The sequence below is a fragment of the Stegodyphus dumicola genome, chromosome 3 (assembly GCF_044657685.1).
Source record: "Stegodyphus dumicola isolate Sdum_Otavi_A_Nest chromosome 3, ASM4465768v1".
Lineage (NCBI taxonomy): Eukaryota > Metazoa > Arthropoda > Arachnida > Araneae > Eresidae > Stegodyphus > Stegodyphus dumicola.
Window position 1 is genome coordinate 135,792,802 of NC_140770.1, and position 576,716 is coordinate 136,369,517.

Genomic DNA, 576,716 nt, shown 5'->3' on the forward strand with positions numbered 1-576,716 from the left:
TTACCGAATCACTCTTAGCAAATTGTACAACACAAAACGTTTTACGCTCAGAAGTCTCCATTTTGAATAGATGACGCTGCAACTGTGAAAACGATGTAGCGGTACAAGCGCATGCGCTTATCTAAAACTGTTGAAGTTATTCTTTATTCGTCACCTTCAACCACTACTGTCGAACTATTACAGCTGATGCTATTACAATTTGAAACTCGGACATTCTTTTAAGGACACCCTGTATAATTTCGACGTGTCTAACTTTCTTTTTTCTTCGGTAACATTTTTTACAACAAGATTGTACACGAAGAAATCGTTCTTAGCAGGCCAACATGCCCATAGCTCTAAACAGGAAAGATTTTCCCTCTTATGCTTATGTTTATGTTTTACTTTCACTACAGGCATCAACTTCTTAGAGTTTAAACCTGATCATTCTAACTTGCCATACGGTCATTCACGGTTGTAGAAAAATTTAGTGCGTTATCACGCCACTCATCCGAAGGCGAAAATAAGAGTCGGAGAATAAGAGGCGAAAATAAGAGTCGGCGAAAATCAGAGCTTTAAGGTGGCGTACACTAACATAATAGCAAAAATTTTAATTTTTAAGTCATGAAAATCATCTCAGTCCTGACTGAAGAACATAAAACTGCTTAGTGAGATATTCGAGAGAATAATATCTAATTCTTGAGAATTCAGGGTATGAGTATCACGTGACCGGTACTAGCCAATACGGTTGGATCCACATTGGTAGGCGTGGTGAGTTCAATTATTTACATTTTGTACAAATGACACTAAAACCTTTGCCTGAGGCACTAAGTCCATATTCTTAGGAGTAAACACAAACACAAATTCACAAACACGAAATAAATCTTGGATAAATACTAGGATTAAATGCTTAGTTAAATACTTGAATAAAATGAGATAAGTTGGATAAAACTATATACATATTCACAGCTACCACTTTACATTGTGGTGAATTGACCTAGGTCGTTTCACGACGCTTTTCACAGTGGGATCATAGTTCGTAAGTTCTCTCAAAGTATTGACTGGCGAATTCTCCGTTTTCTCAAAAAGTTATTAGCATCCATTATTATCTGCTCCGGTATTGGTTTAATTTTTAAATCTTCATAAATGATCGTATTTCTAACATACCAAGGCGCATTAACCATCGCTTTTAGTATTTTATTTTGCAGGAGGTTAATTTTCCTTCGTTCAGTCTTTAACGCTTTGGCACAGGCCGGGGCTGCATAAATCAAAATTGGTCTAATAAGTGCTAAATACAGAGTATATTTAATTTTTAAGCTAAGTTTAGATTTTCCGTAATATGAGATTATAAAGGGACATGTTAGTTCTATTTGCTTTGTTAACTTGGTTAATTATATGGTCTTTAAAGGTAAGTCGTTCATCAAGAATCACTTCCAATTTTTATGTCACTATTTTTCTCTCATTTTTCCTGTAACGACGAAAGTAAACAATATTGCATTTTGAGGTATTAATTTTTACCTTCCAGAGCTGACACCAGGCGGCGACAACGTTCACGTAGAGCTGGAGTTTGTCTAGAGCTAACTGCGGGCTTCTTGATTTCGACAAAATCACTGTGTCATCTGCATATTTTAGTGTTTTAGACCCCGATGGATTAGTTAAGTCATTTATAAAAATATTAAAAGGCTTTGGTGCGATAACTGAGCTTTGCGGGACCCCACTTTGGATTAGTTTCTTCTGTAACAAAGTATCTCCAACCGGAACTTGTAAAGTTCTTCTCTTCAGATAAGAAATCATGAGCCTCACAAAACTGATGAGGAACACGAAATTATTGATTTTAATAGATCAGGTTGTCGTGCCAGACTGTGTCGAGCACTTTTTCCAGGTCTAGAAAATATGCCGCAACTACTGTCTTGTGGAAAAATGCGCTGTAAATAAATTCTACAACATTAAGTACTTGGTGATTCGTGTTGTGGTGCTTTCTGAAGCCGAACTCCACTGGGTCTATCAGATCAAGGCGTTCTAGGAGACTTGAGACTCTGGAGTTAAGAGCTCTCTCAAATACTTTGCCAGTCGCCGGTAAAAAGCTGATGGGACGATAACTGGTAGCATCCGATGGGTTTTTCCCCCGTTTTAAGATCGTAATAATTATAGAGTGTTTCCACTGAGATGGGAAGTAGCAGTTTTTTATGCACGCATTAAAAATGTTAGCAAGTAATACGAAACATCTGTTGAGGAGGGCTTTTAAGGCTCGATTGTTTATCCCATCAAAACCTCGAGCTTTCCTGGTGTTAAGTCTTTTAATGATGTACTGAATTTCACCCGGTGAAATAAATTTAATAAAATCTTGGTTATCTCTGCCTTTGATGCTATTAATTTCATTTTTCATCTCCTCTTCGTGTTGTGGGTCGGCCGTAGGGTTTGACCGAAAAGTCTCTTCCAACGTATCAGCGAAGACATTCGCAATGTCAGATTCGGAGTGGTAGGTCAAGTCCATGTGATTCAACGACGCGATATGATTCGTCTTTTCTTTCCGCATAGCATTAGCAATTTTATAAACTGTGTTTGTATCTGCGCCTATGTTATCCAATAAATCTTCCCAACTGCTTGATTTAAAATCATTAATATCATTAGAAATTTATCTTATTAAATAGTTAATTTGCATTTTTAAGGTAGGGTCTTGAGTGATATTACGCCTTTTCCTTAATCTATTCCTTTCTTTGATAATATTTAGGATATCATCTGGGAGTTTTCTAGTGTAGGAATTCTTACATTCATAAGACGAACATTTGATAGCATTTTGAAATTTTAAGGTGAAGGAGCAGATTTTGCTTTCGATTTCACAACAGTCTCTAAGTGAGGGATTGCAGGGTAGATTGCTCATATGTTGCGTGAAACGATTCCAGTTAACTTTAGCACGGATTTTTGGCTGAGTAGGGTAAAACCCATAAAAGGGAAAATGAACAGATGTGATGTGTGTTATTATGGCAAAGCCTCGAGGGCTATCTGCCTAAGGGGAGGGATGCCTTCGTTGAGGACTTTCTAAGGGAAACTGGCTCGTATACACGTTACACATGGGGAAAACCACGAAAACGCCCATGCAGCCAGCCCGTTCGCGGGATTCGAACCTCGGACCGAACTACCAGTGGAAAATGAACAGAAGAAAGCTCCTCCAGAATTTCTAAATAGGGGGTCTGGGTAATTCCTTTGAACAAAGCAATATCCAGGATGTCTCTATTATTCCTCCAAAATGAGTATACTTATTATGTTCAAGAAGCTTAATATTTCTGGCATTTTAAATAGTTTAAAAATAGTCTTCCATTTTTGTTATTTCATCTGGCTCCCCAGGAGCAATCCTTCGTGTTCAGGTCGCCGGCCAGGATTGTCGGAAAATTCAAAGACTTAAGAATATCGGCTACGATACAGTCTTTCAGATTACGATACAGTCTATTATTACGATACAGTCTTGCAGATTAATATCTATCGGGGGTTATAAGCTGCTATAATTAGAAGATTTTCATTTAAGGTGCTATTTACAAGTCTTGCGATATATTCTATCCTACCAGTACTCTGCAGATTTATTGTGTTATGCTTTATATGATTTTTATAAGAATTTCAGTCCCTCCTACTCTGCCTGGGAGTCTATCATTTCTAATAATACAATAGCCATGAATTTTAAACTTCTCACTAGGCCGTAGATGCGTTTCACTTAATAACATGACATCAACATCGTGATTAGTCAGGAACTCAGTTAATTCAAGTTTTTGTCTGAAAACGCCATTAACGTTAAAAAGTGCGATTCTGAGATAGGAATGAATTATATCGATATTGATATTCGCTTTCGTATGGATGTTAGAATTCATAGTTTAAATTCTTCTTTCCTCTTCTCAGGAAACCACCTTATATATCTCCCTGTGTTTACTTGCGCTGAACTCCCAGGCGGAAAGATTCTTTCAATAATACATAACAAAATGTCCATCTCCTGGCCCTGATGAAAAGACTTCTTTTATCTCTTTGTCCACTGGAGCGACCTTCCAGGCTGCAACCGGAATCATTAACAAGGCAAAGGATTTCACCACTGAATATGAAAGTTATTGCACTCTGAAATCACTCATCCTAGACAAAGAAACTTTATGCCCCCTTATCACAACTGCTTCCCTTATACAAGAATTTTCCTAGACTATGAAAGGGAAAATTCTAAATACATTTCACTGCTTTCAAAACACAAGTGGTAACCATTTAAGTGATAACAGAGAAGCCAGTTACATTTCCCTGCACTTATTTCTAGATAACATCACCTTGAGACAGATACACATAAAAACAAGAATGCAACAAAAATAATTTAAACTACTCTTAATGTCTGCCTCATACAAAGTACATTCCTCAAATTTTACAAAATGCTAATGCTTAAGATAAAACATTTAATTCGAACTATTTTGAAAATGAAACAGACAATGCAAACAATTTTGAATCTACAAAAATATAATTCCAAAAAATTTCAGTTACACTGTATCCACTAGTGACATTCAGTCTCTAGACTAATGCACGAATCAAGCCATCTACATTATCGTGTAATTTGCCCAGCCTATGAACAATTTCAAAGTTGTACTACTGGAGACACAATGCCCAGCGAGTCAAACGAGAATTTTATCCCATCATTTTGTTTAAATAAGTCAAAGGATTATGATCCGTCTGGATCTTGAATTTGTGTTCGTCTAAGTAATGATTTACGTTTTTCAGTCCATAAATAATGGCCGCTAGTTCTCTTTCAATGGTGCTATAATTTCGCTCCGCTTAGAAACCTTTTTACTAAGATATAGTATAGGGTGTTTCTCCTCATCCTGAATTTGAGACAACACAATACCTGCACCATATAAGTTGGCATTTGTCTGCACAATAAATTCTTTAGAATAATCTGGTGCATATAAAACAGAACTTTTTACTAATTTGGTCTTCAGTTCATTGACAGCCTCGTAGCAGTCTTTTGTCTAAATCACTTTTTCTTTTTTGTTTTTGCATTTCAAAGGTCTGTCAGAGGTACCGCAATACGCGCGTAGTCTTTTATGTGCATTGCGTAGTAGCCTACAGTACTAAGGTAGCTACGTATCTGTGTTTTAGTAGAGGGGGGGTCAGAAAATATCTGATTGCTTGAATCTTGGCCGCACTAGGCGACCTTTTCCGAGACCCTACTTCATGACCCAGAAATTTCCCATGGTCTGTGGCAAATTTGCATTTCGAGTGCTTAACAGTCAATTTAATCTCCTTAAGGCGACTTAAAACCACATCCAAATCCTTCTATGCCTGTCCCAAGTTGGCGAAAAGACTGCAATGTCGTCAATATACGGTGAGAACAAAATTGTCCAAACCTTCTAAAACTTGAGCGATCAATTTACAGAAATAGAAAGGCGCATTTAAAAGCCCGAACATCATTTTCTCCGGGATGAAAGATCCAAAAGATGTTACAAATGCGGCATACCTCTGTGCACGCTCTGTGAGTGGTATCTGGAAGTATCGTTTGGTTAGATCCATGATTGTGATAAATGGAGCTGCGCTGACTTTTTCTACAACTTATTCAATATTGGGAAGAGGGGAAAATTCGGTCATAGTTTTTGAATTTAATTTTCTGTAGTCTATGCAAGGACGAGGATCTTTCCCTGGGACCTCTACTAAGATCATAGGAGATGCATAATCAGATTGCCTGACTTCTATGACTCCTAACTCAAGCAACCGCCTAATTTCCTCCTTTAAGATGTCGGTTTGTCTCCGCGACATTCGGTAAGGCCTGATTCTAACCAGAGTCTCATCCAGCAATTTAATGTCCATTTCGACTAAAGACGTACAGCTGGTGTAGGACGAAAACACCGCTCCATATTTCCCTATAACTTCCTGGAATTTTCTTTCCTCTGCCGAAGCTCTTTCTCCTAGCTTACTATCTCCAACTATTTTCTAAAAGTCTACCTGAATTGGAGCAGCCAAGGGATAAGGAATATCCACTTCTCCCTCGATATCTTCCATGGCCTCCTCCATCACAGATTCACAAACTCGAGGCGCTGATGATAAGATTTCATCGAATTGACATGATAATAGTATCACTGTTAAGCTTATCCGGAATCTCTACTGGTTTCGGAAATCACACTAGTTACTTTACCTGGCTCTATCCAGTTTATAGCCATTTTGCGTGGTTTAGACGTGGATAAAATAAGCACGAGATCTCCGACCTTAAACCTTCTCGTAACAGCGTTGCGATTATACCAGAGTTTCCTTTTACTCTGACACTCTTTCATCCTCTCTACAGCCAGCTCCTGACACTTCTTTAATCTGTTTACCAAGTCTAGAACATACTCGACCACAGTGGGGTCTGAACTTGTGTTGTGTTATTTTCGCGGCAATATTAGGTCTGAGCAAGTTGCATGTTTTTGTTAAGCTATGCCTCCTGTTAAATTATCCGAGTTAATAAAAGGGTCTTTTACAACCTTTTCTATGTGTCTGTTGTAATTTCCAAGACATAGCGTGAAGTCGCTCACTCAGTTTATGTTACCCAAGAGAGTGATACTTTATAGTTTCATATAGTAATATATAATGAGCTTGAGCATTTATATTAATTATATACACTGTTATGATTGCTGCACAAAGCTGCTTCAAAAATGCCAAAAATTTATAGGTTTTTCTCTAAATACTGATTCAACTTAACATCAAACTACTGCAAAAGTTGATGTTTAAGCAATTCTATGCATTTTCTCTGCCAAACCGGGAATAAATTTCTGTTTCACTTATCATATTCGTATGTTATACTAGTCCGTGCTTTTACAAAGATACAGTGTTTCTTTGAATTTCTCAAGATCTTGCGTGATTTTGTCAAGCTGATAGTATTTTTCACAGTTGAAATAATAACAATATTGAATTCTTCTGAATACTGGCAAGTAGTTTATTTTTATCATTTTCTGAAGCACAGTTAATCGAAATTCTAATTTCGCAAATACTTCTGATATGCCGAATTATATTTTATTCTTTCTTGGGATCTATCTGAGACTTAAAAGTTTTTAATGTCGTTCGAATTACAGCTTCAAGTCCACTTAAGGTAAGAGTTCGATGCATTTTGTTTATTATTCTAAAGGAATGACCGTACCACTTCACAGTAAGATTTTTTTCTGGATATTGTTAATCAAAGTTTCCTTCCAAACATCATACTTATAAGGTTATTTCTCCCACCTTCTTGGAGTGCCTTCCTGGTGTGGTGATCTGCACACTGGGCCGGTAATCCAGAGGTCCGCGTTTGATTCCCGGCGAAGGCGTTGTTAATTTTTCATCTTTCCTGCTTCCAAAATACCTAATGTCTCTACACACTAAAGTTATAGATTTGATCTTTTCAATTTGCTTAAAATCAAGAATTTCCAACTCATCCAACGCTTTCTATGCATCTAATTGTTGATTCTTGTTGTACTCCGAAAACAACGCAGTATCAGTAATATTGGAAAAGGATTCCATTGAAGCGTGAAAAGCATCATCTTCACAATCCGTCATCTTGTCCACGATAATTATAATCAAGAAAATAATTCTTACATTCAAAATAAGAGATATTAAAAACAAATAAACAGCATTTAATGTTTTCACAACATTAAACATCGAAGTTTCATCATGGTACTCACATAATTACCGCACTATGAACCAAAAACTTGTAGAGTCATTAGGGATTTTTGCAGCTGGAGACGTTAAAAAATATGCAACATATTCGCCAGGACCCAAACCTTGGATTTCTCGAATACACCCTGAGTGTGCTCCCGTTACACCACGAAGGCATACTGATAGGAGGGAGAAAATACCATACATAATTATGACTATTTTGGGCTACTATAGGTTTATCCATTGGGAAACAACAGAAATTGCAAGGATTTCTTTTGAAACCAGTTGCCATTTTCTTTTGAAAACTGAACGACTTTGCATTTGAAACCAGCACTGTGTTTGTTTCGTTTGACAGGAGCCATATTTACAACTAAAAAGAATAATACTAGGTCAATTGTATTTCATCTAAAGCAAATGCGATTTATTAAACCCTTCGATGTTCACTTCAAAATCACGGTTTCAAATGACTCCAAAAAGAGAAAACGTCTGACACCTAATTCTGAGAATTCATTCGGATCCGAAATACGTTTGTATACGAAATTATTTGAAACTTTTCTCGAAACCCTAGAAGAACATCCTTGTGCACATCTGCATTGAATACAACTTACCCTCTTTCCAGAATTATTTACTCCCTCACATACATATTGCTCTCCTTATCGTTTGTCAATTCAGTACACCATTGTTCGAAAACCTGAGAAAGATCTTCGAATGAACGACTTCAAAGGATAATAACATCGCACATGTATCTTTCAGGTTTCTTCGAAAAGAAAAGGGTGCGCGTTATGCAGAAAATGTACCTAAAAATTAAACAAATGTAGTTTGAAATTACAGGTGCGCATTATACGCCAGACTATACGGTAATCACTAGCTGAGGTACGCGACGTTGTCCATGCTTTGCGCAGAGTGAAGGGGCTTCATTTAGGGGGATGAGAGCAGCTTTTTAGAAATCTCTGCTAGACACGGATTTTCCTCTTATTTTGGTTCAAGGTGAATTGTGAGAAATTTTACCAAGCTCGAATAAAACTCTGTAGAAAAGTATAGAAAACACAGCGTCATGCAGTGTCCTCCTAAGCGGGCCGGCAAGGAACCCCACCACAGGCAGCCTAAAAATGAATACCGATCTACAATCGCTTCTCATATACATTTTTATTAATAATTAAAAAAATCTATGAAAAGATATTTCAAGAAGTATGATAGAAAAGATGTAATTATGTAAAGCCTATTTGCTAGAAATATTTTGACAATGAAATTGACCTTTACTGAGTACTACATGTAGTGAATCAAGAGATGAAAATTAATAGTAAAACCATGCTCGAACCACGTATAGAATCTGCATCCAAATGCATGGCGACTGTTTATTGGTTGATTTTGAAAAGTCACCACAGGTCGCATCGCCATGTCATGAAATAAATCGCTTAGAGTAGTAGTTTTAAACCTATTTTTCCCCCCGCACCTCTTTCATCATTGCTGGAAGATCGACCCATATCTTTCCCCCAAATCGAAAAATACATATACAAATATTGAAATTTATATTATTTTTTAATATATTTTATATATTTGTAGAGTCATTACGTTGTTTTAGAAGCAGGAGAAGTGAAAACTTAGCAGCGCCTTCGCCAGGAATCGAACCACGGATCTCTGGAATACGCGCCCAGCATGCAGACCACTACACCACGAAGGTCCGCTAAGGAGGCAGGAGAAATACCTTATATACTCTCCCTTTTTAAAGGATGACTGGGGTTTTTAGGGGACCCAATCGCCAAATCCTGGGTGTAGAGAATCATCATCCACCACCCTCTTAGTTCAGGCGCCAGTGTAGAGACATAGGTATTCTTTTTAGAAGCAGGAAAGATGAAAAATTTGCAACGCCTTCGCCGGGAATCGAACCACAGATCTCTGGAATACGCCTTCACCAGTCCCTGTTCGGGTGCCACTGTAAAGCCATTTTGGAAGCAGGAGAGTTGAAAAGTGAGCAATGCCTTTGTGGTGGGCTGGTCTGCACGCTAGGCGCGTATTCCTGAGGTCCGTGTTTCGATTTCCGTCGAAGGCATTGCTCATTTTTCATCTCAATATCAAAATACTCAATATCTGTGCACATTAAACAACAAAAAGTATAAAAAATGTTGCTAAATACCAAAACTTGAATTTAAAAATATTTATATTCAAAAATTAAAACAAAATACTTAACAGCTAAATAAAAGCCTACTGCATTTCCCCCTGAAATTGAGAAATTCCTTCCAAGGGATAATTCCCCCCCCCCCCCGCCCAGCTGAGAACCCCTGGTTTAGAACATAGAGAAAAAACTAACAGCTAATGCGATGTCTATAATTTTAATACTTTATTTATAGTGCGCATTATTCTCCTTTACGATATGAAAACAAAAATCTACAGCTAACAATATTTTAAAAGGTTTAGTTTTAATCACATATTATGCAGCATATGTCATCGATTATCTGGAATGTTAATTATTTGAATGTTACCTTAGAAAAAATTCTGGAAAACAAATTTTAAATTCCTTTTAAAAACCAACATTTTCCAACATTGAGTTTCAGATTAATTAAAACAAAGTAGATCTAATATCAGACACAAATACGGCTATTCTCACCAAACGGGGGAGAAGTACCTGTACGGCTATTCTCACCAAACGGGGGAGAAGTACCCTTTACTCAAAAAAAAAAAAAAAAAAAGTTTTTAGATTTTTTAATGGCCCCCAGAAGGGTTTGTTAATGTTTTTTACGCTCTCGCTGAGCTCGGAGTCTACCAGTCTACTTTTTTAAAATCTTTTCAGCTTTTTTTTTAATCATCAGTTTTTTCGCACGTATGTCACATACATCTCAACAACCAAATGACAAAACGCTTAAAAGCAGCGTATGTTTCAAATTCTCGTTGCAGTGTCAAGTGTTGGCATAACAATTTTGCATTTATTTCAATCTTTTCTCAGTTTATTATATCATTATTCAGTTCTCTTAGTAAGATGATTAACAAAAAAATTGTGTTTGTCTTTTTATTGTTGGCGTTTCATGTGTTAATGTTATTTATTACATATCACGTTTTTCGCATTTACCCCACATAAAATTCAATTCAATAAGCAAAAGCACAAAATATTTAAAATCAGCATATCTTTAGAATTCCTGAGAGAATGTTAGTGGCTGCCATACGTATTTTTATATTCGCTATATTATTTATTTAAAAACTAGCCGCCTAAAATTGTTATCATAAAAAAGAAAAAGTAGGTAATGATTTTAGTGAGTCTAGCTAGTGTAATTTCAAAAAAAATATTGAATCTTTCTAATCAGACATGTCAGGATTTGAAAGACATTTTTCTTTAAATTTTAAATCAATCACATTAAAAAGTAGAAAAAAGTATTTTTAAGGATTGTTTTATTGCTTTTAAATCACCCACTTTATTAATTAATAATCTTCCAGATTAAATTTGAAAGTATCTTAGACATTACTTAATGGCAACATTCCAGCGCGTGGAAGATAAAATCCTTTAATTTTCGTCCACTAAAACCCATTGCTTTCATAAAGCCCAGTTTACTAATTAACCCCTTGCCTGTGACGCCCGAATTCAGTTCGGGTAACGCAAATGCGCCAATTTTTGAATGCCCGAAAAATCGATGTTTCAGTTCCGTGAAGCATAAACTCTGTTGGTCCAATGCACATATGCACTTTACCGTTTTCCAATAGATCGCAATACTTTCCAGCGAAATGTTCGACAGTTTCGAGCCATTTGTTGGATTTTTGTTATTTTTCATTTCTTTCCAAATTTTATTCAAACCACATTATGTTCGCAATGTCGTAATAAGACGATGATGAAAAATACTTGTTAGGCTCTTCATGTTCAGATACCAGTATTTCACTAGAAGAGTATGACTATTCCGAAAGTGACGACGAAAGAGAAACTCTTTCATGCCAAACGTGGATGCCGCCATGTTTGAATAATCTTCCTCCGCTCCAAGATACCCGTTACAGCAAACACAAGTGGATGAAACAATTGACACTTCTGCATTTACTCAATAAAAACATTGTTTTGAACTATTTATCGATGACGATTGGATTCATACTATTACGGAAGAGATTAATAGATTTGCACAGCAATGTTTTGGAAGGCCAAAAAGCCTGACAAACATGATCAAAAGACCTGAAGCCAAAGAGCCGATCAAAAATGGTCAAAAAAAAAAGACATGTCTCGAAACTTCATGCTTTCGCAAAGTTATGTCCTACGACAGATTTCAAATAAGAAAATATTTACATTTTGTGAACAATGAAGAAGTCGACCGTCGGCCTTGAATACACCCTCATTTAAAACTGCACAAAATTTGGCCCATTCATGTAAAAATCTGATGGATATGAAATTCATGACAATTGCTATAAAGAATAATATTGTTGTATTAATTTATCATATTTATCTTGAAAATTATTTCATTTGATTTATTTTGCTATAATTTGAACAGTTCATTAACATTTCCCATATGTGTGAAAATATTGAATATAGTAGTTATTTCGGCTTAAAATTTTGTTTTTTTAAAAAATAACGTATTTCTAACATTTTGATGATAATAACGAACAAAATTAAAGACGAAAAAAAATTAATTTTTTGCACATTTTCCTCAAATATATTTCACAGGCAAAGGGTTAAAACTGAAAGCTAAGTATCTTACATTTTTTTGAAAAGCAGAGGTCTTGCGCACTGGAGATAAAATGCTATTTATCGAGAGGTGTTGCCACTGCTCGCTTTCAAATAATAGAATTTATTAATCAAAAATTCATGAAAGTTTTAAAAAATATGAAATAAATAATAGAACAAGTTCGAAATTCAAAATTCGGGCTTCTAGGTGCCCATACTTGGGTGAAGAACTACGTTATTCAAAATTTGAGCTGCTAGGAACATACATACATATTCACAGATTTTTTCATTATTTAATTTCTGTAAGAATTGTATAGGGCGATAATATTTGGTGCAAAAAATTTTTAAATGAGATAACATTTGTAGTGAATCAACGCAAAATACTATTTCGAGACTAGTAGCCATTTTGGGCTTTAAAAAAAAGAAAGAAAAAAATATGAGTTTTTTTTTTTTTTTTTTTTTTTTTTTTTCCCCATACAGTATTGCCATTTCTCGCTTTAAAATCGTTTAGTTTGTTAATCAAAAATTCGCTGAAGTGTTACAAAATATGCAATCGATAATAAAATAAATTTCAAATTCAAATTAGGGCTTCCACATTCCCATACCCAAGTAGCACATGATGTAGCAAAAACGTTGCAAACTGGTCTGAGAGGTTGCAAAGTGGTCGTGGTAATTTTTACGACGTCTTTACAACGCAGCGAAGACGCAAAATATTTGCCGTTGCATCTTGGCAATTTGTCGACGTCGCTGAAACGTCATGATATGACCGCTTTTAGACGTGGTTGTTTTAGAATTTTAGTTCATCAGCGTTACTTTTAGAATGAAAAGAGACTAAATCTGCCATTTCAAGAATCTGAAGTCCGCATAAGATTTATTTTGCAATGTTTCATTACTTTATTTCATCTAAATATACTAATCTAAGGCAGATTCATCTAAATGAAATATATACTTAATATACATACTTTTGAATTATTAAATTTAATTAGTACTAAAAATACGTGCTAAATTATTGTTTAAGATTGTGTTAAAATAATTAATACTTAAAATATTTTTTTATAAATATTACAGCAAAATATTTAAAAATGAAACTAATCTATAAAGTAAGTTATTAAGTTATGCATTTTATATATTTAAAAAAAAAATATTTCCGAAATCAATGCAAATCACGTGTTAGCAATTATTTCTTTACTGAAATATTACTTTAGTTATTAATTGTGACGTAAGGACGAATTTATTTGAATTAATATGCAGACATAATATGAAACATTTTACCGCATACAGTGCAAAAAGTACAATTTTCGCGAAGATATGATTGTGCGTGAAGATGTATTCACGGATAAAAGTGGGGCGAATTTAGGGATTCCGGGAAAATTTCCAGTGTTTGAAGACAATGCATGCATATTTAAGTCCGTCGGAAGCTCTCGAATGACGCCGTCGTCGGATGTTTCTATCTAGGTTTTAATTCGCTTTCGACACAAGACAATTTGACGTCTTCACCAGTGCTTTGGCTGTGACGTATAGTTTGTTATTTCAAGTAAAACTGTTAGAAACGAATTATCTTCTCAAAGTTGTGTATGTCCATATACGTATAATAGTAATAAAAAAACCGAAGTAAAGGTAGGTAACATAATAAATATTATATGTTTTAAATACATATTATACATATTTTTTTTCAAAATAGGATACCAAACTACTTTTTTGAAGTCAATAAGAATTGTCAAAAAAGAAACAAAGTACTACTGTTGGATATTACCGCGAAAGTGTTTTTATTAAAATATATATTTAATAAATTACCTATTCTATAGCCTTTATTAGTACTTATAATTATTTATAGGTACTTACGTTTATTAAAATAAACATATTCTCGACCTCTGAGGATCAAAGTAGATAGGTATTTGCAGTTTTAGATTGTTTATATGTTCGGCAATTTTCATTGATTTCGGCATAGCTGGGCATAACACCTTTACTCGTAAACTAAGTATCTAGTATTTGCCCCCCCCCAAAAAAAAATTGCAGACTGCACCGTGATAAACACGTTCTGACAAGTCCTTTCGTGCCCGTCGGCGATCACCGCACACGGAAGGCGGCCGCAGATGCGACGAAACTATGCATTTATAGTCAATCAGTAAGTGAGAGAGTGAGATAAACAGTGTTTCATTTCTAAATTATTTATTTTAATAATTAAATTATTAGAGAATTATTTATTTTATTTAGGTAAGTGTTTTTAATTGGGAAATATCGTTGTAAAATATTTTTTGATAAATTATATTTCATTATGCCCAGCTTCTCGTATGTATTTACATAGGTATACGTTGACATAGTAAATAATTGCAAAACTGGTCATCTGCTGTTTTCGATACCTAAATAATAATTTCAAAAATTCTTTATTACAGCAAAATAGAGAGGAAGAAATGAAGAAGAGAATCGAGAATTCAATCGGGGTTGGACGGAGTCGTTCGCTTTCATATGCAACTCAGATGGCCTTCTGACTTGTCTCATTTGCCACGAAAAACTCGCAAACAATAAGAAATCAAATTTAGGAAGACACTTCACTAAAAAACATACTCAATTTGTTAGTAAATATCCAGCCGGCGAAGAACGAAAAAAAGCTGTCGACGAGCTCCAAAAACAGCAATCAAGTTCCATGTTAAGTAACTGGACGCAATCTACAAGTAATGTTAATCTGGGAAGCTTCGCGGTATCACTAGAAATTGCAAAAAAGGGAAACCATTCTGATGGTGAGTATGTCAAAGATTGCTTCATACGTGCATCTGAAGAACTGCTTTGTGATTCCTAAAACAAACCAGAAATCTTGAAAAAAATCAAAGATTTGCCACTATCCGCTAAAACAGTACAAGATAGAATAACTAAAATGCTTTCAAATGTAACATATTTGCAGGTGGAAGATATTCAACTTTCTTCTGCCTTATCACTTGCTATAGATGAGTCTTGCGACTAAAAGACACGGCACAAGTTGCCCTTTTTGTCAGGTATATGTCTTTCCAAGGTCCAAAAGAAGAACTTCTAGGATTGCTACTGTTCTCGGGACAAACTAGAGGGGACGATATAGCGAATGCCGTGCAAAAATGCCTTGAAGACAATAAGATCGATTTAAATAAAATCGTTTCAATAGCAACTGATGGAGCCAGAAGAATGACAGAAAAACTAAAGGGGCAACAACGATTCTTCAGAGCGAAATAAACCCCGAAATTCTTACGTTCCACTGCATAATACACCAAGAAACGCTTTGTGCCCAAACATTTCCGGCCGAAATAGTTGAGGTCATGAATTTGGTAATCAAGATTGTTAACAGCATCTTGTCAAAAGCATTCTACCATCGTCAGTTTAAAGAATTCTTAAACGAAATGAAGACTCAGTATTCCGACCTCCTTCTTCACAATAAAGTGCGATGGCTTTCCAAAGGTAAGGTGTTGAAACGTTCTGCTTTGTGCTTGAATGAAATAAATACATTCCTAAATGAAAAAGGCATTAATTACGCTGAATTAGAGAACGACAAATGGTTGCAAAAATTTTACTTTATGGTAGATGTCACAGCGAAATTAAATAAGCTGAATCTAAAACTGCAAGGAAAGGGAAACCTAGCATATTGTTTGGTAGAAGAATTTGTTTGTTTTGAAGAAAAATTAATCCTTTTTGCAGAAGATATTCGTAGCACTAAATTATTTCATTTTCAATTTCTAAAGCAATATCGCGATAAAACCAGTGCAACTGTTGACACGAATTACTTCAGCACAGTTATAAAAAAAATTAAAGATGAATTCGTTGACAGATTTGAGTAATTCAAAACCACTCTATTATTCATAGTAAATCCTCTCAACACAAATAGTAACGAAATCCACATTGAGCCATTTGGAATTGATACTGGATCTCTAGAAATGCAATTGATCGATTTAAAAAGTAAAGCTTTGTGGAGTGGAAAATTTACAGAGTTGAAAAGCAAGTTGGAAGAGTTGGAGGTCCAGAAATGTATGTACGTAACGCAACAAAAGTGGACAGCTTTAAAAGAAATGCCGCGAGTTGAGGTACTTATATTCGACGCATGGAATAGTCATCCAGATTGCTACAGTGAGGGAAAGAAGTTGGCATTTGGAGTGCTGACTATTTTCGGATCGACATATTCATGCGAGACAGCGATCTCTAGCATGAATATAACTAAAAGTACAATAAGAAGCCAACTAACAAATAAAAATTGAGAGTCGTGTTTGAAACTTAAAACAACAAGTTATGAGCCAAATTTATCCAAACTGTCTAAAACCATGCAAAGCCAACGCTCCCATTGAAGTTGTTTGCTCAAATGTACGTCATTGCTTTTTTAAATTTTTTTTTTTTTTTTCCATTTTAAGTACAAGTTATATTGTTTAGTAAAGTTTAAATTTGCTACTTAATAACCATGCAAAGCCATCGCTCCCATTGAATTCGTTTTCTCAATTGTTTGTTATTGAAGTACAAGTTAGTGTTGTAAGTAAATGTTTAATTATTTTAATTTTTTACTTAAATAATAATTATCTAATAATGTCATATATATATTATCTAATTTGTTGTGAAAAACACTATTTATATATAAAAACAGATATTTTTCTTATGAATAAATAAATATTTTTTCTTATGAATAAATAAATATTTTTTCTTATGAATAAATAAATATTTTTTCTTATGAATAAATAGATTAGTTTTTTTTTATCAAAAAACTTTATTCATGCGAGTACTATTTATTGTTGGTAAGAAAAAATTTGTAGCTGGCTCTTTAAAAACTTTGAAATTTTGTAAATTGTAATTTTTGACTCTTCCGACTCGAAAGGTTGCCAACCCCTGGACTATGCATCTATACACACATACATACATGCACTCACCCCTCTTACCCGACTTACCGGCCTTTAAGTCCTTACCCGGCCTTTATTTTCGCAATCGTTGGTCGTAGTCATATACTTCTAATTATAGAAAGTCTTTTAAATGACAAAAATATTCACGACTTAACAACGGATTTTTTTTTTTTTTTTTTTTTTAAAAAGTTCATTTTGGACAATTAACGAAATTTAACTTCGAATGTGGTTTCCTGGTTCTTGTACACCAAGGATGTCAAACTCGCGGCCCGCGGGCCGCATGCGGCCCACAACAAATATTTTTGCGGCCCGGCCAATATATTGGCAAATAATAATATATAATAATAAAATAACATATCGACGAAGAAAAAAATGAAATGTTTACTGCTAAGTAATTAACGATAATTTATTCAGTGTTGTTAGATTACTGACAGCGAGCTGACACACACACTACTTAAATTACAAATGCGTGTGAGTAGCTTGCGTTCAACTACTTTCGGCTTTTGGGGGACACGTGCACTCAGAACTTGTACGCATCCCCCGATAGCCGAATGTGGTCGAACTCATGGTCTCAGTTTTCCAATCATAGTTTTGTACGATAAATTGGTGCATGCATGTGCATGCACTTTGCTTTATTATTAATTATTACTTAATTCATATTATTACGGATTTCATAGTTATTTATTTATTTAGTTTTTTTATTTAGAATTGTAATTAGACTTGCTTCATGTTGCCTTAGCAACGCAGACGATTTTTGGAAAGACAGCTGCGTTGGAAGGTTAAAAATAGAACAGCGCGTGCATTTAATACCTAATAAATAAATATCTCGTAATTGCTGTTGCCAACCACAAAAATCCAGATATTTATAGATGTTTCCAGTATATTCGATAGTGAATATTCGGGTTTGTCCTACTATACCGAGGTACGTTGGTTATCTTGCTCCAAGATTCTCAAACAATTCTGGGATTTGAAAAAAGAAATATGTCAGTTTTTAAAAACGAAAGATCAAGACGTAAGTTTGTTTTACGATCCAATATGGATACAAGATTTATCTTTCTTGGTTGATATAACCAAACACTTAACCGATTTAAATTTATCGTTACAAGGAAAAGATCATATCATTACGAAGATGTTTGACATAATTAAAGCATTCAAATGTCAATTAGTTCTTTGGGAAAAACAACTTAAAAATGATTTGACGCACTTCCCGACGTGCAGCATGAACAAATCAAGTTTAGATACTTGTTCGTATCAAAAATACGTAGAAAAAATTGCAAATTTAACAACTGAATTTGAAACGAGGTTTAATGATTTTAGTTCCCTCGAAGACAATTTTTTTTTTTTTTTTTTTTTTTTTGTTTTCTTCGATTTTTCTCAATACGTATTGACTCAGTACCCAGCCATATGCAAACGGAGGTGATCGAGATTCAATGCAACTCAAATTTGAAAGCAAAATTCATTGAAGTGGGCGTGCCTGAATTTTACAAATATTTACCAGCCAGGTTTGAAAATACTCAAAAATTCGCATATGAAATTATTTCCATGTTTGGTAGCACTTATCGGTGCGAGCAGTTATTTTCAGTCATGAAAGGTAATAAGTCTCCTATTAGAAACCGTATTAATGATGCTCACCTTGGGTCAGCGTTGAAAGTTATCACTGCAAACAAAACTTCTCCCGAAATAGGAAAGATAATGGCAGAGAAGAGATGTCAAGTATCAGGACGTAAACATTAAATTTTTCTTGTTCTTTTCTATATAAATATATATATATATGTTTATTATTGTATTATTCGAAATAAATCTACGTTTCTATGAATATTGATTTCTTTTTTGCGGCCCGCCTAAAGTTAAACCTTGTTTGTTTGGTCCAAGTGTACCTATGAGTTTGACATTCCTGTTGTACACTCTTAGACAAGAAAAACGACGCATCAAGAAGGAGTTATCCGAATGGGACGAAAATCGGTAGAAGTGATGTACATGTACAGAAAAACAAATGATTACAGTTTGAGAAAAATTGGATGATTTATTGAAGATATAGAGCTTTACAAAGTGAAAAGTCAGTAACGCGTTTGTCCACCTCTGGCCCTTGTGTAAGCAGTTATTCGGCTTGGCCTCGATTAATAGAGGTTGCGGATGTCCTCCTGAGGGATATCGTGCCAAATTCCGTCCAACTGGCGCGTTAGATCGTCAAAATCCCGAGCTGGTTAGAGGGCCCTGCCCAAACTTGCCTGTATGCTCCAAACGTGCTCAATAGGAAAGAGATCCGGCGACCTTGCTAGCCAAGATAATGCTCGGCAAGCAGTAGAAACATGTGCAGTGTGGGGGCGGGCATTATCATGCTGAAATGTAAGCCCAGGGTGGCGTGACATGAAGGGCAACACAACGAGCCTTAGAACTTCGTCGACATACCGCTGTAAGGTTGCGACGGACGACAACCAAAGGGGTTTTACTATGAAATGAAATGGCACCCCAGACCATCACTCCTGGTTGTCGTCCTGTCTGCCGGAAGACAGTCAGGTTGGTATCACACCTCTGTCTGGGGTGTCTCCAGACTCGCCTTCGCTGGTCATCGGGGCTCAGTTCAAAGCGGGACTCATCACTTATTCTACTCTAGTCAGACATCTACGACATCGCTGCAAACGGGCTTGACGTTGTACAGAGGTCAATGGCAGTCGGCGCAAGGGCGTCGTGAGCTCAGCCCTCTTTCTAAGAGCCATCTATGTATGGTCCTTGTGGTCACTGAAGCACTAGTTGCACGTACAATCGAATTCTCTAGGCCTACCGCTTCCTTCTTGACGCTGTGTGCGGCCATATTTCACACATTGCTGCCAACATCGTCTAATAGTGGCATCGCTCCTGCTCAAGTGTCGAGCTATTCGCCGATAAGACTAATCGGCTTCTTTGAGTCCAACTACACGACCTCTCTCAGATTCTGACATCTGCGCATATCGTTCGCGTAACTATATGCGAGACATAGTTACTGTCTACCAGAGTACACGGAATGAAATTCGTGAAGAATTTATGAATTGGAATCGTAATTTCTCCTCTTAAATATCCTGCCAGTTGCGCAAATCAGATGCGCTGTAGCGACAACCGTTTATTCATTGGCAGCCAAAATGTAAAATTTTGCATTTTCCGTCGAAACCTGTATGCATATCAATTTGTGTCCAGTTTGCTTTATATCTTCTCGGTGCGTCGTTTTGTTTTGTTTGTTTTTGTATTACTAAGAGTGTATTTGGGAAAGATTTGTATTCGTTATGAAAAAATAAAAATACAAGTTTGACTCTCGTACTACAAAAACTGACCGAGATATTTAATTTCAAAATTTGTAATTTTTGGCGTCTTTTTCAATTTTCTTGCCTTGATCAACCGGTTAATTAAGTTAGAATAATTCGAGGAAATAAGTTTAAATGAAGTGTACAAAAAAATGTATAAAATTTAATAAACCGTATATGGAAATCATAAGTGTTCACATCGAATTTTTTTTTTTTTTTTTTTTTTTTTTTTTTTGTTTCTGCTATATTGCATTGAATTCATTGCTTTATTTGAAACTTCTGTGTTTTTAAGCGATAATTAAAAAAAATGTACGAAACTAATTTCAATTAAAAATTTAATTCTTACGATTAAAATAAATACAGAAATTTTACGTAAAAAACAGCATTAATGTACTAAAATATCTAGCAAATCGCAGAACAGATTTAATTACTTTGAAAAGGTAGCTGCTGAAAGAAGAGATTTTTTGCGTTTGTTCTTATTATTCCTGCCGACCGTTAACTTTCTTTCTTTATTTTATTTTAAATTTAAACTCGTGATTTAGAATAGCGATCTCCAAACGCTTTTGATCGCGTATCCCTAAGACGAAGATAATTATATCCGTACCCCATATAATACAGTATATATCATATTAATATAATACAATATAACGCGATATAATTAATGTAATATAATATAGCAAGATGTGTAGGGTTACACATGATCTGGTAATGCTGTTTAGTCCAATAACCCTAACAGACGTGAAACAAATTATCTCTATATCCGAAACAACGACTAGTGAAAAGGTTAAAAACAAACTTTTTTTTATTTAAAAAGAAGAATTTATAAACCAAAGCTACAATTTTCACAACTCGATGCAAAATAACATAGAACAGTCCAAATAAAATCAAACGATGAAGAGTTGTCAAAGATTATACAATTAATTACTATAGTAGAGACTGGCTCACTATTCACCGCAGCGTCAAAAAACATCGGCAGTGAGAAAACACAAAGCGCAATAATTACCTTTCACGTATGATGATTACACGGCAGAGCTGGCAAGAAAGTTACACGCAGCGAGCACGCAATGCCGGAAGTACGCTCTATCTTAAAAACCCCAAACCTTAGTTTAATTAATCATTACTCATTTGCATTGTGGTGAGGAATACGGAAAGGAAAAGTTAAAGACTGAAAATATAAATAGCTGGTAATTAACATAAAATTTAATTTAAGAACTAGAATTTAAGTAATCGCAATATAGGGCTTTAACGACCTTGCTAAAATTTTAAATTCTAAACCTACAACATGAGCCAACTCTTACAGACATGGAGTTAAATGTCGGAACGAAGTCAAAATTTTTACAAAACTTTCAAGTTCGTTGTATAAAACTCGGCTTCTTTGAGTCCAACTACACGACCTCTCTCAGATTCTGACATCTGCGCATATCATTCGCGTAACTGTATGCGAGACATAGTTACTGTCTACCAGAGTACACGGAATGAAATTCGTGAAGAATTTATGAATTGGAATCGTAATTTCTCCTCTTAAATATCCTGCCAGTTGCGCAAATCAGATGCGCTGTAGCGACAACCGTTTATTCATTGGCAGCCAAAATGTAAAATTTTGCATTTTCCGTCGAAACCTGTATGCATATCAATTTGTGTCCAGTTTGCTTTATATCTTCTCGGTGCGTCGTTTTGTTTTGTTTATTTTTGTATTACTAAGAGTGTATTTGGGAAAGATTTGTATTCGTTATGAAAAAATAAAAATACAAGTTTGACTCTCGTACTACAAAAATTGACCGAGATATTTAATTTCAAAATTTGTAATTTCATTTCAAGTGTCATTTCAAGTCATTTCAAGTGTGTTTAATCTCCTTCCAGGCACCTAGAAGAAAAAAACAGGTTAGTAAAATATTTCCCATTTCATACTTTTTCAGCTTGAGGTTTACAACTTTATTACGTTTTTAGCTTTTCGTTTCCTATAAAATAAATTTTTCACCCCTGCTCTCCAACATTGTAATGTATACAAATGCTTGTGAAAATGTGCCGAGTTCTCAATAATTAATTATCTACTAACCGAAATCACCCCATTTTAAGACTACATCTAATGTTCTAAGCTTAATTTTCATTCAGTCTTACGTGTTGGCTGGAGAGTTTAACTTTGAAATACTTTAGTGCGGTAGCTTTTGCTTTACTTCAAAACATTGTCACTTACTAGCTCGTACTTTAAAATTACCATACGATATATCCGAACACTTAACTTTTACAAAAGAGTTAACAACGTACTTCATGAAAAAATATTTAGAATTCATGTACATTCAAAAGATTACTCAATTTGCACTTTGCATCACAATAGAACATAAGTTGCTAATCTATTCTGTAAATGTGCCAACATTTTCCGAATGCAGTTTCTTGGACTAAGATCACGCTGTCGTGTTTATACTGCTACGGATTTTGTATTTAATTGGCTATTTTTAGTAGAATTATGACTAAAATTGTTTTATATCCCCGTGCAATGCAGCGCAAAACTTATTTGAAGAGAAAGCTACGCCGGAAAAGTTAAAGTACAGGAGCACGAGCATTTAATAAATAAATATCTCGTAATTGCTTTTGCTTTCCAGAAAACTCGGGAAATAAAAATTACCAGAATGTTCTCGTGCATGATTAAAAAGCTTATAAAAGCCGAATTAAAGCATCTTAATTTAGTTTACTTAGTTTTTGTTGTTGATTGTAGCGAATTTGCGGTGAGACAGATTAGCTTTCTCTGCTTTGAATTGTGTCCTTTTAACGTTTTAGTAGTTTAAAATATAACTACTGTGAGATATTGTAATATTGTACGAATATCTGTGATGAAATTTCAGCATTTTGTTTAATTTCTTGTGATAAGAATAAATTTTATTAACTTTTTATCGACTTGTGAATTCAGTCCACTACGAACCCCTACGCACGCAACAATACTAAAAACTAAATATCCTTTAATATAAATGCATAATTACATTGAAAAGCTTCTTGTTGAATAAAAGTGAAACGTCCTCGCTTGAGGAAAAACTCAACATGCATACCAACTGTTGTGCTAAGGCATAAAATCAACTTTTTATTCAAAAAAAAAAAAAAAAAAAAAAAAAAATTAATAAATAAAATAAATAATAATAATAATTTAAAATTTTTACTTATCTTTATTTCTTTTTAACTCATTCATTCGTTTTCGCAAAATTTTCTGAAATGATGGGAACGTTCTCGTGTGATGAATCCCTAGTTTCATTATTACCTGTATATTACTGCTAATAGATATTTGTTTATGTATTTTACACCTTTGTTTTTAATTTGATAGACGGACTTTATGTCTTACCCTGACTGTAATGATCTGCGGCCCCCCTTCTCCTCACTGCTGCGCTTCGGAGACCAACGCTCACGAACACTTCACTGTCAAATGCCCTTCGGGCCTAATTTCATGGAGCTGGAAAAGTTGCACCAGCTGTGCGATATCTCCGGCATAAAGTGGAACTTAGGTTGCGTGGTTTAAAAAAAAAATAAGGAAGGAAAAAGGAAGCATGTCCACCAGCGGCATCGTGTTATGAAATTGCTGAACACTGGCACATCAACCCGTGTTCAATTCCCATCGAACGAACTGGGTGTGCTGGGAGGTTTTGTGGTTTTCCTCATGTGTAACATCGGTAAGTGTCATTTCTCTTTAGAAAGCTTTCCACGAAAGCATTCATCTCCTTAGGCAGGTCGCCCTCATCAAACTTAATCGCTAAATGCAATCCACTTTAAACAACCAAAAAATTTAAGAGAAGCAAAATCAACACATATATTACAGAGTAGTTAGGCTTTTTGATGAAAGTAACACGAAAAATCAGCTATGCCCTCCCCACAATTCGAACGATTCGTTCGATTCGCAATTAGAAAATCAAGATATTCCAATTGCGAATCGAACGCGATTGCGATTGCGATTCCTATCCGATTTGAACTACAGACATGCAGTACCAAAGCATGCATGGGAAAAATGCAATGACTCCTAATACTTAAAAGACGACTGGGCAAGAGAACGAGATTCAGTCGACTAACCCAGGTAATGATGAATTATCGTCCACCACATTTTAGTCAGGGTGCCACTGAAGACATTAAGTATTCGCAGGAATTCGAGCTGCAGATCTTTTAGTTGTCAGCTGAACGTGCTATCGCTTACAATACGAGAGCACGCATGAGGAAATGCGATAATTCTTCATTTCTCGTTAATCATACTTATCCTACACAATAACTTATGTATTAATAAAATGTAGTTAAATAATGTATTTAAATCTAAAATTTAAATGCATTTTTATAGCACATTAAGATAAAAAATAAAAATTTTCACTTTTACCTAGTACTTGAAATGCCTTACATTAACCCTCCTCTCCCCATAAAAGTTAGGGAAAGAAAGAACGACATTCTGAGAAAGGGAGTGTAACAACAAGATCTAAAAATCATTGTTTTAGGAACGTTTGTTTTACTCACATTATACTGAGTTTCTTCTTGAATTTAGAAAATGTTACTCCTCTGTTTTCTTATGCCTTTTAAAAATTTATCTTAAGCGTCCTTTAATAATTCTAAGAATTTCAGCAATTAAATTATGTAGCGGAACAACACATTGTCTGTAGTTTTAACTTAACGTGACCATTAACACCTATGGTATATGGTTAGTATAACATATTAGTACATTGTGAAAATCATAGGAATTGAAGAGAGAAAATGAACTGACTTTTTTGAAGTATACATTACATTAATATTAGTACATCTATTCAAGTTTTTAAATCTGATAAGCTTTCTTTTATAAGAAATGACATAGATTTTGTGTTTTACGTCTTCGGTTTCGAAAGAAATGCGTGAGTAAATACATGAAAAGTGTTTCTGGAGAATAATAATTTTTTTCTTTCTCAACTGCTGTTCGATTTAAATCCTCTAAGTAATCTTACATTAGGTGCCACCATTTTCCCCAGTCCAAGACACACACATACATGTAAGATATAAAATATGAATGAAAATTACTAAGAAATTACAAACTTAATTTTGCAATAGCCCTTTTAATTCCTAATTTTAATTTGGCTATCGCCCCTTCAAAGAATCAATACGGTGTCACTTACGTCCTTATTTCATCTACAATGATCCACAATGTTGTAGATCTCTTATCCGGTCACAAATGAAAACTGAAAAAAAGGAGTCGAGTTTATAAGTACCCCAGCTGCTGAATGCGCAGCCACTTTTCTCCCCAATTTTCGCTTTGCAAGCACGTTACTTATTAATTAAAGATAGGCTACAAATATATAAAATTTTGGGGCGCTTATAGCACCTATAGTGTTATGCAAACCAGTAAGTCCAAGAAACCTTTCGTCGGAAAAAAAAAATTATGATAAAGTGATGTTGCGAATATCAAGATAGTTGCCATTTCCAATATGCAATTTGTACGTCTGCCATGTTTATCACTATTCTGTCCATAACTAAAAGGTTAACTAAAGGTCCATGACTAAAAGGTTAATGGGTGGTTTCTCTCATCCAAACTAAATATCACATACAATATAAAGAGTTTTCGTTATTTAATGCTAAAGAATATCTAGAATGGAGAAACTACCAGCTAGATGTTTTTACAAATCAATTCTTCATTTATGATAAGAATGCATACCAAAATGAAAGAGACAGTATTCAAAATACAGTTCCATTTCGGGTAGGGTACGAATTGCGCGAAATTTGATCGAAAATCTCGTCCCCCCTTTTATCTAATCCACGAACTGCGCGACCTTTCCTGTCCCCTTTCTTTACCAAGAAGATTGGGCGCTACAAAAAGTCATTTATTGCCATTAATGGGACATTTTACTGAGACTACAAGCCTCTATTTTCGTTTATCAATATTGTAAAAACAAATATTAATTTAAAGTCTGGTGTGTGCTAAAGTAAAAATGAATTTATTTGCTTTAAATTTGCTTTTTTACTTTTATACGTGTTTGCTAAAATTTAAATTTAATTTGTTTAAATTAATAAACATATATATAGAGAGAGATATATATAGATATATTAGTTTTGAATAATAAAATTGATAGATTAATGACATACACAAAACTGATACATAATTAACCTATCAAATATCGGATTTGTAGCGCACCTTAAATAAGTTTCTTATCTACATAAATATTAACAAATCATCTTAGATAGCAGAATTTTAACTATCAAATTTACCATTTTAGGCAAACAGTTCTAATTTTATTTAAACAATTCTCTTTATTAAATATAAAAATTGGATTTTTTAAGTGGTTCTAAATTCATAGTAATATTATTGCAATATATTGCCGTATTAAACTTTCCATTTTTAGTCATTGAAGTTATTTAACTATTTATGGTTTATTATTTATAGTTATTTTAAGTTTATTTCTTACAAATTCCATATTTTAATACTAGAAGCATTTAAATATTTATTCTGTTTTCCAGTTACTCTACCTGATGCACTTTGGCATACATTTAATTAATAAATTGATAATTATGAGCGTCTGCAGAATTTTTATAATTAACAAAAAAACTCCCTTATATTCATATCTTGGGATTTAAGTTCCCTTTTAATCCATTCCTTTTTCACATATTGTTGCACTGTATTCAAGTTTCGTATGTTTGCTATCATAATAATTAAAATTTATTTACAATTTATACGTCAGAGTTCCAAACGCATACTAATGTTGTTATAATAGATTTCATGCTAAGGTTTTTTTTTTTTTAAATTTAACTATTAATTTCTGCAAACATTTACATGATTATTTTAATTAACAAAAAATATTTCTAGAACACTTTGATACGGAATAATCTTTTGCACGCCAGTGAGCTATACTAACTTTTCCAGTCTAGTTCAGACATCATGACTATTATTGATGTCATTTAGAAAAAATACAATTGGTGTGCTTTGTAATTATTTAATTTATGATTTTATATTGCTACTAATATCTTTTATTTTCTTTGTTAGCTCTCGCATTTATTACTGTTATTTAAATAATTAGCCTGCTTGTTAAATAGGTTTTACTTCTTGTGATTGTGGTTATGTGATTTATTTATTTACTTTCCTCTTGGCTACAATTGGCTTCGAAAAGTAAAATTGTAACCCTGTCGGCAACGGGGGAAGAAATTTTGATTCGCGCAGTTCGATTATACCAGGACGAGGGGGGGATTTTCATTCGCGCAGTTGGAGTACACCACCATTTCGACGGTTTAAACGGGTTCTTTTTCATTCGCAACCCCTTTTTATCACTGAGATTTTTTGCGACCCTCAGGACCCCATAATATTTACAAAATTTTGTGGGACCCCATAAGTATTGCGCAAATCCGACACATATATGAGTGAAACTGTCAATTTTTTCCACTTTTACTGTAATATACTATTGCAGTTTTAGGCCATTAACTTTAATTTCTAATTTTAAGACATATAACAATGTGAAAATTTTAAATAAGTAACAGACGAAATGACAGCGTCACGTGCAAAGCAAGGAAAATGAACATTTATATTATAAAAAGAATGCGTCGAAACGTTTTCGTTCTTTTTCGTTGTCTGTATTGTCTTTATCTATTTCGTTGTCTTTATCTATTTTCAGATACATTGTGTACATATTTGGTAATGGTAAAATTATTATAGTAAGTTAAAGAAATATCAAAACTGCTAAAATTTTTAGCGACCCCCAGTTTAAGAAACTCTGGTTTAAACCATAAAAATGAAATTTAAAGTTATTCAAAATAGCTATTTAAATAGATTATTTTTGTATGAATGTTGGCGTATCAAAAATAATTAAAGGTAAAATCCATGTACAGAAAACAACTTCTGACACTCCAATTTTCAAAACGTAAGACGTTCATTTTAGAAAGACGCAACAAAAACTTCTGTTTGTACTTCAAAGAAAGAACCAAAGTCGGCTGAAGGCTCGCTATTGGTTAAAAAAAAATAAATAAATAAAACCTTTACAGTATGAAAACAATATCTTAAAACAATAAAAATAACCTTTAGAAAATTCTCGATTTTTACTCTTTAAATACAAGCTACTATTCATTGCCTAATCTGATCTTATTAATATAATAATGAATATTATTATTCAAACAATTATTTGTTTCGTTAATTAAGTTTCTACAACGGTTATGACGAAATTGAACATTGATCAGATACAGATAGCTGCTTAGAATACCGACTCTTGGAGAGCACGAGTCAAGTTGTTCGCACAAGCATAAATTAAATAATAGTACATTTCGCTTTGAATTATTAACATACAGTGTCTCAAAGTGATGGGACACTTGTGCTTTACGAAAGGAAACTGTTGTAAAATAAATTTAAAAAACATGTAAAAGTTTTTTGTGGGTGTGTTTCATACTTAAATTTAGTAACAATTATTACATAACATACATTTTCTCAAAATATTAATTTAATAAAAATGCAATTGTTTAGAACGGAGCAAAAAAATGGCTCACATAAGTGATGGGACACTTACTTTTCCATCAAATATTTATCCAAAAATTTTATTTTTTAAAATGTTTTAATATTTGTTGGATTTCCTTTTACTTTTCAAACGTGAGTCTGAGTTTTCTATTCTTGGGATGGATTCGACTAATTTTTTTTTGTGATTTCTGGAGTGATTTTACCCCATTCTTCTTGAAGCAATGATTTTAATTGTTGTTTTGAAGAAATGGTGTGTTTGCGAATTCTTGATTCCAATTCTTGCCAAATATTCTCTATGGGATTTAAGTCTGGAGATTGTGGCGGTGTTTTTATTATTTCAGGACAGTTATACAGCAGCCAGTCTAACGTTCAAAGCAGTGTGCTTGGGGTCATTGTCCTGGTAGAATTTAAAATCGTTATGAAGGGTCAATTTTCGTGCTGAAGATTTCAAATTTTGATTTAAAATGTCAATATACTTGTACTGATCCATTATACTGTCAATAAAAACAATATTACCAACTCCAGCGGACGACATACACCCGCATACCATAACTCCTCCTCCACCATGTTTTACTGTTGGCACTAAGTTCTGTTTGCGAAATTCTTTCCTGTGTTTTCTCTACACCAAGATTCTACCGTCAGAACCAAATATATTAAATTTACTCTCATCAGCAAATATAACTTCATTCCTGTAATCAGAGTTCTTATTTATGTTGGATTTTGCGAAAGCCAGTCTGAGTTTTCTATTCTTTTCACTTACGAAGAATTTTTTCCTGGCTGCTCTACCGTGAAATCCAGCAGATGGAATTACTCTTCTAATAGTCTCAAGATTAACAATTACCCCATATAATGCTTGTAAATCAGCAGCAACATTAGGAGCACTCATTCTTCGATTTTTTTTTTAATATTTTGAACAATAATTCGCTTTATTCCATTGGATAGCTTTGATGGTCGACCAGGTCTTCTTTTATCCTGAATCATAGGATTCTTTTTATATCATTTAATGATATTGAAAACTGTTGAATGACTCGTGTTAACTGTTTCAGCAGTTTCTCTAATAGATTTTTCACGTTCAATATGCAAATTAATAACTAATTTTCGAATTTCAGGCAAAGTTTCTTTTCGTTTAGCATTCATGGCTGCACAGAGCTAAAAAACACAAAAATTCCAAAATAAACTGGAGAGAAGGACTGCAGACGATTTTATAAATTATTGCTAATTGCTTTTGAGTAAAAATTAAAACCCAAAAAATATTTTTATTGTAGTACGTAGTAGTATCTAATGGTGTCTCATCACTTATGTGAGCCATTTTTTGCTCCGTTCTAAACAATTGTATTTTTATTAAATTATTATTTTAATATTTTGAGAAAATGTATGTTATGTAATAATTGTTACTAAATTTAAGTATGAAACACACCCACAAAAAATTTTTACATGTTTTTTTAATTTATTTTATTACAGTTTCCTTTTGTAAAGCACAAGTGTCCCATCACTTTTGTGAGACACTGTATTTCATTTTTAGGGCGCCGAAAAGATGGAGTCAGGCCTGTCTACCAGTTTCCGTTAGAAATTTTCACCAAGAAGGCGTATTCCTCCCTTTAGCTTGAGAGCTCTCGAATGCTTTACCACAATTTAAATAATCCATCCCAACACTATAAATTAAAAATAATAATTAATTAAAAAAATCAAATTCTAATGCAAATAGAAGTCGGAGTCCCACAGCCAATAATTTTCATTTATAAATCTCGTATCAGATAAAATTACTTAAAATGGCTTATCGGTTTCATAAGGAAAAAAAAAAAAAAAAAAAAAAACTATATTATATTACTCATCTTTTACATATGTGACTTAGAGAAAATAAAACAGCAGCACAAAACATAAGTGCGGTTGAAAACTTTTAATAAATCACGTCTTTTGATTCTGTCGTGTCATTCATTATAAATCTGTTACGTCATCAGCCGCAAGTGGAAGGCATTTATGATGTACATTAATTTTCTTGCGTCTTGTTTATACGATTTAAAAATAAAATAAAGCTATAAATTCGAAAGAGAAGATGAATAAAAGAAGAAAAAACGTAAGTTTCTGGAAGTTGTATTTGTATTACAACTAACCATAATAAAATAACCAAAATTAATCATAACAATAACATTAACGAACGTAATGAGTTTCAATGAACGTTTAAATTAAAATACCAGGAAAAGTAATAATGATTTATTTCAACAATTCTTAATTCCCCGCTTCGTATTCCAACTAGAAAAAGAGAAACACTGAAAATAAAAATTAAAATGAGCTCTATATTCTTATACATTTAATTTACATTTGCGTACTGTGCTCGATGACCCGCAAGAAACAAAAAATAAGCATTATGAAGTCACGTGATTTGGAATTTCGGAATATGCGCATTTGATCTCTTGTGATGCCAGTCATAACCGTACATCACCAGCATAAGAAGAATATATTTACTTTATCAGTTTAAATGCGTTTTAATAATTATATCATTTACTCTTTATAACGAAAAGTTTATCCAATTCATTTCCAACCCGCTATGCACAAGATTTAAATGTTAACAATATATTGATAATCAGCGTTACGAAGTAAGTTTGTTTCATCTGTGTGTTTTTAATAATTTTATTAACAAACAATCGCTAATTTCGATAATAATTCATTATCTTTTAACAAAACTAAATGAAAAACTTCTGGAATAATTTGGATTTTACTTTAGCAATCTGGCAGCAGAATGCTTGTAGCAGATGAATGAAGAGCGCTTAAGTTACGTAAATTAAATGCGTAGTAATTGAGATTGTTATTATAAGCACCATTTCGAAAGTTTATTCTGTTCGCTTTTGTGAGTATGTATAAATAATTATATGCACATATAAATTATAACTTTTTTTTTTTTAAATTCCTGCTGATAAAATATTTTTTAAAATTAAATACGACAGCCTTTTGTCTTTTTGACCATATTTTAAATTATTTAATTTCAAAATTTTAATCATTATAATGCAGTTTAAAGAATATTTGTTCAATTAACTTATTTATTACAAAAATGCATTTGAAGGCTAAATTTTGGACGTTTGTGTAAAATGGGTGAATTACAATTATGGGTGAATGGGTGGTGTATGTGTTATCTTAATGTTTGGCTTTCAGAATTGTTAATTAATGAATTGAATATCAGATATTCGTAATTTTCTTATAAGTGTACTAGTATCTGAATAATTACTTGAAGCTAATTTTGGTTCACAAACTGAGAAATGTGTTTTAAAATAACAATATATTTTTCATAAACTGAAATTAGGTAATGCTAAGTTTCCATAAATAATACCAGTATCATTTCTAAAGTAAGATGTAAGGTCATTTTTCATCTTTAAACATACATGAATTTTTGCTTTTGAATGAAAAACTAATGTTTCACCTCTAGCCCCTGTTTGATGTAAGCTCGTTTCGCAGAATGTTTAGAATTTTATTTCTTCTTTTAAGCTTGTTATTATTAACTTTGTTAACGAAGAAACTACAGCTGCAGTTTATTTTTGATAATACTTTTTTCGCTAGTTTCTCTGTATAAGTTATTTCTTGTGTTAGCTGAGAAAGTAGGACTTGCACCATTTTGAGAATTCTGACGTAATACTTGCGACATTTCTGTTTTCGGCTTAATCCTATATTAAAGCTATCATCGATGTTAGTCGCCAAAATAAGCGTACTTGATCACTAAATTTAATTCTAGTATACGGTACGGACTTGATGCGATTTTAAAAATTTTCGCCAACACCAAAATAACTCATTTACTGCTCATCATAAACACCGCGTTTACTGACCATAAATGTTGCCGAATTCCGTGTGTACCGTATACTAGGAAATAAACCCTAAATTTGAAACGTGCGATGTTGTCGAGGGCCCGTATGGTGGGTAGTTTCATAAGGAGGTACTGAATCGTATTTCAATAACCTGGGTTCTTAGATCATATCTTTACTGCTTGCTGGCTTTAGCTATTAGGAGCTCTTACCAGTATATTATCATTATACCATAGGCCATAAAGTTAAAAATTTAAGAGGTGTATTTAAAATACACCGCGCCCGAAGGCGAGATCAATAAATAAGAGAACTCATAAAATAAGTTTTGCTAAATTGCATATCATGGCATATGATGGGTGATTATATCAATGGCGACGAAAGGCGAAATGAAAGTCTAAGCTTCTGGGTGAGTCTAGAAGAGCAGAAACACGTGTTCAGCGTCGGGCATTAAGATTGGTCGAGGAGTCAGAGTTCGAAAAATGAAGTTTTTTTTTGTAGTTTTTGGAAATAAATAAATGACCTGGGTCAGTTCCATGCGAAGTATATTGGCACTTTTTGACACTACGGCAGTATTGAACGACAAAATTTGTCGCCAATCTTGTCAAAATGTCGCCAAATCCAATTTAACTGAAGATAACAAAAAATCTCTGAAACAAAAGTTGAAATTCGCCATTTTTGGACCAATTTGTCAAGTATAATTAACATTATACAGTTTCCAGTTGTCTAATCTAAATCATGAACGAACTAATTTTTAAAAGAGGGAGAAGACTAGATTACTTAAATTCTGATAATGCATCCTGTTAACCTTTCATCTAAATTAAAACAACGATCTTAGTTATTTACTATTATATTTCCTTTCTTGCGTTAGGGTTCCCGGAATTATGGGGAAAGTGCAGAATCGCACACTGCTTGGCATGTTTTTAAGAATTGCACATACTCTGTATCCATTCACACATCGACCTATTTTCACTTAAACACTCCAGAATTGCACAAAAAAATGGCATTGTGCACTCCCTTAACTATATTCATGTACACATCGACCCATTTTGGTTTAATCCTAGTATCCAGTGCACACGGGATTTGGCTACTTTTGGCGACTTTATGATGAGCAGTTAAAACGGGACATATACGATGAGTAGTAAACAGTCATTCAAAGGATATATATTGTTATACATAGTATATACAATGTATATACACTATAGTGTATAGTATATACTATGTATATAGTGTATAGTATATATATATATAGACGTTCTTTGGATCATGTTTGGTGTTGGCGATAATTTTCAAAATCGCGCCAAGGCTGCACCGTATACTAGGATTTTACCCCTATTTTCACTTAAAAAGTCAAAGAAAATTGACAAAAATCCAACTCTTCTTACTCTTGTAAAAAGCGCTAAACAAATAAGTGGGCGATTCTGCACTTTAGCCGGAATTATTTTTGGCAGCACTGGCATCAACAATAGTTTGGCGATTTTTTTACGGCCCTCAAAACGGAAAGGAAATTAATAAAAATTACGAGTTCAAAGATGCATATAGGGAGCTGAATTGTGATCTTGCATACCATATCTTAATTTTATGTTTATAGTTTTGTACTATCATAGTTATTACCTACTGTGGCACTTTTCTAATTAGCAATAGCATCCCAGAAAGACAATGGAGAAAAACTGCATTTTGACATTGAATACAGTTGTTAGTGAAAAGAAAAATCCCCAAGTTTTGTTTTAAGGATTTTCAGCTTACATAATGCTGAAAGAAACCCATTTGGCACCTTTTTGAGATGTTGCTACTAATGAAAAAAATATTACCTTTTAAAAAATACCTTACATATAAACCAAACGAGATAATTTTTAATACAGTTTATCTTATGCATACCTTTATCATACAATGATAGCTAGTTAGCACCTGTATGCTTTTTCTAAAGTAAGTTTTTGGAATGTCATGCTCATGAGAAAAAAAGTGTAGTAAGGAACCCGAGGGGGGTGTCTAGGCAAAAATAGTAACTAGCAAATACAGTGTCTATAAAGCATATTAGGTGAAATGAGTTTAAAACTGACATTCTCTTAAAGTGAATTACTTGCCATGTTTCTATAAAGTTTGTACTAATTAAATTGTGCATGACAATTGAACAATGTTTATTATGTATCAAACTTTTTCTACAATGCACATAAATATATTTTGATTTTCTTTTGAAGTTGTATACTTGAAGAATTATATGTCAAAACTTGAAACTTTTAATTGAATTGTTTTTAATTCAGTGTGTTTTGGCTTTAAATTTTAAAGAAAACATTTCTATATTAAAAAAAAAATACTAAGAAATCTTTTATCTATATCAGATTCAAAGTTTAAATATTATTTTAAATATTGTTACAAATATGTTTAAACGTTTTTGTCTTCAACTTTAAGAGCTGCCAGAATATGACTTTTAATACTTTTATTTTAGGAACAGTTAGCAGTTCTTAAAAATATGTTGCAACTATTACACTGTATTTTCATTACAACTATTACACTGAGAAGATTTACATAATTTTCATTTTCAGATTAAATATTTGCACAAATTCTTGCTGATGCATTAAAAAATGTATGTAACATAATGAATTATTTTCTTAAACCAATTTTTTAAAGAACATTTTTATATGTTTTTCTCAAGCTTTAGGACTTCTTCTTTCTGGCAGTCATTTCCATCTTTAATTGCTTCCAGATGTTTCTAAAAACTTACATAACTAACATATATTTTACTTTTGTAACTGATACTATTATTTTAGTATAGAACTTTATTAAATTAGTATCTCACAACTTCCTTTTTAATCAATTAAGAGCACGGGTGCTAGATCAATTTATTGGAAATTATGTAAACTGGAGAGAAAATGCATCTTGAAAGATAAGCAGTCTTGATATGATCATCACATGGATACATGTGTTGCAGTACCAATCCAAATACACTTCTTCCTATTGTAAATGGGTCATTTTAGATAGGGTCATAGAAGACTCCTGTATAGTGTAACAAGTATTTATTAACAGGTTTAAGTTACACATGGACATTACATTTAACTTTAAGAAAATTACAGAGCAAGTGTCTGATACAACCTATCAAGTGGGACCCTTGGCTTTTACTGAAGTATTTCTCTGGCTACTCACCAGAGGGCAGCCTTGTTGTCACAGTTAGTCCAACAGTTTATGTTAAAGGATTGGTTACACTATTATGATATCTATGAAAAAAAGTTTCCTTTTACAATTAATTACCCTGTATTATTATTGATAAAAGTGTCATACAAGCAGTGTGACTTATAGCATAAACTTCCAAACTTTTTTTTGGTAGCAATATAAGGGTGCAGGTTACATCTGCAGCTATCCTATTATGTTTTAGATAACACAATTCAGTGCATTTGTTAATTACTGTAATTATAAATGTAGGTAAAAGTATATTTACGATTGATTACCTCTTGGCTAAACTTGGCGATTTTTGGTGGTACATGAATACCGAGTTTGTGCAGTTCTTTGACTTATTATTTTGGCTTGTGTAGTAACTGCCACTGCACAAAGCCAAAATAAAATAACGAGACAAAGAATTGTACAAACTCGGTATCCATGTACACATCGACCTATTTTCACTTGAAAAAAATCCCAGAATTGCACAAACTTGGCATTGCGTACTCCTTTGACTTTGTCCATTTACACATCCAATTATATTCACTTAAAAAGTCAAAAGAGCAGCCAACATAAAAATACATAATCTCGATAAACTTATTTTAAATCAAACATTGAAATAACATAAAGGAAATTCATCTTTGCAAGTACACAAAGGAAATATCCACTTACTTTATTTATGAATTAACACATCTTCAGTCAAAATTCCTTAACAGCATCCAGAAACATCCTAAAATTATCTGAACTAGAATCTGTATGTTGGTGTTGCCACATAAACTCTCAAAATAAGAGTAAGAAATATCATTCGTAGTGCCGTATCGTCCGACCATACACATTTCATTCCTACAAACAGGACACTTAATAATGGCTACTAAGTAAACCTACACCAGTCACCTTTTCCTCTTTCTTTCCAAATAGTACAGAAACTTCAAATTAATCTTACTGCGTTCAGCCATTTTACCGTCTAAACCAGAAACAAGCAATGTGCTTCTTAACCAACACACACCAAAAGCCCTTACAAATTCACACAATCATGCAACCAATTACATAATAATAGGGTTTCCATAACATTCAACTACTCAGGCTACCATAAATAAACCACCCCTTGCCGATAAATGAAACAAAAACTTTGTTATAATACAAGGGGTAACTCTAAACCTAAATGTATTTGAATAGCTCAGTTTTAATTGGAAATTAGATAAATTCCTCAAGTTTAAGAGCCAATATTCAAGATTCTTTCAAAAGATATGCAGATGTCTTATTTTTATGATTTAGTTTTTCTAATCTTGAGGATTCTGATTTGTTTTGCAGCATGTCTTAACTACAGTAGTGAAGGATTGCTATTGTTTTGCATCTAAAATATCTTTGAAAATATAGGATTAACTGAATGTTATTTACAAATTAAAATTTTGCTAGGAGTCTTGTATAGAAAAAAATTTCCAAAGCAATACTTATCTATGACAATCTGTGTTTTAAATATCAGAATAATATAGAAACAGAATAGATTATATATCATAATAATAATGCATGCTGCTGAAATACAGATATTAGACAGACTTTGTTGTATGCATAATTTATTGTTCAAACATATAACAATATATAAAACATTGTTATATGAAACCAGCATAATATATTGTTGAAACATGTGCTGCAGATCAATTTACACATAATTTATTGTTGAAGTATGTAGCATGACTTTCCTTGCTACTGATATGATCTTTAAAAGTTAAATCTGTAAATACATGATAGTAAAATCTCATTTTGTGCTCATGTTGGATGTTGTATTTTTCTTAGCATGTGATATTTAAAATAGAGGATTAAATTTTTTTTTTATTCAATTGAAATTAATCCAGTTAAAATAACCAACTAGATTAATTTTGATTTTTCTGTTACACATACTGACAATTCATAATGAGAACAATCTGTATAATTCTTTTTATCCTAAATTCATCATTGCTTTATTAAGTAAAAATAAAGCAGGAAAGTAACTCAGGTTTATCATTAATAAAATAAATAGCTTTGAATAAATAATAGATTATTGTCAAATCCCAATATTTATCTTTTTTTTTTTTTTTTTTTTTTCTTTTCATATTACGTTAAAACAAGATAACTAGTCAGTCAGATGGTTTGAGCACATATTATTATTCCTTGGAATTACAAACTTCTGGGTGTGACATAAGATTATCAATAAATTAACAAGATGGAAAAATTACCTTGAAGGATGTAAATAATTATAACCTCAGCATATATTCAAATATTATACACACACAGTGCTGGAAAAAATATCATTTATCAGATGTAAAGGAAGGACTCCTCATGCAAGTGACTGATTATTCTGTTTGAGATTTCAAATGCCCCCACTCACCCAGAATGTAAAGATGTGCTGATACAGAATAAGAGAAAGTGTAAGATTTATGCTAATATGCTATTTCTGGTGTTGAATCTTTCATGTGCTTCTGTTTTGTCTGCTTCACCAGAAAATGCAAATAAGTTGATATACATAATGAACAATAATCCTGCTTTAGACTAGAGTTTCTTAAATTGTGGGTCAGGACACCTGCAGCAGGGTTTGCCAAAAACTTTAGCAGTTTTGATATTTCTTTAACTTACTATAATAATTTTACAATTACAATCTTAAAATAGATAAGGCAATACATTTATTACAAAGAACATTTAGACGCATTCTTTTTATAAAATAAATGTTCATTTTACTTGCTTTGCACATGACGCTGTCATTTCGTCTATTACTTAAAATTTTTCACATTGTTCTGTCTTAAAATCAGAAATTAAAGTTAATGACCTAAAACTGCAATAGTATATTACAGTAGAAGTGAAAAAATTGACAGTTTCATTCATGCGTGTGTTGGGTTTCCGCGATACCTATGAGGTCCCACAAAATGTACGCAAATATTATGGGGTTCTGGGGTCACGAAAAAATCTGTGATAAAAAGGGGTTGTGAATGGAAAAAGTTAAAGAAGCCCTGGTGGTGTAGATAGTGAGTTTGGTGATTCAGGAACGGCAATTTTATTTTTTATGCCGCTGGTGTGCTATGAGCTAAGGCACATTAGCATGAGAACCAAGTCTTTAGTTTTAAAAGTGTAAATAATTAAGTTGTTATAGTGTTATAAGGTGCAAGAGTGAAAGTTTAAGTTTGTTATTTTCTTGAGTTATAATTTCATTAATTTTTGTTATTATCTGAAGTTATAACTTCATTAATTTTGTTATTTTCTTAAGTTATAACTTCAGTTTGAAGTATCAATAAATTTTAGTTATTTTTGTATTTTCATTATCAATTTAAGCTACAGGACTCTTTTAAGGCAGTATAGTAAGGTTACAGTATGTAGATTAAGTGTATTTGTGGTGTAGCAGTAAATTGTTTCTAATTACATGATGTAGTTTGAAAGAAATAAAATCACAGGACTACAGAAGGTAGTTTGCTGTATTATACCATTGCTGTATAGGTAAACTGTTAGTAAAGTTGTGCAAGGATGTTCACAGACGAAAGTTCAAAACATCTTGTGAGTGGCTTGGAACTTTAATGTCAGCATTGGAAAAAGAAAATAGGAATGTGCAATGCTTGGCAAAATAAATTGTACCGTTGTACATATAATATTGGCATATAAATGGAGGACAGCAGTAAGATGTATTCTTTTGTCTCTGATTGCTGTATTGAGAGATTGTAGTTCATTGTCTATTACTGCGATTCCCTTCTTTTTGCATTTTAAGATAGAAGGAACTACTAAGATGTCAGGATAGATGTTGAAATACTGAGAGCAAATAGCATTTTCTTTTGGGGAAAAGGATGTCTAACTTCAGTATCACTGGTTATAAATGACTGAATATTTACTTGCAGACTTATGGAGGGTGCAAAGACTCATTGCACAGCTTCTTGCTGATCTTATTCTAAGGATAACAATTTGGAGTGTTGTAGAATTCCGTTTACTTCTTTTGGCCTTATATACGTTATAGATGCCATGAAGAGTCAGCATACAAAATAATGGTATATATTGAATATAAGAGGAATAATCAGTCTCTGATACGTTGCAGGTAACGTGAACAGTTAATCTTGTGCATTTTAAAAACTGAACTTGTTTTTTTTTTTTTTTTTTTTTTTTTTTTTTTAACATACTATCCCTTTCGATTTCTTTCAAGACCATCAGTGTGCAACTCTTATGTTATCTCTATTATTCAACCTACTTTTTCTGTTTATTACCAACAGAATAAAGTTATGAAATCAATGATTCATTAACTTAAGTCCTTACCAAAGAATTATAGATCCATAATAAAAGTTATATGAAATAACATTTTGCAGATGCAATTTATAATATCATTGTCTTGATGCCACATTATGCACAGCCAGTCAGTAATAAGTATTCCATATGAGTAGTAACATTGAGCCATGAATAGCTGCTCCTGGTGTCAAAGTATGTAACTATTTTAAATTAGTACATTTTCCTTTTTGGTTGCAATCATCCATACCCAAAAGTATATAAATATACATATAATACCCACATTGTTACCTGGCTCGGTGAGCTCAATTTTTTTATTCTCATTTGTTTTGAAATTGTGCATTTTTTGCTTTATAAGTGGGTTATGTTTTTCTTATGATCCAGTAATGGTTTTTATGCCTTTATTTAATCTGCATGCAATAGCTGTAGAATTAACAATTATTTAAAAATTACTACTGAGCCTAACGAAGCCATTTATTTACATCTTAGTAGAATGGCGAATTAAATCAGTTTCTGCACCATAGGACCAAAAATATGCTTTTAACCTTTTCGCGACGGCGCACCTTTGTTTAAGACGCTCGTGCAGGACGGAAGGGAATCGAAGGCAGTCACCATACAGGACGGAGGTTTTGCATCGCTAAAGCCTAATTTTATAAAAAAAAATCAGAAAAAAAAAAAAAAAGTTTTGCTTCTAGCATCGTAATTTTTGGTATCATTTTAGATTATTACTTAAGCTCTTATATATGTTAAAATTAGCACTTAATAACGTTTTTTTCTTTATTTTACATGAAAATATACTTAAAAAATTCTTATCTTGTAAAATAATTTTCGGAAGCACTATTCAAATTATGCCAAAGTTTTAATTGATAAAATCCATCAATAAAGTTTAAAATTAATAAAACAACACAATAAAGACTATTTACAGTAGGAAGTAACAAAATTTAAAATGAAGATTGTGGTAAATCTCAAAGCATGGAGAAGTATCACTTCTAACTCTTAGAAAAAGTATCTCTTTCTAACTCTTTAGAAAATGAATCATCACCCTCATGTGCATTAATAAATGGTTCATTGACAATACCAGGGTATTCTTCTTCTAAAAAATGGCGTCATAATAGACTAGAGGTGAGGCTTTCCGAAATAAAAAGAGAAGAAACGGAGATATATCTGAATGCAATGCAAACTCCACATACTAATCCTAAAAGACCGTGCATAGTAAAGGAAAAAATGGAATAAAAAAAAAGGAATTGGATATAAATCAGACATGCAAATGTTTTCATTAGCACGCAGCGATTTAAACCCTTGCAAGAGCTGATGAGTAAAATACCAAATTCAAGCAGAATATATCTAACTCAAGGTCAGGAACATAAAACTGTGTTCATTTCAAAAGTAATGGACATAGGATGCCATCTAGTGGCCTTCAGAAAAACGTTCCAGCTTAAAATCGTATATGCATCACCCGTCCTCTAAATGCGACCTCTAGCGATGCGTGCATGGGACGCCCGGCTGTGAGAGACGTTCTTAGGGAATGCGTATATGGGACGCTCTTCCTGAAAGGTTAATTTTGTGCATAAAAAAATCAGTCTTCTTCCCCACTGGTCGAATTGCTTGTTTTTGTGTAGAAACTCCACTTTTAATCGTAAAGAAGAAGAAGGGAAAAAAAAAAAAAAAAAAAAAAAGAAAGAAAAAAAAAAAACTGTATTAGTAGGTTTATGTTTTCCTGCATTTTACAATTTTTAATGAAGATGTTTTCAGTTTTCATGCATTTTTGCCTTGCCAAAGTGAGAACTGAATTAATTAAATGAGAAATATATCTCTAATGAAATTCAATGAAATAAGTTTAAATAGAAATTCAATAGACTGTACAAGGAAGTCGTGATATCCACATTGGAATGTGATGTTTTGAAACTGGCAAATATATTTAGATTGGCCTGTGTTTGTTCACTTGCTTATTTATTATTCTTGCTTATTCAATGCATTATATGGAATCCTGAAAATTCTATAAAATATTCATGCAGTTTTATTCTGCTTTTGTGAGTTACAAAAATAGGGGTAAATGCCTTTATATGACTTTGATTAATAAGTTCAAATAATATTGCATGTTTAACTTTCTCTCTCTCTTTCTATATATACATACATACATATGAGATTTTATGTTTCGTTCTTCCAGTAAAATGAGGCACTAAAGTCAATTTGCTAATTAGTTAATACTGTGTAGAACTTTGCGCACAGTGATATTAAGTGCAGAGTCTGTGAGAGAGCTTCTAACAGCCTTCCTGAGCTATTATTTTGCTTATGCCTTTATGTTATTTGGATTTATGATTCATTTATTGGCTTTAGTTTTGGCAAGCTGCATTTCCTTCACGAAAACTTACGGTCGAAGTCAAAGCTTATTTAAGTCTTTATTCTATATTTTCTATCAAGCTGTGAAGTTGACTTCTATTATTGTATCAGTTTTGTGTTCTTAGGTTGACATATTAATGTATAGGTTGTATTTTAAACCTTCAACTTGAATTGTGTTTACTAGAGTCAGAAAACAAGATGGGATGATAAGTTGTCCAAGTATCATTATGGTACCGATTATTTGGCATTTCAAACACTGTTAGAACTGTATATATAGCCTATATTGTTATTTTGTAGAATTTCATGTTTTAGAAGAATTAAGACATAACATTTTAATATCATTGTACTGCAAAATAATTTATTAAATGCAGAGAAAGTTTGAATTATTTCTGGTAGTAGCGTTTTGGTGTTTTACATCCAGTGACAAACCAATTAACCATAATTAAAGAAAATTAGTTTGCAATTAAATAATATTTGAAAATTTAATTCAGTTCCATGTGGTTACAAGTTTGTGTTTAAAAAATCAATATTGCATGAAATGGATTTATTACAAAAATGGTTTTATTACATGAATATATTACAAAAAAGTGCATAGTGAATACATCAAAAATTTTTTCGCAGTAATAAAAAAAATACTCGTATCTATGACTGTATCTAATTAATCTTTATTTTTTGCTATTCTGCTCGAAATTTTCAGGAAGCATAACACTTTTATATTTGTATCATCATTTTTAATAAAAAAGAGTAATATTATAATACTAATCTTGTCAAAAAACATTTAAAACAACTTTAATGTATTATTTCTTGAAGCAGTATATTAAGTTTTGAGCTACAAATACAATAGTAATAGTAATAAATACTGTAAAACCAAATACGTATACAAATACATCATCCTCAAAAATGTAATTAACTATATAATAAATTATATATCATTTGAAGATGCTTGGTAAAAAAAAAAATATCTCAGATGGAATCTTAATATACACAACACTAAGAATTAATGATTTGTAATGAGAGATATTACAAGTTTATATATCCATTATAATGAATTAAAATCATATGAGGACTAACAATTTTAAGATAACATTGCAAGAAGTTATTATAATGCATTAAAATCATAAATTTCAAGTATTTGTTAAATATGCATGGAATTCTGTTGGTTTTTGAAGAAGTAAATTTTTTAAACAAACTAACATAGACAATACTTCTTGCTAAATCTTGTAAATAGCATATCAAAATTTCATACATACTTCAGCACATTACATTCTTAGTACTCTTAGTTATTTTCTTTACATTATCTGTGCTTCCTTTTTTTAGCATCATGATGCCAGTATTGAGTTCTTGTTAGCATATTTCTTCTATACCTATAAAGAAAGAATGATACATATTATTTCAGCTTATATTCTCAAATGAAGGCTATGTCTTTAGTGACTACCTTGCTGGACTATGAGGGACTGAAGAATAACATCCATGCCTACTTATTCAAGATGTGTACTTTGATAATATTACAGATTTTGCATTTTGCAAGGCAGCACAAGACTTATTTGAAGAGAAAGCTACACTGAAAAAATTAAAATACAGGAGGCATTTAAGATTTTAATAGATTTTTATTAACTTTGTATGAACTAGTGCATTCAATCCATTACTAACTCCAACTTCCGCTGTTGGAGTTGTTGGAACGAAAAGTTTCTGTTGTCAGAACTTTGTATCCCATAGAAGGGCGCTTCAGGTAGGATGAGTGCAGCACAGTAAGTCCAGAAGAACAGGATAGAAGATGGCAAAGGGGGAAAAAACCGCTACCTTGATAGTATCAAACCTAATTTGAGGTGGAGTTAGTTGATACTGTTCAACCCTTGATTAGATAATTAACGTGTTGCAATCATTTGCGAAGTTGAGACCTTGCGAACCAAAGATGTGCATCTGAGTGTTTGCCATCAAAGTCTGAGCTCGAATTAGCACTCGAACACCAAGTTTTCAGTTTTATCCGTTTTGTGTGCTCTCTGTGGGTTTTTCAGTAAACTAGCGCAACTTTTGATCTTGTTCATTTTACTCTCCCAACACTGTTGCAAGTTCAGGTTGGAATTCTAATATTCATCTTTTCTGCCTCTCAGAGTGGACTGCCACTCTACGTTCTATGGTAATTATTACTTATCTGAACGAGTACTATCACACCTCTTAATTTGTAAAAACAATTTAGAATCACCCTGTATATATATAATTTAACAAATATTATCTATTTGTAAAAAACTAACATAAATTTAAAATTTAACTAAGAAATATTAATTGCAAAATAAAAAAATTAATTATTGCTGTGAACTAATTTACAATATCATTTAAATTCTAATGTATATACATATAAAAGTAGAGCTGTGTGCTTTCATAAAGGGATCTCTAACAAAATCTGGCTCATATTTATGTTACACATGGGGGAGGGGGCATCAAAACCAACCATCATCCAGCCTGTGCGACTAGGATTAAACTCCTAAATCACTCAGTCGCTGGTGTTGCCTTTTCCTTCAAATGCTTTAGAAACAGCTTGGCAAGTTCATAGAATTTCTAGATTCTTTTATGACCATACAATTGCAATTTGAGTGTATTATAAAAATGCTGAATATTAATTTTTCAAACTGGATTTGAATCTCAGTGAATAGACTGTGTTGGTATTTGCATAGCTGCGCCTTAAGAGTAACGTGAAAAGTTGCCCATGCACAGTTCTACAACAGTCAGTCATTTAGATATACAGTCCTTGCGTACTTAGCCTTAAGTAACTCTCTGTGCGTCATAACTTTGTCGATCTACTAATGAAGAATTGTATTTAAACAGCATAATTATTTTAGTCTTTCTTTCCATAAACTTTCATTAATTAAAATAGTATTTAGATCATTAAAGCAAATAAGAAAGCAAAATATTTTAAATAATAAAGTAATGATATATAGCAAATGAAAAAAGTCTCATGATCAGATAAAGGCAATCATGCAAGTCGATTAACCATCTATGTCTTTATAGGTGCATGCTATCAGAGTGTCCTAATTTTTTTCTGAATCGCTCATATTGCTCCCCAAATGGATACTTTTTAAAGAAAACTGATTCTTTCTGATTAACTGTACTCCAATTTCAGCATTCAATAGAACTGTAGTGTTTATACCATGTTTTTGAATATACATGCTGGAATAACCATGTGCATGTATATAACACTTGTTAAAGTACATGTAGTTTTATACTCTTTGTATTTAACCATTATTTCAGTAACTTCCCTTCCTACAAGGTCCCACCAGTGGCCAAGTTAAGACTACCAAATTCTTGGGAGTTTGATCAGAGCATGATTCCAGAGATGTACAGGCTGACTACATGGCTTGTTAGATGAATATGGGCCAATTTCTCAAGTCATTTTTCTCCTTAGGCAAATAGCCTTTGTGTATTTTGCCATTTTGAAATAACCTTACCAATACCAAGTTTATATATTTTGGACAGAATTTTCTTTTTATAAAATACTGCTTCTTTCTTATAAATCAGTAGAAGTGAGGCCTGAAGATAGCAAAACGATTTTTTTTATTTTTTATTATCAATTATCAAAGCTGCAAATGAGCCAACAACTTTTCATGGGGTTGCAGTTAAGAAAAAAGGAATATATCTTATTTTTTTATAAATTACTTCTTCTGGAGAATAAATATTATTATTATAACCTGTTCGTTTTCTTTGTGCTAAATAGCTTGATGGTAATTATACTATGCAGTCTTTGAGTTTATCACTGAAGAAAAGTGTATAAAATTAAACAAAAAATTCTAGTGAAACATCAGTACATATTTTTAAAAAATATTTAAAAAAATACTAAAATGTGTCGGTAATTATTACCACATGTTACAATTATGCATCTTCCTTGGAAATTATTTAAAAAAACTCACCCCTGTAACTGTATGCATGCATTAATATATAAAACTAATTTATTTTAGCACACTTATAATTAATATGCCTTTTTCTCACTCGTATCCTAAGTGGAATTACACTTGTTAATTTAACTCTTCAAATTACCTGTACCGAAGGTCTTAGATCACTGATAGAAAGCAACACAAACGTAAAAGTAAGAGGTAAAAATATCAGGACAAACATAACTGGTTTCCACAGAAAGGTTCCTATGTCTTATCACACATTGCCAGAAGGATGTTTCACCAGCTCTTGCACATTCTACGCTTCCAGAGTTCATATAACGCAGGTATCTTGTTGACGATATCGAAATCCTCCATCATATGCACGGATTATATAAACTCCGTGAGCGTATGAAAATAGAATAACAGATGGTTGTGGTGCATGAAGAGCAGTAAGAATCTTCGCCCGAAGGGAGAAAAATCAAGAATGCGTTTGTAGAAAAATGTTCATAGGTAGAGGAAAACATTTTATCATTGTAATTTTCATTTTGCATAAGACAAAGTGTTAAGGTTAAAAAAAAAAAAAAAAAAAAAAAAGAGGAGGGAGGAGAAGCGGAACAAACTAAAACGAAATATCTCATGTATTTCTTCTCAATATAACTGAAAAATCTTGGAGTTAATAACGAAGTATGAGGAACATCTATTTATAACTGAAGTAACACACACAAAAGAAATAAAAATGAGAGTTTTTTTTTCAGCTACATTGCTCGCTCGAAGTGTGCCAAGTCCATACTAACGTTCACTTAGTCACATGACCTGTAAAAAGAAATTGTTTATATTTGGGTGAATCTCGCATCACGTGGCTTATAGCAGGTGCTCCGTTTTAAGAATGACTCTGTCACATAATCTGTCATCAATGTCATCTGTTAAATCCTTCCCCTTGATTCACTGCTTACTTTTGGAAACTGCTTTGTGGCAAGAATTGCTCGTCCATCAGGTTCCGAAATTTTCCTGGTTTGACTTCTTCTGTGAATCAGGAGTAAAGGAGAATTTTCCGCTTTATGGCCGCAGGGCAGATACATGGTAGTCACCTATGGAAGAAAACGGTCATCAGTAGCAAAGATTATAATGCAAATCTTGCGCGCTCATCCTTTATGTTGACTGAACGCCCGGGACACAATATTCACAGTTAGCTTTGCGGCAGGCACGGGAATTATGGCCTATTTTACGACAGCCATAACATTTACGATCATCTTGTTCACAATCTCCTGATAAATACCCACGTTTTTCACATATGTAACACGTTTTCATGTACTTTTTGTAATCTCGGGCAATGTGACCGGTTCTTCCACAGTTATAACCATTCATTTCTTTTCTTACCCCTTCTTTCTTTGATAGAGATATAGGATGCCTTGGAACTACGACACAGGACTTGCTACTGGTGTTAATATAATGCTGGACATTGGGAATAGTTTCTTCCCGTGGTTGAAAGACACCTGGAACTGAGCTGATATTTCTCTTCACTTTCTGTTGACAGAAACGTGTTAACTTTCGCCTTTTATACTGAACTATCAGTTGGTTTGAAAATGTTATCACTAAAATTTCTGTTCAGGGTTGTCTTGGAAATACCATCTATTATTCGGAAAGTCTAAAACAATTCCAGCGTTGCTCAAAATCTCAGTTCCTAAAAGCTTTTTGTTATCTTTTGCTGTAGGCAACGCAAATAAAATTATTGGGAACGATCGTCCTTCAATTTCAGTATCTACTTGGGTGGTATAAATTTGTTTCCTTTTGGAGACTATCGGTGAAGGTAACATTCATGCTGGTTTTCCAAAATTCTATTCCCCCCTTCTCTCAAAAGACGATATAACGTTTCTCCCTCTGTAGTCTGGCTGACTGCAGTGTCAGCACCTACAATTCCAGTTAATCCGTTTTTTTTTTTTTTTACTCTCGAAAGAGTCGTCTGGTCTTCATCGAGAGAATGTCCGAAGATGTATAGCTCTAAAATCAGCTTCTGCTTTCTTAGAGGAGGGGGGGCAGGCGGAGCATTTAGCCTTAATAAAGCCTGACTTCCCCCATCCATAGCAACTAACAGGATGTTGATCTTCATTTTTTGCTTTATTTCTTGATGAGGCGTGTTTAGTATGTTGAGGATTACCTCTATAATTTTTGGGACCATCTCCTTGTTGAAACTTAAGCATTTCTTACTAACATTTTTATTTCGTACATGTGTAACTTCTTCATACAGATCTAATTTGTCAGCAAGCTGGAGTGGGTTGTTCCACTCATTCCACTTATCCAAAAAATGTTTGTTATAATCTGGAGGGGCTTCTTTATCTGATCTGCCGGTATCAAATTTTCTTAACTTCCCAAACGTCCTGACTTGATTCTTTAAGCCAGCCACCCATCGAAATACTAGTTTTGTAAATCAAAATAAAGGCCAAGTGGTTTTCAGTAATTTTCTTATGTTGGATGTACAGTTTTCGAAATTTCTGAGCACTCAGTTTGAAGCGTTTTAGGAGAATTTGTTTAATTTTCTGATAATCCTAGGCACCACCAGAAGATTTATTTGCAATTAGATTTGCAACATCAGTTGGCAGAAGACCAACAGGATAAAGTACTTATTTTGATAAAGTACTATTTTTGAAACTTTTAGCTTCAGAAGGGTTAAATGCCTCTCAAACAAATCCAGAAATAAACTCATATCGGCTGTTTTAAGATCAAAATTAGGAATTGTTCAGTTACAACTTGGTAATTTCTGCGTCTGCAGAAGATACCGTTACAGACTCCAATCTACTAGCAGTAACACTAGGTTGTAATTTTAACTCGTCCAATTCAAATAGCCGTTCATTTTCTTTCTCTCTTTTAACACGCTGTTTTATTTCCAGTTCTTTCCTATCATTTATGATGCGATTCAAACATCCTTTCGTTAACTCTGCGTCATACGTGGGATTAGTGATAATAGTATTACTTAAGAATTTCTAAAATTTTCCTCTATCACAACACCTAGTGTCTCCACTAATTCAATTATATTCTGTTTCTTTCTTTTTACTGAAAAAGCCATGCTTAAATGAAAGTTGATAAGTTCCTCGAAACGTACACCTATAAATTTTAGTATGTTAACATATATAGAGTTTAAAAAAATTTATATTGATTTAGCACTTATCAAACCTACATATTCAAGAGCAAATTATGAAATAATATAATAACTCACTTTCTGTGGATTGCTTGAAATAGTACATAAAATACACAATTCTCAGAACGTAAACTATTATAGAACACTTTCAGTAATTTACATTTATGAAAAATAAAGCAACTTGCAACTAGTATATATTTCTATACCCTTTTTTTTCTTCTGTTTTCAAAATAAAATTTAAGATTCTTTTATTTTGTACTTGTAATATTTGACATTTATTTCTATGCTTCATATCGAAACTTGCATAAAACAATATACTTGAACTTTCTACGAATATATTAACTCAAATATTATTTTTAAAAACTTACCAGAGTAGCGGCTGCTACCACAAAATTTCTTGTTTTGTAAGGGTTGTGTTAATTTTCTTAACAGTTAAATTTTGAGTTAAAGTTTCTTTCCTATCGCCTCTTAATTTCAACTTACGGTCAGAACGTAGTTTTAGAATCACGTTTGAATGCAAATTTGAGGAATAGTATTTAAGTTCTGCCGCAAAGTTCTTAGAGAGAACCAGTGATTCTGGCTAGCACGCGTTCACCTTTTTAGGCTACTTTCTCTTAAGCTATTATTACGCTCGGCCGTACTTTAGGCCCGTGATACTTCGCAGTTAATCATTTTTAAGGGGCCAACTCTATTAGAAGTTTTGATAGCTTCGGCTATATCTTTCTAGTTAACCAGTTAATTGTAATTGACGAGTATACTCGTCATGGAGAAACGGCACGATTTTGTATTTTGACGAGTATACTCGTCATGCGTATAATGAAATGGAAAGAGAAGAGGGAGGTTTATTTAGTAGGTACTGTACATAATGACAGTGTAATAGAAGCAGAGAAAAGAAAAATAATGACAAAGAAACAGGAGCTAGTGATTGATTATAATAAAAAAAAATGGGTGGAGTGGATATGAGCGATGGAATTATCATAGCCTACTCCACAGCAAAAAACTCAAAAAGTACTACAAAGAGATATTTCTCCATTTCTTATACATTATGTGTCTGAATGCATTTATATTATATAAAAAAAATGGAACATTATCGCGTATCAACTTTTTGCTCAAATTTATTCACACGTTTGCGATGTATAAAACGAGGAATAGCGTTACTGGTGTTCGATTTGCAAAGTCCCATTGTGTATAGTACCTCCATAGCAGGAATTTAAATTCGTACTTTTATATGCATAATATTTAATTTATTGTGTTTTCAGTTTAATATATATGTAATATATGTTTATGTTAACCAAATAAGTAAATATTAGTAGTAAAATTGAATCTTTTTCATCCAATATCTTACCAGCAGAACTTACTCTCCGATTGACGAATATACTCGTCATGGCTCGATTCTGGCGACACAAAACGGTGCGCACTCTTAAACGAGGCCGCCACAGTTAACTGGTTAAGATTAGATTAGTTCTTAGTCTCTTCAGTTCAAGCCCGAGTGTAGGCTTTATTGTGCAACTCCAAGACGAAGTTCTGTTATACCTTATTGGAATAATAAAGGGTTATTTCACCCTTCTTACTTTTACTTTCTATATCACGAACTCAAGCGATTATTCGTTTACCTGTTAAGATTTTTCAAATTCAACTGTAACTTAAAAGTACACAATACAGACTCTTACAATTTAAGTATCAGAAATACTTCAAAATTTACCTTTCGGCACTAAAGGAACTAGCATGCAAAACTCTTACAATATGATCAGAGTGATCACACTTCATATAAAAGAATTCGAATTTAACAGAACATTGAACTGATTCGGATGATCAGCGAAAACTAAATTAGGTCAGAGTGACCAGAATTCTTATATTTTTACTTGATTCTGATGATCAGTGACAACGAAATTAGGTCAAGGCAATTAGAATTCTTTAGTTCTGAATTTACTTAACTGAAAATTGACAAACATTAATCTTTAATTAAATTAGTTTAATAGGAGAAAAAAGTATAAAACTTGTCATCACTGTCGGAGCTTCCGTCTGTAAGCTGGACCTCATCTGTGTACCCATTAAGTACACAATAGCCTTAGATACAGTTTCGTCAAATGCGTTCAGTTCATCTTTATTGTAAACAGCCTTTTCTTAAAAGGACTTTTCGTGGTTCCTTGTCTTTAGGTTAAAAGGTGACTTATTATACACTTAGGAGGAGCTCTTTTGTTAGGCACTGGAAACGATATCATTTGAAACCTTCCATTCAGCCGTGTTCGTTAAATGAGCAAGGGGCAGATATGATTCTAAATCTCAAATTTCAGACGTTTCCGTGTTTTAAAGCATTTGAAACCTTCGATTCAGCCGTGTTCGTTAAATGAGCAAGGGGCAGATATTCTAAATCTCAAATTTCAGACGTTTCCGTTTTTTAAAGAAACAAGTGAGCGAAGGTTTTGGCATTATAAGCGTTAACGCGCACGCCCATGCGTTGTCAGCAATCATTCATCCTTAATAATATCGTTCGCGGCTACGCCATCGTTGGCGTTTCCTTTGGCGGCGGTGCCTTCGTTATATAGGATGCACCCAGTTTTTATACATGAAATTTTTAAAGTACGTCTCATACACAATAAAATACGGTATATCTTTCTATGATAAAAGAGCAGAAACTTAAGTATCTTTAGAGCTATAGATCGTTTTCTTCTACTAATGATTCATATATTTCTTAATTTAATTCTTGTTAATTATATTAATTTAAATGCAGCTATAGCTTGTTTTAATTTTCAAATCTTTTTCGAATAAGTTTGGAAAATTTCTAGTTAAAAATCCCTTATTTTAATTCATTCTAGAAAATACATTCGAAACTTTTAGCAAGTAGAATAAGAGTGTTGAAGGAATCGAAGAATACTGACTGTTGATAACATCGGTTATCACTTATTTGTATTAACAGAATCAAATGTTGCAAATCAATCTTTCCATCAATTTAATCGCTCATCATTGCCGACTACTTAACCAACGTTAATAATGCGCGTAAATCATATGTAGATACACTAAAATCAAAATTCACCCCAAATCTCAATAATTTTTCCTTACTTGCAGTAACACAAATTCACAGAGTAGTTACTAACATATTTGGCTTAAGGAAACTTCCTAAAATTCTCAGTATTTATTTTATTTTTTTTTTAATCTAATCTACTCCAGCTTAAAACTGTACAAGTGATTTTGACCGAATGTACAAGCTCTTTATTGAGGAAATTAATGACATTAATGAAAACTAAGTAATCTCCACGCTCAAAATCACTACTCTGAAACATGTTTGTTACATGTAGGCTTAATAGTGCGTAGATATACCCCTTTTTCCTGCCCCTGTATTTGCATTTCGGATCTTGTTCGTAAAATAGAACGTAAATTATTTCTTCACTCATCTCCTTACTAGTAAATGTGTATCACTTATATTACCTATCCAATGACTGAATAAATTAATTAACTTGAATATTTTATGCGTACCCCTCCTTATGCTTTTAATTTTCTTAATCTATCCCGCTCTACCATTTCATTTTGGCTATCCCTTCAAAATTTGTATGACATCCTGAAAAGAGTGTATGTAATAATGTAAGTAATTCAACCTTTTAAATATATTTATAGTTGTAAAATTGAATGCTGATCATGTGAAAACGTTTTCTTGCCGAAGATGGGATACCTTTAATTATAGTTTAAGAAGAAGCCAAAGAAATTTTGAATTATTTATTTGGAAAACTGTAAACTGACTCTGGAACACTCTTTGGGAAATTGATGAGGTGTGTCTAGTTCGTTGCGTCGAAAGCGTTCCTTGAAGATTAACGTTGTCGTATGTGAGGAATTGACAGCACAAAAAATAACGGAAAGTTACTGATTAATTAAATGTAGTATGCAGCATGCTCATAAAGGTCCTTATGCAAGCATTTGTTTTTAAAAACGTTGGGCGTAGATAGTGGGGGTTCGTAAGCCCATTCTTAAATTTCTGTGTAATTTCAGAGTGTTATGTTCTTTGTGTTCGAACTAGAATGTACTAACCACTGAATGTATATATGCTGTGTATTTACTGCTTTAAATTTGGATGGATTTTATTTTAAACTAATAATAAGAAAATTGGAGTTGCCATTGCCTTCTAGAAATTGTAATTTTGCACTACGTTGTACATCTTTTACAATACCATTAGACGCTTATAAAAAAAAAATGAAACATTTTGAAATATTTTTGTTAAATCACGTGTTTTTTATCTCCAATTCTCCGAAACTCAGCGAGAGTTAAATGAGATGATAAAGATCTAGGTATTGAAATCATGTCACTAACTGTTTTTAGTGTATACAAAGGGTTTCTCCCAGAGATTCATAGAAAAGGATTACACAGGGTGTAACGGGACACATGGTTACAATCTTAAACCCAAAGTAATCTACTCATTTTTAAATCTTCAGTACTACTTAGTCGATTTCAGTGAAGGTTATAATTTTCACACGTAACACAGTGGCGAGGAAAATTCATAGTAGTATAGTAAAAATCTTGGGTTCACGAATTTTATTCGTTCCTGAAAGCCGTTCATCAAACGAAATATTCGCAAACCGAAACGGTTTCCTCACATGAATTAATGCAAAAAGGATTTAATTTGTTCCCGGGCCACATGTGATTGTTTATTTAAACTTTGTGGCAATACTCTGCGTACGAGTTCATAATTAAAATCCAACAGAAATCATTAGATATAAAACAAGAGATAATTTTGAAAATTTGTAAGCATGTTATCATGAATTGTCGTAATATTTAATTATTTATGAATTTGTTTCTACATCAAGCTTCGGCAATCTTTTTTTGGCTGCGCGCCAAGTTCTGCCAAAATGTGTGCATTAAGACGACGTTTCTGGGTCAGTGAAAAACAGCCTGGTTTGGTGAATAAGATAAATGTTTTTGAGAAAATAATTACAATGAGCTTTAAACTTTATGCATAAATATTCAACTTATAATTATTATAAAAGCAAACATACTGAATGAATTTGTTTTCTCTGCGATAGCAATGGATCTTTCGATTCTGAACATGTGATGTCAATTTAGTCGTCTAAAAAGGAATGCAAGCGCCTGAATTTTCGGTAATTAAGCTGCTTCTGTTCTCACCTAAAATAAATTTCGTGTGTGAAAACATTTGCTCGCATTTATTAGTTGAACCGAAAGTGGAAAAAGTGCCAAAGCCAATTTTTCTCGCTACTCAACTCGCTTGCGCTGCTAAACAAATGCTACAAATGAGAGTGAATTGATATAACGTGGCAGATTTTTGTCAAGGAATTATGGATAGGCTTTATCAAACTCACCGATTTCTCCTTGAAATTATATTTAAATTTTTTATTAAAAAAATAGTTACTACAAATTTGTAATTAAACAAAAATATTGTTTTTATTTATTTTTAATTTATTATTTTATGTATTCTCCAAGTGTTCATTTCATATTTATGTTTTATTAATTTTATTTTTGGAACTCAAGTGGGTCATTTGAAATTACGAAATGGGTCAGGTGGCTGAGGCTTGATCTACATTCTCAGTGACGTTAACAATTTGATGAACAATGATGTGTCCTCATCTGAAACAGTAAAATATAGGGGATCTTCTCGTATACTTTGCCTGTGCATGAAAGTAGGCTAATTGGCCTGTAACTAAAGGGCTCCTTCGGATTCTTTCCAGGCTTCAGAAAGGTAATTACAATAGCATGCTTCCATTGAGAAGGAAAATAACAGGCTCAGGCTTGTATTAATTATATTGGTAACAAGAATTGCACACTTCCAGGGAAGTTCTTTTAGAGCACGCTTGCTGGTAAGATCACAACCCTGTGGTCTTTTCGGATTAAGATGTTCAAGGATGTCTTTGGTTCCACTGGGAGATCTGGATAAGGTATAGTTGTAGCTACTGATATTAGGCAAGTTTTCGTTGAAGCTTTCGATCTGTTCACGTTCTTGATCAAAACTTAATTAGAATTAAAAAGTGCCGTTCAGCTGATTTTCCATAAGGTTTGCATATTTTCATCCGAGTACACTGTCACTCCTTGACACACGAGAGACCCATATGATGAGTATTTGTGTCTCTAAGGGACTTGGCAATCCTCGAGACATTCTTAGGCTCATTTTTTATATTTTCAGATATTTCATCGCACTTGAAAGAGCTATCGTCTGCGATTATGTTCCGATTTTCGTGTAATTTTCTGTTAAGACGTCTTTTTTTGCCTGGGGTCACCAGTTTCTTTTTTCATCACTATGCTCGATTCTATTCTTATCTTTAACGATATTGAGAATATAATTAGGAATAGTATTGCGTTTTTTATTCATTGTAGAACGGTGCAGTGCATCTCTGATCGTAAAATTCATGTGAGAAATTGCAGATTCAATTTCGATAATGTTAGTGAGCTTTGCATTTGGGTCATGTTTTCCAGGTTCTCCTTGAAATTTTTCCAATCAGTAATTCTAACGGAATGTAGTATGATAGATCAAATCCGTAATAAGTGAATCTTTCTAGAAGGTAGTCTGAAGATAGATCATTGAGGATTTCCTGGAAGAAATTTGGTTAGTATGTTCTCTGATCAGAATATTAAGGACGTCTCAGGTTCAATGACATTTACGTCATATTTAATTTCATAGTTATCTGTGGTTATTTCATTGGTATTGGTACTCCGTGAATTCCAAGTGAGGCTTTTGCCTTTGAAGTCCCGTGCAATCAGCATGGGAATTGTGCTGCTCTTGAGCGTGTCAAGATCTAGCATTTATAGATCTAGCCGACCCAAAAATGTATGGTTTTCTATATTTGCTATGAATCACTGTAACGAAACTGTGTCAAAACCGATGAGGTCATACAGGGTGAAGCGAAAGAAATATTTGATTAGAATGACAGTGCCACCGCCTGTGTTGTGCATGTGATCAATTCGCAGAACTTTAAATCCATGTACATGAAGTTTATCGTATGGCCTAAGATGCCTTTCGTATACTAGCATGACACCAATGTCATACTTATTGAGAAAATTACGAATTTCCAATGCTATTGGCATTAAAGAATGCTATATTTAGTCTGCATTTTGATAATTGGATGGATTATTCATTTGATTAGAATTCATAATTAAATTCTGTCAAAAATTCATTGGTTTCCATTGCAATTTCTATTCTTCATATTAGTGAGTTAGTACGTTTAAATCTTTCTACAAAAGATTTAGCTTTGTTCAGTCTATTTTTGGTCCATTCCCATGAATGACTGGGGTTCTTTCTCACTGGTTGAAGCCTGCTCACTTCTGATTGGCTGCTGGACTTTGACAGTGGAGTCGGTTCTTTGAGTGCTGCATAGAGTTGGAAAATGTTCATCTGTCTTTGGTAGGGGTTCCAGTCTTTCTTATGGTTTTTTCAAATTTTGGAGGTACCATGGACATTCTCTAAAAGAAGCCTAGCGCTACTCTGTTGTTTTCACACTGCCCTGTTATTTTCCGGTCTTTCTCACAGTTTTTTGTTAAATGATTTTGAGTACATTTCAGGTAACGAGACTTGGGGTGGTAGCATTGGGTCTTACTGTGCCCATGACGTTGACTGTTATGGCACTGAATTGGGCTCAGAGTTGTTTTAAATGGCTCAACATATGTAACTAAGTTCATTAAATTTTAAAGATTATAAATTAGTTTCCCTTCTTCGCTGCGTTCCGTTTCCCCTAAGAAACATTAGAAGGGGTTTGATTTCTTCATCAATTGTCTTCGTTAACTGCCTAAGAGTTTTCACTGGTATGTTTTGCCATAATTGTCTGCTGCATGTGTTCCCGGGTTAGAACAGCTTGTGAGTTTTTTTATGAGCGCTCAAATTGGTTTTTCTTCGGGTGAAGGGAATGTATGATGAGGCATTCCCCTCTCATTCAAATTTGGTGTGACTTTACGATAGTCCTCTTTACCGTATAATTTGACAGTCAGGTTTTCACCTTTTGAGTTCCCTGTTATTTTTTCTGCTCCTAGGTTTTCTATCTCATCATTTAATATCTTCCAATCAGTACCTCACTCAGACTGTTAGAAATATTTTCCCTAGGCGTTTGCGCGATTTGATGAATCCTTCATTATTTTCACTGCCTTTCATAGCAGAGATTTCCATTCTATTATTTGTCTGGTCATCATCACTTTACTGATCCAGGTTTGTTACTTTTTGCAACTTCTGTAGATGATCCGCTAGCTGTTCTGTGTTTTGCTGCAGAAAACCCAATTTTCATCTTTTTTTTTTTTTTTTTTGTGACGTTATTTATTAGTCAATTAGCAGTTTGAGTTATTAAAGCATTAATTTCATTCATATGAATAACAGACATGTATGTGTGCTGTTTTTAAATGTTCAATTCGGCAGTTCTTTGAAAAATTGACTGTCTCAACTGATACGCGTGTACTGTGTAAGACTGACTTGCTTTAAGTTTGGCATGTTAAAAAGGACTAAATACGCTGAGATGCAACAATTCCAGCATCCTCAGTTCATCTTGACATTTAATTTGTAAAGAATTAGAGATCAGGGTTAGTAATTCCATCAAACTGTCAAAAGTCCGGCCCGGTCGAAAATCGATAACAAGGGATAATGGATTTCACGCCCCTCTGTGGGCCGTACCCCGATCCGCGAAACAAATCACATAACGCTTTCATCTTTTACCCTGAATATACGCGGGCTCTACCGAGGCGGTTCTTAGCGCGTCAGGAGAAACGGGGATTTCAACTGCGATCAGTTTCGCAGTAAGGAAAAAAATGTGCGAGTTTTTTAATGATTTTTTATATGTGTACCAGCAGTCAGGGGGTTAACTGAAGCTTTTTATGAAGTCCTCGTAAGCTTAGTGACAGACATCATTCTAGATTTAAAATTTATCAAGATGGGGGGGGGGAATAAATGAACAAAATATTTGAAACACAAATTTCTTAGAAATAAATTTTGTTTGTTTTATTTTTCTTTTCTGCTAAATAAATTTATGTATATTTTTTTCAGATTTGGGTGCAGATTTACTTACGTAGTTAGAAAGTTCCAAAGAATGGGACATTCGTATAATTTACGTCCACGGCCAAGTACGGCGCGAAGAATTTCGTTTGTTGAAACGAAGAAGTTGAAGCTTAAAAATGTGATACCGAAGTCAAAAATTAAAACTCACATGAAAAAAGCAAAGTCAGTAGCATTTTGTTCGATTTGCTTGAATACCAGAAAATTAAAAAAGAGGCAGAAAATTCCATGTGGACACGTCTTTCATCAATCGTGTATCCGTAGGTGGCTGTTTGAATCAAATTCTTGTCCGATTTGTCGTTCAACCGTTGAAGACAAGCCTTCCATGTTAACGTTTGCAGTTAGTATGATGATATTCTTCCACAATTTATCAGAGGCAACTGGTCGGCGACATCATTGAAATTTTCCATGCTTCGAAAAAAATGTTTTGAAATTTGGACACTTTAAGAAAGTGTTTGTTTTTGTAAATATTATTTCGTTTTGTTAAATATACTGATTTTTGACAGTTATTATGGTCTATTTTTTTTTTTTTTTTTTTTTTTTTTTTCTTCCAAGAAGGAATATGCACAGTATCCGAAAAACGTCCTTACCAGGCCTGTTTTCGCAACCGCTGGTCGTACATGTATATTTTCAGTTAAGAAATGTTTTAAAGGACGCTAAGATTTATGTTTCAATATTTTTAAATTTTAAAAAGTTGTATAAAATATGAAATATAACTTTCAAAACGTTCCTCCGGTCTCTGCACTAAGAAATATTTCGAATTCATTATAAAAAATCAAACAAAAATTTGATTCTTTTACGACCAAAAACTAAGGTATTTAGTTTCAAAAATTGAGATTTTTAACGTCATATTCTGTTTGCATTGAGAAATTGAATAATAAATAAATTATACTAATTCGAGGTTGGTTTTTTTTTATCTTTAAATGCCGTTTAGTGATACTCTTTTTTACTTTTTTATGCTTTTGTAACATTTTTGCACACTCTTTTTTACTTTTTGTATGCTGAAAACATTTTTACACGATTAATTTATAAAGTTTTCAAAGTCTAAATGTACATTATTAATATCTCATGAAATTTTATCGTAGAATAACAATCTGATTGTAAGAGTCATTAAATTGTAAGAGTAAAATTATTCATTTTTATTTAATGCATCAATAATTAAAGTTGATTGCCATTTTAGAAAATCAGATCTTTAAGAATCTGTGAATAAGATTTCCATTTAGAAAATATTGATCATCATGTATACATATATATATCTTAAGTATTTTTCACGAAGTCTGCTTAGAAATACTTGTCACGTAATCGTTTAACACAAGAAACCTTTTCTAAACGACATTTTATTTATTTTTCATAACGAGTCTGAATTTTTTTCAAATATATGTTTTAGAACGAAAAACGTTGCAAAACGTTGATTTTGTATTTATATAAAATTCGTTTTATTTAAATTTAAAAATATGGAACCATTAATCTTTGCTTCACTTGAAACATATTTTGTGATTGGAAATATATATCTATTATCAAAACTGCGAAAATAAAGTCCGGGTAAAGACTTTTGTGGACACTGTGTGTAGTAATTTAATAAGTTCAAAATCATTACATTGTCAAAATAAAGGAAACGTTGTTCATCCATACTGTGAGTGTTTGATTATAATAAACGCATTAACAAACAAATACCCATTAATTACTTTAACCCTTTATTTTCCTACGGAACTTCCATATCCCATCAATAAAATCGCTCAATTATGTACCAACGGGACTATTAAACCTTTAACTGTCAAGTTATTTTGTTGATTTGGGCACACAATTTGTCAAATTTTTTTATTGAAAAAATCAAATGTTTAGTACAAAATAAAATATACTTAAGTAAAATAAAATATACTTACGTATTAAGTACTTTAAATCATGTCATCCGACTAAACAAAAGTTAGCTTCATTTTATTCCTATGTTTTCCGTGCTCTTCAAGTTTGCTCCTCCAAACTAGCCCCCCCAAAGTCCTGCTATGCTGCCTCAACGTGGCGGGGGGGGGGGTGTCACTGGGCGGAACGGGCGAAGTACGTCGGGAGCATAGCTCCTGGTAGGGCTCCCCTAGGCGTGAAGGCCGTTCCAACATGCCTAGCTAAAGCATAGCAGGTGAAGAACCCTCAGGGGATTGCCGTCTTGGTGATCGGGTATGACACTCCCGGAGCCCCAGTGACCTTTTCTCCTCTCTCTTTCCTCTCCTCTTGTCTAGCTCGCTCTCCTATTTTTCTCCCTTGTGGTTTCCTCTACTGGAGGTTGGGGCTCACTGTGAGATGCAGCTACTACTCTTAGTTTCTGTTTCACCAGGGTGAGAATACCGCCTATGCGTTTGCCGTGCATGGTGACCCGTAGGGTGGGAAAGGAGGATCCTGGCAGTTGAGGGGCGAGGTACTGTCCCCAACACACTGCTTTGGCCTCTGCTTCTACTTAAAACGGAAGGCACTTAGCTGTCTCCGCTAGTGTCAATCGGCTGGCCACTAGTCCTATTGGTCAGTGGCTAGGGGATAAGCTCTCGGAAGTCTCCGCTTTTGGGAAAGCCGACTGTGGGGCTTCAGTTTGCGTATAGGCCCGGCTAGCCGTAACACAGGGATCTGTGTTCCCTTGTTGGGCTCCATGGTGGGTGGGGCGGTCGGGCCCGAAACCTTCTCTCTTTTCAATTTGAAAACTTTAACTTCTCCTAACCATATGGATACGAAAAGTTCTGGAGCTGCTAAAAGAATTTGTACTTCGACCTTAATTAGCACAAACAAATGTCCAAAGTTCTTAGTTATCACTGGTGAGCTAGAAAATCTATCACCATTCTTCATCCATAAGCATATTGTGGCCTCAGCAGGCGAGCCAAAATACATAAAAAAGCTCCGTTCAGGATCTCTGCTCATCGAGACTACATCTGATACACAATCTTCCTCTCTCCTAAAAATGATCAAAATGGAGGAACATTCTATTACTGTATCCCCACATATGTCTTTGAACACATCAAGAGGTGTCATTTCGGAAATAGACTTGATATCAGTCTCTGAGGATGAACTTTCAAAAGAACTCGCCGAGCAAAATGTATGTGGCGTCCGCCGAATAAAAGTCCGTAGAGACGGGCAACTCGTCAACACAAAACATCTTATTCTGACTTTTCCTCTCCAGAGCTACCGAAAGCCATTAAGGCAGGTTACCTGAATTGCCCCATCAGACCTTACGTGCCGAACCCACTGCGCTGCTTCAAGTGTCAACGGTTTGGCCATGCGAAGGCCGCATGCCGGGGAAACCTGGCATGTGCTCGCTGGTCTGCAGGTGGTCACGAAAGTCAAGATTGTGTAGCTGATCCAAAATGTGCAAACTGTCATGCCAATCATCCAGCATACTCACGAAACTGCCCTAAGTGGAAAGAAGAGAAAGAAATACAGCATATTAAGACTACAAGAAAAATCTATCCTGAAGCTAAGAAACTTTTTAGCACAGATCAGTCAAAAGCAAATGTCTCCTATGCACAAGCCACTAAATCATATCGGTCAATAAGTACACAAACATCGCATAGCACACAGAAGAAGATACCTGAACCAAAAACAAATGACAAAGAAAAAGTCTTTCTTCTACCTCCTCCCAAACAGACAATAGAAAGTCGAGAAATAAAAACACAAGGAACAGAGTTTAAAAAAGAAAATCAAAAGCTCAGAAAAGAGAAGCTCAAGCCGAAGCTCTATTGAAGGGACCTTTTCAGACTTTATCGAATCTGAGATGGAAACAGATGGAGGCAGAGATCTCTGGAAAAATGTTCTACCTCACAAAACAGAGAAACAGCATCGAAACAATAAACATTCCTAATGGCTACTCTCATTTCGTGGAACTGCCGGGGCTTCTATCAGGGTATTGATGGCATTAAGCAACTTATTAATAAATATCGACCTCTTTGTATAGCGATACAAGAGACATTCCTCAAACCTGGTAATTTTGCAAAGCTACGTAGATACTCGATGACAAGAAAGGATAAGACATTCAGTGAGCGCGCAAGTGGTGGTATCTGTCTACTCACCTCAATTAATTGCCCTTCGAGTGCTCTCCCTTTGGATACTCCTCTCCAGGCAGTTGCAGTACCGTTGAGCATTCGAACAATGACTACTGTCTGCAGTATTTACATCCCGCCTAATGAGAACATTAATTTAAGAGATTTAGAGGATCTAATTGCCCAACTACCAGCTCCGTTTATTCTAGTCGGTGATTTCAATGGACACAATCCCTTATGGGGTAGTAAAGACACAAACCCACGAGGAAAGCAAATTGAACAGCTACTCCACGACCACTGTCTCTGTATCCTTAACAACGCAGAAAGCACTTATTTTCATCAGCCAACAAGGACCTTCCATTCCATTGACCTTGCTATTGTTTCTCCACAGCTTTTGCCTTTTTGTTTCTTTAATGTCGAGAATTATCTATGTAATAGCGATCATTTTCCTATTATCATAAGCATTACAGGAAATAGGAGTGTGTTTATACCTAGAACACCACGCTTTTTGTTGGACAAAGCCGACTGGGACTCTTTCTTACATTATGCTCTTTTTACTGAAGAAATAATAAAGAATGTGCAAATTGATCAGCCTGTGAAGATCATTACAGATAAAATTATTCAAGCAGCTGATATATGTATACCAAAAACGTCGGTAAAACAGCCAAAATACCCAAAGCCCTGGTGGAATCCTGAATGCCAGGACGCCATCAGAAAACAAAGGAAAGCTTGGAGCATTTTTCGGCGATATCCTTCAGAATCAAATCTCGTAATATTCAAAAGGGCTAAAGCAAAAGATCGGCAGGTGCGAAGGAAAAGTCAGAAGAATTCTTGGATCTCGTATGTGTCTTCGATTAGCTCTTCAACTTCGAGTAAGAAGGTGTGGGAGAGAGTCCGGAAAGCGTCCGGTATCTACAAAGAGCACACACTTTCCATTTTAAAGCCAAAAGGTGAAACAGTTACTAGTAGGGAAGAAATTGCCAACGCTATTGGACAGAGTTTCTCAGCCGTCTCACACAGTAGTAACAACCCTGTTGAATTTCTTTCCGCAAAAAAATGCATTGAAAAACAACTAATTAATTTCAACTCTCCCAATACTGAACCATATAATCAGGATTTTACTGTGCTTGAACTGAAAAGAGCTCTGTTGCAAACAAAAAATTCATGTCCTGGTCCAGATGATATTGCCTATCCTATGCTGAAACATCTTCCTTCCAAGTCATTGGCAACCATCCTCTTTCTCTTTAATAGAGTATGGAAGGAACAAGTCTTTCCAAATGCCTGGAAAATAGCTTTTGTCATCCCCATTGTTAAACCGTGTTGCGCCTGCGCGCGCATTTCATTACTAGCGTCGGCGCATGCGTCTTGAGCTCTTGGAGTTTGTGACATGAGATTGTGAGCTAAGAGCGTGTGAGAGAATTCGTGGCTTCGAGTGGCCATGAACGATGTAAATTAATGAGAATAAAAGTGAGATATAATACAGTCCATTGTTCCTGAGTTTATTGAATTATAGTGTAGTGCCTGTGCAAAACAACGTGGTCCGTCATGGGCCAGAGATCTATGGATTAAGAGTTAGTTACAAGTAACAAGTATGTCAGCAGTTTCGATTTAAGAACAAGTGCCATTTTGTTATTTTGAGATACTGTGTAAGAGTTTTGAGAAAATTTATAGTATTTATATACTGTGTTACTGTGTTTAAGTAATTGAGAAGAATTATTTATTATCTTGTGTTATTTCATTAAGAGTATAATGTTGATAAAAGGTGCACTTAAAGAGGATTTAAAGCTATTGGCTTTAGAACTGAATATAGAATTAAGTGAAAAGATAACTGTTACAGATTTAAATTTAGCGATTAAAAGTAGTGAAGCTTTTAAATCCGATCCAAATTCGGTAATAGAGTTGGGTAATTCCATAGTAGAGCATCGTAAATCGGAAGAAGCTAAAGTATTACAGTTAGAACAAATTAAATTAGAGAGATGTAAAACAGAACTGGAAATTGCTCGATTGCGAGCTGAAACCAAAAGTGTTAATAACGATCAAAACGAAACTAAAGGAGAAAGTTCCGATTCCTTAGATTCTCTTATTAAAAGTATAAGAACACTAACATTGAAGGTTCCGAGTAAACCTGAAAACTGGAGTTATTTTTTCTCGTCTTTAGAAAGAGCTTTCGCGACAAAAATTGTACCTGAGAAATCTAAAGCGGAAATATTGTTAAACTTGTTAGGGGAACGGGCTTCGAACATTATCGTGTATATTAGAGATGAGGAGCTAAGTGACTATGAAAAAATAAAAGCTATTATTCTAAAAGAATTCGAACCTACACCACAAATTGTTTTAGAAAATTTTAAAAAGGCTCAACGCCTAAATGAGTCCCATGTGCAGTTCGTGTCGCGATTAACCACAAATTTCGAATATTACTTAAAATTGAGGAAGGTGTCTGATTTTGAAACTCTGAAGCAGTTAGTAATATGAGACAAATTGTTTGAAACATTAGATCGAGAAACGTCAGCCCATATTTCTATAAGGTAAGCTGAAAGTTGGTTTCCGCCTCAACAAATGGCTAAGGAAGCAGATTTATTTTTCACATCTCGCGGAAAGTCCCTTGCCGCAAGTGTGGACAGTTTTCAAAAACCTCGCAACAATTACAAAACGTCGAAAAATGTTTCAAAGGTATTCCTTGCCGATGTAAAGGGATTAAAGTGTTCTTTGTGAGGAAAATCATTTTTTGGCAAAATGCCCAAATTTCTTGAGACAACCGGTGAATGATCGGGTTGAAATCATCAAAAGTCATAAATTATGCTTTAATTGCCTAGCATTAAACCATTCCGTCAAAAACTGCAAATCAAAGTTTTCGTGTTCCGTTTGTGGGAAAAGACACCACATGACATTGCATTTTCCAGTAGAAAATAAATCATCGAAAGAGAAGGAAAAAAATAAAAACGAAACAGCGAGTAGTTCCAATGTGCTTTCCCCCTAGCACCAGACTTTGTGCCTAACAGCGGTAATACTCTACTTACAGCGACTAGTGTAAACAGATCCAAAAAAAGTGTTCTTCTGAGCACGGCTATTTGCTTTATTAGTGATAGTATGGGTAAGCTACATCCAATCAAAACATTACTTGATGGCGGCAGTACTTCATCGTTTATAAGCAGAGACTGTGCGAATAAATTCAACTTTGATTATGAGAAGGTAAACATTGCGATTTCCGGATTAAATGATTTCTTGTTTACAATTCGAAAAAGAGTTTCGGCATGCATTAGCAATAAAGATAAAAGTTACATGAGACATTTAGACTTAGTAGTAGTACCAAAAATCACACAAGATTTGATTCCTTCAAGGAAAATTGATATTAAAATGCAGGATTTTTGTAACATAAAATTAGCTGATGAGAATTTTAATGTTCCAGAACGTATAGAGATGCTTTTAGGAGATGAGGTTTTCTTTGAGATATTAAAATCTGAACAAATTCGATATGAAAACTCGAGTCTTATTTTACAAAACAGCGTGTTCGGGTTTATAGTGTCGGGAAGCGTTACATCAGAACAGAGCCGCGTACATTGTGGGTTAATGAAAACATCTAATGACTTAGAACAAACAATGAGAAAATTTTGGGAAATAGAGAATGTTGAAATAGCCATTCCAAAAAATAAAGAAACAGCAATATGTGAAGAACATTATGTGCAAACTCATAAGCGGGATGAAGAAGGGAGATGCATTGTAACAATGCCACTAAAGGAAGATCCTATTTGCTTAGGAAATTCAAAGGATGTTGCCCTTGAGAGATTTAATACCCTATGGAAAAGATTAGTTAAAGACTCTGAATATTTGAGTCTGTATCAGGATTTTTTAAAGGAATATGAAGAGCTAGGGCATATGACTGAGGTTGAAGAGAAAAATGAGCCTAGGGTAGTGTACTATATGCCACATCATGGGATATATCGACCTCAAAAAACAACAACTAAATTGAGAACAGTGTTTAATGCATCATGTTTAACATCAAATGGAATTTCGCTAAATTCTTTACAACGTAATGGAGGGGTTATTCAAGATGATCTCTTTTCAATCATGCTTAGATTTAGAAAGTACCCATTCGCATTTACGGCGGATATTAGAAGAATGTATAGAATGATTAAAATTAACCCTGAACAGAGATGCTTGCAGCGAATCCTGTGGAAAAAAGAAAATGATGCACCTGTGAAAATCTACGAGCTTAATACTGTGACTTACGGTACAGTTAGTGCGCCATACTTAGCTATGAGAACTCTTAAACAATTGTCGATTGATGAAGGTCCAAAATTTCCATTAGCTGCGCCAGTCTTACTTAAAAACTTTTATATGGATGATGTGCTTAGTGGAGCGGAATCTTTGAGTACAGCTAAGGAGCTTAAATCTCAGTTAACTGCAATACTGAAGAGTGCAGGAATGACACTGCACAAATGGTGCAGTAATCATGCTGAACTTGCGGAAGAAGATCACTCCTATTCCTTTCCTAAGGAAGCAGAATCTACAACACTTGGAGTGTCTTGGAGGTCCAGAAGAGACTGTTTCTGTTTTAGAGTGAAACTCGATAATGACATAGTTGTTACCAAACGACAAATATTGTCCACAATTGCAAGATTGTTTGACCCGATTGGTTTACTAGGGCCAATCATAAGTAAAGCCAAAATATTCCTCCAACGGTTGTGGTTGTTAAAGCTGAATTGGGATGAACCACTACCAAAAAAGGAAGCTGATGAGTGGAAGAAGTTCTCTACTGAACTGGAAGTTTTAAGTAAAATAGAAATTGAAAGGTTTATTCTTATTGCAGAAATAGACTATGTGGAACTTCATCAATTTGCAGATGCCTCTGAGGTAGCATACGGAGCAACCATATATTGCAAGTGCCGTTCGAGAGATGGAGAAGTGAAGACAAGGCTACTGACGAGTAAATCCAGTCTCGCCTATTAAACGAGTTACTATTCCAAGACTGGAGCTTTGTGCGGCAGTCCTACTTGCAAGGTTGATGGTTAGAGTAATATCTGCATTAGAGATTTCTGTGAACAACGTTTATCTGTGGAGTGACTCCATGATCGTGCTTTCATGGATACAAAAGGAGCCTTACCAGTTGAAGACATTTGTTGCAAATCGAGTGGCAACAATTCAAGAGTTGACTAATGGTCATCAATGGCGTCATGTGTCATCAAAGGAGAATCCGAGTGACCTTATATCTCGAGGCTTGGATCCCAGTAAACTTCTACAAAATGATATGTGGTGGAAAGGCCCTCTGTTCCTGCTATACGACGACTACCCAAATAGAGAGATTCCGGTGGAAGTCATTGTGAAGGACTTTCCAGACGAACTTAAAATCCTTAGTGACTCTAATATTTTTCTTAATGTGAAAGCTAACCCTTTCATTGAGGATTTCTTAAATTTAAGTAACAATTACACTGAAATTATTCGTGTTTTAAGTTTTATTTTTAGGTTTGTAAACAACTGCAAGGGGAAGGATAAGGTTTCCGGTCCTCTTCAGAGCTCAGAATTAAAATTAGCTGAATTTAAACTGATTAAGCTAATTCAAGATAGTGAATTTAAAAAAGAAATCTCAAGCCTTGAAAAGGAGGGTAAGGTACCTCCAGATAGCAAGGTAAGAAGTGTTTTTCCATTTTTAGATCAATATGGAATTTTAAGAGTTGGAGGCAGATTAGCTAATTGTAAGTTGAATTTTGATAGAAAATTTCCTATAATCTTACCAAAGAATCATAAGTTGACTAATCTAATTATTGTGATGTTTCATAAGAAATACATGCATATTGGTCCACAAGGCTTACTGTCTATTGTTAGACAAGGGTTTTGGCCCTTAAACGGGCGCAACACTTGTAGAAAAATAGTACATGAGTGTGTGTGTCGTATGTTTCAAAGCAAAACCAGTGCCCTGTCAACAACTTATGGGTCAACTCCCTCAAGAAAGAGTCAGCCCGAATTTTCCATTCAGTTGTGTTGGAGTTGATTTTTGGTCCTTATTTTATAAAATACCCACATCAGAGAAAAGGTCGCCTTAACAAGGTCTATGTGTGCATTTTCGTTTGTTTTGTTACCAAAGCTTGCCATCTTGAGTTGGTAACAAACCTGTCTAGTCAAGCATTTATTGCAACCTTAAAGCGTTTTTTCAGCAGGAGAGGCAAGTGTGCACGCATATTTTCAGATAACGCAACCAATTTTGTTGGTAGTAACGCAGAATTAAAAAAATTGAATAAGCTAGTCAGCAAACCAGATGATGAATTTAATTATTTATCGAGTGAGAGTATTGATTGGTCGTTCATTCCCCCTAGAGCTCCCAATCATGGAGGTCTTTGTGAGGCAGGTGTCAAATCTGTTAAGTTTCATTTGAAACGCGTAGTAGGCAATTTGAAACTAACCTATGAGGAGTTTCTTGCGGTAATTGCTCAAATTGAAGGCATTTTGAATTCTAGGCCCTTGCAACCTTTATCATGTGAACCAGAGGATTTTGATATCTTGACACCAGGCCACTTCCTGATAGGCAGACCTGTCACGGCTATTGCAAAACCTAATATTTTAAACGTTAACGATAATAGATTAAAGAGCTGGCAAAAATTGACTAAAATAGTGCAAACAATTTGGAAGTATTGGAGAAATAACTATTTGAGTGCAATGCAAGGAAGAACTAAATGGTTCTTTGAAAAAGACAATGTCAAGGTTGGAACTATGGTAATTTTAAAGACTGATAATGTTCCTGTATGTAACTGGCCTCTTGGCAGAATCGTAGAGATATTCTTAGGTAAAGACAATAAGGTTAGAGTAGTTTCAGTGAAAACGAAAGGAGGTATTTTTAAGAGATCAATCAATAAAATTTGTCTTTTACCTATGCCAAATTAAACAAAAAGTATGTTTGTAATTAATTATTGTATTTTCTTATTATAGTAGTTTGATTTTGTTGATGTTATTATTTGATGTTTACAATTATTTACATGTATTTAATATTGTCACTCTGTGTAATTTTTTATTGTAAGATTTAATTTTGAATGATTACATCATGTCAAGGCGGGAGGTATGTTGCGCCTGCGCGCGCATTTCATTACTAGCGTCGGCGCATGCGTCTTGAGCTCTTGGAGTTTGTGACATGAGATTGTGAGCTAAGAGCGTGTGAGAGAATTCGTGGCTTCGAGTGGCCATGAACGATGTAAATTAATGAGAATAAAAGTGAGATATAATACAGTCCATTGTTCCTGAGTTTATTGAATTATAGTGTAGTGCCTGTGCAAAACAAACCGGGAAAGACCCTACTAATCCGTCGAATTACTGTCCCATCGCCCTAACTAGCTGCCTCTGCAAACTCTTTGAAAAGATGGTCAACACTCGTCTGGTCTGTTATTTAGAGACAAATAATTGTATCTCCCCTTATCAGAACGGTTTAAGAAAAGGAAGAGCAACTATCGATAATATCCTACTCTTAGAAACAGGTATCCGTAGAGCGTTCGTTAGAAGAAATCATTGTTTCCATTTTCTTTGATATAGAGAAAGCCTATGATACCACCTGGAGGTACGGTATCCTTCGTGACCTATATAACAATGGTTTACGAGGAAACATGCCGATATTCATCAAACATTTCCTACAGGATCGGAAGTTTCATGTGAAGATAGGCAAGAGTTTCTGGAGACTTTCTGACATGTTCCATCAAGAAGAGGGCGTTCCGCAAGGAAGTGTATTAAGTGTTACATTATTTAGTATAAAAATTAACTCTATTTTAAAACAACTGCCTCCAGCAGTCCAGGGTATGCTCTATGTCGATGACCTGCAAGTCAGTTGCCAGGGAGAAGACCTGAAAGACATTGAATGTAAACTGCAGACTTCTCTCAATAGAATTGTTAAATGGTCACAGGAAAATGGTTTTAGATTCTCTACTCAAAAGACTGTGTGTGTACATTTCTGTCGAAAGAAAATTCTTCACCCTGACCCCGAACTTTATCTGCAAGATGTGCTGATTCCTGTAGAAAAGGAAATAAAATTCCTAGGAATGATATTTGACCATAAGCTTATGTTCCTCCCCCATATTACCTATCTAAAAAAGAAATGTTTAAAAACTATGAATATTCTGAAAGTACTGTCAAATACTTCTTGGGGTGCTGATCCGAAGCTCAATGCTTCTTATATATAGAGCTCTCATTCGTTCGAAACTAGATTATGGATCGGCAAGGCCTTCAGTATTAGCCAAACTTGATCCGATACATCACCATGCACTTCGGATATGCACTGGTGCCTTTAGAACTTCTCCAGTGGAAAGCTTATATGTGGAAAGTAACGAGACCTCCCTGCGGTTAAGACGTGAAAATCTTTGTTTTAAGCATTACTTCAAAGTCTTATCACAAACCGAAAATTCTACGCGGTCAAAATTGCTTAATGACCAATACTCCCGTTTATATCAGGCACGACCATCATGTGTCCCATCTTTTGGCTTGCGGATGAGTGCTTTGGTGGAGGAGCACAATTTGTCTAATATAGATATACAGATGGAGGATTTTTTTGGAATTCCTCCCTGGGAGGATTGGAGAATCCATTCTCTGGATACTTTTCGACACTGGACTAAATCACAAACTAATGAAATCATCTACAAGCAGATATATTTTCAACATAGAAACAAATATAGGAAATATATCCCTCTATATACAGACGGATTAAAATCCCAGGATCATGTTGGCGCTGCTTTCTTCACAGAAAAAACAATAGTAGGGGTTCGATTACATACAGTTTGCTCTGTGCTTACTTCTGAGCTTACTGCAATCCATCTGGCTTTGACTTACCTTTCAAAACAAAAGTACATAAAATTTATTATCTACACAGATTCCATGAGTGCCTTAATGTCATTGAAAAATCACGCTCAATGTACTCATCCAGTTGCTATCAGAATCCTGAAGTTGAATCATTCTTTAAAAATTCGGGGATACCAGATTCTATATTCGTGGATCCCTGGACACGTTGCCATTAAGGGGAATGAATTGGCGGATAATGCAGCTAAAACTACAACCACAATGTACAATCTTCAGATTCCACTAGCAGACATCAAAGGGTTTGTCAAAAGCAAAATCCTCAGCAAATGGCAGAAGCAATGGGATGACAAAGTATATAACAAGCTGAGAAATGTAAAACCCACCATTGGATACTGGCCATGTATGGCTAATAGAAAGGAAGATGTCCTCTTGACTCGACTGAGAATTGGCCATTGTCGCCTGATCCATGAGTATCTTCTGAAGGGAGAAGAGAATCCCAGCTGCCCAAATTGCAATGCAGATCTGACAGTCCATCATCTCTTGGTGGAATGCCAGAGTTTTAATTATTTTCGCCAAAAACATTTTAATTGTTCAGAACTAGACTTGGGAAATTTAATTGGAAAAGCACATCATCGTAATTTGTTTCTGTTTTTAAAAGAGATTGGCTTTTATAATAGACTTTAACCTGTTTTTTAAAAGATATCAGCTCTTATCATAGACTGTAATCTGTCTCTTCTTACCTAGGCTGGAAGTTTTTACAAATGACTAATTGCATTGTTACCATTTGTCTGGCGCAGATAACCTTGACAGGTTTTGTGCCAAATTACAATAATCCAATCCAATCCAATCCAATCCAAACTAGCCCTTGATGAAGAACTAAATTATTTAAAAGCAATAGCTATTGACAGGGTCTTTTCACCCAACATTATTAATCAAGCAGTTAAAAAATTTCTCAACACACTAAAAGGCACACTCTTGTTTTAGAAGATTATAAAAATTCTGTTGTCATTTTCTTCTTTCCATCAATTCGCTATAAAGTTGCACATATTTTGCAGAAATTTAACTTTCGGGTTGTTTATTCTCCCATCAATAAAATTCCGAGTTCCATACTCAAGGACCCCATTCCGGATATGAATTCCTGGGGTATTAATTTGCATTGGCCAAACTAAGAGAGCCTTAAAATTTCGCGTCAAGGAACATGAGGCATATGTTAGAAAAAAGGAATCACAGAAGTCTTCTGTTGCTCAACATTGTTGTTCCGAAAACCCCACTTTCAATTTTTCTGCTGCCAAAATTATTCAAAAAACATCTTCCATTGGAGAACTGGATTTTCTAGAGGCATTTCACATTCATAAAAATCTTTCTGTTCTAGTTAACGATCCTAATTCCAATCCAAATTTGCCTTCGGCCTTTAAAGAAATTATATTTTAGTTCTGGTTTCACGAACAGATGGCGCCACTTGCTTATTCTTGTCCAGGCTTTCTTATCTTATCTAATCATTATTTCCTATCTTATTCATTTGCGGTTTTGCAGCTGAGGTTGGTGGTTCGGTAAAACCATCGAAACTAGTCCTGTGAAAATTTTGTAAATATAACGCTGATTTTTTGTTGTTTGACTTCTGAATTAATACTTAAGTAGTTAAAAATTGATATTTTGAAGTACATGGGTAAAATTTTTAAAGTCTTGTAGCCACTGCATATTTGCTTGAGGCGGCTGCCACTAAACATGGCTCTTGTAAAGTTCTCTTCTAGTGGAGCGTTATTTTCTAAAAATGAAAAAAATTAATTATTTTCTAAAAAATAAATAAATGAAGAAAAAATAAATAAATAAAAGTGAATACCTATTAGTAGTTCAGTAATTCAGTCTTGAGTGGTACTACTGGAAACACTTTTCCAAGCACAAACCAACTCCACAATGACTACACCAGAATCGCGTTTCCTTCCTTATCTTTTTCCCATTTTTATCCTTTTTCGAACAACACACTTTGTACTGTCTTGTAGGCTCACGTTTCGCAAGAGTAGGAGGAATATGGGAAATAAAATGTCGTTCAGTAAGACGGGCAGGGTTATCTATTGTAGATGGTCTGCCAACATTCCTATGTCCAGAAGCTGCATCATCATATTTATGTAAAAGCTCTTCTACAACTTGGATTCGAAATTCTAAAAATGTAATGTTTCCCAACTACATTTTTATAGAGCAAATATGAGTTCCAGAGTACCTTGTCTAGTAAATGTAAAAATATCTTTTTATAATATTTTTTCTGACGTTTTCGGATTGTTGAATGAAAGGATGTTTGCTGATCATAACGATCTGCACCACCCATAGTTAGACTGTAGTCAGAAACAATCTTTGGCTTGAGTATATCTTCATTTTTTTTATTTTTGAGGCTGGCCCACCAGCGGCCGAGCGGTAAAGACGCTGAACACTGGTAGTTCGGTCCGAGGTTCGAATCCCGCGAACGGGCTGGCTGCATGGGCGTTTTCGTGGTTTTCGTCATGTGTAACGTGTATACGAGCCAGTTTACCTTAGAAAGACCTCCACGAAGGCATCCCTCCCTTTAGGCAGATAGCTCTCGTGTGCTTTGCCGTAATTGAATAATGCAATTCAATGTAATGCATTTTTGAGGCTGACCATGGAAGTATCATGAATACTGCTCATCAAACACACATCCTTCATCTTCGGTTGAAGAATCTAAATCATCTATGTAACGTTTCAAAGAACTGGACGCCATTTGACAACAAAAAGATCCCGTGCACTTTGAGCCAAAGAACTTATAACCTCTAACCTTTGAAATCTTCAGTAAAGTGCTGTCATCTATTGAATTGAGCGCACATTAACTTTTCCCGAGATACAGTCGAGTTTGACAAAGAGATGAAGCCGAAATAAACGTCTCCCGATATATATTCGGGTATAACAATACGATGCACTCAAAAAAAAAAAAAAAAAAAAAAAAATTACCCCGAGTAATACTCGGGCGTGACATTTTCGAACACCAGTGTCTCGAGCATGACAGTTAAAAGGTTAATAGAAATTCTTTTTCAAAAAAATAAGGTAATTTGGGACACACTGTTTACACACTGAAGGTTAAACACGCTGTTTAGTTGGGTCATCGAATTGATTTTGTATCAGAAATTCGAAGCAGAACGGGTTGTGTATCGTAGTGCCTTTTCTAACTCTACGTCTGTATGCTATCGATATAGCATCATTATTGAAGTAATGTATTTCAGGAGCGTAAAATCTTCATCCTTCCTTTCCTCCCTTGACCAGTTTTTCTCTATTTTCACCTCATAGCATTCAAGCAAGAAGAAATGAATGTTCGTTGTTTAGCACTGAATTTAGCGCAATTTACTAATGCAATTTAAGCATTACTATTATTGAAACGCGAGTTTTTTACTTCAAAGTTTACATTTAAATTTTTTAGTATTTATTAAAGAGAAATTTGAAGCATAGCTGAAAATGAAACAGAGGAAAAGGACTTAATTTAACCAATATTTCGTTTGATCATGTTCTAAAAAAATCTAAATATCTTAAAAATGATAAAATTTAATGGACATTGTAGTAAATATAAAGCTAAAAACATAAGACATACTCAAACTACATAATGGAAGAAAAATTAATAAATGATTTATGATGCTAAAGAAAGCTTTCTTTTACTACATTTGTAAGTTATGAGTTTAACATTTACAAGCTTATACTGTTATTAATATCAATTTTTAGACATGAAAATTTTCTCTCAGATATAGACTTGAAATTAGTGCTATTTACCCGGCTTTTCTCAAATTTCTTTGCAGATCTAGACCTGAATTTGCTCTATGTCCGGTTTCTGAGTTTTTTGAGTGAAATCTTAATTCTAGCCGAAGCCTACTGGAGCTTTAAATCTAACTTCATTGTACATCTGAATTTCAATTTCAACGAATAATACTGTGAACAGAAAATTTTAAATTCATGTTTTATTATTGAATAGTTAGTAAAATTGATATTGGCACTAAAAACATAATGAACTATTGAATTTCCATGGGAAGAGCAAAATGCGTGGAAAAAAAAATTAGGAATTGAGGAAGAAAATCCACCTTGTCAAAATGCGAACTCGAAAAGTTTTTATGGACTGTATTCATGTGGTCAAAATGTGTTTAAATGAAGCCAAAATAAAAATACAAAATATCTCAAGTGCAAAGAAATATATTTCCCTTCCCACTGGAGGTATAGGTGCATTTCTGTTTTCGCTTGAATGAAAATATTTTTGTGTTATTGCCCTCGTGGGCGGTATAGCTTTCTCAGAGGTTGAGTACTAACCTGGATGGCATGGTGAGGGTTTGAATCCTGTGTAAGGATTGATTACACTTGAAAATAAATTGTAACATAGTTTCTGTTGAGGTCGATTTTATGAGCTGTATTAGAGTTAAATCGGCATGCTGATTTCAAAGCTGTGGTTAGTTTTTAACTACCGTTTCAAATTTTGTCTCTACACCTTTTATGATCTCTTATTATGTCTGCCTTTGGTAGTTCACGTCGTAAGTGCAACCCCAATTTTTTGACTTCCGTGTATGAAGTAAAAAGGAAGTATTGTAATTGCGAAAAGTTTCAAGCATCGTATTTAAAAGAAATCATCCATTTTTACCGCTATCGAATGCAATTTAACGATGTTTTTGCGTGTACATCTATCTGTACGTAAGGACAGAATAAAAGACTCTTTTCCCCCAAAAAAATTATGAAACTGATTTAAAATGAATTCTGAAGAGAATTTTTCGTGGCGTCTATATGTACGTACGTATCTCCCATAACTCAAAAACGAGTAGCCTCAGAACGTTGAAATTTTGTGTAGAGGAAGTAAAAATGAAGTATTGTAATCGCGAAAAGTTTCAGGCATATTTCAACGGAAACATCCATTTCTACCGTTATCGAATGAAATTTAACGATGTTTTTGTGTGTACATCTATCTGTACGTAAGGACAGAATAAAAGACTTTCATCTGAAAAAAAAAATTATAAAACTGATTTAAAATGAATTTTGAAGAGAATTTTTCGTGGCGTCTATATGTATGTACGTATCTCGCATAACTCAAAAACGAGTAGCCTCAGAACGTTGAAATTTTGTGTGTGTGTGGCACTACTATAACATGTAGATGTGCACTTCGCAATCGGCCGCACCAAATGTAAATATATATATATATATATACGTACACATATGTATATCAACTTTGTTACCTGGCTCAGTGATCTCAGGATCTTTACTCTTATATTTTTGTAAATTGTGCATTTTTTCTTTAAAAATGATTAAATTTGTTCTTCCTATCTTCCGGTTAAGGTTTTTATGCCTTTGTAAACCTCCATGCAAGTACATGTGTTAGGCAATGCATTTGATGTATTTTAAAGTGAAAATTGGTGATCAAGGATAAATCATGGGCCTTTCACAAAGTTTGCAGGCAGCTGTTTCTAGAGTTTACGGCAGTGGGAGAAAGGAACACTTTCTAAATTTTCATACGCGAGATCCCAAAGGTTGCTCAAATGGTTGTTACTTTTGTATAATGAAAACGTCGGAATATAATAACTAGAAGAAACAAACGTTAAGTAGCGTAGTTTATCATCATCTATGCGTAGCGGTTTTCAAAGAATTATCTTGTTTGCAAGTACAGGAATACGATTCTGGTGAACATCGAATTGACCTCAACGAAGATTTTGAAACTGAGATTGGGATTATTGAAATATGGCAAAGCACAAGGAGGGCTATCTTTCTAAAGGGAGGGGTGCCTTCTTCGAGGACTTTCTAAGGGAAACTTGCTCGTATACACGTTACACATGGAGAAAACGCCAATGCAGCCAGCCCGTTCGCGATTTTGAAACTCTTGATTTTGATTCCTTTCGTAAGGTATTTAACCAAAATGAGTAAATGATTTGGCACGAGGTTTGGAAATATCCAAAAACCCTTCGTGGCTGTTAGTATCAAGAATGCATGAGAAAAACTATCAAGAATGTATCAAGAATGTTAGTATCAAGAATGCGTTAATTTTATATATTAAATATCTTCGCACTTAACGCCACGTAAAAATTCAACAGCAAAATTACAAAATATTTAAAAAACGGCATATCTTTAGACTTATAAGTGTTACAGTTTGCCATACATATTTTTATATTCGCTGTATCATTTCACTTAAAACTAGGTGATCGCGCGTCCTGCCGCCTAAAATTGTTACCACAAAAAAGAAAGTATATATTCATTTTAGTGAGTTTAAAATATTGAAATTTCTAATTAGAAATATCGAGATATTAAATACATGTTTATCTAAATCAATCACATTAAAAAGTAGAAGAAAAGATTTTTGTTAATTGTGTTTATTCTTTTTAAATTGCTTTGTTACTTATAACCTTTCAGATTAGATCTAAAAGTCTCTTAATTTTTAATGAATGGCAACACGCTGGCGCGTGTAAGACAAAAGTATTTTATTTCCGGCCACGACAACACATTGCTTTAGTAGATCCGAGCTATTAATTGAAATTGAAATATTGTTTAGCATTTTAACATTTAGTTAACTTAAAACTTTTTATCTTTTAAACATTTTGTTAGTTAAAATTGTCTTCCTTTTTTTTTTCCGAATGGCAACGGTCTCGCCCGTTGGAGACATAAATGTTTAATTTCGAAACAAATGAAGTTATGCCCTTAACAGCACGTTTAGAGCTTTTCACATATGAGTGATAAAGAGATTTGAATTAAATAAGTGCATTAAAAATATTAAAAACTTTATAAAGATACTGTAATAAAAGCAATAAAATATTAAATTGGTAGATAAAATATTATTAATTAAATATACCTTAATTAGTCTCTTATTACACAAGTAGCTAAAATTATATAAAACTGGTAAATTTAAATAAAAGTAGAAAACGTAAACATAATTTATTGCCTGAACTAATTTATTGCTTATTGCTTGAATTGAATGATTTTTTTAATTGCTATTAAAATCATATGCCTACCGTATAAAGGAAGTAGCGATTTTCAATTTATATGAATCAAAAACCACAGTCGCCGGTCACAAAAAGGAATACACGAAAACACACAAATACACGAAAGAAACAACTTTTTACCTTCAAACAGAATGTGCATTGGAAAATAGGAAATCAGCTAGCTGTACTGTGAAATTGTAATATGTCCGAGAAAATAAGCGAAAAGCTTGATTCTAATAATAAGTGCGAACCTGGGAATTTCCTTGACCGCAGAAAAATTTCCATCTTCTAATTCTGGTTTATCCAAAATTTTATTAAATATATCTACCGCTATCTATACTATCAGTATATAAATAATATAAAATAAGATTTGAACATGAGATTGTTTCTTGTAATTCCTGAGAAGAGCTAAATAATGTGCTTCCCAGGGTGGATGATTTTATTGTTGATAAGATGAATGTACACTCTTAAAAAAAAAAAAAAAAAAAAAAAAAAAAAAAATCGAAGCATTATGAAGAAAGTGGTTGTGTTTGATGAAATTGAATATGCGTATAGTTCATACACAGATAATAAAATGATTAAAAAATTAAGTTCATAGTACCTGTTCACGGCTCACAATCACCCATTGAATGTTCAAATTAGTAGTTGGTCGAACCGCTACTGGCGGCACGCAATGCATGCTTGAATTTATAGAGGCAAGGAGTGTTAGAGGTTCCTAATGTCATCCTGCGACACATTCTGCCAGGCATTCATCAGTTGTTACTCCAGATCTGCGATATTTTGTGGTGCCCGAATCTGGCGGCCTACCGTGTCTCAGACATGCTCGATTGGTTAAAGGTCTGGTGATCTTGCTGGCCAAGGAAGAGCATCAACCGCACGGAGCCAGTCCAGAGATATGCGGCCTAGCATTATATTGTTGGAAAATGGCCGCAGGATGACGTACCATGAAGGTTAATGTTATTTTTAATAGTTCGCTGGCTTTGCCGCAACATCCTCCCCACCCTGGTCAACCTCCAGGGGGACGACCAGCTGCACAGGTCGAGTAATGGTGTGTCCATTGGTGCGCAGGACACAAGTACGGACTTTCTTGTCGCGGCCAAAGATTAGCTCCTCAACACGGGCCCTTTTCCAGGTGTGGCGAGGTCTAACATCTTCTTGTAGTAGGACAATGTCCCCTTTCCGGATTTTATTTGTTTCAGATGAATTCCGCACTTGATGAAATGTACGCAAGTCCATCAAGTATTCCTTTTTCCATCTTTTCCAAAAGGAGTCCATCAAATGTTGACGATTCTTCCACATACGATTTAAATTTGTTTCAGAATTTGTGAAGCTGGAAGGAATAGTAGTTAATTTCTTTCCTATGAGAAAGTGCGAGGGTGTTAAAGCTTCCTCAGAGTCATCTTTTATTCCGTATTCATGGACAATTGGTCCACTGTTAAGAGCGGCTTCAAAATCACATAATACAGTGATAAAACCAGCGTCATTCAAAAGAGCCTTACCTAATGTTTTCCGAAGGCATCACTTAATTGAGCCTATCATTCTTTCCCACCATCCTCCCCACCAAGCCGCTCGTGGGTCGATGAATTTCCATTTGATGTTATGGTGGGCATAAAACTGTTGTGCCTTGGCAGAGGATATAGTATCCCAGAATAATTTCAGCTCTTTGTCCGCAGCGCAGAAAGTTGTAGCATTATCAGTGTACACTGTATGAGGAAGTGAACGTCTAGAGACAAAGCGTTGTAATGCAAGTAGGAAGACGTCAGTACGCAGATTGGAAACTAATTCTAAGTGGACAGCTTGAGTTGTAGCACATGTGAAGATGACAATGTAAGCTTTTGTAACGGAGTTATTAGTTTTTACGTAGAGTGGTCCAGCAAAATCAATTCCGGTAGTTTCGAAAGGAGATGACTTTTGAATTCGCTCAGCTGGTAATGGAGCTTCTATCTGTTCACTTCTCTTTTGTTTCAGAACTTTACATGGAAGGCAAGTCTTCATCACCTTTTTAATGGCTTGCCTTGCTCTTAATATACAATATTCTGAACGAAGCTGAGAAAGTACAATCCGAACACCGAGATGATGCATTCGTAAATGTGTTTGGCGTATCAGTAGGCTTGTAAAATGATGAGAACCTTCCAATAATATATGTTTTTCAGCATGAGATAAATCAAAAAATTGTAGTCGACAATTGTCCATGCATTGTTCTTGAAAAAAGAGTTAAATTTTTTTATCCTTGATTTTTAGGGAGTGATTTTCTTGTCAACAGAGCTTCATATTCTGAAGAAAAAGATGCTTTCTGTCTGGATGGTCTGTATCCAATAAATATGAGCTTGATTCAGTTCTGTGGCATGTAACTCACCCACTAACTTTTCTTGTTTCTTGCAGTTGTGAATAAAGCTAAGAATCCAAGATGTTACACGTAACAATCGAAAGTAAGAACTGTAGTTTCTAGCTTTTATGATTGGTTGAGTAGATAACGATGTGAAGGGTCTGAACTTTTTCTTTCTTTGCTTTTAAGTTATGACTGTTATCTTTAGAAATTGTATTAGAATGAGGCCAATATTCTGGAGATTTGATTAACTATGGAGGGCAAGTAAGGCCAAATGGTAAACGAGTAAGACTGTAAACAGTTATTTCATCTGTAAAAGTAGTAGGTTGAGATGAATCAGATTTTAATTTCTACCACAAATATTTTGTGACGTCCGTATCTTCTTTATGTAGTGACAACTGTAAGAAAGCTTGCTTACCAACACATGTAACAAATTCATGCAATCGAAATTTTAGTAGACAACCAATAGTTTCAGGAAGAAGATTCGGGCCAGATTCTAAGTATCGTTCAGTGAAATCATTCCTGGAGCATGCGAGGAAGCGTCAAACACAATTCTCCACTTGGTTTTAGATTGCGTTTTCTTTCTTACAGCATGATGAGGAAGGTAATATACTGGCTTCTCATTGGATTCATCTATGGAACAAACTTCAACATGCTTTTGTTCAATGTAATTCAGCATGCATTTGTCATATTGTGTCTTTAACACATCACTAGGTGCAAGTCTTTTTTGAAGAGAATAAAATCTGTTTTTCCGCTATAATTTTATTTGTAGGCAAAGGTGTGACCAATGGTTTCCTAGGCAGAGACACAATTCTTCGATTGTCTTCAGTGTTGTAAGTTTTGTGAAATTCTGATAAAATTTCTTCGTCGCGAGTAGTCATTCTTCGTTTCTGCCCAACTTGTATCCCTATGGAGTCTAATTCCCGGAAGCAACGTACCTGATCATTTAAACAATCAGTTTTAACTTGCACACAAACTTGATGGACAGAAATCTTCTCAGCGATTGTAGTATTTATTCTTGTTTCACTAAGAATCCATCCAAACACTGACGGTACCATAACAAAATATTCTGGAAGCTTGATTGGAGCTTCTGCGGAAACAATTTGCCAATAATGATCACCACCAATAAGTATTTCTATGGGCAGTGAAGAGTCATCCGGTGGATCAGCAATTCTCAATCTTTTCTTTTGAGCAAAGTGAACTAGTTCTGGTGGAGCAGTAGGATGTGTAGTATACGAATTGGAGCTTTAAAATGCGGAGATCAAAAATGCTTGGTTGCTCCACAAACTTGAAAGTGACAGTTAAACACATCTATGTTGTTCTTGTGAAGTAAAAGATTCAAATGCTTGAACTGAAAGTGAGGCAGAACTGACAACTTTAAGCTTAAGTTTTTCAATGAGGTTTGTGTGAACAAAACTTGCTTGGCTACCACCATCTAAAATGCAGCGTGTTAATTTAGTAATGCCTGTGGGGCCAGTAACATACACACGAGCAGTTTGCAAATGTGTGAAAATTATTTTAGGAAAGGTTATGTGATTTACAGCACTGTTAGTTATCCGCAGTTGATTGTTTTCAACAGGAGGACAAATAGAAACATGATGCCTTTTCTTGCATTTAGTGCATTGTGCAGTATTTTTTCTTGGGCAATTTGAAACTCTATGACCACGGTTAGTACACAGAAAGCAGCGATTTGAAGTTTTAAGTTTCTGAACACGAGTATCATAATCTGTAACAGTTTCACAATATTGAGGCCAATGTCCTGTAGTATAACAAAATGAACAAAATGGTGAAATTTTCTTACGTTTGTTTACTGTTTTGGAATTGATATTAAAATTTTCTACAGTGCACTTTACGGTGGGATCAGAAAAAGACGTACCTTTAACTCTTTGTGCTGCAACTACACCTTCCACTTCTTCAATTTTAGTAGTTATATCAGTTATAAACTGCCAAGAACTGCATCAATCTAGTAATATTACCTTCGTTTAGTTTTTCACGCTTGGCATAGATAATCCAGCGGCAACAAATATCATTGTTGCCGCTATAAATCAAATACTATCTCCTAATATCCGGTGCCGAAAAAAAAAAAACCATTTACGAAACAGGACCTTGAACTTATACTTCCTACTGTTGGATTATTCTTGCTGAATTATTTTACTTCCGACATTAAAACTTAGTTTTGTTTTTTGTTCTTTTCTACTACTCGAGCAATGGCGCCGACCGAAGCTGTAGACAAAATGACACAACTGAAACGAAAGCGGAAAGCCGTGCGAAATAATGTTTCTCACTTTTCTACCGAAATTGATACTTTGAACGATGATTTCTCAATTGAGAAGGTTGAATATATTTGTAATCGCTTAACAACTGCTTTAAATGATATGAAACTAATAGATAACGAAATTCACAACTTCCTTTCTGACGATGAATATGAAAGTGATAATTTGCAGTGTGAAAACCACATAGATACTGGTGAATCCGCAATATTTTCAAAGCACGAAAAATTATTCAGAACAAATTATCGCCTACCGCAAATAATGTTACTGCTTCGAATATGGATACCAATGATTTGGCGATGACATTTGGCGACCCTTCTACTACAGTGCCTGTGACTGAATTATATACACTTAAATTGCCCACAATTGAACTACAATCATTTACAGGAGAAACTGAACAGTGACAATGTTTTTGGGAAGAGTTTAAATCTTCTATAGATGCCAATCCACATCTTTCTGTTATTGATAAACATGTTTTCCTCAGAGGATTCCTCAGAAGCTAAACGCCTTGTTGGTGGAATTAGTGTAATAGAAAACACCTATGAAACAACAAAAAAATTGTTGGAGGAAAGATACGGAAACAAAGATCGAATTATCCAATCACACTTAGATTACTTAGAACATTTAAATGTTATTCAAGACTCATCTCCTACGCATCTAAATGATCTTTACATAGAATGTAACAGAAGAATTCAAGCTTTAACTGCTCTGGGTGAAAATATTGAAGCATACGGTAGAATCCTAGTGCAAAATATTATTCGTGCAAAATATTACTCTGCGATATGCATCAGTCAAACGAAATTAAAACTATGACTTCAGGATATAAATTGTTTGCAAACGTTATCTGAAAATGTTTTTATTTCAGACCTTAAATCTGATAAATTAGATATTTTTATGTTGTGCATTTGATTATTAATATGCTATTTAATTTTCACATATAAATCTCCTCAACGGTTTATTTTGAAGGGTTCTTTTCCCTTCTAGGTGATTTGCAAATTCAAATCCCTCAAGACCTGCTGTTCGATGCTTTTTAGAGAAAATGATACATTTAAAACTAGGCAATCCGATAAGTTGGGAAATGCCGGATACGTGAAAATTCCGGATAGTTAAGCGTGGAAAAAAAAATGCGAGTTCAGAAAACCAAATAAATAGAAGAAATTTCCTGTCCAAAATTCTGAATACATTAATCTTAGTTTTTGACTGAAATATCAAAGCCTACATTTAAAAACGCACTTCAAACCTAAAAACCGTCGTATTTTGTCGACATGAAACGTACGAAAGTAAAACATTTTATCCAACTTAGAAATCCTTGCTTACTATGAAAGTTGGCGAAGATGCCAGCTTGTGACATTGATTCTGTAGAAGTTTAAAGAAACAGATCGTTCCTTAAGCAGATAGATAGTCAATAGATATAACTTACGGATAAATTTACGAAATTAAATAAAATGATACGCATAAAAAAGTAAAATTCTTATAACTTTTCACACTGCATTGCCATTTTTGTATCTCTTTTCAAATACAGTCGCTTGTCGTGCCATTAACGTACTTTTCTTGATGCCTGTATCCCGTAACATTGAAAATACACCTTTGTATGCTGTTCTGTAGAAAGAAGGTCCCAAATTTTAGCCAATTTTTAAAAGTGCGATGGTTGAACTTATATTATTTTTAAGTTACTCTCGCCATTAGGCTTGTTACGCCGGCTTTACGTCAGAGCCAGTTTGAGCGTTACTCTGAGTGTTTAGTTTTAGTTAATCCATTATCTTAGTAAATCCATAACTGTTGATTTCTCTAAGCACGAGTTAGTGTCATATGTTTACCTATATTTGAGTTAATAAAAGGGTCATTCACACCCTTTCACACCCTTGTGTCTGTGATCCTTTCAAGACGTAACCATAATACGCCACTAGTCTTTACAAAAGTTCTCGTACAGTTTATATTAGAGTAAAATGCAATATTGTATAATGGCGCCCGAAGTTTGAAGAGAACCATGTTGCAAGACACTTCAAGCTTTAGTTTGGCCCCCTCAACGTCGCATATTCCGCGACTACGATTAATCCCATGAAGGGATGTGGATTTGCTATTGACACAGTAAGGGCTGCTATGAAACTGGCAGTCACATTTGATGAGGAAAGCTCTGTAATGAACTTTCTAGAACAATTCAATTATCATTTCCTACTGCATCCAGTGACAGAAGCACAAAATGTTACTGCCGCTATTGCTACAAATAGAGGCCAGGCCTCCGCATGGTATAAATGTATTGGAAAATTTATGTTGGATGCGCTACGGAGCGATACCTAACACATTTGGTAATTTTAAAAATGCTGTCATTAAAACGTTATCCAGACAACTGGATAGACTTGTGTCTAAATAGCCTCGATCTCTGAGGTAAATAATCGGTCTTCACAGAACTAGAGCCATCGTATATTCGGTGGTTGTTTCAGGCTCGGCAGGGACCATACGATACTGTCTTGTCTGTCCCTTGGTTGTGGGGACGTTACATGGTTGATGTCGAAGGCTATCCGAGGTGGGGTGGACTCCCCTCGGTCAATGCGGAGGGACGGTGATGTCAATCTTGTGACTTTTGATACTTGTGGCTTATTTAAATGGTGGAAAAACTACGTACTTGCCGTTCTTGACGTAATTATAACTTCACCACTGCATTGAGATTTATAAATAAATCCCTCTAGATTTATGGGGCATCAATCATGTCAATCAATTCCCTCCATCAATCCTCAGGGGCCTTTTGTATAGCCTCTGGTGGTTGAGGTGTTTTTTACCGTGTATGGATAATAAAGAAGGGACAAGAGGCCAAGAATGCAGCCAAGATGAAAGGAATCCAGTAGAATACTTGAACTATTAGAATGTTCAGCGTACACAAAGAGTCCGAGGGAAATCCGACAGCCTGAATACAAGTATATCGAAGAACCGACGCCGAAGGTTCAACGGAACGAAAGGCCAGCTGAGCAATTTTCAATGACTCAAAAGCTGACCGGATTGAACAGTTCCGAATTACCTGCAGTTCTGAAAGAAGGCACAACGCGAATTTCAAGGCCAAAGAAGCCAGCAGCGGAGACGAAGAATCCTCAACGCCGAAGGAAGTTGGCGAGACTGCGAGACGGACTAAGCAAGATCGGCAGAAGAAGATTCAGCCTCAGAAGGTTCTATCCCATGAGTCAGAACTTTCTGAAAAAAAGAATGGAAGAATACCCCCCTCTCCAAAGAAAAAGGTAAGTGGAAATTTAATTTCTCCTTACTGAGATTTAGTTTTATTTTATATCTAGAACTACTGAATTGCTAGACTCTTAAATTTTGCCTTAAGGGAGGTCATTCCTGTGCTTTAAGCTCCGAATTTAAATTGCAATGATTTATTATTCATTTTAAATTTAGTTGAGACACAAGAATTCTATTTTAGTCAGGACTGATATGAGGAAATGTAAATGAAAATGTTAAGAATTTCTATAAGCAAGTGCGTCTTGATGTGAAGTACAAGCTGAATTTTCTAATTTAATGAGTTGTAAGTACTTCATTTAATCTGTTATGTCTTATATTTTATACTGTCAAAGTTAAAAGTACTTTTAGATAAATATATATTAAAATAAATTAAAACTTGCGTGGTTGTAAGAATTAAATTTGTATTCTATGAATGAGACGTTTATATGCAAACTTGTAGAATTAAGAGAAATTTGATTAAAGGAAAAATGCTCTCTGTGCATGAATTTAAAGTTAGACTTTCCAGCCAACACTCAAGTTTAAAGCACGCTCTTGTTAGCATATTAGATACAGTTTTGAAAGTAAAGTGTCTTTGAAGTCTAGTGAGTCTGAATTTCTAATATATAGGTTGTGAGTTAGGTGGTAGAATTGTGTCACTTTTACAAACGACACTGGCTCGATCTTTGCTGTACAGTTTAACTGGAGAGCAGTGGGGAATATATTTTATTGCCAGAATGGACATATGTAATGAACAGAACGTATTTTGTTGACAGAAGTTGAATGGAAGTTCGGATAAATATAAATGAAATATTTAAATAAGATAGATTGAAAAGAGATAATGTAAATTGAAGCAATGTACCATGTTTTGAATTTTTCCGGTAAAGTTTTTTTCCTTCCAGATATCTGGCATGGGCTCAGAAGCTGAAATATCGTCATTAGAAGAGGATTCAGCTTTTTGTTATGTAAATTTGAAATTAATTGCTTTCAAATTAGCTTAAAATTTTATGTAATTGTAAGACGCTGGCTCTGAAGTCTTATCTATTTGGAATTTAAGTTCTTACCTCTCGCTCTCATTTCCGTTTTCCTGTCAAAATGTAAATTTCTAGCTTGCGTGATATTCAACTGAGGTAGAAAAAAGGGGCTATTTAAAGAAAGGTGTTAGAGGGTAGGAACAGAGCGTATTCTGTTTGCTTGAAGCCCACGTTGATAATTTCTCTTGCGAATAGTATTTTGCGGCGTTGAGTTACTCTTGCCATTGGGTTTATTACGCCGACTTTAGGTCAGAGCCAGCTTGCACGTTATTGTAAGTGTGCAACCGTTAGGCTAACTTACTTCTTTAATTTTAGTTTATCCCTTACCTTTGATTTAAGGCTTAACTGTTGGGTTCTGTAAGCCCGTGTTAGTGCCATCTGTTAACGCTTATTTGAGTTAATAAAAGGGTCCTTTACACCCTTTCCCTGTTTCTGTGGTACTTGGCAAGGCAGTAAAAATTCACTTTACGTCTTTTAGAGCTTTAGTGTAGTTTATGCTACCTAAGAAATCCAAACTTTAGATCCGTTTGTATTTAATTTTGTTGTACATTGATGCATGGTACTTTGAGAAGTTTATTCATACAATAGGGTGTACATTATATAGTAAATTTATTTTCACCATCATCGTGCTTGATAAGTTTCATCGTATTTGATAACGGTTTACGTGCCTTTTTAGTAATTTCATAAGGTAAAATTGTAAGGATCTTAAGTTTTACTAAGGTTTATTTTATTTTAAATCTTTACTATCACTTCTTATTTTCTACTTCAGGCCAGAATTATAAGCGTGAAGGTTTTTATGCAAAGTTTGTCTGGCGAACGCCATATCAGGTTCAATGTTTCTTCTAACCTTCTTCGGAAACATACAAGGACCTGACTAGGAACAGAGAGCTTACTAAAGCTATGTTCACTAATTGTAGTAAGTAGACAGGATACAGACGAAGGGTATACAAAACCCTTTATTTTTTCTTTATATACAATGACTTCCGTACTTCGGAATACAATGACCCTCCACTCGGGGTCTAACGTAAAAGATATCAAAATAAAGCTAAACTCTAATTTAACTTTAGAATAAGATTGGCCTTATAATAACAGGAAGCGTATGTAGCACAGAGACTGTGAACACTACAATACGTTTAATTTATCAAGAGGATTAAAACCTCTGGCCTGGAAGGCAAATAGCAACTGCGTAACTTCTAAGGTAAGCGGCCTGCTTCGAACTCACTGCTTCCTCTCTCTTTCGCTTGGCAAAAAAGGCCACACTTAAATACTTGGCGTTCGCCAGACAAACTTTGCATAAAAACCTTCACGCTTATAATTCTGGCCGGAAGTAGAAAATAAGAAGTGATAGTAAAGATTTAAAATAAAATAAACGTTAGTAAAACTTAAGATCCTTACATACTTCCCGCCAGAGTTAATTAGTTTGAAACTGAGGTCTAAAACGACCTTGTTGAAAACTTTTAGCTCTAAAATCTAACGCGAGGCCAACCTTTTACAATCATAACTTCGTTAGAAACTAGAAAATTTAAAAGAAAGAAATTTCTTACAATAGCATCTCCCAGGATCTACAACAATCTTTTTTTTTCATCTGTACTGCATCTAACCAGGAGCTTTATTCAATTCTGGTTCCTTCCAGAGATCTGGAAGGAAAACTAGTTTAATGAAATGTTACAGAATGACATTGCAAATAACATATAAAATATACTTCTCTTAACATTCTTATTTCATTCATGACTATTTTAATTATCTCTCCCCGTGCTCTCTGACATGTGTTGTAAAAACACCAAACACGAATGTGTTTCTGTCTACGTGTGCCACACTTCCTCCTACAATCAAAACACTAACGTGTTAAAATTCAACATAACGAGACCTCTTAACACACCCTACTTTCAACTCTAAACCCTGAGGTACTATTCTAAAAGTGGCTAACTCTAAACTGTAGCGTCAGAGAGCCTAACTACATCATTCAACCTTTACCACATATTCGTCATGATTTTAATCTTTACAGTCACACGAATAACAAATTTTTAACATTACTTTCACTTTTACCATATCACGGTATTTCTTAACATTTAAAATAACAGTTCACATGTATATAAGAACATATCAACATGCCGTTAATTTTACACATTTGAAAACATACATTAGTAGTACATTGTTAACTTCTATTCTTTTCAAAGCAAGTGCCAATTCTTTCTACATTGAAATAATACTACATTTCAAAAAGTCTTTCAGACTAAAACTTCTTTCTTGCTAGAATGTTTTAAATAAAATTTATACAATAACTTTTTACAATATTTAAGTCTTTACACAACGCTATTATACATCAACTTTAGTTTTACGCGCGAGTAATTGAAAAACATAATAAGAAAATCCGTCATAACTCATTTCTCGCCCTTTTGGCAATAAAGGTAGACCTCGCATGAGGTAAAACTTCTTGAAATCTGCCACTTGCAGTAAGAATGAAAGATTAACTTAAGTTTGCAAAGTAACATAAAATTTTACTTATCTTTGTAATATTCGGACATCCTTTTCTGGGCCCAGTCTTTAAAGGTATAGCAGATAGTAGCTTGGTTGATCCTCCTTCTTGTACGGGCTCGCCCTTCAGTGCTTTCCTCTGAAAGCTTCCGTTTTTCACCAGTACGGCCACCCTTGAACACCTTCCTTTTGTCCTCTGCTTGTGGTCTTGGCCGTTTGAAGGCAGCTGGTCTTGGTGGAATCGGGAAACTTCTGTCGTGATCCTGCTTGGACCTCGTTGTTGGCCGTTCAAATTTTTCTTGTACTTTTTCCTCCGCCGCTGATGGCCCTTCCGCAGTTCGGCGACTTTTGCTGCGGAGAGTTCTCTCGGATGAGTCGATCTTCCGTTTTAAAGACGGGTTATAGTTGCCGTCATTTCTCCTGGTCCTCTTCACATACGTCGTCCTTCTCCCTTCTTCATTCTGGGGGTGTTCGTGAACTCTGTTTTCTGGACGGTGGAACGGCTTCTTTTTCTTTTTACCTTCAATTTTTCGGCGGGGCAATTTTCTTTTCACTTGCTTCTGTCTCTCATTGGCTTGCCCTTGTACTTGTCGTTTTCCCACCTCTGGAACTTGTACCTGCGGTGTCTGCCGTGCCGGATCCTGCAAAAGATCTGAAAAGATTTGCATTTTATTACGATCGAAGTAGGGCTTAATTTGATCAAAATTTGCGGAACAGATTTCACCATTTCTGGCCTTTAACACTACAACAGCGTGAGTTATTTTTCTATAACATATGGTCCTTCAAATCGTGGAAAAAATTTAGCAGTTTTATCTTCTGGTGCTGAAGAAAGTGAATGCTTAATTTTTAGTACTTCATCCCCTACTTTATAAGTTACTCCCCGTCGTTTCAAGTCATAATACAATTTTTGTTTTCTCTGTTCTACTTCAGTATTCTTCTTTGCCTCCTTAATTAGTTTTTCTATATCACCCATTTTAAATTCTGGGGCTCTTTGTTGCACATAAAATAATTTATCTAACGGTGTTATAATCTTTCTGCCTAGAAATAACTCAGCAGGAGTTTTTCCCGTTGTATCATGTTTTGCGGTCCTAAGGGCGAAAGCAAATTCATTGACATAGTTATCCCAGCTTTTATGAAAATTTTTAACGTAACTACGGATAATTTTCACTATATTTCTGTTGACCCGTTCCGCTATATTTGATTGCGGCCGATACGGGACCATTTTTAAATGACGTATGCCCAGTTTTTTGCACATGTCTTCAAATATATTACTTACAAATTGAGGACCATTATCCGATATAACTTTTAGGGGCGCCCCGTATTTTAAAATATATTTATTTAAAATAGAATCAGTAACTAATTTCGCGGAGGCTCGTTTTAAGGGAACAATTTCGGTCCATTTACTAAAATGATCAACCATAACAAGGAGATAGCGACTTTTATTTAACTGACTTTTTGGGAAAGGGCCCAATAAATCGATGCCAATTATTTCATTGGGAAATTCGGATTTAATACTATTTAGAAACCCGGCCGGGCGGAAATTAATATAATTAACGGCTTGACATGTTGGCCAGGACTGGACATACGCCCTTGTTAACTTTTGCAGTTCAGGAAAGTAGACTGCCTCGCGTAAGCGTTGGATAGTTTTTCGAATACCAGCATGAGAAGCTAAAGGGCTGTCATGGAGCTCTTGCAGGATATTTAATCTAAGACTAGCTGGGATAACAGGTCGAAATTCGTTGTTGGAATTCGTAGTTTTTGTATAAAATAATGGACCATCTATTAGTTCGTAATGGGCCGCCCTATTTCTTATCGCCACAATATCTTGGTGGCTAAAATTTTCAGGATCCTTCAAATACTTATAAATGCTTCCAAACTCAGGATCCTTACCCAGTTCGGTTATTACAGTTTCTCGGGAATTTATTGTACATGCTGTGAGCATTGCCATCTTTACGGTATTGCCTTGTTCGTCTATTTTAATACTTGATAGGGCATCTGCTACGATATTTTCCTTTCCAGGGGTATGCTTGATTACCAGATTATATTCTTGCAGCTTGAGTGCCCATCTTATTAACCTTGGGAATAAATTTTTCCCTGAGTACAATCTAGTTACCGCCGCATGATCAGAGTATACTGTTATCGGCGCCTTTCCAAAATAGTCTCGGAACTTCTGCACTGCTAACAGAACTGCAAGTGCCTCTCTCTCGGTCGCGGAATAGTTTCTTTGTGTTTGATTTAAAGTTCGGCTAAAAAATGCCACGGCCTGCTGCGAAAGTACCGCTCCTACCGCATAATCCGAAGCATCAGCTGAAATTTCTAAATTCTCATCCTTTTCAGGAAATTTCAACACAGGGGCTTGCGTTAATGCTTGTTTTAATTTTTCGAAAGCACTATTGGCTTCGGCCGTCCACGAGAATCTTGCCTTTTTCCTTTTTAATTTTAACAATGGCTCCGCGATAGCCGCAAAATCTTTTATAAAGGACCTATAATATGAACAAAGTCCTAGAAAAGAAGAGAGCTTCTTTGCCGTGTTTGGAGTCGGATACTTTTGTACAGCGATTATTTTTGATTCATCTGTCTCGATCCCTTTTTGCGATATTTTGTAACCTAAATATTTTAATTCAGGGGCTGCAAATTTGCACTTTTCGACATTAACTTTTAGACCGGCCTCATTTAATAAAGAAAACACCTGTCTTAAATCCTGTATATGTTGGTCGAGATTATCACTAGTAATAATGATATCATCTAAATAGATAAATGTGGACTTTCCAAGAACAGGTCTTAACACAATGTCCATGCATCGCTGAAATGTTGCTGGGGCCCCAGAAAGGCCAAACGGCATACGCAAAAATGCATAAGTGCCAGACTTGGTTATAAAAGCAGTCTTAGGCACGTCCTCAGGCCTGACCCCTATTTGAAAATAACCATTCGTTAAGTCTAAAGTCGTCATAAATTTGGTTGATTTTATGTTCCTTAAAATTTCTTCTATGATCGGTAACGGATATACCGGATATTTCGTTATGGAATTTAATTTACGGTAATCAATAGCGAATCTCCACCTTTTTGGATGCTCCAAAGGATAATCATTATTTTTCTTACATAAAACCACCGGGCTAGCATAACTACTTGAGATGGGCGTTATGATCTTTTTACGTAGCATATCGGTAATATGCCATTCTATAATTTTTTCCTTATTCTTATCATACCGGTATGGTTTTTGACGAACCGGCAATGCATCTCCGGTGTCAATACTATGGTTAGTAACCTGAGTAAATCCTGGAATATCACTAAATAAGGAAGCAAATTCACTTACCACTTGTCGGATTCTATCTTGCTCGTCATTAGGCAGGTGGTCAAGATTTAACCTTGGCGGTTCAACCTTTTCTACACGCACTGGTTTCATTGTCAGCCTAAGGGACGCTTCATTAAAATCCAGTGTAGCTTGTGCGTCTGAAAGAAAGTCTATTCCTAGGATTAAATGTGCTTGCAAATTCTTTACTATAAAAAACATCACCTTTACTTGTTCGTTCTTGATACGGATATATAAAGGTACTTTACCTACGCACTTACATTTTTCTCCTTGCGCCGCTAATACTGTCGTATTATCCGCATTATATATGCGGTATTTGCGAAACTTCTTCCAGACAGGAACACTGCCAGACACTTCTGCCAGACAGGAACTTCTGCCAGACAGGAACTTCTGCCAGACAGGACACTTCTGCCAGACAGGAACACTGCGCGCCGGTATCCAGGAGTGCGGTGGCCGGGATATTATTCATCAACACTTCAATCTTCGGAAGAGTCAAAATTTTCACCATTACTGTATTTAACTTGTAGGAAGAGGGGTTTTCGTGGCCTTCGGATTTCCGCACCCTCTCGTCAGCAGAAATCCGTTTTAGTTTAAATTATTTTTCCTTTCCGTGCTTTCCTTCTTTCTCCACTGGCCTTGAGACTTTTTTCCTGGGTTGCTATTGAACTGTCGACGTTCGCCGGCTGTTTTTGAATGCTCGGGTTTCCTTGCCCACTGATTCGCTTTTTCTCTGTAGCCATGTGCTTGAGTTTGCTGTAGTCTTGGCGTACCAAATTGGTTTCGCTGTTGATATTGGCGTCTTCTTTCGACGTCCGCCGTTCTTCTACTTTCAAACTGGATTGCTAGCTCAAATAACTTTTCCAGTGTAGTCGGATTTCGTAATTCAATAAAGTCTTGCACTTGGGGTAGTAACCTCGGCAAAATCACTTGAATTATTTCAGGATCCGGACGGTTTCCATACAAGAGTTTGAAAACGTGAATTTTTCTTAAAATAAAGCTCGAGAGGTTTTCCATTCTTTGTTGATATATACTGAAAAGTTCTATTTCTAATTTCGCACGATCCCTTACAACAGGGAAGGCTTTTAGTAGGGCAGTCTTGAAATTTTCGTAAGTATAGGTGGGACTTCCTGCTTGACCCAAGAGACTTCTGCCGATACATTTGAACCAGTTAAGCGCTTGGCCCCTCAAAGCGCTGGTAGCTAAGGTAACTTTCTGAAACTCGTGCACGGGGTAGAGCATGAAGTGGTCATCCAATTTTTCCAAAAAACTGGTTACCGGTGAGTTTCCGTTAAATGTTGCTTCTGGTTTCAGCGAAGCGCGCATGGTCTGGACGATGTACCCAAATCCTTCCAGGGCGGCAGCTGGCATTTCTGGATTCTGAGCCGTTTCTGAGCCGCACAGGTTCTTCTTGAAACTCGGCCATGGTTATTCTTCTTCGTCGGGCGCCACTATCAGGTTCAATGTTTCTTCTAACCTTCTTCGGAAACATACAAGGACCTGACTAGGAACAGAGAGCTTACTAAAGCTATGTTCACTAATTGTAGTAAGTAGACAGGATACAGACGAAGGGTATACAAAACCCTTTATTTTTTCTTTATATACAATGACTTCCGTACTTCGGAATACAATGACCCTCCACTCGGGGTCTAACGTAAAAGATATCAAAATAAAACTAAACCCTAATTTAACTTTAGAATAAGATTGGCCTTATAATAACAGGAAGCGTATGTAGCACAGAGACTGTGAACACTACAATACGTTTAATTTATCAAGAGGATTAAAACCTCTGGCCTGGAAGGCAAATAGCAACTGCGTAACTTCTAAGGTAAGCGGCCTGCGTTGACTCACTGCTTCCTCTCTCTCGCTTGGCAAAAGGCCACAACTTAAATACTTGGCGTTCGCCAGACAAACTTTGCATAAAAACCTTAACGCTTATAATTCTGGTTGGAAGTAGAAAATAAGAAGTGATAGTAAAGATTTAAAATAAAATAAACGTTAGTAAAACTTAAGATCCTTACAGCCAAGTATTTAAGTTGTAGCTTTTTGCCAAGCGAGGGAGAGGAAGCAGTGAGTCGAAGCAGGCCGCTTACCTTAGAAGTTACGCAGTTGCTGTTTGCCTTCCAGGCCAGAGGTTTTAATCCTCTTGATAAATTTAAACGTATTGTAGTGTTCACAGTTCTCTGTACTACATACGCCTCCTGTTAATATAAGGCCAATCTTCCACGTTTATTATTCTAAAGTTAAATTAGAGTTTAGTTTTATTTTTATACTTTTACGTTTTTGACCCCAAGTAGCGGGTCGGTGTATTCCGAAGTACGGAAGTCATTGTAAATAGAGAAAAATAAAGGGTTTTGTATACCCTTCTTGTGTATCCTGTTTATTTCCCACAGTTTTGAACATAGCTTTAGTAAGCTCTCTGTTCCGAGTCAGGTCCTTGCATGTTCCCGAAGAAGGTTAAAAGGAACATTGACCCTGATAAAATGTATAAAAATTACAATATGAAGTAAAAGGCAATTTAGAAAAATAACTGAGTATCGTGAATTATGCATAAAGCGACTTCATAGAATCAATCTAAAATTCTTTTGAAATAGTGACCCCGCGAAGTTCAAACGCCTCTCGAAACTTTCTTTTGGGCGTTAGAGTCTCTCTTTATTTATATTTAAGTTGAAAGCTTTGATATATGTTACAAATACACTAAGTCATTAAAGGTACCATAAAGTTATCAATTTCCATGAAGACGTTAAAAATACAAAATCTGTGACTCTCAATATAGCTGTTGATCATAGATTCCCAACCTTCTGTGGCCTTTCGCCTCTTTTTATAGGAAAAAATACTTTACCGCCCTCCCTTTATAAAACAAATAGGCGCACCGGCTTCCGTTTTTAAAATCAATAATGTAACTCATAGTTTTCCATTTTGGGGGGGGGGGTTATAGATCGCTTTTTCAAAGAGTGATTCGATGGCGCCCTTTTTAGGTGAAGTATAGTATGTAGGGATTAATATATATCTTGAATAACCAGTTAAGATTGTTTTTACTTTCTTTCCTATTATCCTTCATTCCCCTAACTGTCAATGCCAGAATATTTAAATTTGGTAGCGCGAGTGAAGAAATGCAAATTTTACCTTGAGGATGAAAGGTTTAAATTGTTAAACCTGAGTTCTAGAAGGGAAAGTTACAGAGTGTGGGCAAGCGCTGTACCTTTGTAGCGTGAGCTTCTGGTTCTGCATTTGTTGCTGATTAAAGTGACTTAACAGCTATTACTTTGCTGCCACTAGACTTCGACGCGGTTTTAGGTAATAGGTTTATCTGCGCCCTGGGGAATAATTCTACTGTTTGTTAGTATATTTGAAATTTTAGTTTAGTTCTTATTCGTTGAGTTACCGCCCGAGTGAGGCGTAGTTTGTTAGCGTCAAGTCAACGCATTGTGTATTCTAAAGAGTTTTAGTAAAAGGTTCTTATAACCCTTCTCCTGTCTGGTTCTTGCACGTGCTTCAGCTGTCACACCTAACACTAAACAAGTAGATATTACAAGTATATCGAAAAACAAGGATAGTTTTAAAAATTACTGTATTAACAGATATTAGCATAACTGTGTATTTCTCAAAATTTCATTAACAAGCATATATTAATAAAAAAGTAATATACTATTATTAGTATGAAAGTTGAGCTTGGCGTAATGACACTAATTTTTCGATATTTGTTCCTTATTTGTCATTAATTATCTTAAATCGCCACGGTCCACTATTCCTAATAGCCTGTACTAATTTGTAAATATAAGCTTTGTTGAGCGAGTTGGAACATACACACATACACTGGTGTTCTGTGTGATGCACTGCAAGTGCTGCGCCTCCTTCATTACTGATCAAAAAGGCAAGGCATTAAGAACAGAGCTAGGACCACAGCCGCCTATGACCGAAGTCTCCATAACCCGTTTTCTAATCGTCTCGGAAAATATGCTGTAGAATGCAGTTATAGTTAACGGGACTAGAAATTACATGAAAGAAATAGGCTACCGTTTCACGAAAATGCTTAAAAAAGCCCTTTACAAGAAGTCTTTGACAGCCTTGTTACTCTACCAGATCTATTTTCACAAGTTACTGCTGTTATTTACAAAGAAGAGTGGCAACTGTATTTAAAACATATTCTATTTAATAACTACATAGCATTTAATAATGTCTTTTTTAAGCAAATCAACAGTATCCCGATAAAGACTTGCTCGTGTTCAGCGATCTGTAATTTATACTTTTTTACCAAAGAATTTCATTTCCAACAGCAGTTATCTCGAGTACAACTTTCATATTACTCTAACATTTCCGGATACATGGATGATATTATTACATTCAACAACTACAATCAAATAGAATACGATCGCATTTATCCTTTTTGTTTGAAACTAAATAAAACTAACTTTCAACAAGGATATATTAATTACCTAGATTTGCAAATTATCAATTTTAAACATATTAAAATCTACGACAAAACAAGAGATTTTAATTTCCCTACTATAAACTCATCCATTGGCACTCCAATATTTCCAAAAAAGTAATACTCATCTAATTAGAATAAAAAATATTTGCAATAAAGTCGAATACTTACAAGAAGAAATCACAAAATTAGTCAATATTCTCTTAGAAAATAAAACAACTGGATTCAAAATTTCCATATCTTTAAAGAAAGCTGGTATTAACTACTTTTTTTTAAATTTTTCACCTAAAGTGATATGATAATTATTACTTTAACCTTAATTGGAGGTAAAAGTTAGATGACTACGATAAGAAATTTAATGCAAATTTGTACAAAAATCTTGTATTTTTCCCTTTTAATTATTTTTACTATTTCTATACTATCTTTCTACTATTTTGTAAATGTAATAACTATCAAATCTGGCTGTTACTAAAAAAATGGGGATTCTAGTTTCTAAGGCGTACTGTACCCCGATTACGTGAAGACGTTTATCTTTTATAACATATACCTTTTTTCTTTTCCGAAACTGTTTTCGCGCTTTAAAATTTTACAGAGAGCAACTTCTTTTAGAAGTTTTTTTCGCCGCCATTTTGAGTTGACGATCACCCTCCCCCTCCTCGTCGGTAATGATTTTGCAGACTACATCCGACCATTGACATCCCCACACATAAAATATAACAAGGTTTTGAACACATGTTAAAATACTTTGTTCTGCTATTGGACAGTTTGAATCTTGTCGCATACTTTTTCCGAGAACTTCAAAATTCTACAGAGCAGTTTGAATTCTACTTTCTTTAGCAAGAACACCGTTTGGTCATCTTTAGAATTCGGCCACCAGCGGCCGAGCGGTAAAGTTGCTGAAAACTGGTAGTTCGGTCCGAGGTTCGAATCCCGCGAACGGGCTATCTGCATGGGAGTTTTCGTGGTTTACCCCATGTATAACGTGTATACGAGCCAGTTTCCCTTAGGAAGTCCTCAACGAAGACATCTCTTCCCTTAGGCAGGTAGCCCTCGAGGCTTTGCCGTGATCACACACATATCTTAAGAATTCAGTTAGATCACGTATAGGAGGACGTGATCTAACTGAATTCTAAAGATGATTTCAGCAAGTTTGCGTTTTTCAATTTTTGTTTCAAATAGGTTTTGAGTTTTTAGCTGTTTAAAGCTCAGATTTAACCTTTTCATGTATAGAAATCTCTAAGTAGCGTTTTCGTTTTCTTGATATTAAAAGTTTAGTTTAGCCTAATCCGGGATCTTCCAATTTTTTAGTTTATTTAAATGATTATTAGTTTTGCTCTTTATTTATACTTGATTTTGAATTTCGGAATAGCATATGTTGGTTTTAGACCATTTTTTTTATTATTATTTCAATGTACCTAATGTAAAGTTCTATCGCTTTTTAATTGTTATTTTGGCACTATGTAATGTTTTATTCTTTTTTTTTTTTTTTTTTTTTTTACAAGTGTTTCGAAAATGTATAGGGAACATTCTGGTACATTTGAGATTCGAGTTTTCGGTTTTATATGATTTTTAAAGTCTTTAATAAAAATTTGATGAGATCTTTTTACGGCTTTTGATCTCAAATGGACCAAGAGAACGAAACATAATAATCGACTTTTATGCAGCTTTAATTCATTTTCCTCTCTTGAGTTCTGAAATAGTGTTTCAATAAAGGGAGATTAAGTTTTATTTGTAGGATTTTGTATATTTTCCCTTTCGCATTTTTATATTTCGATGTTGTTCAACTAAGAATTCTCTCTTTATTTGGATTAATTTTGATATTAAGATAAACCTCTTATACACAGTTGCAATTATTATATTATAGAGGAATTGCCTTGTTTTTATTCCAGTTTACTAATTAATTTAGATGCTTTTAAGTTTATTCTTCTTCAATCCTACAGCTATAGCGCAGGACGGGTTAAAAAAATTTTTATTCTAATTTTTAGCCTATTTATATATATATTTTTTATATTTATATCTATCTGTATATATTTAAACTATTTTTTGAATGAGCTATTCGAAATTTAAAACGAGACTGTAAAGTCACTGGGTCTTTTACAGCTCCAAACACTTAAAAGAGATCCAGAGATATAATATTTATTTATTTATATTTATATATAACCATGTTAAATATATGAAATGTGTGAAATTCTCATGAATTTACTTCGAAAGTTTTTATTCAAACCATGTCTCATATTTGAAACTGTGTAAATATCGATTCGTGTATCATAGAAAATTCAGCTCCGGCTCTTGAACTTTCATGAAATCTACCGTGCGGCACCTATCGTCAAGAAATTTAGCCACCCCTTGGATATAGGAACTGAAGCGTATTTATTCAGTAATATTCGAAATATATCCCTTAATTTAGTATGTTTTATATAACTTATTTATGAATTTTTAATGTTTCATTTATGTTTTAATTCCCCTACCTAACTGCAGCTGCATTCTACATCGGCCATGTTCTCACTTTGAGCGACGTACAAATAAAATATTCTGATAAATCAAGTGCGCTTCTAAACGAAAATGTTTACTGTCCTATTTACTTATTATGCAGGTTTCTTTTTATAATGCAGTCTGAATTTATTGCACCGCCAGTACAAATAATTCAGTCACTGGAACAAAAATCGATCTTGCCTTTAAGTGCCTGTTCCCGCTTTGAAGCACCGCCATACATGTTCTAATTGCATCCGTACGCTTCCTCTTGTTTATTTCCGTTTCGCAAAATTAATAAAAGTTAACAATATCAGTCAAAAGATGGCGCTGCCAGTATACGGACGCAGTAGAGAAATCGAACGAGGATTTGTCTATGTGTGCGCTCAGCGATAAGAGACTGTCTTCCATCTGGCTTATGAGTGCTAGTTGTTAAACGAAGAACTCTTGTCTGTAACAGCTGCAATTCGCTGTCCGCAAAGAAAAATTAAACGCAAAAGTTTGCTAATTGGCCTCGAAACGGAAGATATGCACTCATGAATTTGCAAGATTCATTGTTCTTAAAAATGCACGTAGAAACAGATGTGCGCTTCGAGGCGAAACATAAGCTTTATTTTGGTAGTAAAAATTCTTCAGATGTTTGAGAGACTGCACGAGTAAATTTCGTGTATGGAATTAGCGTAAAGAACGCACTGGGCGACGATTCTTACTACAGCTCTCACTGTGGTGAGCGAATTTTTTTTTGTAATACCTTTTTTTTTTTTTCTTGGTCAGTGTGTAACTACATATATTTTATAAATTTCTTTTTTTTCACTCTTTCCATTTTTTAAATGCTTTATAAATTTGTAGAAAAAAATATTTTCTTCGAAAATTGTGTGTCTTATAACTTTAAATCGAGTTATTATACAGTTCGAATTTTTTATTAGTTATTGGACTAATCCAGCAGTAATTTGAAGCGCTGTGGGGAATGACACATTTTTGATTTGGTTTTGTCAAATTTTATTTGTAAGTGATCTGGTGTTTAGAATCAGGTAAAATTCGACGCTTTGTGTTTGTTTTGTAGAAAACTAATGCATTCCGAATGAAACTGACGTCGATCTACGCGAAATGTTAAGTTTTTCTTTAAAACCAATAGCAAAGAGCAAATTGTGCTTTAATTTTAATATTAATGAGTTTTTTCTCCGTATGTAAACAGTTTTGGTTATGCATGCTTGACAAACTATTCTGAAGAGGAATGAAATAGGAAGCGCACCACTGTAAAATTTAAGATTAGGCTAAAAAGCAATTGTATTTTGGCATAGATTTTGAATAAGCAACACTACTGATTTCTAGGGCACTCAGCTAGAAGTCCTTCTTCATCAGAAGCATTTTTTTTTTTTTTTTGCTCTCACCCCCCCTTTTTTTTGCTTCTAAAGAAAAAAAGCACTGTATCTGTTGTCCTTCAAAATGAATGGAGATTTATTCTAAACTAACGCCGAAATAAAATCGCTATTTTTTTTTTTTTTTTCTTTGCTTAATTTTAAATTATTTGGTCTCGTATAAATAATAAATATGTATTATCAGTTAATATTTATTTTCTGAGAATGCACGAAATGCACATTTCTAGATTTTAAAATGAACTTTTCAGTCATTGGAGTTAATTATAAATAGTTTTCTTGCATTAATTTAGGAACTAGGTTGCGTATTTTTGTGGCTGAAAAGGGAGTGTTTTTGTGTTCCCTAGAAAGCGCATTAACTTTTAGGAAGCTTCGAAAGATATAGAGCGGTCCCAATAAAGAGACGAATAAAACCAGGCCAAAGAAAATATCCATTCTATGATTGGCGTGTTCTGGCCTCATTTAACTTGATGGTTTTCGTTTTATATATAGGACTGATGATGAACCCCGTTCCCCCAAAAAAATCCTTACTCAGCCTTTTTTTTTTTTTTTTTTCGTTTGTTGTAGATATGCTTCTATTAGGAAAAAAAAAATTAAATGACGTAAATATTCATGTTTTGGAATTTTATTTAATTCAAACGAATCAATTTTGTAAGAATTACGAAATATAATTTTAACACCATATGTTGTTCGTGTTTCTGTGTTTATATTTTAGAAAATTTTATACTCTTTATAAAAAATAAAACGCAGAATGTTTGACTACTATATAACAAAAATTGACCAAAATCTTTATTTTCGAAATTTGCAGTTTTTGAGATCATGTTTCACTTGCGTTGAGGGGTCGATTAATGAATAAATTGAGTAATTCGGTGGTGGATTTTTCCCCCTTAAATACCATTTAGTGGTATTCTTAAGAGGTTTGTTGTTGTGACTAATCTCGCTTGTTTGATATCAGACCTAGCCCACGAAATTCATCTTGGCAAGGAGGCAATATTGGCGAGAGCCTTGGACACCATACAGGTGACTTTGTTCACTTCCGCCCCCAATTTTGGAGGAGAGCTGCCCGGGGAGGGACGGGTCCGAGCACCTCCCCCACCTCTCTTTCCCTATCACCAACCTCTCAAGAGAACGAGAGAACTTCTGACTCGCCGTATATTTTAACACCCCCCATGCCGCACAGACACTAAACATTTACAAACATCCATCCGTTCTTCGAGATTCGAACCCGGGCGCTTCGGTACGGCAAGAGATTTATTAGTGTGATTTATAATAATGTATGTTTTGTTACAACTGGTAAGCTGAAAAAATTTTCACACACGTAAATTTATAAGTTTAGAAACGCTATATATAAATGCATTATTAGTATTCTCCTACAAAAACAGTTCATTAAACTATAAAAAAAATTTTATTTTACAAATACTGCTACGAGTCGTAGCAGTATTTGTAAAATAAAAATAAATAAAGGTTATGTGGCAATATTGAAGCTTATTTGTGTTTTCTAGAACAAGAATTCTTAAGATTCAGTGAATGAGATCTAGTTTTTTGGGAGAAAAAATTATGCTGATTAACACTTTTCGACATAATCTGCATGTAAATGCCATTCACTGGATCTGTAACTTTTTCTAAATTGATATTTTACATTTTGGAAACATTTGCATGTTCAGTACATGATCTGAATTTGAACTCCAGTTTTAAAATTTCGGTCAGTTTTAGTCGTACGACAGACAAACCTTTTGTACGTTTTTTAATATGCTGAGTATATACAACTCTCCTAAATATACGTATAAAGACCGGGGGGCAATATATAAAGAATTAGGTTTCGTAATTACTGCAAAATTAATCTTTTTAACTTAACGTCAAATGTAAATACTTGCCTCATTTGAAACATTTTTGTAATTGGAAGTATTTATCTACGACAGCTTTTCGACATTTCATTCTCAATTTAGATTGAGTTCGCTTTATTTTATTACTTTTTTATTTTATTTTTTATTTCTTTTTCTTAATTTTTATTTATTTATTATTTTTAATTTATTAACCGAAAGAGCTATTAATTTCGTTTTGGCATTTCGCTTAAATGTTATTTACTATAAATGTTAGTTAACTTTTTCAAATTGTTGCCACCAAATACTAGAGCCCTGCATTATATGGAAAGAAATTAAATAATGATGTATATATGTTTCAAATGTTGCGAAAAAACAACGATACCTAGAGACATCAAATTTTCAAAAGTTGTCGTCTCCTAGAATTTGGAGATCTGGAAGCCCGAATTTGGAATTTGTTTTATTATCTATTTCATATTTTGTAAAACTTTAACAAGTTTTTGATTAAAACACTAAATGGCTAATCTCTGGAATATGGTAACAGGTAGTTTGGCGACATTTTGGTAAGGCGATAAAGGTTACTAGCTAGGACTTTAGCAGTGTACATGGATAAAGTCAAGAGTGTGCGCAATGCCATTTTTGTGCAATTCTGGGATTTTTTTTAAGTGAAAATAGGTCGACATGTACATGGATACCGTGTATGTGCAAATCTTAAAAACGCGGCAAGTAGTGGGCGATTCTGCACTTTCTACCAATTTCGCATCTAATCTTCGTCATGATTAAGCACTTTTGTTCCATGAAAGTTCTAGCATAAGCGTAATTCGGCTAGCAGATTGTTGGAAAAAAATGTTGAGTTAAAAAAAAAAAAGCCTTTACTTCGTGAAAACAAAATGGCGTCCAAAACAAAACTAGCAGGTTGCTGTAGCAGGGTTGGTCGCCAAATTTTAGCCAAAAAATCGCCAAGTTACCATAATCCAAAGATTAAACCACTAAATGATTTCAAAGAGAGCAATGGCAACACTGCAGGAAAAAACCATTTTTTTATCTCCACCGCGCAAGACTCTGTATCGGAAATTCGAAAGATATGCTCATTTTAAAATTAATTTGCGATATTGCTGTTTATTATTTGAGTACGTAGAACATGATATTTAATAAATAAAGGTAACACACAAAACGTTAAAAAACGCACCTTTGGACGTAATTTAAAATCTGAAACCTTTCCGATTCGCGGGGTTACAGTCTTGCAACATTTGGCGTTTTTACAACGCTTCTCATGACGAATAAATTAGTCGAGGGATCGTCGTTAGGGCTGCTGTTGGCGATTAGTTACAATTTTTGGCGAAGTTGAAAAACGAGGGCCGGAAAAACATGGAAGTACCAAAAATGGCCATAGTGATTAATGCATGAATACTGTACATTTTTCAGAGGATTCAGATTAATTGCTTAGAGCGTATACTTTATGAAATATGGATTACTTAAAATAATGAATAAATTACATGCATTTTTTATGTGTGTGTTTTTGCATTTTAATTTCAATTTAGTGTATTTTTGCTCATTTCTGTTTTCATTCCATTCTTATTGTTTATTTGTATCGTATTTCACCTTGCAAATTTATCATTCTTTTTCTTCACAGAGGTAAAGGCCTCAAATATTCTTTATTTCACGTCTCCTCTTTGAAACTGCCCCACCAGCGGCCGAGCTGCAAAGTCGCTAAACGCTAGTAGTTTAGTCCGAGGTTCGAATCCCGCAACCCCGGCTGGTTCAATGGGCGTTTTCGTGATTTTTCCAATGTGTAACATGTATACGAGCCAGTTTTTCTTAGAAAGCCCTCCAGGAAGGCATCTATTCCCTTAGGCAGATAGCACTCGAAGCTTTGCCGTAATCATATGAACCAATCCAAAACCTTCTGGAAACTGTTCGGTAAATTTCTTATACATGTGAGCTTTTCATTCCCTGATTCAAGGTATTAGCAAAAACAGTAAACATTTTTAGTGCTTATCAATGTACGTTGAATTAACTTTAACCTTTTAACTTCATTTCACGCCTGAGTTTGTGTTCCGTTTTCAAATTAAATTAATTCAAAAAGTCTTTTTCCATATCTAAAAACTGGTTCGAATTTTTAGATGCAGAAATTACGACTGATCAATAATCGAGACTTATCATTCATATCACTAATCGAGACTCATCACTAACGTTTGGAATACCATAATAAAATTTAATCGTAAATATTCAAATTTAAATAAATTTCAAATTTAATCGTAAATCACTGCGATATAAAAGAAACTTGTATTTAAAAGCAATTAAACTCAGAAATTTAGAAGTATAAATTTTTTTTTCAAGTTTAATCGACGAACTCGCTGATTAAAAAGGAAATGCATAATAATAAATACAATGTTTTATAATAAATTGACTAAAACATTTTTGTCTGTGCCAGTATGTTGCCATTCAGGAAAGCGTGATATTTAATTTTTCTTTCAAGTTTAACCTCTGTGTTATTAATAAACAGGTTATCCAATTTAAAAGTGATAAACGCAGTTCTCCACCTCAGTTATTATTAATTGCGAGCTTGACCTTTGTAATTACTCTAACTGGTTTCATTAATTACATTATATACTTTTTCTTTTTTTATAATAACTATTCCAACAATTAGTGTTAAAAAAAATTTAAAAAAAGGGGGGGAGAAAGAGGTAAGTTATTCTCCTTTCGCTCCAATCTTGGATGTCAATCACAAAAACACTGCGGAAAAGAAAAAAAAAAAAAAAAAAAAATTTTTTTATTTTACAAACAACTGTCTTCATTGACTAACATTAGTTCTGGAACGAACTATGTTTTGAGTTCGTTGCCATTTCGCAAGATCCACAGGTCCATTGTAAATCTTTCATTATTTAAGTACTAGAAATAGTGCATGTATAATATATGAAGACGACTTTATTGCGTGAGAACAAAATATTATACTTAACAGCTGAGTTATAGTAAATATAGAATACATTAAAATTATAACAAGCCGAAATTCTTAGATACTAACTTTCGTTAGATAGGTCTTTGCTATAATGACCAAAAGAAGCAAAAAAAGGTAAAATAATATAATGTGAGAATAATAATAAATGGAAAAAAAAATTGATAGTGACAATCATTAACATTTTATTTCATTTTAGGTCTATTATTTGCCTTTTAACAGTCAAAGTTGCGAATTTTTTTCTACTTCTTATTCTATTGCTGCTGTTGCTGTAGCGTTCCTCCATTAATCATTATACTCCCTATATAATTGTTAATAATTAATGAAACGTTATTCTTTATCGTTACAGAATTATATTTTTGTGCGAAATCCTAAATTAAAATCTATCATATATTTTCAAATGCACATAATTAATAAAGTTTCTGGAGGGATTACTGAATAAGGAAAAAATCATTTCTAAATTATTAGGAGATTACAAAAAATAGATTACGAAAGAGCGTTTTCTATATTTCTATGTCTTCTGTCTATAAAGTATGTAGAGTGAATTTCTTTCTTTTCATCTTATCAATACTAGCACAAGGCGAAAAGCACAGTTCTTTATCTTCTGTATTAATTATAAGGTATTTTCTCCCTTTTTTTCTGCATGCCTTCGTGGTGTAACGGTAGCACACTCGGCGCGTATTCGAGAGATCCAAGTTTGAGTCCCAGCGAGGGCACTGTTCGTTTTTCATGGCTCTAGCTTAAAAAAAAAAAAAAAAAAAAAAAAAAAAAAAAAAAAAAACTTGGGACTCTACAATGGCGCTCAAACTATAAAAAGGTATTGAATGATGATTCTTCGCCTCCAGGATTTTGCGATTGGGTCTCCTCATTCTCAGTAGTTTTTTAAAAGAAGGAGTGTATAAGATATTTTCTCCCTTCTTCCGTCATGCTGTCATGGTGTAACGGTTATAGTAAATATAGGTAGCACACTCGGCATGTATCCGAGAGGTCTAATTTCGAGTCCCGGCGAGGGCACTACACTTTTTGACTTCTCCAGCGACATAAAAACCTAATGACTCTACATAGTAAGTTCCGTTTTCGTGATATGCATATAATATTAGAAAAGCCGTTTCTAGTATTATATGCATATCACGAAAACGTGAAATATAAAATAGTTATTTATAAAAGAGAAAAACATATACAAATAGATGAAAAACTGCATTTGTTGCTTTGAAATCATTTAGTTTGTTAATCAATAGCAGACAGATTAAATTTGAAAGATAAATTAAATATCTTACGCTTTTCAGAAAGGCAACACACGGGTGCGTGAAAAACAGAAGTATTTTATTTCGGGCAAATAAGTTCAATTATCTCCATTAAATTATGCAAGATGAATTGCGCATGCATTGGAGCAAAAAACAGCATAATGAGGCAGGCTATATCCGAGTTTTTAGACTTTCCCCATAGAGCCAAGATGTCGAACTACAACCCATTCGTTCGGCTAATTCTCGAGTGGTTTGACGCGCGTCTTCGTGCAGAAGTTGATTCAAACGCTCTTCATCAAACTCATTTGCTCGTCCGGAACAAGCAGCGTTTTCGAGGTCGAAATTTCCATTTTTGAATCTGGCAAACCAATTTCTTGCAGTTCACTGCAGTCAGGCATTGCACCTTTCCAAAACACTTCACAAATCTCTCGGGCAGTTTCTGCAGCATTGGCGCCTCGATTAAACGCAAAAAGAAGAAGGTGTCGAAAATGCTTATTTTTGTCGATTTGACACTCCATTTGAATGATCTGAAAAATGACAAAATTAGCTCAGACAAAAAACCAAATACGCCATCTTGTAGAAGGAAAGATTCTCTTTCGAATAACACAAAACATCATGCCAATACATTTTATTTTTATCGCGTAATTTTAAACACAACATAAAGGGCCATTGCTTATGTTTCAACCCAACAGAAAACAAAATTCCAAGTTCGATCTTCGAGGGTGCACATATTAGAGTGGTGGACTATGTGAGTTCAAAATTGGGTGGCTCTAGGTGCCGCAATTTCATCTCCAATATGAAGAACACTCATAACTACATATATACATACCAAAAAGCCCGGCTGTCATACGAAATGACCGCTATTCTAGATATTATAAATTGTAATTAAAATGATTTCTGCAAAGGTGTTTGCTAATTTGAATTATGCAGGGCAGGCGGCGAGGACGCCCCTTTGCTTATTGCCCCACGAGATTTCCACTTCTACTTGCTTAATTGCTTAATGTAGAATACAATGAAGGAAACCACTGGCGGTACATTTCTTAAGAGCCCAACCCTAGTTCAATCAATAAAGGTGATTTAAATAATGAAATGTTAATTCACATGTCAAAAATCTCTTTGTACACAACATTTCTTGTGTTGATCTTTCCATCATTTTTAAGCTCGCCTTTCAGAGGACCATCCAATATTTTTAATTTTACGTCCGTTCTTTCACGAACTCTTGAACAGGCAACATAAAGTTGACCGTGTCCAAATGCAGGCTCATGTAAAAAAATGCCAACACGCTTAAGCGTTTGGCCCTGAGACTTATGGATAGTCATAGCAAAGGCAAGTTTTACAGGAAATTGTCTACGTCTCAATTGAAACGGCAACCCTGTGCCGTGGCAACTTCACCCCATTGGCTAGTACAGTTACGCAAGCAACCAATAAACTATTGGCGACAAACAGACACTTAAGCCGCATATATATATATGGGGTGAAGTAACATCATGTCCTCCGAAACGGATGGCTCCCGGGCTTAGCGAAGCACACTGTTGGATTCCGCAGGTCCGTGGCATGCCATTTTGACCATTCGCGTCTTCTTGGGATTTTAATTAGCCGAGATATTAATTAAAAACTAATTTTCCCCTACGTTTTCCGTACATTTTCCACTTTCTTTCTCGAGGTTTTCCCTATTAGAGGGATTTGGCTACGTGCCAAATTCTTTTTTCTTGAATATCTACGGAACGGCGCCGAGTTGAAATTCGAGACACATATCCTCGGATTCCAAAAAATTCCCCGAATCCATCGATACTATTCTCATCTTCCTACGACTTTAATCGGTTGAGATATTAATTAAAAACTGCAGAAGCGTTAATTTCCGCGCTCATTTTTCCGAGTGGCAACAATAAACTATCGGCGACACATACTTTAGCTGCTTATATATATACTAGAAGCACGTATTCTTCATTATTTAATAATAAAAAAGAGGGTTTTCTTTTGGGGGGGTAAGCCAGAGGGGCGTTAGCCCAGAAGGCCTATTAGTCTGGAAAAGGCAATTTTCATCGGTTCACTATAAATGTCCGTTTCACTTTTCAAATTGTGGCGTCCAAGTACTATCGCCCTGTATTATATTTAAATGAAGAATCTGTATGAATCTATGCATGTTTCTTGCATTGTGAAAAACACAACGGTACCTAGAGCCATCCAGTTTTGAATAGCATATTCCTCTTCCCGAATATGGGCACCTGGAAGCCCGAATTTGGAATTCGTTTTATTAATCTATTTCACATTTTGTTATTATTTGTCATTATTTAAGGAAACTTAGGCAACACTGTACGGAATAAAATATTTGTAACTCCAGCGCGCGAGACTGTTTAACGGAAATTGTAAAGATATCTTGATTTTAAATATTTTAAGGGGTATTAGCCCAAATGCTCTCGAACGGAAATGTGTATTTCTGTATCGAAGTATGTATATGTGTGTAAATGAAAAAAAAACCCTTTGGGCATAAATATAAAATCTGAAAGCTTTCAAAATTTTCTTGGCACGAGGCTTAATACGGACACCAGTTTATTTATTTACTTATACATATTTAACGTGATTTTTGGTTTAAATAATTTAGATTTCCTTAAAATAATCGCTAGAAACTTTAGGATGGCGAAATCTGAAACTGAAATTTTATTTCTGTTTTAATTATTTTATTTCCTTTTATCAAATATTTAAATATTATTTAAATATATTTGTCAAATATTTAAATACAATTAATACAAAATTAATATGTATGTAAGTTTGGCGTTAGGAAGCTCTACAATCTTTCTCTTACCTATTTTTCCCCTGCCATTTTTACCCTGATTAAAATATTACATTACCCTGGCGAAGAGTAATGTAATATTTATACGTAATGCTATGTTTTACACTCGTGGCAGATAATTTTAATTATCAACCATGCGGCATGGCGAGTTCTCAGTTCTGGGCGTTGGTATTCGGCAATCCTTAAAAGATTTTAATTATTCTTCCAAATTAAAATAGTAAATTGTTTAAGTAACCAAGAGAATTGAAAGCAATATAAGTACTTCTTGATAATTTGTACCTTTATATTTATTATTTTGTCCAGTTTTTGTCATTTATAACAGACGATGTTTTTTTTTTTTTTTTTTTTTTTTTCCCGATTTTATAAACAATTGTCTTCGTTTGCTCACATAGCTCTGAAAAGAACCATTGGTTTTGAAATGGTCCATAGTAATTGTTTCATTACTTAGATACTAGAAATGGTCCATGAATAATATATGAAAACGACTTATTCCACGAGTGCAAAATATTATATTTAATAGCTCAAAGTTATAGTAAATATAGAATATATTAACATGATAACAAGCTGAACTTCTTAGATACTAACTTTAGAAATAAGTCTTCTGTACAATAACAAAAGAATCACCCTGCTCGTAATCAGAGCCTTTTCTAGTTGAAGTGTTTCATTGCAACTTCGTGCTATGAGGACTATAGGAGAAAAAGAATTGCAATAAAAAATAATGTTTCCAAATTTCAGTGACCAGGTGAAAATGTGGCGTATAAAAAACAAGAAACACAAATTGAAAACGTAAAACTTTGTTTAATCGCAGCATTTGTTCAGCGTACATTCCGTTTCCGTCAGTCGCATATTAAAAGCATATATTTCAGATCATGCATGAGAATACGTATGGTTCTTCCATGAACACGATTTCTCAGGAATACTTGCAACCGGAAGCGACATGGATTCAAATCCAGAGAACAAAGAAATCATGTATTCGAAAATCTTCTCGAAATTACTCTGTCATCTTCATAACACTAAGTCAGCAATTCCTTTATTTGTTGACCAGTGTGGGGTGTTGTAGCAATCTTGCACGAAAACAGTGGTCTCTAAACTTTCTTGTTATTTTAAAGCAGGAATGCCTTGCTGCGGCAGAAGTTCTTAGTAGCGCGCACTCGTGACGGTACACCTTTGAGAGCATTGGATAAGTATTCTCCTTATAGGAAAAGCTGCGAAGGATGAAGTCGGCAGAAAAACCATACCATGTTACATATTGTTATTGTTACGAAATGTCCAGCCGCGGTAAGATAGCTTCCTCGCAAAGCGGGTTTACAGTTGCCAGAAAATGGCAAAGGAAGGCTATATTTTGGTACGCGGTGAGTCAATCAGTGTCTCGTATATTAAGTCGATCGTGAGTCAGTGCTCAGTGCCTAGCTGAGTCAGTTAAGAGTCAATGAGCGAGTGTCTCGTAGTCTTGTGCCGAGTTGGTCGTCGGGTGCACCGAGAGAGACTCTTAGTGTATCGCGAGTTAGTGCATCGTCGAGTTTTATCTTAGAGTGTGTTGAGCTTCGAAAATGACCGAACCGAGTCGCTATCTGTACTCTAGTGTATCGTCGAGTGCATCGCGTGTTGTAGCTTGGTGAGACTCGAGAGTACCTAGAGTTCCGAGAACAAGTGGGTAGAGTTGGGAGCTTGGCGCTTTGCCGTGAAGCTATCTTCGCCTGATATCCTAAAGGCTGTGTTGCTGATTGTTTCAACGTTGTTTATAGCGGTTCTTCGACGACTGTAAACGGGATTTTGGAGCTCTCCTGAATAATACTGGCTAATAAATTGTATTTCAATACTTCATCAAGTGTCGTCGTTAATCACTCGAAATCCACGAACCCGTACCGTACGGGAAAAAAACGTAACAATACTATAATGAGAATGTAGCAAGCTGCTAATGCACAACATTGGGAAAACAGCGTCGTGCGCAACATTCTGAATTCTAACCTCACATGTCTCATTTATGTGTACATGGCAGTGACTATCAAGGATTATTCTTGTCAAAAATTATCATTGCGTTGATGCGAGTCTTGAAGGTGCAACTTTTGCGTCATATGAATAAAGATACCACTTTAAAACAGATCGCAAAATCTTTCGTACCCTTGACCAAAGGATAGTTGAATCGCATGACATCGTTCGAATTTTTGTCGAAGAATACTGGAAACAGAAATTTCTTGTCCTTATGCGCCGCTTTTTCACCCGGTTGTCTAAATTTGAACTATTATTTTTATTGCAATCCCCCCCTTAGTCCACATGATGTACATACCTAGTTTCAATGAAATACATCAAACAGAGCATTGCATAACTCAGAAACGAGTAGCCTCAGAACGTTGAAATTTTGTATATGTGACTGCTATAACATCTAGTTTTGCACCTCCCTTTTTGGTGGCAATCGGCCGCAGAGTTTTGTGCACCGAAAAATCTGGCTTCCTGCCCGCTGTCCAAATTACTTGTTTTTGTGTAGAAACTCTAATTTTAATTGTAAATTGTTTTTAACTGTTTATAACTGTATTTGGTGTTTTATGTGTTTTACAATTCTTAATGAAGATGTTTTGAGATTTTATGTATTTTGCCTTACCGTTAAGTGAGAAATGTAATGATTGAATGAGAAATATATCTCAATGAAATTCACAATCAATTCATTTAAAGGAAATATAAAGGAAATATAAATTTAAATATAAAAGGAAATATTTAAAGGAAATATAAATATATTTAAAGGATATAAGTTTAAAGGAAATGCAGCAAAAATGTGTGTAATTTAACAGGTCATATATAAGAGTCGTGAGGTGTCCACATCAATTTTTTTCATTATCTTTTAAATTAACCTGTGAAACAGTAGAGTTTAACTCCTAGCTCAGAATTTAAGAGAGCTGTTTGAAGTACAGTCATTGTTAAAAAACGGTAATTGAAACTGAATAGCTTCCTTGATAACATGTAACTAAGACTAAAAGAAAAAAAACAGAAAATAAAAAATGCTTTTATAAATTTGTATTTAAAAACTAATGAAATAATTAAGGAACTAAAACCAGAAAAGGTTTTTACGTATTTTAATGGGAAGCGAAGATTAAATAATTCTCTTTAACAAATTCATCAAACATTTTTATATCACGAATAAGGAGAGCTTAGGCTCCTAAATAACGAGATGTAGTAGTTGAATTGATTTGTCAAAAGTATATTTTAAGTATATAAGTTAATACTTTGGAGAGGTGTATTGCTTAGATACAATGATGAAACGTACAGGCAAACGCAGCCGTATGCTGGACACATATTCTGATTCGCATCCCACAATTTTGGAAGCTTAGCTGATCTTCAAACAATGGACACCGCTCCGGCAGTGTATTTTCCTGCATCATTCATTCCTCTGTTTTGCCCGGCTTTTTCACTTTTTTTACTTTTCGGTGTTTCAAATAAATGTCTCTAGAAGCACAGGAGAGACTGGATTGTAAAACTGGTTCAAGGACAGGTTTCGCAGCTTTTCGTTTAGGCTTTGTGTGTTGCTCGTAAAGAATGGAAAGCGGAAGACTTGTCAGTAAAGAAACCAGATATTTTTGTGCCGATTGTGATATTGGACTCTGCTTGTCTGCATGCTTTAAAATATATCATACCAAAGCTGAATTTTGAGAAGAAGTAAAAATGTACGTATTTTAAAAATAATAATAAAAATCTGAAAGGTTTCAGATTTTAAATTACGTCCAAAGGGCGTTTTTTAGATGTTTTGTGCGTTACCTTTATTTATTAAATATTATGTTCTTTGCACTTAAACCATAAAATTCCGTTCAACAGCAATGTCGCAAAATAATTTTAAAATGAGCATATCTTAAGAATTTCCAATACACAGTTCCGCGCGCTAGAGATAAATCGGTCCTCCCCCGGTAGAGTGTTGCCATTGCTCGCTTTCAAATCACTGAGTTTGTTAATCAAAAATTCGGATAAGTTTTACAAAATATAAAATCGATAATAAAACAAATTCCAAATTTCAAATTTGGGCTTCCACATGCCCATATTCGCTGTAGGATGACGTCATTCAAAATTCGATGGCTCTATGTACCGTCGTTTTATAACAATGCGAGAAATACGCATACATTTATGCAGATTTTTCATTATTTAATTTCTTCAAATATAACGCAGGCTCTAAAATTTGGTGGCAACAGTTTGAAAAGTGAAACGGACATTTAGGGTGAATCGCAAAACAAAAACAATAGTCCTTCAGGGACAAAGTCCCTTTGGACTAAAAATGTTTTTTTCTAGCAGTTTTCTCCAGTAAAATGTTCTTTCTAGTTTTACACCTTCATCAGAAAAAAGCTAACTTTAGGTAAAAATAACTTATTTTCGTCGTAATTAAAAATTAGCTTAAATTAATAAATACAATACTTGAAGCTGTTTTGACAGTTGATTTGAATTCATGTAATGGATTTGAGTCCAAAATTATTTATAAAAATATGCTTTTTTTTTGGTCACAATATGGTAGAAAAATGAAACTAAATGGTTAATCGCTTGTTTCCACTACATGGTAATTTTTTTTTACTATTTATAAAATAAAATTTTCGAAAAAAAAAAATTATTTTTTATCTGTAAAATAATATTGCATAAATAATAATAAAAATAATAAATATTGCAATTTCTTACGTGTTTAAGCTTAGGCACTTGAAAATTCGAATTACTTAAAGGTATTACTTACGTAACTTAGGAGATTGCTGTATGTGTGATGGCTTGAAAGTGTTAAAGCATGTGTATATATCTACACATGCTGTGGGTAATGAAAATATACTTTCTTGCTCTCTTTTGTTTAATTTAATCTGCTTTCACAATTATTTGAATGCTGGCGTGAAGCTTTTTCCCCCATTGTACTAATATGACGGCTCTGGATGTATTGACAGGCATATTATTTTCTTATCCCAGACGACAGCGTAACGACTTTGCGTACAAATAACAGCTGATCGTATTTTGCAGCGATGCAATCCGAGCTCTCAGATTGCGGAGCTTTACCGTACTGGGGGGAGGGGCGAGGGGGCATCCATGTCTTCGATTACAGTCCGTTGCCTAGAGACGGTCGCCGATTTCGCAGCGGCTGTGAAACTGTAGTTTGGAGGGTTGTTGCGTTATCTTCAGATTCTGGAACCATTAGGTTCCCTATAACTGTAATACATTACCATTAGGGTTCCTGAACCGGGTTATTTGTTGCTGTTATTTGTTGCTGTTGTGATGTTTTCGCATTAAGTCTATTTATAATCTCCGTTTACGATTTGCGTTCCTGAGATTTAATAAGTTACTATTACTGTAGATAATGTGAAAGCCATTCTTTTTTTTTTTTTTTCCCTAACTAACCTTTTGCTTCTATGACTGATATGTTATTGAAACGAAATGTATTTTAGCGTAAAAATGTATTTAAACTAGTTCTTCTCTGAAAAAGGATTGAAATTTCTAATTGAATAGTACAGGTACTACTGGACCAGGATACTAGAACTTCAGAATTGGTTGTAAAACTAAGGTCGGATTAAGACTTTTTGGGGCCTTAAGAACATAAAGATTTTGCTTGCCCTTGCTTACATTTACTCCAATCTGTTTCCTCAGTTTTTCTATTTCGATCTTGGTTTAGTTGCACAGTGCATCTCATGGTAAAATCAGCAATAGAAATTTTTCTAAGCTCCCTTCCCAAATCCCTAAGCACCATTATGTGGTGCCTCTTTCCTTGCCTTTTATTTATTTATTTATTTATTTTTGGATAGAATATCTATGCTATTGAACCATTCAGTTTAAATTCATTATTATTTAATTATTAAAAGATACGGTATAGAAAAGAAATGCTATAATTTTCATCTCGAATTAAATATTATTAAATTAATATTTATAGCGAACCAGATAATACGATTTTTTAAACAATTCCAAAGTTAATTTTTAAAATGATCAGGACATAAATACCATTGAAAGACACAGTGAAAGAAATGATTTCCTCCTCCTTTTTCAAACGAAACTGAAATATTTAATTCTACAGTTTATTCACATACATGGTTATTGAATTAATAAGTATTTTAATGGCTTTAATTTGATCGTAACTGCAATTCAATCAAGGTTTACAGCAAAAATAAATTAGAATTCTATAGCTTCTTTCATCTTTGTAATCAATTTTTTAATCCAGGGAAAACTAAGAGCCTGGTTTAAAATATTTATGTTTATATTTAGTACTACACATGCTAAATTGAAGCTATGAAAACAAAATACACTCATGTCCATAAATTAAGGATAATTGAGTCACGCGGAAATCGAACTCTAAAAATCATATGCAAATTTCAGGAAGTAAACATATGACACCGATGGTATGTCACAATGGCGAGAGAGTAAGAGAGTGATATATAAGAAATAAAGGCAAAGACGTAAAATTGTTCGCAGGCGCTTTATAAGCATTTCAGTGCAATAACCGAATAGTTATGACACAAAGGACGCATTTGGATGATCTTTTGCATGCTAGAATTATCGGCCGTCTGGAATGTGGGCGTACCCAACTGGAAGTATCAGACGAACTTGGAATTGCCCAGAGTGTCATCTCCAGGCTTTGGCAACGATTCCAAGATGATGGTAATGTGAGTAGACGTTACAGCACAGGTCGCCCCAGAGTTACAACGCCGAATGAGGACCGGTATTTGGCAGTTACTGCGAAAAGAAACCGGAGCACAGCCTCAGACCTGTCTCATCAGCTATCTGGTACGACAATTTACCACAGTGCCACTGGTACGACAATTTCAAGTCAGACCGTGTACAGACGCTTAGGACAGATTGGTCTATATGCTTGTAGACCTGTCAGATGCCTTCTGCTTACTGCAACTCACTGTCGCCTGTGAGGTTAGCCTGGAGTAGAGAGCATGCATTGTGGACACCGCAACAGTGGACTTGTGTGATGTTTTCCGACGAGTCCAGGTTTAGCTTGCAGTCTGATTTTCGCCGGACTTTCATATGGAGAGCTCCAGGTACCCGTTACCACCAAGAAAACATCATTGAACGACACCGTTACGGTGGTGCAGGAGTGCTCTCGTTTGGGGTGGAATTATTCTGGGTTCCAGAACTGACCTGCATTTTCAAATTGGAACCATGACAAGCCAAATCTATCGGGACGTTGGAACAACATGTACGTCTGTTTCGGGGCGCCATGGGCGCACAATTTGTGTTTATGGATGACAACGCCCGTCCTCACCGTGCAAACATCGTAAGCGAATGCCTTCAATCGGAGGATATCACCCGTATGGACTGGCCAGCATTCTCACCGGACTTGAATCCAGTAGAGCACGTGTAGGACATGCTTGGCCGACGAGTTGCAGCCCGTCAACCTCCTCCTACATGTCTACCGGAACTTCGGAGAGCCTTGCTTTTTGAGTGGTGTAATATCCCCCAAGATCAGATCGATAATTTGATACTCAGCATGCCTAGGCGTTGTCCAGACTGTATTGCATCGTCTGGGAGACATACAATGTATTAACAATCATACCAACCATTTAATATTGGTTTCTTGTAAATAGGATTTTTTTTTTGTAATTTGCTCCAGGAAGAAAACATCGCTATTTTTTTTAATAATATCAAACATATAGCATCGTTTTTCGCTCTTTACCTTTTGTTTAATAAATAAACTTTACAAATAAGTCAAATTCGTTTTGCTTCTAACTTTTCCTTTTCCTGATTTTGCATTATCCTTAATTTATGGACATGAGTGTAGTTTCGAAATGGAATTTTGCATTGGTTCGCTGTAAACGGCCTATTACTTTTCAGTTCTTGCTACCAAGTATAATCGTCCTGTATTACTTTTTTAAGAAATTAAATAATGCATGTGATTATGTATGTTTCTCGCACTGAGAGAAAATGCAAATACCCAGAGACATCAAATTTTGATTAAATTAGTTCTTAACCCAAACATGCGCACCTGGAAGCCCGAATTTTGAATTTTATATTTCATAATTTGTAAAGTTTAAAGAATTTTTGATTAACAAATTCAACCATCTGAAAGCGAGCACTGGCAGCACTATGCGGAATAAAACTTCAGTTCGCGGAACTATCGATCGAAAATTGTAAATATATGCTGTCTATAAAATTTTGTTTTTCTGCTGTTGCATTGAATTTTATGTGGCGCAAGTGCAAAGAACGTGATATTTAATAAAAAAAAAATTAACACACAAAACGTTAATAATAAAAAGTGTTTTTCAGGCCTTCCTTCTCAGGAAACTCAACTTTGTTATGATGAACTGAGAAAAGACCATGGAGGTAGGAAGTAGAGGGGGGGGAGGAGAGCAGAAAAATGTGTGCCACCACTTCAGCAGTGCATTGTAAATTCTATACATATGCGGCTTTTAAAATGTTCTTAATTTTGCTCTTGGATTGTACATGGCGTAAGTGCGAAGAAAATGATGCTGAATAATAAAACTAAAACGACAGAAAGAAGTGGGATACCAAAAGTGAGTGCAACAGTAGAATCTTAAATGCGAGCTCAACGAGAGCGTAGAAAACCTTAACAAATCCTTTTGAGCGATCCTTAAAATCTGAAACCTTTCAGTTTTTTTAAATATTTTATTTTACTTTCATTGTGCATTCATTGTTACTTGTTTTGTACCTTAGCACAGTACAGTATGCATGTGTACTTTACTGTATAGTATTAGTTGCTGGCTACATCCTTGGGCACTATGTCAGCCTAAGCTGTCGTTTTGGCCCTTGGTTGAGGCTTTGTACTTTGGAGATTCCACTGCTGTTGGGATATGCTAGCTGTATGTTTAGATATTAGTAAGCTACCCAGCCAGTGGAGTGAAAGTGGTTTTCCAACAGATTTTGAACGGATCTGGTTGAATTTGTACTATTACCTATGGGTGCCTAAGGCTTTAGCCATGGGTGGAATGCTTTGCGGAGTCGACGTTTCTGTCGCACAAGTGAGATAAGTGCCAACAGAAACAGGTACTTGCGTAGTTTGCCTTTCACCAGGAAAGCTGGCTACTATCGAACAGTGAAAAATGTTGGAGATCTCGCCAAAGTTTCGTCAATCGTTCTTGAAGAATTCGGAAGGAGTTGACAACTTTTTATTTGATAAACAATCGGTATTCGGTCTGCTTCTTTTTTTTTTTTTTTTTTTTTTTTTCCGCTTTGCAAAAAGACTAGTCGATTTCTACTATTTTCTTAAGTTCTACGATTTTACCGGAAGCTTTGTCTAGAACCATATGATGGCAGACTTCCGGCAGGTAACTTTTCCAGTCTATTACTGTTTTGTCGGCCGTATTCAGCTGACCATAACTTGTCCATTAATGCACGCTTTTTTATGGCTTAATCCCGTAACGTAAAAACATCCCGCTTTGTAGAAGGCGAATCCAAAATTTTAATGATTTCTTTCAAAATGAAAGGAAAACAAATACAGCTATAACAGTTAATTTTTATTGGTGTTCATAAAAACAAAAGGTGGCATTTCTTTCTGAATTTTCGTTCTAATTTTTCAGGTGGCTTGTCTATAACTACGTATGTTCTGAGGAATGGGAAAATACAAAACGGACTCTTGTATTTAGTTATCAAGCTAATGAATTTTTTTCGATTTAGTTTAGAGCACAAACAAGTTAGTTTTAAGACGAAAACCAAAAAATACATTGACTGACTATAGTATCCTCTAAACTGTTTCCCTGTTTCACCTGGGACATATATATAAACAATTTCTGTTTATCAGCAATATTAAAATTTAAAAGAGCCCTTTTAAGCGACCATTAAAATCTAAGCTTTCTTATTCATTGCATACAAATCAGATAATTTCAATCCTTCCGCTTTTAATATTAACACACTACATACGTATTTTAATCTCAGTGTTTAAAACATAGTTTGCTTTTGCTAGTATTACAACATCACTCCAGTAAATAATCTGGTGGACTGAATGCAGATTACAATAGAAGATTTTCAGGATGAAATATAGTTTATAAGGTATTTCTCCCGCTTTCTTAGCATGCCTTCGCGGTGTAATGGTCAGCATGCTCGACGCGTAGTCGAGAGGTCCGTGGTTCGTGTCCCGGCGAGGGCATCGCTCATTTTTCACTTCTTCTTGTTTAAAAAAATAACCTAATGTCTCTACAGTGGCGATAACTAAAAAAGATGGTGGATGATAATTCTCCACCACCAGGATTTGGCGACTGGGTCCCCTAATCCCCAGCCACCCTTTAAAATGGGGGAGTATATAAAGTATTTCTCCCTCCTTCTTAGCATGTCTTCGCAGTGTAATGGTCAGCACGCTTGACGCCTATTCAAGAGGTCCATGTTTCGAGTCCTGGCGAGAGCATTGCTCATTTTCACTTCTTCCTGTTTAAGAAATAACCTGATGTCTCTACAAATTCTTTCTTGTTCTTTTTTTCAAAATTACTCTCCTCTAATTGTACTTAACGCAGATTGTTCCCTTCTTTGCTTACGTAGATAATTCTTTCTGTTACCTATGTAAGGTGTTTTCCCCGTCCTTTCCTCGGGCCTTAGGTATAGCTGGAAGCACGCTCGACGCGTATTCGGAAGGTACAGAGTTCAAATTTCGGTGGTGACACTGCACATTTCTTCAGTTTGCTGACATCGAAAAAATCAAAATGATTCCATAGCTATTTAAAAAAAAAGTCATTTTATCCAATAACATTTTTAACAATTATAATTACTTTGAAGCTTCTGAACTGTACATTTAAAAGCAAAAAATAGTTTTAAACAAGAATTGATACTTCCGTATTAGCGCAACCACCTTGATGCAATTTCGTCATTTTTTTACAGAATGAAGCAAATGGTGACATATTTAATTGCGAAGAATTATTTGTTACATGCATGAATATTATTTATATTTTACGTTTTACTTAGGTATTTATCCGGGAAATCAATCAATATGCTTATAGATCCTTATTATTATTTCTATATTCTTTTAGCAGTTCTGTCGTTATTGCTATAAGAATGAATTTAAGCAATTGTCTTTGGCGGTTTTGTGCTAACAGTATTCCTGCTTCCATGACAGGAAAATTCCTGTAATATATGTTTTAAAAATAAAAGTGTCAGGATTTCTCTGTGAAAACCAACGGAATTTGCATTAAAACTAACAGAATACATACGATAATGGCCTCATTTCTTGTTAAAAACTAAAGCATTCGTTTGCCCATGGTAAGAACATTCCGGAAGTTTTTGGCGATTTCTGAAAGGTGGTTGCGCTAATACGTAAGTACTCAAATGTTTTACAAACTTATGCGCGAACACGATTAGAAAATGAACAGAATCTGAAATTAAGTTGAAATAATTTGAATAAGCGACAGGAAAACCTTTCGGCACTTTGAGCCGCTAGTTGCCAAACATAAACGTTGGCGCAAAATCTAACTTTATGATGGCAACACTAACGATACATAAAGTTTCACGAAATGAATAACCATTTTGTATATAATATATAATATTTAATATGCGCGATGCTGAATTTCGTTCTCTCTGTGTCTACAGTGATCTGTTTTCGCATAAAAAAAGCTGAAAATACACCAATTCGGCATCGCGCACAGCTTCGACGTTGCGCACATTAGACATATATATATATATATATATATATATATATTATCATTGTACAGTTGTTCATAACTCGATAATATGAATAGGCTATCACATTTGGCGACTGTTAACAGAAAAGTATCAACCATTTCATATAGGTTTTAAATTTTTAATATAATCATTCCGAGAAAAATTTAAGCATTAATGATGCATGAAAACAACCTTGCACGATATAAGTCACTTAAAACCTGATATCTCCTATATTTTAGAGTAATATACCATCTATCATCTATTGATATGTTTTGACAAGGGAAGCGTTTTGTAGACTAAAATGCTTCAACAGCTAAATCTTAGAAAACTGTTTCATTACTTTCTCTGTAAGGCAACAGTATTTATCATAAAGTTTATAAAGGAAGATATTATTAAAGCTGTATTTATTGCTTAACATACTATGCATAATGTTAATCTTCGTCTCAATCGTCTTTCAAAGTAAGCAATAAAATATCATTAGAATGCTAAGATGAATTTAGGGCGTTTTCAATCCTATAAATTGGCTACTAACCTTACCGCATGCGAAGACTTTGCCATTTATGGGGGAAATATAAGACTTTATTACTTACTTCTTTCTAGATGAAATGTTTATGGTCTTGAAGGAATTCTATTCCTCTTTCAGTGGCTTGGTTGTTTTCGGTTCAGAATCTAGGCTACATAAAATCAGTGTTTGTGTCTTTCATGAGTAAGATCATAAGAATGGTTGTGTTTTTGGAATTCCTGTAGGAAATTCTGTTTTGTTAGGGATTTCTTAATGTAGTGACTCTTATAGAACAACAATGAATGAAAATAATATGGAAATAAATGCTTTTAAATATTTGCTTTTTCATTTTGTTTTTGCTGTAGTTAAAATATTAAAATTTCTGATATTAAATAAAAAGCTGTTTTACTTGATGTGAAGAATCAAAATACAGATCCAAAAAATTGAGCTATCCTCCAATGGTAAAATTGTTAGTGATGTACAAATTGCAAATTTCGGTAAAACTTTTATTATCGTATGATTTTATTACCGTACCGTATGTTTTCCAACAGAGCACATTTGTATTCGGGCAGAAAATGTGGTGAAATTATCAGTGATATACAATTTGTGAAAGCTTTATTATCCCACGATCAGTTATGCGAATTCGTTGAAATTTATTTGGACAAAAAATGTTTTCCAACAAACCACTTTGGACAGAAGCATAGTTCGCGTTTTACATAAACATATTAGTAAAGTTGTTAATGATATACAAATTGCAAATTAAAGTAAAGCTTTATGCAGATTTGTTGAAATTCCTTTGGACAAGCACGTATTCCAACAAACGACATTTATGTTAAGCATAAAAGTGGTTTAGGTCCTAACACAAACGTGGTAAAGTTGTTAACCATATACAGATTGTTAATTATAGTCATAAACTTTAATCCTGCGATCATTTATACAAATTCTTTGAAATTTAGTTTACAAAATTAGTTTTCCAACAAACCAGGTTTGTGTGCAAACACCTTTTTCTTTCCGATATGAGCGAAGGTTGCGCAGCCATTTTGTCATCACATAGCATTTTAATTTTATGAGATGATTATTAGAACACAACCTTTGTTAAAAAAAGCTTTTTTTAAAAAACGGAATCGCCGCTTCTTCATCTCGTGGCAACTCCCAAGCCATAAAATCCGATTATCTGCTTGTAGACGAAAGTATAATCTGTATCGCCAATCAAAATTCTGAAGAAAACCTGAGAAGAGTTAGAAAATTTTCGAAATCTTCCGATATCTGTTCCCACGGCTGCTCTATAATTCAGAGATCTTAAATTATTAAGACTCTTTGTAAGCATTTTTCCTGTATCAGCGCATGATTTTTCCCATATTATTCCCAACATCTAAGGTATGTTTTATTCCGTGTATTACAATCCTTAGGTGAAAACTTTTAACTCTTGACTTCCACCATCTTATAATTTGACAAATCTAATAGCCTGTTACGTTTACGCTATGTTTCTTTTTGTACGAATTTTATCCTAATACTTGTAATAACACCGCTCAATCGGTATAGTGGTTAGCAGCGCTGACTGCCGTGCCGAAGGCCCTTGTTTTGAATCCCGGAGAAGAAATGGATGTTTGTAAATGTATAGTGTCTGTGCGGCATGAGGTACTCTAAATATGCGACGAGCCGAAAGTTCTTTCGAGAGGGTGATGTTAAGGAGAGAGGGTTGAAAGACCCCTAGACCCGTCCCCTCGGGCTGCTGCCCATCAAAATTGGAGGTGGAACTGAGCTAAATCGCACTGTTACCTGTAGGGTGCCAACGACAAGCATATTTTTGCACTCCTTGCCAAGAGGATTTTCCTGAGCTTGGGCTGACCATACGTCGTACAAGTGAGCATTAGTCAACAACAGCTTTTAATAACGATAAACAATGATGATCATGATGAAGGTCATAAAAGCTGCGTAATTATACATTCATATTTATGGCCACAATAGTGGCATACTGAATATTAGATTAATTACTGAATATTCTGAATTAAGGATACTGATTATTAGATCGACCTGTGTTCAAGATTAGGCAAGCAGGCTTCCTGCATAATGCATTTTCGCGGTTTTCTTTATTTATAATGTGAAAATGCGCTTGTTTGCCTTAGAAAATCCTCTACGAAGACATTACTCCCCTTAGGCAGATAGTCGTCATATTCTTTACCATGTTCAAATAACCTAACCTAAGCATCAACATTTATTGATCACATATCCTAGGGTTACTGACTGAATAAAATTACTATCACGAAGAAACAAATTACGATTTGCTGACTTTTTTTACCAAAAATTTAAAATCAAATAACTGCTAATATTCTGTTAACCGAAGTAAACGAGATCTTCTGGCTACTACAAAAATGGTAGCCGTATTTGGTAAATTCGTGTTTACTTTACCATCTCTAGAAATAAAATTCCTGAAAGTGCAATTGGAATTGTAACCAATTGTGATATATATAGATTTCACTGTACCTGCAGCACTATGCGATCAATTTGTTTGATGGCTGGTAACATTTAAATATTCCTTTTCGCAAAGATAAATTTGTGTGCTCTCAAGTGAGCTTAAAATCATGAATAAAGGATCTATTGTCTATATTGATCATTGTTTAAATATCTATTGTTCGACATCGGACGAGGGTATAGTTTATCTTAAAAGTATTTTTCGCTCCTGAACTCTTTTATTCTCTACAATCGTTCCATATTTCCAGTGCTTTCATTTTTATTTGATATTACTCTCTGGCCACCGCAATGCACATCCCTGAATAATTTGGTACACTTCTGAAATATCCATAAATCCTTACGATACACCGTAATAGCAGAAAAGCGGAAACCCAAGAAGCGGATCTACAATTTGGCCGTTATTCAAGACTGATCGATTTTCTCGAGCGATAGAACATTTCTGATGTCCAGTTTACGACACGTAGTAACTCCCTGCCTTTATTTTTTTTAATGACATTTTTCTCCTAGAAAGAAAATTAGTTTTTCTTTAATAGAAAAGAGTATTTCCTCTTGAAAGTAAATAAGTAAAGGGCTGTCATGTGTTAACTGATTACTTTTTTAATGAATGATTCTTTTACTTCCATTCTTACAATTTTGATGGACACATCAGTGGTCGGGCGTTAAAGTCATTGAACACTGGTAGTTCCACCGGGGTTCTGAAAATCTACGCGAAGAGGCTGACTGCAGGAGAGTTTTCATGGATTTCCTCATGTGTAACGTAAATGCGAATCAGCATCCCGTAAAAAGATTCCCACGAAGGCATCCTTCCCCTCTCATTTGCTTTGCTACAAACTAGATGATTGAATCCGATTCACATTCGTTGCGTCTCAGTTTTGATTTAAAATAGCGTTATTTTAAATGTCCGAAAACTGATTCTCGGAACAACACTTATTTGTAACTAATCCACGCATTTTAAGAAACAGTGTAACTCGGATTTGTCTTCGCCGTGATTAGTATTATGTCATGAATTTAGCGTAGTTTTATAGTTGGCGATCTTTTCTCATATCTGTTATTGAAACTGTAGTAGTTTACAGAGGATGAATATCAACGAAAAATTAGCTCAGTTAATTTTTCGTTGATATTACAGAAATTTAGTTTCAATCCAGTCCAATTTTATAAAAACATTATTTTTACGGTGTACAAAATAGAGGTTGTAGTGCTTTAGACCGCAGAAGTTGAAGTGTGTGGTCGAGAGCAGAGACATGCTCAAAATGGGTTTTTCATACATACGACAAAAATATGGAAGTTACGTTGTAAGGATTTTAAGTTTTACTAACGTTTATTTTATTTTAAAACTTTGCTATCCTCTCTTATTTTCCATTTTCGGTCTGAATAAGCGCGAGTAGAATTGTTTATGCTAATGAGTTTGCAAACTGTATAGGTATTTAAGATGTAGCTTTTAGCCGATAGGGAGAGAGACTTCTTGCTACTTTAACACGCGGGTGCTTTTCAGTCAGTTCCTGTCTGCCTTTAAGGCGAAGAATTAATTACCTCCGGTATTTTGAAGACGTACTGTAGTGTTTTGCATTTCGCTCACCACATACGTAGTGTCAAAAGGCCAATCTTCGCGTTACTAGTCTCTGTAAAGCATCTAACTGTAGTTCTTGTTTAGTTTATTTCTTATTTTGTACGTTTCAAATCGCAAGTGCTGGTCTCTGTATTCGGAAGTGTGGGAGCGGCTGTACTCTGTGAGAAATAAAGGGTGAAGTTAACCCTTCGTATTTGTGTTGTTTCTCCTTCACACACACGAGCACACTTTCACTTCTGCGGTGAGTAAGCTCCCTGCTCCCATTCAGGACTACTAAATGTTTCCAAAGGCAATTAGAAGGAACAGCAGTCCTGACAAAGTCATTGACAAGACCACTATAGTGAATAATTTTGGAAGCTTCTAAAGAAATTCATGGGCGAAATAGCGTGAGCAATAATTTTGGTTTCAGAAAATCGAAAGTTGTAGTTTTTATCCAACCAGTGGAATGCTAAGACTTTTTTTATTTAATTCTATTTAATATACAGGATGTTTCATATTGAATGCCACAAAAAGAATAGCATAGTAAAAATTCTGTATCTGATTTATTAAGCCGAAACAAGTTAAATCTAAAACTTCACTATACATGTTTTATCTGGCAATAGCAAAAAACTTCCGGTTACGAAATCGCCGCTAGAGGCTCTGTTCATCAAAAATGGTGAGCGTTTTCTGCGCCATTTCCGACAGTTGTGTTTCTGATCCTTTTTTCTTCGTGGAAAAATCAACTAACGGCTGCATTTATCGGTTGTTCCTTTCGTTGGAGAAATCGGTTTTTGGCTTCGTTCTGCAGCCAGATTGTGCTGTACCACATTGTCATAGAAATATACTCCAGTAGATGAACGCTATTGTACCCCATCGCTGGATTGGTTATGCCGGGTCAAACGACATGCCATTGCTTTAGTGGCCACCGAGATTCCCAGATGTAACTTCTGAGTTTTTCCTGTGAGGTTTTTGTGAAAGACAAAGTATTCGTGCCTCCATTTCCCCAGGACCTGCAGCAACTGAAGCGGTGGATAGGTTAAGTACTCGAATTATTAACAAAGGTTATCCTGTCACGAGTGTGGCAGGAACTGCAATATCCCATAGATATCTGCCATGTCACTGGAGAGGCACACACAGAACATCTATAGAAACTTGCATAGCTATAATTTCACTGTAAATTTGATTTATCAAAATAAATAATTACAGTTTTCACAGGTGGGCTTTCTTTTTGTCCCATTCAATATGAAACACCCTGTAGTGTATATGTTCCCTTATTCTAAATTTTAAAGATTTTCCTGTTTGTCTTATATACAATCTATAATATTTTAAGCTATTTCACAGCTCCAAAAATTTTAATGCTACATTCACCAACGCCCTATCCATCTATTCTATCCTATTGAGCCTTCATACCATTCCGGTCGGAAAAGGTGGCTTAGTTGTAAATACTGCTTCGGTAAGAATTTCTAGTGGGCGTTAAAACTTCCCCAACGAGACAGTTCACCTATATTAAATTACAATCCATACTGTTTATTATCAGCAGCCTTTAGCCAACTCCCTTTGTAGCTGGTGATGGATTACGTTTCCATTTCGTTTCTGGGGTTCTCAAGGGATATTTGCAGCCTCTTAAAACGTCAAAACAATCAAAATGGGATGAACTCACCAATCGAGGAATTCACTGAGGTTTATGCAACAGTGACAGCAGGCCGATAGGATATTTCCTCTTCTACAACTGAGAACTTTACTGTATTCTCAGGTTTTAAAGGAAACCAGAAAAACAGGATTGATCGAAGCATTTAAAAAACCAGAGGGCTGAGCACAAGGGTGAATGCTAGTAGACAGATGAAAAGAGGTGTCCTTAGTTTAAAGATTCAAATTTGAAGAGGATGAAGTTTTGGAAAGTTTTTAATATCTTATAGTTGAACATGAGATACAGCAGTACTTTACAGAAGATATAAGCTCATTTGCCAATATGGCAGGAATACAACATAAATAAATTGCAAACAAAAGTGTAAACAACAAAACAAAAGTGTAAAAATTCGCCATTGTTTATTTCTGTTTATTATTTATGTAAATGAGTTTATTTCTATGAATGAGCACTGCAAAGATATGGGAAGAAGGAGATAGAAATTGGCTTACAAAAACACTAGTGTGGAATTTCTTGTTGGGTTTTGTAACCAGTGCGTCCTAAAGAAGTAAAGGGTAAACCTTCTGAGAAGGCTTCCGTCCTAAGGACAAACCAAGTGGAGTAATGCCAACTCGGAGAAAAATTCGAGAGACTCTGGCCAACCGAGAAAATTGTTATGTCTTTAAGTACCGTAGACGACTTGCATGGTGATGCTACATACAATTTAATTGTTGTATGTTGCATAAAATAAAAATTTGTTGCCTAGAAAGCGAAGTTTCTAAGGCCGATGCAATGAACACGCACTGAGTGCTGGTCCGACAATGGGCATTGAGTCCTAAAGGGGAGGAAAATGGTTATGTTCTTCTTCGAAATGAAACTGTGTTTCTATCTAAAGTGTTCGTGTGGAGGAAAAATCGGGAGGTCATTCGTAGTTTTGTTCCTAAGAACAATCGTCTTATTAATGATAAGTGTATCTAAAAGAGTGTCGATTAAGCATTCAAAATTATCAGTCAGCCAGCAGCAATTTCCTGTTTATTTGATTTAACTTTGCGTTGCACGTAATCATTTGTTTGATTTTAAACAGTACAAAGTTATTTTGTTGCGTACCTGTTTCAAACTGCTTTTAGGGTTTCTTAGAAAGAATACTGTTTGTGATTTTTTAGCTCGTTTTAATAACGTAGTGCCTAATGTTGTAACTTGTGCTGTTATTAATTCGTCAGATATATACTCTATGTTAGGTTATTCGAATATGGCTAATCACGCAAGGGTTATTAAGTAGAGGTATGTCATTGTCGAGGGCCTTTTTTTAAAAGAAAAAGGCTCGTATTCACATTACCTGCATGGTCTGTTATCTGTGCGGCTGCATTAATTAGTTCTAATTTGAGAGGCTATTAGAACCGACCATGCAGCCGGTCCTGTTCGTCGAGAACCCTCGGTATGAAACCCTCGGTTTTCAGTACTCTTAATCATTCGGCCACTTATGAGGCCTAAATGTGCACCAAAGAAAAGCCTATGTTTCCGTAAAAAATTATGTAGGGCAGTATATCCATGAAGGTAGAGGCCACACATTTACATGAAGAGTTATCATCCAGATTTTTTTTAAACATGGTAAAATTAGTTTTATGATTTGGAAATTAGTTTCATTTTCACGCTTAATCTTGTGGTGTTGGAAAAGGTGTCTTAGCTTATTATTTCATTGTATAATTTCTGATTTGAATGTTACTTCAGAATTTCTGATGTTTAGAAAATTCTTTGCATAACTGCGATTAATTTGAGACGAACCTCCTTATTTTAATAATGTTGAAAGATGCTATTTAATTACAATTACCCATGATGTCTACAAATATGCTGTTTCGTACCACTTCGGATAGCGCTTAGAGAGATACCACATTCATCATTTTTATGATGTATTTTGTGTTTTATTTCAGATAAACCCCTGACTAGGGACAGCTGTTTGGGACTTAAAAATTTAATTTTATTATATAATAAAATTCTGTAACTCCTAACCGTCACTTTATGCTTATCAATGCTAATTTCTTTACTAAACATTGCAGACTCACCGAAGTATGTGTATTTATTTTACTTTATGAACTATGGTCGATTAGCTGCATATTTTTCCCGTCTGCCTGTAGATTAAGATTGCCAGGGAAGTTGTTTTACAGTAAGAAATTTTAGTCGTGGTATATGTTATGCATGAACATCATTCAAAGAAATCACACGAATTCTTGAAAATTGCTCACGTAGTTTACATAAATTTATAATAGTGTAGGCCCATTAATTTCACATTAGGGATACATTTACTGCCTCGCGGCTGCTTGTAAGAATTCGGAGCATCATTCAGTAATTTTTTTCTTTTTTGATTTTAAAGATTCTATGCTAGATGTAGAGAAGCGGAATATACATAAGAGAGCGATGAGACTACATGTATACTTAATGAAAGATTAGATTGATTTGAAAAATTGAAAAAAAAAAAAAATCTGAAAGGGCTTCAAATTTTAAATTACGTCCAAAGGGGCGTTTTTTTAACATTTTGTGTGTTACATGTATTTATTAAATATCACGTTCTTCGCACTTAAACCATACAATTGAGCTCAACAGCAATATCGCAAAATAGTGTTTAAATAAGCATATCTTTAGAATTTCCGATAAAAGTGTTCTTTTTTTTTCCTATAGTGTTGCCATTGCTCGCTTTGAAATCGTTTATTTTGTTAATCAAAAATTCGTTGAAGCGTTACAAAATATGAAATTGATAATAAAACAAATTTCAAATTCAAATTAGGGCTTCCACATGCACATATTCTGTTAAGATTACATTATTCACATTTTGATAGCTAATTAAAATTTTGATTACATTATTCAAATTTTGATTTTTGTACCGTTTTGTCACAGTGCGAGAAACATACATACATTTATGCCGATTCTTCATTATTTAATTTCTTTAAATATAATACACGTCGATAATATTTGGTGGTAACGATATGAAAAGTGAAACAACGCTTAGTGTGAATCAACGCAAAATGCCAAATCGAAATTAATAGTCCTTCTGGGCAAATTGCCCCTTTGGACTAATAAACTATACGACTTTTAGGTACCCCCGTATCCGCGCGTAATTCGTTCCAAGACATACTTCGGATAACTCTGAAGATGATGGAGGACAGGGTATCCATGAAACATATATAAATTCGATGAATTTTAATTGATGTATTTTGCAGAGTAAGACATTATTAATAAATATATATAATGAACTGTGCACTATATTACTTCATATACTATATTGTTAATACAATAATGCAAAACTGTTTCTTCAAAAATTTTTGCTTTCTCTCTCATGGATAAGGCTTATCTTGAATTTAGAAGTACTGGTGGCATCAGTACTCATGCGCTTAGGAGACATTGTAACGCAATCAAAACAACTGTGAGTACAAGAGCTATGATAGAGCGTCGCTAAGGAGAACTGGGAAATCGTTAATAGCAAGGCTGGAAAAATTTAACGGGATAACCTGTGTACGAAAGAGTCAAATGATTTCACCCATAAAGGTAGCAAAGAAAGGACACGCTCTAACTGTTTTTCACATGCACTTCCTTCAAGCAGTGATACTCAACCTTTTGATGAACAAAACAATCAGTGAGTTACCATTGAAATCCACGGGTTTTGACATGTTCGGAGGTAAAAATTTTGTAACAACATCGTAAATTTACATATAAAGAAGAAATGCCTGTGTGTTTGTTCTGTAATAACTCAGTCACTACTATATCTATCGTCACCAAACTTTCTACAGTTCTCTTCTGGCTCCTGGAAAGGTCGACGTCCATATTTTTCCAGTAAGAAGTAGCTAAAATCCAAGGAGGTTAGAATAGAAGGAGGGAGAGTTCGCAGTTTCCTCCACTATGGGAGAATGAAACTCCACGGAACAAGCGGCGTCCATGTTTGTAACTTCAAAACATTGCATTACGGCAGTGAAATGTACGTGTTTTAAAGCTGCTCCGTGCATGTATTTTCCACTAAAAATATGTAAAATTTATAATGAAATACTTCGCTATTGTTAGTTTTTTGTTTTAAAGTTACAAAGATGATATCCGTAATTTATTACCTACAAAAATTCATTAAGAAATAGTTCGAAATCTAAATGCATGTGCATAACATTAAAGCTTTTAAAAATAATGTCTGCATATTTCAAGAATTTGCTTAGGTTTTATTAGCAACCTGTTGGGTGTACTTTCCAATTTTTCCTTTAAGAAGTGATATTTCTGATTTATTCACAATATTGTAATTTATTAAAGAATCATTTAAAATATATTTAACCTGAAATTAATAGCAGATAATTATCTAAAAAATAGTCACAGGTTGCATTTTTTTAAATGAAAGTTTTAAATAGATTCTTTTTCACAACCAACAACCTTATAACAACAAGAATATAAATATTAATAAAATAAAACAGATTTATGTGAATTCAGTGATATCAGTTTATGCGCGTTTCATATTTATGAATCTCATAGAAATTGCCTTGAATTAAGCTGAATTACAGAAATATACCTATACCTATACTTTTGGACACATCTTTCCACATGTTCCAGTTGTATAAATATTTTACTTACTTTTATCGCTATACTGCCCACAAATTTGTAAATTTATGCAAAAATATTTTAACAACAGAAAAGTTAGTTTATCTTGATCAAATGTACAAATTATATTCATAATAGTTCAAAAAACTTAAAAATGAATAATAATTAATACATAAAGAAAAGCGTTACTTTATTTAACACCTTAACAATTCATAAAAATAGTAACAATTGATGTCTTACTTTTCATGAAAATTATCAAACGAATTACCTAGAACGTTCAAATTATACAGTTTAAATCCTAGCATACATCATTGTATGTTAAGGAACAAAGATGCCAGCTATAAACAGAAACATTAAAATGTATTTAACATATTTTGATTATTTTAAGTCCTTTTTTTCACATCTGGAAAGAAAACAACATGACATTGTGATATTTTTTACTATAGTTATCAAATTACATAAAAAAAAAGAAAATCAATACTTACGCGTGAAAAGTAATCCCAGAAATCTTTTTCGAAAATCTATTTGTGCATCCATATACAACACAAGCTAACATGCTTCAAAAAGAAAAGAAAAAAAATATTGCAATTACAGACTTCCTTGCAAAAGTCACAGCGATAACAGGAACATGGCCGCCAAGCTTCACCGTTTGAGTTGAACCTTCCCTCCTTCTATTCTAACCTTCCTTGCTAAAATCAGAGATATTAATTAAAATCTCGGATAAACGGTAAGTTTCTCCCTCATTTTACTGTGTGGCAACAGTCTCATAAGCTGGAGGTGAAAATCTGCTTTATTCCAAAAGTTGTTGCCACTGCTCGTTTTTAAATCATAGAGTCTGTTAATAAGAAAACTTTAAGTTTTACGATGAAATAAAAATAGCATTGCCAAACATTAAATACATTATTCCCGATTCCAAAAATTCGTGAGAAGCCATTTTGACTATTTCCATCTTCGTACGACTTTAATCAGCCGAAATATTCATTAAAAACTCTGAAAGCGCTAGTTTTCACACTCATTTTTCCGAGTGGCAACAGTGTCGCGCGTTGAAGATAAAAATGCTTTATTTCGAAAAGTGTTGCTACGAATAGTTTGTTAATCAAAAATTTGTAAATTTTACAAAATCTATTCATATAAAGAAGAATGTCTGTTTGTGGGTTTGTTCGCGTTATTGATTTCTGATAAATTATGAATAATTTTTTGCTACATTTAATCGATTAAAATTGAATATATGTGAAATATTGGATGGAACTTCAGCTTTTACGTCCATTTGATTAGAAAGGGAAAAATCATTAAAAACTGCACGCCATTTTTGCTGATATAATGAGACAGAATTAGTTTATTTTTCTATCGAAATGTTTTATGTGGGTTCCATATCGCATCAGACTGAAAAGTGTATGACTATGAATCGTATTTTTTGCATACGGAACGTTTACAGCCGTATCGTTTTCTCTGTTGTTAGATGCATTGCTCTCAATGTAACTTAACTGGCATCGGGTACATCCCCTAGTATAGATATAAATGTGTATATTTTCTTTTTCTCCAATATTTCAGTGTACTAAGAAATGCCCAGAGCAGTTTTAGACTGAATGAAATGTTTTCAAAAGTTCTCGTTAATTCCATTAGAAAGGAATTTTAAGGTAATTCGATTTTATTCGGTTAACGATTACAAAGATTAAATTCAAATTTTATTGTATTATTAATATTAAAATCACGCAATATTTATTTTCTATTTACAGAGCTACTTTCTGAAATATTTTTTCAAATATGAGATGATTTTCAGTTTCTGAGGCATCTTTTAAATCAAAACTCATCATAGTCACTCTATAATTAATGCTCTGTTCGGTTCATTTCAAATTAGAGTGCCTTTTGTTTATTAGTGAAATTCGTTAAATATTGCTGCCGATTTCTGATTCCCAGGTACTTAACTTTCTATGAGTATTTCTGAAAGGGTTAAAAAAGAATATCTATTAGTATTATCCATGGTAACACCAAACCACTGTTAACATGCTCTGGATTTTAACCAGGGATAAATAGAAGGGCTAGGTCATTCCTTTGTTCGACTCCTCGCCGACGCGAGCCTCATGGAGGGGGGGGGGAACCAGAAGTAATCTGACGTGTCTCTGTTGCACCTCTGATTTCGCGCCTTTAAAACTGTAGTTTCATTCATTTGCGAGACGATTTTCTGGAGATCGCATATCCCAAATTAATGTTAATCATACATATTTGTTTTCTAATAATGCAAATATTTAAAATAATTTGTGTGTATATATATATATAGTTTTAGTCAGTTTTCCTTTTAAATTCTATATTTAAAGTATTCTTTATGTAATATGGCTTCTTGTGCTGTAGCAACGTGCCGTAACACTTATAGAAATACGAAAGAAAGAGATATTGTATTTCATTCTTTCCCAAAGGATAATTTGCTTTTGACGAAAGAATGGATACATAAATGTCGAAGACAAGATTCTATTAATGTGAAAAACGCAAGAATTTGCAGCGAACATTTTCTGTGCAGTGATTATGAAGATCACATGAGAAATCGCTTGCTTGGATTGCCGCAAAAGAAACTGTTGAAATGCAATGCTGTGCCGAAAGTAAATTTATCGTGTGCAGTAAACGAAATAACACAAAGAAATCAGAGACATTTGAAAAGAAAAACTAATGCAGAGTGCTTTTGAAAGACTACACGAATTAAGCCCAAAGAAAATTTATTTTGAGGCCGAGAACGAAATTGAAGCTGACAATAATAAATCAAATGTGAATGATTTTGAAATAAAACTCACAAGTGACAATGCCCTATGTGACAATATCCCTGAGTGCTCTAAGTGTAAAGATAAACAAGAATGTATTGATAATTTGAAGAACAAAATAATATCCTTAGAAAATTGTAATAAAATATTGAAAAATAGAAAAAAGAAAAATTTTAGAATGTTTGCTCAGCGACAAAGAAGGTGGACGACATCTAGAAAGAAATTTGTATCGGAAATTCAGAAATTAAAATCCCAAACAGCGAAATTTAGGAAAAAAACAGAACAGATCGGAGAATTTGGAAAAACGTCTAAAGCATATTTTTACAAAGACCCAGATTAACGCACTGCTAGAAAAGAAGGAAAAAATCAGGTGGACTAGTGAAGATATTTCACGTTGCATTGTCATAAATGCTCTGTCATCTAAAAGCTACGATTTTTGGAAAGAAAAAATGGGAATTCCTTTACTTAGCACTAGCACATTAAAGAGATGGTGCGCTAAATTTTCATGTAGTCCAGGAATTCAGAGTGATGTTCTTGCTGTAATGAAGGAAAGATGCCAATATTTGAATTCTGTAGAAAAAATATGCGTTCTCAGTTTCGACGAAATGCACATAGATTCTAAACTCTGCTATGACTCTAAACTGGACCAAATTCTCGGTCCTTTTCAAAAAGTGCAGCTTGTTTTAATCAGAGGTCTCATTTCGCAGTGGAAACAACCAATATTTTTTTATTTTAACACTCCAATGAAGAAAGAACTTCTTTTTTCACTCATAAGACATATTCAATCATCTGGAGTAGAAGTGAAAGCAATAGTGTCTGATTTAGGAGGATCTACTACTTTGTGGAAAGAGTTACAGATTTCGATTAATAGTTCTCAGTTTCCAAATCCAGTATTCCAAACGAAAAAAATATGGGTTTTTGCAGATTTAGCGCACTGCCTCAAATTACTGAGAAACCACTTTTTAGATAAAGGATTTGTTTTAGAAGATGGAACTGTTTTAAATGTTGATATTATTAAAGAGGTTTTAAATAAAGATTCAGGAGAAATTAAATTGTGTCACAAACTAAAACCAAATTATTTAATGGTCAAGGGAAACGAGAGACAAAAAGTCGCTCCAGCTTTTATTGTATCCTCTGTTATTATTGATTCGATTTTGTGTTAGCTTAGCATTCTAGATAAAATATATATAAAGTATGATATTAAAGTAATTGGCATAAGAAGACCTGCCCCCTAACCCCCACTTTTGAAAAATTAAATAATTATTTTAGGTACTGTGAGTAAAGTTGTTTTGTCTAAATTAAGATAAGAATCTTACATGTAGTTATTTAAATGAAATATTGATGTAAGCCTAAGTTACAAAATTATTTAAAAAAAATATATGTTATTATATTGAATCGGGATAAAAATGTGCCAATGTAAAATTTACAATTAGGCTGAAACTCAAACTTAGATTAGCAGGAATTTTGCCATATATAACCATACATGTTTAAAACTATGCCAATTTAAGGTTGTTTTTTGATTAATTTTAAATAGCTGTTATTATAGTTATCTTAGAAGCAGTAGTACAGTTCTCTTAGTTAACATGCAGATAAAGAAATGATTAGAATCAAACAGGCATTTAAAGAAAAAAAAATCCGTGCAAATAAAAACAGGAACTTTATGCTAAGAGTAGCGCACTTTATCTCTTATTTTAAAATTGAGTAAGTACTATTAAATTTTGTAATGTTCAGTGTAAAATGCATACTGCAGTAACATTGTCTCTTCCAAATTATAGCTATCTTTCACACACAGCTCATTTTAAACGCTGGTTCTTCAAATTTAAAACGCTAATTTCTATGTTGTCAATTGCATCTCCGCGCTCGGTGGCATCATTGTAACGTCATCACTCCTCACTGCATGTTTCAGGGGGAAACGCTCTATGAGCTAGCCCTTCTCTTTAGTCCTGGATTTTAACAAAAAAACCCTTTGGGCTACCAAAGCTCGGCACCATTGCGCCAATCGTAGTGGGAGGAGGGTGTCTTCTTTTATTCTTACCTCCATTGGGGAAAGAGTCAAATGATTTCACCACAGATAGCTGTTGTTAGCTTCTTTCGTTATTGTGGGAATATATAACGCTTAGGTTTCAATGGAAGTGTTTTACATTTGGCATAGGTTGTTTATCGTTTTGAATACAGTTTGAAGTCTCAAAGGACTTTTTCTTTCATTGTGAATCGCGGATAACGGAAACCGTGACTGCTGAATCCGCGGAGACGGGGATACTACTATATAACTGAAAGATAACAGAACTAATCCACCATTACTTCCAGAATAAGATGTACTAGGGAATACAAGAGCTTAAATTTGTAAAGCCCTTTGTAATACACTAAAATAAATTTAATTTCAACGCGATTCTGTCCCAAATACTCGTGATCTCGAAGCATACATGCAGATAAATACTTGAATACACTCACGATCCAACTCAGATACGTAGCCAGGAGTAGACTCAGATTCGTAGTAAGGAGTCAGCTGGCGAAAGAAGTTGCTTTTTTGGCGTGTGTTGCCAAAACTTTCCCTATAAAATTTCATATTCACTCATTATATAAACCCTACGTGATTTACGTTCTGTTGAGGCTGATGGAAGACAGAAAACTGTAACAGGAATGAGTATACCTAAACACAGCATGCTATTTGAAATAAACCATTCAAATGGTTAGTGCATTAAAGTTATTTAGAATTCAATTTTATTTATGAAGCATTTCGATTTGACATTACAACATGAACTAATGTATTAAAAGGTTTTCTTCAAAAATAATGAAGCGTTAGTAAAATGCTCGAAATTAACTATTAATAGAAAAGGCCGAAAAAAATCTTATAAAAAGGAAACTAAAAAAGCGCCTATAAAATCCTATAAAAAGGACAAAACTTTTTAAGGTAACTGGTAAAGGTTTTAAACTGCAGCAGCGAATGCCATTTGCGAGACGATATTTTTATTATTAGAAATCGCTGGCTACATTTTAATTCGAGACTTTGAAAGATGTTTTTGAAATGCCAAAGGGCTATTCTCAAAACGAATTAACCATCCTAGATTTCTTCCAGGTTAAAGCAGACGGAGCGAAAAATACCAGTTGTAAGACGAAATGCTAATGCTGAAACGAGTATCTCTCATTTTGTGGCTCCTAGCTAAAGCTTCTTTCAAAAGTCTTCAATTCGATTCAACATTGTTATGGCGAGGAGGGGGGGGTGAAGGGCATCAATCGCTAAATTCTTTTTGAAATACCTCTGCAAATTTCTTAATTAAAAATATGAAACTTTTTAATTAATTAAAGCTTTGTTAATATTTTAATAACTATAACTTTCACTTTATGAGCATTAGTTTTTATTGAATCCTCTCAAACCCTATATCAAAACTGTTCTCACAAACTTTTTAACTCTTGTTTTAAGAAACTTTGTAATTGAAAGTAACCATCTAGAACCAGTGTTTAAGAAAATCTACTTCTACCCACTTAAGGAATCTTTTTTTGAATCCTTTCTTACTATTATTATTTTCTTTCACGTTATTAATGTTATTAATTATTATTTTGAATACGATGCCTTTAATAAAATTATTATTCTCTCTCACATTAGTAATGTTATTATTTATTATTATGGAAACGATGCCTTTAATAAAATTATATTTAGTGAACATAATACCACCTCGGAAAAGTTAAGATTTTATTGGAGGGCTTACAAGAGACGATATTAAACTTCTTTATTTTGTCAAAATATAATTCAGTTTTTTTCCCTTAGAAACTTATTTTTTTCCCTTATAAATCTATTAATTAAAAATCATGATATTAAGAAGACGGAGAGGGGACTTTTTTCAGTAAAAGCGTAATTGAAAATTACACTTCACTTTATTTTACTTCACCTTTCATTTAATGATTAAAATCTTATCCTTTTTTTTACATGCATCCTTTGTTCGCGTAAAAAAAAAAAAAAAAAAAAAAAAAAAAAAAATTCTTTTTTTAAAGTTTTGATCCTAAATTAACTTAAAAATGCACTTAATTTTTTTTTTTTTTTTTTTTTTTTGTTAACGCTTTTTAGCTTGACAGCTTGAAGAATTACAGTTTTTTTAAATTTGACAGTTTGGAAGATCGTTTAGAGTTAGGAAAAATTTTAAAGTGTTTGGGGGGGGGGGTCGGAAGTTGTAATCTTTTCCTTCTTAATAACGAAAAAAATGTCATAAATTGGCGATCTTAAAAGGTAAAACTTGCAATTCCATCGAAACATTTAATATATACGTATAGATAGATATTTTTTTGTGTCGTAAGAAATTTATACGGTTTTGTGACGTGTTAATTAAAAAGATAAATCTAAATTAAAAAAACTCTTTTTGTGTATCTGAGAACATAATATACGGCATTAGAAAAGCCTTTTATGGGCTACACTAATGGTTTACCATTTATAAAAATAATAATTGAAGAGTAACGATGAATAACGAAGTTTAACGTATTTTTTTGTTAGAGACTTTATAAGCTGAACATTCTGATTCACTGTACCCGATTTCAAGTACGATTATCAAATTTTTCTATCTAACATTGTTTCTAAATAACCAATGTTTATTTTATTTATTTATTACTTTTTTTCGAGAAACTATCGTCATTTTATATGTACGAAACCACTAAAATCAGTGGTAATTACATAGAATGTAAGTTATTGTCAATTTTCATTTTTTTTCCTTTGTAATACTTTTCCCTTATATTTATATTCTCATAGAAAGATAATCTTGCCAGCGACCGAAAGTCGCTGAACTCTGCTTCTTGGGTCCAGGGTTTGAATCTCGGTGAACGGGCTAACTGCACTGGGCGTTTTCGTGACTTTTCCCATGTGTAACGTATATATGAGAGAGTTTTTCTTAGAGGAGTCCTCCGCGAAGACATCCATCCTCTTAGGCATATAGCTGTAGTGGGCTTTGTCGTAACTTATTAAACCAACCTGACAGAATTTTACGCTTGTTACTTAGTCTGTTAAGCGGAATGAGAAAATTTATAGTCTAGAAGATAGGAAAATGATACGTTATTCCATAATGTTTGGTGGATTTCAGAAACTTTAACTGCAGTTTTCTGCTTTTAGTTAACTAAAATATTTATCATCTCAATTTTAAATGAGGTTTAGGCATCAAATTTAGCTTTGTACTTTCAACTGCAGGGAACAATCATTAATTCCTTGATTCCGGGTTAAAAAAGGATGCCTTCCTAAATTTAATCTCTAATTTTGAAACATTTTTTAACGAGATGTGAAAAGCTTCTCATTCCTTATCTGTTACATTCATTCGATTTTCTTCAAACCTAGGTTAATGTAAGGATACAGGAGATGCCGTATAATGTGATGTCGCTTATAACGCTAGTGTTGTTTTTATATTCTATTATCATGATTTATTCTAGAAAACAAATGCGATCACAAAGTCGCCACTTTACTCTTAATTTGCGATTAGAAAAAGCGAAATCATGTGAAACAGTTGTTGATATGATTCTTTTAAATAATTAGTTTTAAACAGAATAAAATATTATCCAAAGCATGACAGAATTCAAAATGGAAGAAACCTTTAAGGACCTTTCAAGATATCCTACATAAGTTACCTTTATTTATTAAATACCATGTTCTTATCATTTCACTTAAACCATAAAATTCAGTTCAACAGCAATATCGCAAAATAATTTTTAAATGAGCATATCTTTAGAATTTCCGATATACAATTCCGCGTGCTGGAGATAGAAAGGTTCTCCCTCCAAGAGAGTGTTGCCATTGCTCGCTCTTAAATCGTTGAGTTTGTTAATCAAAAATTCGTTAAAGTTTTACAAAATATGAAATAGATAATAAAACAAATTCCAAATTTGGGCTTCCAGATGGCCATATTCGCTTGAGGATTACGTTATTCAAAATTCGATGGCTGTAGGTATCGTTGTTTTATCACAGTGAGAGAAACATACATACGTTTATGCAGATTCTTCATTATTTAATTTCTTTAAATATAATACAGGGTGATAATATTTGGTAGAAAAATGCCAAAATGAAATCAATAGTTCTTCTGGCAAATTGCCCCTTTGGACTGATAAATAAATAAAAATAAAAATAATAAAACTTTCATCTACAATTTCTTCTAAACTAAAATGAGGCGAACAGTAACTCACGATCATTATGGTCGAATGGGTTTCGTACTTAACCCTATTCGACCCTTCTTTTGGCCCACCGGGAAACTCGCTGAGAACTGGTAATTCGACAAGAATCGAATCCCGGGAGCAGGCTGGTTGCATGGGCATGTTCGTGGTTTTCTCATGTGTAACGTGGGTACGAGCCAATTCCCCATTGACATTTTTCCACGAAGGCTACCCTTCTGTTCGGCAGATAGCTCTCGCGTACTTTGCCATAATCAAATGAACCAAACCAAATCTTATTTCACCGTGCGTGTTTCGAGTTATAAGAGGTTTAATACATCCATCTACTTTTGGAAATACTATGGTTTGAATATCGGCTAGGGTAGAGTTGAGTTTTAAAGATTGTGTAAAAAATTTATTAGTTTGTAAAATATTCAGTACTACTTGTACTGACCTAGTCGATTCCTTACATTATGTTTGATTATGAGAAACTACAAAGATTTATTCTAAAAGAATATCCTTTCTCACATTGAATGGACTAAATTTAACGAATTCTAGATGCATTAAACATGCTTTACATTTCCTTAAATTATATCCTCGTTTAAATAAATTCTTAAACTCACATAAATTACCACACTTTTTAAAGTAAAAGTGAAAGGAAATTAAATTACTTTTTCCCTTTCAAATGTAACTTATTCGTCAAATGCGTCTGCTTTCGACCTGCCTTCAAACACTAAATCAGTACTTTAATTATCTTTTGCGAATTGCATTCTTTTAATTTTTAGTAAGTGAACAACGTAAGCACTCCAGAATCTTTCATTTAAAACCTCTTCCTCATCATGTGATCTTCCTCATCATGTGATCACTAAGTAAAGTGAAAAATTGTGAACACCGGCATTCACTTTGCTAGCAACCTAATTAGTTAAAGAAACGTGATTTGCAGTTGAATGAATCCCTTGCGAGGGAACTGTTATCAAGAAAACAAGTTTTTTTCCCGGAATTTTTCAAAAGTTTTAATTCCCTTTCTATTCTTCACGATACTTTTAAATCTGAAGTATGCAATTAAAATTTGTTCGAAACATTTTGCCAGTTTTTTATTTTAAACTTTTAATAACTTTGAATGCGATTTGGTATGGGTATTTTGTGCCGGGGAGCAATCTTAAAAAGGATTTTGTCTATTTAATTTACTGTCGACATTTATAAGGGTGCGGGTACTTTTATGAAGACTTTTGGTCTATTCGAATTGTGACTGATCCACATAAAAGTACTTTATATCGAGACACCTTTATAAAGGTTTCGATCTATTAGAAATGTGTTGATTTTGCATAAGGGTGAGGGCACCTTCTAGCATTTTGGGTACGTATGTGTGTCGTCAGAGAGGCGATCTCCAACTTACTATTTAATGATAGTGAAACCTTTCGTCTAAAAGATAGAATATTTCTTATTATATAGACACTAGCGTAAGTACCCAATGTCAGTTAAGTTAGGTTCAGAGTAATGCATCTAACAACAGACAGAACGATACTGCTGAAATCCTTCTCTAATAAACAACATGCAAAAACTATGATTCCTAGTCATACATTTTTCATTGATATGGAACCCACATAAAAATATCGATACAAAAATAAGCTAATTCTTTCTCTCATTATATAAGCAACAACAGCACGCAGTTTTTAATGATTTTCGTATTTCTAATCAAATGGTCGTAAAGGCTCAGGTTCCATCCAATATTTCACATATATTCATTCAATTTTAGTCAATTAAATGTGGAAAAAAATGATCATAATTGATCAGAAATCAATAATGCGAACAAACACACAAACAGACATTCTTCTTTATAGATTCTTTATAGACATTCTTCGTCTATAGATTTTGTAAAATTTACAAATTTTTCATTAACAAATTCTACGATTTGAAAGCGATCCGTAGCAACACTTTTCGAAATAAAGCATTTTTATCTCCAACGCGCGAGACTGTTGCCACTCAGAAAAATGAAAGCGAAAATTAGCGCTTTCAGAGTTTTTAATTAGTGCTTCGACTGATTAAACTCCTACGAAGATGGGAGTAGTCAAAATGGCTTCCCACGAATTTTTGGAATCGGGAATAGTGTAGTGAGCAGTGGCAACAACTTTCGAAATAAACCAGATTTTCACTTCCAGCTTGTGAGACTGTTGCCACTCGGAAAAATGAGTTCGAAAATTATCGTCTTCCGAATTTTTAATTAATTCTCTGATTTTAGCTTTTTTTTTTTTTTTTTTTTTTTTTTTTGGAAAAAAGTGGACCGATCTTTTCCAGGACCCATAAAAGAATGGTAGAAAGTTTGGTAACGATAGCTATAGTAGTGACTGAGTTATTACAGGACAAACACACAGACTTTCTTCTTTATATATATAGATAGATAGATAATGTCTCATATCTTTTAGGCGAAGATCTGTTACTTTCTATTCGTAAAATGGAGCAAGAATTTTCAGAAAATTCAAATTTTATCAGCATATACTTAAATATGTTCAGGGCACATGCTTAGGCACCCCGTGGCCCACGGTCAAGAAAGCAGATTTCGAGGCACTGCAGGCACTGGCCCACTAGGGCTATTACGCCACTGAGTTTTTATACTTAAATATTATTGCGTTTTACGGGTTCCTGGATTTAGAATGGTTGACGAGAACACTTGACAAAGAATCAAAAGACAATTTATTAGCCAGTATTACACAAGGCAGTTCCAAAGACGCGTTACAGTCGTCGAAAAACTATGACAAATATGCTGAAACAATCAGCAACACAACCTTCAGGCTTTCAAGCTACAACGGTGAAGACAGCTTCACGGTAAAGCACTGAGGTTCGAATCCCGCGAATGGGGTGGCTGCATGGGCGTTTTCGTGGTTTTCCCCATGTGTAACGTGTATACGAACCACTTTCCCTTAGAAAGTCCTCCACGAAGGCATCCCTCCCTTAAGGCAGATAGCCCTCGAGGGCTTTGCCATAATCTAATAAAACCAAACCAAAACACGGTAAAGCACTAAAGTACAGCTCCCGACTCAATCGATCGCTCTTGAAGCTCAAGACACTACTACTGAATTCAAGGTAATCCAGATACTCTTCATGATAAATGGCTTAGCTCCGCGTACAAGCAGAGTTTTATAGCTTCTGACTTGCCTTCGAGAACATTCTGGGATAAACAGGTAAAAAATCGTTCTAGAATCGCTCCGTCTATGGTATATCACCAAATAGGCGATTTCGTGCCAAATAGGTCACCAAATACTGAGATAGCCAAATAGGCGATTTCGTGCCAAATAGGCGATTCGTGCCAAATAGGCGATTTCGTGCCAAATAGGCGATTTCGTGCGAAATCTGGTAAACCTACATTTTTTGCCATTTTATGGCTACTCTTAACCCGCTTCGCGGGGAAGCTATCTTACCGTGGCTGGACATTTTGTAACAATATGAAATTAGATATTGAGAACATGTAGTTACATAAAGATTGTAGCAGTCATCATGGCGGGTTGAGTTTATTATTATTATTATTACCAGTATTTTCAGCCCCACATAACTAGGCGCAAAAAGCGCGCCTGTTTCTGAAGAATTACATCGGTGTTTTTTTTTACTTTTGAAAATTATTTGAAAAAGCAACAACAGGAGTTAACAAGTTGGGACTAGCGAAGTGCTAGGGCGAGAGAGAATACGATGCGTTGAAAGATGAAAGCTTGGTTCTGAATGAATGATTTCAGAATTGTTCCTATTGGTTAATTTTAAGTTTTGGTTCCCGAATTCGAAATCATTATTGGCTGAAGCGTTGTGTAAGTGCCTGTCTTATTAACGCTATGTGAGAATCGTACGACAACTATTAATTTTGAAATGAAGAAGTTTAGAGCGGTTTATTATAAGCTGTTACTGCTTTTAAGATAGGAAGAGAAAACAGCGAAATTAAAATGGAGAATTAAAGGACTGCTACATATTAAAATTAAAATTTTGTTTATATAATTCAGCAATAACTCGCGAAATCCGTCTTCGATCAGTCAGGATTCACTACAGTCCCATTTGAAAATTTCAAAATAAACTGAGTTTTAATTGAGCGAAGTAAAAACAAATATTTAAAAAAAATAGTACGTAAATTTATTTTAATATGTAAATGACTACGTTTTCATTTATACTGTGAAGTCCGTTTTTTGTGAGGTTTATTTTTCATTCGATTTTAAAGTTATGCGATACAATACAGTGTCAATTTTTATTTATTTATTTATTATATAGTCCCCATTATATACAAGTACCTGAATAGTACGTGTATCTATATAGTATACTGTCCAAAAAGGGTTACTAATATCAAGTTGAAGGACAAATGTTAAAGATGCTAATTAGCAACAAAAATTCGCAAAACACTAAATTTGAAGTAAATAAAAAAATAAACATAAATTTACATTATTATAGGTTTGGATGTGCTTCTTCAGCTGCAGGAGTCAAAATGACGTGTGCTCATGTGATAACAACATTCAAGAAAAATTCGAGACAGTTCCAGTGAAGAGAAAGAGAGTAAGTGACGGAGGACGTGGGCGCCACCCCTCTACCATATTGGTTAATTGGTAAAGAGGCATGTCCACCCTTATTTAAAGTAACCTTGGTACATTTAGGTACACATTGCTGAGGATTTGAAAGTAAAAAATTGCTTAATTATAATTATTATACATTACTGAACACATTGCTGAATGTTTAGTACACATTATTTGGGATTGAAACACTGGTACACATTTACATTTATAGAACATTGGTGCACATTTACATTTATAGAACATTGGTACACATTGGCACACATTTCTGAACACATTGCTGAATGTTTGGTGCACATTGCTGAGGATATGAAATTGAACACTTGCTTAGTTATAATTATGCTATTTACACTAAGAGAGAGAGAAAGAAAACAATTAGATGCATTAGATATAGTTTATGTTTTGTTAATTGTGGCCATGTTCAGGTAAACGTTTAATCTCACGTGTATAATCGCGCTGTGAAATGCGGAAGTAAAAGAAGGTTAAATTATTTTATTCTTTGGAAAAAAATTTCTTTAAGAAATGAATTTGTTTTCGGGCTGTCTTGAAATAGAGATCCATGCTTTAATTTTCTTTTGCAAACAAATACTTTAATTTTTCGTAAGTGAACCAACCATGTAACTCGCCAGAATCTTTCGTTTAAAACTTGGAACATTTTCCTCATCATGTGATCATTAAGTGAACTGAAAAATTGCGAACACCGGAATTGAATTCACTCTCCTAACAACCTAATTAGTAAAAAGAAACGTGATTTGCAGTTGAATGAGTCGCCTGAACAAGAACTGCTATTCGTTTTTTTAAAAGCAAGTTTATTCTCAAAATTTCCTGAAGAATTTCATCTGATTGCGTGTATTATGATACTTTTAAATACGAAGTATGCAGTTAAACTTAGAGTGACGCGCGTTTAAGTGCAACAATTTCTGTCTACTTTGAAAAATGATCTACAATTACTAAAAGAACACGATTTAACTCACTCTGGGGAAAAGGATCAAGAAGATCTATGCCTAAAATTTTATTCGGAAATGTAGCGCGAATGCTATTTAAGTACCCGGCCGGGCTGTAATTAATATCATTTATTAACTGACATTGAATGCAGGACCTGACATACGCAGTTACTATTTTGTATAATTGCGGGAAATATACCGCCTCGCGTACCCTTTTTATAGTCTTTCTGACCCTTAAATGACCCGATGTTGGCGCGTCGTGTAATTCCTTCAAAATGCTCTATCGAAGAGAGGCTTGGATGACTGGTCTATACTCAAACTTTTCGTTTGTTGATTTCGTATAAAACAATAAATTATCTATTATTTCATAGTTTTCTGCTCTACTTCTTATTGCGGCGACATCTGTATGTTCAAAGATTTCAGGGTCTTTTAAATAAGTATAAATACTTCCAAATTCAGGATCAGCTTTCAATTCAGCAATAATTGTTTCTCTAGAATCTGAAATTTTAGAAGTCAACACAGCGCATTTGAGTTCATTCCCTTCTTCGTCCAGTTTTATTCGGGATAGTGCGTCAGCTACATTATTCTCTTTCCCTGGTTTATATTTAATTATTAGATTATATTCTTGAAGTTTTAAAGCCCATCTTATTAATCTGCGCGTTAGGTTTTTTCCCGAGTAAAGACTACCAACAGCCGCATGATCCGAAAAGACTGTTACTGGCGCTTTGCCGAAGTAAACTCGAAATTTGTGTACAGCCGTTGTTAGCAATTAAAAGAAAAAAAAAGTAAGTTTACGTGGACAGCAGAAGCAAATACAGCATTTGAAAGGTTAAAAGAAGCGCTCATCAATGCCCCTGTTTTGAAATTCCTTGCTACGGCTAATGTTTCTCTCTCTGTAGCTGTATAATTCCTTTGCGTAGAGTTTAAAGTTTTACTAAAAAATGCCAAAGGATGGCCATTCTGCATGAGAACCACACCTACGGCATAGTCCGACGCATCTGCTGGAATTTCCAGGTTTTCGTCCCCTTCCGGGAATTTCAAAACAGGGGCATTGATGAGCGCTTCTTTTAACCTTTCAAATGCTGTATTTGCTTCTGCTGTCCACGTAAACTTACTTTTTTTTTCTTTTAATTGCTAACAACGGTTCAACAATGTTCGCGAAATCTTTTATGAACGACCGATAATAAGAACATAACCCAAGGAAAGAAGAAAGTTTCTTGGCGGTGTTGGGAGGTGGGAAATTCTTGATGGCTTTTATTTTTGAATCCTGAGTTTCTATACCCTTTTGCGAAATTTTATAACCCAGATATTTAAGTTCTTTAGTCGCGAACTTGCATTTTGATGCGTTAATTATAAGAACGGCCTCTTTTAATAATTTAGAAACCTCTTCCAAGTCTTTAATGTGTTGTTCCAACGTATTACTCGTTATAATTATATCATCTAGATGGATTAAAGTCGATTTTCCTAGGACAGGCTTTAGAACAATGTCCATAGCTCTCTGGAATGTTGACGGGGCCCCACACAACCCAAAGGGCATGCGTAAAAATGCATAAGTGCCCGATTTTGTGATAAACGCGGTTTTATGTATATCTTCAGGTCTCATAGCTATTTGATAGTAGCCAGACGTTAAGTCCAGCGTACTCATGTATCTCGTAGACTTAATCTTTCTAATAATTTCCTCTATTACCGGCAAAGGGTAAACCGGGAACTTAGTAATACTATTAAGCTTTCTGTAATCGATAGCAAACCTCCAAGCCCTTTTATCCGAAGGAAGGAAATCGTTCTTTTTCCTACATAGTAAAACTGGACTCGCGTACTCACTATTTATGGGCGTTATTATCTGGTTCTGCAGCATTTCCTGAATGTGTTCCTCGATAATTTGCTCTTTCTGTTTATCATAACGGTAGGGTTTAGTCCTACAAGGTTTATCGGCAGTTAGTTGTATATCATGCGTTACAATTTTACAGTTACCAGGCCGTTCTGAAAACAAGTTTGAAAAAGTACTCACCACTTGCTGGATGGCTTGGCTTTCATGGACGCTCAAGTGGCTCAAGTCTAGCTGAGGTTCTTCCACTGGCTCCAAGACCCTCCGATCCATCTCCAGCATGATCGAATTCTCCTAAAAATTTAGCCTGGCTTTTGCCGCCTTTAAGAACTCCATGCCTAAGATGACTGGACTCTGTAAATTTTTCATCACAAAAATTAATACTTTAAGGCTCTCCTCTTTTATCTGTATTTTTAATGATAATTTCCCGATACATTGACAGATTTTTCCTTGGGCCGCGATAATTTCTGTGTTTTTATTTTTAAACAACCGTAACCTATTAAAATTCTTCCTAAAAATTTATCACTCATAAAATTGCAATTAATGGACAAATTAGCGGAACTCAATCTGGATTTGTGCCAAATTTAGCTCCGTAACATAAAGCGTATGTTATCCTCAAAATAAAATACCCTATGCAACTATAAGATTTAATGTCAGCAGTACAAATTATAGACCCAGAACCAATGAGAGTATTAAGAAAGTAAATATGTAAATAAATATAATAAGCTTGCGAGTAATACTATATAAATGTGCATGAGTCATACCTTCAACAAGCAATGCAAACAGAAATGTAGAGTGGTGCAAGCAAGCAATGTACAGTGCATCCCCCTCAAAGTACAACACTATATACATGTAAATATGCTCAGTGCAAATGTGTTTATTAAGCAAGCGTGTTAATCAAGTGTGTTTCCAAGTGTACTCCAATTTACTGGCACACAGCATTATCACATATGTACCCGAAAATGTGCACTGTATACTCGAAAATGTGCATATAGTGCACATAGGCCATCCTTAATATAAGAAATCTTATGCAATCATAAGACCCAATGGTATCAGTAAAGATTATAAATCTAGTATTTAAGAGAATACTCAAGAATGTAAATATATAAATAGATTTCATAAGCATCGCTTGTAATATGTAATATGCTCCGCGTATGTAAATATGATTGATGCAAAAGTATTAATCGAGTGCGTCGCAAATTGATTTCACCATAAATAGTGCAAATATGTAATTAAGCCTCCTCAGTCTAGCAAGCAACATTACAAGTGATACCTCAATGTGGAAAGAAAGTTATGTAATGGTGTAAATATGTAAATAAGTTTCTATTGATAGCAAGCACCATTACAGGTGCAAAAGCAAACGTTCACAACAGAATATGAATATAAAACTGCAGCAAATAAGGGATGTGAATATAAACTGTAGCAAATAAGTTTAGCAGGAACCCGAGGATGGACGACACTATGAATGTCTCAAAGCTTATAACACATGAACTCCTACCAATGAACCGAACTAATAAACAGAAATCCAATGACTGTACTATATGTATCAGTAATTACAGACACTTATATGTAATAATCGAATAACAATGTAACAAACAGAATTATAATGTACTAGAAAGCAATATAATGTGCCAGAAAGCAAAATCTGTATGTAAAACCAGAAAATGCATGTAATCATATGAGTAGCCCTTGTAAGGCCATCTTTATATTAATTCTATGATTTAATAAATACTGGGCCCGGGCGGTAGGATGGAGTGAACTCCCGGGGGCAGTTTTGGTCAGTAGGACCGCCACCGGGGTGAATTAGGCGTTGGGTTTGGGCGCCAGGTGTGGGGCCCTTGTGTGGCTTCAGGGGTTGTTTTAAATAAAGGTGGACGTGGTGCTACACCAATTAACCTATGGTAGAGGGGTGGTGCCCACGTCCTCCGTCGCATGTCGCATGCCCCTGTATCAATGAGGGCTTCTACTGGTACATCGCCAACCAGGACTTGTTTAATTGGTAATTAGGAATTCTTTACCACGACCGTGTTTAAGTATCTTCTTGAGGGTTTTTTCGAAACTTCCGGGGTCTGGACCCTCGCTTTTACAGGCCCCTCTACTCGTTTAAAGCTTTCCTTTCAATTTCAGTCTTTTGGGTACGCGGACGGTTGTTTTCAAATTTCCTTTTTGCGCCTTGAACTTTGAGCTTCGATGAGTTGGCTTGATAGCTCTTTCCCCCATAAGAGCGATTTGTGTTTCCGGTCTGTTGATTTGAGAATTGCCTTTGGAGACTTTGAGAACATGATTGCCCTAGCATTGTATTAAGAAACTAATATATGAATATGTATATGTACCCAATGACAATTATACACCCTATAATTGCGTATAAATGCATTATTTTTAAAATACTATAAAATTAATTGCATCAATTATCCTCAACGGCACTCTACAATGTACCATCTGCTCATGTATATAAATGTGCCATGTACCTATTGATTATGAAATCGAATGATATAAGCATTGTAAATAGGTATACCATTGTAAATAAGAAAACAGTATAGCATTGTATATAGGAAGCTGTACCCATGCACCCGCATACATTTCTACGTAACGTGACACAGTAACGCAAAACATCAACGTAGTGTCCTATTATGAAATTAAATAAGCACCTATTACTATTACTAGTTATAACATTATTTTATGGATCTAGAGTTTCAGTATATGAAGTAAGTACGAAATGTTTATGTCACCAATGACTATTGTGTACCAAAATATAAGCGTATACACGCTTTTGTCTATATGTAATTGTGTATGTCCTTGTTTATATGTAATTGTACCCATGAATCTACTAGTGTTATCACATATCTTGGCACTGTATAGTTAATATACATCTATTACGCACTGAATAATCATGTACCTAATGTGTCTGTATATATGTATATGAATTTATGTTCTGTATATATGATAATGTAACTATGCATCTGCACATTTTATCCTGTAACACGGCACCGTATCGCAAAGAACTAACTAGAGCCCCACTCTAAAATTAATTGCACCAAAGACACTGTACTACACAGTACTAATCTAGGGTCTAACTTTTAATTCACTGTACTAATTACTTATTCCAGCATAACATTGCGCACCTAATATTTCAGTATGTGCATGTCTTCTGTAATCTAATGATAATGCTTCAAAGGGTCATAGTGTACTCAACATATGAGTACACACGTTATGTATATATGCTATCGTATCCATGCTTTTGCATACACGTTGTAACATGGCAATGTATTATCCAGTGTCTAACATTAATTAGCTTTAACGCCACTGTATGAAGTACCAAATTTGTATGTATGTTTATATATTAGTATATTAGCACAATGAACACGTATGATTATCTAGATAAAGGTGGACGTGGCGCTATACCGATTAACCGTATTGGTAGAGGAGTGGTGCCCACGTCCTCCGTCGCATGTCGCATGCCCCTCTAGATTTTTCCGCTATTCTTCGGTTTTGGAACTAGACCGCCAACTCGAAGAGTTTCTGCAAGGTGCTTGGATTTCGGATTTCGAAGTAATCTTGGACAGCAGGTAGCAATCTTGGTAAGATTATTTCAATTATCTCCGTGTCAGGTTTCTTTCCATACAGCATATCCGTCAGCTTAACTTTTCGCAGAATAAAGTCCGTCAACTCTTCCATATTACGTTGATAAAAACTATACTTGTGACATGCGACGGAGGACGTGGGCACCACCCCTCCACCATAGGTTAATTGGTGTAGCACCACGTCCACCTTTATCTAAAACAACCCCTGAAGCTACACAAGGGCCCCACACCTGGCGCCCAAACCCAACGCGTAATTCACCCCGGTGGTGGTCCTACTGACCAAAATTGCCCCCGGGAGTTCACTCCATCCTACCGCCCGGGCCCAGTATTTATTAAATCATAGAAATAATATAAAGATGGCTTTACAAGGGCTACTCATATGATTACATGCATTTTCCGGTTTTACATACAGATTTTGCTTTCTGTCACATTATATTGCTTTCTAGTACATTATAATTCTGTTTGTTACATTGTTATTCGATTATTACATATGATTGTCTGTAATTACTAATACATAAAGTACAGTCATTGGATTTCTGTTTATTAGTTCGGTTCATTGATAGTAGTTCATGTGTTATAAGCTTTCAGACATTCCTAGTGTCGTCCATCCTCGGGTTCCTGCTAAACTTATTTGCTACAGTTTATATTCACATCCCTTATTTGCTGCAGTTTTATATTCATATTCTGTTGTGAACGTTTGCGTTTGCACCTGTAATGGTGCTTGCTATCAATAGAAACTTATTTACATATTTACACCATTACATAACTTTCTTTCCACATTGAGGCAACACTTGTAATGTTGCTTGCTAGACTGAGGAGGCTTAATTACATATTTGCACTATTTATGGTGAAATCAATTTGCGACGCACTCGATTAATACTTTTGCATCAATCATATTTACATATTTACATACGCGGAGCATATTACATATTACAAGCGATGCTTATGAAATCTATTTACATATTTACATTCTTGAGTATTCTCTTAAATACTAGATCTATAATCTTTACTGATACCATTGACTCTTATGATTGCGTAAGATTTCTTATATTAAGGACTATATGCACATTTTCGAGTATGCAGTGCACATTTTCGGGTACATATGTGATAATGCTGTGTGCCAGTAAATTGGAGTACACTTGAAAACACACTTGATTAACACGCTTGCTTAATAAACACATTTGCACTGAGCATATTTACATGTATATAGCGTTGTACTTTGAGGGGGATGCACTGTACATTGCTTGCTTGCACCACTCTATATTTCTGTTTGCATTGCTTGTTGAAGGTATGACTCATGCACATTTATATAGTATTACTCGCGAGCTTATTATATTTATTTACATATTTACTTTCTTAATACTCTCATTGATTCTGGGTGTATAATTTTTACTGCTGACATTAAATCTTATAGTTGCATAGGGTATTTTATTTTGAGGGTAACATACGCTTTATGTTACGGAGCTAAATTTGGCACAAATCCAGATTAAGTTCCGCTAATTTGTCCATTAGCTGCACAATCTTTTTAATTAGGTGCCGTTGCTTAATCAGATATTTACAGAACGGCTGTCTGTTATTGGCTGGTAGTCTCATGTGGAGACCCTCAGTCAGCGGGCATGCCTCCCAGTAATGCTCTGGCGAGCCCGGTCCTCCACATGCGCACTGACTTGTATTGCAGAAACCACGTTTGTAGAAATAGTCAGGAAAGGGACCGTGCCCTGAGATAAACCTTGCGAGCTGCGTGTTTGCTTTATTTCTGTCTGTGTCCACATAACCACAGAAGTAATGGGTCCTCCTCCCTGTGTTGCTCTCGTCCCATTCACATTGCCACTTCTCCATGGCTTTCAATCTCAGCGTACGCTTGAAGTAAGAACGCGGCCATGGTATAACTGTCTCTGCTATTGCTGTTTATCCATTCTAATGTGATCTTAAAATTTGGATTATTTCTAAGGGCCTTCTGTATCTCTTGAATAATTTCAGAGGGATGGTCGGGGTTCCAAATAGCATGTAATGTTGACAAGCTGTCAGTTTTTACTGTGGCCTGCCTGCATCTTATGGAATGTACATAGTGGATTGCTTGCAATATGGCCAAGGCTTCACTTTGGAAAACGCTGTTGTTTTGTCTGAGCCGGCCCTTCCATTTTTCTATGATGATCCCCTGCCTCATGGCGGCGTAGGCACAGCCCACTTTCTCCTCCAACTTTGACCCGTCCGTGTAAACTGTCAGGCCAAGTGGCTGGTTATTATCCTTAGGCTTCACCGAGACGTATACCACTTTTTCTTTAGCCGCTGGGTGTACATCCAACGGGTTGCAGCTTTCCTCATACTCCTCAGGGGAGTAAATTTCTTCATCAAATGTGACCATTTTTTGAGTTGTAATACTTGCTGTCGTGCCGCCTCCTCCTCAGCACGGATGTGCAGGGGGAGTACGCCTGCCAGCACATTAATGGCGTCGCTTGAAGTGGTGCGATAGGCCCGGGTAATACCCAATGCAAAGGGTCGTTGAATGGCATTAAGGTGTTTAACCTTTCCTTCTTGCATTGGGTAGGCCCATACTGCAGCAGCATACGTGACTATTCTTTCTACCACTGTGGAATACAGCACCTTTTTTATGTGGGGGTTCAGTCCCCATTTATATCCATAGAACATCTTCATTTGTCGAGCTATTGCAGTTGTCCTTAGTTTAAGGCTTTGCACGTAGGAGATCCAATTCATTTTTTCCTCAAAGATGACGCCAAGGTATCCGAGTTCTGACACTATCTTTATCCGCTCTCCATTAATTTTTATTGTGGGCCTGCGTGCTAGGGAGCCTCCCTTTTTGGGGATGAGAAGAACTTTTGACTTTTGTTCTGCAATAATCAGTTTCAATTTATTGCACCGCTCTTGAAAGAGAGTGCACACTTCATTACAATTACGTTGCAATTCCCTTCGTGTTGAGCCCTTTACTATCAGGGCGGCGTCGTCCGCGTATGCGAAAATCCGGGTGTGCGCCGGCCATGGAGCAGTAAGCACTTCATTCAAAGTAAGATTCCAAAGGTGTGGGCCCGGCGCACGACCGCTGAGGACACCCTCTCGTCTGTGTCTTTTCAATAATGCCGGCATTGTGTACTGATAAAAATCTCCTGTCCTGCAGATAATTGCTTATCATTGCATAAACATTATTAGGACATTTAGATCTTCTCAGGGCTGATTTTATTGCCGGCCACCACGGCGTGTCGAAGGCGTTCTTAAGGTCAATACTGACCATCGTCGTGTGGTGGCCGCTATGTCTGTTTTCAAGAATTGCCTCTTTGATGTCACAAAGGGCATGCACTGTCGACGACCCAGTCCTAAAACCATATTGGTGATCACTAAGAAAATTTGTGACATGCAGATGGTGGCGCAGTCTATTCATCAGAAGCTTTTCAAGTACCTTCCCCATCGCCGAAAGAAGGCAGATGGGGCGGAATGAGGAGGCTTACGAAGGATCACGATCCTTTTTGAGAAACGGTATTACTTGGCCTATTTTATAACGCATGGGGAAGAGTCCCATTGTAAAAGTTTGTTAAAATACTTTTGAAAGAAGTTCGGATGGGTCTTGATTACAGTCTTTACTATTGCATAGTCCATCCCGTCGATTCCAGGGGCTTTCTTTCGGGGAAGACTAGCCAGTACTCTATGTAATTCCAGGGCTGTAAATTCAGGGTCTGTAACTGTTTCTAGTTGTTCTGCCTCTGCACGAAGAGATGCCTGCTCGTCTGTCTCCTGGTCCTGAGTGTCCTGACTGAACACCGTGCTCATTATTTCTCTTAGTGTGTCGGCCGTATATTCCTGGCTGCTATCTAGCGACGAGGGAATTTGCAGCTGTGATGGCTTAAAAACTTTCTCCGTCGCTATCTTATGATGCAGGCCATATATTACATTGGTTGTGGAGCAAAACTCCCTCCATGATTGTACTTTCGCTTGTATGATCATTTTCTTATAGACAGCTCGCTCTCTCCTGAAAATGACAAGTGTGTCTGACTCTACTTGTGCACGTCTCTCAGATTTTAGCTTTCGTCTGAGGGCCCTACATTTGCTCTGTTGTGTTCGCAAGGCACCGGTCCACCAGTGCAATTCCTGCAGTCTCTGTGGTTTCCTTTTTGGAAGGATTTGGTCGCATGCCGCTTGCAGTGCATCCTGCAGCGTGACTGAGAAGGCCTTTCAGCTTCTCCATTGTGCTCTCTTGTTCCAATTCTGATTCGAGATTCTCTAACTGCCTTCTGACTGTTCGTGTAAAGACTGGGAGCTTTCTCCCGGGGAGATTATAACGTTTGATTTTAGTTATGGAAGTTCTTTGCTGCAGGGTGTAGGTTATGAACCTGTGGTCACTCAAGCTTTCCTGATCGACCACTTGCCAGTCTGCTAGTATTGAAGCTGCCTGAAGTGACGTGACTGTAAGGTCAGGCCAGCCCTGAGCAAAGCCTCTATCAAATGAGGGTGGGGCATTTTCTGCATTAATTACTAGGTTCCTTGAACCGAAGAAGTCCTCAAGTTCCCTGCCCTTTGCGTCTGTGTCTGTATACCCCAAAGTGACGTTATGGGCATTATAGTCTCCGCCGAAGAGTAGACAGGGGACTTTTACTTTGTTGACCACATATTCCATAAATCTCACTGTGGGTTCTATGTCGGAGGTTGTGGCGAGTAGCAAGATGCAGCTGCTAGCATTAGGGACTGCACTTCTATTAGTATTGCAACGTTATCACGTTCAGCCTTTATGATTATCGGGGACCAGTCCGTCCGGCAACATACTATTATGGCTCTCGGCGCACTGTCCTTGTCTACTTTCTGATACACATTCCATTTTACCGGGAAACCTGCTGCCATACCTTCTCTTACATTAGGTTTTTGCCCCAATATTAAGTCTATATTCTTGTCTACTGCATACTGCACTGTCTGTGCTACAGAGGCTCTTGCTCGTTGCATTTTGATTTTCAGTATTCTTACTGGAGTTTCCTCCGTCAGTGTCTCGTGTTAATTCGTGCCTCTGCTGTTCCCTGATCTCTGCGGTCTGGCATCATTTGGTTGCCGCTGGTGTACTCTTTAGTATTCTGTAGCTCCCCGGATTCGGACGACCTCCATCTGGTAGATGAAGCATTCTGGGGCATATGCGGGGTGGTTATAATTGTATTTTGTTCCCATCCTGTGGTTTGCGTCTCCGCAATTAATACAGGATGGGTGCTTGGCTGTGCATTCTCTTGTGGCGTGGTTGCCAGCGCAGAAACCTCAGTAGACCTTTTTAGCTTTGCAAGAGTCCTGACTGTGGCCATACTGCTGGCAGCGATAGCACCTCCGTATTCTCAGGAACTCGGAGATGCCATGTGACTGCCAGGCAGTGAATATTCTTCTGATCTTTGTGGCAACTGCAAATCCTTTCGGTGTGCATTGTATAATCCACTTAACTTTGTGGGACCTTCTTTCTCGCAGGCGGAAGAGAGCTGTGTAGTTCTTCGTGGACACTCCTGCTGTGGCACTGAGTTCTGATATGAGTTCCTCAGGCTTAATGTTCTCTACAACATTATGTATCGCGATTCTGGGCTGACGACGCTGTTTTCGTTGTATATCCAAGTCCAGATCTGTTTTCTGAAGGTGTTCTCTTAGCGTGTCTATTTCCTCCTCTGAGTTGCAATAGACTTCTAATCCCCCTTGCGGGCCTGGTTGTATTCTTTGGACAGCAATTGGAATCTTATACAGAGGAGCCTTGTCTTGTAGGACCTTTCGTAGCTCTCCTGGGGGCCTTTTGGTCTTTGGTTTTATGACCAAACTAGGTTTGCTGCTTTTACGTAAAACTTCTGCGAAGCTTGTCGGTGTATGCTGGACTGGCTGTAGAGGCACCTACCTGGACGTCAATTGACTGTTGTGTGGGAGGCGGGAGCGTATGAACAGCACTGCAACAGACGAAGGTGGACGTATTCGTGCCGACCTCTACTGCTGGTGGTTTTGGGCGGAATCCCGGACCTTCTAGAGCAGTGCCTTGAAGGGTAGATAGTGTGTCCTTCAATCTGTCCTGCAGATTTTGAGGAAGTAAATAGCGGCCTCCTCGGTATGTATCTGTTATGGTGCGAATTTCCTTAGCAAGAATTTTGATCCGCTCTTGCGTAGTGAGGTCTGAGGCTAGCAGTTCTTCTGTATCTAGTGAAACGGGATGGTTGTCTTCTGCCGGAATAACGGATGGACGCGTCATTTCACAGTTCAAATACACTCCAAATGTTGCCGTTGAGAGCTTTACAAAATCACCTAAAAGAGCTTGCTTGCACTATGTCACACACAGATGGCCTAAACACTTATTACACTATCGCTGTGGCACTGATGTGCACCAAAGCACTTGAAATGAAAAGTAAATTTCACTTAACACTTATCACACGTTGAAACTTGAAATCACGAAGTTAGCACTTTTAAGCAGGAGGGTATTGACACTTTCACTGAGTTACTAAAACACCTAACTTGTATCACAATCACATGTACTTCACAAATTCACTAGATCACAAATCTTGTATCACAATACTTGTGAAACACTGCTGAGATTGTAAAAGACTTTTACCTTGATCACTATACTAAGCACTTTAATCACAAAGCGAGGCACTTATAAAATAGATCATAAACACTGTGTCACTATCAGGAGCACTTTTTGCACAGAGTGAGATCATTTGTATTAGCACAACAATCACTGTAAGACAGCACTGAACACCTTGTATGCGATTATTGGTACTCTCAAACTGATCACTTAATAATGCTTGTCACACATTCACAGGCCGCATTAAATAAATTGCCTAATCAAAATGCAATGTACTACCGATACTGATGTGTGGCCAAATATGACGCTGTACTAGTATATACAATCTAGTGGTTTATGAACAAGATACTGATAGGTGGCCAATAATGGCTGTGTACTGAACAAATATTACTGATACAGGAATAGGTGTGTACAAAAATGGAGTATACAATCAGAGTATTATGTCACGTAAACCAAATATTGTGGTGTGGCCAATTATGACTGTGTGCTAAACAGATAACAAATACTAAAATTTAGGTGCTACCAGAAATGGCCGTCTACTTAGCAATTAATTATGTTATAAGCACAGCAATAACAAATATGTATTCATAATACTGAACTGTGGCCAGTAATGGATGTGTACTAAATATAAATTGCAATACAATAAATTGTGTAGGACCAGATATGACCGTGTACTTAACTAAATACTTATGTGTGCACAGAAATATCAAGAGTGTTGTCAGTAACCGTGTGCTGGTTAACAATAGTAATTGCTACAGTCACACAGTACTATTAAATTGGAGTTTAAACAAAATGGTGTTAACACATAAATCTTATGTGGCACAAGTATACAATCAGTTAGGTGTCCAAAAATGACGAGTGCTAATTAATAAACAAATGATACAAGCATAAAAACATACAAGAGAAAGTGTAGCAGTATGTGTCAATACTATAACATAATATGTCAATTATCAGAGAGTTTTGCGTGTGTGTGGACAAATATGTCCGTCTTCTTAATTAATTAACAAAAGTTAACGATTGTATATATAAATGAAAGTGGAGTAATTAATTAGTAATTAAGTAGGCTAATTAGTTGACTGCGAGGTGTCTCGAACACTAATTAGAGTCACTATTGTGTATGTAAATGCACAAGATAAACCAATTGTTCTTGAACTTTGAACAGATGTGGAAATGGGAGAGCAGATTGCTAAAGACTAATTAATCGAAGTTAATTAGGGGTGTGATTAAAATTAGAAGCCTACCTTTACCGTCCCGCTTCTCTGTTCTTCATCTGTTGCAGAGTCGGGAGTCTGATAATCCGGTATCAACACAGGCACTTTAAGGCACGGCGTTCTGATGAGCGCACTAATTAATTAGATGACGGAAGTTCGAAAAGTCACTAAGTCCGTAACTACGGTTCTGGTTGCCCAAAAATCACAAGCTTGGTGTCTGGATAATCCTCACAGCATCAGCAGTGTCGTCGATCTAATAACTTCTTCTTAATTGGGCTAATTACTTAATTAGCAATTAGACTTGGCCGACATTTCTTCATCTGTTCTGACATCAGAATTAGAACGTAATCCAAAGAGGGAGAGCACAGAAAATAAAACATCACACACTTGATTATTTCACACTAATTACGCATTTTCCGTATAAAGCAATTAATCCGTAACTTCGGAAATAACCGGTCGATTTTCTCCAATTTAAGTTCGTCTTACTCCTCTGGATTTCAAACTGTCAGATCTGAAGAAACAAAAGCGCTAATCCAATTAGATCAGTAGTTAGTAGTTCTGATAATTACTTTCCACTATGCCAAGGTTCCTTTTGTTGTTGGCTGCTGTCCACTTCAATGGGGGTCGACGGATGTTCCCTTTTGTTAGCAGGACTTTGAAAGCTTCTTTGAATTCCAGTGGAGGCAATTCCCTTTGTATTCCAGTTTGAAAGGGAGTTGAAATCTCGTACTGCTGAAAAGTCAGGGGTCAAGTCCTCCTCGTGGTCGACAAATTAATAACTTTAAAAATTAATTGCTCCGCAACTAATTGACATCAGAACATAAGACCGATATGCACTTGTTCGTCTTGAAGAGATCTTTACGTGGGTATAAAAATTTTGCTGCGGCGGCTAGGGCCACTTCTCCAACAGGGCTTGAAAGAATCCAATAGTGTTAACACAGTAGCACGCAATGCAATTTCGGTAATTAATTAATAATTACCGAACCGTTGCTTGGACGTCTATAAAACTGGTTTCTTCTTAAACCGGAAGAAAAGATCTATCCAATGATATAACTTTTGTCACTCAATACTAAATAATTCCGCAATTAATAAACGAACTCGCGGAGCTCCAAAAACGCGTGACTTGCTTCCTCGGTAAAAGCCAGGGGCACAATGATATAGTTGTATAAAACCGAGCTGTATAAAACTATACAGGTGACAGGTGACAGCAGGACAGGGCACCTGGACGGCTTTCTATGACTACTCGGGTATTACCCTGGCCCTGCAACCATCTAGAAACTTCACAGTTGTAAGACGCTTAACAGATGTGTGCTCAATACATGCCATGTTACATCTACAGTATTATATGTGCACTGTCCATTACTGTGCTAATACCCTTTAACGATACGTCGGCTCGTGGGTAACTAAAAACAGTTACATTTCCATACTACGGATACACATAACATTGCTGTCCTAGCTACTTTAGTAAGCTTTGAGAATCGTTATGCCAATTGTGTTTATTGCATGTGCCCTATTCCGGCCTGCAGAGGTCTATGCCCATTTTTTCTAGCTTGTCCATTATGCTTTTAAGCTTTTGCCGCGTGCCTTGATGTTTTATGAGAAGGCGTTTGAAAGGCAGAACATTGGTGGTTGGGAATTTGATGTGCCATTCTGCTGTTAAGGGGCACTCCGTGACATAATGGTCTGGTGAGCCCAAGTTGTCACAGACACACATATTAGTTGTTGCTAGACCCCTTTCTGCAAAGTACGTCGGAAAGGGGCCGTGGCCTGTTATATATCGCGTGAGGTAGGGCGCTGAGATGAGCCGGTCCACCTCTACCTTGGGCAGGAACTCATATGCTCTGCGGCCTTGCGGGATTTGGTCCCATTCATTCTGCCAGTTTCCAATGGCGGTCTTCTCTATTTGCCTCTTTAGGCATGACCGAGGCAGGGGCACCTGAATCTGCTCCGTTTCCTCATTTTGGGCAGCCTCCTTGGCAAGAGCGTTTGCTGCTTCATTTCCCTGGATTCCGGCGTGCGCCTTCACCCAGGAAATTTGGATTCTCATTGACTTTTCTTGTAGACGGAGGACTTCTTGCAGGTGCGAGATTAGTGCGGGGCGCTGGAGAGGGTTGTTGATAGCATAAATGCTTGAGAGGCTGTCAGTAAATATCGTAGCTCGACTCTGCCGTGTGTCAATTGCCCATTTCACTGCCTTTGTGAGGGCAACTACTTCCGCTTGGAACACTGAGTTCTGTTCGCCCAGACGGCCCTTCCATTCCTTTGCTGTGTTTCCATCTATATAGGTTATATAGGCACTGCCTACAGCGTTATCAATTTTTGACCCGTCTGTATAAAGCACGGCCCCTGGTCCGTCTAAGCGTGGGGTTAACGCTGGTGAGTGGAAAGTCCTTATGCCCAGTCCATATTCCGACGGATGTGTGCTTAGTTTGGACCTGCGTGTTTCGTAGACTTCTGGCAGATAGCATGTATCCCCATATATGCATGGCTGTTGGAGTTGCGTCACCTTTGCAATTGAGGCTTCTTGCTGCGCTTTGATTGGGAGCGGCATAAGCCCTGCTAATACCGAAGCGGCCGCAGTCGACGTTGTCCTGTAGGTCTTCGTTATGGCCAGGACAAATGGTCGCTGTGCACTACTTAGCAATTTTGCCTTTTTGACTGTCATCGGGGCTGCCCAGATGGCTGTTCCGTAGGTTAGGACCCTCTCCGCGACAGTGGAGTAAAGTATCTTGTAGATATTGGGCCGAAGGCCCCAGTGCGGGCCTTGCATTTTTTGAAGATTGTTTGCGATTCGGCGAGCCTTTTCTCTTTGCGCTTTAAGGTGAGGCAGCCAGGTGAACTTTTCATCCAATATAATACCCAGGAGTTTTAGTTCTCTGACCCTTTTGATGGTCTTCCCATTAAGCTGGATGGTTGGGTTTCTTATTAAAGTTTGGCCTGGCTTATGATAAATTATATATTTCGATTTTGCCTCAGAAATTATTAGCTTTTTCTCCTGACATAGCCGTGAGAAGGTATCAATTACATCATTGCAGTTTTGCTGCAGTTCATCTCTACTCTTGCCGCCCACCACAAAGGTCACGTCATCCGCGAAGGCTACTATCTGCGTATGGGACGGCCATTCGTATCGTAGGATGGAATCGAATGTTGCGTTCCACAAGTCTGGACCCGCGCACGATCCCTGTGGACAGCCTTTTGTCTGGCTTCTCGTTATGACACCGCCAGTGTGTGTTACTATGAACTTTCTATTGGACAGGTATTGCTTGAAAACCTGTAAGAGGTTATCAGGGATCCTTGCCTGGTGCAGTGCCTCTAAAATTGAGGGCCACCACAGAGAGTCAAATGCGCTTTGCAGGTCCAGACTTAGGACCGCTGCATACTGTTTCCTTTCATGCAAGTGGCTGATATAGTCTCTTATCTTTGATAGGGCAGCAATCGTTGAGCGTAGCTCTCTGAATCCATATTGAGCGTCAGAGATTGCCCCACTCTGCGTCATATGAAATTTAAGCCGCTGGACTAAGAGCTTCTCATAGAGTTTCTCTATTACCGGGAGAAGACAAATCGGCCTAAAAGAGGATGGGCTGCTTGGATCCTTCCCTTCTTTCTTAAAGAGCACAACCTGCCTGCGTTTTGTAAGGTTCCGGAAAGCTTTGCAGTGCTAGCAGTTTGTTAAAATAACGCGTGAGAAAGCCGGATCTTGCTTTATGTATTGCTCTCAAGATTGGATAGTCTATTGAGTCCGGACCAGGGGCTTTACTTTTCGGGAGAATTTTGATCGTTGCGGAGACTTCCTTCTCCGTAAATGGCATATCATCTGGGACAGATGTGTGCAGCGTATAAGCCTGGTGGTCGGACGGATCTGTAATATCCTCTTCCGGAAGTACGGCGTCAAGAATTGTCCTGAGCGTGATTTCCGTTATGTGTCCAGCCTGCTGCCCTGCAAAAGGTCTTAGCTGCGATGGTCTGTAAACTTTGTTCGAAGCTATCTTGTGGAGAGCACCATACACTTCTACATTCTTAGTACAGAACTCCCTCCAGCTGGCAAGTTTTGCGGCTGTAATTGCCCTTTTGTACTGAGCTTGCTCTTTATTATAAAGAACACTAAGGGCTTGCCTCCTGTCTGGGTCTCTTTCGCTCTTCATCTTACGCCTAAATGCCGACTACTGCGACTGCTGGTGCTGTGCTGGTAATGCTGGTGCGACTACGCTGTGCACGGAGCTCTTTCGTCCACCAGTTTGCCAATCTTAAAACTTTTGGTGATTTCAGGCCTAGGGTGGCATCACAGATAGATTGAATATCTCGTATAATACTGGTGGTTAAGTCGTCAGCATCCTTTATGTTCTGACATTCCATAAGTGCTTCGCCCACCTGCTCTAGTAATGGTCCTAGCCTGCTTACAAGTTGCTTTGATTTTCTGCCATTGGTTCTGTAACGCTTGTTCATAAACTGCGCATGTGGCTGACCTATCTGGAACGTTATATAGCGATGGTCCGAGTTTGAGGGAGTGTCACTTACGGTACAGTGCTGTATTTTCTGAGCCAGACACGCTGTTGACAGAGTGATGTCGGGCCATCCTTTTCCCATTTGGGTCTCTAAGGTCGGCAGACTGTCCGGCACGTTATGAAGAATGAGTCCGTTGCATGCAATGAAGTCCACAACTTCTCTACCTCTTGGGTCTGTGGTCGGATATCCGAAGTCCTCCGCATGAGAGTTAAAATCTCCTGCCAATACATGGTGTGCATGCGGGTAGGACGTAAGGATATTCTGCAAGGCATCTAATGTGGGAGAAACGTCTACTGTAGGTGGAATGTAAACATTCGTAACCAGGACACTCAGTCCCATAGCCTCGTATAAAACTATACAGCTCGGCTTCTAGCTTTGCTCGGTCTTTCACTATGGGGAAGGCCTTTAATAATGATATTTTGAAATTTTCAAAGGTATATGTTTGGCCTCCGAATTTTCCTAATAAAAATTTCCCTATACTCTTCCACCATAGTGAAGCCTGTCCTCTTAGTGCAGACGTGGCAATGGCAACTTTTTGTCTTTCAGGCACAGGGTATAACTGGAAGTGATTTTCAAGGCCTTCTAAAAATATCGCTACCGAATTTTTTTCCGTCGAAATTGACGTTTGGCTTGATAGATGCTCTCATCGTTTGGACCAGGTATCCAAATTCTTCTAACTGGTTCGCCATTTCTTGCTGTTGGAGTTGTACTGGAGCTTCCATCCAGTTATCGGCAATGTAAGTTCGTAAGATGTTCGGGCGCCAATATAGTGTTGCGAGGCCCCAATTTGTCAGCAACAGTGGTAGTGACTGCTATGAACTGTAAATTACACAAACTCGTAAAGAGGGGTTTAAATCCCTTTTTATTCCACTTTAGAAATAACAGCTGCGTTCACTTGACGCTCACAAACTACGCCGACCCGGCGGTTTAACAAAACAGAAATGTGAAACTAAAAATAAATGACAGGATGAATAAATAGCGAGATCACTACCTACGAGGCTCTAAAATCGTAACTAACTTAACCGCGTTCTAAGATACAGCTGAGATTCAGCAAGCTTACTGATTAAGCAGTTGAAGATTCAACGAACTGCCGAGATAGGCACACAGGCCGAAACGCGCGGTTCTTAAATTTCTACCTAGCAACCTTCACGCTCGCGATTCAAGAAGCACACATACAATCTCGTTTCCCTTCTATTTAAACTCAATTTACTTCTGCTAAAATTTGAATACACTGCGCGTTTTACTACAATTTACATACTCTGGCATTGGCAATTCTAGGGGAAAGTAAAGGCTTGACAGGAAAGATAGCTGAAAATAAATGTTAGTTAAAATAAATATAAACCCTACAAAATAAAAACATTTATTAACTCACCGACTTGGCGGTTACATAAAAAGAAAATTTAGTAATTCTGACTGTCGTACCGAGTGGCCCGGATTCGAATCCTGGAGAAGGCAGAGATGTAAATTGTCTGTCCTTTCACAGGAAGCAACGATTGCCCATCCATTAGGTGCCTTCATAATAAAGTGACCACCGCTTCTGGCCGTAGTAATGACCAATACCCATGACAGCGAGCGCCCGTCATTGAGGGGGGGGATATTAGCAAAGTTTAACCTAAGCTTTGGCTCTTCCTGACTAATCCCTCACAAAAAAATCAGAGTAAGGAAAATTTTGCCGGTTAGCTCAGTGCAAAACAACAGTATTCTAAATAGAGTAAAAGTCAGCTTAAGTAGCCATGATTTCTTTGCAACATTTTGAAACTTGTTTATATTTTAGATGATATTTGCATGTAGTGGAAGTTGTCAAATTGGAACTTGCAGAAAATTAATAAGATATAACTGGTTGATTTATGCAAAATTTTATAAAATGATTATAAATGATATATTTTATATTAGTTGTTCAAAGTGCATCGACGTTTCCAGTTTCATAATTTGGGATATTTTAAATAATTTCCAACTTACCGTCAAGAGTCAGTAAATAAATTAGAAAACTTCGAGGTTCATTAATTTATTAGTGACTGTTGTTCTTTAATTTATAATTCTGTTAAAACTAGTATGTCGAAAGAATTTTCTCGTAAGCAATTTATTAGATTTCAAAAGCTAAAAACCGTTATATATTCACATGAAGTCTTAATATTATAGAATCATAATCTAATAATCGTGCAAAAAAATTCGTTAAACTTATATTTAAATTTTAGATCATGAAAGTAATGTTACGAAATGCTTATGTGCCAAATACTAAAGCTTCTCATTGTTTCCTAAAACACTAACTGTATAAGGTTCTGCGAGTGAGATCGTTTTGAAAAATATACACTGATCGATACGTTTTTGATAATTTTTACATTGATTAATACTTTTTATAACCTTTCATTTAGGTCACTCACAGGGTTTGTCGCTATGGTCGAAAGTTTGACATCGATTTTTTAAGTGCTTTTTGATAAGCTATGGATCTCTGATTTTGCACGCACACTCATTATTCAACGTGAAGAAGTGATTTTTTCAAATTTTGAATTAAATTTTTTTTAAATGTTGAAACGATTTTTTGCACATATCTTCGTTTAATGAATAAAGTAAAATCCTAGAATTTATTATCTGCATCATCGGGATAGCGAAATAACATATCTCTGAAATAAAGTTTATAGGAGATTTTTAACATAATTTCCTATTCCTGGCAAAATTATTAATATTGTTACGAATTTTGTATATATGTAAATAATTTTAGTAAAATTCTATATAAATTGTAGTAATCTTGTAAAATTCAACATGAAATGCCTCAAGAGGAGTTCCGCTGGAAAAATAAGATTACAGGGGCAGGTCCATTTAACTTTGAGGTAAATGGCTATCTCGCCAAACTGGCGAAATAGCGCCAAGCTGCTGATGGTATAGGCAACTTGGCGAGGAATTGCCAAATATCGCCAGATTTGGGAACCATTTGGTCCGGCCCTTGGATAGCTATACAAATTTGGCGAGGAATTGCCAAATGTCATCAAACTAGGCAACCATTTGGCAACGTTTGGGTCCGGTCCTTGAGTAACTGTATTGGGGCTTATGTAACTGTATATGCCTTAAAACAGTTTCGAGGAATCGAAGTTTCTAGGAATTTCTTGGCGGACGGAAGAAAAACTATATAAGACGGAGAGAACAACAGTTTAGTTTTCTTATTTTAGTTTTTTTTTTTTTTTTTTTTTTAATTTAGTTTAAAATTTGGCTCAGCCAGCTAATTAAGAATGCTGAGAGCTCACTGTGCGAGTTTACGCATGGGGGCTTTATATATTGTCTTGTGTTAAATGTTCTTTGTAGTTTGAAGTGGTAACTACTGTTTACTGCTGTGTCATACTGAGAAGAGTACTTTTGTGAAACGTTACACGACTGTAACGTGTTTCTTTTGGGAGGGGGAATTATCAAGCAATGATTGGTTTTAAATATATTCAATCCGTTACGCACTCGCAAGCATGTAACAATATTGTCGACCATTTGACGTAACAAAATTAATTATTGGAAGTAAAAGAGTTATTAATCATTGCGCGAAACGGACTTTTCATTTGAATAATTGAATTAATTTAATGATAACCCGTCATTGAGAAAAAAATTAATTTTTTTTAAAAAATTAAGTTTTTTTAAAAAATATTTTTACAAACTTCAAACACAGACACTTTGCTCTTTTATTTGTTCAGTTCAACTGAATATGATTTTCAATTGTAAATAAAATAACTCCAATTTTATTGCATGGGAGTCACATATATTGTATTTTACGCTCTACCTTCGATTATCCAGGCTTATTTCGGAGAAGCAGTGCATGGATAATCCAAACTATCACTTTTCGTACATATTGCATGTGTGGAATTCTTAAAAAACGAACATACAAAACGTGCTTAACATTTGGAATGATTTGTGCAAAGTGCGTGGAAAGTAAAACAAAAAAACATTTCAGCGAGTCACACTTCCACGAATTTGTTTTTTACACATTTCCGCGCATAGCGTTTAGTGTGCATGCGTAGGATCACGCGGTTTCCGGCCATCCGGCAAAGGCCGCGTCTGAACTCGCTTCTGATTGGTTAACGCTTTACCAACGCGGTCACGCGTTCGCCCGACCAACGCGGCCACGCGTTCGGGACCGCGTTGGTATGAACGCAGCTTAATCCGCATCCAGATAATCGACAGTACGCTGTATTTTTGAGGATACAGTTTTCTTAAATATAAATACATGGGCCAGAAGACCGCAGAAAAAGTTAAATTTCATAATTTTTACAACATTTTTAGTGAAAAATGCCAAATGTGAATTTTTATAATTTAAAGCATGTCTGCGACCAACAGTTGCGAAAAGAAGAGCTGTATATAGTGTATATGGTTTGTTTTGTTTTCCCCACTTTGTCGTAAGTGTTCCAGCTGCTCATAAAATGATGTTGAAACCTGTTTAATAAAATGATGCAAAAATCTGATATTTTAATTGCGCAATATCATTAAAATGAAAATGATGGAACTTAATGTAGGATTATGAATATAGGATTAACAAGTATTAAAAGTTAAATATTAGATTAGCTGTTTAAGTGTTTATTAGGCGTTTAATTCGTTTCAATAAACTCTGTTTGAATAACGCTTCCTTGGAAAGCAGTGTGTTCAGTTTTTAGTTGGCTTTGAGAGGTTTAGTATTCATTTTAGTAATTAAGATACTCTTTGTTAAATGACTATTTCAGAGGAAGTTTCTGATTTTTCACGTGGTTGAGTTTTCTTTGAAATTAATTTCCAGGCAATTTATTGTGTCAAATGGATACAATTACTCTTTAAATTTATAAATCAGATTTCTTCTGACTTTGTATAGTTTTATGAATATCTTATATCTTATATGCAGTAAAACCCAGTTATATGAGTTAACGCGGGCCAGTTACCTGATACAGCTGAAACAACGAATAAAATCAACATCTGAAAACATTTTGAACAAAAAAATTATCAATTGTTTTTGTACGGTTTACCAAATTTTTATGATCCAGAGTCAATTTTAAAATCTTTATGAAATTAAGTTTGCGAACTATAGGAAAAATAAGCTAAATATTTGTTTTTGTTCTTTAATTTATTACTATTTAATGCTGTTTATTATACGTAATTTATTATACAGCTATTTGTTATTCATATAATCATAATGAAATAGCCTTACAAATAAAAGTGTGAAATAAAGTGTGAAATAATAAAAGTGTGAAAACCCAAATGTGAAATTGTGTTTGCTGCATTTATCGATTCGACGCAGGTGGTGCGAAAGCTTACTTACGGAGGACTCTGGTAACCCGAATTCTGATATTCGTATAATACATAATTCGTGTAGTAAATAAAATAGTCTGATATTTGTATACCTACAAGATATGTCTCTGGTTTGACGTAAGAGCACGTACGTCAGTAGTGAAGTCGTTGAAACGAAACTGAATTCATAGCAAATTGTTTCTTATGAACAGAATCTTTAAAATGGCGTTTAACTACGATTACTTCATTTCAGTGTGTGTTTCACCGGAAATTGCTGACAGAAGATAAATAAATAAAGGGAAAGATCTGTAAGGTTTCAGATTTTTTACGGACACCCAAGAGGATTTTTTAAGGGTCTTTAAGCTCCCCTTGGGTTCGCAATCTACCAGCTTGTTCTTCAACTCCTGCTAACTCTTTTGTTGCCTTTCTAGCTTTATTGCTAAGCATAATTTTCTTCGCATCTACGCTACATACACATCAACACAAAATCACAAAATGTTTAAAAGCTGCGTAGCAGCATTTTTTTAGAATTATCAATTGAGTGTTAAATGTTGGCATATATTTTTTAAATTTTTCAGTCTTTTCTCAGGTCATCATGTTAGTATTCAGTTTTCTTTGTAAGATGGCTAACAAAAATATTTTTTGTCTTTTATTATTGACTTTTTATGTGTTAACCGGAAGCAAAATATTACTTCCGGTTGATCGTTTATAAATGAAATCCGATGTATTGTTTCAATAAGTAAAAAGCTCTCTGATACGAAATTTTAGATTGTATTTTTACTAGGTACAGTTGGCCTTGTTTGAAAACTGATTTATGTAAATTTATACCAGCATAATCAAATGTGTGCCGTTTTAATTTTTTTTTATTAAAAATTGTATTTATTTGGGCATTTGAATAATATGTAATTTAATTGGTTTTTAAATAAAGAAAATTGTTTTTATTGTATTAAAAATATATATTTTGAAACGAATACCACAATTTAACTTTCTTCTCTGTTATTTCTGCACTATCAATAAACCTAAATTTATTTTGATCTGCACTTGTGTCTCTGCGATATTTAAGTATCTGTAAACAATTCTCGTTCAAATGCAACAATATATTGCTGCGTTCTACGGGGTCAAGGATTTGGAGTAATTGATAATAACACTAGATGAAGAATCAAAACACAATTTATTCGCCAGTAAACAGGCCCACCAGCGGCCGAGCGGTGAAGTCGCTGAACACTGTTCGTTCGGTCCGATGTTCGAATCCCGCTAACGGGCTGGCTGCATGGGCGTTTTCTTAGTTTTCCCCATGTGTAACGTGTATACGAGCCAGTTTACCTTAGAAAGTCCTCCACGAAGGCATTCCTCCCCTTAGGCAGATAGCCCTCGTGGCTTTGTCATAATCACACACACACATTCGTCAGTAAACACTATAACACAGGACAGTTCCAAAAACACGTTTACACTCGAGAACATTACGAGAGACACGCTGAAGCAATCAGCCACACAGCCTTCAGAATAGAACGGTGAAGACAGCTTAACGGCAAAATAGTAAAATATAGCTTTGAACTCAGTCAATCGCTCTCAAGCTCATCTCTAAACTCAAGACACATTGCTCTCTCCCAGGACAAACTGCGTGTATATATAGCTGTAGACTACCTTCGAGAATAGTAGAGAAAACTGCTAAAAATGTGTTCTAGAATGTTCTAGCTCCATCTTTGACATATTGCTGATTTTGTTGCTAATTGGATTTCGCGACAAATCTGGTAACCCTGCCTTTCCTAACACTTAACTCTGCTTTGCGGGGAAGTAACTCTGCTTTTACCGCTACTTGGCATTTCGCAGCAATATTATGTTGATTGCTGCAAAATTGTTACGTATTCCTCCGGTTCTCTAGTTTTACCCAAAATGTAATTAACTCTTTATATGAATGCAGAAAGCTGAAGTACGGAGAATCAAGAGGATTTTTGGAAGTTTTATATAAGAGTTATCGTAGACGGAAAACTAGTCACAAACATTGTAAAAATACTGAACACCTGTTGTGGGCGTATTCATTGAAAATTTGTTACCGAAATTTTGGACCGAAAATATTACTTTCCTCAACTGCGTATATAGGTTGACAAAATCAGAAATAACATACCATATTGACGACTCTTTGACGACTCAAAGTAAGATTTTTAAACTATATTTGATTGCAATCTTTTTACAAAAACATTAAAACTTTCGTTAAGATGCCATTTTGTTGTTTCACAATCGAATACTGTACTATTTAAAACTCAGGCTTAATGGTGCCTGTTGCTAACCTACGGGAAATAACAGTGACAAGGGCGGTAATTTGTTAAAGAGAAGTTTAGTAAATTTTACACAAAGCAGCATCTGCATCTTTAGACATAACTAAGATTACTGGAATGATTCTCCAGGCTAAATGTCATATTTCTGCGAAACAGAAACCAGATGTCCCTTAATTAACAAGAATGATACATTGTAAGCTTAGAAAAGTTCTTTGCTTCCGCTAACGAAATTCTCCATAATGTAATAGCCGCTTAGAAGAGAATTCCGCTTTACTTTTCATTTTATGTTTTAAAAAGAATACAGAAATCCATTTAAGACTTATTGCTATGTGAATAAATGCTATGTGAAAATCTGATCATGGCACCATTTATTCTGATTTTCTAAAGGATAGAGATTTAGATTCAGTTTTTCTTTACTCGGAAGATGCATGTAAATGGCTGCTCTGACATCCGGAAATTGGCAACGTATTGGTTGTCTAGGCAACTGCACGTAATTGTCTTCTTCACCCATGACAGTTAAGCTGACATATATTTGGAGCTCATTGTTTACAATTCTTGTTTCCAAAGAAACGCCTTTATTTATGTTTTCTTCTAAATGATGTGAGAACAGAAGAGACGTGAAAAGAAACCGAGTTTATCAAGCACTGCGTGTAATGCTTTTTCTGTTTCGCATAATTTCTTCTGAATTTGGGCTGAAGTTATAGTGAATTGTACATGGAAATAATTAATGCCTATTGTTGCGTTTTTTTCCCTCACGTACGTTCGTACGGGTTCGTGGGGATTTGGAGTGAATAATGACAACACTTGATGAAGTATCGAAGCACACTTTATTGGCCAGTATTATTCAAGACAGCTCCAAAAACACTTTTACAGTCGTCGGAAAACTACTATAAATACGCTGGAACAATCAGCGACACAACTTTCAGACTATCAGGCTATAACGGTGGAGACAGCTTCACGGCAAAGTGCCAGAGTACAGCTCCCGACTCTTCTCGGTCGTTTTCGCAACCTTCCTCGCTCTCGAGACTCTACACGCTACAACTCGCTGTGCACTCGACGATACTCTAGAATACAGCTCCCGACTCCTCGGTTCAGTCGTTCCCTCAGCTCAACACACTCTAAGATCAAACTCGATGATGCACTAATTCGCGAAACACTCTCTCGGTGCACTTGACGACCAACTCGGCACTAGACTTCAGGACACTCGTTTACTGACTTACTATTAACTCACTAGACGAGGAAGCGGTAAAGTCGCTGAACACTGGTAGTTCGGTCCGAGGTTCGAATCCCACGAACGGGCTAGCTGCATGGGCGTTTTCGTGGTTTTCCCCATGTGTAACGAGTATACGAGCCAGTTTCTCTTCGAAAGTCCTCCACGAAGGCATTCCTCCCCTTAGGTAGATAGCCCTCGAGGCTTCGCCATAATCACACACACACACGCTAGACGAAACACTAACTCCGCACGGACTAACTAACCCGCCAGACGATACACTGACTGTCTCTCCGTGTACCAGCAGGATTTATATAGCTTAGGGTTTGTGTTCGAGAACATTCTGGACTAACCCAGTAAGAATTCGTTCCAGAAGGCTCTTCATCCGTCTATGGCATATTGCTAATTTTGTCGCCAAATTTCGTCAAATGGGTGATATCTCGCCAAATATGACAACCCTGCCCTTCCCTTGTCATTTTATTGCAATCCTAAACTTGTTTTGCCGGAAAGCTATCTTACCGCGGCTAGACATATCGTAACAATATAGTTCAAACTCCAATTATCTGGGACTTATTATTTATTTAGTTATAAATGCCTGCATTTGGCTTCTTTAGCTATTAGCTATTTTACTTCCCAATATTCTTGGGTGACAGCATTAAAACTGTTAAGTGCAGAACAGGTGTTTAAGTGTTCTTTCACCATAGATTATAAGGAATTTATCTTTCCCTATTACATACCTTTGTGATATAACTGAAAACACGCTCGGCTAGCCCTGTGGATCTCCGGAGTTCGAATCTCGACGAGTGCATCGCACATTTTCCGTATATTCTGTATCAACTAACTAAACACGTTCTACAAATTTGTCCAGAGCTCACAAAGAGAATTCCTGAGAATGTAAAATGAATTGAGACAACATGCCCTGTCAAAAAATGGAATTTTGCAACAGCTGTAGCCTGAGGAGAATTCAGATATATTATATACCTTTTCTAGGAAACAAAGCCTAGCTTTTGCCATAGCTTTTATTATATTTCTTTTCCAAGAAATATAGCCTAGCTTTTGCCATAGCTTTTATTATATTTCTTTTCCAAGAAATATAGCCTAGCTTTTGCCATAGCTTTTTGTACACAAATTTGAATCATGAGTGTTACTAAATTCCATATTTATCCGCATGTTCCGCTTTTATGCAGATTATTATCCGGATTATCATTATTATCTATCACGTTTACCTGGATGTTTCCATATTTTTTAGGAACTTAGCTTATCCTTTATAAATTTATTATAATTTATCCGGAAATTATCATCACTTGCAAAACTTTAGTTGTCTTTTCTAAATTCTCATATTTATCCAGATTTTTATTATTATTTACGATATTGATTCGAATTTTTCATATTTATTCGGAATTTAAATTATCCTTAATGTACCCTTATGTAGAAATAAAAGTCTTCAATTTTATATGTATTAGAGGCAGATTGATATACATCATATACAGGGTATAAGCGAGTTCATGTTCTGAACTTTAAACGGTGGTATAACATGGCGAAAGTAAAAGCTTTCGTAATTTAGTATACGGAGGAATGTGAAAAGTGAACGCGAAAATACAGTCGGTACAAAAATACTTGGAAAACGAAAAGTTTTAATGAAGGTTATTTACTATAAATAATGTCCTATACTTACAAAAATTGTTCAAATGAACATTCACCAACTGCAGCACATGCATCACACTAACGACAAAACGAATGGGTGTACACTTTAAAAAATGGTTGACGTATCTTGTACACCTTGAACCCCTTCCCCCCCCAAACAAAAAGGCACAGTTCATCTCCCATGTTACTGGGATGACTGACTAAATTTAATTTGCATTTTTCATATCTCGAAAGTGCGACTTAGGCTATATATTAACTTTATATATAGCAATGGTCTAGCGAAGGTATTTTGACGCCAAATCGGACTTTTTCTCGAATGACGTATCCGTGTTTTGGTATTTCGATTCTACAACTCAAATTATGCCAAAATGCAAAGTTCTGTAAAAATTGCACGAGCATATTTTTAAAAAATATCCCTCAAAATTTTAGCTTCTAAATGTTGATTGAATTTGGTATATATTTTTTGTTATCTCTTTTTTTTTTATCAAACTTTCTTGATTCCTTCTTTCTCAGTTCGAAATTTAGGTTTAATTCAAATAACATTCGCAGCTATTTTCTGATTTATTTTTAAAATTCGTATTTTTGCACCTTTTTTTTTCCGTTGTGCGTAATGAGAATAGGGAAAGGAAAGTAGGTTGCTATAAATAAATATGAGTGAATTATTATTGGCGCAAATTGAAAAAAGTGCGGTAAGATAAATTTTAAAATTTCTTAGTAAGTTTCTCACCGAATTTTCCAAGATTAATATTTGGACACAATCTGAATCTTAGAATCCAAATGTGGAAAAGCATCGGCATGCTATTTCAGATAAAGTAAGATTTTTGTGTCAAAATAACTATGTTAGAATGTTATATATAAATCTAATTTATATCCTAAGTCTAGATTTTGAGGTATGAAAAACGCTCGCCAATCGGCTCAGTAGAATAAGAGATATAGGATTACCCCTCCGCTTTTTTTTTTAAGAGGGGGCAAGGTGTACTTTTGGACCAACCACGCTAATTTTCTCAACAAGATCTTCAATTGACTTCAAAAAGATTGTTCTGTTGTTAACAGAACAACAAAAATGTTTCAAATGCAGCTACATGTATCACTATGACGACAAAACGGATTGTATACACTTTAGAAGATGCCATGTCAGCTATTTTCTAAAGTTGTACGTAGTTAGAAGATGACTGCCATCCATCTTCTAAAGTGTGCACCATTCTTAAGTCTGGAGCAGTGGCAATAACTTTGGCAACAAGGTTTTCTGTAAGATTGTTCTGTTAAATTTGGGAAGATTGTTCTGTTGTTGAGAGAACAAGTAGGATTTTTCCAAATGAATGGGAAGCATTTCAACACATGCAAAACCACGACGCATCTTGTTTTACCAGACACTGTGAAGGCTGTGTTTCCCCAGAATTATTAATGCTACTGAGGAAATGTATGACATTTTAGTCGTTGTTGTGATATACGCATTGCATTTGATGTAAATAGTGCATCATGTCAGAAGAGCAATAATTGGTTACTTTACATAATTCATCAAAATATCTTTATATTGTTATCGGAGATATTATGCACGCGAACAGGAATATCACATATTTATGAATTCGTAACTGAAAAAGAAATATATCATATTCCTTTCTTAAAATTAAATGTACAGATAACTATGGTAATGCGTTAACTTTTTTATTGATATGTAACTATTTACGTATATAAAATTGTATGCAGAAGCATTTTATGTGCAGTTTAGGGGATTTAAAACGACGACTTTGCTGAAATGCTAATGTGAACAAACCAACTGGCCCTTTAAATTTCAAAAGGCAACTGTCTTTTAACACAAATTTGATTGTAAAGATAATTTTTGTATGAGCTTTGTTTTATAATGTTTGAAAAACATCGAATTTAAAGCGTAAAAAGATTAAATTATTTTAATTATTTAAAGGTACTTCACCCCTTAAATCGCCTTTAATTGTAGTATACAAAAAGAAAAGATATATCTAATTCAATACCCAAACCATTTGAAATAAGGTCAAAAATCTTTACAGCAGGATCTTTGAACTTTAATCCTATCACTGGAATCGGATCAGAACATCAAGTAAGAAACAAAAGGACTTTTATTTAGTCAAATAACGAAGCTGGAAGGAATCGAATGCCTTTTCCGATTTGAACGTAATCTCGAATGATTTTATGACAGCCGAACAATGGTGCTTTTGACAATCGCTGAGATCAGCGCTATGCTTAAACACCTGGTTCGTGGACATGCCTTTTGTCGAATTGAAGACGCAAGCGATTGTTCTGTTGCTCGGTAGAAAAGCACCACTCGAAGTTTCTGTGACAGAGAAATTTTATTACCTTCAAAATGAACTATTGCTGCGACTGTGTTTTGGATAAGAAATAGGTTTATTGCAGTAAATCATCTACCTATATGCATCCAATATTACTGTAGGTCAGGGATGGCCAATCTACGGCCCGCGGGCCAGATAGAATTTTAATTTGCCGGTCCGAGGCAAATTAAAAGAAATATATATTTATATATTATATTTCCATCTCCTTTTCTACTTTGTTTAAATATCATTTTTTTTCCTTCCTTTATTCCAAAGGATTGATGATCCTTTTACGCTCTCTATTTTTGTTCTATAAAACATAAATCGACGGAAACAGCAAGCACAGACAGCTTCGGTAAAGTCAATAAATAAAAAATCAATAAATTTTCAATCAATAAAAAATTTTCAATCAATAAATATCAATAAATTTTCAATCAATAAAAAATACATGCTGAAGGCTTATATGTGATTTCTGATACAAATGAAAAGAAATATATATTTATATATTATATATTCATCTCCTTTTCTACTTTGTTTAAATATTGTTTTTTTTTTCTTTCTTTTTTTGAAAGGACTAGTGATCTTTTTACTTTCTCTAGCTTTCTTCTACAAAACATAAATCGACGGAAACAGCAAGCACAGACAGCTTTCAATCGGTAAAGAATTTTTAAAAGCGGAAGAGAAGGCAGGGTTGCCACATTTGGCGAGAAGTCGCCCATTTGACGATCTTCGGCGACAGAATTGGCGATATGCCATGACGGATGGAGAACCATCTGGAACGAATCCTTACCGGTTTAGCGCAGAATGTTCTCGAACACCAGCCGAAAGCTATATAAACCCTGCTGGTACGCGGAGAGTTAAGTAGTATCGACTTGGTGTCTCGTCTAGCGAGTCAATCTCTGCGGAGTCGATCGAGTTGACAGCCGGACAAAGAGTCTCTTAGTGTATCGCGATTAGTTCATCGTCGAGAGAGCGTGTTGAGCTCCGGGAGCTACTGAACCGAAGTGTCGGGAGCTGTGCTCTGTGTGTCGTCGAGTGCATCGCGAGTTGTAGCGTGGAGAGTCTCGAGAGTACGTGGAGTTCTGAGAACGACCGAGCAGAGTCTGGAGCTGTACTCTGGTGCTTGCAGTGAAGCTGTCTCCGCCGTGACATAACTTGATAACTTGAAAGCTGTGCTGATTGTGTCAGCGTGTTTATAGTAGATCTTCGCCGACTGTAAAAAAGTGACTTTAGAGCTGTCCTGATTAATATTGGCTAAATAAAGTGTGTTTGGATATTTCATCAAGTAGTGTCGTCGTTATTCACTGCAAATCCACACGAACGTGAAGGAAGAAAATAACGTAACAGCTGGTGTCAGAAAAGAAAAACGCGACAATAATTTTGAGACTGTAAGCTTATCTCGAAAAACTGTGACTTCTGGTGTCAGAAACTCGAAAAACTGTGACTTCTGGTGACAACTGGTGTCAACGAAAAACTGTGATTTCTGGTATCAGAAACTCGAAAAACTTTGACTTCTGGTATCTCGAAAAACTGTGACTTCTGGTGACAACTGGTGTCAGAAAACAAAAACGCAACAATAATTTTGAGACTGTAAGCTTATCTCGAAAAACTGTGACTTCTAGAATTAAAGACATCGATAAAAATTTCACATCGCAATTAGAGTCAAAGACTGGCCAGTTTAAATTTTGCTCCATAGCTACGGATGAAAGCACTGATATAAATGATACAGCTCAATTAGTATTATTTATAAGAAGTGTCGATAAAAACTTTGAAATTACCGAGTAACTGGCGTAAACGCGTTCTTTTTAAAGGGAACTACAGCAGGATGTGATATTTTTTGTGAATTTCATGAAGGGCTTTAAACTTTGAAAGTGCCTATAATAAATATATATAATATTACGACCGGTGGAGCACCAAATATGACAGGAGAAACATCTGGATTTCTTGGACTCTTTAATCGAAACTATCCCGGGAACAATGTTGTTTTTCTATCCTTTCAGACGGTATAGTGGTTAGGGAAGCCTGACTGCGATACCGAAGGACCTGGGTTCGAATCCTGGAGAAAGCATTGGTGTAACTGTCCATCCCCTTTACAGGAGGCGATGGTGGCCCACCTTTTGGTGCCTGCATAATAAAGAGACCACGACATCTGGCCTTGTATAGATTAATGGACTGTGTTACACTGTAACTGTTCACAATCTGCCATTGGGGAAAAAAATGTTGTTTTTCTAAATTTCATACATCAAGATGCTCTGTGTAAATCTGCATTGAACATGAAACTCGTAACTGATGCAGTCCTGAAGCTTGTGGCGCAATTTCGAGATTTTCTTCGGTCCGTGCGACCTGAATACTCTGATGTACTGTATTGCACGAAAGAAAGGTGGATTAGTGCAGAACGTGTTTCCGAGCGAGTTTGGCAGCTGAAAGACGTATCGTTCTTCCATGAGAAACGGTGTTCTGTGGAGTCCGAATTATTAGAAGATACAGAATTGCTTTCGGATTTGACATTTTTCACAGATCTTCTTTGTCTTGTAATGTTGCGCGGCCCCAACACGGCACGCAACAATAGTGGTGACTGCTATGAACTGGAAAGTACACAAAGTCTTGAGAAGGGTTTAAATCCCTTTTTATTCAACTTTAAAAATTACAGATACGTGCTCTTGACGCTCACAAACTACGCCGACCCGGCGGTAAAATAAAAATAAGAAACTAAAAATGAATAATAACAAGTTACTACCTACGAGGCTCTCTAAACGTAACTAACCTAACCGCGTTCTTAGATACCGCTGATATTTCAGCAAACTTCTGAATATTAAGTTGAAAGATTCAACTATCTGCCGAGACAAGCACACAGGCCGAAATGCGTGGTTCTTCAAAATCTACCTAGCCACCTCCACGCTCGTGAAGCAAGAAAGCACACTTTCGAACTCGTTTCCCCTCTATTTAACTCAAATTACTTCCGCTGACAATTTGAATACTTTGCGCGTTCTACTAAATTTTACATACTCTGGCATTGGCAATTCCAGGGGAAAGTAAGGCTTGACAGGAAAGATAGTTTAAACTTAAAATAAATGTTAGTTAAAATAAATATAAACCCTACATTCTTATGAGCAACTTGAATGTCAAGATGCAAGGGAAAAATCACGGTTTATCGACGATATCTGGGCCCATCTGAAAACTCTTAAACTAAAACTTAATGCGTTTGCTGCGCAGCTAGCTAAGGACGACTTCTCTCATTTCTCGAGATTAATTTCGATACTTTTAGAAAATGAAGAGAAGCTTAAGAATTATGAAGATGGCTTCAAAAATCTGCATTTTGAGTTCGAACGCAGATTTCAAAATTTCAGTGCTATTCAAACAGAATTGGATATTTTTACCATTCCTTTCAACGCAAATTAAGAAGCAGTGAGGTCAGATTTGCAGCTTGAATGAATAGAGTTGCAATCTAACAATCATCTTAAGCATTTGTTTTTAAGCATTTGTTTTTAAGTATGCCAAAGTTAGAGTTTTACAAACCATTATCGAAAGTAAGTTTCCCAAATTTAATATCTCACCCCCAGAAAATCAGTGCTATGTTTGCTTCATCTTATATATGCGAAGAAGTGTTTTCAACTATGAACTTTAGAAAGAATTATATCACAAGTAGACTGACAGATAAGCATTTAGCCTCGTTCCTTAGAATCAGTACATCTCGCTTCGAACCGCAATATGGGGAACTTTTAAAAATGAAATCGCAATTTCATTTATCTGATTAACATACTTCAATTGTAATACTTGTATATTGTTTTTAAAATTTTAGAAAAATTTATCTTGGCCCGCCAAACTTTTTTTTTCGATTTTTGGCCCGCGACCGAAAACGTTTGCCCATCCCTGATGTAGGTAATATCCCGTGCCTTCAATAATATTAATTAATTTCTTCACAATTTATGTGACATGTTAATAAATGTTAGAAGATTTAAATATTTGCATCCTCCATTGTTTTGAACCAAATTCTCTTCCTATGGGAAGGGATACTTTCGTGGGGAGCGTTTTATGGAAAATTCGCTCACATTCTATATGACACACGGAAAAAGCTCGAAAACTCCTTCGTAGCTAACTCGTTCATTCAAAAATTGAACCCGTATTGAACTACCAGTGCTCAGCGGTATTACCGCTAGGCGCTTTGTTGGGTCTTTTGTTTATAGGCTACAAATATACTTATATTCTCCATAGTATGATTATAAAGGAAATGGGCAAAAAAGGTAAAATAATGTAAAATAAAATCAAACAACAGAAACTAAAATTATAACCAGGAATCCTGACTGTGTTTTTGTAGCTCAGGGGTTCCCAGCGTAGTCGATATTAACTCCCTGGGGGTTGATGAAATTCTAAAGGGAGTAAATGATAGTCAATTGGTCGATAGCGAATATGCGTTAGCAATTGATTGACATAATCGAGATAAAATTGATCAGAAAACTGTTAATAAAATTGATTTATTAATATGAAGCTATATATCATACAAAGTCTTGTTAAAAACACATGAGTACGCTAACATTTTTAATTTAAAAGTCATCTGAGAAAAATATTCTAAAATAAAGTAATTGACTTTCCTCTCTTCTTACCAAGAGGAAACAAGCAAGCTTTAATTCAGTAATTTGCTACGGGGGCGGGAAAAACCCGTTAATTATTATTGAAAGAGGTGATTTAAGAATAGTTATTAAGTTAGACTGTTTTACGCTAAACAAAAAAAGGGGGGAATGCACCAATACATGTAGCGCAGCCATCACATTAATTAAAACCGAACTCTTTTGCATTAGAATTTGTGATTTTGTTTCTGAGAACATTTTAGTATTTTTAAAAATTTAAAATAATAATAACACAAAATATAATAACACATAAATCGAATAAACCATTTTTCTCGAATTGTTTATTCATATTCTTAGTGTATATGATATTATCTTGAAGTTATTTATATGCATTTATTTGTTTCATGATTATGTTGTATGTTGTATAGAAAATTGCAAGAGGGTCAATAAAGAAAATCGTTCTCTTAAAAGGTGTCGGTGTAAGAAAAGGATTGGGAATCCTTGTTGTAGCTAATAATTATTGTGTTCATAACATAATTGTTCAATGCTAAAAAAATGAGATATTTTCTCTTCTGATGTGTTATAGAGACCCATGTTAAAGAACTTTAAAATGTTTCGTGAGAAAACGTAGTGGGAAAATAAAAAGCAAACAGACTGAGAGCGCAATTAGTTAAAGATTGTTGGAATCATATATGATTAGAACAGCAAGGCTTAATGGCTAGTTGGCTAATAAACTTAATGGCTAGTTGCCATAATGGAGATCATGCGAAATCAATTACTGCGTAAATATCCTATTATATTTAGGAACGAGAAGGAAGATTTGTTGCTAAAATAATAATAGAATAATGGTTTTGTTTCGTTTCGCTCTTAGAATAAATTTTAATATAGAGTAAGACTCCGCTTAACGCTGGTGCGTTTACCGCTGCTTCGGTTTAACGCGTTTTTATTGGCATAGTGGGACTTCCTGAAAATTGCGTGCAGCATTGGGGTTCCTCGAAATCGAAAATAATTTATCTGCATTACTTCTTCTCTGTAGTGTTACACAAACGTATTTATTATTTCAAACATTTGTTGCTGTTGTTGTAAGTATAATAATGATTGATATAGTGATAAATATTATAATTTTTAGTTTTTAATATGGGTGATAATGAGAAACCCGAAAATAAAGCGACAAGAAAAAGCATTTCGGTAGAAACAGAAATGCAAGTGCTTAGAAGATTAAATAGTGCTGAACGTCAGTGTCAAATTGGTGTTGCATTGAACTCGCCAACTTCAACAATGAGGACAGTTCTCAAGAATAAAGAAAAAATAGTGTCATCAGCAACTACAGCTACAAAAACCTCTTCACCTGAAAAAAAAGTTCTAGAAATAACACGCTAGAGAAGATGGAAAAACGACTTTCTATATGGATTAACTACGAACCTGAACGCAATATACCATTAATCCAAGCTATTGTAATGGAAAAGAACGAGGAGAATTTTTAATCACATTTAGATTGAAACAGGTGACACACCTGAAATTTTCCTTGAAAGTCGATGATGGTTTAATAAATTTAAACATCGAATTAATCTTCATAACATAAAGATTACAGGAGAAGCAGCGAGAGGAGATATAAAAGCGGCGGCTGATTTCCCAGCGACATTAAGAACAATAACTGAACGAAATGCTTGCCTGTTTCGGAAAAGTATACCAAGTCATACATTTCTGTCCCGGGAAGAAAGACATGCACCAGGATTTAAAGCTGCGAATTATCGCTTAACACTTCTCCTGGATGCTAACGCCAATGGAGACTTCAAATTAAAGCCATTTCTTGTTTATCATTCCGTAAACCCTAGAGCGATGAAAGGGATGTCAAAATCAACGTTACCTGTAATTTGGGAGTCTAATAAAAAATCATGGATAACTATGAAAATTTCCCAGAATTGGTTCACTGAACACTTTTGCCCGTCTGTTAAACGCTACTGCGAAATCGAAGAACTTGAACCCAAAGCGCTGCTTTTAATGGATAATGCTCCAAGCCACCCAACAAATTTATCTGACTTAATAACATGCATTCCAGTCGACGTGGTTTTCTTGCCGCCTAACACAACTGAATTAACCTAACCAGTGGATCAAGATGTTATATCAAATTTTAAAGCTTATTACTGCGGCGAACATTTAAATAAATATTGAAAAAAGAGACAGAGATGATAAACAATCGATAAGATATTTTCGGAGGGACTATAATATCGTGGATGCTATAGAAGACATAAATCTTTCGTGGAATGCGGTAACGGAAAAATGTTAGAAAGGAGTATGGAAAAACATTTGGCCAGATTTAAACAAGGACGATGACACTAGAGACTCTGTTGTTGATATGAACGAAAAAGTGGAATTAGTGAAACAAATATGTTTAAATGAAGTAAATGTGAAATATCTCGAAGAAATTTTGCAGGAAACATCAGCAGTTTTTCTAATGATGAGCTAAAGGAATTAGCGGATCAAGAACACAAAAATATTAAAAATTGCGATTCTGAAAAAGAGCAAAAAAGAACTTTCAGCGGCATTTCTAAAAACAAATTTTGCTTCCATAACGGAAATTATGGAGAAATAAAACCAACGGATGTGGAAATAAAGGTTGTGTAAGTACTTTAATGAACATGGTGCATATTTCGTGTTTGAACATAGCATTGTCTTTGAGTTTAAAAAACAAATGTGTGAAGCTTTACACATAGATTATTATACTTAAGTTGTCTCAGGCTCTGTATTTTTACCAGAATAATCTAGTTTATTGTAAAGTTTTTGTAATAAATAAGCTTGTTTTCGGATGAGAATATGCTTAGCACTGTGACTGACTTTTTTTTTTTTTTTTTTCAAGCATAGTACTCATATCTATGCTTTTGTGCTTGATGTAGATGAAAATTTTATTAATGAATACTATTCCTTACCTGTATGAGAAAACACGACGTTCTTTTGAGGTAATCTCGAAAAAGAATTGTATCGTTAGTGTATAATATTTAATATGCATTATTTTACGCAAAGTACTTCAAAATTTCATAAAGCTTTAGAAACTTTATGGAAATCAAACGAGGGAATGTAACGGAGTTCTCGAGAAAGTCATTTCGGCCTTGAGCAAATATTTTTCTTGGGCTTTCATAACTTGCTAAGCTAATTATGATTATAATTAGAACGGGGGTGGAATATAATTAATTTTAAAGCTTTATTTCATTCGCGAGACAAAATAATTATTTTATGTATTCATTGTTCTTACTGAGGATTTTTTGTCTACTTATGCTTCGAGGAATTTTTTAATAGCCATGTAATACTTCAGAATATATTATTACTAATTAACAGATCATTCGTTTACGGTAACTAAAGATGATGAAGTAATAACACTATGCGTAGATACGTTTTGAAGTTTTTCAAAGAGAGAAATGCATATTAGGGTGTGAGGGGGATTTTTTAAGAACATTAGAAATTAAATAGTGAGGTTATTTTTTTATCCTAATAACACATATTCTATTTCTATTCCATCTCGAAAACAAGGATATTGATTGTTATTATTGTAGGCTGTAATTTCTAAGCACGTATTTTTATTTCATTTTTACTGTACTAACTGAATGGTTACCGTAATAACGGATTGCTATAATGGTGACGATTTTTACACAAAAATCTTTTCTTAAAGAGGGTATTGGTGTAACACAAGCACATATGCTTAGTCTCTTCTTCTTCTTTTAAAAAGAAGCCCTAATATTTATGGAAAAATTAAGAAAGGAAATTATTAAATTAAGGAAAGAAGTAACTACGTTCTTTGTGGTGGTTTATATAATATGTCCCTATATAATATGTCCTCCTTTATATAATATGTCCTGGTTTATATAATAAAGTTACATACCATATAAGCCAGCATACAAGACATAGTTCCGTTTTTCTTTAATTTTATGGGCTATATTATAAGCTATATAATATTATGTAAGCACTGATGTAGTCATAGCTATGTACGCATTGATATGCATTAATTTGTTTTTTGAAAATATGTACCTTTCTACAATGTACTTTCTGTACTATCTTTTAGAATAATAGATGTAAAATATCTACACATATAATTGAAAATAAAGTACAGTACAAAGTCTATAATCCGGACGTCCATTATCCGGAATGATCTGTAATCCGGACCTCAAAGCCACATGAGTCCCTGAGATTGATTCCTTAGTGAGACTACCGAGAGTTTTCTTCCACTTGGATCTGAAATCCACTGAAAACAAGCAATCACCCTGAAGACCTTCAAGATGCAGTGCAGGTCTATATTGATAGTAGTCGTACAGAAGATCGTACTGGCAGCGGTATCTTTATTAAGATCCCTCCCTTTAAAACTACAATAAAGCAACGCAACCCTGACAATTTCTTTGTCTTTAGGAGCGAGTTAATTGCGATTAATGTGGGGCTTAATGCTATCTTGTCTTATGGTTGTGCTTTTGGGGAATTATGGATTTTATAGGATAGCCGCAGTCTACTACAACATCATGGTGGCTGGTCATCCGCAAACGATGAAACCAGCATATCTAATTTGGTTAAATTGAGGAAGATCTCACAGATCCATGACGTCCACCTCTAGTGTGGATTACATCACATATTAATATTAGTGGTAATGAGGTCGCTGATAAAGGGGCAAAAGAGGGTAGTGAATATGAAACGGTCACTCGCTCCTCACTTTCTTACCAAGAACTGTAATCAAATGAAAGATCTAAACTTAATGGCGTACTCCACCTACGCCCCAATGGTACACAGGAACATTCCCTGGCTCCCTACCTGGAAATCAAATGTGACCGTGTCTCTTAGACTGCTCTGACTAGACTAACAAGTGGCCACCTTAAATGCCTTTCCTTTAACAGCGGCAGAAAAATCCACTCCGATTGTAAAAAATGCTGTGAGCATCCAGCTTCGCCGAATCACATACTGTGTTGCATCGGACTTTCTGAGGAGTACTTAACATCCGATCTCCACACTGTTATTGATTTTTTGACGGTCAACAACCTTCTGGAGCTGATCTGACATATATCAGATCTTTCGGGGATAAGCAACAACAGGGACCTAACCAAAATGTCGTCAAGTTTGACGACTTTGGGAGATTTTTCGCCAAATTCGGCAACAAAATAAGTCTCCAAAATGCCGAGATGCCCATTTACTCAATGTTAAATGCACTTGTCCCTGTGTTCTTACCTTTCCGGCATAGCTTTTCTCTTTAGATGTTTCATGCTAGATAACACAGAAAAATACGACTTCGCATATAACTGCACTAAAATCATCTATCTGTGTGAGAAATTCGTCACAATATTTTTGCTCTGTGTAGTTGAGAAAAGGTTTCTACAGAAGGCATTCAGTTGCCAATTATGATATTATTGTGTACCCCGTATCCATAGTTGTTCTTGATGAGCCTTTATTTTCACAATCGCTGATCTAGACTTAATACTTCCAGCTGCAAATACTAATACTTTGACATTTTTAAATTTAAGAAAATCTATTTTGTAAAAATTACGGAATCTAACTCCCTCCCTCTGGCCCGTATTTAAGAAATTTTTATACTCGTTATGAAAAATAAAGTACGAGAAGTGCGACCCCTATACGACAGAAATTGGCGGAGCTCTTTTGTTTTAAAGTTGGAAATCAGCGAATTGTTTGCATTTGTACTCAAATAAGATATCAGTTATGAAACAGGTTTCTGATATTAATAAATTAAGTGGCGAGAATTAGTGTGCAGATTGCCGTTCAAAATGGTAATCAATACAACTTTTGTTTTCTTTGAAAATCATATTTTATTTTCAAAATCTCGTAGAATTCGTTTTCTAGGAAACAGTAGCTTCAATATTGGTGTAACGCCATCCGTATTTGCATAAATAAATAATATTTATGTATATTATTTGCATAAATTAAAAATATTTCAAATTTAATGAATTTTTTGCTTGATTATTAAATTGTGATTCTAAAATAATAAAACTCCATGAAAATATTCTTGATATATTTTTGGCGTTTGGAAACTTATGAGTTATTTCTGTGAAAATTCTTTCGGCATGCTAACTTTAACAAAATTATAAATTAAAGAATGTTACGCTATAGTAAATCACCTCACTGAATAGCATTTAAGAGTTTAAAGTTTTTTTTCAACCTCGAAATATTTGAATTTATCTATTAACTGCCCCCTTCAGACATAGCGAAAATATCCGAAAGTATGAAGTTCGGTGTCAATTTTTGTCGTAAGGAATGACACTTTTTACATTTTATTTTTATGAATAGAAAATATTATCTAAAATTAAATTTTTTTAAATTAAAAAATGCCTTAATATTGTTACGAAATTTTCACATTTGGCGAGAAAGATTTGGCGATATGCCATAGATGGATGGAGAGCCTTCTGGAACGAATTCTTACTGGTTTAGCCCAGAGTGTTCTAGAACGCAAGCCAAAAGCTATACAAACCCTGCTGATACGCGGAGAGTGAGTTGATAGTCAGTCGGTGAATGCGTAATGGATTCACATACGAGTCAGTGAGCGAGCCTCTCGGAGTATAGTGCCGAGTTAGACGTCGAGTGCATCGAGGGAGTCTCTTAGTGTATCGCGAGTTAATGCATCGTCGAATTTTATGTTACAGTGTGTTGAGCTTCGAGAACGAGCGAACCGAGTCGGGAGCTGTATTCTAGTGTATCATCGAGTGCATCGAAAATTTTGAAAATTTTCACTCTGAAACATGTGTTGTTTTAAATCGTCACGATCTCCAGCACATACCTTCAAATAACAATATCTGAAATTTCATTCCGATTGTTTGAGCGGATAAGCCGCTAGCTGCTCATTCATCGGGAAAGTTTTTTTTCATTATCACCCTGTATACCTCGAAGTATACGTGAAAGTTTTGTTCTCTACATAATACTTGATTGCACCCCGGGCGCAGAGCTTCTTTTTTTTTTCCATGTATCTATACGGCTTTGTTATCCTTTAATAAATTTTCTGCTTATTCTGCGGAGGTTTAGTAAAAATAAATATTTTTGACTTTGCAGTTGTACTAAACTAATTACTTACTGTTGACCGGTGGGTGGTAAAGAATTTTACTACTTAAGTGCGCAGTAGGTATACAACCTTCCCCCCCCCGGGTCAACGTAGAGAACTTTGCGAAGCTAGCCAGTCTCGGCCTCGGGAGTATACAAATTTTTGGAACCTAGTGGTTCTGAAGGGCCAGGAAAAGTCATTTATTGGCCGGCCCATGGGCCTGGCGGGTTCTAGAGCAGAGTGGCTCTAGTAGCCCGGGTGTAGCGTCCCGGATACGCTGGGTAATGTCCCTTTGCGACGGGCAGCCCTAGCGACTGGCAAGTAGCAATTGGACGACCAGTGTCGCCGTATGGCGATTAGTTTCGTTGTTTCCAGAGTGCAGGGAAGGCTGTTAAATACATGGAACTGTTCTGAGGGGGCATCGGCCGTGTGATGCCGGCACCTAGCATGGCGAATGCACGTAGGCCTGGAACTAGTAGGTATACAAATGCTGACTGCTATGTACATGTAAAGACTCTTCGTGATCTAGATGTAAGGTGGAGGAATTAACTCAAGGATTGTCTATCTTAAGGATGCCTTCGTAGAGGAATTTCTTTGGCAAAACTGTGAATATTTACATATAAATATGGAAATAGTTTACCTTAAATATAACAAGAAATTATTTGCAATCATCTCACTCAATTGCCAAGAATCGAATTCGGAATGAACAGTGTTTAAGTGCGCACAGTTAAAGCTATGCGTGACAGTGTGTCAACAACAAACACGCGCCGTAGCATGCTGAAAAAACGTCTGAATCGCGTCTCCAATTACCTCGTATAAATCGTTCTGCAGTATGCGTGAGTCGAAGGCATCTTTTCAATTGATCACTGAGATTTTTTTTTTTTTTTTTTTTTTTTTTTTTTGTTTTTCGCGTATTTTCTTCTTATCTTTTAAAAACTGACTTGAAAATTTTTGGATTTAAAAGCTAACTGAAGTTGTATGCCAAAAACCTGAAAATGTTAAATTTTTCCCAAATGCCGACCAGGAAAATATCGAGGAATGATTCGATGGCGATTCGACTGAGGTGGGCTTCCAATGCTTGAATTGCGAGAATATGGTTTTCAGTTTCACAAGAGCAGAAGAGGCAGACAGGGATATTGAAAATAAAACTAAAGAAGCTACTGAACGATTACATTAGTCTCGACAGAGCAATGATTATTTCTGTTGAAATTCTATTGGACTTTGTGGACCAAAGGGGATTCGAATGCAATGGTAAACTAGCACTTCAAAAAATACGCAGTGAAATTCGATAAATATTTAAACGCTCGAAAAAAACAAAATAAAAATATTGATTTTTGTTTCCTTGTACGAAATAAAGGAAGTATTGTAATCACAAAAAATTCCCGATGCCATATTTCAAAGAAAATATCCATTTTGACCGCTGTCGAATGCAATTTAACGATGTTTCTGCTAGATATCTATCTGTACGTATGAACAGAATAATGAACTCTTTTTCCCAAAAAAATTTATTAAACTGATTTAAAATGGATTCAAAAGAGATTTTTTCCGTGGCGTCTGTACCGTACGTGCATATGTATGTATGTATGTATCTCACATAACTCAAAAATGAGTATCCTCAGAACGTTGAAATTTTGTATATAAGCCAGCTTTAGGATGTAATTGTGCACCTTTGGTGGCAATCGGCCTCAGCAAAAGTAAATATATGCATATGTACACATACCTACATATACGCACTTTGTTATTCGGCACCGTGAGCTCAGTTTTTATTCTTATATATGGTTAAATTGTGCATTTTTTGCTTTAAAAATGATTGAATTCTGTTTTTCTTATTTTCCGGTTAAGGTTTTTATGCCTTTAGTTAACCTGCATGCAATATATGTAGAACAATTTAAAAGTTGTTCAAGTGCGACTAAGCCTAATTTTTTACCTTAGCAGCCATATGTGTATTTTTTACAGGTCCGTGACACTTAGCCGAAAACCACTTAAACGACACCAGTTAGCCGACAGGACATTTAGCCGACACGGACACTTAGCAGACACGGACACTTAGCCTACAGGTCATTTAGCCGGCACGGACAGTTAGCCGACAAGACATTTAGCCGACAGGACAGTTAGCCGACAGGACATTTAGCCGAGAAGGACACTCAGCCGACAGGACATTTAGCCGACACGGACAATTAGGCGACAGGACATTAGGCCGACACAGAGAGTTAGTCGTCAGGACATTTAGATCTACGGGACACTTACCTGTCAAGACATTTAGTCAACAGGTTACTAAGCCGACAGTGACATTTAACTGACACGTACCCAAAAATTATTTAAACTATGAATTACGAAATTTAAATAATAAATCTAAAACAATGTATAAAAAATTAGACAAATAAAAAAGAAACTGTTGTTGTTGCGAAGCTTACTTTCTTCAGATTGACAACAAATCCACTATTCTGCTAAGTTTGAAATGTAAACACATATGACTGCTAGGGTAAAAAATCGGTCGTGGACACTTAGCCGACAACCATTAGCCGACAGGACACATAACCGACACCAGTTAGCCGACAAGACACTTAGCCGACAGGGACACTTAGCCGACATGGACACTTAGCCGACAGTGACACTTAACCGACTGGACATTTAGCCGACAGGACATTTAACCGACAGGACATTTAGCCGACACGGACACTTAACCGACAGGTCATTTAGCCGACACGGACATTTAGCCGACAAGACACTTAGCCGACAAGGACACTTAGCCGATAGGACATTTAGCCGACACGGACAGTTAGCCGATTAGCCGACAGGACATTTTGCTGACACAGAGAGTTAGCCGTCAAGACGTTTAGTTACGGAACACTTAACTGTCAACACATTTAGTCTATAGGACGCAAAGCCGACAGTAACGTTTAGCTGACACGTATCCAATAATTATTCAAACTTCCTATCAATTACAAAATTTCTCGACTTCTCCATAAGTTCAATATATAAGTCATTTTTCACCTATCAGTAAAATTCATTTTTCGATTCTTAAAGATCTCATATATGCTATTAATTTATTGTGTTAATTTAGCAATGTTTGATATGTATCGTGCTGTTTGGTGTACATTGCCAAATTGAAAAAGCGCTGAAATTTCTCGAAAATGAATAAAACAAAACCTTAAAGAATATTTTACTTCTAAATTAAACATTATGCACTAGTTTAGGGCTATAAACATTTACGTAAGTATTTTAAACGAGATGCGTGGTCAATAAAATGTTACAGAATTTTTATCTCAAGAATGGTGGCATGAACTGCAAATTATAGAGGTCACAAATAGTTTATACCTTTGCTTGTCTTAAAAATTCACTTTTTTTAATTGTTTTTAATAACAAAATAAAATATATTTGCTGAGCTAACCCTCACCACTATATGGTTCCATAAAAAGTATAATTCAAGAATAACAATAATTTTTATTGCATTATTCAGATTTTTCATGACAGGGAAAGGAAATTTCATTAGTGGAAGGAGCCAAACGATTTTGTAAGGGAAAGAATGTAACATGATGTGATGTGTAAAATAGTAATGAAACGTAAAGATATTAAAAATTTGAAAGCCTTTGAAAGAGCGAGATTGGAAAATTAATATCATTAAGTAAACAAGAAAAATTATTAACGATGTGAAAGTGTTGAAAAGAACCCAGTTGATTAAATGAAGAAGTTTTATGGATAATTTTTGAAGATCTCACATTAAAATGTAATTTAGTGACCGCCGTACTTAGCTAAAAAAATTCTTTTTTTCTTTCGAAATTTCATTCATATTCTCTGACGAGAAATTTCAGCGCTTTATCAATTTCGCCAATATACACCAAACAGCACGATACATACATGCATAGACCTTATAAGAGATAGACTAACCCAGTGGGCGGAGTATGCGTCGCCCACATGTCCGCAAGAAAGTGTAGGGACGATCTGGCTTACGGAAACCTATGGTGTTTGTATCACATAACTGTTTTTAATTATTAAATGTGATACATTCTATAAGTGATGAAAGTTACAGTTTGTGCAAACAAGATTTAATATATCTCATAAAAGCACTTTTTACTGCAATTTGCGCATTTTTTCAAGCGTAATTCTTGTATAAATTTCTTTACTTTAGTAAAACGGTAAAAATTCTAAACGCAAAACTTATGAATTTATTTTTGTGTACAAATAAAGTAAAATTAAAGTAAAATTACTGATAGCATATGATGCTTTGAAACAAATAAGGTAAAATTAAACAAGATCTGATAATTTTCTTTGATTTTATGAGTATTTTCAGGCAGTAGTTTTTAAAATTATTATAACATAACAAGACGATCATTTATTTGATTATATGATCATTAATTATTAACATTACAAGATGATTATTTATTTTAGTAATTCATAAAATTCGGAGCATAAACTTTTTTGAGTTTAATGAGGGAAAAAAAAAGATAAACTCCGGAAGCACTCAGCAACATAATTTTATATTACGCCCAAAGGAGCGTTTTTGTAACGTTTTGTAATGTTTTTGTAACGTAATACCTTTATTTATTAAACATCATGTTCTTCGCAAGTAAACCACATAAAATTCAATTCAAGAACAATATCACAAAATATTTGAAAATGGTATATCTTTAGAATTTCAGCGTTGGAGATAAAAATGTTATTTTCTGTACAGGGTTGCCATTGCTTGCTTTGAACTCATTGAGTTTGTCAATCAAAACTTCGTTAAAGTTACAAAATATGAAATGGATTAAAACAAATTCGAAATTAGGTCGTGCAGGTGCCCATGTTCGGGTGGAGGATTACGTTATTCAAAATTTTATGGTTTTGTGTTTTTTCACAGTGCGAGAGAAACATACATACATTCATGCAGATTTCTTCATTATTTAATGTCTTTAAATATAATACAGGGCGATAATATTTGGTGGCAACAGTTTGCAAAGTGAAGCGGACATTTATAGTGAAACAAAGCAAAATGCAGTTTCGAAACTAATAGCTTTTCCGAGCTGCCGCCTCTTTGGGCTAATAAAATAAATTAACAATAAATAAGAAAACTTATGCAGAACTAGACATAAATTTAAAACATAATCACTATAAAATACTAGCACAATTAATTATTACAGTTAAATACAATTTTTAACATTATAATAAATGCATAAAAATTATTAAAGTGTTAAAAGTTTTTATCACTATGATGTATTATGAAATATTATTGAAATAAAACTTCTTTGTAGAATATTATTAAATATATTCAGATATAATTTTAAAAAAGCAGTACAAATAAGAATTTTAAGCAAAAACTTTCAAAAGTTCATTTTTTCAATTTTAGTATTTTTTACTCATTTATACCAATAAAAAGCATAAAAATTGTAAGAGAAAATTGTTGGTTTGAATTTTTCTATTATTTCAGATTTAAAATATTATTTTTTAAAAGAAGGAGATACAAATTTCCTTACAGCATAGGAAAACCTAAACAAATATCCAGACCTGAAAGCATGCAACAGCTTTATAATTATTTAGGACATTAATTATGCCTGATAAACATGCTAAATTTTTAAAAATAAATCTCAGTTTCAGAAATAAAAATATCTAAAAATTCTAATTTGTGAAATGAGGTGCTATCACCAGCTTTTTCTTGAAAATTATACTCGCTGCATACTCCTCCGGATGTGGGCAAGGTGACAGCCGGCGATACGCCAAGGCAAGGGAGAAAACCCATTTGGGTTGGTATGTTTCTTATAAGGTCCATGGATACATATCAAACAATGCTAAATTAACAGAATAATTAAAAATATACATGAGATCTTTCAGAATCGAAAAATGAATTTTAGTGATAGTGAAAAAATAACTTAAATATTGAACTTATGGAGAAGTCGAGAAATTTTGTAATTGATAGTAAGTTTGAATAATTATTGGATACGTGTCAGCTAAACGTTACTGTCAGCTTTGTGTCCTATAGACTAAATGTGTTGACAGTTAAGTGTTCCGTAACTAAACGTCTTGACGGCTAACTCTCTGTGTCAGCAAAATGTCCTGTCGGCTAATCGGCTAACTGTCCGTGTCGGCTAAATGTCCTATCGGCTAAGTGTCCTTGTCGGCTAAGTGTCTTGTCGGCTAACTGTCCGTGTCGGCTAAATGACCTGTCGGTTAAGTGTCCGTGTCGGCTAAATGTCCTGTCGGCTAAGTGTCCGTGTCGGTTAAATGTCCTGTCGGCTAAATGTCCTGTCGGCTAAGTGTCCCTGTCGGCTAAATGTCCTGTCGGCTAAGTGTCCATATCGGCTAAGTGTCCCTGTCGGCTAAATGTCTTGTCGGCTAACTGGTGTCGGTTAAGAGTCCGCGACCGATTTTTTACCCTAGCAGCCATGTGTGTTTACATTTCAAACGTAGCAGAATATTGGATTTGTTGTCAATCTAAAGAAAGTAAGCTTCGCAACAACAACAGTTTCTTTTTTATTTGTCTAATTTTTTATACATCGTTTTAGATTTATTATAGCATTTGAATAGAACTTGTGGCAACGATTAGATAATTTTTCAGATAATATAATTTTTGCGCATTTTGAGTTATAAAATGAATAAGATATAACGTTGTTATGCGAACCTAGCCCCAAGGTGTCGCTATGGTAAATAAATATAGCGAATTTTAAAGAGTGCATTTATTCTATTGTGGTTTATGCGCTATCGATGAAGTAGATTTAATTCAATTCAACAAGTTTAAATGAAATGCAGGAAAAAATACCTATAATTTAATATTCCGTGCAAGGAAGTCATGTGAAGTACACATAAGATTTTTTTAAGAAATAAAGACACACAGTATTCATGATAATCGATAGTTTGGATTATCAGTGTTTTTCTGTTTTCCGTAAATTGCTTCCCAGCATTAGCTCGAATAATCGAGAGTGTACTGTGTATGTTTACCACCAACGTTTCTGAGAAAGAAGGTAGGGTGAAGATTTTTATGTATAGCCGCGCACAGAGAAAGGCGTTTGGTTGTTAAATTAAAAAAGCTTAAGTGTCATAGTGAATTGTTACCACTATTCTGACGCTGCAGCATTCAAGTTCCAGTACTTATTTGCCATTCCGATACTAAGTTCTGAGCGGTATCGGACGTAATGTATGACGGTTTATATTCGTAATCACAAATCTGCACACTTAGCAAAATTTTCAGTCAGATGATGCTTATGACTCACGATTTCTTGTCGGTTACCTGAAACTGGGCGTTACTTATACGCATGTGGTGGATAGAATAACTGACACATTTTAGATTGTTTCACTGTAGTGTGATAAAAAATGCTGAGCAATGTTCTGTTAGACTTCAAACTTTCAATGCACACTGTATCAGAATTTGACGCAGACGGTATTAGCGTTTTATCATTATTGAAGAGCATTCCCCCCCCTAGTTGTATTGGGTTCTTTTCATTTTGCAGCTTTCTGTTTCCTCGGAATTTTCTGTTAGTATCCGTGGTTCGAGTCCCGGCAAGGGCTTTGCTCTCTCCTGCTTTCGAAATAACCGAATGTTTCTACAAGATGACTCTCAATTACCATTCGGTTTGATTCGATAATTCGAGCGGTGACGATGTTTATTTAGGTTTGGTTTGGACAATATTGCTTCCTAATTGTATTCAATGATACATGCATCCAAAACAACTGCCAGTCTTTAATTTTCAATACGTTTTTAGATATTTTGTTATATATGCGTCTTCTACATTAGTTCGAATTCGACAGTCATGGCAACAAGAATATTATTTTCAAAATTACGGAACCCAATAAGAATGAAATAGGACGAAGGAGTTAGTTAAAGTGAAGATGGGTTCGACTTTTTGTTCATGAGGAACTAAATTACGTCATAGAGTACTTGACGGTAGAGAGGAAGATATTTAGCATTGAACTAAGCGATGATTCTTAGCGATGAACTAAGAAGAAGGCGAAAAATCAGGGTAATAGAATTAGTGAATGTGAAAGCCATAGTAATTCCGCAGAAAAGATAGAAAATTCAGAATGAGTAACTTGCACAGAATCCGAAGAAATACCGCAAAAAATACCGTTTCTATCCGGCGAAAACTCCGCAGGACCGCAAATATCTTCAGACATAAAAGAGTCGTCAGATTTTCGTGAAATCATTATAATTATATTATTAGTTGTAAGAAATTCACCAAATATGCGGAAAATGATCTTGAGTTGCTGGTTCGCCCGAGCGAAAAATGCTTCGAGTGCAAAAGGTTAAATTTATCCTACATTCTGTGTACTAAGACATGAATTTTTCCGATCCTTCTTTGTTATCTAATTCTAATTTGTCTGTATGCAACCTGAAAGGTTTGACTTGTTTTGGTAGCATGAAGTAGTATCAAACTCTTAACAGACGTAAAGTGAATTATCTCTATGTCTGGACACAACTCCAAAGTCTTTTTTTTAAATCAAAACTAGAACTTAAATGCGTGACTCGTGCTTACAATTCAGCCAACCACTTTTGGCGATGTAACGTCAAGTAAGAGTAAGTTCAAATTTAATGCTCTGCTAGTAGTCAAAGACACAATTCCGTTTAACGCGAAGCTGGCTCACAAATCTAACTGGCGCAAGTATTTAAGTGTCAGCATTATAATGCAAAGCCGATGAATAAAATCTTAACTGAGTCAACAAAATCTTAGTAACGTGGCCTCGGTAACAGACCTTAGTAACGAGGCAGAACACGCTCTGTCTTAAAACCCAACAATCTCGGCTTAAATACCCTAAACTAATTTGCATTCTGATAGGGAAACGGAAGGTAGAAGTAACAGTAAAGCTCTAAATCATAGTAAATGGTTTAGTTAATATAAAGGAACGTTATAAACCTTACTCTCAAAAGTTTCTAACACTTATCTAAATCCTCCTGTGCATGGGTTACGCTCTTGAAGGTTCCAGAAGAGAAATCTGTCATTTTTGAAATTAGTAGAACACAGATTAATTGTAAGCTTCGTTTTGTAGATATACAAAGTTACGGCTACGGTTAATAAATGTTTATGTAAAACGCAAGTTATTGTGCTTTTAGTCAATCATCTAAGCTAACCAATTCTAATTTCAGCCACTTTTCGACATATACGCGATGATGTGGCGCGGGATGAAGTTCGTCGAAGTTATGAAAATGTGTACAGGAAGGTGGCAAAAACTGCATGACGTCATCTGTGAGATGCAGTAAACAGGTAATTACAGTTTTACAAACGGGAATCATCCCTGTACGTTAAGAATAAAACTGCCAAACTAGGCTAGTTCTACTAATTTCGAAACCATCGGGTTTCTCAACCAGATCCTCTATTAGACTTATTTTCTTCCTTTTCCTGTGTTCCTATTTTCATCAATATATTTAGGGTTATTGAAGTAATGCACATGCGCAGAATAATTTGCTCTTAAAGATAATAAGTAAATCACTTGCTTGTATGTCAAAATGTGGCCTTAGTAGCCGAACGGTTAAAGCTGCGGAACACCGGTAATTCTTTCTTGATTGTTCTTTTTGTGTTCTTTGCGATTTTCTTTTGCAGTTTTCTTTTTTGTAATGTAAGTACCAAGTACCTTTCCTGAGAAACTTCTCTCTCAAGGCATGTAGACTACAGATGCTTTTCTTAGGCATGTGTACTACAGATGCTTTTCAGATGAATAAAATTTAACTTGTAGTAATTTATTAAAATGCATTAAGAATTTTGAATTGAAATTTTAATAACTATTGAAATTTCAGCAAATATTAAATGTGTTAAGGATATCAGATATCAACAAAAATCATCTACATAACATGCGTGAATTTGCAGTAGTATAGTTTCGAAGGCTAATTAGAAACTTCCTTCTTCAGCTACAAGAGTGAAAATGACGACCAAGAAACTTCTACTCCCACAATAGTAACAAACATGTATTGGCAAAAGCATGAAATTAAAACAACTATGAAATAATTTCTTGAAAAGCTGAAGGCACAGGCGGGTATAATTCAGATCACTATTCAAAACTGAAATATTTTTGAATGAGAAACTCCTCTAGAAGATGTAATTCACCAACGTAAGATGTTTTCTGAATAATTTTGGCTGCAGAAGAGCAGAAGAGAAAATTTTGGCTGTGATCTTTTGACCAGCAGTGTTGGACAATTTAGGGTTTATGAATTTGTTTTTAAAGAAGATGTCGAAAGATATGTCTCAGGCTTTTTGTTAATATTTATTACCCTTAACATTTATTTTTGACATGTTCTTTTGGTTATAATTAGGTATTAATGTAATTGTATTTTTTTTTTCCTATATACAGCTTAATTTTAAGTCCATAAAGAATTTGCATGTTTATAGAAGTCAGAAATCAGACAAATCGATATAACAGTGTCTGATTTGCGCAGTGTTTAGTTTTCCATATTGTACCAATTCAGAAGTCAAACAACAAAAATCAGCGTTATTGTGTCTTAATTTCCATATTGTATTTAAAACATTCAATTCTGTATTTTATTTCGAGCTCCAACTTGCATTCTGTTTTAGTGTTTTGCATCCCTATTAGTGCTTATATTTTCCCAAAGCTATTTGTATCACTCCTATATTCCGTCACGCCTATATTTTAGGAGTGACGGAATATATAGCCACTATACACAGTGTAACTGATTTCTGCCAGCCATTTTCAGTTACCAGCTCGAATTACCATTCTTTCGTCGTTTATCGGTGGCACTGAGTGCTTGTTTCATAGTTAGCCCGCTAATGACCCAAAACCATCATCATCTACAAATTAAAACCTCAGTAGTTGTACGTCTGACGCATCATAGTATAACAACGGTCGCAGAGGGCTTTTTTGAGGTGAGGCTTAAAGGGATACTTTGTAATACTTAAGGGATCATTCATCTGTAGAGGGAATTTTTCTATATCGATAGTAAAAGGTCACAGTGAGAGGTTTTGATTTTTTTTTTCAGTGCAATAACTTACAAAAGTAGTCATTTAATGTATTATTGTCAGCAGAGGAAGCGATTTAGTGCCTGTTGTTGGTAATACTCACTTGTCTGACCTATAGTTGGCCCTAGTGTTGCCAGAAATTTTTCAACTAATACTTATTTTCTTTAACTTTTTAATCTGATTAATTGTTTTTAAAAAAGCCTTTCTGTTTCTTCAGCATTCATTACGTTTAGCTTGTCTATCGTATACATGATGCTTATAAAGTCTCTATACGTTTTTGAGAAATGCGTTCTAATTCCAATTTCTTCGGAGGCGATCTGAAAGAATGCTGTCAACGGAAGAAAGAATAACTATTGTTTGTGTTCTTGCACGTGGATTAACGTATCAGCAGCTGTAGGAGGAGTTCCCCCGCAAATTCAGAAAACGAGCCTCTACCAGAGGAGCTATTAAATCCTTGGTAACCAAATTCTAGTGTTAAAGGTGAAGACCGTCTGCTATAACGCCACAAGTTGAGCAAAACGTACAATAAGCGAGTAAACCTAGTCATCAGGCATCTACACCAAGACTCAGCCGGGAACTCGGTATTTCGCATACTATTGTTTGGAAACTCTACGCTGTCATTTAAACAAGTGTGCCTACTACATTCAAACTTTGCATAAGCTTGAAGCGGAGGACTATGCAAGTCAGCAAGCCCTGTGTTATGATTTTTTGGGAGCTGTGGAGCATGAGAATTTAATGAAGAATGTTCTCTTAAGCGAAGAAACCACATTCCATCTCAGCGGCCATATTAATTGTCGTAATTGTCGAATGAGGGCTGTTAAACAACCAAACGTGTTATATGAATCTCAGGGATACACACGTCAAGTTAATGTATAGGCTGGAATAACCATACGTTAACTCTGAATGAATACCTGTGGACTTTTCATGTTTGCAGAAAGACCATCACTGGAATAATTTATCTCTTTAATGTTGCAACAATATCTTAAGCCACAGCTCGTATCAGAGAGCATTATTGACACTATTGTCTACCAATAGGATGGGCACCTCTCCATTTTGCTATTATTGTGCGTAATTATCTTAAGAAACCTTTCCTGATAGGTGGATTTGTCGTGGCTCTCAACTTCTTTGGGCTCTACAATCACCATAATTAAATACCCTAGACTTTTTCGTATGGGGTTTTGTCAAGTCCAAAGTGTACCGAGTGAATACTGGCAGCATTGAACAATTAACGCATAACATTACGGCCGCAGTAGCTGAAATTGTACCAATAACTTTACATAAGGTGTTCCGGAGTGTAGTGGAATGGTGGCAATTGTGCCCAGACACACAGGGGGAAAGGCACATTGGATTGTACTAATTTAGGGCTCTAGTATGTTGTTTTTTAATGTAAATACCTTATATTTCAGAATAAAGCCTGTTTAATCAAAAATGTATAGAGACTTTATAAACAACCTGCCCCCTATTGGCTTAAGCCCCTTTCTGGATTTTTCTAGTTCTTTTGATAAAGATTCGCTAGGCTTCGCTGCATACGTAAAAAAGAAAAAGGATTTTATTACAAAAAATGTATATGACGATTTCTAAGTAATAGCCATTGTGTTCCCCTCATCGGTTTCTTCAATACAAACGGAAAAAATGAAACAATCAGTATTTGAGCCTGTATCTGTACTGCCAATGCACGCCGTGTCTACAAAACTCCTCTTCTGGCCTTTATTTTCGCAAACTTAGATCATAAGTACATATCTAAAATGTCCCTTAATACAAATATTAATTATCCTAATAAATACTTTTGCCTTCTGTCGACAACCGTCCAGTATCCAAGTGAAACTTTAAATTTAAAAACTGTACAGAATTATCGCCCTCATTTTTCCGAGTGGCAACAGTGCTGATATCAGCAACAATGGCTGTGTGCCATTGTTGCTGATACAATGAGAGAGAATTACCGATTTGATGCGATTTCATCAAAAAACGTAATATAAAAAAACTCATTCGAATTTTGAAAAAAATCGTTTCCAGCTGCATTGTTGTCTATATGCACCTATGTACCAAATTTCTTAGCCTTGGATCTATTAGTTGTATGCACAGCAAGAACGAAACACACAGACTCTTCCTCTTATATACATAAATAATTTAGGCAGCTTGTCTATTGAAAATGCATCTTCATTTAGTCTCGTGTCAAAACTTAAAGCTGAAATATATATTATTTTTAAAATATTCTTTACATTAACATCGAGCCCACTTATTTATATTCCTTTATCTATTGTAAAATTCTGACTTTATGATTAACAGTACAACGAACATCACAGCATGGAGGCCCTCATTAGAATGAAGACTGTCAGACGAACTGAAGTGAAATATCCTCGACACTCGATATTCTATTATACTGACGACGTGAAGCAAAATATCCATTCGCGAGAGAAATATCTCGCGGGAGATAGTTGTCTGTTTTCAAGTTATTCATCTCGCATATGGCTTTCACCTTCCTGTAAATTAAACGGGTGCTTTTAGAAGAGACGCAGACTTTATTATCGATTCACTTCCCCCCCCCCCGTTTGCGTAAAATGTCTGAAAGTTATTTTAAATTTAAGTCGTGCTTATCACCATATAGTGTAATTCAAGTTGTGGAAGTGCGAAGAAAATGACTGAATTTATTTATAATATAGTGTAATCTAAAATTCGGTAAGCAATGAACAGATTTTATACGTCATTCAATTTATATTGTCCTGTAACAAAATAAGCACAAATATGCATAAATTGATAAGATTTTTTATTCATTGTTTTTAGCCCAAAGGACAATTTGTCCAGAAGGGTTATAATTTCGTTTTGGCATTTTGCGTTGGTTCACTATAAACGGCATTTCACTTTTCAGATTGTAGCCAACAAATATTATCGCCCTGTATTATATTTAAAAAAATTTAATAAAGAAGAATCTGCGTGAATGTATGTATCTTCCTGGCAATGTGAAAAAACAATGGTACCTAGAGACATCGGATTTTGAATAACTTAGTCCTTTACTCGAATATGGGCATCTGGGAAACATAATTTGGAATTTATTTTATTATATATTTCATATTCTGTAAAAATTTAACGAATTTTTGATTAACAAACTCAACGATTTCAAAGCGATCAATGGCAAGACTGTACGGGGGAAAGAGAAATTATCTCCAGCGCGCGAGACTGTGTATCGGAAATTTTAAACATATGGCATTTTAAAATTATTTTATGTTATTTATATTGAAAAATTAATATAAATTGAATTTTATGGTTTAAGTGCGGAAAACGTGATATTTAATAAATAAAGGTTATCAGGTTCAATGTTTCTTCTAACCTTCTTCGGAAACATGCAATGACCTGACTAGGAACAGAGAGCTTACTAAAGCTATGTTCACTAATTGTAGTAAGTAGACAGGATACAGACGAAGGGTATACAACACCCTTTATTTTTCTTTATATACAATGACTTCCGTACTTCGGAATACAATGACCCTCCACTCGGGGTCTAACGTAAAAGGTATAAAAAATAAAACTAAACTCTAATTTAACTTTAGAATAACACACGTGGAAGATTGGCCTTATAATAACAGGAAGCGTATGTAGCACAGAGACTGTGAACACTACAATACGTTTAATTTATTAAGAGGATTAAAACCTCTGGCCTGGAAGGCAAATAGCAACTGCGTAACTTCTAAGGTAAGCGGCCTGCTTCGAACTCACTGCTTTCTCTCTTTCGCTTGGCAAAAAGGCCACACTTAAATACTTGGCGTTCGCCAGACAAACTTTGCATAAAAACCTTCACGCTTATAATTCTGGCCGGAAGTAGAAAATAAGAAGTGATAGTAAAGATTTAAAATAAAATAAACGTTAGTAAAACTTAAGATCCTTACAAGGTAACACACAAAACGTTAAGAAAATCCCCTCTGGGCGTAATATAAAATCTGAAAGCTTTCAGATTTTTATAGAGACTTTTATCAGCCAGTCTTCATTAATTTAATTATATTTTGTTGCTAATACTCACTGGTCTAAACTATAAGTCAGCCAAAGCCCAAAAAATTCCTCGTTGCAAGGAGCGCAAGTTTACGCCTGTCGTTGGCAACAGCTTTGAGCAATTTAGCTCAGTTCTGCCCCCAATTTTGATGGAGAGCACCCTGGGGAAGGACACGTCCGAGGGTCTCCCACCCCTCTACTCGTACCACCAACTTCTCGAAAGGCCTTTCAGCTTGCCGCATATTTAGTGTTCCCTCATGTCGCACAGACACTATACATTTACAAACATCCATGCCTTCTCTAGGATTCGAACCCGGGCCTTTCGGCAGGGCAGTCAGCGACTCTAACTAACTGACTAACTCTAACCCGTAGGGTGACTCTGTTTAATTATAATTACGTCCACCAGATGCGATTTCATTTGAAACATAACTTAAAATCTAATCAGAAAAGAAACACGCAACCTTAAATTGGTTTAGAAATAACACTCTATCAACTAAGGAAGTAATCTAATATTTATTTTTATCTTAACAAGCAGTTTTACGCATAATTTTAATAAGTAGCTGATTCTTTGTCCTATCTCCTCAAATAGTTAATACAAAAGCGGAAAAGAGTATAATGATTTTATTGAGTCTGGCTAATATAATTTAGCAAGCCCAACTTGTAATTAATAGCAGACATGAAGAGCTGCATTTATTACTTTTAAATCGCTAAGTTTATTACCTAGTAATATAGAGATTACGTTTGAAAAATAAAACTAAACACCTTACTTTTTGCCGAATGGCAATGACGCGTGGAAGATAAAAGTATTTTTTTCTTACGCTGACAACAATTTTTTTTAATTGATGAGTTTTGTGACTAAATTTGAAACGTAAATATCTTATGATTTTCCGTGCGGCAGCATATTTCTTTTAAATCGTTAAGTTTTTTAACCAGAAAATCACTAAGCTCGCATGACACACAAAATAAATACAGCAACGAAAGGACAATTTCGAAATTCACAATTCTTTCTTCGATGTGCGCGTAGGTGGAGGACCATGCTTGTTCAAAGCCTGCTGCCATCGTTTTTCTATAATTTCGCAAAACAAACTACCGAAAAAAAAATCAAAATCTGTAAGGGTTCAGATTTTAACAGTCGCTCGAATGAACTGCTTTAAATTCTAATATGATTTATCAATAAATATTACCAGTGGTGATGGTCTAGGTGGAATAGTGAAACATTTCATAGGATTCTAGATGAACAGGTGTTTAGACTAACATAGGAATGGTTATATCTTCTATCTGCTTGAAAAGTGAAAACAATACCTGTTATAGATCAATAAATATAACTTTATATAAATATGCTAGCGGAAGTGCCCGATGTCAGTTAATTTCGACTGAGAGTTATGCATCTAACAACACAGAGAACGATACTGCTTAATCCATCTCTAATAACGATGCAAAAAATACGATTCATAGTCATACATTTTTTCAGTCTGATGCGATATGGAACCCACATAAAAAATTTCGATAGAAAAAAAAGCTCATTCTTTTAGCAACAATGGCACGTAGGTTTTTAATGATTTTCGTCTTCCTGATCAAATGGTCGCAAACGTTTCACGTATATTCAACTTTAGTCGATTCAATGTGGCAAAAAATTTTTACAAATGATCAAAAATCAATAATTCGAACAAAAAAACATACAAACAGACATTCTTCTTTATATGTGTAGATTTTGTAAAACTTACAAATTTTTGTTTAACAAACTCTACGATTTGAAATCGAGCAGGAGCAACACTTTTCGAAATAAAGCGTTTTTTTTTATCTCCAAGGCCCGAAACTGTTGCCACTCGGAAAATGAGCGCTTTAATTTTTTTTAATTAATAGATTAATGTCATACGAAGATGGGAATATAGTCGAAATGGCTTCCTACGAATTTTTGGAATCGGGAGTAATGTATTTAATGTTTGGAAATGCTATTTTTATTTCATCGTAAAACTTAGAAATTTTTATTAACAAATTCTAAGATTTGAAAGCGAGTAGTGGCAACAACTTTCGAAATAAAGCAGATTTCCATCGCCAGCTTGCGAGACTGTTGCCACTCGGAAAAATGAGGGCAAAAATTACCGTTTTTCCGAGTTTTTAATTAATATCTCTGATTTTAGCTACTTTTTTGGGGGGGGAAAAGTCGGTTTCGATCTTTTCTAGCACCCAGAAAAGAATTGCAGAAAGTTTGGTGACGATAGCTATAGTAGTGACTGAGTTATTAGACCTCAAACAAAGAGACATTCTTCTTTATATAGATAGGTAGAGTATAATTTTCTAAAAATATGGTATGCTTTTAATTATATTATAGAATTATTAAATTTTTGTAGTTTAGGGCAGGTAATGGACAGCAGAATTTAGGTCGGCAAAGTTTGTAGAATTTTGGAGGGAACGAGCAGCAAAATTTAGAGCCCGCGGAGAGTTCACCGGGCGGCAAAATGCGTATTTTTATCCTTGTATCTTGGCAGCTCCAGAAATACCTTGTCCTTAGAGCGCATTACAATAAATTTTGATCGCATTGCAATCCTACTTTGAGATTCCTCACTGACATGATAGATAATGATGATATATAATTGATTAATCATAATTTTAGTAATATTCTTCCATCAGCTCTATTGCACATGCCCCAATTAATTATAGGATTTCAAATTACATTCTACTGTAACGCAGGCATTCATTGAACAGTGCGGAGAGGGATTGAAATAAATGAAACATTAAGCTAGACTCATTAATCTGTTTCTCGCATTCCAGATACACTTCCGTTACGGAAGTACACGCCATTTGGTATTCTGTGATATTTCCCGACTTGGAGCTTCGGAGAGGAATCGGAAATAACAATACTCTTTCCAAACGTTATTATGCAACATTTTCCTCCGTTTTAATGAAAGCATTCCTTTGTATTCGTTGAACTAATGGGATATTATGAACTTTGTTCTTGGTAATACTCTAAGCTGTTTAGACTGTTTGGTTTGTTATGAAAGGTTATTAATATACTTTTGATTAAGTGATTTTTTGTAATTAAAACATCTAAAAGTATTTTCCTTCTGGCACTTTTAATGTGCCTATATATTTACACCTTTCTTCCAAACTTTTCTGGGCACGGTACATACATATATATATATATATATGTAAACTCGGCGTCTAGAGGATTTCTACGCTGACGACACACATTTAGGTGACTAGGTATTTATTCAGTTATTGATGGAGATACAGTGATTAGTATTTACAAATGAAAAAAAAAAGAGTTATAATTGAAAAGTTAACCGCTTCGCCATCTATTAATACGTCTTAGTCGAAAACATGACTGTTCTCTTTCGCTTCCATCGTCCATCTCTCGTCTCACTGCAATGCCGTTAGTTGTGTTGAGTTGTTGCACTCCTGCTACTCACACTCGGGTATCCTGTATCCTGACACGACAGGGCCTCCTGCAGATGATGGAGTTACAGCAAAATCTGAAAAGAAAAAAAAAAAAAAAAAAAAAAAAAAGAAAGAAAGAAAGAAAAAAAAAAAGTCGTTTGGATAGACCATCTTGGAACGTTCTGAGAAAAAAAAAGAAGCGTCATTTGCTTGGAGTGTCAATAGATCATCCTGGAACGTTTTGATGGAAGAAAAAATGTTATTTCTCCAGACCGTCTTGAATGCTCATGCGTGTTTAGGAGCATATCTGGGACATCTTGGCGAGGCAAAAAAAAAAAAAAAAAAAAAAAAAAAAAAAAAAAAAGAAAATCATCATCTTAATAAATCTTGTATATATAAAAATTCTTTGTAGAGAGGGAAAAGAAAAAAAAAACTTTTCAACTGATTAAAAAGTAATGAAGAGGTAAAAAAATGAAAGGTAGTAAATACTAAATAGAATGTCCAATTGTAGAGTATAGCAATTCTAAATTAAGAGTTCATTGTTGAAAAGGCCATGGTTTCATCAAATCAGCAGCTGTGGAAGTTGTATGCCGACCTTCACGTATTCCGACTTTCTCTACCTCATAGCGGTCATTTAGCTTAACAGCTGTGACTTTGTAAGGTCCAAAAAATCGCGGGCGGAGTTTGATTCCAGTTCCAAATTGAATACGTTGAAGTGCGAATTGATCACCAACTTTGTATAAGTTTAGCTGTTTGCGGCGTTTGTTATATTGACGTCTATTTTCTTCTTGAAGTCTGAGAATATTGTTTTTCGCTTCGTCGCGTAATCTTTCTTTTTCTTGTAAAGTGGATTGGAAGTGTTTCTCTTCAAGTATTTGCTTAATTTTGATATCGTCTTTGTTTTTCATCTTTATTCCAAAAAGTAATTCAAAAGGCGTGAACTTAGTGGCTTGAGATGTAGTGCTATTTATGATTCTCTGCACAGAAGCAACATGTTTAAACCACTTTTCGGGATCTATGTAAACTCGGCGTCTAGGGGATTTCTACGCTGACGACACACATTTAGGTGACTAAGTATTTATTTAGTCATTGATGGGGATACAGTGATGAGTATTTACAAATGAAAAAAAAAGTTATAATTGAGAAGTTAACAGCTTCGCCATCTATTAATACGTCTTAGTCGAAAACATGACTGTTCTCATTCACTTCCATCGTCCATCTCTCGTCTCATTGCAATGCCGTTCGTTGTGTTGAGTTGTTGCACTCCTGCTACTCACACTCGGGTATCCTGACACGACAGGGCCTCCTGGCGATGATGGACAATCGCAGATAAATTAGGGATGTAATATTCATGTTTAATAATGGATTCCGTTTTGAGAGCAGAAAAATGACCTTTAGAGTGAACATTTTGCACTTTTCGGTTTGCATTGCCTGAGGTACAACTAATAGTTCTTGGTCTTCAACTATTTTATACAGAACACCGTTCTTTAAGGAGTAAGCATCTAAAGGGGTTTTTTCTAAAGTATGTTTGATCCTCTTAATGAAGTCATCACTTGATTGTGCGTCTATAATCTTTTGAGTGACACTGTCAATGGCAATTAACATGACAGGGAAACGACTTAGAGCATCTACATGTTTCATAAGCTGTCCAGAGCGGTGTTTTATTTTGTAATCAAAGTTTTCAAGGTAAAGAGCCCATCGAGCAATTCTGGGTGTTATGTCTTTTTTAGACATAGATTTTTTAAAAGCAGCACAATCTGTAACAATATCAAATTTTGTTCCGGCTAAATAATGTCTAAATATTTTAAGGGCTTCAATGATGGCTAGGATTTCTAGTTCATAACTTAAGTATTTCTCTTCTTGGTGGGTAGTTTTCTTGCTCATATAGTAAATTGGGTGGAAGGAACCATCAGTGCTTTATTGCAAGAGAACAGATCCGTAACCATATTTACTTGCGTCACAATGAAGTTGAAGCGGTAAACCTTGTTGGTAAAGGTGCAGAACAGGATCACTGGAAAGTGCTTCTTTCAGATTTAAGAAAGCGTGTTGTTGTGCAGGACCAAACTCAAAAGGGGTGGACTGACGTAGTAAGTCACTGAGGGATTTTGCAATTTTGGCGTAATGTTGAATGAATTTTCGAAAGTAACCAGTTAGGCCAAGAAAACTTTGCACCTGTTTAGCTGTTTTGGGTTCAGGAAATGACTGTACAGCGCGTGCTTTGGATGGTGAAGGTCGAATGGTGCTATCTTGAATAACATAACCTAAATCAATTTTTTCTTTAGAAAGTTGCATTTCTGAAAGTTTATTTCTAGACCATAGTCTGAGGCAAGTTGAAGGACTCGTCGTAATTTTTTAATTCCGTCGTCTTCGTCCTTAAATGCAATAATTATATCATCCATATATATTATAACACTCTGATCACTAATGAGAGGTCTGAATATGGTATTTATAAATCTTTGAAAAACGCTAGGAGAGTTGCACAGTCCAAAGGGAACTTTAAGGAATTCATACTGGCCTTCATGAGTAACAAATGCAGTGTATTTGCTGCTTTGGGGATTCATGGGAACATGAAAAAAAGCCGTTTTTCAAGTCAAGAGATGTAAAGACCTTAGAATTCTGTAAATTATCAAGAATTTGCTCTATAAGGGGTAGAGGAAATTTGTCTTTCACTATTTTCTTGTTAAGACATCTGTAATCTATACATAGTCAGTAAGATCCATTTCGCTTTTTGCAGAGGACAATAGGGACAGCAAAATCGGAGCAACTAGATTTTATAATTCCTTCGTTCAGCCACTGCTGGATTTGAGCTTCTACAATACGTTGTTCGGCTATAGATAAGCGGCGAGGACGTTGACTAACAGGGATTTCATCCGTTAAAATTAAAGACATTTGCAAATAAGTTGTTTTGGTTTTATTAGGTTCGTAAGCCGAAACTAGGTGTTTGATTTGTGTGCGATGATCTGCATTGGTAAGATGCGTTAAATCAGGAGAATCAGGTTCATCGAAAATATTTACAATATTAATTAGAAAATTATGGTCAGGAGTTTCTGCTTCTATTAGTTTAATACCATGCTTTCCAATAGAAAATTCAGCTTGCTGGATACAATCACTTCTAATAAGTGCGTCAACAGATAGTAGATTATCTTCAATAACTTGAATGTCAGTTTTAAAATTTGTATGTTGAATTTTGAAACAACCTGTGAAATATCCTACTGGGTGTACAATGCGATCACCAAGTCCTGATAATGTTATAGAAGATTTTTGAAGCGCTGGAGAACTAATTTTTTGATATTTTGATGTGTTAATTATAGTAGCTTGACTGCCAGTGTCAATCAATGCTGGAATGATAACGTCAGAAATATTGATGTGAATCATCATAGAATGTAGAGGGTGTGACTGTACGACAACTTGATTGAGAATTGTCTCTGATTTTTGTGACGATGGAGGTGATGTACGACTTGGTTTCTGAGTACAAGTAGACGATTTATGGCCAAATGAATCGAAGGAAAAACATTTAGGTTCTTTATGAGAACAATTAGAACTTTTATGGCCTTAAGACCCACAATTGTAGCAAACTATAGGTTGGGTAGGCTTCTGTGAGAATTTGCTCTCTAAGTGATGAGAATTATTCTGTTTAAATTTCAGATCACTAGAAAATTTAGCATGTTTTGAAGCAGACACTAGCTTCTCATAAATTTTTAACTTATCTTTGAATTCACTTACAGTTTTACAGCCATATAATAAAATTTTGTTAGGGTTTTCTGAAATACCATTTATCACATAATCAAAAATAGAAGACATATCAATTGGACCTCTAGACCCAATTTCTTTCATAGCAATAAAATAATCGAATAAGGATTCGTTTGGCTTTAAACGTCTTTTAAACATCAGTTTATGCAAATCTGCACTGTTAAGTTTAGAGGAAAATTCGTCTAACAAATATTCTTTTTACGTAGTAAGAGTTTTGACACCATGTAAAGAATTTACAAAAGTTTTAGCAGAGCCTGATAAGCATTTTTTGGTGAATATAATCTTGTGAACATCATTTTTTATTCAGTTCAAATAATTCTTCTATGTCATTTAAAAAAGATTCAATTAAATTATCAGAAGAACCATCAAAAGGTTTAATACATTCGTATAAATCACGAAACGTTATGCTGAATTGTTGTTCATTTACCAGTGATGACATGACAGGCATATGTTGTGGTCGATATTTATGTAAACAAATACCGGAGTTGGAAGTCTGCGCGTTTTGGCTAGCTGCCAAGGTCGAACAAGTAATTGACTGCGTAGTGGTTTCAAAATATGTTTGATTTTCGGCAATTAATTTTTGTTCTGCGTTTTCTAATTCGTTGTCAGAATCAGAATCGGAAATAGCAAATCGAAATTCGTTAAAGCATTCACAATTGTAGTATAACATTCATCAGCAGAAATGGCACAGTCTAAATTTAGAACATTAAGAATCGAACTTAGATCAGCCAGAGTGAAAATATTTAATAAACGTTTCTTAACTTCGGCAGTGTGAAAAGAGTTATCTAGTCCTGTGAATTCACGAAGTCGTTTGCGATTTGCACGGTCGCCTTCTTGACCAAACACAAATTTATGTAGTAGCTTAATTGCTTTCGTGGGAGCTGATTTTAAGAATTTAGCAATATGTGGTATGTCATTTAGAGTTGACATTGTCACAACTTAACTATTTCGTAGAACACAAGTGAGAAACAAGTTAATACAATAAAATGAATATTAAGTTTCGATTTCGAAAGGAAAAGTTCTGGTTTTTCACACAATTCGTTCTAATGGTAAAAATATAGTTTCAGTTCATCAAAATTAGATTCTTTAATATCACTTCATCAAAACTGAATTCAAAATATTCTTTATTTGATTCTGAAAGAACAGCTTACCTTGACTGAAGAAGAACCGGTCGAAGCTCCCATGTTAACTCGGCGTCTAGGGGATTTCTACGCTGACGACACACATTTAGGTGACTAGGTATTTATTTAGTTATTGATGGAGATACAGTGATGCGTATTTACAAATGAAAAAAAGAATTATAATTGAGAAGTTAACCGCTTCGCCATCTATTAATACGTCTTAGTCGAAAACATGACTGTTCTCTTTCGCTTCCATCGTCCATCTCTCGTCTCACTGCAATGCCGTTCGTTGTGTTGAGTTGTTGCACTCCTGCTACTCATATATATATATATACCTTGCCCAGAAAAGTTTATATATGGTCTCTGTTTTCGCAACCGTTGTCGTCGAAATGTAGATATGTTTTAAATGACGCATGTGATCATTTTTGGGGTATTTTTTAAAATACATTATTTTAATAATAATAATGTTTAAACACATCTGGAAGGTTTCAGATTTTAAATTACGTCCAAAGGGGCGTCTTTTTAACATTTTGTGTGTTACCTTTATTTATTGAATATCACGTTCTTCGCACTTAAACCACAAAATTTAGTTCAAGAGCAATATCGCAAACTAATTTTAAACTGAGCATACCTTTTTATAGGCATAACAGAATTTCTGATACACAATCTCACGCGCTGGAGATAAAAATGTTTTTTTCTGTACAACATTGCCATGCTCGCTTTGAAATCCTTGAGTTTGTTAATCAAAAATCCGTTAAAGTTTTACACAATATTAAATTTATGATAAACGAATTCAAATTTGGACTTCCAGATACCCATATTCGCAGCAGGATTACGTCATTCAAAATTGGACGGCTCTAGGTACCGTTGTTTGATCACAATGCGAGAAACATACATACATTTATGCAGATTCTTCATTATTTAATTTCTTCAAATATAATACACGGCGATAATATTTGATGGCAACAGTTTGAAAAGTGAAGCGGACATTCAGAGTGATTCGACGCAAAATCGCAAAACGAAAACAATATTCTTTCAGGGACAAAGCCCCTTTGATAATAATAGTGTTGCGTGCGTACGTTTCGTAATAGATTCAATTTACACAGAACTAATGACAGCTTGATAAATTTATTTTACCAAAAGAAATACTCCACAGTTCTGGAATCTTCCTCAAAAACACTCGTTTAGCTCTTTAGAGTATCACAGAGCACAATCAGTAGCTACACTTCAAACTACTAAGATCGTTTAAAGACGACGCAATGCAAAACGCATCTAAAGACATCTAAACACGGATGTATCAATAGGTAAATCGAATTCAGCTGTGACTTAACAACTGAAAGCAGATACTCTCTCCGGTCTTTTATAGTTTTCTCCCAGGCGCTGAGAATTCTCTAGTAAATTTTATTTCTTGAAATTACTGGAAAGCACATATGGTTAAAGTTACATCTAAGGTCCGGATACGGTTACAGTTGTATATAGTAATAAATTACATTTATTAATTACAATATTCATTGTAGTTATACAGAAACCGGGCCAAAGTATCTCTAAATGGTCGCTAAGTTTGGTGACTTATAGCGACTTCTTGCTAAATTCGGTGACAAAATTAGTCGCTAACGTCATCGCCATCTTGGCGATATTTCGCCAATTTAGCGAGATAGCCGTTAACTTGATTTTAAATAGATTTGTCCTGTATTCTTACTTTTCTGGCAAACTTCGCTTCTTTAGATTTTCATGTTGCATTATGCCCCCTGCCCCCCCAAAAAAAACTGCAATTTCACATATTATTTCACTAAAATTATTTACATATGTACAAAATTCGTTTTAATAATAATATATACATAAAATTTATGTAATGTAACTTTTATTATTAGTATTTACTATTAGTATATTTTATTATTTTACTATTACTATATTTTATTATTAGTACTCTTTTGTTGTAAATATTATACTCATTATTAAAAATAAAACATAAATATCCCGTATGACAAAAAATGACTGAGGTAATTAATTTCAAAATTTGAGTTATTTGGTGTATGACGTTGACTTTTGTATATTTTTAAATTATGTAAAGAGATAGCACAGATAAGCTATTTAAAGAAACAACATGGATAAATACTAATTCAGAAGTCAAACATCAAAAATCAGCGTTATACCTACAAAATTTTCACAGGACTAGTTTCGATGGTTTTACCGAACCATCATCTTCAGCTGCAAAACCGCAAATGAACAAGATAGGAAATAATAATTAGATAAGATAAGAAAGCCTGGACAAGAATAAGCAAGTGGCGCCATCTGTTGGCGAAACCAGAACTAAAACATAATTTCTCTAAAAGCCGAAGGCAAATTTGGATTGGAATTAGGATCGTTAACTAGAACAGAAAGATTTTTATGAATGTGAAATGCCTCTAGAAAATCCAGTTCTCCAATGGAAGATGTTTATTGAATAATTTTGGCAGCAGAAAAATTGAAAGTGTGATTTAGTAGGCATATGTTAGAAAAAAGGAAACACAGAAGTCTTCTGTTGCTCAACATTGTTGGTCCGAAAATCACACTTTCAATTTTTCTGCTGCCAAAATTATTCAAAAGACATCTTCCATTGGAGAACTGGATTTTCTAGAGGCATTTCACATTCATAAAAATCTTTCTGTTCTAGTTAACGATCCCAATTCCAATCCAAATTTGCCTTCGGCTTTTAAAGAAATTATGTTTTAGTTCTGGTTTCGCCAACAGATAGCGCCACTTGCTTATTCTTGTCCAGGCTTTCTTATCTTATCTAATTATTATTTCCTATCTTGTTCATTTGCGGTTTTGCAGCTGAAGATGATGGTTCGGTAAAACCATCGAAACTAGTCCTGTGAAAATTTTGTAGGTATAACGCTGATTTTTGTTGTTTGACTTCTGAATTAGTATTTATTCGGCGTGTTGTTGTGTCTTAATTAACATGGATAAATACTAAACATGAAATGCTAAATTCTACATAATTAATTAGGTAGGTGGCATATTGAAAAGTCAAGAAAAGAACGTAAGTCAAAATTATTCGAAAATGAACTAGCAAGTCCTCACATCAAACTAAGTTTTATTTATTTATACAACTAAGCTAAGTTTTTAAATTTTATTTATAGATTATTTATTAACAGTGAAAGTTGATAATACCGTTATTTCAAACACCAAAAAACGATACGAACATTTGTTTTGTTTTTCAATAATCCGAATCCCACTTTCTTCTTTTTGCCACTTCTTGGTCACGTTTGTAGAGACATTAGGTATTTTTTGAAAGCAGGAGTGATGAAAAATGAGCAACGCCTTCGCCGGGAATCGAACCACAGACCTATGAAATACGCGCCCAGCGTGTAGACCACTACACCACAAAGACACGCTAGGAAGGTGAAAGAAATACGTTATAAAATCTTCAAATCATGGAAAAGGTGGAGCCAGGCTCTCGCGAAGGGAATATGCTCGCAATCTTATTTCTTTACTTTTCTTTAAATTTCCATTCGAAGTTAATAAAACCTAATCTTTTCAAATTTTTTAAATAAAATATTTAACGATTTTTAGTCAGTATTGGAAGGACTCAGATAACGAAAAAAACGCGGAAATTAGAATTTTCGAATGTTAATTCATCAAGGAATTCCTCTTTTTTAAAAACGTTATTGCATAAAATTTGCTGAGATGCTGGAAATATTCGTGGCGGGGGTCCACTGCTCTGTGTTCAAATATAAACTAAACTTTGCTCATTTTCAAAAAAGCTGCTGTATAAAACTTCCTGAGATCCTCTAGAGTTTCGTCGTATGGTTCTCTTTTTCATTGTTCTTTGTCTAAACCAGGGCTTCTTAAACTCTTTTCAGCCGAGAACCCTTTTTATCACTGAGATTTTTTCTCGACCCCAAGAACCCCATAATATTTACGAAAATTTTGTATGACCCCATAAGCATTGCGCAAATCCGACACACGCGTGTGTGAAACTGTCAATTCTTGCACTTGTACTGTAATATACTATTGCAGTGCAAGATTTTGTGCTGTGTACTTTTAAGTTACAGTTGAAGCTGAAGAACCGTAAGAACTGATCAGCGAATAATCGCTTGAGTTCGTATAACCCGCAATAAGGGTGAAATTATCCTTTATTATTCCAATAAAGCTTAACAGAACTTCGTCTTGGAGTTTTACAATAAAGCCGCCACTCGGGCTTGAACTTAGGAAACTAAGAACTAAACTAATGTTAACTAAAAAGATATAGCCGAAGCTATCAAAATTCTAACAGAGTTGGTCCCTCAATTCTAAATAACGGCGAATCTATCAAGGGCCTAAGTACGGCCGAGCGTAATAATAGCTTAAGAGAGAGTAGCTAAAAAGGCGGACGCGTGCTAACCAGAAACGCTGGTTCTCTCTAACGAAGTCACTAGAACGTCACGGTTAAATACTTCTCCTCATTTGCATTCAAACCCGATCCTAAAACTACGTTCTGGCCGGAAGTTGTAAGTTGAAATTTAGGAAGACGGGAAAGGAACTTCAAGTGCTAATCAAGTGCAAAATTTAACTGTGAGATACATTAACATAATCCTTATATGTCATGTTATGTTGAAGTTAGGGGGCCGATAGAACACTGTGAAAATTTTAAATAAGTAGCAGACGAAATGACAGTGTCACGTGCAAAGTAAGTAAAATTAGCGTTTCTATTATAAAACAAATCACGTCGAAACTTTTTTCTTTGTCTGTATTGTCTTATTATCTTTATCTATTTTCAGATACATTGTTTAAAAATATTTGATAATTGTAAAATTATTATAATAAGTTAAAGAAATATCAAAACTGCCAAATTTTTCGGCGACCCCCTGCTGCAGGTCCCGCGACTCCCCTGGGTGTCCCGACCTGCAGTTTAAGAAACGCTGGTGTAAACTATCATTAATTATGGGTTTTATTTTGCTCGCTTTTAAAAAAGCTATTGCATGAAACTTGCTGAGATGAAAAAGATCTCCGCAGAATGGTCAGAATGGGTCTCTTTTCCGTTGCTGTGTATCCAAGTATCATTAATTAGGGATTTTATTTTGTTTGCAAAGAATATACACATTTGACAACAGTTTTAAAATTTGGTAAAAACTGTTATGCACTATTTCACCATACACAAATTGTAAACATTATTATAAAAAAATTTACCATGCAAAAAATTCAATAGGCATGTGATAAGTAACAGGGGTTCACAAACCTATGTCCGTGGGCGCCCGCCCTCGGGCATAGGCGCAACCTATGGCGTCCGCCGATCGCTTAACGTGTGCTCGCTGATGTGCGATCGCAATAAAAATGTGTTAATTTTCAATAAAATTCTATGTGAAAGTTTTTTGATTGTTAATGAAATAGAAATTGCGTTCAGCAGAAAGCGAAATGCAATGGATCTCTTTTTATGGGCGTGTATTATTAATTCTATTCAACCATAAATTCACCTTGAAAACGTAAATGGTGCCCGCCATCTAACAGATATTCTAGAATGTGCTCTTAGGGACAAAAATGTTGGAGACTCCTGATCTATGCAGTATTATATCTGTGCACAAATCTGTAATACGCATATTTTTAAACAATTTGAACAAAAACAGAAACAAAAATATTTATTTGAGTCCTGTCTTCTCTTAACGTAGCAGACGCATATGCATAAATTTGTTTTTTCTAAATTTAGAATAAACTTTTTTTTTAGATTTCAGTTCATTCCATTAAGAAACACACAATTGCAATATTCCGAAGCAAATAATATAATCAAGTGCAGAACTGGAGCGTTAAAAATTAATTTTCGGGGAAATGTAATCTCATCTTTTGAAGAGAAGACCTTCACAAATGAGACAGAAGGGAGATTAAATTACTTCTGAAATGAAATGAGTTATGGGAACACGATCAATACGATTATTTTTTCTGTCCTTAACGAGTTTTATCGAGATCCAGAGAATTGAAGAAATAGCAGACATCCACGAAAGGTTTTAATTTCAGACGCAGAGAAAATATTTGAGATGCAAGATTTAAAAAAAATTAATGGATCGTAATAATTTAAAGCAAACTTTTCTAAAAGCGATAAAAAAAATTACTGACATATTTTTAGATTTGAGTGTGCAGCGTTCATGTGAGATAATGGGAATTAATTTACGTGATTCATGTTCTTACTTTCGTTTTTTGTGTTCTGGAGTTAAACTGTAAGAAGTTATAGAGAAAAGGATTTGGAAAAAAAAAATTCCTGAAATTCATTTATTTGACTTAATTAAAATGCTACCGAAGGAACAGAAATAAAAGAAAACTTACTGAAATTTCAAATAGAAGGCTTTAATCTATTACAGCGAATAACCTCAGTTTATACCTAAAACACCAAAAGAAAATCTAAATTCAAGTTAGTAAATTAAATCTAAATACAAACTATACATTGTATATTTAAGAGCATGTTTAGTTAGATTATTTTGAAGCAGGAGATGCGAAAAATGGGCAATGATCTCGCAGGCCTCGAATCTGGACCTCTCCAATACGCGCCGAGGGTGATACCGTTACACAGCGAAGGCATGTTGGAAGGAGGGGGAAAATACCTTATATACTCACCCTTTTAAAGGGCGCCTTAGGATTAGGGAAATCCTAGTGGTCCAAATCCTAGTGGTGACGAATTATTGACCACCACTATTTAGTTCGTGCGCCACTATAGAGTCATTAGGTTATTCTGAAAATGGAGTACTTGAAAATCAGCAATGCTCTCGCCGGGACTAAAACCTAGATGCCTGGAATACGCGCCGAGTGTGATATCGTTACACCACTAAGGCATGCTGGAAGGATGAAGAAAATACCTCGAACCTATGTTAAATAGAAAAATAATTATGTTTGTTGTTTTAATACCATTTAACTTTGGACTTTGACTGATGGTGCCGGACAAAAATATCATAATCAAAAATCAAATATCAAATAATTCACATTCAATAACTATTTCATAATATTCATATATCATTTCGACATTCTTATAAATATTCGTATAGTAAATCTATCAATCAATCAAATCAATCAATCGTATATCATATCTATCAATCAATCATATATCATATCTATCAATCAATCGTATAGTGGTATAGTACAATTTAACTTTTAGGTTTGCGTTGTGAGTAACCTATGTAAAGGGAAAATCAGTAACTCCATGTTTCTTAAACAATCGTATAGTGGTATAGTACAATTTAACTTTTTAGGTTTGCGTTGTGAGTAACCTATGTAAAGGGAAAATCAATAACTCCAAATTCAAGTAAACTCCCTGTTTCTTAAAAGCCCCCCGGCTCAAACAAATGGAGGGACATGACAGACCACAGAAACTACACTAAATTAAACAAATGAAACATAAAATACATATCAAACACATTTATTAATTTCTAGAATATTCAAACATATGATAACTAGGTAAACTGATCAGTCCCCTACAAATTAACCTTAAGATGTAAATTAACATATATATCATTTTAAATCTTATACTCATGTTAGGTGTACTAAATTTTTTTTAACATTACATAACTCACAATTTAGGCGGTTGTACCGTATATTAATATAGTATCATTACTCGGTTACAATTTAAATACAAAAGACAGAAAAAAAAATTCACTCACAGGGTGAAGTTCATACATTCAACTCCTATGCCACCATCGACTGATTAATATGGAGTGCTGATAGTTCAACAGATCGTCCTACTCATTGCGTTGACCATTCGAAGAGATCGAGAATGCCATCATCGACGGATTAATACGGAGTTTTAGAGAGTTCAACAGATCGTCCCGCGTCCAAAATTTACTCGAGCACCACATTATTCCTGCTGTCCTTTATTCACAAAATCATCGTTAATGGAGGCAGACAGTTCTTGCGAATTTTAAAGATGACTTGGTTGCAACACCATTGAAGCTGTCCTTACAATAAATAAATTCCAGAGCATGGAATGATGAAAAAAAAATCGACGCAGCTGGCACAGGCAGAATAAACAGCAATGCACACCTTAGAAGGGTCCTACACGAGTCTCTTTCATTCTGGAAGCCCCGAAACTCACCATAAGCGTAGAGCACCTTTGGAACAAAATCTAATTAGGAAGTCAAAGCCGGTAAAAACAGGAATACCGCATCAGGATGTCAGGATCACCAAGAGAATCTGCCGAACAATTTTTGGGATAAGAGAAATCGAAATTCTTCTGCTGAGCTCTATGCCTTATGCCAACGCAAATTCTCGCCAGCTAAAAGCCGAGAGAAAAATCATACCCTCTGCCGGCTGTTCACGCGGCTCGCGAGAAGCAAGACCCGAAGGGTCAAGCCCCCGCTTTTTCTCCTCTTACTCTTCTTGAAAATCAGAATCAGAATTGAACTCTAGCCTGGTGCAAGCACCCAGGAAAACTCGGTTTCTCCGCCTCTGTGAGTTCATAGGCTTTCAAAAAAATCATAAAATTAAATCTTACCAATCCCGGAATTTTAAGTTATCTAAATTGAGAAAATGACACACCCATGACGAATCAAACACCAGAAAATCTGACAATGCAATCCGAAAAACATCTGCACTCACATAACGTGAGAAAAAAATAGACCCCCCAACTAACAAGTGAAACTAAGCTTTTACGAAAATCCAATTACCAGTCACCCCCACTGTCTTGAAGTAATAAAACTGCAAACTTACAAAGCGACAGGAAAGCAACTTCCGTTTCACACGCATGAGCTAAAAGGGCGACATTGTTTGTGAAACGGCCATAAACCAGATGTGTGTCCTCGCAACCGTCTCTCGCCTTTGTTACAATTCCCACTCAAGAATAATGAGTTAAATAAAACCTTAAGAGCTTAAGAATACTTTTTTTTTCCAGATTAAAATACACATGAATACAAATAAAAATATTAGAATAATAATAATATAAAACACATATTAATAATTTAAATTCGCTACATAACACCTAGATCTCTCGAATACGCGCCGAATGTTTTGTTGTAACACATAGTAACACCACTTTTTGATGTATATATATGATAAGTATCTCTTTATTGTCGTATATTGTATAGTAAACATACACCCGTACCGTACTACCCAAAGTACTTCTATGAACGAAACCTTTCAGAGACTGAAATATGCGTTTGTGGCAATCCGGGTGATCCAGACCATTATTTATTCCAATGCCGAATAACAGCAGACCATCATATCCGCCATCCCACAGCACCAGGAACAGACTTCAAACGCTTCCTGATAAAGCACCGGAAAATCCACAATAGTATCAAAAACATAATTGATACACTCCATCGTCACGGACTGGAACTGAGTGCGGAATCGTCACGGAAATGTGCATCATAACTGTTATAAGTGCTTTTTCTTCTCTAACACAAACGCCAGTTTTCCAATGGGGGTGCCTTTATAGTCATTGCAATAGATTATCTTAGTGTAGCAAAGATTTAGAACCTAGGCAATACGACCACAGTTATGCACATCAAAAATGGCATAACTGGAACCGGTGAACTCTACTCTAGGTATGAACTCTGACTCAATCCATGAATTTTTCATGAACTATCAATTTTATAAACCATCTATGAACTGCTAACTGTCCCAAATACATCCCATTAATATCACAATAACTTAACCAAGTTAATTATGTTTAATGTTTTTCCATTCAATTCTTTTTGTTTATTTGTGTACATATACTGATATTTATAGTTATATTTCACCATCAACTGTAATGTATGGTATTGTAATGCCATTGTCATCAGCAACTGTATCTTTCGGCCCACAAGTTCTCTATGCCTTAATGATAACGTTTCAATTAACACCGATGCGTGGCGTAAGTACACCCTGTGGAGGTGTTCTTCTTAAGACGGTTAGTGTGAAGGAGAGCGACACCAGTTCTACCAATGCGATGTGTTGGTGCTTCCCACACTTAGACCTGTCCTGTCCTGTATAATAAACATTGGTATTGTAAGAATCCGCAGTACGTCCGCCTCCCATCATCAGCCCCTGTCTGGCAATGTTGTTTTTCTGGACAGGTGCCCAAATAATCAGTGAAAGCCACGCGAGTGTCCCTGCTCTCACCTGTTACTTGTGCCATCGTTACAGCATCATGAAGCATGCTGAAAGGAGGTAGAAAATACCTTATAGTTTGTAATAAGTAAATTTTCCAGTTAAAGTTGAATGAAATCTGTCTCTGTTCCCTTTAAAATACGCATATTTATACGCCAATCTCAAAGCGTGTATCATAATTGATATGCTTTCTGTAAGTCTCTTGATAGGAATAGGCAAAAGCGCCTTTCACAGATCATCGTACATGGAGGACGTCTTCGACATGTCATCTTACATGGAGGACGACTGATCTGATCCTCTGATTCATCATGGATGGAAAGTGAAGATTTCCATTTGATTCCTGGACTGATTTAATAATCTGATTCCATACTCTGATTCCCCGTTGATGGTAATATATCATAACTGATGCACTTCGTGTAAGTCTTTTAATCGAATGCCAAGTGCCTTCTGTAGATCGATTTAAATGCAGGGCTGTGGAGTCGGTAGGCAAAATGACCGACTCCGACTCCTGGAATTTTAAACACTCCGGCTTTGACTCCGACTCAACTTCGACTCCCTCATATAAATATATGTAAACATACATGGATTACAGCTTATTTTTTAATATAAAAGAAGTAATAGATGCTACAGGGAAAATTGATGGTATAGCAAATTATTTATATTAATTAGCATTTATTATGAAATGGAAAAACTGGCATTAGTTATTTCTAAGAAATACTATAGCGTCGGCAAGATCTTTGTTGGAGGGTCATAGATCCGATCTGATAAACTTCAGAGCTGTGGAGAGTCTTTCCACATTAACTTGAGTAGGAGGAATAGCTTTTACTGTTAGGACTACTTCTTTTAACTTTTTAGGATAGACTTTTATAAGCTCTAAGAGAAATGTCTTCTAAGCGCAATCATATTTCTCTATTTCTTCAAAGGCTGTGTGGAAATCTTGTTTGTATTTTATCATTTTTGTATCTAAAGGCTCTTCGTTCTTTAATTTAAAGAACGCTTTCATTCGATTTGCCTTAGCCTTTTCAATATTATCCAAAAATATTTCTTACAATCTAATTCATCACCGGAAGAGAATGATAGAGACACAATATCAATGTCTGTAGTTTGTCTGTTCTGATTCGAATTCTCCAATAGTTCTGAGAATAATTTCATTCTTAATGAAAGTTCATAGATGGCTTTCTTTGCCTTTTTAATTTGTTCGACATTCAAGAAAATTCTGTGTTTCGTATCTACATATAATTAATCCAGCAAGATCTCATTGTCTAGCAAACTAGTTTCTCTTTTCTTCATTGAAGAATTGATTCCTTTTGCAGTAAACCATCCATTTCAGAAAGAACAACACCCCATTCTTCCATTCTCGGATTCGTCATTGGTTGTAAGTGAAACCCTTTGATTCATTCCGTTTGAATGTGGAATTGGCTTGATCTTATGATTTCTCATTAATGATAATTTACGTCCTCGGATTCCATTTGGTTTTGCGATTGATTTGATCCTTCAATTCCGGACTAAGGGAAAGCGAATAATTTTATTTTGATTCTGGGATTCATTTGATACTAGGATTCCTCACTTACTGTAGTACATCGTAATTGATAGTGTCCCAGTTAATTTTTTCATGGAAGTGTTCCAATTTCCTTTTACAAATCGACTTGAACGAATGGGTGCTTCGTAAGATTGATCGCATTTCGGTTTCCTGATCAACGGATATTGATGGATTCGATTTGATTTTCGAATTTAAATTCGGATTCCATTTGAATGTCGAATTGTTTTGATCCTCGGATTCCTCATCGTTGGACAGCAATAGGTGCCATTTGATTCTCGAATTTATTTGATCCCCAGATTCCTTGTTGATTGTAACGTGATATTAAAAATGGTCTCTCTGAAGTATTTTGATCGAATTATTCCAAGTACCTTTCACAGATCCAGCTCAATAATGAGAGTCTTCTTCATAAGGTTGATTTGATCATAGAATTCCTTAATAGAATGTGAAGTTTCCATTTTATTCTCAAATTGATTTGATCGTTGCATTTTGTTTTATTCTCGGGTTGATCCGATCTTGGAATTCCTCATTGATAGCAATCGAAGACTTCAGATTCCATGTGAATCTCTGGTTTGGTCCTCGGATTTCTCATCAATGGAAAGTGAGGGATTCCGTTTGGCTTTTGTATTGATTTGATTCTTGGTTGCATTACTTATAAATGAAGCCCTCGGAATCTGCTATACTGTGGGACTGATTTGATTCCCGGATGCCTCATTGATGGTAATTGAGGGCCTTCTTTTCTAATTGAATCTCAGACTGATTTTATCCTCGGATTTTTGATGGATAAAAAGAAAAGAATTGTGTTTGATTCTCGGATTGCTCATTGATTATTATGTATCATAACTGATATGGTCTCTGTAAATCTCTATGATCTTCTTCTTAAATATCGCTATGCTTCGAAGTAACAAATCTCATAATGAAGACGGGCGAGAGATGTCAACTAAAAACTCAAAAAATACAACGAAAACAAAGTTAATATTTTTTTTAATCTTATGAAGAAGATTTGCAATAAGAATGTGTTCATTTTGAGAGGAGATAGTTTATTCAGATAATCAAACCAATAACGTAGGGCTTCGAAAATGCGTTTTCCCTAATTTTTCAAAAGTCGCCCGATAATTTTAAGGCACCTTCGGAGACTTTTTTCCCATATCCCGCATTCTAATTGGGGTATTTTCACCATTGAAACCTTTTTAGAATTCAAAACTCTGCAACTCTATACAAGAAACTAATATTTTATATGCGAAAACATGCAGCCACACATTCAAGCGCATACAAAATAAACCCGAAAAGTATTCCGCTAAATTAAAAAATAAATAAGTAAAATAATACTTAATATCACAACACCGCGATCAAAAGAATTTAAATATCTACAGAAATTGACAAGACTATGCAACATTCAGCTCGACAGTGATTACTGAGACTTCATGCAAATACAGTTATATATAAATAGGACGGCAATGTAGCCATTAAGAAAAATTCTTAAAATTTTTGCTGTTGTGCTATGAAAAGCAACCTATCTCTTCCACTCTGCATTTACGACTTTTCTTTAGGCCCACGTATCATTTTTAATACAAATTTAAATATTCATCTCACGTTGTGAACATTATCGCATGCATTTATGATTTTAGAAACTGTGAATAATAAAGCTGAACAAAAAATATAAGATTAGAAATTAAGGAAAAAGAATGTTAATCTGTGTAAACTATACTAAAGGGGCATACTTTGAAATTAAATATCGAGCACGTATATTTAAATGTTGTTTAGGGGAATCTAATTTCAACAATTAAGTATTAAAATTTTCTAAATACAGTATTTCATCGTTCTTCCTTATGAATATTTTGACAATCAAGTATAAATACAACCATCAATAATATATCCAAGGTTCGTTTAACATACGTAATTATGTAATCCTTTTACTGTACCGTCTTGGAAAGAAAACATAAAGTTAAATAAACTCATAATCATAGCTACTAAATTATTCATTTTTAATGTTTAATCATTCAATTAATCATTTTACAAAGTACCCCAATAACATATTTAAGGTTTAAATAATCATACAAATACAACTTATCCTAATCCTCTGTTTCATTTAAAGCTGTCACGTCTCACTTTAATATAATTGGTCCATCCTAGTCTACTACAACTTTTTCCGTACCCATTATAAGTGATAAGTGACGGTGGACGTGGGCACTGTCCCTTTACCATAACGGTTAGTCCATACCCATTATAACAAGGTAGCAATTAAAATTAGGGGTCACATATATTTTCTATAGTGCCCTAAGAAAGACAGTAGGGTACTCTTCTTTTCTAGATTCGCCGTAGGAAATTCTCCGAGATACATCATACCCCGAGAAAATGTCTGTTTCGAAAACAGTATGTTTGTCTGTTCTTATGTTTTTATCATATTTCAAGGAACACGTAAACAATAAATTGCGCTCCAATCCTAGAAGTCTTTTTTTTATTATTATTATTTTTGCAAAACCGCCACCTCTTTATCTGCAGCATACATCGAAAGCGAAAAGGATCCTTTATTCACATCGCTTAACTTTTAACTGGCATCTACTGTACAACCCCTGCCCTGTCAAGTTTTTGACAATTAGAAATAACCTCGAAGACAGAAACCGTAGGAAGTCTCGTTTTCGTTGGTTAGCATCAAATGTATGAAACTTCTACGACCTTAAGTGTGCAAGGTTTATCCTACGTTGCTAACAGTTATTTTTAGTTAAAGCCACTGTCCAATCTTTCCTAATTTCAGCTTACAATTTCCTGCCAGAATGTGTTGCGTATAAATCTAAATGCAGGAGGAGAAAGTATTTAACATTATTTTTTAGTATTACTGACTCCGTTAGAGAGCCAGAGATTTTGACCAGTGAGCGTTCGCCTTTTAAGCTACTCTCTCTCTCTCTCTAAAGCTATTTCTACGCTCGGCCGTATTTCAGGCCCTTGATAGCTTCGCCGTTTAGGTAGCGTTAAGAGGCCAACTCTTGTAGAATCTTGATAGCTTCGGCTATATCTCTTTAGTTAACTTAAGCTTTATTTCTTAGTATTCCTGAGTTCAAGCCCAAGTAGAGGCTTTGATGTAAACTTCGAGAAGGAGTCAACTATTAAATTCTTATTTTGAGAAATAAAGGGCATTTAACCCTTCTTGAGTTCTGTTCTCTGCTACTGAACTAAAGCGATTATTCGCTTATCATTTCTCAAGGTTCCACACATTTATCTGTAATTTATAGGTTGGAACATTACAAGTGAATTATCACCATGTCTTGTAAAGCGCCACCGAGACTGAGAAAGAGTGTAAAGGACCCATTTATTTAACTCAAGTTAATGGAAGGCACCACTCTTGGCAACAAAATAGCTAGCATTTCTGGCTTAAAACAACCGTAATGAAATTGGCTTAAATAAATAACTGTAAGTTAGCCCAACGTCTACACAAACAGAGAAACGCGCAAGTCAACGTGACAAGCCTAATGGCGAGAATAACGCATAGCCGCAAAATACTACTCTCAAGAGCAACATGTTGCCTCTGCCTTGGAAATATGTTTTCCTCCGTAGATGGACTGGTGCAAGCGCTGCATACATTGGAAAAAACTGTTAATGTTGTTTAATATTAGATGAAATGCAAGAAAGCAAAATGAATTAGTATTTTAATATTTGATGTTCAATTTGTTTTCCCAAAGTGTTCGTTTTATCGCTTTGTGAACCTTATTATAATCGGGCGAAACTTGCAGACAATATCAGTTATTTTTTAATATTGTATAGGAAGCTAAGAAATCGTGTAATCAGTACATAATGCTGCCTGCTGAAAATAACAATTCTTGCTAAGTCTTCTCGAGTTTTCATTTTTGAGCGTGTTTGACACAGTGGTTACTGCTGATCACATTTCACAAAGAATTGATTTCTGCATGCCAAATATGTGCGATTTTGTTTTGTTTCTCACTGTAGTTCTTGGAAAATAGTTTTTTTATAATTAGTTGTATTTACAAACTATGACTTCTTCTACTGTTTTTTAAATACTCCAAAATTAAATGCCATTTATTTCTTTTTTAGGGCTTTTGTTGATAAAGTAAGATTGCTGAAAAGATTTGCCGGAGGTGCCAAAAGAGCAAAAGTCTAGAGAAATGCCCCATTTCGGCAAATCCAAAAGTGAAAAATATGAACTGAATCCCGCAGATAGAAATCGAGAAGGTTATGGTGCGTGTAGCACAGTTGATGACGAAGAGGATTATATACTCTCCAGAGATCAGCTGGTAAGTATTTATTGCTTTATGATGCATACAAATCTTGCATCAGATTTTAAATTCTTGGTCATTGCGTCGTGTAACAAGACCTGAATATTATTTGACGTTGTGCACTTGCAATAAAAAATTGCTTTTCAAGTTTCCTCTAATTCTGAAATCTCTACTTTTAAATTTCTTAAAAATATGAATACTATTTAAATAACTAGCCATTTGCTCGGCCAGCCGCCTAAAATAGTTATTATTAAAAAGAAAAAAAATCTGTTGTGGACACCAAGGCTTGCTTGGATGGCCTATTAAAATTATACACATTTTTGGCTGCGCTTCATTTAAATTTATTTCCTCTAATGGTTCTAATTTAATTAATCAGTCTCTCAAGGCAAGTTGAAAAATGTCACCAAAAGCTCGGAATTTTAAAATTAAGCATCCTGGTCAATTTTTGTCGTACGAGAGTCAAACTTCTTGTAATTTTGTTTTTTCATAACGAATATAAAGCACTTACCTTTAAAATGGTACCTTAAAGGTAAGTGCTAAGGTGAATTGATAGTAAATTGAAAAGTGAAAGACTTGGGAAAGATGATTAATATTGAACAACTGTGTTATTAAATTTTGAAATATTACAGCTATAAATCTTGATAACTAAAGTACAGAGTTAACTACAACACTAATAACACAAAATTATAATAATGATAATTAAATGTAAATGATATAATGATTAACAGAATTGTTATTATCAATATATGAAACAGTAAATGTAATAGTAATAAAAATTTTAACAATAATAGTACTAGTATTAAATAGGAATAAAACTAATGTCTGATAGTAAGGTTAGTGAAACTGTAAAGCGTTAAAAAAAATCGTATAATGCAGTAGAATCTGAATCTGTACAGACGTATGTGATATGTACTGACGTATGTCCATATGTACAACTCTTGGACCTAAGGACTATTGCCAAACAGGATTAGTGCCACCCCACCCACTGAACAATCTACCATGCTGCGACCCCACAGAGCAAGGGCAAACAAGGCAGTACCCATACGGTCGCTGCCGAGCTTTACTCTGTCTCGAGTGCCCTCAGGCCTTCTTGTGAAGTCTGTTATTATACCCCCGTGGTTGAGACTGCCTAGGTACAGATCCTAACCAGTACTTCCCAGGCATTCGCCTGAGTCAACCCCCGGGGAGGGGAAGAATTCCATATGTACTGACGTCACGCAAAACAATCGTCCAAATGGATTCGAGAGCGGTCAAAACGGATATTTTCTTTGAAATATGATACCGTAAATTTTTCGCAATTACAATACTTTTTCTACGTCTTAAAGGAAGTAAAAATGTATAATGATTTTAGTGGGTCAAACAAGTACAAATTAACGAGTACAGCTACTTAATTAGTAAGTCGTTCGGCTGGTACAGTGGCTAGTGACGCTATACTTATAAACCTGGATTCGAATCCCGGGTAACTTATTTCAGATGAGATATTTATTGTCTACTTATTTCAGTGAAGGCGTGGATTAGTAATCGTGTAGTGTCCGTGCGGTGAGGAAGCACTCAGAACGCACGGCGAGTGGAAAGTCCTTTCTAGAGGTAATTGAAGAGGTATGAGAGACTTTCGAAGTGCCCTCCAGGTATTCTTCTTCAAAATTCTGCGGAGCTGCACAGTTGCTTAAATGCGGTTTGCTTATGCTTATTTAGCCTGATGGCTTCTATAAGCTCTGTTCATCTAATCCCTTAGGCGATCAGATTGTTAACTATCATCTCTAAATCCCAGCCGGGAAGTCGGGGAGAGGGAGGAAGGAGGGTCCATCGGCCATGAAAAAGCAAATCCTATCATTCGGAAAACACATGACACTCCCTTAATAGACAAGCGTAATACATATGTTTAAATAAAATACATATGTACAATTTCAGAGAAAAGCAATATCAATGAGAAGAAATTCAAATGACACAAAAATCAGGAAAATTCGAATTTTTGAGTCGCGATTCTTTCTTAATATTAGTGGAATTTGAAGGTTCAAACGCCTTCCTGAAAGCATAAAATTCTGTACTAAATGGAACGTCTGATTCCAATTCTAAAATGAGTTTATATCCGATATCGTATTTCTTGGACGTACGGTGTCTCCCTTTTTTTTAAATATAAATCTTTTGATGTACATTTTTTGTTCCTTGTATAACGTTGAAATAACAAATGTTGAATTTTTTATTCTTAGAACATTCTACTTTTTATTTTTTTCTAACCACGTGCATTTTTTCTCATTTTTTTTAAAAAAAAATTATTTATGTATTTCAGAAAAGGGAAAAAAATCAGGGGCACAAGCTTCAAAAGTGTTATGCCATTTCTCTTATTTCCTCTTCTTTCCCCTCCCCGTTACTTTTTTTAACGGGTAACCTAGAAATCTAATTTATATTTCATCGTTCAGAAATTCCCAGTGCTACATTCTTCAGCTTTCCTCTTTGAATTCCTGCGTTTTTCAGAACAGAGTTATTTCATCGCTTTTTATGATGTAGATCGTTCTTTCTCGGCGATGGAATTTTCTTTCAGAGATTTCATAGACATCAATATGCATGCAAGAAAAGGCCTTTTCCTTTTGCAAGTTGAACTTTATTATTCAAAACGGCAATAGGAGATTTTTTTTAAGATGCTAATAAATTCCAGACTGAAAATCAGGAACCTATTAAAAACAGCCCTTTTCTGACAAACAAGAATGATCGGAATATAAGGAAATAAGGAAACAGAAATTTACACAGTGATGAAATCCGTAGCAAATTGCTTCTCTGCTATGTCGGCGAAATTCTTGTTGTCACTTTCAGTAATCGTTAACAAGTAGAGCTTTCGAATTTCTTAAAATAAAAATTGTGAAAATGATTTTATTGTTAATTTTTTTAATTTAGAGTCATATGCAAGTGATTCAGAGAAAAAATAGCTGTTGCTTGAAAAATGAAGATTTTCTTTGAAATTAGCTGCAGAATCATATCTCTCTTCTAAATCCATTTTGTAGTTGGTGTTGGGAAAAAGTCCTTTATTCTGTTCATACGTACCGATTTCACGTAAAAAACATTCAAATGCATTGGAGAGCGATCACAATGGATATTTTCGTTGAAATGTGATACCCCATTGCAGGGCTTCTTAAACATTTTTCAGTCGCGACCCCTTTTTATCACTGAGATGTTTTCGCGACTTCAACACCCCATAATATTTACGAAAATTTTAGGAGACCCCGTAAGCATTGCGCAAATCCGACACACGCGTGAGTGAAGCTACCAATTTTTAACTTGTACTGTAATATACTATTGCAGTTTTAGGTCATTAACTTTAATTTCTAATTTTAAGACATAGAACAATGTGAAAATTTTAAATAAGTAACACTCGAAATGACAGCGTCACATGCAAAGGAAGTAAAATGAACGTTTATATTATAAAAAGAATGCGTCGAAATGTTTTCGCTTTTTGACCTTATGCAACAACTCTTCGGCTCAGTACTTTCAAAATTGGTGTTAGAGATGATTTAGTAAGCTCTAGTGATCATCAAATAATAACATTTACGTTTAATAAACAAGTCTCTAACTTTTCAAAATTTAGATTCAAGACAATTTCAGGCAATATTAACAAATTTATAAATCAGTTAGCTCCTTCGGTTGAAACTCTTTGCCATCAATTCGACTCAGCTTTCACTAAAGGTGACTTAAATAAAGTGTACAATAGTCTCATAGCTGATATCACCACTGCTTGTAAGCGCAGTTTTAAATTTAAACACCTCAAACCACATCAGCAGGTCGCATGGTGGACACCAGAGTTACAACAACTTCGACGAAATTTAAGACGCCTAAGACGACAAGCTCAGGGGGAGAGAACTTCACCTCTGCGGCAACAGCTTTTAGTTAAATATAAAAAAGAACAAGCTCACTTTAAGCGTAAAATACTGCAGGCAAAACGAGACTCTTGGAAGAAATGTTGCCTCAACCTATCAGTGCGTTTTGGCACAATCTATAAAATTGCGACTGATAGCGTTTTTCATCCTCTCTCAATTCCAGCTTCAGTTTTGCCAGCAGCCTTCATTCAGAAATAAATTACAAAATACCTCTTAGCCAAAATCTTTGAAGAGGATTCTATAGATGATGATACATCACAGCAAGTAGACATCCGACGTAATTTTGAGAATTATACTTTTACATCAAAGCAGACAGATTCACCTCTACCAACAAAAAGTGAAATGAGTCTCATAGTTAAAGATCTGAACATTCGCAAAGCACCTGGACCTGATGGTGTGGATAATCAAATCATTAGAATCATCTTCAATAATTTTCCAGCTCTGTTAATAGCTTTTTTTCATGCCTTTTGGCGTCTCAAGCATTTTACTCAAGGTACTAAGATAGCTGAGGTAGCACTGTTTTTGAAAAAAGAAAAAGATCCTGCATTACCAACATCTTATAGACTATTTGTTTGTTACCAGCTCTTGGAAAAGTACTAGAGAAAGCAATTTTAATACGGCTACAGTACTTCCTCGCTAAACATAACCTACTATTTAACAAACAATATGGCTTCACCAAGAATAAATCTACGGAACATGCCTTACATGATCTTCTAGCAACAATTCAAACAAACAGGCAATATAATAATCATAATTTAATCATTTCGCTTGACATACAGGCTGCCTTTGATAAACTTTGGTGGCCTGATGTTATTCAGGCACTGAAGAAATTAAATTGCCCAGTTTACTTGATTGACTTTCTTCGGGACTATCTCTCTGACAGAGCAGTTCAAATTACAGATGCAGCAGGTATTACAATCCATAGGGTTACTAAGGGATGCCCGCAGAACTCCTGTTTGGGGGCCTCTGCTGTGGCTGCTTGTAGCCGACTCACTCTTCACAGATTTGATGGATCATACAGACATAAAGCTTATTGCCTATGCTGATGACTTCTTAATCATTGTTAACGGTAGACACAATATTGAAAAAAGAGCACAAATTGGACTAAATATTTTCCAGGAGTGGGCGAGAAGACATAAGATTACCATTTCTCCAACCAAAACCAAGGCAATTTTAATTGGAAGACGACATCGACTTCGGCGTAAACCGAGTCTAAAATTGAATGGTTATCCTGTTACCTTCGTGGAGAACCTGCCTTTTCTGTTCGTTATCATTAATAATCGATTATCTTGGATTCCCCACATTAAATATTTAAGGGGTAAAGTAATGCGCATTCTTAATTCTATGCATAAAGTAACAGGACTAACATAGGGAGTACCACCCCATTTCTTTAAACTTTGGTATCAAGTAGTTACGCAACGCATCATATTGTATGCAGCATCAGCATGGGGCACGAATCTTAATAAAGGAGCCAAGCGGCAGTTGGATTTCTTACAGAGATCACATCTTCTTCTGATAAGCAAGGCTTATCGTACAACATCAACTGCGGCACTTCAGATTTTGGCAGGCATTCCTACCCTCTCTCTACAAGTAGAGAGAGAGGCACTTATAGCCAGTATTATATGTCTCCGAACACAGCAAAATCTCTGGGGCTTTACATTTTACCTTTACGATTTTGAATTGCGGGTTACAAACTTCATTTTCAAGCCCTCTGACTTTAACTTACGACATTCAATTCATATTAAAAATACTCCTCAAAGTCAAGCAGAAATTTTTATATTCACAGATGGTTCACGGATGGTCTTTGGCACTGGCAGTGGTCTTTGTTTTCTAAAGAATCAGCAGTTGACTTTTCACTGGAACAGGCGATTGTCTAAATTTAACACGATCTACCAAGCTGAACTTCGAAAAGCGCTTCAACTTTCACACCAAATGGTCCTAATTACAAATCAAAAGATTGCTATTTATTCTGACTCAGCTTCCAGCTTAGAGGCTATCTTAGACTACACCAGCAAAACTTCTCTTGTTCAAGATATACAACGTACACTTATTACGTAACACTTATTGTTACGATATCCGTTTTCTCTTCGACCCAATCTCATATGGGTCAAATCACACCAAGGTCTCTTCGGAAATGAATTAGCAGACCGTTTGGCAAAAGAGGCTGCTCTTGCACAGGAGCGCATAGAACAAGCTCTTCCATTACCGCAATCATACCTGAAATCTTTAACATGGAATTTACTGCAGAGTAAATGGCAAGAGCAATAGTCTACTGGTTTGACTGAAAGACGAGTTTTTTAAATTCATACCTAAAGTTTTGACAAAACTATATGCTGTTAATGCTGTTAATTCGGCTTTAACGTGGTTTCTCTCGGGACATGGTCCCTTTAAGAACTATCTTCGAAGATTTAGACTTAGAGCAGACGATTGCTGTAACTGCGGTGGGTTAGCTGATCCTGAACATTATGTCTTTTATTGTCCAGTATTCAAGCAAACTCTTTTACGCAGATCGCTGGAGCAATACTGGCCTCAGTGGCTAGAAAAACTTTTGACTAACCGCGCAGGTAGGCTTCAGCTGCAGAGAGTACTAACACAATGCAGTGTACAGGTACAGACTTCTTCGTCAGCAGAAGAAGAATACTTTAGTGTAAGAGCTGAGGTGAGGTTCGTAGTTTCTTAAGAGTTATTGTCAGTTGTTTTTTGAGAATTGTTTACAGCTTTAGTTGTTCTCCAATTATAAGTAATTGCTATAATGTGTAATTAGTAATCATTTTGTCACACGTTTAATTAATAATCATCATATCTAACATGTAATATTATCAAGTAATATGTTTTACTGTGTTGTTTGATTTAATAATAAGTCTTGATATGTTTTAATATGTAATTTGTTTTGCGTAATTATAAGTAATTTTTTTTTTATGTTACAAGTAATAATGTGTTGTTTTATGTTGTGTTGAATGCTGTTTTTCTTTTATCTTGGAAATTGTTACAGCATTTACTATGGCATGAATTAGTTTTGTTTGTATTTTCGGTATGACTCTTTTTTTAAAATAGGATAATTGTTTCCCCATTGCTCATGGTGACTGCTTCTTCTAACATGTCAAATGCTTAGTTTCAGTTTTTATGTACTTACTTGTAACTGTACTTTGTGACTGGTATATGCTTTGATTTGTAGACAAATTCATCTGTAATCGGTTTGCCTCTCTTACAATCTGTCTTGACATGGTCATACCTTTTTTTTTTCTTTTCTTTCCTTTTTTTTTTTTTTTTTTAATCGTGGAAATTTATTATAGCACATTTATGGTACTACTGAATGTTGTTTATGTAATGACAAGTTTAACAAAATGCAGACATGTTCTTGCTCTTATTTAGTTCTTATTTAGTTTTATTTGACTTCACCAGAGTTTCTGTGCATAACCTAATTGTTCGAATCTTTTATTATATATTGTTTATTTCATTAATTTTAACATTGTTTGACTAGAATTATGCTTATCCATGAATATCTGGTTGATACTGCAACTTTTTATAATGTGTATTGATTTGTAGCAAGTATTGTGTTTTTAAAATGTATTAGGTTATGATCTGTCTTTTATATTTACAATGATAATATGTAACATATTACATATTAAGCATTATGTAACAATATGCAATATGTTTTGTGTAATTTAATATATTTACTAAGTTTTATATGAGATAAGTAATATTGTATGTATTTGAACCAGTATAGTATACTCTTATTTGCATTAATAACTAGGTTTTGAATACAAATGTAATAATGTGTAATAATATGTAGTGTTGACTATTGCGCTTAGAATTAGTTTCATTTAGCGATCGACTTTCTTCGTTTATCTCTTCATATATCTGGCGCGAACTTTCCATATTTACTCTATGTTCTATCTTGCTGCTAAATATTCTTGTTTGAATCTGTGCATAATCAAATTTTGTTTTGGCTTATATGAACCAGTGAATATCTGGAATGACTAAATAACTACGAAATAATACAAATGTACTTTTAGTAATTGTAACATCTGATTTCTTATAAACGTTATGACATTTTTTTTCATTCAAAAGCAACAGCATAAAGTGTACAGCACGTGCTTAGTTGTATCTGAAGTAATCTTTTGTTCAACGTTATGAATGCATGTCTCTCAATATTATGCTATCTGTTCTTGTGTAGATTAACATATAATTGTACTTATAGTTTTTCTCCTGGCACATTTATGGCCAAGTATGGAAATATAATGTTTCTTTTATATTGTGTATATCTGGTATGATCTTCTTTAACTCATTGTTACAATTATTTGACAACTGTTAATTGTACTGGAATCAACAAACATCTTGATTGAACTTTTGGATTTTATTACTATGATTTAGTACAAATCCCAGTACCTCTGAGTTATATGACTTGAATGTTGCATGAACTGCACAATACTTTACTTTGGGCAAAACATTTAGTACTGGATTATGGAACATAAAATATGTTCATTTACACTTAAATTTGGACTCTAGAGATCAGACTTGATTCTTTCATGACTATATACTTCATTTCAATAGCGTGCAGATTCTGAATGGGGTGTTGATCCTTACTGTTCATTTACTTGTGTTTTTCTATTATATATGACTGACATTTATCTATGATCTTCTACTTTAAACGTTTTGCATTTATTGTTACCATGATTGTTACTGTAGACGGTTGTCAATTCCTGTCTTAACTATTCTGGAAAATCTTAATATAGTAACTTCAGATGTATTTCTTCAACATACACAATATATACAAATAACTCTGTATATTGTACAAATGTAAACTTTGAAATTTGACTTTGACATTTTAGTGCCCGACTGATCTGTTTTGGCCTCGATCTAAGGTTGTGGCCAGTAAATAGTAGATGGCTTTACCTCTGAGTAACATATTCCGCTGATTGCCTTTAGGCTAACTTAGGTCGGAAGTTGCTCAGTAGGTCCGTGTTGTCTTACCTTTATCTATTTCCAGATACATTGCGTAAAAATATTTAGTATTTGTAAAATTAATTCAGAAGTCAAACAACAAAAATCAGCGTTATATTTGCAAAATTTTCACAGGACTAGTTTCGATGGTTTTACCGAACCACCATCTTCAGCTGCAAAACCGCAAATGAACAAGATAGGAAATAATGATTAGATCTTGTTTCCTATCTTGTTCATTTGCGGTTTTGCAGCTGAAGATGGTGGTTCGGTAAAACCATCGAAACTAGTCCTGTGAAAATTTTGCAAATATAACGCTGATTTTTGTTGTTTGACTTCTGAATTAGTATTTATTCGGCGTGTTAATGTGTCTTAATTATTTGTAAAATTATTATAATAAGACAAAACTGCTAAAATTTTTGGCGACAACCTGCTGCAGGTCCTGCGACCCACAGTTTAAGAAACTCTGCCCTATTGTAATCTTTCGCGGTTACAATACTTCTTATACTTCGTAATTGGAAGTTAAAAAAAACATTGTTGATGTAACGTATTCTTTATCCAGCAATGAATTTTTGGCCTAACTCTTGTTTTTGCAGGACTTTAAATTGCAAAATACTGAAGACATGGAGGAATGCACTCAAAGCTAAGGACTTGCAGCTCTTCACGTTTCAGCCACTTAAAGTACTCGTGTTCTTGCACACGATGCATCCATTCTTCGAAGTATTCAGTGCACGCTTCATAGAAGCAAGATATATTTTCCATGATCATTTTACACGCTTTCTCCAAGCCTTTCTGAAAGTGAATTTAATGCTATTCTGACTTTGAAAAGAGTGAACGGATGCTCAATTCTGTCTTCGAGTAAAGTAACAGAAAGAATTGACAACCGCCTACAGTAACAATCATGGTAACAATAAATGCAAAACGTTTAAAGTAGAAGATCATAGATAAATGTCAGTCATATATAATAGAAAAACACAAGTAAATGAACAGTAAGGATCAACACCCCGTTCAGAATCTGCACGCTATTGAAATGAAGTATATAGTCATGAAAGAATCAAGTCTGATCTCTAGAGTCCAAATTTAAGTGTAAATGAACATATTTTATGTTCCATAATCCAGTACTAAATGTTTTGCCCAAAGCAAAGTATTGTGCAGTTCATGCAACATTCAAGTCATATAACTCAGAGGTACTGGAATTTGTACTAAATCATAGTAATAAAATCCAAAAGTTCAATCAAGATGTTTGTTGATTCCAGTACAATTAACAGTTGTTAAATAATTGTAACAATGAGTTAAAGAAGATCATACCAGATATACACAATATAAAAGAAACATTATGTTTCCATACTTGGCCATAAATGTGGCAGGAGAAAAACTATGAGTACAATTATATGTTAATCTACACAAGAACAGATAGCATAATATTGAGAGACATGCATTTATAACGTTGAACAAGTAATACTGACAAATAACTAACAATAATGAACAGAAATAGACATTAAAAACAGGCAAAACAAACTTTAAAAAATAAAAAATAAATATCTGAAAGCTTTCAGATTTGACATAACGCCCAAAGTGGCTTTTTTTAACGTTTTAACGTTTATTACGCTCAGAGGGCCGTCTTTTTAACGCTTATTTATTAAATATCATGTTCTTAGTACTTAAACCATAAAATTTAGTTCAACAGAAATATCGCAAAATAATTTTAAAATGAGCTTATCTTTATAATTTCCGATACACGATCTCGCGCGCTGGAGATAAAATTTTTCTCCATACAGTGTTGCCATTGTTCGCTTTGAAATCGTTTTGTTTGTTAATTAAAAATTCGTTAAAGTTTTTGAAAATATGAAATAGATAATAAAACAAACTTTGGGCTTCCTGATGCCCGTTATTCGAAATTGGATGGCTCTAGGTACCGTTGTTTTATCACGATGCGAGAAATACACATTCGCTCAAACAGATTATTCATGATTTAATTTCTTTAAATATCATTCATGGCTGTAAAATTTGGTGGGAAGAATTTGAAAAGTCAACCGACATGTATAGTGTGTAGAATGATTAGGTTATTTTTTGAAACAGGAGAGATGAAAAATGAGCAACGCTTTCGCCGGTAATCGAACCACGACCTGTGGAATAGGCGCCCAGCGTGCAGACCACCACACCGCGAAGGCACGCTAAGAAGACGGGAGAAATACCTTATAAGTGAACCAACTCAAAATGCCAAAACGAAATTAATAGTCCTTCTGGCCAAATTGCCTCTTTGGACTAAAAAGAATAGCGACATTGAGAACATTTAAAACTGTTAGGCATTAAAAATAATATCGAAAAGCCAGGCGGTTGTAATTCTATAATTAATTCTCTGAAGTCCTACTTTTTGCTTTTTTTTACCAAATATAAATCTCATGCTGAAATCGATGCGCTTTGCATTAAAGATGTTTGCCAAACCTACACCGCATAATCCTGTAAATTAACTTCCTGAGAATTTTCCTAACTACGCATTTCTCATGCTTTCGTTTACCTCTGCCTTCAACTTTATATTGATTTTTCGTATTCCCGCGTTGTGTTTACATACTTCTCGTCTGGGGGCTCGAAAGGTTTTCCTAAGTATTGAATCTTTTCCTGTCGAAAACGTTTTTCCGTCTACAGCTAATTAGCTGTCTTTCAAGAACTAATCATAAATATTCTTATCCCTATTTTAAGTTTCGAATAAAAATGTATATAATACAGAAGTTGGATGGATGGCTTGTTTTGAACCGCTGCTACGGTGTGTTATATATATCCTTACTGTAGAGTAACGCAGTGCTGAGGTTTCTTTTTGGATTCATGAAAACGTCGGAATGAAAAATGTTTTCATGTGGTTTAGTTAAGACTGACTTCGAAAGCTAATGCTTAAAATAACGAGCTCGGAAAGGCTTAAAAATCAAATCTGCGATATAATTTATTTATAGTTTAATATTACAACTTTTAGGTACTGCTATGAATAGCTAACACAGTGCTATTTAATAGAAGATAGCAGCTAATTCGTGACATTTAAGTTTCACTAACAGCTAACTTTATATTGTTCTTTCCTTTATGATGTTTCTTGTCGCGTACTCGCTCAGTTCAGAGTGTTGTGCATATTTTTATGATAGCGGTGTAGGTTAAAATGAGAACGAAATCAGTATTATTCTGAGTAGAAGTTTGGCGCTGGTGCTGCTGCTTGTATAGAGATCCGGACGTCCAAGTAAAATTCAAGCCTGACGTCACAGTTGGAAGGTTTCGAAAGTTTATAACGTATTTCTCCCGCCTTCTTAGCATACCTTCGTGGTGTAGTGGTCAGCACGCTCGACACGAATTCGAGAGGTCCGTGGTTCCAGTCCCGGCGACAGCATTGCTCATTTTTCATCTCTCCTGCTTTGAAATAATCTGATGTCTCTACAGTGGTGCCCGAACTAAAAGATGGTGAATGATGATTATTCCCAATCAGGGTTTGACTATTGAGTCCCCTAAACCCCAGTCGCTCTTTAAAAGGGGGAGTCTATAAGGTATTTCTGATGCCTTCTTAGCATGCCTTCGTGGTGTGTTGGTCAGCACACTCGACGCGAATTCGAGAGTTCCGTGGTTCGAGTCCCGGCGAGTGCTCATTTTTCACATCTTCTGCTTCCAAAATAACCTAATGTCTCTACAAGTTAGTTGTGCGTTTTTCTGCTCGACCGAATTAGCGTAGCAGTTTCCGGTAGATTTGCTGGAGTTGTTACCTAACAAATATACTGTAGAGCAATGGTCTGAAACTCAAGCTCTATGTGGGTCAAATGCATAATGTAAAAACATTTCAAGAACTATTTTGTTTTAATAAAATGAAACGTTTTATTGTGAAAAGAATAAATATTTCAAAAAATATATAATAAATATATTTGAAAACTTTCAGATTTTAAATTACGTCCAAAGGCGCGTTTTTTTTAACATTTTGTTAAATAAATTTAATTATTAAATATCATGTTCCTCGCTTTTAAACCAAAAAATTCACTTCAAGAGAAATATCGCAAAACAGTTTTAAATTGAGCATATCTTTAGAATTTCCGATACACAGTCTCACCCGCTGGAGATAAAAATTATTTTTCTGTGCAACGTTGCCATGGCTCGCTTTGAAATCCTTGAGTTTGTTAATCAAAAATTCGTTAAAGTTTTACAAAATATGAAACCGATAATAAAACAAATTCCAAATTTGGGCTTCCAAATGCCCATATTCGCAGGAGGGTTACGTTATTCAAAATTGGATGGCTCTAGGTACTGTTGTTTTATCACAATGCGAGAAACATACATACATTTATGCAGATTCTTCATTATTTAATTTCTTGAAATGTAATACAGGGTGATAATATTTGGTGGCAGCAATTCCAAAAGTGAAACAGCGCTTATAGCAAATCGACGCAAAATGCCGAAACGAAATGAATAGTCCTTTTGGGCAAATTGCCCCTTTGGACTAATAAATTGTAATTTCGCTAACTAAATATTTATCAAACGATATACAAATAGTAATAATAATTGAAAGAGAAAAAAAATCAAATTTATATTCCTTTTTTTGGTCTGGTACTAATATTTGGTACTCATAAGACATTTTTGTTGGTTATACTTTGCAATTTAAATATTCTGTCTGCTAATTATGAAATTCTCAGACTGACATTTCCTTCAAATAACTCTTAACATGTTTAGTTAATCATTAAATAACATATCATAATTTGAACTAAAATTAAACAAATTATGAATACGATTACTTCATAGGAATTTTTACGGAAAACTTACCAAGTGGTACAAAACTTGAGAGTAAATAATGGCAACCTAGTCTTTTTTTCTTATTTATTAAATTTTTCTTAGACGCATAAATTAAAATATTTGTGTTTGTGTGTAAGTAATTTTAATTTTCCTTATTTGATTTCTTACTGTAGTTTGACAAATGATGGCGTTTTTAGTCTGAAGAAGTTAGCAGTCTTGGAAAGAAGTTGGCAGAAATTATACTCATTACGGATTGTAAATGCTCATCGGTCAATCGGGTTGTTTCTTCATTAATTTTCAACTGCGAGATGAAGCTGTTCACATATTTGTACTCCCAAAGAATGATACACATATTCACACTCACGTACTTCTATGTATATACACTCACATATTATATGTGAGTATCACATATAATATGTATACATATTATATATACATGCATATGCATGAACACTTAACATATAAGTATATATAGTACACATGTATCTATATACATATATTTGTATACGTACATGTGTATATACACTCACACATATGTATATATAGTACACATGTATCTATATACATATATTTGTATGCATACATGTGTACATATTATATATACATACATGTATATATACACTTACACATTTGTATATATACATACATGTGTACATGTGAGTGTACACATGTATGTATATACACTCACATATTTGTGTATATTGTACACATATTATACACTCACATATTTGTACTTGACGCATTTGTGCTCCCAAAGAAAGCGATTATCCTTATTTCAAAAATTCGTAACTGAATTATTTTTTGACAAGTATGAATAAAAGTTAATAAATCTGTGTCTTGAAATTTTTGAATAAGATTCATGTGACAATGTAAATTAAGTAGTTCAACTTATAGATTTCTGGTACATTATTCATGTTCGTTTTTAAAAGCTTGGCTTGGTTTATTTTGGTTATGTCTGAGCTTGAAGCGCCTTCGTGGAAAACTTTCTGAGGGAAACTCGCTTGTATACCAGTTAGAAGTTTTTATGGAAAAGAAACTAATGTAAACTCGAACTTCAAATAACTGAAATCTTTACAATACTAGAATTTAAATATCTGCGCATTCCGCTGTTTGAGACCACTGCTGCAGAGTTGCATCAACTCGCTGTTGGTACGAAAATGAATACTTTGTGTTGTAGTATCTTAATTGTAAGACCCAAATGTTGTAAGGAATAACGTTTTATGTCGACCCTTTATATTTTCGGTTGTATCTTGTTTTCACGGTAAGCATTAAAGTAAAGCAATATTCATAAAGGTAATATCTAAAGATCGGCGATTAGGTACAAGAAGTCTAACTAAGTAGCTGGATACTGTTAGTTGTTTAAATTTTCTATGCATTAAGAGAGTGTAGAGACATTAGGTATTTTTGAAAGCAGGCAAGATGAAAAATTAGCAACGCCTTCGCCGGGAATCGAACCGCGGACCTCTCAATTACGCGATGAGCGTGCAGACCACTAAACCACGAAGGCTCGCTAAGAAGGTGGGAGAAATACCTTATAAGGCGTTCCAGTAATTACGATGATTCGATTTCGATTGTAGGTTTCGATGTTTGTGATTGTCTATGCCCTCTTAGTAGGTGTCACACTGGTCTCTTCCTTGTAGCGTAAACCTAAATCAGGGTATCAGACTCAGATTTCATGGGTGCCGCATGCTCGTTTTGAAAGTAACTGACGGGCTGAAAATTTTTTTAACAAAACAAAACATTTCACGTACTAAAGATTATTAAAATAATTAACAACTACGCAAAAGAAAACCGTCAGATTTATACAGGGTGAATCTGAACAAGTGTGCAAAACTTCAAGGGCTTATAGAAGGTAGCTATAGGAATAATATTCGTCACTGAAATGTATGGTCGGAACGCAAATGGCGAGCCGCTAGGTGGCACTGTAAATAAATGGTATAAAAAGGGTCGGTCCTCGCACTCAACAGCATTTTAGATACATGGTTTTGAACCATAGGCACTTCGTAACTTATAATCATTGGCATCAAGAGCATTTTCTGCACCGTAGATTGCCGAGAAGTTTGCTGGTTATACGAACATGAAATTTTCAGGACGATGAATTACTCGAGGTGGTCCCATAGCTTGGCCACTAACATCGCCAAATCTCTCGTGTTTGGACTTTTTCCTGTGGGACCTTATGAAAAACCTAATGTACGCGTACCGCATACATTTCTTTGACGAATGTTGCTTGTGTAGCTGCCCTTCTATCACCCCGTAACATTCAGCCCACTTGTTCAGATTCACCTTGTATTGTTACGTTCCTACGGGATCGTAAGTGATTGAATGCACATAGAACCAATGATAGCTTGATAAAATTTATTTTCCCAAAATAAATAATTTACAATTATAGATTTTATCATAAAATTACTCGTACAGGTTTTCTCAGTATGACCTGTCACAATCAGTAGTTACCACTTCAAACTATTGAGAATATTAAACACAACACAATACAATGGGAAGCGCATCTAAAGAGCGAAGCTCCCACTGAAATCTCTGAGTACCGCAAAGTCAACTCTGAAATCAAAACTGAAGCTCTCGCCAGACTTATGTAGTTTTCCTCGATCGCCGAGAAATCTTTATTACCTTCCATTATAGGTGTTCAATTACAGTACCAATTATTTACCTTGTTCAGTTACAATACCAATACAGGGACCGGATCAAAATGTCGCGAAATGGTCGCAAAGTTTCTCGACTTGTGGCGATTTCTCGAGAAATTTTGCGACAAAAATTTATCTTCAAAATATCGCCTGCTTGGTGATATCTTGCCAATTTAGAGAGATAGCCATTTATCTCAATGTTAAATAGACTTAACCCTTGCAATCTTATTTTTTTCCGCTGAGCTTCACTTTTCTTGAAGCCTCTGTTGTTGTTGTTGTCTTGTCCATATTACATGGAACAATAGTTGCCAGAGCCAATGCTCTGATCAGAGGTTGTACTTTTATTTTCTACCCCCAATTTTCAGGGCACCGTTACCGTTACACTGCAGAAGAGGATTGCTGACCCTCAAGCTATTTTGACAGCCTCACAGCATAGTATCCTCTTCTACGCCATTTCTGGGGGCCAGGCACAGTAAACTGCCTGTGGTCATGTCTAAAACCAATTATTCACTTAGTTTCTAGTTTCAGTCATCATTCTCTGTCTGGTGCTTATTCGACTAATTGAAAGGAAGTCCTGCCAAATGATGCGGCAAAGCATTGTTTGGTAAGCAAAGGAGATGAGTAAATTGAGTGCAAGATGCTATCTGAATCCGTGTCATCTAAGTTAAGAAAGCTATTTAGCCAACTATCGGCTTCGCTTAGCAACATACACAAGAAAATCTTTAAATATACTGAATCATAGATGTAAAACCTTACTAATCTTAATGGAAAGTACTGCTGAAGTGTTGCTCGAGTTAAATGAATCAAAGACATAATAACCTTAAATTACTCTACAGCAAAGAACCAGTACTGACAGGTCACAGCCTAATTCTATTAAGAAAATCTTAGTCTAATATAATCAACTATGTTTGGTAAACCTAAATTAAAAAATTTACATAAGTACTAACCGTACCCAAATACTTAATACACTTGGTCTTCAGAACTTACCAGTGACTTGAAATCTTCAGGCTTAGTCATAATACTGTAAACTATCCAATAGCTCACATCCCACCTAACTTCTTTCTGTTATCAATCGTCAAAGGATTAGTCACGATATGAACGTAAAGTCATTGCCGATTTAAACACCCATTTTAATACAATTCAATTAAATAGTACCTACGAACACTACAGTGGATGCAGGATAAAACTATGCCCCATACTTAGGCTGTTTATACATACCCTACTCATAATTTACCTCACAATAGTTAAAATGATAATACATTAAATCAGTTCGGGCACAATTAATGTGTAATTAAGCCTAAGAAAATCGCGGTGAAGGTATTGAAAGATGCATTAGTCCCATCCTAGGAGGCCTAGAATTAAGACCGTAGACAAAACATAACCATACATTGTCTACAAACCAATAATGAATCTGCACCGTTTAGACAAAGTTCAAGATGTGCAGAAACACAGAAACACTAAAGAAATTATTATTATAACTGCATTATAGCTACTCACATTGTTATCACAATACGTAAAAACATCTAAAAAAAACTATTCACCTTAACCTTTCATGCAAATTAGAGCAAAGTTACATAGTATACAGAACAATAACTGTGACCTTAACATTAGCACATATTAATACAATACAATAAAATCAAGCTCTAAACACACACACACACACACACACGAAAAAAAAAAAAAAAAAGGAAGTATTACATAAATTCAATCCTAGGAATCCTAGGATCGAGGCAGCTACCTTAATATAACAATACTGCCGGCCAATAATAAAACTGCACCCTTTAGGCTGAGAGACATGATGCGCAGGAACACTCACACATTGTTGTGCTACCTACATTTGAGGGAGAGCACCTGGGGGATGCGGGGGTTTCCACCTCTCTCTCCTCCCACCAATCCACACTAGAGGATTTTCGGCTGGCCGCATATTTAGAGCGCCGCCATGCCGTGCCGACGCTATACATTTACATTCATTCGTGTCTTTTCCGAGATTCGAACCTGTGTCCTTCGGTACCGTAGTAGGCTCCCCTAATTACTATACCGTCTGGGCGACTCTTGAAGCCGTTCGGAGTACATTGTACAAAATTCGTAACAATATTTATTTTCTGTATGAAATCTAAAGGTTGATACCTGGTAGAAATTTCTTCATTGTTATTCAGACGTTTTGACAGCTAATTATTTAATTTTCAGCCTGATATTTATTTCAAATAACTCTTAACACGTTGAATAAACCACTGAATATCTTCCTTAAAGTGGAGAAATTATGACATCTTTCGAAGTTGGACAAAACTTGAGAATAAACAATGAAAACCTATTCTTATTCTTTTATTCATTACATTTTTCTTCGGTGCATACTGGAAATATACATACGCAAAATAAGTGTAAACTTCTATACTTCTATATTTACATACTATATGTAAACTTCTATACTTCGTGCAACAGCTTGACATTTGATAGCCTTTTGATTCTGATACACTTTGTAGTCTTGGAAAAAAACGACTAGAAGCTGTCTTCATTGCAGATTGTAGAAACTCATGGGTCAATCCTGTTTTATTAATTTTCATCATAACTCTTTCGAGGTTTGTTTTTAATGGTGATGAATAATAATGTCAATTTCGACTGCATATTGTCTTCAAATTCATGTCCTAACACTGCTATATTTTTTCATACTCGAGGTATTCCATTTGAAATAATAGAGCAGGTTTTAAAATATAGGAAATGTTCGAATTCTTTTTTTTATTCCAGTTGTGTTTCCCGTAACTGAAATTTAATTTTAAAAGCTTTGATGCAAGCTTACTTTTCAGATATATGTTTGTTCTTTACTTGCAGCTCTTTATCCAAAAAGTTTATTTAAATGGTCGCTTAAGACAAAAACAAATGCTAAATCACGATGACGGGGTTTGACGTGCAATCGTATAGCGACAAACACAAAACTTGAAGAGATTCATTCCGTCTCTTTTTCCTTCACTAGCAATCGAGCCCGTAAGCTCATTTCACATTTCTATATTTCTACAACTATCCTTTTTTACATAAAATGTATAATTGAAATGCATTCGTGGGCCGAATAAAATTGCTTCGCGGGCCGCTTGTTTTAGACTATTGACCTAAACAATGTCGCAGATGGTGAAATATTTCTATCGAATCTGCTAAATACTTAATGTGAGATGTTCCTTGAGTTTAAATAGCCAGTTATTTTATGTTTTGAATTTGTACTATTATAGCTCTCACTCCGTTTTCCCGCCAGAAGGTAGATTAGTTCGCATGTATTTAAGTCAGGTTTTGAGACTGTTAACACAAAAGATGTTCTTCTATTCGTGGCCAAGTTAATAGGTTGCTATTATAGATAAGGGTTCCTGTATTTTATTTACCGATAGTTGAAATTCACGCCGGTCAAGTTTTCAGTCAACTCCGAATTAAACTTTTCTGTGCAGCCTTTTGGCTATTAGTCTATTTAAACTTAGCTTTACATTTGACTAATGCTTTTACATTTCCCGCCATAAATGCTGGTGGAGTTGTGAGTACCATCTTTTCATCTTATTTAGTTTTAAATAAAATGTCTTTTACACTCTTCTTAAGTTTCAGTGCTACTTAGTTATAAATCTGTATAGACTTTAATATTGGATGATACCCAAGAGAGTTAAACTTTGCAGATACTCAATCGTTAATGAGGCAGAAACCAAAATTAAAACATTCTTTGCAATTCATGCATGACTTTTTTCGTGGGAAAATAATCGCTGGTAATGTTTAAAGTGTTATATTCTTAACGAACTTCAATACCATTATGAATGAAGTGCTTTTCTCTTGTTAAGTGTTTCTTTTTGGAAGGAGGGAGGGGTGATCTCTTCTTGAGATGTAAGGTATGTTTACAGTTTTTAGAAATTTAAATAATAGTTATTGTTGCTGTTGTCTGACAGTAACATCGAATCAAATCTTTAAATTTGTATCGTGACCTATAGCGCAAGGGTGCATCTGGCGTTGTTATGTGTCTTGGGCTCCTTGTATGTGACCATATGACTTTGCCTAGTTTCGTCCCAGTTTTGTGGGAAAGGTCTGTCGAAATTAAGATGAGATTCTCTGGGAGAGTAAACCTTTGGATCCACCCCCTGGGGCCTGGTCCTTGAGACAGATCAAATGGCCTTTCATCACTCTTTCCCTACCACCAAACTTCTCGAGAGGATTTTCGGCTTGACATGAATTTAAATTTCCCATTGCCACAAAGACGCTGTATTGACAAACGTCCAAATCTCCTCCGGAATTCGAACCCAGGCTCTATACCACAACTAGCAATGCTTACAACTATACTGATCAGGGCAAAAGCAGTTAATGCTTTGGATTTGCTTTGCAATGCCAAACAACTCACGACTGTGACAACTTGAGACCCCCATAAATCTGTCTGTGTTTAATCCAAAATTTAAAAATTGAGAATTAAATCTTCTAGTTTCTGAACTCGAGCTTGGTAACGTACGGCGCAACACACATCAATATTTGTGATAGTTAAAAATTTTATTTTCATTATTTCCGAAAATGCGGTTTAATTTAGCTCGTACGGTAACAAGTGATAAAGCGAAGCATTGTTTTCGCGCGTCTGTTCGATTCGGAAGAGGAACCACCAGGGCTCAAGTTGTTTATGACCGCTGAATACTTGTATTTGCATATCAGCAAATCAGTTTCTATCCAAGATTAAATTTTGCTTAATGTCACATACTGGTATGTTTAAATGATAGTTTTCTTAGTGTTTTCAAACAAATGGTTTATTCCTCACCAGTCATTTAAAACTAAGACTTCACTGGTTTTTTTTTTTTTTTTTTTTTTTTTTTTTTTTTTTTAATTTGGTAAAACAGCAACTCTGTAGTAATACCAGTATCGCTTTTTCTAGTCAGGCGTCAGCCGAAATAGAATGAGATCAGAACAGTCAGATCATCATTTGAAATGTGCCCGAAGCTCATTGTTATGAGACGTATAATGCAAATAATGCCACCTAGAAGGCGAAAATTGTGTTGTAGAGACATTAGGTCTTTTCGAAGCAGGAGATGTGAAAAATGAGCAATGCTCTCGCCGGAACTCGAACCACGAACCTCTCGAATACGCGCCGAGCGTGGTGACCACTACTTTGCAAAGGCATGCTAAGAAGGCTTGAGAAATACCTTATATACACCCCCCATTTATAGGGCGACGACTGGGGATTAGAAGACCCAGGCTCAATCACGATTAGTGGTGGAGAATCATCATTCACCACCTTTTTTAGTTCGAGCACCACTGTAGAATTTAGAATTTTTCGGAATCAGGAAACTGAAGAAATGAGCAATGCCTTCGCTGGGACTCGAACCACAAACCTCTCGAATACGCGCCGAGCGTGCTGACCACTACACTAAGAAAGCGTGCTAAGAAGACGGGAGAAATATCTTATAATGTTTATGGTCAATAAAAAATAAATACGAACTTCTTAGGCAAAACACCCCCCCCCCAAAAAAAAAGAGTCAAGGTGGTTAATAATTTGGTATATTCACACAATCAAAGGTTAGAAAAGCAAAGACCGAACCCGCAATACAAGTACCTAGTATCATCTAAAATTTATTCTCTGTGTGTTACATCCGCATTAGGGTGCCTTACGCGGATAGCTGATTTCACTTTAAGGAAACTGAATAATCATCCGTGCTAATAAGAAACTACTGTAATTTTTCTGTAAATACTTTTTTTAAATATCAACTCAGTTTCAACATCAACCCTGCTGACACTTGAATCCACAATCTTTGGTTCTTAAAGCCAACGCCTTATCAATTAGACAACAGGAGCAACTTTAAACTGATGTAAATTCAAAGTTTGGGAATTCGAAATCCATCATTATTTTCTCGCAACAATCTATTTTTTTAATTACTGTGTAAAACTTATCAACCATACATGTATGGTTGGTAATTAAGGTTTGGTCCTCTTAATAAACTTGTTAATTTTTCCTTAAATAATTTATTAAGATATTGTATTAACTTAATGCATTTTTCATTATTATCTGAATCTTTTATTAAGATTTAAGTTTTTCTCAAGAAGAGTTTTTGAAAGAATATTCGTTTAAAAACTATGGTATAAATTGGACATTTGAAAGGAGATATCTGAAGCTGACGCACAAGCGACAGAAAGGTGAAGCTGAGTCAACTCGCACGATATCCAGTCCTCCGGAAAATACCGTCTTTGAGCTCACTTCTGATTGTTACCGCTTTCCGCCCTAATGCGTGACCGCTTTAGTGTGAATTTGTCTTAACACACAGCATATGAGCCAGTTTCTTATAGGAATTTCACCACTAAGGCATCTCCTTCCTTAGTTAGATGGCTGTCATGTGCTTTGCTGTATTCCAATAGCATAACCTTAACTTATCAGAATTTATCACACCTTCTCTTCTCTCCTAAATCCCATTTACTTCACTTCAGAAGTTGTGTGCTTCTTTCTTTGATGATACATTATCCTAAAATAGATTATACAATCCCTACAATCTATTTCTGTTTTCATACTTCAGAATTTAAAAATATGCTTATACTCCTCTATTATGCTGATGCTGCAGTACAACTATTCTTCCTCCCTCCTTTCTTCGACGCTTCTAAAAAAGAAAAATTCATGCTATAGGCAAAACATTGGAATCGATGTTGAGAATTGTTCAAGACTGCTTACAAAACAAATACTAACTTCAAAGTAAAGATGATGATAAAGCAAAACCAAAAGTATTCGGTTATCTTCTTTCCTTTCCAGAAAATTTGAATTTTTGAGTTGGTTTTTGTTTTTAAGTATGTTAAAAAAAACGTAGCATGCGCGCACACATGGTATTAAGAGATACGAATGCGAGCCAAAAGAAAAATGGAATAGTCTGGAATAAACATGAGAACCTGTGAGTCGTAGAATAGGGGAAACAAATGTTAGAAGATTTAGGATAAGGGGATCTGAAGCTCATAAGATTTCTTTTTTAGAGATATCGAAAAGAATTTCTTTTCCTTTTTGTGGCATCTAAACAAAGTGTCATTTTTGAGATTTCATTTAACGAAGCGTTCTTGAATTTTATTTTAAAACTGAGTATCTATATTTGGAGTTGAAAAATTACTTTCTATGCGTTAAATGAAACCACCGTATATTTCATTTCATTATTACAGTTCGTACAGCTAAAGAAAGGAACCTAAATATTATGATTAGTTTATAAAGCGTCTGATTGGCTAAGCGTGATTAATTTTTTTATTTTCTTTGTTAGCTATTACGTATTTACTTTTCCATGAACTGTCTTCTTTGGGTAAAATTAAATTTTAAACTCATGACTTTTGATTTATCTAAACTGAAAATATAAAATATAATGTAATGTGATCGAATATTTCCAATTTTTTATTTCCGTTAATTGTTCTTTAAGGCTGTTATTATTTAAATCAATCAGTTATTTATAATTTCGTTTACTATAATTTCTCCTTTCCTTTTTTCTTACCAGAATGAAAATCATTTGAGAGTTTCTAAAGTGAGGTTTTTGAATTGTAAAATAGAGCGTGTTTCTGCCTATCGAGGCCACGTTACTAGGGTTCGCCAGCTCTGTTAACATTAAAATTATTCGCCTTATTTAGATTGTTACCCCGGTTGAAGTTCTGAGCCAACTAAATATGAGATTTAAGTATAATTGTGTAGTCTCTGAGTACTAACCTACGTTTTAAATTTTAAATTTGACTTTTACTTTAGTTCTCCTTAACAAGTGGTGGTTGTTTTGTTAAGCGCAAGATATGCTGTTATGTCTAAATTCTGTTTAAAATACAAAAAGGTTGTCTTAAACGATTTCAAGTCTCTGTCAGACATAGCAATAATTCTGTTAAGAGTTTGGAAATGATTGTGCTTCCAAAGAAAGTCAAACTCTGTATTTTTGTTATTAATTCATGTTTTTTTTTCTAATATACATTTTTAATAATGTATCGTAAAATGCATGTATGTTAATATAATGTAGCTAGTAAAATTAGTTTATAAGGAAGAGTAGTAATAATTTAGCTGGGCTTAGAAAACTTTTGTGTGCATGGTGATTTAAAAATTTTGCTTTGAATTCGTAGACCGCAGATTGCATAGCATTGTTGATAAATCGGCTAAATTCTTAAAAACAATAACAATAAACACAAATTTATGTCACCTTAATACTAATATCGAGGATTTTATTGCTCTGCAAGTTATGTTTTTAAGTCAGTTTTCTCCCCAATTCCAAAGTGAGAGGTAGGTTTTTAGCCTGCACGCCATGAAATTTATTCTTCTGATTATAATAACTGAATCGACTTGAGAAATTTATAAACTGTTGAAGTGATTTCACAATCAAAGCAGCACTAGATTTCTATGGAACAGCACTGACAAATGAAACAGTGAAAGAAGGTTGTCTTTTATTAATAATCAAAATCTAATGAAGTAAAAAGCAGGTTCAACGATTAGAACAAAATATTTACTGAAGAAAAAATAAATAAATAAATAAACTGCCAATTAAAAAGAGTTAGTCCAAATAATATTAAGAATTCAGACGTCGGGAAGTATTTAACAATGGATATGAACAAATTAACTGAAAGAAAAATGACAAACTAAATCATTAATAGTTGTAATAATACCACCAGGAATCAAATGACAGGTATTATCTCCGAAACTCGCGAAGATCGATTTTCTAATGACGTCAGAGATTATATAGGATGATCACGTGATATCTCACATCACGCGCTACTTTTCGTTTTTCTCTTGCTACCTTAGTTCAAAATTTTTTGGCAGCACTGACTAAATCGTAAATGGAGAACTCCGCATCTAAGGCCAGCGTCGATATTACTGAAAAAATCCTTGCCATGTGATATTAATGTGAAGATTCCTTGCCATGTGATATTAAAAATTTCACTAACAAGAGTATTTCATACCTTACCGTCTTATTTTTTAGTATTGCATTAAATTCCTAGGAAACATCATTTATCTCTTAAAAATGTGTAAAACATAAATTGTTTCATACTTTGTCTTCTAACTTTTGGCCTTTTATACACTGAAGTTCCAGAAGACTGAGTTGCCTCCAGAAGTTAAGAAACAGCATGTTTTTGAAGGCTCACCATTACAAAAATGTCAGTAACATTTAAATTCACAATTTATATGCATGATCATAACAAAGTTTAAGAAAATATTTGCAAAAACAGTAGCTACCACTTTTATTTTATAGAAAGGAATACTTATATAGGAGTTGCAGAAAAAAGGCAAAAATTATAAGTTTTGTTCGCGAGTGTTAGTGCTTCAATAGTTATTAGCAATTTCGTTTTCAGGAGAGTCTATCAATGTCCAGGAGAAGTCGTTTACCCGATTCGTTGAGGTGGTGGGTGACCGGATGGTTGGAAATGGAAATGTCACAAGCTGATGCTGCTAGACGTCTCAATGTTTCTCGTAGTGTGGTACACCGACCGTGGAATCACCGAGGATTTTGTGGCTAGAAGACATGTTTCAGGCTTATTTAGCTATTTCAGTCCGAAGGAGGCATAACATTATTGTGCCTTAGACCATGACAGATCATTTAGTGGCAACAGGAACAAGAATCTCAGCTACTACAGTGCGCAGACGCCTGCACAATACAGCTATGTATGCAAGATGACCAGTTGTGTGTGTCCCCTTGACACAAGGACACAGACGTGCCCGTTTATGTTGGGCAAGAAAACAGGTCTCCTGGACCAGTCAACAATGGGTGTCTGTTCTCTTCACAGACGAGTCCAGGTTCACATTGGAGAGTGATTCAGGTCTTCAGCTCATCTGGAGCGAATATCGCAACAGATGCAACCAATCCCACATTGTGGAAAGACACCGTTATAGAGGTTGTGGAATAATGGTTTGGGCTGGGATCTCTTTCGGTGGTCACACTGACCTGCATGTGTACCATTGAGGAACTTTGATTGTTGTGAGATATCGAGACGAGATCCTTGATCAATATGTCCGCCCATATGTAGCTGCTATTGGTCTTGGATTTCTTCTGATTGACGACAATGCGCGATTGCAACGAGCTTGGGTTGTTGAAAAATACCTTGAGGGTCACGATATGGAGCGGCTGAAATGGCTAGCTCAATCCCCAGACCTCAATCCGATAAAGCATCTTTGGGACTATCTTGGGAGACAGGTTACTGCTTTAAGTCCTCCTGCAAGGTCGTTAGATGAGGTTGAACAAGGAATATTCCGTATCTGGTCATTGCTTCCCATTTCACTGACCGACAACTTAATTCGCAGCATGGAAAGTGGCTGTCGCCAATGTGTTGCAGCTAGGAGTGGACACATTCCTTATTGGAACCCACTTTTGTAATGCTACCACCCCATTTTTCCTAAAAAACGTGTGATATGTTTCTCCAAGACTGAATTTCTCTGCCGAGAGTGCGATTTATGCTGTAATTCATGTTTGCGTTTAACGTTAGAAACATTCTATGTCGCATTCATTAAAGAACTGGTTAGTGAACATGTCCTCTAAATTTCTGGTTTCTATGTTGCTTAATTCTCAAATTAGACACAAAATACGTGCTGTTCCTTAGCTTTAGGAGGGCAGTGTATATTGCCTAGACAGTTTGGCCTTTTATATATTGCCTAGACGTTATAATACCTGTTATCATACATTTCCATTAAAATATAAAACAGGAATAAGTATTCTTAAATTTTGGTCTATAACGAGAACAATGCTTTGATGCAATTCCTTATTAAAAATAAACGTAATTAACTAATTCATTTGAATTTCAGAAAAATTCATTTGAAAAGGATTTGAAATTGCTGGTTAAATATTGATTTCAAGTAATCCTTGGTTTTCTCAGAATCTTTATTTGCATATGGTCAATCCGCCAGCGACAACACGGATAAAACAGCTGAACCCTGGCAATTTAATGCCGGTTCGAATCGTAGAGAACTAGCTGGTTGCATGGGACGTTTTGTGTTTTATCTCATGTTACCTTAATACGGCTTCCCCAGACGGTATAGTGGTAAGGGAAGTACACCGCTGAGTTGGCTTCGACCCAGGTATAGATATATATCCATGCAGAATTCGTTACCAACTCAGCGGGGGCCAACCACTAGCTGCCAGGCCGCAGCTGTGGACCGCCGTGGTTGAGCAGACGACATTTATGAGATGCAAAAAGAAATATACATGTGCATACAAGGCACTTCAAGAAGAGTACAATCAAAATATATGTATATACATATAAATACCAACTCAGATACAGATATATACACACTTACATACATAGGTATTCCGAAACAAATAAAAGTATACATACTCTCACTCATATTCATATGTACATCTATATGTATACGTTAACATGATAGTTAAAAGTTTACATGAAGCATGCCATTGAGGTACGCGTGATCCTTAGCATAAATTTACCATTAATAAAAGATATAAACATGTAGTACAGCATTCAGATACAGTACGAACTTTGTGTATGAAAACCTGGCACAGCTTAAATACAAAATTACATATTGAACATACATATCACATATTCTGTTTCTGACATATTGAACTTGTTTATATAGACTTTTATGGCTACTATCTTCCAGCGTCAAAAGGGTGATTGCTAGTACAACGATGATGGACGAGACAAGAGATACAACGATGATGGACGAGATCTGTCCTAAGGCTGCCCCGAAGGCGCCAATCAGAATTACGTGCCGCCCAGCTATATAATCAATCCACAATGTGGAGACCGTACAGAGCAAAGGCAGACAAGGCAGTACCAGTACGGTCCCTGCCGAGCCTTACTCCGTCCCAAGAGCCCTAAGGCCTTCTGTGAAGTCTGTTATTATGTCCTCGTGGTTGAGACTGCCTAAGTACATATCATAACCAGTACTTACCAGGCGTTTGCCTGAGTCAACCACCGGGGGGGGTAATTGCTAGCACAGTAGTCAATTATTGTTTTCAGTTCCGTTGGGCAGCTCTGTTACTTTGCAGATTCTGGAACCAATTTGGCCAGAATCTGGCTCCTGGTTGCTTGAGGCTGTTAAGTGTTGTGTGTGGGCAGGAGAACACAAAATGGTCTGGATGACCCTCCTCCCCACATTCACAGTTACCATTCTTTCTCAAGTCAAAGCGGCAGAGGTATAAAGGGAAGGGCCCATGACCACTGAGAAAATACGTCATGTAATTACTATTAGTTTGGATTGCTGTCTTGACCTTGGGAATGAGATTGTAAACACGTCTCCCTGTGGAGGCTTGATCCTAACGTTCTTGCGATATTCTTAGAAGCTGATGGAATGTCCGACTCTTTAGGTCCGAGACTGGTCTAAGGGTCGGGACTTCTCGCAAAGTGGATGAATCCGCTGCTTCCTTTGCGACAACGTCTACTCTCTCATTTCCTTCTATTCTCGTACGAGCGGGCACCCAGATGAGTCGGGGTCCGAAGCAAGCATGTGGATTAGAATGTCTCTAATGCTGCTGACGATAAGGCTGCGAGAACGAATTCCAGCTATCGCGGCGATGCTTGAGGCTGAGTCTGTGTAGATGATATTGGGCACTGTGGGATTATTCTTCAAGTGGAGAAGAGCTGCTCTGAAAGCTATGAGCTCCGCTGAAAGACAGAGTTTTCAGAAGCGAGCTTTCTTTCCCACTCATACGTTAAAGCTTCTCCAGAAAGTATAAAGAACCCGCTTCCCGTGCCCCTGAAATTTTAGAGCCATCAGTAAAAACACCATCTGCAAATCTCGCGCCCTGTGTTCTATTAAAGTAGATAGTGTCCACAAGATTATTTTTAGCAGGGTGGCAGGGAGCTTGCGGTTTATGATGCTCATAATCAGTATGTATATAGATTTGTCCCCAGAGACTCATGGTGCGTCGTAGCCTCTTTACGTTAACGACTGCAGTCTCATTCAACTAACAAATCCAGAGGCGGCGTGCCTGTGATAATTTGTAAGGCTGCCGTGGACGTGGTATGATAAGCCTTGCAAATGAGAAGAAGCTGGTGTCGCTGTATAGAGAGTAGTGAGCGTCTCATTTGGGAAGAGATGTTAGTTCCCCAAATAGCAGCGGCATACAGAATAATTCTTTCCACCATTGTCTTGTACCATATTCTAAGTAAGTGGCATGGGATACCCCATCTTAAAGAGGTTATTGATCGCATGGAAGTAGTCAGTCTGTTGATTCTTAACTTTAAAGAGGCCCACCAGCGGCCGAGCGGTAAAGTCGCTGAACATTGTTAGTTCGGTCCGAGGTTCGAATCCCGCGAACGGGCTGGCTGCATGGGTGTTTTCGTGGTTTTCCCCATGTGTCCCGTGTATACGAACCAGTTTATCTTAGAAAGTCCTCTACGAAGGCATCCCTTCCCTTAGGTAGATAGCCTTGACCTAAACTAACCCAAGTTTAAAGAAGAGATGTCTAGTTGCCAGGAAAGTCTATTATCTATAACTACTCCTAGGTACTTAAGTTGTTTAGACATTTAATGGAGGACCCCAGGAGTTTAAAACAGGGGTTTCTACGTAATGGAGAGCCTCGACTAATTATGAGTGCTTGTGTTTTAGGCACCGAGAGTTTAAATTTATGCTCTTTCTCCCAGTCAGCAAATAAATTAAGGCAATCCTGAGTTCGCGTTTCAAGGTCGCTTCGGCCTGCTACAATGAGTAAAAAGTCGTCTGCGTATGCTAAAAGCCTTACTCCTTCTTTGTTTTTAAAGACTGAAAAATCTGAGCTAGCAACTATGTTCCAAAGGACGGGTTCAAGACAGGAACCTTGCGTTAAGACCTTTCCTTACCAATTCTCTGTCTAATGTCATTAAAACTTGTCTTCTGTCAAAATAGCTGCGAATCAGGTGTCTTATGGAAGCAAAGCATTTGAGGGCATCCAAACTGTTCACGATGTCGAGCCACCACAGCGAGTCGAAAGCTCCTTGAACATCGAGAGATATAACTGCTGTGTGCCTATCTTCCATTTTGTTGGTGAGTATTATATCCAACAGCTGACTCAATGCGTGCTCCGTGGATATACCTGGTTTGAAACCGAATTGATTCTGATGAATGCTTTTAGAACATTCAATGAAGTACACAAATCTGCCGAGTACAACTCGGTCAAGTAATTTACTAAGAGCAGGGAGGAGACAAACTGGCCTATATGAGGATGGAAGAAAAGAGTCTTTTCCTGGTTTTAGAAAAAGGGCCAGTTGAGCTGTCTTAGTACCAGCGGGAAAATACCAAAGACGCCGGCATGCAGTCAAAAAAGCCAAGACTGAGAATTTTTGGAAGATGATTTTAATAACTTGATTATTTACTCCATCCGGACCTGGTGCTTTACGAGGTGAGAGTGCTTTATGATGCGGTCAACCTCTGCTCTGGATGGAGGAGGTTCAGTGTCTTGCATACCAAATGTAGAATAATTCTCAAAATTACGGCGTAGGGAACGATGTTTTTCCAGGTCTTCATCCGGATTGTTATCAGGAAAGATATTGTCAAGGAGAAATTTGGCTACCTCTGCCGTTGAATTAGTAGTGGGACGGATAATCCGTGGAAGTGAGGAACGATTGAACACTTTATTCGTGGATATACTGCGGTACCGAAGAGCCCGGGTTCGAATCCCGGAAATGGCATGGATGTTTGTAAATGTATAATGTCTTTGCGGCACAGGGGCACTCTAAATATATGGCGAACCGAAAATCCTTTCGTATGGATTGGCGGCAGGGAAAACGGGTGGAAGACTCTCGGACCATCGCCCCGAAGTGCTCTCCCTCAAAATTTGGGATGGAAATGGCTGTTTAACTTTCTTAAGGATCTGGCAACCATTCTTCCATGACATTCATGAACAAGACAACAACAACAGCGTAAATAATAAACAGCTTTCTTTAAAAATTATTCTAAGCATTCTTTCCATTAAGTAGATAACACTAGTGTGCTTTGCCGTCCTATGACAAATCCAAATCTTTCAATCAGCCAGCAGAATAATCGGTTAAGCCAGCAGAATTAGATTAAGTTTGGTTATTTGAAGCACATGAGGGCTATCAGGCTAGTGGTAGGAATGCCATCGTGGACGACCTTACAAGAGAAACTGACTTGCTTTCATGTTACATGAGGAAAACCACCAAAAACCAACCATGCAGTCAGCCTCCGGGATCTAACTCCCAGTATTTAACGGTCTTAATCACTCTGCCACCGGCGGGTCACCATTTAACTCTCCTAAAGCAAACGTTCTACTCGTATGATCTTTGTAGAGTCGATTAAATACGTTTATTTTATTGAAACTCTTCTTGTTTAGCTGGAGCATATTGTTTTTCGTTTTGATGAAAGTGGTACAACATACTGAGTTGCGAGAGAACAGGCTAAGTGAAATTTGAAATTTGCCAAATAATTAGAAGGTAAAAGATCTTTACTGTAAGGCTTTGTCTTATAAATTCACCGCTGGTAAAGTAATTTATCAGTTTGTTTCCTACGGACAAAGAGCGGAATGGCAAATAGCCGACTTGAGAATTCTTGAGAATTTGTTCGGATTTAATTCGCGACGACTGAAGAGCTAATTGCATAAAACTGAATGTAAAGGTTAACCAGCTCTTCTCAGAAAGCCCTTCAAAGATGCAACAGGTCTAAGGTTTATAACCATCAGTTCTTTTCAAAATGAATTATTTACATTTGTAGAGTGAGCTACGTAAACCTGCCAAAAGCCCTGAGTGGAATTAAGCGTTTGCAGTAATTTTATGTGAAGTATCGAGATAGATCGGTTTAGCGAAGGTTGGATGCCGTAAGCATAAAAATATTTAATATATCTGACACTTTTGGAATAGCCAAACATATTTCATCTACGAAAAGCTTCTATTAAAGTTTGTGCACTTAATCAGAAGAGTGAGCTACGTAAACCTACCAAAGGCCCTAAGCGGAATTAAGTGTTTACAGTTATTTTAAGTAAGTATCGAGATAGGTCGATTTAGCGAAGGTTTTTGTCTTAAGCATAAAAATATTTAATAGATCTTTTGGAATAGCCAAAACATACCTAATCTGCGAAAAGCTTCTATTAAAGTTTGTGCACTTAATCAGACAAGCGATAATTGCTCTCTGCTGAGGCATAAAAGTAGAACATGTGGATTAAATTAATGAAGTGGTTTTAGCTTTGAACAAATTGTATAGATGGCGTTGTTTACATTTAATAAAATAATGTGCGGAGTTTTAAGAAGGGCAAAATCATTCGTCAAATTTATGATAATGTTTAGTTTTTTGTTAGTTTAAAAGGATGCGCGAAATTTAGGAAAAGTATTATTACTGTATTACGAAAATTAAGTATATGTTAGTGTTAGTCGTAATTTTATCTGTACTATTCATCATTTCATGTTTATTTATTTATTTACTACTAGCGGAAGTACCCGATGCCAGTTAAGCTAGATTGAGAGTAATGCATCTAACAACAGAGAGAATGATACCGCTGTAATACTTCTCTAATAACGATGCAAAAAATACGATTCATAGTTATACATTTTTCAGTCTGATGCGATATGGAACCCACATAAAAAATTTCGATAGAAAAATAAACTAATTATATCAGCAACAATGGAACGCGGTTTTCAATGATTTTCGTCTTTCTAATCAAATAGTCGTAAAAGCTCAAGTTCCGTCCAATATTTCACCTATATTTCAATTTTAGCCGTTTAAGTGTGGCAAAACATTTATCATAATTGATCAGAAATCAATAACGCGAACAAACAAGCAAGCACACAAACAGACATTCTTTTTATATCTATAGATTTTGTAAAGCTTACAAATTTTTTATTAACAAACTCTACGATATGAAAGAGAGTAGTAGCAAAACTTTTCGAAAAAAAGCATTTTTATCTCCAACACGAGACTGTTTGCCACTCGGATAAATGACTGCGAAAATTTGCGCTTTCAAAGTTTTTAATTAATATTTCGGCTTATTAAAAGATGGGAATAGTCGAAATGGCTTCCCACGAATTTGTGGAATCGGGAATAATGTATTTAATGTGTGGCAATGCTATTTTTAGTTCATCGTAAAACTTAGAACTTTTGTATTAACAAATTCTAGGATTTGAAAGCAAGCAGTGGCAACAACTTTCGAGATAACGCAGATTTTCATCTCCAACTTGCGAGACTGTTGCCACTCGAAAATATGCAGGCGAACATTATCGTTTTTCAAAGTTTTTAATTAATATCTCTAATTTTAGCTTTTTTTTTTTTTCCGGGGGGGGGGAAGTGGACTTCGACCTTTTCCAGGACTCAGAAAAGAAATGTAGAAAGTTTAGTTACGAAAGCTATAAGTAGTGACTGAGTGACTAACGAACAGACTTTCTTCTTTATATATGTATATATATATATATATATATATATATATATAGATTAATAGCACGCATTTATTCTTTCCTTTCTTGGATGTGATGCTACAGATTACGAATTAATTAACTGTGTAGACCGCTAATCATGGAACTTCGAGGGTGATTCAATGTTTTTAGACCTAGTGTTAAACTTAATCACAGACATGGACTTCTTTCAAAACCAGCGCTTTCTGCATGCGAAGCCATATCACTAACCATTCGAGTACAGTGACTTGTGACATTTAATTTAAAGTTTGCTGTTAATTAAGATTTATTTGGAGCCGTTCCTTTATGCCTTGCCAGATGTTTATGCAGATTTAAAGGCGAGAGGCGTACTTTAAATTGACGTTTTAAAATCTGTAACCAGCGTGACCTGTAGTAGAGACTGTTGGTCGCTTCCACCTGCTTGAGATCAAGCCGCTTATTAATTTTAACATAAAATGCCCGAGATTCAGCACGGGTTTTGATAAGTGTGGACTTTATTAGCGTTAATTTAACCGACGCTGTAGATACTGCAGTTTCGAGGAAGTTCACTAGTTTTGTATCTTGTTAATTTATTGCAAATTTCTAGCCAGCGTGTGTAGGCAAGGGTAACTTAAATTTTGTGTTGCATTATTTTAAGTTGACAGGTACAAGTTGAAGCAAGTCTGTCACCCATGCATATATCTAGGCCTATTAGGCATCGTTGGGCATGCCAAACTGCTAGGCTTCGCCTTAAATGGAATTCCGAGGGAGAACATCCCGAGAATCAGTCTGAGACATTTCTGTCCGTCCTTACCTAGCAACAGCCTCTCGAGGATTTCGGCTTGCCTCGTGTTTTGAGTGCCCCCTTTCCGCACAGACATTATACTCTTATAAATATAATATATTATATATTATTGTGTATTTCTTTGGTGTAAAAGCGCTATCACAAATACCTGTGTTTCCGACAACCAGTTTGATTTGGACAATTTTCTGTCGGATTTATCACGAAAAGAAATACTATCATATGCAGGCATCCATGTCTGCTCGGAAGTTCGAACGCTGGCCCTTCGGTACACCAGTCGAAGTCATTAAACACTATCCCATGTAGAAACCGTCGTTTTTAATTTCACACCCTAAGGAAATAAAATTAATTTTTAGATTTTTTGTAATCTGTCGTTTCCACAGTGACTGTAGTGTAACAAGGGGCGAGAATTCGCCAGCACAGCGAAGGTAATGTTTGAGGTAGGAGTAATTCATTGAAGCTGTTAATTAGATAGTAAGCCATAGGAAGTTTGAGTGCAGAGTGGTTGATAGAAGCAGTCAACTAGACAGTAAGACACGAGCTTGAAGGCGGAGTGGCTGATAGATCCATTTAATTAGACAGTAAGCCACGATAGGTCTGAAGGCGAGTGATTGATAGAAGGAGTTAATTCCGTAGCAAATCACCTCTCAGACTGCATAAGTTAAGAATATATTTTTATCATTAATGAAAGATCTCTAAAGAATTATTCCATTTCCCCGCCCATATTTCTTTGGTGTAAAAGCGCTATCACAGATACCTGTGTTTCTGACAACCAGTTTGATTCGGACAGTTTTCTGTCGGATTTATCACTGAAAGAAAGACGGGCGATTTTGTTTTCTTGCATTAACCATATTACATGGATATCAGATTCTCGCTAGAAACAAGTTATATATTTTCTCCCTGTATTCTTTTCAAATTGTGTAAGAGGGACTTAAGACATATTTTTCACTCTGCTTATTTCATTTTTAATTAGTTGCCTAAAATAGTTATAAAAAAGAAAATATATATATGGTTTCAATGACCCCATCTAGTTTAATTTCATAAAAGAATTTTAATATTTATAATCTGATGCATCATGTACTAAATGTAATTTTATTTAAACCAGTGAGCTTAAAAAGTCTAAAATTATTTTATTAAGGACTACGTTTATTGTTTTTAAATCTCTTTGTTAATCAGTAATGGACAGATTAAATCTGAAAGTTAAATATCTTACTTCAAAGCGTAAGATATTACATATATATATAAATTCAGTTGTTAATTTGCAAAGTTTTCACAAATGTTTTCAAATACATTACATTATTATGATGTCGTGAAGTTCCGTAAATTTCTTTTTTCTTTCTTTTTTTAATAAGATATGCAACTTAACATATCCCGTAAACTTCCATAAATACGTACTTGAGGAATATTACGGAGCTACAGTTTAGGAGCACCAATTCAAAGGGTACTGCTGTTTTTCCTTGGATTTTCTCCTCGCACAACTAAGGACAACAGGTGTGTATCTTAGATCTTATGAACTGGCACAGTGGTACAGAAATAAATAGGGACTTTACTGAACAGCGATGTTGCGATAATTTCAATGTTTACGATAAGTGTTTCTTAAACAAAATTTTTGATTTTTAATTCACATTTCAGTTAGTAAAAGTATACTGATAAAGGAATGTATCAATTAACACTTTTAAAATAAACATTTGGAAAACGTAATAAAATTGAGCGTGAAAACCTAGCTAAATTTTACGTAAAATTTTTCCACTATTCTGGAAACTCATCCTCGATGTTTACCATGCTTGATGTGGTGTGATGATGAGTCACTATTTAAATTTGGTACCTAACAACAACAACAACAAATTTGGCATTCCCTGTTCCGCGAACTGAATCGGACTACAGGTCCCCCCACTCTTTAGAGCCAGACTCGGAGGTTCAACCTCCTTTTTAGCCCCTTAGAGAGGGAGGCGCACCGCCTAGTTAGTCACCCGGCACGGCACTGGTCGTTATTTGCTACCCACCAGTCGCTCGGGCTGCCCGTCGCAGCGGGTCATCACCCAGCGTACCCGGGGGATATCCCCCGGGCTACTAGTTCCACGCAGCGCTAGGACGTGCCAGACCCCGAGGCCGGCCAATAAGTGACCTTTCCCAGAGCTTTCAGAACCACCAAGTTCATAAATTTTATACCCCCGTGGCCGAGACCATGGAGGTAGGAAGTTAGTTCTTTCTTACCTCCATGGCCGAGACAGCCTAGATACAGATCCTAGCCAGTAGCTTCGCAGAGTTCTCTACGTCGACCACCGGGGGGGGTTGGGTTTGATACCTAACCAAACTCAAAACCTACGTTCGTGTTCACGTGTTTTTAATTTTTATTGAAAGCACACATCAACTATCTGCTTAAGCTCCATCCCGGTTTTCATCGAGGATACCCAGAGCAGGAAATCTGAAAATCTTTTACCTTTTTTCATTTACCCTCAACCTCTCGGCTGAACTTTTGACCCGACAAATTTCAAGTACCTTCACGCCAATATTCACATCTTTTTCTGCACTACAGTCATATTTTTGTCTTAACTAAGATTCGAACCCGGACTCAAAAGACGTGGAAATTCGTCACTATCCTACCATACGGGTTGGCAACCTTAGTTCGATGAGGATTTCATTTCCTTAATACTTTTCATTTCATGTATCCGTAACATAAAATTCGGAGAATCTTCAAAAACGTAAATTTTCCCACAAATAAAGAGCTAATAGACTAATTACAGGGAATGCAAACACTATAATTTATTTTGAGTAGCTTACCATATAAAATTAATTCTACAGAAAAATAAAGTCCTTTGAATAATCATCTGTCTGGAAAAGTGTGGAACACGGCTTCGTAGGAAATTGTGTACCACTTACAAAAGAATGTGCTTAGAATAAACAATTAGTGCCCGTTTCCATAGAAATACTCAGGTGCTGAGTTGGAAGATAAACTAATTACTGCTGTGGAAAATTCCCTGTCTTTTAAAACAGTCTTAATGTGTTACGTTGATTGCAGATGGCAACAACGAGACGAATTAAGGCCTTTGTTTTATTGTTTACTGTTGTCTTCATAGTCGTTACAATGTGCGATGGAAATTTGAGGCTTTCTTCTCTCCGCCTACTCCCACATTGGGGAGACAATAAAAGGAAAATTAAGGTAAGGAAATTGCAAAATTCTTACTCTTTCTGGCTATTGATCGCAGCTGTATTTTCAGAATGAGAGAGCAACAGTTAGAAACAGAGTTGGATTTGTTTAATTTATTTTAAAGTGGAAAGGAAGAGAGTGCGATTTGCTTCTGTATGTTAAAAGTCTCAACTCGAATATTTTAGTGTTATAAGAGTGAATATGACTTATTTATTTTAAAAGCCATCATTCCAGATTTTACTGATGGTTATGCAAAATAGCTGCTTTGAGAATTAGTAACCAGAATTTTGGTGTTGCCACAGATATTTTCATAATAAAAAATTTATTTCATAATTTAAGAATTATTTTTCACAATTTTAATTGTAAGAGAAGATTTTACGTATTCACGCCAAATTCCTACTCCAGCTTGATTTTATAAAAATTAAAGTTATAAATTAAAAGAGATATTGAATATTATAAATAATAATTATAAATTAATTAAAAAATTAAATGTATAATTTAAATAAAATTATAAAATAATAAATAATAATTATAAATTAAAAGATATATTGAATGGTTTTAATTTCAGATTGCTTACTTTTTCTCTGCTCATCTAATATTTTATAATATTGTATAAGAATAACTGCGTTTACTGCTTTGAAATCGCTTTATAAATCAACACCAGATAGATCAACTTTGAAAGAAAAATGAAATATCTTACGCTTTGTCGAATGGCAACACATTGACGCATTGTTTGTAAGATAAAAATACTTTATTTTGGATAGTGGCAGCACATTTATGTAAAACCGCTGAGTTTTCTGAGAAAATTGAAGAATGAGTATCTTATGCTTTGCCAAGTGGCAACACATTGCTTTTTATGAAAATTTCGTTAGTTTTGGGCAAAAGATAAATCAAACGCAAATTCAAAATTCGGACTTCGAGGTGCATATGCTCGGGTATAGGCCTTTGCATGTTAAACATTTGGTGGCTTATTTTTTTCTCAATGCGAGGAACAAACTGTAGAGACATTAGGTTAATTGGAAATGCCGAAGAGATGAAAAATTAGCAACCACCTTCACCGGGATTCGAACCATGGACCTCTGGAATACCTGGCGAGCGTGCAGAACCACTACACCACGAAGGCACTCTAGGAAAGCGGGAGAAATACCTTATAAAACAAGCGCACAGACACATATGTATACGTACGTACGTGCATGCATGCATACGTACATTCGCACGAATATACTTATAAACAGATTCTTACTAAAATTTCAGATGTTACTTCTGTCACATCTGAAAAATAATTAAAATTCTAGGAATTTCATCAAAAATTTCCATTTTATTCTGAATCAAATATATAAAATGCATGCTACTAAAAAAAATCTCAAGTATTTTCCTGTATAAATTTTTGTGTTCAAATTTTTGTTAGATTTTGGTTTAGTTTGACGACAATAATTTACATAAGGAAGTCCATCAAATTTCAAGTATCTACCATTAACCTCTTTTAAAATACCATACGCGCAATAGTGAAAAATCATATATTTGAGAAAATCAATTTTTAGTGTAATTTGGTTTTGAAAAATGCTTTGGTTATTAATGAAGTGGATGTAGTTCTTAATTTCGTAGAAGATATGATATTAATATATAATTATAGCTGATATTAAAATAAATAAAAGCTTAATTCACCGAACCAGAAGGACTGAAAATGATTTAACACAATCAAAGCTAAAACGAAGACTTGTTTAGTAAACAAGCACATATCTATCGGTAACTATTTCAGCTAAAATTTCCCGAATATATTAAAAGTACTTTTTAGCTATACAGTGGTAAAACTATGCATTTAATTATTATCTCTTATTCTAATTAGGGTCAAATGATTTTTATCACAGCCATACTCTCATCAGTTATTTAAGTTCAAGTTTAATTCTTGAAAGTTCCCAGAAAATTCAAGGGTCTTCTTATATATTCTAGCTGATCTTATTTTTGAGTAAATACGGTGGTACACATGCATATTAAGGGGGCTCGGTACCATCTGAATGATTTTTTTTCTATTTAAGAACTTTCGTTTATTTTTGATGAATATAATTGTCGCGTGCGTACGGGTTCGTAATAGATTGAATGCCCAACTCTGATGAAAAGTTAATAAAATTTATTCTTATCACAAGAAATAAATCAAAATGCTGTAATTTTTCCTCTCATATATTCGTACACTATCACAATATTATACAATAAACGTTAAAATAGAACACAATTCAAAGCTCAGAAAAAGCTAATCTGATCTCAAAATTACATCACCTAAGTAAACAACAACAGCTCACTAAAAAAACTGAACTGATATATTTCTGTCCAGCTTTTATAAGCTTTTTAATCACTGACGAGAAGCTTCTGGTAATTTCTATTTTCTCGAGGTTCCTGGAATGCAAAATCAATTACGAGATATCTATTTATTAAATGCGCGTGCTCCTGTATTTTTACTTTTTCCGCCTAGCTTTCTCTTAAAAAACGCGTCACGCGCTGCATTGTACAGGGAAATGAAACAATTGTAATTACAATTCTACTAAAAATAGCAAACTAAATACAAAAACCGTAACATTATTTAATGGTTTTGTAAAACAAAATAATTTTAAGCTGAAAAATATTTTTTGCCTGTAATATTTTTGTTTAAATTTTTTGAAGAAAAACGTAACAATTAAAATATTTTCTTCTCCTACAATTTTTAGTGTTCTTCCCAAAACTTTTTATTGTATCCATTAGAATGTTCTTAATAACTTAAGGCCCACGAGCGGTAAAGTCGCTGAACACTGGTAGTTCGGTCCGAGGTTCGAATCCCGCGAACGGGCTGGCTATATGGATGCTTTCCTGGTTTTCCCCATCTGTAACGTGTATACGAGCCAGTTTTCCTTAGAAAGTTCTCCACAAAGGCGTTCCTTCCCTTAGGCAGATAGCCCTCGAGGCTTTGTCGTAATTAAATAACTTAACCTATCTTAATAACTATAAGGATCGATTTCGGAATTAATGAATTATTCTCTGAGAAAAAAATATAAAAGCGTATTTTTATGTAAAACATTGAAAAAGTATGATCTCAATTATATTTTTACTTCCAGTAATTTTTCTTTCATTATTCGGCAAACCCTTCCTTATTTCAGTTAAGTATATAATTTTAAAGAAGCAGTAGAGATATTAAAGAATTTAGTTCGTATCTATATAAGTTTTAGGACTTTAAGTAAAAGCATTTAATCGAAAAAATACAAATTGAGAAAATTCAACTTAAAGAATATAAACTGCCTAAATGTTCATTAAATCATTTCAAATTTTTAAATATTGTATTACTGAATTTCAATACATATATATCTAAAGTAAAACTATTATTATTCAGTTGGTTAATATAAACATAAATTACAAGTTTTTATTTTAAAACGTTATCTTGCCAGAAATACTGCGAGAGAAAAACCATAAAATGAAAGAAAAATTTTTCTTTACCTGTTTTTATTTTGTAAAACACTTTCAAAACAATTTTATTGTATGAATGAATTATAATATATTTTCTGAAACATTTACAATGAGTATTAAAACATTTATAAAGATCATTAATAATATTAATTTGTCGTTTTGTTCATTTTTTTAAAAAGCAGAATTTGAAATTTGAATAGACGTAAAACACTTTATTTAAAACCGCTCAGAAGTATATGTGATTTCTTCTCTTCTTTTAGCCATTTGGTCTCATTTATAAATTGCATTTTCAATTCATTTAGGAGTATGTTAATTGAAGATTTTAATATTTCTTCCAGCACGATTTTCAATAATGCTGCTGTGAGGAACTTAATCACTTTTATTAAGCCATCTCTTTCTGTTTGTGTATTATGAAATATAATTTCAATTTTTCAAGAAGCGTAGAAAAATTGACTGATAATACACATAGAAATATTTGCTTAGCTATGTATATATATATAGATAGATAAACCCGCTTGTTCGATTTCAGTTATTGAAAAAGCATAGCAAAGAATATTTATCGATAGAGAGATAAACCTGCCAGTTCAAAACTGAAAAAGCAGAATTTTTTCCCTAATTTCACTTAGTATTAAAATAAATCAATTTATATATTTAAATAGAGTTTGCTGATAATATCTATCGTATTAATTACATTCCTCTTCTTTCACACTGATGTTTAGTAAGCTACTGAAACAATTAAGAAGCTTAAAAAAAAAAAAAAAAACACTGAAGGAAGATTTAGCATTTTAAAGAACTGTTCTAAATTTTTAGAAGCCTTTTTATACAATTTATTATCGTTAGATGGTTTCAAAACTTCTTTTCAGTGTAGTAAGCCTGTTAAAGTATTTTTTAGGAAAAATTGAAAAAATCGGTATTTTCATCGATTTGCGGAACCAAGGCTCTTGAAGAAAAGGGACATCCCGGTAAAAAATTTCCTTAAACGAAAGGCTTAAAAAGTATTTTATTTGCTTTAAGTAAATATGAACATACTATGCTTTCACAAAAATAATACAAAAGGAAAATAATGTTTACGGAATGCAGCTTTAAAATGAAATCTAGGTCCGTGGTTTTATGGAGTTTGTGCTATCCTTATTGTTGTGTAACCAAAGCCAATTTCTTTGTAACATTAGTATTATTATTTTGGGAACAAGTTGAAAAAATGCAAGATTTCATGAAATTCCTTGCAAAAACAATTCTAGTTTCATGGTCTGTGACGTAAGCTAGCAGAAACATCCGCTTATCGATCCGCAAGAGAAAATAGAAAAGATGAACTCGTCGAGAATAAAGAACTGTAGCGGAAGAAGGAAACGGTCTAAATCTACGGACAACAATAAAAAGGGTTGTTTGCTTCGGGGAAGGGGGAGAAAAATACAAGAGAGTTCTAGGAAATTTGATCGAAAGCGATGGCCTTGCATTGATCTCTTTAAATGCCTTTTTTCCTGGTGTTTTTTCAAGCTGAATTTCAAGAAAAACAAACCGAGCTTTCCTGTTTTTTCCGCTATTTTCAAAATAAAATGTTTCCTAATGTAAACAACAATTTCTTGCATTTGTTTTTCTTTTAACACCAAACAGTTCAAGTAAATGTTCGTAGACTGGAGAAATTTCTTATAGATTGAAGGGGCTATAGCAGAAATTTTTTGGACATAAGGCATTTTTATTCTGAAATTTTGATAATACCAAGGATATTAATTTATTGGGGGAGATTTGTTTATAATGACGGAAAGTGGCTCTCCTAGAAAACCCGACATTTTAAAGCGTACAGCATTAAAACACAATGAAATAACGTTAATAAGAGGAAGAAAACTGTAACAAATGTGCATAATATGTCATTCAAGATGGCCAATCATCCTGATGGTAATTGAGGATAAATACTGTATTTTAGAATCGGTATTAACTTTAAAAATGTTTAGTAAAACTGCAGTTCAGAAAGAAAATTTAAAACTTTAAACAATCAAAAAATCTGATAATTTTCAGATTTTAAATTACGTGCAAAGGAGCATTCTTGTAACATTTTGTGTGTTACCTTTATTTATTAAATATCACGTTCTTCGCACTTAAACCAAAAAATTCAGTTCAAGAGCAATATCGCAAAATAATTTTAAAATGAGCATATCTTTAGAATTTCAGATACACAGTCTCGCGCGATGGAGATAAAAATGTTTTTCTGTGCGCCATTGCTCGCTTTGAAATCCTTGAGTTTGTTAATCAAAAATTCGTTAACGTTTTACAATATATGAAGTCGATAATAAAAAAAATTCCAAATTTCAAATTTAGGCTTCCAGATGCCCATATTTGCAGGAGGATTACCTTATTCAAAATTAGATGGCTCTAGGTACCGTTGTTTTATCCCAATGCGAGAAACATACATACATATATTTATGCGGATTCTTCATTATTTAATTTCTTCAAATATAATACAGGGCTGTAATATTTGGTGGCAACAATTTGAAAAGTTAAACCACACTTGTAGTGAATCAGCGCAAAATGCCGAAACGAAATTAACAGCTCTTCTGGGCAAATTGCCCCTTTGGACTAAAAAATGATTCTTTTTTATGATAATATTTTATCCTCGTTTATTGCCACGAGGAAACGTTTTATTTAATAAATGAAAAGACTTAATTATCCAAGATGTCGCTATGAATTTATTTAACTTGATTGCTTGCACATGAGGTCTGATACAAATATTTCCCTCTATCAATACTTTTTGTTTTGCTTTGACTCCAAATTCTCTTATTCAGGACTATAAAACCCTAAAAAATATTTTCCTTCGACGTATTTAAAAAAAAAAAAAAAAAAAAAAAAGAGTACTTATTACTTTTTTTTTGGTTTAGAGCCTATTTAGAAAATAAAATTTCATATATTTCCTATAAAATATATAACGTTACCGATATTTTGGTTACTTGAAAGCTTACCTCATTTCACTAATTCTTACAAATCTTTGATTAATTCATTCTTATAAAGGAGTTCTGCCCCCCCCCGATATATTATTTAGTGCTCCTGGCTCCTGTATCATTCGTTGGGCTCGGGTATGATTTGGTGGCAGGGGGAGAATAGTGGAAATCCCTCGGACCCGTTTCTCGGGCTACTGTGCACCAAAATTGGGACGGACCTGGGTAAAATCATATTGTCACCTATATTGTGCTCAAAGTCCATGTCACCGACAGCCACAATCATGCGCTTCTTGCCAAAATAAAATTCGTGGATTTGTTCCAATTAGGTCCGACAAGTGAAATTAGCCACAGCAAATGTACGATATTTTTAGGGCAAATATTGTTTACCAGTAGATAAGCTAAAACCTTTGAACAGTGTTCCTTTCCAATCTCAATCCGAATGGTAGATTGAGCTAGTTTCACATATCTGTACGTGTAAATCAACAGCAGAGCCAATGAAACGCCACGTGCCTGATTTTACATTTTCTGCAGGTTCTGTAAAATAAATACGATAGAAATTTCATCTATCGGGAATCATTTCCCCGCGCAAAATATTCGCCATTTCGGATCACGAATACAATTCTGTTTAAGTAACGTTATTTCTTCTCGCATTCGTTGTTTCCGGAACTATTGTTTTATCAATATTAATCATTTAAAGATAATGTTCTCGGGACGACATTTCTCGCATTAATCGTCTGAAAAGAAATATATACATAAAATAAGGCACGTATTTATTATTACTTTCTCTTTGGGCTGTACTAAAGAGCTTCTAATGCTGTGTTTCAGACGAAATTGTATATATTTATTTGCAAACTTTCATTGCAGGAAGAAGATACTCAATCTTTTAGTAATGATTGTGGAATCATCATGCCAAATGTCCCGAAGTGCGACAAGTCCACCTACTTCAGAGATTGCAAAAGAAAAATTGGTAAGAATTTTCAAAATTTATTCTTTTTAATATTATATATAACAGTTTTTGGAGGACGAATTTCAAGATACGCAAACAAACCTACTAGATAATGGACTTAACTAGTGTGCAAAACTAAGCAACTTTTCCGATTTGGGTCATAATTCCAGAAGATTTTTCCCTGGTATCTTCTGTATTCAAGTATTTATGTAGTTCTCTTAATGCATACCATATATGCTGCAGCAAGAGTTTTAAGTAATGGCCTCCACAATGTGGTTATTATATATTTTCTCTCATTTCAAGCAATCTTATTTTAATAACTGTCAGTTCGGTAGGCTGTAAGTGCATTTTTCATAACAAGTTGTAGTATAAGAGTTACCATGGCATCTCTTGAAATGCATCGAATGGTTTTATATGTTTCATTTTTCTCGTATGTAATAAATTAATAAATGTTAAGTATTTATGTACAGTTATGATAATGCATACTATATATGTTGCAGCAAGTGTTTTAATGTTAGCAAGTGTTAAATATTAAGTACCTATGTACAGTTCTCTTAATGCAAACTATATATGTCGCAGCAAGTGTTTTAAAGTAATGGCATCCACAAAGTGGTTTTTATGTATTACCTATTTTAAAAATTGTCTGTTCGGTAGGCTGCAAATGTTTTTGGTTTTTTCATGAAAAGTTGTTTAAGAGTAATGATGGTATCTCTTTAAACGCATTGAAAAGTTTAATATGCTTAATTTCAGTTCGTACCAGGCATTCAGTATACTAATTTTAGAAGTAATAATATATTAAATGTTAAGCATTTTTGTACAATTCCGTTAATGCATACTATATATGATGCAGCAAACATAATTGTATGTAAATGTATATATCGCTAGGGTATCTTTGTGACATAGCAGAATGTATAGTAGTAATAATAATAGTTGTAACTGATTATATTAGTGCCATAAGTAACATGTTCTGGCATTTTAACCTTCATAAATAATCTCCTGTATTCAATAATCATTGTATATTACAGCCCTTGTTTAGCCATGTATTTGTTTTAAATTCTCAACAAATACTCGGCTGAGAGAAATCCTCGGAGGCATTTGGTCAGCTCGACTGCCACCGGGATGGATTAGGCTCTGGGTCTGGGCGTCTCTTGCGAGGTTCCCATGTGGCCTCTGCTGTCCAAACTCTAGATAATGGTGGACATGGCGCTGTACCAGTTAACCACAATGGTAAAGGGATAATGCCCACGTTCCCCGTCACTTGTCCCTCGTATCATATATTTAGCATAATCCTGTAGCATATAGCTTATTCTGTACCTAGCATCATGTATCCAGGCATCTGCATATATTATCTCGTAATATCCTGTATCATGTAACTTATTCTGCACCTTGTATCGTGTATCCTGGCATCTGCATAAAATTAGTATTTTCTGCACCTTGTATCGTATATCTCGTATCATCTCGTAATGTGTAACTTACTCTACACGTTATGTTCCTAAGTACGTGTATGTCATTTTACGTATGCCACCTTATGTAGGTTCATATTTATGTCATCCTACATATCTCATGCACCTTTTGTTCTTATGTATCATATACTTCAGCATAGCGGTACCATCATCTGCAGATCATTGTATCTACTTATATCTGTATCAGCGTATATATGCATAATGCTGGATATAATTTTGTATATTCATATCTGCATATATCTGAATCCGCGTATATTGTTATTAGTATCTGCATGTGTGACAGAAAGATTATTAATTAGCAAGGATTTCGTAAGCAGGCCGTAAATATATAGGCCTTACATATACGCATTACTGGATTACTGAATCAATAAATACTGGGCAGTTGTGTGTGAGTGATTTCTTCCTGGGGGGGCGCTTGTCTGCTGGACTACCCTCGGGGATGCATCGGGTTCTGGGTTTGCGAGGCGTCCGCAACGCCTCTGAGTGGCTATCTAGATAAAGGTGGACGTGGAGCTATACCGATTAACCGTATTGGTAGAGGAGTGGTGCACACGTCCTCCGTCGCATGTCGCATGTGTTGATTCCCTCCTCCGAGGTGGCAACTCCTAAGGTCCATATGTTCGGAGTGAACAGTAATTACCTTTCCACAATACTAGAACCAGTATTCCTGCGGTGGTCCGTTTTGACTCGATAGGGATTTAGGGATACAGTTAAGTCTGTCTCCGGCAGAGTGATCGCTACATAGAACTGTAGTGAAAGTTTGTCGTTGGGGGTTTCGGTCTCCGGGCATCGCCTCCAGAGTGAGTGACCAATGTAAGCATGTATGAGCTACTTTTGCTGGATCTAGTTGACTCAATCTAGTGTAGTGAGTTGGCTTTTTTTGGCAATCTCATGGTAGCGTGTTGAAAAAGGAATTTCTCGCTTAAATGTTGCATATTAGTATATATATTCGTTATAATAGGCACTTAAAGATTTTTCGATAAGTGTTTCTGCAACGTTGCTCCCATGGGCTAGAATTTTAACTTTAGAAACAACAGATGGCCCAGATTCCAGATATATAGATAACTGTAGCACAGCCAGGATGGTTTTTTCGGAACAAACTATTCATTTCATGACGATATATCATAGTTAACACGACAGCAGTTTAAAAGAATACTTTTGGACTAATTCCTGCTAACATAATTTTTGTCTTTTTAACTTTATTATTAAACATCGCTTTTATCATTCACACTTACGCCGCATGAAATTCAATAGTAAAATTTTTTATAAAAATGTTTAAAGAGCAGTGTATTTTTAGAATTATGGATAAAGTGTTCAGTGTTGCTAAACATTCTTTTTTTTTTCTTTTCTCAGTTTATCGTATCAAGATTATGTTTTCTTAGTAAGATGACATACTCAACTATTTTTGCCTTTTTGTCTCCAACCTTTTTAACATTGTTTATTAAACATCCCATTCTTTGCACTTACGCCGCATAAAACTCAACAACAAATCACAAAATTCTCTTTTGTCCAAATTTATCTTTATATAACCTAAAAATAATAATATTCCATGAAATATCCAATAGATGGAATTCATTTTTGCAGAGAATATGTAAAAGGCAAACCTAATTAGCATTATCCATTAAAAAATTATCAAACGCTTTGCGCAAAGTAAATATCTGAGTGAATTTCTGAAATGCAGCGTCTCATTTCAGCGTGAATTGACTTTTATAGCTCCGAAGTATTATTTGGAAAAAATCTGTTAAGTGACGAATCACGAATTAACGAAAATAACCCTTAGCGCTCCTTTGGCTCCGCTACGAAGCCGTTCGTCATTTGTTCCGTAACTCCGTAGGCTCCGCTACGGAGCCCAATGTTTTTAGCATGATTAAGCTTAAGATGTTACGGAATCGTCGGCGTTGGCAATTGTTATTTGCAGTTAAAACGTGCTCAGTCTTGCTACTGTTACGATTGAAACATTATTTGACCCAATTTATGGTTATTAACATAGAGAAAAATAATTATTGTGATGAGAATATAGAGTTGAGTGATAGTAAAGACGTGTTTGATTTTTCATTATTAGAATATATTGTGGAAGACAATGTTGATTATAATTCTAACACTTCAAGTAGTGGTTCCGAAATTATACTACCAAAGAGACGACGAATGATAGTTATTAGCAAAGATGACTGCATTAGCAAGGTTATTAGCAAGGATGACTTAAAAGTGAAAGCGAAGAGTCGCCAGAAGACTTAGATGAATGGCGCGATGTCACGGAAGAATTAGATATTCCGGATAGAATACATTTTAGTGTATCGCCAAAGGTCATTGGACCACATATTCCTACAAATATTGTACAGCCGACACAATATTTCAAATTATTTTTCACAAACGAACTGGTAAATGAAATTATAAAAGAAACAAACAATTACGCAGAAATGTTCTAAAGAATAAAGAAATATCTAGTAATTCTATTTGGAAAACGTGGCGTACTGTGGAAGAGGATGAGTTTTGGGCTTTTATTCGAGTTATTATCAATATGGGTACGATACCTCTGGCGAATATGCAGGATTATTGGTCAGTTAAGGAGAATAGTCACATCCCTTTTCTTTGGTAAAATATTTACAAGACAGAGATTTATGCAGATATTCTGGATGCTGCATTCCGCTGCTAAAATGTGCCGGAGTTGCTGGTAGGCAGTGGTACAAAAACGTGCAGAGCGCTAAGGGTTAATAATAAATAAAAAAAATCTGAAACTTTTTTATATTACGCTCAAAGGGGCGTTTTTTTATTCATACACTTATACACGTTTTGAGAGCATTTGTGATAACGACTTTTTGGGCTAAAATATTCTCGCGTGCTAAAGATGTTTCATTCCGTACAGTGCTGTCACTGCTCGCTTTTAAATCGTTGAGTTTTTCGTTAAAATTTTACAATATAGGAGATAGGTAATAAAACAAATTCAGAATTCCTGCTTTCAAGTGCCATATTTGGGTGGAGAATTACGTTAATCAAAATTTCATTTCTTTAAAATTAAATAAAAAATTTTAAATTAAAATTTAATTTTTAAATTACGAATTTTCCGCATTTGCTTTCTCTTGGTACCGTTGTTTTTTCACAATGCGAGAAATTTAGATTCATCCATGCAGATTCTTCATTATTTAATTTCTTTAAATATAGTGCAATGTGATAATATTTTGTGGCAACAATTTGAAAAGTGATTCAACGCGTTTAGTGATTCGATGCAAAATGCCGTTTCAACACTAATAGCCCTTCTCAGCTGACAAATAATATTAAATAAAGGTTAAACGAAAGTGGATAAATTATTTTATTGTTTTATTTTACAACATAACTCAAATTATGAGCAACATGGAGCAGTAAACTTCACAAAATAAATAAACTTATAAAATTAATCAAAATCTTCACTGTACACAATCTTTTGGATAAAAACATGGTTAAATTAATATTAATAAGCACTAAGCAACTGAATGCGACCACGCCACACACATTTCTTTATCTTCGCCTTTTCTAATGTAAAGTCTATAAATAATTTACATAATATTATTTTTAATGCTGCGAAATTATATAAGTTTAAAAATATATAAAAGAATATAAAAACAATCTGAAACAGCATTTTTCAAATAAAAAGATGACCTGTGGTAGAGAACTTAGTGAAAGAGTCTGCAGTGGAGGTGGATTATTGAGAAATGCTATTCTTAGCCAACTTCTTTCCCTATTGATGTTGAAAGTCTTTCCCAACTGATGTTGAAAGCTGAGAGTAGTTGAGGTCGTATGAATTGTTACATTCACGTGGTTGTGAGTGACGTCTTATAAGTATGTCTAGAATAGATTGTATGATTATACACTGTCTGTCATCGTAGATGACCCCCTATTCCTGACATATCGGAATGTATACGGCTTCTAACATTCTCGAAACATTTGTGTTAGTATCATTCGATCCTAATTTCCCTAGCGCCATATCTATGAGGTTAAATGCTTCGGCTGCTTCTTGTGTTGTACATTTCTTTGCGTTTCGAATCCGTTTTAAAGGTAAATAAGTAATGAACACAACATTATTAAGCAAATGACCAAGTTAACTGTGCGAATATTGTCAGCAGTTTAATTTAACAATAAATTTATTTGGCTACGTAAATTTCAAAGAAAAAATCTGATGTGGACAAAACATGACTTCCTTGTATTGCCTATTAAGTTGTTCACATTTTTTACTGCATCTCATTTAAACTTATTTCCTCGAATTTTATTAGATATATATTTCTCATTCAATTAATTCAGTTCTCATTTCGTTGCAAAGCAAAAATACATAAAAACTCAGAGCATCTTCATTAAAAATTGTGAAATATAAAAAACATAAAACACCAAATACAGTCAAAACAGTTAGAAAAAATTACAATTAAAATTAGATTAAAATTTCTACGCAAAAGCAGGCGATTCGGTTAGTGGTCAGAAAAACAAAACCGAAAATTTACTTTTTCTCCCACTCGGCAAAAAGATATTGAGGTTGGGGCAGAAGCTGACTTAATTCACTGTTCTGCTAAGAGTTTCAAATGTAAACAAATGGCGGCTTCATTAGGCTTAGTAGCACATAACAACCTTTAAATTATTCATATTTATACAGCTATAACATGCAGACTAATTAAAGTTATAAAAATTTTAACCGGAACATAAGAACAGCACAATTTAATCACTTTTAAACCAAAAAATGCTCAATTTACCAACGTATAAGAATAAAATACTGAACTCATCGAGCCCGTTAACAGCCTGGATATCTACCATGTATACGTACGATTGGTGCAGACGATTGCAACGAAAACGGTTGGTACACAACTACATTATATAGCAGTCCCATATGCAAAATTTCAGCGTTCTAAAGGTACTCCTTCTTGAGTTATGCTAGATACATACATACGTACATACAGACGTCAAGAAAAAATCACATTTAAATTCATTTTAAATCGATTTTAAAATCCTTTTTTGGCAAAAAATAGTCTTTCATTCTGTTTGTGCGTGCATATATTGCGCAAAAACATCGTTCAAATGGTTTCAAGAGCGGTTGAAATGGATATTTTCGTTGAAATGTGATACCCTATTTCGGTATTACAATATTTCCTTTACTTCGTACAAGGAAATAAACACAGTTAAATTAAGTAATACAAAAGAAAGTTTCGAAAGAAAATAAAAGCAATGCTTTTGTTTACTTTTTTTTTTATTTCGATAGAAGTCAGTGGGAAGCAAAAAAGTACTGTATGTACACTTAATTTGTTTTTTATTACTTAATAGTTAATTTTTGATTGCTGATTTAACAATATTTATAAGCATCGTTTAAAAGTCTGTACCTGCCCTCATTATCGCAACCATTGGTCATACACATATTCTTTCGCATATGAAAATGTTTGACGCAGGTATTCATGTTTGGACATTTTTAAATTTAAAATTTTAGTTTTTTTAATTGCTTTTCTAAGTTTTTATGCATTCTTCTGATCTCTACAATTGCATTAGGGAAAAAATGTTATACTCATAGAATATTACAAAACATAACTCCCATATGGCAGACAAAATTTTGACCGAGATGTTTTCTTTTAGAGTTAGGGATCATAATCAGGAACCGTACGCAAACCGAAGAGCGAAATGTTTGCATTTATACGTAACAAACTGTGAAAAATCAGTTTAGAAAACAGCTTCTGATGCGAATAAATTAAATGAAAAACATTTCTATACCAGTTGTCTTTAAAAGTGTTGATCAATGTTATGTTTTTCAAAAAGGAGAGCTTGATCACAGAATCTTACAAAATTCGTATTGTTACGAAAGCCCGCCCAGCTGCCGTAAGAAAGCTTCCCCGCAAAGCGTATTTATGGTTGCCAGAAAATGGCAAAAAAAAGGCGGGGTTGCCAAATTTGGCGCGAAATCGCCCATTTAGCGACAAAACAGGCTATGTGCCATAGACAGAGCGAGACCATTCTAGAACGAATTCTTATAGATTTACCCCAGAATGTTCTCGAAAACAACTCAAAAACTATAAATACCCTACCTGTACGTGGAGTAACAGTGTATCTTGAGTTTTATCGTTAATAGTATCTTGAGTGTATTGAGTTCAGTGGTAGTGCTTTGAGTTCAGAGATTAGCTCGAGAGCGACCGAACCGAGTCGGGATCTGTACTTTAGTGCTTTGCCGTGAAGCTGTCTTCATCGTTGCAACCTGAAGGCTCTGTTGCTGATAGTTTCCGCGTGTTTATCGTAGCTTTCTCCACGGCTGTAAACTGTCTTTGGAATTGTCCTGAGTAATACTGACAAATAAATTGTGTTTTCATTCTTCATCGAGTGTGGTCATCAAGCACTCCAAATCCGCGAATACGTAGAACGCAACTACTATAGAAAACACTATCCGACCCCGGTATTGTCCTTAATCCTAGCAGTTTTTGCGTAAATTTAAAAGTATTTATATATTAATGAATTTTTCTGTATGATTATTGAATTATGATTCTATGATAACCAAACTGCATGAGAATACTAATAATATAGTTAAGCTTATAAAACGTAATAAATTAAAATTGTATGAAAATTCTTTCAACATACTAGTTGTAACAAATTTACAGATTAAGGATTTCAAAACTTATAAATTAAGCTTGTGGAAATTCTTTCTACATACTAGTTATAACAAAATTTCAAGTTAAGGAATATTATATAATAGTAAATTCCAAACGACTATCAAAGAATGGAATTTAAAGAAAAAAAAATCAACTTCGAAGGATTGTAATTTATTTATTAACCCACCCCTCAAGGCAAAAGTTAGATTTTCTAATTTTTATAAAACTTTTTTTTAATTTCATAATGTCAAAACATATGTCACAAACATCTCAAAATGTCATATTTTCCGCATGTCAAACATTTCTGTAACTGGAAGTATACTATGTCTGCGACCTTTGATTACGAAAATAAAAGCCAGAATGGACCTTTGTGTATAACTATTTAATTTATGATCTATCAAATTAAGAATAAATACCATGTGGAAAACCTACTCATGTGCATTAAAAATATCTCATACAGAAACATCACTCCTATTATTTTACGCAATTTTTTTTTTCTTTTTCTTAATTTCCTCTCGAAATTTTTATTCATTTCAATGATTTATGGTATTATTTTCCCATCGTTTCGCAATAAACAAACTTACCTTTTTCAAACAACTTTGGGTTAATACGCAACCTAGGTAATTAGGCCTCGGTTAATTAGTAGCCGACTGTACTTCTCAGACCTTTTACCGCGTTTTACAGCGTAAGATCGCTGGAGAGACTTTTTTTCCTTAACCCAAAAAGGGCTATTGGTCTCGAAATAGGATTCTGCTTGGTTTCCTATAAACGACGTATCACTCTTCAACTTGTTGCCACCAAATATTATCGCCTCGCATTATTCTTAAAAAAATTAAATGATGAAGAATCTGTATCTATGTATGTATCTATGTTCCTCACTCTATCACAAAAGACGGTACCTAGAGCCATAAAATTCTGAATAACGTAGTCCTGCACACAAACATGGACACCTGGAATCTCGACTTTTGAATTTCGAAATTTATATTTCATATTTTATAAAACTTTAAAAAAATAATTATTAACAAACTCAACGATTTGAAAGCGAAAACTGAGAATACTCTTCGAAATAAAACATTTTTATAACCAGCACGCGAGACTGTTGCCATTCGGGAAAATGTAAAATAATTTTAAATAACAAAATGTTTAAGAGTTAAACAATTTAATCTTAAAATGTTAAAATGTTAAACAATATTACAGTTTTAATTAGCAAACTTGGCTCTGTGAAAGCAATGTGTTTCTGTGGCTGGAAGTAAAAATGCTTTTATCTTCCACGCGCCAGCGTGTTGCAGTTCAGTAAAGGCACAAAATTCTGGCTTCCAAATTTAATCTTGAAAATCATTGAGTGATAAAAAAAGTGATTTAAAAGCAATAAACATAGTTCTTAATAATTTTTTTCTACTTTTTAATGTTGTTAATTTAAATAAACTAGTATTAAAGTCATGAGAAATATTCAATATTTTTATGAAATTGCATTAGTTAAACTCATTAAAATTGTTCCATTTCTTAAAGAAATAGTGAAGTGAATATAAAAATATGTATGGCAACTTCTAAGACTCTATCGGAAATTCTAAGAATATACTGTATTTTTAATACATTTGTATTTTGTAATTTAGCTGTTGAATTGAATTTATGAGGCTTAATGCGAAGACCATGATATTTAATAAATAAAGATAACACGTAAAAGCTTAAAGATAAAAAGATAAAGAAAATTTATTGACAGCCATCTTACTAAAAAAGGGGAATATTGATATGTTGAACTCAGAAAAGATTGGAAAAAATATAAAAATGTTATGCCAATACTTAACACTCCATTATGGATTCTAAGCATGTGCTGCTATGCAGATTTTATTATTGATCTGTGGCATAGATGCGAAGAAAATGATGCTAATGAAGCTAAAAAATAACAACAACAAAAAATCACTTAGCAAGAGTGAGTGCAAGAGCAGACTGGTAGACTGCGAGCTCCACGAGACCGTAAAAAAAACTTAGCAAATCTTTTTGGGTAACCATTAACATCTGAAACCTTTCAGATTTCTTTCTAATTCATCTCAATATTCTTTTGTAGTATTACATGTTGCATATATGTATTACGTTTTGCCGAATTCAATTGCGGAATGTTTTCGAATTATTTCGAAATGCTTAGGTGACTTATCCTTTCACCAAATAAATTCGCAAGAAATAAATTAGTCTTCTAGTCTAGACGGATTTCTTCATATCACTGTCTTAAAAATTTGTAAAATGCGTCATCTAATCGAAAGCACTAGCAATTTGTTTCAAAAATTAACTTACGCAACTCAGAAGAAGAGCCCAGTATATAAACAACTCAAAAATTCAATTTCACGAAACGAACCTTGGATATTTTGTTAAGATTTTTAATTTAATTCCCCGCGTGAAAGAAAATAGCGTAAACAGTTCGCCTTTTATATCATGCTGATTTAAGAAATCTAATTCATTTTACTTACAATTTACTTTTAATTAAAGCTATGAACATACTTAAAACTTTTTAAGTCACATTTAAAATTTAAATTACACAATAACTGTATGAATATTAAACATATAACTATAAAAGTATTGTTCTTAGAATATCATTTTGATGTGACCTTGTGTTGTGTCATTTTGTCGTTAAAAAATGTTTAGCACAAATAGAATCAAGCGATTGCTGTTGCCATTAGTCATCTTCCTAAAGGTCACTCCTTCCAGAAAAGACTAAAGTCATCAAGAACTTCATTTCCTATCTAAATGTTGCATACTAAATAAAAATATTTGATGTGGACTCCACATGACTTCCTTGTACGGTCTATTAAATTATACACATTTTTGGCTGCATTTCATTTAAACTCATTTCTCGAACTTCATTAGACATATATTTCTCATTCAATCAATTAACTTCTCAATCCGCGACAAAGCAAAGCTACATAAAAACTGAAAAAACAAATTCGTTAAAATCTGTAAAATGCAGTAAAACCTAAAACACCAAATACAGTTAAAAGAACACTTTTTTTCAGTTAAAATTACAGTTGATACGGGAGGAAAAAAAAAAAAATTCGGTCAGCGGGCAGGAAGACAAAATTTTCGCTGCGCAGAATTGAAAGTTAACTTTTGGTATCACTGAGCTCAAAGACACTGAAGTTGGTACAGTTCACTTAATTCACTATTCTAATTAAGTTTCAAATATAAACAAATGGCGGCTCCGTTAGGCCTAGCGCCACTTAAACTTTTAAATTTTTTATAATTCTAGAACTATTGCCTAAAGATTAACTAAAGGTATAAAACCTTTAACCGGAACATGAAAACATAACTCAGTCCTTATAACGCAAAATATGTACAATTTACCAACATATAAGAATAAAAAACTGAGCTCACCGAGCCGGGTAGAAGAATGGGAATATATATATATACATCTGGTGTCGAAACGAATACACTTCTGGTGCCGATTGCAACGCAAATAGGTGCACAACTAGATTTTATACTAGTTCGATATACAAAATTTCAACTTTCTAAGGCTACTCGTTTTTGAGTTATGCGAGATAGATACATACGTACGTACGTGCAGACGTCACGAAAAAAGTCTCTTCTAAATCCATTTTACAATCCGTTTTGGGAAAAAAAAAAAAAAAAAAAAAAAAGTCCTTTATTCTGCTCTTAGAGATGTCACGGTAAAATATCGTTCAAACGGATTCGAGAACGGTCAGATGGATATTTTGATTAAAATATAGAACCCAAAATTTTTCGCGACTTTCTGTACCTCGTACAAGAAAAAACTCTGTGTGCACCACATGACTTCCTTGTACGGAATATTAAATTATACCTGTTTTTTCTTGCATTTCATTTAAACTTATTCGATTGAATTAAATCTACTTCGTCGATAGCGCATAAACTACAATAGAGTAAACGCACTCTTTAAAATTCACTATATTTGTTTACCATAGCGACACTCTGCCCTAGGTTCACTTAACAGCGTTACATTTCATTCATTTTTTAACTCAGAATGCACAGAATTTATACCATTAAACATTATCTAATCTGTTCTGGACATGTTCTATTCAAATACTATAATAAATCTAAAAAGATGTATAAAAGAAATTAAGCAAAGAACAACAACAACAAAAAGAAACAGTTATTCACAGACGATTTAGTATTTCTCATTAAATTAATTCAGTTCTCACTTCGCGACAAGGCAAAAATATATTAAAACTCAAAATGTCTGTATTGAAAATTATGAAGTAAATCTTAAACACTTATTTCCTCGAATAAATTCCAGAATGGATTAAGCATGATTTAATTCGCAAAAATAAAAGAAGGCGTTATATTTGTTATTTCGAAGCTTATTTTCTCTAGATTGTCAACAAATCTACTATTCTGCTGTTTCACACGTAAACAAGCAATGACCGCCATGGAAAAAATTATTAGGCTTAGCGGCACTTAAACAACTTTAAAATTGTTGATAATTCTAAAAATATTGCATGTAGTTTTATTAAAGGCATAAAACCTTAACCGGAAGATAAGAACAACATAATTCCATCATTTTAAAAGCAAAAAATGCACAATTTTCAAACATATAGGAATAAAGGAACTTACATCAACTGAGCCGAGTAACAGAGTGGACATATATATATCTGAGGCTACTCGTTTTTGAGTTATGCGAGATACGTAGGTACGTACGTACGCACAGACGCCAATAAAATTCCTTTTAGAATTCATTTTAAATTAGTTTTACAATATTTTTTGGGGAAAAGAGTCCTTTATCTTGTTCTTGCGTGCAGATGTCATGCAAAAACATTGTTAAATTGCATTCGATAGCCGTGAAAATGGATATTTGCGTTGAAATATGATGCCTGAAAATTTTCGCGAGTACAATACTTCCTTTTTTACTTCTTACGAGGAAGTAATAAAAGACGAGAACATTCAGCAATAATTCCTCGTTATTATTTTCGTGAATATTTATTTCGGTTTCATATTTTTAATGATATAAAATACCTTTTCATAAGTATTTTTTTTCATTACTCGATAAATTCTAAACCCCCCTTCTCCGAGAGTATTTTAATGACGAAGGTATTTTTTTAAGTAGGATATATTAACCCATCAACCGCCAAAACTACAAGGAATGTTTCTTTTCTCATGAAAATAATAACAAATATTAAATTAAGCATTTATAACATAAATTTACATTGAAAATAAAAACAATGCTCTTACCTGTGGAAAAAACGAGTGTTGCGTTCGCGCAACATCAGCGGACTAAGACTACGGATGTTTAGTGAGTAGGATTGTACTCGTGTGATGTTTTTTTTGAGTGGAGCGCAGGTTTACTTTTTAGCTGTATAACGTTTTACAAATCACTTTGCTTGTAATTAATTTAATATTAAAATACATATTGTATTTCTTTTATAAATACAGATTATTTTTATTTCATTTGAAAGATTCAAGCAGGAAAAGCTTGATTACAATCATGATGTAAAGCTACATTACGTACTTTGCATCTATAAACAGTCTGGCTATGGTACTCTTTACAGTAAAGTCTTTTGTTATCAACGGACTTTACGATAAAATGTCTACCATCTCCATGCAATGGTTTTTGAATGCTGAATTTACTAGGTCTTCCTGTTGCTGATCTATTTCTGGCTAATTCTACACTCTCAATAGGAGTTTGCAAAAGGAATAATGCATTCTCGCGTCTGGAATCTAAAAGAGACGTTATATTTTCACTAGTAAAAAGTGGTAATATTTAGTAAGTTTAGATACGGTCTCACCTCATATAATTTATCAGTATTGTCAACTTGGCTATTGTCAAACGTAAATTCTGCTTCATATTCCTGTACTACAAACGTGATATCAATTCTCGTACATGAACAGAAATGTCCTTATCAAAAGACCAATAAATTTTTTTCTTGAGGTAAAGAATGGTATCCGGTAAGCAATAATGTTCCAATAAATCTTCTCATATAGGCTTCAGATGCAATAATTTCTGGGCAATTTTTTTTCTTTCTTTCTGACCGTATATATTTGTCTGTTCAACGAGGAGAAGAGAGTAAATGTCTAAACAAAAAAGAAAATCGAAAATCTGTGCACTAGTTTTACATTGTGTTTTGTCTTTTATAATTTCTCTTCTATCTCTTTCTTCATGTTCTTCCTGAGACATAACTAACAGTTCTTTTTTTATTCACTTCAAGATTTCAGTCTTTTGCTTTTTAAACTTTTTATGACTATAACAGCTTTTGGAAGGCTGAAACTTACTTCTTACGTGAATTTCAACTTCCCCAGCAGTATCATTTGGTAAAATATCATTATCATTATTTAAAACATTGCCATTCCTTTCTTCTTCGTCACTAGCCTATGCAATTTCTGGGGGAACAACAACAATATCAGTTTCATTCTGATCATTATTAACATTATCATCATCTGTTTCTTCATCAAAAAATCTTTGAAGGGCTTCTTCTAATGTAAGATACCTCGTTCTAGGCATTTTTAAACAACCAGAACATGAACCAGAACATCGAAAGGAATGAGTGAAAAAGGAGATTGACTACCCGTTTTTTGCTGATGTTGCGTCAACGCAACACCTGTTTTCCCTTCCTTCCCAACACAAATATAAACATCTGACTGATGTAATGTTCTGATAAACGGTGACCTTGACTAAAAATAGATCACTCATAAAGACGGCAATTCTTGCGTTAAATATTTTAATAAATATTTTAATAATAAAAATACCCGGTCGAAAATTTTGCTTAAAGTATGAGATTAATTATTATAAACAAAATGATTGTTGAAGGCAAATATTTTTTTTACAGAAATAATCTTCATAAAATTCCCTACACAAAATCATCTGCTGGTATAAAATATCTTAGGTAGCTATGTTTATATACGCATTTATTTTGACCGTTGCGTCAACGCAACACCAGCGGCTAATGGGTTAAGAATAAATTTGAAACCGCTAAATGTTGGCTTCATGTTAGAGAGTTTTAAAACACGTTTCGTTGAAATTGCCCATTATGTTGATTTATGTGCTATCATAATTGTATTATTTTCCCGTGTTTAAAGTAGGGAGCAATAACTATTTAACTTGGCTCGTCCTTTTCTTTTCTATTCCACTTTGCAATATTCAAGGCAGCTTTTCGTTTTCCTTTTATTATATTCTAACGTCTCCCTTTACAAATTCCATGCATTATATACGAAAGCTTCGTGAGGGTTTCTGAAGTTAAATGTTTGGAATGTAACTAATTGTAGACTGAAGAACAGGTGATAAAACAGCATTCAATATTTTGGTAAGCTGATTATGTAAAATAAAAATTAACTGAGTAGTTTAAATAAATCACTAATTTCGAAGACAATGTAATAATAATAATAATAATAATAATAATAATAATAAGATTAAATGAGGTCAAATGCAGTATGACCATTTTATGCTGATCTGATCGGTTTCGAGCGATTCCTGTCGCGAACGGAAATTACTTGAAAGCTGAAATGAATTTTTAAAATTTAAAAATAATGTGGGTAAGGCCGAATTAAATATTTGCAGTTTTGGCATTCGGAGTTGCGTGTAGGAAAATGAGACATAAACACGGAATGTTTTAAAAATAACTGTTAGATTATTATAATTATTAAAAGTATTGGTGTCATTTTTACTTCCTTATACGAAGTAATGGAAAATATTGTAATTGCGAAAGATTTCGCATATCATATTTTAACCTCTCACGAAACCATCTGAACGACGTTTTTTGCGTGACATCTGTACTTAAGGACTTGAAAAAAGGACAGCTTTTGCAAAAAAAAGTTTTTAAAATGGATTTAAAATGGATTCAGAAGAGATTTATTTCTTGACGTCTGTACGTATGTATGTATATCGCATAACTCAAGAAACAGTAGCCGTAGAACCTTGAAATTTTGTACAGGGGACCACTATAACATATAGTTGAGCACCTCCGTTTTTCGTTGCAATCCGCTCCACCGATCTTTTATATTACCACTCTGTTACCGGGCTCGGCGAGCATAGTTTTTTTATTCTTATATGATGGTAAATTGTGCATTGTTTTGCTTTAGAAGTGATTGAATTATGTGGTTTTTATGTTCCGACTAAGGTTTTTATGTTAGTTAATCTGCATGCAATAAATGTACAATTATCAACAATTTAAAGGCGAGTTAAGCATAACGAACCGGCATTTGTTTATATTTAAAACTCAGTAGAATAGTGAATTAAGTGAGTTTCTGCACATTTTGTGTCTTTTTGCGGAGTGGGAGCAAAAGTAAACTTAGTTTTGTGCACCGAAAAATCTGCTTTCTTTGCCTGCTGTCCGAATTGTTTGCTTTTACGTACGAACTCTAGTTTTAATTGTAAAAACTGTTTTATCTGTATTTGGTGTTTTATGTTTTTTATACTTTTTAATTTTTAATGAAGATGGTATTTGAATTTTTATATATTTTTGTTTTGCGGCGAAGTGAGAATTGAATTGATTGAATAAGAAACATACCTCTAAATGAAATTGGAGGAAATAAGTTTAAATGAAATGCAGCAAAAAATATGTATAATTTTATAGGCTATACAAGGAAGTCACATGGTTTCCACATCAGATTGTTTTTATTTTATTTAATCGGAATATATGTTAATGATATTTCTCAGATCAAGCAACTGAAAAATTTATATTTATATTTTTTTTATTTTATTCAGTCCTAATATGTATAATTACATTTCTTAATATTGGAATGCAACTTATAATTTCCCAACAATTCTGGCAGGCAAAGGCTGGTGAATATGATCGTCCATCATTACCATCCTCATGCATCCTTTGCAAATACTGTCATCTTCAGTTCCGTCCATAGCATTGCTCAGCAAATTGAAAACTTTCACCTTAAAACTAAAGCGAGCACGGAACTGAATGTGACAAATAATAGTAATTGCTTGATAACGGTTTATACAACTAAGAACCGTTGTAAAATTTGCCAGCTTACAGTTAAAATTCCAAACAATGTGCTCGCCCTAATCCGTTCAAGGTGAATATTGGAACTCATATTTGTATGGCTTTAAAACGATGACAACTGTAGTTGAGAAATAAAGATCAGATTTTATCTACATCAGATTTTTTTGTTTTTATTTATGTACAAACAGCACTCTGTTGCGCCTAAACGGAAAAGGATTGTTTTATTGGTTGGTGTTTAGCGGTAAGCTTGTGATAATTATTTTATGTTTTACTAATGGTTAAGCTTTCATTAAATATTGTCTTATATTCTCGTTGCTTCACGTTACGTGTATTCGTTCGGACCAGAGGATTATGCAAATTACGGGCAAAAGGAAAAGGATTTAAAAGTTAGCAACTCAATGCCTAATGGACAGAAATCCCGTTGTGTTGCCTGGAGTAATTAGTGCTAATCAGTTTATTCAAGGAGCCAGTATTTATCGAAGACCACAAAGATTCAGACTTGCCAATTAGGAATGGTAAAAGAAAGAAAGAATACTGTGTCTTATTTGAGGGAGTTTGTTGGCAATTGTACTATTTCAATTCAGATTTCGTAAGTGCTTGAGCAGAAGTCAGGCATTTTTTTTAATTATTATTCTAGATTTCATTGTAACCCACTAGGAATGGATAAATTAAGATTTAGTGAATTTTAAATGCATGCTTGTGTGAAAGTTGATCTTAGTCAGAGCGAAAACTTGCCGAAAGGGAAAAAAAATAACTCTTCTTTTAGCACTGTTAAGTAGGCATATAGAGAGTGGCGCAAAAGTACTTTTACGGTTTTGAATTTAAAAAGTATGTGAAAAGTTAAGTAAATTTATATTTTGAAACTCATAATACAAAGTGTGTTTCTTGAAGTTTATTTTTGCGAACAAGGATGTCTAACAAATGATGTCCCCTTTCGCGATGACAAATTATGGGCTTTTTTTAGCACGTCTTCCAGGTCTTCCTGCTCTCCTTGCTTCTCCTACTGATCCTGTCTTTTCAAATTTGGCTACAAGTTGCAATATCGTACGGTTTAACGAAGCATATCTGACATTAAAATATCGTCGAAAGTTTTTCTGAGTAGAAATAATGCTTCATCCGTTTTCCAAATAAAAAATTTATTATTTTATCCTTTCTGCAGACGTGTATCGCTCCATATCGAAACTCCTAAGTATTTATATTTTAACCTAATGAAGAGAAACTTAATAAACATTAGTTTCAGAAACAGTTATTGAAATTAAAATTCGTGAAGGTGCTTTTGCGCTACCCTGTATTTTGAAGGAGAATTCAGTAGAAGAGGCATGAAACTTAACTAAAGAGTACAGACTTTTATGTGAGATGGCTACCTCATTGTACTTTGTACAATGTTCTGTATATTCTGTATATTGCACGATTTTTAATCTAAAAATTGATGTGTTACAGTGTCCTATTATTATTCAAATATTTATTTGATTCTCAAAGAGAAACATTCAGTAATAGATACTATCTCACTGAAGCGTACTTGGGAATGAGACCGCGGATGGTCTCGCAATGAACACTCGACATATTAGGTTATTTTTATGTGGAAGACATAAAAAATGTGCAATGCCCTCGCCGGAACTCGAACCTGAGACCTCTCGAATACGCGCTGAGCGTGCTGACCATTACACCACGAAGGCATGCTAAGAAGGCGGGAGAAATACCTTATATACTCCCCCTTTTAAAGAGCGGCTGTGAATTAGGGAACTCAGTCGCCAAATCCTGATGGTGGAGAATCATCATCCACCACTCTTTTAGTTCGGTCACCATTGTAGAGACATTCGACGGAAGAGCGTCCGTTACTAGCTTCCTACAGCGTTTGGGTAACCATTTTCTATTGTATTTCGTCCCTGTTCGGGTGCCACTATAGCGACATTAGGTTGCATCGAAGCAGGAGAGACGTGAAATGAGCAATGCCCTCGCCGGGACTCAAACCAAGAACCTCTCGATACGCGCCGAGTGTGCTGACCACTACACCACGAAGGCATGCTAAGAAGGCGGGAGAAATATCTTTAAGAGTGATTCCAAAATTACTTGAAGTACCTCAAATTAAAACAGTTCATAAGGTCATAGACAATAAGGCTGAAAGCTTCTTTATTTGTAATATCCAAAATCATGTCAAATGCAAGGACTTTGACGATTTACCAGACTACCCTTGAGATGATGCAGTAGCTGCGTTCCGGCTGGCAGTTGGACCTACTTGGCCCCTCATTTCAGCAAGCCCCTCATTTTCGAAAATCCTGAATATCCTCTCTGCGAATCCGAATTCATTGATGATGATGACCTCTTTCTTTGCAACAGAAAATTATCTGTTAGGAAGGTATTGGATGGAATATAATATCTGTTAATATCTGTTATGAATAATATCTGTTAGGAAGGTATCACGTGGTTCAAGACCACGTGATATTTTCTTTTATAAGTCCAAAGGAGCTTTGTTCCTGAAGGACTATTGTTTTCGTTTTAGGATTTAGTGTCGAATTGCTATCAACGGCGTGTCACTTATCAAATCGTTACCACCAGTTACTATCGCCCTGTATTATATTTGAAGAAATTAAATAATGAAGAATCTGCATAAATGTATGTATGTTTCTCGCATTGTGTGATAAAACGACGGTACCTAGAGTCATCCAATTTTGAATGACATTATCCTCCTGCGAATGTGGGCAACTCGAAGCCCAAATTTGGAATTCGTTTATTATCAATTTCATATTTTGTAAAACTTTAACGAATTTTTGAATTTTTGAAACTCGGCGATTTAAACTCGAGGAATGCAACACTCTACTGAAAACAAAAACTTTATTATCTCCAACGCGCGGAACTGTGTATCGGAAATTCTAATCGTATGCTCATTTTAAAATTATTTTGCGGCATTGCTACTGAACTGAATTTTATGTTTAAGTGCAAAGAACATGATATTTTATAAATAAAGGTAACACACAAAACGTTACAAAAACGTCCGTTTCGACGTAATTTAAAATCTTAAACTTTTCAGATTTTTTAAAAAATTTTTGTTCTTTGTATTTTGAATTTTTGTTGTCCAAATTCTGATTCTGCTATTAAATTTAATCTGTATGCTCTTGTACGATCATGTCAGTTGTATGTATGTCATCTGGTATTGAATTTTATTTGTATTCTATCTGCTTATACGCTGCATTTTATTTAGGTCGTATTGCCTAAGACCGAGTTTTCAAAATACTTTTGTGCAATGGAAAAAAGTGTGTTTCTCATTATCTTCTTTTCACGTCGTTAAGGCCTTGTCGTTCGCTTCGTGACAAATTCATTCCTTTTTCCCAATTAGGGAATCAACAGTCATCAGATTAATCCCAAAATATGTTTTATAACTTTATACATGTTTGATGAAGTTTCGCAATCTCTGCTTCGTATTGCATTATGCTTTAATTCTCCTCAGAAAAATATCTCGCTCGATGAATAATGTTCGGAATTGGAGCATTTAGATCCGTGCTGGTGGAAAATCGAATTAGAGCCCTCTAAAGGGTGTGTCGGAGCGGCTTCAATTTAATGCTGATCGATACTTACCTTCAGCGGGAGAAATTTTCCTTTAATTATGCATTGAGTAAGAGAGAAGCATGAGAATTTCCTAGAGTCTGAGCGGCGCTTGCTGTGAGTGAGTGTTTGGGAGTTGTGGTTAAGGAGCTGAAATTTATCGAATGATTTTTTTAATGACGTCGGAGTTTGGTTTTAAAGATTTTACAGGAATATGTAATTATATTATGACAAAATTTTCCGTTAAAAATCATTTGATTATGAATATTCTTTTTTAAAACAGTTGTTATTGAATCAGGAATGTACACCGGGAACATTAAATACAAGAAAAAGGTATTGTGTTTTCCTAGAATGCCAGCAAAAACATAACATGTAAGGGGAGGGGGAATCTGAAAACGGTGCCATGTTAGCGCATGTCAAATTTGGTTCAATACTATAGTAGGTTGCGTACGCCGAAGATATTTTAGAAAGTGAAACTGACCTCTTTTCTTTTATTTTACAGATCAGTTTGATTTTTATAACATCCCTGTTTTAAAGGTCAACTCTAAAACTATAGGAGTCGGTTATGCAACATTGAATTCTATAAAATACACATTTTGTGACGATTATCCAGCAGCATTAAATGTCTGTAATTGCCAAAGGTGGAATCAGTTTGGATAATTTGTAATTTTGATATTTGTAAGACTTCTTAGTCAAACTATAAGGTGTTTCTTCCGCCTTCTTGGCATGCCTTCGTGTTGTAGTGGTCTACACGCTGGGCAGGCGTTCCAGAGGTCCATGGTGCGATTCCCGGTTGCTCATTTTTCATCTTTCCTGCTTCCAGATTACCTAATGTCTCTACAGTAACGCCTGAACTAAAAGAGGGTGGCGGATGATGATTCTCTGCACTTAGGATTTGGCGATTGGCTCCCCTAAAACCCCAGTCGCCCTTTAAATAGAGGGAGTATATAAGGTATTTTCCCCGCCTCCTTGGCTTGCCTTCGTGGTTTAGTGGTCTGCACGCTGGGCGCGTGTTCCAGAGGTCTGTGTTCGGTTGCTCGTTTTTCATCTTTCCTGCATCCAAATTACCTAATATCTCTACAGTGGCGCCCGAACTAAAAACGAGTGGAGGATGATGATTTTCCACACCCAGGATTTGGAGATTGGTTCCTGTAAAAAACCTCAGTTGTCCTTTAAAAGAGGGAGTATATAAGGTATTTCTCTCGCTTTCCTAGCATGCCTCTGTGGTGTGGTGGTCTGCAAGCTGGGCGCGTATTGTAGAGGTCCGTGGTTCGATTCCCGGGAAAGGCGTTGCTAATTTTTCATCACTCCTGCTATACAAATATCCTAATGACTCTACAGAACGATCGAAGATTCATTGGGTAAACTTAACACCCCTTGATCTACCATTCAAGAGCGTTTGATGCCGATCAGTGAAGTTGATACAGAAAACATCTGGGTTTCACAAACTCTGTCAGAAAAAAAAAAAAAAAAAAAGAGTAGTTTTCAGAAAAGAGTAGTGCAAATCATCTATAGTTTGTTATGCTATCGACATAACATAGAAATATGTATTGATTTTGTGATGACGTAAGATGAGACATGGGTGTTTAATTACAATCGAAATGTAAAAGACAATGGCAGTCCCCTAATCAAATCCCATTAGCTATCCCTATGAAAAATATAAAAAATGAAATCAAATTATATATATATTAGGTTAGAAATATATTAGGTTAGAAAGGTTCGGTTATCTGTCTAATGGAACACTTGGGGCATAATTCATTTTGAGATGCTAGAACCAAGTCAAACCATAACTTCAGACCTCTATTGTCAACCGTTATATGGAGTAAACCAAATTTTTATTGACAATTATCCAGCCGTTTTTAACAAAAAATGAGTTATTCTACAGCATGGTTTCTGCAAGAACGAGTAAATTAAACGTTTTCGGTTGAGAGCTGTCATCTCACCCATTTTTTTCGCCGGACATCGCACCTTTGAATACTATTCAAGTTGTTGCAACAATTTTCGAATTTTTTTATTAAAACTCTTTGTTTTACAAATTGAGAATTGAAAATTCGCCCTCTAGATGGCACTCGAAATTAAAATATAAATTAAAATAAACCATAAAATTATTTATTTTATTTTGACGAATGAAATACAGCATTTCTTTCCGGACCTCTTATAGTATACGACGAACTCTTGCGTAGAATGGAAGTGGGAATATTAAGATGGCATTGCCAAACATTTTGTGTTTTATCTTAAATATGACTGCCACACGAGTTTGTAAGAAAATCTCATTTAGACTATGAGCGCTGCTATATCATGCGTCAACTGCTATACCATGCATTTATAATGAGAATAATAATCGACGAAACAATGAAATAATACACTGATTTCTAAAAGTTAAGCAAAAAAAGGAAAACTAACAATAACTAAAAAAGTGTGCAAGTGAAGTGGACGAAACTTAATGAAAATATTTATTATATGTCTTATAATTTTAAAACGCAAGAAAATTTTCAGAATGTTTACATCATGCAAAAAACAGAGTATTTACATTTTATGATATCAACAGAAACATAAAATTCCCTAAATTCTTTCAAACTGATAAGGTTTTTAACATTTTTTCGATTCTTTGAAATGATTCATTTATTCCGCGAACGAATGCTATGAATTGTTCTGTGTTCGAAATATCTATATCTCCATTAAAATGACAAAGAGGAAATATTTGAAATCACGAATTATAACGCGCAGATCTGCGACAATTTCATTTGAAATGTCGTTAATTCGATGTTATATACTGTTTTCTAATAAAACTAATATCTAAAAATAATTTGTCTTTAAAGACGACATCTTATGTAAGAGCTTCTAAATATTCTTCTGACAAACTCACCATCGAAATATGATTTCATTTTTTAACAGTTAGAAATTATTTTTAGCTTTTGTTTGGAGGATCATAACCTTTATGGGTTATGCGCCATTAATATACAATATCCAATATTCAACTCGTGTTTTATGATTTTATTCTTACTTGATATCTAAAATCATCTGAGTTCATCTCAGCAATCGTCGTTTTATTCCCACATTTGATTTTATAAGTCTGCTGTGATTTTAAACTTGTGTTTGGAACTAACATGTTTTTGGCGCATATAACCTTTCACGTTATGCAGCAGGAAATCCACTACCACTAAAGCCATTACTGATATTTTATTTGCATCACAAAGAATTCATCTTCTAAGATAAAATAACAATGCTCTAGTGTTTTAAAATTCTACTGAATCTAGAAACTTAAGCTAATGTCCTGCAGCGTGTTAATGTTGTCCTAGACTGAAACGAGTTATCGCTTTGGTTCGTAAAAGATTACAAAGTCTAAAAAAGATTAAAATAACCTGTTATATTTATGTCTTAAATGAACTGAAGGGGCACTGCTTTGTACGACAGAAGAACTTCCGCTACTTGAGGATGTTTAAATTAACATAAAAGAAAGTTAAATTCAAATGCAGGTAACGTAGTCGGGACCTACACATAAAATTGACTATTTAAGCTGGCCCAAGATAATTAGCGACGTACGTTTATAAGGTATTTCTCTCGCTTTCTTAGCTTGCCTTCGTAGTGTAGTGGTCTGGCAGCTGGGCGCGTATTCCAGAGGACCGCGGTTCGATTTCCGGCGAAGGCGTTGTTAATTTTTCACGTCTCCTGCTTCCAAAAAATACCTAATGTCTTTACAGTGGCGCCCAAACTAAAAGGGTGGTGGATGATGATTCTCCACATCCTTTTATATATGATATCTCCATCTCGAATCCCCGTGTACATCCTACTATTTCATGGGTTAAATCCCATGTGGTGATTTCTGGAAATGAAGAAGCAGATGAAGCGGCAAAATCTGCTATTACTGACACTGACGCAGAATTAAAAAATCCCTCTTGGCCCAAATCTCAGCTGAAAACCAACTTAAATGCCTACGGGAATACGTATGGGAAGAAGAATGGGAAAATAGCGATAAGGGGAGAAGACGCTTTCAACTGAAACCTCATATCAATACGAACAGACTTAGTACGAACCATCTAATCAATTGGTTTATAACAGAACATGTCCCCTTTCCCAAGTACTGTTTTGAACGAAACATAGCTCCTTCTGAGCAATGTATATGTGGGGAAAGGGGCAACCCCAACCATTACGTCTTCAAATCTACATTAACAAAAAACTATCGCTTGAAACTTCCTGAGGCTAACATATATCAGTGCTTGCGAATAGCTTTAAAAATCAAACAACTAAGAAGAAAAATAGAACTCTAAAATATATTCCTCGCTAGTAGAGGAGAAATATTGTACAATACAAGGTAAGCAAAAAATAACTCACTGGACTTTTAAAAAATTTATTTAGAATTGACAAAACATTGAAGGGCAAAATTGACAAAAGTACTGACTAAAATTGACAGAATGACTAGAGGACTATACAACACCTCTTTGCATCCAATAAAATAAAAAAAAAATGTAAAATAAAATTTGGAAAAAAAAAAAAAAAAAGAATTCATGTACAAAATAATTTCTGCCTGACTGCCTGACTCAGTATAGTATACTCTCTTACATATACAGCAAAAAATATATTTAATGAATTTATGTATATAATCATGCTATTTTTATGTCCGTAAATGTATTGTTATATGTATGTCATTATGTATCAATATGTTATATATTTACCTTTATGTTATATATTTACCTTTATGTTATATATTTGCCTTTCTGTATTTATCATTATGTTCTATATTTACCATTATGTACTCGAGTATGAAAGACGTTATATGTTACAACTATATTGTAATCATTTATAAAAAATGTAAATATGACATAATTCTTCCAAAAAAATTATAATGTTCAAATAAATCGATAGTGCAGTTGGACAATACCCACATTATTAATGGTTAAACAATGGTTGTCCGCTGCACTACAACCTAAACCTGATTCTCCACACCCAGAATTTGGCGAATGAATTCCCTAAAAACCGCAGTCGCTCTTTAAAAGGGGGAGTATATAAGGTATTTCTCCTGCGTTCGTGGTATGGTGGTCTGCACGCTGGACGCGTTTTCCAGAGGTCCGTGGTTCGATTCCCGGCGAAAGCGTTGCTCATTTTTCACGTCTCCTGCTTCCAAAAAAATACCGAATGTCTCTACAAGTTTACATTTAATACATAATTAACGTTTTCACTTTATAATATCAACACCAGCTAGCAACTTGCTGAAGTTGAAAATAAATTTATGTAGAGCTGCCGATAATACTTTATAATAAGACGAGGCTGCCAGGTGCTGTCATCTAAACATTGAAATCCTCAGCTTAGTACATAAGCAACAATTACTGGTGAAGTTAAATAGCAATGACCTAAATGCATTTTTATGTCTTCATTTGCACTTAGGCAGCTGAAGAAGATGGCTGTGAATTTAAATCATCGAAGCTAGTCCTGCAGAATTTATAAACATTACACTGATTCTTGTTATTTAACTTCTCTATTAATTGTTATTCGGCGTGTTATTTTAACATAACCTAAATTACATAAACAACTAGTTGCATTCTGGTGAAGACCAGGGAAAAATAGAAGTTATAGTAAAGATTTAAATCACAATAATTGGTTAATTAACGTATAATACTTTATAAAGCGATAAATAATTATAATTTTCTATATGTTCTACAAAGCATAAAAATTCTGTTTATTAAAATATTTATCAAGGTTTAATTATTTATTAAGAACAAGGTTGAACTTTTTTACGTGAGACTCAAACCTAATAATTTAGTAACGTCAATCTTTAATAAACAAAGAATATAATAAAATATAACAACATTTGCAGGTTTGTTATAAAACCATAAACCTCTAAGAGAGCAGCTTTTGTAAGTCCAGTATCAAGACCTGTGTAGTCCATAGGCATGACAAAAAGACCTACGTTAGTAAATTCGTTTTCGAATACCTCTATAAACTTTGCACACAAATGTAGAGAAATTTTCATTTTATCTAATTAAACTATAATATATATTTCACCAGCTTAGCATAGTTTTCTTGCGGAGAATGTATGAATATTTATTTTCACAGAATCTTCCTAACCTACCATATTGAGATGGTTTCTGTAAAATTCTGATCTCGTATTTTAAGAAAGCTTTTAAATAAGAAACAGATACCTATTATCGATATTTAAAGGGAAAAAATCCATAACTTCCTACGTACAATTTTCTCTCCTCTCAAACTTTTCTTTATTCTAAAGTTTTCTGCCTGTACTTTTATCTTGTATATTCACTAGTAAATTTTACAATTCAAGTTATGTTTCATTTACGTAGAATTTTTTAATGTAATAAAATTAAAATTTAATCTGCTTTACTCGCTTGATGACAGAAGCAGTATCTATTTGAAATTCTGCTTTCTTTCTGCATTAGAAATGTCAGAAGTTTTAGGAAATTCAAAGAAAACTTCTTTTTTCCTTTAATAAATACCCATGTTAGTTGAAGTTATTTTTTCATAGAAGTTTTAGTCAGCCTTTCTTCACATTCTGAAATTTATTTCAACATTTTTTTTAATTTTAAGCTCAAGCTATGTTTTCCTTTACATCGATTTTCTAGCTGAGGAATAAATTTTGATTTTATCTTAAGGCTGGACAAAATTTCGCTGACATATTTTCAAGTATTCTTTGTGTTGCCAGATAAAGTTTTCTATTTCATCTTCAAATACTGTTTTATTCATTCGTTCGAAACGTAATAAGAAACTTGTAGAATAAAATCTTTTTTTCATAGAACTTTGCTTTTTTATAAAATATCATTTTGAAATTCTTTGAAAAGCTCTAGAAGTGTGAAAATGTATTTTCTATTAAATCCTAATTTCATAAAATAGAACTCCGATATTATTTTTTACTCATTGCTTCATGCACTCTTCGTCAAGTTTAAAGATACTGGCAGAAATAAAACCTAACTGTTACTTACTGAAAAATTGTGAAAATAATTTGTACAAAATTACTACTTAACATAAATTACCAAATCTGCCGGTTACTTAATCTTAAAATATTGATTTTAAAGTTAAGTTTATGGAATATTTTTAAATGACGTAAAGCTGATCTCGCCTGTTTTGCAACAAAGCTTTCTTTAACAAGACATAGGTTCACCTCTGACAGAAATACGAACTCCCCGTCTTGATTTCATATAGTTTACAAAATCGTTGATCGAGTCTTGTGGGCCTGCACCCTACTCTTCTGAAATTGCACGTTTTCGATAGCGGGGGATTAGAGAGAGAAAAGGCATGCTACATTTCGGCTGCCTAAAACATTCCACAGATGGAATCGTATTCAAATCGTATTATTATGGTATGTAAGCTGGCTATAACATTCAACTGATAGCTTCGTTTTCTAAGCATTTTGACATTGCCTCCACCTTAGGCAGTTGGAATATACATTAGAACTCCAGTTATCTGAATCAATTTAGACTGGACTACGTTCGAATAATCCATAATTAGGATAATTGGATTTTTTCCGAAGAAAAGGTCTGCGTATACTTTAATTACTTACTGTATGTTTAAAATTGAAGAAGAAATTATTTTCAAATAAAAAGAGGTTTTAATTCATTATAATGAAAAGGCAACACTTTTATGTGCATGTTATATAGTGTACTGTACAGTACTTACAAGGGCTGAAAGTCATTACGTTTAACAATGAAACAAAACGACGGGTATCCATTGAGACAGGACATCATTGAGAACTCTGAAATTAAAAGGCTGAAAGGGAGATAAATTTGGCTGTATATTCGCCTCACTACATCAATAATTGTCAGCATAAATTAGCAAATATAAAAGCAAGGTTTCTTATGATTTTGCTCATGACATCCGAAATTCGCCACAATGATGGATCCCATAAATCTAGTGTTAAGAAACGTCACTTCTAGGTAGAGACAGAACATGCTGAGATTATTTTAATCAAAGACATTCTGAAAATAGTTTGCTCTCATTTTTCATTTTAGAAAAATATGAGTATAGAAAGATATACATTGCAAACATGAATAGGTTCGACAATTCTGTTTTTCAACCGATATAGCCTAACAGAGATGACCTGAATTATTTAGATAATCATTTAGAAAATTTCAACGATGTTGCTGCCGCCTTCATTTTGTAAAGAGATTTGTTGCACTACTTTCGATGGCGGACTTATTTTTCCTGTTCTTTGAATAGTAGGCATGTAGCGTAGTCGTAACTTGTATCGTATTACCTGCGGTTTTTGTCTGGACGTGGGCCAAAGAGGAAGTATAACTAAGGCTCACGCAACCTAAATGAGTTGAAAGCAACCGTTTTTAATGTTTTAGTAGGAAGTAGTTAACAGCATTTCTCGTTATAAATGCAGAACGCTGCTCAGAGTGTTTTTTTTTTTTTAATTTTAGACACATTTTTAGAGAACTTCTTTGGATTTTACCAAAAATGAAATTCTTGGAAATCGACAACGAAAGCGAATCTGGAATGATTTATGAAACTGTTGCTATCCGACAAAAAACAATTACAATCAAATGTATTGTCTTCCACGAATGATGACGTGCCTCATAATGATAATGTATGAGACATTTTCTCCCTCCTTTCCGCGTACCTTAGTGGTACAATTGGAAGCGTACTCGACGCTTATTCGAGCAAGACTGTACATTCGTTACATCTCCTGTTTCAAAACCTTAAGTGGTGCCCGCACCAAACTTTGGTGGACAGTAACTGGTCATTAGGCAAATGGGTTCTCTAATTCCCGGTCGGTCTTTAAGAGGGAGTATATAAGATATTTTCTTCCTCCTTGCTGCATGCTTTTGTGGTGTAACTGGAAACATATTCGGTGCGTATTCGAGAGGTCCACGGTTCAAGTCCGGTGAAGGCACTGCACTTTTTTCAAGTCTCTTGCTTCAAAAAAGCCTAATGACTACAAATGTGCGCCTAGAAAGGCTAAGTTTTACACAGCATTTTTATATTTCTATGGAACTGTTTCCTTTGTTGTCACGTGCTTTCCCTGTGTAACTGAAAGCACATTCGACTATCTGTCGAGATGTCTAGAATTCGAAACCTGGCAAGAGCGTAGATGATTTTTTGTGTTGTTTGCTTAAAAATGCCTAATAAACTCTACATATTAATAGTTATGAGAATGAAAATTTAAGTTATTAATGTTAAAATTTCAGATTCTAGAACAGTGAATCATATTAAGGAAATATAAAATTGGAGAATATGTAACTTAATTTTCATGGAAACTTTTGTTTGTCTGTACTAAATGCATATATAATACGTTTAGATATGCAGAGATGTTTTGAAACTTTCTAAAATTTCAATAATATATTAGAAATTTTGCCTTCGGTGGTCAGACACTAAATATTTGTTATTAGCCCAAAGGAGCAATTTGCGCAGGAGGAATTTCGTTTTATCACTTTGTGTTGATTCACTATAAACGACGAATCACTTTTTAAATTGTTGCCCCCAAATATTAGAGCCCTGTATTATATTTAAATAAATTAAATCCGCATAAATATAGTATGTACGTTTCTCGCATTGTGATAAATACTAAATAAAATAAAATAAAATAAAATAAAATAAATAAATAAAATAAAAAATTGTGATAAATACATTGTGATAACGGTACTTAGAGCCATCAAATTTTGAATAACGTACGTTTGTACCCAAATATGGGTATCTGGAAGACCAAATTTGGAATTCAGAATTTATTTTATTATCTACGTCATATTTTGTAAAGCATGTATGAGTTCTGTTTAAGAAACTGAATAATGATTTCACAGCGAACAATGGCAACACTCTATGAGGAAAAACAAAACCTTTTTATCTCCAGCGCGTGGAACTGTGTATCTGAAATTCTAAATATATGCTCTTTTAAATATTTTGTGATGTTGCTCTTGAAATGAATTTTAGGGTTTAAGTGCGAAGAACATGATATTTAATAAATAAAGGTAATACACTTGTTATGTGCGGAAACCTAAAGAGTGAGCTGGACTTGCAGCCAGTATGTTTGTTTCTCTGCCACGGTAGTGTAATCACGAGGAAGTTGTTTTACAGGAGAACTGAAATAGAATATCGTTAAGTTGCTAAGACGGAGATCGTGAGTAATTAACTTTGAATCTATTATCTATTGATACAAAAGGCAACAGTAGACAGATAATGGGAATACAGGGAGAAGAAAAATAAAGAGATATAGACACGTTACATGTAAAAGAGTATTTAACTTGATAATATAAATAAATCATCCAAACTGTAATGTTAAGAAAAATGTTCACTGCTTTTCAGCATATCAAACCAATACTAGTTGAAGCATCTTAATAAATCACATTTTTATGCAGAAAAGTTTATAATGCAGTAATAAACTGTAGGATCTTCAGAGGAGTTGAGGTTAATAGGTAAAAAAAATTAATGCAAGGGGTAAGTCATGAAAACCTTCTCGGACCTTCTCGCTAGCACGCAACCAATCGAAGTGCAATTTCATTGTTATTTGAAGTTGTGCGCTCTAGATTAAGATGACATAACTCTCACGATTATGATTACAGTGAAAAAATTTCTAAATTTTCTATGGCAACACCCACTTTTTTCCTGCGCAAATGGGTCAATTCACTGAAAAACCATAAATGACAATGGAACGCTATACGTTTGACGAAAATTGCCCGCGTAAAACTTTGCAAAGAACAGTCTTGTAAAGGACAAATGACAATACAAGAAAGGAGAGGGGGAAGAACTTTGATTGGAATTACAAATTTTCAACGTGTGCAGACGATAAAGCTTTGCAGGCCAGAGATTGTTGACCGCAATGACGAACCTATCATCGTAGGAGCAATCTGTATAACTTCCCGTTTTATGGCATCTTTCCATGCTTGCGAATCGCGTGGATTTGATGTGTGCACCTTAGATTTCAGACAACCCCAGAACCAGAAATCCATTGGAGTGAGGTCGGAGGATCGCATTGTCCATGTTCAAAGTTACAGAAATGTTTCTATCTTTAAATGCCGTACACGTGGAAATTTCTAATTCTAAATCAGTGAGCTAGAAGGTGTATACATGGATGTCTCCAAAACAACTGAGAGATTGTTGACCGCAATGATGTTAGGTTTGTCATTGCAGTCAACAATCTCTCGCCAACAAGAGGCACTAGGAGCGGGTTTCGTGCTCCCAGTGCCTCTTGTTGGAAAAATCAGAAATCTATTACAGGAAAATCAGAGGGATCTATTACAGATCTATTACATAGGGATAAACTTCTAAAGTTAATACTTTTACAGCAAAGTGTTCTATTACAGCTTTTAGCTTCTACCCAGCAACCTGTTATGCTCCGTGTTCTGAAGTCATTGTGGCCAGAAGCTTATGCTTGGCTGGTTTAGTCTGATATTTGCTAAATGTGGTTAAGAGGACACAGAGTAGTCTGTATAACCCTTCTTCCCCATACTCGTAGTTGCTGTCCTCTCTCACGTGAAGACGTTTACAGATGCTTCATTCTTTATTAGTTTAGTTTAGATGATTACAACAAAGCCTCAAAAGCTATCTTCTTAAGCGGAGGGTTGCCTTCGTGGAGGACGTTTTAAGGGAAACTGCCTCGCAATTACGTTACACATAAGGAAAACTACGAAATCGCCCATTCATCCAGCCTGTTCGCGGTATTCCAACATCTCACCGAACTACCAGTTTTCAGCGAATTTACCGCTTGGCCGCTGGTGGGCCCCATTGTTTAATAACAGGTATTATTGCCAATCAGAATTTCTGTCCGTTAATTGGATAGAATACAATGTGGATCGCAAATTTTCTTTAATATTTATTTTAATATTTGACTTTTATCGAATAATTTGACTTTTATCGAAATATTTATCGAGTATTTGTTCCTTCCATTTCTTAATTTAAGTTTAACGAAACCTCTAGTTTTAGACATTTTTTATCCTTAGAAACTTTCTCATCCCTAAAATTACTTCTCAGTCTAATTCGATTTTATTCGTTAAACCTACAATCGAATCCCGTGGGTTCGACATTTCGAAATGTTTCTAGTGGGATTACAAGAAATAGAATCTAAATCCTTCCCAAAAATTTAATTCAGTTTGACTCGGGGCTCAGCGAATCAGAGAAGGTACTTTTCTATCAGGGGTTCAAGAAAAGTAATTAAATCTTTTTGAGGTGGATCGAAAGAGAACTTCAGTAGGAAATTGAAACCAAAAAAAAAAAAAAAAAAAAAAAAAGGGCCATATTTCACCTTTCTTTTAATGCTTTCTTTTTCCTCGGTGTATTTCTTTTAAAGCTTAAAATGGTAATAGATACATTTAGCAAAAAGTATTCCTACCAAACACTTGAAATTATTCAAAAAGATTTTTTTGTTAGAATTATCGCCTATGTATTTTATTACACGTACTTTACGTTAGGAATTTTATTACAAAAAGGTGCATTTTTCTTATAAACTAATTTTGCAGCGAAGTCTGTCTTCTAAGAGTGTTTGGTAACTTTCTTCGCTCATCTTATGGGGATATTGAATATGAAAGTGCAATAAAGCATTTTTCCGAAAAATGTGTTTTTCCCAATTCTACACGTTTTTTACAGGGATGTTTACGTATATTTAAAATGATTTCGATAAAGACTTTTAAAAAAGCAAATGTTTAGCGTTCAATTTTTCTGGCAGCAGCTTATTATTTGAAATGTGAAATATCGTCTGGTACTTTTAAATGTATTTTTCTTCCTAAATGTCGCACGTAAACAAACTGTGGATTAAAGGATATATTTTTGTGCTTTCGAAAAAGAAATATTCCCGTTCCATAATCGAAAAACGTTGTGAAAAGTTTTAAAATTTCTCAGTACAAAATAAGTGACATTATTAATCGGAAATTGAAAAACCGTCAGTCATTACTTCTACATAGAAAGAAGACACCAAACGAAAACCCGATAAAGGTACATACTGGTCTAATGCTTCTAAAGTTAAAACATTAAAATCAACAGAAAATTCGCCGACGCATAAATCAATTGCAAAGTCTTTAAATAGATCTGAGCAAGTAATGAATCAAGATTTATAACTTACAAGTCTAAAAAAATGTAATGTTCACCAGCTTTTGCCGAGGCATGTGGCTCACTGCAGGATAATTTGTAGAACCGTCTGTGAAAACCATTTAGAATATAAATGAAAACACAGTGGGAACATTAACGAAGCATGAGTTTAACCAAAAGACTGCAACTTATAGAGGTCTATTTATTATCGAAAAAAAAAGAGGGGAAACGTGTACAAAACCTGGTTCCATCAAAGCGAAGATACTTTCAATAGGGCTATTATGATTGTAGCAGGATTTTCTTACAATGGAAAATTAGAAATAAGAAGAGTGGGATAAAAATGTTAAAAACAACTCAACACACTATCAAGAGAACGTTTTACGTCCGATATTTACAGAAGGAATTCTATTTTTTTATCCCACTGACTCTCAAGAAGGGAAACTTCATTCAGACAAAGCAACAAGTACTACTGCAGTCCTTGAGAAATGAAAACTAATACAGGTTGGACATTGATTTCTTTTCAATGTGTTCCTGCAAAATCCCTAACGTTTCACCTAAGAACTATAATGCGTATGGTCTCTTTTTGATGTATTCCTTCGAAGCCACCTTATGTTTTACCTATGAACTATTGTGCCTTTGGTAGAGCTTTAAAAAAGAGCTCTCTCTAACCAAAAACCCATCACGATTGATATGCTCTGGAGAGTATTGGAAGAGGAAAGGAAATGAATACCCTTGGAAATTTTATGAAAAGTCCTTCTGTCATGGAAATCATGATGCATGCCTACAGTCCAGAATAAAACTATCATACCTAGCATTTAAAAACATTGCTCTTTACATTTTAAATATTAATTAAAATGCACCTCAGTCATTCTAAAATATGTAAATATCATTTCTAATGTCAACGAGAGATTTCTAGCCGAAATATTAGCGTTCAACTATCTGTTGGAAAGGCTGGAAAAATATTTAGCATGCAGTTTTGTAACGAGTAGAACAGGATGGGGAGAATATGCTTCTGGAACGCATTCACTTAATTCAACTAATGAGATTTGCTGGGAGTAAAGGACTGAAAATGTTTATTTCGACGCCTAGTTTAGGGTAGCTAGCAAGTGTAATAGCGTTTCTTGGTTGAAATGTTTCATTCGAAGCCCTCAGCCCATGGTTGATGTCCTCATAGTATAAACAGAAAGGCACTTGAAAACCTGGAGAAAAGACTGATTAGATGATTCGCCAAAACGTGCAGTTAATATCTCGGGCAAAGTCATCATTTTGAAGAATGTTTCTTTTTTACCTGTTCTGTTTCATGAGGATATTAAAAGCAGTAAACTATTTATTTTCTTTGCGATTTATATAAAAGTTTGGGTTTCTATTATTTTTAGTAACTATTATCTAATTAAAATTATTACAGTCACTTTAAAAAGTACTTCTCGATAACATCCTCCTCCTTAGGTAAATAGCCCTAACGTGCTGATCTCAATCTAATAAAATAAAAATTTAATAATATTTTTTTAATCTATTTTTAATTACTTCTATGACCAAATAAATATTTAAAAGATACAGTAGACTTACTTTAGACATTTGTAGTTTTACAGTAATTTAACATATATTATAGGACGGTTAAGCATAATAGTGATTTATTTCTGCTTGTAGAACAAATAGACGCACAAAATGTTTGCCTGTATTGTTTGACATATATAATTTCTCGAAAAGTATTGCCCTATAAGTTTGCAAAGATTTTGCTGGTATGTCACATACAATATTTTTAATTTCTTAGAAGCTGACATAACCATTTTCCGATGCTACGTGTGCAGATTCATGAAAATGAGCAAAGGTTTGTTCTGTTAAATTTCGTGCATTAGCTAGAGCAGTATGGTCCAACCCGCGGCCCTCTTATTCATTTTGTTGGAACTTGCCCTTCTTACTGGCAACAAAAATGTTAGTTAAACATTTAGGAAAACAAAAGACCCTTCTTACTGCTTTAAATAATAAACAGAATAAACTGTGTTTATCAAAAACAAGCAGTGTAAAACAGTCGCTAGGATGGGAACTAGCTGGCAAATCTGCGCTGAAGGGAACACAAAATAGCAGGTTTAGTGGGAAAACGCTGACATTGGCAAAGTTGTCCATCAGATGACAATTTCTTTCATTCCTAAAGATATATTAAACTAATGATTTATATGTAATTCATTTTCTTTCTTTAATGCCTCTGGTTCTCATTCTCCCATTATAAGGTTTGATTGGCCCTTACTCTCCTATACTAACGTTTGATTGGCTCTCGGATAACTAAAGTTTGGACCACACTGATCTAGAAGATAAAGAAAAAAATTTCAGTAACTGGTTCTTCAAAATAAATGCTTTGCAAACTCATAAAAACAAATCTGAATTTAATTGAAACATTTTCTTATTACATAAAAACATTATCCCCATCCTTACGCTATGTGATATTAGCGAAAGAATTTCTCAGTTCATAAAATGTAAATGTTAGAGAAAATAAGCTTCTAGCATAAAAAACAGGGGAAAATTTAAAAAAAAATCTTTTTTTACAAAAGAACGCTTGAAAGATTTTAATGCATATATATAATAAAATTAATTTAAGTCTTAACGCATATAGTGAATAAAATATAAATATAGCAAGAGGCAAACTTCAAACATAAATAAAAAATCAGAGAAAATGGAGATTTTTTGGTACAGAAATGCATTAAAAATATTTATGTACTTTTAATCAACAAAATTTTACACATGCATTATTACTAAAACTTTACTTGGAATATATTTTTTCGTAAATGCAAAATTACATAAATGCTTTCAGAATATATTTAGGTAGTTATGTTTCTTACGAATGATTCTTAATTTAGTGGATTATTTTCTTTTATACCTTAAAAATTCATAAGCTCTCACTTTCAACAACTATTGTTTTCTTTTCCTTAAACTAATCCAATTATTCTTAATTTACTGCAAAAGGCTTATAATCTTCAATGCACAATTTAAAAAAAAAATAGTGTCAAGTGTTTTATAGGGTACCTTTTCGGAGAAGCTCTAAAATAAATCTGATTTTTGAACCATACTAAATGAGATTTCACTCTGTTCAATATGTTGCAGTCTTCTTTTCGTTCTGTCTTTCGGAGAGAGGGGTGAAAGGATTTCGGATTCAGTAGTTTTTTTGAAAGACACGTTTCTAATATTAAGTTTTTTTCTAAGAAAGGAATACCTATTGTTAAATAATGAAGATAATTTGTGGTATTAAATGAATTTTTTAACAGGAAGACTAGATTTTATCTTTACCGATTTTATTAGCTCAATTTCTTTTCGAAGTGTATCGAGTTGAGCTCATTTTTTATTTCCTTCCAAGATGAAAAGTAATTTTAACTAACTATTTTATATAGAATATAACTGCTGTTATATTCTGGGGTGAAAATGTAATACAAGTGGCTTCCGTTTTGCGAAAATTTCTTTTAAACTGGTTCATGTCAATAAATTACTGCATTAATATACATTTAAAATTAGGCAAAAAAGGAAACATTAGTTTGGCTTACATTTTGAAAAAAACTCTACCCATTTTGAGGTTGATCGAACACAATTCCCTCATCTTCAGGAACAAAAACCATTTTATATTGAAAGCAATGGATGGAGCAACGCAAACACGAATGTAGTGCTATCTGTAAAGAAAAATATTAACAACATGTAAAAAGCGCTGATATTAGAATTCTGAACGCGTTAGGGAAAACTGCATTATAATTAATATCATTAATAAGAAAAGGTAAATTTTTCTGAATGGGTAAAGCTTCGAGGAAATCTAGTTCACCAACTGAAGAAATTTTATTGATAATTTTCGAAAAACCAAAATAAAAATTGTGATCAAGTTTTCAGTTATGATTAGTTTTCGAATATATTTATTTCCGCTTTTCAGATATGTTTCTTATTCCTTGACACGAAATTTTAACTCTCTTTTAGTTTGTTCGATATATTTCAGTCCCCACTGTCAAGATATACTACTAATTTTCCAAAATCTGAGATGGAACCATTAAGAATCTAATAACTGATTATACTGTTGCGAAATGCCCAGCTGTAGTAAAATAGCTTTCCCGCAAAGCAGGGTTAGAGTTGCTGGAAAGTGGCAGAGAAAGGCAGGGTTACCAGATTTGGCACGAAATCGTCCATTTGATGATATTTGGCGATAAAATTATCATGTGCCGTAGAGGGAGCGAGAACATTCTAGAACGAATTCTTAGTTGTCTTTTTCCGAGAATATTCTCGAAGGCAGTTTAAAGCTATATATATACCCTGCCTGTCCTGAGAGAGAGTAGTAGAGTAGTAGTATCTTGAGTTCAGAGATTAGCTTGAGAGCGATTCACCGAGTTGGGAGCTGTAGTGTAGTGTTTTGCCGTGAAGCTGTTTTTACAGTTATAATCTGAAAGCTGTTTGTCGTAGTTTTTCGACGACTGTAAACGTGCCCATGGTAAAGTCTCCTGTGTAATAGTGCTTACTGGCGAATAAATTGTATTTTGAGGCTTCATCAAGTGTTATCATCAATTACTCGAAATCCACGAACCCGTACAACGCAACACTACTAACAGAGGAGAAAAACTACCTGAAAGTTAAACATCTGAAGAATCTGAGCAATTTTGTAACTAATAGAAGGGCAATAAGGAATTATGGCAAGGTTTTTAATGTTGTTTCTAACAATAGAATGTCTCTTTTGAAGGCAGACTAAAACTGTAAAAGGCTTTATCAATAACCGGGCGGGGAAATCCTCTGTCAGTGGCAACCGATTTGAAAAAACAAAGGTTCCGAAACTTTTGTGAAGAAACTTTATGAATATGCTACCATAAGTTTACAAAAGAGGCATTTTGGTTAGAACGGCGATATAATTAAAACGTTTCTAAACAGTAAAACACTGTAAACAGCAGTGCTGAAAGTAGATTCATTGAGAATAATTAGAATATCAGAGAAAGTTAAGGAATCTTCAGATTCAGTTTCAAAAATCAGTAGGCTGGGTCAGTCGAATTCGTATAATCAAGAAGCGCGAATGTATCATCAGCCTAGCGAATCCAAAGCAAAAATTCTTCAAATAACTTCAAAATAGCACATTTAAATGTTAGGAAGTACTAAAATATGAAGATTACCAATAGCTACTCTTTATTAATAAATATTGAAGTGGTAATAGTTATTTTGGAAAAAAACTGTATCTGACGCAAAGAAATTTTAGCGAAAAAAAATTCATTCTTCAGTTTCAGTACATATATGTGAAATTTGATTCTTGAAGTCTAGTTTCAAGATATTTACACACTTCCAACCAACAAGAAAATTCTTGGAAAGATTTCTGAAATAAAAAGAAAAGTCCTGGAAAGATTTCAATATTTGCAATAGCGGAGAAAATGAAAATAGCGTCCAGATATGTTTCGTACAATGATTACAAAAACTACGAATCTGAAATTGCATTTCATAATTGTGGTTACAGGTGAAAACACCATGGACAAAGAAATCGTGGACGTTTTCTTCGCGGAGAAAACAACACAGGTAAAAAAAGTCGTCTTGCAAAACACCGTGGGAGAAAAGAAAGCAAGAAGACTATCTCCTTCGAAGACTATATCCGGGGTGACTATATCTCCTTCATTGTTGAACTAGCATTAAAAAAAGAGTATCTCAATAAAGAAGCCATACGTAGACGAATACTTACAATATATTTTTAGATAAAATTTTTAAAAAAAAAGTACTGTAGTGTTCGTTTACGTGTGGCCTCTTTATTGAGTTATTCTTTTCTTAATGCTTTTTTTCTTTAATCAATAGCCGCTTTCACTGCCAGCCGCCTGGAATAGCTATTATAAAAAAGAAATTAAAAAATATAAAAAATCTGAAGCTTTTAGATTTTACGTTACGCCTAAAGGGGCGTTTTTTTTTACGTTTTATGTGTTACCTTTATTTATTAAATATCATGTTCTTCGCACTTAAACCATACAATTCCGTTCAACAGCAATGTCACAAAATGATTTTAAAATGAGCATATCTTTAGAATTTCAGATACACAGCCTCGTGCTCTGGAGATAAATTTTCCCTCCCCTCGTACAATTTTGCCATTGTTCGCTTTGAATTCGTTGAGCTTGTTATCAGAAACTCGTAAGTTAAAGTTTTACAAAACATGAAATCGAAAATAAAACAAACTCCTGATTCCAAATTTGGGCTTCCAGATGCCCATATTCGGGTGGAAACGTACGTTATTCAAAAATTGATGGCTCTGAGTACCGTTGTTTTATCAGAATGCGAGAAACTTGCATACATTTATGCATTCATTATTTAATTTTTTTAATATAATACAGGCAACAATTTAAAAAGTGAATTAACTTTTATAGTGAATCAACGCACAATGCCAAAACGTTGTAGTGATTTATATTTATTTTAACTAACAAATTAAAATTTTCTTTTGAACTTTGCTATAAGCCTTCATTCTCCTAATTGTCAATACCAGAATATTTAAATTTGGTAGCGCGCGTGAAGGAATGCAAATTCTACCTTGTGAAGAAAGAGTTTAAAACCGAGGTTCAGAAGGAAAGTTAGAGAGAGTTAGGCTATTGCCATCACCTCTGTAGCGTGAGCTTCTACTCCCGAAGTTATTGCTGGTTTACGTGGCTTAACTGCATTTACTTACCGCCACTAGTTTCGACGCAGGTTTAAGAAACAGGAATATCTGAGCCCTATAGCTTAAGTCCTGCTACTTAGGAATATCTTCGAATTTTTACTTTAGTTCTGTGATTTCAATGACCGCCAAAGGAAGGCGTAGTGTGTTAGCGTTGAGTTGACGCATTGTAAATTTTAGAGAGTTTAATAAAGGGTACTTTTAACCCTTCTTTTATGTAGTTCCTACCAGGAATTACTACACGTACAGTTCTCACTTAGAACTGAACTAAGTTCTCACTTAGAACACCTCACTTCTGGGCAAATTGCCCCTTTGGACCAATAATGATTTAAATTAATCCAACTAGTATAATTTCATAAAAATATTCAATGAATTCTCTAATAAACCAAAAGTATTGTTATTCGTTGTCCTACTTTAATGAACCGTTCTAGTCCAAAACTTCCATATTTCACATGCTACGGAACTTATACAGTAATGTGTAGTAAGTATTGCAGCTCGCTGTGTAATTTCTTTGCTCCGACAATTACCTTTAATTATGCTTTGGAAAAGCCTAGAATGAATAAAAATGTTTTAAAGCGTTGAATAAACTTGCTACGAAATGTACTATCTTAAACATGGTTTTATAATTGACAAGGAAATTTAATCACCTCCTGCTACGTGCAATTACTTTTTTAAACTAATATGTTAAGTGTTTGCACCGATATACAAGTTTTCTTAACTACATTATTCTGTGAGTATGAATAAGTTCCGAAACCTCAGATAAAATTTTACGGTAATCTCTCTGACGCCAAAACTGGAAATATGTTTACACAAACCGTATCCCGGAGATGTTTAATGGACACTTCTCACGGTAGATAACGGTGAAAATAGTTTCGCCTTTAATGGCCCCATAAAGAAGAACCTCAACTCAGTTTCCTATTTCGGCTGAAGAGTTTGCTTATCATAAAATTATGGCATCACACAGATTAGCGTTGTATCAGCGCATTTGCTTTCATCTTTGGTTTTAATTAGCTGTTAGTTGAGAACGGTTCTAAAGGAGTTTATTTTTACTGTATGTGAAAACTATTTCAATATTTTGCCTGGAGTTCAACATGTTTTTGTCGTTCAGAGTTTCAACAGAAGGATTATTTATATTTCTACTTGCATTTATTTAGCATAATCAGAAATCATTTGAAAGAGGAGGGCGTCAGAATTGGCAATGAGAAACTTAAAATTAGGCAAAATAGCAATTATGTTAAAGATACTCTGGTAAGAAGAATCATGTTTTGCATAAATTTATAGAACTAGTTTCAGAGGTTAAATAAAATCGACTTCTTCGGCTGCAAGAGTAAAATTGACGACGGAAATGCATGTGTTTACGCGATATCAATTGACAAAACATTCGCGAAAGGTTTTTGGTCAAATTAAGAAAGCCTTGAAATTTTGCTCTGAGAAGAATGAGACGTATGTTAGGAAAAAAGAAACACGTAAGGTCTCTGTTGCCCAACTTTGCTAGTCAAAGGATTATTTTTTTATGTTTCTTTGCAATTACACTGGTTCTCATAAATTAAGGAAAAATAACTAAATAAAATACTAAAATAAAATAGAGACTTAAAAAGAGATTCAAGTTATTCTTAAACGTTGCCTGATCTGTAGAACAAAAAGAAAGAAATATTCAAGACCAAATCAATCAAGTGACAGAAATACAAATTTTAAAAGCGTGAATGCCTAAATAACGAAATCTAATAATGGAATCATGTTGTCCATAAAATACACTTAAAAGAATGCTATTTATGGAATAAGCTTTTATTTAAAATGGATATGATAATTAGTGCACTAAAAGAAGGAAAATAATTTATCATATAGTTTAATGGAATAATAGATTAAATAAATGTATTTACAGAATTCATCTACAATTTTCTGTCACGAATAACAGAAACGTGAAGCGCCCGTGAAAATTTAAATATCTAATGTGGACAATCACGACTTCTTTGTACGGCCTATTAAATTATAGACGTTTTTGATGCACTTCATTTAAAGTATTTCCTCGAATTTCGTTAGAAATATATTTCTCATTTTATCGTTTCAGTTCTCACTTCGTGGTAAGACGAAAATGCATAAAAGCTCAAAATTTCTTCATTAAAAATTTTACAATGCAGAAAGCCTAAAACACCAAATGCGATTAAAAACAAATAAAGAAAACCAATTTTTGCAAATTAGAGTTCCTGAGAAAAAACAAGCTGTCCAGTCTACGGACAGAAAGACAAAATTTTAGGTGCACTAACATTGAAGTTAACTTCTGGTCCCACAGCACAAAAAGACACTGAAGTTGGTGCATAACTATCTTAATTCTCTACTACTAAAAGCTTCAAATAGACGACGCATTAGGGGCAACGCATTAGCTACACTTAAATTATAAATTGCTGATAATTCTTAATCAGAACATAAGAACAACGTAACTTAATTACTTTTAAAGCAAAAAATGCACCTACATATAAGAATACAAAAACTGATTATATAAAGAATGAAAAAATTAAAAAAAAGCTGATTATATTATAACGTTGCGCGCCTCCAACTTGCACGCAACCAAGAGGTGACTGTGAAAGCTGTATAAAACACAGAGTCTTGTAAAGGGTTTAAGTCCCTTTTTATTCAACGTAATAAATTACAATTGCGTCCTCTTGACGCTTACAGACGGTGCCAACTCGGCAGTCAAATAAAAATAATAACCTGAAAAGAAACTAAAGACAAGATTCTAACTACGAGGCTCTCTAAAATAACTAACTCACCGCGTTTTACAATACCGCTGCTAATTCAGCAGACTTGAAGCTCACTGGAACGATTACCACTACTTCCCGCCAAGCACCTAGGCCGCAACGCGGGGTTCTTCAATTTTCGCTAACTACCTCCGCGCTTGTGCAGTAAGAATATCACACCGAACTCATTTCCTTCTATTTAAATCATAATACTTCCGCTGATAATTTGAATCCTTGCGCGTTCTACTAAAATTTACATATTCTGGCATTGGCAGTTCCAGGGGAAAGTAAGGCTTGACAGGAAAGATAGTTTAAACTTAAAATAAATGTTAGTTAAAATAAATATAAACCCTACATTTGCCGCTGCCAGAATTTGGAAAACTTGGAAGCAGGTCCTACAAACGACCTGTTGTAAGTTTCTCTAATTCTGAACTAACTGGCGAGAACCTCGTTTACACAAAAAAATCTTATGTAACAAATTGTATCTAAAATTCTGTTCCTCGTTATAAAGCTCTCTTCTTACAGCAACTTTTCCTGGACTTCATCAATCAATCTTGGTCTTTCCTTCCAGCATCTGGAAGGAATAAGTATCAGTATCTTTCTACATACATTATAATTTACACTTTCTTGACACAATAAATTTTTGTTTTTAACGATTCGTTTTTCTTAGTTATTGCTTACTTCACATTCATTCAATTTTTCAAACATTAATTTAACTTTACCCTGGCTCTCCACCGTGTGTGGTGTCAAACGGGAATATTCGTGTTTTAGTCTTACAACACTTCTCCTAACCACCATGATTTGTTAGAATTCAACGACCAAATAGACACACCTTACTCGACATTCTACCACTCAATGAGCTATTTTAATAGTCTTAAAAATTAAAATGTAGGTGGAGAACCCTACAAAACACATTCATTCTAACTTCCCCCTCATTCATCTTTAGACATGCAGGCTTTCGCTCTAAAGCATGACTTTATCTACAATTTAATACTTAAATTTTGACTTCATTGCTTTTAAGTATTCACTTTTAGCATCTACAATTTTATGCTTCTAGACTAAATTCTACTTTTACATAACATTCAAGTATTTACATACATTTACAAATTTTTAATACATATGCTTTTTACAATTTACCATAAAATGAATAAGAGAAAATAAATTTTTACTTTACTCATTCTTCGCCAAGCTGGCGGCACTGAAAGTAAAATTCTTATTAATACAAGAATACGAAGTTATTTTTATCTTCGGCCAAATTTTGGCTTTAACATAACAGAATTAGTCTTTCGACCAACAGAAAATGCTTGTTTTTAGCTTTTACACTTAAAGAAAATAATACTTTTGCCTTAGCTAAATAAAGTAAAACAAAACTAAGTCTCAACCGAGACATATTGACTTTCGTCAAAACATAGAACTTCGTACTTATGCATAACATTTCGGAACAAAAGAGAAAAAAATTTATAGAAGGTTTTAACTTATCTTTGAGTTTTCGATGCTTGAAACTCCGTCATTCGTTTTTGGCAGAATTGGTCCCAAGTTAGAGGTTTCATGGATGTTAATCTTCTCCTTACTGCCCTCCGAGTGTCGTCCACCTGACTTTTTCTTTTGCGTCCTCTACATGCTGGCCTCTTGACGGAGTAATCGTCTGGTTGTTGGCCTTTCCGTTTCTCCCTGGGACGGCTGGTCTTGACGTCCTCTGGTCTGGAGTCCTTCTTGAATTTCTTCTGTTCCTCGTATTTTTGTGCCTCCTGTTGGCGTTTCAGTTTCCGGAACGGCGGCCTTGCTGGCACCTGACTCTGTGGCCGTGTGCGCGTTCTCCTTGATGTGTAATTTCTCCTGCTATCCTTTGTAGGTATTGTTTTTCTCTTTACCACGGTTTCTTTACCCGGTGCATCTGTATTTTTGTTTTTCTTAAACGCCGGTGTTTGAAAATTATTTTTTCTTTTTGATACCGACGTCCGGGTTGTAGAAGTGCTAGGTCTCTGTTTCTTGGGTGGTGGAATAGTTGTTGTAGTCTCTGGTCCTTCTACTTCGTTTAGACTTGAGTCCTGCAAGAAACTTTTAAGGATTTCAAAATCATTTGGATTATAGTATTTTTTCACCTGGTTGGGACTTGCTTTACATATTTCCCCTCTCTCGTTCTTAAGATATAAGACTACTCCTTTGATTTCCTGAATTACATAGGGGCCTTCAAACTTTGGAGCTAGCTTTGCCATAAAATTGTCTGGGGCACTTGATAAAGAAAATTTCCGCTTCAATACTTTATCCCCAACTTTAAAATCTGCTTCACGGCGTTTTCTATCGTAATATAGTTTCTGCCTATTTCTTGCCGTATCCGAGGTTTTAAGCGCCTGATCAATCAACTTTTGCACATCTTTTTGTTTAAACTCCTGCTCTCTTTGTTGCACAAAGAATAATTTATCTAAAGGCGTAATTAACTTTCTGCCTAAAAATAATTCTGCTGGAGTTTTTCCCGTAGTATCATGATGTGCCGTTCTTAAAGCATAAGCTAATTCATTTATGTAGCCATCCCAGCGCTTGTGATGTGTGCTCACGTAACTGCGAATTATTTTTACTATGTTTTTATTAACTCTTTCTGCTATGTTAGCCTGTGGTCTATACGGAACCATTTTGATATGGCGTATGCCAAGTCCATTGCATATGTTTTCAAATATTTGACTAATGAATTGTTTTCCGTTATCGCTAATGACTTTTATCGGTGCACCGTATTTTAAAATGTATCTGTGTAAGAATGCATCTGCGACTGTTTTGGCTGACGCGCGTTTAAGTGGAACAATTTCTATCCATTTTGAAAAATGATCTACTATTACTAAAAGAAAACGATTTTTATTTAACTCGCTCTGGGGGAAGGGACCAAGAAGATCTATGCCTAAAATTTCATTCGGAAATGTAGCGCGAATGCTATTTAAGTACCCAGCCGGGCTGTAATTAATATCATTTATTAACTGACATTGATTGCAGGACCTGACATACGCCGTTACTATTTTGTATAATTGCGGGAAATATACCGCCTCGCGTACCCTTTTTATAGTCTTTCTGACCCCGAGGTGGCCCGCTGTTTTTTCTTCGTGCAACTCCTTCAAAATGCTTAATCGAAGCGAGGCTGGGATGACTGGTTTATACTCAAGATTTTCGTTTGTTGTTTTCGTATAGAATAATAAATTATCTATTATTTCATAGTTTTTTGCTCTATTTCTTATCGCATCGATATCTGTATGCTCAAAGCTTTCGGGGTCTTTCAAATAAGCATAGATATTTCCAAATTCAGGATCAGCTTTCAGTTCAGTAATAACCGTATCTCTAGAATCTAAAATTTTTGAAGACAACACAGCGCATTTAAGTTCATTTCCTTCATCGTCCAGTTTTATACGAGAAAGTGCGTCAACTACATTGTTTTCCTTACCCGGTTTATATTTTATTGTGATATTATATTCTTGGAGTTTTAAAGCCCATCTTATTAACCTGGGCGTTAGGTTTTTTCCCGAGTAAAGTCTACCAACAGCCGCATGATCCGAAAAGACTGTTACTGGCGATTTGCCGAAATAAACTCGAAATTTGTGTACAGCCATTAATACGGCTAATGTTTCTCTTTCTGTAGCTGTATAATTCCTTTGTGTCTGATTCAATGTTTTACTAAAAAATGCCAGCGGATGGTTATTTTGCATAAGAACCGCACCCACCGCATAGTCTGACGCATCTGCTGCAATTTCCAGGTTTTCGTCCCCCTCAGGGAATTTTAAAACAGGGGCATTAATAAGCGCTTCTTTTAATCTTTCAAAAGCTGTGTTAGCTTCCGCTGTCCAAGTAAATTTACTCTTTTTTCTTTTGATTACTAAGAGTGGTTCAACAATATTAGCGAAATCTTTTATGAAATATCGATAGTAAGAACATAACCCAAGGAAAGACGAAAGTTTCTTGGCGGTGTTGGGCGGTGGGAAATTCTTAATAGCTTTTATTTTTGAATCTTGCGTTTCTATACCCTTTTGCGAAATTTTATAACCGAGATATTTAAGTTCTTTAGTTGCGAACTTGCATTTTGAGGCCTTAATTGTAAGACCGGCCTCTTTTAATAATTTAAAAACTTGTTCGAGGTCATTAATGTGTTGATCCAACGTACTACTCGTTATAATTATATCATCTAGATAAATTAAAGTTGATTTTCCTAGGACAGGCTTTAGAACAATGTCCATAGCTCTCTGGAATGTTGATGGGGCCCCACACAACCCAAAGGCATGCGTAAAAATGCATAAGTGCCCGATTTTGTTATAAACGCGGTTTTGTGTATATCTTCGGGTCTCATAGCTATTTGATAGTAGCCAGACGTTAAGTCCAAAGTAGACATATATCTTGTCGATTTGATCTGTCTAATGATCTCGTCTATAACCGGCAAAGGGTAAACTGGAAATTTGTTAATACTATTTAGTTTTCTGTAATGAATAGCAAACGTCCAAGCCCTTTTATCCGAAGGAGGAAATCGTTCTTTTTCCTACATAGTACGACTGGACTCGCGTACTCACTATTTATGGGCGTTATTATTTTATTCTTTTACATCTCCTGAATATGTTCTTCAATGATTAAGTCTTTTTGTTTGTCATAACGGTATGGCTTAGTCCTACAAGGTTTTTCGGCATTTAATTGAATCTTGTGCGTCACGATTTGGCAGTTTCCTGGTTTTTCTGAAAACAAATGAGAAAAATTACTCACCACTTGCTGTATTGCTTTACTTTCATGGTCATTCAGATGGCTAAGGTCCACTTCAGGTGTCTCCACATGTTCCACCACCCTCTGGTCCATCTCCAACACCACGGAACTATCTTGAAAATTTAATTTGGCCCTCGCGGCCCTTAGAAAGTCCATACCTAAAATAAGAGAGTGTTGCAGATCCTTCACCACAAAAATTAATACTTTGAGACTTTCCTCTTTTACCTGTAAGTTTAATGATAATTTCCCGATGCAGTGACATGTTTTTCCTTGCGCCGCTATAATTTCCGTATTTCTGGTTTTAAATAATCGTATCCTATAAAAATTCTTTTTGAAGAAGTTTTCACTCATAAAATTTCCTTCTGCTCCTGTATCGATGAGGGCTTCTACTGGTACATCGCCAACCAGGACTTGTATAATTGGTAGCTGTGAGTTTTTTACGATGACCGTGTTTAAATGTCTATTTGAGGGTTTTTTTAAAACTTCCGGGGTCTGGACCCTCCCTTTCACAGGCCCCTCTACTCGTTTAAAGCTTTCTTTTCAATCTGTGTCTTCTGTGTACGCGGATGTTTATTTTCAAATTTTCTTTTTGGGCCTTGACCTTCGAGTTTCGATGCGTTAGCTTGATAGTTCTTTCCCCCATAAGAGCGGTTCCTCTTTCTCCCATTTCTGGTTTCCTCATTTGAAAATTTCCTTCGGGTACTTTGAGAATATGTTTCCCCTCTCGCTTTTTCCGCTACTCTGCGATTTTGAAACTTCACCGCCAATTCGAAAAGTTCCTGCAATGTGCTTGGGTTTCAAACTTCAAAGTAGTCTTGGACAGCGGGTAACAATCTTGGTAATATTATTTCAATTATCTCCGCATCGGGTTTCTTTCCATACAGCATATCCGTTAGCTTGATTTTTCGTAAAATAAAGTCCGTCAATTGTGCTGTATCCCGTTGATAGAAACTATATAGTTCGGCTTCCAGCCGTGCGCGATCTTTCATTATGGGGAAGGCCTTTACTAACGATTTTTTGAAATTTTCAAATATATATGTCGGGCTTCCAAATTCCCCTAATAAAAATTTGCCTATGTTTTTCCACCATAGCGCGGCCTGTCCTCTTAGTGCTGATGTGGCGATGGCAACTTTTTGTCTTTCAGGCACAGGGTAGAGCTGAAAGTGGTTTTCTAGACCTTCTAAAAATACCGCCACCGAATTTTTTCCGTCGAAATGGACGTTTGACTTGATTGATGCTCTCAAAGTCTGGACCAGGTATCCAAAACCTTCTAACTGACTTGTCATTTCTTGGTGTTGTCCAGCGGCTTCCATCCAGTTTTCGGCCATTTCAGTTCGATAATTGTTCGGGCGCCAATATAACGTTGCGCGCCTCCAACTTGCACGCAACCAAGAGGTGACTGTGAAAGCTGTATAAAACACAGAGTCTTGTAAAGGGTTTAAGTCCCTTTTTATTCAACGTAATAAATTACAATTGCGTCCTCTTGACGCTTACAGACGGTGCCAACTCGGCAGTCAAATAAAAATAATAACCTGAAAAGAAACTAAAGACAAGATTCTAACTACGAGGCTCTCTAAAATAACTAACTCACCGCGTTTTACAATACCGCTGCTAATTCAGCAGACTTGAAGCTCACTGGAACGATTACCACTACTTCCCGCCAAGCACCTAGGCCGCAACGCGGGGTTCTTCAATTTTCGCTAACTACCTCCGCGCTTGTGCAGTAAGAATATCACACCGAACTCATTTCCTTCTATTTAAATCATAATACTTCCGCTGATAATTTGAATCCTTGCGCGTTCTACTAAAATTTACATATTCTGGCATTGGCAGTTCCAGGGGAAAGTAAGGCTTGACAGGAAAGATAGTTTAAACTTAAAATAAATGTTAGTTAAAATAAATATAAACCCTACAATATAAAGAATGAAAAAATTTAAAAAAAAATGATTATATAAATTAATGAAAAAACTTATGTCTATAAAGATGAACATATGTATAAGAATAAAAAACTGAGCTCATCGAGCCAGATATCAGAATGAGAATATATATACAGGGTGATTCGCTACCCGACCGATAAACTTGAAGGGTGTAAAGGAGGTACACAGACGACTCGGAATCACATAGGAACGCAGGGTCGCAAAAACCGTAGTTGCGAGCTATGGTGCAAAGAAGCAGAGAACAGAAACAGCAACAATGGAACGGGAAACATTTTATTGAAAGTTTGTACTACAACAGGTGTTCGAAATTACGACCAGAAGTCGTCTGGCAGGTCTGAGGCAACGCTGCACGGAATTCCTTACGTTCTGGAAGATTCCTGCCATGTCATGTATCCTCTTGGCAGATACAGATATTCGAGCGACGAGGTTTTTAACTGAATGAACGGGCGTCTCGTACACCAAACTCTTTATATGATCCCAGAAGAAGAAGTCTATGCATGATAGATCCGGCGATCTCGCAGACCAATGAACCGGGCCACCACCCGCTGTTCAAAGCTTACGTCGAGGTGTCGGCGAACGTCAATCGTGTAATGTGGAGGAGCCCCGTAATGTTGGTACCACATGGACCTAACACCGGACCTATCATGCATGGTCTTCTTCTTCTGAGGTCACATGAAGAGTTTGGTGTACGAGACGCCAGTTCCTTCAGTTAAAGATCTTGTCGCTCGAATATCCGTAGCTGCCAGGAGGATTCGTGACATGCCAGGAATCTTTCAGAACGTAAGGAATTCCATACAGCGCTACTATGAAGCCTTCCAGATGACTTCTTGTCGTAATTTCGAGCACCTGTTGTAGTACAACCTTACAATAAAATTTGTTCTGTTCTATTAATGTGCTGCTGTTTCCGTTAATTTTCTCTTCTTCTTTGTTCCATAGCTCGCAACTACGGCATTTGCGACCCTGTATTCCTATGTGATTCCGAGTCGTCTACAATGCAAGTTTGTCTGTTTGATAGCGAATTCACCCTATGTATATCTTCTAGGACACAGAAACGACGTTTTATCGGCAGCTTTCGGATTTGGAAATACGGATTGCTATTATGTTTTGTGTGGTCGATTGCAATGAGAAAGGGAGATGCGCAGCTAGATTTTATAGCAATCCCATGTACATAATTTCAACGTTCTACGGCTACTCGTTTTTGAGTTATGCGAGATACGAACGTACGTTAGCACGTTCACACTTCTGAATCCATTTTAAATTCATTTTACAATTTGGCAGTGAAATTAAATTAATAAAAATTTAAAAAAAAAGGAATGGCTTATAAATTTGACAATGCAAAAAAAAAAAAAAAATTAACAGATTTTGTTATTTAGGAGACCTTTGTTTTTATTATCCGCGATAGAAAATTGTAGATGAACTCTGTAAATAAAGAATTATTAGTGTGTTTTTATTATTTGTATCATTCCCACTAAACTATATGATAAATTATTTTCCTCTTTTTAGTGTATTAATTATCATACCTATTTTAAATAAAGGCTTATTCTGTAGAAACCTTTCTTTTAATTGTATTTCTTTTTTCTGTTCTTTAGTCTGAGTTACACGTTAACAGTGATGACATTTTCAGTCATCATTGAAAACTTTAAACTTATATTTATAACTTATAAATTTGTAATATTATTTATAACTTATAAATCTTTAAAAAAAATTATGAGATGAAGAAAAAAATAACTGAACGTCGTTCAGTGAATGAAGGAATCGCTTTGATTCAGTTTCGGAAATTGGATGCAGTAACAATGTTACAACTACCACAAGCATTTTTAAAGAACGAATATCGCAGTGTGCCAAGAATATCATCAAGAACGAATATCATCATGAAGTGTGCCAAGATGGCAAATCAAAAATTCGCCATAAATTCAGAAATTACATTAAAACTTTCATACAAGTTTTCATCAAATGATTCTTTTTCGCTGTACTGGATGGTGCAAAAGTAAAATTTTGGTATGCTTAGTTTGTTCGTTAAAGGAAGATATGCGCGAAAAATCGTTTAAACATTAAAAAACATCTAAATGGAAATTTTAAAAAATCTTATGTGGACACCATATGACTTTCTTGATTGCCCGATTAAATTATATACATTTTTTGCTGCATTTCATTTCAACTTATTTCCTCGAATTTCATTAGAGACATATTTCTCATTCAATCAATTCAGTTCTCACTTCGCTGCAAGGCAAAAATATATGAAAACTCAAAAGATCTTTATTACAAATTGTAATATACAGAAAATTATTAAACACCAAATGCAGTAAAAATAGTTTAAAGAACAAAAACAATTTTTAGAATTAAAATTAGAGTTTCTACGCAAAAACAGGCCATTTAGCCAGCGGTCAAGAAGGCAAATTTTTTGGTACACAAAACTGAAAATTTAATTTTTAACCCATTGGGCAAAAAGACATTGAAGGTGCAGAAACTGATTTAATTCACTTTTCTACTAAGTTTTAGATGTAAACAGACGGCGGTTCATTAGGCTTAACTCGCCACTTTTTCTGTATTCTTCTGTTTTAGAAAAGTACTTACTAAAATATCAAATTTCAGAAACTGAATATTCGAAGCGATTTCGTTCTCTGGATGACGTTCAGTTATTTCTTTATTTATAACATGATTTATTTAACTTTATTTATCTCTAACTTATTGCTTGTGTTTTAATAATGACAAAAAAATTTCATCATTGATAACCCGTATCTGTGACTAAACAGAAAATGAAATACATTAAAAGAAAGGTTTTTATACAAATAGCCTTTATTTAAAATGGATATGATAATATAAAAATAAGGATACAAAAAATTATTATATAATTCAAAGAGCACAATAAATAAAACAATTTTATTTACAGAATTCATCTACAATTTTTTAACGCGAATAATAAAAGCTTGGGGTGCCTAAATAATTAAATCTATTAATTTACTTATGTTGTCAAATATAGTACAAGTCATTATTTTTTGCTTTTTTATACGAAGTAAAGGAAGTATTGGAATATCGAAAAATTTCGGGTATCGTATTTCAACGAAAATATCCATTTTGACGGCTCTCGATTCCATTCGAATGATGTTTACATCTGGCCGTACGGACAGAATAAAGAACTTTTTTTCCCAAAGCGTATTGGGAAATAGATTTAAAATGGATTCTGAAGAGATTTTTTGTGACGTCTGTACGTACGTGCGTACGTACATATGTATGTATCTCGCATAACTCAAAAACGATTAGACTTAGAACGCTGAAATTTTTTATGTGGGACTGCTATAACGTACAGATGATCACCTCTATTTTTGGTTGTAATCGGCCGCACCAAAAGTATATATATGTACTCATTCTGTTACCCCACATTGTAAGCTGTTCTATTCTTATACGCTAATAAATTGTGCATATTTTGCTTTAAGAGTTAATAAGGTATTTTCTCTTTCCTTTCCGCATGCCTTCGTGGTTTAACGGTAGCATACTTGGCTCGTATTCGAGAGACTCAGGTTGAATTCCCGGCGAGGGCATTGAACATTTCTTCAGTTTCCTGACACCGAAAAAACTCCTAATGACTCTGCAGTGGCTCCCGAACTAAAAGAGCTGGTGGATGATGATTCTTCATCACCAGGATTTGGCGACCGGGTCCCCATATCTCCAATCGCTCTTTAAAAGGGGAGGTATATAATGTATTTTCTCCCTGCTTTCTGCATGCCTTCGTAGTGTAATGGCAGCACCCTCGGCACGTTTTCGAGAGGTCCAGGTTCGAGTCTCATCGACGGCATTGCACATTTCTTGAGTTTCCTGGCATCGAAAAAATAATCCTAATGATTCTAAGAAGTGATTGAATTATACTGTCCTTAGGTTCTGGGGAAAGGTTTTTATACCTTTATTTAATCTGCATGCATTAGTTGCAGAATTATTAGTTCCAATAAGCCTAACGACGTCGCCATTTGTTTGTATTTGAAACTTAGTAGCCAGCCAATTAAGACGGTTTCTGCACCAAATTCAGTGTCTTTTTGCCAAGTGTTACAAAATTTTGTGCACCGAAAAATCTGTTTTTCTCCCTAACTTTAATTAATTTTAACTCTAATTTTAATTATAAAAATTGTTTTTTAACGGTTTTTAACTCTGTTTGGTGTTTTAGGTTTTTCTGTATTTTACAATTTTTAATGATGATATTTTTTTCTTGTGTCGAGGTGAGAACTGAATTGATTGATTGAGAAATTTATCTGTAATGAAATTCGTGAAATGCAGCAAAAACTGTGTATAATTTAATAAGCCATTCAACGAAATCATGCAGTGTCACATTAGATTTTAATTTATCGCTCTTTTATTATTCGCGATATAGAGTTGCAGATGAATTCTGTAAACAGAGTTATTTAATCAATTATTCCCGTTAAATTATATGATAAATTATTTATCTCATAATAGTGTATTAATTATTGTATGCATTTTAAATAAAATTTGATTGTATAAAAAATTTTTTAATTTTATTGTTGCTTGCGTACGGGATCGTTATGAAATGAATGCACAAGTCCGATGAAAAATGAACAAAATTTATTATTATCACAACAAAAACGCTTAAATTTCCTCAGATATTCGTGCAGTATTACAATATCTCACAGTAGTTATCTTTTCACTACTCAAACGTTCAAGAGAACGTAATTCAAAACAGCTAAAGAAAGCTAATCCGCGAATTCGCTACAATCAACAAGAGCAGTTTTCTAAACAAACTCTTAAAACAACAACTAACTGACTACGAATTGAGAGGTTTCCATGCCGCTTATATAAGCTTTTTAAATGCGCGAGAATTTTCCAGCACTTTCTCGAAATCAAAAAGAGATATTTTTTTATTAAATGTTAAATGCACGTGCTCTTGTATTTTTAATTTTCCGGCTTAGCTTTCCTTTAATATTCGTCTCGCTCTGCACTGCACGGGGAATAAAACAATTTAATTTATAATTCAACTATCATTAGCTATTTAAATACCAAATCCGTAACAGTATTTTATTAAATTTAGAAAACGATCCGCCCTCTTTATAGATACTAGCAGAAAGCAAATGGCAACTTTATGCTGCCCAAGAAAAAAGCACTTTCTCACAGTTCAGTGGTCTGGCGGACGTCCATTGGACTTATATCTGGATTTAACTAGACATAGCAATTAAAAGTTCCAAGCTCGTCTTGTAATTTGTGGGAAGGTTCATTTATATTATGCTTTCCGCATAAATTGCAAGGAAGTTAATATTACTGGGTCGAGCTGCAGTTTGTAGTATCGTTTTAAATAATTATTCTAGTTAAGCAGACAGAAATTGACAATTTGTCTATATTTATAAACAAGAGCGCCCGTTTGTTTGTGTGTTATTCATGTAATTCTACAGTTTTATTCCGAATTTGATGAAATTTTGGATACTTAATCTTCAAAACAACAGGAGGGTCATTTTCTGCGTAAGATTGTACGTAAGATTTCCCCTGCATGGGATTTACGCTCTTCATAAATATGGATTTTTGTATGAATTTGATAAATTTTGATTACAAAGTCAGCGATCTGAAAGCTTTGCAGTAACAACAGGGCAAAAAGTAGCAACAGTCCTGTTGTTCAAGCACTCTGCAAAGCGTAAGATATTTATGTTTCAGCGGTATGAAAGAGTTGTGTTGTCATTTGACAAAAGGCAATATATTTATCTTTTAAATTTAAACAAACTCGGCGATTTAAAAGAAATGCGCTGCCACTAACCGAATTAAAATAATTTTATCTTGTACGTGGCTATATGTTGTCCTTCAGAAAAGCGTAAGATAATTAATTTTTCTTTTAAATTTATTGTATTATTAATTCATAAATAAATCGACTTAAAACCAATAAATGCAGGTTCAATTGATTTATTATTACTTACCAGCGAGACCCTCAAAATTCCACAGTTGAATTCATTAAAACCATCTATTTATATAAAGAGTGTCCGTTTGTTTGTTTATGTGTGTCTGTAATTTATACAAACCTACAGTTTTATTCCTATGATCCTTTTTATTCCTTACGATTTTGCACACTTAACCTTCAAAACATGAAGTTCAATGTGTTCATAAGATTTTGAAAAACCACTCACCTGGTCCTCACTCAGAGTGTCTAAGTTACAACTCTTACGTTTCACTTAGGCTTGTGTCGCCGTTCTTACGTTCTTGCTATCAACAGAAGTTATATACAGGGTGGTTATAATTAGAGTTCCACTTTGAAATGGTTGTAGAGTTGCGCGCCTCCAACCTGCACGCAACCAAGAGGTGACTGTCGAAACTGGAATTTAGACAAAGTCTTGCTAAGGGTTTAAGTCCCTTTTTATTCAACTTAAGAAATTACAATTGCGTGCTCTTGACGATCACAAACTACGCCGACCCGGCGGTAAAATAAAAATAAGAACCTGAAAAGAAATAATAACAAGACTCTAACTACGAGGCTCTCTAAACGTAACTAACCTCACCGCGTTTTACAATACCGCTGCTAATTCAGCAAACTTTGAATATCGCGTTGAACGATTAACAATTCTCCGAGGCAAGCACACAGGCCGAAACGCGGGGTTCTTCAATTTCTGGCTAACTACCTCCGCGCTCGTGAAGTAAGAACAGCACATCTCGAACTCGTTTCCTTTCTATTTAACTCAGAATACTTCCGCTAATAATTTGAATCCTTGCGCGTTCTACTAAAATTTACATACTCTGGCATTGGCAGTTCCAGGGGAAAGTAAGGCTTGACAGGAAAGATAGTTTAAACTTAAAATAAATGTTAGTTAAAATAAATATAAACCCTACATTTGCCGCTGCCAGAATTTGGAAAACTTGGAAGCAGGTCCTACAAACGACCTGTTGTAAAGTTTCTACAATTCTGATCTAACTCTTAAGAGCCTCGTTTACACAAAAAAATCTTATGTAACAAAAGCTATACTAAATTTCTGTAGATACTTATATAAATCTCTCTTCTTACAGCAACTTTTCCTGGACTTCATCAATCAATCTTGTTCTTTTCCTTCCAGCATCTGGAAGGAATAAGTATCAGTATCTTTCTAAATACATTATAATTTACACTTTCTTGACACTGAATAAATTTTTGTTTTTAAACGATTCGTTTTCCTTAGTTACTGCTTAATTCACATTCATTCAATTATTCAAACATTAATTTAACTTTACCCTGGCTCTCCACCATGTGTGGTGTCAAACGGGAATATTCGTGTTTTAGTCTTACAACACTTCCCCTACCACCATGATTTGTTAGAATTCAACGACCAAATAGACACACTTTACTCGACATTCTACAACTCGATGAGCTATTTTAACACTCTTAATATTCAAGTGTAGGTGGAGAACCCTACAAAACACATTCATTTTAACTTCCCCCTCATTCATCTTTAGACATGCAGGCTTTCGCTCTAAAGCATGATTTTATCTACAGTTTAATACTTAAATTCGAATTCATTGCTTTTAAGCATTTACTTTTAGCATCTAAAATTTTATGCTTCTAGACTAAATTCTATTTTTACATAACATTCAAGTATTTACGTATATTTACAAAATTTTAATACATATGATTTTTACAATTTACCATAAAATGAATAAGAGAAAATAAATTTTTACTTTACTCATTCTTCGCCAAGCTGGCGGCACTGAAACTAAAATTCTTATTAATACAAGAATACGAAGTTATTTTTATCTTCGGCCAAATTTTGGCTTTAACATAACAGAATTAGTCTTTCGACCAACAGAAAATGCTTGTTTTTAGCTTTTATACTTAAAGAAAATAATACTTTGGCCTTAGCTAAATAAAGTAAAACAAAACTAAGTCTCAACCGAGACATATTGACTTTCGTCAAAACATAGAACTTCGTACTTACGCATAACATTTCGGAACAAAAGAAAAAAAATTTTATAGAAGATTTTAACTTATCTTTGAGTTTTCGATGATTGAAACTCCGTCATTCTTTTCTGGCAAAACTGTTCCCACGTTATAGGTTTCATGGACGTCAATCTTCTCCTTACTGACCTCCGAGTGTCGTCCACATTAGTTTTTCTTTTGCGTCCTCTGCATGCTGGCCTCTTGGCGAAGTAATCGTCGGGTTGCTGTCTTTTTCATTTTTCCCTTGGACGGCTGGTCTTGACGTCCTCCGGTCTGGAGTCCTTCTTGAAATTCTTCTATTGTTGCTGGTATTTTCGTTCCTCCTGCTGTCTTTTTAGTTTCCGGAACGGCGGCCTTGTTTGCACCTGACTCTCTGACCCTGGGAGCGTTCTCCTTGATGTATAATTTCTACTGCGATACGTTGTAGGTGGTGTTTTCCTCTTTACCAAGGTTTCTTTACGCGGTGGCTTTGCATTCTTGTTTTTCTTAAATGCTGGAGTCTGAAAATTTTCGTTTTTTCTTTTCGGTACCGTCGCCTGGGTTGTAGAAGGGCTAGGTCTCTCTTCAGTTCTCTGCTTCTTGGGTTGTGGAACGGGTGACGTTATTTCGGGACCTTCTACTTCTTTTACGCTTGAGTCCTGCAAGAAACTTTTAAGGATTTCAAAATCATATTGATTATAGTATTTTTTCACCTGGTTGGAACTTGCTTTACAGATTTCTCCTCTCTCGTTCGTAAGGTACAATACCACTCCTTTGATTTCCTGAATTACATAGGGGCCTTCAAATTTTGGAGCTAACTTTGCAGTAAAATTGCCTGGGGCACTTGATAAAGAAAATTTCCGCTTCAATACTTTATCTCCAACTTTAAAATCTGCTTCACGGCGTTTTCTATCGTAATATATTTTTTACTTATTTCTTGCCGTATCCGAGCTTTTAAGCGCCTGATCAATAGGTTTTTGCACATCTTTCTGTTTAAACTCTTGCTCTCTTTGTTGCACAAAGAATAATTTATCTAAAGGCGTAATTAACTTTCGGCCTAAAAATAATTCTGCTGGGGTTTTTCCCGTAGTATCGTGATTTACCGTTCTTAAAGCATAAGCTAATTCATTTATGTAGCCATCCCACCGCTTGTGATGTGTGCTAACGTAACTGAGAATTATTTTTACAATGTTTTTATTCACTCTTTCTGCTATGTTTGCCTGTGGTCTATACGGAACCATTTTGATATGGCGTATGCCAAGTCCTGTGCATATGTTTTCAAATATTTGACTAATGAATTGTTTTCCGTTATCGCTAATGACTTTTATCGGTGCACCGTATTTTAAAATGTATCTGTGTAAGAATGCATCTGCGACTGTTTTGGCTGACGCGCGTTTAAGTGGAACAATTTCTGTCCATTTTGAAAAGTGATCTACAATTACTAAAAGAAAACGATTTTTATTTAACTCGCTCTGGGGGAAGGGACCAAGAAGATCTATGCCTAAAATTTCATTCGGAAATGTAGCGCGAATGCTATTTAAGTACCCAGCCGGGCTGTAATTAATATCATTTATTAACTGACATTGATTGCAGGACCTGACATACGCCGTTACTATTTTGTATAATTGCGGGAAATATACCGCCTCGCGTACCCTTTTTATAGTCTTTCTGACCCCGAGGTGGCCCGCTGTTTTTTCTTCGTGCAACTCCTTCAAAATGCTTAATCGAAGCGAGGCTGGGATGACTGGTTTATACTCAAGATTTTCGTTTGTTGTTTTCGTATAGAATAATAAATTATCTATTATTTCATAGTTTTTTGCTCTATTTCTTATCGCATCGATATCTGTATGCTCAAAGCTTTCGGGGTCTTTCAAATAAGCATAGATATTTCCAAATTCAGGATCAGCTTTCAGTTCAGTAATAACCGTATCTCTAGAATCTAAAATTTTTGAAGACAACACAGCGCATTTAAGTTCATTTCCTTCATCGTCCAGTTTTATACGAGAAAGTGCGTCAGCTACATTGTTTTCCTTACCCGGTTTATATTTTATTGTGATATTATATTCTTGGAGTTTTAAAGCCCATCTTATTAACCTGGGCGTTAGGTTTTTTCCCGAGTAAAGTCTACCAACAGCCGCATGATCCGAAAAGACTGTTACTGGCGATTTGCCGAAATAAACTCGAAATTTGTGTACAGCCATTAATACGGCTAATGTTTCTCTTTCTATAGCTGTATAATTCCTTTGTGTCTGATTCAACGTTTTACTAAAAAATGCCAGAGGATGGCTATTTTGCATAAGAACCGCACCCACCGCATAGTCCGACGCATCTGCTGCAATTTCCACGTTTTCGTATCCCTCCGGGAATTTCAAAACAGGGGCATTGATGAGCGCTTCTTTTAATCTTTCAAATGTGGTATTTGCTTCCGCGGTCCATGTAAATTTACTTTTCTTTCTTTTAATTACTAACAGTGGTTCAACAATATTAGGGAAATCTTTTATGAAAGACCGATAGTAAGAACATAACCCAAGGAAAGAGGAAAGTTTCTTGGCGGTGTTGGGCGGTGGGAAATTCTTGATTGCTTTTATTTTTGAATCTTGCGTTTCTATACCCTTTTGCGAAATTTTATAACCGAGATATTTAAGTTCTTTAGTTGCGAACTTGCATTTTGAGGCGTTAATTGTAAGACCGCCCTCTTTTAATAATTTAAAAACTTCTTCTAGATCTTTAATATGTTGTTCCAACGTACTACTCGTTATAATTATATCATCTAGATAGATTAGAGTCGATTTTCCTAGGACAGGCTTTAGAACAATGTCCATAGCTCTCTGGAATGTTGATGGGGCCCCACACAACCGAAAGGGCATGCGTAAAAATGCATAAGTGCCCGATTTTGTTATAAACGCGGTTTTATGTTTGTCTTCGGGTTTCATAGCTATTTGATAGTAGCCAGACGTTAAGTCCAAAGTAGTCATATATCTAGTATATTTGATCTTTCTAATAATTTCCTCTATAACCGGCTAAGGGTAAACTGGGAATTTAGTAATACTATTCAGTTTTCTGTAATCGATAGCAAACCTCCAAGCCCTTTTATCCGAAGGAGGAAACTCGTTCTTTTTCGTACATAGTACGACTGGACTCGCGTACTCACTATTTATGGGCGTTATTATTTTATTCTTTAACATCTCCTGAATATGTTCTTCGATGATTAGGTCTTTTTGTTTATCATAACGATACGGTTTAGTCCTACAAGGTTTTTCGGCAGTTAACTGTATCTGATGCGTAACTATTTGACAGCTACCAGGCTTTTCTGAAAACAAGTTTGAAAAATTACTCACCACTTGCTGGATGGCTTGACTTTCATGGTCAAATGGCTAAGGTCAACTTGCGATCGTTCCACAGGTTCCACCACCCTCTAGTCCATCTCTAGCACAACAGAACTGTCTTGAAAATTCAGTTTGGCCCTCGCGGCCCTTAAAAACTCCATACCTAAAATAAGAGGATTTTGCAGATTCTTTACTACAAAAATTAATACTTTGAGGCTTTCCTCTTTTACCTGTATGTTTAATGATAATTTCCCGATGCAGTGACAGGTTTTTCCTTGCGCCGCTATAATTTCCGTATTTTTGTTTTTAAATAATCGTAACCTATAAAAATTCTTTTTGAAGATTGTTTCGCTCATAAAATTACCTTCTGCTCCTGTATCGATGAGGGCTTCTACTGGTACATCGCCAACCAGGACTTGTATAATTGGTAGATGTGAGTTCTTTACGATGACCGTATTTAAATGTCTTTTTGAGGGTTTTTTAAAAACTTCCGGGGTCTGGACCCTCGCTTTTACAGGCCCCTCTACTCGTTTAAAGCTTTCCTTTCAGTTTCAGTCTTTTGGGTACGCGGACGGTTGTTTTTGAATTTCCTTTTTGGGCCTTGACCTTCGAGGTTCGATGAGTTAGCTTGATAGCTCTTTCCCCCATAAGAGCGGTTTGCATTTCTGGTTTGCTCATTTGAAGATTGTCTTCGGGTACTTTGAGAATGCGATGCCCCTCTAGCTTTTTCCGCTATTCTGCGATTTTGAAACTTCACCGCCAATTCGAAGAGCTCCTGCAATGTGCTTGGGTTTCTAATTTCGAAGTAGTCTTGAACAGCAGGTAACAATCTTGGTAAGATTATTTCAATAATCTCCGCGTCGGGTTTCTTCCCATACAGCATATCCGTCAGCTTAATTTTTCGCAGAATAAAGTCTGTCAACTCTTCTATATCCCGTTGATAGAAACTATATAGTTCGGCTTCTAGCCTTGCTCGATCTTTCACTATGGGGAAGGCCTTTACTAACGATTTTTTGAAATTTTCAAATGTATATGTCTGGCTTCCAAATTCCCCTAATAAAAATTTGCCTATATTCTTCCACCATAGCGCGGCCTGTCCTGTTAGTGTAGATGTGGCGATGGCAACGTTTTGTCTTTCAGGCACAGGGTAGAGCTGAAAGTGATTTTCTAGGCCTTCTAGAAATATCGCCACCGAATTTTTTCCGTCGAAATTGACGTTTGGCTTGATTGACGCTCTCAAAGTCTGGACCAGGTATCCAAATCCTTCCAATTGGCTTGCCATTTCTTGGTGTTGTCCCGCGGCTTCCATCCGATTTTCGGCCATTTCCGTTCGACAAGTGTTCGGGCGCCAATGTAGAGTTGCGCGCCTCCTACCTGCACGCAATCGACAGGTGACTGTTGAAACTGGAATTTAGACAGAGTCTTGCTAAGGGTTTAAGTCCCTTTTTATTCAACTTAAGAAATTACAATTGCGTGCTCTTGACGATCACAAACTACGCCGACCCGGCGGTAAAATAAAAATAAGAACCTGAAAAGAAATAATAACAAGACTCTAACTACGAGGCTCTCTAAACGTAACTAAACTCACCGCACTTTACTATACCGCTGCTAATTCAGCAAACTTTGAATATCGCGTTGAACGATTAACAATTCTCCGAGGCAAGCACACAGGCCGAAACGCGGGGTTCTTCAATTTCTGGCTAACTACCTCCGCGCTCGTGAAGTAAGAACAGCACATCTCGAACTCGTTTCCTTTCTATTTAACTCAGAATACTTCCGCTGATAATTTGAATCCTTGCGCGTTCTACTAAAATTTACATGCTCTGGCATTGGCAGTTCCAGGGGAAAGTAAGGCGTGATAGGAAAGATAGTTTAAACTTAAAATAAATGTTAGTTAAAATAAATATAAACCGTACATGGTCATAAAAGGAAAACTACTGTGTAGAGACATTAGGTATTTTTTAAGCAGGAAAGATGAAAAATTAGCAACGCCTTCGCCGAAAATTGAAACACAGACCTCTGGAATACGCGCCCAGCATGCAGACCACCACACCACGAAGGACCGCTAAGAAGGCGGGAGAAATACCTTATAACTGAACCAAATGTTATCAAACTTCATAATCGTGTAAGGGAGGGGAACTTATTTTCCACTACAGAAAAAAACAAAGTTTCAAAACCTCACCATCAAGGGGAAATATAACTGTATGCAAAATGAAATAAGGGTCGGAATCTAATTTAACCTTTTGTTACACGAATTGAACATATTGTATACACTTAAGAAACATTGACCTAAAGAAAACTACCATTTTAAGACGTTAAAGACGATAAACGTCAAGTGTGCCATCCGTGTAACGGAGCAATCCTTCCGCGACAACCACAGATTAGCAATTAGAAAATGTGAGATCACAAATCACTCGCAAAAGTGGGCGCATTCCAGAAATCGTTTTCTTACAGATCGCTGATTTATGATTTTCGAGGCCTGAATTCAGCCCTAAGACATGAAGATATCGGTTTAAAACATTTTAATCATTTCTAAAACGAAACTGTTTGTTTGGTTATGCAAAACCGCAGTGGCTTGTAATTGGCTTACGGCAGGAAGAAAAGTATGATTTATGCAAATAATCTAAACAATTTGGCGTACTTGAAACATGCGATACACCGCTATGTCCGTAATATTTCTCCTGATATCCTAAGAGCTGCTGTTGAGAATGCAGTAATAGGATTTAACTTGCTTTCGAAAAATAATGGACACCACATTGAACATGCTTTGTGACACGTTTCAGAAACGATTAAACGCATTTTAAACCCATGTCTAATTTCGTTTAACAATATTGCGTACAACCCTGGTTGTGAGTTTCTAAACTTCATTTTTCTGCGGAACATAAATTCCCATGACCTCCTTCACACGATTACGAAGTTTGATAACATTTAGTCCAGTAATTTTTCCTTTTATGACCATTTAAAAGTGGAACTTTAATTATAACCACCCTGTATTAAGCAAAGAATTTGTAATTGATTTTGCTAAAAGTAAAGATAAATATTTCTACACTATTTCAATTATGAAATTACGCCAGCTCTCTTATCGTTGTTGCCTTCTCGCTCTCTCTTCCCTTTAGGAAAGTAACCTTCATGTGCTTTGCCGCAATTAAAGAAACCAAACCAAACCGAGAAAAGATATAAAGAATTAAACAAGTAACTACTAAAACCATTACATGGTGCCGTGTTAGTTCTACAGTGTTCTACAGTTGTATTTGACTTAATCGATTTATTAGGTCAAATTTTGCACAATTCACCTTGAGCCAAAATAAGAGAAAAATCACTGCCTACCTAAAATTGCAAAAAATCTACCTCCATCCTCCCGAAATGACGCTTATTTACTCTGCGTAAATCTCAGGCAGCGCCAAGTACCGCAGCTAGTCATAAATAATAATGCTACTCAGCAGAACAAATAATTGTAAAAGCTGAAGGAAAACCTGAATATTAAGCAATTTATCCTTAGCACATGAGAAATATCATTAATTTCTCAAAACACTCACAGATTAAACTCTAAAACGCAGTTCAACTAACTATCTTTAAACCATGTCTTAGAGCTGATTAACAACTGATCGATACTTGTTTGGAGCGATATTAACGTGCTGCAGGAGCATCAGGAAAAATCAGTCCTCACGCTTCAAAAATGCGTTTTCTAGGAATATCCAGAAAGTAGCCAAGTTGGCGATAAATTGCCATATGTCATCAGCTTGGTGATAAAACTTGCTGCCAACATAAGTTAGGGCGTTTCTGCTCACATTTTGCGTTCTAGCTGAGCAATTTTAGCAATTTAAACGTCGTTGGACTGAAAATTGAAAGATCCGTAATTCTATATAAGTAATGAATACTTATTTAAAACACATGCCTGTAAATTCAGTTAAAAATAAAATAAACTCTAAAACTATTATATCAAAAGTAACAAACAAATCACTGAATAAAAATAACTAATCTTACAGCAATAGTTAAAACTAAATGCTATAACAAACGACAAAAACAACATAGTGTTATCAAATGAACTTAAATATTTGCAGGAATTTCCAAAAATACGAAAAAGAATGTTATAAATACAGTCGAAGTTAGAAAATGATAGGAAAAGTATCTGAAATTCGTGACTTAATTTAATATTCGCCAAATCTAACAAAATCCGCTGAATCTCTGTTATAAAATTACCGCTGAATCTCTGAGATAAAATTTTTGCATAATATATGTTTTAATGCAAGTAATGATATTCTAATCATAATTTAAAACACGAATTATTTACGCTAATTGATAACTAAATTATATCGTTTTCATTTTTCAGATTACGTTCTGGTTTACGAAGATGTTTATGACGATAGGCTTAATCCCAGGACTCACAAACACGAGGCTTGGAGAAAGAAGTTCATGGCAAATCTCGTTAAAGCTGGATTACTTATGGAAGAAGTTAGTAATCTTTATATATAAGTGGCATCTATTTATTTCTTTTAAGCTGTAATAAGATTGTTTATGTTTTGATCTGTTTGAGTGCTATACATAGTGCTTCAAAAACAAAACAGTCACTTTACTTCTTTTATAGAATTTTCTAAATTACTTTAATAGTCTCTAAAGAAGTCAATGATAAAAGCCTTTACTTTAATAACCTCTAAGAAGGTAAATGATAATATCGTTTGCAATTTGACAATTTTATTAAAAGATCGTTAGACTATCAGTATTCATTGTAAGCTGTCAAACATTATCAATATATCCAGAGAATACACGATTTAGGAATGTAAGCTACCTCTAGTATACTGAAAAAAAATTTCCGAGTTTTCCCGTGGTGGATCTTCTGTTTCCAAACCCTCCAATTTTGTTTATTAAATGGGAAAGTGCTTCATCTCTAAAGCAAATGCATCGGACATCAATCTGTTATCATCAATTATATTCAATACATCGTTTGCGAAGTCTACTATTTTCGTTCTGCAGCACAAATTAATATTTGCTATCATAGGATTTTGTTCGAAACAACAACTTGGGCGTATACGAATGCTCTATGCTGATGATGATTTTAAGTGCAGTTTTTCCGATTTGTTACCCGGGCTACATTGAGTAATTAATTGCTTGGATAGACTTTCAACTGTAATTGTAGGTAACATTACCAAGACGCTCCTTACTAAAGCAACTTCAACATTTCCTGTCTCTTCAAATTTTGCGAAGAAATCTTGAATTGCTTACTGAACTGGATCTTTCTGAACTTTGTCTTTGTTTTGTCCTTTTCAGGTTACAATCTGATTAATGGTATTCTAATATAATAAAAGTCCTTTGCTCCAACCCTGTCTTTCACTTCAATACTCTTTCGCATCTCGTTGGCGGAGCAGAAGGCAAACTAAACGAGAAGTCTACATGAAATCAGTTAGTTGTTGGAATGCATGCATGTTTGAACGCAACGCATATATCTGCCTGCACACATGTCGACTTCAGCAATTAAATAATGTAAAAAATGTGACCATCTGAGCCACAGTTTCTAACAGTGAAATCAGAGCCTTTTCATCATGCACAACCATTTACCATTAACTAGTATATCACAATAATGGATCACACGAAAAATTTCTAGGAGGAATGTTATAGTAGAAAGCAAATATTGAAAGTAAATAATCTTGAAACGTGCAAGGAAATGAGAAACAAATGCAGCTCAATCGTAGCCGCAATATCAGATTAGATGCTCTTTTGCAGTAGCAGTTTTTCCGGTTGGTTTTGCGAAGATATCTTAGGCCGAAAGGTGATGTATTGATGTTTTGGCTTCATTGCTTGTGTTATGTAGTTTGCTCGCAATTTCAACGATTTCCGAACAATTCAACAACTATTCGCGGTAGTTTTATTATTGAAAGCAGCCAAGCGGTTGTTTGATTTAGATTTCAGCTTCGAGAATTTCTATCTCCTTCCCAATTTGAGGTGTGTTTTCCTGTCCAATTTGTACCGAATTGCTCCGAGTCTCTGGATTTGCGGCAATTTCCTGTACATTTCCTGTACATTTTCATGGACGATGACATGCGTATTGCGTATGGTGAAATTGCTGGCAGCAGAACTGTACAGTATCGTATCGGCCATTAATACGATTCAACTTTTATTCAAAAACTAGTAAACCCTCGATTCTCTAACGTATCAAATAAGCAAACGCGTGAAACACGCTGCGGTATAATTGCGTGGGAATGAGGATTGGAGAATTAAAAAGTAGAGAATAAATTCGATTTTAAAATTGTATATACTGTTACGAATTTTGTATATATGTAAATAATTTTAGAGAAATTATATTTGAAAATGTAGTATCTTTTGCGTAATGTAACGTGAAATGCTTAGAAAAGCGAAGCTGTGCCGGAAAAATATGATTAGAGGGGCAAGTCTATTTAGCATTGAGGTAAATAGTTATCGCACTAAATTGGCGAGATATTGCCAAGCTGGCGATGGTTTTGTTAACTAATTTTTGTTGCCAAATTTGGGGAGAAATCGGAAAAACTTACCAAACTTGGCGACATTTGGGTCTGGTTCATGTGTAACTGTAATTGGTGCTATAACTGAAAAACTGTAATTGATTCCTATATGTAACTCCGTATCCGGCCCTTACGTATAACTTTAACCCTTACGGTTATCCTTTAATTTAAAGAAAGGGAAAATATTGGACATTTCTCAGCTGCCGGGTAAAAACTAGATATGATCGGCTAGATCATCAGTTCTCTGTAGTTTTTAGTTTAGAGTATTGAGATCTCCGTGAGAGTTTTGCCTTTTAGATGCGCTTTGTATTGAGTAACACTAGGTACGGTAGAATGTGAATTCATTTACCACAGAATGTAGTTCAAAGTATCACATCAATAAAAACATGCTATAAGCTGTCAATATTTTTAATAAAAAGGAAATAACTAAAATTGCAAGCTATTAGCATAAAAAATTATTTATTTAGAAAGTTTTATTGATACACATAACAATGAATCGAAAGGGCAAGGTCAGCAAAAATACCTCCTATTGAAGAACCTTACGTGAACAAGGTCAAGAGAAGGGAGACTGCGAAATTTCTTGTGGTCACATTAAACGTTTGCTGTGACTTGCATGAGACATCCGTACGACATTCACATCAATATCACAATCTGACATTTCTGCGACGTTGTTCGTGGTCACAAATGTAATGTGAAGAAAAATGTAACATTGAGATGCCATTGCAACGTCGTAGCTACTAAGTGTGCTATATGGGTGGACTCTTGGTTATAACTCATGCTAATGAATGGCATTTTCGTTGCTGTTTTGTACACATTATCGTCATACAATAGACTATATCCATACTTAATTTCATTTATTTCTCGAGATATTTGGGTAAAAGAGTTCCATCTCTTAATTTTGTCCACCAGTGTAGTTACATCTACTAAAAGAAGTGAGTAATAAATCTAATTTTTAAAAAATGTATTAAAATTTAATTACAATTATTATTACATTTAGATATTAAATTTGATGTTCGTTCTTTTCTGGTCTCTTCAAAGTTATCGCTAGCAAAAGTTTGCAAATTTTTTTGCCTTTGTCTAAAGTATTTGTCCAGATTTGGCGTCTTTAAATGGCTCTTTATTTCACCAGTGAGGATGGAATTTGCAGAACGCTTATATAAAACAGATCGATAAAGATAAAAATATGTTATTCTCTAAAAGAAAAGCAAACTCATAAGATCCACTACTTTCTCGTACTCTGAATAGCGAAAATTTCTATCACAGTATGGGTCTTGAATAAAGCTCTTCCTAGTAGTTCAATCAAAGAATTTGAGTAGAATCAGAAAACTTAGCCACGTGTTTTAGTTTATTGCATCGTACGGTTTTCTAAGGTATGCTTATTCTATTGTATCATCTTTCTCCTACAATTCTACGTCACATCTTTCTCGCATGGCATTTGTTTAGAACACAGAGGAAACTGAAGATGAAGATAAAGATAAACAGTAGAAAGTGTCTTCCTTTACAGTTGGAATATGAATCCTAATATCCTACACATGGATGATTTTAACTGCTAGGAATCTTTTTCGTTCAGACTTACAGATATTCTAAAGAAAGATGAAAAATACAAATAAAAGTTTCAGTTGAAGATATCCTTACAGTTCGTCACATTCGATTTTCAGACTCTTAAAGGTTAGCTTTAACAGTATAAAATAACATTAAATATCTAGTAAACTTGATGAGACCAAAGTGCGGTTCGTTATATCCGGGAGTTCATTGTAGCGAGGTTTACTGTATCTAGAAATCTCGTGATTTGAAATCAGTGTTTTGCTAGTCAGAAAAGAGTAAGCTATTTGTCCTTCAAATTTAATTTACAAGTTAAGATACAATAACACGCCGAACAAATATTAATTTAGAAGTCAAACAACAAAAATCAGTGTTTATATTTTCAAATTTTCACAGGACTAGTTTCAATGATTTTACCGAACCATCATCCTCAGCTGCAAAAGCGCAAATGCCATTTTTTGTTGTTTAACTTCTAAATTAATTTAAAAAGTTAGTGATTTAAAAGAAATCTCAGAATATTCTTTGTACTTTATTTCTGTTGCCACTGCCTGGAATAAAATGTTTTTGTCTTCCATTTGACATTTTGTTGCCATTCGGCAAAACGTAAGACATTCATACATTTATTTATTTATTCTAATTTAATCTATCTGTTACTTATTAACAAACTACCCATTTAAAAACACTAAAGGCAGTTCTGCATCTTTGTTACTGTGAAATAACACCAGCTGGACTCAATAGATTATTATATCATTTTTCTTTTTTAGAACAACTAATTTAGGTGACTAGCCGCGCAGGCTGCAAGTATGATTAAATAGTCTAATACCTTTTTTGGAATACCCATGAGTAGCTTTGAATTTCCGTGTAAAGTAATGGATATTCCTAGAATGTGTACTCATTTGCATTCCTTTTTAGACTCCACCTTGATATACGGCGCGTCAAATTTAGCCCGAAATGAGTAGGAGAATAACAGCACAGTATAAAAAATTAACGATGTCAAAACTCATTATTTAGCTTTGAGGCTGGTGCTTTTGAAATTAACTTTTTGACACTGTTGTTGTCAAGTCATTTGTTTGCTTATTTTTTCCTGCATTGTGTCTTCCCTATTTAATTCACATGTTTTTTGTTAGTTATCTTTCATTTCACATGTTTGTATTAACAAAGAATGCACAATATTTCTAATTTCGCTTATGCAGTGAATTTAGTTAAAGTTTTAAGTTTACCCTTTATTTTTTTAATGAATTCTTTTTCGCAAGTACATTACCCCCAGTTTACAAAAAACAAATGAAGTAGCATTTTTTCCCGGGGGATAGGGGTGACGTGACTTCTTTTTGGAAATAGTCACATATGTTTGGCACATATGTGACTATTTATTTGTTCTGAACATTCATAAATCTAAGCATTGGAATATAATTAAATAACCAATAAATAATTATTGACTAAAATAACACCAAGGACATGCTAAAGCTACTATAGCAACTTGAGTCAGCCTTCTATGCGTACATTTCAAGGACTAGTTTCAAAAGCTAAATAGAACCTTCTTCTTCAGCTGCAGAAATAAAAATGATGAAGGAGAAGCATGTGCTGATACGATAATAATAGACAAAAAATTGGAGAAAGTTTCAGGTATGGGAGAGGAAAGAAAAACTAATGATGTCATCTACTAACAAAATGTGAAAATGGCTGTGAAATAATATTGTTACGAAATGTACAGGCGCGGTAAAATGGCTTCTCCGGAAAGCAGTTTTAGGGTTACCATAAAATGGCAAGGGCAAGCAGGGTTACCACATTTGGCGAGAAATCACCCATTTGGCGACAAAATTGGCGATATACCATGGACGGATGGAAAACCTTCTGGAGCGAATTCTTACCGGTTTAGCCCAGAATGTTCTCGAACACAAGCCGAAAGCTATATAAACCCTGCTGGTCCGCAGTCAGTTAGTGTGTGCCTCGTCTAGCGAGTCATGAGCGAGTGATAGTCAGTCATGAGCGAGTGTCTTGAAGTCTAGCGCCGAGTTGGTCGTCGAGTGCATCGAAGAGTCTCTTGGTGTATCGCGGTTAGTGCATCGTCGAGAGAGTATGTTAAGCTCCGGGAACGACTGAACCGAAGAGTCTGGTGCTATGCTCTGTGTGTTGTCGAGTGCATCGCGAGTTGTAGCGTAGAGAGTCTGGAGAGTACGTGGAGTTCCGAGAACGACCGAGCAGAGTCGGAAGCTGTGCTCTGGTGCTTTGCAGTGCGTTGGCAACATCTGTGGGAGACAGAAACCACCGGCAGAAGAGTTTACAGATTTTTTCCAAAAGTCTGCCGGCTTCTAAAATCTGGCTCGTCTCACTTCACTCAGTATCTAACAGGACATGGTCCCTTCATGACTTACCTGCATCGCTTCAGACGACGCGAAAACGAGCATTGCTCATGCGGGATGGTAGGAGATCCGGACCACTATCTGTTCGCTCGCAGAGAGACCGCTAAATATCATCTTAGGCAACCAGTAGCAAACCACATCCATGCATGGGCCGAAGCTATTTCAAAAAATCGCAATGCATTGAAACGCATATGCGATTGCATAAACATTGCACGCATAATCTCAGACAGGCTGGAGTAATTCTCAGCCACCATCCTCGTCACCAGCACAGCCCCTGTATGCTCTGTACCTGTAGCGAACTAATTTTATCTTAAATTAGCTTATTCGGCTTTTCTTATTCCCTGTATATATTTATCTTCTTGAACTGTAAACCTTGAATTATGAACCTTGAACTATGTATTTTGCCTTATTTTATGTATTGTTTCCACTGTTTTGCCTTTTTTTTATTTTATGCATTGTTTTACTTTCTAGTATTTTACTTCTTATTACTTTTAGTATTTGTAACCACCTATCCATTACTCTGTAAATATGTAACTAGAATTGTTCTTCACGCCCGCAATGCACCCTTCTTCCATCATGCACTATCGTCTTCGTCCAGCATTTGTTTGCACTGCCCCCAGCAGTCGTCTTGAGCACAATATGTATTTATAAGTGTGTCTTTTGTTCAAGTTATTTCCGTCAGCGGGGCTACCTGGCCGATATGCTAACTACCCAGTGGACCGGCTGCCTCGCTGTCGGTGGAAAGAAAGAAAGTGAAGCTGTCTCCACCGATATTGCATGATAGTGTGAAGCCTGTGTCGCTGATTGTTCCAGCTTGTTTATAGTAGATCTTCGACGACTGTAAAAGTGTTTTGAAGCTGTCCTGATTAATATTCATAAATAAAGTGTGTTTCGATACTTTATCAAGTATCGTTATTCACTCCAAATCTACGAACCCCGTACGAACGTGAAGGAAGAAAATAACGTAACAACTGGTGTCAGAAAAAAAACGCAACAACATTTTTAAAAGCTGAAGACAGATTAGAATTCGGATTATTATGAAAGATTTTTATGACAATCAATCGTCTTTAGGAAATCTAATTCACGAGTGCCAGATTTTTTTCCGCTTGGATAATTTTGGCTGCAAAGGAATAGAAAAGGAATTAAACGGAAATGTGATTAGTTCCGTTAGATTGTGCCAGTATTTTCACCCCCCTTTTCCTTAGCTGGAACTTTCTCAGTTTATTTGACTCTTGTTATCGCGTGACTACATGTTTAACCATTTTTACATCTACAGCTGAAGAAGACGGTTCTATTTATCTTTCGAAACTAGTCCTGCAAATTTACGTTAATTCTTGCTGCTATACTGTCTTTAATACTTAGCAAATGCAACAATAATTTTCTAACTGTTACGTATTAAAATGACGTTATATAAAATTTATTTCGGAAAGATCACTAATCAAACAAACTTAAATTCTATTCATTTATGGTATACTATCATTTAAATGAACATTTATATTATTCAGCATTTCGGATTTAATGTTCATTCTGAAGTTACTATGAAATCCTTTTGAATCATCTTTACCCAGTTATAAGTATTTAATATCTTGGCTACTAGATATATATTAAACATATTAAGAGGATCTCAAACATCTACGATGACTGTTTTAATTTAGATCAGTTGCATTTAGATTATTTTCAGTTGCAACTGTAATTCTATGAAACCACTATTTTTGGAAATTATTATCTGTATTCTCTAAAATCATTGTTTTTAAATTAATATTTGTATAAACAATTACAACTGTAATTCTGTACAAGCATTGTTTTGAAATTATAATTTGCATTTCGCCATTGTTTCTAAAAAAAAAGCATGTGTCGTAGGTATTTTCGTATTTTATAGCATCACGAAATAGCTCAATATTTGAAATAATTGTTTGATTTCATTCCCACTGTATTCATTATATTTCAGTGATTTATTTCCCGCTTTGAAAACAATTCATCTTTATTCAAGCTTATCATATGGGTCTTCACGTTTTTGGAATTTTCACTAGCTTGCTCGTATTTTTTTTTTCTTTATATTACTCTGTATTTTGTATTATTCTTGTAATACTGCATTTTTGTTTTTCGCTATATGCAACATCAAAATCATCTCCTGCAATGCTTTATTTCAGTTACCAGAACTCTGTTCATTTGTATCGTTATACATATATTTCAGGAAACTGTAGAGAGTGATACAAAAGCCATTCATTTCATCAAATTATCTGCTCCTTGGCCTGTTTTAGTTCTTTATGCTGAACAGCTGTGCATGAGAGCCCCTCTACAAGTAAGTAAAATATATTATTTTTCGCGGATCATTAAGGAAACTGTTTTTGCTTTTATTTTTTAATTAACAGAGCTATAAGTTATTTTCCATCATAAAACTTATTAAGCATGTATTATTTTATATTATTTCTGTTCAGTTTTCATGAGTAATAAAGAAGTATGTAAAGCAGCAATAAAGTGAGAGTAACAAGTAGAGTGCAACTTTTTGAACAATTTTTACTTACTTATAATGTGCTAAGCTTGGTCAAAAAATAACGCGCTTTCCATTGCAGCTCTCTTATAGTAAGCATTAGATAAATGAAATTTTGTAGGTGGTAAGCATTTGTCCTTTACTACTGAACCTATATTTAATTTTTATTTCTTGTTAAAGTAACATGGCAACCTAATCCTCCAATGGGCAGTGAACGAATTCCTTTATAAATCCAAGGATAATTCGACACCATCGATTTACAGTAAGCTGATTGTCAGTCTCTGTAGGCAGCACAATGAATCAAAGTCATGTCTGTCGATGTCTTTAGAAATTTTGGCGTGGTAATTGCAAAATCCTGTTCAAGGCATAGTCAGGTCAACAGTCAAGCATCAGTCATTGAGAACTCATCAAAATGACAGATGGATTACGACAGGAAGACCCATCTGTGTTAATTCTAATCCAGCGACTAGGATACAGAAAATTTTTTGTTTGCATTGTTTCATTGCTCTTAACAAGGGAGATGATGCGAATCAGGAAGAACGCATGTGATATCCTTTTGCAAAGTTTCTCTGCGGATCGTCCAGAATATTTTCATGGAATTGATGAATTTGGCTGCTTCATTTCGATGCTGATGGACATGCATTTCATTTCATGGATACAAAGATGCTGTAATGCCCATAAGCAAATAGATCATATATTGAGTGAAATTTTCAAAGGACCAATGCTTGTACCTACAAAATTGCATTTCCCTTAAGCTAACTGTTACCTAATTACAGTAGACTCAGTGTTACGTTTTAACCGATCTTTGTATTTACCTTAGGAGAAATCTTTCAAAACAAGTTTCTTAAAAGTGCAAGGCTGTTTGACTATATGAGCATAATTTCTGACTTGTCAATCGTTATTAATTTATGTAAGGAAAATAATAGTAAATTTTTGGGACGGCACCAAAAAATCAAGTTATTTCAATGCAGCTTTGAAAAGAAAACAAAATTGAGTAAATGTAGGAAGGCAGAAAACTTTTGTGTTCTACTCTTTCAAGACATCGCTGGTAATCTTGACCAGTGCCAGTTTCGTAAGCGCACAGAAATTGGTCTATCATTCCGTAAAAGCACTTGAAACAACAGAAAACATAGCTGTTTAAAAGTTAATCGATTACTACAAAAGTATAACAATAAAGTTCAGTGAATGTATTCACTGGACATAAACAAAGCATTCAAAATCTAAAACAGGAAAAAAAATTTTCTTTTCCTTCGAAGTAAAATCCATCGTCTGCAATTCATATTTTGCAACGAATGTACAGTTGTTGAAACCTGTGGGCTATATTTCTCTTTCAGTATCTCATGAATAACTCTTGTCACATGGCTTTGAATTTCTAGAATATCCCGTAATCCTCCTTTTTAGGGCTGTTTCAGGTACATAAACAGAAAGAAATCATTTGGAGTAAGTACCGTGGAGGATCAAGGTCTACAACTCTTCTACGTGCCGTAAACTTTCATAATGATGGCTGAATGCGGGTAGGGAGAAGGAATTAAGAGCCTGCCTTGGCATGTTCTAGATATTCACGAGGGATCCAATGCAATAAATTTGCTGGAACATTGTTTTACTTGTTAGCATTCATTGTTGCTCTTTCTAGCTAACATTTTCAATTTATGAGTGTTTTCGTCACAACAAGGACTCATACGATTACCACTTTGAGCAGCATCTTCAATTGAATCCAGTCCATCCCTAAATGCTTAAAATATTCATAAACTTACTTTCAAAATAAGGCTTCATCGTAAACTTGTTTCTGCATATCATAACTTTCTTTTGGAGATTTACCGAGCTTGAAACAGAAGTTTGAATTGTAACAGCTTTAAATAGTATTAAAATCTTGTAGTTTAAATAATTTAAAGAGATGAACATTAAATTATTTGTGAATGGCAATATTTGAAACCAGACTCGAGTGCCACGTGCGACTCTCGCACGAAGAATGTAATTTATTTTTAAATGTTAGAATATGTTTTCTTTTCTTGTTTGTATGTCGCCATTTTTTTAGTGTTAAATAAAAGTTATTGCTGTGTTCCATCATTGGAGTTGCTTCATATTGCCAAAGAAGTATTACAGTCATAATTATTTTGGAGGCACTGACCGAGATCGAATAATCGTGCGTATTTTTATTTTATTAGTTCATCACTGAACGCAATATTAGTGATACCAGATTATTACTTCCTGTTAATAATAAATTGTCTTATTTTATTACCGCATTTGATATTATATTTAATATTCATTTTAGTTGTGCAGACGGTAGATATATATATTGCTCTATGTTATTATTCTTATTTTAATCACAATTAATGTGGTAGAGAGAATGAACTTCATATAATTTAAATATTTCATTTTTGAGGTATACGTACTTAACAAAGTGCATTTAATTTCGTGATTCCTGACTGCATTAATTAATTAAAGTAATTGAATTGAGCTATTTTGAGGAAATATAAAGAAAACAGTGTTCGTTAATTTTAAACATAGAAACAATGTCTTACTTAGGAAGAGCTCGTAAGGAAGATTTGCAAAATCTCGCGGCTGAACTGGGAGTTCATGTCACTGCAGATTTGAAAATAGTCGATTTAAAACAGAAAATTGTTGAAAGTAGAGATTATGATGAAGTATTCGTCAAAGGAGTCTTAGACACAATAATAGAAGAACGGAAAGAGAGGGAGGAAAGGGAAAGAGAAGAACGTAGGAGACAGAAAGAAGCGAAAGAGCGGAGAAGGAAAGAACAGTATGAATTAGAGAGATTAAGACTTGAAGCAGAGACAAAGTCTCAAAATACCGGACAGATCCGGCCGAAAACGGAGCTGCGTCACCTTATGCAGAAATTCGATGACAAGAAAGGAGATATCAGTCTATATTTGCTATTGTTTGAAAGGCAAGCAGAATGGGCTAAAATTGATAAAGAAGAATTTGTATCTCATTTACTAGGACTACTTCCTTACGAAGTAACCCAGTTAATAGCTAGAGAACCCTCCGATAAAGCTAAAGACTATGAACACGTGAAGAATTTATTGTTAAGACGGTTTAAACTAAGCCCGGAAAAGTTTAGGCAGAAATTTATGAAACATCAAAAGAGTACCGAATCCACGTCGGTGGATTTCAATTATGAAATAGAAAATTATTGCAAGGAATGGGTGACTGGTCTAGGAGTTAAGACTTTTGATCAGTTGCTAGATTTGATGGTGATTGACCAACTTAAGCGTCGAGTTCCTCCTGAAATTCGAGATCATTTTCTTGATGAGTGGGTAGAGATGATTTCATCTAAAAAAATTAGCTGAAAAACTTGATGCCTATGAAAACGTTTGCGGAAACTTTAAAAAAAAGCCTGTAGTGGATAGGCAGAAAGAAAGATACAATGCACTAACTCAAGGTAAATTGAGTTCAGATAATAAAAATAAAACTGAAAACAAAATGTCATCAGGATTTAATACGCAAAGCTTGTTTCATAGACCTAGAAGTCCACGTCCAGATGATAAGTATGAAAAACGAAAGACGCCACAATGCTATCAGTGTGGATCCTATCAACATTTAAGGCCCCAATGTCCAAAACTTAAGAATAGTACTGAATTTCCTGCTAATCTTAACAGAATTAGTGCAAAACCAGAGGATAAATTTCTATTACCTTATACTACTATGGGTTACGTAAATGGTCATAAAATTCCTATATTAAGGGATTCAGGTGCTAGTATTGATATAGTTTGTCGCAAATACATCACGCCGGAAATGCTGACAGGTGAAAATGTGTGGGTGCAACAGCCATTAGACTTGAATCCAACCTGTTTACCATTGGCTGAGATCGAACTAAATTGCGATCTTGGGCGAGTAATAACTAAGGCTGCCATTATTAGAAATGAACTCGACAAAGGAAGGTATTTATTAGGCAATCGAACTTTTGCACTGTTGAATAAACAAGGAAAGGAGCCTGATAGTTGTCCTCACCAGGTTAATGCTGTCTCTACTAGAGCTCAAAGGAAAAGAGAAATAGCTGAAGAGAAGCTCTTGGAACCGATGAAGGAAGAAAATAAAGCATCCAGAGATGTTTTTGAAGAAGAAGATAATTTACCGGAACTAAATACGGAAGATGAAGCTCTCATGAAACTGGTAAAAATTGACTCAGAAGAAATTGCACAACTTCAGCTTGCTGATAAGGAACTGTCTAAAATCATCCAAGAAGTTAAAGAAGGTACATGCAAAAATGAGAACTATAGTCTGACAGGAAAAGAACTTTTAGTTAAAAAAACGACGGATAAAATGGGCTTTGAAAGACAGCTTGTCGTTATACCTGAAAAACTCAAGCCGTCAATTATAAAGATGTGCCACGAAGGAACTTCTGGTCATTTGGGTGTCAAAAAGACCAAAGACAGACTTGCTAGATATTTTTACTGGACGAGGTGTTACAAAGAAACTGAAGATTTTGTAAGAGCCTGTGATGCTTGTCAGCGCGCTGGAAAAGGAAATGACAAAAAGAAGGCTCCAATGACATTAGTACCAGTAATTTCCGAAATATTCACTAAAATAAATGCCGATGCCGTTGGTCCGCTACCTATTTCGAAGACTGGAAAAAAATATATTATTACAGCTCTATGTATGTCGTCCAAATATCCAGATGCTGTAGCGGTGACAGACATTTCTTCGCCATCTGTGATTGATGCTTTCTTACAGATTTTCAGTCGTGTGGGTTTCCCAAAAGTGATCCAAGCAGATCAGGGGACCTCTTTCGTCAGTGCTTTGACAGAGGAATTTTTGGAGCGTTTCGGCATTAAACATGTAAGAAGCTCTGTGTATCATCCGCAGAGTAATCCCGTTGAGCGATTCCATAGAACGCTAAAAAGGGTGTTAAGAGTCGTATGTATAGGAGCGACTTCGGATTGGGAGAATTATCTACCATCAGTTCTTTTTGCTCTCAGAACAGTCACACACGAAAGCACTGGTTTTACACCAGCAGAATTAGTTCATGGCAAAAACCTACGAACGCCAGTCACTTTACTTTATGAACAGTGGCTAGAACCGATTGAAGAAAGTAATAATGTTGTCAGTTACGTTTTCGAACTTATTAACCGAATGAAGAAATGCCAAGAACTTGCCGTGGAAAACATGAAAGAAGCTCAACAACGGAGGAAAACATGGTACGATCGAAACGCAGTGAAAAGAGAATTTGCTAGAGGAGATTTAGTTCTTGTTTTATCAACGAATCGTCAAAATAAACTAGAAGTACAGTGGAAAGGACCTGGAAAAATAGAGCAGAAAATTTCAGAAACCAATTATATTGTAAGTTTCGAGGAACAAAATGAGCCAAATCAAGTATATCACATTAACATGCTTAAACCATATTACAAAAGACCAGAAATGATTAATATGATAACTGAAGTGGAAGGAGACTTAGAAATGGACATTCCTCGTTTACCTTCCAATCCAAGTATATTAAATTTCTCGGACATCATAGAGGAGAATGAACTCGAGAAAAGGTTGAAATCCGAGCAAATAGAAGATTTACGAAAGATTTTATGGAAATATTCTGGTTGTTTTTCAAATAATCCTGGACTAACAAACTTAGTTTGTCACGATATTGAGCTATTAAATAACGAACCAATACAAATAAAGCCATACAGACTGTCACCCCGACAGACTGAAATTCTCAAAAAGGAAATACAGAAAATGCTCGATCTTAAAATTATAGAGCCGGGAGAATCGGACTATACATCTCTCATGATTTTGATAGAATCTTCATCAAAGGATCCTCGGCCTTGTATTGATTATCGTAAACTCAATGCTGTTACTAAAACTGAATACTATCCTTTGCCTAATATTGAAGAACGTATCGAAACTGTAGCAAAAGCAAAATATATTACCCTATTAGATTTATCTAGAGGCTACTGGCAAATTCCGTTAACAGAAAGAGCCCAAAGATATGCAACGTTTGTAACTAGTTTTGGAAGTTTCATGCCTCTACGTTTACCCTTTGGATTAAAAAATGCCCCATATTTTTTTAGCAAAGTTATGACTAAAGTCCTGGCTGGATGCGAAGGTTTCGCTGTACCATACCTGGATGACATTGCCATTTACTCAGAAAACTGGGAAGAGCACCTTAAAAACTTAACTTCTGTTCTAGAAAGAATACAGAAAGCAAATTTACGACTAAAACCATCAAAATGTAAATTTGCACAAAATCAAGTGAGATACCTAGGCCATGTTGTGGGACAAGGTCAACGAACCCCGGATGAAGTAAAGATCCTGGCTGTAAAGGAGTATCCTACACCTAAAACCAAAACAGAAGTACGTGCTTTCTTAGGACTGGTAGGGTATTATCGCCAGTACATACCGAGATTTTCAGAAATTGCTTCACCCCTCACGGACGCTTTGAAGGGGGTAACAAAAAAAGGAAATATACAATGGTCTGAAATATGTGACAGAGCTTTTAAAAATTTAAAAGAGTTGCTATGCAAGAAACCAATTCTTTATGCTCCCAATTTTGATAAAAGGTTTATTATACAAACCGATGCCTCAGACAATGGCATGGGTATAGTACTATGCCAATTAGATGATGAACAACGTGAACATCCTATCTTGTATATAAGCAAAAAATTTACTAAGTTTGAAAAGAATTATTGTACTACTGAAAAGGAGTGCGCTGCTATCATCTACGCTATCAAGAAACTGCATTTTTATCTGGATGGTCAGCAAGAATTCTTGATTCAAACTGATCATAATCCTTTGGTCTGGCTACAATCCAACGCCAAATGTAACTCTAGATTGATGCGCTGGACACTCTCATTACAACCTTATAATTTTAAGGTCATTCATCGCAAAGGATCTTTGCACAAGAACGTAGATGTTCTGAGTAGAATTAAGTAATGTAACTCTTAGTGTATGTAACCACGTTTAGAATTAATTTTATTGTTTAATGTATGCTCAACTAATGTATTTGAACGTTCTCCATTTCTTTCTTTTTAAATGTAGTGTAAAAGTATTGTTTAAAACTTAAAATTTTTTGGCCTGAAATTTAGAAATTTATAAGAGAAATAACCTTTGCTCTTTAAGCAAATGAGCAAGCCGAGCTTATTAAACTGTCAAATTTTACAGAACTTTTCCCTTCGGAAAAAGTCTCTCCGTTGGGGGAGAGGTTGTAACAGCTTTAAATAGTATTAAAATCTTGTAGTTTAAATAATTTAAATAGATGAACATTAAGTTATTTGTGAATGGCAATATTTGAAACCAGACTCGAGTGCCACGTGCGACTCTCGCACGAAGAATGTAATTTATTTTTAAATGTTAGAATATGTTTTCTTTTCTTGTTTGTGTGTCGCCATTTTTTTGAGTGTTAAATAAAAGTTATTGCTGTGTTCCATCATTGGAGTTGCTTCGTTTCGCCAAAGAAGCATCACAGAATTCGTTCGCTGCTCCATTTTACAGCCACTGGTACACGATTACATAGAAATGTTAAAATACGTCATAAAGTTACCTTTTCCGCATTTAGTCATTCATACAGGACTGCACATGTATATCTTATGATATCCTTCATCAAACTTTGTTGTCGTACCTCGTATATGTAGGATGGCATAGTCTTTATGGCTTTTTTCTCAAATAATTGAAATAAAATCAGGTATGGTAGGAATGAGTTTTTTCTGTTACAAAAATATATCATGTTAAGAAGTTATTCTTGTACTGTGTCTTTACCTAATCTAAACCTTCATGATTTCAAAAGCTGCGTTGTTACTAACGTGGAGATAATAACAAAAGATGAAGAGCTATATGAATGGTCTTTGTGGAAAGTTCGAGAACTGTGAAGCGTTTCTTCTGAGAAAAAAACATCAAGAAATTGGCTGCAATCTTGGCATTGTCCATAAAAAGGAAAAAAACCACATATAAGTAAAACGTGAGCGGTTTTTGTTTCGTAAATTACTTGTTCATTTTGTCCAAATTCAGATGAGTCAACGTCAGCCGCTTCACTTTTGAAGTGAACTCTTCCAGTTATTCAAGATCGGGTCACCAAACGAAACAAATCATTGCCTTGTTAGACTCGCGAACGTTAGGAAGATCACTTTAAGCTTTTCAATAATTTTTCTGAAAGAATACGTTAAATACGCTCGATCATAAAAATTCATTGTGCTTGAGAACATTTCATTTCCATCTTGCACCAAACAAATGGTTTTTAAAGCTACAACATAACAGTATTTGCAACTGAAATTCGTGTGATGTATTGTGTGCAATAGTTAAGGATATGATCTGTTGAAACAATTTGTCATTAGTATCCGTTTTGTAATTTCCACAATTTTTGAAAGTTTCATACGCATTGATTTTTGAATTTTCCCATGTAAGAGATTGATAGCTAAACACCACCGAATAAAGAGTCGGATTAAGATTTTGAGTGGCTCTAAGCAGTTGAGAGGTTTGGGTACCCTCACATGTTTGATTTGGTACCCTCCCCATGCACCAGCTTTTCCTTCACTCCTCCTTTCTCTTGGTTTTGATTTAGCAGCGTCATGCATTCTGTGATAAAACCGGCAATGGAAATTTTTTGGTGCCCCTTTCTTGAATACCTAACGACCTTTTTGGGGTGCGCACTTTCCATAAAGCACGTGCTTATAAGCTTAATGGTTGATCCAGACTTCGCCGGATACATTGTGCAAGATAAAAGCTGATACTTGTATCAGGTGTTTAGTTAGTGACGAAAAAAGTATTAATCAAAATATTTAAATCTTATCGATTTACTTTATGATTTAACGTAATGGCTTAACAATAAGAAATTAGTCTAACAATTTATAATATTTTCTTTATATTATATGAAATCTTTTATTTTCTGCTTTCAGGCTCATCCCAATCCTAGCCATAACTGGTCTGAACACATTCTTCGAGCTATGCGTATTCCAAACATAATGCACGAAGATGTTCCAAATAAACCTCTTGACTATTACACTTGTGCTTTCAAAAAATCTAAGCTTGATAAGTAAGTGTTGTTAAACAATTTTAACTGCTAAAATAACATTAATTTTTTATCAAATTTAGAATATTGAACAAAGGTAATAAAAATGAAACAAAGAGAGTAGAAGTAGCTTATATAGTTTAAGAAATCAAAATTTATAAAAGCATTTTATCAACTTTATTTGTTTATTTTGTTGATCAGTCAAGAAAACAAGATTTTCTTCTTTCATCAGTACTTAATACTACTTACAAAATTATTTCGAATGGTTCTTTTTACTTTTTTTACACTAAATAATACGTATTGTTTTTATACGTCGTGTATTCTTAGCTATCATTATGTTGGAGATTGTTTAGTGAATTATCACCAAGTCTTTTAAAGTACTACAAAGTCAGGATAAAAGCGTAAAGAACCCTTTATGAACTCAAATAGAGTTTAACTTTCGTTATCAACGCGTGCTAACAGAAGCCAATACTTATAGCTTAAATCAAAACGTAGCGAATGACATGAAAATTCATGAAGCATAGCCTAGCAGCTGAACACTTTAGTTATTGAGCAGGCTTGCACGAACTCGAAGTCGGCGTAAGCAAGCTTAATGGCAAGAATAACTCAACGCTGCAGAACTCTAATCTCTAGAGAATCAAAGTTAGTAGCGTGGCCTTCGAGTAGGCAGAACACGCTCTGATTTGTCTCCCCACAACGCCTTTTTTTTTTTTTTTAAATACTTCCTTCTTCTTTCTTAGTTTGAATATCGCTCATGCTGGAAATTCGCATTCTAGGTGGGGAATGAAAGGAGGTTTGAGAGGAAAGGCACTACATCAGGTTTAATTATATATATATATAAAAGTAGCAAGACAACATGAATTAGAGAGACCTTAGTGGTCAAGAATTTTGCGCACTGAGCTGCAAATTTTTTAATTTTTTAAAAATTTTATAAGTAAGGGGAATGTTTAAAAGCTAATGCTAAAAAAATACATTTGACACTATAGTTCCTTAGAAAAAATGTAAAATCATTTTTTTACATATTTACTGTATATTTGAAATGTTTTTAAATTTTACAAGAGTTCTTTTTTAAATTCTTTGTGCGTTAAAATTTCTTTATTATTTTATTATTTTTTATCACCCATTTTTGATTTTGAAATCATCTCGATTTGTAATTTTTACATTTAGTTTTTACAAGATAGCTTTTACTACTTTAATATTGTTTCTAGTTCTTACATGATTTTACATTTTTGCTAAGGAACTATAGTGTCCAATGTATTTTTTAAGCATTAGCTTTTAAACATTCCTCTTATAAATAAATATATATATACTATATTATAAGGTATTTCTCCCGCCTTCCTAGCCTGCCCTCGTGGTGTGCTGGTCTGCGCGCTGTGTGCGTATTCCAGAGGTCCGTAGTTCGATTCCCGGCGAAGGCGTTGCTCATTTTTCAATCTCTCTTGCTTCCAAAAAATCCTAATGTCTCTACAATATATATATAGAGAGAGGGTGTTTCATCAAATCAGTTGCAAACTTTCAGGAGGGAAGAATACACTTAGACGATGGAAAATCACATAGCAATGCATGGTCGGAAACTCTTTTCTGGCGTGGTAGTGACGACGCAAAACATAAGAAAGGAAGGACAAGAGCAGGGTAAGAATATAAGTTTATTATGCTTAGCGCAGCGGAAACCAAGAAATAAGAATAAAAACAGACAATCATCATCAAAGAAGATGTTCGAAATTACGTTCAAACGTATTCTCAACATGGGATCGGCAGGGGTAGTCCGGTGCATTGACTAGCAAGATCGCCAGACCTCACTTGCATTAACTACTTCCTCTGGGGGTACGTCAAGACATTGCTGTACGAAACTCCCCGTTAGAAGTGCAGAGAACTTGTTGCATGCATCGTAGCAACTGCTGAAGAAGTGCGGGACATTCCAGGTTCTTTCCAGAATATCAGATCTTCCATGTGCCGGAGATGTGACGCCTGCATCAGGGTCCGGTCTCGTAATTTCAAACATCTTCTTTGATGATGATGAACGTTGTCTAATTTTGTTCTAATTTCTTGATTTCTGCTGTAATAAGAATAATAAACATGTTTTTTCACCCTGTTCATGTTCTTCCGTTCTTGTGTTTTGTGTTGTTACTACCAGGCCACTAATCGACCATGCACTGTTATTTGATTTTCCATCGTCTAGATGTACTGTATGTCTCCTGAAAGTTTGTAACTGATTTCCTAAAACACCCTGTATGTGTATGTGTGTATATGTATGTATATATGTATTTTATGATAGCTATTTTAGTTGACTGGCCGCTCAAGCATCCAGTTTGTTAAAAGATTACATATAAGAGTAGTATGATTCCATATTACTTCAAGAAGGTAATATCAGAGTTTTCTATTTATTGGATTATTTTATCGTCAAGTCTTCGTATAGTACTTATTACATTCTACTTAAGGGATTGAAGTGGAGGATTTTTCTATTTATTTTTTCCGCCAGTGATAGGATTTGCGTATTTGTGCAGAAGTTTACTTTACTAACTCAGATAGCAGTTACTTTATCTATCACAAAAACCTGGTACCTTTGATATGTTCTTAAATAAACTGAAAATGTGTACATTCGTTTAGTAGAACGGATTATTTCAGTAGAACTGGTTTAATATTAAAGAAAGTAGATGATATTTTAGAACTTTTTTGTGATCTTTTATGAACTGTGATGTTTCCGTCTTGCTTTCTTTTCTCACACGATGTCTTATACGACGAAATTTACCCCTTGCATTGTTTTCTCCGAGATACTTTTACATGTAGCCCTTCTCCTTTTAGTTGTTTAATTATTTTATGAGTTTCAAATAAAAATTTATTTTATAATTTTTTTAAACTTTTATTTACATGAAAGACAGGAAACTGTATCTATATCCATAAGTATGTGGGTCGCGATGTATCCTGACTACATGCGTGTGGGTTATGTAACTAAAAGATGCAGGAAACTTTGGATTAAATAATATTTTTTTTTCTATTTTAGATTCTTGGGCAGTGATAATCAAGATGAATACTTCAGCCGTACCCAGAGAATTCGTATCGTGCATGCTATTTTGCAGACCGCAGCTTACGGTAAACGTCGAAGAGCACAAATTGGTATCGATAGGTTAACAGAAGAAGGAGCTTACACTGCTGCGTTTCCCCTTCATGACGTAAGTTCCTTCAAAATCTTCGTTTCATTCATTTTCTGAAAATTCTTCATATGTAATGTAGAATTTAATTTCATTTCTTAAACATAAATATTAAAGTTAATATCAATGCCCAAATGCAGGAATGCGCACATAAACAATATGCGATTCTTGGAAGTTAGTTGCTAAGCTTGCATAGTTTTTAAAACAGGAATATACAGAATAATACATTGTAACTTCTAAAGGTGCATAAATAATTGAAATTGCTTGTTATGAAAACTACTAGCTGATCTTAAGAAGTTGTAGAAGCTTTCACGCGATGATGTAGCCGTCATTATTATTACAGTTTTGAGGGGTAAAATTAATTAACTCTGATCGGCCCTGTTGAACAGGTTTTAAGCCGTAGACAGTCAGGGAAAGTAAAGTTGCTCCTTCAGCAATGACTGAACAAACTCGTCGACTCAGTGTCGGTTCGTGTTTCCTTCGCTGTGACTAATGAGTTCTTATAGCAGGTTGGCATAAAGTAAACATTTAACTCTTTGGCATAGGTAAAGGCCAAAAGTCTGTTCCTCTGAAGCATCTAGAACGCTCGAGTATACGAATTTTGTTGGAATAGATTTCCTTCCACCGTGCCTAGTAGATTGCTGCACCGTTAATAATTACTTACTTAAGCGATTACTTCTCTCTTGCACTTTTCTATGTGTAGGATTTCCTGGAACTTGTCTTGTAGTTTAGAGACACACCGAGCTTTTTTGGCGTATAGTAGTAGTGTTGGAGCTTTTTCTTTGAAAAATGGATCTTGTGGTGAACTTGCAGCTATATTTGGAGTAACCCGACTTCTAATCATTTTATGTTTTCTCCTTTCTTATAAAAATTATTTTAAACGACCAGGCGCACGAGTAGCTTGTATTTTAAATTCAGAGAAAACTTTTTCGAGAATTTCCGTATGGACGAGATTGTAGAAATAGAAAATGCGAGATGTGTTCTGTTGCATCAGTTTTTTCGTTACTTGATAATATAGTATTGAAACCGATATACCTCAAAAGCATTTCCTGCCATCTTGCAATCTGCTGAGAACCGAAATCAATAACAAGATGAAAGGAAGTTTTTGTTGCCTCTCTTCTTCCGATTTCGATGAATAAATGAATCGATAAAACTGATATATCACATGGGTGCTTCGCCATACAAGAATGCAATACCTGCCTTAAGAAAGATGGTGGTGAATTTCAAAAACATGTTTGTTATTCTGGGAGACTGAAATGACGTTTATCAGCAGCTTTAGATTTGGATATATGGATTGCTATTCTGAACCTGTATCAATATGGTATTTCTTGAAATGGCTACGAAAATTTTAAGCAATAAATTTGTAGTCGATGACTAGAAAACTGTTTCGAAGTTTCGAATTTTATGGGTGTAACCCCCATTAAAACACACTTGATTCTTGAGAGGAATTTTTATTGTTTTTAATGGTAACACACTGATGCAGTTTTTAACCTCCAGTAAGGACGTTCACATTAAATGTAAATGAAATATATTAGTCATTTTCTTTGAGCTGAATTTTTCACTTCCTTTAAGAAATAAAGAAAGTATTGAAATCGTGAAAAAATTCGGGTACCATATTTCAACTAAAATATCCATTTTGACGACTCTGGAATCCATTTGAACGATGTTTTTCCGTGACATTTGTACGGACGGATAGAATAAAGGGCTCTTTTTTCCAAAACGAATTGTAAAACAGATTTTAAATAGATTCAGAAGAGTTTTTTTCGCGAGTAAGTAAGTACATACGTACTTATGTATGTATCTCGCATGACTGAAAAAGGAATAGCCTCAGGACTTTGAAATTTTGTATATGACACTACAATAACATGCAGTTGGGCACCTGCCTTTTTGGTTGCAATCAGCCGCACCAACATATAAATATATATATATATATATATATTAATCAATTTATTTTCAAGTAGGTTATTGAATATATTATCTGCTTTAAATAGCTAAGTTAGAATTCTATTGAAATATATTTACTCATTAGCATATTTAAAACTGAATTATTAAAAGGGAGTAATTAAAAGCGAAAGTGCAACCAACAAACTAAGTAATTAAGTCATTATCGCCATTGATGTATATTATATACAAGGTGATTCTAAATTGTTTTTACAAATTAAGAGAGGTGATAGTACTCATCCAGATGAGCAATAATTACCATAGAACATAGGGTCGCATTCCACTCTTGAGAGGCAGAAAAGTGGAATATTAGAATTCCAATAGTGTGGGAGATCGAATGAAAGAGACCAAAAATTGTGCAATCAGTTTAGTGAAAAACTCACAGAGGGTGCACAAAACGGATAAAACCGAAAACTTGGCGTTCGAGTGTTAATTCGAGTTCAGACTTTGAAGGCAAACACTCAGATGCACATCTTTGGTTCGCTAGGTCTCAACCTCGCAAACGATTGTAACAAATTAATTATCTAATCAAGGACTTAATATAATCAACTAGCTCCATCTTCCGCTGTATGCCGAGATTAAAATGAAACGTTCATGCTGTGTTCTGGCTGTCAGAACTTCGTGTCCAATAGAAGGGCGTTTCGAGTAGAATGAGCGCAGTACAGTAAATCCAGGAGGACAGGATAGAAGATGGCGAAGGGAGAAACAAAACTGCTACCTTTAATAGTATCAAACCTACCTTGAGTTGGAGTTAGTTGATAATATTTAGCCCTTGATTAGATAAGTAACAATGCAATTTTGTTGCAATCGTTTGTGAGGTTGAGACCAAAGATGTGCATCTGAGTGTTAACCATCAAAGTCTGAGCTCGCATTAACACTCGAACGCCAAGTTTTCGATTTTATCAGTTTTTGCACTCTCTGTGAGTTTCTCACTAAACTGATTGCGCAGCTTTTGATCTGGTTCATTCACTTTCAGAACACTGTTGATGTACATTAATTCTAAAAAATTTAGTCGCAGGCAGTTTAAACGAGGAAGCGAAGCGAGGAGTTGTTAGCAAGGTGGATTCAGTCAGTTTGTGCACCAACTTCAGTGTTTCTTACCGAGTGGGACCAAAAGTAAATTTTCAGTTTTGTGCGCCGAAAAATCTGTCTTCCTACCCTCTAGCCAAATTGCTTGTTTTTGCCTGGAAACTGTAACTTTAATTATATTTAAAAAAAATTAACTGTTTTTAACGGTATTTGTAGTTTTTTTTTTCCCCGTGCTGCGACGTGAGAACTTACTTGATTGAATGGGAAATATATGTCTAATGAAATTGTAGGAAATAAGTTTAAATGAAATGCAGCAAAAGATGTGTACAATTTAATAGGCCGTACAAGGAAAACATGTGGTGTCCATACCAGATATTTTTCATTAACAAAATTCAAGTAAACCCTCGAAGAGCTGTCTACAGTTTTCAATAACATGTCCTAGTAAATAAAGTCTATTGCCATTTGAAAGTCCTGTTTGCTTCAGGGCACGTGTGTGAAGCCTCTGTTATGTATGTATTTTCTTCGAACTGCTGATAAAAAGGTTGGCCTTTGAAACCACTGGGATCTAAACACTTAGATATGTGCAGCTGGAAGCCGGAATTTTGAATTTTCAAGTTATAAGCGAACTTCGTGAAATTTTGATTTACAGTGTGTTGCCGCTCGACAAAGAATTTCATAATTGAAATTTTTAAAAAGTCACGCTTTCTGTGTATTTTTAATTTCAATTTAATTTTTAACTTAAACGTTAAGTTGTACGAGGTGTTAGACTGTAATTTAAAATTTTCAGCTTAGCTTTTCACAATATAATTAGATCAAATATACAGCTTCACCTCAGATATGTGTACACTGTTCTGCTTGAACGCAACTCATGGCCAACATTTCAGTTCAAAAACCAGTTTTGATGCTATGCTGGAACCTAAAAGTAATAATTTAATCAGTTTCCTTCCCTCTAGATTATTTACCATTTTTAATTAGAAGTCTTGCTTGCATTTTGCCATTCTTGATTGTACGCGAATATCAGTTCTGTACTGGTATCGAATCTACGTTGCATCATTCTATGCCACTCTCGATTCTACACAGCCTCATTACAAGGCCTGTGTCGATCTTCTGCTGTTGTAGATTCTATGCAGCGTCAATCCCATGCTTGTGACAGTCGTGTGCCGGTGTCAGTTCTATGCCTATGTTTCTAAGCCTGTATCAATCCTGTACCAGTTTGATTTTACACAACGTTAGTCCTACGCCTGAGTCGTTTCTGCGTCGGCATCGATTTCGCGCAACGTCATTCGTGTGCCTTTGTCGATTCTACGCGCAGTCATTCTAGTGGTTTTATCGACCGTGCACCAGTGCCCAATATTTAAGTCGATCATATCAATCCTATGCCTGACCTCTCTTCGGAGTAGGCTCTGGCAACCATCGTTCCATGTAATATAGACACGACAACAACAACAACAATCGTATGCCTGTGAAAACTCCTATTCTGGTGTCGATTCTACACAACGTCAGTCGTATGCTTGCTTCAATTTTGTACCGATGTCGATTATTCGCAAATTCGCCAGGGTCGATTTTACGCAGTCATTCCTATGCTTGTGTCGATGCTGTAAAGTGTCGATTATGCACCAGTGTTTATATCGATCCAAACAGCTGTTTTAGCGATTAAGAATACCTCATCTTCTACAATAGTTTCCTACGTAAACTCTCTTTTTGCTTTAATTCTAAACAGCAAAATTCAAATTCCATGGATCAAAGGACATAGTGACCATTTTAATAATTATCTGGCAAGCAAATTAACCAAGGAAGCAGCTCTTAATCAAGATGCTGTTGAAATTCATCCTTTCATGGGCTCGTTCAAATTTCAAATAGCAGCTAAAACAACTTACTTCAAAATATTTGCAAAGTTTGTGGAATAATGCTTCACAGAGAAGATGTACATATAATTTAATTCCGGATGTAAGCTTCACATCTGTGTACTCGAATCCTTTATTAAATTACTATATAATATTACACGGCTCCTTTTCCACATATTTTTTTCGCAAGAAATATGGCAAACTCCGACATCTGCAAATGTGAAGAAGAGGGAACTCCGTATCATTACATTTTCTCATGTCCCTTAACTGAGGATAATCACATAAAATCTCCACCAACTGATCTTCTGGCTTTCCAAAGATTTCTAATTAAAGATAAACATCAATATCTTAAGTTTAAAAAAAGTATGCTGTGGCACTTCTTCCTGCGGTCTAGGTATTTGTCAACTAAAAGTTCCTCATGCTGCATAAATTTAATGAACTTTTACATTCTGCGAATATGTTCAAAACGATTCCACTTGTGAACTTTATAAACTGTAATAACCTGCTCCAAGGTACTATTTTAAGTACTTTTTTTAATTGTGTTGGTGTGCTGTCAAAATTATTTTCTCTATTTCGAAGTTTCTCAGATTTTTAACTGAGTCCTACGCAGCATCAGTGTTTTTTTTATGTTATTCTCAAACGATTTGACCCGGAGGGAACTTACTGAATATTAATACAGTTTATTACAATATTGTGTTACAAGTACTTTTTATATTACCTCCTGTTTATCTGAAAGTTCTGCTTCTGAAGGATCACGTGATCCCAATCTGAGCGATAATCGATTACTGCTTGGCGTTCAAGTGTCTTGAGTAAGTGAAAATGGTAACCTAGCTATGGAGGTTTCGTGAAATGAGCGGCTTCTGTGAAATGTCCCTTTCGACGTCCAGACCCGCCTAGCGAAAGCATATATGATAGGGGCTTAAGGTGAGCTCATTCGTATGAACAGGCGCCTGAGCAGTTGCCTCATCATGTGTGGAACTACGTAGGAAGATGAACATTCTACGCAGCATCAGTCTTGTGCTGTCTATTAGTATCATCGCAGGGACAGTCTAAAAAGTTAGATTTCGTATTTTATAGAAATTTAAAAATACCAAGAGACATACATATATATGGTTAATTTAATATAAAGTCAGATAAGTATATGGTTTAATAATATATAATATATGGTTAATTAATACATGGTTAAATTGAAACATTTTTATAACTAGAAGCATATGTCCACGATCAACGCTTGTGAAGATAAAGTTTGGGTAAGGTGAGGATAACGAAAATGATAGCCGTGAATTTGAAGGTTTTCGGATATTGCAAAACAAATATGAAATTTTCAAATTAATGGATTTTTGTAAAGGTATATGGAGAAGTGGTATTAAATGAAGTTGTTATAACTGAAGTTTTTCATTGCGATGACAATGCGCCAATCATCAATCAATTAACGGACGGCGAAAGGTCTGGGTAAGATATATAAGTTTTCAATTTTACCATATGGACTACTGAAGCAAGGACAAGTTATTTTCTCCCTCCTTTCAGCATGCCTTCGTGGTATAACGCTTAGCACACTCGGCTCGTATTCGAGAGGTCCGGATTCGAGTTTCGGCAAGGGCATTGTACATTTTTCATGTCTCCTTCTTCAAAATAACCTAATGACTCTACAGGTATATGATCCATGTTTAAGAAGTTATGAAATATTCTTTGAGTAGCTTCTTAAAAATTGCATTTCATCCATAAAAGTTTGCTTTCTATGCATCATAATCAAAGGATTTACTGACCTTCCTTGCTGTATCTATGGATTTTATGAATTCATTCATTCATAAATGGGATAGATCGCAGTATTGTTACTTTTAATTCATTTTAGACGAATTGCGAAGTAAACTTTCGTGTCTGCAAGTAACAGATTTATTAAAATCCTCGAATAGCTAATAATTTAAATATTCAAGTACGCAGCGGTGCTTTTAATGTTTACCCATTTTATTCGAACGTTGAGAGGACTTCATAAAATAAATTAGTTCTTTCCTGATGCGCACTTAAAGTTTGTTCTTCATCAATTTTTCATGTTAATGGTGGTTGATCTTATTCAAAAGAGATAAACTGCTTAAACTTAACGCACCGATAATTATTGCTCATTCTAATTATCTCACGAGCTAAGTTGTGTAAGATAATTCTTGAATATTAAGCAAGATTAATCTTTCGGCTTCTTAATGCTGAAGAATCCAGGCTGTTTGATTTACAATTAATTATAATTTGTTTTAAAGTCTTCATGAAAGGATATTTGTAGGAATTTTATTTGCATATAGTTGATAATTATGTTACTTCTGATCGTGTTAAATAACTATGATGACTAGGAATATAAATTCACCGCAATTCATCTAATCTACGGCATTCGAAAATGCATTAATGTCTTTACAGGAAGGAATTGTCATAGTTTGTTTTCGATATTCTAATAAATATTACGAATGAGATTATTCAAAATTCCGCTAAAGCTGATTCGTAAGCACCAGGTGTGCCTTCTGTTCTTAGTTTTAAATAAAAGTGTATTTTACATCCTTCTTAAGTTTCAGATCTTATTTTAGACTTCGCGATAATGCGCTTAACGTCTACCAAGACTGTGAACACTATTTGAATGATTGCAAAATATACCAGACTTTATAAATGTTTTTGGCACAAACATTAAATGAATTAAAAATCATTGTGAATATTCAGCAGGCTTTTGAAAATAATCCTGTGATTGTTTACGTGTTTTAAAACGTGTTCTAAATAAATTAGGAATCCGAAAGTAATAATGAGAGAATGTCTTTGTGATGAAAGACAAGAATTTCATGCTGAAAACTAACTGGTTACGCACAATTTGCTTGAGTACTGTAACAACTCGCATAAAAAGAGATGGTGCTTTTACCTTTATGAGGTTTGTTAAATAAGTTTTATGGTATTTATACTGTTATAGTGCTGGTGTATGAAAAGATTATTTACAAAGAAAACGTTTGCACATTACCAATCTTATAGCGAGTTTTTTTTTTTTTTTTTTTTTTTTTTTTTTTTTTTTTTGTATTATCATTCCGGGGTTCGAAAGTGGGTTTGGAACCGAGGAATTTTGCAGTGCGGAAGGAGCTGAGACCTCGCAGAGTATGACCAAAAAGTCATAAGCCTAGTTGACCGCTGTGCTTCATAATTTTGTTCGAGATGTTTAGGGCATTCCGGAACACATTCTGCTGTCCTGTCGCTGGTGAATAAATCTCAGTGCAGTGCTCGATTAGTGAATTCATCCCATTTTCGGCTTCTCTGACTTTTTACAAGGCTGAGAAAATTCCTTGGGAATCCAAGGAACGAAATCGTAACGTGATCCATTATTAGCTACACAGGGAGTGCATCAAATTGCAGCCTTTGCTGATATGCAAAGGCTGCAGTTTGATGTGAAGGAACTGTCTTGGATGAGAAGTACTCATGCTCACTAGAAATACTTACCAAGATGACTTTCCAATTAAGCTTCCCTTTCTGAACATAATGGTGCGAAAACGAATGGTAAAGCGGCTGGACATTGGTGAAGGTCATCTTCAGAATTCTCGCAACTGAAAAATAACTGAAGACGTTATAGTGCAAAGGATTCTTGTTGAAGATTTTAGATGGACTGCAGTGGACTTTGGTCCAGTCTTTAGACACGTGAGTAGAACGATTTTTTTTATCTCGGTACACATATGATGGATAATATATATAAAGAATCCTGATATACTATAACAAAATTAATCAGTCTCTCTCAACCGGATAGCGCTTGGTGACTCTGACTGCTGTACCGTTAGTTTACATACAGATATCGCTAGGATTATTTTGAAGTGCTGTTACTAAGAAATTCTGTTCATCGTGAGCTCCATAACTCAAACTGAAACGTTTCGAATAAATCGATTTGCTGTGCATCTTTTCATGAAGCAATTGAAACATTTTTGGCCAGCTGTTTGTAGTAGATTCTACCATCATACTATGTAACATATTATGTATATATCAAAATAATACAAACTGCCAGCAATGTGATGGAGTTAATGATGATGTTTACGTGGTCTGCCAGTGACTAGTTTCAAACGGTTGTCTTAGCAGTGTACACTTTGCTCATATGCATTCCGGCGAGGTCAATGCTGATTTTTCATGTTTCCTTTTCCGAAATAAATTTCGTGAATATAAAAGTGGTGCGAAACTAATGTGTAATGGACGATAATTCGTTACCATCTGGGTCTTGTGACTTCTTCCCAGTCACCCTTTAAGTGGAAGAAAATGCAAGGAATGTTTTCCTTGTATTTCTTGTATACAAAGAATGTTCCTCATGCATTCATGGTGTAGTTAGAAGCCTATCCGGCTGGCAAAGGAAGTGCGGAGTTCGAATAAGAGGTCCTTCCAGAGCATTGTTCATTTTTCGTGTTTCCTTTTAAGACAAATACTGATGACTCTTTTCTATTATAAGCAACAGATCAGAACATAATGATTCAGAAGTGTTATTTTGCATTCATCCTTTTTACTCTTCTTTTGTAGTTTCTTTAAAATCAGAGTATAAGAATATACTACATTTATCATAAAAATTCTAATGTATGCGACTTTTTCTGATACTCTTCAGTACCGGAAAAATATATATTTTCCTATGCGAAATAACCATATTTTTTCCCCTTCGATATTCTTTCTGTTATTATATATACTCAAAGAGAGTTTTTGAGTTTTTGTTTTGATATACGCGTAAAGAAAGAGAGATCAATAAAGCTTGAGGAGGAGAAATGTAACAAATCCTAAGATGTCTTTATTGCTGTGTGAGCGGAATCTATTTGCAGAGCATCAGAGTACATGATCCGCTGCAAGAGAAAAAGAAATTATGACATAGCAGCATCGGAGTTCAGCAAAGCCATTCATTATTCATAGACAGCAGAAGTGGTGCTAGACGTTAGATATCCCTTCGGAATGCATTATTTATATCTGCGATGAAATGTGGCGAGCATTGATATTCTACTTCTTTTATGACAGAAATGTTTCTTTGGGAGTCGCATATCAAAGATTTTTATAAGCTTCCTTCGAGGTTTGAATTTTAATAGAAGAATCAAACAAATTTTCCTGAACGTCTACGGTAAAATATAAGTTTCTAAATTTTAAGAACCACTTGCAGCCTTTCGTTTGGCAGTTAAATTTGGTTTATCTGACTATATTTATCCTCTTCAATTGTTAAAATTTCTTTCCGTTTTTGTGGAAATAGAGTATCTGAAAAATGTTATTTATTACACGATTTAATTTAGCTGAATTTACATACTATTTTAATTTCATTTAGGCACAAGTAAAATTTTATTTAGACAAGAAAAGCAGCCATAATCTGGAGTAGATTTTGAATATACTAGTTTGATAAAGGCAATCAATAATCAATCTCTTCCTCAGAAGCGCCCCCCACAAAAAAGCAAAAATATTTTTGCAAAATGGGAGGAATTAATAGACTAATGAAACGGAATATCGATCCCTAAATGAATAAGAAGAAATGGCTTAGTTCAAGAGCGAGCAATAACTCAGATCCTAATTCGCGATCAGACACTTTTGTTCAGATGCCTACCCTACCAATTTTTTTTTTCAAAAAAGGGGGGGGAGGAATTAATGGTGTCCGCCGAAAACATCGCGGACGAAAACGTCGCGGACGAAAACAACGCAAGGAGAAAACGTCGTGGTACAAAACATCGTGGGAGAAAACATCGAAGCTCTAACATCGTGGTCGAAAATAAAGCGGTTCAAAAGCTTCGCAGTTTAAAAACATCGTCGTTAAATATTGTGGTAAAAAATAAAGTACCTACAAATCATCGCATGACGATAATATCGCACACATGCGTTTTCAAAATTTGAAAGTTATAAATGCATGTTCGTATAAAGATCGTAGAGCACAAGAAAGAAAGAAGGATTCTTTTACTCCTATATTTCATGTATTTGAGCGAATTAACAAATTTTTGCTGAAAAAATAAGAAGGAAAATTAAGCATTTAAAAATTGAAAGTGAGTAGAAAATTAATGAAACTGAAAAGCTTAATAGAATTTTAAATTTATATAGTTAATTAACAAAGGTCATTAATAAATTAAGCTTTTTTTATAAACTGATAATTTTTCATGATAAATACAGTCTAAAAATGCTTAAAAAAGGAAGATAAATAACTGCATGAGGTTACCTTGATAAAATTGCTTGGTTAGTGGTCAAATTATTTTCTTTCACAGTTGTTAATTTGATATTGTTTTAATGAAAATTACATATTTTGTTTCCGTTTATTCTTAAAGTGTCGTTTTGTAGGTACTTTACTTTTTACCACGATATTTTCGCTACGATGTTTTTAAACTGCGAAGTTTTTGAACCGCTTTATTTTCGACCGCGATATTTTGTACCACGATATTATAGATCTGTGATGTTTTCTCCCGTGATGTTTTGTACCACGATGTTTTCTCCTTGCGTTATTTTCTCCGCGACATTTTCGTCCGCGATGTTTTCGGTTGTAACCGAATTAATAGATATGAAACGGAATATCCGTCTTGGAATGAATAAGAAAGAAATGGCTTTAGTCACTCTAAGAATATACTGAATTTTAATCAAAATGTACGCCTACCTAAAGTTATTATTATTATTTTAGCTTAGTTGTAAATTTTACATAGGCGTGCTTCTTTTCATTTGAGTTTTTATAGCCCAAAGGGCGTTAACTTAAACGGGCTATGAACCTCGAAACGGGTTGCGTGATGCACTGTAAACGGCGATTCACTTTTCAAACTGTCGCTGTATAAAATACCTTTAAAGAAATTAATTAAGGAAGATTTTGTGTGTGTGAGAGAGTATGTAGTGTCTGATTGCCTTTATCAAATTGCCTCGCATTGTGAAAAAACGACGGTACTTAGAGCTATCAAATTTTGAATAACGAAGTCTTCCACGCGAATATATGCACCTAGAAGCCTAAATTTTGAATTTCGGCTTTTATATTTCATATTTTGTAATAGTTTGATTTCTGATTAACAGACTCAACTATTTGAAAGCGAGCAGTAGCAACACTGAACGGAATAAAACATTTGTATCTCCAGCTGTCTGTCGGAAATTCTAGATATGCTGTTTTTAAATATTTTGTAGTTTTCTTGAGTAATTGAATTTTATATTGTGTAAGTACGAAGAATTTGATATTTAATAAATAATGTTAACACAGAAAAGGTTAATAATAAAAGTAGCAAAAGTTCTGCAAGCCATCTTACTAAGAAAACTAAACACTGATATGATGAACTGAGAAAAGACTGAAAAAAAAAGTAGGAAAACCTATGCTAACACTTAACGCTGCATCGAGAATTCTAAACATATTCTGTTATGCTGCTTTTGAATTTTTTGTAATTTTGTTGTTGAACTGTATATAACGTAAGTGCGAAGAAAATGGAGCTTAAGCTAGAAGGAGTGAATGCAACAGCAGGCTGGTAGACTACGACCTCAGCGAAAGCGTAAAAGACCTTAACAAATCCTTTTGGGCGATCGTTACATTCTGAAAGGCTTTTGGATTTTTAGTATTATTATTATAATTATTATGTTACAAAATTTTCAAGTTGTTAATTGTTTACAACATCTAAAATTCTTCAAATTGTTATTGCTGCATGGATTTGGTACATTGGCGACTGAGAAAATATAGCTATTTGAGCGAAGTATTTGTTGCAGGTTTTCGTACAATTTGAACAAGAGCACATCTTTCCATATGGCGTTAATTTATAATGATATAATAACAAAGTGACCTTCCTATTCAATATAGCGGTTAGCGAGCTCTTCTGGCTGCCGTATCATAAGGGCTAGGCTCGAATCCTGTAGAAGACTTGAATGTTTGTAAGTGCATAATAATGTCTGTGCGCCATGAGGGCACTTAAAGTACCAGCAATACAAAAGTCCTCTCGAGAGGTTTGATGGTGGAAACATGGGTGGGAAACTCTCAAATATGTCTCCCAAGGAATTCCTGATCAAACCTAGGATGGAACATTCCCATTTTCGTCGATCTAAAATCGGTCATCCCTGTGGTGTATCCTGTGTAACGTTGTGGGTGATGACACCTCGCTAGATGTTGGGCATTCCCGACGAATGCATTAAGTTGCATGTGTCACGTGTCACACCATTTGAAACAACAACAACGACAAGATATCAGAGTCGTTTTTTTAGCTATGCCATTTTGAGCAGCTTGTTTTCATTAAAAGATTACTATATCTTAAATTTCTAGAAAACTTCTAAATAGAGCTATCGTAACTGCTAAACTTAAAATTATTACTGCAAACCAAGATCAGATTGCAGTTTTCTTTAAACTTATGATTTTGGTAATTTTTAGCTTTTTATGTATTTTTTAATACTATTTCGAAACTTTAATAGTAAACTTTTCAAAGAACGAATCTAATTTGAAATATTCAGATTATAGTATTTGTTATATCTATCATTATTTAATTTTTACAATTACATACCATTTGGAAAAATAATGACGAGTTCGGTGATCCAGGAAATGAGCACGGCTATATGTAAATTACAAACTTGCATAATTTTACACCTGAAGATTCCTTCGAAGCAGCTTTTTTTAAGTATATGTCTGGAATGTAGATCATATCAGTGCATATCTAGGTTATACAGTAATATGCGATCTACCTTTTTTAACTATTTACCTTTTAGATGCCACCAATAGAATTGGTTATTGGTTTAATCATTTCTTTTCCTGCCGGTTTATCGCACGTTCGAATATAAAAAGCTATTGAATATTTTACTTTATGAAGCTGTTGCTATTGAATTTTGAAGCTCTTTAAATTTAATGGACTTAAAAATTTAATAGGTAATTATATTAATTAATGGAATTGTTTTCATTTATGTATTATTAATTTTATTAGCCCCAAAGGTGTGGGTGTTAGTATCGAAAAGGCGTTTTGCTGTCGAATAACTAAAACGGTTGAATCACATTTCAAATGGTTGCCACCCAATATTATCACCTTGTATTATATTTAAAGAAATTAAATAATGAAGAATCTGCATGAATGTATGTATGTTTCTCGCCCTGTGAAAAAATAACGGTACCTAGAGACATCAAATGTTGAATCACGTAATCTCAACACCATTATGGGTATCTGGAAACCCTAATTTTGAATTTCGAATTTGTTTTATTGTTTATTTCATAGTTTGTAAAACTTTAACGGATTTTTGATTTAAAAACTCAACGATTTCAAAGGGAGCAGTGGCAACACTGTACGGAACTGTAAGATTTTTATCTACAGCGCGCGAGATTATCTATCAGAAGTTCTAAAGATATGTTGTTTTTAAATATATTTAGCTCGAAGAGGCATTAACTCAAATGTTCTTGAAGCGTGTAGATAATTTTTTTTCAATTTTTTATTTCAATTTTTTATTTAATTTTTTTATTTAAATTCAAATTTTTGTATTTAAATTTTCACAACATTTTATTTTTTATTTTTTATTTTTTTATTTTTTTTTTTTTATTTTTTTTTGCGTTTGTTAGCAGAAATTTAGTAACTTTAATTAGGTTGGCAACAATGGTTACTTTTTTACATTGTTGTTTAAAACCTTCCTTAAGCTTTTGCATGAGTTGTTGAGTAGTAGTTAATAAATGAGTGAGCTGGAAATTATTATTAGTGAGAAGTAAAATTTTTATGAGTTTCAAGATTTTAACATTTTCAAAACACCGGTATGTCATATTATTATGTACATCATTTCCAACTCCTGTGTACTGCCATATTCTGCAATCCTAAAGCCTAACTATTGAAGTTTCTTATCATTAACTATTGATTCATTTGTGACGCACATACAGTCTATAGTCCATTTCAATCCACATAAAGTGATATCGAATATCATTGATGCGGTGATCGTAAAAATATGGATTTTGAGATAACAATGGTCGGATGGCAATGGCGGCTTAAAAATAGTGTTTTTATCCGCCCTTAAAGAAAATAAAATCCGTAAAGGTCTGACGAATTTGGATGCCAGGTAAGGAAGTGCTAGATTAGTGCTGTATCACTGATTTAAAATACACTCATGTCTATAAATTAAGGATAATTCGGAGTCACACGGAAATCGAACTCTAAAATTAATACATCACCTGTAAAATCACTACACACATCTTCAAGAATCATATGAAAATTTCAGGAAGTAACCAGATGACACCGATGGTACGTCACAATGACGAGAGTGATATATAAGGAATACAGGCAAAGAAGTAAAATTGTTCGCAGGCACCTTATAAGCATTTCAGTGCAATAACCGAATAGTTATGACACAAAGGCCGCATTTGGATGATTTTTTCCGTGGTAGAATTATCGGCCGTCTGGAATGTGGGCGTACCCAACTGGAAGTATCAAACGAACTTGGAATTGCCCAGAGTGTCATCTCCAGGCTTTGGCAACGATTCCAAGATGATATTAATGCGAGTAGACGTTACAGCACAGGTCGCTCCAGAGTTACAACGCCGAATGAGGACCAGTATTTGGCAGTTACTGCCAAAAGAAACAGGCGGAGCACAGCCTCAGACCTGTCTTGTCAGCTTTCTTCAGCCGCTGGTACGACAATTTCAAGGCAGACCGTGTACAGACGCTTAGGGCAGATTGGTATATATGCTCGTAGACCTGTCAGATGCGTTCCACTTACTGCAACTCACTTTCGCCTGCAGTTAGCCTGGAGTAGAGAGCATGCATTGTGGACACCGCAACAGTGGGCTTGTGTGATGTTTTCCGACGAGTCCAGGTTTAGCTTGCAGTCTGATTCTCGCCGGAGGTTCATATGGAGAGCTCCGGGTATCCGTTACCACCAAGAAAACATCATTGAACGACACCGTTACGGTGGTGCAGGAGTGCTCGTTTTGGGTGGAATTATTCTGGGTTCCAGAACTGACCTGCATGTTCAAATTGGAACCATGACAAGTCAAATCTATCGAGACGTCATACTGGAACAACATGTACGTTTGTTTCGGGGCGGCATGGGCGCACAATTTGTGTTTATGGATGACAACGCCCGTCCTCACCGTGCAAACATCGTAAGCGAATGCCTTCAATCGGAGGATATCACCCGTATGGACTGGCCAGCATTCTCACCGGACTTGAATCCAGTAGAGCACGTGTGGGACATGCTTGGCCGACGAGTTGCAGCCCGTCAACCTCCTCGTACATGTCTATCGGAACTTCGGAGAGCATTGCTTTTTGAGTGGTGTAATATCCCCCAAGATCAGATTGATAATTTGATACTCAGCATGCCTAGGCGTTGTACGGACTGTATTGCATCGTCTGGGAGACATACAATGTATTAACAATTATACCAACCATGTAATATTGTTTTTTTGTAAATAGGTTTTTTTGTAAATAGGTTTTTTTTGTAATTTGCTCCAAAGAGAAAAAATCGCTAATTTTTTTAATAATATCAAACATATAGCATCTTTCTTTGCTCTTGACCTTTTGTTTAATAAATAAGCTTTACAGATAAATCAAATTTGTTTTGCTTCTAACTCTTCCTTTGCTTGATTTTGCATTATCCTTAATTTATTGACATGAGTGTATTTCCGAAAGAACAGCTAGTCACCGAAATTTTTCTGTTTTGTCATGTGATATACAACAACCAATCATCGCTGATCACTTTGTTGATATTACATGACGGGAAAACTCCGTTGCAAACACAGAAACTATCTCCAAAGAATTTCCATTCAAGTTCTATAGTTCGATGCTGATTAGGTGAAAACATGCAATCTACAACTTTTTGAGGAAGGAAGAAATAAATTGCGTGCTTATCTTGCAGTGATTAAGCCGTTGAGAAAGGGGTTTTAAATAGTTAATCGTCCGAAGGAGACGGATATATGATAACAGAAAGATGTGTTACAGGCACTTTATGTGCGTTGGATGGCAGAAGAATCTTAGCTAGTATACCTGTAATGTGCGAAAAGAAACTTGTATAGTGAAAGCTCAATTTGATGTATGATAAGTAAAAATGTGATGCTCACATGTATTTGTTTTTTGTGAGTATTTGTAATGGAATGATTCTTTTGACTTTCTTTGTATAACTACACATATGTGTACTTTCGTTAATTTGTTTTTTAACTTTAATAAGGTATTTTCTCTTTCCTTTCTGCACGCCTTTGTGGTGTAACGGTAGAGGTCTAGGTTCGAGTCCCGGCGAGGGCACTGCACATTCTTCATGTCTCCTGCTTTTTTTTTTTTTTTTTTTAAAAAAAAAAAGAAAAAAAACCTAATGTCTCTACAGTGCCGCCCGAACTGATTATGATTCCTCACCATCAGGATTTGGCGATTGGATTCCCTAATTCCCACTCGCCCTTTAAAAGGGGGAGTATATAAGATATATTCTCCCTCCTTTCTGCATGCCTTCGTGGTGTAACGGTCACACTCGGTGCGTATTTGAGAAGTCTAGGTTCGAGTACCGGCGAGGGCATTGCACATTTTTCGCGTCTCCTGCTTCAAAAAAGTCCTAATGTCTCTATAACCATTTAAAGATATATATTTTTACGGCGTTTTAAAATAATTTTTGAGTACAGTAAAATCTCTTTTCACGATATTCCTTCCTTCCTGAAGGCTATTTATCAACTGATATGTTTGTAAACCGAAGAAATTTTCCCCTTAGAAATTAATGTAAAATGGATTAATTGGCTCCTGGACTACATATGATTGCTTATTCAAATTTTTACAACAGTATTTCGTTCACAGGTTTGTAACCCAAAAACCAGTCGAAACCAGTAAGTATGAAACAGAAAAAATAAACACAATGCTAAACCGATAATGTAGGTGAAAACTTAATTTTTTCGTAAACTTACAGAAAAAATAAACACAATGCTTCGTACAGGTACAGTAATACCTGTACGAAGAGAATGGACAGCATAAGTGAAGAGTAACGAAAAACATTTTATCGTTTGGATGTGAAATTCTTTCCACAAAAACATCAGGTCTTTGGTAGTAATTATCTTCTTTAACATTTCTTTGTCTCTTAGTGCCACTCAACTTTAATTGAGACTCACTGGGCCTGCGTTTAACTAAGATTTTGCCTAGTGTGATTTGTTATTGTCTACATTTTAAAACTTTTCTAGAGTGTGACATGGTATTGAAAATGCTTATGCTGTAGTTTGCTACTGCTTTGTCAAGGTGATATCGATACATGAAACATTTGCGTCATACCTTATTTTATACAAATTTAGCCTAATAGAGTAGAAAACAAGGATATTTTTTCGTTTGTCTTCTTTTTAAGTCCTTTCTTCTATAATCGCTTTTTATTCTACGTTCAACAAGTTTTTACTTTTCTCTAGTAACTTCACCATCACTTCACTGTTAACTTCTTGTCCCATAGTTTTGCAAACTCCACATAAATATCCAAAAATGTCCGAAGTGTTTAAGCCAGAGGTAGTCAACATTTTTATACCTACTGCCCACTTTGTAAACAGTAAAATTTCTATACTACCATCTCTTTCACAGTAACTTAATATAGCGCAACTGCAAAGAAATTTTTAAGTGGAAATTAGTAAAAAATGTATAGTCCATGCATGTTTCGATATTCCTTGATCATTTTTTTATCGTACAAAACCTCCACCACCTACCGTGAAAGCTTAAATCGCCTACTAGTCGGCGGTAGGGACCAGGTTGACTCTAGTCTAAGCGCTCAAAGTTACTCGCCTGCAACCATTCTGCCCATGATTTCCTCCAAACCGAATATATGGTCCTGTAAGCCCCTTGTTGCCATCTTCAGCAATGGAAAATATTAAAATGGTGTTTCCAGAAATCATTAAGTGTTAATTATGTAATGGAAGTTACTACAAAACACTTTAAAAAAAACTATATGTTGCTGACTCTAGTTTTCCTAACTCGAGACACTGTTTGCCATCCGAGACGTGTTTTATTTTAAAAATACATTCGTGAACCCAATTATTCGTAAATACCCGAACTTTCACTATATTTATTGCTTGTTTTGTTTTGGACACTGAACACATTTTATCTACATTTGGTGGCTACTAATAATAGTTACATGATTATTAGTTTCTAGTATTCAGAAGCCCAACAGCGGCCGGGCGGCAAAGTTCCTGAACACTGGCAGTTCGTTCCTAGCTTCTAATGCCGCACTGGTTGCATGGGCGTTTTCGTGGTTTGCCCATGTGTAACGTGTACTGGAGCCCTTAGAAAGTCCTCCACGAAGGCATCCCTCTCGTGAGGGAGATAACTTTCAAGGCTTTGCGTAATTACATAAACCAAACCAAACTAAACCTAATATTCAGAAATGAAGATTTCATCTTAATCCCATTTCTTGTACACACTGTTTCCGATATTATGCGCTAATTTAGAAGATCCGAAAATCGACATAACTTGAATCTTTGAATAAGAACAAATATACTTTTACCTTTGTTAAACGAGCTACAGTATAAAAACGGAACTTTATAAAATTATTATGTTTATTTTTTGAAATCTTCTGACGATATCTATAAGACATTTCTCGGCGAAAATACCTTTACTTCACTTGTCAGTACCAGCGCATGTTTTTCACATGCTTTGATTCTCTTATCTCTCTTTATCTTTTCTTAATCTCTTCGAAAAACTTTTACTGAAGCAGATGTTTCCCTAATAATGAGAAAAGAAATGTAGAAGGATAGAAATCTGAGTGTAGATATAGGCATCAAATTCCCATTTAGTATCTTATCAAAGTCGGCTGGAAGCAGCTTATCTTTCTGCTATTCGACTAAATTCATCAAATCGATATTTTTATCGTAAACTTCTTTTTGTACACTGATGGCATAGAGATTTTAAGAAATTTCAGAATTAAGAGTACAAACTCACTCATAACGACAAAACCATAAAAATACTAGACCATGAATAAAAGCAATTAACAGAATCTTCGTTATATTGTATTTTACAAATATATTATAATGGAAGGGTAAATTATAAAATTTCAGATAGAGTATGCAGAGTCGCCCTAAGCCCTATTGGTAAGCACTGCTAGCTGCCGTATCGCTGGGTCTGGGATTGAATTCCGGAGAAGGCCTGAATGTTTGTAAGTGAATAATTTCTTTATGGCGTGTGACCAGTAAAGTACATGACCTTAGAACTCTTAGAACTTTCTTCCCGGATTCACCTGTGATAAAATATGGACGGTATTGACCAAAGTCGTACTGTCACCTTTGAGGTTCCTAAGGCCCATGCCAACAACGGCAGATGAAATCCTATACTTATTGCTACGATAAATTTGACGAATTTGGTTTGACATCGCTATCAGAACAAATGAGATAAGTCGTAATGGCAGCAGAACCTGTCGGAATTAGTATGTCGAGCATCCTTCTCATGCAACATTAGCGGTTGTCGTACTGTTACGCATGGAATGGCATTTTGTGATATTAGTATGTCGAGCATCCTTATCATGCAACAGTAGCGGTTGTCATACGGCTGCGCATGGAATGCCATTTTGGGATATTGCACTCCATGCAGTTTCTGTTCTTTGCTAGAATTTGTCTGGCATACTGTGTTGCCGTGCTAATCTCCCCCACGACCATTGTCCAGACGTTTTCAGGTCATAACAGACGTAGAGAAGATGGTGGCCAAAATAGAAATCTAATACTCTTCTTATTGAGAAATCGTAGGATAACTTAGGTACAGTGCCATCTAGCAGTGTCCTGTTGTTATGAGCTGAACAACTAAGGCCACCCGAAGATATATTACTTGTTTTAAAACCTCAATAATGTGATGATGGCTGACTAAAGTATCAAGTATGCGGACTAAAGGTGAACGGGATGTGTACTCAGTGGTATCCCATACTAGCAACTTACTTGCTAGGTCGATATAACGATGAAGAATACAATTTTTCAGTTTATTTTCCTCGGTGCCTCCTCACAAGGATACGGCGACCTATATGTGCTGTAATCAAATGCGACTTCATCAGAAATGACGAATTCGTGCCAATGATGCATCTATTTACGTCGTTGAATGCTCATCGTAGACGCTGATTCATGTGCTGTTGCATCAAGGAGATTGGTAATGAAGTTTCAGATGTCATCGCCCATATATGCGGATGATCTCCACTGATAACATCGCGGACGAAAACGTCGTGCTACAAAACATCGTGGGAGAAAACATCGCAAAGAGAAAACATCATGGTACAAAATATCGTCGTCGAAAATAAAGCGGTTCAAAAACTTCGTAGTTTTCGTCCACGATGTTTTTGGCTGTAACCATGCGGCTACTCAGTGCTATGCAGCACACCCATCGGTTGTACTATCCCTAACAGCGAAAAGGACAAAATGGTTGAATTCTTGGTCACTGGTGAGAGGGGATTTTTCAAATTCAGCAGATTAGCTCTTCTAGACTCATGGATTGCAAATTCTCACTGAATGTCGATGAGTGCGAGCAGCAATTGTAGAGTACGACAATCCACAGTTCCAGTAGGCTATTATTTTCTCAAGATCGAATGCTGAGATGTTTAGTAGGAGTTTCTACTTCTTACATGAGGCATACTATAATGTCCAACACACACACCAAACAAAGAAAAAGAAGAAAAATCCGTATTTCGATATACCATTTTTAAATTCTTAGAAGTATCATTACTCTCGCGAACAACATGAACATGCTATCCGCATATCTTAAATCATTCGCATACCTTAAATAATCTGCATATCTCACCTTTTTCAATTAAATCAGTATCGTACTCCAACTCGCCGCGGACCGCAAAATGACAGATTTGCAGATGGCGCAGTTTGAAACTGGCGGATAACGAGAGTCCGAGTGTCGAACAGAAGGGAAAAGTTTTAATGTTTTCTGAAGAGGTGAAAGTTTGATGGCGACGCAAAGACGTTTTCATGCACACTTTAGTACAATATGAGCTTCTTGCAAACAGACCATTCGCAAACTGTGTCAGCAATCAGAAAATCACTTGCTTTGTATCGGAGAAGAATCAGCGGCACCCATCACGTACCCGCATACTTAAAAGAGGTAGCAGGTTTTCCGCTACACACTCCCTGGTTCATGCCAGATGGAGTACACACACACACTGCAAATGTTGTTTTTGATTTCTTTATGAGATGCTTATGTGTAATGCCGTGCTGGTCTTCTAAACGTTACGAAGGTGAGAGATAGTGATCCCGCATAAATTTCAGAAATTTGTTAACAGGAAGAATGCGCTATCGCTATTAATATTATACACGAGGAGTGATAGTTCTACCGGGCCAATATGCCCATTGCTCCAGCAGGAAAGTCCTGACTCATCTCAGGAAAAGGACACCTTCTTTTCTAGCTGCTCCAAACTTTACTAACTCACGGTGTTGTTACCTGCGCTGAACTCCTGAGGGAAGACTGCTTCACTCGTATATAACAAATCCCAATCATTTTGTTCCGAATCCAAATGACAAAAGGATAAAAGACTTCTTTTATCCTTTTGTCATTTGGAGTGACCTTCGAGGCTGCAACCGGAATCATTAACAAAGACACCTCGTTGCATCAGGATTTCTCCACTGGACTGAAAAATGTACCATTGCATTCTGGAATCACTCATCCTAGGCAAAGAACCTTTATGCGACCTTATCACAGTGTTCTCAAAAAAGTCTTCAAATGTAATTCAACTTAAGGTTGTTACTGTGCAGTTGCCACGCAATTTTGAAAGGCGTGGTTGTAATAAATGCAAAGATCCGCTTGCAAGAGGAAGTGAAAGAAAATTTTAGACATATTCTACATTAAACTTACTTTCCAGTCTCAGACAGTTAAGCATATGTTCATTTTATAGTATTCTGATGATAAATAAATATGTATCAAACAAAATAAATGGAATGATATTTCTTTCGCCGCCCTGTATCTCTAAAATTAACGAACAGATGTCTTAAAATGGTGTGAACTGAGTGAAACAAATGCCCTAATTAGTAGAGAAGAAAGATTTCAGACTTTTCATGTGTTGTTTACATATATAAATATGTTTGTATGTAATTTATAACTGCTTCAACAAACTATAAATTACTCATTTGCTTTAATTTTATATGTTATATTATAAAGATAGTTTGCTTTTGTATATTTTAGGGACCTTATCAACTTCCTGACCGACCTGTTGCTCCAGACAATTTGAATAAACGTCAGGTCCTTTACAATTATTGGGCGAGATGGAGCAAATGGTATAAGTACCAGCCTCTTGATCACATCAGGGAATATTTTGGCGAAAAGATAGGGATTTACTTCGCTTGGCTGGGTAAGCATTTATCTTTGTAGTTTATCTATTAAGCATGATTAAATTTTGTGGCCATAAAAATGGAAATAGGTTAAAAGACAGATACGATAAAAGAAAGTTCAGGTCCGTCCAAAGTTTAAGTTTTATTGTTTAGGTCCATTAAAACGGAAATATATTAAATGATCTTAATATGAAAAATGTACTTCGAAATAAAGTTTTCTGTATTCGGTCATTAAGGACTGGTATATAAGAATCTGAATATGGAAATATGGAAATCAAAGCATACCGCGTAATCCATTGTAGCTTGCTAATAGTAAGCAATAGAGAAATGAAATTTTATAGACAGAAGCATTGGTCCTTTGGAAATCTCACTCAATATACGATCCATTTATTATTATTTGGTTTGTTTTATTTTAAACACGGTATACAGAATAAATACACAGTTTTTCCTGCAAAATTTCTATATATTTATCTTACCCTCAAATGGATCAAAGATATTGTCACAGTATCCTCAAGGTACTGTATTTGTTCTGATTCTCTTTCTTCTCTTCACTTTTGAACAGTATTACCAGCAGCAATAAATTAGTTATCTGTTTTCGTGAAGTCCAGACTGCTGTTGTCCGCTTTTGTTCATTTTGTTTATGCATGAAACTTTTCATGTTTTATTTAACTTACTTCTGTAAGCCCCATGTTGTACATCTGTGGTGCACGTGGACATTGTATGTTTTCAAATAAAAATACGTATGTATAATACGATCCATTTGTTTTACTGCACTGCCATAGTCTTATATAATACCACCCTAATTTTCCATGACACGAATTTTCATTCATTCCATCCACTGCCTTTTGCTCTCAACATAGATGTGAAACAGTTTTCACGTTTCACTACACGTGGTGATACCATAGACAATCCCAAGAAAAACTTTACAAAAGATCGATGATATTGTAAGGACTTTATTTTAGTATAACCCATTATTTTTAGTTTGACTTTCCTTTTCCTCCTGATTTGAGTTTCCTGACGGAAAATTTGTATGACGTAGGTATGCTAATCTAAACATGTTTCAGAAGCAATATTTAAGCTGCGTTTAAAGAGTTCGTAAAGAGTAGTAGCGGACTTAGTTACGAGTTTATGAGTTTCGAGTGTTTGAATTTAGCTCTCTAGTCGGTGCTAGACACCTTTCAGTTTATACTGATATTTCTAGGGCCGACTTTTCCATGTGTAGCCGATATAGCGTTTAGTTAAGCTAAGGAGCCAGTCGTTAGATAGTTTAATTTATTAGTGATTTGTTACATTCGTAAAGACCTAATTTTGTTCCAACGAATTATTTTTATTTTAAGAAACTTTCCTTTCCCTTCTAATTTCAATTTCCTGCCAGAATGCAAATTTAGATGAGGCATATGCAAATCTAAATGTGTTCAGAAATAGTATTTAAGTAGCAGATTTTAAGAGCTCGTTGTAGGAGAGTTACATCTGAATTTATGTAGCGTGTTTGACAGTAGCTCTGTAGTTGAATAGTTGGTGTAGCTACTTAACTTTAGATTATACTGATATTCTAGGCTAGACTTTACTGTGTGCAGTCGATTAAGCGGTTTAGATTTAGTAGGAGCCAGTCATGTAGCTATGAAACTTTAATTCATTGCGATTTTACATACTATTTTCTGTTAAATTTACTTTGGCCACAAGTGGTGGTGATTTGTGAGAACCAAGTGCGTGCATCTGTTTTAATTTAGTTTAAATAAAATGGTTATTTAAAACCTTCCTCTAAAGTATTTATTCTTAAAAGACATAGTGAGTATTCGCTACTTCGTCTTCTACGTAGAGTCTACAGTGTATACTACCAAAGAGAACCCACAGATTCTATATAATTCTTTATTTGCATTTATCTCCCTTGCCAAGACAGCTCGCTGGATTCCAGTCGTTGGAGTAGTGTTAACATGCATTCTTTTGCTGCTCCGATATATTTGCATCAGTTGTGATGGTTGATCGTCTGCCTTACAGTGGCTAGTCTTTCATATTGCAGTCGGTATCTTGAAACCTCAGAAGTCATCGATATATTTACTTCTAATCTTTTTGCTGAACCCATCGACAGGCATCGGCGTACTGTGAATCGATATTGCTGAGCTATCCGCGGATCTGTAGAGTAATTCGATCACTGCATTTGTTGGAGTACTGGGATGTTATGTTGATCATCCACTCTGACTTACTTGCAGCAATAAGTATAGGTTAAATGGTAGAGGGCAAGTGCTTCTACCTACAACATTTCATTTACATATTTCTTATCATTATCAAGCTACAGAGGGCTGCGCGTTATTTTTTTTTTTTTTTTTACTGATCCATGTAATTATACTCAAGTTTTTAATTTTCATTACAGAAAATACGGTATAAATGTTTCAAAAACTTTCCAAACAGAATAGCTTCAATTAATTCTACAGAAAATATGAAAATTTGTGAAATGTTTAATGTGAAAATTTTAAGCTAGAGTGCATTTTATTTTACGCTCAATAATTGAAATATTAAAGTCCAGATTTAGCATTGTAATTCGAATAATTCGAAAGTACGTCTGGATCATCTTTTAATCTTGTAAGCTGATTAAGTTCCTTTGTAATTCCTACATATATATACATTTATGCAAGTATATATATTTGCGTCAAATGGACCGTGCTTTAAGTTATGGAATTTCTTCGCGATTTATCTGAATACCATACAATATTTCAATTTTTAATTTTGGAAAAATACATGTAAGATATGCATAACAATCAAAAGAGGAAAATAGGTACAGTTCAGTTTGGGTTTCGAATATTCAGCGTAATGACCTGGATGAAATAGCAAATTATTTTATGGCATTTATATCTGCATCATTATTAACTATTTATATATAAATGACTATTGAATTTTAGTTCTGATCACTTAATCAAAGATGATAAATTTTTCAGTGGCGTTTTATATTTTAGAAGTTTTAGAAATGTAGACTATTTTGGGAAAGGAAATAAATAAAATTTGTTTGGAACTTCTCTATTATGTTTTCAATAACTGAGCATACATAAGCTTGTTCGCTATAATATTTCATTTCTTTCTAACTGAAAATGGATTTTCACATCACAGATTATTCAGCCAACAGATAATCACTTTTACAGTACCGTTATCATGTATACAAAATTAGAACCTTCTTTCATAAAAACACCATTCTTAAACCTTTTTTTCAATGGCGAGCTCTAGAAGGTGTGGAACAAATTACATTCATGCTTTCTCCGAGATTCGAACCTAAGCCTTTCGGCATGCCAGTCAGAATCATTAACCACTTTTCCGGCTGGACGGTTGCATTCTTAAACCTTGTTGGTTCTCTTTAACAACTGTAAGACCAGAAATTCGACAGCTCAATTTCTGTGCAAGTTTAGGAAATGCTTTACTACTATTCGCCTAGCTGGAAGTGACATCATGGAATCTTGAAATCTTATATCTCTTAAATATACAGTTTATTGAACCATTCCATTGGCGTTTTGTTTCCTTTAAACTTTTAAATATGGCATCATACATTTTCTGGAATATCATACGCATGGAGAACCAAACCATCTTTCAAACATCTCTCCCACGACTAGAATAATAAATGAAAATGAAGCTGCTTAGCCACGGAAATTGAAGCTTTGAAAGCTGCAATCACAATGATATCTTACAGATGGATACATAAAGAAGAATCATTTGAACTGGTATGAACTATCGATTACTTAGTCAAGCATCGTTATTAGCTTTTGAAAGATGCGATTTATCGAAACTGTTCCATTATGTTTCTTCTAAAGCTTTGAATATGCCATCTGAGATTACAATATTTTTTTCCGAAAGAACCTGCATATAAAGAATCAATTCAGCTTTCCAAACATATCTTCCTCAATCAACTGTTTAGCTTCAAAAATTAGAGCTCTGAAAGCTGCAATAATATCTTATAGCTCGATAAGTAAAAAAGAGCTGTTTGAGCTAATATGAAACCCTATTGATTACTGAGCCAATTAACTATTGTGATCTCAGCTTTGTAACTACTTTAGCGTCAGTGGTAGTCATTTGTTTTTCGTTCTTTTTAGGTTTCTACACTGGTTGGCTCTTCCCAGCAGCTGTTGTTGGACTAGCAGTATTCTTGTATGGCGTGTCAACAATGCACAATGATACACCTTCGTAAGTGTGTTCTTATTTTTTTAGTAGTTGACATTTATTAGTTGGTACCTTATGTATTATCCCGCCGAACTTGAAAGTTGACTACCATCGAACCATCAAAGTTGGCTGAAATCCCGTCAAATGCCCAATCAATTCCGCGGAGTTCTCAAAGAACGGACGACTATGAATAAAAACTTCTCGCAGGTAGTTGTTCAAGGCTATTAGTATTTTGTAGGCAATATTCAGTTGACCATATCGTTTTCATTAATATACGTATTTTTTTATGGTAGAATCCCATAACTTTCGAAATAATTCACTGCTTATTTAAAGTCAGGCATCAAGTTTCAATATTTTTTTTTTTCAAAATGCAAGAAAATATACAGCAATAATAATTAATTAATATCTTTTTGCATAAAAACGTTGTTGTTGTTGTGACTTATCTCACTTGTCTGACAGTAACATCAGAACAAGCCCACGAAAATCATCGTGGCAAGGAGTGCAAGATAGCGCCTGTTGTTGGCAACAGCTTTGAGCACCAATCAAATGACTGTACGACGTTGCTCAGTTCCACTCCCAATTTTGAAGGAGATCATCCCAGTTGGACGGGTCCGAAGGTCTTCTATTCCCCTACCATCAACCTCTCGAGAGGACTTTCGGCTAGCCCCATATTTAGAGTACCCCCTTGCCGCACATACATATACGTTTACAAACATACATGCCTTCTCTGGGATTCGAACCCGGACCTTCCGGTACAGCTGTCAGCGTCGCTAACCACTGTCCCGGTTGGGCGGCGCTTAAAAATTAAATATAGCTTCTCGCGAATTAGTGAGGGTTCATTAAACTAAAACGCACGTGTTATGAGTGTGTTGTTACATCACACTTATCCATAACTGGCACTAAATCGCACTGCTTGGTTTCGCGGAATACTAGGTAAGAACCGGTTAGTTTGACATTATTTCATTCTACGTCATCCAAGTATTGAAATTTAACCTGTATTTTTTAATTCTGCTTCTAGGAACGAAGTGTGTGAAAGCGGAAAAACATTTCTGATGTGTCCCAGATGTGAGGAGAGTTACGGCTGTGCATATTGGCACCTGAGTGACATTTGTATGTTTAGTAAAATGTCTTATCTCTTCGATCATCCCGGAACTGTCTTCTATGCAGTTTTTGTTTCATTTTGGGGTAAGAAACCTTAAAGTAGCTTTGCATTCCAAGTGCATCAGTTTAAGAGAATTCATTAATTATTTACAGAATTAGTTATCTGCAAAGATAATTACTAGTTAGTTAATTATTTATTTAGTTAATTGATTATATACAACGTTAATTAAACATGCAATTAGAAATCTGCTTCGTGAAATTCATTAAGAATGATCTCTGTCCAAAAAAAAAATCGTTATAAAAGAATTGAATTTTGGATGAAAAATTAATATAATTAAACTGTAGGTCACTCAGTGAAATCTTTGTAATCAGTAGCAATCAATTCATAACAATTAGATCATAGCTATCATATATTCATCTCCTCTCAATCACTTAATCATGAAGAATCTGTATTTATTTTGTATGTGTATATATTTACTGCTGCTCGCACTGTGGAAAAACGGCGGAACCAAGAGCCACCAAAATTCTACACCATGATTGATTAAAATTGCAACACCGGAAAGGAATGATTTGACGAACGTCAAAATCATGTCAACGAACGTCATGAAAGGAAGAAGTTGGAATATATACGCTGGGATACGTCGACGTTTGCAGCAGCGTAGACTATCAGCAGGGGGACCATTACTTCGGCTTCCCTCGACAATGCAGCAGAGAGAGAGACGGCGACTCTGGTGCGTCAAACCACAAAGCTGGATATAGTCCTGGTTCCATGTGCAGTAGTCTGAAAACCATATACGTGCCTGAAGTGTCCGAGAAGACGCACGTCGCCTGCTTGCATTGGATATAATTTTAAATTGAGCATATCTTTAGAATACACAGTCTCACGCGCTGGAGATAAGTTTTTCTGTACAACGTTGCCATTGCTCGCCTTGAAATCGGCGAGTTTGTTAATCAAAAATTCGTTACAAAACATGAAATCGATCATAAAACAAATTCCAAATTTCAAATTTGGGCTTCCAGATGCCCATACTCGCAGTAGGATTACGTTATTCAAAATTGGATGGCTCTAGTTACCGTTGTTTTATCACAACGCGAGAAACATACATACATTTATGTACATTCTTCATTATTTAATTTCTTTAAATATAATACAGAGCGATAATATTTGGTGGCAACAGTTTTATAAATGAAATGGACATTCAGAGTGATTCGACGCAAAATCGCAAAACGAAAACTATAGTCCGTCAAGGGCAAAGCTCCTTTGGACTAAAAATATAAATAATTAAATAATTAGATTTAAAATAAGAGAAATATAAAGAGAAATCTAATAAATAATTAAATTAATTTTAAATAGTTAAATAAGAAAAAAAAGTATCGGATCTTGTCTTATTTCTGGAATTGGCTGTAATACAATTCCATTTAGAAGCTAAAAAGCAGCTCAGCCAATCTTGTTACGTAGAGAAAAAATTAAATTTACTTCTATATTTAACTTTTAACTCTTTAAAACTGACTAAACTGGTGCCGCGAATAAAAAAAGAACATTATTCAAATCAAAGAAAAATCAAATTCATAATAATCAAAGATCAATCGAATAAACAATCGCATAACATATCGAACAATCAATCGTATAGTGGTATAGTGCAAGGGCGCGTTGTGAAGCCCACTGGGCTTCACAATTCCCACTGGGCCACACTGGGCCCAGTGGGCTTCTGGGCTTCACAATAACCCCAAATTCAATAAAACTCCATCCAACCCCAAATTCAATAAAACTCCATCCAACCCCAAATTCCAAATAACCCCAAATTCAATAAAACTCCATGTTTCTTAAAAGCCTCCCGGCTCAAACAAATGGAGGGACATGACAGACCACAGTAAATTATACACAAGATAAATACACAAATACAATTAAATTTTAAACACACATTTATTAAATTCTAGAATCTTATTATATTACTAAATAATGGATAACTGATCAGTAATCCTACCACATACTTTTACTATGAAAAGTAACACATAATGTCACACGCAATTACAGCTTACAAAAATTAAGATTAACATTATCAAATCCTATTGTATCATAAGAGTAACACCAGTATTTCTCCCATTTCATGTTCTAACTTTAAGTATTTATTCCCTTTGCGAACACTGATAATTTCCACATCGATTAATTAATTTAAGTAATTGCTCAAATTTCAACAAACATTAAAATGACGACTCTTGCTTGAGTAAGATAATTATTAAAGAAAAACAAAATAAAAATAAAATACAAATCACTCACGGGGTGAAGTTCATACCGCACACTCCCTTTACTCGGGAATACCTTTGTAAACTGATTAATAAGGTGATTTGACAGCTCCACAGATCGTCCAGCGTCCAAAGTTTACTCGAGCACCACATTATTCCTGCTGTCCTTTATTTACAAAATCATCGTTAATGGAGACAGACAGTTCGTGCGAATTTTAAAGATGTCACAAGATTCAAATCACCACTGAAGCTGCCCTTACAATTAATAAATTCCAGAGCATGGAAGAATGGAAAAAAATTTTCCATGCTCTGGAAGATTTCCATGCTCTGCCAGCTGACACAGGCAGAATAAACAGCATCGCATACCTTAGACGGATCCTACACGAGTCTCTTCCATTCTGGAAGCCTCGAAACCCACCAAAAACGTAGAGCACCTTTGGAACAAAATCTAATTAGGAAGTCAAAGTCAGTAAAAACGGGAATACCGCATCAGGATCACCTCGAGAATCTGCATTACAATTCTTGGAACAAGAGAATCGAAATTCTATTCTGAGCTCTACGCCTTATGCCAACGCAAATTCTCAGCAACTAAACTCCGAGAGAAAATCATCCGCTGCTCGCTGGTTCACGCGGCCCGCTGCAAGGCAAGACCGCAACAGGACAAACGTCCCGATCTTTTTTTTTTTTTTTTTTTTTTTTTTTTTTTTTCCCAGCTTACCTTTACATCGTAGGGCTCAAATCAGACTCCAAATCCGACGCAATAGCCGGCGCTCGTGAGAGCAAGACCCGCAGGGGTCAAGTCCCACTCCTTTCTCCTCTTACTCTTCGCTTGAAAATCAGAATCAGGAATAATTTCTAGCCTGGTGCAAGCACCCAGGAAATCTCGGTTTCTCCGCCTCTGTGAGATCATAGGCTTTCAAAAATCATAAAATTAAAATCACACCAATGCCGGAATTTTACTTTATCTAAACTGAGAAAATGACACACCCATGACGAATCAAACACCAGACAATCTGACAATGCAGTCCGAAAAACATCTGTACACACAACGTAAGAAACAAAAAATGGACCCCCCAACTAACAAGCGAAACTAAGCTTTACGAAATCCAATTACCTAAACTTTGTACACCCCGCACTGTCTTGAAGTAAACAAAACTGCAACTTTAACAAAGCGAAAGCAAGACGATTTGCGTTTCAAACTCCATTAGTTAAAAGGCGACAACACAACACCCTACTGCCTCCATTGTTAGTAAAAAGGCTATACCCAATAAACCAGATGTGTTTCCTTGCAACCGTCTCTCGCCTTTGTTACAATTCCTACTCAAGAATAACGAGTTAAATAAAACCTTAAGAGCTTAAGAATACTTTTTTTCCAGATTAAAATACACATGAATACAAATAAAAATATTAGAATAATAATAACTTAAAACACATATTAATAATTAAAATTCGCGACATAACAATCTGCATCTAAGTTTAAGTCCTGATTTTACGTATAATGTACTCTTCCAAGGAATGAATAGATACCACTTTTTTTTTTTTTTTTCCAGCAAAACAAGAAAGAAAGATAAAACGATTAAAGCTCCATTAAGGAGAATCATGAGAATCCTAGAAACAGTATGGAAGAAAATTTTAACGGAAATGTGTAGCTTTGAAGATAAAGAGGGAAGAGTTCAAGACTTTCTGATCGCAATTCTAGCGTGGAACGTTCATGACCAGGGTGTCACTTTTAGTGCTTTGAGGAACAGATAATTTGCTGTCATAAGTTCATTGCATATCCTAGAGAATAAGCCTTTGCCATATGATTGGCGGGTTTGGTTTGGTTTGGTTTGGTTTATTTAATTATGGCAAAGCACACTAGGGCTATCTGCCTAAGGGGAGGGATGCCTTCGTTGAGGACTTTCTAAGGGAAACTGGCTCGTATACACGTTACACATGGGGAAAACCACGAAAACGCCCTTGCAGCCAGCCCGTTCGCGGGATTCGAACCTCGGACCGAACTACCAGTGTTCAGCGACTTTACCGCTCGTCCGCTGGTGGGCCCCATAACCTAATGTCTCTACAACTTGCATAAAAGAAGTGCCAGAGCTTTTTATTTAGGGCTCCGGCGCAATTTAAGCTCTGTTATCTATCACACTTTTCTAATTAAAGTATTCTGTCTAGAACTTGCCTAAAGTGAAGACCTTTTAATATTCCTTTAACAAGAGTTTAGTAACTAAAGATTTCGTAAGATTAAAAACAAGCTTAGATGCCATATATTTCGCTTTTCTTAAGGAATAGTGAGACAGCTGTGAAATATGAACTGCTTTATTGTAATCAGAATAAACATGAAAGAAATTTAGTACAGTTAATTAAAAAGAGATCAAAGCGATGGAGAAAATTTCGCGTTATGCTCATTTTAATCTACGAACATGTCATAAGTTTTAATAAATGTTAAAATTCAGCCTTTGTTTAGTATTTATTTTAAATGAGAAATATATTTCAAGAGATAAACGACGTGTTACTTGATCCTTTTCACATAAAATTAATTCCAAAACTGTAATTTTATAAACTAAGGCACAACAAACTGGTATGCAGTTTTTTTTTTCTGTTATACCAGTTGTATAGATATTTAGAATATTTAAAATTATTTAGTTAAGAAGTAGGTATCTCACAGAACAGAAATTACTTGTATGAAATAGTTCGGATGTGGCTTCTGCGCGAAGCAATTTTGGAAGACTACTCAAATGAGCTTGAAAATGCACATTGATAATTGAATGCCATTACAGACTGGTGTTTCAAAGCGGCTGACGAAACTGATTCTATGCTGAGTATGCTGAAAATTTTTAATTTCTGGAAATCCTGCACTGAAAATAAATTAGACTAAAATTTTCAAGACACTTGAAAAAATTACACTTAGTTTACAAATGAAGTTAAAGAGAGCATAAGAATGCAATTAAAAGACCTCCAAGGGTCGTTGCTTTCAAGGTTGTCAAGCAAGGTACACTGCGCAAAAAAAAAAAAGGGGGAAGACAGTTTTATATCTCTCGTTCTATTGCGTCGATTGACAAAATTCAACTTGCGTTTTTCATGTCTCGAAAGCGCGACTTAGGATATATATTAGATTTATACATAGCCTTACTTTATTTAGATTTGACACAAAATCGGATATTTTCTGAAATAACATACCAATTGTTTTCATATTTCGATTCTACGACTCAAATTACGCCAAACTACCAAGATTTTGTAAAACTCGCACGAGTAGTTTTTAAAAAATTAGCTCTCAAAATTATATCTCCTCAATGTTAATTGAGTTTGGTATATCTTTCTCTTTTATTAATCTCTCTTTTTTTATTAAACTTATTTCATTCTTTCTTTCACATTTCGAAGTTTAGGTTCATCCGAAATAAAATTCACTAATTTTTATGATTTATTTTTGAAATTTGTATTTTTAAATAATTTTTATAAATTTTTGAAGAAAAAATTAAATAATGTATAAAATTTTTACTATCATCTTAAAGAAGACGTATTTCTAAGCATACCTGCAAAAAAGTACAGTTTTTTATTCAAAATTTCCGAAGATATACGTGAATTTATATATTGGTGCGTTTTGAAATTTGGCACATTTATTGAAAGCGATAAAACACCAAATGTGGTTTAGACACTTCGCAAAAATTATTTGGAAGTAGAAACCCAGTGACTTTTCTTCTCTCATGCGCAAGTTTAGAACGAGGTGCCTTTTTTGCGCTCCGGTATAATGGAAATGAAAGGAAAATTTGTTGCCACACATTAAGAAGTTCGCTAAGTGAATTATTCTTGGCGAACATTAAAAAAATTGTGCCAAGATAACTTTTTGAATTTCTCCGTAAATTTCGCACCAAATTTAATATTTAGGCATAATTTGAGTCGTACAATCGAAATATGGAAAAAATTGGTATGTTATTTCAGAAAAGCCGATTTTGAGTCAAAATACCTATGTTAGAACAACGCTATATATAAATCTAATACATATCCTAACTCGCGCTTTCGAGACATGAAAAAAGCAATTTGAGTTTTGTGAATAGGCCCAGTAGAACGGGAGATATCGAACTGTCCCCCCCCCCCTCTTTTTTTTTTTTTTTTTTTCGCAGTGTACTTCCAATGTCGTCAAGCGTTACTTGCCCACACGAATTGAGAAAGACAATTGGATTTCAGATCCTATCAATGAAATTTCCTTTAGAGTAGCCTCAAAATTAATAATCTATGAAAATATTTTATGACTTTATTCAATGCAGTTTATTAATTTTAAGGTATTAAAATAGACCGCATTGTCAGATATATGAGGAGACTACTAAAAAAGAATCAATGGGCCATAGGTTCTTAAGGGAAAGGTCAGGGGTCTGTCTCATGAAGAGGTGTCCAAAATAATTTAAATCTCATTAAGGGGACTTCGAAAGAAAACAAATTTGAGAACCGCTGATCTAGATGGACACGTTGTAAAACAGTTTTATTAAACTGAACACTAAAAACATTTTTTTTTTTTTTTTTTTATTAAGAGGGAGAAGGAATTTCATACTTGAAGTTTTCGAAAGTCCTTTAAAAGTTTTTAACTGTGTTTAATTTTAAAACTATTCATGCATTCAGTCTGAAATACGATTACTAATAGTGTGTAACGTATTTACAATCCAGTTTCCCTAAGAAAGTCCTTCACGAAAGCATCCCTCCCCTTAGCCAGGTAGTCCTCGTGTGTATAGCCATAATCAAATAAACCAAACCAAAAATCACAGTCCTTTAGAAATAACAGAATAATTAGCTTAACAGAATAATTAGCTACTATATGTCTGTAATACGGCTGAATTCATATAATTTTGGACTGTGGGCAAGAACCACGGAAAATACAGACTAAATAGAAATGAAAGTTAGCAATACACATTTTGCCTTCAATATCTTACGTAAACACTCAGCTGTATTGTATGCGTACGCTAGTTTAAAGTTTCAGCTGATATCAAGAAACGGAAGAATTATTCATTAAGTGTTTCTTACATTTGTTTTGAAAACTTATTACTTTTGTTGCATTTTTACTTCTTTGTACGAAGTTAAAAGGAAGTATTGTAATCGCGAAAAGTTTCGGGCAGCATATTTCAACGAAAATATCCATTTTGACCGCTATCGAATGCAATTTAACGATGTTTTTCCGTGATATCTTTACGTAAGGACAGAAGAAAAGACTCTTTTCCTCCAAAAAAATGAGAAAACTGCTTTAAAATTAATTCTGAAAAGAATTTTTCCTGGTGTCTGTACGTACGTATATATCTCGCATAACTCAAAAACGAGTAGCCTCAGTACGTTAAAATTTTATATATAGGACTGCTATAACATGTAGATGTGCACCTCGTATTTTGGTTGCAATCGGCCGCACCAAACGTATATAAATATATTTAAATATATATCTACTCTGTTATCCGGTTCAGTGATCTCGGTTTCTTTACTCTTATATGTCTGTAAATTGTGCATTTGCTTTAAAAACGATTGAATTATGTTGTTCTTATCTTCCGGTTAAGGTTTTTGTGCCTTTAGGAAATCTGCAAGCAGTATTTGTAGAATTATCAACAATTTAGAAGATGTTTAAGTGCGGTTAAGCCTAATTTTTAAATAAAATGGCGTACATATTTGTTTACATTTGAAACAGCAGAATAGTAGGTTTGTTGCCAATCTAGAGAGACTAAGCTTCGCACCAACAAAGATAACGCCTTCATTTATTATTGTGAATTAAATCATACTTAATTATTTCTAGAATTTTTCGAGAAAATAAGTGTTTAAGATTTACTTCAAAATTTTTAATATAGATATTTTGAGTTTTTATGTATTTTGCCTTGTCGAGAAATAAGAACTGAATTAATTGAATGAAAAATACTGAATCGTCTGTGAAAAACTGTTTCTTTAAACTTTCTAGTAACAACGTCAGTAACTCTCAGGTAACAAATTTTTTACTCTCTCATCCATTACAAACAAAATTCCACTATTCCATATAAAATTCATGTCATTCTAACTATTTTATTTTATTTCAGACAATTCTGAAATGTAAATTTTAATTATAATCACTTGTATTTATGTCTTCAGTACATAATATTCTCATTCATTAATGAGTCGAATTCAATGTTCTTTCAAGTAACTTACTTCTAAAAGGCTTTAGTTTTTAGTTGCATTCACATTCTCGTAATTTCAATTTTATTGCATTTGGTTTGGAAGTATTTAAATTTACAATTCTTAAAAATGAGAAGTATGTGTTTAAAGATGTATAAACGGGGTTTGGGTTTAATTACGTTTTACCTATAAGAACAGAAAGAGGTTCTTGATATATATATCATTTATGTTTCCTGGCATAGTTCTTTTAGCTGCTCATCAAGTTCAGTTTTTATTTAATCCGTAAACAATTTGCATATACATACACTTATTTCAATCTAGTTCTAATTCGATCAACAAAAAAATAAATAAATAAATAAATAAATAACTATTTTGAATGAATTATCAAAAGATCTATTTTGTGTCATTTTTCATCGTAATGACATTTCGCCTTGTTTGCTAACCATGTGGAAGAGACTTCTTTGCTAACATATGATGTACACAGCGACTGGTAATGAATTTTCACTATGTCTTGTAAGTACCACAGAGACATGGGAATAGTGGGAAAGACGCTTTTATTTGACTCAAATCTAATAGACGGCACCATTCGTGCTCACAGAAACTAGCAGTTATGGCTTAAATCAAAAATAATGGAAAAACTAAAACTAAGAAAAGTAAATTAGCCTTTAACGACTATATGTCTTCCTACTGAATGTAAATTTAATCTATATTATATCTGCTCGTTTCTGTGTTCTGATTAAGTATACATTGACAATGGCATATTTTTTTTTCTGTGTACCGTCATTTATTAATGCAAGGATTAATGACAAAGGAAGCGACTGCTAAAGTCAGTATCTCAAATCTCTGTGAACGGCCATAGTTATATCGAATTGGAATTTGTCCGTATTTAAAGGTCCGTAAACTACTCTCAGAACATACTACCTATATGCGCATTTTAAGTAACAAGAAACAGTCTAATTAATCTTGAACAAAATGTGGCTGTAGACTAGCATGTTTAAACAAAATGATAATCTTTTGATGTTTATAGCTCATGTTCTTTGAATGAAATAAATTGATAATCTTCTGGTGCATTATATATTTAATATTTCTTGAATTTATTTATTATTTTTTTTAACTCCACAGCGGTTTCATTTCTCGAATACTGGAAGAGAAAAAGTGCCAGTCTAGCTCACCATTGGGATTGCATGGATTTTGAAGAAGAAGAGGCAAGTGTTGATTCTTTTATTTTAGTCTAATTGCAATATTATGATATCCTGAAGAAAAATTACAAGCATAGTAATAAAAAGTTTTAAAAGAAAAAATTTTGTCTAAAATGCCTTTAAGTACATGTATGCATGTTCAAGTGCGTGTACAAACTTTGGGAAAGTAGGTTACTCAAAAATGAATCGGAATCGGCTAGCAGGATTCAAAACGCCATCGTCATATGAAATGTACCAAGAACATGAGAAGTGGAAGAATAACACAGAAATGAAGAATATTATTTTATTCACTAAAGTATAGCAACTGCGATATTAAGAGAGGTTACAGAAGGTGTTTCGGCCACCAGCAGCAACAGCAATCTGCCATCGGTCCGTATCAAATCATGTACACTTCGAAATGCCGTGGCAACTATGCATATGCGTGCGACGAGATCTTCCTCCCAATCCACGAGTTTGTCGTATATCAGACCTTTTACGTGATTTCTTCCAAAAAAGGAATATAAGGAGGGTATTTTGGGCGGTCATGTGAGCCAATGGATGGGACCATAACATCCGACTCACTGTTATCCAAGAGTCACATTTAAATTTTCTGGAACACTCTGAAACGTCATGACTGAAAAGCACTGCGGCCCCATCATGCTGGAATCGTATATCGTAACGTAATGACTGCTGGATCTGTTCGTCATTCAGGGGTTTGATAAAAACTTTTTTTTCGAAAACTCCCTTCCGTCAATTGAACAGGCAAGATATGTGGACCTATTAAGTGGTTTGCTATAATGTCGGACCAAGCACTGAGTGCAAACCGTGCTGTGGCTACATATGTCGGTGTAGAATAAGAGTTCTTCACTGCTTATATGCATACGAGTTATATCCATCATAGCACACTCTCTTGGTGTCGTATGAGTTATCTTTGAATAAGACGTAAACCCAAAAACGAGTACTCCGCAGGCGGGTACTCATATCATGGATCAAAAACAATCCTCTGTGGGTAATCATCAGACTGCAGTAGTTGTACACATTGCTCGTGATATGGGTGCAAATAGTTGGAGTTCAGGATCCTCCAAATGGTAGTTTGGAAATGAACGAATCGAACAACGATTGTACCGTCTCATGAAGTCCATCGAACTACACATACTTTACCATTATGAAACACGATCTCTTCGATTTCAGATGTCCATGCCGTTCGTCCTCGTTTCCTAACATTTCTCACGAAGAAACCCTTTCGCATAATCTTTGATGCAGCCCTGGAAGTTCAGAATATGCCTCAACGGGTAATTTCTCCCGGAAGAGGTAGAGAGGGACTCACCCGTTATAATAAGATGCATATCTGCTATCTCCGTATTTGTGAAACTTTCCATCCTGCTATCTCTGCAAGCAAGCACTGCTTATTTTTATGACCGGTCAGATGGTACAATAGTTAGTGACGCCGTGTGGCCTCTCTGGTGGTCCTGGGTTCAAATTCCGCAGAAGGCATGGATGTCTGTAAATTTACAGTGTCTGTTCGGCACGGAAGCAAAAATACACGACGAGCCGAACGTCCTTTATTGGTTCGTGGTAGGAGAAGAGGGGTGGTACACCCTCGGACTCTTTCGGGATATTCTCTATCAAAATGCGACAAAGCTTAGCAATTACAAAGTCTTGGTGATATCTGATTTTCTTTCGGGAATGCATAGGTGCCGACCTTGCTTAAACCTATATATGTACCTCTGCATGACATTGCCAAATGACGGTTATCTGCACGGATTTTTGGTTTACTGACAACTACGATTGCGATTCCGACCTCCATTACTATCTAATGCTCATTCATCTTTGAATAACCTAGTCTCGCTCAAGTTTGTACACCTGATATCGCACCCCCCTGTATATAGCATGGTATACTTCCTCTATATCGAAGGGATTGTCCGCTTTATAAGTTTGTATTGGTTAGAAGATTAGATAGAAGCGGGAAGAGCATTTGCGAATATGTTACCTTTTTCTTTTATAAAATAGAGTTTTGATATTATACGTAAATTTATTTAATTTTTTTCTTTTAGAACTTAGGGAAAGAAACGTAATTTAAAGTCTAAAGAGAGAAATGCCATTTGCTGGAGATATTGAGATATTTTTAAAATGAAAGATCTTATCACGATATAGCGGCTATCGGTAAAATACATGATATGTCGGCCGAAACTCTTTCTAGAACTTGACGGTGAACCAAACGCACCCAAAACCCAACAGCCTTGCCTTTAAAGTCTTAGGAATCTTTAATGCATAAAAGCGTTACAGTATCACGTTGCCCCTACCAACATAGATTAACTTATTACAGTTGTTTATACTTCATTAATGCGTTAAATATAGAAATATTAAATGATGCTTTTTTGCCTTTGCAGCAGATCATAGAATGTACTATGCAAGTTGGGGTGAGGAAATAACTATAAGCTGCCACTCATGAAAAAGGCAGTGCTTCGATTTAAAAACACGCTACCGGCATTCATTACTTGTGCCAAAGAATGCATTAATGTGGCCCATGAATAAGTTTAAGAATGTGGCCCATGAATAAGTTTAAGGCCCCAATAAGTTTAAGAACTAAATACTAACATGCAATGTAATTAAAATAAAGGTTAAATAAATACGTATTATACTCGTATAATTGTATCATATTTAATAAAGTACACTTGCGTCTTGTTAGTGACAAAGCAGGAAAAAATATTACTTCTAAAAATGGAACAATCATTTCGATGCGGAGGGAGTATGTAAGAAAGAGATAAAGTATAAAGAATTAATATTAGGTAAGAGTGGTAAACTACCTAACAGAAAGATACAAATAAAAAACAATTGGAAAAAAGTTCTGAACGAAGCTGAAGTAAAAGTAAATTAATATAAAAAGAAAGGAATAATCATTTTATATTAAATAACAATTAATAATTAATCAAGTTTTTTATGTTTATATATGCAAAACTTGGCCTGGTGTTATGGATTCATTTGAAAATGACGGCAAATTAAAAAATTATTTGAATTTATGTGTAGGTTAATTATCCTTATTCTTTAGTGAACACGTTTTAAAAACAAGGCACAAATATATATATTCAAAAATGGCTTTATTCTCTTCTGTTGTATAATATAATGTGGAGAAAGCAAATTCATAAAATAGATGACGAAAATAACTTACAATGAAACTCTTCGAAACAGCTCCATGAAAATTGCAGGCTGGCGCCATCTTTCGGTGAAAAACGACAACTCCTCTTATAAAGTTAATATTTTTTTACAAGTAAATGTCTTTTCATAACATTTGGTGTAGTTTATATTTTATTAATCGAGATCCGATTAAAATGTATGAGAACTGGGCACAGTATTCTTTCTGGAGCCCTCACAGACCCCCCGCTTCATATTTTCATAAAAGAAAATCGCGGTTCGAATTACTGAATGATTAAGTCCTTTAAAATGGACCTAAGCGGTAACCAAATCCTGTTACTAACTCAAATTCTATATCAACGAATTTCTGTTTGACATGAAGATGGATTCTGCGGAATATTCATTTATCTGTTAATATGTTAATCGATTTCTTTTTTATTTTGTAAAATCTCGTTGTCTAATTTTATTGTACAAATTACGGTAGGTTCACACTTGTTGGCTCTTTCAAACATAATAGCGCGCGTCTGAGTAGATTTGTGAATGCATTATTCTGATTTATCTTATGAAAGGGTAAAATTTGATTATTTCTCTAACATTTGAACCTCTACTATTTAAATTTCTAGCATAACATTGAAATATTTTAATTTATCCTTTCTTGCTTTTTGAACACTACACAGTTATTGTTTCATATTGCCCAAATTCAGCCATTGTTTGTATTTAACAACTGTTTGGCCATTGCTTGTACCCTATTTAGCCATTATTTTAAATGATATTTGTAAACAGTTTCATAGTGAATACAAAAAAACTAAAATGTTAGATTATACAGGTAAGAAATTTAGAGCATATCATTGTAATTTTTCGAAAACATATTTATGAAAGAAGCTCAGTAAGTTAGCTGTTTGAGTATGAGTTTTTTTGTTCATTTTGTCTATTCTTAGGCATCCGATCTTTTGCATTGTGACCCCAAAAATATGCAGATGTATCTTAGCTAGACACAAAATTCATTATATTTTTTGTTTAGTCAGTTGCAAGCGTTCGTAACACAGTTGTTGTGTTCAGTAATTATTTTTCTTATAAAAGATGAGATGAAGTCAAAAAGAATGTTACATGAATAGATAGTTGCCGTATATGGTTATTATGGATTACCACTGAAGTTGCATATTAAACAATTTAATTGAGAGGGAGATCACTAATAGTAATATTTGTCAGGGCCCGTCCAGTGGAAGTTAACTCAAAGAAAAATGTGCAGGTTATTATTAAGAAAGATCACATTGTGTGCAAGTGTACTGTTTTTCCACCACAAGAGAACATCTGCAGCAATTACCGTAAAAATGAATCCTAATCCAATTTTTGTGGATTCTTGAATTTTTATTTGATGCGATTAATGACGAATTAGTAAAATACGCTTTTTAATTTTTGCTTTATGTAAAATGCTTGTCATAACTTTTTTATTTGTCTCACTAGCAATATACATTAAAAAAACAAATAATAACGAAACTTTCTCCCAACTCAATCCTGCTTGAAATGCATGCGATCTGTTGCTATAACGAGTTAGACCATACTGGCAAGAGTAATCCTTGTGGTAGCCAAACAGTACACAAACTAGACATTTCAGTTAACACAACATTTACAATCATGCGCGAGTCAGAAATGAATTCTCGATGGGCATCTCGAATACCGAAAGGCGATTAGAAGCTGTTTTGCTGCAGTGTCTTCAAGTTGGAGAGTCTTGCAGCAAATTTATATGCTTTCTTTCCGAGGATTACGACCGATCTTGAGACAAAGGCTGAGCTAGTTTAACCATTAAGCAATGTAAACATCTGCTTAAGGCATCAAGGAAGAAACGGCATCAAAGTCTTTTAAACGCTTAAAGTTTATTTTTTAAAATCCTTATCTGGCCATAGACACAGGTAACGCAGGCACCAAACAGTCTTTAATTCCCAAAATATTTCGTATGCGACAATTAGCCAGAAAAGGTAATGACAACAATTTATAGGGATAAGAATCATGTGAATAATATCGATTACTGGAGAATCTAATTCTAACAGCAGGAATTGATTAGGGGATGTCATCAAGAAATGATTGTTGTGGCAAATGACGTTGTGTGTTCAGCTGGTGTGTAGTTTATATATGATAATACGTCTGTGCAAAATGGCATGCAGCACAGCCTTCTGTTAGAAAATGCAGTTTTGAGGAGCTTATACATCCTCCCTGCAATTCATATCCAGCTGCTCTCAGTGACTATTTTCTACTTCGAACATAAAAAACTTCGGTACAACTCTGATATACGCCCTAATTTCACCAAATGTGGCGATATGTGTTCTGCGCTGGTTTTTGGCGCGATTGCGTGTTGTATGGCAACCCTGTTGACGTTGACAAATCTTTCGCTGGAGCTCGTTGGTTCGCGCAAATCTGTGACCACAATCAAGTACCTCAGTTTAACAATCGACAAGAAATTCTGGATTCCTCATCTACAAAATATTAAACTTCGTACAACATCAATAGCTAACTGCCTACGACGTATGCATGGATATAACTGGGGCTTAAATCCCCATATAACACGTATTCTTCTAAAAACAGTCATCTCAAAAATAGTAAATTACGGAGCCGGAATTTGGGCACAACCAATGACAGTAAGAAAGATGAAATGTTTAAATTCAATTCAAAGGCCTTTTACTCTTTGCATTACTCGGGCGTATCGCACAACTTCAAATATAGCACTTGATACTCTAGCTGGTACTCTTCCGTTATCAATCAGTGCAGAAATGGAATGCACCTATACGAAAGTTCTCCAACTTAACCAAGCCGCAGAATTCAACAACCAAACCTTTTGGCCATCCAACTATGAAAAGAAAATTAACCCCAATCTTATCCATCCAGCGCTTCGCTTCAGCAAAATAATATTCACCACGTCTGAAGAAAATTCAAGTTCATCTCCAATTGCTTATACTGATGGATCAAAAATTGAAGGAAAAGTTGGTTCCGCAGTCTTTTTTCAAATTACCCCCTCAAATATCATCAAATGGAAAGGCCATCTCCATAATAATAATAGTGTTTTCCAAGCGGAATTGTCAGCTATAAAAGCAGCGATTGAAATAGCCATTCTCAAAAATCTCAACAAATTTAGCATAAAATCTGACTCCCAAGCAGCTATTCTAGCTATTAAAAATCCCTTACCTTCCTCTCCATTGATATCCGACATAAATTCTCTTCTTGGAAAAATCCCAAACTACAAAATTCAAATTTCATGGATCAAAGGACATAGTGGTCATTTTGGTAATGATCAGGCAGATGAACTAGCCAAAGAAGCAGCTATTAATCAAGATGAAATCATCATTCCGTGGCCTCGCTCGAATTTCAAGTACCAACTAAAACAACTTGCTTCAAAATCTTGGCAAGATTTGTGGAACAATGCTCCACAGGGAAGACGCACATATAACTTGATGCCCAATGTAAGCTTAGCATCTCTGAACTCGAATCCTTCCCTAAATTACTTTATAACAGGACATGGGCCCTTCCCCACATATTTCTACGCAAGAAATTTGGCAAATTCTGACATCTGCATATGTGGGGAACAGGGAACTCCTGATCACTACGTTTTCTCATGCCCCTTAACTGAGGATATTCACATAAAATTCCCAAGAACTGACCTCCTGGCATTCCAAAGATTTTTAATTAAAGATAAACATCAATATCCAAAGTTTCAGAAAATTATGCAACGACTCTCTTCCTACGGCCTAGATCTCTGTCAAGTGTAAATCCACATACAGTTTAAACTTAGTGAACTTTTACATGCTGTAATTATGGAAAAAATGGATCCGCTCGTGAACTGAACTTTATAAACTGCAATAAACCAATATATCTGAAATAACCCATGGACACCTACCTCTTTAGCATTATTATAACAATTCATTTAACATTATGTTGCCAGTACTAATTATAATTATCTCATTATGTTTATTTGTTTATTAATTATGTTTATCTCCTATTTTTGTTGCACCAAATCAGATGTTCAATTTATCTTGTGAATCTCAAATTGTATTCGTACTATTTTGTAATCTACTTATGCCCTACACCATTTTTTTTAATAAATACTGGATGCGGGGCGTACTGTGGAATTGCACGATGTACCATAATAGGCAAACTTTAGACCTTTTGAAAAGCTTCAGTCTATGCAAATTCTTATAAAACTTGCAATTACCCCCCCTTTTTTTTATCTCTTAAAGAGTTAGTATGGGAAGGCATTACCAGTTGACCTATGGTACATCGCTGGTGTCCCCCATACTTTTACCTTTACCTTTACCTCTGTATCTGAGAAGATAGGAGGAAAAGATAAAATGGTAGAAGTTGTTGAATTGAAGTTCGGCAAAAGGAAATATCATCGTGGTCATCCTGTTGAGTTGCAGTGGGTATTTGGAGAAGAAAATGTGGAAAGAGGGTCTGGTAGATTATTTTTAGTGGCTGTGCATGATAGAAGTAGGGATTTGTTATTATTTGTGATTTTATTTATTTGTGAACCATAGTATGAATTTTCTGGATAGTGTGTATGGCTGTCATATAAATACGATAGTGATTACGTGGCGGCATGTTAAAGGCGGTATAAAATTGGTATTTCTGCTGTTCAAAAAAGCATTCATTCATGGTAAATGCATTTTATTTTATTCTTGTTCTTATTTTGTAGAATGTTATGTTCATTGTTTTTTTTAGTATGAATTTCTGTCGTTATTGTTCTTTTTTGAATTGTTTGAAATTTATTTTAGTTATTTTACTTTATTTTGTTGATTAGTGCGTAGCGTCTAGATTGTGCAATCCGTAAATATTTTTTTAATTTGAAACAGAACTCTGTGTACATGGTATTCTTTGAAATTTATTGTTAGTATGTTAATTTATTAAAGCAAGGTGTGCGTAGTTCGTAGGTTCGTTTGTTGCCTAGATTGTGCAATTCGTAGAATTTTTTTTTTTTTTTTTTTTAAGTTAAAACATATCGCTGTGTACATGAATTTTTGTCAAATATTTTTGGTTAGAAACTTTACGTTTTTGGTATTTAATTTTTTTGTTTTTGTTTCGGATTCTTCGCTTAAATTGTGTGTTCAAAACGTGGTTTTTGCATGTGCGTTTTTGGAGACATTTTGCCTTAAAGTTCGAAATGTAGACAACAAATTTAGATAGTAATATGGCAGCGTGGAGTTTCTCGCCAAACACTTTTGGCGAGAAATTTAGGGGCTTGAGGGCGCATATCAGAGTAGTTCCAAAACTTCCTGCCCGGATATCGATTTCTTGATGATGATGATACTAATAATGATCGATGCTTCGAAGCAATAGTAACCGACTAGCTTGATAATTAAGATAATCTTTTTTATTTTCAATGAATCCGTTAAAAAGGCAATTTTCACTAAGTTTTTGCGTTTGTACTCAGGTAAATAATTTCCTCATACACTCCTCATACAACCATAAATTACAACCATAACACTCCTCATACAAGCATAAATTTAGAGGCTTGAAATATCAAGGAACTGAGTTAGGACACGGCGTTCTCTCTAGCAAAGCAACGAATTCAGCAGTTTTCTTCTTTGAAGGAAAACATGTCAATATTAAACTTAAAGTTAGGCAAAACAGCGATCTTATTTTCATGTAGATTTTGAATAAAGCTTTATCGAGTCTGAAGGCTATCTGACACAGATTCCTCTTCTTCTTCTTCTTCAATATATATATATATATATATATATATATATATATATATATATATATATATATGTGTGTGTGTGTGTGTGTGTGTGTGTGAAATTGGAGGAGCGATGACTGCATCTTTATCAAAACCAAATGGGTGGAACAAAGGGAACAGGAAAGTAGTGACATCGAGGAACTAGTTATGAAACGAAATCAAGATATTAGAATTTTGAAAGCGTTAAGAAGGAAATGAACTGGAATCAACCTACATGAGTACGTCTGTGGTCAGCAATAAGTATTTTAAACCTTAATCCTGATCAGCCACTGATCAGCTACTGTAATATATGAATTTTATCGAATTTCAGGAGAGATTGGAATTGAATTAATTGCGCAGTTAAAAATCAAAATTAAAAATAAAGTTACTGAAATTTAACCATTTATTCTGCTTTTTCTATCATTAGGAGAGACCGAGACCGGAATTCGCTGCCAAAGCACCCTGCGTTGAAAGGAATCCAATAACAGGTATTAAAGAACCATCTTTTCCTACGACCATCAGGTACAAGAGGATAGCCATAGGTTCTGGAGCCATCTTAGTAATGGTATTTAATCTTTTACTTTTTTATTTTCTTCCCTCTTAACATTTTATTCTGTCAGTAAGTTAAAAAGAAACTAATTCATTTATTCGAAGATTATTTATTCATTTCTTTTCATTATCTTGAAAATCATTATGTTAAAATTTGCAAATTTGATTCTTAGTTATCTGAAACCGTGAATCGTTAGGGAATCGCAAATAAATATTTTTAGGTAACAGCCATAAAATAAGGTCAATTTCTTTTATGATTACAAACATCTTACTAACATCTCGCTGTACACTTTACTTTCGTACTCACTTTAGTACTCTTTGTGGATAGTAACCACGGCAATCCCACCAGAATCAAAGCATGATCTTTTTGTTAGTCAAATTGCCCTTTGCTACTCTGCCGACGGGCTTAGCGAGCGCAGACCAACCCCCTTTTCGGCCCGTGTTGTTGAAGTAAATCCACTTTCCATGACAAGTGACGATCCTGTCCGGAATTTTGTCCTTACGTTGATATTCGGGCAGATTAGTGCAGACCCGAACACGTCTTATCTACTTGAGTCAGTTCATGCGGCGTACGGCGATTGAACCTACATTTATGCGATGCATAGCGAGGCTAATGAACATGGCGCTAGCGTCTCAAGCCTCGTTTCCACTACTGCGTACGAACGCGTTGCGTCAATTGAAGACACGCCTACGGCATCCGTTCAAGCGTTTCCACCGCCGCGTATCCGTAGAATATTTTCATTTTCCGCCACTAGGTGTCACTGCAATATTTGGGCGCCAAACAAGCAGTTACGAGTTACGACGCTGAACATCTGAATTTTTCCCGCTTAAGCGAGTATTGTTTGTTTTGGATTTGATATGGATCCTGACGTAAAACGCAGAAAAGTTTTGTTTACTAAATTCCATGTTATTGGAAAATTTTATTTCTGCTTATGAACTGCGAAAATAAAGTACGCTTGCAATTTTTAGATAAGTAAGGTTATAATGCATATTATGAACATCACTAATTCCATAGAAGCTGAAGTAAATTTTTAAAAAAATTTTGCGTTTCTAGAAGGCTTAAATATTAATGAAATATTATATATATTATTAAAACTAAAATGTATTATTAGTGAAAAAATAAACAAATAAATAAATAAAATAAAAAACTTAAAGGAATTAAAAAATAGTTGGTACTTTAAAAATACAGAGGAACTGTAACGAAAGGTTCACAATATTTACACAAAATTTGCTATGCTTGTATACGGCTGACTTGAGGGTCATAGCTGGATAATTTATTAGAAATCTCGCTTGTTTTAAAATGCACTATGAGCAGTTATATTTTATGCATAATCCATAAAATATTATTTTTAATTTAAACATTTTTAATTCATATCTCTTTTATAGAAGAAGTTATAAAAATAAGATTTTTCTCTTTATATATATGTTACGGTGAAACACCGAAATCTGGAGAATGTCGACTTTCACCGGTGAATGTCAACATTCACATAGTCTCTTGGTGTATGTCCGAAATATTTTCCAAATACTCTTATTTCTGACTTACACCGGTCAATGTCGACATTCACCATGTACTAATGGTGAATGTTGAACATATAACAATATTATATTTTCTTCTCCGTAATTCAGTCGCGAATAAACGCACTTGAAACATGAAATAAGAACTTAAGAACACGAGAACCTAAAACACACAATACATTCAAAATGAGAAAGGAAAATAATAGAAGTTAAAAACTTACTTAATTATACAGTACGTTCTAAATGAGAAAATAAAATAACAGTAATAAAAAACTTACTAAATTATGTGATTCAAATCTTATTTATTGCAACAACTTAAACTAATATGGCACTTTATGACCTCTTTTTTCGACTTTCACCAGAGCATATCTGTGATTGTCGATATACACCGGTGAGGGTCCGAATATACAAGAATGTAGTGAAATATTCGGTCTTTCACCGACGTATTTGGTGAATGTTGATATTCTCCGGTGAGAGTCGAAATTGTCCAATTTCGGTCTTTCACGGTAACATATACACACATTAGGTAAAGAAAATGGAAATATTCAATTAATTAATTCTTGGGCTTCTGCTGGAGAGGACTGAATTTAAAAGCAATTATTATAGCAATTTTTTGTTAAAAAATGTTTAGGGCATTAATACTGTCTCATGTTAATTGGAATCAAAGTTTAGAGTCGTAAACATCCCAAAGTCACATAAAAGTGAAACGAAAATATATATATATATATACAGGGTTTCAAAATAATAAATTAAATTTTAATAATTCTCTTGCGCCATTGCTGCAAGGAATGAAATTTGAATTTAACAAACATTTTCTATTCGTAAAAAGCAAATTTAAAGTTAATTAAATTTAAAGGAAATTTAATGCAAACAAATAAATGATTAATTATTGCTGCGAACTAATATACAATATCATTTAAATTCTGAGAGCATATGTAAATCAAGTGCAAGCCTTCATTCCTTTGCAATAGTGCTGTAGAAGTAACGAGAAATTGTGTACCCGTATGTATTCGTTACTCGGTGAACCAGTACTCGTTACTTTCGGTAAAATCGATCGGTATTCGTATCCTGAGCCTATTTTATCGGTATACGGCCCTATGCGATAGGAAGTTTCGCGTCGTATTTTTGGATACAAATAATTCACCTCCTTTTGTGGTGTCTCAGAAGTCAGAAGCGCCTATGGAAGGCCGTCAGGAAAAAATAAAATAAAAAATAAATAACGAAATAAAATAAATATTACAATAATAACATTAATTAGTAATTAAAATACTAAAAAATTACTTGTTAAAAAACTTAATAATTAAAATAATAAAAAATAGTGATTAAAGTAATGAATAATTAAAGTAACATAATAATTATCAACTGAAATAAAATACTTAATAAAATAATAAAATAATACTTAATAATAAGTAAAATTTAACAAAAATGTAAAGACAAATAAAAATTAAAATAATTCTTAAATTTATGATGAATTGTTAAATTATAAAGTAAAATACCAGACCTTGTCTTATTGGCTTAGTACTTTTTCGTCCTTTCTCATTTCATCCCAGCTCCAAAAAGTGTCATTTCGTTCGCTGCCTTCCCCCGCCAATTCCCTCTTTTCCGTTTCATCCGCTGTTTGAAAAATAGGTGTTTACTTTACGATAAGACGAACGTCTGTTTACTTCAATTAAAATGGTTTAGAAGAGATGACTGTTTCTACTTCGACTTAGCTTTTGATTTCTAATACTATTTATTATTTTATGCAGACGAATTATGCTGAGCAGAAGAATGAATTTCAGACGTGCTCAGAAGGTGTTGTATCTGAATATAATATCGTGGTCTAAAGGTGATGTTCACTACCAATGTTTGTTTATGTTCTCAAAAATACAGATTTCTTAGAAAGTGACCTCTTAGAGATGTCGTAATTAGATGATTTGCTATAACTATTTTCTAATAGTTAACGGAATTAATGTAATTTAGTGTCAATAACTCGAAGAAGCAAGTTTAAATACGGTGCAACAAAAATACAGAAGTATTTTAAATGACTAAAATATTCATATTTTGTCAATGTCAAATTTTAAAAAGAATTAATTTTGGACAAATTATGAAATCTAACTTTTAATGTTGTCTTCTGGTTCCTATATTTATAGCTGGCAAAGTTTTATACTCGTTATGAAAAAATAAAAATACAAGAAGTTTGAGTCCCGTAGACAGAGATTGACCGGGAAATTTAATTTCAAAATTTGCAGTGTTTGATGCCATTTGTAACTTGCCTTCGGGTATCGCTTAATTAAGTTAGAATAATTCGAGGAAATAAATTTAAATGAAGTGCAGCAAAAATAAGCATAATTTAAAAAGTTATGCGGTAGCCATATCAAATTTCACTTTTCATAATGACAATAAAACTTTCCCAAATACAAATAAAGAAACTGGATTGGTGTTGGTGTATTTAATTATGGCAAAGCACACTAGGGCTATCTGCCTAAAGGGAGGGATGCCTTCGTGGAGGACTTTCTAAGGGCTTGTATACACGTTACACATGGCGAAAACCACGAAAACACCCATGCAGCCAACCCGTTCGCGGGATTCGAACCTCAGACCGAACTACCAGTGTTCAACGACGTTACCGCTCGGCCGCTGGTGGGCTAAAGAAATTGGGAGACCGCATTAAAGATTAGATTTCGTTATTTGTCCGTTATTCGTTATTTCGTTTGCTGCTGCTCCCCATTCCTTTCATCAGAACCGCTAATGACGAAAGGGTGAATTTCTAGTAAAGCATGTATATTAATGTTCATTATACATTTGTCACATTTTTGCTTTCTTTCAAAACAGCGATAATGTGATTCTATTGCTTTAGAAATTAATAAAATGGACCCTATGTTATAAAAACCTAATTATATTCAGATACACGCCTTTTGCACATGTTTGAAGTCCATTATTCTAATCAGAATGCCTACAGAAAATATTGAATCAATATTAGAAATCAAAAGCTAAGTGAGAATGAAGTAGTAAGAGTCATGTCGTATAACCTGTTTTAATTGAAGAAAACAGGTGCTTGCTTTATCGAAAAGTGAACACCTATTTTTCAAACAGCGAAGAACCCACCAGCGCTCGAGCGGCAAAGTCGCTGAAGACTAATAGTTCAGTCCAGGGTTCAATTCCCGGCTAACGGCTGGCTGCACGGGCGTTTTCGGGGTTTTCCCCATGTATAACTAGCATATGAGCCAGTTTCCTTTAAAAAGTCCTCCACGAAGGCATCCCTTCCCTTAGGCAATAGCCCTAGTGTGCATTGTCGTAACCAAATAATCCGAAACCGAAAAAAAGGGAATTGGTGGGGGAAGGCAGCGACGAAACATCGTTTTAGAAGAATAGGCTACATAACCAAATTTCTATCTATACTCTGGTAAACAGTACACTATTTGCTCATCAAGGGCCTAAATTTAGCTAATGCTTGGCTTGGTTCTTAAATTTCAATTTCAGCCACAGCCCCCAAACCAGACGATGTCTGGTATTTTATTTCATTACTTAGTTGTTCATCATTAATTTAAGAATTAATTAAATTTTCATTTGTCTTTACATTTTTATTGAATTATAATAATAATCATTTAATATTCTAGTTGTTAATTATTTTATTATTGCATTAGTTATTTTATTTGTTTTTTATTTATATTTATTTATTTATTTATTCATCTTTCCTGATGGCCTTCCATAGAGCTCCAGCACTTCTAATTTTAAAAATTAAGTCCTGACTACAACCAACGATTGCGAAAATAAAAACCAAGTAACTTACTTAGTGATAAATAAATAAAATAAAAACCAAGGCTTTTATTTTTGCCTTACTAGGCCTTTATTTTATATATATATACATATAAATGTGTGTGTACTTTACATTTAATTATAATGATATATATATATGTACTTTACATTTAATTATAATTTATTTAAAATATACATATTTACGTTTTGTAGTATTATCGATTGCAATAAAAAGGGAGGTGCACATCTAGATGTTATAATGGGCTCATATACAAAATTTCTAATCGTTTTTGAGTTATGTGAAATGCATATATACGTACTTACACATCACGAAAAAAATCCCTTTCAAGTATCAACTTAATCATAATCATTAGTCATAAGTATCAGCTTAGAGTAAATGGGATTACATTAACAATCCGTTTCTGGGAAAAAAAAAAAAAAAAATTGTGTTTGTACGTACAGACGTCACCCAAAAAATAGTTCACATGGATTCCGTAATCGTCAAAAATGGATATTTCCGTTGAAATATGATACCCCAAAATTTTTCTCGATTACAATACTTACTTCCTTTTTATTTCTCGATTACAATACTTACTCCTAAGTAAAGAACTTATATTAACCTACATATTCTTATTTAAACAATACCTAAGTGCAGTATATAAATATTTCAAATCAATAAAATCTCCCTATGGCACGCTCAAGAAAAAAAATCAATAATCATCTAAATTTTCAAATTACAGACATAATATGTGCTATAAATCTAAATGTAAAAAGCAAATACAAAATAACGCTTCACGCTATCAAAATTGATCATTTTCTTAAATATCAACAACTAAACAATATTTCAACTAAAACACATAATGTAAACAAAAGTTTGCCCGATGAGTTAACCAAAAAAATTCGAAATTATCAATGAAAAATGTGGCACACGGGTATTGTTAGCAAATGTATCATTCGTATTCGAACAGCAACCGCATCATTCGTATTCGCATAGAAACCGCATCATACGTATTCGCATAGCAACCGCATCATACGTATTCGCATAGCAACCGCATCATTCGTACTCGAATAAACCGCATCGTACGACAGATGCGAGTAACGAACAGATGCGAGTAACGAAATGAATTTGTGAGTACCGAATCGGTACTTCGAGTCAACCGTTGTACCCGTTACTCGGTAACGAATACATGCAGTTTGCTACAGCTCTACTTTGCAAGCTCTCGAGTGGTTGCATACCAAGGAGGTTAGAATAGAAGGAGGGAGGGTTCGCAGTTTCCTCCACTATCAGGGAATGAAACTCCACTGAACAAGCGGCGTCCATGTTTGTAACTTCAAAACATTGCATTACGGCAGCGAAACGTACCTGTTTTTTAAGCTATTCCGTGCATGTGTTTTCCACTAAAAATATGTAAAATTCATAATGAAATACTTCGCTATTGTTAGTTTTTTGTTTTAAAGTTATGAAGATGATATCCGTAATTTACTACGTACAGAAAATCATTAATAAACAGTTCGAAATCTAAAAGCATGTGCATAACATTAAAGCCTTTAAAAATAATGTTTCTGCATATTTCAAGAATTTGTTTAGGTTTTATTAGCAACCTGTTGGGTGTACTTTACAGTTTTTCCTTTAAGAAGTGATATTTCTGATTTATTCACAATATTGTAATTTATTAAAGAATCATTTAAAATATATTTAACCCTCAAAAAATAGTCACAGGTTGCATTTTTTTAAATGAAAGTTTTAAATAGATTCTTTTCACAACCAACAACCTTATAACAAGAAAATAAATACTAATAAAATAAAACAGATTTATGTGAATTCAGTGATTTCAGTTTATGCGCGTTTCATATTTATAAATCTCAAAGAAATTGCCTTGAATTACAGAAATATACCTATACCTATATTTTTGGATACATCTTTCCACAGTTTCAGTTGTGTAAATATTTTACTTACTTTTATCGCTATACTGCCCACAAATTTGTAAATTTATGCCAAAAATTTTAACAACAGAAAAATTAGTTTATCTTGTTCAAATGCACAAATTATATTCTTAACAGTTCAAAAAAACTTTAAAATTAATAATAATTAATACATAAAGAAACGCATTACTTTATTTAACACCTTTACAATTCATAAAAATAATAACAATTGGTGTCTTACTTTTCATAAAAATTATCAAACGAATTACCTAAAACGTTCAAATTATGCAGTTTAAATCCTAGCATACATCATTGTATGTTTAGGAACAAAGATGCCAGCTACAAACAGAAACATTAAAATGTATTTAACATATTTTGATTCTTATTAAGTCCTTTTTTTCACATCTGGAAAGAAAACAACATGACATTGTGATATTTTTTACCATAGTTATCAAATTACATAAAAAAAGAAAATCAATACTTACGCGTGAAAAGTAATCCCAGGAATCTTTTTCGAAAATCTGTTTGTGCATCCATATACAACACAAGCTGACATGCTTCAAAAAGAACAGAAGAAAATATTGCAATTACAGACTTCCTTGCACAAGTCAGAGTGATAACAGGAACATGGCCGCCAAGCTTCACCGTTTGAGTTGAACCTTCCCTCCTTCTATTCTAACCTCCTTGTTGCATACCAAGGAGGTTAGAATACAAGGAGGGAAGGTTCGCAGTTTCCTCCACTGTCGGGGAATGAAACTCCACCGAACAAGCGCCGTCCATGTTTGTAACTTCAAAACATTGCATTACGGCAGTGAAACGTGTTTTTAAGCTGTTCTGTGCATGTATTTTCCAGTAAAAATATGTTAAATTTATAATGAAATCCTTCACTATTGTTAGTTTTTTTGTTTTAAAGTTATAAAGATAATATTCTTAATTAACTACGTACAGAAAATCATTAAGAACTAGTTCGAAGTCTAAATGCAAGTGCATAACATTAAAGCCTTTAAAAATGAAGTTTCTGTATATTTCAAGAATTTGTTTAGGTTTTATTAGCAGCCTGTTGGGTGTACTTTGCAATTTTTCCTTTAACAAGTGATATTTCTGATATATTCACAATATTATAATTTACTAAAGATTCATTTAAAATAATTTTAACCTGAAATTAATAGCAGATAATTATCTAAAAAGATAGTCACAAGTTGCATTTTTTTAATGGAAGTTTTAAATAGATTCTTTTCACAACCAACAACCTTATAACAACATGAAAATAAATATTAATAAAATAAAACAGATTTATGTGAATTAAATGATTTCAGTTTATGCTTAGTGAAAAGTAATTCCAGGAATCTTTTTCGAAAATATATTTGTGCATCCATATGCAACACAAGCTGACATGCTTCAAAAAGAAAAGAAAAAAAAATGTTGCAATTACCTTGCACAAGTCACAGCGATAACAGTAACATGGCCGCCAAGCTTCACCATTTGAGTTGAACCTTCCCTCCTTCTATTCTAACCTCCTTGTTGCATACTGATCTTCTTCCACATGTTCTCGCAGGCGGGCCTTATCAACATCAGTAGGCCGACCAGAGCACTCTGCTTCTTGAATGTTATAAGTCCTTGTTTTTGAACTTTCGGTACGAAACCTTCACCGTGTCATATGATACAACATTTGTATCTAAAGCTGTACGCACGATTTGGTAATATTCTGTGGCTCACTTTTTGCAACAGAACTGGAAGTAAATGATAGTTCTAATCTGGTAGCGTGATAGTTCCATTTCAGACACCTTGAATGATAACGATACTTTTTTACAAATTTGACAACACAGTGTTCTAAAGCAAGTCTTTTTTTCAAATGTAAAAAATCGTTTGACAAAATATGACTAAACACGCCAATGAGAACTGTTTGCGCAGACGATATTTGCGGTGGCAGGAAACTTTCGTTAAAAAACCGATATCTTTTTACAATTTATACGTTGTTACTCAGCATTAAAAGATCTAGAATTCTATATATAAGAAATATCGGTGTGGCTACTAATTCAGTTACAATCAAAGTAAACCCTGAAAGCAACAATTAATTAAATAATATGTAGCATTACAATAATATATCAAAACAACAATGAAGTGAAATGAATTTAAATATTTATTAATAGGTTAAGATATTTATATTTCAAATTTAATCAACAAACTCGGCTATTGGAAACCAATGTGTTTGCCACTGCCAGAAGTAAATATGTTTATTTTTAATGTGCCAGTGTGTTGCAATTCGGCAAGGAGTAAGATATTAACTTTCGAATTTAAACTGTCTGTTGCGGATTAACAAACTAAGTGATTCGAAATCAAACGCTATTCTTATTAATGTTTTTTTAACTTACAGTCTGATTGTTTTAATTAAATTGCATTTAATTCATTAGATATGTAATTAAAAACATTATTCATATGTAATAACTATATTAAGCGTCTTGTATAATTAATTATATATAACACAAAGCATTATTATCGGATTCATTATTGTAAAGAATCCTGTAATCCTAAAGAAAATATTTATGTAAAATGGCATTAGTATTGATTTAAGAATTTTCTGTTTGCCAAATGTAAAGTTCATTTTTTCTTCTCCGTCTTCTTTCTTTAAAAATAAAATCAATAAAATATTTGTGCTACAAAAGGATTTTCTATGTGCATAAGCTGCTTTTAGCATTAGGCATGCATGAGTAAATTTTTAAGAAGCTTAAAAGTGTCGTATTTTGTAACACTCAGCTGCTGAATCATGTTTACAGTAAATATTTATTGCATTACATGGAGAGCGAAGGTTTTTTCAAGCTTGCCTGACTTTATATTTTCATAATGTAAATTCGGGCTTATCGGCTATCAGTTGCAGTTTCGGAAGAATACATTTTGAAATATTTCCTTGTGTTCTAAAGCTGATTTGAACGATTAAATGTAAGAAAACTCATCACTGCAGAGGAAAATAAATTTTTATTTCTTGTTGTACTTGAAACTGAGATAATGTTACTCAAGAATCATACATTTATAATCAAATCCTTCAGAATTATGCTGTATGAAACAAGAAAGCATCGTGGAAATAAAGTAGATCATCCGATATCTGTAAATTCTTAAATGATTTTTGAAAACCAGTTTTCGGAAGGAAAAGGGATCATAGCTCGTTGATTATGTGCCATAAAACACCATGATAATGCCTAGCATGAATACAAGCCAGTTTACTTTAGAAATTCGAACGCACGCAAGCAGTCAGCCTGCATGAGTGTTTTTGGTGGTTTTCTTATTGTAACATGAATACGAGCCAATTTTTCATAGGAAATCCTCCGCGAAGACATTCCTCCCCTTAGGCAGATTGTTGCGTGACATTTGTGAGTACGAACAGAATAAACCCCCCCCACACACACACACATACCAAACGGATTGTAAAATGGATTTAAAACTGATTCAGAAGAGATTTTTTCTTGACGTCCGTACGTACGTATGTATCTCGCATAACTCAAAAACGACTAGCCGTAGACCGTTGAAATATTGTATATAGGATTGCTATAACATGTTGCTGTACATTTCCCTTTTTTGTTGCAACCAACCGCACCAAACGCATATAAAAATACATGTGCATATATTGCCACTCTGTTACCTGTGTTGGTGAACTCAGTTTTTTTCCCCGTTATATACTGAAAAAATTATGCATTTTTTGCTTTAAAAGTGATTGAACTATGTTATTCTTATGCTCCGGTTAAGGTTTTTATGGCTTTAGTTAATCTGCGTGCAATAATTGTGTAATTATCAACAATTTAAAAGTTTTAAGTTTCGCTGCTAGTCAATTGGTGCACCAATTTCGGTGTCTTTTTACACATTGTGACCGAAAATTAACTTCCAACTTTGTACACCGAAAATTTTGTCTGGCCGAATTGCTTATTTTTTGCCCAAATTTTAAGTGTAAAAATTAATTTTTTAACTGTACAAAAAAGCCATGCAGTGTTCACATTATATATATATATATATATATATATTAATGGAAAACAGCATCTGACATAACCAGGGCCATCGTGAAGCATATTACATTTGCTGTGGAAAGTGCTGCTGTAATTTCAGTTTCCAACGCTATTTTCTCTGCTTAATTGTAGCAAGTATGTTCTGTCTATTAAAATGCTGTTCATATTATTTATTAGGGATTCGTGCTAGTCTTCTTAAACTATTGGGCAAGATAATGCTACTAGCGTCCTTAAAGACACGAATGGGATCTAATAAAGTACAGACAGGAATCTCTGTAAAGATCTCTGTACGGACACGAATGGGATCTACTGAAGTCTTTAAGCCAAGTTTTCGACCTTTCCACATTAAAATCCATTTTTATAAAAATTGCTTTAATTTCTTTATATATTATGGTGGTGCTAAGGCAGACTCGCGTTTGATTTGTAAGAACTCACTCAGATTAGTTTTAAGACGCAAGGTTTATTTCTTTACCTCATTTATTGGATATTAAATATTAATTTGTAACCTCTAAATACTAGTAATTTCACTTTTTAGTAAACTGCAGATGGTTTGAATTTTGCAAGAATAGGCCTGTAACACAAGCATTTAGTGGTTTTTGCCACTCTGTAAATTACCTCACGCTTAAATACGTGATTTAAGCGTGAGGTTCCTTAAATAAATAAACGTTTCATTGTTTTTTTTGACAAACCATTATGAAAATATCCTTACCACAGCAAGCATCGCTCAAAATAATAAAATACATCATCCAGTTTTTCTACCTATGAAAGAAAAGACCAGTTAATTGTACATCATTTTTTTAAAATTTCCATTATTTAGCCGCTTTCGCGGCCAACATTATTAAAAAAAGAAACTAGTTATTATAAATATATATATATAATGATTTTAATGAAATTATTAAAAGACTAGGAAAAGTCATAGCTTACATGAAAGTTTCTTCCCTATGAAGGCCCTAATAATTTGTATTTCTTAGAAAGTCAAAACCCAAAAGAAGTACAAGTAAAATTAAACTACAAATACTTATACAATACTGAAAGTAATACAAAATAAAAAAATGAAATTTTAATCTCCTCAATTCAACGCTTCAAACAGAACTTGTCAAGGGAAAATTGTTTTGAAGCCTTAAACCAATTTGATAATGAGTTCTGAATACATGTTTTGTTCCTCTAAACGTATATACTTGGTAATAGAGGTTATTTGAATATGGCAAAGCCACGAGGAACATCTGCCTAATAGGAAGAATGCATTCGTGGAGTACTTTCTGATGGAAATGACTCATATGCAAATGGGGAAGACCACGACAACTAACCATACTGCCAAATCGCGCGCCTGTGTTACTTAAACCCCGTCGAACTATCAGTATTGGACAGTATTAACCACTCGGCACTCAGCCACTGGTGGTAATTTTATAATGCAGATATATAATACTGTTCAACAATTTCTGTGAGTACTTAAAAAATGCTTCATATGCCTCAAATGTTTATTTCCATTTCAGCTGTTAAGTATCGAATCACATCACTATTTTTTTTGGTGTCAGGTTATTTGAATATGTTACAGCACATGAGGGCTGTTTGCCTAAGAGAAGGAATGCTTTTGGAGGAGGACTTTCTGTAAGGTAACTGTCTTAGAGTCACATTACACATGGAAAACCACGAAAAGAGTCACATTACACATGGAAAACCACGAAAAGCAATGATGCAGCCAGCGCTTTCGCCTCGTGTCGAATTACCAGTACTGAGGTCTTAACCATACGGCCAATTGCGTGGCGCTAGTAGATTATACTCTTCCCCTTTTTCACTTTTTAACAAAATAAAAATATTTGTAACTGCATTTATTTTAAGATGAAAGAGAAATGACAGCAGAGAAATTTAAATGCCTTCCCTTTATTTCTTTTTAAAATATTTTGCGTTCTACGTAGAAAAGAAACATGCCAATTTGATACTTAAATGAAAGCGAAAGTCAGCCATTGGTTAGCGTGAAACTTGTAGCAGTCATATATTCTAAATTAGAGAATGGATTCTACAAAGGCTGTTAATAAAGTCATTGGCAATGCAGATAAATATTTTATTGAACTTACGTGCAAAATTCCATAACAGGACTTAACTGGAATCACCACCTTCATTGAACCATTCCTCAATTAGAATCACCCTGCTCTTCTGTAGATCTGTAGAAGCTATGGAATGCTGTCAGCGTCGTGCTTACTATTATCATAGTGATGGAAACTCTACTGCGCAGAACGGCGAGAAAATATGCATGAAATTATTTACTTCTACGAATATCAGCTTCAAAATCAACATCTCGGCCGATCCACCGAATCTACAACTAAAAGCAGATCTCGCACTATCTCCACCTGTTCATCAAGAATAGACAAGCGACCTCTGTAGGCTAAATATGCTCACTTTCCGACTCGAACGAAATATTTTGACTAATTTGTAAGTACGGTTTGGCAATGAGATAAAACTTTTTGAGACGAGATACGTGGCCACAAGTACAAAACACGTGCCAATTATTTTGCGAAAGAAGATGGATAGGTTAGATTCGCGAGAGATAAGATCTAACTTTCCATGTTACTCCTAACTGTCAAAATTTCCCTAGCTGAAATCCTGGTACTTTGTCTGTCTAGACAGGTCAAGATCTTTCAGCAGGGTTCGAGGAGCGTGAAAGGGGGTCAGAAAGTATAATAACGCGATGTTGCACCAGGTTTTCAAATTACCTTTAGTGGCATTCTTATATACTTCTTGATATCTAGATTTTTTTTCTATGATCACTGTTCATGTTTTAGCAACAGTTTTAGAACCATACTTACTTTTCAATTCAACCAGCCACAGGAACAGCTTCCTTTGTGATGAATCTTTCGATTCCGCTCTGTTCATAGGACTCACTGGGGATGTTCTCAGGATGTACTGGGATATGACATCATTCAGGAAGCTGTGAATCGACGCTTGCTTTAGCCAAAGAATGTTTAAGACCAAGGAATTCTTCTTTCATTATGTTTGTCCTCAGAAATTCTTTGTCTCAGCAACACCGCTATTTACTTGCTAATTGCGTATATGAATGATATCCTTCTGGCAATGTTGCCTATGCTTCATTAACAAATTAGTCACAAATCCAATGTCAGTATAAACGTTAATTACGTTTATTTAAATTTGATCCGCTCTGGAAAATATTTCTTTGTTATACATCCATATACCTTTTTATCTGTTACATTTTAGTAACTTAATCAAATCACATTGTACAGACATTAGGTATTTTTGGAAGATGAAAAGGCAAGATGAAAAATTAGCAACGCCTTCACCGGGAATCGAACCGCGGACCTCTCAATTACGCGCTGAGTGTGCAGACTACTACACCACGAAGGCTCCCTAAGAAGGCTGGAGAAATACCTTATAATATCTATTGTTGTATATTTAACAATCTTTGTATTGTAACTTAAATAATGCAAATTAAAAAAATTCTCTTTGCAGATGGCATTGGTTATGATATTCATCGTGGCAGTCATTATTTATCGCGTCTTGATCTCCATCTTCCTGTTCCGTACGGACACTTTTCGAGGAGCTGCTTCTCTGATAGCAAGCTCTACTGGGGCGCTTGTCAATCTCTTGCTCATCATGGCCCTGGGACGAGTTTATGAGAAACTTGCTCTTAAACTGACGCAGTGGGGTAAGTTTTAAGTTTCTCCCTTGCTTCATTGTTAACTTACCGTAAATTAATTTCTTGGATGCGTTTTCTTATTGCAAATAAGCAATAATTTGCGTTGTTTGATAAAAATATAATGAGTCTTAACATGTGTTGGTAATTTCTTTCATTTTTCATGAGACGTGAATGCAGAAGTGTTTCATGCAGAAGTGTTTATAGGATATTCAGATGATACGTACGCTATGTCACAGCGATCATATGAAGAGGTTGTAAGGGATCTCTGAAAAAAGATAGAAATTTAAGTCCTTAAAACATCCCCGCATACTCTAATTTGGACATAGCGAGGACGTCCTGAAGATACACTGGGATGTATCATTGACTCTGGAGGATGTGTTTAAGATGTTAAGTAAACGTGCTAGGATGTTCTGAGGATGAGACAGACAGAACTGTAAATTCTAATAGCATAGCACACTCTGTCGATAGGACGCAATGGGGATGTTCTCAGGATGTACTGGGATATGACATCATTCAGGAAGATATGTTTAGGAGATTAAGATGATATTCGGGATATCTTGTGAATGTGACAGACTGTATTTTAAATAATAATAGCATCCCGTACTCTGTGCATGGGACCCAGAGAGGATGTTCTGATGTTATACTTGGTTGTGACATTAAGAATTCGTAAGGATATGTTTAGGGAGTTAAGAGGATATTCCTGAATGCCATGATGCTCTGATAGGTAGGATTTTAACTTCTAATGAGAATTTGCCCTCTATCGATGAGACCTAACGATGATGTCCCGAGGATTTCCTAAGATGGGACAATAAGCACTCGGAGGATGTATTTAAGAGTTTAAGGGGATATTTCGGGATATTTGAGATCGTAGAGGCCATGAGCAGCATGCCGAGGATATCTTGAGGAGATATCCATGATTCTTGATACTAAGCAACTTGGAATATATCTTTTCAAATATTATTTCAATTTTTTAAAAAAGAAATCTAGTGGAAAAATTATGTATACAAAGTCATGTTTTCAGTTTTGCTGATTTATACATATATACTATTAGTAGATATGCATACCAGGTAATAATGTTCCTAAAATGATAAGTTTCGTTTCATTCTTTTAAACGTCAGGAAAACTCAGACTGATGTTGTACACATGCAGTCTTAAAAAAGTATGGAAAGATACTTCCACTCCCATACGTGGAGGGAAGTCTAAAGGAACACAAAACACCTAAAATAATTCTGTTTCAGAAAAGATCAAGAGGCCATTAAAAAACATTAAGAAGATCTTGGAATTTTAGAAGAAGAAATTTTTTTAAAAAATCTGAAAGGTTTCAGGTTTTAAATTACGTCCAAAGAGGCGGGTTTTTTTTAGGGGGGGTAACGTTTTTGTGTGTTATCTTTATTTGTTAAATATCATGTTCTTCGACTTGAACCATAAAATTCGGTTCAACGGCAGTATCGCAAAATAATTTTAAATTGAGCGTATCTTTAGAATTTCCGATACACAGTCTCAAGCGCTGGAGATAAAAATGTTTCCCCCTCCCCCGTAGAGTGTTCCCATTGCTCGCTTTTAAATAGTTGAGTTTGTTAATTAGAAATTCGTTAAAGTTTTACAAAATATGAAATAGATGGTAAAACAAATTCCAAATTCCAGATTTGGAATTCCAGATATCCATTTTCGGGTGGAAACGTACGTTGTTCAAAATAATTGGATGGCTCTATATACCGTTGTTTTATCACAGTGCCAGAAATATACATACATTTATGCAGATTCTTCAATATTTAATTTCTTTAAATATAACACAGGGCGGTAATATTTGGTGGCAAGAATTTGAAAAGTGAATCGGACATTTATAGTGAACCAACGCAAAATGCCAAAACGAAAATAATAATCCTTCAGGGCAAATTGCCCCTTTGAACTAAAAATAACAATAACAAGATTTTTGTTGAAAAATAATTTTTTCTAAATAAATGGTTCTTTAAGTGGATGAGTAAGCATTTATAGAGGTAAAAAAATCCTGCTATATTGACTTTTTATCCAACTGCTTGCCTACAGAATTGCAAAATTTTAAAAAATAACATGTAAAGCTCCAAAAATGAGATTTTAGGAACGTATATGCAGGAATTGTGAGTGTGCAACTTTAAATTAATAAAATACGATCGAATCAAGGCATAATGTATGTACAGAATTTATGAAGGAAGAAATACTAATAACCATCTAAAAAAGATTTTAGACAAAGGAAAAAAATGAAAGTACTGAAATTTTATTTAAAGTAATATGAAACAGGAAAATATTTGTAACAAAAAGCTCATACCGTTAAAATGTGGAAACATTAATATACATGAAACAAATAAATAATAAATTAAAAATGAATTCAAAATGTGAAAATTATAATAGCAATTCAGGTCATTGAAAATTAAAATATTTAAAAATTGAATTCTCGCAGAAGTAAAGCATTTTTAAAAGATAATAACTGGTAGTTATTTATTACATCAAATGTCATTAGATATCGATAATTTGGTTAATCTTTGGATTATGGTAACTTGGCGATTTTTTGGCGAACATTTGGCGACCAACCCTGCTACAGCAACCTGCTAGTTTTTTTCTTGGACGCCATTTTGTTTATACGAAGTTAAAGGCGTGCTTTTTTTTTTTTTTTTTTTCTCAACATTTTTTTCCAACGATCTGCTAGCCGAATTACGCTTATGCTAGAACTTTTATAAAACAAAAGTGCTTAATCATGACGAAGATTAGGTGCGAAATTGGGAGAAAGTACAGAATCGCCCACTGCTTGCCGCGTTTTTAAAAATTGCCCATACACGGTATCATCCATGTACACGTCGACCTATTTTCACTTAAAAAAACATCCCAGAATTGCACAAAAATGGCATTGCGCACACTCTTGATTTTATCCATGTACGCTGCTAAAGTCCTAGCTAGTAACCTTTATCGCCTTACCAAAATGTCGCCAAACTACCTGTTACCATATTCCAAAGATTATCCGATAATTTTTTGGACGTTTTGAAAAAAACTGGCCGTTTTCAGAAACCATGCGGAGAATACCTGTTCCGGAAAAAAAAAAAAAAAAAAAAATTAGCCTGCTATAATTGCACAATAATAAGAGTGCTGCCACCTATCGGAAACAAATCACAAATAAACTGTAGGTCTAAAATTTTTCCATTGTTATTTTAATGTAAAATCGTAGAAATAAATAATAAATAAATAAATAACTGCAATTATTGAATATAACTCTTTTCCTGAAAAATATAAAAGTAGGCGTGCGCATCATTTTATCTCATTAATCCTAATAAATAACTTTATGCTTGGAAGATATTTTGAGGCACCACAATGTCTAATTCAAGGGAACTGTTTTCATGTGATTTAGAAAGATATCAGCCAGGATGTCAAACTGCTTTTTACTGAATGGTTAGAAAATCCGTACAGTACAAAAACATGAAGATTACTTCTGCTTTCCTGTCTTGGTAAAAGTGAATGAAGAAAAAATATAGTCTTCACAGTTTTCTAAGCATGCTGGTCTTTATTTATTTATTTATTTTTACGACATTTTGCCGTGTAAAGAGAGACATAAAGAAAAATTAATTTTATTACGCGTAAGGGATAAAATTAATTGCTGAAATGGATATGTAACATATTTTTTGACGTTAGATAGGAAATCCGTACAGTAGAAAACCATGAAGATTACTTATGCTTTCCTCTCTTGGTGAAAGTGAATAGAGAAAAAGTATTATCTTCACTGTTTTCTAGGCATGCTGGTCTTTATTTTTTTACGGCATTCTGCCTTGTAATAAGAAGATATAAGGAAAAATAAATTTCATTACGCGTAAGGGATAAAATTAATTCCTGAAATGGATATATGACTTACTTTTTGACGTTAGAACTGTTTGTATCCTGGTCATTGATATTTTTCCCGTGACATACTTCTGCTGAACTTTACTCATTACCCTCGTGTTACGAAATGCCCAGCTGCAGTAAGATAGCTTCTCCGTAAAGCGGGGTTAGTGTTGCCACATTTGGCGCGAAATCTCCTTTATGGCTACAAAATTGGCGATATGCCATAGGTGAAGCGAGAACATTCTAGAACGAATCCTTATCGTTTTTTCCGAGAATGTTCTCGAAGGCAGGTCAGAAGCTATACATATATATATATACCCTGCCAGTACGCGGAGTAGAAGAGTATCGAATGTATGTAGTAGTGTTTTGAGTTCAAAGATTAGCTAGATAGCGACCGAACCGAGTCGGGAGCTATATTTTAGTGATTGCCCGTGAAGCTGCATTCACTGTTAAAGCCTGAAGGCTGTGTTGCTCATTGTTTGAACGTGTTTGTCATAGTTTTTCGACGATTGTAAACTATTTCTGTAACTGTCCTAAGTAATACTCGCTAATAAATCGTGTTTTGATTCTTCATCAAGTGCTGTCATTAAGTACTCCACATCCACGAACCCGTAGAACGCAACAATATATATCCAAGCTGCCTGATAAATTGCTCGTGCTAGGTGTTGCCAACTAACATTCGATAAAATACTATTATTTATCTTTCAGATTATAAAAGATATCTTAAATAACAAACATAATTATTTAAAATCAATATATGCATTTCTTGATAACGTTTATAGCATTAGTATAAAAAATAAAAGAAGTTTCAGAAACCAAATATGATGTATCTTTGCTACAAATATTGAACACTTTTCGAAATTTAAATGATAAATACGTAGTGGATTTGATAGTCATCTCTGAAAACTAGATTAAGTTTAAAATTAAATATGCTACATGTAAAGCTAAGAAATAATTACATTTTCTTCTTAAAGAATTCATATTTCTTTTATTTTATGCAATACAGAAGAGGAAAAAAACCAAATTAATTCATATCTTATTCATAAGTATGAATTCCTGTTTCCTACGAAGCTTAAGTCTAATTATAGAATTTAAAAAAATTTTCCCCCAACATAATTTCGAACCTTCATTCTTTTTTTAACCTTCGTTCTCCTTTCTTCTTTCCCAAAGGGGTATTAGTCTCGAAACGCGGTTTTGCGTTGTTTCTCTCCGTTCACTTTCATTCGAGTCTGTTGCCATTCGGAAAAACGTAAGATATTATTCTTTCATATTTACTCTGTCTGTTGTTTAACAAGCTAAAATATTTTGAAGCAATATATATGGTTCTTAAGAATATTAATTTTTTACATTTTATTCTGATTAACTTAAATATAAATGCATTTAATTTTATGATATATCCGATTAAAAACATTAAACATTTTTATAGAATTGCATTATATATTTTTCTCTTTTTAAATATGCAGAGGATATATAATGTTCCCATAATAGTGTGAATGCGTATTTGTCCAACATCCTAATGTTTCATGATTCATCTCCTCTATCACTAATCTCAACTGATAAACGTACTAAACTTTAAAAGATCCATTTTGGACGATCGTTAAAATTTGAAAATTTCTTCATCGATTTAAATGGTATAAAAAGTTTATACTTTTCGAAAAGCTATTCAGTTAATGTGCATGAGTATATGCCATGTAATTTGGCCCATAATAATTGGCTAGGTTACATTACACTTGTGTGCAAAAATTAAGGACGAAGTCGAAAAATTAGCATATCAGCTGAGCGAAGAGGCAGAGCGGACAGAAAGACCAGTCAGGAGATTAAGTAAGATGATGTACGGTAGCACATGCGCAGATATGCAGGTAGACGTAATGGGGGAGTGTCTGAGTAGTATAAAGCATGTTGTCGGTGTAAGAATCAGTATTTCTGGCAAAGAGATTGCACGCCGTACAGCAGTTAAAATCATACCGAGTTGCTGCCTCAGCGAGAAATGGCGAATAATCAATCTGTTAGACGACATCTGGATGCTTTTACCCGAGGTCGAATCATTGGGAAGTTGGAGGAAGGCCGCAGTGTGACAAGTGTGGCTGCAGAGTTCGGAATTGCTCACAGCATCGTTTCATGACTTTGGAGACAATTTCAAACTACAGGAACAGCTATCGGGGGGTTAGTAGTGGTCGTCCACGAAGAACCACACCCGCAGATAACCGGGATATTGCCTTACAGGCCAGAAGAAACAGGCGGTAGACAGCGGGAGAAATCGCTAGACACACGACACAGGCGACTGGATGACCGATATCGCGTTTTACCGTGGCCAGAAGACTGCACGGTGGTGGTCTGTTTACACGACGCCCTGTACGGTGTGTACCTCTAACGCCTGCCAATAGGAGAAGGCGTTCTCTGTGGTGCCGGAAACACCGGAATTGGAGAGACAATCAATGGGGACGAGTACTCTTTACAGATGAGAGCAGATTCAGTAGTAGTAGTATAGATGAGTAGCGATTCTCATCGCATACTCATCTGGAGAGAGCGGGGAAGCCGCAATCATCCCTCGAACATCATTGAAAGAGACAGGTATGGAGGTGGTGGTGTTCTCGTTTGGGGAGGCATCATGCTTGGTAGTCGTACAGACCTTCACATCTTCGACGCAGGTTCAGTCAACGGGACCCGTTATTGTAACGAGATTCTTCTTCCATATGTGCGTCTTTTTAGAGGCGCTATGGGTCCGCAGTTCCTTTTCATGGACGACAGTGCACCATGTCATCGCACAGTAGCTGCCGAATAGCTCTTAGAGAGTGAGGATATTGAACGTATGGATTGGCCGGCACGATCTCCGGATCTCAATCCCATCGAGCATGTATGGGATTTTCTAGGCAGACGCTTGGCAGCTCGTACCTTACCACCAGTAACGATTCCGGAGCTTCGATTGGCGCTGCAAGACGAATGGGCAGCAATGCCTCAACAACTCATTGACACTCTCATTCTCAGCATGGGCAGACGCTGTGAAACCTGCCTAGCAGTCAGGGAAGATCATATCCCCTATTAAAGACCAGATGTTTCTTGCTGGACACCCATCACAGGGATGTTTCGGTCTTCAGTCGCATTGCGCTCCATGCTACTTTTTCAATAAAGCTTCTTTTTATCCCTCTGATTTCTCTTTTAGTAAGTGTTGCTTACATTACTCATGTCCGTACGTATTGGGAATCTTACGGTATTAAATGTGTTGATTTGGAAAGCTTTTGTACAAAGTTATATTGAAAAAACCGTCTCGTCCTTAATTTTTGCACACCAGAGTAGGTTATTTGAAGATGAAAGGTACGAAGGCTATTTGTCTTCTAAAATTTAAAGGAATTATAGAAAAAAGAAAAGAAAATCTGAAAGGTTATTTAAAATTTGAAAGGTTTTCAGATTTTAAATAACGGCCAAAAGGGCAATTTTTAACATTTTGTGTGTCACCTTTATTTATGAAATATCATGTTCTTCGCACTTAAACCATAAAATTCACTTCAACAGCAATATCGCAAAATATTTTAAATTGAGCATTTCTTTAGAATTTCCGATACACAGTCTCAAGCGCTGGAGATAAAAATGTTTTTTCTGTACAACGTTGCCATTGCTCGCTTTGAAATCCTTGAGTTTGTTGATAAAAAATTCGTTAAAATTTTACAAAATATGAAATCGATAATAAAGCAAATTTCAAATTTGGGCTTTCAGATGCCCATTTTCGCGGCCGGATTAAGTCATTCAAAATTCGATGGCGCTATGTACCGTTGTTTTATCACAATGCGAGAAGCATACATACATTTATGTAGATCCTTCATTATTTAATTTATTTCAAATATAATGCACGGCGATAGTATTTGGTGGCAACTATTTGAAAAGTGAAGCGGACATTTAGAGTGATTCGATGCAAAATCACAAAACGGAAACAATAGTCCCTCAGGGACAAAGCCCCTTTGGATTAATAAAAATTATATATCTTGTTGTTATCTTGTTACAAAGAATAATTTTCTTTTTATTTCAACACACACACACACACACACACACACACAAAAAAAAAAAAAAAAAAAAAGTGCTGAATTTTAAGGCCTTGGTGTAAATTTGATTTCATTTAAAATGCAGGATGATTTATAATGAAATAATCATTCTATAGTGAAATTTTTTTGAGAAATCAAAATCATTTTATTTTTCGATATTGTCAAGAAACAGAATTGTTAATTTTTATTTATACGAATAAACATACTGGTGCTCAATAATTAAAGTCGTCGCTAACGTTTAGTTGCAAAAGTTGGCAAACTATAAGAATTTATCGCATTTTCCATATTTCCAAATGCGGGTAGAATCGCCCGCGATACTAGAATTTGACCATTGGTCGTACAGATGTACTCTCACCGTACTAAAGATGCACCTGGACCCAAATTTTGATAGAAATGGAGATAGAAATGGATCAATGGAGAATGGATCCGATGGTCTTCTACCCCTGTTCTTCTACCACCAAACCATTCGAGAGGACTTTCGGCTCACCAGTAATTTATATGCCTGCATACCGGACAGACAATTACAAACATCCATGTCTTACCCGTGGTTCGAGCCCAACGATATGCCAGCTTAGGCGCTAAACCCATCAGTAGCATTGGATTTAGGTAACGTAAATGTACTACGTTCATCTAGAAAGTGAAGAATCCATAGGTTGAATTTGGGCGATAACATAATACTTTTCTGACATTTCGTGCTCCAAAAATTCTAAAAATCGAACTAAAATACGGTGGATAGTAATTCTCAGTTCTCACCACTTGTATTTGATCGACTGGGTCTCCTGCTTCTCTGTAGTCACATTTTAAGTTGAAAAGACTGAAGCATTGCCACATTTCCCTGTTGTCCTGTTATGGTGTAAGTTGGCACTTGTAAGACCTGGCGCTCGAATTTCGCGAAAGCAGAGTTGACTTGAGATTTTTGCTGGTTCTATAAACGTAATATGTCTAGAAACTGAATTGCTCATTTTGTCGCATGCAAGTTTCAAATGTATCCAAAGATTTATGCGGTAGCCGCTTTAATAAGCAAATATGAAAATATTCTATTTTGGCTGTATATTCGTTCGTGAAGTGAAATATGGGAAAAATAAAGGAAAAAATAAAACTCCATTACTTTTCGTCAGGATAGGTATGTGGTTGGCCTTCAAAACAATAAAAAAGGGAAGAAATATCAAGAAACCTCATTATTCGGATTTTTCGAATATTAGGCTAAGTTTCAGTTTTAGTTAACCCATATTTTTGGAGTTCAGTGACACATAATTAATACTTATATTTTTATTGTCAAGACAGTTTTACTTCTATCTTGCAATGATTAAGAGTTAATTGTGAAACAAATTTCTCTTTTGCAGAGATGCACAGAACACAGACGGACTTCGATGACAATTTAACATTCAAAGTATTCATATTTCAGTTCATAAATTTCTACTCATCTATTTTTTACATCGCTTTTTTCAAAGGAAGGTAAGTAATAAATATTGTAATAACTCTGCTTTGCTATACAATACTTACTCAGTATTTTATAAGTAAATGTAATTTTTTATAAAAATTAGCTGTTTGTGTGGCCAACCGTCTAAAATACACTGGCTTCCAAACTTAAGCACGCTGTACAAATTAGCAGATTTCGTAAGTCAGTTTGAGTGGCTGAAAATGACTGCGGAGGCACATGGCAGTATGCAAATATTGTAAGTTAAAATCATTCGCGATCATTTCTCTGAACATATGCTAATTAGGCATTTATAAGATGGGAACTTATAGCTGCCTAATTAGTAGCTCTGAAGGGTTTGAGGAGGTTCATTTAATTGCTGATACAAAATGTTTGTAACTTTCACAAGATAAGTTTTGACTTTATCCGTACTTCTGTGGCATAAAGAACGCGAATGACGCAAATGTTGAAAACTAGCGTGATGCATTGAAGTAGGACAGACAATTAAAGAAGTCGCTGTCAATTTTTGCCTTGATGATTCCGTAATTTCTCGAATGTGGAAACATTTACAAATTCATCAAAAAGTTGTGGGCTGAAGGCTGTGCCGCTGATTGTGTCAGCGTGTTTATCGGAGTTTACCGACGACTGTAAGCGTATCTTTCGAACTGGCCTGTGTACTGGCGAATAAATTTTGTTTTAATTCTTCGTCAAATGTTATCATCGATTACTCCAAATCCAAGAACCCGCAGAATGCAGCAATATAGATATTATCATATTTCATAAAACTTATAATTGCTTATTTTATTTAGCATTCTATTCTGTCCAGTATCTTGATAAGTTAAACTAAAACAGAAAATCAAACGCGTCTTTAATAAAATATTCATGCAAATGGTAGTTATAAATGAAAAAATATACAGCATTTTACCTATTAGTAAATGTTTTTAACATTTTTTAAATTACAAAACAAGTGAATTGATATGTTTTGTCTAACTGAATAGTTACCAAGATTCGTTCTTAATAAACGTCACCAAATGTTTGAAATTTTCTCTAATATTTAATTTACTTACGAATGAGAAAAACGTATTTCGAAAGATAGGACTATAGAGATATAAACAAGTAATGCTTCAAATTAATAATGAAACCGAAGCAGATCTTTTAAACTTTGAAGCGCAGAATAAAGTTTGAGCAAATTACAATAAAAGTTTCTTAAACAAATCAACAAATGAAATGAATAAGCTGTTAAAGCATAATTGTGAATCTAGCACTTGCGCGATAAAGATGAATTGGATTAGACTTATTTGCAGTGGATGATTTTGATTATATATAAGCTTACAAAGGCTAATGGGCTTAAAAAAAGAGATACCTTTCGTGAACGATTTTTTTTTTCAAGGAAGTTGGCTGGTATTCATATTACACTTAGGGAGAACAACATAAATGCCTAATCAGCCAATAAGTTTCCCGGCGTTTGAGCCCGCGTTTTAAATTACTTTGAATGTTTAGTAGTTTTATAGGTTCGGATAGGTATCGCAGTAGGTGCAATCAGCTGTCTGTGTGACTTGTGACTGTGAATAAATATTGTAATAACTCTGCTTTGCTATACAATACTTACTCAGTATTTTATAAGTAAATGTAATTTTTTATAAAAATTAGCTGTTTGTGTGGCCAACCGTCTAAAATACACTGGCTTCCAAACTTAAGCACGCTGTACAAATTAGCAGATTTCGTAAGTCAGTTTGAGTGGCTGAAAATGACTGCGGAGGCACATGGCAGTATGCAAATATTGTAAGTTAAAATATTGTAACAAATATTGTAAGTTAAGCACTGTAAGTTAAAATATTGTAACAAATATTGTAAGTTAAGCACTGTCATGAATGCTGGAACAGAGTTCCAGCATTCATGGCAGTGCTTTTATAAATTATAAGAAAAACAATGTATTACAATTACTGAGTGGAGATTCTACTCTATATAATTCTTCTAATGTTTAATTATTAATTTAAATTTTTTTTTTCATCGTGACAACATTACTTACTTATATTTAATTTCAAAAACCTCTCTGAAAGAATAAAAAGCGTTTGTTTAAATTTTACCGATTTTTAATCTGTAATAGTATTGAAAAAAGTTATATTTTAATAATTTTTTTTTTCCCGCCCTCTCTCTTAGATTTGTTGGATATCCCGGTCACTACAGAAAAATGCTTGGACTACGAAATGAAGAGGTATGTCTGAAAACAATTTTAATACGTTAACGTTCTTTGAATTTTATAAAAACAGATTAATATATCTAGGAAAATATATTTATATTTTTTTCAGCTGCTTTGTAATGATATCATAAGAAGTACATTGAAGGATTAAGATATCTGTTCTGTTTGGCAATAAAAAGTATCAGATTAAAAATATAATATAAAAAAAAAGGTGTGCCTTTTCTTCTCAAGGTGATGTCCACTTTCATTCTGTGGAAGTTGAGCCGAAAAGGAAAATGATAATCTTTTAGCCCCCCCCCTTCCGTAAAGGTGCAAACTATAAGTTATCGCATACACACAATTATCCATGAATGTTTGATTCCCTTACTTTGGTTGCGTATTTGTCGATAACTTGTTAAACTTGGCATATTAATGGACAGCACTTCTTTCCTTGGTAGAATAATCGAACAACGGTAAATTACAATTCATATGAATTTGGCAATGTTTAAAATAAATTATAATTTAAAATAAAAATGAAAGAAAAACGTCTTTAGTTTTGTTATTTTAAGCACGAAATTACCTAGCAAGGATGAAATAAAACTCATGGATTTGAGATTGATTAAAAGTAAACCGTAATTTAAACGTAAGTTGAAAACAAAAATCTTTCACGCAGACTCCCTTGAAACTGAAGTTTTGCATACCCTGGCTAATCGGTTCCCCCATTATCCCATGCTATTTGAAATCGGACTAACTGAAAAACTAAATGATTACAAAAAAATAACAGGTTCCAAAAAAATCTTATTAATTTTCCTGTTTTTCAACCAAAAAAAAAAAAATAAATAAAATAAAATAAATAAATAAATAAATTCAAATGTCTTTGTAATGAATAATTTTTTAAATGCATATTTATCGTAATTTATGTTTTATTGTTTAAAAATGTCAATATTGATATCTGCAGATGTTTCTTTGGACACTTCAGACATTTCCCTGCAGCAGCGAAATGTATCGTTTACAATGCGGTGAAATGTAAACCTACGTTTAGTTTTGGAATCCATTGTTATTACGTAACTTTGACAAAGTTTCAATCATTTCAGTAATTTTTTATAGTTGTTGAGGTTTTATGTTAGTATATCAGCTCAACAGCTACAAAAAATTACTCAGCTGTTGATAGTTATAACAACAGCTGTGGAACTATCAACGGCTATAAAAAATTACTCAGCTGTTGTCCAGAGACAGTTGTCAGAGTTCAAGGAAAAAGAAGCTTGAACATAGGTAAATATGTAAACGAAGAGGAACCCCAGAAAAACTAAAGTATGCATCGTAATATTCTCTTGTATGCTGCTGTTTTTTTTTTTTTTTTTTTTTTTTTTTTTTAATGTTTGTTTGGCACTGTCGTTCTTCGTGAGTATGAGAATTCTGGATCCTGCGTGCAAGAACTCTCACTTTACGTCTCTGTAAGGCTAATTTATTAGTTCACCTGAGACTTATGCTGGATTCAACGTACTTTTTCTTTTTATTCACCTACACAGAGCCTGACACAATGGCACTGGTGAACACATTGTATGCTTCGTTAAATTCTTGACTGTTACTGTTGTTGCATATACTGCCTAGATGCTGAACGTATGGTGCTAAGACATCTCTGAATTTTCACATGTTAATATATTTGTTTTGTATCGATTCTTTGAGTTATTTTGATGGTTAAAATGTACAAGGAATTCTATAAAACGATCACCCCCAAAGAATGTTGGTCGCATTGAAATCTCCCGCTGTGATATTGTATTTGGTATTACGTATAAAGGTTCGCTCCAGCTCCGCTTGGAATGGTTTTTTAAGATGTTCGTTGATTGTGGCAAATATACACTGGTAAAGGCAAGATTTCCATTTATACCGTCCAGTTGTACTAATACGATAAATTCCCCTTAGAAGAGTAAGCGGGCCATTGTGAATAATAACCTCTAGATTGCTCATGTACTGAAAACTTTTCATTGCACTAAACCCAGAAAGTGTTAGAGCCTGAAGATCTTATATTGCTATAAAGTCTTTTATGGCTAATTTCTAACTGGTACGACATGACTACTTCCCATTCGGTAAGCTCTGTTCAATGTGTCTTATATCATTATGAAGTGTCATCTCATGCTTGGTTGCCCTGATTATCTTCCACAAAATACGTATAGAATATCATTGTTAAAAGGTTCACCAATCACCACTCCCTATTAAACTGATGAATTGTGGATACGTAAGCCTGCATGGATTGACATTCCACAAACAGAGCCATCTAAAATCTATCTCGACGACTAGCACGCCCTGTACAATCTGCTATAAATGTACAAAAATGTGCTATAAACAAAGTACGTGATATTGTGAAGTTTTAATCATTCATAATATGCATTGTATGTGCTAGTTCTTGGATAATTTGATGGGTTGGCCCCTGTTATGGCCTGATGGCTGAACTTTCACCCCTTTCAACAACAAGAACAACAGCATTGTATATGCTCATTTTCCAGCAAATATTTCAATTGCAACTCTTATCTTTGGTGTTATCATTTCTCTGAATTAACAATGTATATAACATACAATTTAATAGAAGTCACTTCCTATTACTATATGAATAAGGAACAGGATGTTTTCCAGTGCAAGAATTTTTTTTCCACTTTTTCATTTATTGTAGTGATTTATTGATTAATTCTTTTAGCTGCATGTTTTTATTCTCTTTTCTTTTGCAGTGTGGAAACAGCGGCTGCCTAATGGAATTAGCTCAACAGTTGGCAATCATCATGATTGGAAAGCAAATCATCAATAACGCACAAGAGATTATTCTTCCGTGAGTCCTAGAAAAGTTATGCATGATGAAAATTAATTATTAAACTTGAAACGAAGTATGAATAATTTCGATTATATTTCACGCTGGTATGATAGTTCACTGAAAAACTAAAATGTTTAATAAACTTAATCGGGGAATTAATTATGGAAATTAATTTCTCATATCTTTACTGTGCAATTTTAATTTTTTAAGCATTTTATGAATTAGCCAGAAACATGCTGTTATATACAGATGTGAGTGTATGTGTCATATGTGTGATTCGAACTCATATGCAAACATGGTATTCACATTATGTGATAACATCCAACACTGATACTAATAACTTGAAAAGAGTGACAAAACAGCTTGCAGTCTGAAAACTTTATGTTGCAGTGTAGCATCTGGAAAAAATTTCCAATTTTTTTTTAATTAAAAGTGGTAGAGAATAATGTTTAGTTTCTCTGCTTAGATAAAAGTAATATGTACTGTTGCGAATATATAAAACATATGGAATTAAATTAAAACTCAACTCGAAAAGAATTTCAATTATAAACACTTTGGCTTTGTTCCTGCATTTCTGGTTTGAATATAAAAAGGTATAAAGAGCAGAATATCAAAATCTTTATAAACTATATTACCATTCAAACAAAATTCAAGTAAGAAAGCTTATAGATGTAATCTGACTGCAGCTTGTAATCTGTATGCTATTGCAAAATATTTTCATAACATTTGATTTAATTTTTGATCCAGATAATAATGGATATAAGTAAAATTGGAAGCTTTAAGTCGATCTAAGGGTAAAAGATATTTTGTATATTGACCTTTATGGTATAAAATAGCGTGTATTGCAAAGTGTTGCTAAGAATTCCAGGGAAAATAATTTTCCAGGTGATTAACTTTGTTATGTAATATTAGATTAACGATAATAATTCCAATGCAGCATATTCTAATTTTGAAATTAATTATATTAATTCCAAAACATTTTTGAAAGCATTTTATTATATTTTGATTTCTGCTTAGTTTGGTAGAAAGTATTACGACCATTCCCTTTTTATTATATTTTTATTTCATTCTTTCATTTAAATTACTTATTTTCGGCTTATTTCGCAGACTGTTTTCGTTGCTTGAATAAGAGTGACCCGTTCTTGTTATCCTCCAAGAGTTTTACGATAAAGCTGAACTCCAGATTAAGTTGATATTTTCCCAACTTTCAATGTAACTATTCACTTTTATTTAAGTTTTAATTTTGTTATATAATATTTTTTAATTCTTTTAGTTTTTAATACCTTCCAGCAATTTTTCTGTCGAGTTTTACTATAATGCATGTGTACTCAAGGTTACTTAGACTACCAGGTTTGCTCTTCTCGACCAAGGTCAGCCAGCGTGGTGATGTTGACATCCTGCTCGAAAGCAACATGTCTTCCATTTCTGTGAGTAAAATAACGACACTAAGCAGCTAGATACGTCACTGTCTCGAGCGCCGAAAAGAGAAAGGTTTGACCTTGAAAGAGCACAATCTTGTCTGTCTTACTCATTTGTTTGACCTTCAAAGCAAGGTACATTTCTGCCACTTCTGTGAATAAATGACGTCACTGAACAGATAAATAATACACACTAGTGTCACATACCACTAGAGAAACGTTTTGTCTTGAAAGGGCGTCTGTCTACCAACCTTTCCTGTTACTACCTACCTGCAGTCATAAAAGATTCTTACCTACTCTTGCGGTGTCATAAAAGATTCTTGAGAAAAATTTGTTTCTTTTATATTGAATCTACTGGTTTTAAAGTTGCTGAAATCTGATAATTCTTGATATCTGCATTTTTCTGTTACAGAAAGCTCAAGGCATGGTTTCACAGAAAGCGAACAAAGTTGAATACGGCAGTGAAACTAGCAAGATGGGAGGAAGACTATCAGCTAATTGAAAATGAAGGACTTTTTCAAGAATACTTAGAAATGGGTAGGGCTTTCAAAAGTCATATATTATAATTTCTTTTGCATGAAAAGCATTGAGGCAGAGGAAATCTAGATCAGTCTCCTTGGAATCTAAAATAAATTCTTTGCCAATTTATGTAAATATTTCTATTTATTCTTATTTATTTATATTTTGCTATGAGTAGTGGAAATTCAGAGGCGGTGCAAGCGGAGGCGCAGCAGATAAGTAGGAATGTTTCGGGATTCTTGATTTAGTGGGAAAAGATGACGTCACACTTTGATAAGAGATTATCTTTCATTGATTTTCCGGAGGTTCTTTGTTAATCCATGTTTATACTTTATATTTTCCTTTGTATCCCAGCTATTTTACTAAGTAAATGATGGTCATTTTCTTGGTACCTTTAACTACGATTATTTTCGAATTTAATGATTAATTCAGAAGGCCTTAACTTTAGATGTAAATTTTTTTAAGACTTCCCTATATACTCAGAATTTTACCTTATTTCCTAAATCTTCTGTTCATAATACTAGATTTACTTTCCGTAATCTTAATTACATTACTCATTTTTAGTATTAAATTTATTCTACCTAGAAGTCCTTTTAATCAATACTTTTAACTTATCTGTTATATTTTAGAAGTGTAATTACAAAAACACGCGTTTTTTATGTGTTATTTTATTCAATGTTAGATGCAATTTTTTTTTTTTTTGCTCTTTTTAAAGTTAGCTATCTTCAACATACTCTGTATTTTAACTTATTTCATGCATTTTGATCATATAGATGACCTTTACTTTATTTTAGATGTTACATTTTTAGCTTGTTTTATACATTTTAACATTCATAATATTCAATGTACTCTAATTTTTAACCAATTTATATTTTCACACTACATACATGAATGTTATTGGATTGTTTTCATACATTTTAACCTTCATAATTTCCAATATAGTCTTAATTTTAACACAATTCCTATATTTTCAGATCATATACCTAACTTTTACTTAACTTTAGATGTAAATTTTAACTTCTTTTCTACTTTTTAATGTTTTTAGTTTCAAACATACTCTGAATTTTTAACTAATTTGCTAGATTTTCACACTATGTACATGACTTTCATTTAATTTTTAACTTTCTTACGTTTTAACCTTCGTAATTTCAAACATATCCTTAATTTTAGCTTAATTCCTCTATTTTCCTACCATATATATGAACTTTATTTAATTTTAGATGATATTTTTAACGTGTTTCATACATTTTAAACCTTCGTAATTTTTAAAGTACTCTAATTTTGAACTTCTTTATTGCATCTTCCTACTATGTACATGAACTTTAATTAATTTTAGATGTATTTTTTATACATTTCTGACACTTGTTTCTTTCTAGTTTCCAAAATACTCTAAATTTTAACTCTTTTTTATAATTTTCGATTGTAATCACGCTTTTGATTTTACTATTTCCGCTAAATTTACACGTTTCAATGTCTTAAATATAGAGACAGTTTTCAATTAAACATTTTATTTTAGAACCTTTAACTGTTATTCCAACCCAATTCGTTGAATAGCCTTACTTAGTCTATATTTTATAGTACTGTTTTAATTTGCCTACTGTACAATTTATCTTTCTCTAGTACTCTTACCATGACTGATTCTACTATTTTCCTTCTATATTAACTTCATTCGCATTTTCAAAATTTAACATTTCTTGCATATTCTGGTATTTTCTTACATCATTTATATCTGAATATATGTTTTTTAAACCCTTCAGTATTACCAATGTTCAGTTTTGAACCTCGATTGCTATTAAGCTAACTTGATAGGCTCCGAATTTTTAGAATGGATTCTCAGTTTTCATCTATAATTTTAGAACCATTTTCACTGATTCATGTACTCATACAAAATTCTTTCTTATTACTTTGAATGCTCAGTACCTTTTAATTCGGTATTTTTTGCTAATTCACTGCATTCATACCATCATTTTTACACTTTAAATGCCCCGACTATGCAAATTTTAAATTTATCACTTTTTTTCCTGCACCAAGTACGAGTATTTCTGCCTTCATGGACAACGTTCAAGTGAAATGACCGATTATTTACGTTACATGCACAAAGGAAATTCCTAAGATAAACATTTTCAGTATCAAATGAGAGATGAAGGACCATAGATTTTACCCATTGGTTATCATTTCAGCTCTTGAAATTATGTTTAATCGATATAATTTTATTTATAGTGCATAATGTTAACACATTTCTTCGAACCTAGTTAAATTCCAACTCAATTTCCCTGGACAATTGCATATATAGTCTATTTTTCTAATTTCTTATACTAGGATTTTCTTTCATGAGTGTCAGTTTTCATTAATTTATTTACCAATTTATTCTCTTATGAATGAAATCTTGTGAAACACTACCATACATTTACACAGCATGTATCATTACCAATATACTTATATTTACAGAACAAACCAAAGAAAGAAACAGTAAGAGACATTTTACCAAAATCTCCGCTATATTTTCGATTATTTTAACTTTCATCCATCACGAATACAGAAATTTATTCATAAATACTCATTACATCAATTAAATATTCCTTACTAATACCCATTTAATGAGGAACAACCCCTTTAGAATATAAAATTACATCCAAATAAGTGTTCCATTTTCCTATAATTGTAAATATAAATTTACATTACAGGAACTTTCTATGTATGTAATTTAATTAATGCTGTTAAATATTACCTTTTTCTAAGGCGAAAACTCCAAAGATCATTCAACTTTCCAACTCCAAAGACTATTCAAATCATTCATCTTCGCCTGCATTATTTCCCACAGTATCGAATATCTATCTTAGAACTTTTTTCTTAAGAACTAAATACAAAAGAAACATTGTCCACTGCAGAATATTTACTGTTTTACGAAAGAAACATTGTCCACTGTAGAATATTTACTGTTTTATGCAAAATGAAGATAGAACCTTTACCAAATTTAAGTTCTTTTACCCAGAATTCCAACAAATTTTAGAAAATGTGCTATAGAAAGCAACTTATTTACCTAAACATGAGTCTTAACAGATTTTTATCGGCTTCAGATTTACTATCAGTGGGAAAAACATAAAGTTAACTTCATCTAGCCTTGTCAGTATATACAAAAAAGTCATGAATCATTTTGCAGTACAATTAACATTTTAATACTCATTAACTAATTTTAATTAACTTTCAATTAAGATTTTAAAAAGAAAACTATATTTATGCGACATATTATCAAATTATTCTTAAGCATTATTAAGATAAATGCAGTTAAATATCCACGTACACACTGGGAAAATCCCATTCATTAGGAACAGTAAACCTTTACCAATACTAAAATGAAATGTAAAATCTTGCAATGCATTGGTAAAAAACCTGAGTAACATATCATTTCCTATAAGCAGTAAACGGTAAAAAAAAGAGTATTCTTATGAAGACTTAAGCAGTAAGAGTAATGTAAAGAGATATTCATTTAAAACATAATATGAAACAGTTGACAGCTAAATAAAGATACATTTCAATATAAATAAAACATTTTTTTTATTAAAATACATACTTACTAAAACAATTTTTTCTCACAAATTTTCTATTCTATCACGTAAAGTTGACAGTGAAATATTCTTTAAAACGTCACTGTCATAAATACAACAACAATTATTTACATAAAGCTTTTGAGCAAGTCTTTTAAAGTTCATTGACAATATAGCTTTGTCAATATTATTCATAGCTTTTTCCCGAGCGTCTGCATTATACAGGGGTGGCGACACTGACTTGGATGATCGACAGCACATCCCTCACAGAAAAATACCTCGTTGAGACTGGTTAAGTACTCCTCGTAAATAATATTGTTAAGTTTCTGCATGCATTGCTCGCTAGTTAAATGTCCCAGCTGCTGGCATTTTGATCGCCGTTTTCTTATCTCATGCGGTAACACATTTTGAAATAGAGCAGTTTGGATAGTCTGAGTTATTTCACCGTATAAATCTAAAAGTTTATCGGTCTGATATGATTCTAATTCAAAACAATCTGCTACAAGACGGAAACCACCGCAGGAGTTTTTAAAAATTTGTTGAAGAACACATTGCGCGTTTGTACAAAATACCGCCAACTGATTATTGGCTATGAAAGATGTTCCTGAATATTTGAAATTAAAGTTTGGTAATTTGTTCATGAAATCATACCAAGTCGCAGGAGTCATACTCACATCCTCAAGAGAAGTTCCACAGTTGAAATTATTCGTTTCTGCAAAGTTTTGTATAAGAATTCGAACATTATTATTTCTACTTACAACAATGGAAAGACGAGACATCCGTTCTAATGAACAATAATTGATCACTTCATCATGATTTCGTGATGACTGGTAATGACGACTCAGCCAGTCGTCCTGGGGTATCTCAAGCACCTCATCTTCTAAACATGGTTTCTTACGCGGAAAAGTTCTTTTATTCATGCACGGTATAGGGATTGTGTTGTCATAATAACCAAAGTCCATTTCATCATAAGAACGCTTCACTTGCGGAGATATAATTTTTCTAAACGTCAAACTTATTCGAATAGTTTTAACTTCGGGCTAGGATGGGATACCGTGTTTCCAGACTACATTAGTGGGGGGTTTGATCACTAAAAGCGATCCATGTTCCAGACTCAGAATGTGAGTCATATAATTCTCTCTTGTAAAATGCATCACTCGCGTCGCACCGTAACTCAGCGTGGGAATGCAGTAGGAAGGATCCAGGGAGCTTTCATCGTCTCTATGCGCGGATATCTTGGCATCTCCATCAGGGTATTTGTTGAGCAGAACGTAATTATATTTTTCGTGGGTGAGGGCTTCCACTTCACTTTTAATTTGGTGCAGCATAGGTCTCCAGGCCTGGGCGACCATCGATATTCCCGAAAAACTGTAGGGGAGTCCATCTTCATCCCCGAAAGCGCAACCGAAGTCGAGCTGGAATATATTGATAGCCGTAAATATTCAGTTTCACAGGTTGGAAAGGATACGTAAGGAGTTCCTAAAAAATAGAATTTGCCTTTTCTTTACTATGAAAATCTTTGAAATAGGATAGTATTAACTGGGAACTAACTTTGAAATAGGATAGTATAATAAGGACCTGTTAAAATAGGATGTGTACACATCCCATTTTAACAAGCCTCACTTCCCTAATCGATGGTTTACCAACTTATGGTGATACGGGCTACCCTATCTGTTTATCCTTAGATGATTCATCATGACAAGGTTCGGTATATCGACATCGTTCTGGAAAACATGATGTTATCGGAATAAATACGGCGATTACCGGTTAAAAGAATGTATCAAATGATCCTTATTTATCAGTAAATGATTATATAAATAAGTTTAGAAATATTCGATCTCAGTAGATTTCTCATTTCATTGCAAATCTTGACGAATTGTACTTCAAAGCAGTCATTCTTAATTCTTACAATTCTCACAATGACCGAAATACTTGATGATCAGTTAATACTATCCTATTTCAAAGATTTTCATAGTAAAGAAAAGGCAAATTCTATTTTTGAGGAACTCTGTACGTATCCTTTCCAACCTGTGAAACTGAATATTTACGGCTATCAATATATTCCAGCTCGACTTCGGTTGCGCTTTCGGGGATGAAGATGGACTCCCCTACAGTTTTTCGGGAATATCGATGGTCGCCCAGGCCTGGAGACCTATGCTGCACCAAATTAAAAGTGAAGTGGAAGCCCTCACCCACGAAAAATATAATTACGTTCTGCTCAACAAATACCCTGATGGAGATGCCAAGATATCCGCGCATAGAGATGATGAAAGCTCCCTGGATCCTTCCTACTGCATTCCCACGCTGAGTTACGGTGCGACGCGAGTGATGCATTTTACAAGAGAGAATTATATGACTCACATTCTGAGTCTGGAACATGGATCGCTTTTAGTGATCAAACCCCCCACTAATGTAGTCTGGAAACACGGTATCCCATCCTAGCCCGAAGTTAAAACTATTCGAATAAGTTTGACGTTTAGAAAAATTATATCTCCGCAAGTGAAGCGTTCTTCTGATGAAATGGACTTTGGTTATTATGACAACACAATCCCTATACCGTGCATGAATAAAATAACTTTTCCGCGTAAGAAACCATGTTTAGAAGATGAGGTGCTTGAGATACCCCAGGACGACTGGCTGAGTCGTCATTACCAGTTATCACGAAATCATGATGAAGTGATCAATTATTGTTCATTAGAACGGATGTCTCGTCTTTCCATCGTTGTAAGTAGAAATAATAATGTTCGACTTCTTATACAAACTTTGCAGAAACGAATAATTTCAACTGTGGATCTTCTCTTGAGGGTGAGAGTATGACTCCTGCGACTTAGTATGATTTCATGAACAAATTACCAAACTTTAATTTCAAATATTCAGAAGCATCTTTCATAGCCAATAATCAGTTGGCGGTATTTTGTACAAACGCGCAATGTGTTCTTCAACAAATTTTTAAAATCTCCAGCGGTGGTTTCCGTCTCGCAGCAGATTGTTTTGAATTAGAATCATATCAGACCGATAAACTTTTAGATTTATACGGTGAAATAACTCAGACTATCCAAACTGCTCTATTTCAAAATGTGTTACCTCATGAGATAAGAAAACGGCGATCAAAATGCCAGCAGCTGGGACATTTAACTCGCGAGCAATGCATGCAGAAACTTAACAGTATTATTTACGAGGAGTACTTAACCAGTCCCAACGAGGTATTTATCTGTGAGGGATGTGCTGTCGATCATCCAAGTCAGCGTCGCCACCCCTGTATAATGCAGACGACTCGGGAAAAAGCAATGAATAATATTGACAAAGCTATATTGTCAATGAACTTTAAAAGACTTGCTCAAAAGCTTTATGTAAACAATTGTTGTTGTATTTGTGACAGTGATGAGGTTTTAAAGAATATTTCATTGTCAACTTTACGTGATAGAATAGAAAATTTGTGAGAAAAAATTGTTTTAGTAAGTATGTATTTTAATAAAAAAATGTTTTATTTACATTGAAATGTATCTTTTTTTAGCTGTCCACTGTTTCATATTATGTTTTAAATGAATATCTCTTAACATTACTCAGATTGCTTAAGTCTTCATAAGAATATTCTTTTTTTACTGTTTACTGCGTATAGGAATTGATATGTTACTCAGGTTTTTTACCAATGCATTGCAAGATTTTACATTTCATTTTAGTATTGGTAAAGTTTTACTGTTCCTAATGAATGGCATTTTCCTAGTGTGTACGTGGATATTTAACTGCATTTATCTTAATAATGCTTAAGAATAATTTGATAATATGTCGCATAAATATAGTTTTCTTTTTAAAATCTTAATTGAAAGTTAATTAAAATTAGTTAATGAATATTAAAATGTTAATTGTACTGCAAAATGATTCATGACTTTTTTTTATATACTGACAAGGCTAGATGAAGTTAACTTTATGTTTTTCCCACTGATAGTAAATCTGAAGCCGATAAAAGTCTGTTAAGACTCATGTTTAGGTAAATAAGTTGCTTTCTATAGCACATTTTCTAAAATTTGTTGGAATTCTGGGTAAAAGAATTTAATTTGGTAAAGGTTCTATCTTCATTTTGCATAAAACAGTAAATATTCTACAGTGGACAATGTTTCTTTCGTATTTAGTTCTTAAGAAAAAAGTTCTAAGATAGATATTCGATACTGCGGGAAATACTGCAGGCGAAGATCAATGATTTGAATAGTCTTTGGAGTTGGAAAGTTGAATGATCTTTGGAGTTTTCGCCTTAGAAAAAGGTAATATTTAACAGCATTAATTAAATTACATACATAGGAAGTTCCTGTAATGTAAATTTATATGTACAATTATAGGAAAATGGAACACTTATTTGGATGTAATTTTATATTCTAAAGGGGTTATTCCTCATTAAATGGGCATTAGTAAGGAATATTTAATTGATGTAATTATATATTTATGAATAAATTTCTATATACGAGGTGGATGAAAGTTAAAATATTCGAAAATATAGCGGAGATTTTGGTAAAATGTCTCTTACTGTTTCTTTCTTTGGTTCGTTCTGTAAATATAAGTATTTTGGTAATGATACATGTTGTGTAAAGGTATGGTAGTGGTTCACAAGATTTCATTCATAAGAGAATAAATTGGTAAATTAATTAATGAAAACTGACACTCACGAAAGAAAATCCTAGTATAAGAAATTAGAAAAATAGACTATATATGCAGTTGTCTAGGGAAATTGAGTTGGAATTGAACTAGGTTCGAAGAAATGTGTTAACATTATGCACTATAAATAAAAGTATATCGATTAAACATAATTTCAAGACCTGAAACGGTAACCAATGGGTAAAATCTATGGTCCTTCATCTCTCATTTGATACTGAAAATGTTTATCTTAGGAATTTCCTTTGTGCATGTAACGTAAATAATCGGTCATTTCACTTGAACGTTGTCTATGAAGGCAGAAATACTCGTACTTGGTGCAGGAAAAAAAAGTGATAAATTTAAAATTTGCATAGTCGGGGCATTTAAAGTGTAAAAATGATGGTATGAATGCAGTGAATTAGCAAAAAATACCGAATTAAAAGGTACTGAGCATTCAAAGTAATAAGAAAGGATTTTGTATGAGTACATGAATCAGTGAAAATGGTTCTAAAATTATAGATGAAAACTGAGAATCCATTCTAAAAATTCGGAGCCTATCAAGTTAGCTTAATAGCAATCGAGGTTCAAAACTGAACATTGGTAATACTGAAGGGTTTAAAAAACATATATTCAGATATAAATGATGTAAGAAAATACCAGAATATGCAAGAAATGTTAAATTTTGAAAATGCGAATGAAGTTAATATAGAAGGAAAATAGTAGAATCAGTCATGGTAAGAGTACTACAGAAAGATAAATTGTACAGTAGGCAAATTAAAACAGTACTATAAAATATAGACTAAGTAAGGCTATTCAACGAATTGGGTTGGAATAACAGTTAAAGGTTCTAAAATAAAATGTTTAATTGAAAACTGTCTCTATATTTAAGACATTGAAACGTGTAAATTTAGCGGAAATAGTAAAATCAAAAGCGTGATTACAATCGAAAATTATAAAAAAGAGTTAAAATTTAGAGTATTTTGGAAACTAGAAAGAAACAAGTGTCAGAAATGTATAAAAAATACATCTAAAATTAATTAAAGTTCATGTACATAGTAGGAAGATGCAATAAGGAAGTTCAAAATTAGAGTACTTTAAAAATTACGAAGGTTTAAAATGTATGAAACACGTTAAAAATATCATCTAAAATTAAATAAAGTTCATATATATGGTAAGAAAATAGAGTAATTAAGCTAAAATTAAGGATATGTTTGAAATTACGAAGGTTAAAACGTAAGAAAGTTAAAAATTAAATGAAAGTCATGTACATAGTGTGAAAATCTAGCAAATTAGTTAAAAATTCAGAGTATGTTTGAAACTAAAAACATTAAAAAGTATAAAAGAAGTTAAAATTTACATCTAAAGTTAAGTAAAAGTTAGGTATATGATCTGAAAATATAGGAATTGTGTTAAAATTAAGACTATATTGGAAATTATGAAGGTTAAAATGTATGAAAACAATCCAATAACATTCATGTATGTAGTGTGAAAATATAAATTGGTTAAAAATTAGAGTACATTGAATATTATGAATGTTAAAATGTATAAAACAAGCTAAAAATGTAACATCTAAAATAAAGTAAAGGTCATCTATATGATCAAAATGCATGAAATAAGTTAAAATACAGAGTATGTTGAAGATAGCTAACTTTAAAAAGAGCAAAAAAAAAATTGCATCTAACATTGAATAAAATAACACATAAAAAACGCGTGTTTTTGTAATTACACTTCTAAAATATAACAGATAAGTTAAAAGTATTGATTAAAAGGACTTCTAGGTAGAATAAATTTAATACTAAAAATGAGTAATGTAATTAAGATTACGGAAAGTAAATCTAGTATTATGAACAGAAGATTTAGGAAATAAGGTAAAATTCTGAGTATATAGGGAAGTCTTAAAAAAATTTACATCTAAAATTAAGGCCTTCTGAATTAATCATTAAATTCGAAAATAATCGTCGTTAAAGGTACCTAGAAAATAACCATCATATACTTAGTAAAATAGCTGGGATACAAAAGAAAATATAAAGTCCAAACATGGATTAACAAAGAACCTCCGAAAAATCAATGAAAGATAATCTCTTATCAAAGTGTGATGTCATCTTATCCCACTAAATCAAGAATCCGGAAACATTCCTACTTATCTGCTGCGCCTCCGCTTGCACCGCGCACCGCCTCCTGTCGCTGAACTCTCCGTTTTCCACTACTGCTATGTATTCTATTTTTTATTTATTATTAATCGCCTAAAATAATTACTATAAAAAAGAAAAAAAGTACACTGTGCAAAAAAAGGGGGAATTTCTATATATTCCGTTCTACTGTGCTGATTGTGGAAATTCAAATTGCGTTTTTCATGTCTCGAAAGCGTGACTTAGGATATACAGTGGCTCGCAAAAGTGTTCGTACACTTGCGATTTTCATTGAAATAGAGCTCTATCCATTAATTAAAAGTAAACTTTCTGAATGAGATTTTAATAATAAAATCTAGAATCGATTCGTAACAAAATCACATGAAATATTTTTTTTAATGTAGCGTAAATTCCTAAAAACTTTATTTTTAAGAAATTAATAATCAAAAAATGGCAAACATTTTATCTCACAAAAGTCTTCGTACACTGAAATATTTTTGGATAACATCAAAATTAGAATTATCGTTTTGCCGCTTTTTTTAATTTTTGCATTGTTGTGGCATTTAAAAATTTGTTTACTTAATATCCTATTTATTATTGATAAATGGGTCGCAGTCGTAAAGAAATTAAAACAGCATTCGAAAATTGATAATTTTTCAACCATAGTTGTGGTAAATCAATCATCTCAGAGAAGCTGGATTACATGGGCATTCTGCCCGTAAAAAAAAAATTGTTAGTGAGAAAAACAGAAAGCTTAGGCTTTCATTCGCAAAATCAATGATAAATACACCCGAAACGTACTGGAATAATGTCCTATTTGCGGAGGTGTTCTTTTGTGGGGGGGGGGGCATGACAGCATCAGGACTCAATTTGGTATTTATTGATGGCGTAATGAATCATTCTCTTTATTTAAATATTTTAAGAGACAATTTAAAATTATCAGCCCAAAATTTGGGTATTGGAAACAACTTTATTTTTAATCATGATAACGATCTTAAGTATACGGCTCTCAACGTTCGCCTGTAGTGTCTTTATAATTGTCCACAGGTTTTGAAAACACCACCGCCAGATTTAAACCCCATAGAACACATTTGGAAAGAGGTGGAGGTTAGAATACGAAAACACGACATCAAAACAAAAGCGAACTCAAAGCAGCCATTATAGAAGAATGGATGAACATTGGTACAGAAATTAAAAAAAAAAAAAAAAAAAAAAACTAGTAAAATCTATTCCCAGACGTTTAAAAGCTGTGGATGCTAAAGGATATCCTACTAATATTAATTTAACGAAAAATGAAAATATTTACTAATATGTCAGGATTTTTTTAAAAAGTACGAAGACTTTTCTGAGATAAAATGTTTGCCATTTTTTGATTATTAATTTCTTAAAAATAAAGTTTTGCTATATTTTAAAAACTTTTCATGTAATTTTGTTACGAACAGATTATAGATCTTATTATTAAAACCTCATTCAGAAAGTTTACTTTTAATTAATGGATTGAGCCCTATTTCAATGAAAATCATAAGTGTACAAACACTTTTGGGAGCCACTGTATATAGCATTGTTCTAACATAGGTATTTTGACACAAAATCGGACTTTTTCTGAAATAAGATGCCAATTTTTTTCCGTATTTCGATTCTGCGACTCAAATCATGCCTAGATATTAAATTTTGAAAAATTTGGTGCGAAATTTACAGAGAAATTCAAAAATTTACTTGGCGCAATTTTTTTTCAGTTTGCGCGAGGATATTAAGAAGTTCGCCGTGGCGAACTTCTTAATACATGGTAAACAATTTTCCTTTCCCTTCCATTATGCATGAGAGGAAAAAAAGTCACATCGTTACTACTTTCAAATAGTTTTAGCAAAGTGTCTAAACCGCATTTGATGTTTTATCGCTTTCAACAAATATGCCAAATTTGAAAACGCGCCAGTACATAAATTCACATTTATCTTCGGAAACCTTGAATAAAAAGCTGTAATTTTTTTTGCAGGTATACTTAGAAATACGTCTAATTTAAGGACGGTAACATTTTTATAGATTATAATTCAAAATGTTTTTGAAAAATTTATAAAAATTAGTTAAATTTTTTTTTAATAAATCATAAAAAATGGCTGAATTTTATTTGGAATGAACCTGAATTTGAAAATGTGAAGGGAAGAATCAAATAAGTTTCATAAAAAGAGAGATATTAATAAATATATATATACTAAATTAACATTAAGAAGCTAAAATTTTGAGAGCTGATTTTTTAAAAAATTCTCTTGCGATTTTTACAAAACTTGGTAGTTTGGCGTATTTCGAGTCATAGAATCGAAATATAGGAAAAAAATGTTATCTTATTTCATAAAAAATCCTATTTTTTTTGTCAAATTACCTATATTAGAACAATGCTATATATAAATCTAATACATATCCTAAGTCGCGCTTTCGAGAGATGAAAAACGCAAGTTGAATTTGGTCAATCGAACCAGTAGAACAGAGATATATAGAACTGCCCCCTCCCCTTTTTTTTCGCTGTGTACATTATAATGAATGAAGCAAGTACAATGTCACTGTTCCAACTAGTAATTAATAATAGTTGAGATTAATTATAAGAACTGTTTTTATTGATTTGAAATCATCTACTTTGTTAATCTATAACAGGCAGATTAAAGAAAAAATTGAATATCTTACGCATTTCCGAGTCGCAACACACTTGTGCGCGCGTGGAAGATAAAAATATTTTATGTCGAGCAGTGAGAAGACATTTCTTTTAAATCGTCGAATACGTGTAATGAACAATCAGAAAGTACTTCGCATGTTTATTAACTGAACGTTCTTTGAACTTTGTCTCAGAACGTTCTAAATTGCGCTTGTATATTATAGTTCAATAAAGGAGAGTAGACGTCAAAGTTAAATTTTTTTAAAGTTTAGAAATCGTAAAACATGAATATTTGCATCATTTTTATAATTGGATAATTTTACAGGTCTATGACCAACTACTGCAAAATAAAGGCCAGGTGCGGACTTTTATAGACACGGTGTGTACAGCGTTTGCTGTTATCCAATATCCAGTGTTCCACTGAACTTAACCTTTCGAATTTTACGGACACTACTGCTGTTTTGGATGGAAAGTTTTAAAGAGCGAAAATTCAATAATTAAAAATCCAGCCGTACAATAATATTTATTGTGCAGCACAGGAATAAAAATATACAGAGAAAAAAATCCTTAACACTGAATATATGTTATAATTTAATGCAGTTTGATAAAACTAATATTTTAAAGATTTTATTTCCTTAACTATAGTAGTTTTTAATCATTTATCACAAAAGTTGTATCATTTGATTTCAGTTCTGCAGTTTGGTTTCATCACAATCTTCGTGGCCGCCTTTCCACTGGCACCTCTTTTTGCACTTTTGAACAACTGGGTCGAGATCCGTCTGGATGCTCAAAAATTCGTCTGCGAAACGCGAAGGGTGGTAGCAGAAAGAGCACAGAATATCGGAATTTGGTTCAGCATCCTCGAACTCTTGGCTCATCTCGCAGTTATCAGTAATGTAATTAAATTTTGAGTGTTTTTTTTTTTTTTTTTTTCTATGTTAACTTATAAGGTATTTCTTCTTCCTTCTTAGCATGCCTTTGGGGTGTGGTCAGCACGTTCGGCGCTTATTCGAGAAGTCGTGGTTCGAATGCCTGCGAGGGCAGTGCTCATTTTTCATGACTCCTGCTTCAAAAAATCCTTAATGTCTCTACAAGGGTTGCCCGAACTAAAAAAAAAAAAAAAAAAAGGTGGTGGATGGTGATTCTCCACCACCAGGATTTGGCGACTAGGTCCCCTAATCCCCATTTGCCCTTTAAAAGGAGGAGTATATAAGGTATTTCTTCCGCCTTCTTAGCATGAAATTCCAGAATTTTCAAAATTAAATTTCAGCACTGCAGTTAAACAGAAAACTAAGGCTGAAGAACAAGTATCCGAAATTACTCAAGTTTTCCTAGATCCAAAAGTTTTCAAACTCCTTCAGAGCGTCACAAAAATTATTAACTCAAACAGCACCACAAAAAAATTATTAAAAACTCAAACAGCACCACAAAAAAAATGTTATTAGCCTTCAGAATTGTTGACATTACGCTCAGATTTTCCGAAGGTAACTAAATGCCAAGATTATTGCCATGCTTATCAGTTTCTTCATACTACAGAGACTACCAACAAATGGCGACACATTAGCCTGCACTCTGCCAAGTCAAATGCCACGGTAGCCCATAGATGGCGCCACACCAGTCTACTTCCCTTAGGAGAACCCGCACTAATCTTAGTGCTCAGGTCCATTCCTTCTTAGGAAATTTTACGAAATTTTCATGTCCCAATGAAAAAAATGATGTCATGTGCTTTCGTGGTGTAGTGGTCAGCACGCTCGCCGCGTATTCGAGAGGTCCGTGGTTCGAGTTCTGGCGAGGGCATTGCTCATTTTTCGTGATTCTTGCTTCAAAATACTACAAACTCAGAATTCGTATCGATGTTAACATCGATATGAATCCTGAGTACAATAGTATTCCCATGCGCGCTCATCATGCACAGTATCCACGGTTTCCGTTGTCTGCTGTTCACAACGGTCAGAGCGGACGTTTCAAAATGTATAATACCAAATGTGAAACACAGCCACTGAAACAAGCTAAGCTAAGCTCTATATTCCCACAGCAATCAGAACTGTATACAACTTTCCTAACAGATGTAGCCGAATGGGAGGTGGGAATGAAAATCGCCATATTCTGAACTTAGGATCTCAGGCAACAAGTTGTTCCTCAAAACTGCGCTTTTCTTAGTTTAGCTTTCTCCCACGATGGTTATAAAAAGGTCAGCAGAGAACAACGGTTGTCAGTGATCGAAATATTTTACTTCTGCTCCCTTCGGATACACGGATTTTCCTCTTAAATTTCTTTCAGCTTTGCTTCTAAAAATATCCTTGTTAGTCGCATTTTGACGCAATCGTCATACTCAGAATTTTTTTAATTTACTTTACAATTGCTTTCGAGTCTAACTGTAGTGTTGCTACCAGTGCTCCTAAAGTTGAGATAAGCCGTGGTATTTTATCCATGAGCAAGAAAGCAAGATTTTCGAAAGTTAATTTTATATGATTGTGTTAACAATACTATAATACTGTTACGTGCGTACGGTTTCGTAATAGCTTGATAAAATTTATTTTCACAAAAGTGAAGCTTTTCACTTTACAGTTCTGGAATTTTCCACAAAACTACTCTTAAAGCTCATCTCAGTATGACAGAGTATACTCAGTAGTCACCACGTCAAACTACTAGAAACGTTAAACACAGCACAATGCAAAGCGGTCTCAAAAGGGAAGTTCGCATGGAGATCTCTCAATACTCTGAAGTTAACTCTGAACTAAAAATTGAAAACAGATGCTCTCTTCGATCTTATACAGTATTTCTCTGGCCGCTGAGAAATTTCCAGTACCATCCATTTCTCGAAATTACTGGAAGCTATGTACACTCCTTGTTGTGCTGTTATGACTTATCTCACTTGTCTGACAGTAACATCAGCACAAGCCCACGAAATTCATTGCAAAAACTGTGCCTGTCGTTGGCTTGAGTACCATATACAGATGACAGTACGTCTTCGCTCAGTTCTGACCGCAATTTTGATGGAGAGCAACCCGGGGGGAGGACGGGTCCGGGGGCTCATCCTCAACCCTTACCAACAGTCTCTCGAGAGGACTTTCAGCTCACCATATATTTAGAGTGCTCTCATGCCGCAAAGACACTATACACTTACAAACATCCGTGCCTTCTCCGGGATTCGAAATCGGGCTGTTCGGTACCGCACTAGACTTCCTTAACCACTATACCATCTATATAAAGTTGCCTATAAAGACCGGATTAAGTATAGGGATCAATTATAGTTATACAGGGACCGAAACAAAATGTCCCGAAAGCGATTTCTCGTCAAATTTGGCAACAAATTTAGTCGCCAAGACTATATCGACATTAAATCTAACGTTGTCCCTGTTATCTCATTTTTCCTACAAAGCTTGACTTTTGAGGCCGTTTATGTTACATTATAAAAAAATTCGTAACAGTACGATCTAGGAAGTGATATAGTGTACAATACATTTTATAATTCTTTATTAAACAGGTAATGCCTTATTATTCCAAATTTATCAATTGAACTTCAAATTTATATATGTTACAGTGATATCCTCTTCTCCCGCTTCACTCTTGAAGCAGATGAACACCGTGTTCGTATCTGGAGAGGACGGGGCCAGCGATCCCAATCAGCCTTTGTTTTTGATGAAATTGTATATGTGTATAGCTCATACGCAGATAATAAAATGATTAAAAAATCAAGGTCATATAGGGTGATTGTGTACCTGTTCCATGGCTCACATTCACCCATTGAATGTTCAAATTAGTAGTTGGTTGAAGCGCCCCTGGCGGCAATGCCATAACCTCTGGTGTGATGGTGTGGGGCGCTATTTCTTATGACAGCAGGTCATCTTTAGTCATTATCCGTACATCTTTTAACAGCTCAACGATATGTTGATACTATCCTGCGGCCGGTTGCATTACCCTTTATGGTATGTCATCCTGAGACCATTTTCCAACAAGATAATGCCAAGCCACATACCGCTCGCATATCTCTGGCTGTCTCCGTGCGCTTGATACTCTTCCTTGGCCAGCAAGGTAACCAGACCTTTCACCAATCGAACATGCCTGGGGCATGGTAGGCCGCCAGTTTCGGGCACCACAAAATATCGCAGATCTGAAGCGACAACTAATGAATGCCTGGCAGAATGTGTGGCAGGATGACGTTAGGAACCTCTACCACTCCTTGCCTCGACGAATTCAAGCATGCATTGTCGTCATAACACACATAAGTCATGTAGTTTTTCCTTTCATTTTATATTAAGTAATAGTATTCTTCCTAGACCGACACAAGGCATCGACATGCATGCTCTAATTTCAAAGAGTGACTATGATTAGGGTTATTTGAATATCGCAAAACACTCGAGGGCTTTCTGCCTAAGGGAAGGGATGCCTTCGTGGACAATTTTCTAACGGAAACTGGTTTGTATTCATGCTGCACATGGGCAAAAGAACGAAAACCAACCGTGCAGCCCATTCACTTGAGACTGAAGCTGAGTCGAACTACCAGTACTCAGCTGTTTTAATCATTCGGCCACCGGTCTTAAGTTTTATGAATTATGCTATAATGAAATGAACCACCATTGTTGAATTTCTGTAAAATATTTGGTACACTTCTGTGTGTGTTTTTGCACTATGCATGATGTTAAGCGCGCAGTCTAACTCGTGGTATTCGAGATCGATCAAAACAGCAGATGGTAGAAAAGATAGATCGAAACAGCAGGAAAAAAATACGTTTCCGGTTTTGTAAACTGGCTACTTTAATTGCACATATATCATTTTTAATGTAATCGGTTCTCTGAAAAGTTCGTGCCAATTTTTGGTATGTGGCATAAGGACAGTTCTGAATATATAAGAACTATTGAAAATAAATGGCATCGTTACATATCGTAAAAGACGGTATTTCAGGCATATTTGGGGAAAAAAATTGGTTACGATATGTAATTTTTGTGAGTTTTATACGCCTTTGAATATGGAAGGAAACAAAGTGCATTTTAGGCATTTAATGCTTTACTTTTAGGCAACAATGGCAAAAATGCTGCACAAGCGGCAAACAAGATATGCGCTGTTTATGGCAAAGGTGCTGTAGCTGAAAGAAATGTCTGGAAGTGTTTTGTTAGGTTTACGGTAGGTGATTTCAATATTAAAGGTCAAGAACGCCGTGTAGGCCCTCCGCCACAAATGCAGATCGGATTAAAATACTGATCGAGAATAACCCATGCTACACGACACGTAAATTATCAGAATGTTGAATATGATAAAAAATCGACCATCCACGAACATTTTATGAAGCTTGGCTACATAAACTGTTTTGATGTACTGAGCGCCGCCTGAGATAACCACTGACCTGACTTTGTTGTAAAAGTCTTACAGTGTTAATAGTCATCCTGGCAGAAGGGAAAATTTCCTCCGTGTAAAAATATACATATAAATATTACATGGGCATACAAGGCCTGTGGATTACAATCATTGTCTTGTACAAGTTACATATGATAGATACATAAAATCATGACAGCTATGTGTACATTTAAACATTATATGAATTCATATTTACAATACTTTTACTGAGATAATCAAATTAAACTTGTAATTCATTTACACATTGACTGGATTTTTCAATATCATTTAAACTGCTTTACAATATTATTTTTATCAAGTACATACAAACTGGATAGTAATATGCTTACATTACAATAGTTTTGCTCTTACAGTCCTGTTTATTATTCTACGGGGTGAGCTATTTTCCTAGTGTTGATATTCAGTTGTTGTAGTATTTTGCATTGCTATTAAAATTATGCTGCGAAGATACAATTCTCAAGAGAGGGGGAGAATTTCTTAGTATCTTGCTGAACAAAGCCTGATTACCTCCTCTATTTTAGTTTTCGTCTGCTTGTTGCCGCGGGTATTCTCCGCCCATTGCGGCCAGTATTCACTGCTTAGCATTTTTAAATGCAGTTTATCGGTTTGTGGGCAGTTGAAGAGGATTGATCTGCATCACCTACCGCAGCACATTCACACAAATCTGATGCTCGTATGCCGAATCTCTTAAGATAATGTGGGAAGGGACCATGGCCAGTGTAGAATTGAGTTAGTGCTCCGCTGTATGTATTAACTGAGCACGTGACTTTTGGAAAGAACTTGTAGGTTCTCCTCCCTGTGCTTTCCCTTTCCCATCTTTTCTGCCATTCTCGTAAAAGGCTATTGAGCGCGTTTTTTTAAAATAGGACTGCGGAACACTTACTGCGTTTCCAATATACTGGAGTCATTGGCAGCAGATTTCGCAAGCAGGTCCGCCGCCTCGTTGCCAGTAATACCCACATGAGCTGGAACCTAGATCAGGATAGGTCTGTCATCTGGTGGGATACTTAGAAGAATTTTCTGAATATCTTGCACCAAAAGACTCCTTGTGTTGTGCCCTCGGATGGACTCCAAACTTGAAGCAGAGTTGCTATATATGTTGACCTTTAATCCTAATATATATTTTGCCAAATTGATGGCTGCTTTTAATGCAAGAAGCTTGGCCTGAAAGACGGTATTTTTGTCTGCCAGTCGTCTTTGCCAAGTTTTAACCACTTTTCTTTCTTGGAGTACACAGTAGGCGCAGCCTGTGCCTTTCTCCGAGCCATCTGTATAAATAGCAAATGCCTTCTCATTTGGCGGCGTGTATTGCATGTATGTTGTGTGCGATAAATCAGTATCAGCAGGGTGTCCAAGCATGATCGGCTTGCGCTTCTCGTAGTCTGTATGGTAGAATGTCTTTTGCCACAGAGAGACGTTATTTTCTAGGCGCAATGTCCTTACTAATAGTGATTCTCTCTCCACTAGAAGGTCCAGTGGAGAGATACCCGCCAGCACTTGCAGTGCCGCAGTTGGGGATGTTCTATAACCTTTGCCATATGATCAAAAGTTGCATTCTTTGTATTGTGAGAAGCTGCCTCCTCATATGGGCAGTAAGGTTCCTTCCCCATATGGCAGCCCCACATAATATGATCTTTTCTGAGATTGTTCTGTACCAGCTTTTGAGCATAGTGATTGGAGTGCCCCAATGAGATCCTGATGTTCTAACCATGGAATTACTAAGTTGATTTATTTTCTGCTTAAGCTCTTTAATATGTGGTACCCAGGAAAGCCTATTGTTAAATATAATACCTAGATATTTAAGGTCAGTGACCTTTTTTATAGAGACTCCATTAAGCTTAATGTTGGGAATCCTATTTCGCGCTCCATACTGGCATATAAACAGTTGTTTAGTTTTATCTGCTGAGATATTTAATTTGTGCTGATTTGCCCAGCTTGCAAAAGTATTGATTGCGTTTTGTGCCTTTAACCTAATGTCCGTGCTACCTGAAATGACCAATAAAGAGTCGTCTGCGTACGCCTGGATACCCACTCCTTGCTGTTGGTCATAGAGAGCAAAGGCTGTGTTCCCTACAAGATTCCAAAGTGTAGGTCCCAAGCAGGAACCCTGGGGACAGCCTCTTTCCAAACTGACTTTGAGTACATCATTGTCCGTTGTAACCTGTATCCAACGATCCTGCAAGTAGCTGCGTATAAGATTCAGGATTTCCTTTGGGCATTTGGTGATGTCTAGGCATTCGACTACGTCTAGCCACCACAACGAGTCGAATGCCCCTTTGATGTCCAACGAAATAACCAGTGTGTCCATATTGTTGTCTTTGTTCTGCTCTATGTTATCTAGCAGTTGTTTTAAGGCATTATCTGTGGACTTTCCTGTGCAGAAGCCATATTGTTTTTCGTTTATAGACTTGTTCCTGCACATGTGGAAATTAAGGCGTTGCAGAATTACTTTTTCTAAAATCTTACTGATTGAAGGCAGTAAGCTTATGGGACTATAAGATGCCGGGTCTGACGGATCTTTGCCCTGCTTGTGAAAGAGTGCAATTTAGGCTAGTTTCATGCTTCTAGGGAAGTGGCCGAGTCGCCAGCAGGCTCTGCATAGTTTTGGAAACAAACCTGGGAATTCTTTGTGAATTTCTTTAACAATGATATTATCTATGCCATCGGGACCTGGTGCTTTTTTGTCTGCTAAGGCTTTGATGATATTGTGAACCTAGTGGTCTGTAGTAAGAGTAATATCTCTGTTGCTGCTTTTCCTATTAGACTTCTGCCTTATTTCTCTGTGAGTTACTAAATCTAATTCCATCTGGTCTTTAACAAAGACTGTTTCTAGGATAGTGTTTAGAGCTTCTGTTTTGCTTTTTGCATCTTGTTTTACTTTAGCGGTAAGTTGTAGGAATTGAGAAACCTTATTTGTGGCTATTTTCTGTAATGTACCATAGGTTGTTTGCACGTTACTGCAGTGCTTACGCCATGACTCTTGTTTCGCTGCCTTGATTTGCTTTTTGTATTGCGCTAGCTCCTTCCTGTAGCGTACCAACTTTAATATTTTCTATTCTTCATCATTCTCCGCTTGCACCTGTCTTCTTAGGGCTCGTATTTTGCTTCTTCTTTGCTTGAGGTGGTTTCTACACCACGATGTAAATGTTTTCGGCTTAATAGCTTTAAGTTTGTAGGATGTTTTGATGTACTGGTTCCCCTCAATTTAACGGGAAGAAAATCTGATGGATCGCATTTCCTTTTGTGACTTGTTCTAGAAACGCAACGAAGAAATATCATTTTTGAGGCAGTTACTGATTGGGGATGCAAAATGGATCATTTATAATAGAATAAAAAACATCTTGGGGAAAGTAGAATGAACCACCTTCAGCCACCCCAAAAGTCTCTCTTCATCTAAAGAAGGTCATATTCTGCGTCTGGTGGGATTGGAAAAGGATACTGTATTATATGAGCTTTTACCAATTAGCGAAATGATAAATTCAGACAAGTATTGTTTCCAATTAGGTGAGTTAAAGACAGCAACTGAGCAAAAACGTCCAGAAATAGCGAATCGTAAAGACGTCGTGTTTCTTCAAGACAATTCGCGACCTCATGTGTTTTTGATAATGTGACAAAAGTGGTTGGAGCTCGGTTGGGATGTTTTAATATTTACCAGACCTCGCGCCTTCTGATTTCCACCTAATTTGATCATTACAAAATTCCCTTAATGGAAAAAAACTTCAAATCTCTGGTCGAGATAAAAATCACGTAGAAATGGTTTCCGGTGAAAAACTTGAGAGATTCTGGAAAGACGGAAATTTCAAGTTGCTCCAAAGATGGAGAAAGATTGTAGAACAGAATGGCACCTACATAATTTAATAAATATAAACTATAACTCTCTTGCATTTCAATTTTCCCTAAAAGTCGGCACGAACTTTCCCGACAACCCAATAATTTCGTATGGAAAAATAAGTGATAAAATTCGATCGTGATGCTCAAAGAATCACTCGCATACACTAGATCCATCACTTAAAAAAAAATCCTCTCTCGATACGTTTCAAGGCATCGAGGAATAGGAATAGTGGATTAAGCCTAGTATAAAACATATTTATAATATCGAAACCTTACATATTTCCTAATATATAAGCCATTTTTAAGCAGGATATGTCCACAGCTATCGAAATATGTTTATTCTGTTAATATATCTAAACGCATTCTGAATTAATGTTTGTTGGCCAAACATTTTTCTGCGATTATGTGTTTATAAAAGATAAAATGATTTGCAGCATTAGAACCTCGGATCTCGAACACCTCGCTTCACGAACAGAGTATCTGAACAACAGAAAAGAAGAAGAAAAGATGCCTCAGATGACGAATGGTATTTTGAGTTACAAACACTCTAGTTGGCATAATATGATTTAAATGTATTTTCGGGTAATCTGTGTCACATCATTAACACTCAGAGACTTCTGGTAACATTATTTTATTATTTTCCACTGCTTATCTCTCCTTAACAAAAACTAGCAACAAGTGACTTATGGGATCATGAATTCTTCCTGAAGAAAATTATGGCTGGATTAGGTTGCAGGCACAAACTTTGAGTACTTTGACACTTAGGACTTTTTAGGGCTCTCGAGTTTCAGACTTCAATTTTTCGTAGAACCACTTTTGTGGTTTATCACTTTTCAAATAAAGAGATGCCACGACGTTGATTAACAGAAGAGGAAAAGATTTATTCTCGTAACAAACGACTGAAAACGTTATGCGACAATGACAAATGAAATCGGAATAACGAAGAATATTGGTTTAAAAACTAAACGAGCTAGAAGATAAGTAGTTCGAAAGTCGATTTTCAGAAGAAAAACCTTACATTGAGGAAATAAAAGAGCCCTTTTGGGCGACGTTAAAATGTCAGATTTTAAGCCTCAGTTTATTTTATTTATTTATTTATTTAATTTATGATATTGTGGCTAGGCAAAACCATGCATTAGAAAGTTAACAATGAAAAACAGGTATTAGAGGATCATAAAAATTCATTCAGTGTGAAAGATCTACAACAATTTAAGTAACAGCAATAAAAGCGATTTTAGAAGAAATGTCTGCAGAAAAAGAGAAAAAAATGACCCTGATTTGCGAAATTTGTACAAAATGGGCTAAAATGCAAAATTTTCAATTAAAGATTTCACGCTAATGAAGCAATAGCAACCTACAGCATACAGATTTTTTTTTAAGGAGAATGCCATGTCTCAATTTAGAAACATCTTAAAATAGACAATTACAAAGCATATTGCTGAAATTTTGAGTGAACAGAGGACCCAGTGAGTCTCAAGCAGAATCGAGTGACGCTTAATTAAAGATAAAGAAAAGATAAAAAAAAATCCCCTAAAGAAAGTTGCCTGATGTTTTTATGAAAGAGAATTTCGCATCCAAACAATAAAATTTTTCTTCATATTTTTCATTTATGCCGTCTAATCTAAACTTCATACAGATGTAATAAAATTGTATTGTCTTTTTATCTATTTTATCTTGTTTTTTATTGCCTTTAGCTGTTTCGTTTTACATTATTTCTATTGGTTTGGACTTGTGCATAAGGTACTGTATTTAAATAATCAGTCATCTGTGGTCCATAAACAAATTAATCCTTTTTATATTAATACCTATGGAAATTGTTTTTGGTTTACGGACATCTCACTTGACGAACGGCTTTCAAGGGAATAAATTAAATTCGTGTACCGAGGTTTTACTGTATTTGGAAAATGGCTGAATATTCATTATTGATTTCTAATTGAAGTCTTTATTTGCAGGCATTCCTCATCGCCTTTACTTCTGAGTTCCTGCCTAAAATGTTATACGAATACGAGTATAGATGGGATCTAAAAGGTTATGTTAATTTTACTTTGGCATGGGCACCAAATGGCACACTTACGCAAGCCTGTAGGTAAGTGTATTTTCGGTAATTATGCAACTATAATTACACCTTTAGTATTGCTCATTACTGAAAAGGAAATTAAATATTTTAAGCGGTAGTGGATTATAAAAACTTATGATAAGTTTGATGTATAATTTACAGAAGTATTTCGTACTTGTATTCTGTTCTAGAATTAAACATCTGAGGCAGAGCTGATTAAACCACTCTAGGGTCTTCTTACAACGCTTTTTCAAGTTCTTCCAATGCCCACATTCGTTGTCTTTACATGGAAAAACTGGGCTTCTTAGGAAATAAAAGACGATTTGCGGGTGCCATGAAATCTGAGATCCAGGTCCTGTAGCAGTAATTCTCAGCCACTTGCCGTGGCACTTTTATGTGCCGCCAAATTTTAGAAATGATTATAGTAAAAATTATAATGGGCTTAATCCTAGTGTAGGGTGGGTACACATGAGAATTGGTGAAATTCGGTTTTTAAGACTAATAAGCGCCCACTTGTGGTATCCAAGGCTTCTGTATTTGAATTAACTTTGAACAAAGAGGAAGAACTAATTTCGCTTTCTAATAATCGAGATTTAATTTTAAAATATTCGGAATAATCAATTAATTCATTTTGGATTAACATTACATGCGATTATCACACGATGGCCCAAAACGCTTTAAAAATATTATTTACAGTTTTCGTTATCTTATTTGTGTGAATTCGGATTTTCAGTATTAACCAACATAAAAACGAAGAACAAGATAGAGACTGTTAAATGCAGAAGACGATATGAGAGTAGCATTGTCATTTTTACGACCAAATATAAATAAAATTATCAAAAACATCAAGCTCATTCTCATTAAAAATATTCTTATTATTAACTTGTAATTAATCCCTTAATAAACTTACTGCTGTTTTTTTAGTACATAATATTGAATTTTACATTCAAAATTATTATCAGAAACTTTTTTACACAGTGTATTATAGGTAAGTAAACCATTTTTTAACTTACCTTTTTTTGTGTGTGTGCCGCCAAATTCTGAAATCGTTAAAAGTGTGCCGCGACAAAAAAAGGTTGAGAAGTAAAAATATAGGTAAAAATCAGGCCTCGAACTTGCGTTAGGATGGAAGAATAATTTTTAATTTCAATTATTACATAAAGAATGAGATATTGGCTGCATAATTTATAGAATAATATTGTGTTGTGAATGACCTTTCGTTTTTAAGAAGAGGAATATAAATTAGCTTTTATTGCTGTAATTTTTCCTGCATTTTGAAAACGTGATTAAAATTTGGATTTGCTTTCTACAGAACAGCAAGCAGTCGATGATTTTCAAAGTTATAAGATTCTACCAACAAAAAAGTTTCTGTTAATGGACACATTATTTCGAAACGGATAAAAAGTGGTGAAGCAACGTGAAGAGTTATGAGAAGAGGATATGTATTGGAAAAGGAGCCTGGTTTGAGTGCTGTAGAATAACATTCGTAAGAGTACTCCTATTCATTTACAACTGGTCGAGAGAATTATCACCTGTTATTAAACGGAGAAACGGACAACTGGATATGGCCGACAAAACAGTAATAGTCCGTAATAATTAGCCATGGGAGTTTTATACTTATAGCGTTCTAAATAATGCTTCCTATATGATTGGAGGTTCTAACTACTATATAGTAGAAATCGAAGAAAGCCTTTTTCAAAGCGGGAAGACGAAGCAGATGGAATACTGATTGTTTAATAAATTGTTAAGTAAACAGGCATAATTTCATTCATAATTCTGCCAGAATGATTGGCGCAATTTTGGCTGGATCTTCGCCATTTCCATGGTTCAATGGTAGCCAGCTTTCACGGTCAACGAGATAATGTTGTTGCATTTTTTTTTTTCTTCTATTACTTCACGTCCCTACGTGCAGACTTGGAGTGATTAACGACGACACTTGATGAAGTATCGAAACACGCTTTATTTAGCCAATATTAATCAGGACAGCTTCAAAGTTACATTTTACAGTCGCCGAAGATCTACTATACACTCCCGGAACAATCAGCGACACAGCCTTCAGGTTATCATGCTATAACGGTGGAGACAGGTTCACTGCAAAGCACCAGAGTACAGCTCCCGACTCTGTTCTGTCGTTCTCGGAACTCCACGTACTCTCGAGACTCTCCACGCTACAACTTGCGATGCACTCGACGACACACAGAGCACAGCTCCCGACTCTTCGGTTCAGTCATTCTCGGAGCTCAACACACTCTCTCGACGATGCACTAACCGCGATACACTAAAAGACTCTTTCGATGCACTCGACGACCCACTTGCCACTCAATGCCCGGCTGTCAACTCGATCGACTCCACACGGACTAACTCGAGACTAACTATCTCGTACTGACTCTCCGCGTACCAGCAGTGTTTATATACTTTTTGGCTTTTGTTCGAGAACATTCTGGGCTAAACCGGTAAGAATTCGTTCCAGAAGGTTCTCCATCCGTCCATGTCATATCGCCAATTTTTGTAGCAAAATGCGGTAACCCTGCCTTCTTCTGTCATTTATGGCAACCCTAAACCTGCTTTGCGGGGAAGCTATCTTATCGTACCTGTACATTTCGTAACAGTATGTAACTGTCCTATACTGTTGCAAGGTACGAGTTCGTGTATGTCTTTTTAAATAACCTTTTCAAATGAGCACGAGGAACGATAATTTATTATGCATAATAATGACTGACAGCAAAATAAATAGCTGTAAAAGGCTCGAGGGGAAAGCGGATAATAAGCAAATCCTTCTTAGATCTTCTTAACTTCGGCTATCACTCACAGAACAAACTTTAAAACTCATCACTTAATTCTCTTTGAAAATGAAAAATCTCAGAACTGATTAACAGTTGTCACATCCTTGATGCTTTGAAGGTTTTTCCTGGCATTCAGCAGAAAATCTTGACTGGGCCTGACATTATGTTAATGTCCGAAGATGAGATTTCTCAATACGAGGTAGAATTGAAGAGGTGATACAAGAAGATAGCCGCATCCTAGGTCTCGCAGCCGTATTTTATGGCTCCGAGGCTGTGCAAAAGAGCCATATTTATTTGGCTTTGAGGCTTCTGAAAACTTCGGAAAAATCGGTCTTAAACCTTCGAAAATCGTTCTTCCGAAACTTCCAGAAAGTTGCCAAATAGTCTAGTACTCTAAAATTGTCGAGGATTATCATGAGCATTTTATCTTGTATTCTAATTAAGCTATTTTAGCAATTTACACGTAATTTGATTCAAAATTGGAACATCTGCAATGATAAAGAAGAAATAAATACATATTTGCAAAACATACAGCTCAAAATTCAATTACTCGCAAATAAATATAAGCAAACTATTACCCTCAGTGTAAGAATTAAAAAAACACTTCATAATATTAAAACAATACACAAAAGCAACAATGTAATGAAATATGTATAAATATTTTCAGAGATGAACAACATTTTGCTCTGGAAACCAATCGATTTAAAGACTGTAACTGTCACTCTGTTTTATCAAATAAAATTTTAGCCTTATTTGAAATAAAAATAATTTAGTTTCCTGTCGTTTCCTTTTTTTTTTTTTTTTTTTTTTTTTTTTTTCCAGATATTCAGACTTTCGAGACCAAGATGGCAACCATACGACGTTTTACTGGAGGCTGCTAGCATTAAGATTTGGCTTTGTTATATTATTTGAGGTAAATTATTCTTTTCTTCTTAAAATTAATAATTTTGAAAATAAGTTACCTAATCTTTTTTGGCAAATAGCCAACTACATCGACAATTATATAAAATGTCATTGCTATTTATGCTGGGCTCGTAACAAACTTTAAAAAAAAAAAAAAAAAAAAAAAAAAAAAAAACTTTATACATACACCGTGTCTGCAAAAGTCCTTACCCGGTCCTTAATTTCGTAACTGTTGGTCGTAGGCATGTACTTCGCACTATAAAAATATTTCAAATAACGCAGCTATTCCTGTTTTGTCATTTTTTAGATTTAAAGAAATCAATTTTTTTACGAAGTTAAGCTTTTTATACGGTTTACCAGCCCCTGTATTTATTATAAAAAAATTTACCCTCATTACAAGCCCACCAGTAGCCGAGTGGTTAAGAACACTGAATACTGATAGTTCGACCCTGCTTTGGGTCCGAACCCAGGAGAACGGGCTAACTGCGTGGATGCTTTTCGCGATTTTCGCCATATGTAACGGGAATATCAACCATTTTCCTTCAGAAAGTCTTCCACGAAAGCATCCTTCCTCTTAGATAGATAGTTCTCATGGCTTTGCCATAGTGAAGTAACCTAACTAACTTAACACTCATTAAAAAATGAAAGGCAAAAAGTTCCCTACGGCATAAATTAGGAAAGATGTTTAATTTCAAAATTCAGGAAATTTGACGTCATTACCAACTTACCTTGGGGAAGGGGTTTGGTTAATAAATAAATCAAAGTAATTCGACTTTAATTTTACGACATTCAGTGATAGTCTTTTGTGATTTACTAATGTCTTTAATTTATAGTTTTGTTGTAGTATTTCTTAAGCCGAAAGAGTTTTCACACAAGTAACTTTACAAACGCTAAAAATATGTTATTAATATTCTTAAATATTAATATTAGTATTTAGACTTATAATTTAATAATAAGGCAAAAAATCATTAAGTTCGAAATATTTTAATTTCTAAATGTGTATAAACAGTGTTAAGACTTGGTTTTTGCGAGTACCAAAGCCTGCTAGTGTTGTCTAGAAAACAAATTCTGTAGGATTCTGTGAAATTATATTTATTAATACTTTTCGCGACAATCTGCATAGAAGGGCACGTCATTAAATCAGACAGTCGAAACCTTTCTCTAAACTAATATTTTGCATTTGGTTACGTACAAATTAAACATTTCGCTCTTAAATTTGCTACCGCCCCTGAATTTGAGCTCCCACTTTAGAATGAAATATCTCAGTCAGTTTTTATCTTACGGAAGTCAAACAGTTTGGAAAAGTTTAAAAATTTGTTTTTTTGGAAGTTTTGAAAATTATTTTTATAACTAGTATACAAGTTTCCTAAATACACGAAGCGTGGGAGTGAACAAAAATTTTGATTTCGTAATTTTTAAAAAGTCGATGTTTTTAAATTTAAAAATTACCAGAACATGAATATTTGCGTCATTCGAAACATTTTCGTAATTTGGATGTACCAATTCGTATAGCTGACTGTTTTAAAAGTAGAGGCCCGGTAAGGACTTTGTGGATACGGTGCAAATTATTTGGTTATATACTCTAAGGTTCTTAATTTTCATTGCAGCATGTTGTGTTTACTGTTTGTCGTCTGATCGACATGTTGGTACCCGATATTCCACTCGCCCTAGAGCTGAAGATCAAACGAGAGCGGTACCTCGCGAAGCAAGCCCTGGCAGATTCTGATACTATTATGAAGGTAATGTAGATATGCTTTTATCATGCTAGTAGAACTGGCTCTAGACCTTTTTGCTGTCTGGGCGCAGACATTCTGCGCTGCTACTGAATTCTATCGCCCGTTGCCTTCCTAAAAAATCGTAAAAATGTTGCCAGTTCTAAATTCTAACGCACTGGTTCACTAGGGCTAAGGCCACAGCTCGTGCTGCCACAATGGACGGCTGAATAAAGGCAGCATTTTTTTTTTTTTTTTAATTTAGGAAAATTCCGAACAGAAAAAATTAGGAATGGCAGAAATTTCAGAATTTAGGGAAGGCAATGAGCTTCAGAATTTAGGATCAGCAAAGGATTTTAGGATCAGCGATCCTGGGTTGCATCGGCACTGAATAAAATTTGCGCACGTATAAGATCTGCAAATTTAGATTTGTCTTTCAGCTTAATACAATGCATCAGATCTGTAGCATACAAACATTATACAAGAAGGTTTCAAAAAGACTGCGTTTAATTATATTCAGCATATTTAACTGCATCGTATGTCGAAAACCATATTGATATATTCTGATTCTTAAATAAACATTTTAAATATTCTTAAATAAACATGTGAGCAAACAACGTAATCATTGTCCTTTAAATTTCGGAGAAATTGTAAACAAATATGTGTTAACAGATATCTGTTGATGTAATAATATATATATGTGGAATGAGGTTAAGGGGTAAAATAGAGGAAGGCTTTGGCATTTTAAAGGTATTTAATAATGAAAGAATAAACATGATTATGATATGTACAGAGTGAAAGGAAATAAAATAGAAAGTTCGATTCATCATGAAACGGAATTACATCATCAAGCAACACTGTCGAGCGGCATAGTCCAGCTGCATCTATCGCCACGTCGTAACCTCATCTGAATGGAATTCTGTCCATTTCCTCACGCAGCTTGAAGAAGTATCTCGCCGCTGTAGCTGTTGCCAGATTTAGGAAAAGGCGGAGTATATATATATATATATATGTATGTATGTATGATTATAATGAGGATGTATATGAAAAAGAAATTATTTTGGAGGAGGATGAAAAGGAGAAAGTGTTTTATAGTGAAATTCTGATTGAGATGAAAAATCTACGGATAAGGTCTACTCCTGGGTTAGATGGGATCGGGGCTACATTGTTGAAGATATTGTTTGAGGATTGTCCTTCCTTTTTCACAGTGTTATACAATAGATGCTTGAAGTTGGGGATATTTCCAGATGTATGGAATTTAATCTTGATTCTAAAGGATAAGGGTGGATTTCGTCCAATTTGCCTACTGAAAACATTTGCAAAGGTTTATGATAAACTTTTAGTTAATAGACTGCAATTTAGTTTAAATAAGAATAATATTATTTCTGCAAGGCAATTTGGTGTTAGAAAGGGAAGGTCAACCGAACTGGCTCTTTATAGAGTCATATCTGGCATTAGAGAGAAAAGAAAGACTAAGCATGTGGCTCTGGTTTCATTTGACGCCAGGGATGCCTTTGATAATGTAAGGTGGCTCTTCCTGATGCGACACTTGAAGAATATTGGAATTACTAAGAATATGTATGAAATTATAAAAAATTACTTTAAAAGTCGAAAAATGGTTTTTAAGGGCCCATCTGATAATCTGAATCTTGTTTTTGACATTTACAATGGATGCCTTCAAGGCTCTTCCAGCGCTCCTCTGTTCTGGGGCTTCATTGTTAATGACTTACTGCAGAAAGTCAATATTTCGAACTGTGGGATTGTCTGTTATGCCGACGATATATTGGTTATGGTGGAGGAAGACTCCCTTGAAAAAATGGAGAAAGTATTTTAAAAAGTAGAAAATGATTTGAAAGAATGGAGTGACAGAGAGAAAATATATTTTAATAATGAAAAAACTTGTGAACTTATTTTCTTCGGGGTGAGAGAAAGACTATAGCAAATTGAGTTTTGCAGAACATTTTAAGCATATACATAGAATCACAGATAACATTTTAAAAGGTTATAAGTATAATTTTAGTACTGGTACTTTGAACAGAAAGAGTTTCACCCTGAGAGAGAGATTTAGAAATGTGATCATCCCTAAAATATTTTATGGAGTCGGAGCTTGGGGCTGCCGGGCAGAGGAGGTACTTAAAATTAAAATGAAATTGGACACCCTGCAGAGAGGCTGGATGCTTGCCATTACAGGAGCGTTCAGAACCGTTTCAACTGATGTTGCCTGCGTCCTTGCAGGTGTTCCGCCCCTCTCGATTCTATACAAGTTTTACTACAAAAAGTTTCTATTAGCTAATAAAATTATTATAGATACTGAAATTGGACAAAAAGTACTCACAAGTAAGTCTATTCAACAAGAGAATGAGGATATTATTCACGGAATGACGCGATTTGGATTATTTTATGATCTTGAGTTTCCTTCTGGTGGCGAAATAGCCGTTAGGTAATGTGAGAATAAAACTTAAACCAATTCGGCTTATCAAGCAGAACTATACGCATTGACAGAGGCTTTGAATTGGATTAATAAAAAATTAACAATTGGATGTTTTACAAATATTTATACTGATGCCCTATCTGCGCTTCAGGCACTCGCCAACCAGATCATAAAAATCAACTAATTAATGAAATAAAAGACTTGTTTAAAAAGGCTGAAAGAAAACATATTGTTAAATTGCACTCGGTAAAAGCACACAGTAGAATTGTCGGAAATGAAAGAGCGGACACCCTTGCTAAAATGGCGGCACTTGGGGATGGGACCGATAATTTTGATATCCAAGATTCAAGAAAAAAGGCTATTGCTGAAATGGAAAACTGGATTTATACAGAATGGAATTTTCGCTGGGAATCGTCTAATAAGAAAAAAGAGTTAATGAAAAATATAACGTTAAACGAGAAGATGAATATTATAAGTAATGTTGATATAAATCAGGTACTGATTCATCATGGGCGTTTCCCGGCTTATTTTAATCGGTTCCATCTACAGAATGACAAATGCTTAATTTGTGATAAGTTTGGGGACGCCAGACACTTCCTCGATGAATGTACGCTTACCTGGAGTGCAAGAGAGAATAGAAAGAATTTTAAGGAAGATTTTAAAAGGAACTATTCAAATTTGAAAGATTTTGCAAAGACAATAATGAAGATTATAAATACGAACAAAGCCAGAGTTGGAGTTCGGCACTGAGACTCAGATTTTGGACATTTTTTTTTTCCCACTTACATTTGTTTTTTCCTAGAAAGTCCCTTTTTCATCATACGGCCGGCTTGTGCCGGCTAGGAAGATCGGGTCTGTGCCCTTATAATAATAATAACTTTTCAATTTATTAGTCCAAAGGGGAAATTTGCCTTGAAGGACTATTATTTTCATTTTGGCATTTTGCGTCGATTCACGATAAGCGTTGTTTCACTCAAATTGTTGCCACCACATATTATTTATTATATTTAAAGAAAATAAATAATGAATAATCAGTCTAAATGTATGTATGTTTCTCGCATTGTGATAAAACAACGGTACCTGGATCCATCCAATTTTGAATGACGTTATCGTACTGCGAATATGGGCATCTGAAAGCCCAAATTTGAAATTTGGAATTCGTTTCATTATTTATTTCATATTTTGTAAAACTTTAACGAATTTTTGATGAACGAACTCAACGATTTAAAAGCGAGCAATGGCAACACTCTACGGGAAAAAAGAAGATTTTTATCTCCAGCGCGCGGAACTGTGTATCGGAAATTCTACAGATAGGCTCATTTTAAAATTATTTTGCGACATTACTGTTGAACTGAATTTTATGATTTAAGTGCAAAGAACATGATATTTCATAAACAAAGGTAACACACAAAACGTTAAAAAAACGCACCTTTGGACGTAACTTAAAACCTGAAACTTTTCAGATTTTTTTTAATTTTTAATTTTATATATTTAATTTGTATATTTTTTAATTCTGGCTATAAACGTCAGTGTTATCAATTGTCAGTGACTTGAAATCATGCGTATAAATGCTATAAGCACAAAACAGGAGGAAACAAACTCGCTTTCCCTAGTCGTTGCAGAAAAGCTTTAACCATTAGGGCCGGGCTAGACATTTTGGGCCGATTGCAGTATCTGCGGCTCCTAAATTCTGCTGTCCGGTGAATCCAGAAATTCGAAAAATTTTGCTGTTCCTAGTTTGTGCTCTCAAAGTCTTCCTTGAATTCTAAACATGTTGCCACTCTTAAATTTCGCTGTTTGTTACTTCTCTAAAAAGTTTTGCCATCCGATGTGGACACGCTAGCCCTGTTATCACTATTATCAGCATCGCTTGAATTTAAGCAGTAATAATAATAATAATTATCTGAAACTTTCAGATTTTATATTACACCCAAAGGGGTGTTTTAAGGTTTTATGTGTTCTTACCTTAATTTATTAAATACCATGTTCTTCGCACTTAAAACAAATAAAATCCTATTCAGCATATCTTTAGAATTTCCGATACACAGTCTCGCGCGCTGGAGATTTTTTTTTTTTTTTTTTTTTTTTTTTTTTACAGTGCTGCCATTGCTCGCTTTAAAATCTTTAGTTTTTTATTCAATTCGTTGAAGTGTTACAAAATATGAAATCGATAATCGCAAGTTCAGATTCAAATTAGGGCTTCCACATGCCCATATTCGGGTGGAAACGTACGTTATTCAAAATCGGATGGCTCTAGGTACCGTTGTATTACCACAGTCCGAAAAGCATACATACATTTATGTAGATTCTTTATTATTTAATTTCTTCAAATATAATACAGGGGGATAATATTTGGTGGCAACAATTTGAAAAGCGAATCGGACATTTATAGTGAACCAACGCAAAATGCCAAAACGAAAATAATAGTCCTTCAGGGCAAATTCCCCCTTTGAACTAATAATACAGGGCCGTCCCTAGGCCATTCGCTGCTCGCGTACTTTCCTAAGATTGCCGCCCCAAATTTAAAAAAAAATAATAATAATTGCTCAATGATTAATGAAATTTTTACTTCATACTTAGTAAATACTTATATATGACAAATTGTATGAAAAGTACTTACATATGACAAGTACTTAGTTTAAAATTAATTACTAAATATAGTTTTTAGTAATGAGTTTAAAATATTTAGGCGTGTTATCGCGAGAGTCCGGCCGCCCCTGATTTTCGCCGCTCACGTACGCTGGATCCCCTCTAGGAACGATCCTGATATAATATATTTCATAATCATTTCGCCGCGTTTAAATTTGGCCGCTCATGTGCTGTGCACCATCTGGCTCACGTTGGGATGGGCCCTGATAAGAGGTAAAGGTGAAAAGTAAGAGTTCCAATATCCCATTTTAGAAATGTTAAATTGGATATTTTTGCCTAACTACTAAAATAATCAAATTTTTACAATTCTTTAAAATCATAAATTGTATAACTTTTTTCAACAGTTTGAATTCTTGTAACTTATTGAATTTGCATACTGGCAAGGTTTGCATATTACTAAAACTTTTTTTTTTTTTAATCTTCGTTAATGGGATCAAGATCTTCCTAATTGAAGTTTTCACTTTCGAGGGCATACGTAAATATTCAAATGACAAATAACCTAAATGTAATAGTCAAAAAATAATTCGATTTCTTGAACTGGAACCATGATGAAACATTCCGGAGCTGTTTAGTTTCGCAGTTGTTTTTTAAAGCATAATATTAAGTCAAATTAATAGCGGAAATTCTCAAAATTTTACTCGTAAATATTTATAATCACAAATCATTTGAATATATTACCGATAAAAAAACTGAAAAGTTTCAGATTTTAAATTACGTCCAAAGGGGCGTTTTTTTAACGATTTGTGTGTTACCTTTTTTTTTATTAAATATCATGCTCTTTGCACTTAAATCATAAAATTCAGTTCAACAGAAATGTCGCAAAATAATTTTAAAATGAGCATATCTTTAGAATTTCCGATACACGGTTCTGCGCGCTGGAGATAAAAAGGTTTCCCCCCCCCCGGTGGAGTGTTGCCATTGCTCGCTTTGAAATCGTTGAGTTTGTCAATCAAAAATTCGTTAAAGTTTTACAAAATATGAAATCGATAATAAAACAAATTCAAATTTTGAAATTTGGGCTTCCAGATGCCCTTATTCGCAATAAGATTGCGTCATTCAAAATACTTTAGGTCTTCTTCTTCAATGACCAGACAGCCCATGATGGGCCCTTGCCTTCCTCAGAATCGAATTCTAAGCTTTTCTATCCTTGGCCATGGACATCCAATTAGTTATGTATTTTAAAAATTCTTAAGTCTGTTTTTAAACAGTCGAGCCACTTAAGTTTAGGTCTTCCTCTTTTTCGGGTGCCGAATGGTCTAGTCGAGCAGATCTTTTTATTTACAGGGTTTTCATTCATTCTGCGCATGTGTCCTGGCCATTTAATTCTCTGAATCCTTATATATTTTACTATATCTGGTTTTTTAAAAGATTTATAGAGTTCAGAGTTAGTTCTTCTTCTCCAGATATTGTTAGATTTTACGCCACCAAAAATACTTCTAAAATTTTTTCTTTCGTAGACAGAATTTTTTCTGTCATTGCCCATGTCTCAGAAGGATATGTAAGAATGAGTCTGAATAAGCTTTTGTAAATTAGAATCTCCGTTTTTCTGCTAGTTAAATTGGATGGCTCTAGGTACCATTGTTTTATCTCAGTGCGAGACACGTACATACATTTATGCAGATTCTTCATTATTTAATTTCTTCAATTATAATAGTAGTATTTGGTGATAGTATTTGACAATAGTATTTGGTGGCAACGCTTTGAAAAGGGATACAACCTTTTAACGTTTTCAACGCAAAATCGCAAAACCAAAACAATAGTCCTTCAGGGACAAAGCCTCTTTGGACTAATAAATTATTTCCTTTCAGTAAAATTTCTGACTGCCATTCTTTCACCGGGATAAGAAATACATGCATGTTAGCAATAAATTATAGTGCTTTCTATTAACAAGTTAACTGTGGCGCCCTCGTTTAAGAGTGCGCGCCGTTTTGTGTTGCCAGAATCGAGCCATGACGAGTATATTCGCCAATCACAGAGTAAGTTGCGCTGGTAAGATATTGGATGAAAAAGATGGGTTTATTTTATAAAATTGAAAATTTTATTACTAATATTTACTTATTTGATTAACATGAGCATATATTACATACATATTAAACTAAAAACGCAATAAATTAAATTAAATATTATGCATATAAAAGTAAGAATTTAAATGCCTGTTGTGGAGTGATATTCAGTGAAACAGGGAATTTGCAAATCGAACACCAGTAACGCGATTCCTTCCTGATCTTACTTTTGTAGCAATGCGAAATCCTTCGCACAGGGGTGTTTTTTTTCCAATTGGATACGTCGCAAAAATGTCTTCAATAAATTTGAGCAAAAAGTGATACGCGTTAATGTTCCATTATGTTTTATTTATATCTAATATGAATGCATTCAAACACATAATATCTAAGAAGTGGAGAAATATTTTTTGTAGTACTTTTTGAGTCGTTTTCTTGCTGTGGAGTACGCTATGGCAATTCATTGCTCATATCCACTCCACCCATTTTTTTTAATTATAATCAATCACTAGCTCCAGTTTCTTTGTTATTATTTTTCCTTTCTCTGTTTCTATTACGTTGTCATTATGTACAGTACCTCTATAAATCCTCCATCCTAAATAAACCTCCCTCTTATCTTTCCATTTCATTATACGCATGACGAGTATACTCGTCAATACAAAACATCGTGCCGCTTCTCCATGACGAGTATACTCGTCAATCACAGTTAACTGGTTAATATTTATGAGTAGTAAGATGGTGTACTAGTATAAGTGATAAAATTAGGTCATGAAACTGTCATGAGCATTGGAAAAGACTATGAAATTATGTGAAACAGACAAACTATAGTGATACAATATAAATAATATGTAAATAAAAATACAAACTTTAATTTGCATTACCCCTTAACTCATTTTTATTCGGCGTCTTCCCTCTTCCCAGTCTAAAACTAGTAACTGCTTATAATAAATAGTTATAAAGTTTACCATTTCAAAATAAATCTATATGATGCTTGCATAACATTTATGACGCTGACTCTTACATACCGCTTCAGATTATAATAATCTCGAGCGAGGGAAACTGGCTAGTATATACGTTATACATGGTGAAACCACAAAAACACCCATTCAGCCAGACAGTTCGCCTGAAATCGAACCAGGTCGAAACTAACAGTGTTAGCGACTTTATTGTTCGGCCTCTGGTGAGCCGGTGAGGAATAACGAAAGAAGTTCTAGTAAAGATCAAAATTATAATAGCTGTTAAAATCGCAATAACAACCTTGTATTTAGCGTACATATATTAAAACATATCGAGTGTATAATATCGAGTGTTTTAATATATGTACGCTAAATACAAGATTGTTATTGCGATTTTAATTGTCACATTGGCGTGTTTCTCTTCTATTCTATAATAGCTGGTTATTAAACATAAGGACCTTACAAGATATATTTCAAAAGTCCAAAACTGCTGACATAATTCTTCCAGAACAGGCATGCTCACTGTGCCATTTTATCAATGATGCAACAAAAACGTCGATCCACAGTAAAAGCACTGCTTTGCTAATAAAGAAAAGAATTGTTTTACTGAACATGAATTACAAGTACTCCGATCTTCTCTTCAAAATTATTACACGTGCATATTACCCTGTAAGGATTATGTTAATTTTATTAACATGTTAATTTTGAGTTAAAGTTCCTTTCCTGTCGATTCTTAACTTCAACTTACTACTTCGATTAATAATTTGGTTTTAAAAATCGGGATATTATACAGTATTAACGTTATTATTAATTTAATGCTGTTAATAATCTGTATTGATTTCTCAGAATTTATAGATTTCTTTAATATTAGGAGTAGCTTATCGACAGTAATTTTGATTTTATTAAAAAACTCTGAAACTTTCAATTCCTGTCGATATGCCTTCCAATGCCTCAGTAATAAGACTGCTAAATATTAATAGTTTGATCTGAATTCGAAGCTAGGCAAAAGGGCTGGCTGCACTGTTGATTTTTCATGGTTTTACATATGTGGCCCTTGATGTATTTGATTATGGCAAAACACTCGAAAGCTACCTGCCCAAAGGCAGGGATACCTTCGTGGAGGACTTTTTAAGGGAAACTGGCTCGTATACAAATTACACATGGGGAAAACCACGACACCGCCCATGCATCCAGGCCGCTTGCGGTACTGGAACCTCGAACCGAACTACGAACGTTCAGCGACGTTACCACTCGACCGCTGGTGGGGTCTTTTCTCTATGAGTAACGTGAATATGAACCAGTTTCCTTAAGAAGTGCTTTAGGAGCAAACCTCCCCTTAGGTAGATAGCTGTTGTGTGCTTTGTCGCATTCGAATAATCTTCTCTTCAGAGTTCTAATGTGTCAATCGTAAGACGCCGCAAGGTTTGATTCGGTTTGTTTATTTAATTGCGGCAAAGCCTCGAGAGCTATCTGCCTAAGAGGAGGGATGCATTCGTGAAGGACTTTCTAAGGGAAACACGTTACACGAGGCCAAAACCACGAAAACGCCTATGCAGCCGGCTCGTTCGCGCTATTCGAACCTAGAACCGAATTACCAGTGTTCAGCGGCGACTTTACGCTCGGCCGCTGGTGGTCCTCAAAACGCAGCAAGGAAAACGAGATATTCTCAATACTTTTAGCGTTTCTTTAGAAACTTATAAATGATATTCTTTCCTTAGTATGGAAGATTTATCAACTATTTTTATCTTTCTCTCCTCAGAAGCAATTATTTCATAGTCACTACTGTCATGATCAGATTTCTATGTCATTATTTGCGCCGTATCCACAAAAGTCCGTATCCAGCCTTTATTTTCGCAAATGCTGTTCGTAGGCATATACTTCCAGGTCAAAAAAAAATGTTTTAAATAATGCGAATTTTCATCTTTAGGTACTCTTAATTAAAAAAAAAAAAAAAAATAACAGTTTTTAATAATTAGGAAATTTCACTTTTATGCTTTTTCCCGGATACATACTTATATTCAGAAAAAAAAATTAAAATATTTCTATTTAATTGCTTTTTATGTGATTATTAGACTGTGATTCTATAGTAATGAAACTGCATGAAAATATTAAATGACATGTGAATAACGAATTTAACGTGTGAATAGATAAATAACTTTCGTATAAATTCTTTCGGCTTATCAAATGTAACAAAAATATAACTTTATGAGACTAGCAAATCACAAAAGAATACTATTAAATGGCATTTAAAAGAAAAAAAAATCAACCTCAAATTATTCAAATTTATTTATTAACTAAACCCTCAAGACAAGTGGAAAATGACGTCAGAAACCGCAAATTTTAAAGCTGTGTATCTGGATCAGCCGTATGGGATTCAACTATTTTGTGCTGTAATTTTTTATAATTTAGTTTCCTAGGTACAAATATAGGGACCGAAAGAACGTTAAAGAAAGAAAAAAAAAAAAAAAAAAAAGAGCTGCATTTTGTAGTTTTTGCAAAATTTATTTTATTTTTGTTTTACTATTATTATTATTATTACTACAGATGGCAAAATAGGAATATTCGCATCATTTAAAATATTTTTGTAACATTTAAAACACTTGTAAATGCAATAAAAATCTTAAAAACAACCTTATATTTAGCGTAGGTATAATATACAAGGTTGTTTTTACGATTTTTATTGCCACATTAGCGTGTTTCTCTTCTAGTCTACTTGTAAATGCGTCTACGATTAACGGTTGCGAAAATAAAGGCTGGGTGAGGACTTTTGCGTACTGAGGAAATTTATTTGAAGCATTTAAATGTGCCTGGGCAGGGCTTTGTCGTGTTTCGTCTTTCGAAAAACAGTTCCTAGAAAATTGCTAGTCTACGAAATCAACCAACCTGGACCGACTGGATCAGCAAGGTAGAAATAACATTTGTCAATTGACAAAACTTTCGACTCAGCATTGTTCACTTCCAAGAAACCGTTTCTTAAGTAAATTAATTTCAGTTAAGGCCCTCATATCTGTTTGATCTTTACTGTCTGCATCTGATAGGGTTGAGGAAAACGATAGTTGTAGGATTTCAAAACAGGCTTTTTTGACTGCAACCGGTTCAGCTCCCAAGATGAAAAAAATGCCGGAAGGGTATTGCAAAAACAAGGTCGACTAAACAAAGTGTTTCCCCTTCCCTCTCAACAACGAAAGAAGCATTCCCGTGTCGGTTTCGCAGTCAACAATAACAGGAATCCTATCTGTGTTTTCTAAAATACACATTGACACTTCCTTGGACATTTGCAATTACGCTTTCAACGGACTTCAAGAATGGAAACCTTAAAACAACGTGTGGGAGATGTGATGCCTTGTTCTGGCCAAAAATGAGAACCAAGTGTCAGATATGTAATCCATTTTCTGTGCCTAAAATAAGAACTTGGTATCGGACACGGGATTGTTTTTACGTTATTATCTGCTACAGCTGCAACATAAGAGCTTGTCGTTTATTATTGGCATAGTTGCAATAGATTCATGAAACCGAATATAGACTAGTCTCAGCAGAATTATCAATGAAAGCTGCGCAATCAAACTGTAACAGATTAGGACAGATACCTACTGGAGATACACCAGAAAGATTGCAGGGACGAAATTGGCGACATTTTCCAAAACATATTAATCCAACCGCTTCAAAACAAAAATGAACGAAGACTTGTAAAGTTTGTGCGAAGCATAAGAAGCGCAGTGAAACAACGTGGGAATGCAAAATGTGTTGCATTACATGTTCCTGATTGTTTGGAGAAATATCACACACTGGAGTGTTTCTAATTTCCTGTCATTAATTTGTGTAATACACTTAATATAAAATTTTGACTAGTACCTTATTTACTAATGGGTTAGAAATTATTCTTATTCGCCCAATAAATTTTACGGAGCAAATATTTAAACAATTGAAAATTTTTAATTTTCCTGTTATGTAACCACATTGCATGAAATAAAAACATTAATGTATGATTTAATAAAAGTGAAATGAAACAATAAAAATATAATTATCAAATTCTGTGGTTTTAATAAATAGCAAATGCAATGCTACTAATGTCTACCGGTTTGTTTTCTAGGAACCGTTTTTAAAATTTAACGTTGAATGTAAATAATTTTATGTTAATTAACCAGGTATTATGATTTGAATGTTTACTTAAAATTTTTCTTTCCGTTGTCTGCACAAGAATGCAAATTAGTGTTGGGTGTGTTAGCTTAACTTACTTTCTTTAAGAAATATTCTTCACTTATGTTAATAAATCTTTATTCTCGCATTACTTGCATATCACTGAGACGATATAACTGAAAAAAAAAGAAAAGAAATTACTATGCGCACTTCAAAAACACATTACCGTTCAAATCGGCTTCCATCAAAAAACTCTCTCGTTGCCACTCGGGGAAAATATATTTTAAATAATATTAATGCATTGCGTTTACAGGTATATAAGCCGAGGCTTTGAATATTTTAGATTTAAAACTTCTGGCAGCCTCGCATTGTAGTTACGTGCTATCGCGAGCGTTGCGGTTCGCATCCCAGCGAACAGGCCGACTGTGTGGGCATTTTCGTGGTTTTCCTCAGGTGTAACGACGTATATTTTAGCCAGTGTCTCTTAGAAAGTGTTTCCGTGAAGGCATTGCTTCCTTTAGGGAGATAGCCTTCGAGTGCTTTTAGTTAAATAAACTAAACTAAATCAATCTTCATTATTATATTTAATAACAGAGGCAACAACTGTAATTTAGTCATATATAGCACTGATATATTACAAATTTAATTTTCTTCATTTCCTATAATTTAACTAGCCTGATTCATTATGTTTACTATAATCTTTCTTTGGTAATTTATATTTGGTTTTCTTTATTTGGTTATTTATATTTGGTTTACATGTATATTTTTCTGTACTTGCGCTAATATTTGCTTATGAATTAAGGCGGGATTGAAAACATTTCAGTTTTATCAATAATAATAATAATAGCAAAATAAACATTATTTAAAAAGAATAGGTAAGAAATTAAATAAAAAAAGTAATTGTATTACAAAATCCAATTTGCATCATTGTAAAAATAATCTAAGGAACGAGAATATTTTTCATTATTACGTATTTCATTTTTCATTATTGCTATTTTGTAATTCAGAATGGATAAATTTAAAAGGAAAAGAAAATTTGCGGGTATGATAATAAACTTTCATCTCAGCTACATTGCACAGTTAAAGAGAAATTTTCATAAATGACATTTTTGCGTACCATGCATTTCAAATGGCATCAGCGTATACGAATTACAAAGATAACAAATTACATAGGAAGTTTTGAAGTGCTCTTTTATGTATTATTAAACAGCTTAATAATATAATGAGCAGAATTAGCAATTATGTTTGTATTTTATGCATATGTAAAAGATTGATTATATAGTTAGTTAATTTAACAGTTTCACTGCATGGATTTTTTTTTGGGGGGAGGAATTAAAATTAATTATTTTTCATTTTATTGCAATAAATAAATTGAAATTTTATTGCAATATATGTATTTTCAGTCTGAGCAGAATTAGCAAGTTTCTTCTCTGATGGAGAAATTTTTTTTCTTAACTTATTGTGTATTAATATAATTATGTTTATATTTTATTCATATATAACATGATTATATAGCTAGTGAATTTAACAGTTTCATTGCATGAACTTTTGGGGGGAGAATTAATTATTTTTCATTTTATTGCAAAAGATAAAGAAAGAAAGTTCTACTTTATTTATTAAAAAAATTTCAGCTTATACCAGTAATAAAAATAGCAAAATAACAATTATTTATAAAGAATTGGAAACAAACTTAAATAAAGAATAATCATATTACAAAATCGAATCTGAAAATTTCGTTATTCGTTTCGTGATTAATCGTTAAAACATGAAAGCTTTCGGAATTTAATGGTCTCGCAAAAGGGTTTGTTATGATTTATACGCTTTTCCGAGCTCGCAGTTTACAAGTTTGCTCTTGCACTCACTCCTGCTAATCTCCCCCCCCCGATCTGTCTTTTTAGCTTTATTATTAATTAATTTTAATTGTAAAATTTTTTTGAATGATTTTTATTGTTTTATAAACGGTTTTGGTGTTTTAGGTTTTTCTGTAGTTTACAATTTTTAATGAAAATGTTTTGAGTTTTTATGTATTTTTTTCCCTTGCCGCGAACTGAGAATTGAATTGATTGAATGAGAAATATATCTCTAACGAAATTCGGGGAAATAAGTTTAAATGAAACGCAGAAAAAAATTTGCATAATTTAAAAGACCGTGTAAGGAAGTCAATGTGGTGCCCACGTCAGGTTTTTTGGAATATGTTAAAAAAACTAATTGGAAAAAAAAATCTCAAATCGTGCTTTATTCTTTTTAACATGTTAGACAGTAAATTTAAAATACAGTAATTCAATAGATCAACTCTTATAATTCTTTCTAAACTGATGTTTTTCATTCATCATAGGTTGCTCAGAGAAGGGACGACGAAGACGATGAAGATGACGAAGGCGCAGTACAGAAGGACCAAAGTGACCAATCTAAACTAAGAACTTGATCAAAACCATAATTTCTCCAGCACCTAAATGTTGTCCCATCAATGAACAACCAAAGGAAATAGTGATATTTCCACGATGGTTGATCAATTCCTTTTTTGTGGGATGGACACCCTCAACCTTCTTGATGGCCTACTTCTTGCTACTGGGAAACCCGAATCTGTGTGGGAGTTTCTTGGTACACCAATTTCCCTGTGATATACCGTTCTCAACCTCTGTGTTCTTATATTTTATATGTTTCGTGACGCTATGTATTGCTGAGGACTTGTATGTTTCCTCCGAATTACCACCTAGATCTCCATGCTTCAGAGCAATACTGCTATCTTATTCTTTAAGAAACAGTGATTTACTTAACATTTTTATTATTTTCTAGATGTTTCGCCGCTTTTTGAAATGCTCTCCAGTATTTTCAATGTGCCTATGCAAAAAATTATTTATTCTCTTTGTCGCATTACTTACTATTGTACTTATTTTTATTCTCAACGCTCTAGTCAAAGTCGATATATATTGAAAGTTTTCGGATTTCCTTAAAGAAACATTTAAGCTGTTGCTTCACTTTCTCCTGCGTCTTAGAATTTATGGTAAAATGTATATGAAAAAAAATATTTGGCTTGATATTCAGTTTTGTATTATGCTCACTAGGTTATTTTAACAAACAGATGGATTACTTAAGTTATTTAAGTCAAAAAAGTGTATTAAGATTTCTTAACTTTTTCAAAATGTTATTCAGAGTACAATATTTGGTTTCAAAAAACGCCTCCATATAGTTGAACCATTAAATATTCTTAAAATTTTCTATAAATATAGAAAGTTTTTAATAATTGACATATTTTAGTGAAAATATATTGCTATCTTGCTCTTGTGTCTATTGGGATTATAAGATTAAGTTACATTTAAATAAAATTTCCAAATAAATGTGTTAATTCAGTAGTTAATAGAAGTTTCATTTAATTACAATTCTTCACTCAATTCATTCATTGTTCTGCTGGAAGTACGAGATAAAGTATTTGATGAAAGATTATATTTTTTATTAAGAATAGTTATTAGAACATTAAATATATAAGCGTGGGTTACTTAAAAATGTTTAACCTAGAATCTGGAACCATTTTGACAGACAATCACTGATTTTGGGTATTTTATCTAGTAAATTTATAGTAATTAAACTAACTGTCTTCAAAGTTCTAATTAAACATTCATTTTGGAGATATCTATTGTAAGACATCATTATTTATAAGTGATACGTATATGCTTTATTTTAATTTCACCCCCCCCCCCGTATTTTAAGTCATTCTAGGCAAAACGTTAAACCTAAACTATCACTTCTCTGAGGTTAATTCCTTTTTTTTATATTAATATCAAATTGCTTTTATTAAACTAGAAAATTTAAACATTGCTGCCTAAATCTTTCTTTCAGTTCTGCAGTGCAGAATGGATTTAACCACTGCCTATAAAACTTGTATTTTCTAACCCATGGAGTTTCGTGAAGCATTTACACGAGAATTTTGCGTTCATAAATGGCATAAGCCGGACTTCAGTGCTAGGCAGCCTGACCTTGTTACGTCATGGAAACTGGTATATGTATCAATATTTATCTAAATGTTTTAACTATTCAACTTTATGCCAAGATGGAATAAGAATCGACCAATAATAGTGAAGCAAAGCCGAACTGACATTCGACTTTCAATCAGCTATGCATTCATGCATGCGCAGGTTTAGCTTCTTGATTGGCTTCAGTTTAAATCCTATTTCCCAGGTGAGAACGGAGTTAATAACTGTTACAGCTTTATAACAATAATGACGACTACACCAATGTCGTGAACGCTTCTTCAGATACTATATACATAAAAAGTTTTGACTTTTTCCATTCAGAAGGGATAAAACAGAATTCTAAAAATCATTTAAATAATTTGTGTGTGTGTGTGTGTGTGCTCTGTTTTGTGATCTTAAATTTTCTCCGAAATACATGAGCTTTAGTATAGTTGCTGCAGAAAGACTGTGGTGCTTAACTTTTTTAAGCATTTGTATTTAACAGGAGAACTACTGGAAATTTTCCATAAACTCATTTTCCAATCATTTCTGATTTGAAGATTAATAATATAACTAAGAAAAAAAATGACGTATTTTTTTAGTTATAATATTGATTGTTCAAAGCCCTATGAAAACAGTCTAAAGCTGTGGGCACAGCATTCTTGGGAATCCCAAGACACTCACTTTCCTTGCTTTTATGAGAGGAACAAATTATAATGAGGAATTATGGAAAGACTAATCGGTATCTAAAATCTAGAACTTTGTAGGCCTGGGTAGTAATCAGGTCTGCCTCTGAAAGAGACTAAAGCTTGTTTATTTTTTATGGTTCGTTACGAAGGCATTATCTTTCCTAATTCATTAAACTTACTTTTCTTTAATTTTCTGACGTTATCTCTGATTTTGATTTAAATCTATACATAAATTATGAATTGTTAGTCTGTTCATGAAAATGAAGAATAGTGAACTATGATTTGCATTTGTGTGTTTATTTGTCCTGGACTTTTATGTGTTTATTAAACATTTGTGTGTTTTTTAGTTTAATATGAGACGAAATGTTAAGTGTTCTTTAATCCGTCAGGGAGCGAATTTTGTGTATTTCATGAAACAGATTACATCACTCATCAATATTTTAAAGGACTGTCATGTGCCAAAAGAATGTTTTAAGAAATTTGTAGTTTGGTCCTTTTGGTTGATGCTTAAACATATTAAAGCATATTTTGTACATAACATAACAAAAACATATTAAACTTATTTTGCATAAACTAGTATCAAATTAAATTGATAAGAAATCGATTTTAAAATGGATTGAAATCAATACAAAATATTAGTTTTGTATGTGCGATGCGTAAACTTAAATAAATAAATAATAAAAAGAAAAACGAAAACAAACGTAGAAATCGATTCCCCCCCTCGTTTCTTATTTTCCTTCTCTGTCTCTTCTCCCCCCCCTCCAACAATGAAATTCTGTATATACACCATGTAAATCTTTATAAAAAAGAAAAAAAATTAAAAGTCGCATTATTTTACAATAGCAGAATATTTACCTCGTTTTCCCCCTTTTTATACTGAAAACTATTTACTTTTTACATGCAATATGTAAACATTAAAAGATAAATATGAAAAAAAGAAAGGAAATAGAAATAGAAATTTTCTTTTAATTTTTTTTTTCATCAGAGAATGTTTATCCAGTCTTTCTTCCTTTTCACAATAAAAAAACATTTACTTTGTATGCATTATGAATTTTTAAAAAATAATTGGTAAAAAATTAGAAATCGAATTTTTATGTAATAAGAAAATATTTACTTGTATATGCATATGACATGAAAATTAGAAAAAAATGTAAACATTTCAGATTTTATATATACATATTATAAACTCTAACTATTTCAAACACAGTAAACATCAAATTTAGCTGAAATAAAACCAGTATGAAATCAAACAAGTATTAGCTCACTCTCTTTTTTAAATAAAAATATTGTATAGTTGCCAACGAATTAGAGCAAATTTTACAATTTAAATAATATTTTTAATGGAGGAAAACTTGCAAATGATTGCATTAAGCAGAACCGAACCAATAAATTTTAACTTTAAAATTTAAAGGAATTCACAAAATTGTACTCCTTAAATATTTGTTATGATTATTTTCATATTAATCTATCCTTTCTTTCAATTTAGAATTTGTTCTAACTTGTACTTGAAGTATTCATGTAATGAATATGGCTCTGCATAATTTTACTGCTTTAATAAAATTTTCGTTTGTGATATAGAGACGATAGAGAAAGGTTCTGTATAAAAGGAGCATTATGTATGACATTAAAAATGTCATTTATTACTTATGTTAATGATATCAATGCTATTAAAATTCATTCTCATCCTAGAATATCCAGACTGCTATTTAGTTTCCATGTGGTTTTAAATGGCTCGATTTGTTACACTAACAAGCAATGTATTATCTTAATTAGAATATTAAAAGAAAGATCTTTTACGATGCAGATTGGCAACAGTTTCCTTCTTCATCCTGGATGGACATGGTTTTCCTCATAAAAGAAAATAATATTATCCCTTCAGTTGTTAAAAATGATTAAAAAAAGCAAATGGTATATAATCTATTGATTAATTGTGTTACAAAGCAGAGAATAAGGATTTTAAAATTCAAATAAAATGTTTGGGAAAGTTTATAGAATGTATCAAAATCTGTACCTCGAGTTTCATGATTGAATAGTATAATTAATATTTGAGAACTTTACGTTTTATATGTATATTAAAACAGATATGTAATTCTTTAATAAATCACAATCAAAATCGTTCATAATTTTCTAGAATGAATGTGATACCGTCGTATTTTTTTTTTTTTTACTTTAAAATTAAATAACAGGTACTGATAAATTACTGTAATGAATTACTTACTGTTATTATTATTGTTGTTGTTGCTATTATTATTACTATTATTATTAGTGTACTTGATTTCCTATAACTTAAATATTAATTTTGTATGTAATCTTGTAATTAACGTTGTTTTGCTAACTTCAAAATACTGTATACAAGTTTAAATTCGGTCGCGGACACTTAGCCGACAACCACTTAGCCGACGGGACACTTAACCGACACCAGTTAGCCGACAAGACATTTAGCCGACAAGGACACTTAGCCGACATGGACACTTAGCCGACAGGACATTTAGCCGGCACGGACACTTAGCCGACAGGACATTTAGCCGACAGGACGTTTAACCGACACGGACACTTAACCGACAAGGACACTTAGCCGACAGGACATTTAGCCGACAGGGACTAAATGCCATTTATTATAGTGGTCAGGACATTTAGCTACGAGACACTTAACTGTCAAGACATTTAGTTAACACTAAGCCGGCAATGAAGTTTAGCTGACACTTACCCAACAATTATACAAACTTACTATGGATTACAAAATTTCTCGACTTCTCCATTGAGTTCAATATTTAAGTTATTTTTTTTTTATTATAAATAAAATTCAGTTTTCGATTCTTAAAGATCTCATATGTGCTTTAATTATTGTGTTAATTTAGCATTGTTTGATATGTATCGTGCTCTGTTTGGTGTATATTGGCCAAATTGAAAAAGCGCAGAAATATTTCGTCAGGGAATATGAATTAAATTTCGAAAGGAGAAAAAAAAAATTTTTTTTAGCTACAGTACGACGGTCACTTAATTACATTTTAATGTGGGATCTTCAAAAATTATTCGTAATCCTTCGTCATTTAATCAACTGGGTTCTTTTGAACACTTTCACATGATTAATAATTTCCCTTGTTTACTTGTTCCTTGATAATTATTCTAAATTATTCTTATTTTTGAATTATATTTTATATAGAAACATATGGTGGTGAGGGTTAGTTTAGGAAATATATTTTATTTTGCTATTAAAAACAATTAAAAAAAAAGTGAATTTGTAGGACAAGCAAAGGTATAAATTGTTTGTGACTACAATTTGCAGTTCATGCCACCATTCTTGAGATAAAAGTATTGTGACATTTTTGACCACGCCTCTCGCTTAAAATACTTACTTAGGTTAATGTTTATTGCCCTAAATTAGTACATAATGTTTAATTTAGAAGTAAAATATTCTTTAAGGTTTAGTTTTATTCTGAAGCTGCAGAAGGAGGGGCCCCAAAGAAGGGCGGAGCAAAGCGACACATCATGAAAAGTCACCGTAATGTAGTGCCATCTAACGATGCTAGATTTAACTGTATCTGTCATGTAAATAGATAATATTATTTACTATGTTTTGAAAGTCGCGATCTGTAATTTGCAATATAATATGTTATATTAATGTTTTTCTTATAAAATATAACTTTTCTCAATATCTGTTAAAAATGTATAAATTTTCATTTCATTTTTCATTCATTTTATTTATTTATTTATTTTTATTTTTTTTTTTTTTCTCTTTCATTCCTTCTCTTTCTCGTTTTTGGTTTAGCGGCAACATAACAGAAGTAAGTTTGGTTTATGTAATTACGGCAAAGCCAGAGGGCTATTTGCCTAAGGGGAGGGATGCCTTCGTGGAGGACTTTCTAAGGAAAACTGCCTTGTATACATGTTACACATGGAAAAAGCCACGAAAACAGCTTGTCTGTTAGCTATAAACATTAACCTAAGTAAGTATTTTAAGCGAGAAGCATGGTCAATAAAATGTTACAGAATTTTTATCTCAAGGATGGTGGCATGAACTGCAAATTATAGAGGTCACAAATAATTTATACCTTTGCTGGTCTTAAAAATTCCCTTTTTTAATTGTTTTTAATAACAAAATAAAATATATTCGCTAAACTAACCCTCACCGCCATATGTTTCTATGAAAAAGTATAATTCAAGAATAACAATATTTTTACTGAATTATTCAGATTTTTTATGGCAGAGAAAGGAAATTTCATTAGTGGGAGAAGCCAAATGATTTTTTAAGGGAAAGAATGTAACAGGATGTGATGAGCAAAATAGTAATGAAACGTAAATATATTAGAATTTCGAAAGCATTTGGAAGAGCGAGATTGGAAATTTAATATCATTAAGTAAACAAGAAAAATTATTTATGATGTGAAAGTTGATTAAATGAAGAAGCTTTACGGATAATTTTTGAAGAACCCATATTAATTGTGAATTACATTTTAATATGGGAATTGAAAGTGACCGTCGTACTTAGCTAAAAAAATTCTTTTCCTTTCGAAATTTAATCCATATTCCCTGACGAGAAATTTCAGCGCTTTTTCAATTTAGCCAATATACACCAAACAGCACGATAACATATCAAACAATGCTAAATTTTAACACAATAATTAAAAGCACATATGAGATCTTCAAGAATCGAAAACTGAATTTTACTGATAGGTGCAATAAATAACTTAAATATTGAATTCAATGGAGAAGTCGAGAAATTTTGTAATTGATTGTAAATTTAAATAATTATTAGGTACGCGTCAGCTAAACGTCACTGTCGGCTTAGTGTCCTGTTGACTAAATGCCTTGACAGTTAACTGTCCCGTAGCTAAATGCCCTGACGGCACATTCTGTGTATCGGCTAAATGTCCTGTCAATTATGAGTCCTGTCGGCTAACTGTTCGTGTCGGCTAAATGTCCTGTCGGCTAACTGTCCGTGTCGACTAAATGTCATATTGGCTAACTGTCCGTGTCGGCTAAATGTCCTGTCGGCTAAGTGTCCTTGTCGGCTAAATGTCTTATCGGCTAACTGTCCGTGTCGGCTAAATGACCTGTCGGCTAAGTGTCCTTGTCGGCTAAACGTCCTGTCGGCTAAGTGTCCTTGTCGGCTAAATGTCCTGTCGGCTAAGTGTCCGTGTCGGCCAAATGTCCTGTCGGCTAACTGGTGTCGGTTAAGTGGTTGTCGGCTAAGTGTGACGGACCCGTTTAAATTCACTTCTGGAAACATAATTAAAAAAGTATAATCAATAGATAAAATCATACTTTTATGCATATTCGGGAATAAATAAGAAAGCTGAGATAAGAATCACGGCAAAGTGTCAAATTAGTATTTTTATACAGAAATTACATGCAACTTAAATTTTTTGCTATTTTTATATCTAATATGCGAGAGATTATCACGTACTGTAAATAGGGTAGGCAACACGAAAGCCGTTATTAATTTACTTTTCACAAATATATAAATAAACTAAATTTTTGTACAGGATTTTGATTATTTTTTGTAGTAAGTTTGAGGTTTATTTAGCGTATTTTAAAGTAGTAAATTTAAGATATAATATTACACCGGAAGTGTACAATAGTTCAATCCTAGACCAACGACGTTAATCGAGAGAACAATAAATCGAGACAAATTTTCGATAAATCAGTGATTTAAAATAGGAAATATATAAATTCAATAAGCCAGGCAATAAATTCCACAATAAAGGGGAGAGAGTGTATGAATTCTTATTAAAAGACAATTTTAGAATCAAAATAGAATCCAAATTTATGGCAATTTATAATACTTAAATGTACGTATTATAATCAGAATTATAAAATTACGTAACTTTGTACAATAATAAGCTTATAAACGCTTTGAAAGAAATTTCACCTCGAAATCAGAACCGACAATGAGCTTTTATTTTGTTGTTATTGTTGACTAATGCTCGCTTGTCTGACCTATAGTCAGCCCAAGCCCGCGAAATTTCTCGTGGCAAGGAGCGCAAGATATACGCCTGCCGTTGGCAACAGCCTTGAACACTTTACATGTGACAGTGAGTTCCGCCCCCAATTTTGATGGAGAGCACCTCGGGGGGGGGAACGGCTTCCGACCTCCTCTTTCCCTACCACCCCCTCTTTCCCTACCACAACCTCTCGAGAGGACTTTCGGCTTGCATCATACTTAGAGTGCCCCCATGCCGCACGGACACTATACATTTAGAAACAGCCATGCCTTCTCCGGGATTCCAGCTCGGGCCCTTCGGCACGGCAGTCAGCAACGCTAACCCACTATTCCGGTTGGGCTGCCCCCCTTTTCCCCCCATGCTTTTTACTTACTGCCTGTCCAAATTAGTGTCTTTGAGGATTTTCATCCAGTTTGAATTTTAAACTCTTCATTTAGTTCTGAAACCATCAGTTGGTTCTCCCCCCTTTTTTTGTTTTCTTAAATTCAGTTTCTTTATTTAAAATAAAAATATACTTTAGCACCGCAATGCTGGAAGATTGGCCAAGCGGGAATATATCCTATTTGCGTTAAAACTCAAATTTTATGAGAGCAGATATGAATGGTATCGGATTTATCTTGAGAGAAAGCACTCCTATTCAAAGCCTTCCTACTTACTCAACTAACTAAACTATAAAATGAGATATTTAAGTCAATTTTTGTCGTACGGGAGTCACACTTTTTATTTTTCATGAGGAGTGTAAAATTTTCCCAACCCAAGGAATACATAAAATGCTAGATTTCATAATTTTTATAAAATTCATTTTTTAAGTTTAAAGATGCCAAAAGAATTAATATTTTAACTATTGCAAACACCATATGAATGAATTATAAATATCTGAGTCATTTAAAATATTTTTGCAACTGGAAGTATATGTCTATAAGCAGCAGTTCTGAAAATAAAGCTCGGTTAAGGACTTTTGTGAATAACACGGTGTATAATTATGCGAAACACTGCACTGCAATGTGTATGCTACTTCTGAATAAGTGAAGAACAGTACCATTCATCAGAAGTTTCATCAAAAAGTATGGTCATTCCAATGATTCACTAACAAGACTTTGTCCAATATTCGTTGGGTGTAGAGAAACATGTTATAAAACTACTATTAGCAAATCTGGACGGGGGGGGGGAAACTATATATTACAATTGCACTGAACTTTCTAAAATAGGATTTTTAAAAAAAATGTAAAATAAAAATCGTTGAAAAACTATTTGATAAGATACGATTTAGTTTGATGTATTCATATATTATATTTTATATGTTATTTGATTGTTTATTTATGACAACTGTATGTCTTGTTTTGTATTTCGAATTTTTTACGTTAATAATGCTGAATGTTCATGATGTCTTCTTAATATTGACATTTCTTGTGTTTCGGAAACTGACTTAAATTATAATGCTTCGTACAGTAGAACAATGATTATCCGGAAGCGATTCGTGTTAAGTTATAAGATTCTGACTAAAGCTTAAATTGAATCACTTGGTACTTTTAACAAAATTAGATCCTGTGCTTCCAGGCAAACTTAAACTTTTTCTTAACTTTCGCTAGCTGAACAGAAGAGGAAAATTTTCAAGTTTTCAAACTTTTAAATAAAATATTTGAATACTACGACGGATTTATAAAGAACTACCGAAATACAAAAGTTTGTTCACCTTTTCATATAGGAGATAAACAAAGATTATGAGCTTATAAAATTAAACTAAAAATCGAAAGCTGAGAGTTTTCACGCTTTTGTCGAGAACTACAACTGAGTTACAAGAAGATAAAGAATAAAAGGGGATAATTATTCTAGTACTGAAAGCCATGGGTAAAAACTATCAACAATATAAAATCAAAAAAAAAAAAAAAAAAATATCTGAAAGGTTTCAGATTTTAAATTACTTCCAAAGGGGCGTTTTTTTAAGGTCTTGTGTGTTACCTTTATTTATTAAATGTAATGTTATTTGCACTTAAACCATAAAATTCAGTTCAGTAGCAATGTGGCAAATAATTTTTAAATGAGCATATCTTTAGAATTTCCGATACACAATCCCGCGCCCGCTGGAGATAAAAAGGTCCCCCCCCCGCCGTAGAGTGTTGCCATTGCTCGCTTTTAAATCGTTGAATTTGTTACTCAAAAATTACAAAATATGAAAAGTTTTACAAAATATGAAAATGATAATAAAACAAATTCCAAATTTCAAATTTGGTCTTCCACATGCCCATATTCGTAGGAGGATAACGTCATTCAAAATTCGATGGCTCTATGTACCGTTGTTTTATCACAATGCGAGAAATAATCATACGTTTATGCAGATTATTCATTATTTAATTTCTTCAAATATAATACAAGACTCTAACATTTGGTGGCAACAGTTTGAAAAGTAAAACGGACATTTATAGTGATTCAACGCAAAATCGCAAAACGAAAATAGTAGTCCTTTAGGGACAAAGCCCCTTTGGACTAATAAGAGTTCAAGAAATTAATAATATCATAGATGCAGAGTATAAATACGCACAGATAAGATTTCTGAATGCGAAAATGTTGACTAATGCTCACTTGTCTGACCTATAGAGCGCAAGATTACGCCTGTTGTTGGCAGCAGCTTTGAGGATCTTACAGGTGACAGTGCGATTTAACTCAGTTTCGCCCCCCCCCCAGTTTTGATGGAGAGCACCCCGGTGGGAAAGGGTCCGAGGGTCTCCCACCCTCTCTTTCCCTACCAACAACCTCTCGAAGGAACATTCGGCTTGTCGCATATTTAGAGTGCCCTATGCTTCATGGACACTATTCATTTACAAACATCCATGTCTTCTTCGAGATTCGAACCCGGGAGTTTCAGCACGGCAGTTAGCGACTCTAACCAGTATACCAGTTGGGCGGCAAATGCGGAAATAACGACTCAATTTGAAAATTAAAAGAAACTATCTATCACAAAATGGATTAATAAGCCTAGTTAATAGCTGAACTCAACCTGATAAAATTATGCAAATAAACTATGAGAAATAATCGACGCTTTAACGATATAAATAGCTTCACCTTTCACTTATCAGGTACCGCACCCCATGCTTCGAAGCAGATATCCAGCTTGTAAGCATTCTTAACACACAGAGCCCAACATTTAAAGAAATTATTCAGTATTTTAATGCTTTTCTTTTGTCATTTGATATCGGGGCACTGCAGGCCGTGGCCCACTAGGGCTGCTGCGTCATTGAGGTTAGTGTAGTTTTATTTAATAAAACATTTGGTTATGAATTTGGAAACCAAAGCGAATAAATTTCATATTTTAATTTTGGATAAATTTAGAAATTTGAGTAGTTTACGTTCAATGATTCTGTAAATGATAGAGACTAATTGCGATAAAAATAATCCTAATAAAATATGTAAATATTCTTAACATTTATTCAGTTTCAATTGTACGGTTTAACCTAAATAATAATAATAATAAGCTATTCCGAATATAAACGAGAGCATCAAAACATTTAATTATGAAGAAAGATATTGGTTGACTTTTTAAACACATGCCTTCACATCTAGGTATAATATGCATAGTATAATTTTGTCCTTCAAATACGGAATTTTAAAATGAAATGACTACCATTGAAGTTTGCATATCTATTAATCTATTCCAGTTATGGAAAAAGAAAAGTGAAAGAATAAATCTAGTCGTGGAAAAACAGGAACTTCTTTTCCTTTGTTCCACGAACTTTGTTTCCTGGATATCATCGATTTCTACTGTACTACATGTTAAACTCTTTTTCCACGAGTCTATAAATACCTACAATATTGCCATTTATTAAATATTCAACACCCTTTGGCTGCTTCTTAGTACAACACTCTGCTACTATACGATAAAAACTAATCTATTCCAAAGTTCATATATATATATATATATATATATACATATATATACTGTGGTGGAAAACCTTCCGTACAGTACATTACTGCTTATTGTATGGTGGCATTTCTTCTTTATATATAGTTACCTCTGTAAATAAAATCTATTCAGCAATAAGTGGTGGTTTTTGTATTCTAAATTTATAGAAAACACTAACATTTACGAAGAATAGAACAAATTTGAAAGTTTACCTTTTGTTCCACTCGGCAAAAAGACACTGAAGTTGGTGTACCAACTGATGTAATTCACTATTCTACTAAGAGTTTCAAATGTAAACAAATGGCGGCCTCGTTAGGCTTAGTCACTTAAACTTTAAAATTTTTGATAATTATACAGCTTTTTCGTACAGATTATCTACATAAAAACCTTAACCAAATAATAACATAATTCAGACACTTTAAAGCAAAAAATGTACAATTTACCAACATGTAAAAATAAAAAACTGAGGTCACTGAGCCGGATAACAGAGTTGGAGTATATATGTAGAGGCTTCTTGTAACCGGTTGCAACTAAAAAGAGAGGTGCATTACTGCGTGTTATAGCAGTCCCATACACAAAATTATAACGTTCTACGGCTTCTCTCCTTTGAGTTATGTCAGATATATGCGTACGTATGTAAACACGTCAAAGTCTCTTCTGAATCTATTTCATATGCACTTTACATCTTTTATTCTGTTCGTATGTGCAGATGTTAGGCAAAACATCGTTCAAATGGATACGAGAGCGGTCAAGATGGTTGCGTTAAAATATGATACCAGAAATTCTTCTCTATGACAGTACTTCCTTTACTATGTACAAAGAAGTAAAAAATTATTGAAATTTTAAAGACGCACAAGAGTGTTTTGAAACCCTCTGGTTCGCTTCTCTTGGATACATATAAGCGTTGTAAGTTATCGTCCAAAATGTAAATATGCGACAACATGATATTTTTAGCGTTATAAAATAAATTATATGTTTTTATAAACGTCAGTGATAGAATTTAAATATCCAGAGATATTTACGATGATATCGATTCTACAGCAAACGATTGGCTAACTTCTGTCTATGTTTATATGATCACTTTTTGATTTGAAAAGCAATACGCTGTAAAAGTGAACATCGGAGTGATAGCCATGAGTTAATAGGGTAGTTGTTGCATGTCAAGTATTATGCATTAAAACTGAGACTTACGAAAATAGCAATTGATTAAAACTAGCAAGCTTTGCACTCAACTAGTGCAGCACAAGCCGCTGAACTCTGGTAATTCGACCCGGATGGGACCCCAATGAACGACGCCTGCATGGGTGTTTTGGATGTCAATCAGATTCTATTAGCTAGTCCTCCACGAAGGCATTTTTTTCCTTAGGTAGATAGTCCTTGTGGTTCCCAGACAAAAAAAAAGCCCATTATGATAATTGCCCACGCGACAAATACCCACAGCGATAATAGCGCACATTGATAAAAGCCCACGTTGATAAAAGCCCACATAGATATAAGCCCACGGTGATAAAAGCCCATACTGATTAAAAGCACACATAATCAAAAGGGACTTATGGTTTTTTATTACCATACCATGTATTTATAATTTTATTATAATAAATTTTAATTATAATCTACTCTCTGATTAAGTGATTAGCTATAACGTTTCGATGATAAATCTGAAATTGCATTTTATTATTTATTTACTTATTTAACTTTGGTATGTGTATATGAAAACGAAAAATATCATTGTGGAGTTTGCTATTTTTAAGGTAATATGGCTGAGATTAAGTATATTATGTTTCATTATTAAAACTATTAACTATTTAATTAAAAACCTTTGAATTTGATTTTATTTCTTTTTATTTTTTCCTTTAGTTCCTTTTTAGTTTAGGAATATTAAAACAGTTAAGCACAATGAAAACTTGGCTAAGAGATATTTTATTCTTTACTTTAGACTGAGCTTATTATCAAAGTTTAAATACATTTCTCATTGAAAGCTTTTCTGAATGTAACAATCATAATTTGACGATTTTCTAGCGATATTTTCTTTTAGATTTCTGAATAAATTAAAACTGTCAGCTGACATCCTGTCAGAAAATGAATTCCAAATGTAACCTCTTAATCTTTCGACTACAGCAATTTGAAATAGTGTTTTTAATTTTCATTTTTTGGGGGGAGGGGGGATGGAACAACTCTTAGAAGTAGAACTCTTATCTACAAATTTAAGTACAATCACCTCAAGATATAGTAATAAATATGAAGCATTTTATTAGAGATTGTGAAGATTGCAAAGAACTGGGCATATAACATCTAATAAAATTTTGTAACTACATAAATATATATTTATAGAGTCATTAGATTCAAAGTTCATCGTTTTTAGATTCTAAGTATATTTATTATATAAATTCATCATTCATTAATAGTATTATGTATAGTAATAGAAAATTAGTATTAATGTTTCAAATTGTAAAATTTTAATAATTTGTCTTGCATTTGCTGTATATTTGTTCAAGACGTGTGTTATATAACATAAAAAATACACAGAAAGCAGCTAATCTTATACAACAGCTGATTGTGAAAGAAAAATTACAGTGCTCTTAATTACAGCTATAGTGCTTAAGACCACCATATCTACAACCGAAATCCTTTAAAACCGTGAACGGTTGCGTTTATAGAGGTCTCACTATATTTTTAATAAAAAATGTACATCTTCGTTATACACTTGCTACATTTTGATTTCCTGTCAAAACAGAGGAACAGTGGTTCTATTTCTTTAGAAGTATGTGGAATTTAAAAAAATGGACACTATATGACAAAAATGGAATTAGATTCAAAAACACACCTCTTGAACATGTCTGAAATTCATTATTCTGCTCGGAATAAATTTATCTAAAGAAAATGTTTAATAAATATTAGAACTCAAAAGCTAAGTCAGGTCAAAGTAGTAAGGGTCATTTCGTCTAAATATATCTTTTCTTAATCATAAAGTGACTTTTCAAGCAGCGAATGAAACGGGAAAGACAGAATAAGGGCAAACGGCAGCGGACAAGCGACACTATTTCGAACTCGGCATGAAAAGAGAACGGACGAAATGGCACTAAGCCAAGGGAAGGCATGCCTTCGTGGAGGACGTTTTAAAGGAAACTCGCTCGTATACATGTTACGCAAGGGGAAAAGCACGAAAGTGCCCATGCAGTCAGCCTTTCCATCGGGATTTTGAACCCCGTACCGAGCTACCAGTATTCAGCGTTTTTACTGCTTGTCCGCTGGTGAGCCTTGTGCCTACATGAAAAGCTTAAGAATTGGATGACTGACACTTTCTTAATGTACAGCTTTTATTCTATTTTTTTACTAATCTTTATTCATCTAACTAATTACTTATTTTTTCCGATATTTGAAAGTTTTCTCAGATTTATTTTCAAAGGAACAATGTCTAGAAAGTTTTGCGAATCCAAAATAAATGATTAAGTCTTAGATGAGATACGTTCTACCAATCACAAAAAATTTTTTCACGTTTAGAATGTAATATATATAAGTTGTTATGCATACTGCTTATCTCAACTATGCTTATCTCAACAAATGCTCAAAATTTTTTTCTCTTTTGAAATCAATATAAATTTTTTATGAAACTAACTCCAGTAAAATGTAGAATTTATTTAATTTTATGTTTGAATGTTAGCTTCAAGAATGGAGCTAACAAACGAGCTGTAAGGTCTAATCGTTCACGGGAGCATGCAAATTGTCAATGACCTTCTGTAAGATTGCTGGTGACTTCTCATTAGTCAACAGAGTCCGCCGAGCGGTAAAGTTGCGGAAAACTGGTAGTTCAGTCCGAGTTTCGAATTTCGGACGGGCTGGCTGCATGGGCGTTTTCATAGTTTTCCCCATATGTAATTTGTATGCGAGCCAGTTTCTCTTAGAAAGTCTTCCACGAAGGCATCCCTCTCCTCAGGCAGATAGCCCTCGAGGCTTTGCCGTGCTCATATACCCCAAACCAAACCAAACTCACTAATCAACTTGATGTTCAGTAACAACAGAATAAGGATAAAGGTTGAAACCTTTTATCCAAGAGAACTGTTTACAAGAGTACACCTTGTGCTTCACTGCTTGTGGTGTTATGTTACGTTGAAGTGAAGGGGGCCACCTAACATTTCCCTGAAGTAAGTAGACATTAGCTCTACACATTGATTAGAAAAACAACAACCTTCCGGCGTCTTCGAGTCATGATGAAATTGTGACTCCAGCCAACACTACGAGTTCTGCCTCTGCCGAGCGTTAAATTAGATCAAGTAAAATGCATTACATTACATGATATATATAACGATACATAGTTATACAGGTGCATGTTTTATGGCGTTATTTATTGTAAGCGCTACAGGCATCATGTTTCAGGACATTACAGATTGCAGTAAATAAAGGCGTGATGTAAATGATGTTCTTTTAGGGCATGTGTGCAAACATGATCTATTTACATCAGTGTTTACTATCAAAGTTAAGTTAGCACTATAAAATTGTTTACAAAGCTTACTTCATTCTGCATATTTATGCTTACTGCTTACATTCAAATATTGTCGTATATATGTGTTGATACTTTAGCTACTCAGTATTGACGAATGAGTTGCTAAAGTATCAGCACAACAATACAACAATACTTAAATTGTGGTGCTGATATTTTAACAACTCATTCGACAAAATATTGAGTTGCTAAAGTATCAGCACAATTAATAAACTTAACATTTCAAGATAATAAATTAAATAGAGGAATTCAAGATTAGCCTAACAGGCTTTCTCAGACACTTAACTTCCTGGCGCACTTAATACAACGGCCGCAAATGGCTAAACCCTGACAGCAGAAGTCGACGTAGCCAAATCTCGAATTCCCTTTCAATCGCAAAAGCTTCGCCTTAAATACTCATTTGCATCCTAAACATGTTTACTTACTAACTTATTTACATTCGGGTGAGGAAGAGGAAAGTAGAATTAACAGTACAGGCTGAAATAATACATAGCAGGATAGTATTTTCTCCCTCCTTCCGGCATGCCTTCGTGGTGTAACGATTAGCACACTCGGCGCGTGTTCGAGAGTTTCAAGTTAGTGTCCCGGCAAGCGCACTGCTTATTTTCACATTTCCAGCATGACGCCTGAACTAAAAAAAAAAGGTGGTGGGTGATGATTCTTCTCAACCAAGATTTGACGACTGGGTCCCCTAATACCCAGTCGCCTTTAAAAGGGGAAGTATATACGGTATTTTCTTCTCCCTCCTTTCAGAATGCCTTCGTGGTGTAACGGTTAGTACAATCGGCTAGTATTCGAGAGATCCAGGCTCGAGTCTCGAAGAGGGCATTGCTGATTTTTCAGATCCGTTAAAGTATAAAATTGTATATTTAATTCAAGTTGGCTCAGTCTAAACCAGTGATTCTTAACAGTTTCTCCCTCATCTGCCCTTTTCACCATTGGTAAACGATCATTGAACCTCTCCTTCCTAAAACTTGAAAAGTACCTATGCGTTTGTTTAAAAATGGGTTATTTTTTATGTAAATTAAACAAGTATAAAACACCTTAGTAAATACCAAAATTTGAATAAAAGTGCTTTTTTAATATTCATGAACTAAATCTAAATACTTAATACGTAAAGAAATGGTTAACTAAATTACTCTTTGAAACTGTGAAATTTCCCTTAGGGCTATTCCTCCTGATTGAGGACCCATAGTCTAGACAGAATTAGTTTTTAATAGTGACTGAATGTACAGATAATTTAATTTGTCTCACTTCTCTTATATTAACTTTTGTTATATAATTCTTCGGATTACGTGCATGTTTTTTGAAAATAAAAGTTAAGACACAAATTAAAAAAAAATATATGTTTAAAATTTGATGTTGAATTCAAAAACGTTTATTTGGTAACCAGACCTAGTAAGCCTAAGAAATCAAATTTGAAGTATATGTGTTATTACTAACTTCTGCTTAATGAATTATTCTTAGGAAAGAACCTTAAAAACAGGTGAAACATTTCATGCTAGAAAACAAGATATTAGAAACTTTTGAGCTCATTCAATAAGGGAAAAAATTATTCAAAACGTAACTCCATAATTAAGCATTTTTTCTACTTCATCGCCAACACATGAGATTTATAAGAAATATCTCCTAAAAGTTATGTGGCCACTATTTCTGTGTTGTCAGAATATGAAATTCGTATTGAGAAAACAATGCATTTCGAGGTGAAGAAAATAACCTTAGTTTGATAGTTATTAGAAAAAAGAAACACATCTTATGTGTTTCTTTTTCTTAATATAAACGAAATAATATTCAACATGTAAATAACAGCATAAAATCCACAAAAGAAGTGTTCCATTGAAATTCAGTTTCTAAATGCTGTTTAAATTTGCTTCATTGAAAGTTTTTGTATATAAATAATTACGGTAAATTAAAATGAACTGTTTTTTAAGCGTTTACAGTTAATCGAGTAACATAATATTTTTTACTGAAATAATAATTATTTTTAATGTGCAAGATTACTTTTCTTACAATGTTTCATGGATTTTAAATCCTCTTGTTGAGATCACAAACCTTCGTTATTAAAATTATTCGAATAGTTTAACTTTTATATGGTTTCGTGTTTTTCATTTTAACTTTCATATGGTTGCGTTTTCAACCATATGAAAGTTAAAATGAAAAATTTACGTAAATTTTATTGTATGGTAATAATTTAATTTTTTTTTAGAAATAGTTCAATAGTTTTACTTTTAACAATGGCTTTACTTCGATATAACAAACAAGTTTAATTAGTTCATCAAAAAGTTGTTAGAGACACTATCGAATCAGGAACTAGAATATTTTTCCACTCTGCAGTTTTACTGCAAAAAATAGTGAATTATCCCTTTAAAAATAGTTAAGAAATATTTAATTCCTTTCGTTTTCCAGTTATTGAAATTTTTAAAATAATTGAACTAAATCCTTAACTAAATCCTTAGATAAAAAGTTATTCAAGAACTAGATTAAAGAAATAAACTGGGGGCAAAAGAAAAGGAACGCAATGGTTTCCCACCTGAATTAGCCAGCGGCCAGTTAGAAAACTGCAAGATAAAAGCCCACAAGACAAATGCCCACTTAAAAACAGCACACATTTTCAGGAAATCCAAAATAGCTATGACTTCCTGAAAAATTTTACGAGTAATAATTATTATGATTAAAAATGAAATTTCAAGTGGGAATGAAATTAATTTATGTAAAATTCAAGTTGTCAAAGTTTAACTAGGTTATTTGAAACCGTGCTTTTAATTCACCATTAAAACAGTGTTTGTGATAGCGCACACAAATGTTTTCTTAATCATAATAGAATACTTTACTTTTATTTTTTTCGTTGAAATGAAACTTCGGCTTTAATTCTCCATATTAAATTCCTTATATGCAAAATTTTCTGCAGTGTTAAATTATTCTCTGTATATGATGAAAATTTACATACATTTTATACTCCTTATAATTTTGTAGAATTAAAAGAAGCAGTGTGGCTAGTATTCCCTTTCACGTCCCTTTGTCGGACTTACACGAGGGCTCTTCCATTTGTCGCGTAAATATAAAAACAAAGTTACACATACATATATATGTTTTTAATTATATTATTTTGATTGACACTCTGTTCTATATCCATATAGGATTTCAGCCGGAGCCCAAAATGAAATGTGTTACTTAAATTTATTGTTCAATTATTTGTTATTAATTTAATTTATTTTTTACTTTATTCATGAATCTGCTTTGTGAAGCTGAAAAAAAAGGGGGAAAATATTAATTTTAACGTAGCATACATATCGGTGTGGGTTTTTGTCAGTGTGGGCTTTTATCAGCGTGCGCTTATATCTATGTGGGCTTTTATCTGTGTGGGCTTTTGTCAATGTGCGCTTTCATCGGTGTGGGTATTAGTCGCGTAAGCAATTATCCTAGTGGGGTCTTTTTTGTGGCCATCTGTAGCGTGCGCTTTCGTCCAGTGAGCTTTTGTCTGGTCACCAGTCCTTGTATGCTTTGCCATATGTTAAGCGCTATGCTGAGAAAAACTTCAAGTGACAGCTATGGGAATATCTCATAAGTGGTCCCGGTAACCGATTAGCTGTTACTTTCTCATTCCAGTAGTCAAGAGGAAGTTAAGTTTATTTTTGCTAGAATTTAGCGGGGATAATTATTGCTCTTTTCAACGGTGGTGACTTCTGACGCAAAAGGTTAGCTAAAATGTAAATGTAATTGCTAAAAATAAAAAACAAAAAATTCTGAAATTTTTCAGATTTTATACTACGCCCAAAGGGGCTTTTTTTTAACGTTTTGTGTGTTACCTTTATTTATTAAATATCATGTTCTTCGCACTTAAACCACAAAATTCAATTCAACAGCACAAAGTAATTTAAAAAGAGCCTATCTTTAGAATTTCCGATACATTCTCGCGCGCTAGAGATATTTTTTTTTCGTTCAGTGTTGCCATTGCTCACTTTGAAATCGTTGAGTTTGTTAATCAAAAACTTGTTAAAGTTTTACAAAATATGAAGTACATAATGAAACAAATTCCAAATTAGGGCTCTCAAATGCCCATATTCGGGTGGGGGATTACGTTATTCAAAACTGGATGGCTTCTAGGTACCGTTGTTTTATCACAGTGCGAGAAATATACATGCATTTAATTCAGATACATACATTTTATTATTTAGATATATACATGTATTTATTTATTTAGATTTATACATACATTTTTATTTATTCAAATACATACATTTATTACAGATGCTTCATTATTTAATTTCTTTAAATATAACACTGGGCGATAATATTTGGCGGCAACAATTTTAAAAGTGATACAGTCTTTCAAAGTTTTGAATGCAAAATGCGGAAACGAAATTAATAGCCCTTCTGGGCTAACGCCCCTTGGGCTAATAATAAGTTTATTACCCAATGCAATGCAGCTTTATTGCATTTGAAAGGCTGAAATAAAAGTATAGGAATTTCTGTCCGGAATATCAAGTTTCTCGAAAATAACGATACAATGCGCTCGAACGAAATGCTTGAGATCTTCGAAAATCGCATGACCGTGCACAGCAGCCAAAGATCGTGTATAACACATGTTCTTTGCAGCAAGTGAGCGGTGAGTCTTACGAATGAGTCGCGGTTTCATGGCGGCGTGTCACGCGCATCTCCCCTCATCCCACCTCACCATCTCATTTTCAATCCATTCTTTCATTTAGTCTGCAATTAGTTAGCTATCCACGAACAAGTATGTATTTTGAAATTATTTAAATGCTTTCATCATAATGTTTGGTGGGGGGAAAAAAAAAAAACTATTCTGATTCTGCAAGTGAACAACTGCCACAGAAGAAGACAAAATATTCAACATCCCTTCAAGATAAGTGGTTAACTCAATTTGATTGGCTTATGAAGAGAGACAACTTCAACGGAGAATGAAGGTTATGTCGGAAAACGGTTAATATTAAGTACAATTTTTTTTTTTTTTTTTTTTTTTTTTTTTTTTTTTTAGCTATAACTGTATATTCCCAACGCAAGAAACACCAATCGTTAATATAGAATAGGGACTCTTCGCAATCGGTTTCGAACTTTTTCGTGAAGAAATCTTCAAAAGAAGAGGACACTATATCAGAAACTGAAATTACTTCAGTCTACCACGGAATTAAGCACCATCATAGTTTTAATAGCCAAGATTGCAGAAACAAATTGTTATAGCACTCTATTTCCAGATTCTTTTTTAGCAAAAAAGATTTCTTGTGGTAGAATAAAATATACAAGTATTTGCGAAAGTGTGCTTGCTTCTGCAACTCAAGAAATACTTTTAAATGAGATTAAGGAGGTAGAGTTTTTTTCCAGTTGCGACGAAAAATAATTTCTTTTCCCTGCAAACTTTTTTTCTCTCCCGTATTTTGATAGTCGAGAAGTGGCAACGCTACTTGGATCTCTTGAACGACCACCAGTCGCCATTACCGACCCCACTGCGAACCATTGCTCTAAAACGTAGCACCAATCCTAATCCATAGCCAATGCTTGCAAACAGCGCCGGATTTACGTATAAGCTATAAAAGCTATAGCTTAGGTCCCCCAAAAAATTCAAACGTAGTATAAATAGTATTAAAATGTAACAAACTTATAAAGGGCCCCATATCTCAAATAGCTTAGAGCCTTATCAAGTCTAAATCTGGCTCTACTTGCAAATTTGTTTTCTCTGACATGCAACTGATCGCCCAAGGACACGATCCCTTAGCGCTTGTAATAATATTGTTTCATCTCCTGTTTCTCTCAGGGATGAAGATACCTTGGACGTCCAGAAGTTTGTGATCAACTACAGATGCATCCATTTACCACCTACGGTCTAAATGAGTTTGAGAAGAAAAAAGAAAACCACATGTGCGCTAATCAGACACATGGTCCGAAGGCACAGCATAGTTTCAAGGACACTAACGGCAGCTTTTGTTGCTGTTGTTGTTCTTTATAGTGTAAGGGGAAACTTGACTATAAGTCTCGAGCGTATCATTTTGCAATTAGCACGTCAACGCTAATTCTCTCAATTTCTTCGCGATATTTTCCATCATAAATTCTCAATTTCTTCGCCATAAATCATATCCGATTAGACATACAGTTGCCAGCTTGTGACCTCCCATCTGACTTGTCGCCACGTTCACGTGACCTAGGATTTAACACTGTAATTTTCGTCAACTCGTCACTTGCACTCGATCTCCGACTTTTACAAAAATGAATTATGGGAAATTTTTTCTCTTATTCAAGTTTTTTTTTTTTTTTTTCTCTCTCTCTCCCGGAAGCATGGTTATGCAACATTATAATCTCATTCTCCAGTTGTAACTCTCTAAGGTTTATTGTAAATTGCTACAAAAGCAACAAGAATCAAGTATAAACATTGCAGTATCGCCGGAAGTATCGAAAACGATTTTGAGTTAAACCCATACAATTATGACGGTTGTAGGAAAAAATGTCACCCGGAAAAAAGGGAAACGGAAAGAATATCCCCGGAAAATAAGGAACGGAAAAAATGTCACCCTTCGTTTGCAATGGGAAATATAAGGCATGTTTAGAAAGTCGCCAATCTGGGTGATAAAAGTTTTATCTCAACAACCGTAACTTCGGATGACCGGAAACATGTGCGAGTAGAAGCAAGAAGATGTGTTGGCTGCTTGTTTCTTCCATGGAGCCTACCTCCATAGTTTCTTCGCTAAGGTTAAAAATAGAGGGTTAAACAACCCTCTATTTTTTTAACCCTCTATTTTTAACCTTAGCGATGGACGCCAGGGGGGAAAGGCGGGTTGTCCAGCGTCGGTCATTGTCAGGTCTTTAGTAATTACTCTCCTCGCACTGCATGTAGTTATAGCCTTAAGCTGCGGTTTAGTGAAACATTTAACCAAAGCTCAGGATGAATTAGTTTTCTGTTGTGCGTCAATAATAAGAAACAGTTGTAGATGCAATTTCAAGTTAGTGTTTGCGATAAGAATAGGACTAAATTTTTTACCTAATTAATTTTCGCATAATTTTTTTTTTTTTCTCATTTGATTTTAATTAAAAGTAACGCATCTGCACAGGAAACATTTGTTTAAATTTGCACTTAAGTTTGAAAACAAGAATACCACAGTTATTAAAATTAAGAGGTTTATTTCAAAATTATTAGTCTCTGAGGGACTAATGTTTTCATTTTGTGTCGAATCACTCTGAATGTCCGTTTCACTTTTCAAACTGTTGCCACCAAATATTGTGATAAAACAACGGTACCTACAGCCATCGAGTTTCGAATGACGTAATCCTACTGCGAATATGGGCAACTGGAAGCCCAAATTTTAAATTTGGAATTCGTTTTATTATCGATTTTATATTTTGTAACGAATTTTTGATTAACAAACTCAAGAATTTCAAAGCGAGCCATGGCAATGTTGTACAGAAAAAACATTTTTATCTCTAGCGCGTGAGACTGTGAATCGGAAATTCTAAAAATGTGCTCAATTTAAAATTATTTTGCGATACTGCTCTTGAACTGAATTTTATGGTTTAAATGCGAAGAATATGATATTTAATAAATAAAGGTAACACACAGAATGTTAAAAAAAGGCCCCTTTGGACGTAATTTAAAATCTGAAACCTTTCAGATTTTTTATTTTACTAAAATTTTAAAATCTAATTAAAATGGATCCCATAACCACGCGATCTGGATTTAAACATTTAATATGCAATGAACCCTCTTATGGCGACCTCTTCCAAAATAATTTCTCAGAGTAGAAATTAACACTTGTACCGAGCATTATCTCTTTAAGATGACCACTTCCACCAAAGACCAAAATAATTAGAAACGTAGATGATCGTATTAGAGAGGATTTAATGCATTTTACAATGCACCAATGCGTAACCTACTCAGAGCCGGACCATCTAGTAGCCCATAAACGATTGGCGACCATCTCCTTAAGACGATCACTTCCAAAAGTGACTGGCATTTCTATAGGTATAAACAAACACTTGCACTGAATATCATCTTTCTAGGGTGGTGATCTTCACAGATATCAAAAATCAACTAGAAAAATGGATGGATTAAGATTATTCAATTATGGCAAAGCGCACGAGGGCTATCTACCTAAAGGGAGGGATGCCTTCGTGGAGAACTTTCTAAGGGAAACTGGCTCGTATACATATTACACATGGGGAAAACCACGAAAGTGCCCATGCAGCCAGCCCGTTCGCGGGATTGGAATCTCGGACCGAACTACCAGTGTTCAGCGTCTTTACCGCTCGGCCGCTGATAGGCTGAAATCTGATGGATGGCTGATGGATATCTTAGAAAGGATTTTTACTTATAGTAGTTATATTAATTACAATTACGTGTAGAGCTTATGGAAACTTAAAAGCGGCCGAGCGGTTAAGTTGCTGAATACCCTGGTTGTTATATCTGGGTACGATTCCTAGCAAAGCAGCTTTTCATGGTTTTTCCCCTATATAACGTGGTTACGAGCTAGTTTTCCTTAGGAAGCCCTCCACGAAGGCAACCATTCTCTTAGGCAGATACCTTTCGTGCGCTTTGTCATAGTCAAGTAAACCAAACCAAATTAAAGAAGCTTATTTATTCTACTCTCCAAATTGAGCTCCAAATAAGTCATACGTGGGAGCTTTTCGTATTCATAACGTAAAACGTATCAAAATGGGGAAATTAAATAAATTTAATTATTTAACTTGGTTATCTAGAATTCCAGTTTTTAATTTATTTCTTGTTTCCAAAAATCTGAGCATGAATAAATGTGTAATACAGCATAGACAGATAACTTTGAAATTCAGAGAATAACTTAAATGACCTTTGACCACTAGCAGCCGAGAGGTGAAAATAGTTGAATATTGGTAGTTCGATTGGCACGCCACGAAAATTTCCTGGTAAGCAGCAAACGCCATGGCGGATGTGCTGCTTACCAGGAAATTTTCGTGTTTTTCTCCATGTGTAACATAAATCCGAGTCAGTTTCTATCAGACGTATGAAATAATTTTTGTCAATTACTCGCTATAAACAGTCCTCCATGAAGGCATCCATATTCACTTCGGCAGATAATCTTATGGTACTTTGCCATAACCTAAATAATCTGATTTGATGATTATGCTAATTTTTTCTCATACTGAATCCTGTGATGCTTTAATTAATGTTTTATTTATCATAAACTGTGTTAACTGCTTTAAATTAACCAAATCAGGATTTTTTTCTATTAGATTTCCTTTTTGAAATTTTTCACATCATTTTAGAAGCCTAAATATGTCAGATCGTTTTAGTAAGACGTATTATTTGTAACTGTTTTACATATAAGTACAGAGAATCTCATGACGGCGAACTCTAAAAGTGTTTCCTACAACATAAATAAACAGGCTTTTATACATTTGCCTCTCTAATGCAACCATCTATATAAGTGGCCTAAAAATCGCTTGAAGCCGCCGTTAGTGGTCGCATTAGAAAAGTCTCATTATATTTGCATTTTTGTGGCATTTAATAATTTCAGTTACATGCCTTATAAATTATAATATTTATTTTTCAAGGTCGTGTAACAACTTTCAATATAAATTAGAATAGTAATAATCTTTTACATTTCATTCGGATTATTGTATTCGTTTGAAAGCCTTGAATCAATTGTTGATCATTATTTTGTACATATGCTATTGCAAAAATTTAAAAATTCTTAATTATGATATTTTCCAATATTCGGGCTTTAAATGCCCAAGTTATTTAATTTTATGCCAAGACTTAAACTTTGTGCATTTACAATAAGAAGGTCTTAATTCTGGAACTTTTTAACATCTGAAGCTGGTTAAAACTGGTTGAAATGTGTTGCAGTCGCAGTTCGTATGCAAAACCATTCTCGCACTGATTTGTTTTATGCTTAATTTATAGCAATTTCCCTAAGTAACCAAATTTTAGATTTATATAATTTTTTTTTTAATTGTGAAAATAAACAAAAAGAAAGGAGAAAATTTTTCTTTCTTACATTATAATTATTTTCAGTTCATCTTTTATGATAATTAGTGTATTTTTCAATTTTCCTCAACTGTTAAATCTTGTATTTCTAAATATCTTTAGATTATTTACAGTCCCTGCAATTTTAGAGTTTTTATGTTAAACTCTAAAATAGTTATTAGAAGAATTATTAGAAGCATTTGATGTAATTAATGACGTACGTCGCCCATAGATTCGCAAATTTTGAATTTTCAATATTGTTGCAAGCACTTGAGCAGAAAATTCGTCTTTTCTAGCAAATTGCAAATTTTAAAATTCAAAAAATTCAACTCCATCAATCCAATTTTCAGACTCAATTAAAGGCACTGAAGTTATTTAACATTTAAGAACTCTCGGTGATTTAGAACTCCCCGGAACTGGTACTCAAGAAATGATTTCAAAAATGCTCTTCTACATCTATTAATAATTGTTCTATCCCTTGAATAGCTAGTATCTACTGCATTTTCTCCTAATTCCTTCTTTGGTGGTTATTTGAATCATGGCAAAGCACGGGAACTGTCTGTCTAAGAGAAGGGATGCCTTCGTGGAGGACTTAACGAAGTATGAGAATGGGAAACTTGATTGTATTTACCTTACACAGGAAGAAATAACTAAATTATCTTGCAACCAGCTTGTTTGCTGGGATTTGAGCCCCTGTGGAATTGTCAGTGTTAAGCGACCGCCAGAGTCGTAGCTAGGGTTTTCAGCACCCAGGGACAACTGAAGATTAATTCTACAATGTCGTAATATCAGTTTTGTGCCCCTTGGATTCTGCGCCCGGTGACAGATGCCCCCTTTGCCCCCTTCTAGCTACGGCCCTGGTGACCGCTGGAGCGCTGATGAGCTGCATTATGTATTCTGCTTAAGAATATAGAACACAAATGACTGTCAATTTTATTATATCATCAGTGTTTGGTAATTTTCCCTATGAAAATAAAATTGTTAGAAATATGAGTGAAAAGACATGTAAATATTTTGAATTTGGATTCAATTTAATCCCCTTCATGTAACATATAATGCTGTAGTTTACGTAATAGCATTTAAAATTTTTTAATATATTAACACAAAAGGATACGGCAATGCTGTTACGGCATTCGACAAAATATGTCTCGTTTACGTATATATATATACGTATATATTCTTTGCAGAAGGAAGAAAATTATAGCCAATGCAGAAAATTTCTAAATTCAATTTCGCCAGATAAATTTTACATAAAATGAAAAAACAATTTTCAGTACATATAAATAATTAATTAAATGAATGTAAATTTTTACTGCGGAATATATAAACTTATTTTCAGCTCAATGTAAAACTGTTCCCACGCAAAATTTATATTATAAGAAAAAGTTAAATGTCTGTTATGTCGAATATTTCTTCACTTAGATTGCAGAGACATTCGATATTTTATGGAAGCAGGAGACTTGAAAAATGAGCAACCCCCTCTTCTGGAATCGAACTGCGGATCTCTGGAATACGCGCCCAGCGTGCAGACCACTACACCACGAAAGCACGTCAAGAAGGCTCAAGTCTAAAATTTATGCATATTTAGTATTAATTCTATATTTTGCATATTAACATTTTAAAAATACCTGACTAAATTACTCCTGGACGGTTGTGTATAAACCTGCAAAACCTTGTGAATTTTGTTTTTCTTGAAAAATCGGCAATACTAAGTATAATTGCTAAATATTACATTCTTTTTTAAGGGAACATTATAGTATAATAATAAGAATATTTTCTCCTGGGATATACTTTCATCAATGATATGTTACTGTAGCGCAGTTTTGCTAAATTCCTATAAATCAGTTCTAATTATTCTAAGCTGATTTACTAAGACTTGGAATGATGCTCAAGGCCGGCGCTAGACGTTTTGCCGCACGGTGCCTGCTATACAACTTCAAAATTCTGCCGCCCAGCTCTTTCCAAAGTTCTAAAAATTTTGCGTTCTCTCAATTCTGCCGCCCGGTGCGGCCGCAGCGATTGCATATGCTCTGGCACTGGCCCTGATGATACTAGGAATGACTAGGAAACGATAATTCAGATAATACTTATTATCTGAATTGTCATTTCCTCATAAACATGATGCTAATTAAAAATTACAGATGTTTTAATTAATAACAACCTTAAAAACTGGTTGTTAGTAGCTTTAATTTTGACTCCATATACTTCAACAATTAAAAAAGCCAAAAGATAGGAAGTTTCCTTGTCAGCTCTTTTTGAGTCCTTTTCTAATACTGCTAAAATTCTGCATGATATTTGTTTTAGAACTGCTAACAAACTGCTAACAAAATTTTAAATAAAAAAGTTATACTTCAATTTTAAGTCTGAAAAGTAATTAATTCAGATTTGAAAGCTCTTGAAACTTGAGCTCAAAACAATAAGAATAGAATTTTGCATTCATTTTTTTAATTATACATTGTTGCTTCATTGATAACAATGTTATAAATAGTTCATTTAGAATTACACTACAATTGCTGCGTTAGAATCCATATTTCTTACTAATTATTTAAACATGAAAAATGAGAACTATAATATTTATATGTACTTTTTAATCTCCAAAGTCATAATAAAGTTTTCTCATAAATAGGAAATTGACTGTTTTCAACAGTTTTCACCTCTTCGTCAAGATGCATTTCTTTTACGGTCCTAATTAAAAATTACAGAACAGCAGAACATAATCTTCTATCTCACGAAATTTGCTAAAACAAATTCTTTCGCATTAATTTTGAATTTTATTTAACTCTAATTTATTCAATATTTCGAGTTCTGGATAATCAAATTAGCGGTATCATTCTAAAGCTGCAAAATGTAATTAAGAAGCTCAGCTTCGTTTTTAATTATTCATTTTACCACGCCACTGGGGAAAAAAAAAAATATCTGAGTTTTCAGATTTTCAATTACGTCCAAAGGGCGTTTTTTTAACATTTTGTGTGTTACCTTTATTTATTAAAAATCATGTTCTTTGCACTTAAACCATAAAATTCAATTCAATAGCAATGCCGCAGCATATCGTTAGAATTTCCCATACACACTTCCGCGCGCTGGAGACAAAAAGGTTTTTCCCAGCCGTAGAGTGTTGCCATTGCTCCCTTTTAAATCGCTGAGTTTGTTACTCAAAAATTCGTTAAAGTTTTGCAAAATATAAAATCGATAATAAATCAAATTCCAAATTTCAAATTTGGTCTTCCACATGCCCATATTCGTAGGAGGATTACGTCATTCAAAATTCGATGGCTCTATGTACCGTTGTTTTATCACAATGCGAGAAATATACATACATTTATGCAGATTTTTCATTATTTAAAGGAAAATCTGAAAGCTTTCATATTTCATATTGCGCCCAAAAGGATTTTTTTTAACGTTTTGTGTGGTACCTTTATTTATTAAATAAAATGTTCTTCGCACTTTACCATAAAATTCAATTCCACAGCAATATCACAAAATATTTAAAAAGCGCAAAATTTAAGAATTTCCAATACACAGTTTCGGGCGCTGGAGATACATTTCTTTTTTCGTACAGTGTTCCCGTTGTACGCTTTTAAATCGATGAGTTGAAAATTCGTTAATGTGTTGCAAAATTGGGAATAGCTAATAAAACAAATTCCAAATTCGGAATTTCAAGTGCTCATGTTTGGTTGGAGTACTGCGTTATTCAAAATTGGATGGCTCTAGGTACTGTTGTTTTTTGAAAATGCGGAAACATTCATGCATTCATGCAGAATCTTCATTATTTAGTTTCTTTAAATATAGTGCATGGCAATAATATTTTGTAGCAACAGTTTGAAAAGTGAATCAACGCAGAAAGTGAAACCACGCAAAATGTCGTTTTGAGACTAATAGCCCTTTGGGTCTAACGCCCCTTTGGGCTTAAAAAAAAATAAATAAATGTTAGATTAGCAAGTTAAAAGTCAGAAATAGAAACATTTAACCGATAAGTAAGTCAGAACTCTTTACTACCTCGCTCGAAAAATGCAATTTTGAATAAAATGATAATTTTGCTTCTTTATTAAATTATTCTTATAACAGGGCTTGCATGAATGGATTATATTCTACTATAAGCAATTTTTTCATACCAATAAATTGCCACAGTTAGAGACAGAAAGTACAGTAAACCCTTTCTAAGATGACCACAGGTCCATAAGATTTTGGGCTTTTGCGAATTAGAGAAATAGCTCTCAGCACCGATGTCCAAGTTCTCAGAAATACTGATCATCATAGGAAGATAATCACCAGAAGAAAGTTCACTCTTCACATTCGGAAGTGCATTATTCTATAAATGAAAGTACATTAAGCCGATTCGATTGCGTGTATGGCCGTATCTATTTATATATAGGAAAAATTTTAATATAAAATAAATATAGTGTAAAATATATGTTACCGTTAAAGCGTATAATTAAGTTATTTCCTCGAATAAGTAAGTATTTGGCGGGGGGGGGGAAACTAGCCAAGCCGGTTTAGCTAATTATTTTAAAATAACTATATTAATTAGTATAGAATATAATATTCTATAAACTAACCAATGATAAATGCCGCTCAGACGGTGTAGTGGTTAGGGGAGCCAACTTCGATACCTAACGGCTTGGGTTCGAATCCAGGGGAATGCATAGTTCTAATGGTTCGTCCCTTCATAGGAGGCAAAGGTGGCCCACCTATTAGGTGACTGCATAATAAAGTGACAACTGCTTCTGGTCAAGTCGAAGTCGGCTAAGGGACCATCATTCATATTAAAAAAAAAAAAAAGAAAAAAAAAAAAAAAACTTAATAACAAACAAAACAAAAAAAAATCTCAAAGGTTTCAGGTTTTAAACTACGTCCAAAGAGAGCGTTTTTTTTTTTTTTTTTTTTAACGTTTTGTGTGCTACCTTTATTTATTAAATATCATATTCTTTGCACTTAAACCATAAAATTCATTTAAATAGCAATGTCGCAAAAGAATTTTAAAAAAGCATATCTTTAGAAGAATTTCCGATACACAGTTCCGCGCGCTGGAAATAATTTTTTTTTTTTCGTATAGTGTTGCCATTCCTCGCTTTTAAATCGTTGAGTTTGTTAATCAAAAATTCGTTAAAGTTTTACAAAATATAAAATAGATAATAAAACAAATTTCAAATTTGGGCTTCAGATGCCCATATTCGCAGGAGGATTACGTCATTCAAAATTCGATGGCTCTATGTACCGTTGTTTTATCACAATGCGAGAAATATGCATATATTTATGCACATTTTTCATTATTTAATTTCTTTGAATATAATGCAGGACTCTAACATTTGGTGGCAACAGTTTGAAAAGTGATTCGCCGTTTATAGTGATTCAACGCAAAATCGCAAAACGAAAAGAATGGTCCTCCAGGATCAAAGTCTCTTACACCTAATGATAAACCGTTAAAGTGGGGGAAAAAAATGACACTATAAAATATCTGTCGTTTTATAAATTAACTGATGATAAACCGTTAGTGTTTAGAAAATTATATTTCATATTACGGATAGATTAAATATTAACGGAATGCATAATATATTATTCCTAGATTCGTTAAACCGTAATAAAAAATAACAAACTATACTACGCCAATAGTTCTGTTTAGCACCTTTCGTGTGCCGTCTTTACTGACAATTCGTCATTTATCAATACTTTAATGTGAACAAGCTGTTAGCTTCCGGTTAGGGATGGATGAAATTTAGTTTAAAGACCGGCAATCATTATTTAACAAAGGAGAAACATTTGCTTCCCGTGAATTCTTTCCTTTCGGGTGAGGTGGGTCGGTTTCTTTAAGGAAACGGGTGAAGCAAACCACGGGGAAGAACATACGATTTTCCCGCAGGCAAGTTGGAAAAACCTGCTATCGAAATGACCTTGCTCATCTGCAGCCAGCTCAACGTCTTACCCTTAAAACCATAGACCTGTTATATACTAGACGGAGCATCGCCATTCAAAACCGGGTGAAAAAGTGGCACAGGAATGAGCTGCAGGAGTTCGGGCATGAAATGGAACTGAATCCAGACTTTGGCGTACTATCGCCATGGCTGGCGATTTTTTCCTCTCTTTTCTCTCAGTTCGAAATGCGAACTTGGAAAGACGTCATTTCGCAGAGGCTGCCGTTGAATTTGCAGAAGAGGTTAGATCGATAAACACCAGCCAAAATTAATAATTTCCCTAAAATTGGACACTCTATTTTAAAATTTAACTTTATTTTAAATTTTAATTTTTAAAATTTAAATAATTTTCATGCTGTAGAATAATATTTTGCAATATGTCCATCGGCGTCTACAAAATTTTAAATAAAATAAAAAAAAAAAACTGGAGAGAACAAACTAAATAATAAATAATATACTAACAGCAAACTAAAAAATAAATAAGTAAAATAAATAAATAAAAAAGAAGGTTTTTAGTACTTAGGACAGAATAAAAAATAAAAAAATAGATAACATAAAAAGAATGAGTGAAAACAGAAAATAGTACAAAAAGGAAATTTAATATTAATACGAAAAGGAAATTTAATACGGTGTATTACAGAGAACTACAGAGTAGGCAAATCAAAGTGAGAAAGATATTAAATAAAGTGAACTAAAAATGAATGTCAATATAGCAGATATAAGTTAAAAGGAAGAGAGAGAGTGGTAAATAATTAAATTATGAAACAAAAAGGTGGTAAATTAAGACTTCCTTTTACTAGCAAATATATATATATATATATATATATATATTATGCACGTTGCACAATGTAGTCATACTTATTTTAAATAATTTTAGAAGGTAAAATTTAAATAATGTTCATTATTTTTAAAAAGAAACTTAAAACTATTAAAGTTTTGAAATTTAACTGCTATATAATTGCTATTTTCTTAATACTTAACAAATTCTTAATATTTGAATAAATGACAGAAACATGATATAAGAAAGAAAATACGTGATTGAAGGTAAACAAATTTGTTATATTTGGATGCAAGAAAAGGGGATAAAATAAAGTCATTCATATCCCCCCAAAATAACATAATTTTATGCAGTTCTTACACAGTGTTACATCAACATTACCAAGTATTAAATACATACATTACTACTTCGCACATGTCCGCATGAGCAAACGCATACAAAGAATATATAAACAAACGTATTCAAAGCAGTCTGTTGGCGTATAAAAAATGTCGCCAAAGCAGAATACTAGACTAATTAAAATTATATTGTATTACTAAAATTTTAACATTTTTTTCAGAAAACAGTTATTAGAAACATACATATATATTAAGATACTTTTATTTAAATGTTATTTCAAGTATGCATATATTATATAAAATTAGAAAATCTATTTTTTATTAGAAAAAGGCAAGTAGAGTGGATAAAAAAACCTCTATATTTTATAAAATTAGGTTTTAAAACATTAGAAAAAGCTCAGTTGTGAAATGTTACTCCTCCATCTTTCACATATCTGGAATTACATCCATATGCGGAGCACGAAAGTATCATTTTTGAAGTCCGAAACAATGCGCTTACACGCAAAACACTTGCTTCTCACAAATTCTCCATAGAACTGTAATGGTAAGGAAGATTCGCGGGAAATAAGATGTGGGAAATGTTCCAAACGTCACGTGGTTCGCATTCCTGTTCCCCTTCAGGGTTGCCGTTTCTCTCTCTAGTACATTACAGCTCTATGCTTAAAACCTCCCTCAAGAGAGCCCGCTATAACCCTGCCCGTTTGGCAGGTTTCCCCATCTCCAATCGGCGACATTATTTGGCGAGATTTTAGAGTTCCTTTTTTTCCGTTCCTTATTTTCCGAGTGACATTTTTTCCGTTCCTTATTTTCCAGGGACATTCTTTCCGTTTCCCTTTTTTCCGGGTGACATTTTTTCCGCACACCAATTATGACAGATCCGGACCTAATGCCTAAGCGATGATTTAACCCCAAACAATATTTACTCTCACAAACACATGAAGTAAGATAACCCAAGAAATGTTATGTTACCTCCATTTTTTTCACAATGCGCGCAACAAACAAATACACATACATAAATCTGTAGACATATCTGTATACATAAATACATACATATTTTTCTTCATTATTCAATATTTCAGTGAGCTGCAATCCGAAGATCTCAGACATCTTGTGACTTATGTATACTTAATGTAAACAAAAAAAGTCATCCTTCTTCTTTTCTTGCGGAATGGGACCCACCAGCGGCCGAGCGGTAAAGTCGTTGAACACTGGTAGTTTGGTCACAGGTTTGAATCCCGCGAACGGGCTGGCTGCATGGTCGTTTTCGAGGTTTTGTTCATGTGTAACGTGCATTCGAGTCAGTTTCCCTTAGAAAGTCCTCCACGAAGGCATCCGTCGCCTTAGGCAGATAGCCCTCGAGTGCTTTACCATAACCAAATAAAACAAATCATCTGTTGCGGAATAATCTCATTAGACTCTTCTCTCCCATTACAATTAGTTAGAAAGGTAAAATACAATTTTTGTAAATTAAGAATGCGATGTGTAATTTTTCTTTTTTCCGACCTGTTTTTATCTAAAACGTGCACTATAGCTTAATACGTACCAAAAACATTTATACTGTACTTTCATAAATCTAATCTTTATAACTGATAAGTAATTATTATAATTTTAAATTTAATTTAGTTTCTGCAATTCCCAAATAGTTAGAAAGAATAAGAACTCGGTCGCAATGACTGTTTAAAATTAATAATTCATAATATTGTATTATAATTATTTTGCTGCATTAAATTATCACAACCATTTAAACAATAACTCGAATAAATGGTTTACATAAAATCTGTAAAGTACTAAATTTAAATACTACATTTTTCTCTTATTAATTCTCAGTTTGGAATATTGATGGGAAAAGTGCTCGAGGAAATATGGACTCTACCAGATCCGCTACAACCACTGCTATTGCAGCGGGCAGCAAAACGCATTGTTCAGGAGTAACAGAAAACTTAATTTTCCCGATTTATTTCTGAAACTGGAGTTTCAAAATTTACCTTAAGCTGTAGGCGTTTAAATTTCTATTCACGCAGTTATACGAGAATCGGTTTGAATTGGTTTATTGAGATTACGGCAAAGCACACTAGGACTATCTGCCTAAAGGAAGGGATACCTTCGTGGAGGACTTTCTAAGGGAAACTGGCTCGTATACACGTTACACATGGGGAAAACCATGAAAACACCTATGCAGCTAGCCCGTTCGCAGGTTGCGAACCTCGGACCGAACTACTAGTGTTCATCGACTTTACCGCTCGGCCGCTGGTGGGCCTATCCGGGAATCGGGAAAATAAGCCTTGTGGGTGTCAACGATGTTTTCAGAAATTCCTAGCCCGAAACTACAGCCTGCTTTACCAAAGACCGTCTATGGTACACTGCGAAAAAATAAATAAATAAATAATAATAATAATAATAATAATAATAATAATAATAATCTGAAGCGATTCAGATTTTAAATTACTTCCAAAGGGGCGTTTTTTTAACGTTTTGTGTGTTACTTTTATTTATTAAATATCATGTTCTTTGCACATAAACCATAAAATTCAGTTCAATAGCAATGTCGCAAAATAATTTTAAACTGAGCAAATCTTTAGCATTTCCGATACACAGTTCCGCACGCTGGAGATAAATATGTTTTTCTGTACAACGTTGCCATTGCTCGCTTTGAAATCGTTGAGTTTGTTAATCGAAAACTCGTTAAAGTTTTACAAAATATGAAATCGATAATAAAAGAAGTTCCAAATTTCAAATTTGGGCTTCCAGATGCCCATATTCGCAGGAGGATTATGTTATTCAAAACTAGTTGGCTCTAAAAAACCGTTGCTTTATCACAATGCAAGAAACATACATACATTCATATAGATTCTTTATTATTTAATTTCTTTAAATATAATACAGGGCGATACTATTTGGTGGCCAATTGTAGTGAAGCGGCGCAAAATGCCAAAACGAAATTAATAGTAATTCTGGGCAAATTGCACCAAAAAATAAATAAATAAATAAATAAATAAATGAAATAAAATAAAAAAATTATAGGTGACCCAAAAAATACAAAATTTCACAGATAGTTAAGAACCCAGACAGATATAAAGATACTGAGCTTTAAATATATTTAGCCCAAAGAATGGAAACCCAGAAGGGCTATTAATTTCGTTTTGACATTTTGCGTTGGTTCGCTATAAATTTGTTTTCACTTTTCAAATTGTTGCCACTAAATATTAGAGTCCTGAGTTACATTTAAAGAAATTAAATAATGAAGAATTCGCATTAATGTATATATATATTTCTCGCATTGTGATAAAACGACGGTACCTAGAGCCATCAAATTTTGAATAACGTACGTCTCCACCCGAATATGGGCATCTGGAAGCCCGAATTTCGGATCTGAAATTAGTTTTATTATCGATTTCATATTTTGTAACACTTTAATGAATTATTGATTAACAAACTCAACAATTTCAAAGCGAGCAATGGCAACACTGTGCGGGAAAAAATAAAAAAATTATCTCCAGCGCGCGAGACTGTGTATCGGAAATTCTAAAGATAGGTTCGTTTTAAAATTATTTTGCGATATTGCTGTTGAATTGAATTTTATTAAGTGCGAAGAATATGTTTAATAAATAAAGGTAGCACACAAAATGTTAAAAAAACGCCCCTTTGGGCGTAATGTAAAATCTTAGGAAAAAAATCTTTAAATTTTTTTGGGGAGGCATATTTTTATGTACTAAAATTTCTTAAAATTAGTAATGTTGCATAATACTCGTAGTTCGTAAAACTTTGAGCACGAGAAATGGTCTTTTCAAGATTTAGAGATAAATCTAAATAACTGGCAACCCTTAGCAAATAGCGGGCCATTCAAAATGCGCACAAAAGAAGCGACGTGAGTTTTTCTAGCAGCCAATTTCTGCCCTCGGCAGTAAACAAAGAACATTACGCTAGTTCTTTTCTGAAGAGATTGTCACCTGAATAAAGAACCAGGTGTTTTCGAGCAGGGCTTTCTTAGAAAAGTAAAATTGCCCTCATGCTAAAGAGTTTTAATACTTTGCGAGAGAACGAAATCTCTAAAGGTCTGTTGATACTGCTTGTAAAGAGTCAAAGTCTTCTTCAGTATCCAGGTGCGCACATTTTAGACGTCAAGAATACTCTCAAAGAAAAATCCGCAACCAATTTTTCCTAACTTTGCTATTTTATTGTATGTCTGAGAAGGAATTTCTAAACAAAAAGGCTAAAGTTGGCAAAAAAGGAAAACTTAAGGAATTTTATTAAATCAGCAAAATATATAGCAGGAAAGCAATTATAAGGGATTTGCGGGATCCCAATTAACCAGACAGTTTGTTATTTCTACACCTTGTAATACTAGGCCACTGCAATTTTTAGATTTCTTCATTAATTTAAATAACGTAAAAAGTCATAAAATAATGCTGTGTAATTGCTGTATAATGTACACTACGCAAAACAAGTTCCATGTCTGCTATTCTACTGGACCGACTGACAAAATTCAAACTGTGGTTTTTATGTCTCGAAAACGAGACTTCTGATATGTATTAGATTTATATATAGAGTTGTTCTAACATAGTTATTTTGACACAAAATCGGACTTTTTTCTTAAATAACATACCATTTTTTTTCATATTTTAATTCTACGACTTAAATTATGCCTAGAAATTAAATTTTGTAAAATTTGGTACGAAATGTACGGAGAAATTCAAAAATGTATCTTGGCGAAATTTTTTTCAGTTTGCTTTAAGAATAATTCACTTGGCGAACTTCTAAATACACTCTTTTGCAAAAAAAAAAAAAAAAAAAAAAAAAAAAAATCGAAGCACCAAGAAGGACTTATGTCATCGTGACGAAATTTGGTATGCGAAAACATCTTGATCGAACATGCAAATGATTCAAGTCTCAAGGCAAATGAACAGGAATTACGATCAAAGCGCGCAATTCGCAAAGTATAAAACCATTAACAGAGACGGAAAATTTATCTTTTTTGTTGCTGTCATTGTAATCCCGTAAAGAAGCAAATAAAGATGCCATTACGACGATATCGAAGACCTCACAGACAACTAAACGACTTCAAACGTGGTCGCATTGTAGGATTGCGTGAAGCTGGGTGGTCATACAGAGCCATAGGCCGCCACCTGCAGCGTATAGACACTGCTGTGCAAAGATGTTGGCAGCGATGGTTGCTACAAGGAAATTGCCGACGAAATGAAAGCTCTGGAAGGCCAAGGAGCACAAACGCGAGGCAAGATAGAATGATTGTTCTCCAGGCCCGAACCGCCCCAACGGTATCATTGTCGACTATTTAACGCACTACAGCCCACGTGTATACCTCCCGTGGTACTGTCCACCACCTCACGGGGCTTGTCTGAGGCGGGGTTACGCTCACAGAGGACTAAGATTTTTGCCTTTGACTCCACATCATCGGCGGGGTGTCTGGACTGGTGTCGCAGCTGATCATCATGGCTGCCATTAGAATGGCATCGTATAGTGTTCAGCGATGAATCCCACTTCACTCTTGAAGCAGATGACCACCGCGTTCGTGTCTGGAGAGGACGAGGCCAGCGGTCCCAATCAGCCTTTGTTTGACAAAAGCATACAGCCATAACCTCTGGTGTGATGGTGTGGAGCGCTTTTTTTATGACAGCAGGTCATCTTTAGTCATCCTCAGTATATCTTTAACAGCCCAACGATATGTCGATACCATCCTGCGGCCAGCTGCTTTACCCTTCATAGTACGTCATCCTGGAGCCATTTCCCAACAAGATAATGCCAGGCCACATACCTCTCGCATATCTCTGGACTGTCTTCCTTGGCCAGTAAGACTGGCTAATAACTCCTGCAAACCTTGCGGTATATGCAGCTATTAGTGGAACTACTCATTTATTAATTCAACCACCATACTGTACCCGTCCCTGAATATAACATCTGCCGGCCCCGCCAGCAAATATCTTTATTGAAAAACAATATTACATAAACAAAATTACAATCTTCTTGATTATCTTTAACAATACAAAAACAATCCAGCTAGGATAATAATACAAAAACTTAAATACAAAATTAGTTACATAAATAAAATTTTACAATTATCTCAAGTATCTTTAATAATACAAAAATCAATCCAACTAGGATAAAAATACAAAAAAACTTAGTTACAAATCTTTGTTGTAATTATATATTATTTACAATTTTCTTTTACATAATATTTTAAGAAGATTGTATTACAATTTTTTATCTATTTTACAAATAAAGTCTTTTCAATTCATTAACTTTACTGAGAACTTAAGAACAAATCTTCTTCTGTTTCTGTAATTACTTTCCTAATATCTTTTATTCCTTTTCTTGAGTTTTCATCCATGTAAATTTTAACTACATCCGATTCGGATCTCAAGTTTGGTACAAAACTGAACCATCTTTACTTTAATAAAGCACAATTAAGTACATGTTCAACATCTGCTTCTTTAGATCCACATTGACACATAATAGATTTAATATTGAATCTATTGTATAAAACGGAACATGAGCATGATTTGTAAGAAATTGATTCAGATAATTATTTCCAAAACATCTTTTTGTTTTAATTTCTTTTATAAACTTATAAGTAAATCTGCCTTTCACTTCTTCATCCCATAATGATTGCCAAGCTTGTAAGACTTTAATCTTTAAAGAATTCTTAAACGAAACAAACGAAGTTGGAAGAATATCATCTATAACCTCTTTTTTAGAAGCCTGCTTTGCGTAAAAATCTGCTAATTCATTCCCTGAATGACCAATATGTCCACGAATCCAATGAAAATATAGATTTCTTTTCTTAGAAACTTGCAAAAATAAGTTATAATTTTTAAAAACCAAATCCGTATAAATCTTAGAGGCAACAATAGATTGAATTGCACTTTGGCTATCAGAATATATATTAATTTTTTCTTGAGAATTCTTTCCCAAGATCCATTCTAAGGACTTTAAAATAGCGTAAACTTCCGCTTGAAAACCTGTAGAATTATTACTTAAACGAAATTTTTGAACAGTACTTGTTTCTCCACATGAGAATGCAACAAAAGAGCACCCAATTTTTCCTGCAATCTTTGAACCATCAGTGAAGATTTCAAAGCCTTCACCTGAAGGAACTTTCTTATCCCATTCTAAACTTGAATATAATGCAGGATGCATAACATTCTTTAAACTTAAAATTTCAACATTATTTATGTCTTCAGGAAAATCAAAATCAGTATCAATTTCAATACTTTTACCATTCTTTAAATTAAATATAACACATTGCCTTTGGGCTATCAAATAAATGGGCTCACAGCCACTTAATGTAAATAAACAAGCACTGGAAACAGTTCTAAAACATTTTGTAATGCTAAGCATAGCAAGTCTTTGAATCTGTATCATCAAATTGTTAATTCTCACATTATTTCTGTACCAAGCAGGACAAGCATACAAAATCTTTCTCTCAATTCCTCTTTTGTAGAAAATCTTAATATCACTGCTAAGTCCTTTAATAGCATACAGTTTATTCAAAATTGTAGCACATTGTAGTTTAATCATCTTTAAATGAGGCAAGAAAGAAAGTTGATCATCAATCAATACTCCAAGATATTTAATTTGTCTAACGCACTTTAGCGAATGCCCATTAAGTCTTTCTCTAGGTAATGTAATCATTTTACCTTTCTTTGCAATACCCATTATTGCACATTTTCTATGATCAAATTCCAATTTAATTTTTTGGACCATTCATTAATCAAGTCCAAAGTATGGTCAATATCTTGGTCGATTGTATGACGACCACTAGCAGAAACTATCACAATTATATCATCTGCATAAGCTTGAATCACTACATTATCTTTAAAATGTAATTCGAATAAGGAATCACGAAGTAGATTCCATAACAAAGGACCTGAGTTTGATCCTTGAGGACAACCTTTGCTGTACTTTCTTGAAATACGAATATTTCCTTCTTGAAAGATTACTAATCGATCACTTAAATAATTTGAGAACAATTTAAATAAATTCATTGGGCATTTAAATCTTTTTAATTGATGAAGAACATACGGCCACCATACATTATTAAAGGCACTCCTAACATCAAGAAAAACCAATGCAGTATGTAAATTATTCTTTTTATTTTCTTTTACTTTTGCCAAAAGATCCTGAATCACAATTGTAGTACTTCTACCTTCCATAAAGCCATATTGAGAAGGATTCAAAGCATGACTAGAATTTAAATGGAACCAAAGTCTTTTAGTCATAAGTTTGTCCAAAATCTATCCAAAAACAGACAAAAGACAAATAGGCCTATAGGAGGAAGGATCACTTCCCTCTTTACCCTCTTTATTAAAAAGTATCAAGGAGGCTATTTTCCAAACCTTCGGAAAAATTCCGTGGTGTAAACATACATTATATATTCTACACATAAAGGTAGAATCAATGCTTAAGATTTCCTCTATAATATCTAAACAGATACCATCCAATCCTGGAGCTCGACTTTTATCCATTGAATCCACTACATCTTGAATTTTATCCCTTGAAAAACTTAAATCATTAAAATTATTTTCATAATTTAAAGAACTTTTTCTTATTTCTTTCTGGAAATCCGTGTCATCTGCATCCAGATCCTCTGGGAAATGGTATTTAACCACAAAATTCAAGGTATCTTGAATAGAATTAGTAAACGAGCCATCGTCTTTTTTAAGTTGGCTCAATGTAAAGGCAGACTTATATTTATCAGTAGTGACTTTATAGGGAATACCAAATGGTTGATTTAAATTTGTTTGGGAACACAAATCATCCCATGAACGATTCTTAGCTAAGTTAATTTATTTTTTATAACTGCCTCTTAGCCGTTTAAAATTATTTTCTAAGAACTTCTTATCATCAGCATTAGAAGCACGAAGAAATTTTCTTCTAGCAAGACGTAATTTAGATCTCAAAAGATCCAAATTTTTTGTCCACCATATAGCCTTTTTCTTTACAGAGTAACAACTCTTTTTAACAAGTTCTTTTCACATAAGAAAGTAATTTCTTTTGTAAAACTTTCAATTATTTCATCAAGATTCTCTTCATTTATTAAGATTATATCTCTTTTTAATACTTGAAGAACTTCTTGTCTCATTGATATCTCTGTCAATGTAGTTATGATCACTACAAGATATGTCAGGAACGACTTTCCAATCAATATTAAATGCAGAATTAGTCAATGTCAAATCTATCCATGAAGAGCCTCTACTTCCCTCAAAGGTGGGAATTGAATCAGACCTATTCAATATATGTAATCCATAAGTATTAACAAATTCTAAAATCAATTTGCCTCGAGAATCTTCCTGGATACCCCAAACATCACTCTTTGCATTGAAATCTGCTCCAATTAATATATCATAAGTCAAATTTTTATCTAATATCATAGAAAGTTCACTCAGAAATTTAGCCAAGTCTGCGTTTGGGGAACAATAGGCAGAAATTAACTATAAGTCATTATTACCAAAGTTCACTTTCAGTATAACCATACAATTTGAAGTAAAAACTTCTACCACCGAAATTGCATTATCAAAAATGACAATTCTTGTCAAAGGAACTTCTTTATCGGAATAGTACACTCCATGAAATGAAGAAAATCCTTTTACTTTATTATAAACATGATAAGGCTCTTGTATGAGCGCAAAGGAATAGTTTTGTTTCATTATAACGTTGCTGTAATTGAGACACTGCCGCTCGTGCATGATGTAAATTGATCTGAACCCCTTTTAATCCTTTAAAAGAACTATGAACCATAATTTGTTCTTTTGATTAACAGATCAAATTGCCTTTTTAAACTTGAACAACTATTTTTATCTAAGCTCGAGTGTCTCACATCCAGTCCCAATTTATATTTATTATTGGCTATAGAACAATTAACACAAGTTGGATTATTATTACAATTCCAGTGGTTATGACCAATTTGAGCACATTTTGCACATATCATTTCCTTTACGCATCTTTTATGAAAATGTCCAAATTCTTGGCACTTATAGCATCTTACTATATTTAGGTATTCTTTAATTGTTATTCTAAACCACTTAAAGTTCAATTTTCCTTGATTCATTATTGTCTTGAATTTCTGGGGGTGAATTTCAGCCACCCAGTGTACTTTGTTGTTTTTACTTTTAATCTGAAATAGGGGATTAAATCCTCCTTCTTCAAAAATTAAATTTTGTTTTAAAATTGCATCCTGCAATTCATCCTTCTTAACTTCAGAATCAATATTATACAAAATAATCATTGGATTTTTCTTTATATGAGCTCTCATTTCTATATCTTCCTTCAATAATGTATTTGTTTTAATCTCTTCTTGGCCAGTAAGGTCAACAAACTTCTCACCAATCGAGCATATCTGGGACATGATAAGTCTCCAGATTCGGACAGCACAAAATATCGCAGATCTGGAACATCAACATCAACTGATGAATGCCTGGCAGAATGTGTCGCAGGATGGCATTAGGAACCTCTACCACTCATTGCCTCGACGAATTCAAGCATGCATTGTTGCCAGGGGTGGTTCGACCAACTATTAATTTGAACACTTATTGGGTCATTGTGAGCCGTGAACAAGTACTATGACCTTGATTTTTTAATCATTTTATTATCTGTGTATGAGCTATACACATATTCAGTTTCATCAAAAACAACCGCTTCCTTCATGGTGCTTCTACTTTTTTGCAAAAGTGTGTATAAGGCAACCAATTTTCCTTTACCTTCCATTATGCGGGATCGGAAAAAAAGACACCTCGTTCGTACCTTTTTACATTGTTTGCATATGCGGAAAAAAGTCACGTCGTTCCTATTTTCAAATAAATTTATCAAAATGTCTGAACCACATTTGATGTTTTATAGCTTTCAACAAGCATGCCAAATTTCAAAACGCGCCAATATGTAAATTCACGTATATCTTCGGAAATTTTGAATAAAAACTGTAATTTTTTCCAGGTATGCTTAGAAATACGTCTACTTTAAGATGATGGTAAAATTATATAGATTATAATTTAAAATTATTTTTGAGAAAAATTATAAAAAAAGATTTTAAAATACAAATTTCAATAAATCATAAAAAATGGATGAATTTTATTTGGAATGAACCTGAATTTCGAAATGTGAAAGGAAGAATTGAATAAGTTTAATAAAAAAAAAAAAGAAATACTATTAAATATATACCAAACTCAATTAACAATGAGAAGCTAAAATTTTGAAAGCTCATTTTTTAAAAACCTGTCGGGCGATTATCAGTCGACAGAGAAAGTAGTGATAATAAAGAAGATAAAGCGCCTTTAATTCACAAGAAGTTTCTGAAAAGGAACCGAGGCTGTCTGATTTTACAATGAAAATTTGTCCCAGTGATGGAAAAAAAGATTACTCTGTGACAGACTGTGATATCTGGCGACTATTTGGCGATCAACAGAGCGTGCTTGGCGCATGTAGCTCTTCTCCAAGAAGGGTTAATGTATTTATTGAGAGTTGCATGTTAGCCTCGGAAGAGGAAGATTGTAGATTTTGCCCTGCGGTAGGAGCAATGTACTGCTCTGAGTTAATTATTATGCTTTGAACCATATTTTTAATAAATGCCTTGTTAAATGGTGTCTTATTGAACCACGAAGCCATTACAACACGCTCTCTTATGAGAACCAGAGAGGTTAGAAGCTTAGAGCGTTGAAAACGGAAGTGGAGTAAAGCTAAGCCTAACTCACGAAAGAAGTGCTCATTTGCAAAAGGGAGTACATACATGAGAATTGTTTAATCGCGAGTTCGAAAAGCTTGATTCCAAAGGAAAATAAAAGAAAATGTTCAAAAACGCAAAGAAAGAGGATTTAGTAACAGTTCTATTGGAAATTGGCGAAGAAGCATCCCCAGATTTGAAGCTGGTAGAACTGAAACACAAACTCCAGAATGGCAAGGAATACATCGAAGATACTGATTTCGTAAAAGAAATTCTGATTACTACAGTGGAGAATAGAAGAAGAAAAGAAGAAATGGAAAGAATACAAATGGAAGAAGAAAGATTAAGAACAGAAAGAGAACATAAATTAGAATTAGAGAAGATTCGAGCAACTCAAAATGAAGGAAGTAGAAGTCCGACACCTTCAATCCAAAACACAGGACGAGAAATTCCTTCGACAAGCCGATCAAAGGAGTAGAAACACTGACTATACCAGTACCGAAGAGAGCAGAAGCATGGGATATATTTTTCGATTCTATAGAAAGAGCATTTAGCACAAGAAGGTTCCCGAAGAATACAAATCGGAAATATTATTGAAATTAATTGGAGAAAAAGCTTCAGATGTTCTTATTTATATAAAGGAGGAAGATCTGCAAAATTACGAAAAAATGAAAACTCTTGTTCTGAAGGAATACCAAACTACTCCTCAAACCTGTTTAGAAAGCTTCAGAACTAAACGTTATGCCTGCGAAACGCATATCAAGTTCGCTTCACGACTAACAGCTACATGGGACTATTACTGCAAGTCAAGAGAAGTAAAGGATTTCGAAATACTCAAAGAGTTAATTATTTCGGATAAATTATTCCAAGCTTTAGATGAAGAAACAACTTCACACGTTGCAATACGCCAAGGAAATAAATGGATGAAGCCTCAAGAATTAGCTACAAAATGTGATATTTATTTCACGGCCAAAGGAAAATCTTTCAACGAAGTTCGAAATGGAATTAAGCGATCACCGAGACTCCTGGATACAACATGTACACAAGATAAATATAGTCCGCCACCCATGAGAAAAGAATATTCAAAACAAGAAAGATCTCGCGCGAGAAGAAAGGAATGTTATATTTGTGGAAACTATCAACACATCGCAAGAGATTGCCCAGACAAAAGAAGAAAGAACGAAACTGCAGTAAATAAGAAGGGAAAGGATGATTCCAAAACTAAAAAAAGTTCAAACAGAACATCAAAAAAAGAAGCCATCGTAGCTAAAGTAGACTCATTCCATCTACGATCCGAATTCGCAGAACGCATCGTTCAACCACTGCAAAAAGTAGATATTTTTATTAACTCTGAGAAAATCGAAGCTATCGTACACTCTAGAAAGCAGATAACGATCGTACATTCATCGCTCATTCCAGATTTAGAGGAGAGAGAAGGAGGTAAAATATTACTAACACCTGCTTTCGGACAACAAATTGAAGCAAAAGTTTGCCGTGTACCTATTTACCATAAAGATCATGGAAGCAATATATTTAATTTTGTGGATACATTAATTGCAGTGACTGATAAGCTAAATGTGCCTTGCCTAATAACTCCAGAAATACACGAACTGTTGATTAATCCTGCGGCAGAAGAATCAAGCGCAAAATGAAATAATTACGGAAGCGAAAACATGCAAAGTTTATTCGCCAATGCACAGTCAAACGACAGCGTCGAGTCCCCCCGGCTAATGCGTATGGAGGAGAAAAACGAAGAGGAGGAAGGGGAGAAGGCGAGTGCTTACATAAACACAGACTTGTCGTCTGCTGAACGCCTACGCGAAGAGCAAGCTAACTGTGCCTCGCTGAGAGAAGCATGGAAGTTAGCTGTAGAAAAAAAAAAGGGAAATTATTTATTTATTGATAATCTTTTACATCACCAAAAAAATTATTAGGACAGACTGTTTTTCAGTTAGTGCTTCCGCTTAGTAGAAGAGCACAAGTGTTGGAATTAGCACATAGTTCCATTTTCGGTGCCCATCTTAGAATAAGGAAAGCAAAGGAACGAATACGAAATTCATTTTTTTGGCCTGGATTAGCACAAGATGTAGAAACCTTTTGTAAAACATGCAAAGATTGTCAGTTGAAGAGTCCAGAAAAGCGATTTGACAAGATTCCCATCACACCGGTCAGAAGGCCAGGATTACCTTTCGAAGCAGTTAACATCGACGTTATTGGACCTATTGAACCTCCCTCTGCTAGGAAACATAAATACGTGTTATGCCTGGTAGATCAACATTCCCGATGGCCAGAAGCCATTCCACTGAGAAGCTTGACAGCAAAAGCCACTTGCGACGCGCTTTTGGAGATTTTCATGAGAACAGAGTCGTAGCTAGGGTCTTCAGCGCACAGGGACAACTGAAGATTTTGCGCCCCCTACTGCTTGCCAAGGATGGAAAACATTTATTTCTAAAATGTCGTAACATCAGTTTGGCGGCCCTTGGATTCTGCGCCCGGGGACAGATGCCCCCCCCCTCTAGCTACGCTCCTGCATGAGAACAGGAATCCCTAATACAATAGCTAATAACAACGGAAGTAACTTTGCTTAATTTTAACTTAACTTTGCTTAACTTTAGTTAATTAAAATTAACTAAAGAATTCGGAAAAGACTAAGTTCTCACCCTAGGTTCTCTACACCTGCTTACAGTGCTTCAAATGGATTAGTAGAAAGATGGAACAAGTCCTTCAAGCAAATGTTACATCATGTCATCAGGACTGATCCTTGGAATTCGGATAAGCACATCCCATACCTTCTCTTTGCATACAGAGAAGTACCGAACTGCACCACGGGTGTCTCACCATTTCAGCTGATGTATGGAAGACAACCAAGAGGTCCTTTAGCAGTACTGAAGTCTTCATGGTCAGGAGAAATACCTATACCACCTAATCTAAGTAAATCGGCAGTGGATTACTTACAGCATTTAAAAATAAGGTTAGAACAAGCAGCTGAACAAGCCAATTTAATTGCAAGTGATAGACAACAAAAATACGCTGAGTACTTTAATCGGAGACCAATATCAAAAAATTTCAAAATCGGGGAACAAGTTTATTTACTCATCCTAGATTCAAATAACAAACTCTATGCACGTTGGACTGGACCAGGAGAAATCGTGAATCATTGCCCACAGCATTCCTATAAAGTAAAACTACCTGATGGAAAGATCAAACAGGTTCATGCAAATAAAATTCGAAAATTCCAAGCTAGCGTCAATGCAGTTGGAGTGATATTTGAAAATGAAGAAGAATTTGGAGAAATTATAACTTTGCCAGGAAAAGATCTCTCGACCCCCTTGGAAGATTTTAAAATAGATGCGAATATGAATTTAGAAAATTTAAATCCGCAGCAAAAAAGTAAATTGATAGCTCTTATCAATAAACACCGAGCACTATTCACCGGAAAGCTGAAAATAGCTAAAGTTGAAGCTCATAAAATTAGATTAATACCCAATATGGAGAGGAAGAAACCTTACATTTATAGGATTCCTGAAGCATTGAAAACCAAGGCCGACAAAGAGGTAGAAGAATTATTGAAATCGGGACTAATAGAAGAAAGTAATGCAGAAATAGCTCATCCAGTAGTTTGTGTAAGCAAAAAAGATGGAAATATTAGATTGTGTCTAGATTATCGAGCATTGAATGCAGTGACGAAGCCAGGTGACTTTCCTATGCAAAACGCCATTGATTTAATGTACAGTATAGGAAGAGCCAACGTCATAACAACTTTGAATTTACTGAAAGGATATTGGACAATTCCCATGGAGGAACAAAGTAAAGAGTACACATCCTTCAAAACTCATCGAGGTCAATATCAGTTTAAAGTGCTACCTTTTGAACTAAGGAACGCAGCAGCAACTTTTCAGATGATAATGAATAACGCGCTGAAAGAATTTCAACAATTTTCAAGAGCCTATATTGATGACATAGCTATATTTTCCATGGATTTCGACACTCATCTCCAAGATCTGGATAAAGTTTTCACCAAACTAGAGTCACTTGGATTTACTATCAATTCGAAGAAATGTTCGTTTGCAAAACCTCAAATTAAATATTTAGGACACATTATTGGATCAGGAAAACATCAACCAGATCCCGAGAAAATAGAGGCAATCAAGAAGCTGAAAACGCCGAAAACGAAAAGAGATCTTAAAAGTCTGTTAGGATTATGTAATTATTATCACGATTATATCCCAGGGTATGCAGAGATCGCCTACCCACTCACAGAACTCACGAAAAATAAACAACCGGAAATACTCGAATTGAAAGAAATTCAAGAGTCAACATTTCAACAACTGAAGGAACGATTAGCGATGTCAAAGGAGTTGATCACCCCAACACTGCAGGATCCGTTTGTCATTCATTCTGATGCATTCTAAATCGGAATAGGTGCATGTTTATCACAGCAAAGGGGAGAGAAACAATTTTCCATCTACTACGCGAGCAAGAAATTATCAAAACCTCAACAAAGCTGGCCGATTATAGAGCGTGAAGCTTATGCTATAGTATGGGCAGTGAAGAAGTTTGAACCTTGGATATTCGGTTCATCGGTGAAAATTGTGACTGATCATAATCCTCTAGCCTTTATAGTGAGAAATGCTCCGCAATTGTCCAAATTACAACGATGGGCCATAGCTTTTCAGAAGTATAATCTCGAAATAGAATATTGCCCTGAAAAAAAACTGTCGAACGCAGATGCATCCAGACTGCCCACCTGTGAACTTTGAACATTAATTTACTGTTCATCTTCATGAACATTTTGTATAGTTAATGATTAGATAGATTTTCTTTGCTTTTCTTAATAATTTTACAATTTTGTGCAAATAAGATGTTTATGTAATTTGAAATAGATAGAAAAATTATTGGATAACAAATATTCGAGGTAAGTGGTAAATTTAGATATTTGTCTCCCAAGGATATAAATCATGCTGCAGCATCATTAATTAAAGAGAACGTTTAGAATAGAATTATATATATATACTCGTATATAAGAAGCTTAATTTTACTGTCATCATTGTAATAATACTAGGGTATATTTTAACACGTTTATAAAAGAAAAATATCAACTTGGTTTCTTTGGGTTAAAAATTAAAAAATTGTTACAATAATAATAATAGTAGGGTGAAGTTAAAAATGTGTTATCTATGTTTATATATGTTTATGTAGTAAATTAATGTACAATTGTAGGTATTGCACTGCAAATGTCTATAGTAATTAAGATTTGAATTATTAGGGTAGAATGTATATGTAGTTTTTTTTTTTTTCTCTTTCTTATTGATCGCAAACAGTTGCTAGATTTTAGTTCCCAGATTGATGATTGATTTGTAAATAGTATCAACAACAATCTTACGACGGGGGTGTGGTATCTGGCGACTGTTTGGCGATCAACAGAGCGTGCTTGGCGAATGTTAATTATTATGCTTTGAACCATATTTTTAATAAATGTTTGTTTCGTCTTGCTAAATGGTGCCTTATTGAACCACGAAGCCATTACACAGACATTGAAACATTCAGCGCTCCTTACCGCGAAACTTTTCAAGAGTTATATCAGTCAATGTCCCAAGCAAAAATCCCCATTTTTTGTTAATAACAAAATTGCATCATGTAGTCATAAAAAATCATTTTAATTAGCATTTGTTTGATTTTCCTCTTTTAATTACAATACTTAAAGTTTTTTAGGCCAAGTGGACGAAGCAAAGAAAGGCTATTAGTCTCGAACCGGCATTCTGCGTCAAATCACTATAAACGGCTGAACGCATTGCAATGCTCCTCGCATTGTGAAAAAACGGCAATACCTAGAGCCATCAAATTTTGAATAACATAGACGTCTACCCTAATATGGGCACCTGGAAGCCCGAACCTTGAATTTCGAATTTGTTTTATTATCTGTTTCATATTTTTAAACTTTAACGAATTTTCGATTAAGAAACTCAAAAATTTCTAAGCGAGCAGTGGCAACACACAGCATGAAATAAAATATTTTTGTCTCCAGCGCGCGAGACTGTCTATCGGAAATTCTGAAAATATCCGTTTTTAAATATTTTTAACGGAAAGGGTCGTTAGCCCAAATGCTCTCGAAATATGTATGTGTGTGTAAATAATGTAATATATGAAATATGAAAGCTTTCAGATTTTTTATTTATTTATTTTAACTTGAACTCTATCCAACACACATTTTACATGAAGTCAATTTTGTGGAATGCTATACTTTGCTGTGCGCGCAATTTATCAATATCCTTTCGTGTTCGGCAAGGATTTACTATGTAAACCAAAATAATATTATTGTTAAGAAGTCCGTTTATTATTTTTAAATTATTCAATTTTCCACCAGGTATATGCTGCCATTTCTTGATAAATTACAAATTTTATTCTGCGTTAAATGGCAACAGTTTTTAAAATTGGTAGTTTGGTAGGTGTCGCGATTGATCAAATATATAGTCGGTGTGTGGGTAGGATATACCTTTCATTTGATATAAAGGCTCAAACGTTGACCTATTATGGAATAAAGGCTCAAACGTTGACCTATTATGGGAAACTAGCTACCATATAAAGTCATCAGTTACGGTCTTTTGAATTACTCTAAATTCTGTTGAGCAAATCTTTTTAATATTCTTTTCAGTCTTTTATAATTTTTACTTAAAATTTAGAATGAAATTCTTGAAATACTAATAAGGAATGAAAGAATCCTTAATACTACAGGCAATTAAGTTACAAAAATGTTTTCTTGCCCTAAACCCTATTATATCTCGTTTAAAAAGGTTCCAATTCTTACCGTCAATTAAAACAGGATAATTTGATTTTAAAAAATGTCATGCTTTCGAAAGTGCATGCATCTAAGTTTCTTAAAAGTGGTTCTTTATATTTATATCGTACTTAAATAGAAACATATAGTACGGAAATGTTCTCCGGATATGACATTTTTTTAACTTTGAAAAAGATGAAATTAAAAGATGCTGTTTTTATAGTTTCAGGTTAGGTTATTTAAGATAGACAAAGCACACGATGGCTATCACTCTAAGGAAGGGGATGTCCTGGAAGACTTTCTAAGAGGAATTGACTAAAATTCACGTTACACGCAGGAAACGAGAAAACACGAAAACCTGCAACACGGCCAGCTCGTTCGGCTGGAATCGAACTCTCAGTGTTTAAGTGGTCTTAAACACTCGAGCACTAGTGTGATTTTATAGCTTCAAAAATGTAATAAAATAACATTTTTGGTTAAAAGTGTTGAGAAACAATAATAAACCACCTCCTGGTAGGGCATCTTAGACACGTTTAGAGCATTTACTTACAGTAGAGATAAAAAATGAGCAATGCCCTTGCCGGGACTCGAACCACGAACCTCTCGAGTATGCGCCGACCATGTTGACCACTACACCACGAAGGCATGCTAAGAAGGCGGGAGGAATACCTTATAACTGAAATCATACAAAATCAAGCTAAAGCTTAAGTAATTATGGGCATATTAATTTCATACTCAACGATATCCTGAAACGATGTATAATAAATTAAAAAATCTGAAAGGTTTCAGATTTTAAAATACGTCCAAAGCGGTGTTTTTTTAATGTTTTGTCTGTTATCTTTAATTATTGAAAATTCGTTAATGTTTTACAAAATATGAAATAGATAATAAAACAAATTCCAAATTAGGGCTTTCAGATGCCCATATTCGGGTGTAGAATTACGTTATTAAAAATTGGATGACTCTGGGTACAGGTGTTTTGTCACAGTGCGAAAAACATACATACATTCATGCAAATTCTTGATTATTTAATTTCTTTAAATATAATACAGGGCGATAATATTTGGTAGCAACAATTTGAAAAGCGATTCACCGTTTATAGTTTTCAACTCAAAATACAAAACAAAATTAATAGTCCTTCAGAGGAAATTGTCCCTTTGGAGTAAAAAAAAAAAAAAAAATGCTTAAATAGTTATAATAGCTTGAGATGATAAATAAAAAAAAGCCATAACAATTATAGAACATAATTAACGTGCACATTAATATCCTAATACGACAAATCATGTAAAAGATATTGTTATTCTGTTTTAAGCATTTATTCTAAATCTTTTTATTTTTGTAACCGGTATAAAAATGCACGTTGAATGATATGAAGGATCATTTCCGAATCGAACTGGGATAAAATTACTAAATCCTTTCCTTTGAGGCTGAAATGGGAATGAGCTGAATTGGCATTGAGCCAGTGTTCTGTGAAGGGTTTCTTATTTTACCTTGATGCCGCCATGACGACTGGGCGTTTATCAAAACACCAAACAAGTTTTTCTGATACCAATCTCTTAACAGTGGCAAGTCCTGGACAGCTATTTCCTTGCTTTCTTAATACCCTCGTCGCTTCAAAAGAAAAGCCGCCAAACTGTATCTTAATGCGTGTCTTGCTGGAGAACAAATGAGTGACAGGAAGTGAAATGAATCACTTAAACCTTTTGCGTCCAGCAATGTCTAGACTGATTGCAAGTTAAAATTTCGCAGTGTGTGGTGTTTAGATGTGGTAAATCCTTTTCCGAGAATCGTGAGATAAAGTAAAAGAGTGTCCTGTCAGTCATGCAAGTGTCCTGTCAATATACCATTCACAGCTCAGACAGACTCCGACAGGACAAGGTACAGAATTCACTTCCGCAAAAACCTTGGATCAAAATTCACAAACATGTGCAAAAACATCCGAATTCCTCAATGACCGGGAAGTTCCTGTCGCGACCGGGAAGTCGTGCAGAATTTTGGTTTGCTGTCAGGAAAGGATTTCGATTCAAAAGCTTGCAACATTGCCACTAAAAACTGGATCATCCGGCCATGTAGTCTCCAACGCTATATAATTTTATTCTGACGTCAAGTGATTTTTCAGTTTTAGAGATCTCAGAATGACGATGATGTCGAAATAACAGTAACAAGATAGTTCTATACCAAATTTTAGAGAAAAAGATGTTCTTTTTGACTCACGTTTACAAATAATTCAGTTGTTATCGCGCTTGCGTTGAAAAATAATGTCTTCGTCAAGCAGCACAATTTACGACGTATTATGCCCAAATAAATTTTTCTTTTGAAATTATAATCCTTGCAAACTCATTTTTAGGGAACCCATTGTCCATCATGCATAAAAGTCGACAGATCCGATTTAAATTTCAGAAGTTGAAATGTAATATTTTAGTGTACTTTTTACCTTATCCTATATACTAGACCTATGTATCTCAGCCTTTGTTATTAATAAAAACCGTATACGAATCATTCTGAAAATTCTTTTCCTTAAATAAACAAAAATATTTGTAAATGTTGCTGTTGTTTCAAATGGCCGAACACTTGAAATTTAATACATTCATTGAATGAGAACATTGCTCATATTGAGTGATCAATTTTACGCAAGCGGAAATGGGGAAGTTCACCTCCCAATTTTGATGAATAAACCCACGCGATCTCGCTCTCTTTCTGTTTTTCTAAACCTCTCGAGAGGAGTTTCGGCTCACCTGTGTTTTAAATGTCAGTGTATATTTATTTTGCCATTAGGTAATTGCAATTATCTATATATTATATTCTTAGCATTATAAATAAAAAACTTGCCATCCCTCTACAGTCACCAATTTTCGAACACACATTAGCGCTCCATCTGAGCACGCGCACCTGGAACCCGATTTTTAATTGCAAAGTTTTTTTTTTTTTTTTTTTTTAATTTACTTCTTATTAGTCCAAAGGGGCTTTGTCTCTGGAGGACTATTTTTTTCGTTTTGCGATTATGCGTTGGTTCACTATAAATGTCCGTTTCACTTTTCAAACTGTTGCCACCAAATGTTAGAGTCCGGCATTATATTTGAAAAAATTAAATAATGAAAAATCTGCATAAATGCATGTATATTTCTCTCATTGTGATACAACAACGGTACATAGAGCCACTGAATTTTCAATGACGCTATCCTTCTCCGAATATGGGCATGTGGAAGCCCAAATTTGTAATTCGTTTTATTATCGATTTCCTATTTTGTAAAACTTTAACGAATTTTTTATTAACAAACTGAAGGATTTCAAAGCGAGCAATGGCAACGTTCTACAGCAAAAACACTTTTATCTCCAACGCGCAAGACTCTGTATCGGTTAGGTTATTTAATTACGGCAAAGCCTCGAGGGCTATCTGCCTAAGAGGAGAGATGCCTTCGTGGAGGACTTCCTAAGGAAACGCTACACATGAGGAAAACCACGAAAACCCCATGCAGCCAGGCCGTTCGCGGAATTCGAACCGAGGACCGAACTACCAGTGTTCAGAGACTTTACCGCTGGGCCGCTGGTGGGCCCTTCTGTATCGGAAATTCTAAAGATATGCTCAATTTAAAACTATTCTGCGATCTTGGTCTTGAACTGAATTTCATGGTTTAAGTGCGAAGAACGTGATATTTAATAAATAAAGGTAACAGACAAAATGTTAAAAAACGCCCCTTTAGACTTAATTGAAAATCTGAAACCTTTCAGATTTTCTTTTTTTAACCTTTTATGTTTTTTTTTTTTTTTTTTTTTTTTTTTCAAATTTAATGAATTTTTATTAACAAAGTGAGCGATTTAAATTAACTTTCAAATTTATTTTGCCTGTTACTTATTAACAAACTAAGTTATTTAAAAGCCATCAACCCAGTCCTTCATCTCTATTATTATTCATTATTAGCTTGACATGTAAAACTAAGCAGTTTAAAAGTAGTAAACACAGTTTTTAAGAATTTTTTTTCTGTTTTTTAATGTGATTGATTTATGCAAAGATGTATTAAAATCATGAGATGTCGAATTAAAAATATTCAATATTTTTATGAAATTACACTAGCTGGACTCATTAAAATCGTTAAATATTTTTTTCGTTTTCATAATAACTGTTTTAGGTGGCTGGTAAATTAAACGTATGCATTATGATCCATTTACTTTTAACATATTTCTTGTCATGTGCGTAGACGTTTTTGCAAACTATATGTTTTTTCGTAACAAACAGAAAGCATTAAGACTTCGTAGTTGAAAATTTCCTTCTTTCCTGCTTCGCTGAGTAGATAATAATTTTAATTTCTTCAATCTCTTGATCGAGCAGTATGCGTTGCTTTCTATTAGTAAGTAGATTGTTAGTTACTATTGTTATTGTTGTTGGAACATTTTTAGTAGTTTAGAACGCTTTAATCGGAAGTTGTATTGTATATGGATGAAAACTATACACTATATAAACTATATACATAGTTATATAGTACATAAATATGCAAATATATCATTAAAATATATCTTATACATGTGGTAAACTTTTTAACGCAGAAACAGAAGTTGAACTTTACTTTTTTTTCGCGAGGGGGGTACTTTAGTTTTATTATATGATTGCGATAGAAATAAGTACTACGTAATATCCTAATTTTAAAAAGTTAAGCAATTTTAATAACTTCAAATATCGAAACAGCTACGATTAATATGGTTTGGTTAATAACGGCAAATCCTCGAGGGCTATCTGCCTAAGGGAAGGCAGACAGCCCATTCGCGGGATTCGTATCTCGAAGTACCAGTGTTCAGCGACTTTACCGCTCGACCGCTGGTGGGCCTTACAAGTGTAGATGTTTTAAAGATAATTGTAAATATAGTCAATCGTATCTTTGTTGTAATTGAGTCATATCCTCTGCATTAAGAATCGGTTTAACATTACCATTTCAGGAAATATATTAAAATGATAAAGAGTTATCTGAAATCTTCACTTGTGAAAATAAAATACTGAATATGGTTCTTCTTTCCATGGAGCACAGATTATTTGTCCGAATGTAAGGAAATTGCTATTTATAGCTGCTATTACAGGTACAGGTAGAAGTGTGCAAGTCATCAGAATTTTACCATTGATGGTACAAATATATTACCCGTGCAGCTGTGTCCCAATTTCAATGAAGATCACTCTGTGGAACGGATCGAAGGTCTCCCACTCCTCTTCTCTTACCACCAAACCACTCGAAAGGATTTTCGAAGCCGGGATAAATGAAACGGAAACCAGCATCGCTATAGCTATACCGATTAGTGTGGTAAAAACTGTTATAACAGATACAGGTTAAAGCAAGGCCGGCACATGTGCTCCAATATGAAATTCTACCACTAACTTCGCTAGAGTATTTCGGCTTGCAGTGTATTTTGACAGCCCCCTTACCGCATAAACACTCTACGCTTAACAAACTTCCATGTCATCTCTGGGATTCGAACCTGGGACCTTCGGTATGACAATCAGAGTCACTTACCAGGATCCCGTCTGGGGGGCAACCTGTTATTACGATAATATCATTGCGATTAAAAATATTTATTAAGAAATTATTATATAAAAGGTACATACATATATAACGTGAGGATTTCATATAAAAGCACGCGTTAGTATTTTTGCCTTAGAAAGGGGGGAAAAAGTCTAGATAATGATCTGGGTATTGTTTGTAGCAGAGCTTAAAAATTGCCCCGGAACTGTAAATAAGAAGACTCCGGCGCTTCTTTTATATAACTGAACAACAATTTCAGTAGAAATTTGATCTCGAAAATTTTATTTTTAGGAATAAAATAATGTTAAAAATCGAGTATTTAATTTTATTAAATTTTAATTTTTAATTTCTTTAATAATTATTTAATTATTAATGATTTTAGTTATTTATTTATTCTTGTTCCTCTTTTCTAACAGTCTTCCGTAGGGTTCCGACGCTTCTGAAATTAAACTCTGGTTTGTAGGTTGTCTATACTATTTGTTTTGCCTATGCTAATTGCAGCTCAAATATCTGCACTATTTTCAAGTCTATTTCTAAATGTAACAAATATGGTCACTTCTGAGTGTTATGTGGAGAATTTGTAAAGATAACAAATATATCATGTAAAGATAGCAAGTATTCCTTATTGTACATATATACAATAAGGAATACGTGAGGAAGAGTTTTATGAATTAAATTATTATTAAATTAAAAAGATTTTCACTTATTTTTCGTGAGGCCTTCATAATGATGCCCGGCATAACGGTACAGCACCCTTTACGTCCTTATATTTCACAAAATTGCGAAGATTTATTTAATACCCCGCTTAATTAATTAATTAGTATCTGAAAGGAAAATTGGACTTGCGTAAGAGTGTGAAGACTCGGTTTCAAACAAGAAACTGATTTTCAGTTTATGCGCGCTCCCTTACGCCGCCGTACTATTATGAAGATTTCTCTGTTTTCGAACAGCGGCTAACTTGCGTAAAAGGGTTACACCGTTGTAAAACGGTTCGCATTTTCTTCAAGCACGGAACCCAGTACAGAAGGCAAGCATGAAAGTTGGACAGGTTTATGTATTTAATTGATTATACAATTGTTTTATTAATACCTTGTTAAGTTAATAAGATAGAACAGAAATACCTAAAAGCATTTACATTTAATGGAAAATTAACTGCAATACATATGATTAGATCTGTCTCAGTTTAAGAAAAATTATTGATGGCTTATTAATGGCCAATCGCCAATCTTGATGGCTGTTACTTACTGAAACCATCTGGTCGTGTAGTGGCTAATATGTTGGAACACGTATACAAGTATTATTACTGACATCATTATTAGTCGGATAGATTTAATGCATCAACACTAATGTTTTAACAGTAATATGATGCTGCTAGAATTATAAAAATTGTCTTTTTTCCTGAATGAAAAAAATCTGATGTGTACACCACATGACTTTCTTGTACGGAATACTAAATTATATGCATTTTTTTCTTGCATTTCATTTAAATTTATTGGATTGAATGAAATCTACTTCGTCGACAGCGAATAAACCGCAATAAAACAAATGCACTCTTTAAAATTCACTATATTTGTTTACCATAGCGACAGTCTGGCGCTAGATAACAGCGTTACATTTCGTTCATATTGTATCTATCTATCTATCTATCTATCTATTTAGTGTCTTATTCCTTGGCATCAAATTCAAAGAGATTTTTCCAGGATTTTAAAATTTGTACTCGTATCATTTGCTTATATTGTAACTCAAAATGCACAAAATTTGTATCATTTGAAGAATTATCTAATCGTTGCCACATGTTCTATTCAGATACTATAATAAATTTTAAAAGGTGTATAAGAGAAATTAAGCAAACAAAACAAAAAAGAAATAGTTTTTCACAGACGATTGACTATTTTTCATTCAATTAATTCAATTCTCACTTCGTGAATAGGCAAAAATACATAAAAACTTAAAATATATATATTAAAAATTAAAATAAATCTTAAACACTTATTTCCTCGAATTTATTCCAGAATGAATTAAGCATGATTTAATTCGCAATAATAAAAGAATGCGTTATCTTTGTTGTTGCGAAGCTTAGTTTCTCTAGTTTGGCAACAAATCCGCTATTCTGCCAAGTTTCAAATGTAAGCAAATATGGCCGGTAATGGCAAAAATAATTAGGCTTAGCAGCACTTAAACAACTTTTAATTGTTGATAACTCTAAAAATATTGCATGCAGATTTACTAAAGGTACAAAAATCTTAACCGGAAGATATATAAGAACAACATAATTCAATCATTTCTAAATCAAAAAATTAAAAATTTACAAACATATAAGAGTAAAGAAACATATCACTGACCCGGATAACACAGTATTATTGCAACTAAAAAGGGAGGTGCACATCTACGTGTTATTGCAATCGTATATATAAAATTTTAACGTTCTGAGGCTACTCGTTTTTGAATTATGCGAGATACATACGTACGTAAGCACAGACGCGACGAAAAATTCTCTTTAGAATTCAAATCGGTTTTATAATTTTTTGGGGAAAAAAGAGTCTTTTATTCTGTCCTTACGCACAGATGTTAAGCAAAAACATCGTTAAATTGCATTTGAGAGTGGTCAAAATGGATATTGTCGTTGAAATATGATACCTGAAACTTTTCGCGTTTACGATACTTCCTTCTTACTTCGTACAAGGAAGTAAAAACTTTACACCTTATTAAGTCAGGACTGTCATCAATTGTCTGTTGTCAGCATCTTTTGTTATCAAATAATCATGTAGATACCTAGCTAATCACACAAGCAACTGGTAGTTATTTTTATTGCTTTCAGTGAGATTCTCTGCGAAATCATTACTGGTGTATACAGATGAGGGTGGCCTGCTCTGGTTAGCACATTTATGAGGGCGGCATTTTTCGCACGAAACATTATTTTATAGGGGTTAGTTTATAAGGCATTTTCTCCCTCCATTTCGCATGCCTTCGTGGCGTTATTGGAAACATATTCGACGCGTAGTCGGAGGTGCTGCGTTTGAGTCTCGGCGAGGGCACCGCACATTTTTCACGTCTTCCGTTTAAAAAAAAAAAAAAAAAAAAAAAAAAAACTAATGGCTCAAGTTATGCGGATCGAAGCAGGTAAAGAATTATAAGATTTCGAATTACCGAGTAGAATTATATTGAGAATAAAAATGGTTTTCACACTAAATATTCATGTTTAACAGCTACATACTCTTATTTATACCTTCCTTACGCTGTCGAGGCTTTTGAATGAAAGATACGAATATTTAAATTATGCTCATGATGCCATTAAAAAGAAATGACTTTTTTATTATCAGAGAAATATTTCAGAGCTTTATTTCCATTGTTGCCAGGGAAAATAAAACAAAGATTTAAAAGGCAGTCCATTCGAACATTTTGAATTTTAATCTAAAATATAATTTCTAGAACAAAGTTCCAAGTATTGTAATACTACCGTGTGAACTTTGCTCATAATGGCTGTTAAGTAGTGCTAGTTATGAGAAGAATTTTCTAAAATAAAAAATCATTGTAAGAAGTATTTAAGACCTACAAATGGACTGTTTGCATTAGAGACGCGAAGTAGGCTTTCACGATCTCATCAATGGTTTTACAAACAAAAAAACAAGCAAAACAATTTTAATATGTTGAAATTAAAGATTTGTTTCAAAAATAAACATAATTCTCTCCATGACATTTTTTAGTTATTTGTTTGTGCATCGAGAGGAACAGCAAATTCAGAGGCTGACCAGGTGTCAAACTCAGATATCATTCCTGGCCTGAAAAGCTCTGGTTTCATTACTGAAAAATTTTTTTCCACTTGGCAAGATCTTTCGGTTTTGCGATTTTAGTTTTTCTACTTCTTTTCGTTTTTTACTCTAAAGGGGCAATTTTCCCAGAAGGACTATTAATTTCGTTTTGACTTTTTGAGGCGATTCACTATAAGCGTTGTTTCACTTTTGAAATTGTTGCCACCAAATCATCCTGTCTTCTATTTAAAGAAATTAAATAATGAAAAATGCATAAAATGTATGTTTCTCTCATTGTGATGAAACAACGGTACTTAGAGCCATCAAAAGTTGCGTAACGTAATTTTCCAAACAATATGGGCATGTGGAAGCCCTAATCTGAATTTGAAATTTGTTTTATTATCTATTTCATATTTTGTAATACTTCAACGAATTTTTGATTAACAAACTGAACGACTTCAAAGCGAGCAATGGTAACACTATACGGAAAAAGATAAATAAATAAATAAATTTTTTAAATTTAAATTCAGTTCAATAGCAATGTCGCAAAATAATTTTAAAATGAGCCATCTTTAGAATTTACGATACACAGTTCCGCGCGCTGGAGATAAAAAGTCCGCCCCCCGTAGAGTGTTGCCATTGCTAGTTTTTAAATCGTTGAGTTCGTTCATCAAAAATTCGTTAAAGTTTTACAAAATATGAAATCGATGATAAAAAAAATTCCAGATTTCAAATTTAGGCTTTCGTATGCTCATATCTGCAGTAGGATTACGTCATTCAAAATTGGATGGCTCTAGGTGCCTTGTTTTATCACAATGCGAGAAACATACATACATTAAGCAGATTCTTCTTTATTTAATTTCTTTAAATATAATACAGGGCGGCAGTATTTCGAGGCAATGATTTGAAAAGCGATACTCTGTTTATATAGTTCCGAGGCAAAATCGCAAAACGAAAATAGTCCTTCAGAGACAAAGCCCCATTGGACTAAAAAAAAAAAAAAAAAAAAAAAAAAAAAGCATTTTTATCTCCAGCGCGCTAGACTACGTATCGGAAATTTTAAAGATATGCTCATTTTAAACTTATTTTGCGATATTGATGTTGAACTGAATTTTATGTTTTGAGTGCGAAGAACATAATATTTAATAAATAAAGGTAACTTACAAAATGTTCTGAAACATTTCATTTTTTTAAAATTTGTTTTACCTAACTTGCACAATAAAAGCAAAATGATTTACCTATCCTGGACACAAGAGTTCAGGAACATTGTCCAACTTATTAGCACCATGACCTTCGATCAATATATCTAATTAAATAATAACAACATTATCCTAAAAGGTACCGATTACCAGATCGGTAAACTCTTTACCTAAAACCGGAAAAAAAACAAATCGTTTGAAGTTTTCTTCTTGATGTTTCATTTGAGTGCTTTGTAACAATGGGGAAATATCCATTTCGTTGACTTCCTGAAGAAGTCATAGCTATTTAGAAAAATTTAGTCACGGCTATAGTAATAGATAGGCTTCACAAGCGGAGCGTGTGTGCTCATAGAAAGATCTGACTTTGAATTTCGTCTCATCATTGATCGTTAACCGAGTCTTTCAACAATAGCTGAATGGCCCTCGTAGAAATACAAGGGTTCTCGAAGAGCTTGCCACACCTTGTTTTACTGTAAAAGGGATCCCTCCCCTGGCTTGGTATTCTCTACAACTTTAGAAGCATGGCCGACAGCTGCACGGCATTGTAAACTTTCAGGTGCAGAATTCATTTGGCCTACCTACGTCGGGGACAGCGGCAGGGGGGCCCTGGAAACTACGCATTCTCTTTCATCCTGCTGCGTGGAAAATCTTTTCTTTCAAGGTTTCATGCACCGTTGTCTCCCCATCGGATCTATTGCTTTGTAGATATACCCTCGCCGAAAACAGCATTTCCGCTTGGAACCAACTACTTCGGAAGATAACCAATTCAAATTACTTAACTGCCATATTACTATCTTCAGGACTTTGCCAATTTTAGAAATGCCTTGCGAAAATGCCATATTGCTACTTAAAAACAAAACAAAACAGAAAAAAAATCTTAAAGGTTTCAGATTTTAAATTACATCCAAAGCGGAGTTTTTTTTTAAAACATTTTTGTGTTACCTTTATTTATTAAAAATCATATTCTTCGCACTTCAGTTCAAGAGCAATATCGCAAAATAATTTTAAAATGGGCATATCTTTAGAATTTTCGATACACAGTCTCACGCGCTGGAGATAAAAATGCTTTTTTTTTTTTTTTTTTTTTTTTTGGCACAACGGTGCCATTGCCCGCTTTGGAATCCTTGAGATTGTTAATCAAAAGTTCGGTTAACGAATTTTTGATCAACAATCTCAAGGATATGCATCACGAAATATTCGTTAATGAATGGATAATAATAGTTTTTATAATTTAGTGGCATTTCCACATTGAACCATCATTTTGATTATCTTTCAATAAACTTGGAATGTTGAATTTGATCATTAATTTAACTTAGCAAATTATAGATTTTAATAGCATATTTATATTATGCATACGTTAACTTATATGTTTGTATAAGGCAAGATAAGGCTGTTTTGCAAACATTTATAATTTATCTTTACTCTACCCAGACTTTGGACCGACAGCAGAATGCCATGTTTAAAAATTATCAATGGACTTTCGCTTCGTTGTTGAAATAATTCCCCCCCCCTCTCAAGAAGCAATTAGTTTTGTGTGCTCAAATCATTAATCGTCAAATATAATCTTCAATTTTAATAGTATACCTTGTAAGGACATTAGGTACTTTTTTATTTTAGAAGCAGGAAAGATGGAAAAGTTTTAGCAACGCCTTCGCCTTGAATCGAACCGCGGACCTCTCAATTACGCGCTGAGCGTGCAGACCGCTATTTCACGAAGGCTCGTTAAGAAGGCGGGAGAAATACTTTATAACCTTCAGTTATATTCTAGTTTCAGAATGAATGATAGCACTTTGATTATATTACTCGTACCTCGATATTTTTTTATCTTCTTTTTTATTGCCCTCTTGAATATACTTTCTGTCACCATGTTTCCAAAAACTATTCAGATGTGTCCAATTTGTCCTATACGACATTTTCTGTTAATTTGCTTTAACACGAAATTGCCGGTACGAATAGTGATACTGCATATAATGAACTAGTGAATAGTGATACTGCATATAATGAACGGATGTTGCGGTAAGCGCAGAAATTCATTTTATATACACATGTTAAAAAGAAAGCAGGAAAAACTAATATCGCAAGAGCATCATCGAAAGCAGCCGTCACAGCAGGAATAGTATTAAAAAATATCTGATGTGGACACCATATGACTTTCTTGTACGACCAATTAAATCATACACATTTTTTGCTGCACTTCATTTAAACTTATTTCCTCGAAATTTATTAGAGATATAATTCTAATTCAATCAGTTCAGTTCTCGCTTCGCGATAAGGCCAAAACACATAAGAACTCAAACTTCATTAAAAATTGTAAAATACGGAGAAACTTAAAGCACCAAATGCAGCCCAAAAGCAGTTGAAAAAATTAATTTTGCAATTAAAATTAGAGTTTCTGCACGAAAACAAGCAGTTCGGTGAGCAGGTAGAAAGACAAAATTTTCGGTGCACAAAAACTAAAAGCTCAGTTTTGGTTCCACGCGGTAAAAAAAAAAAAAAAAAAAAAAAAAAAAACACTGAAGTTGGTGCAGAAACAGACTTAATTCACTGTTCTACCCAGTGTTTGAATTGTAAGTAAATGGCGGCTTCGTAAGCTTAATAGCACTTAACTAACTTTTAAATTGTTGATAATCCTACAACTATTGCGTGCTAATTACCTAAAGGAATAAACACCTTAACTGAAATATTAAAACAAAATAATTCAATAGCTTTTTAAAGCAAAAAATGCACAATTTACCAACATACAAGAATAAGCGAGACGGGAATATACATGTACATCTATTTGGTGCGGCTGATTACAGCGAAAAGAGAGATGCATGTCATAGCAGTCCTACATACAATATTAAGCGAGATCTATACATATGTACGTACAGACGGCAAAGGAAAAAAAAATCTGTTCTGAATGAATTTTAAATCCGTATTTTACAATCCGTTTTGGAAAAAACAGTCCTTTATTCTGTCCATATGTACAGATGTCACGCAAAAACCTCGTTCAAATGGATTGTAGAGTGGTCGAAGGGAGATATTTTCTTTGAAATACGATACCGAACGTTGTTTTGCATCAATTACAATATTTCCTTTACTTCGTACAAGGTAGTAAAAATCGCATACAAGACCATAGGCTACTTATTTCTGATCTACTTTGTACAAATGTCACTAGTTATTCTTGATCAGTCTTGCCTGTAAATAACTAAATTTACTGTAAAGACTGTACTCCCACATGTGATGTGCGGAAATATCAAGCGCGTGAAGTCTCATGCCACCATTTTGGAACATTCTGGAAAACTTTAGAATATTTTAAATGCTTTCTGAATTAGTTTATAAGGTTATAAGGTATTTTCTCTCTCCTTTCTGCATGCCTTCGTGGGTGTAACGGTAGCACACTCGGCGTGTTTTCGAGAGGTCCAGGTCCGAGTCCTGGCGAGGGCGTTGCGCGTTTTTCACGCGTTCCTGCTTCAAAATAACCTAATGTCACTACTGTGGTGCCCGAACTAAAAAAGCTTTTGGGTGGTGATTCTTCACCACCGGGTTTGGGAATTGGGATGTATAAGGTTAGTTAGTTCTAAGCACTGGCCCCCAGCCCACCTAGCAGGCGAAGGCCATATGGCTATGAGGGGACAGGCCAATCCAAAAAACATAACAAAATAAATGGTTACATAACGGAATATAACAAACTTAAAACAAACATCTGGTAATAAGTTCAGATCATACAATCACATAAAACGAACATAAAATCTCCCTCCCCCGGAAACAAAAAGAGGTTATTTAAAAAAAAATCAAACACGTAAAGCAGATACATACATTCCAAACACTCTTGGTAAAATTATTATATAGAGGTATCGTTTCCATTTCTGTGTTTTCCCTAAGAAGGAATATAAGTATTATAAGGTATATTAGATATAAGTATATAAGGTATTTTCTCCCTCCTTTCTGCTTGCCTTCGTGGTGTAATTTGTAGCATACTCGGCGCGTATTCGAAAGGTCCAGGTTCGTGTCGCGGCGAAAGCACTGCTAAATTTTGACAACTTCTACTTAAAATAAGCTGATGTTCTATACCAGGGGCGTAGCTAGAGGGGGGCAAGGGGGGACATCTGTCCCCGGGCGCAGCATCCAAGGGGCGCCAAATTGATATTACGAAATTTTAGAATTAAATGTTTTCCATCCTTGGCAAGCAAGTAGGGGCGAGAAATCTTCAGTTGTCCCTGGGCGCTAAAAACCCTAGCTACGACTCTGGTCTATACAAGGTAATATTTAAAGCTTTGTAATTTAGTCTCGTAAATATACTTTTCACTTATTCTGGGGATTATTACTGTAGCTTGTTATTTAATCTACTGGTTAGTGAATCTTCAACTATTATCGTGTGAAAAATAGCCACTGATTGATTTTTCCTCTAAAGCCAACAGTTTCAAAAGCTACAGTAATGGCCGGCACCTGCCGCTAAGATTTCGAGCATTTGCATATGGGAACATACGCATGCATACAATTAATTCAATCAAGATGAGTGATTCCGGACGGAAGTGATACGGAGAAAGGTCCAACATCTGATAGCCTATCTCTCAACCTTCCGGATAAACAGGGCCGGATAACAAGGCAAATTATTTAGTTTTGTTGTCTTATGTAATAAGGACACAGATTATCATAGCTTGTATCAGGTCTTTCAAGGAAATTTCATTTTCCAATTAGATTTAACATAAATAAGACTTTATTCCAGCTTACGAGGATGATTACTCTCATTAGAATTTTAAGAAAGTTTGATTATCAGTGTAAACATGGTACCGGTATGAAGTGGCCAATTGTTATGCATCTGACATGAGACCTTTTAGAACCATAATAAAATTTGAAATTATGTGAAAATTCGACTTCTCATTCTTTTTATTGTATCAATTAAATTTATGATAATTACATGATCAGTATTGTTTAAATATATAAGTTTACCTACCTACAAATTTATAAATACATTTTTTTATTTCTGTATTAAGAAAGTAATATGCATTTACAGAATTTTAAGATAATTAAATTTTTAAGGCAAGATATTTCGTAACTATAATTTTTCCGTTTGCGTCCACGATTTCTCTGAAACCATTTGTTAAAAAAAAAGTATTTAAAAAAAAAAAAAAAAAAAAAAAAAAAGGCCCAAGTGTAAACATCCTAAGCTTATTTAACTATTATGACTTAAAAATTATCTTTGATTGCGTTGAAAAAATTCAATTTTGGAGTTACAGAAATAAAGGAAACATAAACTTAAATAAAATTTTATAAGGAAACATAATTTTATTAATTTTAACGTAGTTCACTTTAATTGTACATTATTTTGCTATTTCGGGAAAAAAAAAAAAAAAAAAAAAAAATCAGCTAAAAAAATTATTTCTTGAAATATAATGTTGTGCGCAGTGCATATAACAACATTATGTGGATGCCAAAAAATGTATTTTATTTGAAATATTTGGACTTGGAATATAAAACAATAGTAGTAAAGGATATTGAAATAAGTACACGAAATTCCATGCTCGTAAATTAGTTATAAAGATAATAAGCTTTAAAATATATTATATTTTAAAGATTAGGTTAATCGATTAAGTCAAAGTAACTCTACAATAGGCTATCTGCCAAAGAAAGAGTGATGCTTTGATGGAGGATTGTCAAAAAGAAACTTTCTAATATCTACGTTACATACGGGAGGGTGACGTTTAAGGATACCCGACTCCTTAATGTATTTATCGTTCTTTACAATTTAACACATACATAATATAAACATTTTGTTAAAATCTCTCAGTTTAATAGCTTAAAATTTTATAAAGAAAATTTATAATCAAATTCGCTGTTCCAAGTTATCGAAAGATAAACAGAAAGATGTGGTTTGTGCAGAAATACCAGTCGAAATTAGTATCATCCATCTTTGTTTTGTGCGGAAATGTCCCCTGCTTTTCGATTTGTGAACAAATGTTATGTGCGGAAGTGCCATTAAACTGTTGCGGAACGGGAGCTTGATTTGCATAATACAATTCTTTGCAGACTCATTAGGGTTTTTGATGCAGGAGATGTGAAAAATGATCGATGCTCTCGCTGGGATTCGAACCTCGGACCTCCCGAAAACGCGTCCAATTACACTAGGAAGGTATGCGGAAAGAAGGGAGAAAATACTTTACATCTTTTTTATTGATGTAATACTGTATTCTATAATCTACTTGTGAATCTCCAATTAAAACAATAAATCAAATTTGCTGATGAAATTATTCGTCTTCACTTTTCCTTGAAAATTTTCTGCAGAGGCCTATATCTTTACGAAAAAATTAATTTCAGTTATTAGAAAGGAAGGTTACATGTATGATATACAAGCCTCTGCGATAAATGAAAGTTGAAGAAGAAAGAAGTAAAAGGAAATTAATGACGGCTGACAACAAAACTTCTGTAATGACTACTGACAACAAAATATTCGAGATATTAAAATGTAGGCTGCGCACTCTTTTGCAGCAGTTCTACTCAGAACGTTACATGAATTGCTCGGTTTCTTCCTGTTGTTCCAGGCTTTATATTTTTGTTAGCTAATATTTTTTTCAGAAAGTCTTTGTTGGATGTTCATATAAATCGCTACATAAATATTTGGAATTCATTCTCAAGACCTAAATACCATATTTACTACCCCCTTCCCTTTTTGATTAATTTTATACTACAAAAATAGAGAGGGGAAAATTAAGCGAATAATTTAATTTCTGAATGACATGGTTACAGTAAGAGCATAGTAAATGAAAACTTGTCATGGGTAAACTACCAGTGACTATCACATTATTATTTACCTGGAAGAAACCTACATTTCAATAAGAATACATAGTAATATTAGCATTATAACATCAAATAAGATACCTTTCATCTCAGGTAAGGTGCGAAGTAAAAACAGTCACCCGAAAAAAAAAAAAAAAAAAAAAAAAAAAACGGAAAGAAGGGCATCCGAAAATAAGGAATCAGAAAAAAAGGGGAGAACTCTAAAATCTCGTCAAATAATACCGCTTATTGGTGGCAGCAGGGTTAGAGCGTGTTTTCTTGGTGGTTAAGAGAAAGAGGCCGAACTAGCTGTAGCCTATTAAGGTCATGGTATATTCAAGATGCTTCTGGAGAAATCGTATATTTGGAACTGGATTAGAATTTTACGTTTCTTTTTTTCCATCGATATCATTCTGCCGTTCAATTTATGTCATGAGGGGATATTTAGTCTGATTATGTATTAAAATAGTTTTTCAGACCGAGCTTAGATTTTTCCGCAGATATTCAGGGAATGTCAGGAAACCTGGGCATGGAAAAGGGCAGATCACTGGAGCAAAAATGAGGGGAAAAAAAAAGCGATGGAAAAATTTTCAATGGGAAGAAAAATGTTGTAGAATACACCCCTTAGCATAATTAGAACTATCTCTATAGCCCCACATTCTTTAATGTTCAGTTGTACAAGTTTTCTTTTTTTCTTTTTTTTTTTTTTTTTTTTTTTTCTTTTCTTTTAATGTAAAAGATCTTTGGGGTAAAAGACTTAGAAGATAATTTTTTTTAATACATTCTTAAATATTCGACTACATGTATAAGAGACTGTGGTTTTCAGGAAGGCATTTTTAAAGCAAAAGAAACAGTCGTCAAATAAAAGCACGTCTCTTTAATTTATTAGGCTTGAAGGGGCAGCTAATCAGAAAGTACCAATATATCTTCTTCAGTTAATAAAAGTTATTAAATGCCTTCCCCGAGATTCAAAGGCGCACCCTTCGGTATCGCAGTCCCTTAACCTTAACCTTAACTCCCTTAACCACTATACTGTCTTGTAATCAGCTTCTTTCTGAAGCTGTTGTTTTTGGTTGATTTTTTTTTTTTTTTTTTTTGTGCAAGAGCTGAGGCTTTTAGCAGCGAAAGTGGTTAATGAGACGAATAATCAGTCTCATTTAAAACTCCCGGACGTCCCCTAGCTAAATTTATATCCTTATCCAGTTACATGCTGCCAACTGTGCATTTTACATCGGAGACAAGGAATAGAATTTTATTGTACGCGTGGTTTAAGATATCCATGGTCAAAGATAACATATGGAGATGCTTTCTTTCGCCGCGCTCCCCAACCAGGCGACGGCTCCTTCGTTCTGACACCTGCGCCACTTGGACTGCACTGTCTTTTTCCAGCATAGTTCACGGGTGACAAAACACGTGCTGTTTTCCCTTAACACCCCAATGAAAGTCAGGGGACAGTGATTTAGGAAGGGGGATTCAGGAGGGGTGGTCATCGCTGCGGGCTTTCTTTCCAGTCACGTTCTGGACAGCTCCAGGCATTTTCCTAAACGAATAACCCTCCACTTTGACCATTCAAGACGTGCGAAACGGTGCTTAGAATATTTCAGGGCATTCACTGGTCGGGGAGCAAGACACAAGGGAGGGACAATTTTTCTGCATAATTACCGAAGTCTTGATGATACGCGTGATAGTGGTAATCTGATTAGACAAGACGTCTGGGGACTCGTTGAGTATTCTGCTCCTTTTCTTTGCGTTGTGCTTGCGGAAGAATTATAAATATCTCTACGATTTAGGATTTGATTTCTTTGAAAGTATTTCAAAAAGCATGCTGTAATGATTGATGACCAAAAACAGGATTTTGTCGTATTTGAATCGTAAGAAATTGACTTTGTGTGTAATGAGTACAGTAAGAAACCAATTAGTGTTGGTATTTTTTGTCATACTGATAATTACCCTTTTGGGGGTGGAAGCTCGTAAAAAAAAGTACAAATATGTGACGTGGCTTGGTGTTCCAGATCGACAGAGACCGTCAGAACTACAGCGGACAAGTAAAGCGGCACTACAGTCAAGGGTGAGTGAAAATTCTGTAATTTTTAGAATTATTTTAACTGAATTATTTTTTCATACTAGCCATTAGAATGTTCATATAAACTTAAAATTTAAGAGAGTTTTTAACGAAACTATTAAGGCATATGCGTATTGAAAAATGAGGGAAATCAAAAAATGTTTTCTCGATGTTTTACGCAGTTTTTTCCCATAATTTTGATATTCTTATTGTTAAATGCTAATGAAATTTCGTTTACTTCTCGTTATAATTGATGATTCATGCTAAGTTGGTATAAGCATGCGATTTGAAACAAGGGTATATATGGCCTGTGAGCGAAACCAGCACTAGCCTTTTTGCTCTCCTTCCCAGGGAGTCGAACCACGGATCTCGCAATTGCGCGCTGAGCGTGCAGACAGAAAGGCATGCCACCACGAAGGCATGCCAAGACGTTGAGAGAAATGCTTTATAATACAAGTGCTAAAAGGAACAAGCGTCATAATCAATCATTATTAATAACAGCAGTAAAAAATTGTTTCTAATATTCGAAACAAAAAATGCAATATAAAAAATAAACCATTAACCCCCCCCCAAATAAAAGATCTGATTAGATCTGAGAGATTTTGTATTATGCCCAAAAAGGCGTCTTTTTTTTTTTTTTTTCTTCTGTTATAATGTTCTTCGCACTCAAACTGCATAAAACTGAACACAAAATATTTAAAAACAGCACATCTTTAGAATTTCCGATGCACAGTCTCGCACGCTGGAGATAAAAATGTTTTTTTCCGTTCAGTGTTACCATTGCTCACTTTGAAATTAGACTTCGTTAATCAAAAATTCGTTAAACGTTTTACAATAATAAAACCAAGTGCACATGTTCGGGTGGAGGATTACGTTATTCAAAATTGGATGGCTCTAGGTCACTTTTTCGCACAATACGACAAACATACATATATTCATGCAGATTCTTCATTATCTAATTTCCTTAAATATAATACAGAGCGATAACATTTGGTGGCAACAATTTAAAAAGTGATTCACCGTTTATACTGAAACGCCACAAAATGCCGTTTCTGGACTAGTAGCACTTCTGGCTTCCTTTATTAGCCCAAAAAAAGGGCATAGTATTATGGTTAACCTTTCTGCTGGGGACTAGAACATATATGTATCTTCCGTTCGCTACATTAAAATAAACCTCAAAATAATTTAGTATACTATACATATTTAACATTTGATATTTACTACGGAGCAGGAAATGGCAGAACCCATCGATTTGTTTTCCTGTTCCTTCCTGATTGAATAGCTGAATAAATGGCTTCATTACATAACAAATTAGTTCCTCTATCCCACGTGCAAGGGTTAATAAATATCGCAAAGATCTTGTTGTAATATCTATTAAAAGAAAAAAAAAACTGATTTATTAATTGCATGGTTTTTCAATGTGAACTTAAAAACATAATGCATGTCGTAATTGTAATTTTTTCCCGATAAACAATATTAGCAACATCATCTTCAACAAATTCCTCTGGATAGGTTTGTGTTTGATTTTAACAAATACTTTTGTGGAAATTTGAGGCGAACTTAATTAAATTTGACCTTGTTAGACTCTTTTCTTGCTTTTCGTTTCTCAGTGTAAAAGTGTAGGAAAATTTAAAAAAAGAAAAGAAAAGGGTAAACAAATTTAAAAGCTTTCAGATTTTATATACTACCAAAGGGGCGTTTTTTTTAACGTTTTGTGTGTTACCTTTATTTATTAATATCATGTTGTTCGCACTTAAAACATAAAATTCAATTCAACAGTAATATCGCAAAACAATTTTTAAATGAGCGTATCTTTAGAATTTCCGATACACAGTCTTGGGCGCTGAAAATAAAAAAAAAAAAAAAAATTCCTCGTACAGTGTTCAAATTGCTCGCTTTGAAATCCTTGAGTTTGTTAATCAAAAATTTGTTACAGTTTTAAAAATGTGAAATAGATAATAAAACGAATTACCAGTTCCAAATTTGGGCTTTCAGATGCCCAAATTCGGGTGGAAAAGTACGTTATTCAAAATTTGATGGCTCTAGGCACCGTTGTTTTATCGCAATGCGAGAAACAGACATACATTTATGCAGATTCTTAATTATTTAATTTCTTTAAATAAATATAATGCAGGGCTCTAATATTTGGTGTCAACAATTTGAAAAGTCAAAAGCCATTTTATCGTGGACGACGCAAAATGCCAAAACGAAATTAATAGCTCTTCTGGGCAAATTGCCCCTTAGGGCTAATGAAATCAGTCAAAGAGCATAAAATTTACAATTACTTAATTAAATACTATTACATTGAATTCAGAATTGTGTTACAAAAAGTTCAGTAAATTGAATCATGCATTGTAAAGCGAAATTAAATCAGTTCGTATCTCGTTTGAAATGCCATCGCCGCAGCGTATGAAAACCTCTCGGTTTTCTCCCAAATATTTTCCCGTGTCTTCATGTTTCAAGATTTGCAGCTATGCTAAATGATTACACCTGTTTGAAAATTTCATGTAACACCTCCTGTGAGGTGCCACAATGCCATTTGTATGGAAGTGCTATTAGGGTAAAACGTTACCGTGAGAAGCGCTAGAAAGATAACAAAGATTACCATAAAGCACGAATACTAAATCTTTTTTTTTTTATGCGGTACGTAATGAATAACACAATTGGTTTGTATGTTTCTAATAGTTAGCCTCGTTAAGCAGTGCTTTTATGGACCATTAAGAAGTTTAACAATGAAATGCATATTGGGCACCATCACAGTAGTTTTTATTTTCCCCAGGTGACCGAGCCCGTTTATATGCCAGCTTTTTTAAGCTCCTTTTTAGTGCATGAATTGTCGGAAACGGTCCGTTCATCAAAGTTAAATCATCTGCTTATTGTAAAATGTTTTATTTCTGCTAGAAAGTTATTTCTTTTTTTTTACAATAAATCCTTAAATGGTTATAATAGCTGTTCCTCATTATTTCCAGTCTTCGGAGGTAGTGAGAAGACCTAAATTCTGAATTAATGATGGATAATTAAGGTGCACCTGGTTCTTGTTACGGGAAAAGATCAGTCATTTTAATACCGATAATTCGAACGTTCAGCAATTTACTATTACAACGAATTTTATTAGAAGCTTACGATAAATTAACGTATTTCTCTCTGCCCCGTAGAATTTACAATGCATCGTTTTGCCTTTGTTACTCTCCCAACAACAAAAGGATAGCTAATTGCTTTAATGTTGGAAACAAATTGATGATGATTTGATGTTTCGTTGTTTATTCTGACGTTAAGCGGGAATTCATGCCGCTTTTACTACAGCCTGATAGAATCCCTTGAAGGGCCTCACACATGAAATTTCATTACCTTTGTGCGAATCATCTTTGAGTATAGCAAATTGGAACTAAAAGGAAAATAAATTAATTTAGTGAGCTCTGATATTTACAGGGAAAGTAAAAACTCGCGAATAGTTAGTCCGCGAGTTTTCGATGCTTTTAGCTTTGCTAAGCTTTTAGCTTATTTTTTTCCCCCTGTTGCAAACACTTTAGAATTAAAAATTTGTTTTTAAATGGGCTTTTCTGCCACCAGCTACTTAATATAGTTATCATAAATAAGAAAAATTTTAATGGGTCAAGCTAGTAGTTAAAAAAAAAAAAAAAAAAAAGACAAAGAAAAAGAAAGAGCAGCCCTGACCATATAGTGGTTAGGGAACCTACTTCGGTACCCAAGGGCCCGGGTTTCAATCCCAGAGACGGCATGGATGTTTGTAAATGTATAGTGTGCGCGCGACATGAGGGTACTCTAAATATGCGGCGAGCCAAGAGTCCTTTCGAGAAGTTAGTGGTACAGGATGAAGGCTAACTACAGGCGCAGTCTTTCACTCCTTGCCACGATGAATTTCATGGGCTAGTTCCGATATTACTGTCAGACAAGTGACAACACAACAAGAACAAAAAAGAAAGAAAATCTGAGAAGCTTCCGATTTTAATATCAAACCAGAGAAATTGTTAAAAGTGGTTTTTTTTTTTTTTTTTTTTTTTTTTTTTTTTTTTTTTAAATAAATGCTCTCGCTCAGTATCGGAGGTTACCAGTTTCCTCTTAGCTCACTCCTTCTAACACAATTTCATGTCTTTTTAGCTTTATTATTAACCATCGTTTTCTTTGCACTTACGTTATGTAAAATTCAACAGCAAAATCATAAAATATTTGAAAAAAGCATATCTTTAGAATTCCTAACAGTGTCTTAGGAGCTGCCATACTTTTTTTCATATTCGCTATATTATTTCTTTGAAAACTAACCACGCAAGGGGCAAGCCTCCTAAAATAGTTATCATAAAAAAGAAGAAATATTTAATGAATCTAATTGGTGTCATTTCATAAAAACAATCTAATATTTATAATTACACCTCATGATTTAAATGCATTTTTATTTTATAAGGTATTTTCTCCCTCCTTCTAGCGTGATTTCGTGGTCTAACGGTAGTACAATCGGCGGGTATTCGAGAGGTCCAGGTTCGAGTCCCGGCGAGGGCATTGCACATTTTTCACGTCTCCTGCTTAAAAAATTCTAATGACTGTGCAATTTAATCAATCAGATTAAAAAGCAGAGGAAAAAGGACTGCATTGATTGCTTCTGGAGCGCTTGGTTTGCTACTCAATAACAGAAAGATTGTTTTTGGAAGTTACTGAATAGCAACACAACATAACCATGGTGCATGGGGATAAAAGGTATTGTATTTAAGGTTGAGAACTGAACATATGGATTAAAAATTAAAGATAAGCATCCTACATTTCGCCGAATGGGTCTGGAGAAAGCAATGTCTGATATCAAACAGTGTTGCCACTTCCAGCATTCAAATCGCTGAGCTTGTTAAAGAAAAATTCGTAGAATTTACACAATATGTAATAAATCAGATGCAAATTCGAAATTCAAAATTCAAGCTTCGAAGTGCTCATGTTCGGGTGGAGGACTACGTGTATTAAAAATTCAGTTATTCTGCGTGCCCTCGTCTTTTCACGAAACGAAGAACAAACACATATATGAGCAGATTCTTCATATTGTAATAATCGTAGCCTTACTTTTAAATAATAAATCGCGATAATATTTAGTGGTAAGAATTTAAAAAGTGATACGGGAAAAAAAAAAAATGACTATGAGACTAATAGTACCACTGGTGCTAACAATAACAGATACGAAAAACTTCTTTTATTTCTTTTAAATTGCTTAGTTTGTTAATCCGTAACAGACAGATTAAATTTGAAACAAAATTAAGTAACTTAAGCTTTGCCGCATGGCAGCATATTGAAGCATAGAAGAGAAAAATATTTTATTTCGGAAGTGGCAACATATTTGTTTTATAACGCTGAAATTTTTGATTAAATTTTAATTTCGAGATGCACATATTCGAGTCGAATGATTATGATTATAGTCTGAAAAATTAATTCACATTAATAATTAATTCACAGATTAATTAATTCAGACTGAATAATTAACTCACATTTTACTTAACAGTAACGGAAAAATAAATTAAAAGTCAAATTTGACGTGACAGTAACAGGAAAAAGACTCCAGATCACATTTTACTTAACAGAAACAGAAAAAGTACCAGATAAATCTACATAGCATTCAACAACAACTATTTAAAATGAGATGTAAAATCTAGTAAAAAGATTAAGATTTAAAAAAATAGAAAATAAAATATAATTGTCCGTGTGTAATTATGAAAGATGAATATCGTATTTAGGAGCAAAATGGTTAATTCGTTTGATTATGGCACGCTACCTGTCCAAGGGAAGAGATGCCTTCGGGAGGACTTCCAAAGGAAAACTAGCTATTGATATCAATGAGGCAGAATTTCAAGATTTATTAGAATATTAATCGATTATGCAGGAAAAGTTAAATTAAGCTAGCTTCCGAACACTTCAAAAGAGGTTAAGTTAAATTTTTTGCCCAAAGGGAACACTTGCCCCAAAGGGAACACTTGCCCAGAAGGGCTATTAATTTCGCTTGGCATTTTGTGTCGTCCACTGAAAAACGGTGGTTCACTTTTCAAATTGCTGCATCAAATATTAGAGCCCTCCATTATATTTAAATAAATTAAATAATGAAGAATCTGCATGAATGTATGTATGTTTCCCGCATTGTGAAAAAGACAACAGTACCTAGAAACATCAAATTTTGTATAACATAGTCCTCGACTCGAGTATAGGCATCTGGAAGCCCAAATTTAGAATTTGACTTATTACCTATTTCATATTTTGTACAAAGAATTTTTGATTAACAAACTTAACGATTTCAAAGCGAGCAGTGGCAAAACACTTTTATCTCCAGGGGGTGAGACTCTGTGTCGGAAATTCTAAAGATATGCTCTTTTAAAATATTTTTTGATATTGTTGTTGAATTGAGTTTTATAGTTTAAGTGAGAAGAGCATGATACTTAATAAATAAAGGTAACACGCAAAATGTTAAAAAAAAAAAAAAAACTACCCATTGAACGTAATTTAAAATCTGAAACCTTTCAAATTTTCTTTTTTGCCCCCCCCTTTTTTTTTTTTTTTTCAACAAATTAACTGCTTGAACAAATTGAAGTTTGTTAATAATTTTTGACACTGTACAGAGGATTTATAATTTTTTTAAAAACTTTTTATTTAAATTTATAATTAAAAAACGCCCCTTTGGGCGTAAAATAATATCTGAACGCGTTCAGAGTTTTTTTAAACTAAAACTGAAGATCTCATACGCAGAATATGATAAAATACGTGTTCTAGTAAATATCGGCATTTAACCAACTCATAATAATAATTGCATTCATTAAAAATAAAAATACTTTCACTTTAATGAAATTTTCGTAGCATTACCAAATAAGGATCCTAAAGCAATAAAACTTCATGCGAATATTAAAAACGCATTTTAAATTTTGAAAACTTATATGTTAGTTATGTGATAATTCTTTCGGCATACCAAAATAACAAATTAAAGGCACTAGTAAATAGCAAAATTCAACAAATAGCCTTTAAGGGGGAAAACAAAAAAAAAAAATCAGCTGAATTATTCTAAATAACTTATTAACGAGCTATTCAAGCTCCTCGAAATGACGTTTAATATCGTAAATTTCGAAATCAAATATCTCGGGCAAATTTTGTCGTAGTACCATAACATTTTTTTTTTTAATTTTATTTTTATAACAAGCATAAAATTTTCTTGAGTATAAAATTTCGAGGTCAATTTAGTATTTTATACATTTATACATTTAGTATTTTATACATCAAATTATACGAAAACATGAATCTCTGTGCCATTTAATTTATCTAATTGGAAGTATATGTCTGCTTTCATACGGCATTACTTGTGGCCGTATTTATGAGTAGACTGTTATAACAAAAGTATTTATATTTACTAGACCAATTTTTATAACTAAAGTTTGAGGCAGCTAGAAAAATCTTTGCTGAGTTACTAATTTATGCTATGCAAAATGTTCGCTTCCTTCTCCCCAAAAAACTACCCTTTCCTAAATATCAAGAAACAGACTATACATCAGTTTGAAAATTTTTTCTTACATCTCCTTCAAATGGTGATAGAGTAAAGTTAGAATGCATTCGCATTCAAATTTAAAAGCAAATTTCAAGTGAGTGCAAAGTTTCGATTTTTTTTTTTTTTTTTTTTTACTTCGAGGAATAGAATAACAACTACGCATAAAAGATTTCATGATGCATAAGGAGTGTAAAAGGTACGAAAACTGCAAGAACTCGAATGTTTTATTCATTCGTCCATCTCACATCTCACTGAAGTTGCTCTGACATTATAATTTCCATACGCTATATACAGATATTGCACGATATGCCTCTGTTTTTTTGTTTTTTAACGCCTAAATTTCTGAAGAAAAAATATTTGTAAATTCTACAAATGCCTCGCATTAAATAAATATAATAAATAATATTGTGATACTAGATAGTGCTAGTTAGATGTGACAAGAAAGACCGACCTAATTATATTATTGATATAAGCAAAAATAGTCCCACCAGCGGCCAAGCTGTAAAATCACCGAACACTGGTAATTCGGTCGGAAGTTCGAATCCCGCGAACGGGCTGACTGTATGGCGTTTTCGTGGTTTTCTCCATGTACAACGTGTATACGAGTCAGTTTTCCTTAAAAAGTCCTCCACGAAGGCATCCCTACCCTTAGGCAGATAGCTCTTGAGGCTTTGTGGTAATCACATAAAACCAAACCAATAGCACAAATTTGTTGCATTTAAGGTATTTGTTATAAACATATAGACATGCTAATTTATATGATGTGTTGGTTACCGTTAACATACAAAAATCGATATGATACGAAACTGTTATTAAAAATGTTTAAATTCACAGAATCTCGTGTTGTGAGAATTATTTAGATAATTCACGTTATTATTTGGTAAGCTAACCAAACTACACCTTCAGTCTTTTTAAAAAATTATGTCATTTTGGAAGAGAAAGATGCGAATGTAAAATTTAAAACTAAGCAAATCAGTACATTTATTTATTCAAATTAAATTCAAATTTATTCATTGAAACTACTAAACTTTATTTATTCAGGTTATTCAAAATCTGTGCGAAAATAAGGTTGCTCTTTCACCTAATTAAAAAAAAATATTTCATAATGAATTACTATGAACGGCGTATCACATTTCAAATTATTGCTATCCAATATTATCGCCCTGTATTACATTTAAAGAAATTAAATAATGAAGAATCTGCATGAATGTATGCCTGTTTCTCGCACTGGGATGAAACAACGGTACTCAGAGCCATCGAATTTTGAATTTCGTATTTGTTTTATTATCTATTTCATTTTTTATAAAACTTAAGCGAATTTCTGATTTACAAACTAAAGGATTTAAAAGCGGGCAGTGGCAACGCTGTACGGAATAAAACATTTTTATCTCCAGCGAGCGAGCTTATTGGACATTCTTAAGATATGCTGTTTTTAAATATTTTGTAATTTTTGGTATTGAATGGAATTTTATTTGGTGAATTTATAAAATAGCACGCCAGCAGCGGGATACTTAATAAATATAGTAAACACAATAATAAAAAGATAATAATAAAATAATAAAAAGACAAAAGTAAAATAAAAATAATAAAAATTAAAAATAAAATAATAAAAAGACAAAAAAAGAATGTTTCGTAAAGCCAGTCATCTTAGTAAGAAAACTTCACATTGATATAATGAACTGAAAAATACTCGAGTAAAAAAAAAAAAAAAAAAAAAAAAAAAAAAAAAAAAAAAATGTTAGCATTTAACGCTGCATCAAGAATTCTAAAGGTATACGGCTATGTTGCTTCAATATAATACTGCACATACCTTCAATATAAGGTCCGTTTTAATAAAAAAATATTTAAGAAGGTAACAAAGCTTATATTTATGGTGTCTTTGTTATAATCCTGAAAACAATGGTCCCGGAAATTTACGCAACTTAACACTGATTCTGGCTGCTACATTATGTTTAACTATCTTCTATTTTTATCACATAAAAGACATCAGCTATGAGAGAGACATCATGTTATTTCTTCCCACGCTGCATGTCTACTTTTTGTAGACGCACAAAGATAAAGGCTATCTTTTGTAGACATCCAGAAGTCTACCTAAATTTTTGCAGATGGTGGATGCAGGAAATGCGTAGTATCATGATTCTAAAACGTGATTCAGGGCCTCTTTTGATCTAACCTATTCAATTAAATGCGAAATGGGCAGATTTTTTGCAACAACTGGGACACTCTCAAATCCCTTCCGATAAAATGCCCATCGATGAATCTTCCATTCCCCTCTAATACCCCTAAACAAACGAAATTCCGAAATTTGCGAAGCTATGCCAGGTATTGGTCATGCCTCGATAAGCCAGCTTTATAGCGCAAAAGAGCTATTAGTCCCAAAATGGGATTTTGTGCAGAATCGCTATAAATGCATCGTTTTGCTTTTCATTGGAATCTGCTTCCATTTGGCAAAATGTAAGACATTTATTTTTCAAATTGAATCTGCCTGTTATAGATTTAAAAATTTAGCTTTTGAAAGCAATAGATGCAGTTTTTAAAAATATTCCTTTCTCACTTTTGAATCGGATTGATATAAATAATTAAAAATGTAATTAATACTATTTAATTAAAAATATTTAATATTTTCGTCGAATGGCGTTATATATATATATATATATATTATTTATTTCATGTTTTATAAAACTTTAAATGAATTTTTGATTAACATCCTCAACGCAGTGGCTACACAGTACGGCATAAAATATTTTTATTTCCAGCAGGTGAGATTGTCTATCGGAAATTCTTAAGATATGCTGTTTTTAAATATTTTGTGATTTTGCTCTTGAATTGAATTTTACGTGGTTTAAGTGCGAAGAATTTGGTATTTAATAAACAAAGGTCAAACATAAAAAGTTTTAAAAAAAGAACAAAAAAAAGGAAAATCTGAAAGATTTCACATTCTATATTACACCCAAATAAGCGTTGTTTTTTTTTTTTTTTAACGTTTTGTGTGTTGCCTTTATTAAATATCATGTTCCTCTCACTTAAACCATAAAATTAAAATCGACAGCAATATTGCAGAATATTTAGAAAAAGTGTATCTTTAGAATTTCCGATACACAGTCTCGCGCGCTAGAAATAATTTTTTTTTTTTTTTTTTTTCCTGTACAACGTTTCCATTGCTCGCTTTGAAATTCTTGAATTTGTTAGTCAAAAAGAGAATGTATTAAAAAAATTTATCTTCTAAGTCTTTTAGCATAATGATCTTTTACATTAAAAAAAAAAAAACTGAAGGGTTTCAAATTTTTAAATTATGTCCAAATGGGCGTTTTTTTAACATTTTGTATGTTACCTTTATTTATTAAATATCATGTACTTATGTACTTAAAAAATAAAACTGAGTTTAACAGCAATATTGCAAAATAATTTTAAAATGAGCATATCTTTAGAATTTCCGATGCACATTCTGCTGGAGATAAAAATGTTTTTCCCCGTACAGTGTTGCCATTGCTCGCTTTGAAATCGTTGAGTTTCTTAATTAAAAATTCGCTAAAATTTTACAAAATATGAAATAGATAATAAAGCAAGCTCGAAATTCCAAATTTGAATTTCCAGACGCCCATATTCGGGTAAAGACGTACGTCATTCAAAATACGATGGCTCTAGGTACCGTTGTTTTATCACAGTGCGAGAAACATACGTACATTTACGCACATTCTGCATTATTTAATTTATTTAAATATAATGCAGGGCGATAAGATTTGGTGGCAAAAATTTGAAAAGTTAAGCGCCACAAAATGCCAAAACGAAATTAATCATGGGCTAACGCACTTTGGACTAAAATTTCTTAATTGTTGATTATGATAATCTGAAACAATTTACTAAAAAATATTTTTTTTTTGTTTGTTTGTTTGTTTACCGTGTATACAGGATTTATTATTATTGTTATTATTATTACTGCTTTGAGTGTGACCAAGTTTTATTATTTTAAGTGTAACACTTTAAGTATCATATTATACCTTGAAGACAATGAATTAATTCTACGATTTCTACTATTTTGCTTATATATTTCTACTGTTTTGCTAAGTAAATTAGAATCCTCGACAAATAGCAAATTATATGGCAATAATTAACACCTGGAGAGTTTACGACTTCAGGTCAATTCATCGAAAAATCTCTCCCCTTTTTTAAGCCGGAAGAGGCGCCAGCCCAGAAGGGCTATTTACGCACATTCTGCAGTATTGCCCTGTAGTACATTTAAAGAAAATAAATAATGCAGAATTTGCATGAATGTATGTACGTTTTTCCCATTGTGAAAAAAAAAAGGATACCTATAGCCATTTAGTATTGAATAACGTAATCCTCCACCCGAACACGGGCGCCTGGAAGGCCAAAGTTTAAATTTCTAATTGGCTTTATTATTTATTTTATATTTTGTGAAACATTAACGAATTTTTGATTGGCAAACTGAAACATTTGTAAGTGAGCAGTGGCAAAACTATGCGGAATAAAACATTTTTATCTCCAGCGCGCGAGGCTGTTGTAACAGCTTTAAATAGTATTAAAATCTTGTAGTTTAAATAATTTAAATAGATGAACATTAAGTTATTTGTGAATGGCAATATTCGAAACCAGACTCGAGTGCCACGTGCGACTCTCGCACGAAGTAATTTATTTTTAAATGTTAGAATATGTTTTCTCTTTCTTGTTTGTATGTCGCCATTTTTTTGAGTGTTAAATAAAAGTTATTGCTGTGTTCCATCATTGGAATTGCTTCATTTCGTCAAAGAAGTATCACAGTCATAATTATTTTGGAGGCACCGACCAAGATTGAATAATCGTGCGTATTTTTATTTTATTAGTTCATCACTGAACATAATATTAGTGATACCAGATTATTACTTCCTGTTCATATAGAATTGCTTTATTTTATTAGTTCATCACTGAACGCAATATTAGCGATACCAGATTATTATTTCCTGTTAATATTAAATTGTCTTATTTTATTACCGTATTTGATATTATATTTAATATTCATTTTAGTTGTGCAGACGGTAGACATATATATATATTGCTCTATGTTATTATTCTTATTTTAATCACAATTAATGTGGTAGAGAGAATGAACTTCATATAATTTAAATATTTCATTTTTGAGGTATACGTACTTAACAAAGTGCATTTAATTTCGTGATTCCTGACTGCATTAATTAATTAAAGTAATTGAATTGAGCTATTTTGAGGAAATATAAAGAAAACAGTGTTCGTTAATTTTAAACATAGAAACAATGTCTTACTTAGGAAGAACTCGTAAGGAAGATTTGCAAAATCTCGCGGCTGAACTGGGAGTTCATGTGACTGCAGATTTGAAAATAGTCGATTTAAAACAGAAAATTGTTGAAAGTAGAGATTATGATGAAGTATTCGTCAAAGGAGTCTTAGACACAATAATAGAAGAACGGAAAGTGAGGGAGGAAAGGGAAGAACGGAAAGAGAGGGAGGAAAGAGAAGAACGGAAAGAGAGGGAGGAAAGGGAAAGAGAAGAACGGAAAGAGAGGGAGGAAAGGGAAAGAGAAGAACGGAAAGAGAGGGAGGAAAGGGAAAGAGAAGAACGTAGGAGACAGGAAGAAGCGGAAGAGCGGAGAAGGAAAGAACAGTATGAATTAGAGAGATTAAGACTTGAAGCAGAGACAAAGTCTCAAAATACCGGACAGATCCGGCCGAAAACGGAGCTGCGTCACCTTATGCAGAAATTCGATGACAAGAAAGGAGATATCAGTCTATATTTGCTATTGTTTGAAAGGCAAGCAGAATGGGCTAAAATTGATAAAGAAGAATTTGTATCTCATTTACTAGGACTACTTCCTTACGAAGTAACCCAGTTAATAGCTAGAGAACCCTCCGATAAAGCTAAAGACTATGAACACGTAAAGAATTTATTGTTAAGACGGTTTAAACTAAGCCCGGAAAAGTTTAGGCAGAAACTTATGAAACATCAAAAGAGTACCGAATCCACATGGGTGGATTTCAATTATGAAATAGAAAATTATTGCAAGGAATGGGTGACTGGTCTAGGAGTTAAGACTTTTGATCAGTTGCTAGATTTGATGGTGATTGACCAACTTAAGCGTCGAGTTCCTCCTGAAATTCGAGATCATTTTCTTGATGAGTGGGTAGAGATGATTTCATCTAAAAAATTAGCTGAAAAACTTGATGCCTATGAAAACGTTTGCGGAAACTTTAAAAAAAAGCCTGTAGTGGATAGGCAGAAAGAAAGATACAATGCACTAACTCAAGGTAAATTGAGTTCAGATAATAAAAATAAAACTGAAAACAAAATGTCATCAGGATTTAATACGCAAAGCTTGTTTCATAGACCTAGAAGTCCACGTCCAGATGATAAATATGAAAAACGAAAGACGCCACAATGCTATCAGTGTGGGTCCTATCAACATTTAAGGCCCCAATGTCCAAAACTTAAGAATAGTACTGAATCTCCTGCTAATCTTAACAGAATTAGTGCAAAACCAGAGGATAAATTTCTATTACCTTATACTAGTATGGGTTACGTAAATGGTCATAAAATTCCTATATTAAGGGATTCAGGTGCTAGTATTGATATAGTTTGTCGCAAATACATCACGCCGGAAATGCTGACAGGTGAAAATGTGTGGGTGCAACAGCCATTAGACTTGAATCCAACCTGTTTACCATTGGCTGAGATCGAACTAAATTGCGATCTTGGGCGAGTAATAACTAAGGCTGCCATTATTAGAAATGAACTCGACAAAGGAAGGTATTTATTAGGCAATCGAACTTTTGCACTGTTGAATAAACAAAGAAAGGAGCCTGATAGTTGTCCTCACCAGGTTAATGCTGTCTCTACTAGAGCTCAAAGGAAAAGAGAAATAGCTGAAGAGAAGCTCTTGGAACCGATGAAGGAAGAAAATAAAGCATCCAGATATGTTTTTGAAGAAGAAGATAATTTACCGGAACTAAATACGGAAGATGAAGCTCTCATGAAACTGGTAAAAATTGACTCAGAAGAAATTGCACAACTTCAGCTTGCTGATAAGGAACTGTCTAAAATCATCCAAGAAGTTAAAGAAGGTACATGCAAAAATGAGAACTATAGTCTGACAGGAAAAGAACTTTTAGTTAAAAAAACGACGGATAAAATGGGCTTTGAAAGACAGCTTGTCGTTATACCTGAAAAACTCAAGCCGTCAATTATAAAGATGTGCCACGAAGGAACTTCTGGTCATTTGGGTGTCAAAAAGACCAAAGACAGACTTGCTAGATATTTTTACTGGACGAGGTGTTACAAAGAAACTGAAGATTTTGTAAGAACCTGTGATGCTTGTCAGCGCGCTGGAAAAGGAAATGACAAAAAGAAGGCTCCAATGACATTAGTACCAGTAATTTCCGAAATATTCACTAAAATAAATGTCGATGCCGTTGGTCCGCTACCTATTTCAAAGACTGGAAAAAAATATATTATTACAGCTCTGTGTATGTCGTCCAAATATCCAGATGCTGTAGCGGTGACAGACATTTCTTCGCCATCTGTGATTGATGCTTTCTTACAGATTTTCAGTCGTATGGGTTTCCCAAAAGTGTTCCAAACAGATCAGGGGACCTCTTTCGTCAGTGCTTTGACAGAGGAATTTTTGGAGCGTTTCGGCATTAAACATGTAAGAAGCTCTGTGTATCATCCGCAGAGTAATCCCGTTGAGCGATTCCATAGAACGCTAAAAAGGGTGTTAAGAGTCGTATGTATAGGAGCGACTTCGGATTGGGAGAATTATCTACCATCAGTTCTTTTTGCTCTCAGAACAGTCACACACGAAAGCACTGGTTTTACACCAGCAGAATTAGTTCATGGCAAAAACCTACGAACGCCAGTCACTTTACTTTATGAGCAGTGGCTAGAACCGATTGAAGAAAGTAATAATGTTGTCAGTTACGTTTTCAAACTTATTAATCGAATGAAGAAATGCCAGGAACTTGCCGTGGAAAACATGAAAGAAGCTCAACAACGGAGGAAAACATGGTACGATCGAAACGCAGTGAAAAGAGAATTTGCTAGAGGAGATTTAGTTCTTGTTTTATCAACGAATCGTCAAAATAAACTAGAAGTACAGTGGAAAGGACCTGGAAAAATAGAGCAGAAAATTTCAGAAACCAATTATATTGTAAGTTTCGAGGAACAAAATGAGCCAAATCAAGTATATCACATTAACATGCTTAAACCATATTACAAAAGACCAGAAATGATTAATATGATAACTGAAGTGGAAGGAGACTTAGAAATGGACATTCCTCGTTTACCTTCCAATCCAAGTATATTAAATTTCTCGGACATCATAGAAGAGAATGAACTCGAGAAAAGGTTGAAATCCGAGCAAATAGAAGATTTACGAAAGATTTTATGGAAATATTCTGGTTGTTTTTCAAATAATCCTGGACTAACAAACTTAGTTTGTCACGATATTGAGCTATTAAATAACGAACCAATACAAATAAAGCCATACAGACTGTCACCCCGACAGACTGAAATTCTCAAAGGGGAAATACAGAAAATGCTCGATCTTAAAATTATAGAGCCGGGAGAATCGGACTATACATCTCCCATGATTTTGATAGAATTTTCATCAAAGGATCCTCGGCCTTGTATTGATTATCGTAAACTCAATGCTGTTACTAAAACTGAATACTATCCTTTGCCTAATATTGAAGAACGTATCGAAACTGTAGCAAAAGCAAAATATATTACCCTATTAGATTTATCTAGAGGCTACTGGCAAATTCCGTTAACAGAAAGAGCCCAAAGATATGCAACATTTGTAACTAGTTTTGGAAGTTTCAGGCCTCTACGTTTACCCTTTGGATTAAAAAATGCCCCATATTTTTTTAGCAAAGTTATGACTAAAGTCCTGGCTGCATGCGAAGGTTTCGCTGTACCATACCTGGATGACATTGCCATTTACTCAAAAAACTGGGAAGAGCACCTTAAAAACTTAACTTCTGTTCTAGAGAGAATACAGAAAGCAAATTTACGACTAAAACCATCAAAATGTAAATTTGCACAAGATCAAGTGAGATACCTAGGCCATGTTGTGGGACAAGGACAACGAACCCCGGATGAAGTAAAGATCCTGGCTGTAAAGGAGTATCCTACACCTAAAACCAAAACAGAAGTACGTGCTTTCTTAGGACTGGTAGGGTATTATCGCCAGTACATACCGAGATTTTCGGAAATTGCTTCACCCCTCACGGACGCTTTGAAGGGGGTAACAAAAAAAGGAAATATACAATGGTCTGAAATATGTGACAGAGCTTTTAAAAATTTAAAAGAGTTGCTATGCAAGAAACCAATTCTGTATGCTCCCGATTTTGATAAAAGGTTTATTATACAAACCGATGCCTCAGACAATGGCATGGGTATAGTACTATGCCAATTAGATGATGAACAACGTGAACATCCTATCTTGTATATAAGCAAAAAATTTACTAAGTTTGAAAAGAATTATTGTACTACTGAAAAGGAGTGCGCTGCTATCATCTACGCTATCAAGAAACTGCATTTTTATCTGGATGGTCAGCAAGAATTCTTGATTCAAACTGATCATAATCCTTTGGTCTGGCTACAATCCAACGCCAAATGTAACTCTAGATTGATGCGCTGGGCACTCTCATTACAACCTTATAATTTTAAGGTCATTCATCGCAAAGGATCTTTGCACAAGAACGTAGATGTTCTGAGTAGAATTAAGTAATGTAACTCTTAGTGTATGTAACCACGTTTAGAATTAATTTTATTGTTTAATGTATGCTCAACTAATGTATTTGAACGTTCTCCATTTCTTTCTTTTTAAATGTAGTGTAAAAGTATTGTTTAAAACTTAAAATTTTTTGGCCTGAAATTTAGAAATTTATAAGAGAAATAACCTTTGCTCTTTAAGCAAATGAGCAAGCCGAGCTTATTAAACTGTCAAATTTTACAGAACTTTTCCCTTCGGAAAAAGTCTCTCCGTTGGGGGAGAGGTTGTAACAGCTTTAAATAGTATTAAAATCTTGTAGTTTAAATAATTTAAATAGATGAACATTAAGTTATTTGTGAATGGCAATATTCGAAACCAGACTCGAGTGCCACGTGCGACTCTCGCACGAAGAATGTAATTTATTTTTAAATGTTAGAATATGTTTTCTCTTTCTTGTTTGTATGTCGCCATTTTTTTGAGTGTTAAATAAAAGTTATTGCTGTGTTCCATCATTGGAATTGCTTCATTTCGTCAAAGAAGTATCACACTGTCTATCGAAAATCCTTAAGATATGCTATTTTTAAATATCTGGTGATTTTAGTGTCGAATTGAATTTCATGTGGCGTAAGTGCGAAAGATCGTGATATTTAATAAATAAATTTAACGCACAAACGTTGCTTATAAAATGACAAAAAAACACATCTTCTAGTCATCTTCCTAAGAAAACGGAACACTGAGAAAAGAGTGAAAAAATACAAAAATGTATGCCAGTCTGAATTTAGTTAAATTAAATAAAAATTTTATGATTTTGTTGTGGAACTGTATATGGCGTAAGTGGGAAGAAAATAATGCTTAATAATGAAGATAAACAAATGGGTTAACAGAGTGAGTGCAACAGTTCACTAAGTAGACTGCGGGCTGAGCGAGAGTGCAAAAAAACTAAGCCCTTTTGAGCGACCGTTAAAATCGGAAACCTTTCAGACTTTTAAAACTGTTAAATTATTAATACAAAGTAATTACATTATTTTTTTTTACATTTTTTTTTATTTATACAAATTAATTACATTACATGTTAATTTATTAATACAAATTATTAATTACAATTAGTACTTACAGTGAACGTTCATAATCTCTAAGAATTTATTATCTTGGATAATATTATGTCGATGGCATTCAATATTGTGTTTTACCAGCATTTCTAAACGTACTATTCATTGTCAGAACTGGGAATCTGTAACAAATGGTCAGCACACGAGCCTTCACTGTACTTGATTACCATACATGAGTATCAAATTAACTCCAGGGTTAAAGATGGCTAACTCAGATAATAAATCACTCCTCCTTTCACCTTTACGGTCGTTTCATGCTAACTCAGATAACAATAGATCTAGACGAATTAGAAAATTACTTTTAACAGCATCTGTCAAATTACCCATTAGCGGGAGGTTATAAAAGACAGTTTCTAAATCAGAATTGCAGATAAGCTTCTTGGAAAGACCCCGGGAAGTGGACGCCTCACAGTCTTTTCCCACAACCTTTAAATTTGGTTTTTACAATACCTTGCACAGAATTCCTTCAAAAATAAAGTTTGAAGAGTGTGTTTAAAAGGCACTAATTTTATCGCTGAAAAAAAAATGGTAAAATTCTAGAAATTTTCGAGACCTATGACTTATACTAAAAACTCCGCAGTTGAGCATTTAAGCTGATTTTTAGCCCAGCCCAAAAGAGCTATTAGCTTCAAAACAACATTTTGCGCTGAATTGCTATGAAAGTCTGAATCACTTTTGGAACTGCTGCCACCAAATATTATCGCCCTGTATTATATTTAAAGAAATTAAATAATAAAGACTTTGTATGAATATATGCATGTTTTTCGTATTATGAAAAAACGAAAGTACCTAGAGTCATCAAATTTTGATTAACGCAGTCCTCCACCCGAATATGGACATCTGGAGGACTGAATTTTTAATGTCGAAGTTGTTTTATTGAGTATTTCGTATTTTGTAAAAACAAATTCAGTGATTTTAAAGCAAGCAATGGCAACACTGTGCGCGTAAAAACATTTTCGTGAGAGACTGTTTATCGGAAATTCTAAAGATATGCTGTTTTTAAATATTTTATTGTGTATTTCAAATTTTGTAAAACTTTAGCGAATTTTTGTTTAACAAATTCAAAGATTTCAAAGTGAGCAATGGCTCCACTGTACAGAAAGAAGAAGAAAAAAAAAAATTATGTCCAGCGCGCGAGACTGTCTATTGGAAATTCTAAACATAGGCTGTTTTAAAATAATTTTAGCCGAAAGAAACATTAGCCCAAATGCTCTCGAAACGTGCATGTGAATGTAAATGAAAACAAATGCCCCTTTTGGCATAATATAAAATCTCAAAGCTTTCAGATTTCCCCTTTGGGGGTGGGGTTCTATAGGAAGCAAGTAGTAGTGGGAATAACTATTAAAAAATCTGATGTGTACACCACATGACTTCCTTGTACGGAATATTAAATTATACGCATTTTTTCTTACATTTCATTTAAACTTATTGGAGTGAATTAAATCTACTTCGCCGACAGAGCATAAACCACAGTAGAATAAATGTATTCTTTAAAATTCATTCTATTTGTTTATCATAGCGACATTCTGGCGCTAGGTTCACTTAACAGTATTATACTTCGTTCATATTATAACTCAGAATGCATTAAATTTACATCATTTAAAGAATTATCTAATCGTTGCCACATGATGTTCTCTTCAAATACTATAATAAAGCTAGAACGATGTATAAAAAAAAAAAAAAAAAAAAAAAATTAGCAAGCAAAAAAAAAAAAAAAAAAAAAAACCCAGTTTTTCACAGACGGTTGAGTATTTCTCATTCAATTAATTCAGTTCTCACTTCGCGAGAAGGCAAAAATACATAAAAACTCAAAATATCTGTATTAAAAATTACGAAGTAAATCTTAAACACTTATTTCCTCGAAAAAATTCCAGAAAGGATTAAGCATGATTTAATTCGCAATAATAAATGAAGGCGTTATCTTTGTTGTTGCGAAGCGAAGTTTCTCTACATTGGCAACAAATCCACTATGCTACTGTTTCAAATGTAAACAAGCAATGGCCGCCATCAAAAAAATTATTAGGCTTAGCGGCACTTAAACAACTTTAAAATTGTTGATAATTCTAAAAATATTGCATAGAGATTTACTAAAGGCATAAAAACCTTAACCGGAAGATAAGAACAACATAATTCAATCATTTTTAAAGCAAAAAAAGTACAATTTACAAACATATAAGAGTAAAGAAACTGAGATTACTGAGCCGGGTAACAGAGTGGATATATATATAAATATATTTATATACGTTTGGTGCGCCGATTGCAACCAAAATAAGAGATGCACATCTACATGTTCCAGCAATCCTATATACAAAATTCCAACGTTCTGAGGCTACTTGTTTTTGAGTTATGCGAGATCCGCACGTACGTATATACGTTCGTACCGACGCCACGAAAAATTCTCTTCAGAATTCATTTTAAAGCAGTTTTCTAATTTTTTTGAAGGAAAAGAGTATTTTATTCTGTCCTCACGCACAGATATCACGCAAAAACATCGTTAAATAGCATTCGATTGCTGTCAAAATGGATATTTTCATTGAAATATGCTGCCTGAATCTTTTCGCGATTACAATACTTCCTTTTTACTTCGTACAAGGAAGTAATAATGAATCTGTTTGACATTTTAAAACGGAAAACGTATTCAGCATCGTTATTTTACATCAAGATTACTATCTAACTTGAACAGTACTTTTATATATTAGCGTTTGCGCGGTCAACACTTAAAATAATTATTACAAAAAAGGATATTTATAGACGAATAGGATATATATATATATATATATATATTAGAAGTAAGAGGAACATTTAAAAGCTTATGCTAAAAAACTCATTTGACTCTATAGTTCCTTAGCAAAAAAGTAAAATCATTCAACATCTAGAAACAATAATAAAGTAGTAAAAGCAAACTCTTGACCATTAAAGTCTCTCTAATTCATGTTGTCTTGCTAATCTGTATAAAAAATTAAGGTATAGTAAAATCTGAATTAGATCATGAAAGGAGGCAGCATTCTAACAAAAAGTACACATATTAAAATTAAAATAAAAGCAATTCAAAAAAAATTAACAAAGTATAGAAATTGATATACAATATGCAAAACTGTTGAAAATTCTTTGGTCATTCTCAAGGAGCAGCCAAAGAATTTTCAAAAGAGCAACGTATCTGAATTATATCTAGATGATTGTAAATACTTCAAACGGCCAAATAATAATTAAAAGAAAGTGAAAACTGAAGAAATCAAAATATTTAAAGAAAGAAAGGGACAATTAAAATTATTAAAATGCTTTAAAAGTGCACAAAATTAAAAGCTATTTAAAAAAAATTTAATTAAATTAATCATCAAGATATAATCTGCTCCCACATGAGCAAACGTAATTTGAAAATAAACATTAAAAGAATTCTTGCGTAATAAAACAGAATAAAACATTGAGTAATTAAAAGAAAATTGTTCAATAATGTTGTGTAGCGAATTTAATTTAATTTAATTATGTGATTCATAAAAATCAAAATTTTAATTTGTAACTATTCAAAATTTGAGCTACACAAGTGGTTATATTCTTTTTGGCTTATTAATTCTAGGGTAATATATTTCGGCTTTCCGAGTTTACGCGAACTGCGTCTTCAATCTTGTACACGCAAACAATGGATTTAGGTGAACTTTTCACGTAATAAACTCAGTTTTTCATGTCAAAAATTAATTTGATTTCTTAGTATTTAATATCATTAGTTGCAGAAAAATTAGCTCTTTAATTTGACATAACTTTCGTTTTTTGACATAACTTTCGTTGTTTCTCTAGTTATACTTAAATGTATTGGCTCAAGTAGCCGTTTCTCGTGGCCTTCGGGCCGAGGGAATTTTTTCGGCATTTTTAAATAGCTCTTCCGTCAGCATAGGTAAAAAATAGCACTACTATATTATATGATATACACTTCAGCATCGATTCAGTGCATTTGGTTCTTCAAGAAAAATTTAAAGTTACGATTTCAAGAATTCCGTTTCCCTAGCTACAAGAACTTTTCCTAACGTCTCCTTGGGTGTGTCAACAGTTGGTTTCAAGAAAATGGGTTAAAGTTTCAACGCCTCATACTCGCCAACCAGGCTCCTGTGAAGTTTCAGCTAAGTGATTTGTAATTTTTTTTTCTCTTGTTTAAGGTAACTTAATTAGAAAGGCCAGGAAAATTATTATTAGTTAAATAATTTAATTAAAGCGAGAAATTATTTTGATCGTTAAGATTTTATATCAGGTGAAATTAATTGGGTTTCATCACTTCGCAGTTGGAATAAGTTGTCTGTTAAGTTGCAAAGCCTGATTTTATTTTTTTAAATATTTTTACCCGGTTATTTACTCATCTCATAACTCTAAAATTATAATGTGCAATTAGTAATTAGTATCATTCCGGTTTATTTTCTCATCGCAAAACTCTAAAGTCATAATGTGCAATAAGAAATTAGTAACATTTTGTTTTGTAATTAAGTTCATATATGCTTTTTCTGTGTGGAATGCTCTTGCAAAGTGAAAATTGTTAAATATTATTATTTTCTTTTTTCTCCCCGGGGAGGGTATGTTATTCTTTCTTACAATGAAACTGATTATGCTTACCTGTATGAATTCAATATAATGTTTGATATTGCAGAATGTTTTGAAGGGAAACTGTGAGTTTATTCTGTTAAAGTATACCTTTTATTTTATTCAATTATTTCTCCCTAACTGATAGAATTTCCTAAAAATATAAATTGCTTAAAAGTAAAAATAAATAAGCTTCAATGGTTAAATTTAGATCAATCAATGGTTAAATTTATTTTGTGTGCTCATGATTTTTACCAGTCTTTTACTCAAATTGATTTTAAGGGTTAATCTGGAATAAACACAACGCAAAATGTATATTGTATTGATACAGGTTTACTGTTGAAATGAGTATTTTGAGTGTTAGGGTCAATTAGTAGGGTACCTTTTGGTAGCTTTGGAAAATTTTAATGATAAATTATTCAAAGAACTTAACAATAAATGCATTGGTTCTGAGGCACTGGTTATAAGGCAGTCAGTCTCTTGCGTAGAAAGAATAAAGTATCATGTATCCTCTTCACTTTTTGATTGTATATACTTAACTAATTTCAATTTTGAGATGAATGCTAGAGCATGTAAGCTCTTTTCTGCTTTGTTCGCTGTTGAGAAGTTAAGCAAGATATTTTCGACTTTCTTATCAATCTGAATGCATCCTTTTCAAGCCGTCTCTTCCCAGAAAAATTCAAATATGCTCAATCGATTTGGTAGAGACCGCATTTTTAACTCCTTTGGGTGTTTTGATAAGCTAGCTACCTGCTCTTCAGAGAGGGCTTTGCATAGCCTTGTTGAGTTTGTGATTCAACCCTTCTACAATATTGTTTGTTCTTTGTGTCTTCTATTACAGTTTCACATTTGCATGGAAATATCTCTGTTGCGCAACTAAACTATGGAAGTTGAACAAAATAACAATGAATTGTTTTAGACTCTACATTAACACAAAACTATCGGTATCAATAGTAGTTGTGGACTGCACATAGTTTCGGTTCAAATGTTGCAATAACGATGAAATTCCTTTTAAACGAATTAAAAAGAAATGGTTAAAATAAATGAAAATGCACGAGTGCCACTAACAGCAGTCATCACAGCAAGAATGAGCATTAGTAACAACATCGTATAATTAAGATAACAACATATAAGTTATTAACATCATATAAGTTATCATACACTGATCGATTATTTCTGGTCGGTTTTGCGAAGATGTTATTAATAAATTTCACGTATTCGCATTTTGAATATGCGGAAATGTGATGTGCGTAAAAGTCACATTACCCTTTCAGTATGATGAGGTTACTGTCTGTCAACGAGAAGAACAGTGCCCGCCACAGTGTCTGGCGGGTTGTGATTGCTATAGCAACAAGGCTAGTATATTTCAAATAGGGACGAAACCAAGGGTTGCCAATTCATCTTTAAATGCGCCAAGATGGCAAACTGAAAAGTAAACCTTCAAAACACCCGTAGGGAAAATGGATCAAGGCTCGTTTCTAAGGCAACAGACAGCTGCAGACTAACTGGCGAGAGCTTTTCTTATGATAGACAGATTGTAGAAACCTCATTTAGGGTTAATCACTGGGGAAAAATATGACTCGACTTCAGTTAGGAAGTTTAAACCTTTCTATTACGTTCCCATGGCCTTTCTCCTTCATCGATACAAAATTCCATCTTCTGCAAGCCAGATGGCAAGGAATCATACTTAATAATGGCTATCAGTGAATACGTAGATGACGGTCTCTTTTCTTTCAGGGAAGTCGGAACCCCCTATACTGACAACGTTAAATTAGCCATTTTCGATGTAACTTTTCTCAAAATCTGCTGTGGATACGCGTTTGAAATTTTTTGTGGAATTAAAGTAAACCTATCTGATTATATTGAAATGAGCTTTTGAAATATTTCAAATTTTAGAACAATTTACAGAATATTTTATTAGACATAGTAAGATTTAGTTCTTTTCTCTCTCTCTTATACGTACACACACAAAATTAAGATCATTACATTTAGGAATTCAATGTGTAAGAACGAAAGCAATGAAATGCCTTTCGCCTGAAATTGTTAGCATGTAAAAGAAGATGTTAAAAACTTCTAAAAAAAAAGTAAATAAATTAAATTAAAAAATCTCAAAGGTTTCAGATTTTAAATTACGTCCGAACGGGCGTTTTTTTAACGTTTTGCGTTTGCGTTTTTAACGTTTTATTAAATATCATGGTCTTCGCACTTAAACCATAAAATTTAGTTCAACAGCAATGTAGCTAAATAATTTTAAAATGAACATATCTTTAGAATTTCCGACACACAGTTCCGCGCGCTGGAGATAAAAAGTTTTTATTTTCTTTTTTTCCCCCAGTAGTGTGTTGCCATTGCTCGCTTTTAAATCGCTGAGTTTGTTCATTAAAAATTCGTGCAAGTTTTACAAAATATGAAATAAATAATAAAATAAATTCCAAATTTCAAATTTGAGCTTTCAGATGCCCATATTCGGGTGGAGACGTACGTTATTCAAAATTGGATGGCTGTAGGTAACGTTGTTTTATCCCAATGCGAGAAACAAAGATACATTTATACAGATTCCTCATCGTTTTAATTTTTTTAAATATGATACAGGGCGATAATATTTCATAGCAACAATTTGAAAGTGAATCGGACATTTGTAGCGGACCAAAGCAAAATGCCTAAACGAAAATAATAGTACTTTAGGACAAATTGCCCCTTTGGATTAAAACAAAATTGTGAATTTTTTTCCCTTAGTTTATGATAAAGAGCTCATGTCAGTAAATATTAGGAAACATAATAAATAAGCCATAAAAATGTACATATCTGTTAGCAGTAATTCCCGAGAAAAAGTACATAGAGTGTTAAAAAATACATTTGGAGAAAACTCATTTTTATGTAAAAATCCGCA

At 34.5% G+C, this 576,716-nt stretch overlaps 1 protein-coding gene and 1 long non-coding RNA gene across 5 annotated transcripts; one reads left to right on the forward strand and one right to left on the reverse strand.

The window, feature by feature from the left end:
- Nucleotides 1–42,601: 42,601 nt before the first annotated feature.
- On the reverse strand, nt 42,602–46,899 carry LOC118196077 (uncharacterized). Of its 2 annotated transcripts, none has more exons than XR_004759375.2 (2): nt 46,368–46,899; nt 42,602–43,621 (listed from the first exon to the last, which is right to left on the reverse strand). It is a non-coding gene; the product is annotated as an uncharacterized LOC118196077 (long non-coding RNA). The 2 variants fall into 2 exon arrangements; XR_004759374.2 differs by having other exon boundaries at nt 46,287–46,899.
- Nucleotides 46,900–99,851: 52,952 nt separating this feature from the next.
- On the forward strand, nt 99,852–483,564 carry LOC118183632 (anoctamin-7-like). Of its 3 annotated transcripts, XM_035353229.2 has the most exons (23): nt 99,852–100,175; nt 145,174–145,275; nt 226,839–227,038; nt 271,615–271,717; nt 336,695–336,816; nt 344,934–345,041; nt 354,071–354,207; nt 357,185–357,353; nt 380,155–380,320; nt 384,374–384,464; nt 385,459–385,625; nt 395,010–395,092; nt 404,326–404,463; nt 419,078–419,273; nt 428,485–428,596; nt 430,719–430,773; nt 433,461–433,558; nt 435,371–435,495; nt 449,112–449,317; nt 459,560–459,693; nt 463,269–463,359; nt 464,957–465,088; nt 479,570–483,564. In XM_035353229.2, the coding sequence occupies exons 3-23, from the start codon at nt 226,910–226,912 to the stop codon at nt 479,657–479,659; spliced, it is 2,652 nt and encodes an 883-aa protein (XP_035209120.1). In that variant the 5' UTR covers nt 99,852–100,175; nt 145,174–145,275; nt 226,839–226,909; the 3' UTR covers nt 479,660–483,564. The 3 variants fall into 3 exon arrangements, with proteins under 3 accessions (XP_035209120.1, XP_035209119.1, XP_085669469.1); XM_035353228.2 differs by lacking the exon at nt 145,174–145,275; XM_085813343.1 differs by lacking the exons at nt 99,852–100,175; nt 145,174–145,275 and adding an exon at nt 197,179–197,297.
- Nucleotides 483,565–576,716: the final 93,152 nt, after the last annotated feature.

Excerpts from the sequence above, each read along its gene's own strand:
- LOC118183632 (XM_035353229.2), top strand. The coding sequence starts at position 226,910 with ATGCCCCATTTCGGCAAATCCAAAAGTGAAAAATATGAACTGAATCCC. Across the intron at positions 336,817-344,933 it reads CTGGATTACTTATGGAAGAA|GAAACTGTAGAGAGTGATAC; the intron begins GTTAGTAATCTT and ends CATATATTTCAG. Across the intron at positions 357,354-380,154 it reads CTGCGTTTCCCCTTCATGAC|GGACCTTATCAACTTCCTGA; the intron begins GTAAGTTCCTTC and ends TGTATATTTTAG.